The sequence below is a fragment of the Caloenas nicobarica genome, chromosome 1, assembly GCF_036013445.1.
Source record: "Caloenas nicobarica isolate bCalNic1 chromosome 1, bCalNic1.hap1, whole genome shotgun sequence".
NCBI classification, from domain to species: Eukaryota; Metazoa; Chordata; class Aves; order Columbiformes; family Columbidae; genus Caloenas; species Caloenas nicobarica.
In genome coordinates this window covers 44563348-45140063 of record NC_088245.1, presented here as the reverse complement: position 1 = coordinate 45140063, position 576716 = coordinate 44563348, and the positions used below count along the sequence as shown (strand labels likewise).

The 576716-nt window shown below is 37.9% G+C and overlaps 5 protein-coding genes and 4 non-coding genes across 28 annotated transcripts; 6 read left to right on the top strand and 3 right to left on the bottom strand.

The window, feature by feature from the left end:
* The first annotated feature begins 19953 nt into the window (after window positions 1-19953).
* Window positions 19954-20025, top strand: TRNAD-GUC (transfer RNA aspartic acid (anticodon GUC)). The gene has a single exon. It is a non-coding gene; the product is annotated as a tRNA-Asp (tRNA).
* Window positions 20026-20213: 188 nt separating this feature from the next.
* TRNAD-GUC (transfer RNA aspartic acid (anticodon GUC)) lies at window positions 20214-20285 on the bottom strand. Its single transcript has one exon. It is a non-coding gene; the product is annotated as a tRNA-Asp (tRNA).
* A 455-nt stretch (window positions 20286-20740) lies between these two features.
* TRNAW-CCA (transfer RNA tryptophan (anticodon CCA)) lies at window positions 20741-20812 on the top strand. The gene has a single exon. It is a non-coding gene; the product is annotated as a tRNA-Trp (tRNA).
* A 7421-nt stretch (window positions 20813-28233) lies between these two features.
* On the top strand, window positions 28234-51452 carry TMPO (thymopoietin). Of its 2 annotated transcripts, XM_065658698.1 has the most exons (9): window positions 28234-28617; window positions 38420-38546; window positions 39943-40101; window positions 41463-41563; window positions 46011-46130; window positions 46236-46331; window positions 46867-46977; window positions 48243-48337; window positions 49582-51452. In XM_065658698.1, the coding sequence occupies exons 1-9, from the start codon at window positions 28375-28377 to the stop codon at window positions 49871-49873; spliced, it is 1344 nt and encodes a 447-aa protein (XP_065514770.1). In that variant the 5' UTR covers window positions 28234-28374; the 3' UTR covers window positions 49874-51452. The 2 variants fall into 2 exon arrangements, with proteins under 2 accessions (XP_065514770.1, XP_065514771.1); XM_065658699.1 differs by lacking the exons at window positions 46011-46130; window positions 46236-46331; window positions 46867-46977.
* Window positions 51453-57932: 6480 nt separating this feature from the next.
* SLC25A3 (solute carrier family 25 member 3) lies at window positions 57933-67378 on the top strand. Of its 2 annotated transcripts, none has more exons than XM_065636175.1 (8): window positions 57933-58041; window positions 58196-58349; window positions 62163-62284; window positions 64892-65071; window positions 65187-65368; window positions 66080-66252; window positions 66810-66920; window positions 67031-67378. In XM_065636175.1, the coding sequence occupies exons 2-8, from the start codon at window positions 58202-58204 to the stop codon at window positions 67189-67191; spliced, it is 1077 nt and encodes a 358-aa protein (XP_065492247.1). In that variant the 5' UTR covers window positions 57933-58041; window positions 58196-58201; the 3' UTR covers window positions 67192-67378. The 2 variants fall into 2 exon arrangements, with proteins under 2 accessions (XP_065492247.1, XP_065492239.1); XM_065636167.1 differs by lacking the exon at window positions 62163-62284 and adding an exon at window positions 61877-61998.
* On the top strand, window positions 65534-65773 carry LOC135984653 (small nucleolar RNA SNORA53). Its single transcript, XR_010605698.1, has one exon. It is a non-coding gene; the product is annotated as a small nucleolar RNA SNORA53 (small nucleolar RNA).
* A 3007-nt stretch (window positions 67379-70385) lies between the features above and the next one.
* IKBIP (IKBKB interacting protein) lies at window positions 70386-80792 on the bottom strand. 7 transcript variants are annotated; one of them, XR_010606315.1, is made up of 6 exons: window positions 80431-80791; window positions 78614-78841; window positions 76852-76969; window positions 75169-75959; window positions 74383-74493; window positions 72350-72434 (listed from the first exon to the last, which is right to left on the bottom strand). XR_010606315.1 is itself a non-coding variant. In XM_065636152.1 (5 exons), exons 2-5 carry the CDS (start codon window positions 78805-78807, stop codon window positions 72413-72415), a joined length of 1125 nt encoding a protein of 374 aa, XP_065492224.1. In that variant the 5' UTR covers window positions 78808-78841; window positions 80431-80790; the 3' UTR covers window positions 72316-72412. The 7 variants fall into 7 exon arrangements, 6 of the variants coding, with proteins under 6 accessions (XP_065492233.1, XP_065492224.1, XP_065492207.1 ...); XM_065636152.1 differs by lacking the exon at window positions 74383-74493 and having other exon boundaries at window positions 72316-72434; window positions 80431-80790; XM_065636135.1 differs by lacking the exon at window positions 72350-72434 and having other exon boundaries at window positions 72441-74493; window positions 80487-80792.
* Window positions 80793-80848: 56 nt separating this feature from the next.
* On the top strand, window positions 80849-113850 carry APAF1 (apoptotic peptidase activating factor 1). Of its 4 annotated transcripts, none has more exons than XM_065636097.1 (27): window positions 80849-80937; window positions 82673-82814; window positions 83097-83286; window positions 84551-84748; window positions 85768-85951; window positions 87001-87113; window positions 87646-87777; window positions 88702-88940; window positions 89468-89635; window positions 90466-90597; window positions 94256-94369; window positions 94970-95148; window positions 96942-97068; window positions 99137-99262; window positions 99885-100016; window positions 101925-102050; window positions 102514-102675; window positions 102986-103114; window positions 103977-104102; window positions 104997-105116; window positions 107603-107728; window positions 108093-108218; window positions 110052-110171; window positions 110508-110633; window positions 111394-111519; window positions 111971-112117; window positions 113636-113850. In XM_065636097.1, the coding sequence occupies exons 2-27, from the start codon at window positions 82677-82679 to the stop codon at window positions 113777-113779; spliced, it is 3750 nt and encodes a 1249-aa protein (XP_065492169.1). In that variant the 5' UTR covers window positions 80849-80937; window positions 82673-82676; the 3' UTR covers window positions 113780-113850. The 4 variants fall into 4 exon arrangements, 2 of the variants coding, with proteins under 2 accessions (XP_065492169.1, XP_065492159.1); XM_065636087.1 differs by lacking the exon at window positions 80849-80937 and adding an exon at window positions 80996-81065; XR_010606312.1 differs by lacking the exons at window positions 80849-80937; window positions 99885-100016; window positions 101925-102050; ... (9 more) ...; window positions 111971-112117; window positions 113636-113850 and adding exons at window positions 80996-81065; window positions 97639-97729 and having other exon boundaries at window positions 99137-99204.
* A 16070-nt stretch (window positions 113851-129920) lies between these two features.
* ANKS1B (ankyrin repeat and sterile alpha motif domain containing 1B) lies at window positions 129921-564338 on the bottom strand. 9 transcript variants are annotated; one of them, XM_065627452.1, is made up of 27 exons: window positions 564205-564338; window positions 517267-517347; window positions 513043-513199; window positions 502262-502558; window positions 494328-494403; window positions 492126-492227; window positions 483553-483663; window positions 480379-480554; window positions 458903-459043; window positions 438330-438495; window positions 408848-408984; window positions 394984-395164; window positions 354769-355352; window positions 352603-352675; window positions 329111-329217; window positions 302347-302445; window positions 290196-290348; window positions 184160-184267; window positions 178806-178985; window positions 163821-163892; window positions 158353-158481; window positions 153996-154071; window positions 147852-147859; window positions 144033-144119; window positions 139419-139556; window positions 131569-131736; window positions 129921-130369 (listed from the first exon to the last, which is right to left on the bottom strand). In XM_065627452.1, the coding sequence occupies exons 1-27, from the start codon at window positions 564336-564338 to the stop codon at window positions 130259-130261; spliced, it is 3852 nt and encodes a 1283-aa protein (XP_065483524.1). In that variant the 3' UTR covers window positions 129921-130258. The 9 variants fall into 9 exon arrangements, with proteins under 9 accessions (XP_065483524.1, XP_065483533.1, XP_065483544.1 ...); XM_065627461.1 differs by lacking the exons at window positions 352603-352675; window positions 354769-355352; window positions 394984-395164; ... (9 more) ...; window positions 517267-517347; window positions 564205-564338 and having other exon boundaries at window positions 163821-163895; window positions 329111-329311; XM_065627472.1 differs by lacking the exons at window positions 352603-352675; window positions 354769-355352; window positions 394984-395164; ... (9 more) ...; window positions 517267-517347; window positions 564205-564338 and having other exon boundaries at window positions 129921-130366; window positions 329111-329311.
* Window positions 564339-576716: the final 12378 nt, after the last annotated feature.

The window sequence follows — 576716 nt, the reverse complement described above, 5'->3', positions numbered from 1 at the left end:
ACAGAAGGAGAAATTTTCTGCCCCAGAGCATCCTGTAGTTCAGCCTACCCACAGAAGCCATGCTGTTCTAAAGGCTGGAGTAGTCACTTTGGTGACATTTTTTCTTTAGAAAATTATCAAGGGAATTCGATAAGCACCTCTGGCTCCCATCATCCTCAAGTTTGTCACAAGACTGTCATCTTCCAATCCTGGTAAGCTATGTCAAGGTAATGTGTGCTGCTTAGGTGACAGTCATATGCCAAGGCCCTTTGGGACTGTGCACAGTATCCTCATTGCACAGCAAAGCTACATCACTTGCTGCACCTGCTGCAGTCATAAAGAACAGTTCACCCTGAAGCATACTTTGATCTCTGTTGCTATTTTTTTTCTATTTATTCAGAACTTTTTGTTTTTCTTCCTCACAGCTTGCAAATCTCTCCTAAGTACTGTCTGCAAGTGTAGCTACTGAACAATTTAACTATCCCTCTGCAACATCTTTGAAGCTATTAAAGCACACAGAGATTCCAAAAAGGGAAGAAAATCTGGTCCAGGAAAGGGGAGGACTACTGGAATTACAGCGTCATATTTTGAAATTCTCCTTGGAGAAAATACATTGTTGAGAACAGAAAATATATATGCTACCTATTTAAGAACTCCATCCTTATGTATTTTTGCCCCTGCCAGTTAATACACTCAAGTTTAATGAGATTCTTAATAAACATTGCTAGTTTCTTGCTCAAATCATATTAAAACTTAATTGCCAGTGTGTCTTTCCTACATATTTTTGTCTATCCTATTTTGTCTTCCCCCAGGCCAGCTGGGTTTAGTGATGGAGCCCCATTCCCCTAACCTCACAAACAACCAATTCCTTTTTGCATCTTCATTTTTCTCCTGTTATTATGCATTTGTGTTGTGTTTTTATTCCTCTCCAGCTACTGTGTAATTTTTCCTAAGCAAAAGCATTACACAGGCTTAATTCTTGACATAAATGTAATAACCCCAGAGAGTTTGTACATGCAGCTGTGTGTTCTGAGGCTTTAATCTAGAAACGAGCACCAAATTTAGAACAAATCACTTACACAAATCAGCCGTTCATATAACTTTTCCCTAGTATCCCAAGACAGTGTTGCCATATGCAATCAATAAAAGCCAGTTATCTCTCTGGTGCTCACTGCAGGTGAATAAAAAAAACAGAAGAAACACATTGAGATCTCATTTTCTCCTTCTCATCATCCATGTCAGTGGTGAAGAACTGGTTATAATTAGAACCCTTAGATGATCTGAATGTAAGTATTGAAGGACTCTAGAGCTTCGGAAGGAGTTGCCTGGAAGGATTTGAGAAAGAGCTGGGGAATAGTTCTTCCTCCCTGTAGCTTGTTGACTAGTAGCACCATGGAGAGAATGTATTCATCACTGGTAAAGGTCTACATGTACCTTCTGCTCTCTCCAGATTCATGAGTGAATATTGAAAACCTGACTCAGCCACACAGGGGAATGGTAAAATTCTTAAAAGATGTCTGAATCCACTGGCAGCTGATGAGATAAAGGCTTTTTCCTGGTCAGAACCAAAAGTGATATATAACTTTAATGTTATATATATTAAAAGAAAAAAAAAAAAAAGAGAGAGAAAGAAGAAGTAGTAATATATAAAAATAATTAAATGTGAAACCTTAAGACATATTTATGATAGAAAGCAGGTACCCACATCCCTGTACACAGGTGATATTATTAAGTTTCCTTCTTAAAATGCTGCAGTTTAGTTTAGTTCAATCCAAGTTATTTGGGTCTTTCAGTTTACAAATCTTGATTACAAAGAGCTTTTCTCCAAAGAATGCTTGAAAATGCTTGATCATTTATTTGCCTTCCAATAAATTTCAGCATCAAATCAAGAGCTGTCTGTTTCTCTAAATTAAAAATTAAGACTGTTCAGTCTTGGCTTTGCGTAGAATATTACTGATCTATCATGTCATGAGAAAGATCTGCATGACCTCCGTTCCCTCATAACTTGGATCAGATGAAAGCATTTTGGAAGTTGACCACAGAGCCACCAATCAGTATCTGTAGGCTGATCACATACTTGGATTTGTAATGACTGAACATGGATTGGCTTTCTTATAATTTGTCTTTCTATCATTTCTATTAACATTTTCTGTTTATCAGGTACAACATGAGCATATGGTGCCCTATAACACATTTGCAACATAATGAGGTTAATGAACACCGAAGTATTTTAGCAACTTCAGCTATTGTGCTTTCACCTTTTGATAGATAATTGCCATAATGGAGCACATTACTATTTTGAACTTGTAAAGCATGAAGTTCCATTATAATTGTACACTAATCAGGGCTGTCTATCAGTTCTTGTTCACATGAATAACTGTTTACAGCCTCTGTTCCAAAATACTTTGCCTCAGGGTTTTTCTTCCTATGGTTTCTGCTACTTACACCTCCCTTTTCCTAACGATAAGATTTTAATGTCATTTACTGAAATAAAACATTTGTTTCTTCCTATGCCATACCTCTTTTCCCACCACCCTTAAACCATCCTCAAGTGACCCAAGGAGAGGAGGGGAAAGGAACATTTTCAGAAATAATTTCATAGAATCAGAGGGTAAACACAGGTTGGAAGGGACCTTCAGGAGCTCTCTAGTCCAATCTCCTGATGAAACAAGCGGCAGCTATTAGATCAGACCAGGTTGCTCAGGGGTTTATTCAGTCAGATCTTGAAAACCTCCAAGGATAGTGACTGCACAGCCTCTCTGGGCTCCTGTCCTACTTCTTGGGTGTCTTCATGGGAAAATGGCTTTCCTTACATCCAGTTTGAACCTCTCTTATTTCAATTTATATCCCTTGTCTCCTGGCTTCCCACCATCCACTGCTATGGAGACCCTGGCTGCACCTCCTCGATAACCTCCTTGTAGGAATGGGAAGGCTGCTCTTAGGTCCCCCAAAGCCGTCTCTTCTCCAGGCTGAATAAGTTCCATTCCTTCAGCTTCCACTCACAGAGCAGGTCCTGCAGCCTGACTGCCATGCTGGCCTTTTGCTGAATCTGTTCCAGTTTATTGATGTCTTTTGTTTTGAGGAGCCCAAAACATGTACTATCTAGGTGTGATCTAACAAATGCTGGTAGAGGGAGATAAACACTTCCTTCAGTCTGCAAGCTGTGCTCCTGTTAATGCAGCTCAGGATGCTTTCTCTGCTGCCAGGGCACACCGCTGGCTCACGTTCAGCTTTCTGACTGCCAGTACCTTCAGGTCCTTCTGCACAGAGCTCCTCCCAGCCTGTAAGCCCCTAGCTTGTATCATTGCCAGTGGTTTGTCCTTCTTAAGTGTAGGACTTTGCACTTGTTGAGGTTCATAAGGTTCCTCTTCGTCCATCTCTCCAGCCTGTCAGAACAGCAGCCCTGCCCTGAACTGTATCAAACAGCCTCCTTGATATGGTATGATCTGCAAACCTGATGAGGATGCTGTCTTGTCCCCTCCACAACTCTAGAAACACCACCTAAGGACATAGCTGGAAAAATAATATGGGAAGACACTGCTGGGAAAGGTGTGAAGAAAAGCCATGGAAGTGAGAGAAGATTTTAGACTTGGAGATATTAATATCTAATTGTTACCTTTGGGATTCCTAATGGTTATGTGTGCGAAGGGGCACAGCAGGATGATGCGACTGTTTTTCTGAGGATTGACATATGCTGCTATGCTTTTCTGCAGATTTATATCATTGTAAGTGGGTGGAGTTCTGTACCAACAACTACTTTGTCTGAAGAAATCAGTAAAATGGCTTGAGGATACACTGAGCTCATTGTTCTTAAGGAAAGAAGCAAGACTCTGTATTTTCTCTTCAATTCAATCTTGTGATGTTTATTTCAGTATCATGGACTAACATTTCAACTTTTCAGTCACCCCTCAGGAGCTCTGACTAAAGCCTATTTGTCAGTTATGTTTGCCAATACTCTGCTTCACATACCTCTTTCTTCTCATTAGCGATCAGCTTAGCCTCTTCCACGTATGTCAGGAAGATGATGCAGAATATTTGGGGAGCTGAAATTCATATTTGCAGAGAACTATCTCCCTAATGTTTTCATTTCAGAAATACTGTGGCAATACAATTAACAATCAATGGCTAGCAACAGAATAAATTTCACAAAATGTACTTAACCAGTCTTTCAGTCATAGAGAATTTTCTTATGTGACCTAAAGGTATCGTAGTTTGTAATGAGAGATAACATATTTTATTTTTGCAATTCATATAGCTGGAAAAAATTGAGATATTTTCAGGCAATGTAAGCCTTTCTTTTGGTCTGAAATGGTGCTGGCAGAAGACCCCCTGTTGTTGCCTGATGGAGGTATTTATATTTAATGACAAGTTGAGTGTATTTCCTTCACATCTTTGACTTCTGACACTCGAGCCTCAGATCTCCTCAGTCTGTTTCAAGTTAAAATTCTGCAATAACACTGCTTAGAAATAATTGAAGCTTACTGTCATGTTCTTAAATCCCTCCTTTCTTAATCTGTCTCTCTCCTATGAAAAGAATGTCAGCAGTTATACTTGAAGACCAGGAATCTACATCAGAAAATCACATAATCATTCAGACCCAGCAGTATTCACCCAATGGGACTGGCTGGATAATTTGACTAGCAGTGTATGTTAGACCCTGTCCTGACCTCCTTGGTTTCTCTGAACTTTTTGCCCTCTATTAGCCATTGACCAACCCTGTACTAGTTTCAGCAGATGTAATGATGCTGCTTTTTTTCAGTCTGATGTTTTCTCCTTCAGGGGCTGAAACAGGGCTAGCAGAAACTTTCCATTTCAGATGTCTTAGCTGCAGAGAGGGAGGGATGTGTTACAGAGACATGCTCATGACGTGGAAGCATGTGTTTACATCGTCCTAGAACAACGGACCCAGCTCATAAGGTCTCCTCACCTGCCCTACAGCTCTTATACAGTCTCATGACCCTGCCATGGAGAATGGTTCCTATGTGTCAGTCATTATACATCACAGAATCACAGAATGTTGGCGATGGAAGGGACCTTGAAATATCATCTAATGCAATCCCCTCACCAGAGCAGGAACACCCAGATGAGGTTACACAGGAAGGCGTCCAGGTGGGTTTTGAATGTCTCCAGAGAAGAAGACTCCACAACCTCCCCGGGCAGCTTGTTCCAGTGCTCTGTCACCCTCATTGTGAAGAAGTTTCTTCTCATATTTAAGTGGAACCTCCTCTGTTCCAGATTGTACCCGTTGCTCCTTGTCCTATCATTGGTTGTCACTGAGAAGAGCCTGGCTCCATCCTCATGACACTCACCCTTTACATATTTATAAATATGAATGAGGTCACCCCTCAGTCTCCTCTCCTCCAAGCTAAAGAGCCCCAGCTCCCTCAGCCTTTCCTCATAAGGGAGATGCTCCACTTCCTTAATCATCTTTGTGGCCCTGCGCTGGACTCTCTCCAGCAGTTCCCTGTCCTTTCTGAACTGAGGGGCCCAGAACCGGACACAATATTCCAGATGTGGTCTCACCCTGTGATAAACCCTGTGTTTGCTGCTGATGCTATATTTCCCCACTTGTTTTGTAGTGCCTTTGTTGAATACATCTCTAAGGGTCCTGGGGATCTGGCAGTGGTGGTCAGGGCCAAGACAGAGCCAGTGCAGCCCCTTCCTGCTGGTGTCCATGGGGAGAGGCCCTGGCCGGCCATCCCAGAGCTCCTCACCAGGCCTGATCCTGACCCACATCTGTTGGCTGATGCGCCAGCCCGGCCTTGGCCCATCCCTGTCCCCACAGAGGTGCCCAGTGCCTGGGGCTGGGGCTGCTCTGATGCCCCCGGCTGCCCTGTTCCTGGCTGGGGCAGTGGGACAGGCCCGGGCTTCCAGGCACTGCCCTGTCACCTGCCCAAACCCCACGGGTTGTTCCCCACCCCCAGCCTCAGGGAGCCACCTGCCCTTGTGGAGAAAGGACAATAACCAGTCAAATACAGCTTCTTATCTTTATATCTATATCCATCCAAATACAGCTGCTGATCTGTATTGCAGGGATGGCTTTTCCAGGGAATCCACGGTCTGGCTTATTGAATGACTGAGTTCCTGTTCCTCTGTACATTAAGTCTTGAGATACAAATTTCACATTTGATGGAAGTTTCAGGTTCAATGGAAGCATATGTGGCCTCAGCCACTGCAAATACCATGAATGGCAGTAAAATGCATTTAATGTCATCTTAATTCTCCATGGCCATCTCCAAGTACAAAGTCAATTGCTGCTCATGCCACATGCTGCTGTGAATCCAATACTGCTGGTGATCTCAGTCCCACCACAGTGCTCTGATCTGCTGTTAGCAAATACTGCTTTACTGTTCTCCTTACTGCTGGTTTCACGAGACTGAGTTCGGTCCCAGAGTTTGATGCACTCTGTGCAAGCTTATAACATGAAAGGCCTTTAAAACTAAAGGCTCTTAAAACTGCTACATGTTATTGTGAGGTTTGCTTATTTGGTAGATCTTAGTGCCTGGACTTCACTGGCAACGCAGCACTACAACTTCTCTCACCCTCTGCAGTCACATAGGCAAATGTGGTTCCTTCGTGATCTCTGTATGAGCTGTATTCCAAGCCTGGGGTCCCGGAAAAAAAGAAAAAAGAAAAAAAAGGATGCAACAGTATTGCATTGTAGCTCTTGTGTTTCTTGTTCCTGCATTGAAATTAGGCCCTGAAAAACACTGGCAAAGCACCTCAGCTCTTCCTCTGTAAAATGACCAATACACCCAGTACATGCCCCATGGCATGTGCTTACATCCCTGAGCTCTTCATCACTTGCCACCATCTATATCCCATCCCACCCCAACACGGAGTTTAACACCTTGGGTCTCCAGGAAAATGAGAAATGGTTTATAGGACAACTTAAAGAAATGTTGTAAATAGGGTACTCTTGCAGCATGCCAGCTGTCTGACTTTTCCATACTGTCTCCAAACCCTTCCTCCTCTAAGATGTACTCCTCCTGTGAGTTCCTCGTAAATGGCTATGTCTGGGAGAAAATTATGCTGTTTGCAGAACAAAAAAATCCCCTCCCATTGCAGGCTGTAGAAAAACAAATAGTGGTTATATAAAAGGTCAACTATTTTAAGTCATTTCAAAAGACAATGAAAAATCTCCCCTCTTCAGAAAAGTCTAGGAACCATAGGTATGTCAACTAAATGCATGATAGAAAAACTCTTTGTAATACAAGCATCTCTAAGACCTTTCAGGGTCTTCTTATGTTAGCTTCTGCTACAAACGTTTTCTCTATTCCAGTTTATCTGTATTTAGAAAGCAAGGAATAGATAGTCATTTAATGAAATTAAATCATATCACATCTTTCGTTGCTTGAAAAGCAGTCTCATCTATGAAAAGCAGCCTCATCCACAAAAATGTATTTGTACACTATAAATTTATTTTTACAATTTGCAAAGACAGTAAGATGCATACATCTTTCTGAGAACAATGCAGTTCAGTGACTCCTCAGCAGCTGCTGTTAGGCATTTGCTGTACAAATGATACTATCACTTGCATAAAACAATCAGTCCAGCAAGTCAGAGTTCATATCCTTTGGATAAGGTCTTTGATTTATAGACCCTACTATCCTTCATTTCCAATCTATTATTAATAATGTTATCTGTGATCATTCAGACACAAAGAATTAATAACTCAGTAAGTGAATACCAGAGCCTTTGCTTGCCTAATGGAATAACAATCTTCTGAAGATCATTGCTTCAGGCATAATGATGAGTAATTATCATACAGGCTTGGAAGGTGTTTATACATAGTATATAAAATTAAAATATTCCCTTTTCTTGGGAGTTGACTTGTGGTGGCACCAAACCTATCAATTAAATTACCTAATGAAACGCATTTCAATCTAAAACAATCTTCAGTCTCAGTGTAACTATCTTTTTAGTAATAAAATGGCAAGAATATGAATTAAAGCTTTTGTGTATGACCATATTCCTGTAGACAAACTTAATGAAGGAAAACATGGGTCAGGGTAGATAATATTTCAGTGTTTCTGAAATTAAGAGAAAACTTCAGGAAGTAATTTCTTGAGACAAGGAGGGGTGTATATGAAACAAGCAGGAATAACAATTTCCTACTGAATCAAGCTTACCTTTACCCCACCTGACTTTGGACACCGTTGGCAGTCCGGAATAACAATCTGCTGGCCTAACACTGAAATTCTGTCTCTGTCTCTTTACTGACTGCCCAGGGAGGGAGTGTTCACAGTGTGCTCATTAGTGTTGCCATTAGGAGCTAGGAGATAAGAGATCACAATTTGGCCATTGCTGCTATGTGCACATAAAGTGAGAAGATGACGGTGCACACAAGAGCCTGCCAAGCTGCTCAGAGCTCTGGCCAGACAATTTTGACAATGTGCCTGGCACGCCTGCTGTCATTGGACTGCCTTGATACCATCACCCCTGCCCATCCTTGCTTTGTACCATACCCAACCATCTAGGACTAGCCATGAAATGGCTGTTCTTGACGCATAACTTCATGCTGCTTTTCTTTTCAGGAAGTACCCTGGTGCAGGGAGAGAGTGCACTGCTCAACGGCCACCTCTTGGCTGCATAATTTGAACACCTGAAGGAAATGTTGTGGTTTATGGGCTGCAGGAACTGTAGTCGCAGCTTTCCAAATTTCATATCCTCTTTCCATTAGTTCTGTGCACATTTTCCTCTCTATAAACATAGCTTTCACTACCTTGTCCTTTTAAAAGCCACGAATCCTCTCTATTTCAGTCACCAAAATCTCAAAGTCGTTGTTTTACCACAGAGGAAGTCGAAATATGGAACTAGCAGAAGGCAACACCCAAATTCTGAATGCATCCTGAAACACAAAGGTATTCAAATCTGAGATATGTACCTATCCAAAACATCCTTCTCCCAAATATCTCAGCTGAGGTTCTGCATCCGGTCTACAGAACTGCAGTGCTCTTCTGTTCCTCCCTAAATTGTAAGCAAACTCGGATCTAGATCTAAACTTCACACACAAGCATGTCTCTAGGTAAAAGAACAGTGATATTATTAATTGGCCCTGTAGTGCCCTTTTTTGAGTACAGTTTTTCTTTCTCTTCCAAATAGATGGAAAACAGATTGCCACACTCTGAAGTTACAGGAGGTAGTGTATGATAAGAATTCATGTTGTAATAGGATATCCACAACCCACTTACCTAAAAAAAGGTATCATTTTGGTGTTTTAATCTTTCATCCTATGAAAATACAATGTTATTCTACAGGGACAGTTAGAATTTAGGAAGCTTCTTCATCTTAAGATTTTTTTCTGAATAAAAGTGATGACCAGAAGACTGATTGGTTAATCCAACCACCTATTTTGGCCAGATTCCCAGACTGATCTAAATAGTCTCGCAAAGCCGCATCTCATCAACTTCGAAATCTTCTGGGGAATTGTACCAGATGATTGGCACTGTAAAAGCAATTCTGTACCCAGGTTTAAAGATTGACACACTCCTATGAGTCAAATGCCTTGGTGCTTGCCAATTAGCCTGAAAGTATCCTTAATATAAACCAGGTTATGACAGAAGCAAAACTAAAAAGGTTGGTTTCAGTATTGTATTGGAACAGAGCCCCTTTGCAAAGTGTTTGCTTTTTCTCCTTTGTTTAAAAAAAGGCCTTCAGAAAAATACACACTCAGTGTATTCATAATTATTTATTTAACACGAGGGGTGTATTTGTTAGTAGTAATTAACTACTATTAAAAATAATAATATAACTATGTATTAGAAGTAAATATTTAAAGCATTATGAGTCTATATTTTTAAGCCTCTACAGGAAGCAGAGGTGCTTTACAAATAGAAAGCGAACATTTTATCTACTTTAGTTCCTTTCGCCTCCAGTTTTACAATTGTGTGTATCTAAGCAATTTAAACATGATTTCTGGCTTCTAAATATTATCTTCACTCTTAGTCCCTTTTCTTGCACTGTATGGGCCTCATTAACACGCACCTAATCTAGGAATGTATTAACAGTCAGGTTCTCTAATCAACACCTCTTACTCTTGATAGTGCTTAGCTATAAATAGTCAAGTTCAGCTTTTAATCGTATGACGTAGAGTTATGAATGACTTTCCATTCTTAATGCACAGTTCAATCATTTTTGCCTTTTAAACACAGCTCAAATTTATTATATCCTTTCTTGGCTTAGAAGCTAGTTTTATTTAAAAATTGGTAACTTATTACTGGTTCAATTGATTTTAAAAACAAAAAGGCATTGCCCAAAACTAGTGGGTTTTGTAGATGTAGAACAAACAGATATTATGAAAATGTCAGGTAAATAACTTGATGAATAACAGAGGACTTCCTCATATGAAGAAATAACATTTAGAAATACTAAAGTTCATACTAAATATTTTAGAATAATATGCTGACACACACAATATATGACTTATCTGATGGTGTGTGCCTTACAGGTTAAAGAAATGCTCTAAGAACTTACAGGTGTGCAGAATTACGTAAACAGGCCTTAAGAACACAAAACTATTATGCTTGAATATACTAGTAAGTGAATCATAGGGAATTCTTCACTCTGTGGTAGACAAATATAAATATATTATTCACAGGTGCACAGCTCTTACTCATAGTGTTGTTGGTTGAGAGTTTTTTGAAAACCTGAATTAACTTGTCTGAAATAATTCTGAAAAGCTGACATTTCAGATTCAGTAGCCCAATAAGTTCATTAAAAAGTTATCTAATAAGTTTCTTTAAATTATTTTGCTTGGATGGAAGAGTTTGTAGGATCAGGATTTTGTTCATGTCAGACTTGGCAAAAATTCGATATCTTCAGTTGAATTTTGTTAGAAGTGCAAAATATTATTGGTACTTAGCACTGAAGTCCTTTCAAAAAGCTTAGTTTTCATGTTTTTTGGAAAATAATGGTTCCAAAAAAATACCTTTATCATTTCCTTTTTTACTTTTCTTAAACTATGTCAGAAAAGATTGTGCCTCTATCATCCATTTAAACAGAAGAGCCTACACCATTTCTTCCAATGTGAGTAGTTAATCTACATAAAAACTTGACTTTTTCCTGTCTTTCTCTTTTCATCGTTTCTAAAGTGATATAATTAAAAGTAGATCAGTGTATCAACCTGAGAATGTTCATACAGCAGAGACAAACCAACCAAAAAATATTTTCCCTCTCTGGTTCCAGGCAACAGTCCTTGAACTCTCAGTTATTGTTAAGTAAAAGAAGGGGCAGGAGCATTCATTAATTTGGGAAACCTACCATGTTTGGTAATGAGGGCTTTTGCTGCACAGATAGGGGACTGAGATGCAGTGATGATGCAACTTTCATAATTTTCTTCCTCTTGCTCAGTCCTGCTGCACTGAGAATGGGCAATTGCAGAGTTACCCAACTTTATGCAAAAGGGTTATTTTCGTCTTTTGTGAAATCCTCAAAATGTGAGTCCTTCCCACATGCATAAACAGGGGAAATGATCTAACTGCTTCCCCATTTCCTGCTCCTCTTTCTCCTTTCTCTCTTCTCATTTCTGTATTAATAATTAAAAACAAATGGACAAAAACCAGGCATTAACTGCACATCTGGTTCAGCTCTGGCAAGAACTCTCAGGATGCAAGTGGCAACAGCTGCCAAGCACCTTAATTTCAAAATGGAAATTCTCCTATTAAAACTTTCTGTAAGAGACTGATTGATTTTTGCTGCCAAGGGAAATACGCCAGTCCCATAGCTAAGTCATTGTTGTAACTCTTCTCCTTTGCAAACACAAAATAGTGAAATGCTATCCAGGAATTCAGTTAAGAGCATGGGAGGGAGGGAAAACAAGTGATGTTTTCTCCAGCCATTTTGACCCAGATTCCTAGAATTTAATTTTAGGAGTTGGTTTTGTGTAAGATGAATTTGATTTAAGATATATGATTATTTGTTTCTCCTATTATTAATACAACAATTACATAAAATAGTAACATCAATTTCTGCTGTCGAACTCATTTTGAATCAGTAACTTTAATGGACCAAAAAGTAGAGCATTTCTGAATGCCACCAGAGGGAGCCAGTACAATTGCATACTTGGAATTGTAGTTCTTTGCAGAGGGGGAAAAAAAAAAAAAAGAAGATCGTTATCCTGCAAAATAGCAATAAAAGAAAGAAAGATTATTCTTCTGAAACACGGTGTTTGTGACTTTCGAAGTAAAGGTCTCCACATTCCAATCACACATAATGAGGAACACTAATGTCAATGACAAAAAAAGCCTTGTTTATATTTTTTTCCCCAGAAACAGATGCATTGTTTTGCATTGCACTGCACTTTAATAACCTCTTATTTAAATTGTTTATTGTCACCTTGAGAACGTCTCCCTTCACACTTTAAACTGACATGTCCAAACCAGTGATTGCAGATCGCCATCTCTCACCCTTATCAGCCATGAGAAAGCTGTAAAATGTCCTGTGTTCTCTGAACCTGACTCTACCTAGCCACATATCTGACATTTTTTCTCCTGCTGCTTCTTCTTCAATGTTATTAGAATTAAGAGTAATTTGGTGATTGTCAGGCGATGTACTGCAGATACACAGCAGTGCTAAGCTCTTACTTCAAGCAGCTGTGCTCTAAGAACATCATTCTCAACAGTTCCTCATTTGTGGTCTTGGCTGTTCAACTGACTTTAAATATTCATCTCTTGTTTCAAATTTAAAGTGCACTGTGATTCATTTCTGCACTTTTTTTAAGTGTCAGGCTTTTACAATTGAGCAAGATGTTTAACCATCCATCACATCTTGAACACTCTGTGGTGAATGTGCACATTTGCTTTTCTGTATCATGAATAACATTGGAAATGGCAATTAATTTCTGTAAGGGCTTTTTAATGTTTTATTTTATACCATCTTCCTTCTTCCACCTGCTAAATCTAAAAACCTATCCATTTCCCTTCTATTGCTCTCCCACACACTGAAAATTGTGTTAGAAGCAAAAGAAGCCAATCCCAGGATCTTCTGGCCTGGCTGAACAGGACCAGCAGTTTCCTCCAGCCTCTAGGTCGCTCTTTTGCACCCCCATGACTTGGACAAGACATGGAGAGTACAATTTTTTCTTAAGGTGAAACAAAACAGGGGAGGAAAACAAAAACAGGGGAGTCGGGGAAAGAATAGTGAAAAGGAAGACAAAACAGTGAAGACTGCAGAGTGGAGAAGCCAGAAGTAAGAGTAATAGTACAATGCATGGCAGGGATAAAAACCAACTACTGAAATGAGATTTAAGCCTTACTGGTTTCTGTTAGTCATGAGGACCACTTGGGGTTTCTCAAGGTTTCCCTGTGCACATAGATTATGGCGATCATTGGAGTACACCCCTGAATAAGGAAAAGAAGAATGTGGTTTCCATACCTTGTGGTCCTTATATCCTAAGGAAAGGAGAAGGGAGGAAACTGGTACTTCACCAAGCCACGATTTCGTCTAGAAAGGGAGCTACTCTTCTGTTCCCCACAGAAGTGCACAACACAATGAAGTGGTAAAGGGTGGCAACTGGAGGACCTGGAATACAGAGTGAAGCCAGCACTACAATAAATTGCTAGAGTGCTGGTAGCTTTGATCTAGTGATTGGTTGTTAAAATAAATGAGTTGTCAACTCTGTATTTTGCTGAGGCCATTCTTAGCGCTTTTTTTTTTAACATTTATCGTATTTTTTTCTTAAAACATTCATCAAGCTCTGAAGGTCCTCCATAATCGAAATCTTTGAAAAAGATTGCTAACAGACATTATATTGTTCATATAAGGTCCATTAACTTCGATGGCATTTAGAAGATTCCAAACCGCCATTTGTTATGCTTTCTACTTAATACCAAATGCTTTCACAGACAAAATGTACCTTGATGATGCACTATGATGTTTCATTATCTGCTTACAATGCTGCTTTCTCTCTCAGCTACAGTGTTTTCTAAACTCTGGATTTAATGAGTCAATCCATTTTTCAGTGATGCGTATCTGCCTGTCATGCTGAAACTTCTCAAAATCTTCATAAAAGCAGCAAAACAGACATAAATTTCCCTTTATACTTCCATGAAACATTCTGATAGAGTTTTCAAGGTGAAGCCAGTCTCCCTCATGTTAACTACTAGATAAAAACTAAACTGACTTCTATTCATTCTGGGCTCAGCAGGCTGACTTTTTTTTTAACTGCTGATTTTTCGATACTACAGTAGTACAATCTGTGAAACTTAGAGAACAGCAAGCACTATTCTGGTCAGCGGCATTAGTAAGTTCTGACGTGGGAGGATAATTTTTTTTCCAAGTCTTCTACAGGATCTTTTGTGTATTCCTAATTTTATACCTTAAGCAAGCACAGAGGTTTTTGATTTTAATAGCGCCTCCTCCCTATGCTCACTTTGGTTTAGATGTCCAGTTTTCCCTACTGTAATTACTTGGCCTGCATCTGCCCGTGACGTCTGTATCCAGTGAGCATCAGAACACATGAAAGAAATTTCTGATGATCAGCTTTCTAAAATTCATTGCCTATTTCATCATCCATAGTTTTGCAAAACCAATGTCTCCCTGTCCTCTTTACAGTATAATTCATTTTTTTGTGTGATGCCTCTGTCTCATGACATCTTTGGTTTGGATACCTAACTTCAGTCTATGGTGATTTTTACTGTTACTTTCTGTGAGTTCTGCTATCCTATGTTTTTCCCCTTTCTGTACACTTCATTTTGCTCTATTAGATTCATTATTCATTTACTTCGAAAAGTGAAATGATGTGAGAGTCAGACCTGATAGTTATATTATGGCTGTATATGATAGAACTTGATTTTTTTTCGCATTTGTCTCTAGAATTTTCCTTCTAAGTACTACATGATTGGTCTGTTTTGAAGCAAATTATTGACAATTTCAAGATTCTAAGAAATTATGTCTTTCAGACCAAGCCAGACCAATGGTGAAATTGTTTGGATCCACTGCAGTCTTTCATCACAGCTAGAACATTAGGACTGTTCTTGTAGTTACACGGTAGGCATGCTCTACTATCCAGAACTGCATTACACAGTAATACTAATATTAATACACAATCTATTAATTTTTTGCAGTATCCTGATATGTCTTTTACAGCTTTGCTGCATAAAAACTCTTTTGAGATTACTTTGAAACTCTACATCTCATAAGCCAAAGAGGTGTATTCTACGCACAAATTGATCAACCTTCTCCCTACTGAGTCCTATCCTCTGATTTCTAAACAGGACATCTCTCAGATTTCTGCTATTCTAAATTGAAACTACTCATTAAAACCAGCCAGCTTCCACTTTTCTTGGTTTGAGTTTTCCAGCTTTTTACAGTATCTCTTTAATACATTTGCTCGGCAATCCCTTCAGAGGGGAAAGGTGATCAGAATGCCAATTACCTCTGAGAAGGAGTTTATTCTTATTGGGAGTATCCATTGGATTTCAACCATGCTATGGGAATATAAATGGCTAGATTCAACTGTTGACCTTTTCTTTTAAGGGTGCTTTTTACCTAAACAGAAAATGCAGTTCTGCATGGGCACTCCCTGTCTTATTTTATTTCACAATGCTTAGGACATAAATTTTCAAGCCCTGAGATTCCTCCAACGGGTTTTTAAAAGGCTCCATTTATTGGACAGTTCACATGATGCAACAGGGAGAGGAAGCTGCCCAGCTGTGAGGCTGCATTTAGTACTGTATAAACTATACTAGGCATGCTAATAGAGGAAAGCCCCTTAAGTCCCTCCTCCAAGTAATCCAGCAGGCACTGACACACACTGTCACTGCCCACTTTACCTTGAATTACTTTACACAGGATGTCTGACCACTCATTCTCTTACTTAAGTGATGTAAACTCATTTTTCTAATAACTTCTAAAACTTCATTTTAGCTTGATCAAAATACATTGGCACAGGAAGAGATTACTAAGTCACGCAGAGGGCACAACAAATCCACTACAATGGACAGAAACTGTATAAGGCAAAAAAAAACCTATACAGAAAGAAGACCTGTAAGTTGTTTACATGAAAAAGAAAGCTTAACATATTTAATAAGGTACCATTTTCAGAATGTGGTTCAAAAAGCAGCTTAGACTGAGAGATGCCCTGGTGTTAAGAAGCTTGATCTAGCTCAAATTTTAAGTGATTACTTCAAATTAGAGATAGCACCTTGACTTTATTCCACTGTCACCCAAGAGCATGCACTGTGCAAAAACCGCTGCTGCTGGACTCGGGGCTGGCAGCGCAGCTGCACTGTGAGGTGTTTTGTGCAGCCTAGCCTGGGGGACCAGGCAGTGCCTCCAAGGCAGAACTGCTGCACTTCACAGGGTGTGTCTCAGATCTGCAAAAGGAAACAGTGGTCTCAGCATCACACCTGGGCAACCACAGTGCTGGAAGCAGGGGCAGTTCTGTGTGGCAGAACTACAAGCCACTGCAACAGCATGGTCCATCCCAGATCGCACTGCCAAGGATGGTATCGGCTGTGCTGAACCTCAACATGCCACTGACAATGGCATGGTGTGTTCCTTGTCAAGGCAAATAAATATCAGCAAGCGACACATGGGGATGATATCAAATTGAGGGGAGTGACTGATACACTCAAGGGTAGGGCTTTCATTCAGCAGGACTTTGACAGACTGGAGAAAAGGGCCAACATACATGTCTTCAGATTCAACAAAGGCAAATGTAAAGTTTGGCACCTTGGATAGAGTAACCCCACACAACAGCTAGCAGCTGACTGGGTCAACAGCAGCTTTGCAGAAAAAGTCCTGGAGGTCCCAGTGGACAACAAGGATGGACACAAATGAGCAATTTCTCTTGTAGCAATGGAAGCTAATCATATACTAGGCTGCACTAGTAACAGCATAGCTAGCAGATCAAGAGAAGTGATTACTGCCCTCATGCCCATTTGGTACTTGTGAGACTGCCTGTGGAGGACTGTGCACAGCCTGGTGCACTGCCACACAATAAAGACATGGACAAACTGCATTGATGAGCTCAACAGAAGGTCAGCAAAAGAGCAGGGAGCTGGAGCATGTTACAAAGGAGGAGACACTGAGAGAGCTGGGTTGGTTCAGCCTGAAGAAGGCTACTGGATGATCTAATTGTGTCTTCAGCTACCCAGGAGGAAGGAATAGAGAAGATGGAACCAGACTCTCTTTGGAGGTGCACAACAAAATGACAAGAGGCAATTGATCATGTTGCAATATGGCAAATTCCAAGTAAATATAAGGAAAAAAATTTCTTCACAGTGAGCATGGATGGCTGGTTGTGTTCTGTTTTGTGGAATCTCTCATCCATGATGACATTCAAAACTCAACTGGACAAGCTGCAAGTTGAGCTTCAGCTAAGCAAGGTGAAGGAGAGGTAACCAGCGTCCAGTTACAATGATGCAGTAGATCCCAGCCCTACTCCTGGTTATGGGCATAAAGGGCCTCTTGCAGATGGCTGTTGCTCCAGGGAGCAGGTCCCTAGTGACTGCTGAGCATAAAGCTGGTGCAATGATGAGGAAAGCATGGAACAAGGTTGTCAGAACTGGACACGTGGAATAGCTCTATGCAAATCCCGAGAAGGAAAATGCTTCACAGACTTTGGAACATTGATATTAGTCCCCAGTACCTGTTCTGCTTTGTGCTTATATGTCTCTGCCAAATCAACAGGGAATGCATTTGCTCTGTAACTGCAAGTCATTGCAGCCTTATAATAGTCCATCCACTTCAAACGAGCACCTTTGCTGTGCTGACTCACACCTCAACATCTCTTCTTGTTCCCCTTCTTAGACAGTTTCGGATAAGTCATCTTCTTGGTTGGAGTACACAAGGATGTCTTTGAAAGACTTACTTCAGAAGTGCATGTAGACCTCACTGAGAAAACAAAAGTGGTCATTGTTTTCACCATAGCAGGACAGTTGGTTAATCTTTCTTTAGGGATGTTAAAGAATCACCATCACCAGCTCAGGTCACAGCAGGTATTTTCAGTAGATACACTTGCTCTCCCTGCCAAATGGGGGGTGGGAGGAGGTTGTGCAAGAGCATGAGCCAGCATATTGACTGGCACTTTTGGTTCAGGGTTGTCCTGGTTGGAAGAAGGTGTGGAGAAGGTACAAGATGCTTGATGCCATCAGAAGTAGCTTTCCCCAAAATGGGAGTGGGTGTGCAGCAGAGCAGTGAGTTGAGGCATGACAAAGGACTCTAGTTGCTAAACTAACTGCTCTCTGATAAAAACACCCTTAGCAATGCACTGAGCTATTGAAAACGGTGCTTCAAGTGTGCGGCACTCCAATAGGCTTTCCCCATGTCTTCAGCAGGTCCAGAACTCCCAGACGGATCTGCATTTGCCCTCATGGACAAAGTGGAGAACTCAACAAAACGTCTCCACAACTTGTTGTGAGCCTGGCTCTGGTATTCTGAAAATGCTTAGCAATGCCATAAATTTGCAAGAGATGTTATGGAGATGGCAGAAGTCCTGTTCCAAGAGAATACAGCCCAAGGAGAGGTCTGTGCAGGAACCTGAGGCAAAACCAGCTCTGAGGCAAAGAGCAGCAGCTAAGGAAGGTTTGACTGCAGCAAGCACCACACAAGTCATCACATCTCAGCTACCTGACTGCAGAGATCAAGGAACAGAAGGAACTGAGAAGAGACTGGCAAAAAGCTCTAAACTAGCTAAGTGTGAGTGGTCCCACGAAATGCAAACAGGCAAGTTCGATCCACCAGAAAATCTCCCATCTTAAAGTTAACCATCAACATATTTTGAATAACATTTGAACCTGCACAGCAAGTTTGGACCAGCCTAGCAACACTGTTTTTGATCCTGCTCTATCACCCGATCACAGCCCTACCGGTTCATCTCATTACACTACCTTTAAAGGAATGAAATTATTATGAGACTTTGTTTTTTATTTTTCACTTGTCAGGATAAAATTTGGATCTGTTGCATCCACTGAGAAACACAGTTATACTAAAATGCTTAAACAAGTGGGACGATTTTTAGAAAAGCTTCGTTTACAGGTCACTTGTATTTGGATGTCTACATATAGATTGCGGTTTGTTCTTTAGCCAGGCTTGTCTGAGAAAGCTAAGTTGGGGTCCTTTTATCCAAAGAAATATCTCAAAAGAGAACACCACTTGTTTCAATCACCCGCTTATGTTTGGCGTTAATTCTTCATCTAACAAGCTAGTAAATTAAATATAGTTTCCTGTTTAATGTCACCGTGATGCAAACTTACAACCATGTTACTGCTGATGGGGTCAGTATCAAGCCATATGGTCAGTATGTGTCCTTCTGCCTTTTACTCTCAAATCTCAAAGTACATGGTTTCCATTTCTCCGGTTCCCTTTTTAGGTAGGTAAGAAGCAGGTGCTCGAGTCCCTTCACCCCAAGGACTGCTGACTTTGGGGCTTCTCAGGTTCCCGTAAAAAGAAACTGTCTGCGTGAACGAGATGCAAAAATACAAAGACATCCGAGCTGCTGCTTTGCTCCTCACCGCCTAGAGTCGGGCAGCTCCCTCGCCCTGTGGGGGACCCGAGCACGCAGCTCGCCAGGCCGCTGCGCCGCGGGGCGGGCGGGCGGACAGGAGCGACGGGAGGGGCGCACGATATCGCTCCCTCCCCACGGCAGCACACGAAGTCCGGAAGGACCCGGGCAAACACGAACCATGTGGAAGTCGTCCTCCTCCCTCCGCCCTCTTCCCACCGCCTCCCGGCGCTGGACAAAAAGCTGCAGGACGCCAGCAGCGCCCGGCACAGCCGCTTCCCTTCCCCGCGCCTGCAGCACACAAAGCACGGCGTGAGGCTTCTGCGCATCGTGCGCTGCGCTCGCCCCGAGTGCCGCTGCGCACCCGCAGCCTTCCCGAGGCCAGGGAGAGGGAAGGAGCGACGGGCTGGAGCGCTGCGGTGCCCCGTGCAGCCTCCCCGGGGCTCCGGGCTGTGCGGGGGCGGCCCGGGCCGGGCGGAGGCCCCTCCCCGGACAGCGGCTGCGCGGGGGCCGCGGCGCCTCCCGGCTCCTCGTTAGTATAGTGGTGAGTATCCCCGCCTGTCACGCGGGAGACGGGGGTTCGATTCCCCGACGGGGAGAAGTGCGAGCGTGGGCTTTTTGTTTTCTTCCGTTGTCAGTTTTTGTTTTCCTGCCCTCGTTGGCGGGGGCAGCACCAGACCCAGCCACTGCCCCTCGTCCCCCGGGCGGCAAAAGGCGCCACTCTGGGGCATCACGCCCTTCCGTTCTGCGGCTTGTGAGCGGCGGGGAGAAAAACATTTGCGATGGCCTCCCCGTCGGGGAATCGAACCCCGGTCTCCCGCGTGACAGGCGGGGATACTTACCACTATACTAACGAGGAGCTGCCTTAGTAGGGGAGCTTGAAGGGCTGTATTTATGCATCAATCCACACAGACTCCTGTTGCCGCGCAGTAGTAACACAAAGGATTTGCGGCGGGAGGGGCCATCTCCAGGCGGCGGGAACGGGGACCCATGAGCCTGCGTACCGCGGCACTGCCGCGGGAGACGAGCTCGGCACTACCGGGAGAGCGGGAGACTCTTGCTGCTGGGGGCTGGGAGTGGGCGTGTGGGCGGGAGGAGTTAACGCATTTGCGCGGAACGGCAGGAAACGAAGCAGTGGCGCCGGAGAGCGGCCGCTGTGCGGGGCTCCTGCGGTTTTAGTCGGTCCGGTTGCCGTAGCGGGTAGGAAGGGTCCTCGGCTGCGTCGGCCCCCAAGGCCCCCCGGCCTTGTCCGGAGCAGATGGTCGGCGGCATTTGTGGGCGAGTTGTAACACGCTGGAAGTTGGTGCCCAGCAGGACCTCGTGGCGCAACGGTAGCGCGTCTGACTCCAGATCAGAAGGCTGCGTGTTCGAATCACGTCGGGGTCAATTGTTTTTGTTTCTTCTTTCCTTTATTTCCTCACCCGCCCTTTATCGGCTTCATCTCGGAGGAAACGGATGGACGTGAACTCTATTTTTTTCTCTTTTTCCCTAAAGCTTATGGGCTGCTCTTTTTGCTTGAGCCTGAAAATGAAAGCAAAAATACAATACAAAACGCGGGCTGTCTGAAGAGCGGCACCGACGGGGCAGCGTGGGGAGAGAAACACCAGAAACAGGTGTTTGGAAAGCATCTGGCGTTCAGATTTCAACAGCAGCGTTTTGGGGGAAGTGCTGGGACAAAAAAAGTGCCATGGACGGGGGAAAGAAACGAGGACACCGCTTCCCTCCCCCCCAGTTGGGGCCGCAGCTGCCGGCAGCGCACCGCGGGGGGGTGGGGGTCGACCCGGGGGCGGGGGCGGCAAACAAGCGTGCGCGGAGCTGAATGCGAGTCAGGGCGCAGGGTCACTGCTCCAGCAATGCAATAGTAAAGATCGCGGTGGATAAAATAGACATGTCTTTGTTTAGGGTGTTCGTGTATACAGGGCTTTCTAATATCACGCTTAAACACAAAAGGCAAGGACGCGTCGAAGATCCACTTGAAGTTCCACGAAGACAACCCGCAGTGTGGAAATAACGAGGGAAAAGTCAGAAAGATGTATAGAAGGAGTAGCTTTAAATTTTAAATGGGACAGAGGCCAAAAAAATGGCAGGGGGACCCTGTGTTGACTACTAGAAGTTCACACAAAAAGGAGCGAGAGGCAAGGGAAGCAAGTGGTCCAGAGGAGCCAAGAGCTGTGACAGATGCTCTGTTAAGAACGCTGATGGCGAAAAAACCCTGAGGAGGAGGGAGAGGGGAAGGGGGTGCCACGGGAGGTGCATCACAGGGTGATGGGTTTAGGGTGTGGAACAAGAGGTTTCTCAGAGTAGCCATTTCCACAAGCTGAGGTGCCAGAGGCAGAAAGACACAGAAAATACTTTATTTTCATCTAGCTATAAGATAGCAAGTCCTAGAAGTAATACTTTGATGACTTGGATGGACTGGAAAGTTTGACGCCTTGTGAAATTTCATAAGGAGGGAAACAGAATAGTTTGTCAAGAGCCTGAATTTGAGGGTCAGAGAGAAACATACCAGAGATAAGATTCTAAGTTTGTAAGGATTGATTATTAGTGTTGTAAACCATGGCAGAAAATGAAGAGAATACAAAAGTCTTAGCAATCAGACTCAGCAGAGTCATCAAATTATGTGCGGATTTTTTAAGATAAATACTTCTGTTTTTATGGGCTGAGGTTTGTGCCATATGCCTTTAAAACCTTTCAAACACAGAAATGTTGCATCTTCCTCAAATGCTCCATTCCAGTGCTTTGCTATCCTTACTGTTATGAAGTGACTATGTGTAGTTTAACCCTAGTGTCTCTTTTGAGGTAACTTAAATCCAGTACTCATGCTATTGCACCAGAGAACAGTATATTCCTTTTTATAGCTACCTCTTACATATTTGAAATTCGTTATGCCTCTCCATAGCTGTTCTAGAGTAATAGATCGTGTTTGCTGGGCCTCCGATTATTTGTATCACTTGCCTCTGGAGTCCTTCCAAATAAATTGCATTTTTAAGTGCCCAGAACTAGTCAGAGTATTTCAGCTGACTCAGATGTTTCCAGGTCTGAACAGAGGAGGACCACCTCACAGGCTGTGCTGACTGGACTTCTATTTATGTAGGTAATCCTTTTTATTTTGGATGCATAATCTGTTAGATGTTTCCCTGGTCCCACAAAAATATCTTCTGTCTGCCTTACCATCCATCAGAGAGCTGGAGGTAATGGGTGGTTGCAACCTGCTCGCATTCCTGTACCGCTGCCAACGCAGGTGCGCTGTTCTAACGTGGCTGCCAGACAATATCTCTGGCTTGCAATAAGGGCTTCATCTAATGATAATACTGAAGAATATTGGCCCAGGTTGCCCAGAGAGGTGGTAGATGCCCCATCCCTGGAAACATTCCAGGCTAGGCTGGACGGGGCTCTGAGCAACCTGATCTAGTTGAAGATGTCCCTGCTCATTGCAGGGGGGTTGGACTAGATGACCTGTGAAGGTCTCTTCCAACCCCAACTATCCTATGAAGTTTTCCAGATGTGGTTTCACACCAACCCTAATGCAGTGGGAGTGCAGGTTGTCACAAAATGGTCAGTCTCACTCTGCTCTGTCCATCCCTGCCTGCGTGTTTCCCTCGTTCTGCTTGGATCATGTCTTGCAATCATGCAGCAGCTGCTGGCTCCGCATGCAGACCTGGTGGCACAACTACTACCTCCAACACAAGGAAAGTGACAGAAGCACATGGCGTGGGGCAGGAGGGACAGCAGGATCCTCCCTTTCAACAACAACCACAAGTATCAATGGTTTGGTTAAATTTTTTGTTGGTTGTTCATTGGAAAAAGAGTCTACTGTCCCTAAATCAATATAATCTAGTGATGTTTAAAAATGAAATGAAATAATTAACTGTGCCTTAGCTATGTCCCTCTTGATTTCCTACCAGTAAAATGGGGATAATAATTCTCTTTATTCTCACAGCTGTTTTGTCAAGTTGACTCCATTAATTCCAAGGCACTCAAGTATGTTGGTGTTTGTTTCTCACCAGTATTTCTACAGTACATGTGCTTCTGTTTTTGTCCCTTTCTAACTTCTGAATACTTCACTTTGTAACCTCACCTCTTAACACAGGTTTTTTTCTTATTAAGTTATTATTAGCTAAAGACAGGTAGTAACTTAAATCCACATGAGGTTCAAAAATCTTGGAGCTGAAGTAATAGCTTAAATATGGTAAATACAGCTTCTGCACTATCTCTGTCCGTATATGATAAAAGTAGATATCCAAATAATTATTTGGAAATTATTAATTGTAGGAAACTTCCCTGTAAATTGTACTTTTCACTTTGTTTCCATCAGTGTATTTAAGTAGGAGCAGATACTTCTGTTTTCACTCCTCATTGGTACAGGCCTACACCTATCTCAATGTCAGCAGTAGGAACTTTTAGGACAGGACACCTCTCAGTTGTACACATTTCTCTCCCAGCCTGGGGATCTTCATACGGAGCACGCCAGCGCTGGTTGCCCCTGTATTCACAGCAAGGGCGACCACCCGTCTGTTTACCACGTCAGGCAGCGCAGGTACAGCAGTTGGTGTTCCCCAGCGGGTGCCAGCGAGCAGCCTGTCCCCCTGCTAAAACTACGTCCAGTGGCAAATTCAGCTGGAGATGTAACAACTTCTACAACAGAATTGCTCCAGAAGTTATATGCCCATTATAGTAAGGCATGCTTTTTTTTTTTTTAAATCCCTTTGGATTATGGTTAAAAAAGACATTTCTGATAAGAAAGCTAGAGTCATTAAAAAGCCATCTAATTTTTCTAATTTAATCAAGATTGTAAATAAATGAAGTACAGTTACACTGCACCATAATAACTAGGCAACTGCTTATTTTATTTACAGTAATGCTTTCCAGTTTCTATTGCTTTTCTCAGAGGGAGTATTATTTTCATTGTGAAACTCACTGTGCACCAAGACTGAATTAATACTTCATATAAGTTTTTTATATTTCCTTTAGCTAAGATTTCTGTATCAGCTTAATCTAAGACAAGGGCATGTCTGTAGCACTACCTTAAATGTCTTTGCCGTGAAAGGGTTTATAGCCTTTACGATTTTATTGTGTATTATGAGGCAAATGTTACACGTGAATGCAAATTATACATCTATACTTCATTACAAATTAAACCGTCCACTGAATTTAGGATACTTTTCTTCAGTGTAGTGTAGCATAAACTACCTGTCTCATTTTTATGGATGGAATTAGAAGTTAGGAATCATAAACTTGGGGAAACTCAGAGCCAGACATCTGAGATAATTTAGAAGGCGTTCAGTGTTTTCATGTCAGATAAGACTGTATGACTGAAAAATCTGTTTCTCACGCTTAAGGAAAGCTAAAAAATTCCAGACATTCGGGAGAGTCCTACAAAGGAAGGATTTTTGGCTTCTACTTTCAGCATATTTTACATTTTTAGGCAAGCTTTCAGCAGTTCTTCAACCACTGAAAACGGCCATAGTCTCACACCATTTGCGCTTTTTTTGCTAAACTTGCCTTTTATCACCATTTATACTGAGAAGAGTTAAAATGTGACTACCTGTTTCTCAGGTAGAGTCAGGTATTCTGGTCTTTGAAAACAGAACTTGCCGTTAGGGATAAACATTTAAGTACTGGAATGCTTCACAGAAGGGATGGCAAAACAAGAGTTTTGTACTCCAGCCTTTAAGGCACAAATCAGCTAATAAGCATATGGCCCACCTCATCGGGGTTTTTGTTGTTGGTTGTTCTTTTTTGTTGTTGTTTGTTTTTCCTGCAAAAACATTAGAAAGCTCTTTTGGGCTCATTCATAATGAACTCTTTCCCTTATCCCCTTTGATTGGTGTGTTACGCTACAAAATGTAAGCTTTCTTTTCTTCAAATGAAACAAACAATAAAGGTGCAGATCCTTAGCTCTATTAAGGTCTGACTGTGACGATACTTGCAGGTTCCAGAGTTAATCATTATGCATGTGCACATTTTGGCACTTTGTCGTATTACTTTCCCTGTTTATACCTTGACTGGAGAATGCCTATTGCTCCCAGGGAGTGGTGATAGAAAGTGTAGAACCAGGGAATAAAGGGCAGTTTTGTGCCAAGGATTGTTATGGACTTGACTTCCCAGAGAAATAGGATGCTTTGAAATAGGGTCACACTAACATGTTATTTATAGCTTTTGTCACTTTGGAAGCAGCTAAAGGTGAGCCAATAGGAGTGTAACAATGTGTATGTCACAATGTAACTGAGAAAATCATTCACACAAGATTATATTTCTATAGTTGGGGAAATAACTTTCTAAGCATAAATGGACTGTAAATATGAATTGTAAGTAATGTTAATCTGAGGCTGTGGCTCCACAACAACTGTACTGGATTTTGAACAAATAGCCAAAACATATGATGCTTAGTTTCTTCTCTCTTTATGCTTCTATGCCAGTTTTGCCTGACAGAAAAAGACAAAAAAATACAGATCCAAGATAAAGCCAGTCAAGCCACCCATTTGTTATGACCAAAGCTGAACTGGGAGCGTAACTTTGTAGTGATTTTCTACTTCATACTATATTGCTGTTGCATTTTTTTATGCTACACTTAATACACTAAACCCAGACTTACCATCAACATATTTAGACTGAAAGGTGTAAACTGACTTCAAGCTCAACAGTTGTCATTCCTTTCACTTCTAAGGGTCACTCACAAGAAAAGCAAGCACCAGCTGCATTGCATATTCCAAACAGTACAAGGAGTTGCAAATGGCAGCTGCACTCCTCTAAGATGCGGTGTTGGAAAACAAGCTGAACAGGCCTGTAGTACCAGTATTGTCCGTGAGGATGTTAGATGGTGTCTGCATAATTTTTTTAGATTGTTTTTCCACTGCTAACCTTGATTAATATTTCCTGGACCCAGTTCCCCCTTATACTATTTTAAAACATTTTTTTACTCTATATGAATCAAGGTTGTTATTTTTTACATTACTATGATATCTGAAGTATCTCTGCTGCTGCCTTTCTGAAGTATGCTGTGTCAGCCTGCAACTGGTTTTATAGCTGAATATGATGGAAATTCTTAAAGGTGGGGGGAAGGATCTATTTTCCAAGGCACCTAGAGGCTTTTCAAAGTGAAACACACTATCTACACTTTATTACTGTCAAATTTGGAGAATAATTTAATTTCCTTTAAGCATTTCTAGAACATTTGTCATGTGATCCCTATGTTCCAAAAGAGACTTTGAGTAAGATATGCTGGAAATAAATAGAACCATCTCATTTGTTCTATTCAGGCTTAAAAGTAAGTGACAATAGTCAATGGACATTGTTATATGAATATTTGCTTTGTATGCGTATGCTGTCAATGGAAGGAAGATGTTTCTACCCACTGTTCAGCTTCATTGTCTAACAAACTGAAGAGATAAAGTATATACAACACCAATACTTTCAGATATAAAGAACTGCAGATGATGGCCACCTCATATCACTGCTTGCACTACAAGGTAAATTAAATACCCCAAGCGAAGCTTCTCCTTTGTGTTCATTACTTTCTTACACCACACCAATTCCTCAGCTGGAAGCATGAGGCTTCTTGTGGGTGGGTCCTTGATTTGCCTCGAAATTACCTTCCACACAAATAACCCTCAGCACCTTCATCTAGCTGACACTGTGGTAACGACTAGGTAAACAGGAATGACAGCCACCATATTCAGTGATGGAGCAAATCAAAACACAGGAAATACTTTTCATCAACTGCATGTTAAAACTCTTTTTGGAACATAAAGAGTAGTGGGAACAAATCCTGTTCCATGTCCATGATCGATCGGCAAATGAAATTCTCAGTTTCGGTTCTTATCTCTGATACTGCAATACAGTTCTCAAAAGCAGAGGGTAAATGGTCAGATCTAAATATTAAACCGTTCCATAACAAAATACAGGAAAATTTATAGCAGTGTATGTTCCCAGCAAGCGGCATGTAAATACAGAGAGATTTAACTCACTTATTTAAAGACCTATGCAGTCTTAAACTCAGCCGTCCTTCCCCAGCAGGGTCGGACTTGTGGGACTTTCGAAGTCAGCTCAATAAAGCGACTTATGTGCCCTTGAAGTTTTGCAATACGACAGATTTTTTTTTTTTTTTTTTTAGCACCGCAGCGGCAGCAGTTACACTAACGGGAATAGCCACCAATTACCCGACTGGGTTTCTGCTCAAGCCGGGCAACGCGTTACGCGAAGTTTAGCGCTTGGCTGGCGGCAGCAGCAAGTTCGGCTGCCCTGGGAGGAAACGCTGGTTGAGGGTGTTTGCGGGGCGGCCCCTTCAGCAAACTGAAGCTCTGCCAGCCGACCGCGCCAGGGAAGCCGGAGCCCGAGGAGCCGGCGGCAGATGTCACAGCAGGTCACTCACAGGGAGCTCCTCAACCTCCTCCCCCTCACTCACGACCCGAACCGCCGCCCCAGCGGGGCGCTCCCACCCCTTCTCCCGGCCGGCGGGGGAAAACAGCCTTAATCGCCCCAACGGGCGGCGGGGAGGCCCCGGGAAGCCCCTGCCGGTAGCGTTAAGGGGAGAAGCCCTGTTGCGAGGGGCCCGTGTGGGCGGGCGGGGTCAGGGCGCTGAGGCGGCGGGCGCTGCCACCCCGCCCCCCCCGCCCCCGCGCGCCAGCACCGCCCCTCGCGCCTCTCCCGCCTGAGCCGAATTTAAACTGCGTTACTGTCCCCCGCGCAAGGCACTAACGCTAGTGGGTCCCGCGCGCCTCTCCTCTTTTCCGCCCGGGAGCCAATAGTAGCGCTGCTTCGTTCTCCTCTCCGCCAATCGGGGTGCGGTTTATTGCTGGCTGGGGGAATCGGTCGGTGTGCGCGCCCGCCCGCTGTGGAGCTGGGTCCCTGGCGCGGGGCAGGCGAGTCCTTCTCCTCCTCCCTCCCCCGCCCCTTCTCCCCGCGCTTTGTCGGTGCCTCTCCTGGGAGGGCGGCGGCGGCCGGCGGCGATGCCCGAGTTCCTGGCGGATCCGTCGGTGCTGACCAAGGAGAAGCTGAAGAGCGAGCTGATCGCTAACAATGTGAGCCTGCCGGGCGGCGAGCAGCGCAAGGACGTGTATGTGCAGCTCTACCTGCAGCACCTCACCGCCCGCAACCCGCCCGCCGCCGCCGCGCAGCCCGACTTCTCCAGCGACGAGGAGCGGGAGCACACGCCTCTCGGCGCCAGGAACCGCGGCGCTGCCGCCGGGCGGGTGAGTACCGCCGCCTTTCTCCCGCGCCGAGATCCTGGCTCCGCCCGCGTTCCTTCGGCTGCCCGGCGGCCTCGGGCCCGCTTTCCCGCTCGAATGGATCCGTCTGCCCACGGCTCGGAGACCGGCGTGAAGCGCCGCGGCTCCCCGCGTGTCCTCCCGCGTGGGGCCGGGGACGGCTCCGCCTCGTCTTATTTAAGGTGCCGCTCGGCTGAGGGCGCGATCGTGCCCGGCGGGGACGGTCCCTATCGCCTGGGGCGGAGGGGCAGGGGCGCGCTGCCAGGTGGCCGCCCCGGGAGGCGACCCGCGGGGTCGGTGCTGGGCAGCCGCCGGCTTCTCTTGGTTGCGTCCCGCGTGTTGCGCTTCTCGGCGGTGTCGGCTTCGGAACGGCTGGCCCGCGGCCGGCGGTGGACCCTCAGGCCGGGGAGGGGCAGCGCGATCGCGCATGGAGCGTCAGATGAGCCCCCGACTGTAAATTGGGAAGCTTTTACTTCGATTTGGCGGGCGATCTATTAAGTAAAATACTTGGTTGATGGAGGAGTAAAGTAAGAGAAACTCTTCACGAGGTGGCAACTTACTTTGGAAAGAAGACACCCCCCAGCTGTCTCAGTTGTATTGAAGCAACGCTACTCTATGTAAATTACTCCAGATGAAAGGGTGAAGCTGTGAAGGAACAGCTTGTTTGTTTTATTTAGTGAAGTGGACTGTTTAGTGTAAAGAGGGTCTGCTTAATGTAGCTGTCTCTCTCATACATCTAAGCTTATGTTTTGTAGCAGAGTACTTCTGCTGCGTGTTCAGTTGATCGACTGTTACTTGCTTTCCTAGACATACTTTGTTTTATCTTGCAAGGAAAAAGGGAAGGAGCTGATGCCACTTGGAATTTTTCCCTTTTGGAAAATGTGATTTCTTTTTTAACTTTTAATAAGTGGTCTGTAAATTTGCATATCTTTTCTTTCATAATTCTAAGTTGTCTGGCATCGTGTAAAGGCATGTATAAAGAATACCAGCTATTGGAGTTGTAATGTGTGTGATATTACAAGTATTTAATGATAGTATCTGAAATAACTGTCTTTCAAAGCTTATTTATAAAGAGAGTGAAGATAAACTGACTCTTTCGAGGGTCTTTTATACTTCAATCTTTAAAAAAAGCCAAGAAAGAGTTATTTAATTAAGAAACTGAAAACTGCAACTAAAAGAAGATGAGATTTCTCACCAAATTATTTACCTCTGTTTTAACGGCTATCTAATTCAAGTACCTAACTGGCATTCACTGCAGAAACTTTACAGTGAACTAGACAGTTCTCTGACTTACAGTGGTCTGCCTGTAGCACGTTAGGTGCTTTTGAGTAAAATAGGATGAGCTTCAATCTGATATGCTTGTAGGAGAAGGAAATTCTCATAACTGCTGAAGTTCCTAGATCTGATTTTCCCTTTCCCTTCCCCAGTGCTTAAGCTTAAACAATTCTGAGTTACTTTTTTTGATGTTTACAGAATGGGTGGTACTCATATACTTTGTTAACAATGTCTGGAAGGCTCTGTGCTGTTTGTTTGTCTTGCTATTTCTGCTAGTCTAGTGTAATAATATCAGAGTAGTGTCTAGTGACAGTTTGGATTTAGGTTTGTTGCACATCCCTGCCACCCCTCTCCAAACAAAAAAAAACCCCAACGAACAACAACAAAAAACCAAACAAAACCCCCAAACACAACAAAACTCAGTTGGTATATGCTTGTTGTCTGCTTAGTACAAGTTAGGTAGTTGTGAAACTGCTTGCAGCTTGACTAGCTGTTGTCTCTGTTAATGCCTTCTGGCATAAGGGTGCTTCTTTGACCTGCTGCCCTTCCAAAAGAATAACCTAGAGTACTCAAGACTGACTTGCCCCCAAAGCAATTGGAAGAGAGAGAGGCAGAGTGAGGGAAGGCTGACATCCAGGGTAGTGGGACTCTGCTATGGAAACAAAGCAAAATATCTTGCTAAGATTGAGAGAACAGGAGGGAAAGCACTCAAACCTCTGAAAGAGAAGAAACTAGAAATAATGGGCAGAGGGAGGAAGCTGGGACTGCAAGGCATTACGGAAAGGAAGAATAAAATAAAAGAATCCCATATTTCATGTAAGTCACTTTGTAGGCTCTGGAAACAAAGGTGAATTCAGCAACATCTGTCTTTTACTCCTCTGTGTAACTTCCATTGTTTTATCTTTAGGCATTTCTTTTATGTGTATGTTCAAAAGGACCAGAAAACAATTTGCACTGGGTGCATAAAAGTGCTTTCTAACATGTACTGGTATAATAATATGGCTCTTTTGCTGGGTGGAGATCTGAGTAACAAAATTGCAATGCTTTATTAGTTCCATTTTTATGTATATTACAGGTCTTAGAAATTGTAGTACTGGTCTGTGTACATTGGAGGGGGATGTAAACCAGCTGTTTCAAACTTCTAAGTAATCAACTACTTAACATGTTTCTAGAACACAAAAATACTGTATTACCAAGATATCTTCTATGAGGTTAACAAATTTGGACTCCTCTATTCTCACTCTAAAAATTTGAATACTGCTTAACTTGAAAGGTGCAGAAGTCTCTTCAGTCCAGATGACTCAGTTAAGGCCAGTATCAACTTGTAAAAACATTTGAAAGAGTACTTAAATAGATTAGCATTTTGGAGGCTTCTGTCTCACTGTGCTCTCTGCTGTTCCTTATTTTCTGGTATTTCTTTGGATATAGCTTACTATTATCCAATACTTAAAAGACAATCAAGAAACCAAATAAACTGGTTTGGGAGTGAAGGCTCACTCCCACTGCTGAGATGAATGAATGAATGCTGGATGCATTGAGGGAGAGGTAGAAAAGGGTCAGAATCGCTCTTGGAGTGAAGAAATGGGTACTTTTGGATAGAGAAGAGCATGTGAGAGACAATATTTTTCTTCTTAATCTTGTGCTTATTCAGTAGTAATACCAACAACAGTTGTGAGTACTGGACTTTTGTGTGCCTGCCTGCTGAAGTCCAAATGCCTTGAGTGAGCAGTCCTTTCTGAAAGGATTGGGGTCACAGTCAAAAAGCAGTCTGTGCTTACTTTATGGGCATAGACTATCAAGAACGTACAAAATATATTGTTTAATATGGTTTTTAGTGTGAAAAATGGATTGTAATCAGGATGCTATGTTTTCCTGAATAAAAGTGGTCCTGACTTAGTCACTGGAGGGATTTACTGGTTGCTGAGCCTTCCTCCATCCTGCTCTGGGTCTGCTCACACTTCCCTTTAGGAAGTGCAAGGAGTTATAACCTTCTCTGAGCCTGCAACTAGTTGAAGTAACAGTGCTTGTGTCTGTGTAGAGGTGGTCAGGACTTAGGGTTGCATGGGAGAGCAGGTACAGCCCCGCTGTCAGCCCAAAGCAGGGCCAAAGTTGGGGTGTGAGGTGGGGCAGGGCTGCCTGGGATGCCAGTGGGTATGGCTGGGCTGGCCACTCCTCGGAGGCTCTGCTGCCTTGGCACCCTTGGAGTGTGGGGGATAAGGCTGCTGGGCTCTTTTTGAAGGGGAAGGAGCAGGTATTCCTGTTATGTTTGAATCAATACCTTACTTGATCTGTCAGCTGTCTTACAGATACTGGAGGGAGGGAGAGCAGTGTTTTTCTTAAAATGGATATGAGAAACAAGTTTGAAGTAGTAAAAATATCCATGCTGCAGTCAGTGTAAAGACAGCAGAGCTAAACCAGGTCTCTTGATACTGACAGTTAATGTTTTGACATTGCTGTAGTCATCAGTAGTTTTAAACTGTCTACACTGTCACTTTAGTGTTCTTTTTTCTAAGTTCTGGGCATTTGACAATGCTTTTAGGTGCACATTTTCTGTTGATAAAAGCTGTGCAGCAATGAGACAAGATCCTGTAGTTCTAATTCTACTAAAAATTATGGTTTTTAAATCCATCACTCTTCCAGTACAGCTCTGTCAATACTACACCCAACCCATACCTCTCTGAGAACAAACAAAAACCTTAATACACTAGTGATGTAAAGTTTATGTATTGTAGGCAAGTGTCATGCATCCATAGTGATGCTGCTGCTCTTTCATTTATATTAATACAGGTTTATTTTGACCTGTTTTTTATTCTGATACAGTGGTGAACATACAGATCATTAACATGCATATATGAGCATAGGTGTTTTGTTCTGACTCTATTTTCAGGCACTGAAACCATCATACTTTGGAGCAGCAAACGCTTTAGGCACTTAGCATTTTTTTTGGCACCTGAATTTAAAAATTAAACTGTTTTACTGTAGGAAGATCTTCCCCTTAGTGAAACTCAGACAGCATTTTTATGCTTTGTAATGTGATGCAGTAAACCCCCCTCCTATTGCATAAAGTGCAGTCTGCTTTGTAGAAGATAACTTCAAATGCTGTCAAATACATAAAAATCGCTAAATCCAAGTAAAACTAAATGTTAGTCCAAACATTTTTAAAGAGCTTTCCTGTGAAGTATTTGAAAGTATCATTTCAAATACGGCCACTTCTCTAGGTGTAATACTTGTTTTATTTTTTGGAGCAGGAAGGGAAGGGCTCACTTTGGCTACATACTCATACCAGGAGAGGAAAAGCTTTTAAAATCATGCTTGTTTGGGCCTCAGTCTGATAATACTGTCTGTAAGAGCCAGCTTCTCCAGCTCTACTGATGTTTTTAAGCAATTTTATTTTCCAAAGCCTATTTAGCATAGTGGTATTTGAGGACAGTGGTTGGTATGTGAGACACCTTTTTTATGCAGGGGGGAACTGTCTGCATCTGGATGGTCCTGGTTAGTTATAGACTGAATATCAGGACAGCTCAAAGGAAAAATAATTATGATACGGCATTTTTATCTCTTTAGGAGCATTGTTTTAAAGCATGTACTAAAAATACTTTCTTGACACTGTTGCTAAACAGGAGCTGTTCAAAGCTCAGAATGTGTAGGGTTTTTTGACTTACCTTATTGGTACATTTCGTATCCTAGATTAATCTCTTCTTAAACACTGATATTTTTGGCCTTTAAAGTGGTAATTTGAAAAATATCAGTCAGATGTCTCCTCCTCACTTCTGTTAATGAAGGTATAATGAGAGCATCTGAACCCAAAAGGCCTGTTTGGAAGTTTATAGAAGAGACCTATTGGGTAAAATTGTTTGTTTTTGTTTAGTCAGGTAGCCAAGTAAGTTCAGAACTAGCTTCAGCTCTTTGTGGTCAGAATGGTGTGGTAGTGATAATACCTGTAGCTGAGGTAACTGTGTGATTTCAACCCTGTCTCTATTGGAAAAGGGAAGGTAGTAATAATACTGGTAGTTTATGAAGATTAGGAGTGTAGAAGGTAGAACTGCACACTTGGATAGGTGAGAATGTTACCCGTTGAAGGAGGAGAATCTATTTGGTGTTTCCTGTGTGGCTGTATCTGTTAATTATTATTTGCTGTACAAATGTGACCCAGAATGCAGATTAACACCTTTGTGGCCTTTTAAATGGCACTCATCTGTGATCTGAGTGACAGCTGTGAGCAGTAGGGGTGAGCTGACTGAGCAATTCCTGCTGCAGTGGGAAGTCCTGGTGTGCTGTTCTGCACCTCCAGACTTTTTGTGGTTCTAGACTCATGAACTAGAGAGACGTACTTGTTAGAGTGCTGGTGTAATAACAGTGATTATATTTAAATATTTTTGTTGAAGTAATTTTTGTCTAGCAGTGTATGTCAGTTGTTCAGCAGGGACACATAAACAAGCCAGATCTCCAGGTCAGCATTGAGTTTGAGCCATGAGACTGACCATCTGTTAGTTTGGTTTCTTGATGTTGTTGTTGTGAATTTTTACTCTTTCACTTACATTCTCTGGAAACAACTCTTCATTGTGCAGCATTCATTTGTTTTCAGAGTGGGTACGTTACTTTCACTGGGTAGCATGGATTTTAGTATTGGGGGGTGGGGGTGGTGGAAGGGTTAAAGTAGTCCCTGCTCTTATAATTTAGGACTGTTACAATATATAGGCTTGGAAATTCTAAGTCTGGCATTTACTAACTAAGGTTAAAAGGTAGAGAATTCTTAAAGTTGAGTGTATCAATATCTCTGAATTACTGCTGCATAATTCCCTTTCCATTGTTTATTTTGTCTGCCCTGTAGCTTTTGGCAAATATTGTCTTGAGGCATTTGAGGTTAAAAACTTCAGTAGGACTTGCTTTTCAAAAAAAAAAATTCTACTGTAGGAAATGTTTGTGTATGATAGCGTAAAAAGTGCAAGGGGAATAGAAACCTCTGTATTTCACAGTATAAGTCTATTATTGAGACTTGGTTCCTTACCTTCCCCTGAGAGAAATACAGTTGTGAGTGTGTGTTTTTGGTTTTGTTTTTTACCGGAGAGGACACTGTACAAACTGGAGAATTAAAGAGCATTCTGTTGGCATGATTTGGGCTTTCTTAGCCTGTCTTAACCTCATTCAGAGAAAGAGTAAAGAAGCCCTGAGCCTTTCTGCTTCTAGTGATGAAGCTGCACCTGTTTGGGATTAAAGTCCTTGAATATCCTAATGTAGGTGCCATTTAACTTGGGATTTGAAAACACCTCTTTTGGTGATGTCACATAGTTGTCTGTTATATATGTTTGGTGGAATAGTGCTAGAATTAGTAAAGGGTAGCTGTAAAGTTTGTCTGATAAACTGGGCTGTGGCTGTTGGATTTCTGTTCAGCAGGAATGCCAAAGATGAGGTAAGGGACAGCTTCCAGGTCTGAATTCTTAATCACTTGCATTTTCTGCTCTCCTCATTAGCGAAAGCTCTTTGCCATGGAGAGATGACACTCTGCGAAGATGAACTTCTCTTATGCTCTTCTTTTCCTGTGGCCGTGGAACTGAGAATGCTGTGTGGCAGCCCCATGTGTATAATTGTTTGAAGGGCTGGGGCCTAAGTTAGTCTGAAATTGAACCTGGCAGATAACACTACCAAATTGCCACCTCTTTTATGGGAACAAATCTCTCTCAAGTGAAGTATGCAAATTGTCTTCCCTCTTCTGTTTTCTAGAAAATAGCAATGACTAGAAATATTTTTTAAAATGCTACTAGCTCTGGATGGAAGTAGAAGATCTTTAGATGAGGATTTATTGGTCTGGGTGTAAGGTTACAAGAATACTTGTTATGTGCAGAGTGGTCAGCTGCAACACCTTACTTTGGCAAATCCTGGTGTTTGCCACAACTTCATTTTAAGTACTTTACCTCTGCACCACAGTAAGACAACTTCAATTTTACTAATGGTCACCAGACCAGGAAATGGTTTGTTTGCAAAAAATTTTAAAGCTAGCTCTTTCTGTCTCATGGTATAGTCCCATGGATAAGTTGTGATGGTGAATAGAAAGTGCAGTGGTGCTTTATACTATAATAGTAGTGGTAATTAAAGCTAATGTTGTTGCTGAGGTTAATGCTGTCATACCACAGCCAAGGTATCAGAGAAATTCTTCTCTCCTGCCTTAAGCTTCCAGGGACTGATCTTACAGTCTAGTGGGTGGTTAAATGGCAGGTTTCTGTGTGTACAAGTGAAGTCATTTGCATCTGCTTTAAGGAGAATAGATGTTCAAAAGTAAAAGTTGAAGACCTCACAGAACATAAAGCAATCAATGCATCTGGCCGTGTTATTGAGGAACACAGATTACCTTCAGCTTTTCATCCCCTTTCTGCCATTTGCTGAAATCTGACTATTCTAATGGTCTCAGTGTGGGGTAATACTACAGGACAAAGTGAAATGGTACTTGAAAGAAAAGATATACTGAGGATACTGTGAGATATGTGAGTTTACTTCTCTTACTTACTACTACTTACTGTAGTAGTCATTAGTTGCAGTTAGATTTCTGGTAGTTAAGATTTCTGTAAAATGTGTAGTAGAATGCTGGAGAAGTTCTTCTAGTGTATATTGTTATAGCCTCTCCTGTGGCCCTAACTGATACAAAGGCAGAGATACATTAGGTTTCCAGTTTCTTATAAGTGTTGTCAGGATGTTGATCTCCTGCATCATGGTAGTTGCTTTCTTCTGAAATATGGAAGTAGCTTCTTAGTTAATCTGCTTGGTGATGTGTATGAACACCAGAGCTGTCAATAGTCCAAACAAATCCCAACAAGAAAACCCGGCATGTGTTTTGGAAGTGTTTTCCACTATTTCGACAGTTCAGTGGTCCAGAAAAAAACTGCACTGAATATGAAATTATTGTTAATGTAATACTTAGACTTTAAATAGCATTATGACTAACACATTCAAAAGGAAATACAAGTCTCCTATAGCTGCAGATTGGTTGTGGGTTTTGTGTAGTAGATAAGTAGGCTCTGTTTCAAAAACTTAATTAGCTTTTTATGTGGTAAAGGAATTAAATAATTGATAAAGTGAGTTGTAAATCTGCCATTAGTCAAATTTGCCACTTCAGTGATCCTATCCTTTCCTCAGGCTGCTTGGAGTCTGTTTCTTAGGATTAAGAGAAAACATGAGCTCTTGGAGATTCTGTTGCGTTTTAACAGCTGATTTTAAGTTCACCATGCTGGGATTTTCACAATCCAGGAGTTGGAGGGAAATCTAATTTGAGTCAGTTATATTTGAGAAGTTCTCATAGAGTCCTTCTATGGCTTTTAAATATGAAGACACTTGAGGCAAGACCAAGATGGCGTGCAAACCAATATTGAACTGGCATTAATGGCTAGCTAATGTTGACTCATGTCAGTCATCTTATAGTCTTTTAGTGCTATCTTACTAAATACAAGAAGAAAAAGTGTTACCTGTGACTGTTTGGAATTTTAGTCTTTGGCAAGTATCAGAAAGCTCAGATAGGTCTTCTGGGCAAGCAAGTTCAGAAACATGTTAAGTGTAGGATATAAATAGGTACAACTTCTACAACTTTGAGATACAAATATGCCTTATTTCAAAGCAGTATCAAGATCTTTCTTAGTTGAGAGGAAGCAGATCCTAAGCATATCTTTTTCTGTCTTACCTCCTTACTCTCTTTCAGATCATGGAGACTGAAATGTCTACTGTAGTAACAAAGGCTTCCCAAGTTGAACAAATGTTATGATTGCTCTTTTTTGATATAGTGGAAACTGCTCATTTAGGAGTAGCATCTTGGCAGATTATTTTGATAACCATCTGTATGTGGTGGTGATGTGTTGCCAACTGTTCTAGTGTTGCCAGAGTTGGGTTTAGGATTTGTTAGAGTTACAGTAGCAGTGGCCTAAGCAGACAGGCAGGATTTTGAAAATCTGAGGGTGTTTCTGGCTTTGCCTTTCCTCCACCCGCTTTGTAACATCATATAATCTTGGGCAACACTGATATAAGTGGGAAGGGGGATTTTGGGAACTTGGTTGAAAGGGTGTAGATGCTGAAGAACTTCTTCCATATCATTAGAGGAAGAAGTGTTGGCCTACTAGGTCAAAGAATGATGTGAAGAAATGCTAATGGAACATAAATATTTGTAGCTTAGAGTAGTGATGGTGAAATAACTAGAAGCTTGCCTCTCCAGTCGTAAGAAAGAAATCCTCTCATGTCGTATACTTGAGCTTCAAATTAAAACACAGGATCAGAATAGTAAGATTTTTTCTTTCCCCCTATAAAGGAGGCTTGAAATAGGTATTTCTTTAGGTAGGAAACTCGTGCATGTTTGTTCAGTAGGTGTAAATGTTGAAGTGTTTCATATAGGCTTTAGTGGTGGTGATGGGGGAAAATGTAATTTTTTCTGGTTCTTTATGTTTAGGACTGTTATATCTTCCTGTTTCCTTAGAAAAAAAATACTGTTCTGTATTAACTGGAAACACTGTCTTGTTTCTTCCTTGCACACTCACAGAAAGCCACAAAGAAGACTGACAAACCAAGGCCAGAGGAGAAGGATGACCTAGATATAACAGAGATGAGTAATGAAGATCTTCAAGAGCAACTTGTGAAGTATGGACTAAATCCTGGCCCAATTGTAGGTAGGTCAACTGACCTTGCAAATACTTATCAGTTCAACATATTTCTCACTAAACTTCAGTTTGAGTACTCTAAGCTTCTTTGATACAGTTGCTTTTTTTAAGTTTAGTACCAATGTTGTTGCAATCCGACTTCCCACATAAGATATTTTCAACGAACTATTTACATTGAGAAGACTTGAAGCCTTGCAGCTTAGGCAAGTCCACAGTTTGTTCCTCTTGTGTTCTGGGCTAGCTGGCATTGTTCCAACTTCTGTTCTGAAGCTATGTAACTATTAGTTAAAGTTCAGCACTGGGGTAATTAGGTCTTCTGATAGAGGGGTTGGGGGTTTGGGGCCTGCCTAAATAGAAAATACATCTTACATAATAAGCTAAGAGCATTGAGAGCAGAATGAGAACATGGTACTTCCCCTTCCCTAGAGCATTTCCTACTCACAGCATTGTGCAGTAACGTTTTCCTTTGTTAACTTTTTTATGGCCCCTTGAATGTAGTGTTCTATTCTGCAAGCTACCTAAGTCAGAAGGCCTGACCCCAGCTTAATCTCCTTCCTTGGGTACTCAGCTGTGATGTGGGATCAAAGCTCCTTGACTTTCAGATTGTGCACTAACCTGATGGCAAGGTACTTTAAAAAAAAAATATGGTTGCATGTAGCATACTGAGCCTTCTGTGGCATGTTCTTGAAATCCTGTGTGGATAGAAGTACAGGTGATGGAGCCTGGACTCCTGAGTATATTCAGGGTCTTAAGCATAATATTTTTTGTTAGCTGTCCCTATATGTCTTCCCATTCAACCTATTCCTCTTGTCTGGCACTCAAGTCTTCTGAAAAATTCAAGTATCTATGCAGTCCACCTGAAAGATGTTTCAATTTGGTCTAAGTAAAAGCTGTAGTTCTTACAGGGTAAGAATTCTGTTTCTTGTGAGAGTCTGCCACTTCTTTTTAAGGGAAGGTGTCCTCTTATCTGAAATCTTCGAAGGTTAGACTTTTCTGTGGCTAACAGCTCAGGCACTGGTCACATGGTTTAGTACTGGAGTTTGGTTGATGGTTGGACTTGATGATCTTGAGGGTCTCTTCCAACTAAAATGATTCTGTGATTCTATATGAAACAAAATGTCTAAGAAGCAGGTAAGTTCCCTTTCCATAGATAAATGCTTTTAATTTTCAGTGTGCTAATAGGTCTAAGTTTGTGTCGAGAATTTTCTTAAACCAAAAAGTTAAAAGCCTTAGAGGTAGAGTTACACACCTAGAGGTATATGCTTCAGGCTATACAGACTGAACATATGTGGGTGTTTTTTATTATTTTTGATCAGGGTTTCCCAAGGAATATATAACAGCCAAGTTCTAGCAATCATGTCAGGAAAGATGAAGACTCTATATCATGTATTCTTCCTTGTTACAGCTACTACTAGGAAACTTTATGAGAAAAAACTGTTGAAACTGATGGAGCAAGGTCCAGAACTGAATGCACCTGTGCCTCTCCCAGCAATTTCTTCATCTGCCGAGAACAACAGACAGAATGGAAATAATGATTCTGACCAGTACAGTGACAATGAAGAAGGTAAGACTTAAGTGAAACCTGCCTGTGAACTACTCAAATTATACATTGGTAATATTTGCAGCAGAAGAAATATCTAAAGAGGGGCATGATCTCTCTGTTACATGAGGCTTAAAGATACTGCTGTAGACATGTGAGTCATGGACTTCATCATGCAGTACTAGCTCAGTGATCCAGGTACCTGTTCTGGGAAAGGAAATTTTTGCTACTAAACTGTTCCCTTTTGTCCATTTTCCCCAGATTGGACCCTATAAGTCTGATAGGTAGGAGGACTGTGTGTTAAGTGTTCCAGTGTTCTTTGCACCTCATCTTTATGTGCAAGTGCAGTTTTGTCTTACGATGCTTACAGTAGTTACCTTTACTATGAGATAATGTATGAATGTTTATTAAACTTCTGTACTTTTTAATGTTGTTTAATGTCTTTCATGTATGACTCAATTCCTTTTATGTTGTGTTCCTCATGGACTTAGTTTGGAGTGGGTTGATTGGTAGTTCTCAGGCATGGTTTTTGCAGTTTTAATATCCATTTTGTATTAAAGTATAGGAATGGGGGAAGTGGAACCTAAAATGCCATTATACATCTTACAAAAAGTTAAAACTGCATAGGCTTTAAAGAGTGTCTGGAATTAAATGTTAGAAGATGCTTGTTTTGTGTGGTTTGGTTTTGGGGAGGTGTGTATTTTTAGTTTTGTGTGGTTGGTTTGTTTTTTAATAGGAACATTCATGGAGATACAGGACAGAAAGAGTTTAAATACAACTAGGAACTTTATCAATCATCCTCGCATATTTGGGCTTGTTTTGAACCCTTCAAACACTAAGGGGATAAAAGCAAACATTCCTCCTGCCAAAAAAAAAAATCTATAAGTAACCTCTAAATATGTTGTAATGCTATTACAATTTTATAAAAGTGTTGGAAATGGTACATACTGTTACTAATAAGATGACTGCCAACCACTCACCCTTCTTCTGCATCAAAAAGGAGTTTCATATAACAGGACTTAATTTAAAGGAAATGAAACTAAATAATGTTGAAAAGGTTTAATACCCTTACTGCAATCAATAGTATAATGGTATATTGGTTACAGTTATTGCAACTTGACACCAGTTTCTGAATGGAACTGCTGGATTAGTCTAAGTTTATGATAAAGGTAGGGTCAGTGTTCTAAAATAATCTTTAGTTATTCTTCAAGACTTTGTTCTGCTTTCGATGCAGAAACTTTCCTGTGTCTCTGCACTTTTTAAGGAAATGGTAACTCAGAGATATGTTGCCACTTAATTTTTTAAAAATTAAAATACAATTGGTTTTAAACTAGTACAGCATCCAGTAGTATTACAGAAACTAGTTATATTAAAACCGGTTGCAGATCTGAAGACTGAGCTGAGGCTTGAGAAGAGAGAACCGTTGAAAGCCAGGACGAAGACACCAGTCACACTCAAACAAAGAAGAGCTGTTGAACAAAACCAGGTATGTTTAATTTAGTAGCAGCTGGAATGGCTACTAACTGCAGGTGATGTGCTTACTAAACACCTTACTATTAACATTATCGCATTTGACTAAGTGGGCTATTCTGTTTTTTAGAAGTTCTTTCAGAAAGCCTGTTCTAACAGAGCATGAAAATCTTGCGAATTAACTATAGCTGCTGTTTTTAGCCTCTCTAACATTGAAAATTATGGTCTGTTAAAAGCTGTTTGTCTGACTTGCCAGCTGCTGTAGCACCTCTTAGAGAGAAATAATAGGCAACCTTAACATATTTAGTTTTGGAAACATGAAAAGTTTTTAAGTCAGATGGACTGATGTCATCCTGTTAGATGTTTGTAAACAACTTGATTCAATAGAAAAAGCAGTTTCTCAAGGAAAAAAAAAGTAAAACTATGGTGTTTTGATTTTGTTCGGTTTCTTTTTAGAAATGTTTTTAAATACAAATACATACATCATATTTCCATCTATCTAGTTTGATATCTATAGATATATGTGTGCATTTAAAATACATATGTTCAATGACTGATTTAAATATAATACATGAAGTAATGTACTTCTTTATATGCCTGTTTATAAATCTATATAAATGTGCATGTATACATACGTGCATTAGCAATCTATATAATATATTTTCTTCAACTATGCTTGCTGCAGCAATAGAGTGAAAGTTAATTTGCTGGAAAGTTTCTCCTAAGAGGAAAAATAATAAGAAGTTTAAATCTAGCTGTATGTACCACTTGTCTACTTATAAATGATGTTAGTTCTGTTGTCTTGGTGAGGGGGATTTTACAGAAGCAACTTGGGTTTTCTGACTGCTGGCTGAATACTGGATTCAGTAGTTGGTGGCTGATCTGTCCTCATGATGTGACAGTGTCACTAAATACCCTGTTCCCCAGCTTAGGTTACTTAGGATCTTTACAGTGTTATTCATCTGACCAATAAGTATTAGTCGTGCTACAGTAAAGGGCTTGTACAGAAAATGTTCAGTGACTCAAAATCTAGCCTGTTATTATCTTGATGTATCTTAGCAGATCAGTCACTTTTCTCACTACTTTATATTATGTTAAATGCCAGATACATACATACACACCATCTAAATACGAAGTATAAATGTGCTTTGCAACGGATGCCTTCTAAAGCAGGTAACACTGCTGTGTGAGGTTGGCTAATACAACACAGTTATGGAGATACATAACTAGTTCTGCTTATTTTTTCATTGAATTCTTAGGGTACAAACTCAACAGATTTCACTTCTACAGATTTAGAACAGACACAGTTTAACATACAAAATATTAATTTATTCAGGCAATTTCTGTTTGTGATCATCTTTATAATGGTAATCTGAATCTTGAGGTTCTTGTATTTGAAGGATTACTTTTTTCTAAATTGCTGTTTAGCCAGAAATCCCTGCCAGCCTTAGTGTAATAGAGGTATTTAATTCAGCTATCAACAAACAAAGCTTCCTAGTCTTCAGGAACCCACCTACAGAATAAAAGGGAAGAGATATAGTGATATGTTTTTTGTGGCATTTTCAAGTGATGAGTGCTTACTCAATTTTTTTTGTCATCCAATTTCACTGTAATATCGTTAGGTGATTACTGTGTTTTGTCTTGCGTTCTTTTATATGTGCAGTATAGATGCAATATTTTGACTCGCGCGTTTTAATCACCAGTAGTTAATCAAAGGAATATCACTTGATTAGATGATTTTAGGATTAATTTCAAAATGATGACAAATTCTTCAGAACTCTAACTCTCTAGCTTGTTAAACCTTTTACCTTTCAACTCCTGACTGGTGTGTGTAAGAAAGCAAACAAAAACCCACACACTAACAGAAATTTACAGCTGCTTGAAGCCAAGAACAATTCTGTTTTTTTGGCTAGCAAATGCGTGTAGTCATATTTTGCTGAGAATAAAAGTAGAAAATGGGAAAGATGTTATATTTTTTCCTTTCCCTTTTCCTGTGAAATTGAATCTTAAGTCTGCAGCTGATGTGTCAAGTAACCACACACATTCTACAGAATTATATGCAACTGTCATGTACTGTGTGGCATTGGCTTAAATATTACGAGACTCTGAAGAGTGGTGGGGCTGAACTGGTTAGTAGTGTGGTGTGAGCAGACTTGTTAGTCCCTTCTAGGTCCTGTGCAACACTAGTCTTAGTCCAGATGTACACAGCTGAAAGGATTGTCTGTCATTTGGCACAGGTGAAGGTTGCCATTCTCAAGAAAAGAGTGCAATTAGTCTTAGAGCAGGTTGGTGTAAAAGATATTGGGTGGGGAGGTTGAGCAGGCTTATGGGTCTTATCAGTCAGTTCACAGAAGAGGACTAGATGAATTTGAGCTCAGCGGTTTGTGCTTAATTGCTTCCTCATAGTGAACTAGAAAATTTGGAAGAAAACCCTAATTTGAATGCCTACTTCCAATCATCTAGGTGAATATAGAGTTCAAAACTGAGCCTGAGGCCTTGTAGTAAATGGCACTGGGCAGAAAGTGGTGGGCTAAACAACTTGTCATAGCTGAGGTGAACTCATAATCTATAGCTTCCCTGCTTGTGAGTATTATGACAGTTAAAAGCACATGCTGCATAGTAGCTGAGTATCACACAACTGTAACTTTCTCTGGCTATGTACAGGGTGGTGGTATACCTAAATGTATTACATTCTAGTAGGGTTTATTTAGTTCAAGTATTTGTGGGATAGGCAGACAAGGCGAGGTCAACTGACAGTGAGGATAACTATAACTGTAGACAACAATTTTTGTGTGTCTGAATATGCTCTGCTGAAGTCTGGGTGGGTCTTATGCAGGAGATTTGTTTTTGTTTTCCTAGACTTTTAATGCAAGAAAAAACTTAACCTGGTACTTAAAATACATGGCTGGCAAGCTTCTGAAGAACTAAGGAGAGAGGTGGTTATTTACTGAAGTGCTTCTAACTTTTCATTAGAAGAAAATTAGTTCCTGATCAAACAGAGGAGAGCTTTCCATTAGTCGGGAATTGCCTTACTGCTTGTTTGAGTGTAACCACTTTGAAATTAGTGTTTTTCTCTAAGCTTTTAAAGAAGAACATCTCTCAAATAAAAAGTGTATGGGGGTGAGGTGGGGAGCCATGATTGAAGATTACAAGTTAAGCTTTTAATAGGGACAAGAAGCCAGTGTTTGATAAATGTAAGAGGGATTGGGAGATCTTTCGTCAGAAGTCTATTTAAATTGAAAATAATATTGGAGAATTAGACCGAAAGCTACCATTCTATATGAAACATAATTTGTTTTTTTAAGTATTTCAGTGGCTTTGGAGTGAAGCAAAACTCTTGTGCTCCCTCTGCTGGGTATGTAGCAGCTGTAATACAGAACCTAGGCTAAGAATCATATAGCTGCTTGGCGTCTGGTTTCACTGGAATAACTTCATAGATACAAGTGGGAAGTGAATAAGGGCACTGTTATACTTCCCCCCGCCCCCACCTTGATAAATACTTTCCAGCCTGCTCTCAACCCATTGTTTGGGGGCTAATGCTGTTGCAGTTAAGTTATTTCTGCTGTTAAACCTCTAATTGACAGTTGCACCGGTCTGTATGACTTCCATCAGCACCAGTTACCAAAAACTTGATAATACAACAATGCTTGAGGTGTTAATGTGCAAAGATTTTGGTATTAACAAAGTAATAATTTGGGGGTTTATTTTTAAATTTAACTAAATAAAAAGGAAGGTCTTGCATATAATCTAGAACAAGCAGGACCTCATCTCGTTTTTCTTCCACGTCTATGCTTGGAATTAGTTTGAGGAGGATTTTTTTTCTTTGGCAGTTCATGTTGTTACTTAGGTGTGTGAAGTTCTATGTTAGGCTTCATTGTTTAAACCCACTGTTACATGAAAATTGTGTGAGTTTCATCTCCGTACTTAGAAACTTTTAAGATTATAAAACATTTCCCCCGCCCTTTGTGGCTGGAGAGTAGTTCCTGTTGAAATGTAGGTGGCTGTACCTAAACCATTCCCATCTCTGCTTGAGAGAATAGACCACTGTCTGGGTAGAGAACAAGGTGATGCATTTGGCTTACGCTCGCAGATTAATTTTTTTGTGTAGGCAAGTAAAGTAATGTGCTTGAATGTTAGTCTATCTGCTGTCCATAACTTGATGTAACTACTTGTAGCATTAGTTATTTAATGCTATTGCAGCAAGCAGATAATCAGTTTTTACAGTTTGGTGTTATCTAGTCAGTTGTGTATTTGAAAAATAATTTGCTCTAACGTAAGTATTGTGGTCAACACTACTAATCTAGCTAGCTGTTCATTATTGAATGTACTGGGGTTCAAATTCTTTTTTGGATTGTAGACACACTGCTTCTGGAGTATGCATGATATTCTGGCTTTTGGTTGTGGGTATCCAATGTTGAGAGCTGGCTTTCATGTGTTTGATCATGTGTTTGATGCTTGAATAGACCTATTCTCAAGATGAAGTTACTGAGACTGTCTGGAGAAGTGGATCTTCAAAAAGTGGACCTCTGCAGGCATTTTCTAGGGAGTCGACAAGAGTGTCAAGAAGAACACCAAGGAAAAGGGTGATGAGAGGCTTATTATAATAGACAAGCTTTTTTTTCTCACTGTTAAGGGTCCCAGTGACTGTTTTATTCAATTGTTTTCTCTTGTTTGTTTTAAACAAACAGGTGGAAGCTACAGCACAGTTGCCCGTAGATGATGCTGTAATAACAGAGAGTACTCCCATAGCTGAAACTATATTGACTGCAAGCAACGAGACCCTAGTAAATATGTTTAATAAATCATGCAAGTGGTATTCTTCTGTAATATATCTTTACTGACAGAATCATTCTGTTTTGAACAGATAGTCTTACTTTTTTTAACACAGTCTTCTATTCAGTAGTCTTTGAAACCTCATATTCAGTATCTCTATTAGTACTTAATGCTGTTTACTTTGAGATGGGACTAGGTAGACACCTAGGTCCACTCTAATATCTTTTTGGGGGGAGGGTTGAGAAGAACCACTTTAAAAGCCCAGATCTTTATTTAAGTACATGCAGAATATCTGTTTTTAAGTTTGGCTTTTCTTGTGAACTAAACAGAATTTGTTTTGAAATGGCTGAAAAGAAACTACTTGGAATGATAAGCAATGTGTTTCCTGTGCTTAGTTAGAAGTATCTGTTACATAACCTTCTTGAGTTAACTCATATATATATGCAATGCACATAAAGGTTTTGTTGTTTGGTTCTGCCCTCTTCTCCCTTTTTTTTTTTTGTCTTTTGTTTGATTCTGAGTTTGAACAATTCTGAATCTTGGCAGGTTGTCAATAGGGTGCCTGGAAATTTCAAGCATGCAGCTCCTACACTGTCAATCAGTGAACTCTCAGACATGCCTGGAAGAACACCAAAGAAACCACTGATGACAGCAGAAGTAAATAAATTAAAACTTAGATTGCTATTGCTTATTCTCTGTGAACAAGATGCTTGTGTGTATGTGCTTACTCATAAGTACAGAAGAGATGCAGGGCATCACTGCCCAGGTGGCACTAGTCAAAGTACACTAGCATAAGAGAGAATATGAACGTATTTTTATCTTCCCCTTTCAGATTTGGGGGCAGGGTGTGTGTGTATGCATGTGGAGATCCTACTTTTCTTTTTTCCGAGCCAAATATGTTTTGGTTTGTTGTTTTTCCTTGTGCTGCTATTTTTCCAGACAAAATGTAGATTATTTTAAGTTCTTTGAATAACTTGAAGACAGAACAAAATTGGGTTACCTAGCTTTGATCTTATAAATCAGCCTATCCTGAAAAACCACTGTGTGCCTCAATTTTGAGTATCAAAGAGTTGGATTACTTTAGACCAAAAGCCTGAATTTAAAAAGCATCTGTAGATTCCTGTCAGTTATCAAGAAAGAAAGTAATTATTTTACTGTTAACATATTCAAGCTGTCAAAATTATATACCTCTTGGAGAACTGTCTAAAGTGCTTACAAGTATATGTAATGCAGTACGGTAATATTGTGGAAATTTACACTACAAGATAATGCTTGGCTGAATTTAAATGGAGTTCATTGCTTCATGTAGTTACTGTAGATAAAACTTGTATTAACACTTGTGAAGCCTGCTCTACCAGTAAGTCTGAGATTTATGAAATGGGCTGCTTTGTTTGTTTATAATGTGACTGCAACGTAGGCTTAGTTGTCAAATAGAAGGTTGTGGGAAAACTTGATATTCTATTTCAGACCACATGAGTGTTTTTCATTTAGTATTTTACTGTACTGCGGCATTGTTTATTACAGCAAGAAGAGACAGTTTACCCATGTCAATGCTTTTCTAATCATGTTGGCTACAACCAATCCTGTGATCTGCTCAACACAGCCATGATAGAGGTGATGGTTAAGTTTTTTTGATTATCTACATCACTGGCTGGCAGGTGTATTATATTTATACAGTGTATTCTTTATCTTAAAGGAAAGTGAGGAGAGCACCAAATGCTTTAAGACAGCAAAACTGACCAGACAGCTGCCACTAACAAAGGTTAATTTAACTTGTAAAACCCAAGAAGTAAACTTCTTGAATGTCACTGGGTGACTGATTCATTCTTACAAATTGCACATGGTTGTGGTCACTGAGATGGCGATGCAGAAACTTTTTGTTTTGCAGTCTGTTAGGTCTGTAACTGTTCTTGGTCTTCTAGGTGCTGGAGAGAAATCCTACAGAAGAACGAAGAGGAGAAAGGGATATTCTTAAGGAAATGTTCCCTCATGAAGTATCAACACCTACAGGAATTAGGTATTACTAAGGTTTATGGGGGCTTGTTTCTTAGTTCTTGTAAACCTGTTTAAGATGAGAAGTATCTTGTGATTATATTGCAAGATTTCTGAGGAACAGTTTTTGCACTCTGGCTCAATGACAGTTGAGATGACCACCTAGCTCTTTGGTCTATGCATATAGTTCTGTTAGCCAAAACAGTCTCTTTATTTAAGTTGAGAGTAGGAGGACAGGATAGTACTGTAGTAGGAATTAATAAGTGGAACTTCTGGATGCTGGAAGTTAAATGTTAAGGGCTTATCTGTGGTAATGGCTCACAATATTTAAGTTTTTGGCTAGATAGAGCTGCTTTAGGTCTGCTGTTAAATCAAGGAAAGATCTGCCAGTGTAGATTTAAGGGTGTGGGGTTTTTTTCAAAAGCAAAAATTTTCAAATACTCTATTTCCTTTAAATAGCAGTCCTGATGTAGTCAAAGGTTACTCTTGGGGTGAACGAGGATGGGATCTAGGAAGGGCTATTGTATTTATCTTTTCAATTTTTGTTTAAATACGAATTTGCAACAACTCTCTGGATAACTAAGCAATTCACAGAACTTTGTCCTGTTCAGAGAGTATGAGCAAGCTTCCCTGTATTTAGGTGTGAAATCAACTCCATGCTTCCACATGTTAATTATAGCTTCAATTTAAACTGCAATTGCACAAAGTCTTACCATGAGGAAAATATGCAGTACCACTTAGTACTACGGTGGTGTATCTGCTCACCGCTCAGCTCTGTGCTCTCGTTTTGGGGTCTATCAGTCTATGCCACTTTTAAAAATAAAAATCATGCACATGTACTCCTTGTATATAAGGACTTGGCATTGTGTGTGTGTTTCTTAACCCTTACTGCTTCATCTTCTACCTCTGGGTATTGGCTTAGCCATCAGTAGATATTTCGCTGGCCAGGAACAGTCTTAGGATTAGAAAACCTGGTGAGGTTGTATAAGTGATCATTAAAGATGCAAACAGGGAGGGACACTTCCTAGAGTTCTATTGCCAGTTACAATCCATTGATTATGTGGATAGAGTGAAGTAAAGCAGTATTTGAGTTTTCTTTAAGGGGTGTTTGCTTGAACACCGGATGATTAAAAATAGTAATCATCGCCATGCTACAGTTTGAGAGCAATGTTTCAGGTACTGCACTCACTAGAAATAATTTTTACTAAAATCTTCCTGTATACCCTTAGATTGCTCTTTTAAATATGCAATTTTTTTTTTAATTAACAGTGCTAGCTGCCGTAGACCAATCAAAGGAGCTGCTAGCCGGCCTATAGAGCACAGTGACTTCAGAATGGAGGAAAGTTTCTCTAAGTATGTTCCAAAATATGGCATCTCAACTGACAGCAAGTCAGAGAAACCACCAACAAAAAAGGAACGCTCCATTCCCCTCTGGATAAAAATTCTTCTCTTTGTCGTTGTTTCAGTCTTCTTGTTTTTGGTTTATCAGTCTATGGAAACTAATCAAGGAAATCCTTTCTCTGAATACCTGCGTGTGAGCTCTTCGGGCAGTGCCAAATGAGTATCTTTCTGAAAGGCACACCCAATTTGATCTCCTATTTTTAACTATTGAGAACTCTTCTGCCCTCTCATCGGCTCAAGGACTTATCATAAATAATGTGATTGGAACCTGATAAATTGGATAAATGACGCAAGATAATATTAAATGGACATTGGTAACTTTCTGGACTTTGGACTAGTAGGAGATCACTTTGCCATAGGAGTAACATTTTTTTTAGATCTTTGAACTTTTTGTAGGCTTTATTTTTTTAATGTGGACATCCTTTAAATTCATTTTTGAGAAACTGTATATTTGTTTTTGCAGAAACTTGGAAACTGAGAAGGGCAAAAAATGTAGTAAAATGTGAAGCTGTGTTTTTAAAGCTTTTGCTTTGTACAGAAAAAAGTTGTACTTTTGTCTCTGTAGCTTGTTGTGGAGGAGGATTTTAACATGGGTGATTCAGGGAAATGCATTTTTGTATGCATTTTTTCAGTAACAATGTAACAACTTTTTTAGGGTGTAGGGAGAGTACAAGGACAACCTTTTCTGTAGATTACTGTAACTTTTTAGTAAATGTAACTGTAAACCTGTTTGCATTTCTGTAAAAGTCTTAGTATCATATTAGTAACTCCATTTAAGCGTAACATGATTTAAATGTATCCCTTCATTTTAGTGCTTACAGTGTTGTAGAAGCTGAATACAAATCTAATTGGCAAGAGATGTCTTAGAGGAACTTATTTATTAGTAATATGTGTGGAAAATAAAAATTGCATCAATATAATTTGCTACTAAAATACTTTTTTGGGTCAAAGTTATCTGAAGTAGTCTAAATTCTGACTTCAGCAGTGGTCTCTTTTCTTTTTTTAAAAAAAGCAAGGTCTTTCCAACACAGCTTTATGTGATTCTTTGAATATTCATGTAGAGAAGTATTGTCAAAGTGTGAAAATTCCATATGAAGTTTTATTCTTGTATGAAGAGGGCATTGCTGCATTTTCTGCTACAGTTTCATCTTCTAAGGTGAGATTTACTACTTCCATGCAGTTGAATATTTTTCTCAGTGGAAGCATGCTGAAACACTCTATTGTGTAACTTAGTTGAGCAGGCAGCTGACTTCACTACTACCAATGAAGAGTGATAAGCAACAGTTTTTTAAAGTGAATGTATACATTTTGTTGTGCTTAAATCTGCGGTATACAGATGTTCAGTCTTATTGCTTAGTACAAAATTGCAATAAATCATACTACATATTCTTAAAGTGCTACTTACAAAAAGCTGAGAATATTAGTTAGTAGTCAATATCTTTTTACTCTAGGTACAATTATTGTGTAGACTAGCTATGGGGAATCTTTACTTTCTGTGAACTTTGGGACAAACATGGTAATTTGTAGCAAAGCAATAGGGGTTTTTTCTGTTAAGGTTAATGTTTTTTTCTTTTAATCTGCTTCTTTGAGTAATCCAAATAGTTAAACTTGTGTCCATCCTATAGAAAATTGTAACATAAGACATTCACTTTTGGTGTCAAAATGCAGAAAAATAAAAATGATTTTAATGTGTGTGGATTTTCCTTATCAAAATAAATGGGTTGCTGAAAAGCAGCAAAAGCAAGACAACTGATGTAGCAGTGGTGTCATTTTGTGCAGCTACAGTCTTCCGTGTTAAAAAAAAAATCTGATAGTAAAACTGGAGAAGTTCATGTCAACACTTGGTGGGAGGAATATTCATCATACTTGCACTATAAAAATATTTTTGCACTGTAATCCTTCAGGCTGTGTTAGGCCTTTAATTTGGATGGGGGAGAAGCTAGTCTTCATTTGCTTTTCAATGCTTAAGGAACTTCCTTTTCACTTTAAATTATTTTTCATACCACCTTGCTATATGTTTTAACATAAAATATATCTTTTTCTTCTAGTTACATGAAATACTTTCAGTTGACCTCCTTCAGGGATACTATTTAGCATCATAAAAACAAACCAACCCTGAACTGCAATGCAATTAAATGTTGCCATTCTTTCATTTATGCACTGTTTTGGAGAATCCTCTCAACTTCAGTGTTACTTCATGGAAGGTAAAGACTTTTCTACATAAGTCCTCAAAATAACCTATGTGTAGTTTAGTTGTAGTTGCAAGACAGTGCATCTTCAAGAAATGAATGAGCTTCTTATATTTGAGGCATTTAATGGTGTGAATCCTGTGAGTAATCTCTTCTTTCTCTATTCCCTCTCTTCCTCCCCTAGTCCCACATATGGATTTACCAGCATTCCTAAAGCTATTCGTGTTATTCTAAGAGTAACATATGTAGTAATAGTGCTATGAGCTGAATAGTTGCATGTGCTTAAAGCCTTTTAAATACTGTTTCTATAAGTTACACTGAAGTATACTATAGTCTTTGTATCAAAGTACTGAAGCAATATGAACTGGGTTTTGTGTTGTGGGTTGTGGTTTCGGTTGTTTTTGTTGTTGTGGTTTTTTTTTTTTTAATACTATCACTTTTGTTCTATTAGTTTAGCTTGGCTTCAAGATAGAGCCAGATTAAACTTTCAGAAGCAATCACATAATAGAGCAGTTTTATGGACTAGTATTACTATCCAAATCCCAGTTGCAAAAATTAGTTGAGTTCTGACATAGCGAATATTGCTTAAGTCCCTTTTAGGGCAAGGGCTACAAGAATTCTGGAGAACGCAGGCCTGTGTAAGTTAATAGGCCTGACTGTGTTTTGGTGGGATTTGTTCTTATTGGGTGTACTGTTCGGAATACTGTGCTGAAAACATGGCAGATTTTGATTTGCCTGTCTGAATTAGAGCTTTCTAGCCCACAGCTTGTGCTTTTCCCTTTAAATTGTGTGCTGATCTAATGTGCACCCAGTCTCAGCACTCTGGTAGGCTGCGAATCAGTAGAGGGTATCACTTGTGGTGATGAGACAATTTTATAGCATCTGATCCACGGCAAGGCTTCGAGACCTTACCCAGTGTCTGACACAGACTCCTGAGGAGGAACTTAAATTTAAATTGTGTATGTTTTGAAATTTTAATTTGTGTTTAAGTAGGAAACAGTGTGAAGGAACTTTTTCTTCTCCAAGTTTACTTGGTGGTAGTATACTCGGTACTGCCTTACGGAATGCTTTCAGGTCCCTCTTAAGCCTGATCTGTGTGTGTTTTGGTTTGTTTCTTGTGGTACAACTAAATCTTCATGGTTTTAAAGTCCTCAGTTCCTGCTAATTACCTTTTTGGATAGTTTGGTGAAGAAAATCTTTCAAAATAAGTGTTAACTAGTTTGTGCAGTGTAAAATCAGAAAAGCTGATTACAAAAAGTATGCCTTTAAATAATGGAGCTCCAAAAGGAGGCTTTTCAGAAAAAAAAAAAAAATGCAAATTAAGCTTGTAAATTGTGTGGCATGTCTTGTCTGTGGGATATTTGGCTTGCTTTGATATGGCTGAAGTTACATATTGGGCTGAAAGCTTTAAAAAAAAAAAGTTCATCTGACTGATCAAAATAGATGTGGGGTACTTTTAAATCCTGTGTTTACAAACTTGGGCATTTCAGCTATCCTTCATTGTCTGTTAGTGTAGCTTTTACTGTGTGTTTGGTAAATCTACGTATGTTTGTCTAAAATTTTCCTATGACTTTTGCTTTTCTTTTTCCTTAGGAAGTATACCAGGCTGCTTTGCACCAATGCAACAGCAAGCTACAACAGATGTATGCATACATGCACATGTTCATACAGCATAGGGTCTACAGGTTAATTTAACTTGTAAAATAGTCCTAAGGTGGCATATATACTTATTGGTATGTACCTATTGATAGTTAAAATAATAATTCCTCAATTTTTCTGTCCCACATCACTTTGAAATTCTTTGTCAGTGTTAGTTGGTTGTGATTTAAAAGTGTATCTGTATTGCTGCCTTTATTTGTTATTTAGGAAAAAAATGTGAAATTTCATGGAGGAAAACCATGTAATGTCTGAAGAGAATTTAGATTGGAAAAGATTATCAAACGAGGACACTTAAGGCAGTAATGAATAAGAACAGGAGAGGTTTCACTGCTTTCAGAGGATGGCAAATGTCACTCCGGTCTTCAAAAAGGGCAAGAAGGAGGACCCGGGCAACTATAGACCGGTCAGCCTCACCTCCATCCCTGGGAAAGTGATGGAACACCTTATCCTTGGTGCCATCTTAAGACATATCAAGGATAAGAGGGTCATCAGGGACAGTCAACATGGCTTCACCAAGGGGAAGTCGTGTTTGACCAACCTCATAGCCTTTTATGAAGACGTAACAAGGTGGATTGACGATGGCAGAGCAGTGGATGTGGTCTACCTTGACTTCAGCAAAGCATTTGACACCGTCTCCCACAGCATCCTCACGGCAAAACTGAGGAAGTGTGGACTGGATGATCGGGTAGTGAGGTGGACTGCAAACTGGCTGAAGGAGAGAAGCCAGAGAGTTGTGATCAATGGGGCGGAGTCTGGTTGGAGGCCTGTATCTAGTGGAGTGCCTCAAGGGTCAGTTCTGGGACCAATACTGTTCAATATATTCATCAATGACTTGGATGAGGGAATTGAGTGTACTATCAGCAAGTTTGCTGATGACACCAAGCTGGGAGGAGTGGCTGACACGCCAGAGGGCTGTGCTGCCATCCAGCGAGATCTGGACAGGCTGGAGAGTTGGGCGGGGAAAAATTTAATGAAATATAACAAGGGGAAATGTAGAGTCTTGCATCTGGGCAGGAACAACCCCAGGTTCCAGTACAGGTTGGGGAATGACCTATTAGAGAGCAGTGTAGGGGAAAGGGACCTGGGGGTCCTGGTGGACAGCAGGATGACCATGAGCCAGCACTGTGCCCTTGTGGCCAAGAAGGCCAATGGCATCCTGGGGTGTATTAGAAGGGGGGTGGTTAGTAGGTCCAGAGAGGTTCTCCTTCCCCTCTACTCTGCCCTGGTGAGACCTCATCTGGAATATTGTGTCCAGTTCTGGGCCCCTCAGTTCAAGAAGGACAGGGAACTGCTGGAGAGAGTCCAGCGCAGGGCCACGAAGATGATTAAGGGAGTGGAGCATCTCCCTTATGAGGAAAGGCTGAGGGAGCTGGGTCTCTTTAGCTTGGAGAAGAGGAGACTGAGGGGTGACCTCATTAATGTTTATAAATATATAAAGGGTGGGTGTCACGAGGATGGAGCTAGGCTCTTCTCGGTGACAACCAACAGTAAGACAAGGGGTAATGGGTTCAAGCTGGAACACAAGAGGTTCCACTTAAATGTGAGAAGAAACTTCTTCTCAGTGAGGGTGACAGAGCACTGGAACGGGCTGCCCAGGGGGGTTGTGGATTCTCCTTCTCTGGAGACATTCAAAACCCGCCTGGACGCCTTCCTGTGTAACCTCACCTAAGTTTTCCTGCTCTGGCAGGGGGATTGGACTAGATGATCTTTTGAGGTCCCTTCCAATCCCTAACATTCTGTGATTCTGTGTGATTCTGTGATGTGACTGCTGTCATGCGACCGTCGTTCAACTGACTAGTTTGGACCCTGTTGAAGGAGATGCTGCATTGTTAAGGCCTCCCTTGGGCTGTGAAGCCTATGTACAGCTTGAACTGATCTGTTACTGATTCAGTAGAGTCACAGTCTAGTAGTTCTGGTGTTTATACAGTGAATGAGTACGTAAAACATATGCTTACAGCAGGAGCAGATGCTACCTGTGCTAACCTGATTATCAAACATATGCATGCTTTTTTCACTGCCTCGTATATTTTTGAAAACAATAAGTCACCTGGAGAACAAGCTTGTAAGAGCTTAGATTTTACTTACAGGCTTTACCAAAATGTTAGAACTCTGAGAAGTTATTCTAAAACAGGCTCTAGTCTACAATTTCTTGACTGTATGCTGCTTGGGGTGTGGGGGAGAGCAGGGGGTGTGTGGTGGGTGTTAATAACAGAAGAAGAGAGATAATTAGGAAAACTTCTGATTTGCCAAACTGACATTTTCATAAACTCCTGAAATTTGAAAAGCAACTGATAAAGATGGATTTAATTTACAAGGACTCTTCTTACTGCGAATTTGAGAGAGGTAGACACCGAAAGGTAATACCTTTAGTCTTCATCTGTTAACTACCTTTACTGTGTGTCAGAAATCAGATTAATCTACATGGTTTGAATGACATTTTATTCTTTAACATCTGGGATAAGTTGAAGAGATATTCTATGTATAATAATCCGCATCCAGCAGGAATACATATTATCCCTGTATTTTCATGGGAATATGTTAGACTTTATTTAATAGTACTTGTTAATAGTACAGCTGAAGTTAATTGTCAGCTAAAACCAAAAAAACCTGATTGTTCTACAAAGTGTCAGTACTAGTTATGCAGACAAATTGCCACTAGATGTATATGAATAAATAGTCACATGCTCGTCCTCCATAATTGGTAGGAGCAGAGGTTTTCTATATCTTAAAAATCTGTAAGTCTGCAAGAATTTAATCATTTATATGCAATTTCAAGATAAGAGTTCAAGTCTCAGTCATGTTTAGAGATTATTAGCTAATTAAGTATCAGTGTTTACCTTTTAGATAAAACATTGCTACCAACATTTTTTTTAGCTGCAAGTGAATAGAGCAGAACGAGTACTGGCAAAATGAACAATTCTGACCTGTCTTCCTTGCTACCAGTGGCAGTGAACTGCACTTCAGGCTCTCAGCTGGTTGGTAAATAAAAGTATTTAAAGAATGCAAGTTTCAGCTGACCCTTTTCCTATTCGGCAGCTGGAGTCTAGTTTACTCAGGAGGCACTTAGCCAACCTGGACTTCTATGACAGTGCTATTAGGCATGTGTCACTTTTGCCTGTGCAGGACAGTCTGCCTGAATCAACCTTGTGAAATACAGCAAGTAGAGCCAAGTCCTACGGTTGGTGTAGCAGGTCATCGTCAAGGGAAGTTTGACAGGAGCCACTGTGCTGACTGAAGGGATGTGTTCCTTCACTGTGGTGGTGCAGGTACATGATGGTTCTGTGCCCAAAAGTAATAGCTGGGGTACTCAGGATGTGCCTCCTGCTTTGCTGTCTGCTGAGGTTATGCTGTTACTGACCCCTATGATGGAAAGGGATATAATAAAGATGGTGAAGGCTTGGAGTTCTTATCTCTTTGGGAACTGGAGAGCTGAACTGTGCTGTGCTAGTTTTGTACTATGTAAACCCACTAAAATGAGTGAAATCACACTGTATTATAAGAGGCATAGTTGAAGGCCAAGCATGGGTGCTGTGTTAAATAAAATTCTGCTTTAAACAAACCAGTAACTGGCAATTATATAAGTGCCTGCAGGTGTCATAATGTGGGCCGTGCCCTGCAAGTGTGACCTCTAAGGGTGAAATGCAGCTGCAGAGGCTGCAGCCAGTTCGGGGGCCTGCTTCCTGAGGGTGCTGGGAGCCTGGTGAGGGGGGTGAGCCTTTTGGCAAGAGAGCTGTGTCTTGTAGCTTTACCAGACTGTGACTAGAAAGTACTACTGTGTGCTAGTGAACAGAACTGGAGTTCAGGGCAAGCCCAAGGCCACCTTTAAGCTAATCTCCAAAACTATGTGCCCTTCCCTGTACACCTGCAACAGAGCATGGATCGGGGCTGCTGTCACACGGGGATTTGGGAGTGGCTCAGGTTTAACATTGCCCTGGGCTGTCACAGCTGCCTGAGGCTGTGGGAAGCACGTGGACTATTTGGCAAGCACCCAGGCACAGGGAGGAGGGACCAGAAGTGCAGGCACAGGGTTTAACGCGGGGAGAGCGCACCGACACACCCCACTAGCCAAGAAGAAACTCCTTCCGCCGGGAGGCAGCGCGGTTCTCTGGCCTGTCGCAGTTGCAGCGCTCGACTTGACCTCTGCGAGGGCGAGGGCAGCCGCCGTGAGCGGCCTCGTACCGGCCCCGCCCCGGGGGCGCTGGTAGCCGAGCTCCCGGGCCGCGGCCCCGGCGGTGTCAGCCCCTTCCCCCAGCGCGGGCGCGCAGTGCGCAGGCGCGCGGAGGAGGGCGTCGGCCTCGGCTGCGCGTGCGCCGTGGTGCCGGTTCGCGGAGCGCCTCCGCCAATCGCCCTGCGGCTTCTTGGGCTGCGGCTCCGCCCGCTTGCGTCGGCGAAGGACAAAGTGAGTGCGCCGGCCGCGCGGTCAGCCTCTGCCGAGCTGCCGGCCGAGCAGCGGGTCCGCGCGCTGCCGCCATCTTAGGAGGTGAGTGGGGCCGGCGCTGGGCGCCCGCCCGGCGGGGCCGCTGCTCGCCCCGGGGCCGCGGGCCGCCGCGCGGGTGCGGGGCCAGGGCCGGCCCGCGGGGCCCGTGGCGGGCCTGCACCGTCCCACGCCGCTCCGCTCTTCTCGCCCGCCTCAGGTCGCCATGTTCTCGTCTATCGCGCCGCTCGCCCGGCTCAACCCTTTCTACGCGCCGCACTTCCAGCTGGCCCAGGATGGGGTGAGGAAGCGCACGGAGCCAGCGGAGGCGCCGACCGCGCGGCGGAGCTTGGCGGCCGCTTCCGCCGCTGAAGGTGAGAGGAGCGGGGAGGGGTCGCGGCGGGGGCCCGGCCTGCGGGCGGTGCAGGCGCCGGTGCCCGCGGAACCTCCGCTGGCGCGGGCCGGTGCCCGTGAGGGTGGCGAAGGGAGGGTCGGCGCTTCCCGGGCCCGGCCGGGCCGGGGAGGAGCCGGCGCTGGGCCTACGCGCCCGCTTGGAGGACGACGAAGGGCACGGGCGGGGGAGGCGCTGGCGCCTGTTCCGCTCCCGCGCGGAGTGTGCCGGGTGGCAGCGGATCCCGAGATACCGCGGAAGGACACGGGACGGGTCTGTCGTAGGGGAATTAGAGACCCACGATGGGATCTGCCTAGGAAATAACAGTGATTTTTCTGGCTCTGCTGGGCCTGCAGCCTCGGGGACTGAGGCTGTCGGCCCGTACTTCTTCCGTGGAGAAGAGCAGTGTGTGAATCTGGATGGGTTTGAAAGACCATCTCTCCCATCCATGTTTTCCTTTGCATCTCATTTTTTTTCCCTGTTTATTTACAGCTGGACATCTGAACAACCAAACACATTAGGAGTGCCTGCAGCTGTTCTGTGGGGTTTTGTTTTGGTTTTGCTCTTATGGGGTATACACCAGATAGTTCTGCTGTCTGAAACACAGTGATGCATTTTAGGTTTAAGTGCAAGTGCTTCCTGTATGTTTCCTCATCACTCTTGTGACTTGCAAAGGTGATACCGTGATGTTATTTCTAATAGCAGAGGTAGAAATTTAACTTATAGTTTTTTCAAGCTGATAGTGACTTAGAATGATCTTTCTGCCTTTACCTTTTCTGAACTACTATGATCATTGGAGTATGTTAGTGCTCTTGTATGATTATTCATGTAATATGTAAAAGGAAGGCAGAACTCTCTGTTGGATTTTATTAAGATTTTAAGCTTTCAGCATAGTAATTTTGTTATTAGCTAACTAAAGCCCTAAATCACTCTATGCTACGCTAAAAATAATCAGTAGGTGCACGTAGTTCTTAAAAGCACTATGCTTAATCTTCATCCTGTTTGTAGATGCATGCAGTCAAAGGTGACCAGAGTTCTTAGTCTTTGTAGTCTTTTCTGCTGCATTTGTTATTTCACATACCAGTTGGCTCTCTGGCTTTTGTGCTGGGAGAGTAACGTGTTGCAGAGGATATCTGAGCACATGCAAGGTCATACAAAGTCAGTACAAACCACAAGACCTTGTGAGTTCAGCTCAGGTCATCAACCATAATGCAGCTTAGAAACAAAGTGTTTTATGATCAGCTTTTGGAATTTGGCCTTGTTAACGTGTCAGATCAGACGCAAAGAAATGAAATAGTTATGATGTAGCTGTCTTAACAGCGTAGATGTGGTTTTGTGCTGTATATTTATATTTGAGTAGCTTCAGGGTGTTTGACTTAAATCAGCATCTAGGTATGTTAGAATAATTTTCTTGCCCTCTGTACTACATGTTCAGCTGGTTCTCTTTCCAGGTTACAGTTTTTAGGAAATCTGACTCTACTTCTGAAATAGAAAATCTGGAATCTACTGTGTTTTTTCCTGATGCTGCAATACCACTATAAACTTAGATACCTGTAAAGAGCTTGAGCCTAATTGATACTGGCTTGCTCTTCTTAATTACTGTTTTTGAACACCTAGCTGACAGATCGGTCTGAATAGCATTGCAGTAAAGCAGATATGTAAAGCTCTACTTTTCTGTGGCTTGTACAAGTGTCTGTCTGTCACTTGAGGAGTATGACTTCTAATAGTAAGTTGTTGTGAAAAAGGGAGCTTGAACAAACACTTGTGCTACCTGCACAGCATGGTAACTACTGCAGTACTGTTATGCTGCAGACCAAAGATACAGCTAGACAGAGCTGCCCTGTAATGCGGGCTCAGAGTCTGTTCTCTGATTACACCTGCATAGAAAGCCTTGTGTTTGCTTAACCAGTCATTTTGGCAAGTTGTAAACAGAATATTACTGCTGTCTGCAAATCTGCTGGTATAACCAAGCTATTTTAGAGATATGTGTAAATCCCAGACCAGCATGGTATCTCAGTTAAAAAAAAAAATCTCATAGATTATGTGTTATTCTGACTGTTAATTTATTCTTCACTTTAAGTTCAGGCTTAATGTGGTGTCTGTTATTTGGTATTTGCTATTTTAGGATAAAGAAAAAAAATGACATTTTTATTGTTTTGGTGATTAATTTTGAAGAATAAGGTGAGAAATGTGAATGTAAAATGTAATGTAAAATCTGGAATGTTTTGGGGCAGAAGTTCCCTTATAATTGCAAAGTTATGAGCTGGATAAGCCTGCTACTGTGAACTGGTGCTCTGTTGATGCTGTTGAATGCAAGCATAAATTTTTGTTGATGTTCATAAATTTATTTCAGAAGCAAAAGGGCAAACGAGCTCTGAATAAGTTGGTTTTAGCTGTTTTTTAATTTTCATTAGTGTTTCTCTGGAGATAGTTCTTATTAAGTTGATGTAACACTTTACAGTCTATTCTATTATAATGGAGTAACACCACTAAATGTAATAGCAAAAGAACCTAGATTATCCCTTTCTACTCTGGGGAATATTTTCTACATAGTGTACTGTTTTCTATATGCTTATTTGGTATATTAGTTTTGTGTATATATTTAAAATGCTAAGCATGGTAGCAGAACTGTGCTGCTATCTTATGCTTATTTTGTACTGTTAATTGTAAACTTGAGTGTTTTCTGGTTACACATAATCATACGCTCTGTATCTTCTTATAAAACGGAAGAGGGGAAACTAATTCTTGTTTTTCAGCTCCAGTAGCTTTGGTCTATTGGAATTTGTGAAAATAACTTGGTCTTTTAAGACTGTGTGGTTTTATACACAGTACAAAGAAATATCCCTCAATTAAATGTGATTTGAAATATTCTTTAATGAACCTTGTTTATGAGCATTGAATATGATGATTAACTTAGTAAACTTCTGCAATTTAAGTAAACAGAAGCTGTATAAAGCTGAGATTCTGTAGTGGAAAGAAAATTTTTAAAATCTATTTTAAAAAAATCTGAAAAAGACCTGAAAATATATCCGCACAAAGAAAAATCAAACACTGATCTTAGAGATGTGTGGTGTCTGCTAAATACAGAAGTTGGACTATCACATAATATTTAACCAAAGAAGGTTTGTCTCCAGACTGCTAGAGAAACACTGTTCTTGTGTAATTCCTTGATATAAGAAAATGTTAGATATTACAGCTTTTAAGTAATAATTTCTACTAGTTGCTTCTGGGATTCATGTCTATGTTTTAAATGTGCTGTGAGCTAAAACTCTTTCTTCCATTACTTTCTTTAAAGGAACAGACTCAATTTGGAAGGCCTAGAATTGAATCTTGTCATTTCAAAAGGGAATTATTTTTTAGTATAACACTATAATTGAATAATATTGCATGAGAGATTATTTCAGTTTAGTATTTTTTGAAAAGGTAGCACTCAGCCAATTTTGTTTCTTTTCTGATCTTTGTTACTCTTATGATCAATCATATATATGTTATTTTTTTTCAATTAACTAGAATACAGCTGTGCATATGGCTCGGGCAGATTCTTTGTACTTTGTGGCCTTGGTGGGATCATTAGCTGTGGAACAACACATACAGCATTGGTTCCTCTAGACCTGGTTAAATGCAGAATGCAGGTTTGTTCTGCATGTTGGTATGTGGTAACATTGACAAAGCATGTTTAGTGTGGTATAATTAATCCACTAATGAATTGGAAGCATAAACTATCCCCTGGACATCGTTGTCCAACAGTGCATGGAGTTTATGTAAAAGCATGGTGTGTCTTTATTTTTTGCTGCAGAATACAGTTGTGAATATGGCTCGCTCAAGTTTTATGCGCTCTGTGGCGTTGGTGGGGTCCTAAGTTGTGGCCTGACACACACTGCTGTTGTACCTCTGGATTTAGTGAAATGCCGTATGCAGGTTTGTATTTGCTTAAACATTTCTTAAACTTTTTCTCTGTATAACCAGCATATTAAGAGTTTACAGTAGGGACACCATCTTTTCTGAATGACAGGAAGTGAGTAAACTCAAATGCTACTTTATCAAGTCTACTGCTGTGAGACTTAACAAAATACCACTTTAAAGAGAAACAGAGGCATTTAGGATAATCTGGATTAAATACCTTTTACTACATTTAAGGCACATTTAGCTGACTACATTTGCTAAAAGGCACCCACCACAATGTCACTCTTTGCTCCCTGGTGTAGGATATCTAGAACTGTTTTTGTGCTTTTCAGGAAGGAAATTGTATCTTTAGTGAAGATACATGCTTTTTAGCCTGGAGTGACATGCATGTAGAATTTGATCTATTAACATTGTGGATTTCACTGCATGGCTTATGGATTGGATACTTTCTAATGATGCTGCTTTGAACAGAATGGGTAAAACTTGGTACGGTATTGGTAAGGCCATCAGTGCTTGCAGCTGGTTTCCTTGAAGTGGTTCTTGATTGAACTGAAGGGAGTGTCATCACATTGCACTTAATTTGCAATACCAGCTTCTGCATTAAGATCATCCAGTGGACAGTCATGGATAGAAACATACTCATGGATTTCTTCAGGCAAATCTGTGCCTCAAGAATGAAGCAAATTGAAGCACTCTTCTAAATTTCTGGAAATACGGTAGTTAGTGATTTTTCCTGTTTGACACTGATTACAAAAATGGTGATTTTGTAATTATAGACCTCCTGAAATTAGGAGGGAACAATTAATTAGTCAGACCTGGTAATCACGTTAGGAATACTGCATTGGATACTGTTTGAAATTATGTTCTTCTGGAAGGCCTTTATTTACCATTCTTCACAAGAGAGGCTTTTCCATGTACTTGGAAACACCTGAAATTCTACTCTCAAACTATTAATTCTTAACACATTGGACGAATGTAGAGTGCATCAAATGAGGGCAACATGCTGCTTTCTATGAAATTTGCACTGAGACCAAGCTGTGTAGGAATTCCCTATTTCTAATAGTAGAGAATAGCTGTAGCTGAGCATGTGATTTATTTCTGAAAATGTAGCTTAGATGCACTCTTCTTTTGTTATGGTCTTCAAAATCCAAGATCGGTAGCTTGACTACCCACATCAAGTTTCCTGAGAAGAAGGAACTTGATGTAGCATCTCAAACAGTTCTTAATCTGACTGCAAATTGGGTTAGTGGGCAGAAGGCAGTGCATATACAACTGGGAGCAAGGCCTCATAGTTCCCAGGCTTCCACTGCTTGGTGTAGGTATGTTTGGCTTGGGCTACCAGTCCTGGGCTTCCTACGTGATGAGAGTGGTGATGCTTCCCCTTTCTTCTCCAGCACTTAGAGGAAGGTGCACGAGGAGGGTTCCATGTGGATTCCAGGTGTGACCTTGCAAAACTTGTCAGCATTTCTCTCTTTACAGATCCAGTACAGAGCATGTTACTAATCCTTCCTAGATACTCCAGGAAGAAACATGTTGCCTGCCCCCTTGTGTTTTTTTAAGAAGAGGTCACCTTTTACGTAGATGATAATTAAGCATGGTTCTGTCATGAACATAGTCTCATTTTACAGTGCCTGATTAAGTACCTGATTTTCTGAAATTCTGAGTCTTAAAATTGACGTGTTTAGTTGAACTAATTCTCAAGTAGGTTGTTGTCAGACTGCAAGACAAAATGTCATTCACTGCAGGTTGGCATGTGTGTCCCATAGCTCTTTCAGAAAGCTTTGGTTGACTGCTAATTTGATATCTTCCTTCTTATCCCTTTGAGGAAATGTTGGATGATGTCAAATATGAAAAGTAACAGTGTGATGTTACTTAAAATTGGTCAGAATGGCCTTGTTAAAAATATCTGTTAAAAGATTGCCTTTCACACAAAACAAAATTATTCAAGTTGGTCTTTTTCTAATTTCTGATAAGTTATAAATGAAATCTCACTCGAAATTTTATGTGCAGGAAATATTTTGTATGTAGCCTTTACTGTGAAGTCAAAGTACAAGTGTAGAAGTTCTTGAGTACTCTGATCTGCTTTGCTCCATCTGTCTTAGTCTGACTGTGTGGAGGGATCAAACTAACAGTGGACAAATAACTTTTTCCAGTTAGGAATAGGGTGAATCATCAGGCTTGGTTTGTCGTGACACTTGAGTGTATGTAGGTGTGGTCTGTCGAATGGATGAGATTGCTGACAAAAGCTGTCAAATTTTTTAAGAATCTGATCTAAATGTTATACTAGTATATTATTGACAGTGTTAAAATAGTGATTTCAGTAAATCTTTTCGATACAGAAGGTCGTGGCGGTGTTCTGGAGAACGAATGTAAAGCAAAATTCGGACAGTTTGGTGGTTCCTGAGTATTGAGGAACACACCGGCAGTTAAAATAAGTTAGGGTTTGAGACTGGCAAGTAACCATTACAGTTATGTTAGCTAACCTTGTGGTGAGTACATCTTCTGTCCAGAGAACCTCAGGAAGCCAGCTGTATAAGGAATTAAAAGGATTTTATATTTCATGTGGGGGGGTGTGAGAAAGGAAATAGTTATATCAAGCAATTAACTGCCTGTTCTGTTTAGGTTGATCCACAAAAATACAAGAGCATCTTCAATGGATTTTCAGTGACAGTCAAGGAAGATGGTGTTCGTGGCTTGGCTAAGGGATGGGCTCCAACCTTTATTGGATATTCCATGCAGGGACTTTGTAAATTTGGTTTCTATGAAGTTTTCAAAATCCTATATGGCAACATGCTGGGAGAGGTAAGCCTTAAGTGGTTTACATCAGGCTATATATCTGCAACATAATAGTATTAATAACACAGTAACTGCAAAACCATGATTCATTAATTAAAATGTGTATTTCAATTCACTTCAGGAAAATGCATATTTGTGGCGTACTTCACTGTATTTAGCCGCATCTGCCAGTGCGGAGTTTTTTGCTGACATTGCTCTGGCTCCGATGGAAGCTGCTAAGGTTCGTATTCAGACACAGCCTGGATATGCAAACACTCTGCGGGAGGCTGTACCTAAAATGTTCGGAGAAGAAGGCATCTGGGCGTAAGTGTCTCTTGATTTTAATTTTTATTCAGGTTCTTGATGTTGAGTACTTTTTCCTAATGAGTGTTGCTAAAACTATTGTGGCATTAGCTTATAATACTTTTTGATCTTTGTATTTCAAGACAACATACTTTAAGGAATCTGTGCTGAACTGGCTGTTAATCCCACATGCTCCTTAGATCCATCTTTGTGAGTATCTTTGTGCTGAGTTCTGCTGGATAACTTCGGTTCCTAGCAGTTCCAGTCAGAGATATTCGGCAACTTTTTGGTTGTACAGTCAAAGATGCTTGAGTCATTGGCATGTTAGAGTAATATAACTGCATGTTAGCTTTCTGTTCCGGTAGAAGTGGCTGTAAATATACAAGTCATTTATCGCTATCGGGACTTGGCTGGTATGCAGACATGAGCCTTACTGCACTTGTAGTATCAGTACTGCATTACTGCAATGCACTGTAATCTGAAAAGTGACTACAAAAACAGCTGTGCAGCGTAGGGATCCAAGTAAATTCTAATTTGTGTTGCTGAATTAAGTCAGTACTTGGGAACTAATAAAACATAAATTTCTGTTCTGTAGGTATTGAGCCTTACAGTGTCATTATTTAGAAGTTGTATTCCTGATAGCAGCAACAGGCTAACTAACTTTTTTCAAGTTAAAAATGTATGTTAAATACTGGAGGAAAAGAACCCAAGTTTGTCTCTTCTCTGGTTAAGTTTCTACAAAGGTGTTGCTCCACTATGGATGAGACAGATTCCGTACACAATGATGAAATTTGCCTGCTTTGAACGTACTGTTGAAGCTCTCTACAAGTATGTCGTTCCCAAGCCACGAAGTGAATGTTCAAAAGGAGAACAGCTGGTAGTCACATTTATTGCAGGCTATATTGGTAAGGAATCCTTAAGTCTTACACTTTATTAGTGGACTACCATAACTCAAGAAGCCTGTTCCTTTTCAGGATGTCAAATAGGTGTAACTAGAATGGGAGAATTTGTGTAACTTTGAAATGTACAGGGGAAAAAACTATATTCAATCTGTAAATGGAAAATGGATCTGTAGTAGGACAACACTCTTGTTATTGCCAATATTAATGTCCAAGTTTAGAAACTGCAGCTGATTTGAGTGAAAAAACTTTTATCTTTGCTAGGCTGGGGAAGGTTGAAGGAAGGGGAGAGAAATCTGTATGGAAGGGGGATTATCAACATCCAAAGATTTGGAGGGAGTTTTTGTGTAGCAGAAGAGGTACTGCAAGAGCAGAACCAAGGTGTTTTCTAATATTCACGTCACATTACAAGGAGGGACCTACTGTCCTTTTGGGATACCAGGAGGCTTGGCATAACTTCTGTGAAATTTATTAGAAGGTGCTATTTCAGTTGGTTGTATCTAGTGTACACAGTAATGGTACAGCTAAAGCACCACAGAACTAATGTTGAATTATTCTTTCAGCTGGTGTGTTCTGTGCGATTGTTTCCCATCCTGCTGACTCCGTGGTGTCAGTGTTGAACAAAGAAAAGGGCAGTTCTGCTTCACAGGTCCTTGTGAGGCTTGGATTCAAAGGTACCTCTTTCCTTTCATGTATTTTGGATCAAGTGTTTGTGGTGTTTTTGGGAGGATTTCTTTTTTCCCTAGCTTCTTACGCTACTCACGGTTTATGTTTTGCTCTCCAGGTGTATGGAAAGGTCTGTTTGCTCGTATCATTATGATTGGTACCCTGACTGCACTACAGTGGTTCATCTACGATTCTGTGAAGGTTTATTTCAGACTTCCTCGTCCACCTCCACCTGAAATGCCAGAATCTCTGAAGAAGAAGCTTGGTCTAACTGAATAGACAACTCTTGGACTGACTATGCTGGCTCTCCCAGTGATGAGTTTCATGAAACTTTTATATATTTGACTATGTAGAAAACAAACTATATGATGTCAATATTGGCTGTGCCCTCATCCCACACGAGGGCTTAAATTTTACCACTATCATTGCCTGAAATAAATGAGAAACAGAGTGCTTAGTGTCTTTACTACTGCGTATGTAAGCTTCATTTCATAGCAGCAAATACCTCAAATAATCCCCCCATCCAAAAATTTCACAAAAAATGACCTATTCTACACTTCAGGAAGTAGATAATTGTGAAACAATTTTGACAAAAAGTAGGCTTTCATTGTTTCTAGAGAAGTGCCAAGAACCTATCCTTGCAGAATCCATCAGCAGTTCTATGAACTGAGTCCACTGTTTAATTTGCCTATAATAAGCTGTTACTGTAGAATAGCTGAACTCTGGACTGGCTGAAATGAGACCGCAGCCTGGCAGGGCATCCTGGTCATAACATCAGTGTTCTCCATAGGGAGAGAAGGAACCTTATACATAATGGAGCTGTTTCTGCTTTGGGGTGGTCAACCTGACATGACTAACTTCTGCTTACTTGACTAATTTCTGCTTCTGTTGGCTTTGAACCACACCAAAGAACTTGGTCCTTTTGGTTGTACTGTAGAATTAAACAGTAGTTGCTACCTTAACAAAATAAAAGCTGATGTTACTAGAGATTCTTAAAGAGATCTGACCACTAAAAGCTTACTACAGCTTTGCAGTAAAATAAAAATGGCTTGCCTCTTATTGTAGAGTTTGACAAACTTGCCAGCTTTTCCCTGCACTTGATACTCTTGTGTTTGTTTGTTTTTCTGGATTAGTTAGATTAATGCTGAGTTTTGGTTGAACCATGCACTGCTGCAGTGCAAGAAGCCATACCAATTTTTTTCAAACTTAGTTGATGTGAAGAAATCTGGGCTCCTAGGCATGCAGGAGGAGACATGCAATGTTTTGTTAAGGCAGTGAATTTGTTTTTCTAGTCTTTTACAGAAAGATTAGCATGCCGCCTTCTGCATTTTGCCTGTTCAAGAACCCACAGTTCATAATCATATTGAGATAAATCCAGAAAATGCCTAATAGTAAAGGGTTGACTGTATCCAGTACTACTTTGTTCACTTAGTAGAGCTGGAGCTTAAGTGTCTTGTGCGAAACTGTTTAAATATGCTGCCTTTCAGCATGTGAGCTGATCTTGAACTTAGCTTGGCATTCACGTATGTTGTGCTGCTCCTTCCTCTGTACTTGTGTCCATCAGAGTCAAAGGAATTAGAGCAGGTGACAAATAACCTTGACCGCTGTATCTTACTGGAGTCTGATGTTCCTGCCACCATTTTACATACTGCTGAGCTTCTCACTCCCTGGGAAGACCCTCCAACTTCTAGGATTTCAGCTGGTTAACGCTAAACAAGCCAGTTGAGCTGTGTTTTGAATTGCTACCTTTCAAAATGTGGAGTAAAATCTAAAACTGCTCTATTTCCCTGTCACCACGACAGTAAATAAATTCTTAGAGTGGTTGGTATCTAACTGCTTTATACAGCAAAGTCAAATTCCGTAAGTCTAAATAAAACATGTACAAGTGTTTTGGTGTTGGATTAAATATATTTCATGGTATAAGTATGTATATCTTGTTGCCCCATCATGAGTGGGAAGCTTTGAAATTATTTAACAAATCATTAAATGCTCCTGAGGATTTCCTTGGAAAAGAGCGTTAACCGTGACTTGATCTTGTATCAAGACCATTGATGTTAAATCAGCTTTTGAAGTTAACTTTTGTATGTGGTTCAACTTGTTAGGAAACACTTTTGTGTACTGAATATCATAGTTCTTCAGAAGCATGTTTTAACTCAGCAGACTGCTAGAAAACATCTCAAGTTCCTTCTAATTCTGGGACAGTGAAGTGCTTCTGTCAACTTTTAAGGCTGGCAGAGAGTGAGAGAAATTTGGCTCATGCAGTGAGGTAGTTTGATTGTCAAGTAATTCAATGATAAGCTAAATTTCTCAAGATTTTTCTTGTTGTTCTATGTGTGGAGCAAAATAATGCAATTTTTCCTCTACAATTGGGTCACCCTTATGCAGCTATTTGAAATACGTGCAGTAATACAAAAATCCTAAATCCATTTTCTCATTGCTCAAGGGCAGGCCTGAAACTATATTTTTAAAGATGCTCAGTTACATTTTATCAAGGTGAATCTGAGATGAGACTACAAGAGGCAGCTGCTGTTCCCCTTCTGTAACTGAGAAAGGGGAAACGCTTTAGTGCCGCTTCAGTGTTGTAGTTCAGTGGAAAACCCGAAAGAGGGAGAGAATTGCCTTGCAGCTGCTGGCTTCGTTGACATTCAGCCATAGGCTCGTTTGGATGCTGGAGATTAAGGGGTTTAACATAAGAAATGCTATTGCTTAAAGGGTCACCCACTGATACTTTAAATAAGATTTAGTGGGGAAACTAGTATTAAAATACATTTAGAAAGTCAACTTTGTCATTGATAACTGCACTTTATAGGAGCACTCCCTTTTGAACCAAGTGTAATTGAGATAACTGCAGAGCAGTCATTGAACCCAAAAGTGCTTTGTAAAACATGGATTATGTATATGCTGCTTGTGTATATTGTTTTATGGAAGAGAAAACATCCTTTCTTGCTATTACTGGAGCTGAAATCAGCTTTCTGGTTTAAAGCGTGCTGTCTATATAAACTTGGAATAACAACTCCATTCACACCCTGTGTATCAGGTTGTACTACAGATTGAATGTGCTGATAATTGCTGAAATGCTTGTTGCATATCATTTTTAAATGGGCTGTAATAATAAAAATAGTTGTAATTCATTTACATTTCTACATAGAAATGATGTAGTTCACAGTGAAAACAATAAACATCCTGCTTTTTTATAGCAAATATGAGTACCTTGGATAGCTGAGCTTAGCAAGTTACTGCTGAGCAGCACTTACACAGAGAAGAAACGAAGAATAACACTTAAGAATTTTGCGAAAGAGCAAAGGGACACTGGTATGTAAATAGTATCTGTGGATGATTTCTAGAAAACCTTGTCTTTTGACAGGTTTATCCTTGTGGTCTGTCAGGTGGGCTGGAAAGGCGTAAATGAAAACTGGGAGGTAGGAATGAACCTGTACCAAAAAGAGGAAAACTTGATGAAACAAAGCATGTGAGGGTGAAGACAATGAAGCAAGCAAGGTATGGAAGACCAGCAACATGAAGCAGGCTGAAAAGTACAGAATGCTGAATGAGGAAGAGAATAGTGAAGAAGAGGAATGGTTTTATTACATCTTCCTTACAATCAAGAGTCTAGTACCTGCAAGATGTTCAGGTGTGACCAACTCAACACTGAGAAGTTATAAAGGCCTTATTGTATGCTTCTTGGTATCATTTCATTTACAGGGATTTTCTGAATTGCTGTGTCTCTCCTAATTGGTTTTTATAGTAATTTTTATTCCTATTTAATACACTTTCCCCCCTTTTGTCTGCTAAAGCCATTCCCATTATTTTGTTACCAGTCTACTGCCTTCTGCATTTTCAGATGTCTCATCTCTCTTAGTCTTGTTCTTGACCACAGAAATACTGCCAGTGGCTCACATCAGTCTAACCTTTTGGGACCTCAGTAGCTTCTCTTCGCTAATTCTGCTGCTCACTACAGTATTTTATAGGTTAAGGAACAAAGAATAACTGGATTCCTGAACAGATACAGGGACACTGGGAGAAAGCCATCAGTAGGGTTAGTATGTCTTTCAAAGCATTGTTCCCAGACAGAGTTCTGTGTTTTAAACACCTAACAGTGCTGCACAGTAATTACAATTTACAGAAAAACTTAATAAAGCCTCACAGAAAACCTTATATAAAATATTCCATATAAATGCGTGACAAACTTTTTGCAAGGCATCAGCAATATTCCTAGGCATTGCTTGCTTCACTGCATTTACCTATTTAAATATTGATTTTTTAAAAAGTGCTATAGTTTACAAAAATCGTAGAGTGAATGTATTGAGACAGATATTAAATTGCTACAGCAGTTTGACTAACTCTTGTTTAACTCTATCTTAGAAACCACAATTTTATTTCTTCCTTTGAAGCAGGAAAGTAAAGCTGAAGATCTGGCAGTCTTGGGTCCTGCTTTCTTAATGAAAGCAAACTCCAAAGGTAAGAACAACATTTTATGCTTTAACACTGTTTCATTGTACAAAACAAGCAATTTATTAAATATAGCACCTGTCGTACTTCAGAAGGACAAATACATGCAGAGAGACATATTTTTTGCTCACATTATAGCGTGTCCCTTGACCTCAGTATGACTTTTTTCTGTCCTTTTCAAAGAGGACAAATCTCTAGTCAAGTTTTGGTGTGCTTCTAAATGAAGCCTTTAAATACCATCTGTCGTCTTAAAACTACACATGGAGTTAATACTTCTCAAGTACTACTACTCTTTAGGCAAAGTCATTTCACAGTAATCAGTTCATGTCTGAAATCTTGGTTATTTCATCTTTTATATCTTTGATCTGAGTCTGAACTCTTGTTAGATTGGTCAGTCTCTCATTCAGTAAAGCAATTTCCTTCTCCCGTCGTAAAACATCCTCCACTAATCTTCCTATTCTCAGTGTTAGGTCACTTATTAATGGCTCCAAGATGGCAAAATCCTTTTTAAGTTTGTACATCTTGGGTTTTAAATCATTTGCAAATGTAACTGTCTTCAAAACTTTTGCTCTGTCACCTTCAAGATCCAAAAGTCTATCCGAATGCTTGATAAAATCACTCCTTAACTCGGACAATGCTGTCTTAATTTGCTCAATTTTTCTTGCGTTACTGGATGCCAAGCTTTGTAGTTTTGTACTTCGGTCGATGCTACTGGTAAGCAGGTCACCTATATTTTTTACTGTCTTCTTCTCACCTTTTTCTACTTTATCTTCTAGCGTTTGCAAAGAATCTGTCAGTGCAGTCATATCTGAGACTAGGCCCGAAATGCGCCTTATGTCAGTTTTTACGGTCACAATTGTCAAAGTTATGTTTTTTGCTGCAGAAGCTGCATTCTGTTCAACACTTGAAACTGCATAAAAAAGGGATGTTAAATTCTTCTGCAGTTCTTCTTGTTTCTTAACTATGCTGCTAGACCATGTTTTCATTGTAGAAGTATCTTCCTGCAGATGTTTAATGTGAGAAATTATTTTAAGATCTTCCAGCTGTTCCATTAAGTTCCAAGTCTTTTCACACTAGAGGGATACAAATAAAAATATTTGACACGATTTCTAGCTTAACAACTCACATAACAGTTAAAGCTACACTCTAATAGAAATATCTTACTATCCTGACATTGAAATTGAGCACAAACACTGTCTTTACAAAATAAACTGTTGCAACACAACCAATTTTTTTTTTCTTTTCAGTATACATAAAAAAATTCAAATGCTACTACTTTTTCTATGACAACAAAAATTACAAGAAGGTGCTATATGACTTTCCAGCATGACCTCTGAAAACACAAGTCAACAAATGCAATCTTCTGATTTACGGAAATTTTTGTATTAAGCCTATAACCTGCATGATCCAGAAAGATACATGTAGAAAGAAATTCAGAAACATTTTAGAAGGATGCCCACTTTAAAATTCCCTTATCCAAAAATCATGGACCATAATTAACTGATGTGTTTTTGTTTTGGTAATCACAATAGGTATTTTGGACATGGCATTCACAGAAGAAAAAGCCAAAGGAATTAGGCAGGGTTCCCTTTTGTTTAAATAGACACCAAAATACTTCACAGGAAAAACATCACTTAAACAGCCTGCCCCCATAAAAGTTACATTAACAAGAGAACATTCATGCTACTGTTGGATTTTTGGCTGAATTTTCTAATTTGCTAGTTCACTTTTCTTAAAAAACAATTGGTTCTTGGTTTTCAAATTTGAGAGGATGAAAGGAAGATATCTGAGTGATACTATCCTCTTTAATCCCCAATAAATCAGCATAGAACTTTGGAGAGAAAAAACACACCAAAGGGGCAAGCTGAAACACATGCTAAGAGGCTATAATTAGTTTCATACTAATCCTTTTCTTGACATTAGCAGTAAAAATGCCACCAAATAAATATTTATAACTTTCTAATAGCATTGGTCATTCCTCACTAACCCGGAACTGTTTAAAACCAAAATACTAAAATTTAGGCTGTGGAGAGTTGTGCCATTTCCTAGTTGATGCCCTCAAAGGATGAGGATTTTCTCTTCGATCTCATGTACATTCAGGTTTCAGTATGGTTGAGGTTGATGAAAGACACTGAACTGAGGAGCATTCCACTGGTCATTTAGCCACCCTCCCCCAAAAACGTATGAATTAGAAATACACTGGGAACACACTTGTGAAAAGTATTTTTAAAACATTTCCAGATAGTGTTCCATATGGAACACTGAAGTATTTATTCCATACTCATTCTGGATGAGCAATTTGACTTAGAATATGCACCAGGACAGGGCAATCTACTACAACATATTTTTATTGAATATGACTGTAAATGGATACAAATCTACACAAAAGTAATAAATATATGAAACTAGTAAACTTTGTAACACTGAGAAATGCTGGTTTAATAGTGTCTTGAGTGGGCAGCATTAACTGTTCAGTGAATATTTCAGTAGAGTTCTAGAGAAATGAATGTACAAAACCAGAATAATTTAACTTAAACCTGATTAAGTCATAAATGCTGTGGGTTCATACTGTCTATTAAGCAATATCCTTTCCTGAGTTCAGGAAATTATCAAGACTTAAGTCTGTAAACAGAAAGTTATGCTGGTCCTGAGACCCAAATTTCAATGAACAGCTACAGAACTACATCCTGTGTAAGTAGATCTATGGATAAATTAGATATTCCCTACCCCCAAGTACAAACCCCATGGCTTTCATTAATTGCTTTTGCAGCTCTTACTTAGCGAACTTTGGGAAACAATGTGACACTTCTATTTTCCCTTTGAAATGCAAAGCAATACCAGACATGCCATGTAATGCCTAACAGAGAACATTCTTCAGAATAAAAGGTTAAAACTTGTTTCTAACAGCACCAAAACAAACCAACCAACCTACCTACAACTCCCCACCCCCTCAAACTAATACAGTGCCTGATCACACCAGACTTGCAAATTAAGTGATGGAAGAAGATCTAACAGGAATACCTGCTAATAAGAGCTTCAGTCCATATGTAGTCCAACAACTTCAATGGCAGAACAAAACTATGCCAGTGATTTTAGGAAGTTTGAAAAGGCTGGAAATGAGGTCTAAGGAGGCTATTTGCAGGGGGTCAAAGAAATAAAAGGTAACAGCTCCTATGTAACACTCTGTTTATAAATACCAATACAAGACAAGGTTCTCAATAAGGGGTATTTTACTACTCTTTTCTGTAATGCTGTTGTATCTAAACTTCAGATGTTAAAAATGTACTTATTGAGAAGTCTGTACCGGAAGCACAAAAAACATTATGGTATGTAATACCTTAAAAGTGAGGTATATGCATATATTTGCCTAGAGATAAGAATGTAATTGTCCATTGTGCTACAATTCAATTGAATGTAATACAAAAAGTAACAATATAAAAAACTATTGAAAATTAAATATAAAATTGTACTCTGTCTCCGGTTTTGGCCTTTTTTTCCTTAAATCTAAATGCTTTGCTTCAAATTACTTTTTAATAAAAACGAACTTAACAAATAACCTTAAAAATAATCCTTAATTTGAGAAAACACTCCTTTCCTCCTTCAATACAGTATTTCTTGCTCTCTACCCTCTTTATTATAAATTTGCCTTACAGTCTGATCTAATGCTATTTAAATTAATGACAATATCTCAGCTATCCTTAACATATGTTGGAGTAACATTTGTAATAAATTAAAGTGCTCTTTCATCAATGAAAACCCCAAGTCCAAATTCACTTATCCTCATTCTGGTCATTTTCTAAACCATACCTTTCTAAAGCGATTTCTTTTGCTTTTGAAGATACTTTTATGTCATGCACTACTTCTAAAACTACCGTTTCATTTTGCACTTTCCATATGCTGTCATTGTGCTGTATGCCTTCGAGAACCTTTTGCATGGCCATTGTATCAGAAACAGTTTTCAACATATCGTTTTCCACAGTATATAGCTGTGTTGTCACGTCCTCTATCTTTTTCTCCACACTTAGCAATTCACTTGATAATCTAAGAATAGAGTGAATAGCATTTTCAATTGTTGGCAAATGGGTCTTGCACTCCTCAATTTTAGGTTCATAGTTCGCAAGTTTCTGATTCAGGTCTGTGTCCTTGGCTACCAGACTATTCTGTTCTTCTTCTAGTTTTTCAACTGCCTTTGCATGCAAGTCCAACTTTTGCTCAACTCTAGAGAATTCGTCATCTTCTTGCCTTTTCAGTGTTTTAATATTTCTGGCTGTACTGTCTTCCAAATCTCTTATTCTTTCTGAAAGGGATTTAATTCTTTGGTCAACATCATTAATTTGGGAAGTAACTTCTGTATGTATGAACTTTGCTTCAGATTTTAAACTACTAGTGTTTGTGTTCATTTCATCCAAGCTTCTTCTCCAGGAATTTGTAACATTCTGGAACTTCTCATTAATGCTCTGCATCTTTATAGAGAGAGTCTGTTCATTGTTCTGAATATCATTTATGACGTTATGAAGAGAAGATATTTCCTGCTCAAACTCAGGCATCACAGATATGGACAAGGCAGCTTCTTGTAGGATACGTTCAGAAGATTCAAGCTGCATTTATAACACAAAACAACGTCCATGTCTACTTAACAAAATAGAAAACCACTTGCATTTATTTAACAGAGAATAAAGTCCTTTAGAAGCCACTTTACTTGTTACAAAGCTCCTATATGATTTATTTTCATATTTCATCTTTAAAATATTGATTAACCCAGCATGAAAAAGTCACAAAAAAGGGTATCTTTGCTGTTGAATTTCTATAGAATACACGCCATTTTCTTTGTTGTCAATCTCTTTTTTTTTTTTTTTGTAAAATATATCACACTACCTAAATCCCATGCAACATTCTGCCATCTGAAGTGTGGTATATAAATATCCAAATTACATCATGTATAAACTACATCATGACAAGATCAGTGCTAAACCAACATCACTGGCATAAACCATGCTGTACTCCCATCATTATCTGTAAGATACAGGAGATAATTTGGCAGCCAGCCCAAGCGTTCTACTTGATAATGTCAGACATGGAAAATAAAATAGCAATGAAAAAAATATTACTATCACTTCATTATGACTTTCATATTTTTAGAACAGGTCTACTACATAAAAATGCCTGTAAACTTTCTTCTAATCAATGCATATTAGAATTATACACAGAACAGTACCAAGAGAATGACGTATGTGCATAAATCTAAATTTTTAAATCATTCAATGTATAAAAAATAATACTAAGATACAACCACTATATTCACATATTTGAACAATGGTATGGATTGACACATTTAGTCACATGAAATATTCCCCAAAGGCCTATTCACAGGCAAGTAGAACACATTATGAAAATTTATTTTAAACCAGTCAGTTCGATTTAACTAAATGACAAAGTAAAACAACAGCAAATGTTCACTATAGATTATCCAATTAAGATGTTAATTATTACCTTTTCAGAAATTAAGTTAACTTTATTTTCCACACCCAGGAATTTTTCTGCTTCTTGCTGTAAAAAATGGTACTTTTTCTCCATATTAGCGAATTGATTTGACTGCTGGAATAGGAACCTGCCAATTGCAAACAAATAAATAGTAAATATAACTACATAATTAGCATATATTAAGTATTCCAGGACCTGATTCACAGCACAATGTTACTGCAGGGATTTGTGTTCACAGCATTTGCCAGATCAATACAGGAGAGGGGGGGAAAAAAAAAAAAAAAAAAAAGGATTTAAATGAAGTTGATCTGTCTTCATACTGCAGTTGTCTTCCAACAGAGGTAAAAAACTAAGGAAATATCCATAGACATGCTTTGTTTTTACACTGTATGCCATTCAAACAGGAAAAATGTCCAATAAGACTACTAACATAGAAGCCATTACATGCTTGTGAGGCATTGCCTCACAATATATTTTATTGATAAAGTATTATTTACCCAGTGGCAATAAAACACACCAAAAAATCATTTGTACTTTCTTGCAAAGCATTACAAAATCATGCACAGAAGCCTTTTGATTCAGAAAGGCTGTTTAACTCTAATGTTGTTTGATTATAGCCATACAAGAATAGATGGTGCATTGTGGCAAAGCTTGTACAGCTACAGTCATGATGATGCTAACTTTGAACAGACACTAGAGATCAATCCTGTACTTTATATACATTCTAGATTCATTTACTATGAACTCGAGAGCTTTCTGAACTGTAAGCACTTATACAGTTACAAAGGAAACGAGACAACTAAACAAGAGCCCTGAATTTTGCTGGATGTTTATTAATCCCAAAACAAGCTTTATTGTAGACTATGAAGGGGTTGTCTCAGTAGGAAGAACAATTTTATCTAGAACAATAGAGTTTATTTAAAATACTTGTGCTTTCATAAATTGGTATTTATCAGTACATTGTGTAGCAGTTAGAAGTTTCAAAACATCTACAATAGCCTGTGCAGATTAAGTTGGGCAATAAAAGCTAAAATGCAAGCTATAGATAGATACGAGCAAAATAGACAAACAGATATACATGAAACAGTAAGCAGAAGCATCAGTAATCATTTTATCCTACTATGTTCTGTTTCTCAAATATTACGATAACGAAATCTGGGTGATGTTAAAATAAGAACAAATTTTACCTCAATTTTCAGGTTGATGTCTAGACTGTAATAATCTGGACCAATTTCTTGCACTAGAAATCTAAGAATTTCATCATATCATTTCTGCAAGCAGCTCAGTTTCTGATGGAACTAAGGTACTGATGCTGCTAAGATATTCTAAAACATCTTTTACAAAGATATTTGACCTTTACTTGAAGAATCTACCTGACAAACAATTTACTACACTGCTGAGCAAATTATTTACAGAAAATGCCACTTCTACTGTTGATTTATTTATTACCTGCCAAATGAGCCCTGTTCAACTTATTGCTGGATTAAGTTGCTCGTCACAGTTAGATGTAGTCTCCAAAGCAGGCATTCAGAATTCATGAGCAAGGCACCTTTTAAACTTTCAACATGATAGAACAGATCAAGCTGCTATAATCCGATGTTTCCACACTTGTGAATGCTATTTTTCTTTTCTTGACCCTTCTGGCTTCAACGTTTCTACAGTCACTTAACACAAACACTACAGTAAAAAGTAACTAATCATGTTGCCCATGACTGAATACAGTGTAGAATACAAAAGAAGGTATTAAAATCCACTTTAGAGGGTTACCTACCAGGTCAGCACCAGGCAACCAGCAAGGGAAATTATGCTCAGGGTTGTGCGTGAGTCCATCCAAAAGGAACTCCAGTTACTGCTGCTCCTGGGGCTTGCCAGCTTCCCACACTTACTGTGCTTCTCAACCTTTTGTGGACCTTCATTGGTCTTGGGTGAAGAAATACCTTTTTTCCTCTGCTTAACTTCAGACATTTTGTGTTTTAAAAAGCAGAAGCAAAAAAGAGAGCTAGGGAAAACAAAACAAAAACCCGAAAAGGTACTAGTTACTTCCAAGTGTTCTCAAATACAACCTTTTGCCCTTTAGCTACACAAATACACGCCCAAAAAAGTTTACTTTAGTATTTACTAAATGTTTACCAAATATTTACTAAATGTTTTCTAGTTATGCAAACTTCCGTACAATGTCACAATACTTTCATAAGACTGTGTGAAAATTTGTTTTCAATACTATAAAGCACTGCTTTCCTGTTTTCTCAAACTGAACTGACTTTTCAAACTTTAGCTAATTTAAGTTTTCCAGAAATATTTAAACTGTTGTACAATAAGCCATTTTGAAGTTATATTTAAAATCACAGGGACTGAAAGCATATTTGATGACTGTCATTATTTCATCAGTGATTTTACTATCCTGTTTTACTTGTAGATTATTTTAAAAATTATTACCGACTCCACGTTAAAGGGGAAAATTACTTTTCTACCTTAAAAATGAGACTGCAAATCAAGATTTAACTTTGAGATAGTTCTGTTGTAATAATTTCATGTCATCTCTAAAACCATAGGCATCAGTTAATAGAAAGCCATTAATAGAAAAATACCCAATATTAATGAAATAACACATCTAGATAGAAGAAGAGCTGTAATTTCCTCTTTGCTAAAATTAAGGTTGGAATAGATTCAGGCAATATCAATCTCCAGTTTCAAAGAGCACAAAAGCCCCTTTTCTAACCAAGTGGAAGTACAGAGTGGAATTTTTAGGCCTAAAAATCTTCCAGCGTGCTGCTCAAAACAGACTAGATCCTTCGTGGATTTGGTTTAGCACAGTTTGAAACAAAAATGTGGTCCTTTCTGGATCACTTTGCAGTATTGCAGCTTAACTGCATGTCAAAATATAAGTATTTAAATATTAGAAATAGTTATTTACTCACAGACATATGTAAAAGGCACTGTTTAAAATCTAAATGTCACAAGAGTATGAAGCTTAGAGCTGTTGTGAGTCACAGTACTAGAAAGCATGCTCAGCGTCTGAAGCATGCAGGAAAAAAACATCTCCTGCTCTCCCCCCAGAACAGCAAAACCGCTATTTTGCAACTTTTAAAACAGCTTTAGGACTGAGAGCAGGCGTTATGAAGTTAAAAAAAGGAAAAGAGGTCAGAACGGTAGTTAGGGCAATGGTTTAACAGAGGCACAACAACTCGGTTTTAACAAGGACAGCCTCAGAGCGAAACCCCCTGCCCCGCAGGGAACGAGTCACAGGCCTCCCACAGGCCTCCCACAGGCCTCCCACAGGCCTCCCACAGGCCTCCCACAGGCCTCCCACAGGCCTCCCTCGCCCCCCGGCCCCCCCAGCCCCGCCTGCCCTCGGCCCGGGGCACCGAAAGTGACCGACTGCCCTCCGCCCCTCCAGGGCACTCCCACATCCCCCCGGCGCCGCCAGGAACCCCCCTGTCCGCCCCGGGCGCAGGCCTGCGGCAGCCGCCCAGCCTCGCCGACCTCCCGCCGCCCCATCGCTCCAGCGCCGCCCCCCAGCGCAGTGGGGCCGCTTTCTCCCCAGTCTCCGCCCGCCGACACGCTCCTCCGCCGGGGCGCGCTCCGTACCCTCAGCGCTCCCTCCGGCCCCAGCTGCACGGCGGAGGGGGCGGGGAGGCCGTTACCACGTCTGCAGGCCCCGCAGCCCCACCTCCGGCCCGGGCCGGGGCCTGGCGCCTCGCCCGCTGCAGCCGCCGCTGCTCCCTCAGCCCGCGCCTCTGCGCCACGTCAGGCGCGCTCCCGCCGCTCCGCCGGGGCTCCGCGGCTCTGCGCCGGCGCGGGAGCGCCGGGCTTTGTTCCGCGCGGAGCGGGGGGGCCGGGCCGCTGCCGGCCGCCGGGGAGGGCAGCGGGCCCGGAAGGAGGAAGCGCTCGGGGCGCGCTGCTTCCCCGGCGCGGGGCAGGGAGTTCTGCTCGGGGCGAGGCGAGAACTTGTTGCCAGCGGCTCCGGACGGCAGCGGTGGCGGAGCGAGGTCGGCGGGACAGGACGAGGAAGCGGCGCCCCTGAGGCTGCGCCCCCAGCCCGCGGCTCCGGAGCTGTCTGGGGCGGAGGCGGTTGCCCCCCCGCCTCGGGGGAAGGTGCGGAGGCGGCCGGGCAGAGCCCCGGCGCGGCGGGGTTGGGGGTGGCGGGTCCGAGCGCTCCGGTTTCCCTTTCGTTCTCCCTGCGGCTGGTAACGGCGGCTGCGCTGAGGCGTGTCCGGTGTGAGGTAACCCTTTGCTTTGTGCGTTTGTGGCTTGCGTTCTTCGGGTGCTTCCTTGTGTTTACTCCACGGGTGGGTTGATTATTGTTGTTATTATTTAACCTGGACGTTTTTCCACTGGGGAGCTTTCACGTCCCCCTTCCTAAGCGGTGCGGTGGCATTAAGACAGGGTGGAATACTTTCCTAATCGCATAGTTTTCAGTGAAAATAGGAAATTCTGCCCGTACAGTGGAAGCACCACTCTATCGCTGGCTTATCCAAAGGCGGCTGCCCTGCATGTACCCGCTCCTCAAGGAACGAAGGAGAGGGCGAACGCTTCTGTGGGCACCTGCTCTGCGGAGGAACCTGCAATTGCCGGCGAAACCCTTGGTCGTTGTTCAACAGCGTGACCGGAGAGAGCGTTTTGATCATTTGGGACTCTCCGAAGCAGCTGATCAGTACTGAAAAACCTTTACGCGGTAGACAGTAATTTTCACCTTGTTTTGCCTTCAGGTGTTTTTGTTTAATGACGTGGAGGAAGAATACAAATGTGTAGTTGCGTATCGGCTGCTGACAAAGGAAGTTATTGCTCAGTCATTGGCAGTGTTGGGTGCTCCAGCTTCCATCGTGTGTCGGGATTCAAGTGTACTTGTACGGAGTCCTGAACTGGAAGACAGCATCAAGTTAATCTCATGGGATTTTATTTTCTGTCACAGTTCTACCCAGTGCTGGCAGCTGTGAGACCAGTCCTCTTTCTCATCCTGTTGTCCCAGTCACATGAGCCAAGGGCTTAAAAAATTTGAGTGATGTAGTGGGTGGGGAGACGACCTTTTCTTAGAGACATTTAGCAAGTTTCTAGTGTATGAGAAGCTTGCACAGAATATTATTCTTTAGTTCTGCAAGTGTTCATAAACATAAGTTCATAGAAATGTGGAAAAGGACTCAGATTTTTCTTTTTTTCTTTTAAGAATTAGCAGTACATATCTTCTTTTTAATGAAAGCTTCCATTCATGTAGTGAGCACAAAAGTTTTACTGTGAGTCTAATTAATAATTAAAGATTGAAATTTTTTTTTATAGCTGTTTATATTCCTCCAGGTGGAGCAATCAAAAAAATACTGTAGTCAGATTAATTATAATAATGCTCAGCTGGTTGTTTTTATTAAATATAACAACATATGGCATCTAGATAATATTTCAACAATAGTATTCATATTCACAGTAGCTTGTGATCTATTACAACTTAACTATTAATAGGCCTATTTTTTCTCTGTTAAAAAGGAATGATGTTAGGTTTCTCCAGTGTTTTCTTGATGCTACTGTACTGTCCAGCTAAGCTAGACTAGCGAGTCATAAAAAGTATAATTAAATTCCTGTAACAGTAGTATCAAAGTCTCTTTGTAAAGACAGAAAGTAAAAAAAAAAAAATCATTTTTTTAGCTTTCTGCAGGTTGTACTATGAACTTACCTGAAGATTCGCTGTATTTTCCAGTGATGTAGCTGCTCCGCTAGTTTTTCTGACTTCAAAATTCATAAGCTATTTTAAAACGTTTTCCTTGTACTTTTAAGTTATTCTGGTTCCAACTTTGCTGGTTTTTGTTGTTTTTTATTTTCTCTCCTCTTTTTCACACTAAAGAAATATGGATGTCAAAAGTAGAAATTATTTACTTAAGAATCGTCAAGCCTTGGAAAAAGACATCAAGACCTCTTATATTATGGATCGTATGATTTCTGATGAAGTACTAACATTACAGGAGGAAGAGAGAGTGAAGCAACAGGTAGAATCATCTCTCACTGTTATTTATCTTCCTAGTCTACTCATGTGTTTTATCATCCTTTTTGAAAATAGTAATTTCTGTCTATTTCATTCCTGGATTCAGTAAATTCTTTAGTATATGTGTAACATGCAGTTTTTATTGCACGTTATAAAGTTAAGGGCTTGGTCAAGTTGAAGGCTATTTCTGTAACCATAAACAGTCTGTAACTGACAGAGTGATAGATTAGATGATTTCTAAGGTCTCTTAGTTTTGTATAACATCTCTTTTAATGTTTTTTTCTAGAATACACAGAAGGAGCGAGCAGCTATGCTAATAAACATTATTCTTACAAAAGATAATAATTCATATAGATCCTTTTATAATGCACTGCTTCATGAAGGGTACAGAGATCTTGCTGAGCTTCTTCAGGACGGCATCCCTGCCATCTCCTCTGATAATGGGAAGACTTCAACGGATGGAATGACTTCAGATGGTCAGTATAACTAAAGCAATCTCTGTGCTTGAAGGCAAAGACAAGTCACGTTTTTTATTCCTTACTAAGGGACTGTCTGTAATACCTGTTCCAATGAAAAAGGAGTAGATGGTACATTCACTTGTTTTGGTAGTGTAGCAGTCAGTATTTCTACATGTAATGTATTTAATATGGCAGGAGAGTTAAAACAGTTGTGACTTTCGTAGGTCATCTTGAAAAGGTTCATATTTAGTAATGTGTTTTTGAGAAGACAGCACACCTGAAGCTCTCTCAGTCTTCTCTAAATTGTAACATTTTTGTTCTATGTGAAAGAAAGGCTCTTAATTGCATATACTAAAGAAGCTGAATCTAACATAGAAGTTGTAGCCTCCAAAATTCTGACATTTCTCTTGAAGAGCAATCTGCAATCTCTCAACCTGCATTCCAGTAGTTGATCTCGTTATTAGCTTACTTAATTTTGTCCACCAGACCTTTTAATTGCCCTACATGAGTTCATAACTTTTACCTACATTGTTATCAGTATCGTCTTTGACTGACATGAAATAAATCGATAGTTTCTAATGGGGAGAACCTTCTAACTGCATAATTGACATTTAGTCAAATGTCCTGCTTATTGTCACTCTACATTTTAAGAAGCGTCGTAGGCACGTGGAAGTTTGATTACCTGAGTAAGATTTCCCAGAGCTTACCAGTATAATTTGGCGTTGCACATGGCCACTTTGTGGCCAGCAGTAGAGTGATAAAGTGCACATTGCTTTACCTGCTCTGTTGCAAATTGTGCTATCTTAGCTTAAATCAAAGAAGTCTTGCTCAGACCACAATGCTGTGCTGTTAACTACAAAGGAAAAGCCTTACACGGCATGTTTGCTTTCCTGCTGCATCCATGAGGCAGTAAGTTCTGGCTTAGGAAGTTACTTGACAGTTGGGTATGGGAATGTTGAGCTCCTGTGTTTGCCACAGGTTCTACTGGAGGTGCTAATTATCTTTTCACTTCTAGGGATTGATGTAACTAGTTTGCAGAAAATGTAATGATGAATTTGGATGCTATTTTAGGTGGGAAGCTAGTTACCATTTAAGTAATTTATTTCCAAAAAGCAGTATTTTTTCAGTATTTGATGTTGTGAGTCCAGTAGGTTCTAGAGCATTTCTGTGGGGCACAAGTTTCGAAAGGGAGCTCACTAGTTTTCTGGGGTGGGGAGTTGTTTGGTTTGAAGAGACATCACATTTAGAAATTACTTTTTATTTTCATGTTTCTTGTTTTTAGTTAAGACAATTCTCTGCGAAGGAGGTGTGCCACAGAGACCAGTCGTGTTTGTCACTCGGCCAAAACTGGTAGATGCTATTAAACAGAAATTGTACTGCTTGGGAAGTGATCCAGGTTGGGTCACAGTTTATGGAATGGCAGGTTGTGGGAAGACTGTTTTAACAGCAGAAGCTTTACGGGATCATCAGCTCTTGAAAGGTACTTTTAGAAAAACATCTATATTTTTATAAAAATTACTACAGATACATGACACGTATGGTGAAGTATCTGATGTCATCTTGAAAGTAATTTAACGTGTAGCTTTCTGAATTCCTTAGGTCCTTCCGAAATATTTGCTTGCAACTTACAGCATTCATGACCATTTAGTGCTCTAGGACCACTAATATTTTACTAATTTATGGGAAAAGATTCAGAGTAGCTTTTCACATTGGAATCTGCTTTAGTTTAGGAGAGTAGATACATCTTTAATTAACTTGAAATTGTTATTTCTGTTAGTGCAAAATAACCATATTTAGTTTATATTCCTTTTGGGCATTTCTTGTTAAGTCTTCCGATTCTTCCTTTTGCTATGTGAGTTTAAAAAGTCCTGTTCTGACTTTTGCATACCTTTTAATAACGGCAGGCATTTGTGGGGTGATTACACTAGTATCACTTCATCTTAAAGCAGATAATAAATGAAATCATTTAATGATTTAAATTTGTTTCCCCTGCATATGATACTTGGAGATGAAAGTGGGACTCCGGAATTAGAAAACGTGATGTAGGGATGGAAACTACAGCATCCTTTGCTGCACCTGGCTCTTCTAGATGCCTTCTTGTTGACTGTTTTGAGATAATTTTCACATCCCAGACTCTGAACTCCTGCAATAGTACAGGGTGAACAAAGTAAATGCTAAGTCAGACCAGCAGGAAGATGGACCAAGAAGAGGTTTTCATGGGACAGGCAGGAAGGTCTGTAGAGGGGAGGGGTGGCAGCATCAGTGGCAGTGTGAATTCTCTATGGGAACTCGCCCTACAGAGCCTGTTCCTTTGAAAAAAAAAAAAATACTTGTAGAACCATCCTTCTGTATTAATGGTAGAGTTGCAAGGTTTGCTCGCAATAGGCTTTAAAGTTATATGTTTTAATTGAAATTGGATTACTGATTGCTATCGTGACCTTCTATTAAATATTTCAGATTTTAAATGTATAGCATAATTAATAATGCTTTTTTTGTTAGATTACTTTCCAGGAGGAGTGCACTGGATCTCTGTTGGAAAACAGGACAAAGCAGGGCTCCTAATAAAACTTCAGAATCTCTGCAGTAGATTAGAACATGACTCTACTCTTTCACAAAGGCCACCACTTAACATTGAGGAGGCGAAAGATCGTCTTCGATTGCTCATGCTACGCAAATATGCCAGGTGATGTCAGTAAAATGAAACACTATTCTTTTAGCTGATAAAACTTCACAGAGTAACTTTGGTCTAATCTTCCAAGGTGTCTTTTGTGGTTACATGTCTCTGTGGTGTGTATTTCTTTTTTTTTTTTTTTTTTTCCAAATCAACTTCCTAACTCTTCGAATTTCTGCTTTCCCTTTTTCTGTTCTACTGTAGATAATTAGGAAGTGTTATTCAAGATGAAGCTAACAATACTTCTAGAATTTTAAATCTTGTGTGGGGGTTCTAGTTAAAGTTTCTAAAATTACCAACTTGCATATGATAAAAGAATAAGTAAGTTCAGATAAGCATACAAAAGCTGAAGGGTAAATAGATGCTAGAGGCACATACGTAACATACATAGTACAACTCTGCCCTTGTTTAGATGGGGTTTTTTTTAATGGGATAACTGAAGGGACACATTGTAGGCTTGTCCTGAATATGAATATGTTTAGCAGGCTAATAAGGCTTCTGCTAACAAAATATGTTAACCAGCAGTCCAGGAGTTGCATTCACTTGAAAAATTATTAGTTGTTGAATAAAGAAGGTTGGGAATGAACAGTTGGAAATAAGAATTGCTCTAACTTTCAGTGTTCTCATTCGGTACATAGAATGAGTCAAAAATACACTGAAATGTTATCTCCCACAAAGCTTTTCGCTAGCCTGTGTCAAGCAGAGTCGTTATCTAGTCCTATACAACTTTTTTCTTAATTTATGGTATCTTATGACTTGAAAAACAGAGTAAATATTTGTTTTCTCTGGCATCTACTAATGGAAATATTTCTCAAAACTTTGTTTATGCTTCAGTTGTAGCTATAAAGCAATAAAGGGTAAAAACCTTTTTTTTCGCGACACTTGCATTCAGCTTTCTTGCAAACTGTTTAAAGCCCTCTTCAGATATTTTACATATTGCTATTAAAAATTATGCAGCAATACATTGTAAATTCTGAAAATGTTTTTTCATGTTAAAATTCAATGCTGTATTTTAGCACTAAAAGTTGATCTGAAATCTGCAATATTTCTTCTTGCACTAGATCTCTTTTGATCCTGGATGACATTTGGGATTCGTGGGTATTAAAGGCATTTGATAATCAATGTCAGGTTCTCATCACCAGCAGGGACAGGAGTGTGACAGATGCTGTGGCTGGTAAGGAACAGTTTTCTCTCCTGTACTACAGACTGTGTGTATTTATGAAAATTGTTCTTGTGAAGTTTTAAAAGAACCTAATAGAATCTGTGTCTAACTTGTGCACAAGTGGCAAAGTTTTAGGATTATTCTCTGTCAGACTTTATGCTCTTTGTGAAATGTTCTATGTTACCTTGAAAGTTATATGTCTACGTTGAAGAGCGCAATGACTCTCTACAGGGTAAATGAACCTCAGTGATGCTGCTGCTGTTAGGCTGATTATCTCTTGCTATTAAGCAGTTACTGGTACAATGTGTCTGTAATGCATTTGTAATTATTAGATTATAGTCTAATTTTTTTGTCTCTCTAATCCAAACTTGATTCTTACAAGAATTCTTATAGAATTTATACTCTTCTTAGTACAAAACATCTAAAATACTATGCAAAAAATAATAAGCCGGGCCCTTTGCTCTAGATTTTGCTTGGAAAGTACTCTCTATTTCCGTAGGATTTTTTACATTCTTCTAATTTTTTTCCCTGTTTCTATGTCTAGGCAATAAATATGAGGTTCATGTGGAAAGTGGACTAGCACATGAGAAAGGACTGGAGATTTTATCACTTTTTGTGAATATGAAAATATCAGAACTGCCAGAACAAGCTAACTGCCTTGTAAGAGAATGCAAAGGTATACTTGTCACTCTTTAGCATACAGTTTACCATTGGATGTATTTTTTCTTTGAGGTTTTGACTTACAGATACAGGAGGGAACGTTCTTTAATACTGAGACCGCATCTGGAATATTGTGCCCAGTTCTGACCCCTCAGTTCAATAAGGACAGGGAACTGCTGGAGAGAGTCCAGTTCAGAGCCATGAAGATGATTAAGGGAGTGGAGCATCTCCCTTATGAGGAAAGGCTGAGGGAGCTGGGGCTCTTTAGCTTGGAGAAGAGGAGACTGAGGGGTGACCTCATTCATGTTTATAAATATATAAAGGGTGAGTGTCACGAGGATGGAGCCAGGCTCTTCTCGGTGACAACCAATGAAAGGACAAGGGGCAGTGGGTGTGAACTGGAACACAGGAGGTTCCACTTAAATATGAGAAGAAACTTCTTCTCAGTGAGGGTGCCAGAGCACTGGAACAGGCTGCCCAGGGAGGTTGTGGAGTCTCCTCTGGAGACATTCAAAACCCACCTGGACGCCTTCCTGTGTAACCTCATTGGGTGTTCCTGCTCTGGCAGGGAAGTTGGACTAGATGATCTTTTGAGGTCCCTTCCAATCCCTAACATTCCGTGATTCTGACGGTACACCTTAAGTAAAACACAGGTGTTTGTTAAATGCTCATTGTTTGGTTTTTTTAAAACTAAACAGCATTTCTCATGTTGAATTTCAAATAGTTTTCTTCAACATATCTTCCACTTCCACCCCCCTGTTATGCTTAAATTTGGTGGGTTTGCAGATGTCTACATGGGTGATGTGTGTTCTTTGTTCTCCGCGCCTCAATAATTTAATCAATGTATTAGGAAAATTACCTGATTTATTCAACTGCTTGACTGAACTGTTGGATTGTGTTCCTTGAAAACCTCTAAGATTAAATTAATCTTTTCTTTCAGGTTCTCCTCTTGTGATATCCTTGATCGGAGCATTATTACGAGACTTCCCTAGTCGCTGGGACTACTATCTCAAACAGCTGCAGAATAAGCAGTTCAAAAGAATAAGAAAATCTTCTTCTTATGATTATGAAGCTCTTGATGAAGCAATGTCCATAAGTGTTGAGCAACTGAATGACAATTATAAAGACTACTATAAAGACCTCTCTATCCTCCCAAAAGATGTTAGAGTACCTACTAAGGTAATGACAGCACTGCAGAAATCTGATCACTTTTAGTGAGATACAAGCAATAACTGGGAAGAATTCATAAAACTTATAAATGTTGTGTGTAACTTACATTGGTTATAACTTAATAGTAGTTGCTGGGTTGGATAGGTCAGGTTCATTATTGTATCATGACTTTCATTGTCAGTAGTAAAACTAAAATATCGTAACTGAATAAATGTATTCATAATGCTAGTTTAATGTGCATTCCATATAAAGCTCTTTAATTAGGTTGTAACTGAGCTCTCTGGAGGCTTAAAACTGTTATGTGAAATTTGGCTCTTCTAAGAAAAAGGTGATCACCATAAATCATCACAAATAGGAAAAAGATGGGATAACTTGTGTTATCTGTCCTATAGCTTGCTAATTTATTACGATTTGTAATGTGTTTATATTTGTTAGTATGTGTTTTGTCAGTTAATTGGTAGCCTTTTTACAGTATTCATACAAGTCATATTACTCCTTAGTTCTGATTCTTTTCTGTCTTCATGTATCTATTTTAGGTGCTCTGTATTCTTTGGGATATGGAAACTGAAGAAGTTGAAGATATACTACAGGAATTTGTTAACAAATCACTATTGTTCTGTGATCGTAATGGCAAGTCATTCCATTATTATTTGCATGATCTTCAGCTTGACTTTCTTACAGAGAAGAATCGCAACCAGCTTCAGGTAGGGTATTGACTAATCTACTTACTTTTAACTTTACTCTCCATAGCTGGGCATTCTTCAGAAAATGTTCCCTTGTTAAATAGTATCCAGTGAAGCTTCATATAATGCAGTTAAACTTAATGGCGACTAATTAAAAGCATTTATTTTCAACTTGAAACTGTGGAAGGATTTCATGATGGTTCTATTTTGAGCTAGGAAACTAAACTGCATTATTTCTCTCTCAAAGACATTTTCAGCAGGAGATGGAATGTTGCACTGATGATTCCAAAGGCATCAAGACCCTACCAGAATGGGAAGTTTCTTCTTTAATACAGAGAAATGCTTTTTACTCATTTTTTTTCAATTTAAGGCAATACTCGGAGAGAGAGGACTTAGAAGTTGGGCCAAATAAATTTATGAGTTCTGAACAACAGGGCAGAATGTGTAGATATGAAGAAAAGGCAAGTTTTTAGGCTTGCTTTAGATCTACATACGTAAGGGTCTTTTTTTGTTGGCTACCCACATTTGATGCGAAGAGTGACTTGGTAGCTGTTCTCAGCCTAAAAAGAAAGGTTAACAGCTTGCTCTTCTGTCTTTGAATATCTAGAGAATGTTTCTGGAGAAGTTTTAAGCGATAAATTAGATTAAGTGTACAGTTTTGGAAAGTAAGCTTTTCTAATTTCATTTGTTGATGTATTACAGTTGAGAAATAATAATAATAATCCTCAGTACTATATATAAATATATATATAAGATAATATATAATATTAATCATATAATTCCTCAATACTGAAACCAGTCCATACCTTAGTATAGTGTTAACTGAAAGCGTGTTTTGATTCATATTGCAGGAGCTACATAAAAACATAGTAAATCAGTACAAGAAATATTACAAACTCGATACACCCGTTCCTTCTCAAGAGGATTGCATGTACTGGTATAACTTCCTAGCGTATCACATGGCTGGTGCCAACATGCAGAAGGTGAGTTCTGAGTAGTGTCCTCTGTTTCTCAGCCCACCCTTACTCCTGCCTTTCCCCCCAGGCTTTTTCCCACTTGAACCTCTCTTCTCCCAGGCTTTTGTGCAGATAGGTAAGCACTCAACATAGTGTTCTTTAGGGATGCCACTGATAATCACTTGTCTGTTATGAAAGCTACTTTATTTTTACCCATTGTGTCTTGTCTTTTCACCCAGTTCTTGAGAAGATTTCTTGTTTTGTATCATAATAGCTCATGTTTTTATTTTCCATTTGAAGAATCTTTGATAGGAATTCTCTAAACTTTTTGAAAATTCAGGCTTGCTCTTATTGCAAGTAATGCATGGTGGATGTGGTCAGGAGCACCTTCATGTATGGCTGCTACCTGAGCACCAACGAAATCGCCTTCTCCGACCCGACACCGGACGGCAAGTTATTTGCAACAAAATACTGCCAGACCCCCAACTTCCTTGTCTGGTTTTATTTATACATTTTTTTTTATACATATATTTATACATATACATACATTTATACATATATTTATGCATATATAGTTTATTTATATAATGCAAGTAAATTGATTTCTTCAGAGAATTCAACTGGATTAGTTACTTCTTTCTATGTAATTCTTGTTAGTTTTTTCCTCTGATGTCATACTGATTTATGTGTAAAAGTTAATTCTCTCTATTACCAGATTTCAACAGCCATAAAAAAAATCTAGTAAGAGTTAGATGGGCAAACCTCTTGTTTCCAGGATTGCCTTGGTGCCTTTAAAAAATTGCTGTAATTTTTGCCACCTATTGTTCTTTAGGTACCAAGCTAGTATAAGACACAAATTATGCAGCAAGATTGGTATTTCAATACTTTCACATAATGTCTTAAGAATTCTTGCCTCGAATAGCATTTGGTCCTGGTTACTAATTGCCTTATTTCGCATGTACTTAAACCTTTCAGTTGAACCTCTTTTGAGATGGTTCATCTGACTTATATAAAATTTACTTTGTATACCTATAGGAACTTTCAGAATTAATGTGGGCTATAGGTCTAGGTTTTTTTGATCATTCTTATTTCATTATCTCAGTATCTTTTATTTCAATGTGTTGGAAAAATGTTTTTATTATTAGCCTTTCTACATTTTGTAGAATTAGCTTCTAAGTGTTCTTTAGCCTGTCTCACTATGACTCTATGCTTCCCAGAGTTTACACTCTTTATATTACTTACTTCTCATTATTAAGACATTAAATTGTTGGTTGGAAGGCTAATAAAGATGGGAGGTATTCTTTTTCTTTGTTTAACCATGATAAACTTTTACTCCTTATGGTATTTACTGATTTTAAATTGGAATGTACTTTGAGCCTGTGCAGTATTGTCTCTAAACAGTTTTTCTGATCCTAGCAAGTATGGTTTTTTTAACAAGAAGGGCTTTTTTAAGTACATTAATAGCAAGGGGAAGTCTAAGGACTTTATTGGACTGATATTTGTTGAAGATGGCCATCTGACTAATAGAGATGAAGAAAAAACAGGGGCAGTCAATGCTTTTTTTGTCTCAGTGTACTGACAGACCTTGGGCTGCCGGTCCCCTGAGTTGAAGGACCACAAGTGTGAAAAAAGAGACTTTGCATTTGTGGACACTGAAATTGTAAGGGGTATGGCGTATCAGCTGAATGTTCACAGGTCCATGGGGCCTGATAAGATTCATCCCAGAGCACTGAAGGAGCTAGTGGATGTTATGGCAGGACCCCTCTCAATCATCTACTAAGGGTTTTGGGGGTCTGAGGAGGTCCCTGCTGACTGGAAGCTCATCAACGTTATTCCAGTTTATAAGAAGGGTGCAAGGGAAGACCCAGGGAACTACAGACCTGGTAGCCTAACCTCAGTTCCTGTAAAAATTGTAGAGAAGATTATACTGGGTAGGGTTGAAAGGCATTTAAAGAATGATGCAATCATCTGGCACAGTTCACACAGGGAAAGTCCTGTTTAATTAACTTGGTATCATTCTGTGATAAGGTCACCTGCCTAGTGGATGAAGGGAAGGCGGTGGACATAGTTTTTCTGTTTTTTACTAAGGCTTTGAATACTGTCCCTCACAGCATCCTTTTACTGGACAAGTTGTCCGACTGCGAGATGAGCAGGTTCATGGTTCACTGGGTGAAGAATTGGCTGAGGGGCAGGACTTAAAGGGTTGTAATAAATGGGGCTATGTCCAGCTGGTGACTGGTCACCAGCGGTGTTCTTTGGGGGTCAATTCTACGGCCAGTTCTGTGCAATAAATTTATCCATGATCTGGATGCAGGAGTTGAGTGCACCATTAATAAGTTTGCTGATGAGGTGCTGTCGACTGTCTTGAGGGACAAGAGGCCTTGCAGAGGGATCTAGATAGACCAGAGCATTGGGCAGTGACTAATGGGATGAAATTTAGCATGTCTGATTGCTGGCTTCTGCATCTAGAATGGAATAATGCTGGGCACAAGTAGAAATTGGGAGAGCAGTGGCTGGAGAGCAGCCCTGCAGAATGGGATCTGGGGGTGCTGGTTTACAGCAGGGTCCATGTCAGTCACCAATGTGTGTGCCCTGGCAGCCAGGAGGGCAACCCACATCTGAGGGGCATCAAACACAGCAGAGCCAGCCAGTCAAAAGACGTGATGATCCCGCTGTATTCAGCACTGGCGCGGCCTCGCCTTGAGCACTGTGTGCAGTTCTGGGCCTCACAATTTAACAAGGATGTGAAAGTACTTGAATGCATCCAGAGGAGGGCAACAAAACTGGTGGAAGGGCTGGAAGGAATGTCCTGTAAGGAGCGACTAAGGACTTTGGGCTTGTCCGGTTTGGAGAAAAGGAGGCTGAGCGATTACCTCATTTCTCTCTACAGCTTCCTGGGGAGGGAAAGTGCTGGCAGGTGCTGATCTGTTCTCCAAGGTATTCAGGGACAGGACCCATGGGCACAGTGCAAAGCTGCACCAGGAGAGGTTCAGCCTGGACATGAGGAAGCATTTCTGTACCAAAAGGGTGGTCAGACACTGGAACAGGCTTTCTAGAGAGGTGGTTGATAGCTCAAGCCAATCAGTGTTTGAGGCATTTAGACAGTGCCCTTAATAACATGCTTCAGCTTGGTCAGCTTTGAATTGGTGAGACCTTTGGATTAGATGCTCATTGTAGGACCCTTCTGACTGAAATAGTCTATTCTAATAATTCTGTTTGCCGTTTCTGACAGCCTCCTAAGTAGCTTTCACATTTTCAAGTTATATGCAACTGCAACAGACTTTTTGCTTTCATTCAAACTCATGATCTGTTAGGAAGACCAACAGAGACCACTATTAGCAGAGTGGTCTTTGCTAGACTGGACTAGAAGAAGCTTTCTCAGAGTTGTATCTTAAACCAGGTCTTGTGTGCTACAAAAGTCAGGATTTGCTTTGTACCCCCATCCATTCTCTGACTAGCTGTATCAAAGAGCAGTCTTTGCATTAAAATAACAAGCTTAGCCTTCTATACCCAGAATTTTCATACCTGTTTAAGATGCAGGAAACAGGAAATTGCCTAAATTTTTAACTGGAGATAATTGCACCCAAGCATATTAAATATTTTATTTCCTGTGCTTTTCTTTTTCCCCTCAAGTAGATTCTGTTGTGGAACTCATGCTCTGAACTTGAATTTGTGTTTCTTGTAGGAACTCTGTGATCTTATGTTTTCTCTAGATTGGATTAAAGCTAAAACAGAATTGGTAGGGCCTGCTCATCTGATTCATGAATACGTAGAATATAGTTCAGTCCTGGATCAAAAGGTATGATACTAAAAGGTAAATGATCAGTCTGTTCCAAATATATTTTTCCATGTTTAATTGCATTTTGTTGAATGTGTATATATCTATATGGGAGATACCTAGAAAGCTTAAAAACCTGAAACATAAAAATGGCACTAAGTTAAACTTTAACTTGGAGAAGAGAAAAATGAAGAAAATTTAATTTTTAGTTTTAGTTGTAACTTCTGTGTGTGCCCAAGTAATTGATGATAGATAGAACTCAGTAACTAAGGTGAAGAATAATAACTTAATGGTGGGTACATATGGTACTCTGGATTTGAGGAGGGGTAGAATTTTGTTGGTCACTTAGAATAGTCTCTGATACTTCACATTGACTGCTTATTGAATAAATCGCTGTTGTCAATATCCTTTATTTGAAAAGTAAGGATTACATGCTTTCCTGAATAGGATAATGAATTTTTTCAGTCTGTCATGTGTACTTGCCTATAGACCTAAATATAATAGAAAAATAGAACTAAGTGCTTCTGTAAGAATATTAGCTGTATAGAAAAAAAATGCAAAGGGCACTTAGGAAATAAATCTACTTTCTATGTTATAAAATATTTTCTGCTCTGTACATAGGATAGCACAGTACGTGAGAACTTCCAGGAATTTCTGTCTTTAAATGGGCACCTTCTTGGACGGCAACCATTTCCTGACATTATACAGCTGGGTCTTTGCCAACCAGAGACATCAGAGGTGTATCAACAAGCCAAGCTACATGCTCAAAGACAAACAGGAGCATTTTATTTGGAATGGATGTAAGTAGCTACAGTCCCATCTGCTGATACGCTGATCCCTTGATTGAAGAAAATAATTTCATGAATAGCCAAATACAATGGATGGCTAATATGAGGAGGTTTTTAAGAAGAGTTGTGTTTTTTCTGGGGAAAGAAAGTGAAATAATTTTCAAGAACTTGTGGGAGGAAGAAAACTCTGGTTATGTAAGGCCAGAAATCAGTAATAATTACATAGAAATAAATAGAGGATTATATTTACATCTGTACTCAATGATTGTTCATTTTAAATAGCTATACAAAGTTGAAAATAAGATACTTTTAAACTTCTCTAAATACATTTTTTTAAAAAAAGTTAGAATTGTAGTGCAAGTATTAAGTAGGTTACAGCATGTTTTTAAGTTTTCTAGTAAAATGCACACCTTAAAAAGGTGTTAACTTGCAAAGTTTTTGAAAGTAGTGAGATGGGAAGTACTAAAAGGCTTTGTAATCTCTATCCAGTCTTGAAGTTTCTCCTATTTAAGTAATCTTTTGCTGTTTTCATATTTTTGGAAGTTGTTTAAGGAACAAGTATATATATAAAAAACATTTTTCCAGCATAGTCCAGTAGTCATCTGACCATGTAACTGTCTCTGCTAGATTCTTGTGTTTGATTTTTCTGTTCTTATATCTGCAGTACTTGGTGGTTACAAACCAGAATGACTCTGTCAGGTAATTACAGTAATAACTAGGCAGGTTAATCCAGGCATACTTGAATTTAGGTCTTCTCTTTGAATATCTGGCTATTTAGTTTTGCATAGGTAACAGAATGCTGACAAAAACTCTTGGAAGTTACACAATTCAGAAGAGTCAATCCCAGCAACTTCAGGGCTTTCAGCTTGGATATTGGATACTTAAGCTGAAGAATATGACCAAAATTGACAGAACAGAGACTGATGGTTTTGTATTCCATCCTAGGGGAAGGTTCTAAAAATGGTTTGCAGGATGTGTAGGTGAATACACTGCTCTCTTGACCAGCAGTTTTAGCTTTATTAAAACATGTAAAAAAAACCCCAGTGTTGGCTTAGATGACTCAGTATTTTACAGTGAGAAATTGCTTTCATTGCACAGCTTCTTTGAGATATTTTATCCATTATTTAAATGCTAAGCCTGAAGACTGAAACTGGTAATGATAAAAACTTGAAGAACAATGAACATGAACAATGAACATGAACAATCATGTTATTACAGGGATAGCTTTCTGTGGTAAGGTGTGGCTAAACAGGATGGTTGATTTATGCTAATTTGAAGTTTTTGTTAAAGTGAGGCAAGGGTCATCTAAGCTGCACTAGATTCTGTAGTGATAAGAGTTGTGTCATTGCTGTGAAAACTAGGCAAATCTACTAAGATCTAAACAAATTTATAAATGTTTTTTAATAAGCTTGAAATGGAGCCTGCAGGAGATCAAGAATTCTCAGGAAGAAGTTTATATTTGGAAACAGCATGTATCAGATCATAAAAATGTCATTAGGAAGGCTGTGTCTTGCAGTGGAACAGCTTTGTCTATAAAGTGGCATGTTAATTTCTCATTTCTCTCTTGATCTCTAAGCTGTAACTATTGGAGGGCAATAAAAACTCTGAGTGAATGTTCGAATTTGTATTTCCCTTCTTTCTTCAGCGTAAAAGCTGAGAGGTAAGTTACAGTGGGTTGGCTGGTTTGTTTCTTATAAAGCTTGCAGCTCACGATGTATGAAAAAGTGATTTTATAGGGCATTTTGAATAATTAGAAAGCAGTAGGAAATTCTACTAATCTAAAATCCAACTGTCTTACCCTGTAGAAATAAGAAATCCTTGAAAAACCTCTACCGTCTGGTTGTTCGTCCACATAGAGATGCAGTTTACCATGCCTGCTTTTCTAAGGATAGACAAAGAATAGCATCTTGTGGAGCTGATAAAACACTTCAGGTAAGATACCTATGCATGAGTGAAAAGAGATGCTGTGTACCATTTTGGTAACATTTGTTAACAGTCCTGTCGCTTTTCTTTTGCTGCTACATGGAAATATTAGGGATCTAGAACATATTGGAAACATATGATTAAAAAGGATGTATTGTTACATAAACAACAAGTTGCCTGGTTAGAATACTAAGCATTATTTTCTAGTTTGAAAGCTAAACTGTGTGATTTCAGGGCTTATACCCTCATTGGTGTAATACATGAACATGAGATGCCTTTTAGTGATACGGAAAAGCTCACAGCCTGAGCAATGCACCCCAGCATATTTCATATTTACTTGCAAAAATGTTATTTCCAGTCACAGTAGACCTTCTACAGAACTGAAAACCAATATTTCTGTGGGACATTATGCTACTCTGGTGCTTAATTAATAAACTGTCTTATGCAAAAGAAATAAATCTGGGGAGAAAAATGAACCCCTGAAGCTGAGGATAGTATTAGATTGAAAATGGGCCAGAAGTGCTTAGAAAGTGGATTAGGGGAGACAGAGGCAAGTGACTAACATAAATTTGCCAGCAGTCTGCCTGGAGGGAGCCAGCCAGCTCTCAAGAAAACTAGCAATCAGCCAGCCAGTAACCTGGTAAAGTGTCCGTATTCCAGACAGCCAAAGGTAAGGGAAAAGAACAACTTTTCTGCAAGCCTTTGGTATTGTTTTGGATGCTTGGTGAGTACTAAAAGTAATAATATTAGCACTGTTTAGTTGCTGTTCATTTGGCTACTTAATGTGTTGTTATTGTGGTTTTATTTGTTTTATTTGCTGCCTTCTACAATATTATGATCATGGCATCTACTTAAGGAGATGCCTGGTGGATGTTCTCATTTTATGCTGTGCTCAAGTTACTGTACTGGGCTTCTGTACTTAATGGCCTCAGTATTGAGACTGCAGATTGCTTATTTTTTGCTTCATTTTCTAACCAGAAAAGTAAAATTTGTGGATTGTGATTGCATTTAAACTAAGCTTGTGTTAAAGTAGTAGTAGTAGGAAAATTAGCAATAATCCTTATTTAATTGTTTAACTTCGAACTTATTAATGTGGTTTTTTTTTTCTAATAGTGGCCTAAGCTTTTGAATTTTCAAGGCTACTTCTGCTGTTTCTTTTAGATAAAAAAACGCAATGATTGCAAGATTAAGAACAGATATTGTGCAGAATTTACTGTAAACATAGATTTCCTGTTCCTTCAGTATTTATGTTCTTATTTGAACAAGTACCAACCATTTCATTGCCATTGATATACCCATTCAATGAAAAACCAAAGAAAACACCAGGGACTTCACAATTGTAGTACCCTGAATGCTGCTGTAAAGATCACCTTGTGGTTTGCTTTAATGGTTAGGAATATGTAACCTAAGGAGGAAAGGGAGACCTGATTCCCCTCACCCCCATTGTAAAGTTAAATCCCAGAATTTTGAGAGGTTGATCGATATATGACACTTTTCCCAACTGTCCTTTTATTGCTGATGAGGAGCTCAAGGCTGAGACTTGGGTCATCTTGTAGGACTTTTCACTACTTGTTTTTTCTTGTTTGTTTCCCAAGTCATCAACTGCTGCTGAAATTCTTACTTTCCACAGAAGGATATCTTATATATAAATATGATTTTTATATATGGTTTATATATATAAACTTGGAATTTTTAGTTTGAAGAATAGTTTAGATTTTGTTAATAGAGTGTTGTGCAGTTATTATGAAAAAACACTGAGAAAGGACATGGATTTAGGCTTAAAGAATAAGGGTAGAAAAAGTCATTAATGAAACACATATTTCATACAAAAATTTTTTTAAAAATCAGTTTCCACTATTTCCTCCCTAACAATTTCTAGCATCCTTACAAAATTGAAGCTCAAATTAAATATTTTTTTTCATTATTATGTTAAGTTCCCTAAAATTATAAATGCTTTCAAAAGCAAACCAATTTTATGAACAGCTTATACAAAGAGAGCTGTTTGAGAGATAACAAACCTATATTAATTTTTTAAAATTGTATGTGAGTTATAAGATTTTATTATTTATTGTTTTAGGTGTTTAAAGCAGAAAGTGGCGAGAGACTCCTGGAGATAAGTGCCCATGATGATGAAATACTTTGTTGCGCTTTCTCTGCAGATGGTGAATTTGTAGCAACTTGTTCAGCTGATAAAAAAGTGAAGGTAAGGAAATGGAGAAGAGACAATTTTTTTCAAATTCATAATTCTAATTTCAGTTTTAATCAGCTCAGGCCGAGCAGAGTCTTAAGACTAAAAGGTTTTTTAAATGTCTTAAATTATGTGGATAATTCACTACTTAACAAACAAACAGAAGAGACCCACTTTTTACATAAGATAAAAACTGCTTAATGTTAATATCATACTTAAAGAATTACCACTTAATTTACTTGTATTATCAGGTGTTTCTTTTTAAGTAGAACATAATGTATGAATCCAATCCTACCCATAACATGAGATTAATATATCCAGAATTCTTTTTTTATGTTTGTTTGTTTGGTTTGGTTTTCTGTTTTGTGTGAATTATTTGGAATTTTCAATTCCTCAGTATTGTAACAAAACCTTGGTGAAATTCTGGTATTTGTCTGAATTGTGACCTTTCTCCTCATAACTTGTTTCTAAAAGTAGATATATATGCTTTCCCTTTTATTTACAAAACATTTTTGAGGTGTTATTAAGAATGTTTTAGGGCTTTATCTATATCTCAGCATAGTTTACAGATTTTTTTTTTTTAACAAAGTACTTTAAATATATTTTAAAGTCTTTTTTATCCTTTAATTCTGTCTAGATCTGGAATTCCAGAACAGGACAGTGTAGGTGTGTATATGAAGAACACATGGAGCAAGTCAATTGCTGCCAGTTCAATAACAGAAGTGGTCAGTATCTTTTAGCCACCTGCTCAAATGACACTTTCATCAAAGTAAGTGGAAAATGCTGAGATTATTCTCATGCTGCTTATCATAACAGGCTAATTATTGATGTATAAATGTATTTAAACACTATAAATTAAGTTTTGTTTAATGAGCCTGGTAGAAGAGAGATGGCAACAAGTTAAGAGCAGTGAGTAAAGCTCTGTAATTGGATTTCAACAAGGCAGAACAGGAGTGTTTATGCTCAGTGAAGGAGAATGGGCCAGTCCTCTATTGGTAGGGAAGACTTTTAGAAGGTGAGATGAGAATGGGAGAGTATGAGAATGAAATATTTGATTAAAAACAGTATAAGAAAAATGAAGGTAGATATTTAGGATTGAAAATGTAAAAAAACCTAGTTGCCGAAAGATTGAGGAAAAAAATATTATGGAAGTGTAGCAGGTACATTTTTTGATTAAATTGATTTGGCATAGTAAAGAACTAAAGGTGGAAGCCAAGAAAATAACAGTAAACAAGGCAAGAGGTTTGTCAGGTTAACTGCCTGGCACAGTTCAGACTGGGCGACAGTATGTGTCCACAGAAAGAGCAGAAACCAGGCAACTGAAGTCTGCATTTGAGGGACCGGGGAAAACAGAAGGATCAAGTAAGACCTAGACTGTGGCAAATAAGAGTGCAATTGCACAGTACAGCTAAGCAAATCATATAATTTACTGGCACTGACGATGATGGTCCTACTGCCCTGGCTGTGTATTCTTGCCTTTGTTGCAGTGCATTTGCTGGTCTTATTCTGCAGTGGTCTGGTTCATGGAGCCAATTTGGCAAAAACTTCTGGTGGGATTGTTTTTCTGCTCGTTTGATTCCCTGTGGTGGCTCAGTTGCCCAGTTCCAGTGCAAGAGAACTGTTGGGAGTAGGTAGTGAGGATGAGATTGTTAGTTGGGAGGACAACTGTCTCTTCGAGCTGTAGCTAGCAGGATGTGAGGTGTTTTAATTGTAATGTGAAGTCTCATCTGAAGAGTTCTTGCAAGAGCTTATGTTTGTGTAAACTGGAGGCAAAATACTGTTATGATCTGATGTCAAGGTGGAAAGAAGAGTCTTTCATGCTGATCTCCTGGATGTCTCAGGAATTTGCTGTCTGAGATTGACATCTTGGAACAAGTAGATTTAGAAGGGACTTGTTTAAAATGACCATTTTTGTCCTGTAAATGTAGTTAAGATTTTAGACAGTGATTGACACTTTTCTGAGTAATGAATAACAGAACTGAAGTATGCACAATAATCAAAAGGGTCTGATTTTTTTTTTCAGAGAACACTGTACAAGTGGCTGTTCTTGTTTTGAGCTCTCACGTGAACACTCAAATGCATGATTTTTTTTTTTAATATAGGAGAAAAGGAAGAAATTTGGAAATGGAGAAAGGAAATGTGGGCTATAGGCTTGAAAAACAGTGTGTATGAGAGGGGTGAGGAGGAGGAGCCCTAAATAAAAAAAAAAAAAAAATTGAATGTTCTCTTAACTTTGTTAATATGGGTGTGGCAAGGATGATATTCAGACTGTCCAGTACTAACATTTTTGTTATTATGTGTAAGCTACATAATTCTGAACTTCAAAGTTAAAAGGGAAAGAGGGGAGAGGAAGCTTCTTCCTCAGTCTGAGGAAACTTTCGGTAACTTTGTGCTGCTCAAGGGCCTTGTCTACACTGTACAGAAAGTTTAACTAGTTCTATATAATTCTGATGTAAATAGTTTTCATGGAAGTTAGCAGATGGAGGTAAATCGTGGGGTAGCCCAGGGCATAGCATGAAGTTCATGAGCATGCGGGTAAAAACTAAAAAAAAAAAAAAAAACCAACAAAAAATTGAGATTTTTGGTTGCCAGTGCTTGGTTTTGAGAAGAACATGAACAATCTGTCTTTTAATAACTCATGAATATGATGATATTTATATGTTTATTTCTCATGCAGCTTTGGGATTTGAACAAAAAATATTGTAGAAATACGATGATGGGTCATGTAAATTCCGTCAATCACTGTAGATTTTCACCAAATGATGAATATGTTGCTAGCTGTTCAACAGATGGAACAGTAAAGGTACAGAGTGTATTTTTAAATCAACTGTTTGTTTTGATGATGGGGTTTTTTTTCGTATAAAATGCAAAATATGTATAAGGAAACTTTGTATGGTCAGCTTTAATGAATGAAATCCTGAAGCAGTTGATTATTGGTCCCATTTTTAATGCAAGATTTTGAAATGGCTGTCCAGTATCAGGGAAAAAAAATTGGGTGGCTGTAGTTATAAATAAATCCTAGCGAGTCTCATTTTGAATCCTTTACTTTTCACCTTTTTTTTTTTTTTTTTGCCCTGGTCTAAGCTGTCTGGGCTTGTGAATATTCTAATGCTATTTCTTGATCAGGGAAAGTAGTAAAGACTTTTTTGTATTCTACCGCCCACCTCCCTTCTTCCCTAGAAGTGATGGGGGGTTAGGTCTTCCTTGTTGTATTGTGTATCCACATCAGTAAAAAGAGGTTTTGTGTATTTTGCTTTTTATTGCAGCTTTGGGAAACACGATCAGCAAATGAACTGAAAAGTATTGAGATAAAAGATTTCTTCAAAAATGCAGATGAGCAACCAGATGATGTGGAGGTTTTAGTAAAATGTTGCTCTTGGTCTGGAAATGGTGACATGATTTTGGTGGTAGCCAAAAATAAACTTTTGGTAAGTACCTCACTTCGATAATTTTCTTGAGTTAGTATGGAATCATAGAATGGTTTGCACTGGAATGGACCTTAAAGATCGTCAAGTTAGAAATTATGATTAAAGATAAAATTCTAGGCCATTAAGATATTTCAGATATAAAGTGCGTGGTTTCAATTGTGTGTAAAGTAAAAATATGTGGGCAATCAACTTCTTGACTGAGAGAAACACCTTCTAAATTCAAGAATGCACGTTATTGAGCATATAAGCTATTTGTCTATAGTGAAGTCATACAAACTGGGTGATAACTGTTGTAATTATGTGTTCACAGCTTTTTGATGTTAAAACATGTGATTTGTTAACGCAAGTCATCGAAAGTCATCACAGTACAATCCAATACTGTGACTTTTGTCCTGGTGATGAGTTAGTAGCAGTTGCTTTGTCTCACTGTTCTGTTGAGGTAAGTGATTGGCCTTGCTACAGTACACCAGGAAAGACTATTTGTAATATAAAATGTTACGTTTGTCTTTAAAGTTTATTGTACGCAGGGCTAAAACGAATGTAGCTATTTTAGCAGGCTTGCAGTGTGCTTCATTCTTTTAATCTTCGTTTGCTTTTGAAATGTAAAATGTCGATTGGGAAATAACATTTTAAAGTTTTATGTTCATTTCAGACAACAACTCATGTTTATATATAAAGGCTAAGTTACTAGATTTCTTTAAAGTTACTGTTGTCACTCTCAGGAGTATAGGCCTTCCCATTGCTGAACTCAAACAAAGCCCCCTCTCTTTCTGTGTGCTGCTACAGAATGTGGCAACTCACTAAAAGGGAATAAAACAGTTAGAATGACTTTGGGACTAGCACAGCCAGAGTCAGCCTGTACAAGTGTCAGTTTTGGGTTTGTAGGTTGTTCATGTTGGTTTCTGGTTTGGGAATTTTGGTGTTGTTTGTGTTTGGTGGTTGTTTTTTTTATTGGTTTGATTTGGTTTGGTTTGTTTGTTTGTGGGGGTTTTTTGTTGTTTTTTATTTTTTTTTCCAATCTACACGGTTGGTTGAACTTCTATACTACGATTTTTTAAAAATATTTTATTTTTTTCCTGCCCCCCCCCCTTTTAAAATCATAGCAGTCAAAGAGGCTGCTGATTCAATTTGTCTGGCCATTGAAATGTGATAAGCAGGCACAATTCTTGTTACACCTGATTTCAGAATGAGAAGTAAGAAAATACTAGAAGAGTAATGAAGCATACTACTTGTTTTGCACTGTTTTGCCTGTAAATGCAATCTAAATCCATTTGATTTCTTCTTTCACATTTTTGTTGTAGTTATGGAATATTAAATCTTTATCAAAAGTAGCATATTGCAGGGGACACATGAGCTGGGTTCACTGTGTGACATTTTCGTCAGATGGATCTTTATTTCTGACATCATCTGATGACCAGACAATACGTGTAAGATGACATCTTTGTTTTTTGAAATATTTAAATGTTTATGTACATATTATTAAAATACTAATTTAAGGAATTGTTTATTATAAAATTAAATGTTTATATTATATATGACCTATATTTAGCATTTATGTATGCTTATAGCCAATATAAATTTAAATATTTGTTGTAAAATTAGAAGATTATTTAGACATGCAGTAAAATGAGCTGTCTTTTTTACTTTATTTGCTGTATATCTAAATTTATTCTTGGCACCTTTTAAAACCAGGCTGGCAATTAGACAACAACTGTGCAACTACATGGTTTTCTAAGTCCAGTGGCTGTTCAAGAGTAATTGTTTGTAACCTCATTTTTTGTTTTAGATTTTATCTGAATCAGGAATTGTGAGGTTTTCTGAGGATTGTATTGGACTTGGTATTACCTTCGTTGTTAGGTATATTTACATGTTAGTATTTAGGATAGACTTCTGTAATTGTAAGGCCTCATTAAAACCTGTTGAAGTGGAACTATAGTTTACCAAAGTAACCTTTCCTTTTCTCCCAAGTTAAGACTTGTATTCTGGAATTTTGAAAGCAGTTGAAGTATGGAAATCTTTACTTGGTAATTGTCATAATTTGATTTTAATGCTCTTCTTTGGTCTAGAAAATTGTAGACTTTATGGCTCTAACACGGTAGAGTCTGGTAGTTAGCCCGGGAAAAATTAGTTCTGTTTCATCTGTTGGAATCACTACAGTAATTGCTCAACCTTCCCTAGAAAAGAAAAACAGGAGAAGCATAATTTTACCTGATTCAAAAAATCAGTGTTGCAAGTTAATAAGACTTTGGTTTACAGGTACTCAGCAAGTTTTCTATCTTGTCCTTTTAATAAGACTAATGAAATACTGTGTTTTTCAACAGATTTGGGAAACAAAGAAGGTGTGCAAGTCTTCTGATGCTGTGCTAAAAAGTGAACTAGATGTTGTATTTTACAATGGTGAAGTGATGATTTTAGCAATTTACAATCAGAAGCATTTACAAGTAAGCTGTATTTCTCAATATTTTAGTGCATTTGAATGTTATTTGTAAATCTCAGTAGGAAACTGAGGAAACACTGAAAAAACTGCTTGTTCATGGCTTTCAACAGGTGAATCCATAGCAGGCGACTCTTAATCTATGATAAGATTTTTATGTCTATAAACTCTGCCTAGTTTAGTAAGCAGAAAATGAAGTTTGAGGGGAACTTTCCACGTTGATGTTGAAACTGAAGCTGAATGCAGACAAACAAAATGGGTTTCTCTTCACAACTGGGGAGGCTGTGAGCCCTCCAAGTGGCTGAGAAGTGCACAGCAATGTGTAATGTGTGCAACTGGTAGAGACCAGGTGTTACAGAGCACGTAATGCATCATAGTGCATCAGAACTACTGTGTCATAGCTGAAGGAATCATCTCGAATTGGGGGAATGAAAGGTGTGAGCCCAGGTCTGCCTGTAGCCTTAGGAGACCATGGGGTCTTTTATGTCCTAAAGAAAATATTAATAATGGATACAGTCTTAATACCCCTCCACCAAGTAGTAATTACACCAACATCCAAAATACATTTTTTCCATTCCATGATAGCGAGTGCACGCACGTCTTCTTTTCCTTTAAGCATGATTCTCTAATTAATCAAATAAAGTCAGTTGATAGGGTTTTATTTGAAGTGAAGGCAATACAGTTCATTCAGATTATGCTTCTACTTGATTGTACTATTTAAAAGCAGAAACACTTTCATATTTATTACAGAATGCTGCTTATGCAAACCAATTGCATGTTAACCCACAAATCTGTCCATGAGGTCGCTATTTCAGGTGTTTAACTTAAAGCAGCATCTGAATAGGAATGAACCTTTGTTCTGGCCTGTGAAAGCAGTGAATTCTTATTGCTAGATGTATAGGTAGGTGAGTGCTGGAATAGATTCTGCCGCCCTGCACTGAGGGACACTGTGCAGATAATCCTTTTGTGTAGGGTCATGTCCTTTCCTAACTTGGCCGAAGGCAAACATGTAAGCTATGTAATCCTGGCTAAGCAGCATGACCATTGCCTTTATTTCTAGTCCGAAGAGATGCTCAGCTTTTCCTAGGCTGCTGCTAGAATGAAAGCTTTCTTTGCAGAAGATTTTCTTTTTGTTTGCCCTGTGCCTCCTGTTTCTCTCTTCCTGATTATTTTCTGTCCTCCTCCTTCTGTCTGTTCTGTCAATAAATTATCCATTTCTTACTCTACCAAAAAATCCTATTAAAAGAACCTTAAGTGGAATGGTGTTGATATTTGGCTAGTGTAGTGGAATATATATGTGGAAATAGCTAAAGTGTCAATGGGGCCTTGGCAATTCAAAGATTTCAGACTTTGAGCCCACAGAAAGCCCTCAATGGTGAAACTGAAATTGATGTGAACAAATAATATGTGAGAAGAGGGAAGCTGCATCTGTTGCAGTGAAGAGATGGGAGAAACCACAGCAAATGGAGATATGCCTGTTTATGTATGGGAAGCAGTTTAGGATAATCACTACTTTTTAATCTTCCTGAACTGTAAAATTTGTAGCAGTTACTATGAACTGGTGTAGTCTGGCTCTCATTTGAATTAGCAGACCTGATCTATTTATTTACAATTAGTATATTTCTATCGTAATTTTACTTGAACCATTTTCTAGAGAAAGATAGTGCTTAGATTTTTTTGCCTTAAATACAACATTCTGACATCCTGTAGAGGTGCAGTCATGAGAGAAGACTCCGTTGTAGAAAGAGAATAGATTTTTCACTCTTGCGAGAGAATAGAAATGGACTGAAAAGAAAAATTGCAGTTAAGCATGTCTACTGTAATTTAACAGTATATCTCTGCGATCACATCTCTAAAAGTAGTTTTTCTTGCACTTGTCATGTTTTACCCTCTGTAATTTGTAGTATCTCAAATTGGCACCCTAGTCACCTTTTGATGTGCAGTATGTTAATTTTTAAACACTCCACACTGGTAGTTTTCTAAACTTAAACTGTGTTTATAAATCATTGTATTCCGAAGGTTATTTTTTTCCTGAGGGATTGATTTGAGGGCAATACTGAGATGAGATTTTGTTTATTATGTGCGCTAATAAGTTTAAAGTCGTGCTTAGGGCGTGAACTTAAAGTATTTTATACTCCAGTTGGCATGAGCTGTAAAATCTGGCTGGCAAGGTAAATTTGAGCGTGAGCTTGCTCTGTGGGTTTTGAATTTGAGAGCAGCTTTTTGAGTTACTGTTTTCTGTAGTCAGACAAACTTTAAAAAGCTTTCTAATACTGGAGTGTGTTTCCTTCTACAAACTTGTCCTATTCAGAGAGTGTTCAGTGGAGATAGTTACACTGACTTTCAATGGGATTGGTTTATGAACGTAGCTGTTCTTTATAACACAAAGTTTTAAACTGTTACGCTGTTCCATTTAGCGTTCTTAGCTCTGTATTGTAATTTGTTTAATATTAAATTTTAAAATACTATAATAATTAACTTCCTATCTTGCAGCTTATCAATGGAAATACAGACAGTGTTATTATGCAGACAGCAGCTCAAGAATCCCCTATTTCCTGCTGTTGCTTAAGTGAAGATCTTCAATTTGCAGCTTTTGGACAGGAGAGTGGAACAATAAAGGTATTGAAATCCTAAATCTGGTTTTAAAAATAGTAGGTAATCACCCTTCTTGGTGCTTTTTCTTTTTAAAGAAATGTCATTTGAATGACTTTGTGCAATAATTTTCTTCAACATAGGACTTCAGGGTTTTTACTTTTGTGAGTGGTGCCTCAGTGACAGTAATTTAAAGGTAGTGCTAATAACGTAGCTCTGAATTTTGTTTTACCGAGGACTAAGCTAATATGAATTTTCAGTTGTTCCAGTCCATTGACTAAGAATAGTGTATTTACATTTCATGTTACTTAAAAAAGGATTTGCATGTTCTTTTCTTCCTTTTCCTCAAGCATGTAAAATAAATATAATTATTGCATTCTTCATTTTAAAGGTATTACAGTTGTTGGATGGGAAAGTTCTGAAGTCCCGGGAGGCCTACAGGACATCCGTGCAGCATTGTCGATTTACATCTGATTGTCAAACTCTCATTTCAAGTGCTCATGATTCCATTATACAGGTTTGGAAGATAATTAAAATATTATATTGTAACCGACTTACAATTTATTTTAAAAGATCTTTTATACGGTAGAAAATGTAGGCTCACTACAGTATTCTCTATTGCTTCATCTTGGGGCAAGGAACTGTAGAAACTGTAGCCTCTATTTATACTTCATGTGATAACAAATACTACATAATACCTATTTTTAATGCTGTGGATGATAGAAAGGCACCAACTCCTTTAAGACGGGTGAAAGGAGCGTTAGTTTTCAAGCAAGATAACTAACTCAACAGTTGCGATCGTGTGAGTGAAAGGAACTGACTATGCAGGGTGGGTCTATCAGTGGGTTTGCTTATGCTGTCTGAAGGAACGAGGTAAAAGACCCATCTCTGAGTGGGCTGGTGTGTCCATCTAGTCCAGTACAGTGCTGAGTACAGATACTAGCTAGAAACAGAATGACTCCATTAATGTAGCCTCAAATTAATAAGCTCTGCCTCTCAGCAAGGTAGGTTGGCTCTGGAGAAGCATTCTAGGGTGTCTATACTACTATTGCATTTTAGCTCACCTCAGGGATGCACTTTTGAAGTGAATGTCCTGGTCATCTATGCTTCCTGTGCTTTAGTTAGGGCTGCAGGTGTGCTGGCAGGGTTCCTAAACTAGAGCACATGCTCCAGCTACTAATGGGCATTCAGTCCACACAACCAAACTTGAGCTGGTTTGAAGTAAAATCTCCAGAATGCCTTTGGGTGCTGGTCCTCAGCTCTGTTTTGCTCACCAAATCTGTTCCAACACCAGTGTAGAATCACAGAATGTACCAAGTTGGAAGGGACCCACAAGGATCATTGAGTCCAACTCCTGTCCCTGCACAGGACAACCCCACAGTTCACACCATGTGTCTGAGGGTGTTGTCCAGTCTTTTCTTGAACGCTGTCAGGCCTGGGGCTGTGACACCTCCCTGGGGAGCCTGTTCCAGTGTCCACCACCCTCTGTGTTCTACCTGCTCCCTGATACACATGTAACCCCTGCAGCATCCTCCTTCGGTGCTCATTTCCACCTGCAGCCAGCTGGAGTGCCAGCACTGTGGTCAGTTGAGCAGTACAGACAGCTCACCAGTTAATTGGCTTTCCGATCCTTCTGTCAGGTCTAACGTGGGGAGTTTTTCTTTTGGGTCCTCAGCTCCCTCTGGTGGACGGTGCCTCGGTGAAGCCTCCTGGATTGTCACCAGAACACCTCTGCTTTCTGCTCTTTCTTTGATGCAGAGAACCTATTAATTTGCAAACTATTAAATCATTGTCATATAAATTGAGGCTTAATAGCTTCTGTAAAATGAAATGACATTTCTTCAGTTTTCAGTGAACATTTGAATCAGAAGAGTCATTCCGTTATAAAAATGCAAACCAAAATGGCATTTCTTTAAAAATACGCTTCAAAAATATAAAAGAAAGATAATTTAAGTATGGAAAATATGAGGACTGCCAGATGATAGAAGTCTATTTGTTGCAATAATCAAAGGTTTAAATCTCAAAACTTCTGGGTTGCTTAGAAAATTGTTATTTTGCTTTTTCTTTTTAAATTACAGGTGAATTTTAAGCATCAAATTCAGTTTGAAAATCAGATTATTTGTGTATTATGGGGAACTCTCTCACAGGTGCATTAAATGCAGTGGCATCTCTCAATCTTCAGCATCTCTACTGTGGATATCTTCATTATCTAACCTTTTAATTAGTTGTCACCTCCATAAGAACTTTTAATTATTACTGTGACTTAAAAATCAATCAGTTAGTTCATTCTTCTTAACTTATGTTTGCCATTTAATCTTTTTTTAAAAAAGTATTCCATCTTTATGATTAGGTGTGGAATTGGCAGTTGAGCGAATGTGTGTTTCTAAGAGGGCACAAGGAAGCAGTCAAAGATTTTAGACTTCTGGAAAATTCAAAACTTCTTTCTTGGTCATTTGATGGAACCGTTAAGGTAAATAAAAGGCTCTGTATTGACAAATTACATAAAATACATGTTACTGTCTCATCTGACGTGATGTTTCCTGCACTTTGTGTTGACCCACATTTTATTTCATGGATCATAAAGTGTAAGCTGACTTTTAAGACACAATTTTGCATTTTCTGTTTCTAGTAAGATTTACATTCCTGTTGTTTTTTTAACTGTGCCAGTAAGTATAGCAAAATGTTGGCCATATTAGAACCACATAGCTGAGTTTTATCTCCTACATATTGTTGTGTAAGATGCAGATTTCTTTTAACCTTTTTACAGTGTTACGAAAGTAACCTGTTTTTCCTGTATATTTGGTAGGTTTGGAATGTCACTACTGGAAACACAGAAAAAGATTTTGTTTGCCATGGCGGTGCTGTTCTTTCCTGTGCTGTTTCACCTGATGGCAGTAAATTTTCATCTACTTCTGCTGACAAAACTGCAAAGGTTGGTTGCTTTCTGTACAAGATAAAAATGATGCCTTATTTGTCCTGAAATGTATGCTATCTTTTTTTTTTATTATGAGGTAACTAGTGATTATTTTAAGTTATCCTGTTGCATTTCTAGTAGTAAATTTCCTATATCTGTGAACATGTTTCTAAAGCTTTTACAGTCATTCACAATTGATCTTGGATATAATTGAGGCTGTCCTGGTGATTTCTGTACAAATAGAATGCAAGTTTAGTGCACAAGTTTGTGCAGAACCCTTTGTTTAGTTCTCTATATTGATTCGTGAATAGTCTAACATTCTTAGTTTGGAAACCTAAGTTAGGAAAAATTTCTGGAACTTCCAGTGAAAGTGCTGTCCATGGTTCCTGGTATTCCTGTTCAAAAGCAAGGCGCAAAAAGAAGTGGATTGTTTAACGTTCTAGGGCTGGCCCATATGATTTTTAAAGTGTCCTATTAGATGTTTAAAATAGAGCTTTAAATTGATTGGTGAATCCTTTTTCTATGAGGAGCTTTAAACTTTCTTGTAGATGAATCAGTTTCATTAAAGAGTATATTCCAAGGAAAAAAAAATATATTTGCAGCTGGTTTAGTTATTTGTAGCAAATGCATTCTTGTGTGATTCAGATAATACATACATAAATGCACACATATATATGCATATATACAAAAAGTCTTACGTACTATTGCCTTTTCAGAAAGAAGTCATAATTGCTTTTGAACTTTTCTTTTTCACTCTTCTGTAATGTTTTCCGTTTAGATATGGAACTTTGAAAGTTCATCTGTTCTTCATGAGCTGAAAGGTCATGAAGCCTGTGTGCGATGCTGCACGTTCTCTCCTAACAACAAATTATTGGCCACTGGAGATGACAAAGGAGACATAAGGGTACTGCTTTAACCGTGCTGTTTATTTCATAATTTGGTTGATAGTTCACAGACAGAATGGTTCTCATAGTTTGTGTTCTTGCACGTCTAATTCATTAGGGTTGTGGTGAACATTGGGGAGTTGAAAATAGCAACATTAGCCACATGATAAAGTAGCTTGTAATGATATTCATAGATTTATGTTCCATGAATTCTGAGGAACTGATTCACATGATTTACTAATAATTCTACTGTGAATTGCATGTCTGATTAAACCTTGCAGATATATGATACAGTTCTAAGAGGAGAATTCCTTTTTTGGATTATTCTGTCACTTCAAGTAAAATGTTTATTTACAAGGGGTTTTTTTTCTTTACTATAGAAAAATACATTGCAACTTTTTCTTACTTTTTTTTTTTTCCTTGTTTTCCCCATTAAGTTTACTTATATACATAATCTTCTCTCTCTTTTAGATTTGGGATATTTTAACAGGTGCATTACTTCACTTCTGTTCCCCAGTTACTGCAGATGAGGGAGAACCAACACATGGTGGTTGGGTAACAGACCTCTCATTTTCTCCTGACAGTAAAATGCTTGTGTCATCTGGAGGCTTTCTTAAGGTAAGCCTTGAAGTAATGAAATATCCTAACATACCTAATTAAATGGCAATACTCTGATAATACTAAAGGAAAATGCCAGCTAATTCACAGAAACAAACCTGTAAAACATTAACGCAAAAATTGCTTCATTTTCCTGACTTTCTAGAACTTTTCACTTCTTCTCACATCTGAAAGCCACTTGAAAAGGTCTCTTAAGAATTCAGACTTCAGGCTTGGAGTTTGGTTTTGAATTCCATATATTCCATTTTTATTAGCTTCAGATTTTTATTAGCAACTTTCTTCATTGACATCTTGAATATTAAAGATCCCAGTAATTTTTGTCTGCCTTAATATCCCCTCAGTTTCAGCAGCAATTGTGTTCTTTATAATGAGCAGAAAAATGTTCTGTCAGGCTTTTATTTTTTTTAAAGATACTGAGTTTTAATTTTTTTAATAAATAGAAATTCAGGAGGAATTGCAAATGATAATTTTCTGCCTTGAAAGACATTTTATAAGGAGTCTTTGGAAGAGGGTATGGTGAAACTGAGGAAATCAGTCTTTTCATCAGTCTTTCATAGATTCAGACATACTGGGCGTGTTGTTTTGGGAAGCGGAAGATGTGGTCATTCTTTCAGTCTGTGAATTGGTTCTTCATGATTGTAAATGTCTCGTGAGTTTATTTTTTTCCCTTATGCAATAGCAAGTACCTGTTAGTAGAAACTGTGTGTGTATGTGAAATGGCAGGTTGTGGAGTTCTCATCTCAGAGTGCTGGAGATTAGTTGAGTGTTGGTCAGTGTTTGGCTGTTGGACATGCTTACTTAATTCTTCGAAGTCAGTTAGTAACCGTTTAACAAAGACCTTTGAATTTTCTAATTTAGCATTTAAAACATCTTCTGATGTTCATTTCAGTTGAAAGGACAAGACACGCATCCTATTTCTAGCTTCCTTCCCGTTTGTCTTGTGGTTGCACAGTATGGTGTCGTGATACTTCTTAGAGTCATATGTAACATATATATATATATATATATATATATATATATAAAAAAATCTAACCTCCCTGAAAAAAGTCTGTCCTGCTAGCAGAACTGGAAAGGGTTTCAAATTGGTACATGATTGATCCTCTTGTGAGGCACGCTGGTTTTTAGTCCAGCTATAGTTTCACTTACATTGCCTGGCAATGTGTTTCATGTATTCATTTGCTTATAGAAAAATACCTGATCTTTTAAATTTTGGACGTGTTACAGTCCACGTCTTATTGATCACATTTTGTGATGGAGTAGGGGGCAGTCCTTGAATTTATTGTTTTGTATTCTTTCCTGAAATTGCACAACTTCAGTCTCTTTGAAGTTTCTTTTCATCAGAAAGTCTTATACCTCTAGGTGCTGGTCCTAAACATTTTCTACTTGAGATTGCTTGTATTTTTATTTTTAATTCTACCTTTTTGGAGAAAGCAGTCAATCGGGCTTGCCGTGCTAATCCTGTTTACGGAATTTGTCCTAAGCTTCCTTCAACTAACTGAAAGTGTGTTATTTTTATAGTGGTGGAATGTAACTACTGGAGAATCCTTACAAACCTTCTACACAAACGGAACAAACCTCAAGTCAATACATGTGTCCCCTGATTTCAGAGTGTATGTGACTGTTGATAATCTTGGTATTCTTTATGTATTACAGAAGTTGTGATTAGTGTGCTGAACGCTGCAAAGATTATTCCTGGTTTTTTGAGCTGGAAACAAAATTCTGCTAAATATTTGTCTGACGCTCATTAAGCTGTGAATTACATTTCATTGTTGTATTCATGATGTTTTCTTGTATATTTATGTACAATTAAGGATTTTTAAAAAATGAACTTGCATTTAATCTTGTTTTTAATAAGCATTATTATAATCCTTAAGTCTCGATTTGCATCTTAAGTATGTTGCTTCCAATTGTGTAGGGAAATTATATTCAGATTTATTCAAATTAGTTGAAATTAATATTAATAGCAGTGAAGAAATAATAGGAATATAATACTTCGAAATTGTATTTTGTGCTAATGCTGGTGGCTAATGTTCTCTAGCCATGAACACGGCTGTGTAACATGCAAAAAAAAATGTTTTACTGTGATGCAAGGATTTTCATTTAGTACAGAATGGAAAGAATCAGGGACATCGTTCATTTGAGAAATGAAACTCGCTTTCTTGGTGCTTGACGTTCAAAACAAATCAAGTAGCTGTTTGGTTTACAGCAGCAGTGCTTCCTGCTCGTGGTAAGAACCTTCACGCTTCTGGCCTTGTGGAGATAAAGTGCGTTGTTACCACACGTGAGCTGTTCTTATTCAGGGGAAGATCTTGAGTCTTGGTTTCTCAAGGCAAGATCTGAAAGGATATTTGCAATTGAAGTGGAAGAGATTGTGCCACATTTCTATCGATGAATAGAGCTAACTAGCTAAACTGAGAATGGAAATAGATTTAAAGCTATTTATTGAAAAATATAAGGAGGTGTGAATTTTAGGGATTTTTTTTTTTGCTTTTTGGAATTAACGTTCAGTTTATACTATGGAGACATTTTATTGTCATCAGCTTTGTTTACATGGGATTCTACACACAGGGATCTCTTGCCTGGTAATATGTGACTTTCTGTTTGATTTTTTTAATTTGTTTTTTTAAATGTTTTTTACAATGTATTTATAGATTTAATATAAGGGTGAAATTTTCATGTTTTATACTAATTTTACTTGTCATATCTTTTGTGAATAATTAGATGACCATTTTTCTTGGGTACCTGGTAAGCCTTGCTCTAGTAAATTGCCTCTCAACTTTTATGAGGAACTGCACAAGCATTAATAACATGATTTTCATATTTTCATAGTTGGCACTAGAACACACCATCTAAGTACTTAATTGTAAAAAGTGCATTAGGAAGTGTCTCAACTGATACTGAATAATGAAATTCTTACTTTTAGTATTTTTTGTGTGCATTTTGGAAGATTTGATATACCTTCTTGGTATTTCCCTGTTTTTGACAATCACCAGTTTTTCCTCTTTTTTAACTTGAAATTCCATCATTTCTAAGGTACTATTGGATACGGGGCAGTATAATCAAAGTACTGCTGGCAGAAATGTAAAGAGAAGAAATTCAATAGAAAAAACGTGATGTTTTGTATTCCAAGTATGTACAGCATTCAATAAAGATAATCCAGGCAATATTGGCCAAAGTTGTAAATGAATTTGAATTCTTGAGCTTTTTTTTTGTTTGTGGTTGTGTGTGTTTTGTTTTTACAGGGTAGGAGGGAGGGGGGAGGGCTGCCTCTTTTATTGTGGTTTTACTTTCCATCTAAACATTATGCTGCCCTACAAACTACATCAAAAGCAACAGTATTAAATACGAGGATGGAGGAAAAATTGAACAAAGGGGAGCCAAAGTCTGGGAACACGTCCTGCAGCATTCAAGACAGAGTTGCTTCTACTGTGTGGTTTGTACAGACCTCATTGGTGCTCTGAGTAGTTGGAGATCCAAGAAGCAGGAAGCTCCTCTCAGCCAGTGTCCCTCGATTGCTTGGGCTGTGCTGTCCTTGTTCCACAGGCTTGTGTTGATCTGAACTTAGAGACCCAACTAGGTAAAAAGTTACAGTATAAATGTTTTGCATGAGGAGCCAGGGCAGAAAGTTGTCTTTTATCACAACGCTAATGAAACTCTGATGACAGGAAAGACTGATCCTGGTTTAATGAAGAAAGTGACCTGTGAATGAGTGGAGTTCATGGATGATTTCAATTTTCAAGTGAGTAGGAAGCAACTAGCCCAGAAGCTTGAAGAAGTGCGAGATAAATAGTGCATTCTTGAATTATTCTGCAAGAATGACAACACAGCAGCTTTATACTTGTTGCTGGATCTGAGCAAGCCATGCTTTATAGAAGGTGGTGTTAATAAAGTCGGGATGGTTGTGCTCGTGCACATCCGTGGAGTTGGCTGTAAGTCTTCATAGCTGAGGTGGAAGAAGAGAAATAGAGATGAGAAAGTCTGAAGAGGATGACAAAATGTAAATGAAGATTTGTTAAAATAGGGGCCAACCAAGTCAGCAAGTCTTTAATTTCAAATATTAAATAAAGTTAAGGCAGTTTACTGTAATAAAAAATAAAGTCCTGCTGTGTCATCAGATTTAGCTGTTCTCTTTGATGTTAGATGCATTTTAAAAGAAACAAAAGAAAGTTTGGCCAGCAGCAAAATTTTATGTAGATCGAACAACAGCGCTTCCATTATCTCTTGTAATGCTGGATCAAATTGAATCAATCCGCATTCAAATTTAACTAATGAGCATTGCCAATTTTATCTAGTTCTCTAACTGAAGTTACAATGTGCTTTTGTGTGAACAATTTTTAGGTACACTTCGTCTTAATGATGCCTATCAGTTTCTGTAGAAGTTTTGAGTCTCTTCACTTTGGCAATTAGACCTATAGATCCTTCACGAATCTCTTTTCTCTTTATTCACAAGGAATTGTACGCATATGCAATACAGCTGCTCAAGAGGATGCTTTACATTGCCTTGAATTGTACTGTTCCTTTAACTACAGCGTTCCCCTTTTCCTCCCCCCACCTGCAGTCATTTGAAATGGAGCTATGCAGTTATTGCCTGAGGTTTTCCCATGTTAAGGTTTATAGATCTCTTCTAGTGTGTGGGTAGAGCTGGAACTGGTAACATGTTGCCAGCAGAGGAACATCCTCCACCCCAAAATTATTCTGCCTGCTGTAAAAAATGATGCAGCTAAACTCTCTATTACAGACTACTGTGCAAGTTTGTTGTTGTTGTGTTTTTCCCCACAGTTTTTTATTTAGTGAAGTCTCTGTATGGAACCCAGCTCCCCAGGTTGTATCTAGCTATGACAGAGCCTGTGTCCTCGTCTGCTCTCCTGAGGTCTTTTACAGAAGCTGATGCCTTTGCAGCTTTCAGGGGAAGGCCAGGCTGAGAAAGCAGCCTGACTCGGGTGATGTCTCCTTGCCCTCCTGGAATGGAACACTATAGGAAGGCCACTCTGCCCCATTGTCAAGAAGCCAGTTCATCCAGAATACCAGTAGGTCACAGAGAATTCAGGTATGTTCTTCCAGTTGCTAGTAGAACACGAACCCCTCACCAGATCATTCGGTTGCTCTCTCTCCATAGTGCAGAGACCATGGCAAAGCCAAGGAGGGCAGAAGACAGCTGTGTGCCTGAGAGATGCTTCCTGGTGTTTCCCTCTGATAGCTCAAACTCAAGTGTATTTGTCCACATTTTGCTTTCCTTGTTCTTCTGTCTATTATGAAGACACAAATCTATTTGGGCTCATAGGTGGAGGTGATGATGCCCAAGAGCTCTGAGGACTTGGGACGCCTTTGTTTCTGTTGTGTTTTCAAGCAGAGCAGAAGCCAAATGAACCTTACTGCTTGGAGAACAGGGAGTGCGCCAGCTACTCAACACTTCCAGTGTGATTTTTTTTGGTGCTTGATTTCACTTTGGTCTTACAGGCTAAGAATGAGACACACCACTGGCTCTGCCAATATGCATTAAGATGTTAAGCTCAGCCTAGGCTTGTTTGTGGAATGAACTCTGTAGTAGGCTGACCTATATGGCCAGCAGGACTAGGGAAGTGATCGTCCCCTGTACTTGGCAGTGGTGAGGCTGGTCCTGGAATACCGTGTTCAGTTTTGGGCCACTTACTACAAGACATTGAGGTGCTGGAGACAATCAGAGAAGGGCAATGAAGCTGGTGAAGGGTCTAGAGCACAAGTCATATGAGGAGCGGCTGAGGGAGCTGGGGCTGTTCAGCCTGGAGAAAAGGAGGCTGAGGGGAGACCTGATCGCTGTTTACAACTGCCTGAAAGGAGGTTGTAGCATGGAGGGTGTTGGTCTCTTCTCCCAAGTAGCAAGTGATAGGACAAGAGGAAATGGCCTCGAGTTACACTAGGGAAGGTCTAAATTGGATATTAGGAAAAATGTCTTCACAAAAAGGGTTGTCAAGCGCTGGAACAGGGTGCTCAGGGAAGTGGTTGAGTCACCATCCCTGGAGGTGTTTGAAAGATGTGTAGATGAGGATCTTAGGGACATGGTTTAGTGATGGACTTGGCAGTGTGAGGTTAATGGTTGGACTCAATGATCTTAAAGGTGTTTTCCAACCGAAATGGTTTTATGATTCTATATTTTTCAGCACTTCCAAAGCTGCTGTGCAGTGCTGCTATCCACATCTTCGCATGTTGGTGTGGAGTTTTTTGAGGGAGGATGGGGAGCGGTGGGTTTGGAGGAGGGGTGTTGAGTTTTTTGGAGGTTTGAGGTTTATTTGTTTATTTGCTTGTGGTTGGTTTGTTGGTTTGTTTAGTTGTTTTTTTTTTCCCAAATTAACTTTCTACACACCTTCTAAGGGGGCTTTTTGTGAGAAACCTTGCAACTGGATTTAATAGAGGCCTAAGCTGGGCTGTTAGGGTGCATCCTAAAAGATCCAGCAAGTATAAAGGAGTAAGATTTTTCCATCTACATGTGTTATTGACAGCTTCAGCACTTCCTCTGTCATCTACTACAGTTACACTTGTGGGATATTGCACAACTGTGCGATAGTTGGGCTACTTGAACTATTTAAGTGGTATGTGTGTGTTTATTCAGAAGGATGAGAAAGCTGATGTCTTTCAATAGGCGGTTTCTCTCTTGGGGCCTGACTGTTTATAGAACAAATTAGTTTCCTGTGATTGTTTCCATTTAACAAACCATATTTTGTATGTATAACAAGTGCTCTGAGAACAGTTAGATTCAAGTCCTTCAGCCTAGAAAGGATTCTTGTTCTGTACTCAGAGAGATCACCTGATTACGTACTTAGGATGCCACAATTAGATTCTGTGTGGTTATATGTGTGGTATTTTTCATTCCTTCTATTTACTTCTTTCAGTTTAATTGTGTCCTTCTGCAATTTTTTTTAGCTTTGTCCAGTTTCTCTAATAATGTACAAACTCAGATGAATTTTGAAGACAATGTTTAAAATGAGTTAAAATGAGGCAAAGACAAATTTATCCAATCCAGCTGTGTAAAAGTAAATGCAATCCTACTTAGGTAAAGCATGTGCTATTTCTAATGCATAAATGCACACAAAGTATGCTTAATATTTAAATTAACTTAAAAATATGGTATTTTACATTATATTAGTTGTGTTTCTAGAGCTCTTTTAATTGTTCTCTACTAATTGTATGGCAAGTTTCATTTCTATAGATAACCAGTACTTTCTACCAAATGAGACCAGGAATCTCCTGTGGTTCTAAAAGTCACATTATTTTTCTTTAGTATTCTCCAAAGATAGTAATAACTGGTCCATATTCCTCTTCCTCAGTAGAGTCAATATTCAGGTTTATGTGTGCCAAGATTTTATAGCCTGCTGGTTCAAACTTACTCCAGTGCTAAGAAATCTTAGTCTTGTCATGTTTTGAGAGTAAGTTTTCGAGTCCCAGAGATAAAATGACAGGGACATTTATTTCTGTGCTTCCCAGTTAGAACAACTTAAATTCATTTTTAATACTATGACCAGTATTGGCTGTTGTTTATAAGCCCCTTGGCAGAAGTAGTGTAGGAAAAAAAGATTAAGGAAACACTGAGGAATATACTTTTAGTTTAACAGCACTGCAATACTGCATGAGACAAATGACGTATTTTTAATGTGAGATTTGGAAATGCTTAAGAATTTTGTCTTTTTAGCAGTTTTTGGTTTGTGGTGTGGTTCAGGGGATTTCTTGGTTTTTTGTTTGTTTAATTTGAGTAGAGAATAAATTAATGAACAGACATAGGCATAGGCCAGTGGAAATCTGTGTCTAAATACAGATCAAACATTCTGATTTAAAGAATCCAGTCTGAAGCCAGCAGTCATGTCTTGATGGTTGAGCACTCAGTTTCTAGATGGTAATGTAGGATATACTCATGCAAGTTGGTAGCTCCTAAATTTTTCAATGCATTTGCATGATTCCTTACAATGTGCTGCGGAGTTTATTTATATTCAGTACAGCATAGTGATGATACATGATATATAATTATACACTATACATGTATATTATACTTCCAGCTGAACAAATGAGAGATTGAAGGAAATATGTGGAAGGAATCTTATCAATATGTAACTTAAACTTCAGAACTGGGAAATGTGAGGAGAAAGAGTTTCAAAGAATTTGAATAGATTAAATGTTGGATAAATTTTACCTCTATTTGAGTATATGTTTAACAGCAGCACAAAAAAAGGTCACCTGAGTCTTTTCAAAGCTTATTTAAAGAAATATTTTATACATCTTGCAGATGTTGCACTCTCAATTTCTCAAAGCCAAACAGTTGTGGCTTTGTGCCCTCTAAAAATTTTAGAGCAGGTAGTATTCTTTTTTCTTTCTACAGTATCAAGGGTTCAGCTGTTCTGACTCAGCAGCTGGTTTTTCATAGTGTGGAATACTGGGTTTGTGGTAGATCTTCTGGGTACATGTTCATTCAGAAAGAGTGGTAAGTGGCCAAACTGAATCTGTGGAAGAATAGTTTGGTTTTCCCCGTAAGATTGTAACAGTGAATATTTGCCAGAGACAGGTACAATTCAGTTGAGCTGCACATGATCTGGAAGATCTTTAACAAGCTGCTAGACAAGTATTTTATACATCATGATGCTTTTGTTGGAAAAACATGAATCTAGACAATTAAGGTCACCTTCTTTAAAAAGTATAATCCTGCCTATATGTTTTATTTATAGTTTGCATACAAATTAATTATCCTTCTTTTCAAAAATTAAACCACAGTGCCTCTAGCTCATGCAATTTGTACCTCCGTTTTGCATTACTTATTTTGCTCCTTATCTGAGTTCTGTCACGGGTTAGAAATTGGTTTAGGATAATAATACGTGTCTGTCCATGTGTCTGTTTTGTTAAGCAAGAACCTATCTGGAAAATGAGAATTTGATCACAGTGAATACTCTGAGCAGTCAGCAGCAAATACAAGAGCTCTTAACTTCAATATATTCTCCTTTCTCACAAAAGCAAAGTTTGGAAGTCTAAATAAGAAATGATAGCTATGGCAAGTAGTGAGGGGCTTTGAGCTTGGGTGCCTTCTATTTTGAACGTGTTTTGTGCAAAGACTGAGTTCTAACAAAGTGGTTTTCCCCGTTGAAATGATGGCACTGAGATTTTTTTTTGCTGTTTCTAGGGTGACTGACCATTTGTGGCTACTGAGGTTCCTTGAAGGGAAAAATTGGAAGTTCCTAAACTCAGTCAAAACTTCAAAGTGAGAAGAGCTATATTAGGTATCGTAACCCAATGACTTGGCCCAAATGGGAGGAGTGCAAAAATTCTTCCCCAGTAGAAGTAAAGAGAAAAATTTAAGTGACTGCAGTCAGAGACCAGTAGCAGTGGCATGTTAAAGGAAAAGGTGTAATTAGAATGGAGTGTTTGTACCATGACAGACAGAAACAGTATTTTTAACAGTTAAGCGCTTTTTGCTTTCCATTTGAAGTACAAGTTTTGCTCTTGTGGATTCTTGGACTTTGCTTTTTCTTTCTCTAAGCCAATTTGAGAGGCTATTTTGAATAGGATATTCAAATAATTCTGGCATTTTTCCTTAAGAACTGATTAGAGTTTGAAAACTTGGTACCTTAATCTATCTTTTCCTTTCAGGGTTGTTTTTTCCCGACAGATTCTTGCTATGTTAAACAAGTGAAACCATATAACAAACATTCTGGTAATCAGGCCAACATAAAGCACTCATAAATTATCACCAGGCAGCTCTAAATCTGTCATAAATTCTTACTGACTTGTTCACAGGAATGTTTATGTAATTGAAAGAAAATATGGAGAGGAAGTTAAGTCTCCTTTTTACAAGTTAAATCAGCTATAGCAAGATGAAAAACACCCACACACTTGGCTTTGGATCAACGGAGACATTCTTGAAAAGCAAACCTTTATGAAATCTTTATTATGAAATCAAATTATGAAATCAAATCCAAGGTGTAAAAATTAGCAGTTTGCCAGGTGTCACTGATCATACTCTGCTTGCATATTCATTGTATAACAGGGTATCGCCTCGGTTGGGGAGGTACAGATTTGGAATCATTCCAGCAAAACAACTTTTGACATAGCTGGGAACATAGATGTAATGTAGGATATGATAAAGGGGTCGCAGTTCCATAGATGTGAAAACAAAACAAAACAACATGTTACAAAAACAGCTGAATGAGATACTGTTTTACATGACATCCCTTAAAAAGAGGGGTAGAAGCTGCAGTGAAACACAGATAAGTATATTAGGAGATGTTTATGGTATTATAGAGTGCAAATTACGAAGTAAAGTATAGGAGCAACTGGCAGGGGTTTGTGCGCCAATGAGTGAAATATTCGTAAGCAAAGTAAATGAGAGGTCATTTAGTATTAAACACAAAGCAGCTTAGTCCATTTATCACAGTGATGCAGTTGTGAAATATAATGTTAGAAAGCCAGAATATTTGGAATATATTAATCACAGGGACAGGAAGTTTATATTCTTAACAGAACAGGTGGCAAGGATACATTTGTTCAAACTAAAGAATTTTGAATCAGCAAGTCCAACCAATAAATAGCCAAATATCTGAGAAGGATAAGGTGAAGTGTCCTTTGATTCATACCTGGTAAAATTCATCACACCGTGGAAAAAATGAGAAATTATTAAAGGATGGTGAATCACGACAATTCTGGTGTTTTGAAAAAGATGACCAAGGCAACTGTTGACCTGAAGTCAGTCCTGAGTAAAATGGTAGAATGGAAGATTTAGGGTTATATGGAAAAGTAGAGTCTACTCTGACTATCACAGAATTTTTCTAGGTGTTGCTGATCATTGTGGTTTTATGAAAGGGTGGTTTCAGCAGACATTGCTGGCTGATTTCTAATGGTTTTGTTTGTGACTTTTTTTTAACCCATCAATGTCAATACATGACCTTTGGGTTTCTTTAAGGAATTTGATTTATTATCACACATCATTTTGATTTAAAAGACCCTCTGTTCTGTAGCACTGGAAGAGAACATATTAGATGGCTTAAAATATTGGTCACACTGTTGGTAAAATGTTATTTAATGTTTTCGTCCATGATCTGTAAAACCTTTGATAAATATAAATTGGCTAAAAAGTGAATTGCAAGAATAAATGGCTATCACAAGATGATGCTCGTCTGTCATTTAACATCCAACAGCATGTTGTTGTTACCTTATGGACAAAGTACAACTTTGTCATACATAGCAGACTTAAGAATGCCAGTGACACCACCTTGAAAATGGTGATGTGGGAATTAACGTGGAATGAAAGTGGATGATATCATCCATAAAAACTTCAAAGTGTCTGCAGTTGTATGTAAACAGGCCCTGTGGGTCTGTGCAGAGGATCTATCTTAGAAGGAGAGAGGTGGTGATTTTGTGCTTCATTAATAAGATATCAGCTGGAGTAGTGTGTATAAAGCTTTCCTATTTGTATTTCAGGGACAAAAAATGGGTTTAACCAAAATTTAAAAGATGACCACACAAAGTGATCCGTGGACTGGGCAAAAGTCTTGCACTGCAAATTTTGAGTTGAATCTGTTTTGTCGAACTGGAGAGAGGGCTGAGAAGTGACCTGTTAGTGCGGCGTGGGAGAGAGACAAGACATTTCAGCCTTACTGTCAGATAGAATAACGAGTTCTATTGGCTAGAAGAAAAACAAACTCGTAAAATCATGTTAAGCAAGGGAATTAGATGCAAAACTGCATCTAAACCAGGGGTGTCAAACTCGTTTTCACCATTAGGCCCTTTGAAGGCAACGGCGAGGCCGATGTGGCCGTCGGTGAAAACGAGTTTGACACCCCCGATCTAAACAAACATATCAGAAAAACATTCCATTTCTACTTAAATGCTCCCAGCTGTTCTGTATGCATCAGATGTTATGGGTTGCTATAAAGCTAAGATCTTTATGCCTTGCTTTGCATGTCTCATCTAAATATAGGTTCAGAAAGGAACCTAAGAGACACTCTGATAATGTTTCTTGCTTCAGGTCTGCACAGTCTGTGCTAGGACAGTGATTCTAATGAAATACTGAGATTCAGAGTTTTTGTTGGTCATCTGTGGATCAGGAAGAACTTAACTCTTGTAGCGTATAATTTGACCTTTAAATCTTTTCACCTTCCTTTGAGATGATTGGCTGCTTTAGCAAGTGAAGTATTGAACATAGGTGATCTGTGCCCTCAGGTGCAACAAAATGCCAATCTTTTTGTTTTTCTAATGTAGTTTCCTTGCAGACTGCATCGTATGGTGACTAGCCTTCTGGCTGAAAAACAGGTTTCTCCAAAGTCAGATTGGCAGAGATAATTTTCCTCATTGCCTTCTGTAGTATTGAGTGCAGGCCACGTGTACCACCAGCTGAAATCACTCAGGTATGTCTCACCTAAGGGCTTTCCTGCCACATCAGGGCTGGGGATAATGATGGCACCTTAGTAGTCTCTGTTCTTTACTTGTTTTAGCAATCAGTTTGACTTCCTAGGTTTTTGAGGTATTTGGTTTAGGTAATTCCTGAAGCTTTACATAAGTATAGCTGAGTGAAATGTAATGGCTGTGACAGAGAGATGGTCGCTGTGAATGATCTAGTATCTTTTCATACTAACCTCTACTCATGCACAACATTCCCAAATACTTGGAGGTTTCAGTAGGTTCACTCAATTCCTATGCAGAATTGTTCACCTAATCCCTCACTGATACCTTCCAGACATTATGTAACAGTACAAGTATGTAAAGGTAACTCAAAGAAAAAAAATATTAATCTTCTTTGCAACATAAACTCAAGAAATAAGTAGTGCTAGCCTCATTCATATACATTAGGATATTTTTGCTTCGGGCATGCCCAAGCCCTTAATTCTGCAGCATGGCAATTATCATTATCCAATAATTACAAGTGCAAGAATGAAAACTGCAGTGCACCTAATGCGCCTTCAAAATTAGAGTAGTCTATTCATTTTTTCCTCATGGTGTCACTATAGGATAAAGTTAATGCTCTTCGGGTATTCTCTATACTGGAACATATTTCCATTTTCTTTGTCTCACTGACTTTCTGGGTTTTCTATTACATTTAGAAAAGATGACAACAAATGTACTGCCTTCAAATTTGGCAATGTTGTCTCAAGCATTGAACCGTCCTTAACATTGTGCATGAATTTTTAATTTCATTTAAAAAAATGATTTAATATTAGAATGAATTTAGCCTTGGATAAAGATCTGAAGAATTAGAGCAGTTCTTCTAAGGAACTGAAGGTAGGAATTGCCATGTTTAAAAAAATGATGAAAAGTCACTTATCTTACAATTAAGTGAGCTTATGATGTTAAATTTGTGATACATATTTTCTCTGTGTGAGGAAGAAATCTAAGGCCCTCTGTTTCTGTCTAAGCTTCACTTTTTCTTATGTGGTTGTGCAGTGTTTTGAATTCAACTTGATAGATTGATAGAAAAAAAATATTCTTTTCCAAGTGCTTGGTGGCAAGAGTAGAGGGAGAGAGAGAATTTTATTTTGTTTTCATATCAATAGCATTTTTGTCTGTGTAATTGTTACCACTTTACCCAGACCCATATTCTCAAAGAGATCTAGATACCCGACTTCCATAGCAGAAGGGTGAAAGATGTGGCAGTAGCGAATGAATATACATGTTAAGTGGGGCTGAAGAGCAATTTGCCTGTGCTATTGTACGAGAGCAGGAGCCAGGCACAGAGGTGCCGTTTCCCATTCCTGCACTTGGAGCATGTCCTTCCTGCAAGGCAACGACCGCAGGCCGTTCCCCGAGTTCCCTTTTCTACCTTGTCAGTAGGACAGCGGTGTTCGGCTGGCCGTGTTCAGGATTGTAATGAGGATCAGTGTGACTGTCTAGTCAGTAGGAAGGAGATCATACACCAGTTCCACAAAATCTACATCCTACTGTGAACTCTGGCTGCAAGTGAACCTCTTGGGATTGTTTGGTTACCTGAGCTGGTGATCAGCCTCTGTCTTGCTTGGGTTATGAGCTCACAGGTGGGAAAAGTAACTAGAACCAGTGTATTCCAGAGTGGACTTGATAGCAGTATGTTTGGTTTGTGAGTTTAGCAAAGGAGTTGGTTCACCTAAAGAAGTTACTGAGCACTGAAGAGTTACAGAGCTTTTCAGCAGAAGCCTGAGCATTATCCCTCTGCGCTTTTCAGTGAGCTGGAAATCCTGTCAGTATTTCCAGCAAGTTAACAGTCCTTTTTTCTCCCACTTTCTTCGGTTCGTCTTTGTACATGAGATAACATATATCCCTCTTCTTAGGTAAGTGCCCACATCTAAATATTTTCTCTAATCCTTATGCCATGTCTTTCACTTATGTGCTTGGCACTGCCACGCAATTCTTCTGTAGAGTCAATTGTTCCTTGGGCTGCTAGTTTGGAGACAGCTGAAGTTACTATTTCTAGACTGTTGTCTTGATGACATCTTAGATATCATCTTCCAGTGAAGTGTGAAGTGGGACGGCTGAACAGCGCACATTGAAAGAAATCTAGGGCAAAATTAAATTAAGAGTTCTGCACATGGCACAAACTGCCTCTTTTCATCTAGAATGGAAGCTATAAACTATTTCACAGTTGGATGTGAAGGTTTATTAGTTATCTAAGATGCTGCTTTCTTTTCCAAAGGGCTGACACAACCTTCTTCATGACCTGCTAATTCTCTTTCCAATGGTCACCACTTTATGGCCATATCAGTTTTTGATGCTGAGCTGTTGGCTTCAAACTGCAAGGCACATGTAACATTGTGGTTCTGCAAGAGAAGCAGCCTCTCATAAACTTGTTGGCACAACACCAGAACCAGATATGCCGAGAGTCTCCTCCTGCCAGCTGAGAACAGTAGCTCTTCTGGGTTTTCATAAACACCAGGCCAAGTTGGGGGAGTCACCGTGTCCAGTCTGAAATGCAACATCTGCTTGAGAAAACCCTCCACCTCCACAACACAGAATTTCCCCATTGTTGCCTCAAGAGTTTCTCCAGTCTTTAAGCCTTTGCCCAACAGCAGCTTTTTAAACTTGTATATTAGAGATGTCACTACTCAAATAATTCTCGAATTCCTTTGTCACCCACACTTACCTCACTTTGACTCCAATTTCCTTATCTTCTCATGTCAAATGCAATCTACTTCCATATCACCTCTCTTCTTTTGCCTGTTCTCCACTCACCCACTGGAAGGCAGTTGTTTCAACTAACTCCTGGTTTTGCTACATCCAAATGCTCCAGTTTTTTCACATACTTCCTTGACTTCCTCTGCTTCCCTCTTACCTTGAGTAGAGGTCAAGAATAGCAATTTTCCCCACTTTCTGATCTTTTGGAGGTGTCTGGCTTTTTCCCTACCTTCACTTTTAAGACTGACCATTGTCCCCTTACTGCCTATACACTTCCAGCATACTAGGAACTGGAACAGAACGTCCTCTTGGCCAAGAAGGACTAAAGATCAAGTGGAAACTGCTTTGGGTTAGTGTAGGTTTGTAGAAGTCTCTTTGGATCTGAAGAAAGGAATGCCGAACCACTGTCCCATGCCAGAGGTGACCCATGGACTTCTGTCCAACTGGAAATGTTTCCCTCTAAAATCCCAGGTTTCTGCAAATACAGAAGTGCCTTATGCCTGTTAATTCTTACCTCTCCTTCCAGTTTCAATTTATGTCTGCTATGGCGGCTCCAATTGTTCATTGCCCCACTGTCCCAAAACTTTTCACGCTTACACCCTGCCCCACTAGTCTTCCATGTCTTGGCTTTCATTGGTCTTGCTGGTCATCCTCAGTCACTTTTGCCCCAATTATCTCTCCCAAACAAGTTCAGCTGCTCACTGTGCTGCCTTACCTGCTCGACATCTCTTTGATGAACCCAGATCAAACTCTTCCCGCCAGCTGTCAGTTCTTCTTGTTTCACTCATTTCCCTTAGGTCTGCTTAGAGTTGTGCTGCAGCTCATGTCTCATCCTTTAATTTTAGGGGTCACTCAGCAATGTAAGAGATGCCCCAGTTTTATAGCCTGAAAATCCAGCCACTTTGTACTTCTGGTGCCTGAATTGAACGTGTTTCAACACAACTCCCTGTGCGACTTTTTACAGGGTGCGATTAAATACGGGAAGTCAGCAGTTCAGTAGTGCACCAAAGAACCAGTTAATTAAGGACTTTGAAGTATTTACCATCCGTAAACAAAATCTGTGTTCTAAACCAAAACTGTCTCCACAGCAATGCTTGGGTTTGTGCGGGATAAGATCAAAGCCCAGTGAAATCGGAGAAAGGGGAGGGGAGGCCCTTTCACTGATTTCAGTCTCCTTTGGATCCAGGCCCCTTATGTCCTTCAGCAATGATACAATGATGCACAAAGCACTGGCACTGTACAACTTCATTTTATTTTGTGTGCTTTTATAGGTTATAAATAAATGACAAAATTACAAAATTTATAACTGGAAGCCCAAGCATATTTACATAAGTATTTGTTGCAGTGAGGCTACTATTTACTGTTCTCCTATACAATTTTCCTTTTGGTACCATATTTTTAGTGTTATTTTTTTACCGTCAGTTGACTACATACATATCAACAGTGAATAGGCAAAATATGTACAAGGAACTGTTTTGTTCAAGTAAATTGAATGTTGTATTAAAAGTATGTCATCACTCAGCGCTATGATTAGGTTTAACTAAACCATATACAATTATCAGGTTTAAACCAAGTTCAATTATCTTTTTTTTTTTTTGTTGGAATTTACCAGCTGATGATTCTAACTGAAAACCTCAGCTGGATACGAAATAATAATTAAAAAAACATTAAGACAACCACACAATTTATCAATATCTCTATAATGAACTTCAAAATGATTCACAATTTGACTGGATAGAACAATATACATTAAAATGTAATTCTTCTCCTATAGTGATATTTGCACTGTTATAATTTCAGTTCTACATAAATATACATCATGGTATTATACAAATACTCCACGGACATTAAAAAAATTAAAATACTTCAAAGAAAATGTAAGTAAATCTTATTTAATCAAATATTAAGCAAATGCTTAACTATTTTGTTCCATGAAAACAGTTTTATTACTTTGGAATTTTTTTCTTTTTCTTACTATTTTTATTTAGAAAATGTTTTGCAGTAGAATTTTATCAACGCTCTTCCAAACAAGCTTTCTGTGACAGAAATCTTGATAGCAAAATCCATGGTTTTGACTTTTTTTAGAACCACTGAGATTATTTTTTAAAAATGCTAGTAGAATTCATGGCTATAGCAATGTTGAACTGCATAAACTATATGTAGGTGTAGAAGAATGACCATTCCACTTTCATTCCAGACTGATCACACAGAACATCCAGTGCACTGATGCTACAAGTCTTATAATTTTCATAATGCTGCAATAGCAGTGGTTTACTTAACTTTAAAATAAACAATATTTGTCATAATTAATCTGGCTTCCTTCCATAAATATTCATATGTTTTCCTATAGTACTTCTCTTCCATAAAAATATTTAATAAATGTTTTCTGTGCATTATTAGTACCTTTTGCTAACCATTCATAAAACTCCGATCCTTTGTTACAATGCAAGAGATTCCTATCTCTGTAGAGGATCAAAGGACACCAATGATTACATATAAAACCAGTGCACACAGAAATCAGGGTGCCTAATTTCTTGTCACTTTAATGAGCTCTTTATTCAACATAGGAATTATTAATGAATTCAGTGGTTTCACAAATACTCTATTTATTAATTCTGATTCTATATCAATTAAAAACTGCCAAGATTTAAATAAAAAACCAATCAAATATTCTACTCATAGGCAGCATTAGTGTTAGTTTAGAGACCTTTTGTTGTTTTTTTTTTTTAAAAAGTAGAATTCTCTAAAATAAGAAATCAAAGAAAGCACTGTGGCAGAGTCACAAGGGAGAACTGCGTGAAAAATAAGGTTTCTCACTCCTCTTGTGGACCGTAATTTTAAAAGTCTTCATATAGTGTCATTCTTCTGTCAGTGCTGCAGGAAGAAGAACATCACCAGAGATGACTGTCAGCCTTTTTGTGTTAGTTACAAGGCCACTCATGGGGTGCAGTCTTCCTCTCTGCTGGGTTGAAACGTTGCCATAAAGGAAAGGCTGTGCTGTGACTGCTTGGCGTGCAAGGCACAACAAGGAACAGGGGGGGCAGTTTTGTATCAGAAAATTGTAGTTTCATACTTGGTATTAATGCCTCTTTTGGCTTCTTGTCCAGGTTCAACAATCCATGGTAGATTCGCGAGAGTCTTTTGTTCAGATGGATCTATCTGCTTTAAGACAAACGCAAACATACAGACGGGTCACCATCTCTGCGCACAGCGACCCTAGCAGAAGTTTTTTCTTTATATGAACAGAACACAGAAGAAATCCTGTATTGACAAGGTCCTACAGCAGTGAGTGCTGTGGTCTACACTCCTCTGTACCTACGGTTCCCTTCTTTCTCCTCTCTAGATCAGAGCTGCATCTTTCCCCAAGCTATAGGTCATCACAGGTTGCTAAAGCTATGCTTAAAGCTAGACTTGATCCTGAGAAGTCTTTTTGTTACTGAAACAGATGTTCTTTCTGTAAAATTTTATGGATGAAGATTCTTTGTCAATGGACAATAAAATGTACAGCCATACATTTTTGTCCCCCCCTTCCTCTCATCCAATAATTAAATATCACAGAGTTTGGTGCTCACTTTATAGCCAGTGAATAGAAGACAGTGTGCACTCATTTTTCCCCTTTCCAACCCAAGTCACCCTGTGCCTGTATTCTCACCTGATTTAAAATAGTTTTCATTATTTTTTTTAAAGCTCTACCATAAATGTATATTTCTCTGTCATGTATGCACTTCAGGAGTGCACTTTAAAGACAATCAATATGTAAGCTCCAATGAGATTGGATTCTTAGGCATTTGGGATTACAAAGAAAATATTGAAAAGGTATATTAAATCCCAGTTTTGGTACAGGAGGGTCTGCTGAGGGTCAAAAAAAAAAAGGGTGAGAAAAGAAGTTGCTTGGTGTGACAAGATAATTGTAAATTGATTTGGATTTGTAACTTGGTTTGGATAGATATGCAGTGGTTGTGTATCAAACAAGTTTGGTGCTGATTTTATTTCTTGATGCAAGATCAGGAAAGCCCATGGAAATGCAGAGTTTTAGAAGTATGCATTGCCTGTGATCCTCAGCACTTAAAAACCAAAAATATATTAGATCGAATCAATAACAACTCTGCAATTACTATCAAGAACATAAGCGCAACACTAGCCAAGCAACATCTTAAACTGGATGAATCTGAAAGGAGCAGTTGATCAAAGTGATTGCCCGTGCTGTGGTGACACAACCCTCCTGGCTGATGAGCAGAAGTGGCACAATGGAGACACGGAGCATTTCTGACTCAACAGGTATGCTCATTTACACAGCTTCTATGTATAACAACTGTACAGCTGAATTTTGTTGTTTGCATGCACCACGACTTTCTACTTACCACTGACTTCCGAATACTAACGCGTGGTTTGGGAATAGGCTTGGAGGGTTTATTTTCAAAGCTTTCTGGGAGAGTTGAAGAATGGCCCCCTTTTCGTGCTTGTAGTGCAAGCTGATAGGCCACCTCAAATGCTTGTCCTAGTGTAAGAATGATTTCGTAAGCTAAATTCTGGAACAAAACAAAAACAGTTAAAATTGGAGTGTGGTTGAATTAGCGTCAGATACATGAAGTGGGGTCGTACTGTCTACAAAAGTGATTTCTAATGTAAATACTTAAAATCACACTGGTAATAACTTCCTAAGTCTCTGCAATATTTACCTCTGTCATTTGATTTCTCATTGATTAAAAACAATCTAAATGTGGTTTATTGTACTGAAAGTCATTACTTCTAAAAACCTTGCAAACATTGTCTCACTAAACATGAAAACAGGAGTGGGTGAGCGTGTGTGTCATCTCTTTTTAGAACAAGCACATTAACACCCCCCCTCTCCGGCACCTTCCCAGCTCACCCTGTACCCGTTGCTCTCAAGATCCCACCCATCTTCCACTAGTCCTCCTCTGTGACATCCCACCTTGCTCGATTTCGGACCTTCTCTGCTGCCCCATCCTCCAGAGCTGGCAGCCGCATGTGCTGCTTCCCCCAGCCTGTGCCCAGCAGCACGGGGAGAGGATGGAATGTTCATGTGATGCTTCCAAAAGCACAAAAAGCAAGTGTTGAAAGTGCACGCTCTGCTCCAGAGAGGCAGTGCCCTATGCATGAGTGAAAGTCAGTGTTCTGCTTCAGGTGCATGTTTCAAGTGCTGGGGGACCCTTCTCATGGTTTTGTTTTCTAGAAGTATAAATGTTTGAGCTAAAACAGGCATGTCAGCATACTCTTGTAAGTTTGGAGGGGTCACTGTGTATGACCAAAGAAGTCAGGCTCTTAAGACTAAGACCAGTTTGGTGGTAAGTTCTCATTGTACATGTGGAAGAAAACTTGTTGCAAAGTTTTTAAAGCATGAATGAGGATCCAGGTTGTTTTTTTTTCTTCAGTACAGTTTTACATCAACTAAAAAGCAGCTCTGAGTTTCATATTTGACCTTAATCCAAGCTGCAAGTGAATTCCTATGACAATTTTTTTCAGGTTTGTGGGTTGGTTTTCTATTTCTAGGTTCCTAACTTTCCAATGTTTCGACCCCCTGCAGAGCAAATGCAAGCCTGCAGGCGCTCCTTGTTATGTCCTACAGTCTCCTTAGAATAATTCATAAATCTTTGACGTAATTCAGAAGTTACTCTCTCTTCCCTGAACCTCTGGAACCCATAGTTGGGCTTTGAACGTAGGCGATCCCTTAAAATTCCCATGTTTCTAATATAATTTTAAAGGAGATATCTCTTTAGCTAGCCAAGTCTAACTGTTGAGTTTGCAATAAGCCAGAAAGCAATGCAAGACACTTGGCAGTACACTATCTGCCCTTCGATTGTTAAAATATAGTTAAAAGGATAAACATTTTATTTCATGCCCTATGCTGTAATTTCACTGTAGTCATGGAGAAATTCCATCCCTTTGTTATCACACATGTATATACTGAGATAGTATAGGCTGAATTCAGGATATTTAGCTCATTGTAAGAGCTTCTTATAAAGGTGCCAGCTCTGGTCTTCGTTAGGTCAGAGAGAAACAATTATACTCCTCCACTGGGAGATGCTCTCAACTGTTACAGCTGCGCTCACAACAGCAAGCTAGCCAAAGTTTCACAGCTTCCCAAATAAAGATGTCTGCCTGATTTGATAGCAGTAGTCTCCAAATTGTCTCCCCTTTAACTTAAGGAAACTGGCCAGAACCAAGAAATGCTGAGGATGCAGTTTGCCAGGGGAGTAATAAATGAAAGGCTAAAGAGACTATTATAAGGTGCCATGCCTCTTAGCAGAATGCTGGCTATGGAATTAAGACCAACAGAATATAATTGTTGAAAAGGTACAGAATAGTATTATTTTAAATGGAATGTATCTATTAGTAGAATAAGTATATTACCCTAGAGACAACTTAATCAGCTGTTGTGACAGTAAGATAGTGTACTATATCATCGTGAGATTGTCTACAATGGATAATATTATTGCTAAGGAATACATCAACAGGACAGGGTGTAGTAATGGCTTGGAGAACAAGCAGACTGTAATAGTAGTGGGATTGAGAAAATGCACCATACAGTGTGGCATAAAAAAAAGGTGACTGAGAGATAGGCCTGAAAAGCTCTGAGATAAGAGTGGAGACAAGCAGAGAGTTTGCCATGCTGAGCCATAAATCTAGTCTGGGTCCTGCATCCTGTCAAAAGCCACTATGATTTGTTTTCTTTTGTAGTCCGTGAAATGAAAAAATAGGCCTGCCTGGAGACTGAAAGCTATTGGAAACATGTAACTGTTTCTATGGTTAATAAATATTTGAAATAGAGCAAATAAAACAGGACATTCACTGTTTTGTTCAATATTCAAAATGTAAACTGAACTGTAGTTTGTACATAAATTTCACATATAGTGTACTGTGGTAGAGCCTTGATGAACAGAATTCTGCAAATGGAGGCAAGGAGGCCTTTAAAATCTGTAAAATTTAAAAAAGGCATCTGCAAAATTTCATTTAGAAAAAAAAATGAAGTAAATAAGTTTGATTTGAGGAATTGAGCAACACGATCTAGTTGAAGATGTCCCTGCTCATTGCAGAGGGGTCGGACTAGATAAGCTTTAAAGGTCCCTTCCAATCCAAACTATTCTATGATTCCATGAATTTCTCACCTGTAGTCTTGGAAGAGGAATACGAGGATTAGTTTGTATGGATTGCTGCATGGGCTATACCAGAGAGGCAAGAGCAAGATTCCCTTGGGGATGTGGGTGGAAAACCAAACCAGAAAAACCACAGTTGAAATTCTTCTGATAGAGTGGGGAGACTGTTTGATTTTTATTTATCTTTTTTTTTTTCACATGTGGCACAAAAGGAAGGAAACAGGTCTGCCTCTCCAAAAGATGCTCAGCTCAAAAGCTGTAGACTCCTTGGTCATTGGAGAAGACATTGATCCTTACAACACCCCATCAAGCTCCTTGGAAAGGAGGCAAACTATTTAGGACCATGGTGCCTCTGAGGCTGCTACCATCCTGTTCCTTGCTCAGCACAGCAGAGAAGGAAAGTGAGTAAGCGAATGCCTTTAAGCAAGTTTCTGGGAGATGAGAAATTGAGGTCAATTGCCTTGTTTGCCACGTAATGTTACAATTCAACGCCTCAGCGCAAGTCTGAGTCAGGATTCTTCAGCTGCTTTAATTCAGCCAACCCATTAAAATGGCTAATTGTTATCTTACATTTTAACTGACTTTTATACTGCATAAGTACAGCAGGTGCTACTGCTTCATTGCGTTTTCATGCCTCTAAAAAGCTATGTTCAGGCTTCACGAGTATTTTAAGAAAAAGTAAGATTGTTAATTTGTGTCTTTCAAGCTATAAAAGCTTAAAATGTCACTTGCAAAGGAATTTTTTTAAAAACTACCATTCTGCCTTTTTTGGAAAGCACTTTTCATATGTGAAGATTTTATAGGTTTTTGCTTTTAGGCGATTTTTCCCTCTTTAAGATCAATGTCAAATGTGATCTTTTTTGAAGACTGATTTTATTGAAGCAGCTTCCTTTGGAGTCTCAGAGATGATTAATGGGAGCTACCCACCACATCTGATGTGCAGAAATTTTAACTAGTACACCCTTTGTTCAAGGTACCAAACTTAAAATCACAATTGGCAAAATCAAGCAGAACATAGTATATGGAACCTTAGCTTGAAAAATCTGAATAATACCAAACGAGTTAAAAATATCCATTCCCTCAGGTGAAATCAGTTGCCTACTTCTTACACATACTAGAGTCTTCAAGGTCAAATGTTGAGGATTTCTAGTACAAAAGCCTGACAAGGAGGGAAGATTACTTACTAGTAACAGGACTGATGAGAGATGCAGAGCTGACATACATACACATTCACACTGTTGAATGTATGTATGTTCTATCCCTCCAGACCACAAAACTTTTACTTTTAGGGGGTACCTGGAAAGGACATGCGTTTGTCTGTGCTCTCCAATGGATCAGCCTTTGTCCTTTCAAGGGGAAGGAAGCTCAGCTCACTAAAGATGGTGTGATGAGACCAATGTGGCTGATATTTGCTTGTAACAGCTGTGGACTCCTGGGCTGCATGAGGTTTTCATGATCGGGCACTGCTGCAACTTGTTCTTGATCCTTTCTCATTCTGGATTTAAAGCAACTGTGGAAGGCAAACTCTTCTGAGTCCATCCCTCTCTTCTAATGCAGCACGAAAAGATGTCTTGTATGCAATGGGAGGATGGAAACAGGCCTTCAAAGTGGACCTTTCAGGCTGTTGCAAAAGCCACTGATGTAGACAAGAGGGGGAGAATAATTTGCTCATGAGCTGGAAGCTCCTTCTACCTGAGTATGCTCCATCTCAAGAGGTTTGCCAGGAGCAACTGAAGTGGTTTTACGCTTTCCACCTAACATTCCTCAGACAGAGGACTATCTGGGCATGGTGTCTCTGGGTACTGCAAAGGAAAGAAGTTTTCTGTTCTGGAGACAGGGGGATGCCACATTGATTGTATCTGGATAATCATATGAACAGAAAAAAAATCTATGTAGTCACTTAATCCCCTGGTAGAAGGGAATGAACAGAACTTTGAGACCTGAACGCATGCTTTTTCTTCTCTTCTAAGTATGTAAACTAGCAATTTCCAATTCTTATCCAGCTTAAGTCTGTGCAATGAAAGAATACAGAAAAGGAGAAAAAGGTCTTTGTGTTATGTAGAGCACCAGTCTAATCCTTGGCATGAGCTAGAGCAGAAATTGTTCTAATTTATGCCCGTTGTTTTCCATTCATAGCTGCACTGGGCAGTGAAGGAATATCTGATGGAAATTACTTTGGATGTCTCCCGTATATGAACCAGAATTTGGTATAGGAACTGTTACAATGACAGTGGATTCCAAATATTGACCAATAAATTATCTTCTTCCCCCAAAACTTGTCCCCTTCACTATTTTTTAATCAAGTCTGATGTTTTTGCAATTTTGCTTATAGAATTTTAACTCTGAGTAGAGAAGTTACATGTACAGTCACTCCTAAATAGTAAGTATCAGTAATACTGGTAGTTGACATGTCACTACACTAAATGGCTTTTCTATCTGCAGTGAAAATTGTTCTTGCCCACACTTCCTGAGGAACTGAAGGACCTAACAGAGTGAATTTTTTTTCATACCGCTGCATATCTTGCATTACCATAACATATATGATCTAAGACGCATCTTCTTTACATCTTATTGTGGATTTCTACCATTGTAAACATTATTTTTCTTAACGTGATTGGACCTCACTGACAAAGGGCTAGGATTGTTTCTATTAGCAATCTGGAAGATGAGGCTAATGTAAGTGTTAGACTTTAAACAGAAAATTTAATTTACTGTATGCTCATGTTGTGAATATCTAGCTATTTTTATGGAGTTTGTACTTGCATCAAAAATGCTAGATCCTGAGAAATAAAACAACACAAAAAGAGAATATTTGAGTAGGTAACACCCCACTGAGGATTATAATGCAGGAGAAAACTAAGTTGAGACAGTTAGACATTAAAGTTTCTGTATGGCTTAAAATAGCCATTTAAAGTGCTTGGGGTATTAAATTCTCCTCCTAAGGTACAGGAAGTGAGCAAAATGTTTTAATTATTCTTGGATCACTATTCTTTCGTTGCCAAACAAGGAGAAAATGAATTTCCTCTGCTATACCTGGGTCTATGTTTGTGCTTGATTATTAAACCTATAAATGAAACTGCAGTACTTTGAAACCATTAAGAAGTACTTAAAAGGATCAGGAGAAATAATAACCTCACTCAATCAGTCTAATTTCGGTTGATTCACTTATCACTGAAGTCTATATAATGTAACATCTTTTTGATGTCTATATATTTTTAATACCATTTCGAAGTTTTTCATACTCCCTGTGGACACTAAAATGTCAGCAGAGAATTTAAACAAAAGCACTGAACCAAAACACTAGAATTCCTTCTAAACTACCTTCCTGTACATCTTGTTGTTTAAACTCTCCTACATGCTATTACTCTACAATGTTGACTATTTCCCCAATCCCAAATAAAATGCCTCAGTTCAGACATCTCTGTTTTTTTAATTTAACTTATTTATTTTCATGTAAGCATGTTTCAAGAATTCATACACATACTATATTAAAATATCTTTTCTTGAATGATTTTAAAGTTTTAATAGCATCTTAAATTTATCTTGTGCTTAACTTGGAGGACAAGTACTCCTGAAAGTTTTGGACAATAAGCCCTCTTAGTCCTAAAAATTAGAGACACTACTTATTTCACCATATTTAGCTGAAAACAGTACGACTAATTGATACGTGTTTATGATTTCTTGAAACACTAGTAGTCTGCATCACCATCTGAGAAGAACGAATATAGGAAGAACTTGGTAATCTTCCACCAAAATAACAAGAGCTGTGAGGACTTTTTCTGAAATAACATTTCTAAGACATTTTTAGGCAAGAAAGCTGGAACAAGGAAGTAAGAATTAAAGAATTAATTTGCTATTTTCGAAATAAATGCATCTTTTTTGAAAAGGAAGAGGTACTTCTAAAATAAAATTTCCCTAAATTCTGTATCTGCATTATTTGTTAAGCTAAAACTCCCACTGATGTGACAGAGGGCAGAGCAGAACAGAGGGACCATCTAATACTTAATAACCTGTTGATGTTTACAGGGGTAACCTCTTACACTGGAACACAGGAAGGACAATGTTCCACACAGACCTCTGTTATCACAGATGTTTCAAATCTTTCAGATACAGTGTGGTAGCCAAATATTCCTAGGACCTCCCGAGAAATGTAATTAGAAATGTAATTAGAAATGTAATTACCTGTGTGGTCTCTGCCAGAGCTGTGTTTTGGTTTTCTGGATGAAGTAAATACAAAACTTTTCATACATTCTCTACATGTTTGCAGAGGAAACTTCAGTTTTCCAGTTTATTCAATATAATGTAAAAAAGTCTAAACAATATTTAGAGATATGTTTTGAATTATTTGGTCTGATCCAACTTAACACTGAAAACACTAAAAGTCATGGAACAGCAGGGTAAGAAATCTGAAGAAAACTTACGGTGGTAACATCTGACCTCTGGTCCAAAAAGCAGCCCACATCTGCTTCATGAAGGTGGGATGTGTCCAGGCTCAAAGGGACCCCACAAGAAAGTGTCCTGCCCTTTTACCCCTTGTTAGCTGGCATGGGACGGGCACGTGAGGGTGAAACCCAAAAGGCTGGATGTCACCAAGCCCATCGTTCCCTGACTGCACAGGCAGTTAAACACAGTCAAAAATGCAGGACGCCCTCCAAACTTAGTCCAAGTTAGTTCCTCAACCTACCTCTTAGCAGGACTGAGTGCCATATGTAATGCACATTGATCCAGTTCTGATTCATTTTGTGTGCACTGAGATTTCAGAGTAAGTGGCCAAACCTGCTTGTTACAAACTTCTTAGAAGGCTACAGCTTAGGTTAGGTCAAGACTTGTCCAAAAAGCTACTTGCTAACTTTGCAGTCAACAGCTGAGATTCCAGAGGTGAGTTGTTTCAGATGGGAAATGAGAGGATATAAAAGAAAATCTTTGCTCATCTCCAGAAATGTCCTTTTACTATCCCATATTAGATTAGACTTTTCACGTGGTAAATGAATGATACCTTCCATTAATCACTATATACCCTGAAAATGTTTTAATAGAATTAAATAACTATTACTATCACAAAGAATTATTAAATGAAGTATTTTCTATAAACTGACCACATCAAACGCAGTGAATACATGGCAGTAGTGGTGATTAGTCTTCAAGTCTTTAGTGATGTACGCAAATGTAGAAAGGTCTTCAGGGTCTTGTGCAGCACAGGAAATGTTACGGATTTCATGTTCAGCAATAATGTTCTGTTTAAAAAAAAATTCAATCAATTTAGGTATTAAATTTTAAAAAGCCATAAAAGGTGTGGTTTTAGATTTGCATTTAAGTTCATATGCTGTACTGAAGTATTTCAGAAGTTTCTTAATAAGAAGAGATTTAATACACCCCCCATGTGTGATCTTACACAGGTCATTGGAATTTTGACCCTCTTCAATGATATCTAAAATTGCCAATAATCTGGTAGGAAACAATTACATTTTAGAGTCTTCCCTATGAGTCCACTTGATTTTTATACAGTTTATTCAGTAACCTATGACAGAGACATCTTTCCTGGCATACAACTCTAAATACAGTTTCAAAGCACTACATGAGCATCTCATGATGCTGCTGGTTTTCTGTATAATGATCACTATATGACACTGTCGCAGTCTACTGACAGACAGGATCTGATTAAACCCAACAGGCTCAATATCCAGTTTTTTTCACATGCCGTCTGACAAATTTCAGCTATACATTTCCAGGAGAAAAAGGCACCAAACATGGCTTATAATTGAAACCCTGAGCTCTTTAAAGGCTTCTCTTTTGTAAAAAGATAACTACAGGAGGATCTGGCAATTTTTCTCCACTTACTGACAACAGCATCCTGTAAGAGAGATGTAGAAAAATTAAACCATTCATGCACCAAGCAACACTACTTGCAACAGCCAATGTAAGCTATAGCATACTATTGAGATAGAGGTGGGGCATGTCTGTCTCATGAAATAAAAAAAAAGCTGTCTTAAAGCTTTGGAGAAAATTATGAATATTCATTACATAAATTGCTGATATGTAATTATTGTGTTCAGGCCAAAGGAACCATGAAGCCAGAGAAGAAGACACTGCGGAGTGGCTTATGATTAGGCCTTGCTTCAGCAACACACGCCTTTCAAATGATTTCTTTAAACAGAGGAATGATTCATTGAATATGAATTTACTTAGTTGTTAGTTTATAGGCTTTTCTGAATTGTGGCCCTGCTGGCTGTAGCTCTGGCTTTCCCACAGAAACCCAAAGCGAACCAGCCTGCTGCAGCACGACAACGCTATTGCACCGCAGAACACGGGACATCTGTCGTGTCCTGGTGCCTCCTGGAGCCACCATTTGCCGCTGCTTCAGTGGCATCTGCCCAAGTTGAAACAATCTCTGGTTTTCCCTCACCCTTTTCTTTTCCTTCCCACCTCCTCTCCTCCCCCTCTTGTTATTTTAAAGAACAGGAAAAATATGCAACTAAGTTACTTGAGATGCTTTGCCATATCTTCTTCCATTTGCTAAGTGGCAACTTTCCCCCTTGCATGTAGGTGTCAAGTTTTCAAAAAGACATATTAATATATCTAATTGAAGAAAACATGGCTCATGAAAAATCTTAATAGAAAGCATTCCAACTTTCAAGTTATGGAAAAAAAACAAGATAAGAAAACTGTTACTGAAGAAATGAAATAATCCTCTTAAATTGTTGCAACATACTTGATTATTTCTGTTTCATGCATTATTCATAAAAATGACAAAACCAGTACTTATGTTTCAATATATGCCAATTTATAATGACACGTATAATCTCTGCTTAACTGTCATTGGCTTTTTATATTACTTTAAGCATTTTATTTTCTTTGTTGTCAAATTGATAACTTTTACCCTCAATAAAGATTTTTATGAGAATTACAATTATACCAAAACCAGGGATTTAGATATCCACAGATACAGCTGTAATATACTGTCATTGATGTTGTATTGGTAATGTTGTAGTTTAGAAAGCAGAAAGAATTAAATCTTAGAAGGTCTTAAAATCATGTGAAGTATGTATGCCAAATCATGAGCCACAAAGTAATAACCCGAATTTAAGCAGTGTATGTGAAAAGAGCTCTGCTATGCTGAAACTTTTCTGAGGTGACCTGGGGTTGACAGAGGAGACTTTCACTTCAGTCAAAACTCATGGAGATGATTTTAATGTTTTAACTTTAAATCAAGCGAAGTTTGGAAACAAAGCCATACCAAGCTTGTTTTGAATCAAATGAGATATACCTAAACTAAATCTTCTGCATGAAAATTAGTAGTGAAATTGAGCTTTTCCCTAGCTTCTATGCTTTGTAATTGCCTTTCAAAATTGAACACGTTTTCAGTGCACGCATTTATTGTTTCCCAGAGTCACTACTCCAGCAGACCCATAGCCTTATTCGCTGGAAACTACAAGGCTATGAACCAGCTCACCGTTCTGGGTACGCTCCGCAGGCATTGACTGACGCTGTACAGTTGTCCTAAAATTTGTCACTTGCTTTGTCCAGGGAAACCTTCGTTGCTTCCAAAAAAGCAGGGAAGCTGAAAGTCTGTTCTGGTTCTGCCAAGGAAATACCTCGGAGAGATGAGGTTTTTGCTAAGCAGCCTTCCTTTCGCTTGCCTACCTCGTGTCAGACAATCCCCCTCTCCAGGCAGAAATCATCTAGAAGTTAGGGTTAGCTGTGACCCACCAGAAAATTCTGCAGGTCTGCTTTTTCCTAAGCAGCAATTTCTTTCTGGCCTCACTTGAAAAGGAATGGTGTCGTGTCAAAGTGGTGTCATTCCAAGCTTCAAGGCGCCACTGAAATAGCTGTCATGGAACGAGGCCAGGGCCCCTTTGTCACCTGAAACTTCGCCTGCCACGACTTGGAATACAAATTCTTAGCTTGGTGGTAATAAAGGAAAAGGATGAACAGCCATGAGAGCTGAGTTTTCAAGCACATAACTGCTAGCTACTTTTGTCATTAAAAAAATATGCATTTATTGCTAATTGATGCCCAGCGCTGTCAACTATAAGCTCATATGGAAGCGGTACAAGTCTGAATAGGATCTCACCTTAGTGCTAATCTGTTTTGGGTCTTGAAGGAATTGGGTACAGCACACTGTGGACAAGGATGATAACAACGCTCCTGGGAGAGTTGCAGGCTATTACCTGGTTTTTACAGAAGGGAAAGGCAGTGCAGATTTTGAACTGGAGAGACAGCAATCTACCACTTGAGAAAAAACACAGGACTGTGCCATTATTTACTCCCACCAAATACATCTATTGCACTACTAGGCATAAGATTTCAGTGGGACTGGTTTAGAGTCACCTAATGCAATTTGCCAAACTTCTTTCAGGTTTTCTTCTTATGTGAGATTATATGTGCTGTGCACAGAGATACTGGAAACTCGTTTTGTTCTCCTGATTTTTTTTGGTAAACCTAAGGACACTGCAGTTCCATCCTTTACACTACAGAAGAGATTTAAGCACTGAAAACAGCCTTATCCAAGTTAGAGCTAATAGCATTACAATGTCCTGATTTATGTCCTGCACATCAGAGAACATAAAGAAAATGAGGGTTGTAGAAACTCATTTTTGAATCAACGGTAGAAAAAGGAGCTGACAGGAATCCTTGGCCCCTCTGCTCTGGCAAATATGCCAGACTTGACATAAGAGTAATTTACCACTGTTTTTCTTTCATGTCGTCTTCTAACCCTGGATACAGCTTCCAAACTCTAGCAGAAGCTCACAAATCTACTTTTGTTCCTTCACTTAAAACCCAGTTCTAGTTCGACACCTTTAAAAACTGACTGATTTGGCAAGTTTTGACAGATACTGAGTTAGATGTACCGTGTGGTCTGAATGTTCAGCAACACAAAGCCGCTATATACATTACTAAACTGGTCAGGTAGCTGGGCTGTCAGATTCATTTTTTATATTGCATAGTGAGTTTTAGTCACATAACAGAAACAGACTGCACTTTCTTGCCAATTTAGACATCTGAAGAAGAAAAATTCATGGATTACTTTACTCCTGCTTACAGAGCTTGTTTTGTTTGTCTTTTTTTCTCTTTTTTTTTTTTAAGATGTTGGATGTATCTAAAATGTAAGAAACAAAGCACAGGGGCATTGCCACACAGGAAGTTGAAAAAAATATGGAATAACAACTGTTAAGAAGCTGCTGCATTTCAAGGAGTCAAATGGCCAGGAAAATAACTCTCAGAGAGGATCTGACATTTGAAAAGGACATTCAAGGCTCATGTTTCTTAGTCTTACAATGGCTGGCCCTGCATCAAACCTTGCATCTTTATTGTTCATTGAGAGACCTTTTTTTTTTTCCCCAAATTATATCAATGAACAAATATATATCTATTTTCTGCACATTTAAGGGACTGTATGGGGAAGAATATGTTAAAGGATTCCACGGAGGCTCCCTGCCAAATGTCTTTTGTGATAAGCTTGCCTTTTAATGGCAGAAGGTTGGACACAATGTTCTCCAAATGAGCCACTAAAGCTGCTTCACTTGTCCTCCAGACTGAGTTTCTGGAGAACGACAATAAGATTACATTCATTTTGGAGAGAAGATAAAAAAGAGACGAAAACACAAAGTGCAACTCTGTCCCCTCTCTGGCCTGGTGCTCTTACAGAGCCAGCCTCATAGGTATTCCTATTTGTGAGGAAAGAAAAGCTAACATTGAACAATTACACATACCTTATTCGTTGCATCAATAAATTTGACTCCCTTGTAAGAGACAGATAGGACAATGGTTGGTACTTTCTTCATTTGTTCTGTAGACTTCTGAAATCAAAATGAAGATGTTGTTAGAGTTGTGTTGCATTGCAAGAACAGTGCTCTTTCTCTTCTACAAAATATGTAAGTTAAACAAAAGGTACTTTTGTATTCAAATATTTGACTTTTCCTTGAGCTGACTATGCTCTGCGTTTTTGAAATAGCTGCCTTCTAGTTAGAAAACTAAAAAGAGCTTTACAGTTTTTTGCAAGGAGGGTAAAAATTCTCCTTTTTCCTAGCACGATGGGAAGAGAATGAAATAAGTTTGCCAGGCTTAAAAAGACCAGTCATGTAATCAGGAGTTTCCCAAAACGTGTGTGTTTAAGATATCTATCTGACATGCCCCACTCACCGCTGCCTCCCCTCCTCCTGCCCTTCCCAGCTGTAAAAACCAAGAGCGCCATACTTTTTGTAGTACTGCTCCTTTGCTCCAATTAGTTGTTATTTAGAAATATCTCACTCTCTTGCCTTCTTGCAGTTGTATTTATGGCACGAGCTATCCCTGCAGCCCTGTAGGCCTGCCAGTCAATCTGACAGTCCAGCGTTGTATCTTGTCACATCTGACCGTCTGCAATTCCTCGAGCGCAGCTGCTGCTGGAAGCTGCTTTACACGTGAATTAGCACAGAGGCTTATTCTGCATTCCCTCAGTGCCAGGTTCTCCTACCTACAGTTCATGTCTTCTTATAAGGCTGTTTTTTCTTTTATGCTAGTCTACTTCTGTGTGCCTTCAAAGTGATGCACACAGCAAAGATATTTCCTGCTGAACAGATTGAGCAAATATTTGACATAGATTTAATATCTCTGCAGAACAACCTGTTGATTAGTTTACAGATTAAATTTACTAAAAAAAAAATCCCCAAAGGAAAAACAAATATGGCATAATATATAGCTATTTCAATTCTTTTAGTGGAAGGCAATGATGTACCAGACTATTCTATACAAAACTACTGTAGATAAACAACATAGATAAAGTTCAGAGAACACTCACTCATGGTAGTATCTGCAAACAAACACAGAGATCAAGCAAACGTTTTCTTGAGAGGAAACAGTAAGTTCAGCTACAGTTAAAGATGAATAAATATCAGCACATGGAATGAGAGTGTAAATGTATTGAAAGGTCTAAAATTGGCACCTAGAAAGATCATTAGAGCAGCTGAATGAAGTAGCAGTGGTGGGTTGGTATTCTTCAAGAAAAAATAAAATAGCACAGATTAAATCTTGAAAACACAGACTGAATCTGAAAAAAAGCTGTCTGAAAAATAGGTGATGGTAACAACTGAACAGCAGAACAAAAGCTGAAAAGAAAAAAACCTGAAATCAAATTCCCTTATCAGATTTCCTTCCTTCCCGAATCAAATGAAGTTACAGATCCAGCTACATTCTGCAATTAGTGTCTCGTGCCATGAAGGCTAAAATCTCTAATTAAAGCCTCAAGGAGAGCCTCACCCATCCGTGTAACAGAGAGGACCATTGCATCTCTCCGAATCAAATGACAAGAGATTTAGAATGACAATGAAGTGTCAATCTATCCTGGAGAAAGCTTCTTCCACCCAGAAGGCTAGGCACTTTTAAAAAATTAAAGCTTAAATGGTAAAACATCCTGAAGAATCTAAGAAAATCTGCAGGAAGACACTAATCTGATTTGCATGTCTCTGAACTAAGTGCAGAAAGAAACGGTATCCCTGCCAAAAGCAGAGCAAGTACCTACCTGTGCGTATGTGTGTATGTGTCTCTATAACAGAACTCATTTGAGTCTTTTCATAAAATTCAATTTCAATGCACAGAAAGCATGACAGTGACTGCACAGAAGCAGCAGTACAGGCATCTATCAGAATAACAAGCAATACACCCTGCATGTGCTCATATCCAGACAAAATATTCGCAAATATGACAACACCACTTTAATCATCTGGGAACCCAGCAATCATCCAACTTTTGTCCTTTCTTTCTATCCCGATAGCTACACGCAGGAGCTCTTTGTCTCCTATTTTGATTATTGTAATTATCTCCCTCATTGCCTCCCTAGCAGCAAAATTCCTCTTCTCCTCCAACACGCTATACAAATACAGCTACTAAGTTAATTTATTTCAGCTTTTTCATCTAATTTGCACTATTTGCCATAAAGGCGAAACTTCCTGTTGGCCAGGCCATGTTGTACTAACCATCTGGGAGTCCTCTTTCATCTAGACCGGTAGTTTTTAATTTAATCATCTTCCTTATCTGCTCCACATTCACCTGGGTTTGTCTAGAGCAGACTTGATCTGTAGTATTTAATCGAGGTCATGAACAGAAGACTGTATCTGAGTGAAACAGCTCATCAAGATACTATTAAATTTTATCCAGCAAATTAGGAAATGGATCAGAGACCGATGGACATTTGTAATTTACTAAGCCAAACTGTCTCAGCTGGGAAGAAGCAGTGGATCACAGAATAGTTTGGGTTGGAAGGGACCTTCAAAGGTCATCTAGTCCAACTCCCTGCAATGAGCAGGGACATCTTCAACCAGATCAGGTTGCTCAGAGCCCCATCCAGCCTGGCCTGGAATGTTTCCAGGGATGGGGCATCTACCACCTCTCTGGGCAACCTGGGCCAGTGTTTTACCACCCTCATTGTAAAAAAATGCCTTCCTGAATCTCCCCTCCCCTAGTTTAAAACCATTACCTCTTGTCCTGATGTCCCTTATCAGCCTGCAAAATGTACAAACCTCAAGATTTGTGCAAAAGTGTTCTGGGAGATTATAGTCCAGTGTAGAAACATGATTTTGGGAAACAATTCTGCACTTGTAGCCATATTGCAACAAGAGTTGGGCAAAAGCAATAACATCGCTGGTTATTATGACAGTGCTGTCATGAAAAACACACAACTCTATTCCAACCCCCCACTCAATTCCCAGTGATGGAGTAACTGAAGTCCACCGTGTAATTATGATTTCCAAGCAGTCTGCAGACTTCAACAATTTTGAGCTGTCATGGTGAGCTCATACCATTTGCTTGTTGGTCCTTTGTTTTTAATGGAGGAGGTGGCTGCAAGGATGTGTAATGCGAGTTTCCAGAGATACAACACAAATGTCATTCACTCAGACAGTGTAACTGCTTTGGCTCTAAATTCTAGGATGTTGAGATGAAGTCTCACAGCTTTCATGGTCAGACATTTCGCACCTATGTGCAGGCCAAGTGGGCATTTCCACGTGTGCCTGTGACCAGAATCTGAGAAGAAGGTAGGACACAGGAGTCAGTATTCCCTTTCCTTGAGTTTTTCAGGTTCTAGTCACAGTATCAACTCTGTGAGGACATGATGAAGTGACAAAATGTTCTTGTCCATCTGGTGCCTCTATGGGATGCATATGGACTTGAGCCAAATTATAGGAGCCACAGCTGAAGGCTGGCATTGGATGTCATATGCATGCTGACATATGGTCTAATGCTCCAAGGCATGTTCATACCATGGTAGCAGGATTAGATTTTATCTCATGTAGAAGCAATCATAGTTACAGGACCTTGTCTCTGGGTAAGCGCTCACTAGCCTGGAACTGGTCGTAGTTCCTATAAACTCCATTGTTTGTGGCTGCAACTTTGGTTGTTTAACACACTTCTTTAGGAGAATCATCTGGATGAACAGCAAGCTTCTTCTAGGCTCGTTGCCAGTGCCTGTCTCTGATCAGCTGGTCATCCATGTAAGGACAGATGTGCATGCCCTGTCTCCTTAGGTGCACTGCTCTGACAGTGAGAAGTCTTAATGCTGCACAGTCTGCAATGCCAGAGACACTGAGCTTTGGACCCACTTCTGAAATACTTCCTACCAGACAGGTAGATGACTATGTGGGAACAGGCCATGTGTAACTCAAGAACCACAAAGCAGGCTTGACTGCAGACACAGCAAGATGGAAGAAAGCATCACCATCCTAAATCTAATGGGGCATTTCTTCAGCTTCCCCAGACACCCCAAAAGACAAAGAGCTTCTTTTTCTTCAAAATAAAGAATACCAGGAACAGCAGCCTCTCCTGTATTTTGATGCAGCTGCTGCAATGAAGCTGCTTTGTCCCCTCAGCACTCAGAATGGAGATGGGTCCAGTGGAAGGCATCTCTTCCAAAACTGCATAGTTATCACAGTGCTTGCTTTTACAATAAAGGTCTGGATTTAAGACACCTCTGAGTTCGCATCTGAACCCTTGTTATGCAGGACAGTGCCAAAACCCTGTACAGCCTTGGACAGGGCTGCTCCCAATTCCTCCTTTTGAAACTGGTCATGAAGGGGTGCAAGAGCAGTGGTGTCAGAGAGAGAGAGAGTGAGAGAGCAAGTTTGCTTCTGATCTTATGAATTTTCTTTAGTTTCACTGAAAAAAACACCATACAAGCAGACTCTAAATAGATTTCCATAGTATAGTGCTACAAATTAAGTGAGCAAAGCATTTCCACCTGTATTTTGATTTTGAGTCAAATGCTGTGCAGAACTGCTTGACATTTATTTAGAACATAACTAAACTCCAAATAATTTGAGATCCAGCCAGTGTACCTAACAAATCAAGATAATTAACGGTGGCTTAAGAGACAGAAGACTTTGTTCTAGGAATAAAGCAATATAAACTAGCTGTTTATTTTTAAACAGGCAATACAAAATATATAACCTTAAGTGCCTTTAATCCTTTCAAGACAGGATTGTACTACAATACATTGTTCTATGCACAACTAAGAGTGCTAGTCTGACACTTTTGAATACTCCTGCAGTGTACGGAATATGGTATTTCTGTGCAGCTAAATGAGAAACTCAGGAACACACATGGAATGATGTTCGAGTAAGATGCTCACACATTCATTTCATATACCATAGCACATAGTGTTATCCAGCTCACTCTCACAATACTTTAATCTCATCTATTTATGTCCTGCCAAGAGGAAACAGGATGCACTGGTACTTCTACTTCGTCACATTGACCACTTTCATGTACTTATATATACCTTTATAACTGGATTACTCAGCTTTCATACAGTGGCCAAAATGAAACCATGTTCATTTTAAGGTTTTACTGCACATGTAATCATACTTGATCTTGCAATACACAGCAGAAAGATACCATGCAACTATGCCAAGTCACTAAAAATTCCATACCTAAATTTTGACAAGTTTATGTGCCTGTAAAACCTTAAGATTTCATCTTGCCTTTTTACTTTTGCAAATGAATCTGCTAATTCTGTCGTATCCTGGTTTTTAAAAGCTATCCAAATAGTATCCAAAGACCGTAGCTGGCAATGTTACTATTTGATTATGTAGAGGAATCCACTTCACTAAGAGAATCCAAACATTTCCACACTGGTAGCAACTATTAATTCTAGATGGCATGAAACCGCACATTTAAAAATATGTATTGGTACCATCTAGTATCATACCCATATGCCCGTTACTTATCTGAGGTTTATGAAGCCTCATGAAACACTTCCTTTTGAGTGAATCACTTTGACAATACCATGCATGAGATGAAATTGAAATAAAAAGTCAAAGATCGTTTTTGACCAGTTAGTTCTGAAGCCACTTTTGAAACTACAATCTGCCTTTTAACAAATATTTACTAACTTTTCTCAGTCCAAAAGGCTTAAAAATGCATCACTGACATAATTTAATACCTCTTGGAATAAGAGAGCATCTGTACTCCCTGCGGTACAAGACTGTTTACTTCTCCACAATTAGCGGATGCCTCCAAGCTACATCATTAGTATGAGCATTGCACTGGAGATGCACCTGCAACTCATCTAATTGAGTATGAAAGGGATTTTTTTGCTTTTGCAATATCTGTACACATTCATCTGCTGCTGAAAGGGCAGCACATCCCTCTTGCACCACGGATTCCTTTCAGCCACAGAGTTCAAGGACATGCAGTCCTCTGGAGAACATAGGGTGGCATGATGTGGATGTGCGAAAGGACTAAACATCTTTAAGGCCTCCCAGCACTTACTTTTTTCCTTTTGAGTAATATCCATTTGCCTGTCCCACTGCAGGCCCTCCCAAAGCAGAGGCCACACAGGAGAAACAAATCTACAAGTCTTAAGAGAACAGAGACCAAATAATCTAAATTCTCATATACAGTATTTGATCCTGACATGGTATTTGCCTGCCTAGTGAGGGGGCCTGTGGAAGACACTTCTACTTTTGAAGCTGAAATGGAGACTGAAAAGTAGAAAGGGATTCACAGAAACAAGGAGACTGCATCTATATCGAGCTCCTCCTTCTTTATCTAAGATGAAACTAGGAAGGAATGCCGCAGACCCTGCCTATTTTCAGAGAGTCAACTCCACTTCATTTGCATCTTTCTCTCCAGAGACGGAAGAAGCAGATTTTGTAACAATTCTGACTTTGACATTCCGGTCTTAAGTTAGCAAGATATTTTTAAACACCTGCTTTGAGAATAGAATTATGTTGCTGGTTCCCCAGAACTTTGACCTGAAATGTAAGAACCTCTTTCCTAGCAAGAAAACATTTAAGAAAGATACATAATATTCAGGAAGGTGGCAGGATCCAAGAACAAAATCTAAGTACCTTGCTGCTGCAGTAAATATCTGATTGGCTCAGACTCTGCAATTGATGTATGCAACATTAGTGATTTAACATCACGGCAAGGAAAGAGTCTACCTTGCTGCTGTGCTTGTGCCGGTAAATATAAAATCATCCACTTCCTACCTGGTCAAGGAATTTGGATGTGTAAATGCCAGATGGAGTCTGCTGTAGAGAATAAGTCCCTTCCTAGCTCCAATTAAACTTTATTCCTTTTCTTTATTTGATGTAAACACAGTTTATTCTCACTTTGCGTTCCTATGGTGATCTGAAGTGAAGGCAGTAACCTGATTGAAAACACAACTTGTAATATTTCCTATTCCACACTGAGAAAGATGAAAGCTCTTAAGTTCTTGAAGGCATCTCTCAAATATAATTAATAAATCTACTCTGGCCAGAACAGCAAGATTTAATCTCCATGTAGCAAAGGTCAGTTTACAGCAGGTGGAGAACGGAGATAAGGAGACAGTGCTGTCAACTGCAGAGGGAGTTTGTGAGAGAAAATAGCTGGAAACAAATAGGAAACCATAAAATATAAATCCATCCTTGGACTGCAAATATGTGAATGGAAAAATAAAGTACAATCCCTCTAATATGCACAGTTCTTGCCAAATATCCATAATTCTGGACGTCTGCAAGAATCTGCAATTTGGGTGGGAACAAAAAGCATGTATAACCTTGACCCCCGTGCTGAGCTCAGCTTATTGCATCTGTGTGGTCTTCCCCAAACAAATCCATCATCTGCCCTGCTGGAGCACACTGCTGCACAATGCTGAGAAGTACAGCCAAGAAGAGTTATTAAGATAGGTTCCCAGGTTTTTTTTTACATTATGGAAGATTTAGGATCTCCCTTCACTCTCAAGCTGTACGAGAAGGAGGCTGCTGCAAGCCCCTCTGTACAGAGATGTGGGGGGGTATCTGCACGGTACTTCCCTTGGGAACCAAAACCATCATCTGCAATAACTGAAAGTACAGGAAACCTCTACAAGAGGGAGGGATCTACAGTCAGCAAACACTTAATTGTTGTTGTTTTTCTGAATCTATGAACGATTGAGGAAGATCAAGATACTTTTTTTCACTGATAGGTTTCTTTTGTCCTTGTGCCTGTGCTGACTGGTAGACATCCAGAGAATAGAAACACTTTTTTTGAGCAGCATTAGGTTAAAGATGGAGAAGCTAAAGCCACATTGGCAGAAAAATTAGCTACCTAATTTTCATGCATTCTCCTTAATAACTATTGTGGGGCTGACTCCAGAAAGATTAAAAAATTGTAGGGAAGGACCTCAGCATGGTACAAGGTTATATGTGATACACTCCCCTCCAACATGTTTCAAATTACAGCATGTTACAGATTTGAAATATATAAATGGAAAAATAAAAGCTAAAATAAAAAAATGCTGCGCTATCATGTTAGTACAACCCTATGTAAAAATTCACTTAAATACAATAATGAACATCACATCAAAACTTCAAAATGGTTTAAGAGAGCCTGGACTTAAAATTAATAGACACCAACTTTCAGAACACAACCAGAGGGAGAAAGTTTTGGAAAAAGATACATTTTTCTCACTAAGAAACTTAGGCTAAAATAATAATCTGTTCCCATTAAGTCAATGTTTTTCACTTCTGACTCAAATAGGAATATGATTAAAAGGACTACATAGCAAGGATGGATGAAATCCTGATCAAGAACTGTTTTACTCAAACCTCTTTGCAATAAAAACCCCTCAAACCAGAAAATAAACATTCTCACAGCACAATGGTTTCAAAAGACAATGTGAAAAATAAATATATATAAAACAATCACCGTATTATGTCAGTGCCCTGTATGGTTCTATAGACTACTAGTGCAACCCCGTTACTTTTATAGAAAAAGTATATTTTATATTAAATATGTTTTCAAATACTCAGTTTTTCAGGTATATAATTTAAATTTGCCAAATGTATGACTTAAAAAAAATCTTAAAACGTCTATGAATTATTTAGAGTGACTTTTTTGACGTTAAGCTTCCTAGTTCAGTCAAATAACTTACTGAAGATGTCACTCGCTACTACGGTGTCAAATTCTGCCCGAAGATCTGCACAGGCATATGCCTAAAAAAACTGAACTGCTAAATTTGACAGTTGGAATACTGGATGGGAAGATGGTAGGCTTGCAGCCCCAGTTTATCCCCCAGAACACATGTATGTGACTGTAGATCTCTCTGTGTCAAGCTGTTGGGTTTTTTTTTAGAGGAGTTTAAGCCCAGGTAAGGAATGATTAGCATATAATTAGCTGAAAATCCACAGATCTTCAGGCAATCTAGTAAGTGTGAATTACTGCCAGCCTTTAGGTAAAACAGCTTGTACAAAAGTCTGTGTGCTGCAGATATGCAACCAAGAGAGGAAATGGTTGTCTGATTGCATGAATTTTACACGTCTCCCAGCTTTTTAATTGATCCGAACGCTATGTCTAGTGCTCAGAGGCATCTTGCACAAAAGACACAAGATCCACAGAAGACAGGATTTTACTCATTCGTCTACGTAATTTTACACATTTGGTAGATTACCAAGCAATTACATTCTTCATTAATTAATCATGCCAGACCACGGTATGTTTGCCATCTCTACGAACAGGTGCATTTTTATTACAGCTACAGTTGGGAATAAATTGTGTAGCTGGCCTGTGGCTTGGCTGGAGTTTCCTGCAGCAGTTTGTTTCTTGGAGATAGACTGAGCCTCATTGTAATTTTCTACAAAACAGTATCAGGCCAAAGAGCCACAGGAAAACATATTCTTACCTAACTGCTTTTCTATCATCAGGTGAAATTGAATTAAATCCCTTTTCATCCTTCAATCAATAAGCATGTAACTAACACATAATTAATGGGAATACTCATGAGTAAAACCATCCTTAGGATTATATGACTGTAGGACTAGACTATAGGTAAAAAACAATGGCTTCAATAACACAGTACATATTTTCACACAGTAAATTCAATCTACATTATCATACATGAGCTAGAAATTCTGCTTATAAAAGCAATGTGGTATGGGCACATTTAAAGTGTGTGGAAAGTACTTTGAAACAGACTTCAAGATTCAAGGGAAAACATAATGCATACATTTGTTTTCTTCTTAGCTACAACATGCAAAATAAGAATCTACCTTTAAATTTTGATATTACTTGAAATTAAGATAAAAGGCAGAACATACTTCCTACTGAATACCAATGGAAATGCAAATGAAAACAAACACGGAACGGAACACTATAGAAGCAAAAAGGGCACAGTACAAGTAATCACAAGTTGATATTATTTAATATTATGAGATGATAGAAAAAGGAGCGGGTTCACTAACTTACCCTCATCTTTGCACACGCATCCTGCGTTGACTCTGTGCCTCTTAACTCTTTTACCAGCATAGAACCTAAATACTAAAATAAAAATTCATTAAACTTAATTTACCTAAAATTCCAGAACAGACAACCATCTGAATAAATGCACTAAAAATGCCTAAAAAAACCTTAGTGGTAGTAGTCAACTTAATATATGGCTTTAATATAGAGCTTTTTTTACTCTGCAGTTCTCTGATAAATCATTTAAACCAGTGTGTTAATCAACCTATGAAACAGGAATGCACAGGAACAAGCATATTGAATCAGATGGAGCCCTCTGAAATGATATCTGAAAGTCTTCTAGCTTATCACCTTAGTCACTCAAACAAGCAGCAAATACTACAGATTCCATCTTAAAAATGCCATTTTATTAAAAAATGGAGAATCTGCTTTTTTTAGTTGCCATCTGCCAAACTCATGTTGCTGTGTGTGCAGCCATGTGGACGTGAAGGCCAGCAGCGATGTTAACCTCTGTGTACTCAATCTGTAACTAATTTATGTGCAAATAGCAGAGCCCGATGTCAGCAAACAGAGAAAATAAATCTGAACTGAAAACTAGTTTAAATCGTTATTTCTTCCTGCGAAAAGACTGACCCTGAACTATTATTTTGTAGCCTTTAGTGATCTAAAGGAGGGCTGGGTGAGAGAAAGCAGCAAGGTGCTGGTCCTGGGTTCTGGCTCAGCTCACCGAAAGCCACCACGCTCTCAGAGAAGCTTGCTCATCCCCAAGGGTACCCAAGGCAGCAAGTGCCTCCCTGACACATTGCCTTTCCTACCTGCCTGTTCCTCACTATGGCACTTGCTGGCGTGTGCAGTTTGAGCCCTCCTGCACCCTGACAGCAGGCTCTGCTCCTCCAGATTTGTTCCTCTGGGCTCTCAGTATCTCTCAGTAGAGACAGTCATGGTCCCAAGCCTGACAGTGTTCAAGAAGCGATTGGACAACAGCCTCAGACACGTGGTGTGAACTTTGGGGTTGTCCTACGCAGGGACAGGAGTTGGACTTGATGATCCTTGTGGGTCCCATCCAACTCAGGACATTCTATGATTCTGTGATCACGTGTGAACGGCGCTGGCTCCTTCAGGGTTGGAGCTGTCTGCATCATCCTCACCTAGGACTGAGCAGTCTTGTTACTGGTAACGGGGCCGTGCAAGAGCCACGTTCTGCATTCCTCCTACAGATGTTAAGGGCGTGTGCATTTGTGGATGTTCACACGGTCATACAGCTTTGTGCAAACAGGATGTTTATGTATTACTATATGGTGTCTCATGGAAGTCTGGCTAACTGGGGAAAGAGGACAGCAAGCTGCCCCGTTTGTCTCCTCCCCAGGCATGGAGGTGTCTCTCTTGGCATTCTCACTGCAGAGCAATTCCATGGCTCCTCTTAAGGCTTCGGTCCTGAGTGAGCAACACAGGAACTGAAGAGGAGTCAGGCCGCTGGTGAGAATGGGGTAGGTGAGCTGCAGGAGGAGTCAAAGCCTCTTCCCAGAGTATGCTGCAGCAGCCCAACACCGCTGCTGGACCCCTTTCATTCTGCCACACCGACTCCCCTTGGAAACAGCCTATGCTGACACAGACAGTGAAACAGCTTCATTTCAGCTGAAACGGAACAGAAAGTGTACTGGTTCAACTCTCTGGTCTCCTGACCTAAACTGAGATATTTTCTTTAAAGCCTTCAGTTCACACTGTGTACTGCAGGAGTCTCTGACCTGCAAGAAAATGCATAAATATTTCAATGTAGACAGTAGCCAGCATGGTGATTAGTGAGAAATACTTTACAGGGCACTATAAATGGAAGGGTGAGTAACACCAACACTACCAGATAAGCACAAGCAGAAAGGAACGAATGAAGGGCATTCCTGGAGGACTGCAGATGTGAAAGATTCATAAACCAAGCAGCTGTGAGTCCAGCTGGGGGCTCGATGGTGACATGAATAGGGCTTTGGGCATTAATTTGATGGGATGGCTTGATATCGCCCTTGCAGAAGAACAACAAATTTAAAGCAAGCTCTGAAATTAGAAAATTAAATGAAAGTGTATTGAGTTGAACTGCATCTTCCTCTGGATCCTGCTGTCTGACCCCTTCGGCATCCTTAGCCTTCTCTGGGAAGGATGCAATTCATTTCTTCAAATTTTTAATTTTATCTTTTTTTTACAGACTGACAGCATGACAAATTGGTATTTCCCTGAAAGCTACCAGTTGGTTAGGCATTAGGGAAAAAAAGCAGTGCTTTTTAGCTCATGGCAGAACAAAAGGAAGAGACAGGCAGCTCCTGTCCCATCTGCACAGCAGCAAAAAGCCTCAGCTGCAGGCATTCAGAAATGCTTCCCAGGGTGGACTGTGGAATAGACAAACAAATCATAGAGGTACTGTCCATTTTAGTTGTCAGAAAAATCTGAAATTCTAGGAGGTAATTTTGCTTTCTTTTGACTTGCTGTACTTTTGGAAATGCTCCTTCTCAAAGAACCAGAGCATATAGGAGCAACGCAGAGGATATCCAACAGTTCAACTGAGTGATGTGGCATACAATGAGAGCTGTCCCTGATCTGGCTTCCAAGCCAGAGTTTTACTCTGTAAGGCTGAGGTCATTACAGCTCAGGGAGCTGAGACAGTGCAGTGACGCATGGTCCTTAGGAAAGGAAGATGTTTCCATAATCAACAGTAACTTGGATATTTTGATTTGGAGATTACTTAATCACCAGTAGAATGGATACTCCTGCTTATCCCAACTTCATTTCTCTAATGATCCACATGCCTTTCAATCTATTACAAAGGTTACATTGGATTATGGATTTACTGCTGGATCAAGTAATGAGATAAAAGGCATGCTTGAGATAAAACTGTTCACTTTACTGAAAACTATGAAAAATATTTAAAGAACTAGAAGTCACTAAGCTTCCTTTTCAACTTGAGGCGCTACATAGGAGAAGAGCAAGACTGAGAGCAGGTGAGCTGAACCTTGACTGTGACTTTCTGAGGAAGGCAGAGGTTCTAGCTATTATCCAGGAGCAATCGCTGCATTCATGGCAATTTCTACCCCGTGAAGGTCTGATGGAAGACACAGACCTGCTCCAGGGAGACGAGCCTGTAACACCCCTTCTGCCCCTCAGTGGGAGCCACGCTCTATCCCTCCTGCACTTAGTCTCTAATTCCTGCCTTTCCAGATATGCTTTAAATCAGGTCCAGCAGCCCCCAAATCTCCCCAAAATGCTGCAGTGTTTGGTGAACCAAGTATTATCCTATGAAGTGCTATCAAGCACTAAGGATCCAAGCTCCTTCAGGAGCTTGAAGAGGATCTAGAACCCATGTCCTGGACAAGTGGTTAACCCCCAGCTATTATGCTGAAGGCACTACAACCACTGAGCCCTTTTCCTTTGTAAAACACGTCAGCCTTGCTTCATCAGGTGGCCACCTCCAAAGAGCACACGGTAGTCTGAGAAGCACCTTCAGCAACTTTAACAGGTTTTCCAGCAAAGTCAGAAGGGGCAATGCAGGAGTTTAAATAGGTGAGCTGAGGCACCTCTTCATCTCCCCAAAAGCACCAGCCTCCCCACTCTGTTGATAGAGAACTCGAGGCTTCAGAAAAGTGTTTTTCGTTTAAGAAAGAAAGTCTTCAATATGACTTTCTGTACTTCAAGAGACCTTCCTCTCCTTCACAAGCCTTTTCTAAGAGTCAAAGAACACTGAACATCTTTAGATGTAGAGGGAAACTGCATTTCTCCAGGGATGTGAAGTGGGAATCGGTTACAGCTATTGGGAGGTAAAAATAAATACTCCCTGCCCTGAAGGAACTGAATGCTACTGGTACTTCAAGTAGTCATAAATTTGTGAGAGGTCTGAATGTGCTGTTGTCCCATGGATGGAAAACACTGCTTCAGGACCCTGATCATCTTCCCTAGCTCCTTTCCCCCAAAACAAGCATATAAAATTCAGGCACGGCAATACTTTAACTACTGTGCATGCAGCGTTAAGGTAAGCATGAGTATCCCACATTATTTTTTTTTCCATATGTACTAGACAGGGCTTTGCGATAGATGAGAAGTGGAAGTGTTTGCTCTCACTATCACTTTTACAACACTTAGCCACCTATTCATAGTGTCTTTTCTCTAACACTATTGCTACTTGGACTGCAATATATCACAAAATTCATAGCAAAAAGTCCTGTGCATCCTTGTTTCTCCTTTATTACAATTACAGTATTTCAGAGGAAGTAGCTTCATTAAATGTGACTGAAAAAATATTATAAATGAAAAAACAGTCTATCAAAATCTAAGATGAATATATCTACCCCAAATCAATACACTAAATTTATCAACACTTACAAATGCTTTATAATCGCACGACTGGAAGATGAGTTTCTCTGGATGATGTTGCCAATATTGTACAGGCGTTGATGCTGTGGCTTCATTTGGAGGTCGCAAAGTAATTGAAGGCTCTCCCCAGTCTCCTGTCTGAAAATCACAGTTGTTCGAGATATAAGAGAACTTGCCAGAAAATTCGCTATAAAGTAGCCTCCCATTGTTGTGCTCAATTAACAACAATTTATTTTCTACACATAGAGCCATGTCACTAAAATAAAGGAATATAACTCCTACAACATTTTTCATGATTTAATTTATAATCCAAAGCCATCTACTAGAGTGTTTAACAAGGCTTTAATTAAATCTATTTGCTTTGAGAATAAAATCATTAAACGCCGGAAATGTTTCTTAAAAATAACTGTTTACAATATATCTATGAGGATGAGAGTACTTGAAAAAAAATCATGAGGTGCACGAAAATGCCATTCAGCAATTCCGCTATGTGTTTTACAAGCTTTTCTGCACAGTTAATAAGTTTTCCATTATCCAGCACATATAACCTATAACTAACTTTCCTAAATGGCTAAATAACTGAGACTTTGCTTTGATCTTAAGGCTTATTATACATTCTTCAAATATATGAGGCATTCTTTAATCCCTTTAAGAATATTCACTTTGATCACCTTCTCTTGATGTCTCATTGTAGAGTTCCTAACATTGCCCTTCCACATTCATCATTCTCATCGATATACGTGATTGCTTTCCTGAACTGTCATCTCCTCTCTTTCCTCAAAGCCCTCAGAGAACATGGGTAGGACTGCAGTTTGCTGCCAAGTCCCTTCGCAGGACACTCTTCTCCCTTCCAAAAAGAGCCAATGCAGGCATCTGTACAGGAATGTCCCCAGCATGGCAGTGCTGGTCTGAGTCTCACCTGCTATTGAATATTTTCAGACATGGCTCTATTGGACCTGGAATGACCTTCCACCTTGTAGGCTCAGGCAAAAAAAAAAAAATTATTTTGAGTTTACTGATTTTTAACTGTGATCTCCCTTTCTTGTGGTTCACATGTGCCCGTGCTGCCCACGTCCTCAACGTGAGGGATGCTGCCAAATCAGCATCAACTCACTTTAACTGAAAATGACCTACGGATGGAGTTCTTATCTTCCTGAGCCTCTTCCCTGTCATCAGGCCCACTTCTCCCCTATTCTGTCTGGTCTGGTGTATCTCTGGATTCCCCTCTCCTGCCCACTCTTTTGAGGATCAGATTTCTCCTTCCCGATTCTCTTTTTTCCCCTGCTTATTCTCTCTCAAACTATTTTACCCTCTCCTGTATGATTTCAATTTGGATTATGCTCCTGTATGATTTCAATTTGGATTATGCTACTTGTTTCTTTACCTGCACTTATCTCTGTGTATTTTCTAAGCATGTCGTATTGCTAAAATATGTGTTGAAGCTGGCAAGGAATTGTCATCAGCATTTCACAGAATATGGCTAGAAGTTAAGACGTTTAAAGCAAAAAGAAACTAAGCATCAAAAACCACTTGAAAAAATTCTTATCGAAGACATTCAAAAGTCTGGCAAACTATCACATCCTACTAATTAAATCAGGACAGAGTAAACAAAACAAGTACATCATTTTCATGTGTCACAAAATAATGAAATGACACACACTTACACAACTCTGCAACGAAAAGCAAGAGATAAATCTGGAAACATCAACATTACCCTGCCGATATGGTAACTTCAAGCAAGTGAACATCGTAAAACAAGTCAAACCTAGCTAATCTTGGCACTATTAGTACATCTACAAATTATCCAGTATTGTAATTTCTGTTTTGCCTAGTTAAGTTGCCTATATGCTATGGATAGGACTTCAACCTCAAATTTTGAAGGGAAAGCAGCAGGAGCAATTGCTCCAGTTTTTAGCATTCTGTTTCCACATAAACGAATCTTTCTGACCACTAATGTGGAAAAACCTGTCATGTTTCATCTGAAGTGGGAATTTGATTTCTTTAAGAAGCAGTTCTCTTTATAAAATAAGGTTTCAATCATGTTACAAGGGACAAGGATCTGCATCCTTATTAGTGGAGCTTGTATTTGACTACAAGAGAAGATGGATTTCACCCATTGCAAATTCTCGCAGTGTGCTCAGCTGTCTCTTCTGAACTGTTGAAGGGCATAGGTAACAGACCACTTAAAACAGACTTTTTTTTTTTTTTTCCTAATAAAGACACCTGCGTGTTCTGTGTAAGGAAGCAGATCTCAGGAGGTACATCCTATCCGTTTATCAAAATGCTACTATGGTGGAACAGGATTAAATTCAGGACACAGAAGCTATAAAAGTACATCTTTTGACCACTGGTCTTTCCACTGAGGAAGCACGGGGATGGCCATGAAGTAGGACCAGAATTTTTATGGAACAAGCGACCCTGGGTAGTGCTCCAAACCCTTCTGTTGCCCTGGTCTGCAGGTGACTTTCCTCACATGCAGAAAATAGACAGTACTGACAATTTAAACGAGGTACATAAGGAGTAAAATGAGTACATAGTTTTACAGTTTGACTCCCTTTTGCATGAAAGATATTAAAAGTATGAAGAACTACATTGTTTCTGTCTGTAAATGAAGGGCGGTATCGAAGAGCAGTGATTCCCTCTCCTATTGGTTCAATATTATAAAGGAGCTAGGAAGCAATAATCACGAGGCAACCAGAAATAATCTTCAAGCAGGCTAATAAAACTAGTGTATGAGACACTTAGAGAGGGACTGCATGGAGACCATTCATTTGTATCCATTTATTGCTCTATAAATATATACAATCATCCTAATACCTGCTCCTTTTAAATGAGACAAAACAGACTTGATAAGATTGCTCTACATGTCTCTAGGATGATCTAAACATGCGATACAGCTGAGGTTAAGTGAACACAGAGATACAGGATTTCTGCTGTTTCTTTCATATATTTCAGCCTCTCTTGTAGAGGGAGCAGCTACTAAGAAAAGCTGCATGAAATTAAACATCATAGGTATCAATGATGATGACGGACGAAGATGACATGTTAAACGAAGTCATAAAATTTTCTTTTGTAACTGTATCGTGTTTTTTTAATATTCAGCAGAAGTGGCTTTGGGTCTCCTTTCCTTTTGTTTCTTACCAAACTCCTTAGAATTTTAAACCCTGCTATTGCTAGTATTCATTACCTATTTAGACTGAGTTATAACAGGGTAGTCTCCAAAGCCCAGATCCATGAAGATGTTTAGAAGTGTAATTCCTATTACATATTCCCTTTGTAATTTCCTTTTTTTTTTTTTAATTAAAGGGGAAAAAAGCTTTTAAACAAGATTTATATAGCTAGATACTTCCATAAATCTGGGCCTAAAATCCTCTACAAGAAGAAAAGGAGCTCCTCAGCTGACTGACTCTAGCCAGATACTGAAATTCTGAGATTTAGGATGTGATGATGGCAATTAACTTCACATAAAATACAAAGTAGGAATATATTTGACCTACAGAATAATTGAAATGACAAGTCTCAAGTCTGGGGTAGAAAAATATGAATTACTAGTAGTTCTAAATCTGAGGAATTGGTGTGAAACAACTCATGGGTGATGTATAGACACTCAGGACCTTCATAATCACCTAAAATACTTTCAAGCAGTATAGAAATGTTCGTAAATTGCTGTGCAGGACCAACTATGACGTTTGATTTCATTTTTAAAAATAGATATGATAGGATAACGATTTTCTCGTTTGAATATTTAATTTGCAATTATAAGAAATAATCAAACATTTAAGCTTATGTATTTTTTATGACACAATATACGTACGGAGATTTTTATCTCTGATGAAGTAGAAAGGCAAGAGATAATTTATTCCTCATTTAACTTTACAGCTCATCAGACAGCTGTGCAATTTATCACGTGTTTTTTGCTGTACTGCCTGCGTCTTAGTATTCTAACCTCCCCATGCCTTTAACCAGTGCCTTTCTTCTCTCTGGGCTCAGTCACCTTGAGAAAGAAGATTTTTTTTTTTTTTTTTTTACTCCACATTTGGCAGATAAAGAATTTGTGTTACAAAACAGTCTCAAGTCAGGTGCCAGAGTGATGAAGATTTGATCCTTTTACAGTGACAACTTTTAAACACAAAGGTCATAGCCTTAAAGACCAATATCTCATGCTCTCACAGTGCTTCCTAACCCTGAAAATGGGCAGATGTGAACTACTGAGTTCTCTAGAAAGGGTTAGATGCTTGATGTCAAATGAGCTATGGAAGCAGATTACTGTGATTAGATAATTTTTTTTACAATTATTGCACATTTTTCTATCTCATCCCATTCTCTGAGAACTGTATTTGACTCACATTAAAGGCACCTGGATGCAGAGGCAGTCACAGGTAAGAAGTAATCTCAATACAACTTCTAACACCTGCCTCATTTGTTTATAAAAATGAGTTAAAAATGCTCCATGCTACACATACACACAAAAAAAATAGACCTGGCTTTGAATGAGTTGAATGTATTCATTTTTAACGAGGACCACATCTTATAACTTTTCACCTGTTAAAGCCTCATGCCTGGTTATGGCAACACACATTAGTCACCATGACTACAATAAATTGGAACACATATTCAACGCTTCTACTTGAAAAATTAATAATTTTCTCCCTGTAAGAATTTTAAATGTTCTTTGGACCAGCCAAATCCTCATTATTTGCTTATGTTTTAATTCCTAGAGTGAAATTTTTTAAACTCCCTGTATCGTTGTGTTTTGAAATAATGGAAGAGGGTTTGTGGCGTAGTTACATTTTAAAAGCTTCTAAAGCTCGGTAGCCAAAACAGCCCCCCCTTTGGCAGCAATGCTCCAAGAAGGCAGCTGTATGACAGAAATAAGGAGGAATCTGCAGATCCTCTGAAGTGCTATGCTGAGTGACTCGCTGTCATCCTTTCCACGCTGCAACACAGATCGCCAGGTTTGCTCTCACGCACACAGCACGTGTGCCTCTGCCACACAAGTGATGACAATTCAGAGCACCACCACCGTTACCTCTAGTTCCCCAAAAGCGCCTCTGCAAACACGGTGTGTCCCTCAGGTGGGCAAAGCCGATAGATTAACACAGAAAGGGCAGCACAACACATCGTGGGGGTGAAACTGTGCAAACCGAGCTGTTTACACGGTTTCTCGCTTTGGAAAAGTGAGCAAACAGAAAAACATCAGGAACAGAAGTCAAAGCTCCCACTGAGCAAAACAGCTGCTGGCAATGCCCCCATGTCCTGTATGTACACCATACAGCCTGTATGTACACCATACAGCCAACAGATGCCAACCACACGGCACGATAGACGAATGCGCGCACACATAATCCCAAAAGAGGGCTGGACAAGTTATGAACTTTTTTCTGTCATCTGAGCGACGTGACATCCGTAGATAACACCACGGCAACAGACTGTACATCCATAGAGTGACAACAGAGCCATTTATCGCTGTATCTTACATTATGAACCTGATGAATCGATGAGAAAGGATATCCTGCATTCTGGTTGGTCCAGATCTCACAGACAGAGGACTGCTAATATAAACAGAAAACTACATCTCATCTTGTAAATATTAATGCACCGCAACTGCCAAAAGGCAAGAACAATTAAGAAAAGGTTTGCAAAAACATTAAAGGAGGAATTTAAACAGCTGCTAAGAGTAATTTTTTATTTATTTGCTGACAAAATATTTTTGGACTGACTGGAAGGAAACACAGCTTATTCAGAGACTTTAGGAGAGGTTTCAAACTGTGAGTACAAGTAAACAATTTAGTCAGAAGTGCTGGTGATGTAAAGAGAGAAAGTTAAGCAGGCATAAACAGTAAATGCAGAGAGCAGAAGAAATATTGGTTACTTTCAGTTTTTGGCAGGGAAGAAGTTGGAAGTCAACATCCCAATTAAGTTTTGAGATTTGAATCTCTCTCTGTTGGAGACTTTCACAGTGAGAGAAGAAGAGAAAAATCTGGCAATACAGTCAACAGGGAAAATAAGTTTTTTGTAACAATTACCATAAAAGAACACATTACAATTAAGTCAAGCAGTTGCCCACCATCTCCTTCCAACAACAGTTCCTTTGCATACAAAGATACAGATATTACCTTTGGTATGGACCATGACCCCACTGTGTAAATGAAAGGTTTCAGTCTACTTTCTACGTTACTGTACAGACAGTCTGTAGTAGCAAAGCGAAGTAAGCATACTGTAGCATCTCTAGCAAAAGCAATAGAACTAGGCAAGCACAGCATTCACCAGCATCTTTTGCATATTTCCTTGTTTGGACACTCATCAAGAAAGCATCTGTGACATCTCAGCAAAAGCTAAGATAACATTTTACTGTAGCCAGGCAACTAAAACAAAGCATCAGATGTAGGATCTGCCCACAGTATCTTCAGCAGGCAGCAACAAAAGGCAATAAACACGCATGAAAAATGCAACTGCAGCATCCAGAATAGGTAGCAATTAATAGATCAGTAATTTAACAGTGGCAAGAATGCGCATTGCTCGTTCTTGTCAGCAGCAGCAGGAATTTAGCACTGATGCTCAAAACAACCCAAGGAAGTGCAACTCTTCTTAGAAATATGGCTTTTGCTCTTACCTTTTGTAGCCTGAAACCCAGCTGCTGACAGACTAGGTTATCACTTCCAGTTACTGTCAGGGCAGGCTGGCGTCCTCTGGACTGACTAAAGAACACTGCCAGACAGGCTGGTGGCTGCCTAATCTTGTTAATTGTCCCTTATTTCCTTCTTGATCTGAAATGCATGTGCGTGCATCCCTTCCCCAGCTGCAGTAATTCTTAAGCTTCTCCATATCTGGTTCATTTCTTCTCCCCCATTCAAAGATATTTACTTCTCCTTCATGATATGCAGGGCTGCACACTTTGATAGCTTTAGCTAATAAAAACTTTGACTTTAGTTCAGAGTCTTCTACCTCATCCTCTGCAACTTGCTACAAAACAGTCCTTCTCCATGTGACAAACATGTACTCTTAGTGCCAGGCCAGCAGCAACCACTGCTCCAGATACTTCTGCTGTGCCATTATTAGCACATTGCATTAGTTGGCACTACTGATTTTTTTTTTTTTCCTGTATTTTAAGCAAACTGCTTTCTGGATGCTCTGGCCATGCCTATCACTGCGATGCCTAAATTTGTTTGCCTTGGGGTGGGATTCCTGAATGGGAATTCATGGCAGAAGGCTGTGCCTCTACTTTTCAAGAGATAAAAGAAAGCATTTCCATGCCAGGTACAGCATTCCCAATCATCTGGTAATCAAGAAAACATACTGCAGCGCTATTTTGACACTCGCTGAGGTCCTGAAAGAAGGTAAGGCAGCACCGTATGGTATGCTAGCAGACATTTTATTTCTCCCCAGCACTGGTGTGAGGTTGCCATGATGCTGTCATATCATACAACCAGTTCTTACCATCTTGATACTCTGGAGAAAAAGTAGCATCCTTAAATCCTGCCCCTCCTGAGGACTTGCCTTTATGGAATGGTGTGGTGCCTTGGCTGGATCAGCTGAGAGCCAGTGTCTGTCCCGGCACAGCAGAGGCAGAGCAGCAGAGCTGCTGCGGTGATACAGCGATGCTGTGATGGTGGCCCACCACGCTGCAGCACCTCAATGTATAAATACACCAGATACATCTATCGGCTCCTTTGGTGCTAGTCAGGGACAGGTAATGCTACACTGCAGAGTGCCTGCAAGCTTTAAGTTGCCCAATTTTAAAAAAGGGCAGGGATTTAAATATTTCTTACACATGTTGATGGTACCCACCTTGCTCCTCCCTTCCCAGCCCATCTTCTCCCAAACCTAAACTCACGGGTTAGCAACCTCACCCCATGAGTTAGGAGCTCTCAATGTGATGCCCTTCTCTGAGGAATTCACACCTATGTATTTCACCTTCCTCTTTCACAGGTTAAAGCTGCAGAAGATAGGCTGTCCACAGAGGGTGGAAGCAAGGACAGGTAGCCTGGGAGGAATACTGAAAAATTGTCTGAGCAGCCAGTGAGCACGTCAGGAAGGCTAAAGCCCTGATATAATTAAATCTGGCCAGGACATCAAGGGCAACAAGAAAAGCTTCAATATGTAAGTCAGTGATAAAAGGAAGACTAGGGAAAACATGGGTCCTCTCCAGAAGGAAACAGCAGACCTGGTTATTCAGGATATGGAGAAGGCTGAGGTATTCAATTATTTTTTTGCCTCAGTCTTCACTGGTAAGTGCTCTAGCCACACTGCTCATGTCACAGAAGGCAAATGCAGGACTGGGAGAATGAATCACAGAATCACAGAATCACAGAATGTTAGGGATTGGAAGGGACCTCGAAAGATCATCTAGTCCAATCCCCCTGCCAGAGCAGGAACACCTAGGTGAGGCTACACAGGAAGGCGTCCAGGCGGGTTTTGAATGTCTCCAGAGAAGGAGAATCCACAACCCCCCTGGGCAGCCTGTTCCAGTGTTCCGTCACCCTCACTGAGAAGAAGTTTCTTCTCAAATTGAAGTGGAACCTCTTGTGTTCCAGCTTGAATCCATTACGCCTTGTCTTACTGTTGGTTGTCACCGAGAAGAGCCTGGCTCCATCCTCGTGACACCCACCCTTTATATATTTATAAACATTGATGAGGTCACCCCTCAGTCTCCTCTTCTCCAAGCTAAAGAGCCCCAGCTCCCTCAGCCTTTCCTCATAAGGGAGATGCTCCACTCCCTTAATCATCTTTACAGCAGGTCGAGGGAAGTGATTCTGCCCCTCTACTCTGCCCTGGTGAGACCCCACCTGAAGTACTGAGTTCAGCTCTGGGGTCCCCAACATAAGAAGGGCATGGATCTGCTGGAGTGAGTCCAGAGGAGGTCACAAAGAAGATCAGAGGGCTGGAGCACCTCAACTATGAGGTCAGGATGAGAGAGTTGGGGTTGTTCAGCCTGGAGAAGAGAAGGCTCTGTGGAGACCTTATAGCCAATGTCCAGCACCTAAAGGGTGAAGAAAGCAGGAGAGGAACTTTTTACAAGGACATGTAGTGACAGGACAAGGGTTAATGGCTTTATACTCAAAAGATGGTAGATTTATATTACCTATAAGTAAGAAATTTTTCACCATGAGGCTGGTGAGACACTGGAACAGGCTGCCCAGAGAAGTTGTGGATGTCCCATCCCTAGAAGTGTTCAGGGCCAGGCTGGATGGGGCTTTGAGCAACCTGGTCTAGTAGAAGGTGTCCCTGTCCATGGCAGGGCGGTTGGAACTAGATGATCTTTAAGGTTCTTTCCATCCCAAACCATTCTATGATTCAATCCCTTTTGTAAATGAAGGGAAGCCCTTCTTATTAATTTTAACTCTTTCTCCAAAGAGGAGTGCCTAAAAGCAGATGTCTGGAGCACTCAGCTGTGAGAGACAAGTTCTGGGTCCAGGTCTCTTCTCCAAGGATGATTTAAGTGAAATGTCCCCATCACGCCGACCTACTTCCAGAATTAAAAGGTTGGAGGATATAGGCTTAAGCTAAATTATTTTTAAATACAGGTGACTTGATTAAGTCAATAATAAATCAAGCAGACCAGCAGAGGCCAAAAGCTTCCCATAACTGTATGAATGCCCAGTCAGAAGAGCAGCAGTACAAAACTCATTACCCAGTTCTGCACTCATTAATGTCTGAATGACTAAGGTACTGAAATGCAGTACAGAAGGAACATTAATTTTACGGAAGGTAATGAATTAAAATTCAGAAACCAACCTTTTCCTTGCACCACTGTAAAAATATTTAGCATTTACAATATACATATTTTATGTCTTCAAAGTGCTGAAATTTTTTAATGAATTATGAAATCCCCAGGAGAAGTACTTAAAGTTGCATATCCCTGTGGTGAAGAGGAAGGAAATAAGGAAAGGAAAAAAGGTCAAGTGGGTATCTGAGGCCAGAAAATAGGGAGTGGGAGGGAGAACTTGCATTAGGTTTCAAGCACTCATAATTTTTGAGCTCTCCAAACATATGCCCTTTAAAAAGAAGGAAAAGAATTAAATCTGTGCATCCACTTCCACCATAATAAACACAAATACACTTGGGTACTTAATACCACTGACACAGAGGTTCTGTGAAGAAGATAGTTTGACAAAGAACATTTCCTAAGTAATGTGGTAAAGGAGAGAAAAAAATAGCATCAGATATTGCCTGATTAGTATCAAATGTGCTTAACTTTTCTTCCCAAAAGATGAATGCATAAGAGTTACATCGCAACAAGACTCTGCTATCATTATACCATTTTTATAATAGCTGTAGATGCCCCATGCATAAAAGATTTCCCCATCTATTCACCATGGGACACAACTCTGATGATCACTTTAGGACTGTCTTTTAAAATAATTGTTTAAGGACATTTTCACTTCTGTTTATTTAACTTAACTTGCTTGTGATTAAGAAAACACATTCACGTAAGAAATAATATTTAGTTGTTCTCGCTAACTTCCTCTGTGATAGAAGATAATAGGGCATAATTATTTCAGACACTTGTTGTAAAGTCAGTAGCCAACCATGTTACAAAGTGCTTGCACATTCCCATATGCTTGAAGTCTTTCTAGTTACTGTAGGACAGGACATATTAGTATACTGGTCTCCAAGGTTGTGGGCTGTGTTGGAGACAATTTAGTGTTTCATAAGGTAAACAAAATTACCTAAGGACAACCTGCTTTAGGCTTCATCTCTATAGACAGGGAAGACTTGATTGATAACCTGAAGATTGTACTGAAAGTGATCACAAACTAGTAAGATTGATCATAGAAATTACATACTTTCTAAGAAGAAAGGAGGAAAGCAACAGAAAAGAACACCTGACAGCATATACAGAAGGAACAGAAACAGGGTGGAAGGCAGTCCTGATGTATTCAGTAGAGCTCCACAAACTTAACTTAATGACACTTCAAGAGATGTCGAAGATTTACCTAATCTAGGAGCAATTATCCTCAGAAAGTCATAGAAGATACTGAAAGGACCAAAGAAGGGCTAAAAAATATTTAAGATGGGAGAAAAAGGAAGATTCAGAAGGTTATAGCCAGCCTAACTGCAGGGAACAGCAAGATACTAGAAAAATTGTTCAAAAATCCAGTCACCATCCCCTGGTCCTTGTGGTCTATGAGACCTTCTGACTTTGCTCCTGGTAACCTGAAATAAACACAAAAGTATATGGGAATGTATGTGTGTATATCTATAGCTATGTAGAATCATAGAAGCATAGAATGACCTGAGTTGGAAGGAACCCACAAGGATCGAGTCCAATTCCTGTCTCTGCATATGACAACCCCAAAATTCACACCATTTCTATACATTATTGATGATAACAAAGAAAAAGCATGATCTTGCCTGCCATGTGTTACCCAACAGAGCTTCTAGGGCCAAGAAGAATTCAAGATGTTTATAATGACATTGTTCAGTATTAACTATCTCAGATCAAATTTCCTTCCTTTCTTGGAAAACTGGCCAACTAAATCAGCAGGAGCAAGAAGAAACATCGCAGGAATTGGACACTGATTGTGTGACTCCTGATATGGTGACACATGATGTGCCTCACACACCAACTAGCCTGAATCAAAATGCAGTGGTTGCACAAGAAGTTGAAATGCACGTTTAGATAATAACTATCAGTATTTAAGCAAAACTGGACTGGACCATGCTGAGGCAAGCTGCAAGGACCTGCTGCATGTGTTAGCTTGGAGGAGCGCTCAGGCTCTTTAGGAAGAATTCAGAAGTGAGGGACTTTCCAGAACAGGGTAAGAACTGAAAATAGATTTGATGAAGTACAGAAATCAGTCAGATGAAGTTCAGTAAGACAAGAGAATTCCTCGGGAATGCAAGATTAAATACACAAGTAAAACAGCAAATAAATTAGCAGAGCAATTTAACAAGGAGGTGGGAAGAGGACATAAAAGGATCCAGAAGCTTTAGTGTACTTCAAATTAAATACAGTGGTCTTGCAAAACACCAAGCAAATAAATCACAGGATAATTCAGGTTAGAAGGTAGGTCAGGAAGTTTCCATTCCAAGCCAAGCTCACAGCCATGTGATGAGACCAAGTTGCTCAGGGCTTCATCCAGTCAGGTCTTGAAAACCTCCAAGGACAGAGACTGGACAGCCTCTGTGAGCAACCCGTCTCCCTGCTTGCCTGTCCTCAGGGAGAGGAAGTTTTTCTTGGCATCCAGTCAGTGCCTCTCCTCTTTTCAGTTTTTGTATGCAAAGCTGCCTCTTCTCCAGCACACCCTGGTCTCCCAGACTCTCCTCAGAGGGCAAGTGGTCCAGCCCCTGACCATCCTGGTGGCCCTTAGCTGAATTTCCCTCTCCTAAATATTGTAAACCATGGGAAGGAACTTCTGTGCCATATAATGCAGCCACCAGCGAGGTCTCATATGAGGTGTCATCTAGTTTTAGCCACTGCACTTCAAGGAGGATGGAGGCATGCTGAGGGAATCCAAGAAGGAGTAACAACAACAAACACACGTCTAAAAAACACCAGGGCATGGCTTTGGATAGGTAAATGTAATATAGCCTAACACAGTATCTTCTGTGCAGCGTTCATCAAACCAGATAAAGGTATGGTGGGAGGAACAAGACATAGATAGTGATCCCACAGAACATTCTTTAAGAGATTACTCATATCTCATTACTGCTTCTCCTATAGCAAATTATTTCCTTCTAGGTCACTGGAGGAGAGTTCCAAAAAGTTCTGATGAGAACTTTCTCTAGGACTGAACAATGACTTGAGCATGTATTTAAAAAATATGCCTCCGCAGACTTTTTTTTTTCCTCTCAAAAAAAGAAAAGTTGTTTTATTCTGAATTCTCCTAGAACTTGTAATGGATATTTAGAAGACAGTTTTCTGTATTTTTAAATGAACAGGCTCACCCACCTGTGGATGGGAGAGGCAGTTATTGCCGTCATGCTTTTGCCATGCTGTCATTCATATTGTTTTGTCATCCGATGCAAAATATTTAGTAGGTTTTAAAGTGTGTTTCCTGGTAAACAGGAAAGAGTTACTCTAGCTGACAGACTTCGGACAGGTACTAGGTGGTAAACACGGGCAGTGAAGCTGGAGCCTTTGGTCTTTGATTCCTATATGGGAGTAGTTCAGACCCCCAGTGGTCTGACCAGCCCTGAGCTGGTCCAAGAAATTTGTTGCTGACTCCTGATCTTCTGCTGCCTTGCCCACGTCTCCCCAGCAAGGCTTGCCCTCTCTGGCACTTCCACGTCGCAGAGCCGGTGCTTGGGAAGAGGAGGATCTACCAAACACAACCTCCGGGCTTACTCTTCCACCATCTCTTTCTCTATGTCTCACTGCAGGGCTGAGCCCTGGGAAATCGCTCCCATCTCCTGGCACTGCAGCCCCAGCAACGCACAAAGGGAAGGAGAGGAACAGCAGCAAACCCCTCTCCCTCTGAAGCACACTGTCTAGCAGTAACTTGCTAACTATAATTCAGTTTAGCTCCAGAAATGACGAGAATTTTGGACCAAATCCCAGAAATATCGCTCTTGGCATGGCTGACAATCCTTAAAGGTACAACAGCTGAAAGAAACAAATCAAAATCAGATGAATGGAGCTGTCTGGCCCCTTTTGTAATTGTCACTCCAAATGTTTTAGGACTGTGGGAGCGCAGTTGTGCTGTCTCAACAGAAGTTACTTTCCTGAATGTTCCCAAAGCTCTGGGGAGAGCTTGTCTTACCGGCAGGAATAATTGCAGATCCTCCTTTAAAAACAAGACCTTCAGAGATGGACAGTGAAACTTGAAATTAGTAGAAGTGGAAACTAGAAATAATACCTATTAGAATATGTGTTTTGCATTGGTGTATTTCTTTTGCTTCTCCTGAAAACACTTTACAAGAAGATTTCCAGAAAAATCACCAGCCATCTTGGAATGCCCTTCTTGCAGGCAGGCAGTGGGTGACACCAGGCTCCAGCTCAGTGCACCCAGCGAGGTTTCACAAGAAGGTGTGTGCCACGGCCAGCACGCCCCGGGAAGGGTGACATCTGGATCAGGGCCACAGTGATCTTGCAAAGGTTGTCCCCTCCACTGGCGGCAGAGCAAGAAGGAAAAGCTCTCCTGCTCCAGGTCCTGTGCACCTCCACCTCCTGCTCCATGCAGAGCCATAGTTTTACATTTTTCTCTGATGAGAAAAGACTACTAACACAGCTGTGCTTCTCTCTCACTCAGCTGACAGCCTCCTTCATGCGATGGCCGTCTTCTCTGATTGACAGGCAGTCAGTTTTCATTTGATTTCAATCCAGCAACCCAGGATTTGGGTTCCATGCTGGGAACTGAGGTTCTTCCCAGCTGAGGTTCCTCTTCCCAGCAGTTTGCTAAGGCTGTGGCTGCCCTGTCCATCTCCTGGAGGTGCAGCTTTACAGCCCCAGCTCTGGCCCCACCACCCCGGCGAGCAGCCAAGACTCTTCTGGTTGATGACTCTCCTGCTGGTGCTGTCAGCTACAAGTGCTTCCCAGCCTTTTGGCCTTGCATAGAGGATAAAAGCTTCTGGACAAAAACCACCAATAAAGGTTATGAGACTTTGGTCCCTGAACATTAGGCACAGCTATCTGCATTTTGGCTCCCTCCCCACACCCCCTCAAAAGTTGGGGATCTTTCAGAAGAGCATCCCAAACTCTAACTACATTTTTTTCCAGCAGCTCTAAAATGTAAATGTTAGATATTAAAATTCACCTTGACTCTGAAACAGTAAGACTTTCAATTAGAATGGAGTGAATTTGACAATAGAAACCTCATCTTCTCCATTTTTCATACAATTCCATTCCTCATACAATCTTTCCAATGTAGAGCTTCCAGCTCACAAGACTGAGTGTGAAAAACATGAAATTAATAAAGAACATCTGTCTCCATCTTGAAAGAACATCTGTCCTCTTCCTGGTGTAGTATTTAAGGTATTAATTTGGATCATTAATACCAAATATAAAAGAGGCTTCCTTAATTCCATATGCTGAAGCAGCATGTAGGTATGACTGACATCCCAGGGCTTTATTTCCAAAATGCTAGCTTCTATCATGGTCTTGAAAAAATTGTATCTTTTTATTCAGACAGAAATTACGTAGATTTTTCATACTGTCTTTATCAGTTTACTTGTCCACTAAACACACAACACTGGAAGGATTTGCAGATGGAAGTTTGTTGAAATTTATAGTTCAAGATACAGCACTAATATCTATCTGAATTAAAAAAATAACTGTCAGTTAACACCTATACCGTGCAACAAAAATTGATTCAGTGAAGCATTTTTCTTTTGATGTTAAATTGAAGGTCTTCATAGCTCAGTCATCTTTCCATATTAAAAATAAAATGCACCCAAAAATATGAACCTTGTAGCATTTTGTTTGGATTTTACACACTTGTCTTTAAAATGGTTGGCTGTTCATTCTCACAACATATACTATTCTATACTTATTAAAAAAATTGAAGTAAGAAACCTTAGCAATAACAACAGAATGAACTAATCTAGACAACTGGGTTTTTTTAATGCTTCTTAAATCCACTAGTAAAGAATTCTGCTATTTCACTGGTAATTTCAACCATTCATAAAAACCATTCTTCATTGTTTCTTAGATAATCTCATTTTACGCACCAATATTCCCCTGGGCATATTTCCCTTCATTCACTGTAATCTTTAAATCCTTCCAAAGTAGAGAAGGAAACAGGAAAACAAACAGGAAACAAGCAAATAAAAGAAGTCATACTGTGGTTAAAAGTTAAAAAACTAAAAGTGGGTCCTATGAGACAAGAGTTCAATTTTTGGCTCCTTCAAACTTTCCATGTCATCTGACCCAACCTGCAATATCCCTGTACCTCCATTTTCTTAGCTGTAAAATGAAAAACATAATTTTAAACCACATAGCCCCACAGTGCACTGGAAATATGAACACATTACTATTTGTGAGGGATTTGGAAGATATTATTGAGTTGAAGTTATTATTTCAGGAAGCAGAGAAATTATTTCACAATTTTCCTATAAACTTGCCTTCACTAATTCTTGTTTTCACTACGTTTTTCCTTTATATAAAGGATCTCTGGTACTAACCCTATTTAAATGACCGTCTCCTGCATATCAATCCTAATCCTGCAATGAATTATTATATCTCACAAAATAATGTTACAAGGCAGAACCCCAACAACTGGGGAAGTTTTATTCAAACTTATTGCCCAGTCATTACAATGACCTTATATTTAAGTTATCCTGTATTGTAGGAAAAAAACCACAAATAAAATTATAAGAGCCCTCAGACCACAGGACCAAAGAACCCAGAAAGGTTTTCAAAATCAAGTCTGAGTTCAGCATCTCTGGGAAAGAACTTCTCCTGCAAGCCTTTATGAATAATTTTTCCAGTTGTTCGAGATCCCCCGTTTAAGATATCCTCCCATCACCACCCACTGGGGTGTCGCCCATACAGGCCACAACTTGGTTCACCCTACCAGAAAGCTTGATCTGACTCATTACCTGTTTTTCTCCCGGAGGCAGATGCAGCCCAGAGCATTCCCAAGAGCCTTAAAGAGGCACCCGCCCACCGCCTCCCGAAATGACAGAGCCCTCCCATCTCGGGGTGCATGGCAGGTTTAGCCCCGTGGGGTGATGCCTGACCCTCCTGCATCTCCCCTGCTCAGTTTCTGCGAGGAGCTGTGCGTGCAGAGGTCCTCCCCACGCCTCCCTGCCCGCCGGCCGCGGGAGGATGCTCCTGGCCCCTGCTCCCGGCTCTGACCACCACGGCGAGAGGCTTTATGGGCCACAGTGGCTAAAAGCACCATACGTCACCAGCTGGAGCAATAAACAGCAGCAGCCTCAGGGCTGGCATTCTGGGATATGCTTGCATCAAGTACCTAAAGCTTCTCTGCTGCCTGGAGAATTATGAATCCTAAAGACCTGACACTTTTAATCACTGTGTTTTAATGAACTTAGCTATGCTCTCTTTTAACTTCCAGTGCACTTCCCCACAAATACATATATTTTTTTTTTCCCCTACCATGATTTCAGGGGTGAATGAAGAGCCCTATCCCTTCAGTGGGACTCCTATTGATTTTGGTTCCAAAGTCCTTAGGCTTTGCCTGTGTGACTTCAGTTCTATTTTAAAGGTTTAGGCAATCTTAAGAGCAATCTAAGCTATTTTGAACTACATTAATTTTATCATATTAATCTACAGTTTGCAGGCTCAGAATTCAACATCCACAGTCACAGATGACTCAGACTACTTAATCCTTTCTGGATTTTTTTTCCCTTTTTTTTTGGAAAACAAACCATCTCAGAGTCTCTTCTGTATTACCTTTTTGGTAGCTGTGATTTATCCAACCAGATGCCAAAGACTTCCAAAGTTGGACGACCAACTGGAGAGCTGGATGACCAAACTTATTCCAGTTGGGAACCTACACTGGTTAGACTCATTGTTTATTATTAGGATCTTCCCCTCTTGGGTCACAAACAGTCTGCTAGGGAACTGTGAATGAAGGTACATGCTGGCCTTGAGACAAAACCACCCACATTAAGTAAATTTAAATCAGTTCTTCCTCCAGGAAACAAAGTGGTGTATTACTTACAAGCAGATTTGATTACGGTTTAGAGAATTATTTAAACCCATTTAGGAGATCAAAGGAAAACAGATTTAAACCGATGTGCTCATTGTTTTAACAAGCACTGGTTGATGCGAAGATCAACATGCTTGATGACTACCATGTAAAAGTTTAGTGAAAACACAGGCCATAGTAAAGGTGGAAACATCACATCTCACCTTTTTCTCAAAATATCTTCGGATTTTAAACTGAGGCTAAAAGTAGCCTTATCCTGACATTTCTGAAATAAAATCACGTTAATGAAAGCAATACCATGAATAAACTCTCAATACCGTGTTGGCCTTTCCCTTCAAGGCCATAAAAATACTTGTGAATAACACACCTAAAACCCGTTCCAAAAAATCACAGCATCTGTATGCACATCTGTCTACTATGGCATCCAGTAAACATGCAGATTCATACAGCAGCATGCAAACGGCCTAGCAAAGAAAGGGTTAAAACAAAGAACATCCTCAAAGCAATTCCAATAATCATTCTAGATTATTCTGCTTGTGAGAAGCATTCTAGTTGGAAAGCAGGACCCGTATCAGCTCAGAAGCTGTTGTTGATCTGACATAGCCAAAGGAACCTGCAAACTGCAAGGAGGAAGTTGCTAGATTAAAAAAACATGGAGCAGAAGGCTCATGTTAAGAATCAGTTGAATCTCTTGTATTTTCCAGAAACAATTATTTTACCTTTAATTTCAAAGGCGGCTTTGAGGAAAAAATAGAAGGAAATATCATTCATTTTACCAAAGCACATATTGCATAAAAATAAATTTTAAAATCTATTTTTGGGCTAGCATGGTTGAAGAAATCCCTTATTAGCCCCTTAATGAGGTGAGTCCAATTTAGTGAGAATGATCACCAGAGGGAGTCATTGACTTTCCCATTAAAGTCAAAAGGACTTTTACACACATTGGGAGTGCAGAATTTGAGGCCAGAGCAGAGAAAGACTCCAAACTGGCTGGAGTTCAGGGACTAACACAAAACACTGTTTTATGGATTTCATCCGAATCCATTTTCCCCTTTAGAATCTTAAAAGGCTGACTGCTATATTCCATGGTGAAAGTTAGAGGGAAGGCACTGAAGTCATTCATTCAGTGGCTACATACTCCCCCACACCAAAAAAAAAAAAAAATCCCAGCATTTATTTGGTTTTAAAATGGTTTGGAGTGGTGTAAGTACTAACTGCTCAGTTTTCTCTTTGGATATGCAACATATCACAGGCCTTCCGGAAAAGCAATTTTTAGCAGTCTAAAGAAAATGTCCAGGTGCCATATATGAGTGTCTTGAGAATATGAGGACTTCAAACAGGAAAAGAGTGAAAAGGGGACAGGAAGAAGTGACTGCATGTTTGTGTTTTGTTTTGTTATGTTTTTCTTCCCTTCCCCAGTGTTAGTGACTAAGAGAGGAAGTGAGAACAGGGATTTGTGAACCAAGTGATACAATGAACTAAGTAGACGAACCAGTCTACTCAGCCATGAGCAAGAGGGCATTTCATGCTCAGATACCTAAATTTCATGATCTTCAAATAAATACTTTCACATTAGGAACTGGGCTTTTCCTTGCTGGACTTCAGCTCAACCTTGTTCTTGCCACAAAAGCCCAGCAGACTTTCGTTTGGGAACAAGCTCATTCACTAGCCAACTTTTCCTTTAATTCTGTACAATAAGATTATACAACAGAAAATTAGGAGATTAAAAAAGAGCAAGGAAACAGCCCCACCCAGCCAAATGCAATTTCACTTCCCTAGCAATGTCCTCTGAACAAATGGAATTCAATTTGTTTCTGTGTTCCCAGGTAATAATTTGTTTCTGTGTTTTGCTTGTTTATTTAATTACTACTTCTTGTTCATGCAATTAGCTGAGAGACTGTGGTCTTTCGTTCATTATGTTAACTATAACACAGTTATTTGCATAGCTGTTTCCATTTCGAGGCTGGATTTTGGACAGAGGCTCTATTTTGGGCTGTGGCTGGGAACCACTGGGAAGCCTCTTGCACAGCAGCGTGCAGCAACCTGCTCCTTGGTGGAGGGAGTCGCTCCAGGAACCGCGCTGGCTGCCCATCGGCTTCTGATGGCAAATCAAAGCCCCATTTCCAACATATGCTGCAAAGCACTGCATGGCTTAAGACCTGGCTGTCTTTTATCATACATACCACCGAACAACAGCTGAGTTCATCCTAAGGTGTTTTTGCCAACAGGCTGTCCAAGCTTAACTTTACTGCCCTTTAGAACGGTACAAGGCATCACTCTGGTCAATGTATGCTTGATTTAAAATTATCAGTACCCATATTGTGGCTGGAGGAAGAAATTTAGAGATGGAGACTACCTTAGGTTTTCTTTCATGAGCAGTTTGATTTAACATCCAGTCGAGTCTAGTGCTGTTGCAATGCCCAAATGAGTTGTTGCACAGTTGATTTTCTTTTTTTAGCACTCAAGATACATGCCCAGATCACAAGCTTTATCAGAATGCTGACCCTCTCCATTAATAAATGCAGCAATCACCCCCACCCCTCCAAGTCCTCTGAGTTTTGAACTGATGTCAGCTTATTTTTATGTAGGTTGCTCAGAAATTGAGGAATCTGCACCTTGTTACAGAAGCAAGAGGTAGAGTCAGTGCCGGTGGGAGTCTGCATGCTCTGCTGTGTGGGAGGCACCTTCATCTCAGCCTCCAGGCACCTAAACACCCCTAAAATTCTACCTCTCAGGAGAAACTGTACACCAACTTACATTATTTGAAAGGTAGAGAACTGAAAACTGTCAATATTTGTAATTTACAATTCAGCCTTCACATATGACCCACGGCTACAGATAGGTTCAGTTCTGTAACCAACGGCAGCAAGGTGCAGGCTTTTCACGGCATCGTTTTAATCCTACCTGTGCCATCTGCCTCTCCAGCTTCGACCGGGGAATATCATCAAAATAGTTTTCATTTCTTCTTCTCCTTGCATCGCCCTGCATGATAATGTGGGGAACGTCCAGGGAGCCACCAGTAGTGAAAGTGCTTTGGCTAAGTGATGGAGACAACTGAGGAGGAGTGTGGTTACCACTGGGTTCCTGGACAGAGAGGAGAAAAATGCAGCATAATAAAGACCGCATACTGCTGACTTCAAACCACATGTTTTAAAGTATATTTGAATTATTCATACTAAAAAAAATAAGGAACAATTCTTGAAGCAGAGGTTACTGTGGATGATTGAGATTTTCTACCTCAGGTGTAGAGCCCATGTGGAAGGAAAAATAATTCACTATTTACATGAACTAGTGGCAAATTCCCTCTCAAAAGCCTCCTTGTGTAATATATACTCCCTTCTAGGACTGCTGAAGAGATAAAACAGTGAGTTACTTCTTGCCAAGGCCCGAATAAAGCCATGATTTACAACTAGCTATTTGTAAGATGAAATACATTCTCACCACTTCTGAGCAGCCACTCTGAGCAGTGAAAGTGATTTGAAAGTGATCTGAACTCTAGCAACATCTCTTGCTGGAAAAAAGAAATGCACGAACATTTACAAAATATGGATACTTTGTTTGCAATTTTTATGGGTCTCGCAGAACATCCATTTAACTCGAAGTACTGGATCTCAGAAACAAGCTAAATACCAATTCCTAGAATGCATGAAAGCATCAGGGTACAAATATTTTACCAGGCTTTTCCTGTAATCTATGCTGAACTGTGACCTTGTATCAGTCAGCGTGCGAATACCACAGCAAATTGATACATGAACTCTATCTAATAAACAGCTAAACCTGGCCTCCTGATGATACATTTTACCAGAATCTGCCACCACACCGCTCACAGACAGCCCCTGTTCTCATGCCCATCACATCACTGGTTCAAACCCCAGTTACAAACGCTGGTGCCCAGCTCCACTGTCCAACACTGTGTCGGAAGCTGCAACCAGCAGGACCAGAGCTACTGCCCAGCCAGTCTGCACACCCACCATCCCAGTGTGGGCTGTAAAACTCCATCATCGCAACGGGATGGGAAACGTGTTCCCTTCTCATGATGCGGGTTACCAGGCTCAATTTCTCTGACACTAGAGATTTCTCCAAGAGTAAGTTATTCGGAGGCAGAACGTACCCAGAAGCGTGTTCGCACAGTGCAGATCTTGTCTAAATTACCTACTGCTGTAATACCATATTTCAATACTGAACAACAAGAAGGGACCTGATTACTGAATGAGAAGAAGCAAAGACCTGCTCTGGTGTGCATGGAGGGTAAAAAACCTGCCTTTTTTTATTTGAAGAAAGAATTAAAGTGGGTATTTCGTGCATGATTACATTGAAGCAAACCTAATTCTGAAAAGCATCAAAATACTTTACTCCATGCTGTTATGAAACAAGATCTGGTGTAAGAAATCAGAGAGTTGTAATCTCTTCCAAATGGAAAGTTGCAATTCTCCATATGCATTCAAGTGATAGTAACATCTGACGTTAATATTCGAAAGGCAGGAGTCCATGTGACATTATTCCTTACAATCACAATAAGGGATTAGTATTTTCCATGTTGGTTTACTAAAATCAGGGATATTTAGTTGTTTAGCAATTTTTAATTAACTTGGATTTTTTTTTTTTTAATTCCCTAGCTTTCTTATGATCTGAGACAAGCACTTGACATTTCCCAGGGCAAAGAAAGCAGTGTTTTCCTCTTAGGAATAGTCTTTTTCCCTCCTTCACAAAAATCCACCTACATTTGGCCCAGTTAAAAGCTTCATGAAAAGCTGTAATCTGCACACACTCAGGAAGTTTGGTGAGGGCTAATATCTAAAGCCCACCCTCCATTCTTCCACAGGGGTGTTCTTCTGCCCAGTTCTGAATAGATGGCGCAGATGTTTCTGCCCTGAAAATAACTTGAGTACAGGGGCACCACACAAGATCCTTTCTAATGTCTGCTACCTGTCCCTCCAGCCAGGCGTGTAACCTCTCCCTGATCCAAATCACGATCCATTCACTGCTCACAGACTGAGAGGGCCATCAGTGCATCAAAGTGACAGATGACCGTGCAATGAATATACAGATTATAGCTCTCATTGAGCTTTTCATATTTTATCAAACTGCATATAAAAAGGAAATTCACTCAGAAATCTATATCGGAAGATTGCTGGCAAGACAATACAGACAAGAATTACAAAGTCAAGAAATAAAAGAATGATGGTGCCTCTGCATAATGGAACAGTATGTAATTGTATGATTTTATGCTATTTTCTCGAAGTCGTCCTTCACAGCACAGATGGATCCTCAACTGTGCAGCATGTTGTCATATACTCAGCACTGTCTTATCATTAGTTATCGTGTAGTCAGTATTTTATTCTCACCTCGTTTCATGGCCCCAAACCCCTTCCCTAAACTCTATTCAAATCCTGCTTTGAAGATAGGATGACTAATATTGGCATTTTCATGACGCTCCTAAGTGCTTTATGAGTATCAATCAATTTCTTTTCACCACACCCTGTGAGTTCTGGCATCTTATAATTACCACTTCAGCAGCGGTGGGGGACCTGAGACACATGGACAGAGGTTAAAAGAATATCAGTCACTCTGGATGCCCAATTACAATAACTATTGCCTGATTTTCCAAGTGCTTGTATTCAAAACTCCACTTCTAGTGATCTAATTTGCAGTACTGTGTGCTCAGCACTTGTGTAAATCAGACTCAAGACCCCAGTCAAATATGTAGAATGTCAGTAACATACAATTAGTGACTGTTTATGAGGCAATTACCTAAATAACCAAGCATTATCCAAGGGCTCTGGGGCAAAAGCAGGTGTAAATCTGTATTTTCATAGCTACACCTATTCCTTTAATCATGAGTCCCCCTCCCATTCTTTCTTCATTCTTCTCCCTCACTCCATACCCACGTTCTCATCTCCTTTACACTCTGCATGGATGCCCGTGCAGGTGCTATCATTTACTCAGTCCCACGCTACAGTTAGTCACCAGGTATTCATGTCATGTTTCCAACCTGTTGTGAGTGCATGGATATGTGCCCTGCAGAGATGCCTGAGCAAACATTTCACTATCAAAATCTGCTTCATCCCCACCTTTCAGTCTCACTGGTCACGTTAAACTGGAACCAAACAGGTCAGGGCTGGAATGGAGCTTAAGAGATCCCTCCCCAGGCTGCCGAGGTGTACCTCGTGCCCCACAGACATTTGTCTAATAGTTCCTAAAGGAAGGAATCCTCTCTAGCAAAGTCTTTCTTGTCTTAAACCATCATTATTATTGCAATGCTTCTTCAAATTTTCAGTCTAAACTGTCATTCCTCCAGTTCAAATTCCAGCTTCCTGTGCCAACCAGGTGAGGATGGGGTCCCATGAATATGGAAACTGGTCCTGTAATTAAAGACTATAACACACTCAAGGAAGGAAAGCCAGATTGCATAAGTAACCTGAGATCCAGCATTTTCTAACTTTCAAATATATGGCTTTGAAATCAAAATAACTTTTCCTTAGTACACAGTTATTTTGGCAGTAATATATTTGTGGAAAATGCTTTGTTTGATGCTTTTCCTCATTATTTAACCATTTTTTACTTTGAAATATTTTAAAAGATAATACAAAAAGAGTTGAAAAAGATTAAGTGTTAGCCATGCTTAGGTTGATCTTGCAACCTTAAAGGTAGACTCTTTAAACTATCTTTTCTAACAGATATAAATAAACCTTCTAGTAGCTGCAGATACTTTATCTAAACCAATTTTCAAGCTAAAAAATTATTGCAAACCACACACTAAATACTATGTCCTCGTTTCATGTGAAAGGGCATAGTAACAGCTGATGGGATAGAAAACCTTAATCAAAACTCATGTCCTTCTCTTTAGGATTCTCTGTGAAGACTCCAATACCATGAGGTGATGAACGACATTTAGCATTTGCCCGCATCAGTAGCTCTGGCTGTGGAGCAGCAGACTACTTTTTATCACTTTGACTACAGATGGAGGACATCCAGTTTTCTCTTCACTATTAACAGAGAATATACAGTCCTAACCAATAACATGGGCTGTGGAAACTTTCTCACCAGCTGAAGAGGAACTAATTCTGCAGTCCAGAGCACTGAAAGTATTGAGCAATAACATGCAACTTTGAAATGATTCCTCTTTCCCAGGAGTGTTTTAACACCTGCCATGCATCAGGAAATCATTCACATAACACATCAAATATCAAATACAAGGAAAAATATCTGCACATTCATGCAATGTGCCTTAAAGCAGGATGTTATAGACCTATGAGACCTTTTTCAACACAGTATTAGAAATAGGCTGAATTTGGGGAGGAGAAATATGTGGCATTTGAGAATAAGCAGGGTGAAAACAGGCTGGTCACAGAAATTGTAGGTGCATGTAAAAATAAGCCCTCATTCTGTCTTTCTCTTTTTCTCTTTACACTAGGAGATTTAACTTGTGAGCATCGACACTCTCTGACATTTGGAAATTTAGTCCCAAATGAGACTCTACTCAGAAAAGCAGCCCCATGAAAATAATCAGATCCAATCAAATGCAAAAGGTGTGACCTAAAATATCAAAATAAAAAGTGTTGATATTAACTCTCTTGGAGAGAACACAGTAGGAGTAGATCATCAGACCACAACTCTGTAAGGGTAACAGATAGCAAAGCAGCAAAGGCATTGGATTGGAGAAACTGAGTGAAGGTGGTTTAATGAGAGAAGATTAAATCTGGTCAAGTGTGGAAAAACCCCAGGGATATTGCAACAAGGTTTCTGAAAGAGGGAATGCAACTGAAAATTAAAAACATGACAAACTTCTGATACACAAACATTTTAATAGCATTTCTATCTCAACAATTTCAAGAGGTTTTCCTTAAAGAAAGCATAAAGCATATGTCTGAAAAGTACAAGCATTCGAAAACATGAAAGAAAAACGGTAGTTCTCCTTCTGCAATATTGATCGCTTAGGCTGAGATTCCTGTGGGCAAATGTAGACATACAGCTTTGTACATACCTGGTCCTGAGCTAGTTTCTTGAGCAAAGAAGATAAGCTGGTATTTCTAAGATACTACTTATCCTAAGGTAGACATCTGAAACAGGTCAGACGAATCACCCTGTAAAAATGCCAATCTCTCTCTGCTGGCTGGTCAGCCTAAGATGTCTACACTGTAAACTCCTGAAGTGAGGCAAGTTGAATCCCACTCAAAGCAGCAATTGTTTTCACACAAATGTTACGAAACACTTGCTGAATTTTTGAGAAATGTGAACAAATTTTCCTGGGGACTCACCCTGAGGGTTATTGACCGAGGTGGTTTCTGAGGAGGATCTTCGTGAAGCCTGTCTCCCAAAGATGCCAGAACGCGCTTCCGGTGGCCAATCAAGCTAATTTTTAAGACCTGAAAAAATAACAAAGATATCTCATGAAAAAGACCACATTGCAATCACTAAAGGAAGATCCATTCAGAGTGAAGCCATTTTCTCTTTAAACCTTGTAACAAGTTAGTCCACTACACAGGTTAAGCAGACAGAGAGCAGTGTGAGGCAAACAATCAGCAGAGAAAACGAGAGGCAAGACCAGAGGAAAAATCCTATGAAACAAAGGGAAAAAAACCAAAGCAGGTATAGATTTGGAAAACAGAAAAAAAAAAATAGGCTCAGAAATTAGTCAGGAGGAAAGGAAAATGAAACAAGAAGGCAGCAGAGCAGGAGCAAAACCAAGCAAAGAGGAGGAGACTAGAAAAAGAAATGTAGAGGCACAGGCAAACGATGAATTATGAGAGTTAAAGGGATTCACAGGAATGGGAGGGATGAGGAAGAGAGTGAGGAACAGCCAGAAAATGCTTGGAGAGGGCAAGATGGGAGAAAAGGAACTGCACAATGAATAAATGTTATCACTTTAAAATCTATTCACCATGCCTTTCATGGGTAATCTCCAAACAACATAACAGGTTGCACTATCGTGTAGAATCATCCTTGCATAAGAAACACAGGACAGACAAACTTTGTGCTGGAGATCTATTACTATTACCAGATGCAATGAGAAAAAAAAAGAATCCTTGCTGTACACAAACATGACCATCAATGGACAAGTTCAAATACCTTGTGCTTGTCCAAACTCCAAGAACACTTCCAAAAAGCTGTTCCAAACTTACTGCAACTACTTCCCACTTATATCTCTCCATGTCCCTACTACACACAAAATCACCACCACTCTCAGGAGAACAGAGGTCAGAAGCAGAAAGTTGGAAACTTAAGCACTAGTGGGAAAAAAAAAAAAATCATATTTCGATGCTATTCTTTAATGGCTACATTGGCTTCAAAGTATAAACCAGCCCTAATCGTAGATGCAAGCCTCTGCTCTGCAAACAGCAGTGTCCTCACATAACTCTTCCAGACTGTAGATACAGTTTCATATACCAGAACTGCCTGCATTCCCTCTCAGAAGACAGTACTTCCCACTATATTTAGGACCACCGTGTGTCAACACCCTTCCGTCAAGAGGAACTTCTCACTCAACCTAGAAAAAGTAATAGTCCCCAAAAAACCCTGAAAATGCTACCTCTTAAGTGAAAAACTACCTCAGTTTAAGCAGTACAACTAAGAGCTACCATTCATAGGAACAAACAAACAAAACCTCCATACTCCAACAACTCTCCTAAAGCATCTTTTAGATCCAGTATCTCAGGATATGGTACAGCAACCTGCTGCGTTTATTCTCGTGGGTGAACTCCTGCCTATCCACGGGCACGTGAAGTTGCCCACACTTCCTCTGTTGGATGTCTGTGTGCTATTCTGATACCATTGAACACCAAGAACATGTTGTTTGCCCACAACTACAAAGCGATGGGCTTTGACATGAAGCAAGGTCTTCCTCCGAGAGGCTGCTGACAGGGTCGTTGCAGAGCCTGCAGCCCAGCAGCAGGCCCAGGCTGCAGAGCCCCACGGGCCTGGCTCTGTGCTCCCCCATTAAGTCTAAATCTGGAGAAGCACGAGTGAAGCTGAGAAAGCGCAGCACACGCAGAAACGCCGGAGGCATGCAGGAGACTTAGTTATGTATTCAGTTTACACTGAATGCTAAACAGAAGGGTGCACAGTTTATCTCCGTATTTAGCTATATGAAACACGTGAATTAACTACAGCTGCTTTAAGCATTACTCAGGTAATGCATTTCGGTGAACTTGATTCTTTCATAACGCTTCCCTGTCATCAAGAGCATTTACCCAGAGATTTTCAAGTCAAGCTACAGTTCCTAGGTTGTTTCGAGCTCCTCAGTGCCTTGACTGCCTTATTAGCTATATCACAAAGCAATTCTCTGACTGCCTTATTAGCTGTATCACAAAGCAATTCTCTTTGACTTCACAGAGCTATTCAACAACAGGAGGGAAAAGGACACGAGTCCCAAGGGACTTTACACATACGAGATCAGCAGACGGGTCTAAATGGTTATATTATTTCAAAAACTGTGCTCAATTTGAAAGCAGTACAGATCTTTGAACTCCGTAAACACTGCTAAGCTTATTCTACATTTTGTTTTTCTACTAAACCAGTGGTCACCCCAAATCTGAAGTGGTAGGGATTTAAAGACGCAACCTGCAGAAATACATGGTCCTCAGCCAATAGGCAGATGTAGCCCAGTCTCATCTGGACCACACTCTCTGTTAACTGAAGACAGCTGTATTCTTCTGGAAATGGACTCCCTCGTAATTTTCCTACTTGTAAAACCTATTTTCTGAAACACTGCTGTATTTGAGTTATGAGAGTTTAACACACACACTGAAATCCTAAAAACTTGTTCTGTGATGGATTATCCTTGACAGTATTTAACAAAAAAGTCAAATATCATGAATATAGGTCAACAGTGTGCAATGGTAAAGTTGCCTAAAGCAGTATCTTAGAAATACCTTAACACTGTGTATCAAATAACCTTTAAAAGTCTGGCACTTACGTAACCCACAAGTTAGATCCCCATGAATATTTTCTATATACCAGGTAAAAGTGAACATATTAACACTGAACTATAAAGACAATCAATACAATGCGCCTAAGTGCTATGCAGTGAAGCATTTTATCAAATGGATTGTAGCCTACTTCATATATGACAATGAAATGAGCTTTGCAGTGTGGCTCCAGGAATCAGCTACAACATGTCCTGAAACCGTCTAAGAGTAGCTTAAGGCCCTCCACAACCTGCTGTTGTGTTACTGGGACAAAAAAAAGCATGTACCTCATGTGCCTCTTTCCACACCGACAGTAGCATACCCACGACAACAATAATGCAACTCCATCTCATATATTTTCTTATATTTGAAGTTGTAATACAACTGAAGAAGAACGGATAAGTCATTTGTCCAAAGAAATGATACATGCACACAAATTTAATCTTATTTTTACCTCCATATTATCCAACGATTAGCATACAAAATGGAATTCCACCAGGAAATGTAAGAAATCCACAAATGCAACCAATGCAACACTTTGCATTTAGATTTCTGACTTAGTTGACAGATGTTTTAAAAACCAAACATATGTAGCCCAGTAACTCCCTGATGACTGTATATGTGCAGATGCTGGAATTAACACATTATTCCATCTAAAACTGAGCATTATTTCTGCAACATTCTTCTGCCTGATCTTTTTTTCTGATTGAATATGATCCAATACGGTATTTTTATAATTATTCTTCTTTTTTTTTTTAAATGGGTATTATAAAGCTTCCTGAAATTTAAGACATCAGTTAGCTTTCTTTTGGAATAATCTGAAAAGTTACTGTATGGGGTAAAATTAGTACCATAATAGTGCAAATAGTAGTCTGGACTAAATATGCGGTGGCCATCAGACACCAGGAACTAGCTACGAAGTGGAAAACCCGAGAGTGATCAGAGTAGTACTAGTAATTCTGTAGTGGCAGCATCAGACACTTCTGAATTTCAGAAGAAAAAATGGTAAATATGACCTAACAAGCCGTGACCTTCCTATGTCTATATGTGAAAAGCCTGAAACACTAGCTAAATTCAATTTTATTAACCATTTTACTGCTGGTCATATTGGAATAAACTCCAGGCTATCTGGAATTGCAGGTGAAGAATATATTAATTAATACCACTTTCCTGCGAAAATGCTGCCCCACAGGGCTAATCCTAAAACACAGCAGTGCCCAGTATACCCAGGCAGCAAGCCCAGACTGACCAGTACAGCTCACCTGACCATCATGACTGGTTTAACTGAATATTTGAGAATGGATTAAATACACTTGCTATATACATTCCCAGCATGGACAGTTGTCCAAAATTTTGCAAATCCTATCCATGGAACTGCTGTCAGTGACCAATAGTTACCAAAAAAAAAAAAAAAAAAGTTGAAAGAGCTCCATGCCCCATATACAGACCAAGATTATATGGTGTAATAATCGGCACATTTTGAAAGACAAATTTGCCTGGGTCAGCTGAAATATTGGATGCCCAGTGGCTTACCAATACCAGACACAGCCAAATTCAGTCCAAACCATATTAAAATTCTGTTGCATTTTTTCACATAGTGATACGGTATGCTCTTTCTCATCCTGACTGCAACTGCTGATTCCTTCCAACCTTAAATTATCACAAACCCTTGCCATTTTTAACAGTGCGGGGATTTCCCCGTACTGCCCTGCACAGCCAGCAAAGCGCCGGCACATGAAAACGGAGAAGCTCCAAAGCAGGAGGAGATCAGAGACGTGCCGCAATTCTGCTTGATGCAAGACTTCTCTGGTTTCCACAACCGCAATGGAAGCGATTGTTTATTAGGCATATGAAGCAACTTGTAAGAGACTTACGATTTCATATCATTATGATATGAAATATGCACCATTATCCCCCTGAATTAATTATCTAACGGGAAACAGATCTCGGTTGTCTTGGTGACAGCATTTCACAAAGACAGATGACTGCCTTGTAAGTCCCATTTCTATATGTTATCATGAGGAACTGATGTTTGTTTGTTGTTTTTTTCCCCCCCTTCAAATCTATAATTTAGTTGTGGATCTTCACTTTAAGGGTACTGAAAAGTCAGAGGCCAAAAGTCTTCTCCAAGTAAAGGTAATTTGAATCCCAGGTTGTTAACATTCCTCTGAGCTGCCAATCAGCTTGCTGCCAGAGCAGAGGTATTATAACACCGTTCAGCCATTGCCATCACAGATCAGATTCAGGCATGGGAGGATTTCTTATTTTTTGCAGAAGTTCTCAGGACACCCTTTAGTACTACCCAGGCTGCTGGAACTTTCGGCTTGACTTTGCCAGACAAGCCATTTTTTTCACTAAACTGTTTTTCAAATTCTCATTAGCTTAAGAATTCTCTCTCTGAAAATATCAGGTGCTGGTACTTATGGCTCCACTAAAGATTAAAAAACCCCCACAATCATGATTTTTTGCTTGTAATTGATAAATCTTAATATTTCCGTGAAAAAAAAAAAAATTGTTAATAAACATCAGGAAAATACAATGAAATAAGACCTGGCCAATAGTGAGATCTGGCCACTCCACCTCCTAAGGATGTGTCTCAGGCTACATGCTGAACCAGTTTTTAAAAACATTGGTTTAAATTCAAAAGAAGTTAAATCAATGGCCTTAAAAATTATTAAAAAAATTAAAAATCGCAATTTAATAATTTTGCAAGCCTCAGATGTAATGACAAGTATTACGTATGTGCATTTTTATTACATGAGGTTGAAACACCTATAAATCAGAATTCCTAAATGTCTGTTATACATACAAACACAAAGATCATTACAATAATGATTACGTCTTCTAAGAGACAAGGCTTAAAATATTATTTATGTGAAAAATAGCAATCAGCAAGCAAGTCTGTAGATGAAGTGAAAATATTCCTTCTGTTTCCACAGGTAGCAAGTGGAAAAAATATTGGGCAGCTTGAAAGCTGGAAAAAATTTGCAAATTGAGTCCCAACTGAGAGGATAGACCTCTTATACTGTTCCCTCTGCTAGTGACTTGCATTTCCACCTGTGTGTTGAGGTAATGATGTGTTTAGTCACTGGTGCAGATCAGATTTGGAAAATGTGTGGTCACACAGACCAGGAGTATTATTCCTGGCCAACATCCTTGAGGTCTTCCATGTTAATCATATAGCACTATGAGTAACTGCAATACCATTATGTTATCCCACAGTATTTTGCAGGATTACTTACAGACCAGATAAATTATAATTAAAGTTACTGGTACTACAACACATTTCATAATGAGCTAATCGTTTATTTATCTATTTTTAATATGCAATTATCAGCAAAGCACATTAAACTGTACACAAGCGTGAAATACAGCTAGTGTAACGAGAAATAGGAGATAAAATACAAATCTCCATAGAAAATTTTAACAGCTCTAGAACTGATCCTTTTTCTGATCTTGATTCAATTTCATCATGGACTTAATTCCAAGCAAAAGGAAAAAAAAGCCCAACATTCAAGTCCCTTGAAAGAACGGGACATTTGCCTACTACATAACTTCCTTTACACACTCAAGTTTCTAATAACATACAGTGAGGAATCTTTTCATAATACCAGAAGCAGCAAACAGCCATTCGCTGCTTGGAGTAAAAATGCAGATGACTCTAGCTCACGGTTAAAACCAATGCAGTCATTAGAAGGTAAGCTCTGACATGTGATAATAATATCAGTTAATTATACAAATTATACAGATATTAGTATATCAGAATCCAAAATTGATTTTTTATTTCTATATCTGATAAAAATGGCAATAAAATAATAAAAAAAAAGGCGCTGTTAAATATCTCCTTCTAATACTAGAATTTAATAGATGTCCTTTTATGCATTTTTTTTTAATAATCAACACCTTGTAGATACATGATGATTGCAGAAAGAATGTCTTCAACATACAGATAGAAAAGCCAAATGCTGGACATGAGAACCTCCACCAAGGACCAGAACAAATGTTGTTATTCAGGACACATTCAGTTTCCTAGTACATTTGCAAGTTACCAGCTGTATGTATGAAGATCTTACTGTACTATCTTTAGTTTAGTAATTTTTTTTCTTTATTGTAAAACATTCACATTAAAAGCATCGGCTCCACCCCTGAATATCTAGTCGAAGCCAAATGGATGCACAGACGCCACCTATGGGTTGCATTCAGGCTGTGCTATGGAGCAGTTCGCACTGCAATCCAGAATACCCTTGTACCGTAAAGCATGAAATATCCCAGAGTTACAAGCTTGATCATGAATTACTGTCCTACTGCTAGCATTAATATTTATCCACTTCTTTAAGGGAAGTGCTGTAAAAGAATTGTAAAGATAAAAGTGTGAAAAGTGTTTGTAGCCTTTGATACAAGAGCCCAGCACTGGAAAGGTCCATACTCTACTAGTACGGACTGAGAGTGTGATGCTAAGGATACAACTCATCCCAATGTGCTGCCAAAATACAGGTGAATTGTCCTACAGGTCTCGTGAAAACTACATGCAAATGCTTCCTTAAAAGAAAAACGATCTGCAGAAGAAAATGCCAGCGTTTGGTCTGACAGGAGGGGTGCTGGGCTGCAGAGCAGGAGCAGCTGCGGCAGTGACTGCCCAGGGATTGCACTCCAGGGGTGCCATCCACCATGAAAACAGACCAGGGAGGTGGGCAGGGAGCAGTTCTCTGTACTGCCAGCTCCTCGTCTGCTTTCTTACTCGACCACAGAAGAGCCAACAGTGGCACAAAAAAATGGGCAGGAAAGTACGACCCAGGATGGATCTCTTCAGCAGGTGCTTGTGCTTACAGCGGTGCAAGTCAAACATGACATGCGTCCACCACAGTGAAACCTCAGCTTCTCTCACAGTGGACCACCCAAAAGAAGAGAATGGCTAGCATAACAAAAAAAAAAAAAAAAAATCCATAAAGAAGCCTAAAAGCAAAGTTTTAACAGAAACCATGGTATATGAGTGTATGCTTTATAGTATTCAGCAGTTACCAAATTTAGTTTTCTAGTTTGTCTGTCAGGTGTCTGCCATTTTCCCCCTGAGGACTGGAACAAACAGGGTAGCCATGTAATGAAAAATGTTTTTCTTCTTATAACTGTTCACCCTACTGCAGAGTGGCTGCTTAGCCTCAGCCACACTGCTTTCTTTGACAGCATTTGGCACACTGGATGAAGTAAAACACATTTTGTGATGCACTAGTATAGGCAACATTGACCCTATTTTAGGTACCACATGTTACGCTGTCCAGTGATGTCACCTCTATCAAGATCTTATTTTCATTACCCTACAGGAAATATGCACCTACATATATCACATGATGTAAAGAGGACCCTCAATTATTGCTCTACCTGCTCTGCAGCAACAGCCAGCTGACCAATTTAATCACTTTTCTTTCATCAAGGACCTTCCCCAAAAGAATAAACTTTGAATTATCAATAACCTCTGTAAAGGTTATGGCATGACATACAATCTTAGCATAAAAATAACAAATACAAAAATCCTCCATCACCTTATTTTCCCAGTTGTCTTATACTATCCTGGTTTGCAATCCTTCCTCATTAAACAATTATTTAATTAAAGTAACTACAGGTTCTGGAAGAAAATGGCTTTAAATAAATTGTACCAGTCCTACTCCACAGCCTCCTCCACCTTCATCAATCTCATCCATTAACACCAGATGGAAGAAGCTACTACATATGTAAAAGCTACCAATTCATCTCAACTGCAGCTGTAGTAATCTACTGTTTTCTTTCATGTAGTCTAATTGATTAGCATTATTAAAATAAATTAAGAGCAATTTTGTCTAACCTACATTTGGTTTGGACTGTGAAGTTGCTTGTCAGATGGTGAACCCCAAATCTTGTTCATTTTCCAACTTCAAGATATGGCTTTAGAAAAAAAAAAAAGCTATTAGTTCTCCCTTATATCCTTGCTTCGTTTATATCCTTTATGCTGTGACAACTGTAGCAACGCTACTACTATCTTAAAAAAAGGCAATGGCCGCCATGGCCGAGCAGGATGATACATCACAGGCAGAGCCGGCATCATGCTGTACTTTGACTCTTAATCTGTGAGGAGGAAGCGCCGTGGGTGGGAGAGAACAGGCTCTATGAGCACAGCAGGACGGCTGGATTAACTCTGCCAGGGGCAGCAAGGGGACAGCAAAAGCATTTCTCAAAATATCTTTTTCTTTCATGCCTTGAGGTAAGAGCAGGAAGGAACACCATCAAAAAGTGGGGTTACAAAAGGATACAAATAAAGTGGCAAAAATATTCATCTGTCAATAGCTCAAGTAAGTTCTCTTGTGGCTCCAAGCAACGTGATAAATTCCAACATAAAAGATTATTGTCTGCATGATTTGAAATAAATTGAAACCGCAAGGCCGTTCAGATCATACACATCTTCTTGTGCATATTCCTTCATTAAACATTCAACACGAGTCTGGCTTAAGGAAGAAACATTTTTGTACATAACTAAATTAGAACAAAGCAAGTGGGCAAGCTGTACTGAAGAGCTCTCCAAACAGGAGGCTGATTTTGTACCACAGTTAAAAATCAGATAAACCGAACTTCACACTAACAGTGAAAACCAGCAGAGCTTTGGTCATCTCAAACTTGTTGTCCTTAAAGTTATTTTATAAATTAAAAACAATATAGATGTGTGTATCTCTTCGAATTCCACAGTTTGGGTAGATTCATTATTAATGAAGCGTTCTGGCAAAATCCACCAGGGAATGGGTTATCATGGGAAAGGATTTCTTGCTATAAATTCTATTTGAATTTTCTCAGGGAGAAGGACTGCACAGGACCCCTCGTACAAGGCAGCGTAGCATGTTTTCTCCACCTCTGCTCTTTCTCTTTTCTTCATCCTTATCAAAAGTTCTTGAGAAAGGAAAGTTCTCTTCAAAGGGAGTGTCGAAGAGGATAAACCTAATCTTCACAGCTCAGGCTTTGCTTTTCTTGTGCTTTACCTTAGACCAAATCAACCCATGCAATAAAGTCAAAAGAAGGAAAGACAGTGCCAGAGAGTTCATTCCACACTTTTCCATCAGTGGTAATAACACCACCAGTCCTTATTTTGCAGTGTTACATGATTTTTGGACCTGCACAAAACCAAAACAACTTTGCAGACCTGTGCATTCCGCTGACCACAGGACAATGGCTCCAGGCTACGAGAAGTCAGAAGCCCTGAATCACATCTACAGTGATTCCAAATCCATTCTTAATGTTGACAAGAATCTCCCCAATGTCTAGTCATGCCTCTTTATAATTCTAAATATTGTAATTTAGCAAATATCCTTAATCAAATGATTAACCATTCTGATTCTTGAATTATGTTTTCGTTAATATTTAACCTAAATTGTCTCATTATCTCCCTTATAACATCCACTTACATGTTGGCAGAAAGTTATGACTGCCCTCAGTCACGTTCACCCTAGACTGAACATGCTTATTTCGCTGCTATCTTGTTACCGGTTTTCTAGTCGAGACAAAACTGTGATTTCTAACGTACAACATGAGCAGAAGAAAACAAACCCTCTTCCTCTCATCTAAAATGCAATATAAACACATAAAATTTTTACTTTAAAAATAAATAATATAAACCAGAAGAAAGAACAGTTTTCCTTTCTTTCGCTAGTCATTTAACATACATGCAATTTTGCAAAACTCTTCTACCAAGAATAACTCTGGCTCCTAAATTTCTTTTAACTAGACATAAAGAATCCAATGTATAAACACATTATCTCAGCTGAAACATAAAGGGAACCATACCAGGGGACAGAAATCTACAAGTATTTACACACACTCCTCCTGTTAGTATATACAACATTCCTATTTCACACTCCTGCTCACTGATGTTCAATCAAATATCCAGTAGCTCTACTACTCCTGCCCAGATTATTTCCTCAGTACTACCCTTTGGTAATACACTCAAAGCTTATTATATTCTCTCATGCGATCTGTACTTCCAAAATAAATCAATTCACATTTCTTCAATTAAATCTTATATAACTGATTCAGCCCATTTGTGTTTTATGAAGATCATACTCTATTTTAATCCTACTTTACAAATGTTACTACAGTGTTAAATAATCACCCTTCAGATCAGAAACAGCACCATGAAAATCCACATTTGCTCGAGATGACAAGTTTGCAGACCTTTAATTTTGCTAGAGCTTGAAATGTTAAGGCAGAAAAGACATTAGCTTGTATGTATATTTATATCTATTGATTTATAGTACTAGGTATAATAGCCAGCAGTATTATTGTGAAGCCAAATAAGTTTCTACATCATCTTGTCACAAAGGTGCACCAGAGTACAGATCACATTAACTCACTGTAATATAAGAAATCCTGTCATGAACATTTTACACCAAATCACCACATGAACTATGATTAATAATGAATCAGAAGAGTAAATTTATATGAATAATAAGAAAAGAGAAAAAACCTCTCTTATTATGGACAATTAGATGATAATGTAACTTACGTATTTGCTATGTTCTATTATGTAGCCACTTGGGATATCTTCACATATCTTACTTAGACTTAAAATGTATTTCTGAGTTGTACTAAAGAATTAACCAACATTTTGGGCTTTTCAAATGAAAAAGTAAGCCTAAATTTAGTCATTGTTAATTAAGTATACTTTTAGAAACTCTACTATTCAAGTACAAATCTCATTTATGTGGGGCTTTTTAATTCTTCCTCTATTTGTGATCAGGATCTGCATCCAGAAAACTGTAAGGCTTTTCTCATTTTAAGAACCTTGACATTTAAACTTACTTGTTTCTGCTGTAATATGAACCTTTGAATCATAAAATATCTTCCATTCATGATTCGTGTTCATATTTTCTCAGAGTTCTCACAGATACTCAACAGCTTAAGTAAACCAAATTTCTGCACAGAATTGAAAGTAAATGACTCTGTTACTTCAGCAGTAGGAATGCAAAATACTTAAGGAAAAGGTTAAAATACACTTTTGAAATGTTATGTTTCCGTATCACATACAACAAGCTTACTTGGCAGCAGGCAATTTCTTAATTTTCAGTAACTCATTCTGTGTTGCACCCTAATTTGGACAGAGATAGGCACAGCTGATCTTTTCTGAATCGATATCTCTCAAAAGGAAATTACCAAGTGCTGATGTTCTCACTGAGCCCCCAGGACTCGGTGCCCGCCCTGGCCATGAGCCCAGAGGACTCACTCCCAGAGGAGCCCAGCATGAGAGTGACGCAGCCAAGTTTTCCCATCGAAGTGCAGCATGGACGGATGGGGAAAAATTCTCCAGATTCTTCACGATTGAAGATTTAGAATGATACGTAAGGTTAATAAAACATTTTAAAAGAAAACACTAAATGTACTGGCGCTTCTTAGCTGCCCAAGAGAAAAAAAAAATGAAAATCTCTATTTCAGTTTGGAAAACAGAGGGAGCAGAGCATGGTGCACTCACACCCTGAAATTTCGAAATGTGCTCCTAGGAAACAGCTCTCTGCTGGCAGAGCCCTCTGGGGACTGACACAGAAGTGCCAGTTCAAAACCAGCATGCTGGGACACTGGGGATCATGGAATCATAGAATGTCCTGAGTTGGAAGGGACCCACAAGGATCACTGAGTCCAGCTGCTGTCCCTGCATAGGACAACTCCACAGTTCACACCATGTGTCTGGGGGCATTGTCCAGTCTCTTCTTGAATACTGGAGGAGTTTGAAGCACAGCAGGATGCTTTAATACCCCATTTCCCCGCCACCACCCCAGTGTGCCCTTCCTGCTCATAGCTGCTTCACAAACCAGCGCTGCTCGGGGTCACGCTGAACACATCACTGTGTGCTTCATCACCAGGACACAGGCGGCAATGAACACCTTTAGAGAGAGCTACAACTACATAATGTTACAGTCTACATTTGTGCTACAGACCAACCTGACTGAGACCTTGCACAGACCAGGGATTCCTCTGCATCAGTGGTCAGGGAGCAAAGGTGAAAGCAAATAAGTGACAAAGCACCACGTGCAAATCATAAAAAAAAAAGCGAGAGATGACATGAGCTACAGCTAAGTCCTAACTATACAATACCGGCTGGGGGATGAAGGGATTGAGAGTAGCCCGGCAGAGAAGGACATGGGGCTACTGGTGGATGAAAGATTGTACATGAGCCAGCAATGCGCACTTGCAGCCCAGGCGGCCAATCGTACCTTGGGCTGCATCAAAAGGAGAGTGGCCAGCAGGTCAAGGGAGGTGATTCTGCCCCTCTGCTCTGCTCTGGTGAGACCCCACCTGGAGTCCTGTGTCCAGCTCTAGAGCCCTCAGTACAGGAAAGACATGGACCTGTTGGAGAGGGGCCAGAGGAGGCCACAAGAACGATCAGAGGGATGGAACAGCTCTCCTATGAGGACAGGCTGAGAAAGTTCGGGTTGTCCAGCCTGGAGAAGAGAAGGTTCCGGGGAGACCTTATTGTGGCCTTTTAGTACTTAAAAGGGGCCTGTAAGAAAGATAGGGACAGACTTTCTAGCAAGCCGTGTTATGACAGGACAAGGGGTAACGGTTTTAAACTAAATGAGGGGAGATTCAGGTTAGACAGGAGGAAGAAATTTTTTACAATGAAAGTGGTAAAACACTAGCACAAGTTGCCCAGAGAGGTGGTAGATGCCCCATCCCTAGAGACATCCCAGGCCAGGCTGGACGGGGCTCTGAGCAACCTGATCTAGTTGAAGATGTCCCTGCTCATTGCAGGGGGTTGGACTATGTGACCTTTGAAGGTCCCTTCCAACCCAAACCATTCTATGATTCTATCTGTCGAGAACTTAAAATGCAAACATTAAGTTTTATTAATCCACTTCTTAACTGCAGATACAATCAATGCAAGCTCTTGACATAATAAGGTAGAATGGGAATTTGGAACCTATGAAAGATAAAATGAGTGCCATAAATTTTAAGAGGATGAATAACACAGAAGAATAGGAAGACCAGAAAATGGGTCATTATAGTAATCAGACGAGAAATAGTTAATGGAAGCATTTACATTTTACAATAAAATTAAAAGGTTGCTATTTGAAGGTGACATATACAAGGCATTTGTGATAAACCAGAGTATATTATTTGTCTGCTGTGGCTCTTCAGACAACGTTCCTATTTTCTTCTTTGCAAATTCAACTTCCTTCTCTCTCATCCGTCAACGTTCTCCCTCTTTCTTTTCACATCTTATTTTCAGCCCAACAGACTCCAAATTCCTTTTCCCCTTGCAGCTTTGCTCCAGGTCCCCTTTATTTTTTTACTACCTCCCACCCCGCTCAGCAATTTAATCTGCATTTGCAACCATATTCCCAGCTCATCCAGCTGACCACTACAGAGGTGACAGGGAGAACTGACAACAAAAAGAACCAGCAGAAACTGCTGACCAACGAGCAATGCAAAATGCCCAGGGAAAAATGGAAGGGAAGCTTTCGGATTAATAATAAAATCAGATTTGATTTAACAGCATCTGCTCTCCTCCATAAGCAATGAAATAACCATGTAATAAACATTATTAATGTATATTTAATGTCTATTATATATGTCATTTACAGGATAACCACCCAAGCCTGCAGAAAGAGACCACCTCATTCTTCAGTAATCTCTGTCCTTATTTTGCACCTCTAGGATGCCGTTGAAACGAAGAGAACAAACACCCACATACGTTTCTATTCTTTCGTAGTCTGTACAATGAGTTTTCTGTACCAGTGGTGCTGCTAGGAGCACTGCAACCAGCTCCCCTCATTGGCTGTGACCTAGGACGACTTAGTATACTATCAGGCATAGTACAATTGCTTAATTCTTTATTGAGATTAAACATACAGAAAAAACAATGTTTTACCAATAGGAACCATTTTGCAGAATGGTTATTCAATAATGTTTTAAAGAAAGATGCAATTTTGTGAATATAGGCTCATGCTATAGAGGGTTTTTTTGTTTTTTTTAAATTCCATCTCTTCTTAGCTATTTAAAATCTTATGAAATCTCTTCACTAGGATACATTTTCTTACTGTTTAAACTGAAAATAATTACAGCGATATGATGCAAGAAATACTTAGAAAATACCAAAATTCACTTCTGTGTGTTACCATTCTATTATTTTGCTAATAAATTTTGTAAGCCCTCAGGAATTGGCATATATGTTAAAATCATCTAGGGTAAGCTTTAGTAGTGTACGAGCTTCAGTGGTTCAGAATTTCATATTTTTAAGAAAACATGGCATGTGTTTGTATCAGCAAGTTTCATCCGTCATTATCCATCTTCCTCCTACACCTTTCTAGTATAAAAACCCCTTCTGCTTGCTGACAGAATACTAATTTGGCTTCATTTAAATGCTAAAGCAGCATAGTCCAGCTATCTCATTTAAAATGTGTAAAGCTGTGAAACAATTCACAAGCACAAGGAAGAGTGTCTACCGTAATATCTGCATGGAATTATTTATCAATAGACACTAAAAAGCCGAAGTCCTACGCTAGCCAATTTTTTTTTCCACGTGTATCTCTTAAAATCAAGGAAGGGAAAAGGGTAATATTTACCTCGCAGCTCACCACTTCATGCTGCCTTTTGAGATTAAATGTCAGGTGATGTGTATCCAGAATATATATATATATATATATATATATATATATATATATGCTTCTATGTGTGCAAGAGTAGTTACTCATTCTTGTAACTATGACCACGTTTATTCTGTGTGTTTAACAAGAAAATGTGCATTAACAAAGCCTGTATCAAATATAAATGGAGGGCAAGTGGAATTTCCATATATGAATACTACAAAACCCTTAAATTTAGAGCACTCTACAGACAAGACCTGGGCTAGTATTCCTCAGCTGTACTTTCCAGTGACCTATGTTGACAGATCTCCCAAGCTTCCCTCCTTCTAAAGGTGTAGTTTTATGGCATAAAATGGAGAATACAATGAAACTTGAATGGACATTATTTGTTGAGTTAATTCCAAATACTTGGCGTGCAAGTGTACATCTGGCATTTAAATGGACACACCTTTATGCAAAAATGCATAACGTGTGTTATCTTCATACACACGCACATGAATAGAAAGCAGGAAAGAAAAATGCGCAAAGGACTGCAGAAGAGTTGGCCACAACACGCCCGAGAAACAGCAACCACCAAGGCCTGGATTTGACAAGCATCAAACTGCTCCTTGTCAGAGCAAACTAGGAGCTAAACCTCGTGTTTCTGGGGTGTGCAACTGAAGAATTACTCATTCAGATGTGCTCACAGAGGCTCACACAGTCTATCTCAAGTCCAAAATCAAGGCAGCTTAGCTTCCTCACCCAAGCAAAAATGCAGACACAAGCTAGCGTGATAAAATGCTCCTCACAATGGCAGAGAAGGTACAGGGGAAAATGAATGATAGCAAAATCTGTTGAACTTTACAGGTGAGATTAAGATGAGAAGAAAACAATTGTCTTTTCTCCTTAAACTCTCTAATTCCTGAAAGGTTAAAAAACTGCAAAGATTTATCAGCAGAAAAATCACTAGTAAAAATAATTTGTTTCAGAGGGTAAACATAACTTTCGTTGTGTAGATTGTAAGAAGACAATAACTCTCATTGGACACCTCTATAATTCTAGATAGAAACAGCTCATTTACAGTTCAGTATTTCAAAGAAACAAAAACATTGAAGACCTGATCATAGCGTTAAACCTGTTTTGCACAACAAGGCTAACACAGGACTGAGTTAAAGAGCTGACCCATATACTGAAAAATAGGTTCTAAAATTAAATAGGAAAATGTACATCATTATTTTAACGTAGCTTGGATTTGCACAGCTAAATCTCTGTGCAGCAAACTGAAAAGTTATCTATACACTGCAGATTATTATGCACTCAGTGAACACACAACATTTAAATCATTTTTGCTATGTTAGTGGTATTGAATTTTTCATGCATTTTAAAGTTGGATAAATGGTTAGGAAAATAATTCAATAGGTCAGACATTTCATTAACTTAAATATTAACAAAATCCTTCAAGCAGAATAAAAATGCCTTTTTTTTTTTTTTCCCCCATGACCTTGCCTGTGGACCTATGTACTTGTCCAGGACAGCAGAACCCACTGAGAATCCTCAGCTTGCCAGAAGTACCAGGGTGCTAGATATCTGGGGCTGCACAACCTCTATTCCCTGTTAAAATTGTTCTTGTTTAGTTTCTAGCTAACACTTTGCCTTTTGTCTAGATTTACACACATGTTCTTGGTCCAAGGTGCCTTATTCCCAAAGGAACCTTTGCTTTGCTCTAATTTCTGGATGTACACTGAATATCAGCTTAACACTGTTCAATAACTTAATCAAGCATACAAGCATTAGAACTTTGGTAGTATCTAAATATTTTCCACAAGTTTATAAATTACCTGCCTGCAATGATCTAATGCCAGTGAAAGAGTCTCTTTCAAATACCACTTACTATTAACAAGGATGAGATCTTGGTTTTCTTGATGCCAATTGCAAAATATCATTGACTGCAACGAAGCCAGTGTCTCACTTGGACATGCTGTATTCCGATAAAATAGGGATTACACTGCATTGCAGAACTGAAAAGGATGGGTACAGTTAAAATGAAATGCTAGAATGAAAGCTGACTGTGTAAAAATAGTATTCTCTTATTCAGCAGACCTATCCTACAAATATATTCAATCTCATAGCTGGTTATACTCACGACGAGGAAAAAAAAAAAAAACAAACAACAAAACCTAGGCTTTTTATTTCCATTTCATAGATGGCACATTTATGGTGAGAGCAAGAAGACTGTGTTTCTATTGTCTCTTACTCTAGTGATTTCATCACAAGTCTGACCGAAGTCTATCTTACCAAAACCACAAACTTTTGAATCTCAGTTTTTGTTAGGAAGAAAAATGCACAAGTCCCATGACTGCATAGAAAGCTTTGGATTATCATAGCAGGTGAGAGGGGCAAAAAACCCCCATATCATAATTTTCCTGTGATATTTGAAGCCCTGAGGTTGACTAGCTTTCTAGCTTTTCATCATCTATATAATCACTAATTAAAGGATGACTGGTCTTCAGAATTCTACACACAGGAACTGTAAACAAGCTGGAGCAGCCCTACTGAAAACACTGCCTGCAGAATCCTTATTACCATGTAAAAGCGAGAAAGAGAGCCTTTCATACACCAAATTAGACTTGAAGGCAACATGCACACTGTAGCTAGGAGAAATCTTTCATTTCCAAACTTGACAATTTTTACCTTGTGGTCCCCAAGTCAAAATGAACATGCGACTTTGTTACCGTCCAACAAATCTTCAGCTTTTCATAGCGCTGGGTTATGAAAGGTTCTAACTTTCACTTAGGTAAAAGGAATTTATAATCTCTCAGGGATGCAAAAAAAAGCTTGGACACAAGCCAAGTGTAACCAAACCACTAAAACCAAACACCAGATGCAAAAATGAATGAGAAAAGTTGTATGGCGATATTTCTCCCTGGCTGTGCTGCATAAAGGACCCTGTTGAGACCCAGGTGTAAAGGACACTTTTGACAGGGCTAAACCTCTCCTCCCAATCCACTGATATAGCGTGTAAAACTGAGGCAGATCTGAGACAAGCTGGGGAAAACCTGCAGCTTTAACATGTCTCTCCTTCCTCTTGACCCTACAGGAACACCTCCCAGGTTGCTGGTGTAGGTGGCAAGCAACAGCCACCAACCAGCTCATCCCAATCACAACGACAGTGATATACTAGTATAAGATGAAGGTGACAGCAACTGTTACTAATAGCTGCTCTGGAACCTATAGCATCAACTCTCAATCTTTCCAGCCTGCTTTGTTAGCACCTGTGTTTTACTACAGCAGAAGTCTATATGGAGCTAAAGCAGCCCAGGTCTCAAGAATGATGCCAACGGTGGAATGAAGGGAACTCTAGATGCATCCAATTTGGTAGGAATTGTCCTTGCATCTCAGCATCCAGAATTTCCATCACTCTACAGCAAAGTACGAGAGAAGACACAGCCCAGCAAGAAGAAATGAAAAATGCCCATAAACTGATCATCAAATGAGTTTGGAACTGGAGAGACCAGGGAGCAAAGTACATGTGCTCAGACATAGCCTCCTGCTTCAACTAGCTAAGTAAGAATAGGGTTGACCAATGTGTTTTAAGAAGAAAATTATATGACACAGTATGTTTTATTTCACAGCATGTAAAAAAATGATTAAAGAAATGTGAAGATGAGTAAAAGACTTGCTCTTTTAGCTTTGCCTTCAAATACAGCAATATAACACAGAACGATTCTGATACGCTGCTCTATGCATCACTTCTATGCCTATTATCCAGCTTCTTAGAAAAATGAAATCCAAACCTACACATTTTATCTTAGAGCAGCAGCACAGGTTTTGTAGAGTGAGAGCTTATGAATGGTAAAACAGGAATTTAGCAAAGTGAAAACACAGTCCAAGCTCAGGGTCTATTCTCCTCTCACTGCTTTTATACACTTCCACTATTCAGGAAAATTACGTAGAAGCATTAAGAGTAGAACAGACTCCTGTGCAATGGGCTTGCAAATGAAGAGAGCAGTGAATAACTGAATCCCCTGAGCTAGAAGAATGCCACGCTGGAGTGTCACAGGAGGATACAGAACATGTGCTACTGTGCACCCACTTTTCAGCAGACTTGTGTAATTTATGAACCTGACAGCAACGCCATACGTACCCACAGGCTCCTCCTAATCTCCTTCCTGCCCATCAGCATGCTTCCACAGGGAGCTGCCAAGCACTCTGACACAATGAAAATGCAGTAGTTTGGCTGCCTTTCAACCTTCTATATACCCTGGAGACAGGAGGATTACTTATTATTAGCAATTATGAAATTAAATCCACTATACTACATTGCATATGATCAAGCTTTATTGTACTCTAGTGAGTCTTACCATAGTATAAACATCGGATTATAAACCTATTTTTTAATGCATTGACTTTAATTTTACATAGTCAACTTTCTCTGCTGCAATGTGGTCGCTTCATTTGGTAATGCTGAAAGAGTGTGGCTCTTGAGTCATCGCACAATATAAGTGTATGCTTCTATTGGTGCAGAGGAGAAAAAAACCCACCTTGATTTCTGTTTCCTATTTTCTTTTTAATAAATGGAAACCTGAAGCACATGCGGATTAACTGATAAACTTAAGGCTGAAGATAAAACTTGGGATACTAATAGGAATGGAAACCACATCTCCTAAATTCTAATACCATGCTTTATTCACAAAAATCAACCTGGCTTTACTTGCAGTATCCTCACAATCAGAATGGTTCAAATAAGAGCCATAAATAAAGTCCACTCTGTATGCAGTCTCGTCAGGCACTGTAAGATGTGGCTTATAGTCTTCATTTTCTGCAAGCCTAAAATCATATGTTCCACACTGTTTTCTTATACTGCTCTTTGTTCTCATAAACTAATGATGATACTTATGAAAACCACGACACTCTCACAGATTACCAGTTTAAGTGAAAAATGATTATGATTACATAAGTGACATTACATTCACCAATCACAAATATAAAGGAAAAAAACGTTATAAAAATAGGTACTCTTTGCTCAATCAAGGATCAGCAAACATTAATCCTTGTAAAACAGTAAAATATCTGATTAAAAGGAGATGAGAAAGCAGAAGTGAATTTTTAACTTAGTCATCTACCATGCCACTCCACCACCTTCCATTCTGGGTGGAAGGTGTATTTATCTGCCTTTGCCTTCCCTACCCACTGCACAGCAATACGTACACTGAGGAACCCTGTCCCACAAACCATAAGGTTCTGCTCCATCCAGCTACTCCGTGGCACATGTTTTTCCCCCGGGCAGACGACGAGAGCGTGAAGTGCTCGTGGCCCTTGTCAGTCACATCGCGCTAACAGAGGGCACTTTGCACAATGAGGAGAGCGGCGTGAGAAGCTACCAGCAACCAAGCGAGTGCTTTTACTTACATCAATATGCCACTCATCACACAGTGACTTATTTTAAAGAGGCATCTGGCGATTGACGTGTGCCACCAAGAGCATAAGTAATGGTGCAGTTTGCACTTATGTCTCCACAATCCTTCCTTTGTCCCAGACCACAACTCCTCCTTTCTCAGCATCTGTTTCGCCTCTGTAATCACGGAAGCACAGAATGTTAGGGATTGGAAGGGACCTCAAGAGATCATCCAGTCCAATCCCCCCGCTGGAGCAGGAACACCCAGATGAGGTTACACAGGAAGGCGTCCAGGTGGGTTTTGAATGTCTCCAGAGAAAGAGACTCCACAACCTCCCTGGGCAGCCTGTTCCAGTGTTCTGTCACCCTCACCAAGAAGTAGAACCTCCTGTGTTCCAGTTTGCACCCACTGCCCCTTGTCTTATCATTGGTTGTCACTGAGAAGAGCCTGGCTCCATCCTCGTGACACTCACCCTTTATATATTTATAAACATTAATGAGGTCACCCCTCAGTCTCCTCTTCTCCAAGCTAAAGAGCCCCAGCTCCCTCAGCCTTTCCTCATAAGGGAGATGCTCCACTCCCTTCATCATCTTCGTGGCCCTGCGCTGGACTCTCTCCAGCAGTTCCCTGTCCTTCTTGAACTGAGGGGCCCAGAACTGGACACAATATTCCAGATGAGGTCTCACCAGGGCAGAGTAGAGGGGAAAGAGAACCTCTCTCGACCTACTAACCACCCTGCTTCTAATACACCCCAGGATGCCATTGGCCTTCTTGGCCACAAGGGCACAGTGCTGGCTCATGGTCATCCTGCTGTCCACCAGGACCCCCAGGTCCCTTTCCCCTACACTGCTCTCTAATAGGTCAGTCCCCAACCTGTACTGGAACCTGGGGTTGTTCCTGCCCAGATGTAAGACTCTACATTTTCCCTTATTATATTTCATTAAATTTTTCCCCGCCCAACTCTCCAGCCTGTCCAGATCTCGCTGGATGGCAGCACAGCCTTCTGGCGTGTCAGCCACTCCTCCCAGTTTGGTGTCATGAGCAAACCTGCTGATAGTACACTCAATTCCCTCATCCAAGTCATTGATGAATATATTGAGTACTACTGGTCCCAGTACTGACCCTTGAGGCACTCCACTAGATACAGGCCTCCAACCAGACTCCGCCCCATTGACCACGACTCTCTGGCTTCTTTCCTTCAGCCAGTTTGCAGTCCACCTCACTACCTGATCGTCCAGGCCACACTTCCTCAGTTTAGCAGCAAGGATGCTGTGGGAGACGGTGTCAAATGCTTTACTGAAATCAAGGTAGACCACATCCACTGCTTTGCCATCATCTATCCACCTGGTTACGTCTTCAGCTTCCCTAATCCTCACAGTAATTTCAGCTTCCCACCATGACTCTCCTACTCCTTACCTGCAGTTTTTCCCATCCCAGCACTGCAAGGCACAACATTCCCACCACAATGAGGATATTAAAAGGGTTCCCACTATTCTCATGAAAGTTGTGGGAACTTAATACCTCTGAAATAAACCATGCCTCCAGCTCAAAGGTCCAATCAGTTTGAAAGTTCAAAAGGCTGACAGCATAATTGCAAAAACATACTTCTTTAGGTTAAAATCTTTTCCCCAAAAGGAAACTTTAATAGAGTAAATCAGTAACCAAAAATTCTAAAGTACATATTTTAAAAATAATTATAGCTCAGAGTAAGAACCTCAACTCGTTTCTTACGTAACTTTAACATAACTGTAGTTATTTAATCATCGTTCACCTCATAAAAAGAGCATGATACTGTTAATACTCTTCTGCTACAAACAGAAAAGTTAAACCACCCCAAATTTATACTCAATTTGGTCCTTCAGCAGCAATAAACACAACTTGGCAAAACAAACCTAGGCTGTGCATTCGTCTCTGCATAAATGACATGATGTTCATCTAGAGTGAATGTCATTCCATGCTCATGCCAGAACAGTGATTAATTAAGTAACTGTCTCCAGTGATTTCTCTCACCTGAGCATGCACACTCACAATTTCTACGCAGGATTCTTTTGACCAAGATTGGAAAGACAGGTCTGCTGCTTAGGAGAAGCAAGCATCAGATTGATTTCTAAGCTTATAACACACTAATATAACCATATTAAAGCATTTTGAAATCAGAAACAATGCAGCTCTTGGATGATTTATCCACTAAAGAAAGCATTTTTATCAAAATAGCCACACAGATAGCCTGTTCAGGGAAGAACCAAGTCGTGAACCTGACTGTTCAAATAACGAAAAAAATCAAGCAGGCAAATGTTGTCCTCTGTCAGAGCCTGATTAGGATCTGACCAGGAAATTAATTACACAAAGCTCACTAAATCTGGGGAGCTAAGGGAGTCCTATAGTCCAGGTTAGTATGTCTCTGTGTGACAATAATGATCCAAGGACTCTCTGGATGCTCCCACTGCCAAGATAAAGCACCCGGGGCAGCTGCACAGCCAGCACCCAGGAGCTGCAGCGAGGCACTGCCCTGAGAGGTGCAGCTGCTGAAACCGAAGGTGAGGACGAGCAGACAGGTAGCGACCAACCCTGCATGCAAAAGCTTCCTTAATGCACAGTTTTCACTTGATAGTACATGAAAACATAAAGAAAAAGATTTCCTCTTAACTTCAAGACAATAGAATTGTATATTCTGAAGGCCTTATCCCGCAGTGGCTCCAAATACCTTCCTTTCAATGATTCACAGAAGAGCAGCATCCTCATGTGTCCTTTTGACTCATGCTGAAGCATAATTGCTGCTTTTTTATTGCTGCATCCATTTTCTTTCATCTGTCCTTTCTGTTTTAATTTTCTTTTAATTTTCTAAATTTATAGATATAGAAATAGCTTTCTAATAACTTTTATTCTTTTTAACTCTCTTGTGCTTTGGCTCTTTCTTTTCTGCAACTTTTCAGAAAGCCAGATACCGTGAGAGTGCCATTTTGACTCTTTTTATTTAATTCTTTTGCTGAAATGAAAGCCAAAGGATCAGGAATACTTTAGTTGTTTAGATACTGTCCAAGCCTGCAGCTGTTTACTTATGAACTGATTATGTGAATGACTGTATTAGGAGTCATTAGAGGTCTAACAAATAATGTCATGCACAATAGAATATAATAGCTCCAAAAAGGTTTTCAAGCAGTAACGTGTTACCCACAGCTGCAAATGCTTGTTAGCACAGGTGAGGCTCATCAATAGCAACTTTGCCATCTATACTATCCTCTTTTTGCCTGCCCATCAACTGTGACTTGTAGACTTATCTTGCTCTCTATCACAGATTGATAAACACTGCTTTCATCCTTTTCAAATAAAGCAGGATCTTGCTTTGTGAAAACAAACAAACAAACAAATTGAATGATCAGGACTCTAGATAAGAGCCTTTTCAAAGGTAAATCCACTAGGACAAGAAAATCAGTATGAGGAGTGACTCCTGAGTGGAGGTGAACTGTAGCTATTGGGAGCAATACGTGAATGTCTGAGAACCAAGTTCAGAGTCCAACAGGTGAGCTTGCAGGTTAAAAAGATTCACAGCTGCCAAAAACTGACTGATGTGGGGAAAAGGTCAATGTCTGCTCTAAAAACAGCAGAATTATACATGTGCTGTATTATTATACCTCTATCCTTGCAAGGAGGAAAGGTGTCAAAAATTCAGGCACAAGTGACTTGAATCATACTAAAAATGCAAACTCACTAATTTGGCTAATGCCAAAGACAGCTTTCTTCTAAGTCAGGATGGTTCCCATCATCCTGAAAGAACAACTACTGTTCTTCCGTGTGACCACAGAAACCCTACTCCATGTGCTCAGACATAATCTTCCTGGAGCCATGAACAGCAGTGAGATCAGGTTAATACACCTCACATAATAGAGAGTTACCTGGCTAAGAGTAACCTGACCTAAGAGGAGCATCAAGACAATGGGGAAGCTTTTAGGACTATATATGCTTCCCTCTCCCAAATAACAGCAAAATCAAAGAAGACAAACGGCAGTGACATTTTTGGTCATGGATACAGCATCCAGCACCACTCAGTCAACCATGCACCAGGAGTGGAAGCAGGCGGCACTGACATTTGCCCTGAAGGCAACTCTGACCATTCTGAATTTCCAGACTTGTGTGAGAAAGGAGGCAGCGGAGTGGCCTGCAGACCACCTGCTGGTCTTCTTGGAGGCAGAACCGAGATGGCAGCCTGCCAACGGGAATGAGCCAACTTCTGCCCTGGTGACTGACAGGTTTGGTCTTGATCCTTGGAGGAAAACGTATTGCTGCTGGAAAAGCAAGCCCATCCATGAAAGGCCAACAAAAAAGAGGTATGAATGGACAATTTAGGGAAATAACAACTCCTTATAAATCCCTTTTTTTTTTTTTCATTAACACTTTACTTCTTGCTTTGTTTTTGAAATAACCCTTTTTAAGACTACTAAATAAACTACAAAGATTCTGCTGCCTCACTAAATAACTGGACATTCTTAGTAATTAAGTAGTTTTTCTACACACAGCAGAAGGAAATATTCTAATTAACTGATTATATTTTTTTCCATGGCACAGAGCACATAAAAATAAGCAATTTCAATAATCGTTATTACTGCTACAGTATATATTAATAGATTTCGTATAAATCATTGCCTCTACTATCAACTCAGCTACTGCTCTGGCAAATAAAGCAATACCTTGTTACCTAGCAACTGAGCAAGTCCCTGCTACACTGCACAAAAAAAAAAAAAAAAAAAAAAAAAAAAAGGAAATATATATATTTATATATCCCCTTGGTTTCATGTTGAGGAACATCCATAAAGAACAAAGAAAAATCCACTCGAATGCCCCAAGATTCAATATTTAAATAAAATGTTTGATCCTCCACGTTTCACGACTGTCTTCAGAAGCTAGGTCTAGATTAAACATGCATTACCTCTTACTGACAATACAATGTTCTTGCTATGCATTTCTTGGAATATTTTATTAATGCATATGTAAGTACACAGGCATTACACATATTAAGTCATGACAGGCTCTTAATGCTACATCTGATCTGTATTAGAATAGCAATAGCTATCACAAGGCTTTTCTCAAGTGCGTTTGCTTATGCCACATCAGTTCCTTTCCTGTTTAACATAGCAACGCACAGTATCACCTCTCACTGAGGCAATGTCTCTTTTTAGGGTTCTGTCAGTTGCACAAATTATTCCCTGTGTTGCATTAAAAAAAAAAACCAAAAAGCACAAAAAACGACAACAACAAAACTATGTACTACAAACCCCACCACTTAGTTGCTTTATATTTCATGTCTGACAGATTTTCAGCACTGTGTGGGCCAAAAGTGAACCAGGGTAGCTCAGGAGTCCTACTTGCATGGATAAGGTACTGTCATGGACGACACATAGATTCAGCAGCAGCCTCTGAGCCCTAGGTTACCAGCACGTGTCTTGTCCATGGTTTACACTGAGTTGAAAAACGCAGCATAAGGGTTCATGGCCCCATGACTGCAGAGTATGAAGACGTACCTTTCACTGTGACAAGAACTGCCAGTAAGCTTGTGCAAGAAAACATATGAAGTCATGAAAATTGCTGTCCTGAAGGCCCCCAGTTTCATTAGTAGGTGACTGTTATCACATTTGATATTGTCTAGGTCGTCACAGGGCCCTCGGATCCAGTATGAAATCTGAAGACAATGGAAATTTCACTTCAAATTTAGGGGCTAATCACAAACCACTACTGCTAATCATAAATTAGGTCATCACTAAACACCATGCGAAAATTTTGAATGCCGCTCCCGGTAGCAGTATCTGTAGTGAAAGTATTCCTGGAACATGCTGATAATGTTCTCTCAAAACTTTTTGAAGTCACCTATCTCTTGGAATACATGGATATTGGCTCAGTTAATCATAACACAAAAGTACACACAATCTACATCATGCTGCCTCAAACATCTGCTGCTGCTGTAATCCTTGATAATTCATAGCAAAAATATTCAGCAAATTATATGCTTGCACCCAAAGGCACCTCATTTTGTGTGGCTCTTCCCATTATCTCTGAGCGGTATATACTAGTTTGAAATCTTTCGCAGCTTGGTTTTGCCCATTTTTCAACATTCTTACAGTCTTTAACAACTAGGTACCATAGTTCACCTCCCAGAGGAATGCGTGGAGTTCAGTAAAATGCATAATGCATACATATGGGCAAGGATGAAGTATTGGCTACTGTGACATTCAGAAGCCTCTTCCAATAAAAATTTTAGGAGTTAGCGAAACACTACAACCTATATATCTTACAAGGATAAAGCAAACATCAGAGACCATACCCTACAGGCTTTGCATGATGAAGTCTGTGCATATTGTCTCTCCCTCTGGAACGCAGTTTTCAGTGACAGATGGCACAACCACTACCTACAGATGGCTCAAAAGGGGGCTCCACAGCTTTGATAAATACTGCAATCAACTCCTAGGATAGGTACAGTCCAGGCAGCAGAGCAAACACAGGGAATAAACCCCTCAAAAACTCCTTAACTGTAGAATAATCACACACATATTACCCTAAACACACAGATGAAAGTCCTGGGCTCTTACTGAGCTGACAGAAATTCAGGACTACTTAAAAGGAGGTCAGTAGTTTAGGATAAAAGTGTTTGAAATGAGCATCACTCCATTTCTTATCTACTTCATCCAGAAAAACATTTCTACTTTCATCATGGACCAAGCACTCTTGGTGAAAGTATTCTTGCTTTCTGGTGGGATTTGTTACACTTTGGAAGAGCAATCAACCCTATCACTGACAGAGCCTTGGTCTGGTTGGTAGAAAACATCCTTGCCTCAGATGGATGATTCACTACAGTGAGCAGAAATATTTGAATCACTACTATAAGAAAATAAAAACTCATGGACCGACACTGAGGCTATTTGTAGCAGACTAGCATAATCTTTTCTAATCTTCTATAGAAAACTGAATATAAGAGCAACTGGAGTGATTTCATAAAGGGGCATTTGCTTCTGTTGAGTACACATCTCGGAAATCCTGCTCTCTCACTCCCTACCACTGAAAAAACAAATAGGACTTTGCAATGTCTTTGTGGCAACACAGGACTAGTGATGGGCCATGTCCGTAACCTGCCTTCAGCCACTCACACATTGTGCCACATGGGCAAGAGTTTTCTACCAAGTGGCATCTACCAGAACGTTCTCATTGACCAAGCACCGAAATGCCATGGGCACATATGCAATACAAAATACACGAGCTCCAGAAATTTGTGGTCGTTCAGCTAAATAATAGCAATGTTGCATTTTCAAGTTGATGTCAGGACACAGAAGGGATGCTTTCTGTAAAAACTAACATGCTCTTTGCTCTAACATGCATACTCCCTGCTGTGTAAAAGTATCTTACATACCCAAGATAAACATACATAGGTATAAAAATATCTCCTGGATACATTAGGGAGGGTGGACTGAAGCCCCATTCAGAGTCCTTGGATTACACGACAAGTTCCCCAGCCCACACCTGGACTATAACAGAAAAGAGTATCTTTGCACAACCTTCACAAACGAAGCTTAATAACTCTTGTATCCCAAAAAGTAAAACAACCTCATCCCACCATTAACAGGCAATACAATATTTCAAAGCAGCTATACAAAGATCTAAATTAGAATATGCCAACTGGCTTCTTGTCTATGGAAGAACATATCAGAACACAAATAAAAACTGTAATCATTTAAACACTGATTACAGACCAGTTACTGGAGTATCTAGAATCTCTCCTGCAGACCTGAAGTGCCTATTCCCTTCTGCCATCAGTCTTTTCCAGAATTGCCCGTTTTTAGCCACTCTTGTCTACAAATTAATGAGTTTAGTGTCCCTAACTTCCAAGTTTCATGGCCTGAAAATGTACTGTAGAGTTAGAAGGGAGTCCACTTCATCAGACCTTCAAAAATAAAAATCCTCTATCAATTTTTTTTTTTATGATGAACTACTTCAACTCTTATCCCTTTCCAGATTATAGAAACCATGACTGACATTCTTCTTTTTTTACGAACTGCCGTGTAGCAAAGGGAGACAGAGATTGCTATAGTGTCAATGCAATTTCTGAATGCATCACACAATCTTTTGTAATATGTCAAAAGCATAAACAAAAACAATCCATGTGTCATAGTCTACAAAAGGTATCAGGTTTTATAGCATAATAACACATGACAGCTCTTTTAATACTTCTGATAATTCAGTAATTATGTAAATATATTTGAAGTTGATTACACAGACACATACGCCATTTAAAGTTTGAGCCAAATTCCGACTGTTTGACATGTGAACACAGCAACATGAAAACCTTTAGACTGAACTCAGTTGTGTCAGTTTTCACACTGCTGGACTAGGCCCTCTGCTCGTCGCAGCCATGTGTGATGAAAAAGGACTTGAAGTTACACTTTTGATTGCCTAATCCTCAGTTTCAACCTGTAGGACATGGGGACGCCTCAAGGCTGATCTAAGCTTCAACCACCTGCTCCCTCTCATGGGCAGGGAGATCCAGACCATCGTCTCATCCTCTTCAGCGGAGCCCTGTGCTGAGGTGAGAGAGCAGGAATATGAGGAACAACAGGAAGGTGGATGGTGAGATCCACCTTGGAGACCATCAGTCAAGGGGATTCTCTACACATACTCCAGTAAGGCAGCTCCACCTCTCCTTTGCCCATGGATGAGCACAAAGGCACCAGTGCAAAAGCTCAGGGTTTGGTTTTTGGAAATGGTAGATGTGAAAAATGAAGCAGAAGATGCATAATATAATTAAAGTATAAACTTCAGACTAAAGAACCAGAGGGAGGTGAGTGGCAGAAAAAATTAAGATTAACCAAAAGTGCTAAAGTCCACATATTCACACGTTTGTATCAACTACTTTCTCGCTATTACCACCTCTTTAGGAGTACCTGACTTGTAAGGATTTCCCACATTCCTGATAAATTAAAGTAATACTTCGAGGTCATTACTAGCTTTTAACTAGCTCCCTCACCCTCTTAGTTATGTCATCACTGCATTAGGATCAACATAACAGGGTTTTAACCAGAACAGGTTGTGGTGGCTGAAATAAGATATTCTAGAAATAAGACTTATAAAAATGTGACACATCAGCCCCTAGCAATAGCAACGATACCAGATATAGCTTCTGTATAATGCATGAACACAGGATTACTTCCATGAATCAACGGTTTTGCATTAAAGTATAAAATCATCATCACATACAGATAACTGAACGTGAAGATTGGTTACAAAACAAGAAATGTTATTTTACATGAGTATTTGTACCTCCAGTGATATAATGAGATTATGAAGGTCAAATAACAATCCTGTTACTTAAGTTACATAACTCAAAATAGGGTGCATGCCAACGTAAGAACATGGAAAGACAGACAACTGGTGTTTTGTATTTATTGCCTGCTTCTAATTTCGATTGTTTCTTCTACAGAACTTCTGTTCTAAACTGCTTTTGCAAACGAAATTTTCTTACACGAAGCCTAAGTTTGTATACCACAAGCCAAGAAAGACATTTTTTAAAACAAATTCTATGCTATGCTCTGCAGATAAAAAGGGATTCTTCTCTTGCTAAAGTCCCAGAACAGATTGCCAAACTCGGACACCCGACAGCGACAAACTGGGAAATTACTTCCCAGTCTGACCAAGCTACTGTCCTCAGCTGGTGTAGTCTGACTGCTACATGGCATTACCAAGTCTTCAGGTACCACACATGGACAATGCTGCACCACACCAAGAGTCAGTGTGGTAGCTTTACTTGTGAAAATAACTAGGAAACTGCTCAAAAATAAGGCAGCTTCCCAATTTTCTCTTTACTGGAGTGGTCTTCGGCACACATAATAACATAGAAAATATAATCTCAATACAGTCAACTATTTAAACAAGAAAAATTGCTGGTTTGGGGGATATGACCTGCTCTTTAGCTTATGTTTTAAATTGCATTTATTTTTTTAATGAACATTACCAAAACTCTTATTACAGAAGTACAGTCCTGCAGCACTATCCTTAAATATCAAGACCAAGAAATTTCAACAAAATTTTCGATCTAAGAAGGTGGCTTGCTTGTATGTATAGTAGAACATGTCATATTTAATGAATTAGAGTTCAAAGGGAAACTTAAAACGCTACAGCCAAGCTTTCTAGATTAGGACTGCCTAACGTTAGTTTCCTATTTCCACAACTGGGCATTTGCAGAGAATATCAACCATACTAATGCTTCCTCTAAAGGCACCTTTTCCTTCGAAAACCACATACTTAATTATAAAGTTTAAAGTCTAATTTTTAGACCACAAAGATGTAATATACTGGTCTCAAGCTCTTCTGTTCCATATTTCATTTTCTCTGAATTTTACCCAATTAATTGGTCAACGCAAATGAATCAAGTAAATAAAATCACATTAAAAGGTGGCATCTTTAGCAAGAGTCCGCGGGGCTTCTAGTCTTGGGGCTCTCATGACTGTGATAGCAACAGGGGGATGGTTACTACCTTCAGAAAGGTATGTCAGGGGCTGCTCAAATCCTGCTTCACTGCAGTTATAACTGAACGTACTCTGTCACTTGTCCTTCTTCCTAGTATGCAGGAATATTACTCCTGACAAAGTACACGAGACATGATCTTCAGTCTGTGCAGTCAATAAAATCAATGGTGCTATGACAATTTACGCCAGCTGAGAACCTTGTTCAAGACCTCTGAGAGACAGCCCTGGGGGTACACCATGCTTTCTTTTCCTGCCCTATGCTTCCTCACGCAGATCATCACTGCAGGGCTACCGCTTAGTCCCAGACAGCTCTGTAAAGAACAAAAATGGTGAAAGCAAGCCTTAGAAAGAGAGCAGGAATGGGCACAGCCAAGCGCTAGAGGTGGAAAGGGTGAATTTCATCCAGGTCAACCCCAAAGATTATCCAGCGCTGGTTTGTGGATGCTTACAAAATGAACATGATGTGGACAGCGCTAAAGAAATAGTTATTATTACTGTGCTGTGATCACGACCAACACACACACAAAGTGTTTAAAGGACAAGTATGGAGCTGTCTGGCGGCGTGTTGAGATGGCTGGGTGCAGACAGCAGTTTGGAAGTGCTCAAGTCACGGCACCACACGATGTCCCCAAAATCAGCACCTTGTACTAAGGCAAAGGGCCTGTTAATTTTTCACACAGGCCATAAAGATACTCTTTCCAACAACAAAAATTAGAATCAAGAGAATTCAAGCAGAAAATGAGAGTCATAATAGTTGGTGCTTTTCCCATAATTTCATGCTTAAAGAAGTGCAACTTTGCAGTATTCAGACAATACTAAAGATTTATTCCCATTTTGCACAAGTATGTAAAAATCTCATGGACAGTCAATTAATTAAATTAACAAGCAGCAGGCAAACCCCTAGGAAAAGGCTAGTGGAACAGATTTTTAAACCTGTGAGCACCTGTTAATACTTTAACTGTGAGTTTTTAAATGCAATTTGGAAGTATTTTTATAATGTGCCTCATGTAGAGCCAATCTTTGCTTCCGACATACCTGAACTGGGCATAAAATGGATTAGGATTGAGAAGTACTCACAAAACTCTATGGAAATGCTTGAATTCTAGTTTCTTGCTCGTTTTAGGAGCAGGAACACTACCACATTCAGATTTTAAAGAAAACTAATAACTTGCATTCAGTTTTGTAATGGCTTCAGTAAAAATACAAATGAGTCATACAATACTTGCCTTAAATTTTCCTAAAGTATTTTCCTGTGTAACAATCCACTACAATAATCCACTTACCTCTGTGGTGCTTTATAAATATTAGTACAAAATGTTAAAAGTTCTATGTATTTTTATCATAGAATAATATTGCAGGTGTTTCACAAACCAATTGGGTACTCATTAATAATAAGCTTTCCAGGTGACTGCACTATTAACAAAGTAACACTTTTACTAGATTTTAGAATTACCTCTGAAAACATACCTGGAAAATAAAAGCATTAACAAAGTATGACAATGGTATAACAGCTCTTTGATTGTAGGATCCTGAATGAGATAATTAGATAGTGTTCAGTCATCTTAAATTTTAAGTGTTTTAACTCTTTGCAAACAGACATTTACTCAGCATATTTATTTATGCAATAAGTGACATTACCTAAGACTTTACGACACAGTAAGAAGTTGCTAGATTATTTCTACAAGCACTTTTAAAGAATCTATTTAAAATGATGACAGCCTTAACATCAATTTCAATGGGGTAAGATGAAGCCTAAAACCAGTCAAATAATCATGCATTACAGCAGTAAAACTTTTATAATTAAAGTTACTCCTATTATATGTGTATACAAACATACATATACACATACATTTTATTATTATATAACAAATCTTGATGAACACCAAAACTGATTTTGCATTTTCCTATATTAGGAATAATTACATCCAGCCATTTTTGTGGCTTACCAATTTATCAGTGGCTTTTACTGTCATTCACAATACTTCGAAATAAAAAGATATTCTGTGTAATAGTGCTCTTCACTAAGTATATCCTTGGTAAAAAAGACATATATTTTTACTGACATCTTTGCAAAAGCTTTACTTGAAAGTGTACAGAACCAGCCAAGGCGGCATACAGGCAAATATCCAGAAGCCTTGAAGGTCTGACTCCACTCTGCAGTCTGGAGGACCAGTCAACTAAATGAAGAGTTTAGATGATCATCCACACTCAAACAAACAAAATGAGTATTTATCACTTTCATGTTTCACTATGTTTAAATGTACTGAAAAACTAAATGTTTATTCTCCACTGTGGAGAAGGACTTTCTGGAAAAAAAATACTTCAGAAATTAAACAGCGAGCTAAAATCTGCTGTCAAACAGACAACTCCCTGTTGACTTCATCTGCTATTACTAAATTTACCCTTTTTGCAGCATCAGAACTTAAAATATTCTAAACAACAGAAAAACCTCTTTGGATGTTTGCTCACTGCAGCAATTGGGGACAGAAGGAAGAAGAAAAAAAACCAATTACATTTAACAAACCTCATACAAATCACCTTCGATTTCCTGCATCAAAAAGCTGGAAAAACATAAGCGAAGAGATATATCTTTGCTTAACACATCCCAGTTTCACGTTTCTAGAAAGAGCAAAGGTCTGGGAGAGAAAACTTCCATCTCAAGCTTCCTAAGGCCTTTTTTCCCCACCAGACATTTATTTTGAGCACTGCTAATATGCATACAGCATGTGTGGTACATTTTGAAAAAGCAGGATGGTTACAATTACTGAGTTCTGTACCAGCTGGAATTTCCAAATTATTTTCCCAAAGGAAAACTGCCCTTCTTTTTGGTAGTTTACCAAGGATCATACGCAAGTCTTGGAAACAAGTCAACATGTTAATATCTACAAGGGGAAAAAAAAAGTACTAATCTTAACCGTCCACAGAATGAACATGTCCCAGTGTTGCAGACAACTTTATAACGTTGAGCCAGTACCCTCAAGTGACAGAACATTCAGAGACTTTAGAAGATCCTCAGATACACTGTCCTTGCTCATTAGCATTTCTCTTGATCAAGCTGCATTTCAGCCATTTGACTTTAACCCAATATCAGTTCTCAGTGCATGGATATATTGGGATTTGAGCCCTAATGAAAAATAGTCAAATACTGGTTATCGTCATTATACTGACAACACAGCAGCCTGTGTGTTCTTGTCATTTCTCTAGAGGTATCACAAAGATAATATCAAACCCCACAGGAATGGGCCAAACAAGGACTATTCAAATATCATCTGTTTTTAAGAAAGTAATTGCAAAACTCTCCAAGATGTTCCTCAGTCAACTGAGTTACAAATATCCCACTAGAAGGAGGCTAAAGGCAGTAAGTAAGGAATGGAGAAAGACCAGAGATGGTCCTGAATTTTCTCCTTTGTGCTTGAACATTTCCATGACAGTAAGAACCTGTTCCACTCTGTGACCCAAGGACAGATATAATCTCCAGGAGGCCTGCCAGCACTTCTCAGCCCAGAATCACTATTGTTTTACCAAGGAAGAAAGGCTATCTCCCTGATGATTTTTATTTGATTAAGGTTTTTTCATCACTAGCATCACTCCCTTATGCTAGACATAACAATTGCTATCTGCAGCTAACATGAAGTTGGGCACAAATGCCATTTGCAATGTTGCAAGATATTTCACTTCAGATAAATTCATTGGGGGGGCGACAAAGTCAAGAAAATACTTTCATTTCTTTAACACTGTGCTCAGTGCAAATTTGAGATTTTTTAAAATGAGGAATCTTTGGAGAGAGGAAGAAATGTTTCCTAGCTGACTGAAGACCTTTAGAAAAATTCTATTGCTCCAGAGTATGTAAACAGAAGGGCAAAGAAAAAACCAAAACAAACAAAAAACCCCAGCATCGGGTATCTCCTATTCTTCTCTCAGACTACTGATCAGTATATAACTCCATGTCAAAAGCAATATGATCACTGAAAGTCTACCCAAAACACCCCACTGTCTTTACATGTAATCCATAAACCAAGACTATCTCTGAGAGCAATTTAAACAAGGGAGCAAACTGATAGCATATATAGGTAAACTGTCGGAAATAAGGCACTTGAAGACCAACATCTTTGAATCTCAGTGCTCAAAATACTCAATTTAACACGCTCAAACACTATCTAAATTATCACATCTTGAAGCTTTTCTTCTCAAAGGCAAAAAATACAGAAAGACTATGGATAGAGACAGCAATCAAACTATGACAATGAAATGCTTTCCCTAGCTTGATTACCTTGTCAAAGCCAGGTTTATCTAAAGCACAACCCTTTGATACTTGGAACCAAGACTACTGTCTTGTAGACAAACTGGCATAGTTGGCACATGGACTAAAAGATCAAGTACAATCAGCCCTCTGTTATTGCCTACACAAAGGGAAAGAATACATTGGATTGTGAAGAGTGCTAGGCTGGTATAATTTTCTGAAGGTGTTATTCTCCAGATTTTGACTGTGATTTCTTAAAAATAAGCTTGTAGCTCATATAACTGTGAAGACAACATCGAAAATGTGAACTAGTATAAACCAACATGTTCCTAAATGTGAAAACAATCCCAAATCATATCTCTCAGAGTAAAAACTGGCCAGCTCATCATGACGACTGCTGATTTGGAAGACTAATAAAAATCTTCAACATTTAGTAAGCAAACCATTGGATAATAGGACCATCAGGGAATAAGACCAGTCTTATAAATGTAATATAATCATGCTTGATATCTGGCAAACGAATAAGATTGGACCCAGAATGATATTATTCACTCACATCTCTGCTTTAACTTCCAGTCTGCATGCAGAGCAGGTCTCTCAGGACCAAGAGCCAAGAGAGCTTATGTCCAAGGCTTGGCAGCTTCTCAGTCTGCTCAAAGCAGGGTGGAAGTTTACTATTTGTAAAGAATATTATTCATTATGCCTATCACTAACATAAATAAATACAAAGATCCTTACCAAAATGCCAGTTGTTCAATGTTAAAACAAAGTGAAATCTGCATCCTCCCAGTTGATGGAAATAAATTAAAATGAGCATTTCCAACATGGAATTCTGATTCCCCCAACATTAAAATGTCTTGCCCTTGGAATGTAAGTCAAATCATGACTGACCTGGGTCACAGCTCTCTCCTCAAGTTCGTTGGTAGCAAAACTCTTACCTAGAGCCGATCTGCTTTAGTTTCTTAGTTCAGCGCAGCCTTCTTTGACAGCAGCTTCATTGACAGCTCTGTTCCTAATTTTCACATCCTCTACCCTCCCTTTTTAACTCCATGTGCCCACTTTCAGTTAGAGGTGTTAATCCCCCCCCAAGAAAAATGCTAAGAGAAAAAGCATTGGGTCCTCAGCTTTCCGAATTAATTTTGGGGTACTGCATTTAAATGCCTTCTAAGCAGAATGAATATGCATAGTATATTTTAATTTGCCTTTTTCCCAGATAAATTTATCTCTTCCTGACTATCACATCTCCTTTCTCTAGGAAAAAAAAAATATGTAAAGGAGCTCACCAATATTACAAAAAGCAGCGCTTACTTTTAATACATCAGCAAGTTCTTCCAATTCTCACCTGTCAACCATTTGCACAAATTCTTGAAATGGAACTTCTCACGTATGTAAGGTTAAGAGGGTCTGCAAGCAACCGCACAACCACAGCTTGTGTGAGTTACATACACGTATCGAAAAGAACAGCTCTTAGTGAACACATGCCCCCAGACCAAAATTCATCAGGCAAAATCACTCTCCATTCTTTTCAGAGTATCACTGAAATGTTTAGGGTGCCATCAGAATGGTGTTTCAACTCATTATGGTAATTAAACACCATAGGATCGAGGTTTTGTACTTGGCAAACAAGTATCAACTTTACATGAATGCTTACAATTTATATTCTTATATATTCAGGAAAAATATGTCCTTGTTATTATGTGACAGCCTTCCACTGAGGGTTTATTGTTTGTTTGCTTTTATTTTTTTTTCCTAGAAGATTATTACATTTTATATTTTGGCATATACAGAAGATCACACAAATATTCAAATGAGAAGTCACTATCTGTCGTGTCAGAGTCTAGTTTAACACTAGTTTGTGCCTCGTTAACAGAATAAGTTAAAATGTTCTTTAAGGAACCATTATGATATGTTATGTCAGTAATCCTGCCATAGATGGACACTGTAGTTTCCTCATCAATGCCGTTGCTGTTGAGAACAGTACGAAGCACACCTTGATTCCGTGCATGTGGGCACACATTGCCACTGCTCACAGAGAAGGAATTTTGCAAGGCAAATGGCAACACGCATCAGTCCACATGCTAAAAATGCTCAGGAAAAGCGTAACTGCACGTGTGCAGCAAATCGAGTTCCAAATGAAATTCTCAGGTACCATTTTTCCTCTCCCACTACCAACACTGGCTTCTCACCACAAGGGAAAATAACTGCTCATTAAGATGTATTTTTCAAACATGAGCCTATTCTGAGATACCGAAGCATTAACTGTCATTCTGATCTCTATACACTTCTGCTTTTAATCCCCCCCCCCTTTTTTTTTAAACAACCGTAGCACTCGGCTCAACTAGCGTTCCTTAAATAACCGAAAGGACAAATAGTGGTGCCTTGAAGCCGAGACCTCGCTGGACAAGTTTTAGACCAGGGCACATCACGGCCAAGTTCAGAGACCTAAGAAAGCAGAGGTTTGCAACGCGAATACTGACACAGCCGCCCCGACAGCAGCGGCTGCAGGCTCCGTGCGCCGTGAGATCGCTCTCCCGGTGCGACACACGAGGTAGATTCCCACCTTCTCCCTCGCCCCCGAGATTAATCCCGGCTCGGACACGCAGGGCGGGCGCACACCGGGGCAGGCGGGGCTGCCCGGGGCGCATTCCTGCCCCTACCACTCCGGCCAGGTGAAAACTCACCAGCCCAGACCACAGGCTCCGTCAGGCAGCTGACACTCCGGCCGCCCCGCTGCTCACCACTGCCCCGCCGACCCCCGCCCGCCCCGGGAGCGCGGCGCCCCGCAGCGCCGCCGGGCGGGAGCCGCCGCCGCCGCCCGCCCCAGCACCGGTGGAGAGGGAACCGGCGAGGCAAGAGCTGACATAATCCTGCGAAAGCGGCAACCGCAGGCGCCGCCGGCTCCCGCCCGCCCCTCGGGGTCCGCCGCCGGCGCTTCCCCTCCCGGGGGGGAACCGGCGCCGTGCCTCCGTCCCCCGCCCCCCGCTCCGGGCTGCATGGCGGGGCGGGGGCGGCGCCCGGTGGCCCCGTGCCCGGCCCCCGCGCGCGCCCAGGGCTCGCCCAGCCCTCCCCTGCCCCCCGGTCTCACCTAGGAGCGGCGGCGGCGGCGGGCTGAGCTGCCGAGCCCGGCGGGGGCGGGGAGAGAGGGGGCCCCGACGTCTGCTCCGCAGCCGCTACCCCTCCGCGCTGAGCATCTTCCCCGCGCCCCGCGGTGAGTCAGGCAGGGAGACCGCCGCGGAGCCGCGCACACCGGAGCCCCCGCCGCCCTCCCCGTCCAGCCGCCGCCGCGCGCGCCCCCGCCGGTCCCCCGCCCCCCCACCGGTCCCCCGCCCCCCCACCGCCGCCTTCCGCGGGGGCGCGCGTGCGCGCTCCGGGCCGCGCTGCCCGCGGGGGGAGGGGGGGGGGCGGGGCGCGGGGAAGCGCGGAGCGGGACGGGGGCGCGCGCGCGCTCACCGCGGCTCGGTGCGGTCCCGGCGCCGCGCGGGCTGCGGCGGGCGGAGAGCGGAGAGCTGCCGCGGCGCCTCCCCCCGGCCCCCGCCGTTACTATGGATATGGGCCCTGCCGCTCCTCCGCGCCCACCCGCGCAGGCGGACCTGGAGCGCGGCGGGCGGCGGCGGGGCGCTCCCGGAGGGCCCAGCTGCCCCGGGTCTGGCGGGGGCCGTGAGAGGCGCCAGCGAAACTCTGCCCCCGCCGCCGGCTGGCGAGCACCTTCCCTTGCTCCCTCGGCAAAACCACTTTTTTTTTTTTTTTTTTTTTAACACTAGTATCTAAATAAATCTTAGCAGAGCTCGGATTCCTGCGTTAATACGAGCCAATAAGCATCCCACGGGATTGTTTACTTCAGTAACTGCATCCCATTAAGCAGCACCCGCGCTGTCTAATAAGGGAAATAAAATACAAAAGATAACGCCCCTGTAATTTAACTTTACAAAATGTCAGAGGATGGAGTTGCACTTTCGGTCCCCCATGGCGGCTCTTATCTCTTACTCTGCTTCCCCGAGGAAGTTATACAATTGATGGCTGAGCACATTATCTGACAAGCTCAGCCAGCGGAGGCTGGAAGAAACATTTTACCAAGTCAAAAAATTTTACTCTGTTACAGCAGGTAAAGCGATGGGGAGTGGTGGTTTCTAACGCAAGCTGCCTTTCCCCGGCCCGCGCCCTGCAGACCTGTCCAAGATGCCAGCCAGTGAGGTGCTCCAGGCCCCGATTCTGCCTTTGGAGATACCAAATCTCAAGGAGAACTGGCTTTTCCATCTTCTGTGGAATAAAAGGCTTAATAAAAAAGTGAAAGCAAAATTAAGAGTGTTACTCTCCAGGCACGGTTTTATACAGCCAATTCACAGTGCTGAGATTTACAGTGATTTTCAGCCCCTGCAAGATGTAGAAGCTGCAGACCCTGTACACCAGCAAGGCATACTTTCCAAGCACGTGCGCAAGTCCATAGTCTAGATTTCTCAGAGACATCCCACTGACTAAACGTAGAAAAGTAATTCATTAGTGCTTTTGTTTGGCATGTCCTACTGCATGTGCTTATACAGAACTTCAAGCATAGATGGCTTTGTGCACCAAAATAAATCCTATGTGAGGCTGTTTGAGTGTATGTCCCTCGGAGTTTTAATTAAGTCTTAAACTAGTACTAAGCTGCATTTTTTCAAAGGCAGATCTTTGAAGAAGTAACTGATCCTATTACTAAACAGATCATTTGGTTACAAACATTGTTGATAACACCCTTTCTCTACAAAAAGCACTGCTGAGGCACGCACGTAGCCACCGGGCTCAGCGATGGGTAACAGGTCAGCTGGATTGACCTAACCCCAATATAGCGCTGACTTTGAACATGCTAGTGTATGTGTGACTAAAGGCAGTAGAGTAAGCTTTTCTATGAATCCCTAAGAGCAAGTGTAGATTATTTAAGAGTTGAAAGGAATGCTTAAAATAGTAATGCATGCTCCTAGAGATACAGTTTTCTATATCATAACTGATTTTAGTTAATTAGTCCTGCCAAATTAATATCAGGGAACCCTAAGCATTAGTTCAAAAGCATCTCTTAGGATGAGGTTTGGAAAGTTATTTTGATTTGAACTGAAGATACTCTACTTCTTCCCTCATCTCCAGTTTTTAAAGAAAAACTTACAGATCCAGTCTGGTATTTATATAGATTCGATGTAGCCCATATGGAGAAGGATTGAACAGAATGCAGAAGTTTCGTTCCATCCTGAATCAGGAGAAAACATAAACATTTTGCAATGTTTCCTGAATAGAATTCCAAATATTCAGACTGTAAATATGAAAATGACCATTTCAAAACATTTCATCTTTTCGAAACACATTAACGCAGTATAAAGTGTTACATCTAAATTGTCAGTGTCATTTTTGTTCTGACATGAACAGGTCTTTTAAAAGCAGACGTTTTGGCAGTACTTCCTTAAAATGTCTAGTGTTGGTTATGGATTTGTCTAAACTTACTCAATACCTTGAATCTCCACATCTCTATCCCTTCAGCTAACAAGACTTTCTGCACAGCTCCAACTCACTTCATCCTGGATTTTGTGATCTGCATTTGTGAATGGAAATCAGATCTTCAGTACAGGTGAGATGTGATCCATTAACAGCTTTCTGAGTTAGGAGCAATACTTTAATGGAATTGCTAAGCCAGAGGAGGAACAAGTTAAGGGTGTCAGCATGAGCCCGATAGGATGATGGCAGAGTGTTGTAGAAGTGCCAGCCAGTTTCTATACCTGCCATAAACTTCATTACTTCTATTGATTGTAACATATTGCAGACTATAGCAGCTCTGCATGAAGGAAGCAAGTGTGTAACAACTAGCAAGTCCTAGGAAAGGATGAAGCTTTCTAGCAAGATGGTGAATGAAAGGGCATTTTTAGAAATTTAGGTGCTCAATGAGCAGACAAACACGAACCCAGATTGCTGTAGTATTTAAACAGGGAAGATCTGCATGATTTCAGCACGACGTACATCTGCCATTCAGCCACTCTCACCTTCACCTTGCCCCGACGCCTTTCCAGCCAGCAGCTCGTTCTCTAACGTCTGACCACCTGCAGCTGAGTAGGTGTCGTGGCTGTGTCAGCCTTGAGTGAGACATATCTGCACCTGTGTGCTGTCATCAGCTGAGACGGCTGTACCTGATGCTCTCACCCTGCTCTTGTTCTGGAATTGAAGAGAAGGTTGGCTACTCTGCATCCTGACAGGACCAGATAAGTAAAGATAAAAATAAATGAAGTGCTGGACTATTCACCTCTGTCATAGCAGGAAAGTACGTTAGGAAACTTCACAGACTGTCCTGTCAGAGAAATCTGTTACTATAAAGAAAAAAATTTTGCCTCCCTCACGGCCATGAAGCAGCCATTTCGTTGGTTAACTTTCTGGTGGATGTTACAGATTGGGCAGAATTGGGGTGTGAGAAGTGGGGACTGTTGACAGGATGCAGTCCTGGTTTGAGGGCTGTGTGAGCCACTGTGTGTTTCAACAAGAGTGGTGAATGTCTTTTCCTGAAGGCAGATGAAGACATTATTTTAGTAATGGCGATCTACCTAGAAGGGACAAAAATCCATTTAATGAGTTTTAGCAAATATTTTTCAAAGCTCCAAAATCTTAGATATATATGTTCAGGCTAAACCCTGTCAGTGATGGTAAGGGTGGATCTGATCAGATCAGAAATGGAATATTTTCTTAAAAATTTCCCTGTGTTTTTCCTTGAACTGATCAGCAAAGTATGCTGATGTACTGATCACAGTGATCAGGGCTTGGTCCAGCCCTTCATTCGTGCATTCTCCATAGATGAGGAGCTGCTCTGGTGGCCATGATTCTTGGAAGGAATTAGGCAGCTTGCTTTCTCTTTTACAGCAATGGGACAATCCAATTGCAGTTGATTTGTGGACCTGGTTCTCTTAGCTGATGTGATATTGAAGGAAACTCCTAAGTCCTACAAGTTGGAGAATAGTAGACACCACGTGATTCTCCTAACCTGGCAGTGGCTTAGGCTGAGCAGTGGTGATTCAACTGGGTGGTGTTCAGTAATTTCAGATGAGCATGGCTAGTTGTTAACTAGCCTTACGGGAAAGGACTACCATTATCATATTTGAATCCAAAAAATAGCTGACCAGTAAGGTAGTACAATAAGGAAGTCTCAATTCATGGAATTTGGCTAGAACTGGATCTGGATTCCTATACTTGTATTTGTATCTCTATGTACCTTAAAATCAGATATTTGGGGGCATTTCTCATTATTGTGGAAACCACTTGTAGGAAGAAACAGTCATGGCCGCAGACTCTAGACCTGGATCACCTCCAGGTGAAAGTAACAGAAAGGTCTTAGACAAATGAGATTTCAGAAATTGGAGGGTTAGATTATTTCTGGAAAATTATCATCTTAATATACAGCAAAAAGAAGAAGACAATTTTAAGTAAATAAACCAGTTATCACATCCATAAAGTTAATTACATCCCAGATTTCCCAGCCTCAACCCATGGGTATTACCACACTTCTCTGATGAACAAGTCAAAATAGACTTAGATTTTTAACAAAATGGCCCCTAACTGTTATTTTTTACTGCTGGCAAAAACCGTTACACATATTTTCAGGGAAAATGAAATCTGTTGGAACACAGGGAGAAAATTTGTTTGCTACTTAAAATTCATTTTTAATAAACGCTTAGATTCATACTGGGAATTTTTAGTCATAGAAAATTACTGTCCTTTAGCAATAAAGTTTAATTATGAAAATAAGTTGAAGCAGCTTCTTTTTAGTAAAATTTTAAAATATTATATCCTAATTGTTCAAATAACTTTTCCAAAAGTCTGTGTTATTTTTTTTTCTTTCAACAGAGCTGGGAACTTCTATGTTAAAATAACTTGACTCTTTGGTAGAGATAAGTATTTGCTAATTTGAACTGCTTTGCTGATACCCATACCATTACTGGTTGATACTCTATCAAGGGATCTAGAAAGTCAGAGCAAGATAAAATTCTTGTTCTTAAGTAGGGAAGTGATCTTTAATAAAAACTAAGATAAAATGATTTAAAATATTTAACAGGACTGCTTTTATAATCTTTTCTCAGAGCCGAATACATTGATTTTTGAATTTCCCGAATAGAGACTGAGCAGATTGACTCCATAACATAGTTATAGGTTATTATAAGTACACATAAAACATAATAATATTCAGATATTGAGGTAAAATAACTGTTTAGGTATGTTTACTGAATAAACAAAATCATATTATGAATCCAGTAGATAAAAAACATTAGAAATTTTTAGAAGTAAATTATACTTGTCAAAATGAGATACCAAAAGACCCTATAGCTGGCTAAGGGTGAATATACAGGTGAGGAAGGACACAGGGGAGGAGGAGAGCTGCAAACAAGAGTCACAGAATTCTGTTATTGGAGTTATGGGCTATGCACGATCCTTAAAGAAAGTTAAGCACGCAATAAAGACTATGCACTTGGTAAAATATATGTACATAATTCTCATGATATATAGCTTGACAGAGACTGTAACACTTCCGACAGTGCTGTAACAAATCAGGACAAAAGGAATACACGAACTGAAGATAGATTAAGCTGTGTTGGCTTGGGTAAGAAGCAGGGACTTAAGTTTAAAGTGGAGAAGAGAAAGGAAATTGTCATCTTTTGAACACAGAAAACTAACAGAATGCTGTTTTAAGCAGGGAAGTCTCGTGAGGAATTTACTGCCAGTCCTGCAAGCTGGCTTTGTGTTCAGCTCTGGGTCAGCACTCAGAGGACAGGATCTTGCTGTATAGGACAAACACCTGTGATAGCTTCAGTATCCTAGAGGAGAAAACTTAAGAACTAGAAAAAAATCTAGCTATTACACTAAAACCAGACTTGTTTTTTTACATTTCTTTTAGTTCTAATCTCAGAAGCTCAAGTGCCTGTGCTTCTGAATAATTCAGAATTAATTTTATTCTTACAATTGTCCAGTGTTGGAGAGAAGTCCAAAAGAAGCTGATAAATTTGGGCTATACAATCTCGTTGGAAATAGCAAGTCCACATAAAGTCTGTGGACGTGCAGTTGATGTGGGACCCCTACCCAAAGAGATAACTGGGGCTGTCAACTGAAACCGCTGGAGTCCCTGCAGGGGCTGGTGCTGCGATGTGCTGGGGTTTCGGAAGGAATTTTCACTGGCAAACACAGATTTTGCTCTTGTTCATCCAAGACAATCTCATGGGTCTACAGAAAAAAATTAAACATCAATCAGAGAAAAAATTTAATATCTGAAGATCACCTGAACAGGCAAATAAAGATGTCTAGTTCATACAGGCTCACACAACATCTGGTTCTTGCTTGCTGAGAACTTGCTACTGCCTGAGTGCCAAAGGGATGGAGTAACTACAAACTGCCTTAACCTGCCTTTGAATAAGGTGTCAAGAAATGAGCTGGGCAATTACTGGTGGTGGTTATAAACATGGAGCACTTGTAAAGACAGTTTCTGTGAGAGCAGAAGACAGCACAAGGGAGTTCCTGAGATAGTACAGGTTCGAGGCTTTTTGATTTTGTTTATTTCACTAAAAGGACCCCAGGAGTGAGGAGGTATTATAAGCCAAATTGATGCAAAAAAGATTAAAAAATAGTTTCTAAAAGACCATATAGAATATAGTTGGAAGTGTCTTTAATTTTCCGTGTGGAATATCCATGAGTATGAAATATAATCCAGTTTCTGGTAGGTTAATGATTCTTGAAATCTTTAAAAGAAACCAATTTAGGAAAATATATAGATCCATTTTATTCTTGTGACCACAATGACTATTCTACCTTTGACTAATTAGAAAATAAAATAAAGAGATAAATGAACAGATATAATCTAACGCGACCAGAAAGCAAAACAATGAAAAAGTGAAAATCTGCTGTTAATCCTAAGAAACGTATAAAGTAGAATATTACCTCAGAACTGTAGAACAGAGTATTTGCTTCCTAGTAACCAGATAAGTAAAGAGGGACCCATGAAGCAAAGGTATGTGAATGTTAGCGTGCGTGTTTTTATTAGGAGAAGGGAAGTAATAACAGTCTCGAAGTAAGGAAACACCTGCCTCAGCTGATTGGCAGTCTTCGTGTAGAAAAAGAAATTGTAAAATCATAGAAGTTATTTTGTTCCATTATTTTTCCCATAAATGTACTATTTTTAAAACTTGCAAGTCACAGAGGAAGGAGTAAGGGGTCCACAGAGAGTTAAGAGAGAGAAAGCAGGTTGGGAAAATTAATTTTGAGCTGGACAGTATAGTTAGTCCGAAAATAACATGAGATGATCAGCTTTGAAGAGAAAGGAAGCTTTCCTTGACTTCAGAAATGTATATGTATGCATGCAGAGTGTATATCAACACTAAATATGTGCCTTCAGATGTATTTTTGATGGTACTGTAAGATGCACGTGCATATTAAAAAAATCTAAATACTGAGTATTGGTAATTGTGTCAAAGGCCGTGCTGCAAATAATTACTGTATTGTAACAGTGGCCATAATATATTGGCACTATTCAAATACTGGATACAAACATCTATTTCTGAGACTGTGCGGTGAAATATTTGTCAATATATTATTAACAGCTTGATACATGGATGATAAAGTAGAGTGATCAAAAAAAAATCAGAAGAGAATCAAAAGATAAACAGTATAATTACTAGGTAGCCTATCTGGATATCCTAATTTATTGACAGATGTAGTTTTTTCATAATTAACATGTTCCATTAAAAATACTGAATTTTCATTTGGAAAATCTAGTCACAACTTTTCTTCCTGAAATGGTGTGTTTCGAATAAGTAAAAGAAAATGAAAGATGCCATTTGAATGCAGCCCCACCTCCCCCATTTTTTTTCCCAAGTGAAAAAAAACATTGACTATATTTCCAAATCAGTGACTTTCTCACTGGATCTATAATTAAGACTTCTGTCTTTTACAGAAGGGTAGAGTCCCTTAAGGTCTGTCTTTCACTACAGCGTGAAATTCCTGAACAAGTACCATGATGAATCAGAGGAGTCACTAGACTACGGACTGTTATGAAATATGTCTATGAAGACTAATCCCACATGAAAATGAATGCAGTAGGCTTTTAAACTACTAATTTGTTTTCACTGAAAATTCAAAACAAACATCTGGGCATGTCCAAATTAAACTGTTTCAGAATATTTTCTCCATTAAATATTTTGTGATTTCATTTTCTTGCCATGAATCAGAGTTTAAAAAAAATTCTAAAGTTATAGAATATTCACTAGATGAAAAATCTTTTATTTTTATCATTAGAAAAAATCTATTCAAATTTCAGGAAGTAATCAAAGACAAAACTTACATTGTAAAAATAAAAAAACACATTAATGATTCAGAAAATTCCTCTCTTTTAGGGCCAGAAGGTATTGCTACATAATAAACGCAAAGCAAAGGTATAATGACCTTTAATTCTTTCCCTAGGATCAAATATAAATTGGTCCTATGTTAATACTTCACGCTGCTGCAAAAGATAGAAATGTGTTCTTTTTCTGTATTAAGTCACTGGAACGCCATACCATAAGACAATTGATGGCAAAGGGGATGATCTAAGGAACCTGTCTCCAATCATGGGAACACTTGTTTGCAAGAAGGGTGAGAATATACATGCTCCTCCTGGGCCCATCAGAACAACATCAGTTCTCGCTGTTCTGTGGTTACACCTGACTGACACAAGTAAACCAGGGGAGAGAATTTCAGGACTCTCCCAGCTGCTGCCCCTCTTAATCACTCTTAATTTTCCCCTTTAACTTTCCTTCTCCTTATTTATAAGGTTCCATTTAGGCTCAGTTGTTATCTTTTGTTCACTCTGGAGAAGCGCAACTCAAATACTGCACAGGGTGGCTACGCAGTGCTTGGCAGTGATTAAAGATCAGAGAATTGTCTGGGGACACGGCGTTTAAAAGGATACACTCTGGCCAAGGAAGCTGGGTAGACTGTAGCTGAAGTGGGACGTATGGGAAACAAGAGTTTTGTGAGATTATACAGTTAAGCAAGTGCCATCCAGAGGAAAATGACAGAACAGGAACTGTCTACAAATAATTAAAGGCATGCCATAAAGTAGGCCATTTTTTGGATTAATCAAAGAAGACTGCTTAAAGTGAAAATCAAAGAAGACTAGCTTAAAGTGAAAAACTGTTTAAGTCTTTTATTTCTTGGGGTGATTTAGAAATAATTAAATAAACCTTGTGCTATTATAAGAGAAAGTATCAGGTGACCCCTAGAGGTCATCTCAAGCCCAAGCAACTCTGTAACTACGATGACCTATCACTTTAGTTAAAAGGCAACACAAATGAGACTGATTTACACTTTTGTATTGCATACAATTATACTGTATTTTAACGACCCTCTAGGTACTTTAGCCATTTACCACTATGTATGCACGCCATTCATCTTCATAAATGTTTTGCTTCAGATACTGTTACATTAAGGACATTACTGTAACATTATAATATAAACAGAAAATGGTGACTTATGGGTGTGAATGACTGAAAAGCAGGCTGAAAAGCCAGATTATGAAAGAATACATTTGGTTTTGTAAATGGCAACTTTTGCAAGGCTGTACAAATTAAATAAAAATTGCTATAACATTAAACTGTGCATGAGAGTGACTATGTAGTTCCCAATCTTGTAATATGCATTAGGGTGAGACAGTCACCCCCAGCATGCTGCAAAGCCCCGTCCCTGGCAACTGGCATTGGATACTGCATATTTTTATCCTTTAAAAAAAATATGTCTAAGAAATGACATTTTTCCCTCTTCCATTTCATATTCTTTTCTTTGGAAATCTTACAAATTTATTTCTCATTTCTAATGAGCTTTTGTGGACAATGAGAATATACTTTTTTCTTTTTAGGTGCTGCCTGTTCCTCACAAATATGTATTAGTCAGTGACAATTTTAGCAGTCACATTTTTGTCAAGGTAGAATCTTGCAGATGCTTCAACTCATTATTTTTAAATAGCATTCATAATTACCTATCCAAATTATTTCTTGAATTTAGCATAGAACTAACTACAAAGGCCAGAAAGGCTGTTAATCAGCTGTTAATTAAATCTGAAGTTCTGATAGTTCTTATGAATATGGTTCCAGGATTACACCAGCACTCCATGGTGCGCATGGCAGTAGGAATGCTGAAAGGGTCTCAAAGACAAAAACGTGCCAGGAGATGAAGGTGTGACATAATTCTCTACCTGTTCATTTGTGATGGGGTGAATGGATGTATTGGAGAGTAGAGTTTTTAGGAAATGGATTTGACTGCCTGGAAGGAGACATAAGCAAGGCAGCCAGGCCAATTCAGATTTTTGCTATAAAAATTCTGCCAGATGATAAAGATTCCTCCTGACAATTAGAAAGAAAATAGACAGGAGTTTAGCTGTCTGTATGACTTTGCTTGATTCACCTGTTTTGTGCCAGTTTTGAATGGTACCAGTATCTATATTAATGACACGAGTACATAACAAACTGCAAACTCCAAGTATAAGGACAGAAAAAAGGATAATAACTCTCTGGTAATCCATCTTTCTCATTAGAATAAGGGAAGATTCACTTGTTACAATTTTCATCTTCACCTACAAATCTATAATAGCAATGGCAGGTGGTGATAATGAAACAAGAGCTTTCAGTGTGTCAGAAAAGGTAGCTCTGGGATAATCAGCATTTTGAAGTTGTTTTCCAATCTGGAGCATGAAATCAAGCTGTTTCTGTTTACCATTGATACAGGCAGTTTTGTTGTTGGTAAATATATATAATGTGTATAACCTTTTTCAGTACTTAAATAATGGATATATCAACTGGTATTTACTCAAGTAAAGCACTGTGTCTTATCAAATTAATGACATCTTTTAGAGGCCAAATCACTAAAGTCAATTATAACATGAAATCAATTTTAACAATATATTTACTTCTGCTAAAATAACCTAACAAAAGACAATCTTAAATAAAAATGTCTTAATGACACTTGTATTACTTTCAAATTTGGAACTCATTTTTTCTCTTTCTTTTTCAATACCTTGCATTTTTGCCAGATGCACACCACTACAGATCTCAGCAAATAAAGAATAATGGAATTACAAAACAGAATAAAATTACTCTTTATGAATCTGGAGTGTAGTATAATGATTAAAGCAAGTGGGCCATTCTACTGGAGCAACCTACCACAAATATAAAATTATTCAAAAGCAAAACACTTTTCCTAAGTCTGAGCCTAGTGAGGAACAGAGCCTTCCTGAATAAAAATAGAGGGGAAAATATGCTAATAGCTCAATAAAGATGCTCAATCTCTTTTTGGCAAACAATTAAGGTGAAGAAAACTTGTTCCTGCAAAACTACTTATTTTCTTTTTAGCTTTTCTTTAGAAATGACTGCTCTCTTGGGATTTATGTAGAAATTAATTCAGCTTTGCTATTTTTGTATACCATTTTATAAAAACACAAAATGTTGCATTATCTGTAATTTTTTTTTGCTATCTGCTGTTGCATAATCAACAATGGATAAACCAACATCTCTAGATTTTTTCTCCCCTGTGTTTATATCACCTGAAATAGCGATTAGTGGAATGAAATATCGTATATATTACTGGGTGAAAACTTAGGTTAACTTCTGCTGCCAATGTGTTCAGACTTAAGTATAATATCTGGTTTCTGGAATTACAGTTCTCATAAGAAAAACTAACTTTTGCTGATATTTTAGAAATATAAAATAAAGTACATTTCCTTACCTCTTTTATCAGAATGAAAGCCCAGTAATCTTTCAAACCTGAAAAACTGATTTGCTGCTCCACATTTTTCATATTCCAGGACAAAAATTACGTTCTTTTTTCCACCTTTCCTTGTATTCTTTGTTACCTGCATTACAGTACTGTCTAGTGGCAGACTTCACACATTTCTCTAGCTAGCCCTATTGCCAAACATGCAAAAAACCCCCAACCTGTGATCAAATAAAGTAGCCTTGTGGATTTCAGTGACACTACAAGTATATTTACAGTTATGCGCTTACGTGATGTATTGGGTAAAAAAAGAAAGAAAGAAAAGGATGAGAGCATCAGGACACAAGATTCTGTCCTAATGAAAAATGTGTGGTCAGCAAGTGATACTTTAAATTAGGTCTTAAGCAATGACAGCAGCAGCAAACACTAATAACATTGCCTTGCTCTAAGATCTGAGCAAGGAGTTGCCAAGAGCGAAAAGTCCAGGCTGGGGCCAAGGTGGTCTTCATGAAGCAGAAGATTGCCTTTCCAGGAAGAAGATAATTCAGTTAGAGAGAGAAACTGGATGATTCTTTTTCATGGAAATACTTTGGTTTATCAGATTTGGATAAAGTAAGGCAGTCACAAGAAATATTTACTGTTCTTATTCTACAAGCAAGACTGCTGAGGAAAAAAAAAAAAAACACGCTTCAGAACAGTTAACGGATTGCTGTTATGGTTCTCCAATGAAGGCCAGTTTTGAGATGAGAAAGGAAGAAAATCTTCCACTGAGAATGAACTTCCAGTAAGAAGTTTGCCTGAAAAAATTCCTGATTTTGATGGAAAGACTGGAACAGTACAATAGTTGAAATACTACTGTAAGACATTTTGGGTGTGTTAAATGACAAGGAACTCCCTTGCACATCTAAATGAGTGTTGACTGAGCATCATTTTCGTACAGTCCAGTCAGCTGTTCAACACTTCTGCCCGTCTGTGCAGAAAAAGTCATTTGGCTTGTACGTGTCTGAACATGGCTGGTCCTGGAAATGGACTTCTTAGAGCTATGGAACATAGATTCAACGACACAAAACCCCCACCAAAACCATGGGTGTCAAAGTAGTTAGAAAACAGCTAATGCCAACTTGATACACAACGGACTTTTTCAATATCATTGCCTCAGTTTTTAAGGGATCTTTTCTTCTGAATATCACAGAAAAGGGTGCTAAGACTGTCCAAGCTGACAGCCTACACCCTTCTGCAGCATAAGTAAGCAGATTTCACGCTTCAGAACAAAACTTTTCTGGTTTAATATTAAATTTCTCCCCCTTGGGTCCCCTCCCTTATGGAGCAACCATCTTTCGCTGCGCTCTGACAAAACCAAGAAACTGAGAAATGTATCACGCATTTTCTGGGTAATATTTACCTTCCTGAAAGGCCTCTAAAAATTTCTGAAAATCTACACGTGTTCAGAACTGACCATACAGGATGAGAATGTTGAAATGTTTTATATTTTTAGATATTGTTGCAGGTTACAGTCTGCTGGAGTTGTAGTTAAACTGCTTTTAGATTTATCACTTGGCTTGTAGAGTTGTCAGATCTTAATAATTGCAGTCCTCTTTATTGTGATGGATCTCCTGCAAGGAAAACCCATAACACTGCGCAAAATGCTTCTGGTGGTTTAATGAATGGTACTCTTCCTTGTGAGTAAATAACAAATTACGATACAAACCACAGGCCATATTAAATAAACATTACACCTAATTACTTGCAGTTGTAAGGGGAAAAATACTTTTTAAAAGTTTCCCAGAAAACTCATAAATTTTGCTGACTGACTCTTATTTTGGATAATTTGTTTCACTTTATTCAATAAATTACCTAAATTGTGTAATTCTCATACTTTTTTCATTTGATACATCACTAACTCTTTGATCATTACAATTTTTTTTCTATTTCTTCGTCTTCTTTTTCTGCCTATTCTTCACATTCATTTTCTGCATCTTGTATTCTCTGATCTGCAGTTGCAACTTTTTTAAAAAAGCTATTTTAATTAAAAAATATCAGTTTGCAGTAATGTTTAAATACATATGAAGTGAGTATATTCCAGATACTTGAAAGAAACACTTGATCTTAATTACAAGTCAGAATTTATGAACCTTCCTAATGAGATATCAAGGAGTTTGGTGAAAATGTACTACTTATTCCTTCTGCTAATTTACTAGAATTTTAATTATTACATTTTTCTAGAAGCATTTTAGTAAAGGAATATGGACATTCATAGGCAGTTATGCTATCACGTTAATCAAAGAGCTTGAGATTCGATTTCGGTACTGATAAAATACAAAAATACTGCTAGAAAGTTCAGAGCATCTAAATAAAAAAGGATAGAGAAAAATCATCAGCAGCCAGACCCTACTTTACAGTTTTTCCGTGAGTAAGCACTAAGAGGAACAGGACTGATTCTGTGCGTGTGAAAAAGTACCAGCACTAAAGGCAAACTGAATACATATGAAATATTGCTGGGAACTCTGTATAGTCCAAAATGAGTTTTTATTGCATCTTCCAAACTATTAGCAGGTTTAACCTCTTGGGAAATTTTCATTAGTTGTACAAAAAAATGCCATCAGCCAGCTTCTCTTTTCCAGTCAGGGATTCCTCAAGAAACTCTGTGTAGCTGCTGGCTTTGATCTTTGTCCCATTATTTCAGTCTCATGCTTCCTCTCAAAGGGGCTGATAATATCCACTTTATGATAAAAATAATTTAACTGCCAAATGAGAACTCCCCTGATAAATATAGAGTTACTGGAAGTTATTAAAAACATGACAGAATACAGTAAAAATTACAACAAAACACACCTTTTTAACGTCTGAAATAAGCAAGACAAATTGTATTACAAAATAAAGGATTAAAAAGAGGGTGTGGGACAAAAGAGCAATCACGGTAAATATGAGCAAGGGTTACAGTAACATCACCTTTTGAACAGTATCTCAAGATTCTCTTTGCCCAGGGCACAAAGGGCAAAGCAGAAAATGTATGTCAATGAGAAATGGGGTGTTCTCAGCATTCTGACAAAGAAGGCAAGGAAGAGAATTGGCACAAATTACCTAGCTCAGATGATAATAATAATGAAGTTTAACAGGCTAGTCCGAAAGTGACAGTTATTTTTGACATGTAGTGGACAGTGGAGGAAAAGCAAATGAGGAAGGAAGTGCAGACCCAGCAATCTGCTACTTTGTGGTGCTTAATTAGTACCCCCAGCTTATTTCCTGCCGGAACAGGGAGGAATCATGCTGCTGCTCATGGCAGAGGCTGTTGTTTGACAACACCAAGTGGAGCAGCCGCTTTTGACAGGCCTTGTGACTTCTTTCTGAGAAGTTTTTATACTTCTGCCAGGGACTCTGCATAATGTAAGTCACTTCGCTCCCTATGCTCGCTACAGGAGGGAAGGCATTCACCTGTCCATCATATTCAAGAAAACACTTGGGATTTTCCCCAAACTGAAGATGACACAGAAAGACAAAGTGCTGGAAGTTGTTACCAAAAAGTCTCTAGATTTTGTCCTGTGAAGGAATTACAACAGAAAGCATCCTGGGTTTTGCAGGACAAACCTTCACTGAAAACTTAATTTCTTTCTTGAGAGAATTAAGATCACAGAATCACAGAATCACAGAAAGTTAGGGATTGGAAGGGACCTCAAAAGATCATCTAGTCCAATCCCCCTGCCAGAGCAGGAACACCCAGATGAGCTTGCACAGGGAGGCGTCCAGGCGGGTTTTGAATGTCTCCAGAGAAGGAGACTCCACAACCTCCCTGGGCAGCCTGTTCCAGTGCTCTTGCACCCTCACTGTGAAGAAGTTTCTTCTCGTATTTAAGTGGAACCTCTTGTGTTCCAGCTTGAACCCATTGCCCCTTGTCCTATCATTGGTTGTCACCGAGAAGAGCCTGGCTCCATCCTCATGACACTCACCTTTTACATACTTATAAACATTAATGACGTCACCCCTCAGTCTCCTCTTCTCCAAGCTAAAGAGACCCAGCTCCCTCAGCCTTTCAAGATACTAAAACAACAACTCTAGCTTCAGTGTATTTAGCAAAATGTCTCTATTCGAATGATGAATTTCTATGAGTCAATTGCTGCTTTCAGTTACCCAGGTACCTTCCCACTGACTCTCTCAGAGACTGGAACTATAAGCAGGATATAAATTAGCTTCGAAAACATGTAGTGCCACCAGGCCAATTTGTTCCGGGGTATTTATATAGTGACTTTTAATAAGTAAATGATCTGGGGTCAGACACTGGTACATTTACTTAGAAGGAAAACTCAACTCACCATAACCAAGAAAGGCAGAAGGTAACTTTGAAAGGTTTCTCAAAATATATTAAAAAATATAGGTCAAGAAAGTAGTATTTTTAGCTTCATGGAAAAACCTTATTTGGCAACTAGCAATCATGTTATTCTCAAATTGCTGTTCCTTGTCATATTTGCAATTAGATGTGAGTATTATGCAACATGTTTATGTATATTATATTATTGTAATTTCTACATGAACATTTGAAGGTTTGACTATCAGTAAGTTACACAAAATTTCAAGCAAACTGTAATGTGCAATAACAACTACTCTAGTTAAATGGCAAAATATTTGCCACGTTGAATTGATACTGCATGATAATTACCAGAAATTAATAGAACTCATTTAAAATGTTATTCTTTCACTATAAATCACTCTGAGAATTGCTACAGCACATTTCTAATCAGCATACTTCATCTTGTGAAAAGTCTATTGAATGTATTACTTGGCCTGAGGCATTAAGGCAGGTGTACCTCACAGACTCATGCCCAAATGCCAGGAGAGGTATTTGGATCTAAGCAGGGACCATGTTCAGGTCTGTTACAGAATGAAAACTTCGCACATTCAACATGACAAACCCCACAAATTCAAGAGATTTGCCTTTGCCAGTGACCTTTATCCAAGCCCTGGATATGTCAGAATAAATTATTAAAGGCCAAATGCTCCTATCTGAATAGATAACTCATTTTTTTTTCCCCTCATTTCAGTAATGTATAGATTTCATATCAAATTTACGCTGATTATTCCATCAGTGTGTGTAATTCAAAATGCTTTCATGGCAGTAAAGAAATCTGGGGAAAATATCTTGACTCTTCCAGTCTCTATCCATGGAGAAACAAAGTAATACCATACTTTCAGCAGAAGTTACTCTTATTTAAATTGTGATCATGTGTGTTTTCTGTCCACTGCCAATTAGCCTTGGTCTACCTTTTCATCAGTGAAGTTCAGATGGTCTGCTGGACTTTATTCCTTTTGGGTGACAGTAAAAAGCAGAAGTAATTCCTAAATCCAAATACCTCTACCAACAATGAGCTGCTATTCGGGGCAAGATTTGTAACTTTCAGATTGTATCCGTTCACTTCCCTTTTTCTTTGTTTGTTGGACTTAAATACTCAGGTGAACTGCTATTCATAACACTCAAACCTTAAAAGCCAACTTGGAACTTCTTTTAAGTTCTCTGTGCAAACATAAGAAGACTTGCTACATCATTTTTTTTATTTCACTATTTTTTTTGCACACGGATTTTAGAGCTATAGGTTTTGTGAAATAAAATTCAAGTTCTAGAAAAGAAGACCTGTTCAGAAGAAATACTACTTTAGCCGCTGACCATAAATACCTTAAAAATCAAGCTAAAAAACTCAATGCATCTAGTGGTACAAATTGACAAGTTATGTGAAATGCAAATTTAAAGGATGCTAGAAGTTATTTCTGATGTGTCCACTAGCAAGCCACAATGACTGTATTTTGTAAACTACTATATGTAAAGTACTACTATTTGATCCTTCATTTAATATAGTAATCAATGATAACCTACATATAATCAGAAACATCTGTCATTTACGCTTCCAAATGCATAGGGAGAAACCAATGCCCTTTACAACCCAAATACATCCCATAAAAGGGAAGCAGACAAAACACCAGGATTCATACTAAGTATTAAACATACCAAGTAAACCACATGATTCCCTACAGTAGAAAGCATTATCACTTCCTCTCCACACTCTTATTTAGTAATCACTTTTTCTTATTATTTGTCTTACAGTCCCAGTGTCAGCAGGGGTGCAATATGTCTCTCTGGGTTTATGCCTCTGAATGTGGTGACCCAAAGCAAGTTAGCAGGACCCACAAGTACGTCGGAAATTGCTTAACACTTTGCAGAACTGAAATCATTCAAAGAGTTCCCAGGCAAGCACTCCAATAGTGTGAAGTATGAGTGATCATCCCTACACAGTACATCTGCACTGCCAACAGTGGTACCTGACATACTTAGTTGTAATAAATCTGGGTTTGATAATTTATATTTTGTTGTAGCTGCGTTCTGAATTTCTGCCACATTCTCTCTCTTTACTATAGGAGATGTTTATTCTTACATAACTGTCAAAGGAAACCAGCAATATTTTGTGAGAAAACAGTGATTTCAATGCCTAAGGGATCCACCTCCCCTCAGACTAGAACACAAGGTCCATTCGTCCACAGTCAATGTCTGTGGAGAAGCCAGTGACCCTGAATTCCTCCCTTTTGGACCAAATTCTAATCAGCTTAGTTTAATTGATTTACTGCTTTTAAAAGGATGGTCAGTGAGTTCTAATTCATTATGTTTTAATGACACTTGTTCATATCTGGATTGGACATCCCAAGAGCAAGGCTCCTCTAAAATAACTGGAGCAACAGCATTCTAAAAATAAAATCAATGGCTTTAGTTTAGTAATATTTTTTAACAAATGTAAATCTCCAAGCTACTATTTGCTTTTACCTGAAACTATGCACATGCCATTAAAAAAAAAAAAAATTGACAGTTGCTCCCATGGCCCACTGATAATTACTTTCCTTGCCTTATCATGAAGAAGATTTAGCATCAACCTCATGCCCAAGTTTCTCAATTTAAAGATGAATACGCCTGAAGATGCCAAATGCTTAATCCCTACAGGTGAGGAAGTGTCTGTATTTTCCAGCAGTAATTCTTCTGGGCAACTACATGGTGTTAATGGGTTCTCAAGAGAATCCTAGGTCAGGAGCCAGTGATCAACATTAAAATGTTATTTAGGGTCTTGTCCACAACAGCAGAAAGAGCGAAGTAAGAATTTTAAATTGGGAACCCGATAAGCTCTTGTGAGGCACATTTTACTACCCATATATTCTGAAAAATATGCTGCTCAAGTTTTCCTTGAACTTCAGGGGACTACAGATAAATCATGAGGAGAACACAAATGTTGCTTCAGCTTTTTCAAAGAATGAAAGCATAAATGAGAAATTCTGTCACGGGGGGAGGAGAAAAAGAGGAAGGGATGAGTAAGCCCTGCAGTTCTGCCACATTAAGGGGAGGGGAGGACCGTCCTGAAGCAGGAAAACAATGACCTAAAACATAATAAGAAAAGTTATTAAAGCAGGCAGAAGAATTCTTTCTTTGACTGTTAGTTCAGTTCATAATCAGATTTTTTTTCTAGTTAATATTGATTTTTAAGAAGAACTGTGTTTTTTATGGATTTAGAATAACAGTGGGTCTTTTTCTAATTCCGAAAAGAGTTCCAGGGTGCATACTGGGCAGAATGTCACTGGAAAAGACTTCAATAGTTTCAGCTGTTAGCTCAAGATCCAGGCAGGGCAGCTTTTCATTATAAAATACACACTACCATGCCTCCTTGCAGAAATTTCAGCAATAAGAAATGTCTTCAAAAAGAAACATTCAGCTGCTAGCATGGCACGAGTTCATTAAGAAACCAGACAGAGCACACTAACAGAGACTAATTTACAAAAAAATGGATATACGAAGAATAAACAGACCTTTTTTTTCTCCAGAAAAGCTCTTCTAATTAAAAGTAAACAAACTTGCACTTGATAAAGCAGACCAATTTCTTTAACAGCTATATTTATTATCACCCTCACTTCTTGCTTGCAATAGAAAATTCAGTAGAAAGGGTGTGCTGTTTTTGGCTATGATAGAGTTAATTTTCTTCATAGCAGCTCCTGTGGGGCTATGGTTTGGATTTGTGCTGAAAATGGTGCTGATAACACAGGGATGTTGTAGTTACTGCTGAGCAGCCTTACATAGCGTCATGGCCTTTTCAGCTCCTCATACCATCCCACCAGCGAGGAGGCTGGGGGTGCACAAGAAGATGGGAGGGGGCACAGCTGGGACAGCTGACCCCAACTGACCAAAGGGATATTCCACACCATATGATGTCATCCTCAGCACATAAAGCTGGGGGAAGAAAAAGGAAGGGGGGATGTTTGGAGTGATGGCGTTTGTCTTCCCAAGAAACTTACGTATGATGGAGTCCGGCTTTTCTGGAGATGGCTTGAACACCTGCCTGCTGGTGGGAAGCAGTGAATGAATTCCTTGGTTTGCTTTGCTTGTGTTTGTGGGTTTTGCTTTACTTTTTAAACTGTCTTTATTACAACCCACAAGTTTTCTCACTGTTACTCTTCTGATTATTTTCCTCATCCCACCAAGGGGGAGGACTGAACGAGTGGCTGTGAGGTGCTTAGTTGCCAGCTGGGGTTAAACGACAACAAAGGGGTTCAAGTGTCATCTCCAGGGAGACTGGTTCCATAAAGAGCTGATGGGTTTCAGGAAGGTATCATTACTTTTCCTTCCTGTTGCTATGGGCTTTGGTGATGCCCACATTGAATTATAAAAAACTCCACAACAGTGATGCTTATTGCTGAAAATTTTCATATTATTTGATTAACTACTGGAATAAAGAACTCTACTGTTAATAGATTTCTGCTAATCAGATAGTATATCCAGTGTGAGGAAGGAGCAACTATTTTAAAGTGCACTGAAGTGAAACATTATTTTGTACTTGGATCATGATTCGAATTGACAGTATTATGTTAGTACTTTGGCTGACATTTTTCGATGGCCAGTTCCTCCAGATTTAAGAGAGGCTTTTGAAAGTGTTGTGGATGTGCTTTTACTGGCTGCTCCTGAACAATTACACTGAATTATGAGGTTCTAACAAAAACTGAAAGTCTGCTGTGCACAAAATGTATATATTTGATTATGTGAAACTTACAGAGGTTTTCTTTTTCTGAAAACTTAAAAGCAAGCCTTTCAGCAAATTGAGTCTTTTCTAACAAAATGCAGATCTTCTCTATACATTGAAGATATTCATAAAACAAAGAGATCATTTTCACCTTATGTAAAATTGTGTCCTACATTGGTCTACTTCATCCTGACTTAGGTTGTTATAACTATTTCAATTATCTCTCCAAGTAGTCCTTGCCACTATTGTTACAAGCTGCGTTGCTCCACATCTGGTTTGCTATGCTTAGGAAACTATGTATTCTCTTCCATTCTGTGATCCCCTTCATCCTTCTCCCCATTTATTTAAATGTAGATATATTCAATACTTGGCAGTTGGTAATTCCTCATGACAAGGTCTTTGATGGTAGTTCAGCTGCGTGCAGAAGTCCCGTGCTTCTGAACAGCCAGGACACAAAGTTCTGGTATTTCACGGTGTTGAGAAGAGGTACATCTTTAACTATGTTTATTGTATGTCCTAGCACACTACAGCTAATGGAGTGAACACAGAAATCCTGTTTCCAAGGGTCAAGTTCCTTGTTAAAGTTCTCAGGGCAAATTACCAAACACCTTTCTCAGTGCATTAGCAGATTTCCGTATGCACTGCGTGAGAAGCTGGACCAGATTCCTACCTGGCAGTCACCAAAGAACCATGATGTGTGTTGAATGTTTTGGGTCTGACCTGCAATACATCAAATGTTTATCTGAGACCAGGTAAGCCATCAAAGAGTCCAGCCAAGAGCAATATCTGCTTTCAGCTGTCTTCAGCCTATTATTTATCTAGTGAGAGTCCCAGCATCAGATAGCTCATGAGAAAGCCAAGTAATGATACTGGTCTGCCATTAGTGCTTGTTGAATAGGATTTGAAAACTTCTGTGCTACCTCCATGTTTTGTAAGTAACGACAAGACAGAAGATAGATACATCCAAGTCTCCAATGTCCTTAAGTCCTCCAGCTGCTTGTTTGTCTGCACATTCAGAGTATTACTCAAGTGAGAAAACAGAGCAGTAAAATCGGTGATATTTTTTCCCCACTCCATATTTTAATCCGTTACCTGTAAATCGAAATTTTCTATTATACTTCTCCCTCCTTTTCTGGTTTGCTTGACTATTTCCTATCTTATAACTTCTTCTGATCCTCATTTTTCCACTTGGCAATGAAACATATTCGGAGATATATATTAATGCTCTTGAACTTATCATGGCCATAGATTAGAACAAAAGAGAAAAAGTCCAAGAAATATACCAGTAGGAAATTAATATAAGGTCACAAATTTAGTGCTGTCCTGAGCTTTCAGAGATAATAAGATTTTCTTATACATAAAATTAAATTAAACTTCACACTTGAGGTTAACTTATTCTAAGCTTTCTTCTAAAAACATACAAATGCTGTAAGATATGATTATAGCAAGGATTAGAAATGCTTTTCAACAAACATTCACTTGTAAATAACACTTAAATTTGTGCTAGGATATATACATCAGAATAACTTAATAATTGCTACAGATATTACTACTTCACTTGCTTTGGAGATGGGGTTATAAAAGAAAGTTCAAGCAAAGATATCTAGAGGCTTGGCTCTGTGCTACATGGGTGGTCTTTCCCCTACTTCATCACTGTCTTGTGAAAAGAGAGGCTGCTTCTGCAGTGTCAAATCAGAGTTAAGAGGCCAAAATTTCATACTCCAAGACTTCTTCTTAACAGCCTTGTGTACCCTTGTTAGCCCTCCCCTCTGAATTCACACCTATCTTGAAAGCCAGGCCACTGAAGGAAGACCATGGTATTTCTGATGTCTCAGCTGTTTTTACTCTGCCAGCTTGTGGACCTCTGTTGACCTTATTAACATTCTGGCCAGAATCCCTTTCCCTCTCACCCAGGAGAAGATAAGGTGAGTGGAACCTGAAAGTACATGAATATGTAACATCCATTCCTTCTTCAGGTGTCCTCTCCATACATTGTCAGTCACGGCATATGTCAATAATTGTTGAAGAGGTATTGAAATACTGTTCTGCCAAACTAAGTAGATAACCTAGAAGCTGCATCTAATTAATACTGTTTAGTATAATATGAATAGAGATCCTTCAAGAGCAAGAATATATCAGAGACATACTAACTATATGGCTGCTGGTGCTGTCATCAATTTAATCCAACTTCTCAAAGAAGGAAGAAGCGATACTGCCCTATATCCCGTTTCTATATCCTGACTAGTCCACCTATATAATGATTGAGAAATAATAGCTTTCTGCAGTTGTCATAAAAATAGGAGATAAAGCAATCATAATACAAATCTGTATTGTTTCAGAAGTTTCTCATATTCATACTGTAAATTAACTGTTGATTAACCTGAAGTATGTATCTATATTCTCCTTTATGAATAGGCAGTCTTAGAAATATAAATTGCAAGTAAATTGAAAAGACTAATATGATAGTCAGAGCCTGCCTTATGAAAAGGATTCTAGAGGAGGTTAACTTTTTGTAAAAGAGCAGCTGCCACCATAGCTAGCAAATTCCTCTAACCTTGCAGATGTCATGTGTCTTACAAAAGCTGTTGAAAAATAGATAAATGAAAGAAAAAAATAATCCACCATATTTTCAAATGGATCAATGCTATATCCTTGCCAAATTAAGTTCCCATGACAGAACTTCATCTTTTACTGGTAAGTACAATTTAACAAGACCTTTCATACATGTTTAAACTATACCATGTGCAAAAACAAATTTATCGTCTTCAGGGATATAATGTGCTGCAGCTGCTCAGTCATATTCTGACAGAAGACAGAAATTTGTCTAGACCCTTTAAATAGAGTAAATATGCAGAAACACATTGTACTGGCACTCAGATGGGATCAAGATGCTGCTCAGGGTCTAGTTTAAACATCTAGCTCCTACGATATCTTCCTGGAATTAATCATTCTACATCTCAAACAGAAAGGTTTTTCAAGGACCATTTAAATCCTTTATCCTCTGTATAATAAGAGAGCCTGGGTGATAAACTTTCTTGTCCTGTTTATGAACTGCATCTGGTATCACTGGCAGAACACTGCTGGATAAATGAAGAAACTTCTCCAGGCTCTTATCTTGTTCATAGAGAATCAATTAGTAATACTGTAAATTATATCTTAATCATGTGTTGTTTAAAACGAAAGAGCATTTCTCCGATGTAATGTATTTTCCCCTCTGTTCAGAAGAATCTGATAATGGCAGCTTATCTTTGGCAGTTTTGGGTGGAAGGAAAGGTTAAATATATCTCATTGAACTAGATCTTTTTGAGCCTATTCACGAATATGTGTTGTTCCCTGCTGACTTGGTCCTCTATGTCATTATCCCTGCCTACAAAAAGCAGGAAAATGTTTTAACACTCATTGGTCACTCTCGAGTTTTATGCCATTTGCTAAATCCTTGTTCTCAGGACACTGAGGAATTTTAAAGGAAGAGCTGGAAAGGATTAATAGGAACTAACAGAGTAATTTTCTGACGGTGCATCCCGTGCTTATTATTGTGCAAAAGACACTCAAGCAGTAGAAATGCAGTGAATCTTTCCAATTTTCTCGCCCGCTTTTTAAAAATTTTTTTAGATTTTATTAAGAGCATTCTAGAGGTATGTTGGCAGGTACTGTCTTCAATGTAAGGACAGCCTGTCTTGGATGGGTTAAAATGAAGTTACTAGTCTTACCACTTTTGAATCCTTTGCCTTTGCTTAGGAAGATGTGTAGTAGTGTTGAAAGGCTATTGTTAAGACTGTACTGTAGGGAAAACATACTGGACTGAAAACAACCCCTTTAAAATCTTACTCTTCTTCCTGGAAAATACACTACAGAAAGGGAATCAAAAATGTTTCTTTTTTTAGCACCAATCACAGCATAACATGAGGGGAAAAATCTAATATCAGTAGTTAATACCTTGCAACATCTCTAAAGGATGAGAAAGGGAATGAAGGAGCATTGTGTTGCTTTAACAAAACTCAGCTATGACTCCAAGTCAGCAGCTGAACAATAGCAGAAAAGAAAACTTACATTAGAAGAGAAGAACGAGGGAGAAGAACTGGAAAAAATGCTGGAAATAATAAAGAAAAGGAAGACTGAACAGAAAAGATGTATTCAGGAATGGATGCTGGATAGGACACAGAAGAGGTGACCTCACTGAAGAACGGTGATTGACAATGCCTAAATGTCTTGGCCTATCGAACCCTGTCCTGAGGCCTACTGAGAACAAAGACCACTGAAAGCCTTTTTATTCTTCTAATTGCATAGAACAGATGGACCCTCTCCATGTTAAGAATCACAACAAGAACAACTACGGTCCTCCCTACAACTGTGGTCCACAGTTGTACAGATATTAATTCATCCTGCACATTGACCATTTCTGTTACTTTAGTTTTCCAGTCTACTATGTTGTTATATATCAGAGCTATAGTTTTATTACTCCAGAATTGTATTTAACTGAAAAATGCCATTAAGTTGCATATCTCCCTAATAACATATTTTACTAACAAAATCAAAGTATATACCGTAATGTGTAATAATTTAATACACAACAGTAACCATTTGCAACATGCAAAGCATAGTGTTTACTTGGTCATGACCCCAAAGTCCAAGAGGACACTTGAAGAAACAGCTTTGCAGCCTATTGAAAACATTCTGAAAGACTCTCTGTCTGGTCCCCATCCATCACCTCTGTGTAAATATCTTTCTGATGTGCAAACATGACAAACATCTACCATATGAAATGACTATCACTCTGTAATTAGGATACAAGTAGCATCTTTCGGCATACAAATAGCAGTAATTTTTGTGAAACAGGGAAGCATGACACAAGGTGGATCTTTTAGAATAAAGTCTGAAATTATAGCAGCATTAGCATCTATATCAGGCAAGAGTTTCATTTTTCATTGGGTGGAGCATGGTGAAGTTTCGAAATGTCATGATACAATGGACCTTTTCAGATATTTATTAATGTTAATGGATCAATCATACCTAATCAGCTGGAACTTGCAGTGTCTTTTGCCCAGTGGGAGAGGGCAAATATTAGCTATGTGTGACTATATAATTTAGGGACTAAAACTTGCAATTCATCTTTTTTACTCCAAGTTTTATGGCCAGTACAGACATATTTGGACTTACCAGAGAATTTGCCCCCATTAAAACACCTTCAGTGGTTGATTTACCAACACTGAAATGGCTGACTATAGGCTGATGCAGCTGGAAAAGAAGTAGGTTTCCAGACAGCAGACGGTAAACACTTTTCACACTTAAGATACAAAAGGCATTCCTATTACAGCTCAAGCTACAGCTTCATCTAGGTCGCCAGGCCTATGTTAAGGTGTTCAGTCTTCTGTGTTCTGAAGTGTCAAAAAAATAGTCTTGTCCCACCAGCTGAAGCCATTTCAGAAAAAATATCCTGTAGAAGTAAAGCGTGGTCTCACCTCCTTTCTCTTCTTGATGCATGAAGATTCTAGTGATATTCTACGCTTCCTAAAGTCATCAGTCATCACACCTGCTAATCTATTCAGAGCAACCTATTCATACCAATTGCACTGTTAATCACCAATGTTCCCACCTGCTGTTTGACATCATGTTGAAATAATGTTTTGAAATCTATTTTGAAATAATTTGAAAATATTGCTAGCTAGAGGGAAAAGACTTAATGAATCAGTGAAATTTGATTGTAATTTTGGGAATTTTATTCAGTAGGTATCTCAATATTCACCATGAAAAAATCCCTTAATGTGTCAATATCTGTCCAGAATATTCTGTAATTGTTCTCAAAGGCACTCTTCAACAGATACAAGTTTCCTAACATCATAATTTCTAAGAGAGGAGGAAAAATGTCTGCAAAAGTTGACACTTGGTAAAATTAGTTCATTAAAAAAAAAAAAAATCTTGCTGGCTATCCCCTCAATAAACTATTGCTGATTTTAAGTGTGAGTTTATGTACATGTGAAAATGTTTTTTATAATATGAAACCTGATCTGTCTTTAATAATGGAAAAAGTAACATCCCATACTAGGCTTTTATCATCAGCTACCACTTTATCAATAGCTTCAAAAATATGTAAACAGGCTTTTGTGGCCAGAAAAGATACCTTTTTAAAAATAATTTTTGGTTGTCAAATAATAAGTAGAAAGTGAAAAAAACTACCTTTACGCAGTTAAAATATCTTGAAATGTATTTTGCCAGATACAATACAAATGCAAAAAAGATGATCCAGCTATCTAGGTATACAGTACCGTCAGTGACTAGCTTAGAGAAAAAAATAGAGTAAAAAATAGTCTTCTCTCAGGGGTGTAAATATCAATTAATTATATAGTAATTTTGAGATTTTTCCCCTTTTGATCCTATTCATTATTCATTGTCCTATGAATTTTTCTTTCTAATTTTCCCTATAGTAATTATTATTCAGTGTATGATTATATTTTATTTTTTCTTTGTGTTCACACTTAACTCAGCTTGTCTCTTTTAACTGCTCCCAACTGTCTATGTATTTCTTCAGACCTTTTTTGGTCATTTTGCTCATTCTTTCAAGCTCACATTCCCCCAGCAGATAAGCATATAATTTCCCATTGCAAACTTCCCCACAGCCTTGCCAGCACTCTTCAAACCATTTTTGGAAACATCAGCTCCACAGACATGCGAATAATTTTGCCTTTGAGTACACATAGTCTTTAACCAATAACACTGACAATTTGTGACAAATATAGAAGCTAGAATGGCAGCCATGAAATACATTTCACATAGTCCACACCAGATTCATCAAATAGCAGTATTAGCAACTCATTATTAACAGACTGTGTCAACTTTGAAGAATTTCCGATTCAAAAAGAAAGAACAGGCTCTGTATGATGCTTCTAATTCCTCAGCTTATCTAGCTGCAAGAAAATGTGAATGGGTATGGATGACCTGAAAGGAATTCACTCTTCCTTGCTGCTCAAAAAAGCAATATCCTCATCAGTGGAGAGAGAATATCATCATATATTACCATACCACACAACTAACAACACTGAGATATTAAAAGGATGGAATACTAAACTGCACCAGAATTATTAGGCACTGATATTACTGTAGCATCACATTCACTACAACATGAATCTTGTTCTTGGTTCTGTACAGTATTCCCAGATTCAACACTGTTCTTCTGCTTTTGCTCCCTTGACCTCTTAATACAATTTTCCCTGAAAGCTGGGGAGATACTACCTGCATAGTTACCTTACAGAGGGGATGGAAAACGCCTGAAACATATCATTCCCCACAGCCTGCAGTGTTCCCCCCTCTCCCTCACAATTCCGAAGCAGATAATAAATGTGAGCTGATGTTGTAATGACCCAGAAGAGAGTGAGTGAAAAACAGGAGCCCATATCCTAGGAAAGGAGTCTAGGAGGAGAGTGATATGACAGCATACAAACATCACTAACTTCCACCTTCACCATATGGTAACATTTTCCCATGATCTTAGTTCTCCGACTGGCTGGCTATAGCCCCTGAAACTGTGGATACTCTCTGTCCAAAGATTTAATAGAACTGTGATAACTCAAGGCTGCCATGATTCATTTTTGTTACCAACTTTATCAAGACAGCATCGAGTTCATTACTAATCTGATTATGTTCTTCTAAGATACTAATGCTTATCTACTGTGCTGTGCTCCATGAGCCATTTTCCACAATTATCTATCGTATCAGAATATCTTGCTACAAGTCCTAAGCATTAAAAAAGGAATAGAAACAGGAATAACAGTCTAACATTAAGCAAGCAGCATTCCTTTACTTTTATAAGTAGATGCAGTGTCAATGCCTAAGCAATGGAATAGATGGAAGTTTTACTAAGGATGTTTTTTTGGACTTCACATTGATTCCTACTGCCGCTTCCCTTCTCTCTCTTGAAATCTTTTTTTGTTTCAGTCTATTTTTACTTGTCATTCTTATTTCTCAGATGTTCAGTGTACCACCGTTCTTCCTACAGCTTCTAGAGTGACAGCAAAAGTAAAGCTATTTGGGCTGTGCTCCTGTATGACAGCACTTTCCCTTTGGCAAAGAGAGGGTAATAAAAAAAGGTTCTCATCAGTGTCACAGCGTTGCTGCCATGGGATCACATGCACCTTTAAAAGTCTGAGGTGAGTTATCTCACCCAAGAGACAAAAACATGTGCCGGACTGTATACCTGGCAGTATTTATGCTCATTTTACTGCTTCTTGGTTATTTTTTCCCTTGTGAAATTCTACACCCCTGAAAGAAAGAGAACGGTATGGTTTTTCCCATGAAAATGAACAAAAAACCAAACAAAAGCTCTCTCCTTCCTTTCCAATGAACATTTTTTAGTAAGCTTGGAGTATTGATTTTTTTAAAAATTTTCTTGTATACCTCTACAATTATGCAATAGTGATTTATGATTTCTTTTCTTGCTGGTCCAGTCTCTAAAGAAAAATGCCTTTCAAACTTCTCATTTTCAATACTTCACTGTTTTCTATCAGTGCAAGGAAGTTTAAAACGTAACCTTGCAATGTGAATCCATCAAAATTACTGCCACCTCAAATAAAACGAAATGACAGAACATTCAGAGTACTTATAAAATAATTTCAAATATATTTTTGGAGTCATCTGGGAAAAATGGCACTACGGTATCTAAAAATACTGATTTTTACCCTGAGGCAGAATACCTATTGCAAATGAGAGACTTTTACTTGGAGAATGATTTTGAATTTTTACAGTAACTGTATTGACTAATTCTCAGTCTTTTTGAAAAGAAATGGAGGGAAAAACAGGAAGGAATAACATAAACAGTCCAACTTAGCAGAAGAAATCCTAAGATGAGAAAAGGAAATGTGCGCCATCTGGAAGAGAGGTTTCTAAACATAGATTATTAGGTTATATGGTTCATGATTAAGATCTGGCAAAAGCCTTCTTTTCTCTGGCAGAACAGACAGTATCTTGACTGTTGAATAATATTCATGATACAGATCAGAGCATTAGCTTCTAGGGATATGAAGTTCTGGATCCCGTGGGAAGAGACCAATCTCTTGTTTGAGTTGAATACATTTCACAGATGAAGAGGGGGAAGAAGACACAAAAAGGTCTTGCCTATTTACCCTGGATGTTATCAGCTGAGGAAAGCAGTTTGGCATAGCTCCTACAGTGGGCTGACATCTCTGGGCCAGCAAGTATCAGCAACAGTTTTGTTTCTTTGGTTGAAAGGACATAGCTATCTGAGTCTGTCCCATAAATTATCAGAATTTGTAATTAATCAATATCAATAGTCCAAACTAGAGCAATGAAAAGACTGCTTGAAAGGTATTAAAAACATGTATAAACTTAGGACTAATTTTTATAGTTCTGTTCTGCAGGCAGCTGTCCCTTATTAGTGAAAATACGCAAGATATTCTGAAAAATCTTTTGGGTATCACAGGGGATTTGAGAGTGATGATACTTGACGAATCATTTTCCCAGGCACTACACCAGAATTTCCTCTATGTGAGGAAAAAAGAAGACTAGAATAAGGAACAGGTAATATCACCCAGAATAATGTATGAAAGAAGAAAATCTTTCATAATTGCTTATCTTTACATTTTTATCTGAGAAGAAACCTTTTCAATTATGGCTGTGCAGCACAATTCAGCACACATTAGATTGGTGACTAGCAGCATCAAGGTCACACCAGAGAGAGGATGTGCCTTGTCCAACACACACAACTTCATGGCAGAACGAATTAAACCAGAGTGCAATAATGCAGCTATATTGCCTCTTACTAGGTTAAGTTGCCGCTGTCTTTTGTAAATACCCTAGAGGTTAGGGCTTCACAAAGCCAACTACATCAGGGACTGCAGCTCCCTCTATGATTATGTTCCACGTTTAACTACTACCTTGATTAATCAAGGAACAGAAGTATTGAAGTTAGGAAAATGCACATATTTTTCTGTCTAATTCTTTTATGTTTATAAATATTTTTGCAATTACTATGTCAATTATTTCCTTCCACTTTTGAGATCATTCTCAATTCACAAATTTAAAGTATCAAAGATAGTCTCACTATATTATACATTCTCATCCTCAGATTCTAAATAACTTACTCATCACGGCAATATTTTCAGTTAAATGAATATCATGTCTTCCTTAATCAGTTTTCATGTGCACGATAGAATATGAGCATAAAGTGGATTAAAAAGGTGTATGTGGAGTAGTTTATTCACCTTGGAGACATTTGGATAAGATCTCTTTCAATACTTAACTATTTTCTTGGATTTCTCAGAGGCTGCAGGATACTCAGAGTCACCTTGCCTTTACAAGGAGAACAAGCAGCCTAGAATTCCCTCAGGTCAGGAACTATCACGAATGAAGAATCTTTTTCTAAAACTGGTGTGAAAAAAGATAAACCACAACTGATGCAATGGTATGGTAGTCTAAAGTTTCCAGCATGCAGACTGCATGCAGGAATTTTCATATCACACCTCTGATTAAGAATCAGAGGAATTAGTTCCATGAATTATAAGAGATAGTTGGATAGATTAGATAGCATAACTGTTAAATAAAATTTGGTGGGAAAAAAAAATTGGGACGATTTCATGAGCAAATTGGTCTCTGTTGGTCTGGTAAGAATGTCAGCAATGTTTTCTGCAGCCAGAATATTGAAGCTTTTTCCCCTCTTGAGAAGAAATGTTGGAGGTTTCTGATTTACTACAGACCAGCTGGGTGCAGGAGGCACCTTCCTCTGGAAGAATGCAGAAAGCTGTTTTTCACTGGAGCCCTTGGGCAGCTGATCTAGCTGGGAAATGAAGAGAATGAAGGTAAAATGAGCTAAAATAGCTAGGAAAGTGGCTTCTAGTATTTGAATGCAGAAGTACACATACTGCAGCTGTGGCATTACAGAGGCAATTAAATGGGTGTTCCATAATCTTCGCTTGACTCACAAGCCGAATGGGACGTATCATTTAAAAATTCTGCCTTCATGCACTACATATGTGAATAAGTGCTGTATAATAATGTTCTGTCTCCAGATTAGTGGATACAACATGACTAAGCGTGCTATTTTAATCACCTTTGCAATGATGATAACTCTACTGTAAGACACTTCTGAGAATCTTTAATCTAAGACTAGTCATTCATCTCCATTTCTTCCCTGTCACAATCCACCCAGATGCTAACGTGACCTTTCTGCTCTTATTTCACTGTGCTGTTTGCCAGAAGATTATTTTTAATCTGTATGTGACTTCCTAAAAAATATGCATTATGTCTCTCTCTTTATAGAATGAAAAAGAGTGGTTATCTTGATATCTATGATAATCTGTTTAAAGTAGTACAGTGAAAGGGACTGCACATGAAATACTTTTATGTCACTTAATTCTGCCTCTTCTATCTGTTCCGTGTTTGTTTTTAGAAAAGGGAGAAAAGAAGCACACATGGTATTTTTGTGGAAGGCCAGGAATATCGGATAAAGTTGCTCTATTCGTTAAAGGGTTGTCAGTGGGATACTATCTCTGCAAAGCCATTCTCTGAGGAAATAACCTTTATATTCCTTTTGTGCTATCAGATTTGTATACTGATAAATAACAATGATCTTTAGCTATCGTCTGAGGATATGAAGCTGATACAAGAAATCGCAAAACCTGCATTCATTTGGTGCCATTTATGTTGCTACATCTTCACTACTTCATTTTTACTTAATATAATAAAATAATGATGATCACAAACTGGTGATCTCAGAGCGCCTCTGGTAAGCCAGCAACATCCTTGCATAAGAATTATGTTAAAGGGGCTTACCCAAAATTCAAATGGAGGGCTGTGTGTTATCTTCTGCTCTTTACAGAAAGTGTAGAAGAGATGATGGACCAAAACCTCCTATATATCTGAGAGCTCCCATTCTGCTATGCTCCAACAGATGGCAGGGCTTCCAGGAATTTCTAGGGTTTTTCCTGCTGGGATCCTATGTAAGGTATGGTTGTCCCTCTGCGTGAAAAAAAGGCAGAAGAACAAGCCATCATAAAACATAAAGGATATCCCTGTGTTTATTTGGTTAAATGATTTTACATATTTAGAGAAGGAGAAAGCTGTAATTACTCTTTTTGGTTGCTAGATAGTGTCGCTGATTTTACAAGCACATCTCCACAAAGGGCAAAATATAAAAGTTTATCTTGTTCTAAAGATAATTTGTTGTCAGAGCGTTACCTGTGCTAAGTAAGTGGTGGAATAGCTCTGGAAAAATAGCACGCATTTAATTGTGTCTATTGGGTGTTTAAGACAGTAACTTATTTGCTGGGAACAGCTTCATAGTTTTGTGTAGGGTTGCTAGAAGGAGCACCTGCTAACTGCTTGAAATGAAAAACAGGCAATTAAGATACACAAATAGAGAGGGATAGCAGTTTGTGGATACCCTGGCTGTACTCTGACCTCAGTTACCATCCTGTAGTTCCAGAAAAACTCTTCAGAAAGTTAGTAGTTACTTTGAATTGAGAAAATATAACTGAAAGGATTATTATCTCTATGTTTTGGAGTCACGGTGTTAATTTCTACTTGAGACTATAGAAGTGAATGAAACGGAGGTTAAAATATACCAGCTTCATTAAACCTGGTATTATTTAAGACACCACTTTACTAATCGTCTTGCTAATAATAGTATCCCTAGAAATACTACTTGAAAAGAGTCTTTAAGATCATTGGCAGCTAAGATGTATGAATAAATGTTTCTGATGTAGAAAACTTACAGAATGTTGGATTGAGTTGAATGAACGCTGTGGAACACTTGAAGCTTGCTGTAAAATATATGTCATTTCCTCTGGTTAGACTTGTATATGCTTGGTGTTTTCATTTTAGTTGTTACAGAGCAAGAACAGCCATAGTAGAAATCACAGAGTATTTGCAATTCTTATATGTTTCAAGTACAAAGAATTTAACCATATTCTGAATGTTCAATTAGTCCCACTGAAGCCTTTTTTATAAATTTAATTACTTATGGCTAAAGTACCTGATATTAAATGACATTCTGGATGTGACCCTAATGACATCAGGGGTAAGAGTGTATACTAATGAACATATTCTCATGCATAACTTTCTTTCTAAATTATACTAACCGCTAGACAACTATGAGGTACGTAATCAATAGATTTTGTTTGCTTCTATCTCTTCCACGAAGTTTTAGAGGTAAAGTCCAGGTCAACCAAAATGTAATAAAGTATTTAATTCCTGGAGGGAGTATGTGAATCAAGTGAGCAGGCCAAAAGTGACCAGCTTAATTCAGCATGACGTATCAGCAAAACAAAGCAGCTGCCTTGGGGTATTAGTGGCTCAAAGCTTTAAATTTTAATCACTACATATAATTACTCTTATGTCAGAAATACATTTTTGATTTAGTTATAGAACTTGGAGTAAGAGAAACATATATATTAAAATGTCTTAATGCTAATCTAGAATTAAGTATTAGTTCAAGGGCTAGTTCCTTTAGTGGTATCAGAGCAGGCAAACTGTGAATGCAAAAATGGGTATATAGTTGCATCCAGACATTGTGGGCTAGAATTCCATGTTGATTATATGAACTCAGATGTGAAGGAACACTAAATGCCTTTCCTTAACCACAGCACAAAATACCTAAGACTTGCAAATGACCTTTTCTACCCTCTCTCCTCCCCCCAGTTTTCAAGATCTAAATACTCCAGTTACAAAGTCATTTCAAATAAAGTATGTCAAAGCATGTTTGAAATGCCCAGTTGATGAGATGTATATCTATCTGAATAGAATTTCCAGAAATATTTACTTGAAAAAATGCTGTGGCAGTGTTTGGACACATTTTGAGTATGATTTTGAGTCCCTATTCAGACAAAGGAGCCAAACAGCAGACTACTTCACAGAAAAGGACCTTTTAAAATTCATATGAGAGAATAAGAACACAGCAAATTTTGAACTTGTAAGTGTGACTAGTCATAAAAATGTACAAGTTCCTTTCAACCAGTCCTGGGACAGAAAAATACTATATGACTCATACATCCAATCAAAGCTCTTTAAAACAGCTTAGATGTTGAATTTCAAATATTCACAGTTGTGAACAATATAGACTAAAACTTACACAGAGAAATTATCTCATGAATACAATTGAGAAAATTATAAGATGTTCATGACAAAATCACATGCAGAAACAGAGCTAAAACTAATTAAATCCATTATTCACCATGAATTATTTGAAACTTCTAGTCATCATGAGTATCAGATACCAAGCTGGGGAAGCAAGAGTAAAAATACTTTAAAGCAAGAATAGTATCATTCATAGTAGCCAACGTTCACACCCTTCCTCATGATTATACTATTTACATATATTTTTAGGTATAACAGAATACAACCAGTCATTTTCACATAGTCTTTCATTTTTATTATTTTTTTTTGAAAGAACTCAGCATCACAACTGCTAGAAGCATGCTGCATGATTTACAGTACAAACAGAAGAAAATTAGCTCTGTGCCAATGAGGTTATTGTAAGATTATTTTTGCTTTAGCTTTCTGACAATTTGTTGTAAAAAAAAAAAGTAATTGATTATTTGCACATAATCAATATGCACTATATGTTTGAATAAACAACAGGGTCACAGACTTCTATGCCAACAGATCATGAAGCAGCAAAAGAAAAAGTTAACTTATTGAATTGGATAATGTGCAGAAAAAAATACTTGTAAACTTTAAAACTGTTAATTTAGCACTAAGCCTTAAATCATAACATAAGCCCAAGCAGATATGCTCCATCAACCCCACAGTATGGCTTAAGACATAGAATCAGTGAAGTGGTCTGGGCATGGATCACTTAACTTCCACTAAAATTGCTTCCTATTGCTGAGTAGTCACAGGAGACAGAAAGAAACCTGGGTGAGAAAAGCTTCTTTTACATTGGAGACGTGCTAATACTTCCACACCTAATCAATAACAAATGGTTAATGTGATAATGCTTTGAGAAGGAGCTGTGAATTTGCCCAAAAGAAATCTGTTTAAGATGTGCTCCAGGGGAAGGGGCAAAGTTGTTCAAAAGCCAGGACCTCAGTTTGAACTTTGGAGATGATGGCCCACAGTAGGGCTTTTGAATGTTTTCTCTATCCAAGAAACTGTGAGGAGACCACTCTCCCTCAAGTCCACAGAACACAGTTACATACACTTAAAAGGTGGAACAGCTGGACTAGTAGGCATTAAATATGATTTATTTGAGTAAGCTTTACTTCAGTGCTTGCAATTTTTAAATTCACATCCATAATTCAAGTAGATGACTCTGAGGATGGCCTGAGCAACACAGTAATGCAGGAAGAAGAGAAGACATGGTATCAGATCTTGTGCAGGCAGAACCTTTTTGGACTAAAAGGTAAAGAGAGAGAGAGAGGGCAGTGCATCGCACTGCAGAGATGGCACTTATTAATGGACTAAATCAATAAAATTGACATTAATTGTTGCAAATAATGAAAACTGATTATCTCTATAACTCAGGGCTGTCCTGTAGTTCAGTCTCATGATTCACCAATGGACAGAAACAATAATGTGAAAATTTGTCAACGGGTTACTTCTCATTCACCCTTATTTCTCCCAAAGAAGACAGGAGGATAATATTAACAGAATCAGTCTATGGAAATACAGAAATTGTTTCACAGAAAAACTAGTCTTCACTCAACCAGCAGCAAAATTGTGATTCCCTTTTCGTGTTTTGTTACAGTCCTGACAGAACTCAGACAAAAAGAGTGAGTCTGTGCTTACCTGTCCTATAGTCAGAGGTGAAAGAGTTTACCAAGAATTGAAAGTTCTGGGTATTTTGAAAGACTTTTATTTCCTGAAAAACAGCCACACTATGCTGGATAGACAGTGAACTGGCAGGCATATGCCACTTCAGACTGGCACGCTGGCAGAAAAGCACAGTGTGGAGACAAAAGTGGATACCATTCTCTAAAGAGCAAAAACTAAATGTATTACAGCAACTTGATTGTCTTAAAATACGGACACCTATGTTTGTATGATAGAAGGAAAGAAATAAGTTGTTTGTTGCTTGTGTTTTTGTTTCTAATGAGAAAAGCCAATAAGGAAGTGTTACAGGAGCTTGGAGGACTTTGCCTTCTGGACAGTACAGATTCCTGCAGAAGCTTCTCAGAGCTTTTTAGTCTCAAAAAGCAGAACCAGGACACTCATGGAATATCACACATTGCAGAAGAAAGGACTGTTCCGCATGTTATTTTTGCATAATTTATGAGATAACAGGCACTTTGGTTTTAGAGAAAAATCTATTTCTACCTTTGCTTTTGTTTGGGTTTTTTTGTTTTCCCCTCTTACGGGGTCAGAAGTGTTCTGCTTCTCTGCTAATTCAAATTTCATATACAACTTGTTTGACCAGGGACATTGACAATGAAAGAAAATTGACAACTTGGCTACATATTTTGCTAAGTCTCTTCATTCTTCAAACAACATATCCTAGGAGATTATTTTCTCTTTCTATCTTACTTTCTTCTGCAGTGTTTCATTTTGTTGTTATTGATCCTTTTTTTTTTCAGTACTGTTTTGATATGCTGTGCATGGAATCTCCACAGAAATTCAAAGAAGTTCACATCCTATTCTGGCTTACTCTCTTCCCCTTCCTTATTCTCCTGGGCTTTCACAATTCAGGCTATCTTCATGATTCCTTGCATAAAAGGAGGACGACATGGTCCCTCAGTCTTCTGTTCTTCCAAAAGTTCAGTTGCTATGCAGCTGACCTCTCCTCTGGCCTCTTTCTGTTGTTGTATGACCATATGTAATGTCTTCTCACTCTCAGCTGCAACAACTTGAAAAAGAAATGAAAGGTATGAAGGAGTTAGCAGTGATATTGTGTACTGCATTTCTCACCAAATTTTAGATATGCGATATGTGAAAAATAAGCTGGCAGTGAAACAATGCTAATTCAGATCCTCTGAGGACCTCAACCTTAATACTGATAAATCACCTCTATGGAAATGCTCCTTTTTAGAGACCAAATGCTATAAATCAAAGTACAGCAGCAGATATTGCAAACCTGCACACTCAGTCCTAATCCAGAAGGTCTTGTTTGCACTGGTTAGCATCAGTTATAGAAGATGGGGAAGACCTCTTGGTCTTGAAAGCTTTAGCTTTCAGTATTAGTAAATTCAGTAACCAAAAGTCAAACTTACTAGTACAGCACAGTGAAAAAATCTCGATAATGTGAAGCAGCCAACTAAGCAATTACAGATTGAAAACTGGATAAGCAGCTATTCCAATGCCATCATCTAAGCATATTGGTCAATTCATTAATAGTAAATAGTAGATCAGCCACAAGTAACTAAGTAGGCTAGTTACTTTCTAGTAAATGGATTTAATGTTTGCTGTTTCTTCTCTGGAATACTCATGTTCTGCAAGTCATGTATCTTTCACAGTAACGAGATTCGATTTTCACTTTGGGGGCCAGCATACTTCTTACATCAAAAGAGCATATTAAAATCCAGCAGCTTCTTAGAGTGAAACATAAACCCAATAAATGGTCTATAAAGGATATTGTGATTGACTTATTGGGTGGTTGGTACAGACACTAATGAAAAAAAATATATCATGTCCTGTATGCTGTCTGCTGAAGTTTTGAAATATGGCATTTATTCCCACAAAAAAACCACACACCCATAAGAGCTGTGACATTAAAAAGCAAAATACCTTTTCTGGTGGCTTCATTTTTTTCAATAGCACTCTGTTTCACTTCTTATAGTAAGCTCTCCTGCAGGTCCAGAGAGGTGTTTTCCCTTCCAGAACAGGTGTGCTCTTTTTCTTGATCACATTTTGAATGCTTTCTGTAATACCTGCCCTCCCCTCATTATACAGGAGATTGTTCTTGGGTGCTGTTCAATAACATGGTAGGCTCTGCAAATGCAAAAAACTTCACGATCTATTCCAAATCATTTAGGAAGAAGCAGATGTATTACCCTACCACAGAGATTCATTTGTTTTCCAAACTTAGAAAGACAGGGCTTAGTATTTAGTCCCATCACTCCTTGTTGCTGTGACCAGCTTCTGAATGATACCTGCTGAATGTTTGGAACAATCAAAATCAGAAGTTGTGAGTGTGTCTTAATGTTCCTCCAAGATGCAAGAGCCAGTGCATCTTCTGGTTGGTTGAGGATTCTAGGAAAAACAGCTTATATAGTCATTACTGACATGTAAATAGGTCTTTTGGTCAAAACGAAACAATCTCACCTGCCAATAACAATAATACAGGTTGAAGAAGCCAGTTAAGTAATTAGAACGAATTCATTGAGCCTCAAGGGGTAAGCATTTGCTCCCTCCTGGCTCAGGAAGGACCTGTTGCTGTAAACCACCCAGATACAAGAGGAGTCATATTGTCCTGGAACTACTACTATGGCACAGGAGAATAAATGGGGACAGTCTGAACAAAAGCTAAAGTCTGGGACTACAGCTCATATTTTCCTGGTGTTCTTCTCTAAGCTCTTCTGGGAAAATAGTCCTTTTTGTGCAGCAGGGAAAGAAAGAATTATAGTTCTCATAAAAACAAATACAGACTCCTGCAAATCTAATTCACCCATTGCACCCAAGAGAAAAAGACCAGAGATCTGGATTTGATATATATATTCAAATATCTAATTTTTTTTTTCTTCCTGTAGAATGGGACTTGTGACTGTGTGCCAAGGCATTTTTTTTTCTGTACACGCAGAAAACAGATTACTTGGCTAGGTTGCTCAGAAGTTATAACAAAAATGCAGTAAAAGAAAATGTGTGAAAGAGAATGAGGTTTAAGGTGGTCTTTTACCTGCCACCTCAGGCACCAAGTTCTGCCAACAGAGGAGCTCCCATCAATTTGTGTTATAAAGAAAAGCAAGAGAAACAGACAAACAACCCACTGAATGAGGCTAAATCACAACTTGCCTTTGGATCAATCAGCAATGCCCATTAGCGAGCCTGAAGCCTGCAGGGAAAAGCTGCTCACTCCAGAAGGGATACCTCTGTTTATGGCTAAACTCCTCAGTGGAACACAGCCAGGGAGCAAGCCCAGGCACCATGCTGCTGATCATCCACGTTAATTAACTGATAGCCTTCTCCCTGGGATGGACAATTAGCACTCTCTGAGGCCCAGTTCACAGTACAGCCTGCTCCGGGGACCATTCTCATGAGCTAGTTAAGACATGAGCACCTGTTTTTTGGAGGGTAAGACTGAGATTTTTGCTGAACAGATAACAGTCACCTCATACCATTTAATTTTATAGCCCACAAACAGAACCTAAGCATGTTTAGTTAGCAATCTAACTCAGCCTCTGTATCACTAGCCCTCTCAAAAATCTTCTTTTAAATAATCTCTAACCTGACCAGTACCTGTCTTACCCTGAGTCCATTAGCCAAGAATGGCCTTGACAGCTTTCTAATACCTATACACTGTTTCATCACACACAGAACTTCACTGCTTTCCTCAAATCCTTAAAAAGCTCATATGCTCTGCTAGTTTGTCAGTGTTCTTAAGGCAGATGAAAATAGGAAGAAAATTCAAGCTTTAAAGTTGTAAATACTACTTGATAGCAAGAAGTGCCGACCAGAGGATTTCCACAAAACTATTTTATACTGTTAGAATAAAACCTGCAGAAACAGTACTAAATTTTTTGGATACATATCCATTTTCTAATTCAGAAATATCTCCACAACTGTAGCATACATGACCTTTTCCTGAGCGGAAGTATTTTGCTTCAGAAATAAGATAAGGTGTTTTCAAAGCTTTTTAGAAGAAACTTCCTGCCCTCTGAATTAACCCCAAATCAAAATCCTTGGAAAACTCAACCTCAAAAAGCATACAGGTTCTGACTTCTGTGGCTGTTGCCTGCTTCTGTAAGTAAGAACATTTCTTTGCTCAACACATATGATGTACTTGTTGTAGTACGAACTTGATTACAAGAAGCTCCTGTGTCACTACAAGATGATTATGGGAATGATGAGAAACATTCTGAAATGCTTCCTGCCCTCCCCTCCAAATCAGCCCAGAGGATCTCCACGCCACTCAGGTTTGATGACTCACAAAACTCATAAGTTTTCTGGCATATTACTCAACACTCAGTCATTGCTATGATGCAAACATTTCTCTCATCCCCAGCCACTGCAGAAGAGATCACTATCCAGAGGTAATGAGGTACTTTTTCACTGAGACGGAGCTCAGTAACACGAATTCTGAGTATTTTCTTAACACAATTTTTATTCCCTATCATATGGTAGCCTTTGTACATTAGAGGTCAAAAGCCCCATCTAAAAATAAAGCAACAGTTTAGGAGAGGATAATTAGTCATGGGAGCTACCTATTTCCCTCCAGTGACTTTGGAGAGTGCCTACAAAGTAGCAGGGATAATCACAGAATCACAGAATGTTAGGGATTGGAAGGGACCTCAAAAGACCATCTGGTCCAACCCCCCTGCGAGAGCAGGAACACCCAGATGAGGTTACACAGGAAGGCGTCCAGGCGGGTTTTGAATGTCTCCAGAGAAGAAGACTCCACAACCTCCCTGGGCAGCCTGTTCCAGTGTTCAGTCATCCTCACTGAGAAGAAGTTTCTTCTCAAATTTAAGCGGAACCTCTTGTGTTCCAGCTTGAACCCATTACCCCTTGTCTTACTGTTGGTTGTCACCGAGAAGAGCCTGGCTCCATCCTCGTGACACCCACCCTTTATATATTTATAAACATGAATGAGGTCACCCCTCAGTCTCCTCTTCTCCAAGCTAAAGAGCCCCAGCTCCCTCAGCCTTTCCTCATACGGGGGATGCTCCACTCCCTTCATCATCTTCGTGGCCCTGCGCTGGACTCTCTCCAGCAGTTCCCTGTCCTTCTTGAACTGAGGGGCCCAGAACTGGACACAATATTCCAGATGAGGTCTCACCAGGGCAGAGTAGAGGGGGAGGAGAACCTCTCTCGACCTACTAACCACCCCCCTTCTAATACACCCCAGGATGCCATTGGCCTTCTTGGCCACAAGGGCACAGTGCTGGCTCATGGTCATCCTGCTGTCTATCAGGACCCCCAGGTCCCTTTCCCCTACGCTGCTCTCTAATAGGTCATTCCCCAACCTATACTGGAACCTGGGGTTGTTCCTGCTCAGATGTAGGACTCTACATTTTCCCTTATTATATTTCATTAAATTTTTCCCTGCCCAACTCTCCAGCCTGTCCAGATCTCACTGGATGGCAGCACAGCCTTCTGGCGTGTCAGCCACTCCTCCCAGCTTGGTGTCATCATAATAATAAACTCATACAGTTACATAAACTCATAATAAACTCATACAGTTACATCAAAGAGTAAAATTACCAAATAATCTACATTTTCATGAACTTAAATATTAGAATAGCTAACAAACACACACCTTGCTTTTTTAATAAAACCACAAAATTTCATCTAACATAGCTTATAACCAACCTGATCTAGTTGAAGATGTCCTTGCTCATTGCAGGCAGGTTGGACTAGATGACCTTTAAAGGTCCCTTCCAACCCAAACTGTTCTATGATTCTATGATTTTCTCATCCTTGAAACTGAAAAATAACTAAATGGTAAGAATGTGATATTTTGTGGAAAGTGTCAGCTTTCTACCAGTAAGCATAGTCCGATCAACTTAATATCTAGAAACCTATGACAAAATGTGAAATTAATGTACAGAAATGTAGACAAAACAAACAAGAATGAAATCACCATGCTTCATATAAATCTCGATTAAAAGGGCTAGACTGTCACACACAAAGAGAAGACAAGTAATAGTCAGGTATCCTAGAAATGACTCTTCAGTAGAAACACGTAAAGTGTTTCTGTATCATTACCTATATCCTGAAGAGTTTCTCAATAGAAAAAGGTAATCTGCTACATCCATGCGCCAGTGATCCTCAGTAAAGTGATTTCTGTAATACCCAGAATTTGTCAGAAAGGATATAAGCGAATAGACCACTGCAGCCAAACCTATGAACCTGTCAAAAGATCTAAACCATCTGGAATCACCAGTTAAAAAATATTGATATATTGTAAACTATGTAAGCAGCAGGTTATTACGTTCTGGAGGATTTTAACAACTGGAGCAAGAAAAGGAGTCACTACGCACTATGTCCTTGTCACACGGCATTCAGCTATCTCTGTTTTTCTGGTAAGGTCCCAGAGCACATCCTCTCTGGTGTCCACAGGCTCATGGAGGCCCTGCATGACCATCCTGGGGCCATGTCTGACCCCAGTCCCCTCACTGTGCCTGATTCTGACACCCACCCATGGACCGATGTCCCAGTCCAGCCTTGGCCTGTCCCTGTCCCCAGGGAGGTGCTGATGCCCAGGGCTGGGGCTGCCCTGGTCCCCCAGGCTGTCCCACTCCTGGCTGGGGTGGTGGGACAGGTCTGGGCTGCCCTTGGGGAACCCCTGGCACCCCAGCCCCTGTGACCCCCCAGCCCCATGGGACCCTGATACTTCTGGATTCTTGCTAAATCTTGTTGTTCCTCCACCTATTCCCAGAATCTATTCTTTCCTTTTCATCACCCATGGCAAAACATTGTGTTAAATGCAAAGTGACTCCGTAAAACAGACCATAGATCTCCGTAGCATGCATTACACGTCAGCTTAGTTCAGCTTTGAAATACTGTGATTTTAAATAACACTGTTTGAGACTTCCGTCGCTATCTTATAGAAAAGTTGAGTCACTTCTGGCTCAGATGCTGCCAGTAGTAGGGAAAGATGCTGCAGCTGCAGCAGAGAGTGTTGTCTCACCCACACCATCCCACCTGCGAGGCACGTCTGAAATTTTGCAGCACAGTCAACGTGGCATCAGGCACCCCCAGCACCATTTCTGCTGTACCATGGGATGTGCAAAGGGTTCCTGAGGGAAGCGAGTCACAGGCTGAGACGTTCGTAAGCATCAACTAATGGCTGTGACCTCAGCCTGTGCTGACATACCCAGGTAGCACAGCTGCTGACAGCACCACGGCTGTGACACCACTGATTTCAACAATGGGTACATTTTTAAGATGTCCTCTTGAATAAAACTTGAGATGGAACAATTCAGCTGTAACGGATAAACCAGTTTCTGCTGGGTAAGCTAGGATGCATTGAGACCTCTGAACTCACAGCTTCGCACTGCAGTGCAGACAAGCAGAGCCACCCTGTTGATGCAGGACAGTGGGGAAAGTCCGGTTCACTTGCTTTTTACCTGATTAAATGGAAATAAAATTAAAATCACCCACAATAAAATATGGATATAGGTAATTTTTCTTCTACTATAGTGGATAGAAACACTGATTGTGAGTCAGGAAGTCACTGTGCTAAGTATCGTGCAAACATTAAGGTGATCTCTGCTCTGAGGAGTTTACAATATTAATGTAGTAATGTCTACAGAGTGAGCCACAGAAGAAGCAGCAGGCTTGAATTTACAGCTGATGTCAAAGTTAGAAAACAATCAAAAAACCTGGGTATCACAGAATGTGAACTTGCTGAAAAACAGATTAAAATTTTGGAAAGAAACAAGACGATAACGGATGATGTATCACAACAAATACCTAGATTATTCTTGACCATACCACCTACCATATCACCTACCAGCTTTTAAAGTTCTTTTTTTAAAGTTACCTACAGTAATAAAGTAAAACACAGTAATAAGACCAGGCTGCCAGATAGTATTTACAACACAAATCAAAGGGGTATTCTGGAGTACACATTAAAATTTAAACCTTTCATCTGCTGCTGGTATGACAGTATTGTGAGAAAGACAGAAACTGAATACTTTTGGCACTAATTATAACTCCCTGTTGAGATCCAAGTCGTTAGAATTTTATATAAAGTATTGCTATAGCAAGACAGTAATCAAGATGAGTTTTGGTATAACTGAGACAAAAAGAACTGAGAGTAACATATACATGGTTGTCATTGCAGATAGCACAGGAGATTTTTAAGGTGGTTTAATGCATGTTTATACATTATGGTACCAGGGTAAAAATCATGCTGAGGGCACAAATGCTCCTACCTTTTCTGGAATACTAGGATACAATGCAATGAGCAGAAAAATAGAGGAAGAAGCCAAAAAGAGTCGTAATTTTTGTCAAGCAGCTCTTCTTAAAAAATATTCTAAGAAGAACTAGGCTTGAGAGGACTATAAAGAGGAAAAGTGTAGTTGTTAGGTATCATTGACCTTTTCTAATAAATTACAGGTACTTAATTGTTTTTAAATACCTACTTTATGTTAGCAATTTCATGGCTTCTCTATGTTGGTCTAAGAACATTTAGTAAACTGTTAAAAAATGAAATAGCATGAAAATAAAAAAATTACAGTAAAATAAACTAAGAAGGGACAATGTTCTAAAAAAAGATAGTTGAAAAATATAATTTTCAGGTTGACAGTGTCCTTGTAAGTTCCTAACAGTGTCAGCATTGAAATACTTTGAGTCTGAAGTGTGGATCTGTAGCCAGAGCAAGAAATTAAATATGCCCAAAAACTTTCCTGGGCATCGAGGGGAAATTGTATGTGTTGCAGTTTCACCCCAGCTAGCAACTAAGACCATAATAGCTGCTCACTCACTCCCTCTACCCCATAAGTGGGATTGGGGAGAGAACCAAAAGGGATGAGAGAAACTTGTGAGTTGAGATATAAGCAGTTTAATAAGACAACATAATAATAATAAACTACTACTAAATATAAAATAAAAATAAAAAATAAAATATACGAAAATCAATGCAATTTCTCACAAACTCCATCCGTGCTGAACAGCCAGTCCCAGAGAGGTGGGTGCCCTGGTCCTGAACAGCCGATCCCAGGGAGACAGAGAAAAGGCAAAAGGTAGAAAAGCCCAAAGGCCAAGTGCAAAATGGCAGAACAGGAAAAGGCTGAACTAACACCGAACTCCCAACGAAACGGAACTAACTGAACTAATGAATCGGAAAACCGGAATGGAACTGAAGGAACTAGCCAGCCAGAAAAGCTGACTCCAATTATATATGGGAGCATGACACCAATGGTAGGGAGTATTTCAATGATCAATCTGGATGTCAGTCTAGGTGCTGTTCTGCCTGTGGCCCCTCCTACCAATTTGCACCTGTAGCTGGATGGCTAAGCAGTGTTATCTCATTATTCTCATAGTAAATCTAAACAAAAGACTGTGCTAACTATGAAGGAGAAAAGGTTCTAACTACGTGAAGAAAATTAACTCAATTTCAGTTAAACCAGCACAGTACGAAATGGTCTTCACCTATGCTAGTAAACTCTGACTTTGCAAAGCTGAGGGACAGCAGGGCTGTTGGGAATGGCCCCTGAAACATCCTAGCTCTGGATCTGTGTCTGGGAATTGTTGGGGAGAATGGTAGTTGGTATATGCCAAAAAGTGTACCCAGGTCCTTCTGAATGTGTGCTCTAGTGCCTGGAGACACTTTCTGAACACTGTTGAATTTACTAACTTATACATAGCTGGGGAGTTCATTGTTCTGAAGACAAAACTATTTTAGTAATGTACCATAAGCCAGAGAGGCTCTGTCAGTTGCTTGCTTATTATTGCAGCTAGTACAAATCCATCAGGAATAACAGAAGCTTACATAGAATTCAGGAGGTAGTATCCTGGGTGGTCCTGGTGTAAATGCATGCAATAATGGCTTTGTAACACACATGTGAAATCGGAATACTAATCAAACCATTCTTTAAAGTTTTCTGGCTCTAGTGGTGTGCTGAGGCATGTTGGTGTACTAAGAAACACCAAGACAATTTAAAACTTGCGAGGCTGATCTATGACATTTTATGTGTTTTCCTGAGAAATGGCATTACATAAGAGGCTACTCTAGAAATAAAATGCACAATGACAAACACCATTTAAGTTATAATAGAAATGTTCTTTTGAAATACCAAGAGGAAAGATACTTTCAGGCCTCTGAGTTTGAGGTCAATTCTGGTAATACTGATCATGAACCATATTAAAAATTTGTTCACGCCAACATGACTCACCTCTGTGTTCTTTATCTCAAGGAGTAAAACAAGCTTGAAATGTCCCAATGTTAGCAGAAAATTATTTTGTTTTCATATAACACATAAATTTTGTATATCATGATCAATGGCATTCTAAAAATATGTACTATTTCTTTGAGACAGGGCTTGTGCGCAGAACTGAAGCATGGTAGTGTTGCTGCACCTATTGTACTACTTAAGAAAAAAAAAAAGAAAAAAGAATGCTCCTCGCTAGTTCTTCACAACTACAAATGCCTTAGTATTGGCTACAATGATAGTCCCTGGATATGTCAAGCAACAGTAGTAAAAATATTTGAGAAGTAAACTTCCACTAGTTAACTCGTGAGATTCTGTGCTTCAGTCATAAAGACTGAGTGGGGTTTTTTTTTGTATTTCAAAGGCATCTCTGTTCTAACTTCACTAACAAACTCTGGCAGAAATAAATGTTGCAAATCCATGCATTCCTGCACCCAGAACTGGCTACTGAGTGCTTAATTACATTACACTAAATGCTTGGCTACAAAGAGAATTAATTTCTCTCTATATACACATTTCTGTGTTGCAATATCTAGTTCTAAGTGGTCCTATGTCTTTCCAGAATAACAGAAGTCACAAGGGTATTTCAACACATAAATCACAATCCATTGTATGTTTGATCTTCTATTTATGTGGCACTTTTAGCTGAGCTTTCCAGAGCTCAGAAAGCATTTACATCACAGTTTTACAATACTTCTGATATGGATGGTTGGCTATGGCAGGATGAAAGAATGAGTTTTAGGAAAAAAGTACCACTTTTTCTGATAAGCATTTTCCTATGGTGCCTTCTCCCTTTGTATAGGTGGAACTTTCTATGACTGTCAGTCAAATCAGAGCATTTTTAAGCATGTCATAAGGCTTTTCAGACTGTTTACTCTTGATTAATGGTTTTTGGATGTGTTTGTTGTTGCAATCTTCTGAGATCCTTGTGTACAGGGAAATACTTCTAGTTCTAGTCTTGTTCAATGACTGAAGTAGATCTCCATTCTACACCTACCATGAAAAGACGTAAGAAGGTTATTCTAGTAAAGTGCAGTATCAATCTAGAACAAATTCTCTACGTAGGCTGTGCAGCATGGCATCAGATGAATATAGCTGATAAGCAGATGTTCTACAACTTCAATAGTGAACACAGAGCCTGATTTTACAAGCTTTCTTAACAGTGGATTAAAGAAATAACATCACCTGTAGAAAGTATCCACAAGTTCTGGAGATGATCACTTTAATTACAAAGTGCTATTTAACCCTAGGTACAAAACAGCCAAAAAAATGAGTTCAGAAAAGTGTGATCCAAGCACAAACTAGCAGTGATTGAGTTATACAAGCTGTTTGGAAAATGGACAATCTCTTCCAAAAGATAGATTCGAGAACTAGACAGGGCAGCAAAAATGGAAGAACTTATGAAGTGCTTGCTGTTTGCTTCCTACTTCTTCTGAAATTTGACCCAGGGCCTTTTAAAAAGACTTATTTGTGAGCAGTCAATACTTAAATTGGAAAACTAATTGCAGATGAATTATGATTGTTGCTAGTACATGGTATGAGCTCTCATTTCTGGCCTGACAGGAGTCTGTGCTGTATTGTGGAGCTCTGTGGGTCTGTTGATGATTTCTAATGGATTAGCAGGGCTATTGCCAATAGGCTTATACTTGCTACATAAGAGCCTACACACCCACCAGAAAAAAAAAAAGGAAAAAAAAAAAGAAAGAAAGTATGAGTACAAATACTGAAGTAGTTTAAAAAACATTAATTATCAGAGTCAGTTTTCTGATGCACAGACCTGGAATTTATCATATCTGTTTTGTAGTAGTCTCTGTAATATTCTCCATAACCTGTAAATTTCTCCCATGAACACTCCTATGAAGTTCATTCATTAGTATATCAGGAAAATGCAAACGCAGCTGAAGCAAACTGGGTTCTTTAGTTTGTTTGTGGAAATATTTGGAGCAGTAACCTAGCATTAACAACATGTACCATGGTAGCAAAATAACCATGAACACCAGAAATGGCAAAAAAGACAGAAAAAAAATGCATACTTTTTTTAAAGCCCTTTTGTAGAACGAGTAACACACTCTAAACCTACTCAATAAGGCAAGACTTGTAGTAACGAATAAAACCTTTCACTAGACCAGACTGACACATTTGGCAGATAGAGGCATCTAAGCACAAAGACCTTTCTTCAGGCCTGAAATAGCAACAGCAGTCTTTAAAAATGAATTCAAGCTGAGAATATGCAAGCTGTACATCTCAAGTGGCAGATCTCAGGACATCTGAGAGAAAAAGTAGTTGGTATTTGTGAAACAGAGGGAGTGCAAAGGGAAAAGGTGATAAGTATAAGCTGATTTTAATAAAAATGCAAGAACGTCTGAACTGGGCCATAACATCATTCTCGAGCAGAGATATGTTTAAATCAGTATCCTATCTTAAGCAATTGCCCATACAAAAAGAAAATTCCCATGAATGCACAGTTGTTCATGCTCTGTTGTCACATACCACCTTAGATGATAGCAACATTTTACATGCAAATAACTTACTAGTTTTAAATTCTACTAGACTGATTGTGCTTCACAACATAAAACTAATTACAAGTCCAGTGTGATGACAGTTCGAGTTTACAAGTTCCAGAAGGTAATTTCCAAGGCTAAAGTAAAACATAGCTCTAGCAGGTTAAGTGATAAATACTAACTAACAATAGAATTTCACACTATTAAAGTCTCACGCCTTTGTCTTATTTGACCAAGGGTATTTTATCCTTAATGAAGACATATATTATTAATACAACCATTCAAAATACAGATAAATGTTTGGATTCTGACATACTCAGAATAGTTAGGAAAACAATACAGCAAAAAGGAACATAGAATTGCTGTGCACTAACATTCGTGATCCTTTCTAGAAGAGCACCAGAACCACCTAGTGGAATTTTCATTTATAACAATGACTTTAAAATGCCATCTTGTAAGCAGTATAGCAATATGTGCTGCTTTATGCAAAAGTATAACGCTGAATCATGGAAGTTAGGGCTGGAGATACTCCTACTAGGTTTCTGACCTGACTTTCTGTCATGCAGGACTATTATTTTATTCACTGTTTTTCACCTTTAAATGTATCAAAGGATGATGTTTACAATGCTCATTCTGAAAGACAGTTTTCTAACTTTTCATGTGTCATAAACAACTTTTTCCTTTAATTGTGACTTTTTAAAAAAAAAATTTGAATACATTACTCTGACACCTTTCTGGTTTTACTCTTCAAAACTATAAAGTTCTGTTATGTCCCTTTTGTACTCCATCACGATGCTGGTAACAGTATTAAATTCTTGCTGGTAACAGTATTAAATTCTTTTACTGATATCTTCTAAATTGGCTTTGTCAACTATCTGGTGAGCTTTTTGTTTCTTGTCTCAGTTGCCAGAAGCACATCTTAGTATCTTTCTGGTGTTGTGTGCAAAACTGTGTGAAAATGATGCACAGAAATATCAAGGACAATTTAAAATGTTTTGATAACATGCCTTTTTATAACTGTAACAATAAAGTTTAACTTTTTTGTAGTCTAAACTAATCTCAGGAATATGGTCAGGATCTGCTGATTCTGAATGTATGGCTGGTCTGTTTTCGGTGAGCAGGAAAGCATAACCAAATTTCATTCCTTCTTTATCATATATGTACACATTTTCTAAGAGACTACTAGAAAAATGTCTGTAAAAGTTTTCTAGGTTTCAAATATAAAGCAGATATTAGTTGAACCTGGGAGATGTACAGAGCTACACTTTTGGTAAGTGCTTGGTTTAACTGCCAAACACAGAATTTTTATTATCTTGCAATGAAGTTTAAAAAAGATCATATGAAACTTATCCTTAGGAAGTGCACATAGGTTCAAATCTGTAGGGATAGCTGTAAAGAGCACAGCCCTTAAAAAATCAGGGTCTGTGTTATTTGAATGGGACTTATCTTGCCTGAATAAGAAACACAGGTCCTGGATAGAATACAGGAATTTAAAGACAGAATCTGATAATCTGTTTTACAGGGGATTATTCTAGACATTTTCACAAAAAAGGCATGTCATAAAAATGAGATTATTTACTTTGGCTACTCTTTCAGTACATAACTAAGAGTGTGGGTTTAAAAAGATATGGTAAAAATTGTTCTGTTTTGTGCTACAAATGCTTTAGAAATAAATGAGGCATATAGTTGCAGGACTGAAAAAAACCCCATATGTACGATAGATGATGTTCCTAAGGAGTAGGCAGTCTGGTACATGTAGTCGTTGTTAATGACAAAATGTGTTGGTATATGATGATGTGCTACATGAAGTTTCTCAGAACATACCAAGACTTTTCAGTATATTTCCACGATTGAGAAATGGGTTTCTAGGGGCAACAGGTTTCATCTCAAAAGTTTCGATACTAGGACTATTTTTTTCTTTTTCTTCATAGTATAGCTTTTAATTTTTCCCGGATCTCACGTTTTTAGTCAATAATTTCTATTGCATTTTATTGTGTACCAAACCATGTTTGGATTTAGAGTAATAATGATCTTAGAGAATGTAAAATATCCACAATAGAGACCTCAATAGTCACATGAGGTTCTCTTCAGGTTAGCAGTGAGAAACAGGCATATCTAAGGCGTGACTCATCTGATGGAATTTAAGCATTTGCTTTAGGACAGGATGAATCATGTTGAAGAAATCACTGTGTATCTTCAATGATTATGGCAAGAATCTAGACATGTATCTCCTATGACTATGTCCGAGTTGTAAATATGAATTTCACTGATAAAACCAGCAACTGAAATTTTATCCCTTCTTCGGTCTCTCTTTTGCTAAAGTAGGATATGATCTGGCATGTTCAAAACAGGTCAAAGAGAACACTAATGAGTTCTTTCCAATTGTCTGAAGTTCCAAGTGATTACCTAGCTACATGAAATGTATTTTCAATATGATACTTTTGTATAAGTTATATTTTTAAGGTAATTTTAAAATTTTGTACATTTTAAAATTTTTGAATTATGAATAAATAAATTTTCAAAAGAAAGTTGAATTTTCTGTTCAAAACTGCGATATGGTTATGAAAAGTAGTCTCTTAAGCCAATTAGTTCCTTTGCTTTAGCAGAAATAAAATAATCTGGAAAGTTTTCATTATATCCATGATAGAGTACTGTAGCACTGATTATCACAAGGAACGTAAAAATTAACGAATGTATCTGAAAAGCATAGGCTTTTCCAATAATGCAATGTCTTGCTACACTTCCACCCACTTAATGACTGGAATATGTAAAAAGACTAATTAATATAATGTGCAGATGAGGACACAGTTATGAATTGTGCCCAACATTACCCTTTTTTTTGGCATAACTTAGCAACGATGTGCCTTAAAACCCTTTTTGGAAACTTGAAGTCTTTTGGGAATGGCTGGTTAGATGGTGCACTCTAAAATGCTGAACAATGTAACTGAGGTTCTTTCTGCTTATCCATGAGGAGAGACTGACTGGGTCAAAACATGGTGAGATGTCATTGGTCTTCTTTTTATTGCTCTTGCTGTAACACCATATGAAGGCTGGCAAAGAAAAAGTCTTAAAAAATATAAGCCAGAGGAGGGAGGACATCAGCAAGTTAAACATAACACAAGAAGCAGATTGGATCAGTATATATTAAATTACATTACCCTATTTGATGACCGTGTAATGCTTCTTTTTTTTACATTACTATGTTTTTATGTTACTTATCACCTATACACCTCGAGGTACCTTTCTGCAACAGTCACCTCAGGTCATACATTTAAAAGTTCTCAACAGGCTCATGGCAAATAATGCACTGAATAAACATGCTAGGTTACTAAAATATCAATAAATTTCATGAGGAGACACAGAAGACCTCCCAAACTTTGCACACTCATATGCGCATGCGTACACACACACACACGCACACAAGGACGTATGTACTGCCAAGCCCAGTTTTCAGCAGCTTTCAAGACTTCTTTGGTGAAAACACTGAAGATTGAAAACCTCCACATATGTCCCAGAACTTACATTGTACTGACCAGTGTTCTTTATGCACCATCACAACTTACTTGTAGCACGTCAGCTAAACAGGAGCAGGAACTCAGAGGGGAAACTCACAGTGAGAGCAAACAGAGCTCTGAAATATTTTCATGGAACTGCCCTTGAGACAAAAAGGATGAAGGAGAAAACAAACTGAACAAAAAGAATTGATTCCACATGGTATTTGTCAAAGCCAAGGGTCAGCTAGCTTCTGAAATAGATAAAGCATGTCAAATTATTATTATTATTTTACTAGTTGCATGTAAAATTGACCGTGGGTATTATCAATAATACTCATCTCTTTTACAATTCGGTAAAATGATTTGTTATAGAGAGATATCACCTTTAAGACATCATCCTACTATCACATTAACAGATAACTGAGGAAGGTATTAGGTTTTTTTAAAAATTATTATTATTATTTTTAAATAATTTTGCCACCTTCAACATGTCGGGACATGACAAAGACTGAATCTGAGTAGAAGATTTGAGATATTCAGAATTATGTCTGTTGTGATTCTGATGACAGATTTCTGCAGTATAAGTAAACACATTTCTGGCTCTCTTATTCATTTAAACTTACCTTGACATTTTCCCATCAGAAGATTTATATTTCAGACCCTCTGAGTACATTTACTGTCTTGATAATTGCTACATGCACAGTCAAACCACATAAGTGAGTTTCAGGATTGAATAAAATTCTTCGCTGCCCTATTAATGGGTCTGTCTTGAATTATAAGCAATATCTTCTTTGATTCTCAGAAGCAAAGTACAGCAGCTCATTGCATATTCTACACAGAAAAAATACTTATGAGAAGAAAAACAAATGGAATGCTAAAATGCCATTTCTTATGGAAATATAGCAAATTGCCAGCAATAAACACAAAATCTCAGCCATTTTGCTTAACAGCACCTCCTGCAAAACAGTGAGCAAGTTTTATCCTTGACACATTGGAATAATCTGTGTTAAATCCCTGGGGAAATGCAGAGAAGATAGCAGCCAGTTTGCTTGTCTTCCTTATCTGAATTCCAGAGACCATTTGAAATCTTATGGTGAAAAGCTGAAGTACATTATACCAAAATCCCCAGGAAAATATCCCCAGGTTGCCCAGAACCTTAGCTTAAATAAAACATCTTCAAAGAATCGTTTTTAAACTCTTTCTCACATCAAGGTATTCTAGACACAAATCTTCTTACCTGAAACACTATCCATGGTTTTATTTCCTCTATAATATATGTGTTCATCTTTCACATTTTTTGTAAATAATCATTTTGATATCCTGTAATCGTTTATTAATAACAATAGTAAAAATACTGAAAGAAACTATAATTTTAGATAATATATTAGAGTTTTCTAGGAGCACTCTAGCAATCCTTGAAGATGGTTTCCTTCCACAAAGAGCCAGCAAGCTAATTTGAAGACTAAAGGAAAACAGAGAAAACCTAAGTGGAAGATAATGTTGAATATTTGAAACTCTCTATATAGCTGTGTAGTAATTTGTTTACATTTTAGGCAGACATAAAGTAAGGACTTTAATGTAATCTTTTTCTGGTTTATATGTTACTTATATATGCTATGTTACTTCATTATGTATTTCTAGTCTTTTTTTGCTAAGCCCATTAGCATTTAATGGCAGTTGTTTCCCACTCTTGACATCTCATTCTTGCATATAACTCCCTCATTTACTACTAACTCTCCTCACTTCTCAGTTTCCTCTTTCCCACGCTTTAGTTCCAGTGAATTTCCAAAGCCAACCACTCCATATGCTTAGAGGCATATTAAACTTCTGTCATTTTTTTTTTTCTCACATTAAGTCATATGTTATGCTTCTGCTTCCCAGGGAGCCACAAATTAACAAAAAAAATGTGCACAGATCAGAGCAGATAACCCAAGATAATGAACGTTTTTGGTGGATGTCATGTACTAGTGCTACTGTAGATTTTGCTATTAAAAGCAGGTAAGAAGAATTATTTCTGCTTGCAAATTGTTGCTCAGCTTCAACAAAAGAAGCAGCATAGATGTATCACTACTCTTTAATAATGTAAATTTATGAACTAGCCCAGTGTTTTGTCATCCATCCTCCTCAGCTATGGCTTTGATACTTATCTGTTGCTTATATAAATCTTACATAAATTTAACTCATAAGACAGGAAGCACAAACTACCTTGTATTTGGTTGCATTCACTGAAAACACAGCAGAACTGTGTTGCATGTGGGAACAGAAACATTTAAAATACTAACCTCTGCATAATTCTTGTTCTTTTGCTTTATGAGTGCACATGAGTGCATACGCATTTCTTTGTGGTTTACTGGAGGGTAAGTATTTTAAAGGAAGATATTATGACTGTTTTCCATCTTCAAGGACATCACATATGTGGAAGAGGGGATGATGAGAAAACCTTTTGATGATAGAGACTGCCAGTAGCAGCTCATCTGCAACTACCCAATATTATTATTATTGAATTTGTTGCTTTAAGTGGCAGCATGGAGTCTACATCCTGAGAAAACCAGGATGGCCAGGAGCTTGGGCTGACTCCTCCAGAATGATAAAAAATGATATTTGGTAAACTGATGTGTGTCCTTTCCTGATGAGTGTGTTCATGTAACCTGACAGGCTCAGATAGGTTCTGATCCAGCTTTCAATACCTGAACAAAAGTATAAGTAAGGTCTAACTATATTTTTTCCGGTAGCTTCTGTCATGACTGCATCTGAATCAGGTGCTTAATTAACCGATGAAAAAACACAGATAAAACATTGTAAGAGGTTTTGAAACCGACTCTCTGTTTTGAACCTCATAAAACTAGAAAGATCTCTCATTTTCTATGAACAGCATAAGAGATTTGCAAGAGCTATATTGTAATTCATTATCTGAATACCATTTTGAATATCATTGCACACAGAAACATGTTTAACTGCATTTTCTCAAATTCTTTTTCAAATTACTGCATTGGATTCAAAACCGTACAACATACTACTTTTGGATGATGGATACTGCATTTTTAAGATCTCTCCATGATAGGAAGAACATTCTTTAAAAATAAGCAATAAATAAGAAAAAGTACAAACAGAGGTAGGAAGAAAAGTCAGGAGTTAAATGTACATAACCTTGCAATGACTCAATGATTATGACAGGGATCACAAATACCAACCAATAACTATTTCAAAGGTGTGAAGATTGGGGCTGCCATGTGTTATTTACATCTGTAGAAAACTGATAACTGGAGATAATGGTATGTAATTTTGAAACGATACAGACTGAATATGAAAGGTTTCTCAGCACCACTGGCTATCAGAATTTTCAATTGCCCTTTACAGAAAGTGACTGAGACCTTATTCCTTTGAAAGTTAAAACAATGAAGGACAAAATCCTTGGAGATGTCTTTAAGGACTCCAAGCCCTGTTGGCTGTAGGCTGCAACAGAACCTTTTATAGCTAAGTGAATACTTCGCTTCTCATCTCTATTGTGTTGAAAAATTCTGACCTTACTTCTATTAATAATCTTGGTATAATACTTTTCACCTTTTTTTTTTTTTTTAAATCTGGGTCTATGTCTGTATGATACAAATGCAGCGGACTGCAGGGATATCCAGGCTAACTCTGAACAATGGGAGAAGGGAGAATCAGGCAGAAGACCCAGGATAACACTGCTGTCCTATTTCTGGCACATTAATCACTCTGATAGGTCTATATGGCACAGCACTGCATTTGCTCTGACACCTGAGAATGTTAACAAAATCTGCTGTACAGGGAAAATGTCTCTAAAATGTTCCTGATCTTCAATATTCTTATAGCTAAAATGCCTGCCATTCAGTCCTCTTTCACTGTTGAAACCAGTCATGAACAGAAATGATGCTAGTCAAGATCTTGGGAATGTTTATTGGAAATATCTACTCCTCACAATATCCTATAAAGCAACAAAGAAGCAGGAAAAAAAATTTAAAATATTTTAAAGAGGCATGATTTCTCCTTTGCACACTGCTGAGCAGGAGAGTTAGGTGAAAAACACAGTATTCTTTTAAAAGCATCAAAACAGTACTGCAGTTCTTGAAAACATTATGTAACAAATTCTGCAGCTCTATTTCTTTGCAAACAGGGGATACTTCTTTATGACTTTTATCACTACAAATTTTCTTCAAAGTAAAGGCAGAAGTATTGCTTTACAACATAAACATCACTATGTTCATTTGCTTTTATCTACCATGAATGTCAAGTATTTTACATTGACCTTCAGTCAACACAATCTGTTTTAAAATGCTGTAAGCTAGAACTATAAGAGGTAGGGTTTGGGGACAGCAAATGCAGACATCCAAAACAATCAATTTATTCCAGGAAAACTAGCACAAATATTGCCTCGAAAAGAAAACTGAAATACTCATAATGAAATTATTTTAGAGGAACCACCTTTACTAGAATCTACAATCATTATTGTAGTGAAGGATGCTATCCTAAGACTGCATGTTTAGGAGGCCATATTCAAAATAGGATGTGTCTAAAATTTCTAAATTAATATCAGATTAAAGGATCTGAAAAAGGACATTTTTAAAAATAGAAATCCAATTTTCTTGCAGGCTCACCAACACTGAAACAGTTAAGCTGGTAAACTATAAAACTCTTTATCCAGGGCTCTTCTAAGCTACTGAAGGCAGAACAAGTTGTTGCCTAGGACAACATAATATTTAGTTACTCTTTATTTTATCTGTTTTTGTAGAGAACTTGTGGGCTGGGAAGAGGGGTTATTTTCTAGCATTGTTAAAGAGATTAAGAAAACTTGGGTTGGGCTGGTTCTGCTGTACTGCCTGGAAAGGAGGTCACATTCTGAGGCTTGAAATATGAACCTTCTTATAGAACACCAAGGTTTTAGACAGAAAATCAGATGATAAGGTAATTTATTTGCTGCCTGAGTGGAGGGAGATTTTGTTACAATACTTCAGAGACGGTGCCCTGTTTGGCACTAGGCAGAGTAGGTTGCTTTAATAAAAAAATGATCTAGCATTATAAATCAATCATTTGTGCTACCTAGTGTGTTACAGGACAAGAAAATGATCTTGCAAGTGGAACACAATAGGTGCTAAAATTGCTCAGCTTTGATTATCAGTGCTAAAAATTGCTGCCAATCACTACCTGATTATAATTTGTTTTGAAGAGAGCGTGGGGCAGAGAGAAAGAAAAAAGATAAAAAGAGAGAGGGAAAAAAGCTCTAGTTTTAAGAATTCTAATATAAGAGCAAAGATGTAAAAGTGATTGTTAAAACCTTATATCATTTTTGATATGACTAAAATCTTTACATTTAAAGATAAGTGCAGGAAAAGGGAAACATTAAAAGAAATCTGCAAAATTCAATGGCTAGATTTACTGATCAAACATGGTTACTTTACTATCACTTTTTAATCCGAAAACAATATTTTTTTTATTATTGCCATAATATAAGGAAATAAAAATATAGAATTAGGGAAAGTATTTCAAAGTACTTACATAATCTCTTCTATTTAAATAATCTCTAGTGCAAAATGGCACCAGATGGATTACAATAGAATCATTATACTACCAAAAAATAAATGCTGTGAAAATGTCTAGGGTGCAAATGCTTTCTCTTTCTTTCTTTACCATGTTGTATTGTAAACTGAATAAAGCACTGTATTTGAACTAAAAGGAGTGTTTTTCCTCCCACTTCTGAGTCTGAGCACTGCCACGATCCAAGGTGGGAGTAGGAAGAGGTAAATAGTAAATGGTTTGCAGAAATTGCCATGATTTATGTCATCTCCTCATCTTTTGCAAGTAACAGTATAGAGGAAAGAGGATGATGTATTTAAAAAGTATTTTGCATTACCACGAGGAACTGATGGAAGTTTGCACATCAAATCACTCAAAGGCTACAAGATCACTACCTATGCAAAATATTACATGCAGAAACTGTACCTGAGAGTTAAACATGTTATGAAGTTACAATACTGGAAACGGATTTGTTGAGGCTAAAGAGCTTCCAGTGAGATTTCTAGAAACATCCACTGCAATACTCAACATAACAACAGTTTCTAAATGATCAGTAACATCCACAATCATTTAGGTACTGAGTGACTGATGGGGATGCTACCAGCATTCAAAGAAGAAAGAATCTGACAGCAGAAAGAACCATTTCAAATGCAAGATCCAATGGAGCAAATTTACTATATGATTGCAATTGGTAAGTATTTCCTTTGTGCAAAAGAAACAGAGATGTGCATTATTAAAACCCTCTGAGGGTGCCCTGGATGACCAAAATCTAAACACCTACTGAATATGGAAAAAGATTTGCTGTATATATAGGATCTCACAACTTTTTTTTTGCACATACAATGAACCTACTGACCCCATTTCAAAGGGAAACAGAGTAATTTATAGAGTTATCTTTTGTATTTACAACTGTAGCAGCTAACACATATTAATGTAGTCTCATTTGCAGCATTGTTCTACTAACGTACGAGAAATTAAGCAAATCCATATACATATCTTACTTCATGGGGAAATAACACATCATGATGAAAGCTACTCAGTTTCAGAGTCATCTTTGCAGTATTTGATTTGAAACATATAAGCAACTATCCTGTTATCAAAAACCTGTTTAATACTTGGTCCTATTATTTATGTTAATTAGGATAGTTTTGCAAATAGATAAGGCAGAGAATTTGAATAGATATTGAAAGTTTTCTTCATATTTCCTCGGACCAATCAAGATTGTGCATTAAGAATTTCAAAATTGCAGTTACTTAACATAAAAAACACCACAAAGGTAGCAGAAAATATTTTCTTAAATGTCTTAATGTATCTTATATATAGACTACTATTTTACTAATGAGCAAGAAGATCTAAAGTTCAGCCTGGCTGGCAGAAAACTTTAAAGATTTCCATAAAACTTCTAAAGCCTAGAAATATCTGTTCCTCAGTACAACATGCACATTTGTTTTTGCAGGGTGTCAGAATGATTCTGAAACATTCTATGCTACAGATAAACTTTGAAACACAACACTTATGGTTTTGCATCAGTACCTCAACATGGTTGTCTCTAGAGAAGTGGCATTTGTTTTTGAAGTGAGGTAGCCCATCATTTAGCTTGCTGGAGAATTCTTTACTTTCAATTATATACATTTTTATATAAATACATACATATACACCTATGTGCATGTACACATGTTTATATATGTAGCTATTTTAAAAGTATTGGTTCACATAATTCAACTTCAAGTACTTTCTTAATCAAATACACTAGTAATATGCTCCTGAATATTTGGAAAGAGTGAACGAAGAAAAAGTCATACAGAGATAAACTCAGCAAGTATAAAAGTTATTTTTAATAACAAAATACCTAACAAGTTGGGATCCCACAGCTAATTGCTAATGCAGACTTTCAGTCTTGAAAGCTCTTCTGATTATCAAAATTGTTGGAGCCATTTAGAAAGCAACTAGGGGAAGAGCTATGGGCATCTTTTTCAGTCAGCAGTGTCTCTGGGAGATCAGAAAACACTGTGGCTCCAAGCACTCTTAATTCTTTTCAGCGATCTGAAATCTAGCACAGGGATCTGAGGTAGAGAAGAAAAGGAACAGAAATTGTAGATCCACAGTTGCAATGTCTGAGAATATGCTATTGAGATGTAATGTTTCATTCCTCTTCAAAAACTGCCTCTGCAGAGTTGCACACTTGGGAAATTAAGTAATAACATGAGAAGAAGAGTTCCGGAGTAATTTTTCAAGCAGAATCTGAAGGACAGCCTTCCTAAGAAAAAGGTATATTTTCATGCTACAGAGCATGGGAAATTAAGCTGTCAAGTGAGGACTGTATAAAATCCATCCATTTGGTGTGTATTACCCAGTCAAGCTGTGGAGCTGCTATCTGCTTTGCTGAAGTAGATGGGGAGGCTGCTAAGTGAGATACTAACCTGGTCAAGGAATTTGAATACACTATGTGGTCCATTTTTAAGCTCTTTAAGCACAGGCTATAAGTTGTACTGAGATTGTAGGTGCATTAGTTGGCTAAGGCCTCATGAGAGCTTTGAGAACTAAGTTCAGTACAGTGGTTGCTATTACGTAGAGCTATAGGCTCAAGCTTAATATGTATAAAGCAGTTCTGACTTCAAAATTAGACAAGTATAGCTGGCACTCTGTATATTGGAGCTGTACAGAGGACTAGAAACATACAGAGCAAGGGTTTCTGGAAGTATGGAATGGCTAAATGGACTAAGACTCTTCAGTTTGAAAATGAGATAATGGAAAGGAGAAATGATAGAAGTGTGCAAAATGAACCATAGCACAGAAAAGATAAATAGAAAAGGAACTCAAGGATGAACTTGCTCAATTGCTAGCAATGATGTGTAACTTTTCCCTTAAAACCTTTTTTTTTTTTTTTTTTCTGAGGACTGGAGTGAAACAAAATCGATTACAATTTTTTAATTCATGGAAGATTCATGGAAATAGCAGCCTCTAAGCCTGTCTCAGGTAAATTATTCAATAATTCATACTAGTAGTGGACACACAGATAACTACAACAAGGATGAGTTGAAGTGACTACATGTAAAGGCACCTCATATCTCAAAACCCTTTTGGAGTTCTTTGAAACAGTCAAAAAGTATGTTGATGTGGTTTATGATCTACTTGATCCGTTTGCTTGTCTGGATTTCTAAAGTCTTTTTATGAAGCCACTTTTAAAGGGCTTTTTAGAAAAAAAAATCCAAGTTATGGAATTAAGACATAAGAAGAGGTTAAACCAGGAAACTGTAGAGGAGAATCCAGTTTTCATAGTGGAAGGAGGTTCTTATTGAATTTCTGGAGAGATCTGTGACTAGACTTCTGCTGTTCAATATATTTATAACTTCTACAGGAAAGAGGACTAGCAGTAAGATCACAAAACTTGATGATGATAATAAGTCATTCAAGGTAAGAAAGACAAGGACCAGTTGGGAAGAACTTCCCCAATTCCAGAAGTCCAAATTATTAATGACTAGAAGAATACTATGCAGATAGTTCATAATATGCTATGCAGATAGTTCACAATATGCTTGTCCTATTCACGTAGCCTTCCCTGGTCATCTGTTCAAGGCCATTTTTATAGGCAGCACAGTGTGTTAGGTAAACCCTGTAATCTGTTTCAGTATGGTCATTTTCATGCTCTTTCATTACTATAGTACAAAACCTAGCGGGGTGCGGTGAAATGATCATGTAGCAGCCTTTAATATAATTAAAGAATCACCTTTTCACACAGTATATAATTAAATTAAATTGTGGAACTTGATGTTGTGGAGGGTCCAAAGTATTTATTTATAAACTAATGGAAGGCAGTCCATTGGCAGCTATTTTCTCTCTCTAGTATCTTTGATCTGATCCTGAACAGCAATCATTATACCCTAATATAAACCAGGAATGCAATTCGTGAGAGACAGCATCAAGAACACTTCCCCAAAAGTTCAAAATCTGGACAGTAATTGAGTTTAAGAAACCATTGGTAAACATTAATTTTACAGGAGACGAAGACTGAATCACCCATGTGAAAGATGGATGTACACAAATAGAAGCAGCTCGCAGTGCAGGATGAACTAATTGAGAAGAAATTATAAACCAGGCCACTTGCATGTAACCCTCCTCCCAGGAGTTCAGCTATCTGTGATTCAAGGCCTACTTTCAGTACAGCGCAGCTGTGATACCATTCTCAGTTTTCTTCTGAGAAAATTGCTGGGGCGTGAGAAGGAGCTGTGAGGGAGCACACAGGCTGGGGGCATACAACATAAGAAAGGTAAAGTTGCACACGTAAGTAAGATCATTGAGACAGGGGAAACTGGTACCTCAAGGATTCAAGGATAACAACATTCACATAAAAAGGTATAAAATCCCCAGGAAAAAAAGGGGAGATCAGCAGACATCAACTCAGCAACATCACAGATCAGCCTGTTCCAAGGAGCAAGAGAGGCCAGCCCTCCCCTACCTGAGTGATGACTACTTGCCCAGTAGACTTAGTGACTCATTTGGTGGGGGTTGATTTAATGCCTAGTTCATTAGTCTTACAGTGTATTGTGTGTGTTAGACGATAAATATCTTGCTTTGTGCTTTTAAGCTGTTTATATCTTGCCTGAAGAGTCTCTTTGGTAAAAGTTCCCTGAAGAGAGTGACTCCCCGAGGGGGAGGGTTATGTAAGTAATCCAGAATAACAGGCAAGAATAATATGATTAGTCATGTAGAAGAGCATTCGTACTTTAAAGCACAGGTGCATACTTTAGATGGGGTTAGGGGATTTTAGAATACAGTGGACTTTTTTTTTTTTTCCAACAGATTATATATATTTCAGAAAAGTTCACATAGCTACAGCATCAAATAATATCTGAATCTGAGTACAGAATCTGACCTCTCTAATCAGCCAAGAAACCTGGGAGACAAACCCAGAAGTGTTGGGAAAGCCAATGCTGGGAGAAGGCATTCAAAAAATTTACAATCCCAGGATAAGGAAAGTAGAACTTTGCTTCCCAGGAAGCACATACCTGAGAAAATAATGCAGCAAATGGATCTGGGAAAATCCTTGTTCTAAATGACAAATGAATTAGTGAAACAGAATCTAAATTTCCAAATCTGGCTTGTTGAAAAAGGACTGAGAATGCTGGTGGGAGCTCGTAAGAAACACAAATGAATAACTTTTAAAGTGACTGTTCTGATTGAAATGCTTTAAGTAATTGCTGCTTGATTGTGCTTGAGGAAACACATACAGTATATTTATATATATATATATTCAGACTTTAAAGTCTGAAATAAATTAGCACATAAGTTAGAGCAGACTTTGCTGGAATAATTTTCAATAAAGTGCAGGAAGCTGCATATTAAATTTGTTTCTTAATGCCAATGAAGTAGTTGGAGGACCAGAGAAGCTGAGGGAAGATGGCCTTTACCACCAGTGTCTCAGATCTCCCTCTCTCATATGCTTGGCATTCTGCTTGGAATTTTTTTTTTTTTTTGTAAATGTGCTTGCCTAGATTGTAACTTCAAGGATGGTAAAACAGTGTTGGAAATGGAGTAAGAACTGTCCTTTTTTAGGAAGATTAAGAAGATTCAAAGCTCTGACTATTCCAGTGTCCTACGGGAGTAGGAGGTAACTCAGAAGAGTTAACTTTAATAATAAAATCACAAAATCATAGAGTCATTTTGGTTGGAAAAGACATTTAAGATCATGAAGTCCAATTGTAAACATAACACAGCCTAGTCCCACTAGACCATGTCCCTAAGATCCTCATCTACACATCTTTTAAATACCTCCAGGGACGGTGACTTAACCACTTCCCTGGGCACCTTGTTCCAATGCCTGGCAACCCTTCCCATGAAGAAATTTTTCATAATATCCAATCTGAACCTTCCCTGGTGCAACTTGAGGCCATTTCCTCTTGTCTTATCGCTTGTTATTTGAGAGAAGAGACTAACGCCCTCCATGCTACAATCTCCTTCCAGGTAGTTGTAGAGCGCGATAAGGTCTCCCTTCAGCCTCCTTTTTCTCCAGGCTAAACAGCTCCAGATTCCTCAGCAGCTCCTCATAGGACTTGTGCTCCAGACCCCTCACCAGCTCCATTGCCATACTTTGGACGCACTCCAGTACCTCCACGTTTTTCTCGTAGTGAGCGGCCCAAAACTGAACACCGGATTTGAGGTGGGGCCTCACCAGTGCTGAGTGCAGGTGGACGATCACTTCCCTAGTCCTGCTGGCCACACTATTTCTGATACAAGCCAGGATGCTGTTGGCCTTTTTGGCCACCTGGGCACACTGCTGGCTCATATTCAGCTGGCTGTCAATCAACACCCCCAGGTTCTTTTCTGCCAGGCAGTTTCCAGCCACTCTTCCCCGAGCCTGTAGCGCTGCCTGGGGTTGTTGTGACCCAAGTGCAGGACCTGGCACTTGGCCTTGTTGAACCTCATACAATTGGCCTCAGCCCAGTGATCAAGCCAGTCTAGAGCCCTCTGAAGAGCCTTTCTACCCTCGAGCAGATCAACAGTCGTACTAAAGCTAATCTTAGCATCTCCCTAAGTCAGTAAGGAGAGACAAACTCTCCTAACAAGCAATCCAGATAATTAACCGTAATTTAACCACCCTGAATCATCCTCTGGATTCTTTCACCATCTTTTATAGTTTATAAAGGGAATTTAGGGAGGCTAGCTTCATTCAGCTGCAGGGAGACTTTCAGAATATGCTTTCTTCTTTCTGTCTTTCAAAAGATGAGCTGTTTGCTTTAATAAGTTAATTGAATGGATTTGTGTGATGGTCAGCATCACACATGGAAGTTCAGAGGCATGTGGTAAGTAAAACTCACAACAGTATACTGAGATGCATGATGATAAAGGATGACCTTATTACTAGTTTAGATTTTGGAAAAAACTCCTAAAACTTCATGAACTTCATCCACAGGCATTTGAGTTGCTGACCACAAAAAGTCTAGAAAGAAGACATTAAAGACTTTTCATTTTTTAAGATGCAAAGAGAGGCTTGTGAAAAATTAAATCTTCTCTCCCCGTCCTTTCAGCTGTGCTAGTTTACTTAAGAGAGAATATGATCTCTACCTTCGAATCTATTTCTACCCTTCCAGAAGCCATGGATGATTTTCCAATGGCTTAATGGAAAGAAGCACCAAGTATGAAATAAGGGATTCCTTGCACCAAAGCAGGAAAGGCTTTTATATCAGATTCAGTGGCTGCAACTGTTTAGACTGATTCCTTGCACCAAAACAGGAAAGGCTTTTATGTCAGATTCAGTGGCTGCAACTGTTTAAACTGATGGCTAAAATGAGAAAGCTATCTGCAGACCTTGATACCTTTTTTTTGGTGTATTTGGCATAAGTGTAAATGAAACTTCTTGCTCCATCTACAACTTAAGCACCAAGAACCACTAAAACAAGGGCACTCTGAATTCTTTACAGGATGTTAAGTCTGTTTTTTCTCTTATTTTTCAAGTGGGTGGATTCTGACCTACTCAAGTCAGGAGTCATATTCCAGAGTCACTGGCTTTGACCTTCATGCACTCCTTTATTAAGAATTTTCTGTAATAAGCTCTTGTTTGTCATCATCTGAATGTGAAGTGAGACCTTTGAAATTAATTTCAGACAGCAGGCCTGCTGGTCAGAGATAAGTATCTTATTCCGCCAGACTACAATGCTTCAAACCGATTTCTTGTCCATTTCTGAAATATTACCCTCAATTGAAACAGAAAAATAACAGTAAATAGTTTTATAAGCTACAAACGTTCTCAGTAAACATTGTTTCATTACAGATAGCTACTACTGATTGGTGGGAATTAAATATATACTAAAATGGAAATTCTGCGAATGCAGAACTGTTTTGTTTACTATGCTCTCGAACACCATAATACAATAATATATCACGTGGGAAAAATATTTCTCTCCATAGGTATCTACATCTATACAAACATTTAAACAACATTTTATCAGCTGCTTCTTGCAACTCATGGCAAAAGGGAGTGTTTTCCCAAGAAGTACAGGGTTTAAATGAGAACATGATGTTAAGCTGTAAAGTTAGAGGGGTATATACTGGTCTGGTTGATAGTAATTTTACAGAAATGTATTAACCCTTTTCATCAATTTAAGCAAGCTTGGAATCAAACCACAAGCCTTTAATGAAGTTTTAATGATCCACTTGGGGGAGCTAAAGGGTAATTTGTTCCAAATTGATTATGGCAAAATGTTTGGGATGCAAAATTAAGTTACAGAAGACAATGTGAGCAGAGATTTCCACTTTTTTTCAACTCAGTGCTGGTTGTTAATCTATACTAGCTTCTGGAGCAAAGGGTCAGCAGTTCTTATTAAAATTCTGGCCACATATAGAAAAAAGAATCACAGTTTTAAATAGCTTAGCAGCAGACACCCGTAATAGCATCAATCACATCCTGATTTCAATTATACACCTACAACATACATTGAAAGCAACAGACATAACATGTAGGGCAGAGTTTGGTCCTCACTCTACATTTCTGTGCTAGTTAACATTAACTGTAATGTGACAGCAAGAAAATAAATTCTAACATGCGATGGTTTTGTCTTTCAGTTAATATGAAATACCTATGGTTACTGGTGGGCCTTTGACTGTTCTGGGAGTTAGACACTAATGAGAGGCAGACATGCAGTATCTCCTATATTGGAAGGAAGAGGCTGTGCCTTTTGTCTGTGAAGAGACAGTAAAGTATGACATTGGGCTTTTCATCATGTAGGGATTGCCCTAAAGTTCAGATAAACTGTTGTTTTCAAAAGCCACAGCAGATCTAAAGCTATAATGATCTATCTTTTATAAAAGGAAACAACTCAGTTTCAGAAACATAACTTACATGAAAATTCCATCTGCAAAGCTGTACCGTCAATGTCTTCACTGTATCAATACAAAATGAATCTCATTCCAAATTACTCTGCAGTGCACTCCACATTGAAGTTTATGGTTGCCCATATGTGGCATCTAATTTAACTAACTCATGTAAAACTGATAATGAAATAAAAGATTTTGTTCCTTTAGCATAACCTATTAACTGTATTTAAGGTTTCCTTATTTTGTGTTTAATTTAGTCAGAGCATGTGGAAAAAGTAAACTGTAAGTATAATTACAAGAAGTACTGTTAGGCACTTTAAAAGCACAGCTTCATAGCTATAAACTACCAAAATATATTTCTAAATGTCATTCAGCATCCTGCAGCAGTGACACAATCATGCTGATTGAATACCATGCTAAAGACAATGGCAAAGCACATGGAAGCAAAGGGTACAGTCAATCCAGGTATAGGCATGAAAGGTGTAATCGTTAATAGTACTTGATGACATTATTTGTAGTGAAATTTACTTCTGTGCTTTCACTTTGATATGTAAGGGCAAGGACTATAATGTATTTAGGAGGAACTACTGCTATAAATTGATCAACTTACATTAATTAATTCAATCTCCCAGATTTTTTTCACAAGGTCCATCGATGTATAGCCATTAATTAGAAAGGATTTGGTATAGTCACCCAATTCAATGGAATCCAGCCATTCAGCTACAGAGCTGGGGTTGTAGCCATCGTGACCAATCTGCTTCATCTGAAAAACAAGAATGAGAAAGAATTATTGATAATATTCATTAAACATCTTTCAGAACAGCAGTTATTTATATTATTTTCTTTGGGTCAGAGTTATCATATTCTCTTATCAACATTCTTTTAACGATTAGTACAACATGAAGCAATTTTGTGAGCAAACACACTATTAAAACTTAGTTTACAATGAATCTTTTTCTTATGTCTGCTTGCCTTTTAAACCAGAGTATGCCCAGACTGTAGCACGAGTTCTATTTTTACTAGACATCAGAGAATCCACAAGTGAGGGAAGGCAAAAGAAAGAATGAGAAAGGGATATTATTAATATCCTGATTGCACAAAAATGTCATATTTGGACCTAAAATTTCATAGAAGGGGAAGAAATTAGACTGAGGAATGGATCTTTGGGTATCAAGCTGCAAATGAAACATATTGCCTAGGTTATATTATTCCTAATTTATATCTCCTAGTAGGTTATCTGATATTTTATGATGGTTGACACTGCACCATATTTTTCTCTCCCCAGAGGAGGCTTAAAAAAGTCTGTTTCCTCTACCTGGTCACATTTTATATGAAACTCTTGGGCTGTTAACATATTTTAGATTTGCTTCTGACTGTCAAGTTGCTTGAGATTGGACAATCAAACAAAATGTTATTGGAATGGAATTGACAGAATGATGTACACAGAAGCGCACCACATGCATTCAAATAGCAACACAGGCACAGAAAGAATAATCATATTAGTCTTGTTTTCATAACAAACTAAGAAACACCACTGGCATCTTATTTTTCTGAATTCTGTTAAGCTGCTAAGAAGTAAAGAGCTGCAATTTCTCTTTCACAATTGCCTCTCAGTGACATAAGTGAAGATTTTCAAGCTAGCTGTTAAAAGATAAAAATGTATAAAGCCTCTACCTGTGCAGCTTGTTATGCCATACTGTTTTTATGAATTTTAAATTAATTTGCAATAGTGGAAGAAGTGGCAGAAGTGGAAGTAGAATGAAGTAGAAAAAAAAATGCAATAGCCTCAATTTTCAATACCAGTATATGCATATCATCCTTCTATAGAAATGTAACTACTGCTGACTGGATAACACACCGAACTGGTAAACTGTTAAAAAGATTTAGAAGTTTAGAAACCTTGTGTTTTGCATAGAATCTCCCGACTGTGCAAAAGTGACACTGCGCGTGGTGAAAGCTTGTCTCCCATTCCTGTCTCCTTCTGTACATTCTTTCCTTCTGAGAAACAAGGGAAGTATGACAGAAACATAATGCTTTGAGCTTAAGTTTGAAATGAGTGACAAAGTAATTTAAAGAGGAGAGAATTTAATATCTTAATATCTTGCCCGAACCAATTTATTTCTCACAGTTTATTTGAAACAGAATTTGAATTCAAAGCAGAGAAAAGAAAAGTGCGCATTTCAAGGCCACAGTAGTATTTGCCGATTTGTCTGTTCAAATGCAGAAAGCCACCATGTCATGACCTTGATCTTGGTTTCCTGCAGTATCAGAGAGGAGTGACGCAGGCACACTGCATCTTGGATATGACAGTTTCCTCTTTGGTCTTTTGCTGCAGATGTTGGATATACAATATTAATGGAAATATTTAAATGATATAGTGAAATCAGTATCTTAAATCATAAAAGAGAGACAAGAGAAATAACATAATTAACAATGGGAATTACAGACTTTGAGGTCGCTTCTGTAACAAAGGAATCATATTAAGAAGTGAGAGTTCAGTTTTGTTCTTGAACTTGACATTTTGGAATTTAGTTTCTTCCTAATTTAGAATGAAATTCTTAGATGTCAAAAGCATGGCGAATTCTTCTTTCATTGTCATTCAGACTTACTTCAAATCTTAGATTGACAGTAGTCTGTCCAGCAGGTTGCATAAATGTTGGAGGACCCTGGGAGCTCTGACTCCTGGGAAGATTATTTCAAGACCTGATTTGAAATCAGGTATGCATAAACAACTGACACTTGACAAGAGAGGACCCAATAAATTGAAGAAGAAAAATCTAATACAGAGAAGACATGAAGAAGATGTACAGGGCCCATAGGGAACATGACTCGTAAAAGAGATAAGGTATTTTTGTTTTCTTTCTCTAACAAAGAAAAGCAAAGCAACTTCAAAACAATTTTCAGCATATCCAGATGGGGCACATTATGCAAATTATTTCTTTTTTTTATTGCTATTTGACATTTATGTTTAAAAATTCCAGATTTTAACATGATTTTTTTTTTTGACCTGCTGATTGAGAAATCTCATGCAGTCTGGTTCACAACTCTGGTAACCCGTCAGCCTCTATAAAAAGCAAACACAGCATGGGAAGTTTCTGAATTCTCAATTCCCACTGGAGATTTCCGTCAGAAGGGTTGTTAAAATAGATATCACACAGTGTGTTGCAAAGGGCTGCAGGCAAGCAAACACAGGTGAACAATCCAATAAGCAAAAGGCAGAGAACGACTGGAATGTATGTGACCATTTCACTCTTTGGATTTGGTGCCAATTGACAAAATTGTCATCGGGTCACTGAATAGCCTAATGGAAAACACACTGGCCTTTTGTCGGGCAGCAGAAGGTTCTGCAAGCATTTTCTTTCCCCCTGCCCCAGAAATTCGGCTGCTTGTGTTCAAGGCCACGTTGAGGGTGGTGCAGCTGCACAGCCTGGGGTCAGACCCACGTGAGAAATAACAGTGAGAAGCCTGGTTGGGGCCACCCCACCTTCTGCAGAAGCTGCATGTGAGCTCAGGTCCACATCCCTGGCATTTGCCTGAGCTGTGCCACAGCTACGTCTGTGCCCAGCCATGCACCTTGCTGATCCTCACCCACCGACTCGCCCTCCCGAATAGACCCTGTGCCATCCTTATCCCTGTGGATTTTCCCTGGGACATGGCAGTCTGCAGCCACTGCCACCGTCCCTGCCCCACTCGCTCTGTGCTCCCTGCCGGCCTCACTGTCCCCCCTCAGCTGCCAGCCCACCTGCCCTGGCACAGCAGCCTCTTCCTGCTGCTCCTGTCACAGAAAAGTAATCTCAGAAGTAGAATATTTGCCAGCAGTTTCAGTACAAAAGCAGTATTTTGTTTTGTCATGAACCAAGAACAAATCTCTTATCTAAACCATATTTTCTAAAATGTGTCTAATATTACCAGAGAGATTGGACTAGATGATCTTTTGAGGTCCCTTCCAATCCCTAACATTCTGTGATTCTGTGCAAAATAATAAACTTGCAGTATCCGTCCTCTTATATGGGAAGTTTTGTTCTGTATGTTAATAACATCAGCTGGCTTATTAACTGTCATTCATAGATGGCTGAATGTTTTCTTTTCAAATATTTATTGACAGACGGATTGGTTATCTAGACATGACATTATCATTAATAGTATCCTCTTTTCTTACAAAATGTTACAGACTTTTTAAATCAAAAAAAGCCAAGAGTTTGAAATATCTGTCTGGAAGTGCTGCCCCTTTACTTTATTAGGGCTCTGGATTAGTTGCATCTTATCCCAGCCCTCATTAATAGGTCATGGCTCTTCTATACTGCACCATGATCTTAGACTGCCCTCACAGATCATTTAACCCTGTAGGCTTCCTTGCTGATGATATTTGCTGATTGATTTTGTTTTTAGAAAGAAAAAGCTCCTCCTATCTACTGTCTGTATTTCCATGTGTAACATTTCAATCATTTTGCACCAGCAACAACACATGCACCACTGGTGTCAAACATCTAAGCAGCTATGTGCACACCGTTTGACTCAGAGCAGCATAATATCTCTAAGCTTCAAGTCATGACAGCCTTTCAGAAATTAACTGCTCATAAACAGGGAGAGTTTTGTTCTTCCACAGCCACTGCTACTAGTTCATTTGGTTGTTATCTTTAAAGAACAGATTATTTTAGTGTGTCGACTATGGAAAAGGCTAGGAATGAAGCCCATAGGATTTAGAGAAAAAGAAACTTTGAAGAAAATATTATATAAATATTACATAAATGAAGCATGGAAGAAGACACAAAGCATAGGAGATTTCTCTCCAAGGCCCTATTGATCTATCTCTAGTATCACTTCCTTTGAAATAAATAGAAAGCAGAAGCCAGAAAGAGCTGTTTCTCATAATAAAAAGTAATGTCAAGTATCATCCTAACGGGTTGAGAAATACAAGAAACTGTCTGTACATCAGACCTTTTACAGGTGCATCATTGCTATATCTATATAGTATTTTACCTTAGGATATAAGGTACTTGAGTTTTTGTCCTTGAAAGGTAGCCAGATAAACATGAACAGAGCTTCAAAATAATCATATATGCACCAGAAGCATCAAGGTGAATTCAGTAACATGGTCTATTACCAGTTTTCTCTGATATTCTCAGACAGATGGGGAACTAATGCTATTTTCTCCACATTATCTCCACTATCTGATGGATCTCAGCACTGTGTGTATTAAAATCAAGCTTTCTATCTACTTTATAAGGTGAAAGAGATGACTTGACTTTCACAGCTTTTTAAATGATGGCTATGATTACTGTGAATCTACGCTTGTGCACTTGTGTTGGTTTGCGAGAAATCTTTTTAGCAAGCACAGAATGCTTTCTTTTAAACTTCTGGCCTAGTTGAGAGATTTAAGCAGCACTTTTGGGAACTTGCATGAAATTATCAAGTACCAATCTGATGACTGTATATGGGAGAGGTATATTTTTTTTTTTTTTTTGCCTTTGTGAGTTGTGTGTCATATATTATGTGCTTTATAAATGTGATCAGTTGGGCTCATGTTGTTGGAAGAGGATGTCATTCCTCCTCTGGAGCAGTGAAAGAAAGGCTTGGAGAGTGACACTTCTGAAGACCACAGGGCCTGGCTGGCTCAGGGGCACCACGTGGAGCTGCTGACTGAAGTGTGGTGCAGAAATTGAGAAATTGGGTGGAGAGGCTGCTCTCCCAGGGGCCGGGCACAACTCCCTAAAGATCTGAGTAAACTTTGCCTTGTCTGCTGTTGAGAAAGCCAGTGTGTGAAAACAGGGACCTGCCTGCAAAGACACAGTGGGTGAGGAAGAGCTGTATAGAAACCTTTTGGCTTTTTATTCTGTTTACCTTGTCACATATTTAAAAAGTTAACTATTCAAGCTTGTGTTCTAATACTGTTTGACTTTTCTTTCCGTGAATCAAAAGACTTCCATCTGCCCCAATGATAAATCTAGAATACCATGAACTGAGTTCAGAGTTTCCTAGCTAAGACTGCCAGCATTGCAATAGGCCCCCTTTCTGTGATTTTGCAGTTGGAATCTGTCTTCTGAATTTAAAGGAAAGTAGATGCACACACACTTTCTTTTTTTTTTTTTTCCCTGGGAAAATTTAAACAGATCCACATCCTGAAGACTGAAAAGACCTCCTAGTTATTCATCAGACATGATGTCTGGGAAAAGGGAAGAAAAGGTTTCACTCAGTATTACTGAGGATGAGGTATGCAACAGTTCAGGATGCTTCAGTTGCATATAATGCTATCTGAAGAATAGCTAAATCTGGAATTTGTGGACTAGGTGGAAGCTATGGCCTTTGATCTCAAGAGTTCCTGTAATTTCTACAAGCAGTCCTGTGGATATTTGTTGGCACCTCAGTGCACAGAACTAGAGCTTTACAGGCATGCTTTCATGCAACCACCTTGGTGCCTCTCTGGAGACCTTTGGACCTCTGCATGTGAGACAGCTACAGAGGACTTGGCCATGGCATCCTGTGCAGACAGAGGTCATTTCTGAGACTGAAGAGGTAAAGCTTGGGGCCCTCTGGGGAACAATGCCTTGAATATAATGCACTAACAGCCCATCATAAGACTGAAAGGGGAGAGTCATTCTCTGAATGGTGTGTTTCAACCAAAGGCATAGGCTCAGGGAAGATGAATCATTTCTCTTGCTAGATGAAAAGTGGGAGGGGATGGGACAAAAGCTGTTATCTCACTGGAGGAGGAGGAGGAGGACATAAAGAAGGGTTTCGTGGTGAGAGGGATCATAGAAAAGTACCCTCTGACCTAGTCAGCCCTGAATCTTTAACTGCCTTCAAGTCTTACTCTTCTTCTCTCCCCAAGTCATGGCATCACTTACATAGGTCTTGCTAGCCTTTCACGCCTCCCACCTCACCAACCATCTTCCAGCAGCTCCAACTGGAATTTTTCGATGGTGAAATGATCTGCACAGTTTCCAGATGGCACTGGAGACAGAAGTTAACAGCCACACACCAATAGGCAGAATACTCATGTCTATCAACCCAGTGCCATTGAGGAGTGAATAGGTGAAGCAATTAAGACTCAGGGGCCCTGAAGACATCTCTGCTCCTTTTGTGTGGAGGTGGGCGTGGGCTTAGAAATTAAGTGACACAAGGAGACAGAGATCCATTTCTTTGTGATCTTCCCATTACATTTGAAACACTGCAAAAGACATTCAGTGTTAATCACATTTTCCTTATCTTACTCCAGTCACTCCTGGTTGGTCTTTGCTTTATCTGTGAAGGTGCAGGGGCCTAGAAACAAGTGCCATCCTTGATGCTCTGAGAAGATTCCAAGAGAACAGAGAGCCATGCTTTTGGGTATTCAAGAAACTGGTCTTTGCTATTTCAGTCTGTTAAAAACACAGCCCAAATGTATAGTGTGAGAAATATTGGAAATGTTTGTGTCCAGACTGTCAAGCAGCCTGCTATCTTGCAGGCAGATGGTGAAAGCCAAAGTGTCCTTTCACACAGCATGTGACAGAATTACAGTTAAACTGGATACTTGCTCCATTTCTGGACATGCACGGCCTCATGACCTGGTGATGCCGTAGGTGCATAGCATTTCCCATGAGGCAGGCAGTATACAGATGATGGTAACACTATTGCTGCCTGTAGGGAAGATGCTAGTGGTCCTTCTGAAGCCAGCACTGGAATTATGAACTGTACGGGTATTGGAAGTCCTTTTGATGAACTGAAAATATGTTCATAAACATGCCTTAGTGAGTAAAGGTGTAGGACAACTGAGTGGTAGTCTTTGTGATTTATAGCTGCCTGTGGACAGGTTGCAGATGGGAATGTGGATCCCATCAGTGGCCCTGGTGGAGCTCATGAACACATGAAGCATGAAGGCCTGAGGCAGAACAGCCACACCATCAAATACTCCCAGAAAGCAATTGTCTGTGTCTTCTTTCTCAGACAAAAGGATGTGCAGATAGCCTAAGCTCATTCAGTCACCCTAGTCTGGTTGTCATAGAGAGAGAATAATGCTTCCTCTCTTATAGCATATTTCCCTGTCTGCTGAACTATTCTCAGAGCAGGCAGCAGGCATTGCAGAGTCAATGACAAAGAAGAAAGTATAAAAGAAGCAGGAAAAGAAATAAGACACTGTATGGGCAATTGTAGCAGAACCAGTGACATGCTACTGTTATCTACATGATGCAGATAAATGACAGCATGTCATGTCTAGAGTGGCTCACTGATAGGGTCAGCTGAGAAGGAAAATGTTTGTGAGACAGCCTTCATCAGGAAGTTTTGAAGCACATGCATGGAGGAGACATCTGGTCTATAAGACCAGTTTAAAGCTTGTCTGAAGTAAACAGCATAGCATGGACGTATCTAACCGCCTTGTTTTACTGATCCATATCTATTGTGATGCGTTACTTAAATAATGTAGACTACGTCTTCGTGTTTCAGAGTTGAAAAGTTCATTATGCTGGACTCCAACACTTTTTTCTGTCTTTATGGTGAAAGGTCTTATAAACAGTGCAAGGAGCAAGTGAATGGCCTCTTTCCAAATCAGGAAAGTAATTCCCAGAGGCATGAGAAGAAGGAAAAGCAGTGGGTAGAAAGCACTTCCTTTGAATTCTGTTTTTCATCTTCACTTCCAGCAGTACAGAACCAAGGAGTCATGGCTGGACAGGATCATAAACTTTATAATATCCACTTTGCCGCATCTCCTAGCTTGGACATTGTCTTTAAGAATGGAAGTTGGAATGATCTACCTATTAGCTGTGCTGAATGGGAGAGAATTAAGCACTAGGATTCAAATGAGCTTGCTGAGCTCTGGGATGTCTAAGCCAATAGCAATATAACAATAGCAGACATATGATGCGGTCATACTCTGTTACATGCAGAGCATAGTTAACATGCACAAGCACAGTAGTTCTGTTTTCCTAAATGCCTGACTTACTGTGCTTGCACGAAAGAGTTTTACATATGAGTAATAGATCCAGCACTTTTTGGAAGCACAGCTTTACTGCTCCTATACTCACAGCCTGCTCATGTCCTACTTCTTGTCTGGGTCTGCAAAGCACCCAGGAAAGAGGATGGCTGCCTGTACACCACTGCTATAAGATTCCCAAACTTGCTTTGTGCTGAGACCTCCCCATGCAGGAAGGAACAAGCTGCATACTTTAAGAATAGCTCTGAAGCCAGGAGAAAGCTGCTTTCAGCTAACATCTTTCTTCCATCTGTCAAATGAGAGAATGTTCCCATTATGTGCTGGGAGAAGAAGCCATACACTGAGCATCCCACACAAACCCAATCCTTTTTCTCATCTAAGTTCTCAGATAAGTTAGGATAATTCTTATTTTTCAAAAACATTTTGGCTTTTCAGGAACCCGTCAGGAAGTCACTTGCACATAGGTTTTGGATACCAAAATAACTTCAGAATGCTCCCTAGTTTCCTGTGTCACTTAAGTGTGGCTAAAATGTTACATTATGACTGCCAGTACTTTCTTAGTCATTTAAGCATATCCCACACACAATTCTTTTCTCAGTATTAATTTCTTTTCTCAAGTCCTCGTATTTGCAACTTCAGTATCTTTTTAGATGTTTTCTCTCTCTCTTGACATGTCTGAACATCCTTTTAATAAAATGAATCTTTCTCCAAACTTCTATTGATTTAATTCGTTTGACACAAAAAAAATCTTAAATGCAATATCAAAGTCTGCTACAAAATTTGCTCTAAGACTGATGTCATGTACAAAATATTTCCATTTCAAGAATTAACTTTCAGAAATTATATTTCTACTGGAGTGTCTTGACCTTATCTAATAATAATAAGCCATAAAGTGCTCTAGTTAATATTAATGTGAAACTTGAATAACTTAAATTACATTAGGGTGAGATAAGAATTTGGGCTACTAGCTGTACTCCAACAAAAATAAAAGGCATTTCAAAAAGCAGAAATCTGAGAGATTTCAACTCTGCCTGTCTCTTACGAACATATCAGTTTACCCTCTTATGAAATGCTCTCCTCAAAAACAGAATCATCAAGGAAAAATATTTTGAGAAATCCAGGTAAACATACCTTTTAATACTGGTTAAACACTGCATAAGAAACTACAAAGATTAATTCATCTACATTTCGACAGATATGGGGTTTCTTCCCATTAAAAACTAGATCAAGCTCTAGAAAGAGTTTCCTAAACAAGCTACTGGCGTTTGAAATAAAGGAATTCATCACTCTTTAGGACACCAGCAATTAAGAGTAGAAAAAGACAGTCTTTCTTTTCAGCCACTAAATGCCTGTTGCATTTTCAGGCTGCAGAGGAGAATTGTCGAGGAGAATTTAAAAAAGAGCTTTTTTTTTTTTTTTTTTTAAAAAGAGTATTTTAAAACCCTGACAATAGATTTGTTGCTTGATTTTTACGCTCTGAGCTTATTAATACTGCCTGAGTAGATGGCTCTAAGGAAGTGCTTATCCACAGATGTTTTTTAAAACACGTAACTTCCATAAAAAATAACACAAGACAGGAAACATTGATAGTAAAACTCAGAATAATATCATCACCAATGTTATTAAGTACTAAAACACAAGGAGTCATCAAGTTTTAAATTAAATGAGGAACATAAAAAAGGTACATGTTCAAACCAAAAAAAACTAAAAGAATTTTTATCTAACCAGATTCAAATTAGTGAGAGTCCAACTATGGTGTGAGATCTTAAATTATTTAGACTGTAGGAAATATTTTGAATGCATGATGACAGAGATGAACTTGTCAACAAACAAAGACAAATACAGAAATGTTTGACAGTTCCTTGCAGGATGTGAAAGATTTTTAGACCTTCAGCAAGCTGTTGGGAATACATCAAGGGGAGGTTATATCAGATGAAACTTACCATGATCCCAATTTTTGGGCCCCATAACTATTCCGACAGCTGCGCCTTCAAGAGAGCTCAATTTTGAATAGGAAATTATGAATTTTTTACTATGTAAGCTCTCTTGTGTTGCTGAGTCATTTAAGTGAAGAAATGTGATGCATAGTTTCAGTTTTCAACTGCCTTTCATTCGGTGTAACATTCTTGCATCAGACACATTAAAAACTTGGTCCCTAAGGACTGTTTATTCTAGTTTAACAGGGAAGCTGCTAAAGACCACGCCACCGTTACTCAGCCCAGGCTTCAAGCTGTTCTGCGTTACTTAATTACTTAATGTTGATTCTTCCAAGTAACTGCATAACCATCTTCTTCTCAACTGGTTTCAAGAGTATTTCTAGACCTTGATTCTGTTCTCCTTTCTCACATTAGGCACATTTTAAAAAGATCTCAGTTGGAGTTTTGTGACAGAATCTGGTCTCAGCATTAGTATACTCTCCAAAAGCAGACATTATTAAAAACGTTTTCGTAAACACCAGTTACTGAGTGCAGATAGCACTACAATTATTATGTATTAACAATCCATTAACTAATTTTGGAAAATTTAAACAAGAATAGTGATCTCTCTAAGAAGTACGAAAAACAGAACAAATACTCCATCAGCTAAGAGCAGGGATTAAGATTACAAAATCTTGTTTGAATGATAGCATTGCTGAAAAATTCATAAATTCATAGGTAAACATTAAACGCGTATTGTAATTCACCAAATGCTACTTTCATATACCCTACTACTTTTACCATTTATGTTACTTGTCTAATATGGTATGTGGAATATTATTGTCTTTAATAATCTTCAGTGTTTCAGTGCAGACTCATGTTGTACTATATATGGACAGACTAACATATCCAGATACAAAAATTGCCCACAACTTCTAATTTTTCCCATATAAAAGAAACCCTTGTTCTCTTTTACAAGTGATCCATCCAGTAAGTCACGATGCATCAAAATGCCTCTTCCAGCAATGCCAGCCTCATATTGTAGACTGAAATTCCTTTAATAACTCTCCTAATTCTCCAGTATTATCAAACTGCAGGCAGACTAATCTCTATTTACCTCAATTAGTCTACACATGCTGCTTCCAGAACACTCTACGCACTTTACATTAGGTTTTATTCCTGCCCTAGTAACTTGCACTAAGTACGTGCATTACATTTGGCAGCCTTCTGAGCCTTACTGGTGTGGCAAAATCAAATAGTGTTTTCATGTTAGGTCCTCTATCTCTCTTGTTTGGAATGCTAGTAGAAGCCTCCACTGATATATTCTGGTATACAAAATATCAGAAAAATCCCATTCTATCACTGATTTTAAAATCTATAGTTTAAATCAGCTAGCACCAAAAATGATTGGAAAAATGACTGCAAGTTATTCTGTCCACAGCTGAGAAGCAAAATTCATGTACACAGCAGCAAATCAAATATGAAGCCTGCAGGAAGTCTCCACATCTTATACAAAAGGCAGGTATTAGGAAAACGATGTTTCATCCAAGGCTTTTGAGAATACTGATATAAGGGGCAAACTATTTCCAGGTCAACTGCTATGTCAAGACAAACACCTGGCATTCATTGACAGCCTTATTTACACATATGTAGCGACAGTCTATAAACAGATTGAAAAGCCAAAAATAATTAAAATAAATTCTAAACAGCCATCACTTCAAATCACAGATTTTCCTCTCCTTTGCTCTGTCTGTCAATTACATCTATACAAAGTGAGTTCAATGCAATGACATTATGTTATGCCACATTTGCATATGCAAAAAACATGTCTACAGAACCAGTAGAAAGTGACATTTTTCTCCATTCAAAAAAGTGTTTAAGGTAATGTGAAAGCTAGAGGTGTGAGTTCCCTTGCTTGATAACAACAGAAACTATACCTTTGGGAGAAGCTGGATTGCTTGGAGTATTCTCTGTCTGTGTCCAGAGTTAAGGATTCCTATTTCCAGGAGATCCTGGTCCTCCATTACATTGCTTCCCTAAAATGGAAAAAAAAGGTAGAATAAAAATAAAAAAATAGCAGATGCCTTCAGTAGCCTGAAACGAGCCTTTCTGGTCTGTTTAAAAGAGAACATTTTGTTTAACTTGTAGTATCCAACGACAATCATAAATTACTGATGATTGCATTCATTTTTATGATGACAAAATACGGTGGAAGGCGTTTGAGCTCAGGGACAGTTACTATACTGCTGGCGGCACTGTCAGTGGAGAAACTATAGCTCTCACTCAAGCCAAATACTAGATGTGAACCTTCTTTCATTTGATTGAAATGAGGGATGAGACAAGAGAAATGTTCAGAAACTTCATTTTTTCATTCCCCTCCTGTTTTGCCAAGCTACATACGATGCTCATTTTTCTCCAGACTTAGCACAGAATAAGATCAACAGAGTGGATGAGGATAAAATTATTTAGTTCCTTGTTAGTAAAATGGTGAAGAAACTAAAGACGAGGAGTGGCATCAACACACCCCATACAGTCCCCATCCCCTGAATTTAATTGTACCAGTCTGGTCCTAACTTCACCCATCACTGCTCTTATCTCCATGTTTGTGGGCAGATCAAATAACTCCTAACATGCAAACAGCTGAAGAAGGCCATCTGTTCAAACAATACACAAAATAAGCATCCACAAAAGTCCACAATTCAAGCCTCTATTCTGAGGAGTTGCTACCAGTAGGAGAGGACCTCTAGCTCCACAAACAGGTTAAGACGACTCCTAGGTTCAAGGCATCTGACACCACCTAGACAGTAAGTTCAGCATTTGAAGGTTAAGGTGCTTGATTAGCTGGCAGTGACTACTGGGAATTACAGGAGGCACAACAGTTTCTCGAAAATGGAATTGCAGCAAGGGATCAAATCAAGATGGTTTCAAGTAGGCTGGCAATCTTGTATTGTCTTTTTAGACTATCTAATTTCAGCCCAAACCTCCTACCTATTTATTTATTTATTTATTTATTTAAAAAGCTTCTAACTATTACAGTTGTGAGCAAAACCTTCAAAAAACAGATGGCCTGTCTGAACTCTTAGCCCTGTTGGAGTCCCATGACACTAATTTGCTAGAAGCAAGAATTCTTATTATTTGTACTCATTTAACATCATCACGAAATAGCCTTTATGTGAGCAAATCCATGAAAAACTTCGTCTCCACCTTTCCATTTGGCTTGCTGCTTTTGACTCAGTAGAGCTATTAAGCAGCAGCAAAATGAAAAGCTAATAGGCGCATAATAGAACATGCTTAAATACTTTGCTGAATCAGGGCTTAATAACGGATGTGAATTCTTTCTGAATATGAACCCTCCTGTCCCACAGCAACACAGCTTTCTTTCAGAAAGCACACTGGTATATGCAATACTTCACCCTGTTCAGCTGCTAAATCTTCACTCTTTTCAGATGGACTGATCAGTTTACAGATGTACTCTCGAGGACTCTCAAGTGCTACTCTGCAGAGTATCCTGCAAAATCTAGGGGAGGTCTTTTTAAGGCAATCATGGAAACTTTGCGAAGCTATTACATTTAAAATTATATTGCACAGTAAGTGGTATGATTTAAGACTACAAGTCTGCAAATCACATCCTGAAAGAATTTGTGTGCAGCATTCAGAAGAGGGGCAGGCAGAGACCTGCTCTAAAGGGAGAAGCTGTGCAATCACCGCAGTTTAAGTACATCACACGGGGTAGGAGTGCACCCAGCGCAGGCTGTGCAAACAGTGATAGTGATGAGGTGGGGTTAACACTCCCTTCATCTCCCTGGTAAACACACACACAATATAATTTCCCCTTTCTTCCTTTCTCCTTTAAATAAGCTAAAGGAGGCTGTAAACTTACAGGAAGAAGCGGGGAAAAAAACCTTCCATTTTAGGCTGGATTCTCCAGCTGCTGGAAATAGCTGGCATAAATGAACTAAAGTAAACTGAGCCAAGTGAGGATCCAGTCCAAAACAAAGACTATACATCTTCCTTCATTTTAATAAACGCAGCTATTTTGTTTACAGCTATTGCTTTCACTTCATTTCACCGTTTTTCAGATTTCACCTTTTATGACTGCATGATGTTTATACACAATCACGGTATGCTCATCACTGAGCTACTACACATTGTTTACTGGTGTCAGTAACCTTGGCATCCAGCTTCAAATACTGCAATATTTAAAACTCAATTCAACTAACACTTAGGTACAGGAAAAATCCTGTCTATTTACAGAAAGTTGCTGCATAGCAGAGACAGCATTATTTTATTAATACTTTACTATTGGTTTTCCTTATGTATTAGTTAATATATTTTGTTTCTTTGCAGTTGGCGTTATATATTTTTTAAAGTATGTCGAGGTTACAAAATCAAATATTTAGGACTCGGGAAAGCCTGGAATTTGTGTTGCCTCCTTGTCCCCTGTCTGAGAAGGCAACAACCCGGTCTTTCAGTGTGCTCAGATTTTGGAGCTTTTCCTCTGTGTTACCATCAGTGTCAACAGTAGCAGACACTCATCTCTTCTGTAAAACAGACTTAATTGTCTCCTGCCATGGAGCTAAACCAGCTCTTCATCTTTCCACTAGAGCAAACCAGGAAACTTTAGATAGTCGGTATGTACCTACTATTGCTTAATGTAGAGGAGTAAACTGACAGTAGTAGAAAGCTGCTGTCTGCTTTGCAGACAGGCCTGTGAAGAGAGAAAAACAGTCTCCCTTATTCCTATCTCCCTGGTGTCTGTTCTCTCCTTAATCCCAGTCTCTGATTCCTTTTTTACCTGATTCCTCTTGCACTCCTCCAGTCTCCTTCCATAGGCTCCTACATTGAGAATGAGGAAAACCTCACTTCCTTCTGCAGCAGATCAGAGACAAGAAGAGAAATTCTCTCCCTGCTCTTAGCTGCCATGCACACATTTATTATAAACTGGGCCAAATTTAACCTCGATTAACTTTACAGAGGCGACATGGTAAATGTAATTAAAATTTATATTAATGCAAGAATGTCTTTTCACATTATTTCGGCCTTAAAAACAGCTTTGTTAGCTGAAACATGCACCAAAAAGAAATTATTCTAGTAGACACCTAGGGAATGTGAGTCCAAAGATTTAACTTTGATATGCTTATATACAGAACAGGTTCTTATAATAGGAAATATAGGACAGCCATCTGTACTGAGGTTAATATGCTTTTATTATGTAATAAAAACATAAGAGGCTTCGTGATATTGTGGTTTCTTAAGTCTATAGGAAAACTTAGTTGGAAGGAAAACTTACTTCTTGGAATTAAAGCACTAAGAATGTATCAAAATTGCTTATACTGGGACAGATTCAGATCTTATTCCCTTCAGCTTACACTGTTGGAGTTCCTGACTTGTTAATGCATAAGAAATAGTCTTATAAATTAGAAAGATTCTCGCTCTGAAGTTCCCATTAGTAAAAAGTGTAGCTGACCCCCCTGGGATTTGTGGTTCTGCACAACTCTAAGAAATATCATCTTTTTCCCTGTAGGCACATGCAGGAAGCCAATCTCCTGAGTAAGAAGGCAGAAGTTTCACAGAACAGTTGGGCTCATGAAGGAAGGAAAAACGAAGCTGCATGTGGGAGACTGGAGCCATATGAAAAACAACACAATTTAAAAAAACCCAGAAATTTTGCCAAAATCTGAGATAGTTCCTATAAATATGTTCAGAACAAAACACATAATGGTACATTACGAGATAAAGGTTTCAGTGGCATTTATTTGGGATGCTCCAGACAAAATCACCTCTGGCACTCTGTAGCTGAAGTTAATATAGCCTTTCCCAAAAATGCTGGATTAGACCTTTATACCAGATTCCAAATGTAGGTAAGTACAGATATAGGTATACAGAATCTTTAGATATTAGGCTGACAGGCATAACTGTTTCTCATTGTCCCCCTTTTGTACCTATGTTTTTAATCTTTCTGATATTTTCTGTGCATGAGACCTACGGTGAAAAATTTCAATGTCTGGTTCTGTCATTTAAATAAAATAAAAATAGTACAGAAGCTTTAAAACAGCTGGAAGATATATCACTAGACTTATCTGAAAATTCAACCACTGAAGGTGAAAGAGAGGGGATGTGGGGAACAAATGACCTGCACATGCTTTTTGGTCTTATTCTTGTTCTTCACCTCAGCTACCAGACTGAAAGCCTGATGAAGGTTGGAAAGAGGTTTTAAAGATTTTCATTGCAATCAAAGTTGTGGAAAAAACCCTCAGTGGGGAGGTAAATGCATATGCATCAGTTTATGTAAACTGAGTAAAAAATGGCTTAAAAAAGAGAAAGAAAAAAATTAATTTTGCATTTGAAGCTTTTTTATCTCTTACAAAAGAAAAGATTGTTATGTAAGGAATAGAAGATTTGGGAAAGTTCTGGAGATAGGCTGGCAATACCAACTAACTCAGCTTTTTCTATGCTCAATTATATCAGCTAGAGGAGGAAAAGTAGTGAATCTGGTGCCTAAAGCCCTGTAAAAGCTGCCACCCCCCAGGCTGAGCTGAATCCATTTGCTGAGCAGACATTATTGAGATCAAGTTCAACTGGAGAAGCCAAATGCTACTAGAAGTGGCAACAACTTCTGGAAACATTTTTATGCTTTTGGTGTATTGGGAATTGGTTTGCCCAGGACCAAGGTTGGTGTGGGTAAGGGAGGTAAATACAGGACTGATGGGGTAGCACCAGTGGATGCATCACTCTTGTTGCTTGGGGAGCACAATATGCTCTCTTTTGCCCTCTCCTAGCTGCCCAGGTAGTAATATCCATCCAAATCTTATATTTGCACTGTATCTCCCACTGGCTTCCTGAGATCTGACACTGCAGGAGCACAGCTGGGGGATCTGAATGGAGTTGGGGCAACAGGTCTCATACTGGGGTTTTTGGGGTTGCTGGAAATATGACTTGGCATAGAAAGGAAAAAAAGATAATTTGGGAGGTGGTACAGTTAGCTGAGGTATCTGAGAGTACCATCATTCCTGCCACTCAGATAAGTGAGGTGGGAGCAGGGCAGGGGCAGATGGGAATGTTCTTCCATTGTACACACTTGGAGACTGAAGTCAGACATAGAAAACAGACGAACAGCATCAAAGACCTCTAATGTTCCTTACCCCTTCTACCCCACATGCATAACTGGGAAGGAAGGGAGCAGGGGAGCAGGCACCTGGTACCAATGGGAACAAGGGCTGTTACGAAACACATCCTCAAGGGCTCACTTAAAACAGCCTCTTCTTCATTCCGAATTGCTTCACTTCTCGATCAGCTAATCCTAATATCCTTCCAAACTGCATCCCATTGAAATAGTTGACATCTAAACTGTCCTCTGGCTGGGAACAAATTAAAGAAATCTCACAAAATGATTAAGGACACATTGAATAACCAGGACTTTTTATTTTTCATTGTCTAAATGATATGCCAGAAGGTTTATAAATTTTCATCACAACATAGCTTTTCCACAAGGTAAAACAGTTTATTTCTTAGAGGCTTGCAAAAATGACTAGAGAAATGTAGTTTTCAATAATGAAAACTGCTTCTTATTAGTGCAAAAATTCCAGGCGAGTGTGTCACGCATTTCATTTCCAAACAAGAACTGGCAAACAACCAAAATTTAGCAAGCTTCAATATGAGAGAAAAGGTTGCCTCTTGCTATATTGCCACTGTTAACATGAAAGCAAGATCTGTAAGAATGATTATTGAGTGAAATGCTTAACTTGTACTTTGAGGTCAGAAAGATCTATCAGATTCCTGGAGAAACAGCCAAAGTTGTTATTTCACCTACAAACCTGACAAGACTATGTTAGAAAAATCCCCTGTAGAAGCATGAAATTTTGCCTTGAGGAGAAGAGCTTGATTATAAAAATGCTAGGAAGAAATGACTGAGCAAGTTGCAAAATAATAATTTGATAATATTATTCTAAAATTATTTTCCTTTTAAACTACTAATACACATTCTCAGTCCTCACTTTGCTCTACTGTCAGTCTACATTTATGACTTTCTTAGCATTTAAAAATCCCATAAAACCTAAGAGAAAACTGGAAGAAAGTTTCCCATATTGCCGTCATTTTGTCAGGAAGTAATAATAAACTACTATTGAGATGTTAATTAAAAAAGGGTATTTCATTTATAGATAAGAGTGAGGTGATAGCAATTCAGAGCCCTAATTTACAAACTGTGCATAAAGATAGAAGGTGATGTAAGAAGGGTCAGTTTAAAAAGGAGTCCAAACAGACCCCTAGTCCCACTCTACCTGTGTTTTAAAGATCTCTCTCTGCTTCACATTCAGCTCTTCCAGAAGTGAACCTGAAGTAAACAGTGCCATCAAAAGCTTTTCAAATACTGATATTCAAATGAACATATAGTCACAGACCTTTCAGTTAATTAAAGTATAGTGATAATTAAACAATACCGATAGCTGGGACAAGGATCCTTGTAGGAAGAACTTACGCTATTTTTATCCTCTCTTCCTTCTAGCACTGATTCATTATAACCAACACAATTGTCACATGCAAATTAGCTGCACAGATAAGGTGGCAAATGAAAAAATTACCTCTGATGTCGCACTTGGCCCACTTAATTACTAATGCTGTTGACCCAACTCTGTCTGCCTATTTAGTCATAACAATTCAATAAAATAATTATTAATACTTACCTAAATTACATCTTAATGTCTTGAATGTATATTGTGAAGATAATTTCACTTCATTTAGTAATGAAAATTCCAGAGAGTCTATATTGTACCATTATTCAGATTACTTGAGATAAATGCTAGTTAGCTTAGATGCTAAATTTCTCAAAGGACCCACTTTAAAATCAATATTACTGTGAGCTAATTAACAGACTTCTAAATTCTCAGAAAAATATTCCCTTCTCCAATAAGTGTATAAGTTTGGGGAGTGCAGGAAGGGGCAAACATGATATTTTCTGACATAACATAAATGCTGAATACCTGCTCTGCATATAACATGAAGATCTGTTTAACATTGGAGATAGCATGGGTGTTTTTGTAATAAATGTAAAAACTCTGTTCACCTCCCAGAATGTCTCATAGAAGTTTTTCCTTCCTCACATCTTATTAACTCTAGTCATGCTGTTTAAAATGTGAGCCACCCAAATCAAACTGGAGAGCACAAAATGCAGAGTCAAAGACTTTGAATGTAAAATTCCAGGCATGATCCGCGTCTTAAAAATAGGTTATTCACATGAAGGCTCTGTGAAATAGCAGCAAGGAAAACATATGCTCAAAAAAATACTTAAGCCTTCCCACTCTTATGCCCCAAAGTTACAACTGAGGTCTTGGAAGCCATTGTTCATCTCCTGCCCGCAGCTGAACCCTACTCACACCAGCAGCTTTGCCTTTGGGCTGCCGGTGTTCAAGCTCGCCATTCTGAGCAGAGGGGGCAGCTTGGAAACCACGTCAGACCTTCGGGTGAGCCTAGAAAGTAGGTCCTCCTCATAGATGCCATCAGAGCTTGATCTGGTAGGAAGTCTCAGGGCATTCCCAAGGCAGAAACAGAGGAGCATGGCATGAACTGGCAGCTGCTCTTTCTTAAAAATATGAGAGAATGAGGAAGAACGGCTTTAACTTTCTTTCTCATAGCCCAGCCCAGCCATTAGAAGATTAATGCAGAAGGCAGGAGATAGGATTCATGTGTCCTTCTGAAACTCAAATCACCTAAAAAGAGAGCAAGCTATGCAACAACAGATAGGAAAAGGCACCCTGGGATTGAGGAGGAATCATTTACTGGTCCTGCTGAAACTAAATTACTGTGAAGTTTAGCCAGTAAACCAGAAAGGAATATCTTCCTTTAGACCAGTGACAGCTGGCTGTGGTAAATCAATCTTCTTGTGCTGTTGCTAGAAATTTTTCTGGTTTACATCCAGTGACTGCCAAATATAAAAAGCAGAGAAAAAGCTAAAAATTCAGGACTTTCTATTTCTTTCAGCCAAGTATTTTAACTTTTGAGCTACAGACTCATGCTTCTGGTGCATACTGTAATTTGAAAGAAAACAGTGAGCCAGTTGTCCTCACCCAAAGAGATGACCTGGATGTCAAGATCCAGGGAGCAGCACGAGAAATCCAGCCTTCTAAATCATGTCTAATACAGCATTGCAAAGAGTGGCAAAGCTTTCAGGTATAACTCCTGCTTTGTAGTATCTTACTGGCTTCCTCTGCTTAGTGTTGCAAACCCCTTTCTTAAGCGCCTTTCTCTTCCTATTAAGTTATGTAGGGTCTTGTGTGCTTAATTCAGCCGTAGGGATCCTGCTCCCAGAGACAGGAACTGTAAAGTCAAGCGTGATGATGCTCACCATTGCTGCTGCTAACTGCATTTTTAACACGTTCTTGGAGGGCTCACCTGGCTGTTCAGAGTCCACTCTGTGCACTGCAAAATGAAGGCACTGCCTAACTAGGCAGGTACCCAAACCATTTTCAGGACCTAGCTGCTAGAAATTGGAGGCTGTTAGGTCAAATGACCTTGTTTTATTTAATATTATATCACTAAATATAATAAAATATGAAGCAGCTCCCAAAAACGAGAAATACCGGTAAATGAATAGTGTTTTCTATGTGTCACTGATTTGCTATGTTTGTATGCATTTCACATTCCACCATGCTGCTTTTGATCTGTAGTGGTGACGCAAGGGTAAGAGAGCTTGTAAGCTAATAAGGAATTGGAATACACTAACTTTCTAGAGGTGAAAATTAAAAGGGTGGAGGGAAAATAGACAATCAGGCTTTGATGCTAAATACAGTGTTAAGTTGAAACCCATTTTAGCATATTCCTACAGATTTTGTTTGCTAAGGCAGGCACAAATAATAGCAGGATTGAATAAGGTATTGTTGTCTCCCACTGCACACAGATGAGATTTCTGTTACATGTGATTTTTTTCTTACACAAACCATTGTGATTAATTGCCACAGTATGCAGAGGGATATTACTAGCCAGGTCTCTGAAGCCCAAGAAGTAAGAGGAGATGGCCTCCATTTTCTTCAAACCCTTTCTAAAAATACAAGAACATTTGATTAAGGGTTGACAATTTTCTTTTCTTCCTTTGCCTGTTCTTGTAATTCATTTCGCATGGGAAGTGGGCTGTGTTTTTCTTATCCCTTCCAATTCAGCAGCCGGGCGGCTGGCTTTGCGGGCCCACTCCCGTCACCACGGCAACCAGCAGATCGCTGTGATGTGATCCCACGTGCTTTATGTCACTGCATGGTGCTATTGTTCTCCAGTAAGGATTTGGAAGATGCATTTTCCTGTTCTCATAAAGGAAGATTAATTATCATTCCACTGGATGGCCATCCCGCGTGTCACGCGTGGACTATGGCATCACATTAGGATGCATTTCGCTTCACATGTAGTGATTTCAAGAATGATTGGTTTGTGCCACAAAGCCTATGTTCAGTACCAAGCAGACACTGCCTCTCAAAAAAAATATGCTAGAGAATCTGAATCAAAGCTGTAGTTCCCAAGAATGTATGAACCTATGTATGTATGAATGTATGAAGGTATGAACCTATGAGGTGGATCGAAGGTCTCTCTAACTCATTAGCTCAGTGTCTCTGCTAGTGGCCAAAACTGCCCAGAAAAGCAAAATATAGAAATAATTTGTCTCATATAATTTTTTTCACTCTCACCTTTGGGTTAATTTAAAGTTAAGCATATGGGCATTTAGCTACACTAGAGACTAAGTGCTGGATATATAGCATGCAGAAGACCTGATTTTGCTAAATACAAAACCACCATAGATTTTAATGTATACATAAGGCTCAGCTGCTCTTTAGCATTTGGAAGAAACTGATTTACCATCCCTTTTCTAGACTGAAACAAATCATCCCTGGACTGCAAAGCTTATTTCTTTGTATGTGTCACAGAGGTGGCAGAAGCCCTGGACCAGCCTTCTTACAAATTAACTTTAGAGTGATGTATTCCACAAGAATCAAAATAAGACCAGTGCCTTCAAAACTGTGATATGATGACAGGCCTAAATTTGTAGAGTGCATGGAAGAAAGGATACTTAGAATCACAGAACAGTTTGGGTCAGAAGGGATCTTCAAAGATCGTTTAGTCCACTCCCCCTGCAATAGGCAGGGACACCTTTCATGTTGCCCAAAACCCCATCCAATCTGACCTTGAACATTTACAGGGATGAGCTATCCACAATTTCTCTGGGCAACCTATTCCAGTGTCTCACCACCCTCATAGTAAAAAAAGTTTTTCCTTATATCCAATCTAAATCTATCCTCTTTCCGTTTAAAACCATTGCCCTGTGTCCTGCCGCTACGTGCCCTAGTAAAAAGTCTGTCTCTGTCTTTCCTGTAAGACCTCTTTATATATTGGAAGGCCACAATAAGGTCTCCCTGCAGCCTTCTCCAGGCTGCACAACCCCAACTCCCTCAGCCTTTCTTCATAGCAGAGCTGTTCCAGCCCTCTGATCATTTGTGTGGCCTCCTCTGGACCTGCTCTAACAGGCCCACGTTTTCCTTGTGCTGTGACTCCAGAGCTGGACACAGTGCTCCAGCTGAGGTCTCAGGAGGGGCAGAGTTGAGGGGCAGAACCACCTCTCTCGACCTGCTGGCCACTCTTCTTTTTATGCAGCCCAGGACAGGACTGGCTTTCTGGGCTGCAAGCGCATGTTGCAGGCTCATATCCAATTTTTCACCCATCAGTATTCCCAGGTCCTTCTCTGCAGGGCCACTCGTAACTGATTCATCCTCCAGTCTGTACTGATATTAGGGGCTGCCCCAACCCATGTGCAGAACTTTGCACTTGGCCTTGTCGAACTGCAGTATGTTCACATGAACCCACTTTCAAGTCTGTCAAGGTCCCTCTGGGCAACATAATTTCTATGCATAAAGGAGATATTTCACCCTCTGTCATTTGCTGATCCCTAAACCACTTGAACAAGGTATAACTGGACAATGAGTCCAAAGAATGAGGGAAAGACATTCAACTTACGCTAATTTTATCTAAAAATTAAAGGTTCCATTTTGGAAAACAACTGGGTAGCCACTGATATGTAAGAAGTGTACGCTGGAGTGATTCACTGATCGTTGCGTTTCTTAATATTTTTTTGTCAACCCATGACAACATATTTTTAATATTAAACGGTAGCATTTAATGTAGCATGGTCTAGCTATTTCACCAATAATACAGCAACTGTCACCCAGAACCTATAAAAAAACCTGTGTAGAAATTTACTGGATCTCATATAAAACCTTAATTACTGCAGGCATCAAAATAGTTTGCCCAAAATTTTTAAGTATCTTGACATTGAACAATAACATTTATAATTCTGAAATACAAAAATAAACAAACACATCCAATAAACAAACAAACAAATGCAAAATCAGATTTCTGGATGTGTAAGCCAGATAATAAACAGTCTACTTTCTGTTCCCTTCCTCCATTCAAATCTATTTTTCCCCCTTTGCAACTTATTCCCAATCCACATATTGTATTCAGATATAGTTCAAATACCATGACCTTTCTTTCTGTCCACATTCTCAGCTTTACTTACACATTACTCACTCTTTTGCAAATATTTTTGTATTGTGTATCTCAGATACAACACAAAAGTAGTAATTAGTGTAACTACCATGGTTCTGTGTTTTCTACCCATAACTGAGTAGTTAGAAGTTACAAATATACAACATGACATTTTTATACCAATCCATAAATTACTTGCATGTATAATGACAGGCATAATCTTTTATTGCCAGTGAATACAAGAAAAAAAGTCATGCATGTGAAGAAGTCTGTTCTCAGAAATGTAACTATGTATCTTGTCTCCAGACAAAGCAAGTACTAGCTGCGAAGCTTGAAGTCACATATTGGTCTCATACACACAGTCTTGGTAATAGCCCTTTGAACTATTCTTCCTGCCTTGCAAATAGTATTTGGTTTCAAGAATCTTCTATGTAAAGGTAAACTTGTTTTGTTATTTATCTGAGGGGCTGATTATTCTTCCCATTGATGTCCTGCATTTTCTAAAAAATCCAAATTAACACATTCAAAATTAATGAGAGGACAGCTTGATATATTCTTAGGGTAGTATTACTTGTATGCAGACTGATCCAGTCCCAGAACAGTGTGGAAGGGTTCTGCAATGCTGCTGCATAGCTGATTGTCCAAGTAAACATGTCGGGACATCTGCTGTCAGAGTCCAGCAATCTGACACTGGCGCTTCATTGCCCTCAGTCATGGGAAAACCTTCATGCAAGTCAGTCACCTCGTATGGCACCTTCCCTCCTGTTGCTACGGTGATGAGTGTTTCCATCAACCCATTTCCTACAACGAGGATACCGCACTCCACAACTAATGTTTAGGTAGTCTTTGGGACCTCTCCCTGCCCAAATTCAAGCAGTTATTTTACTAATGTTTTGCAGATTTCTTTGTGAGCAAGCTAAGCTTTTTCTAATTTAACTTTCTCTGTGATAAATGTTCCTAATGGTTCCTGATGAACACCTGTGAGTCCCATTGGCCCCTTCTGCCTTTAATATCAAGTACAAACCAGACCACTGCTACCAACAAACTGAATATTAAAACTGAGTGCTCCTGACCTTGTGACACAAGATTGTGGAGGACTGTAACTTCACGTAATATAATTTCTATATTTCAGTATACCTTCTTAAAAGTTACCACAATTAATGAAACAGACAAAATAACAGCTGCTGATCACCATTACACATCAAAGGAACGTTGCAGAGTCATGAAGCTACAAAATACCAGAACAAAGACTGTTCAACACTGGCTCACCACCCGTCACCCCAGGATACATATTCTACATGGCACCATACACACAGTATAATTATATTTATGAATAATCCATGAATTCAGCGCAAGGGGATGGATGGTACTTACAAATAAGTTAGTTGATATTTCTTTTTTTAGCCTTTATCATTCTCTGTGTGGGTCCATGTCTTATATATATAGTTTTTCATTGAAGACCTCACCAGTAAGAATGACTCACTTTCTGTGGACTTTTTTTAGACTTTCATTGTAATAATATTAGCCAGCCTGAAAACAGGAATTAATATATTTTATAAGACCACTTCAAGACTAGGCGGCATTTTTATACTCATTATACAGGTAAAGAATTAAAGTAGGACAAATTAGGACCAGAACTATTAGTTCTAAATCTACTAGTTTTCAATGTCTAAATGCAGGGATTGTTTTCTTCCATTTCAATGAGTACTTAGTATGTATCTACATATGTAGTCAAAGGACAACCATAGTCAAATTCAGTTTTAGCGGTGAATACTCACACTACAGCAAATCCAAATTCTGTTCCTTCCCTTGCACATGTGTATCAAAGGGTTTTCAGTGCAACAGTTTTATCAAAAAAGCTTGTCACAATCTGTAGCTAGCTGTCCAGATAAATCAGAAGCCTGAGACACTTTAGAAAACAAAAAAATCTGAATAATATGATACTACCCTCTTTTCCCAAAAATAAGACCTACCCCCAAAATAAGCCCTAGCATGATTTTCCAGGATTTTTGAGTATGCTTGAAATATAAGCCCTACTCCAAAAATAAGTCCTAGTTACAGTTCATAAAAAAGCCAATTTAAATAGTGTCCAGGCAGCTATACATGTAAAAAAGTAAGCATCTTTTGGAACGAAAAATGTGTAAGACCCTGTCTTATTTTTGGGGAAACAGGGTACAAAACATGCTGGAGAGCACAGCCAGCTTTCTCCAAGGTGTCAGCTTAAACTCAGCCAAGCAAACTGGCTCTCACTGAGCACCAGCTGTGTTGGGCCAGAGCTGTCACCCAAAGAGTGACAAGAATATGTCTGTGAAAACCTGCCAGTTAAATGTCCCTCTGATTTTGTTCAGGACCCCCTAACATGTTTAAGTCAGAAAAAGAACTTAGATGTGAAGCAGAAATCCTCCACCCCCCTCTTAGTTTTCTTTTGCTCCCCCAGTTTCTTCTTCTTCTTCCCTCTCTCACTCCTTCCTTCCTTACTTCTTTGCTTTGGAGACAGAAAAGACACACAGTAATTTCTACCGAGGAAAGAGGAAATGAAGAAGAGATGGGGAACACAAGAAGAGTCCAGTCTGCAGAGATGCTGAGGCAGGGAGAGAGGTCAGAAACACGAATGTATTTTGGGAGAGAGGGTCAGACACAGAAAATCTCAGAAATACAGAGAAGTGAAGAGTGGCACCCAAGCAGCTCCAGGAGAGACAAGAGGAACACTAAGAAACAGTTTCTGCCATGGGTTTGGCTTACAGAACCAATAAAATGCATGATTTCAAGATTAAAGTAAGGACAAAATGCATATAGCTAGCTTATGCACCGAAAATGTTCCTGATTAATTTTGTTTGGGGTGCAAAAATATTAATAAGCATTAACTACTTTTGTTTTCCTGCACTATTTTTAGCTGGAGTCCATTTGTTGCCACCGAATTTATTCAGAACTTAGCTGAAGGTACTCAGTGAGATTCCTCAGGCATTCTGGTTACTGCTGGCTCCCTCCTGAGAACCCATGCTTTACAGCTACAGGTACTTAGAAACCTGAACAATGAAAGGACAGACACAAGCAGATAATTGGCCACAATATAGCTCTTAATATACAGGTATTTCTATCCCAGTATCCTCTCTTGATTTCATAACATATGGGCCAGCAATATTATGTAATTTCCTAGCCAGACAATTAAGGGAATAGAGAAGCATCTTCCCCAAACTCATCATGCAAATCAAACACTGACCTCAGAAAAGACCCTTAGATATTTTGTCCTGTGCATTTTCCACAGACCAGGCTGCTTCTGCATGTCCTAGCAAGTGTTTTCTTTATTCCCTTTTCTCCTGAGTCTCCACTTGTTATTGTTCAAGAAGAAAGAAAATCAGCATGAACTTTAAACAAGTACATATATGAATCAAGATGCTATTATATACATAACAGAGTTAAGAGATGGAGAGAAATCAAGCCATACAAGCAGGAACAGCAGAATTTGCTGACAAAAAGCCTGATATTTTAGGGAACCAAAGATTCGTCTGTATCTGGGTTCTTTGACATAATATTCCACTCTTGCTGCATAAAGTTATTTTTCTGGGCAGAAAGTGAAGATCTACTGTTTCTACAGGTAATAAAACAAGTACTTGAAAAATCAGAACGTCAGGAAGTAAAAAGTTCATGGACAGAATAGACACATTTCCAAATTCCAAGAGAGATGGAAAATGAAATAAAATAACTTGCTTTGTCAATTTATAATTCCTTTCTGGCAACAAGAGGGATGCCTAGGGAGTTCAGAGAAGCTAACAGAACTATAATATTCATACTATATTTAAAAATGGATCAAGGCTAAAAACCAACCCAGTATTGTGCAGTCTTTTATCTTAACACAGCATGGCAGTTAAGAACTAGTATTTCTTTATAAACACCATCTTAACTTCAAGAAGTGGGCTTTCTATGTGATTAAAAGGGGAGCTGTTCGGAGAAAGCACACCTGAAGCAGTGAAAAAGCTGTTAAACAGTGTGGCTACTGAAGAATATAAGCTATCAATAATTTCAGAGATTTTAAGGGCTGTAACCAGCTGCACATATATTTGTTTTTAGCATGAGCTATAAGGTTCCAGTGAATAAGATGCAGATTCTTTCCACCCTCTTCCCAATTGCAAAAGGGGATTGTGCACAGAGGGCCACTCTTTACCAATGCATGGCTGCTAACTGGGCAGTCAGAGAAAATACTGTTTGGGATTTATATCAGAAAGGTCATTTGATAGGTGTTTATCCAGCATGCTTTTATTTATGCTATTCTAATTTTTAATATTTAAACTGACTGTTAGCCCTTGTATCCACAATAACCTCACCCCTCCACGTCTGCCACCTGGGCAAATATTTTGGCTTTTATATTTCAAACCTTCCATCTAGTTCTAGCCTTTGGATCAAAAAATTTTCAAATAATTATTATCCAGTCAAAGACTTTCAACACAAATCTAGAGCAGGTATTGTACTTCTTGCAAATTTAATCCATTGGTGTTTCCATTAATAATGCTATAAAATCATTTGGTTTCAAAAAATTCAATAAAATAATGCACAAGATAATAATAAACATCTGAAACATGAGATTTCAGTTAAGTCATGGGTTTTATGTACAAGTGTATATACCATCAGCTTCATCAGTACCAGCCAGCCTAAAACAAATACAGTATATTTTTGCATAGAGATTTTATCCCAGCTGCACACCAATTTGAGCTTAATGAGGGACAGCAAAAGATACAGAATATAATTCATTTCATAGTAAAGAAAATGTGCTTTAAAGTCTACAGTAGTATATACTATTTGGGGAGTAAAATAGCATTACCTGTTTTCCTGAAAATATATTTAAATCGGGAGTGGACTAAGAAGACCAGATACCAGGTGAGAATTTCATTGTGTGACCTTGTATTTACAATGAATAGAAGCTCATTTTTAAATAAAAAAATTATGCTTATGTGAAATAAAATCATAGTTAAGACAAGGCCGTTTGCTTTGTTTGCACAAGGCCTTCAGCAGTTGAAGAATATATCTTTTTTCCCATTGAAAGTCAAGAACATTAATGTTTTTTAGAACTGAATCTTTGCCTAGACCCATGTAAAACATGTATGCAAAGTTTTTGGAGATGACCTTTGATGCACAGTGCTCAGCTTCTGAAAAACTGTGACAAAAGTGTTTCTAATGGAATATTTTCATTCTTATTTGTCTAAAGTAATCATCTGAAGTGCTATCCTTTTACCTTTTCTAACTCTTTATAACTCAGTTTCTAAAATGCAAATGCAAATGAGAAGCATGTTTGGATCTTAAAGTACTTTAGAGAGATAATGCAATTCTAGTGTTCCAGATGAACAATACTAGACAAGTGTAAATCACTACTGAATGAAAAGAGAAGGCAGTTTGGAGGTCTCATCATTGTTTCAAACACCCATTGGGCTAAGGTTGTAAAGTCATTAAGCAATTAAACATTAGAAAAATAAAAGAAAGTTTTATTTTTAACTGCTAGTTCCTTGAAATGTGTGCTTGCACATACTCAGATCTCAGTACACTGAATGAGGAGGGAATTTTGAGGGAGAAAAATTAGTAGAGAATCCTGTGATTGAAGACTGTATCACAAGGCATATGAATGTGAGGGATGAACTGAGGCTGCAAAGGTACTGTAATTCTCAAATTCTCTATTTCTGAGTATGTGGAATTTCCCACCTTAATGAATTACCTTTTTGTGTAATGTGTGCGTGTGTGTGTGTGTAAGCACATGTGTCAATAGGCAGAACAGACAGCACATTATGCAGAATGTACAGTATGTTGATAAAAGCTTCAAGGGTTTCATTGCTTTTGTCATTAAAAAGGTTAAACGTATTGGTCTTGGTGTTGGTACCAAAAACAATATAAAGGCATGGAGTATGGGAGAAGGAAACATTCTCACCGATGTGTGGGCAAACAGAAGCCCTCTAAACTGAAGGAGAAAAACTTTAGGTGCCCATGAAATTCAGAAGTAGTCAGGGAAACAATACCAGGAATGCCTTGCTTGCATGGCAATTCTGGTACATCACATTCTAGAACAGCTTTTTAAAAAGTAGCTCTAGTTCTACTGACAAAATTATGCTTGTCTCACTTGCTGAAATTTTAATTATTTTTGATGGAAGGAGAGCTTTTCACCTACATGATGAGAGGCACAATGCATTGTACAATGCATCTGTTTCTTTACTGTTTTCCCTTAAATATTCTGTTCATCTCCCAACTGCACAGTTACTTCCTTTATTCTTTCCATTACATCCCATTGTGAAATTCTGTTCACTTTCCCATTTTCTCCCCACCAGACTTGGTACAGATGATGGTAACTATCTGTTGCTAATGACATTGCTGTCCATTTCCTTCTTGAATAAGGCACTACTTGTATGGTGAAAGGTTGAAGATAAAGAGGTCAAGAGTCTGGAAATCTATACTGAGGATGAATCCTGTGATCTGAAATATATGTTGGTACTATGTTTGTATTTTAATTGTCCTTTATTAATTCATTCATTCTCTGGGAGTTGTCAAAGATGATTGATAAAGGATCTCGTATTTCCTCTTCAGTTTCTTAAGACTTTTCATCAAACATCACCTAACCTAGATGATTCAGATCTTTTATCTGATTGCAGTATGATTGCTCTCTCTCTTCCTCTCCCTCTCCAGTATCTCAGTGGTCTTCATTAACACTGTATTTCCCTAATTCTCATAATTTGTCTTTATGCTAAGACTAAAATGACTCTTATCTGACTTTCTTAATATTCCTTTTAGCTGTAGCATATTGATAAAACCTTTTCTGAATGTATTCTACTCACATAGTTAATGAAATGTAATATTCTCTCCTACATTTTCCGTATTGTATTTTGGTTATTTACCTATCTTTCATGATAGATTCTCTCTTTATTTTAGATTGTTTCTATTTTGTTTATCTGCATTAACACTTGCTCATATAACTACCCAAGCTCTTCTCACACCACCCAGTCTTCCTTCATAAAGGATAACACATCCAAGAATTTTACGTTTATTTCCAGTTATCTGTTAGTACCCATAAGTCTTTACCTGATAACTCCTGCGGAATCCTACGACGTAATTATCTGTAATCAAGCTTCCCCATACTGCTGTGTCCTTCAAATATCTTTAACTTAGTCACGGAAGTCTGTTATTGCTTGAGATTAATTTACCTGTTGATCTAGATGCCACTTAATTATTTCTTGTTGGACAATATTGTTCAAAACAGTATATATAACAACTGTATATTGTGTTCCTTTTAAAATTCCTTTTACTGTACATGGGTTTTCTTGTTTTTATTTTATTAGAGAAGTATGGCCATATGAAATAACTAAGAATAAACTGTAACTTTCTACTACATACAGACCAGTGGTTTTAAGTCTACCATTCCCTTCCTTTGCAAAGCTTTCCATTATTTGCCTACAATGTAACTACAATCCTTTGAATCTTCGGTTTTTCACCCTGAAGAGTAAAAACTCAGACTTTCTGCCTCTTTTAACCTTTAAACTTTCTGTTACTTTTAATGACCTTTACATATTATCATGTTTTTCATATCTTTCATAAGTTATGAGGAATAGCATTATACACATCATTCTATAAACAAACATTTCTACTTCTTGAAGATTTAGCATTGTCCTTTTCAGTAACAACAGCAGCTGGTTTTTGCCTTAAATAAACACTTGGCGTGGACATTATATCAGCATTACATCTCTTATCAGTTATTAAAATGTCATGCTTTGTTATACCATTATTAGAATTTTCACCTGCTTTATCAACCTAACTTTCAGATGAAATATTTTCTACTAGTTTATCATAAACTTTTATTTGGGGCCAATAGACAATTCCTCACATGCAGTCTCAGAATACAGTTCATCAGTATTTGTACACCGAGATGAAGGCCAGTCTCTGCACTAGGTGGGCTTTTAGCTCAAGTACAACATTTCACATTAACATTTAACATATTGTTAGAACAGATGGGACTAATTCCAGTCCTCAAGTACCATACTCACAGATTAAATAGTTTCACTTTTATTGGTGGCTGTACACGCAATGGCTTTCAATGTCTGGATTTGGCTCTCTGTTCTTAGTGGGGGCAAGCCTGAGCCCAATACATTGATATGTACATTGGAAAAGTTCTCTCAGACTGCTGTAGAGTGAGCTTTCCAAAGAGGTACATAGGCACTGGATGTCACTAACCTGAGTGGTAGAGGTGAGTGGAAGGGTATTCCACCGCATATACTGGCACCTGGATTGTTTACCACGTGTACAGCCTGAAGTCCTGCCTGTGTGCCTTGCATGTACAACCTTGTGTGGAGTAAAATTTAAATAGAGATGGACAAATATTCCAGAAAAACCAGAGAAACCCTCACCTGAAGGTTAACTTAGCAGAACCTAGCACACAGGCAGGTGGACTCATCCCTGATTGTATCTACAAGGTACAACTGTTGAGACAGATTTAGATGAAAACATACTCCCTCTTCCTCTCAACGATTCCACCATACCCAGGATGCCTTAATTAAGTCAATAGTCTGAGGATGAGTTCTTTATGAATCAGTTGTTCAAGTGAAACACACAAAAATTCTGTCTTGTTTCTCTTTCCTCTGTTGAACAATCTTATTGCCAACATTTTCATAAAGTCCTTTGTCAAGTGCAGGATCAGTCACCAGCCTGCAGCACCTGACTCTCTCTCTCTGCCTCCCTCCCTCCCCTCCTCCATATATAGATTATAAATACGAAGCAGATTTGTCTAAAATCCCTTTCTTTCCACTGGGGAATGAGCACTGCCTCTCCAGATCTGCGTGCACTCACACCAGATGATGAAGAATGGTCTGAGACCTCAAGACAGAAAGAGCAAGCAATTATTTACACATGCAACATTGAGGAGCACATTAATAAGTCCTTCCATCTCTCAACTGGCTTGAGGAATACTATGACAGAAGTGTTAACTGGATCATGTGGAATGGGATTATTTGTTAGACCTGCCGCTATTGCAGGATGACAGGTCCAATCTTCATCTCTGGCACCCACCTGAGCTCTCCTTTGCAGGTTTTATAGTAAGAATGTCTACTGGGATGAAAAAGAAGATCTTGAAGCCTCAGGGCTTGATGTTCTGAAAGAGGAGAAAAAGCTCTAATAAAAATACTTTGTGTTTCCTTTTTGATGAACACGAATGGATTCTAGCCCAAACTGAGCTATCAAAATTTTTGTATCTACATGACAGCTTAAGGAGACCTAGTAAAAAAATCAATAAAGCCTAGACAGTGATTCAGCTGACCAGATGAATCTACTTTAATTTATCTTAAAATAAGTACCCTAACAGTTAGTCAGCCAGTCAGCTAAATTACATTCTATGCTCCATTGGCTTCAGTGGCTGATTAGACGCTTCACCTAGTTGCCCACAGATATGACTTTAGAATCATTTGAGGCACTGCGAATGTACATTGTCTGGAATCCAGCTGAAGCTCCAGACGTGTATGAGTTTTCCATAGATCCTGTATCATATACTCGGAGCCTACACAGATGTCTTAGTCATCCCATGTGGTTCCAATACATAGGCAACTGAACTGAGTCCTAAAAACCTACTGACTGGTACACAGGCAGATGTCTATATTTGAACTCTGCCCTACTCTATGTTTGGCTAACAGATTGGACCAAGGGAAGAGTTGGTCTGCCTCGGGAGCCACAGTTGCAAAAGGTTACCGAGGTGAAGGAAAGGGAGAGAGCAGAGTGACAAAGAGCCACTTTGCTCAGGGAAGAAGCCAGGGCCACACTGGCACTGAGAGGAGCTCCACATTTTTAGTGTCATGTTCTGTAGATCTGCCATGAAACTAAAAGCAAGTCCTGGACTTTGCAAGTAACGGCCAGATAAGCAGATTGAAACTTGCGTTTGCAGGCATATATTCTAAGATTTTACTAGATGTACAGAAAATCTTAAACCACAGCTTATTCCAGCATCAGTGGGAATCACATTCCTTCCACTCTGCTAAAAATGTGGCTTGCTGCATATCACTGCCTGCCAGTTTTAAGGTTCCCTTAAACAGTTCTTCATTTCTGAGTAAACTGCACACAGACAATACTTTCTAAATGTTCTTACACTTCAGATTACGCTTGAGTGCCCTGATGAGTCTCTGCAGTAGCTGTTATGGGCCTGGAGAGCTCAGAGCCTGGGTGTTACAAAGGTTGATCTGCTCTCCTAAGCACATTAGGACTAGAACCCTTGTCAAACATTGGCCTCTTTTTCATCATCTGCAGCACGGCTAATTTAAGAAAGGTGTTGGCAGACTGACTCACCCTTTCAAGCTTTCACCTAATGCCCAAACCATCAATCACTGCACCAGGTATTTTTGGATAAAAACTGTGGTGGTCTCTACAAGTACAGGACTTGGAGTCAATGCACACAAAGAATTTCTTTCATGTGTATTTCACTCTAAAGGAATAAAATTGCTTCTGTCCTTTATACTTGATACAGAGTTTAAGATCCTCTAGAGAGATTAAAGGCAAGAAGAATTACTGGGTATTCCAAGACAGCTAATCCCAGGAATGACACCTGGGGGAGGACAGTCTCCAGATAAACTTCAGCTGACTAATGAAAGAAAGAAATTAAGAAAGAAAGAGAGAAAGAAAGAGAGAAAGAGAGAGAGGGAGGAAAAAGAAGTCGAAACTGAACTCAGAACTAAATCAAAAACAGGCGCCTAAGGAGAATTGAGAGGGCAGTCCATGCCTAGCGCTGTGAAACCAGGTAAATACTTGTCCAGGTGAGTTCACAGGATGAACACAAACACAGAAAATTATTAGAAAGAAAAGAAATTCATTTGCAACTAAGATACTAGGTGGAAAGTCAAGACATCTGTACTCAGTTCCTAGACATGTCACAAGCTCCTTGTGACCTACAACATTTAAGATTCATTTCAGCTGCATAAGCATCAGGACTCTAGAGCTGTCTGAGATGCTTGGTGGTATCCCACCTGGACTCCATCTGCTAATCCTGAAGGGTCTGGCTGTCCTCAGTAATATGTCAGCTCTGTCTGGATCTCCTGGACTCCCTGCAGTATCTCAACTGGTACTAGATAGCCACATTTAAGCAACAGAATTGATCTGTTAAATGTTATGCTAGTAGCTATTTTAAGAACTAGTACCTCTTATCTCAAATGTATAAGCAGTTTTAAATTCTGCCCTGCAGTCACTCTATGCCTCAGTTTCTCAACAGTGAAAAAGAGAGAATTTAAAAAAATACTTAGGCAATACTTAGATCCTCAGGCAATGCAAAACATTTAAGTACTTGAAGGGGTAGAGGTGCATGTCTGTAAGTTCACAGTAGCAACGAAAGTCTCGTGTCTAATGCCAGTTCAGGTTATTAACTGAACAATATTTTGGAATGTGAAAAAATACAGTAAAATGCTTTGTATTTTTCTGTTAACTCATTTTGGTTGTCTGGTCCCTATTTCTCTCATACAGTGTTTTATAAATCTTTTAAAGATATATTATCTTCATCGAATTGCAATATTAAGCAAGTGATAAAATTTTAGAATATCTTAAACAATTAGAACAACCTATAAATAGTCATACGCAGTCCTTAATCAGAACTAGTCCCCACTGGGTAGTTATTTGATTGAGCTGCTTTTATCTCTGTGAATCCAGAATGAAGTCTTTGATGAAGCTCCAGAGTTGTAGAAAGCTGCATGCAAGGACCTAGTGACCTCGCACATTTGTATATTTTCATCTGTTTCTCTGCAATTTAACTTTTTTTTCCCCAGCATACTAAATTATGTAGGCCTGCTAGTCTGCATAAAGATTATAGCTTGTCCCAGGAATGTCCATGGGACCTATGTATCAAAAGATGATAATGGATTCATTAGGTTTCCTTATTGTTTATATCTAGTTTATATACTGCAATTTATGACTGATCTAACGGTTTTCTTGTGGTTTAAAATTAGTTTAAATGCAAAAGAGCATTTACATTGTGAAACTGCAGTATCCTCTGCATCTTCTAACACAGAGTTTCTCTGCATAAAGTCACTACAAAATTTTACATCTGAAGGACACTGCAGCCTATTACACAACACATGATCAAAGTTAATAATGATTGCATATGTATATATAGATATGCAAGTATGATTCTACTCCTACAAGCACACATGAACTAAGTTTTGGGACTGAATCTGCCTCGGGCCTACCAGATATTATGCAAGTGTCATTCCTGCACGACACTAATAATAGGTAGGAATTGCACTTGCTATGCGCGCAAATACCCTGTAAGTAGAAATACAGTAGTTCACAGTTTTTTAATACTATGTTTCAACCTATTTTTAAAACATATATTGATGAAACGTGGAAAAAAATATTCACACTGTAAAATTATTAGGAAACAAGATGTTTCTTACTATGAAGTCCACACACTTCAGGTAATATAAACAAGTCTATCTAATTCTAAGGACGGCCTCGTGAATAACTTTCCTAATGCCCAAGGGGAACTAAACACAAGGAGTTAATTTCTATGATCTAATGAATTACTAACCGTGAAATCTTTTTATCTGAAAATCACCTTTTAATTAGAATGCTAATTTAATTAATAGAATTTTGCTGTTAAGAGTGGTATAAATAGGATATATTTGTTCTCAGATGTATGTTATTCCATGGACATTAATTATATCATTGTTATATTCCCTCTTCTGTTCTGAACATCTAGTAAGACCTGTACTACTAAATCATACTTAATAGGAGTTGTTGCTTAGGCAACAGAATGAATAGATGCAGGTCAGAACGTGCTTACAGAAAAACAAAAGCAGGAGTATGGTAGAGAATAAAGAATAAATATGTCTAACTGATTTTTACTGCATTGAAGTATTAGAATTGTTCAATGTAAAGTACCTAACCTATCTGAAACACTTAATTTAATAAACTTGTAAAATATAGTTTAATATGTAAACCAGTTTAATAAAGGTAAAGCAGTTCTCTCATTAAGGAAGACTACCACATATTTAAGTTTGGAGTAATCTGAATTTTTCTCTTAGCATAGCAGGTCTTTCTCTCATATTCCTATATACTTTCAAAGTTTAATCTTTTCTTTAACATTTTGGTTAGAATGGAAAATATTTTAAAAAACACTCATTTAAATTTTCAGGAGAGGCTTTCCTTACATAATGCTGATATATTAAAAAGAATGATACATAAAGAAATTAGTGTTTTCTGGCCATTTTTATTTCCAATAAAATATGGGAACTATTCAATTTCTGGTACAAACAAAAATTAAAATATATAACAGCATGATGAACAGTGTGAAATAAATAAATTAGGAATTATTAAATTACTGAAATTATACATTTTTATTACTTGGCAATTTTCCAGCATTTTGCTTATCATTGGATTTAAGAGTCTTATCTTCCATTCACATACACATGCTGCCCCAACTAATATTAAAAGTAATTCGTATTTTACCTGCGATATTTATTTTAAAACAAATCACTTCAGAAAAGGTTTAAATTAAAATGACTGGAAAACACTAGCTAACACAGGCAGGCATAACTTACTCTGCCTGACACCTGAAGAGTTTGATTTGTGTATCGAATAACTGAATCTTGTATATAATTTGTATGTTTACCTAAATATATTAATAAGAGATGTAGGAAATAAAAGTCTCATCAATTCCTCCAGATTGTGGTTCAGGCCCCTCCAGAGCCAGGGGATGGCCAGAAAACCCTCTAGGGCAGTTTCTTTGGCTTCTCTGGTGCTCATCATTTACCTGTGGTAGGTGTACCCCTCTGCATTTGTTATGCCACCTACGGCTTCTTGTGAACAATTTCCCTCCATAATCTCTTTAAGACTAAACAATCACCTAATTATGTAACTAAACCACAACACATATATATATATATGTGGTTACATTTTGGGAAACTGTAGTTGAAACGCATTTTGAAATATTTTTTTTTTTACATTGCTGGGCTGACAGCACACCCTTACAGCTTTGTTTTCAAGAATATTGAAAGGTAAAGATTCTAATGATTTTTACTGATACAATCAAAAGATCACATGGCAGCCATGTAAAAACAGTAAGAAACCTCTACACTGTTATAATGTGGAAATGGCAGAGATCTGTGCCTTAATTTTCTGATCAATAATCCATTTGGCATATAATGATGTTGGCAAAAGAAATTAAATAAGAAAAATACAACTTGTGATGATTTTATAGTCATAATATCCATGCTGTTTCACTTCTGTTTCTTATATGCCAGGTGTAAGTTATGAAAAGTTAGAACTGTTCCAACATATACAGGGTTGCTAAAAATGTCTTAAAATGGAGTAATTAAAATATTTTAAGCTTTGATACTTCATAAGAAATGTAGTCAGGGTTTTTGCAAGAGGTTCAAGGAATGGGAATACTGAAGCACGTAGAAAATGATTATATAACAACCTGACAAGTAAGCTTCTCTCTTTACTGTCAATATTCATTTCAGTGGAAAGTTTGTGCATGACAGGTCTGTGTTACTTTACACCACATGGTAATACTGTAAATTCTGAAGTACATAAAATTTTATTTCATTCAAATCTTCCTGATAAATGCCTAGAGTTAAAACATGAAAATGGAACTATTAAAAGGAATACATTACTTTTCCACACGGGCACAGGTTTCAACAAGTGAATCCCATAGCCTGATTATTTAAGATGGAAAAACATTTAACTGAGGCATCTAGAATCACTTGCAGAGGGAGCACATTTCATTAAATAATTTTCTGGTATTAAAGTAGCTCTCAATGCAAGAATGTCATCGCATCTTATTTAATTATTATTACAATTATGTTAATGTTTAAATAAAAGCAATAAAATGATGTATTGCAGATAGGGGTGTCTACAGCTTTTACATACTGTGAAAATCCTGCAATGGATTAAAAGAACTGTGCATTTTTATTTTTTAATGTGAAGACTGATGAGGGGGAGAGAGCACCTTAATATTCAGTTTTTCTTTTACTGTATTTCTGGCTAGAATATTTTGTAACGTGTACACGTTGGAAGTTTATACAAGGACAGTTCATATATTAATTCAGCTAGACACAGAAAAGTGAAACACAAAACAGATCTTCTTAGTGCAATGCAGAATAGCCTCCAAGGTTTTTATGAGCACATAAGAGACAGACAAAAAAGGCAGCTACAGTGTATATACACAGCTATGCACAGAAGATTTCTTACCATAAATTGCACATTGTCAAATCCATTAGCCAGCAAGTGGTTTTCATACTGAGGTAGCCCAATATTTTCCAACCATTGTCCCACTGTCTGGACAGGGCATCGGGGTCCTGTAGGAGGGTGAAGAGGGAGGCGTTTAAGCAACGAATAACCATCCACTGGATAATAGCGGTAGTCCTGGGCTGAGAGGTGGCATTGCCACATCGTGTTCCTGGGAAAGTTGGTATCAAAGGAGCCCGCCAGCTTCACAGATTAAGGTTTTCAGCAAGCAGAAAAGTCAGAAGTAAAACATAGTTTACAGGGCAGTATATAGCATAAGATCTGATCCTAGCTCTACATTTCTTAGTTATTAATCTTTACTACAGACCAGTACGTCATACAGTAGGGGGAAAAAAAAAAAAAAGCATATCAAGCTGTCAGCTAAGCTGTTCTCCGTTATATGTGATTGTTGGAATACTCCACAATGAGCAATGCACTGCCAGCAGCAAGAATTCTTTTTATCAAGTACTCCTACACTCATCAGTATGCAGCTCCATGCTTCTTGCTCCCCCTCGCTCTCTCCCCTTCATTACCCAGCCTAGGCTACACCTCGCATTTTCAATAATAGCCATCAGATAAGGCAGATTTTTTTTTTTGTCTGCAAGCTGTAAGCCTGCTGCTGCTGGTTCCTCCTACACACCCATCCAAGCGTCAATCTTGAATGATGAGAGCAGTCAAAACAAATGCAGAAAATAGCAAGATTCAAAAGAAACCTAGAGCACTTAAATCTGAAGAGAATCTTCATACCAGTTACACTTTACATATCTGTTTGTTGTAGATTTTTACGTTTCACAAGACATTAAGAAATGCAATACATAAACTGTAGCCTATGGCATGGTTTACTATGCCTTCTCCTTCCCCTTTTATTACAAAATAGGTAGGGGCCTGCATCTCTGCTTATATAATAGCAAAACCCTTTAATGAATCAATAATGAATACATTTCACAGTTTCTCTCCTGTAGTACAGTAAAAGACATAAACGGCACAACAATTTTAGTCAAAGTAATTAGATTATCTGCATGATTTCTTCAACCGTAAAATATTATAAGACACAAGAAAACCTTCATGCCAACATATAATAATTTAACTTGAAAAGGTCACAGTTTCAAATGAATAATTAAAAGAATATTTTTACTGAATAAAATCTTAAGTTTATATCCTTTTCTTACAAAAATGTGAATGATAGCAGGCAGACATATAACATTTGTATGATTTCTAGAAAGGATGTATATTTTATCAACTATAACTGGAAAAAATTTAGTAAAAGATGATGAATTTAAAATGAAAGCAAAGTTCATTTTCTGCACAAGAAACCAAATACCTCATGATGCATTTTCCATCAATGTTCCATTTTTGAGACAGTTTCTCTCAAGATGGAAATATTTTACACCTTTTTTCTGAGAGAAATGTTTACTAAACTTTTGCTTTTTACAATGGGATCAAAGGATTTAGTAAAAAAGGTGGAAAATGGGTATACTCAGGGTACAGTTCTAAGAATCCTGTCCAGTATAACTTCATTAATTACTTTATTTGTTTTTCTTGTCCGTTGTGAATCTCAAGCAATTACCATCTCTAAGGAGTAATTTAATTCCAGGCATAAGGAAATTATAGATATCTGTCAAGGGCATCATTTGGGATTGATGATACTATGGCAGAAAACTGTTTCACAGAAATCTGAACCTACAGTCTGACCAACACATTGTAACACAAAGTCTCTGCAAATGACGTGCAGAGGCTCCCTAAGCAGTTGCACAACAGACTTCAAACTTAGCTGGATATTTTAAATTAATGTTGTAAGAGTTTCAACTCCAACCTAACTAGTCCTTGGACTAAAACTGGATGACCTTTCACTTTGATATTGCTGCTTGGATCTGTGAAACACCTCATGCAAACTGAAGTCCATAACAATTTCGTAGAATCATTTTAGTTGAGACATAGAAGATCTTTCATGAGGTTGGGAAGTTGAGTAAAACAGGTCTGTGAGAAGATCTTACATTACTCCAGCTATTCTTACTGATTTGATACATTACTACATGAATTATGAAAAGTTCATTATGTCTCTCAAAAACTACTGAAGGTAGGTGCTGGTAAATCTGTAATTGCTGAAGAAACTTTGGGGAGTTTTCCCAAGTATTTAATAACAACAGCATGTGAATCTATGCAATATAGAGCATATATTTTGGGTAAGTGTATAGTGTGCACAAATAGCTAAAGTTACTTCAAACAGTTTAATGCATAATTTATTTTTTTCAGAGAAAGTAGATATACCAAATTGATAGGAATCTAGGTCTCCTGGAGATACAAATGCATTTGTTCACATCTGTCTGTAAATCTTTTTCTACTGTGAATCAATATCTTTGTACATAGGTGGAGCCCAGTTGTGCCCAGTAAGTAGCAAGGCTGTAAGGAGGAGGCTAAGACATGTTGACTTGAAATATAGTGGACTTCCCTTGGGTAAGCAAATTTGGAAGGCTGGGCAAGCTCTTCAGAGAACAAATTAAGAGCAAAATTCTCTTAAACAAGGGGAGAATTAAATCCTTGCTGAATTTTTCTCAGTTGACTGAGAGATCATGAGTTCCTTTGAAAGGATTCCTGAATTGTCTTTTCCTTTCCTCCATAAGCAGAAGAAATTATATCAGACTGAGACCTAGTAAAGCATAATCCCACTCTTTGAAAGGCTCATGAATGATTGACTCCTATATTTCCTATACATGCACAGACACAAATGTCTCTGCATCTTGTGTCCCTCATCAACAAAAATGTTCTGCCCACAATAGCAGACAGCTGATAATCAATATACCAGTTGCATGGTCAAACTGCTTCTTCCTTACCTTACTATAAACAGCATGGAAGTCATGCTGCCACTAATGAGAAGTGCTTGGCTCAATGCCTAGCAACAGTGTAGGCAAAATTCAGTTTTTCAGTGGCTCCCCAGACACATTTCCTTATGTAGCTGTTGGTACTGTGTCTATCTATCTCCATGGCCCTGGCACTGGATGATTACAGCGCTGTCAGTCCTACTGCGCACCCTCCTCCAACTCTGTCCCCTGCCAGAATAACTACGTGTCTGAGCCCATCAACACAACATAAGGTTGCCCAGCAAGGGGAAAGAAAATAAGGAGAAACAGTCAGGTTGCCACCTTGTCCATTTCATTGCTAGAGTATACTGTTATCTGCAAGACTTTTTTCCCCTTCTTCTTCCACTACAGGCAAAGAAAGGTACAGAGTAACGCCAGGAATGTGGGGATTAGGGTCAAGTCTTTCATTACGGGAGCTTGCAGCTCTTTAGATCTCCTTGTTCTTTGCCAGTCCAGGAGGCTTATATTAGGGAGGCTGCTTGGGCAGTTTTTCTGAGCCAATGAAGTGGAACCTGGAGTAGGTTCTATTGCTTTGAGACTAGAAGCCTATCTCTTCATTTTGCTAGTCTATAATTCAGTGCCAACCCCACCAGTGCTCTGCTGCAGGCACTGCCTACTTTGCCTATGCCTAAAGCTGATCCTGATATTGAAAAATATCATGCAGACTGTATGAGACGGTCTCACCTGCAACACATTTACATGTTACTTTGCTTTCCTATTATTTCAAAGAACATAAATCCCATGATAATCCTTCTGTGATACCACAATCAAAAAAGATGTACCTATTCCTGCATGAGAAAACTGACATGAGTGTCTTACAAGGATAGCAATACTTGGTTCTTTCTTCTCCAAGGGAATAGAAGCAGCACATTGAAGTGATGTCTGCAAGAAAGATGCCATCTGGTATGCTATACGATAATTCCTACAAGACGTCTCGTTCCCAATGAGACTCAGAATATCTTTATTGTGGGGTTTGGAATTTACTGAATCTGTGATATCAGACAGCACATGATTTCAAACATGTTGTAAGGCAGATTTGCTCTAAATGCAAAGGAATTTACAGTCTCATCTATTTTATTGTCTCTGCTGTTAACAATGTGGATTTTTCTTTCTTGGCTTCTCTTTATTTTTTTTGAGTGAGGAAATGAAAGAAATGCAGGGATTATTTGCAGAGTAGGTGCTCCCCTAGTTATCATTATAAATCATTTTCTTAGGTAGGTCAATACCTGTTGAACATTGCTAAACACTTCTGGTGCTAAGGAATCATAAACTGGAGAATTTTAGTAGCTACTAAGAAATTTCTCAGTGGATACTATACCACAATATGAAAGGATGAATCTTTTAAGTAAGTTGGCAGCCAGTTTAGCATAGCTGGAGAAGAAATTGATGCTATAGTAAGTCCTGTAAACTTTGTAAACTTTTTTTTTTTTTAAATTAAAGCCTTCAGCCTTGTCCAACACTAAATGAGGCATCATTTTCCTCTTTGTATTTATGATTTCATCTGGATAACAAAGTTCTCCCTCGAAACTGCAATAGAACTTGTGCTACAGCAAAGTTAGTGTGACCGGGTGTTCTACTGAATAAACAAACGACATATATTCCTGGAGAGGAGATAAGAATAGCTTGGAACAGGATGTTGTATGAGAAAAACTATGCCTAATATCCAGCAGACAAATATAATTAAAGCAAGTTTATTATGGGAGAAGTGTAGTAGGCTACTCAAAATGCTTAGATTTCAAATGATCTTTTTCATAAAACTCCGAAAACCTTGGATGCCTTAAATAAAATCTGTAACTTCTGTCAGCAAGCTTAGCTCTTTGGATGATGATGATGCCACTTTGGATGATCATGTTTGGAGAGGCTGAATATTTTCTTGAACGAGCTTTTAGAAACATTTTTCATGGCATATACAGAAACAAAACAAAATCAATAGAAACAGCTTGAATTTAAATAACACTATCTAGTATCTATAATCTAAAGGTTACATTCTACTGCTTATGTGTGGCTCAGAATGCACAAAAATAACTCTCAGACCACAGCTAATGCAAGCTAATGGAACAACCCTCATTGACTAGGAAAATCATCCTCACAGTTATTTTCTGAATTTTATACCAATACTTGTTTTAACTGTACATTACCAGTATGTAAGTACAATAACTGTATCTATAATAGCTATAACTATGAAGTGAGCAAAGACAATTCATTTTATTTGACAGATGATTTGTCAACAGTGAACTGTACTTTGTGAACCCCATTGGCCTTTCTATCAGTTTGTGTTTCTGACTGTTGATGTATTATTTAGCCAGGAACAGCTCAGTCAAAGTACTCTACTCCATCATAAAACATATATTTATTACAGACACTTCAAAGTCAGGATATTTTTCATGTTTAGTTGATTGCTTTGGCAACTTCAGTTTAGTCTCCTTCAGAACCCATCCTGTTCAGTAAATGAGGGACAGGATCTTACTGGAAAACTAAATGGTTTGTTTTCTAGCGCACAGCCACTGAACTAGGACTCAGCGCACCTTGTTCTGTCCAGGACTTGCTATGGTGCTGAGCAATATATATATATATATATATATATATGATATATGGTAACAGATATCACCATACAGAAAGATTGCTTAAGATACAGTTAGTCTTTCTAGATTCTGATTTTGTATTTTAAATGAATAATTTTGGGGGGATAATTTATTTCTAAAGACAACAGGAAAATCAAATTATATTAAAATACATAGCACTGTAATAGCCACAACTTCAATCAGATTTATATCCTTGACCTACAGAACAGAAATAGAAGATGTAACCTACTGAATTGCGAGAATTAGTTAAGAACAGATGGATGTTTCACAGTGAGACTGCATCGGACCACACCACAGCTTCATCTAGCTTCAGCCATTCACCGGCTTCATTCACAGTGGCTACTATTAGATGCTTACAGAAGAGCATAAGAATAAGTTGGACATGCAGTGATCCTTTCTTAACATTTTCCCAGTTTCCAGCAATTTGCAGCTCAATGACTTCCTGAAAGAGAAGTAGTGTCTTTATGCTTAATAGTTCTTCACGGATTTTTCTGCCAGTTTGGTGTTTGATGAAATGTGCTGGGAGAAAAAGGGTTGCAGGGACAGCAGGATTCATCTTCCACCCTCCCTCTGCAACTATTCCACGGGAAATGGAGGAAACAAAGGGAATGTCTCTCTGCCTCTTGGGTGCTACCACAAGGGCACTTAGGAAAGCTACAGTTAAGATGCAATTAGCGTTCAGCTGGTTTTTTTGCCCCTTTTCATAAGCACTGAAGGAGCTCATACTGCTGGAGACAGCATTGAGCAGGTGATATGAATCCAAATCTCAGTAGATCCCTACCATACTATCAAATTATTCTATCTAATACAAACTGCTTTTGTAGGAAAAAGAGCTTCCAGTTGGCTGTCATTTTTTCAGGAATGATATTCATATCCAAGGGGTAAATGTGTACATCCTTATTCTGGCTTCAATGGAAATTAATAATATTTTCTGAAAAAAGGAGTTAGTTTCTTAGAGCAATATCTGTGCTTGCCTCAGGAACTTCTACAGGATAATAGTAACACTAAATTTACCACCTGTGAGTAATCATTTTCACTGTTTGAGACTAGTAAGAAAAAAAAAAACAACCTGAAAATGTACATGACACCATGACCAATCAAAACATTTTATTTAATTCAGTAAAGATTTGAGGCTACTGTTAAAAACTAGTATACTAAGTGTATTTATATAAAAACATATACTACATAGTCTTGCTAAAAGTACTATGCAAGCCAAATCCTTTATGCTATAATTTCTGGCACCATAAAAACAAATTTATGTTATTTCAAATTTCAGCAAATCTTTGTAAGCAACACTGGACTAGCAAAGAAGCCGAACTGAGTAACGGAGAAATATGTGACGAAACTGTTCAAAGAAGGCTTGAAAGAACACTTACTGCACAGAGACATCTCAAGTTAAATACAGCTGTTAAATAAATGGTAACCATAATTTCATAGACTTGGTAACCACTGCAAGGTCCCATGGAAAGCTGTGCAAAGAAGACTCCTATACTGACACTGCAGTTTATATCTTTGAAATTATTAATCTTAAAAGTATACATGACGGAAGGTTGAGGGTTATTTTACAAATCCTGGGATTATTTTACAAATCAGATTCAACTTGAGACAGTGTGGCACTTTGTCTTCAGATTTCTTTTGCTAGTTGGGCTCAGAGGCTCCTTTGCCCCTGATGCACCAGATTTTAGAGTGATCTCCTTTAACAGTTGATCAAGTGAATTCCCTTCTTCCTGTTCTTTCTAGATTCTTTTAGTAATTCCTTTTCTACACTTCCTATGTATCTCTTTTCTACTTATTCTCCTTGTAATTTACGATCATTTGCTCTTCTGTCATCCTTCATCTGCAGCTACAACAATCTGTTGTTTTGTTTCACATCTGCCTCTCTTCTTTTAATTATTTTTTTCTCCCACTCCCCTTTCAAGCCTTTTAAAACAGGTAAAAACTGTCATTTAAAAAAAAAAATCACTTATCTGAGATTAAATTATCCCCTGAGATTTGTCAAGAGTTGAGACTAGGTTGGATTTAGGTATTTGAGGTAATCCCAGCTTAACTTCAATATTTTTATAGATTAGATACAAGACAAGATCTGCTACATGCATTAGCTCTTCAGTGTTAACCAGCAGCTAATTGTAAAGATGATACCCCAAATCTCTGCTGGAAAAAGTATGCTCAAATGGGAGCAAAGGTAACTTTAAGCTCTTTACTAAAAAACAACACTGAACTACCCCTCACCTATTTCTTTCCTAGAACATTCAAATCTCAAAAAATAGTAATCTATAAACCAGACACAAGTTACCACATTTCACTGATAGGATAAGACAAAATGATAATAATGAAGCAAAACCAGAGGTGTCAGGGCCCTGAGGGCACCAATGGGTCTTGCTGTCCATGCCCAGCATCTCCTCAGGCCTTCCCCCCACCCTGCCCATGGCCCAGGACCCCGTTTCAGCTCAGCCTGAGGCCGTCAGTCCCTGCCCTGGCAATGCCACAGCAGTACCAGTCTCTGGCCCTGCCTCTGGTCTTACCTACTGGATGGACCCTGGACCTACACTGTAGGTAGTTCATCTCCTGGATGGACTCCTCAGATATACATAGGGGCTTTTTTCCAGTCCTATCTTCATCCCTGCCTCCTGCATGGACTATGAACGCATGTTACAGACTTGTCTCCATTCCTGTTTCTGACCCAATCTCATTTTGCTCCTGGTCGCATTCCCTGGATGGACCCTAGACCTAAATCATCCCTCAGAGGCCTGTCTGGTGTGGTCAATGGCTCGTGTTACCAGTACTTGGTTCTGTCCACTGGGTGCGACCTGCATGGGACTGTGCCCCGTTGGGTGAGGGCACAGCTCACTGCCACTAGGGGACAACTGACCCTCTCTGTTCCCTGACAAAAAGTCAGATTCTCTTGCTTTATTACACAAAACCTTCTATATCTAACCACCTTCTGTAATATTTATCCCTTGCTAACACAGGCTCTGCAACACCAAAATAAAACTGCAGCATCTTTCAATGAATAATAAAGACGTTGCTTGAGTGGGTGGCACACTGGCACAGCTCTGGCAACTCACTGGACTCTTTGCATATGGATGAGGTTATATAAACCCTGTTCATCCTGTCTGTGAGCTCCCTCTGGCCCGGCTTAGCTCTCACTCTCCCACCTCTGGAGTAGGAATTCGGAACTGTCCTCCCCTACCCACAGACAGACCCTAGGATCCTGTTTCAGGCACCTGTGTTAATGCCTACAGACAGTGCAAACACCTCTCATGGCATTGTACTTAGTCCTGCATGGCTTTTCGTTTTAGAAACTGGAATGAGAAAGGCAACTTTCCAGACAAGTTTAATAAACTGTTCTCCAGGCATCATTCCTTCCATCATTTCTTTGTCAAGGCTAATGGATCTCAGCAAGAGCTCAAGTGGTCCTACAGGTACAGGTTAGCTGAAAATGTACTTGACAGATTGGTTTCACTAATGTTTTGTAGCATGTTAATGATTATTTCCTATACTACAAACAAAATCAAAACCAGAGCTAGTTTAATAAACGAAACCAACACGTATAGTTATTCTCTCAAATTCTGGTCTAGAGCTGTTTAGCTACATCCCTTGCTATTCACTGTTTGAAAACTTTCTTGAATGTGTATTTTTGCTTACATGAATTTGAGAAGAACGGCTGGTCTCTATATGAATGCTATATTCATATGCAAAAAGGGAGATTTGTGTACTGACAATTTATTCTTTGGAATTATGCCCTAAAAATATTTCAAATAGCCTACCAGAAAACAGAAGTAGCACTAAGTAACTGAGATGATCCATCACATCCCATAAATAGAAAAACAGTCAAACTGCAGAGTTCGTAAAAAATATTGATCGAGACTCATGCATGAAGTTACGAATAACAAATATAATGTAGAAATAGATACCACAAGAACTCATGACTTTACACTGAATGCTATTCTTAGCATTCAGTGCAAATTCATATTAACAATCGATAATTTAACCTCAGCCATCTCAGATTTGTAACAATGCAACTATCCAAAATAAAGAGCTAAACGCAGCAATGGATAAAATTAGAAAAACCGTTTTGGCGATTTCTTTTTATTGTGGTTTATGGAGTAGGAGTGGTAAGTAGTATAAAGCAAATAATTTTTGAAGGATTTGAAGGCATTCGAATACAATATCTTCCTGAACACGTGGCAATGAAACAAAAAAATAGTTATTCTAGTGTTGAAATTGTGAACTCAGGTTAACAGTCTAGGGTAGAAAGCAAATGAATACACTTTAGTTAGTTCAATATTCTAAACTACTTCATTTTCTGTAGGTGGAACTAAAATTAGAAACAATTCTGTGTGCTGTAAAATCTATAATAAGCCAAAGATTTTCAACTAGCATGTGATGCTCTCGTGATTACTAGAAATGTGAGCTTCCAAGGACTCATAACTATTTAAATCTAAAGACTGCTACATTAAGAAGGAAACATGGGTGAATCAACTGAACTTTCAAGAAACTGTTATTAATTCAGTTTTAGCAGACTTAGATCTCTATGTAATTTGTGAAAGATAAACTTCATCATAGTCTCACTGGCCAAAACATCTCTAACTCTAACATACTGGTAAGAGTAAGACCCATACCATCTCATGCAAAAGACCACCAAAGATATCGAGCAAAGTTTTAGGGAGTTGCCCTTAGTAATCAGTTTATGGTTTTCATACAGTCTATTTTAGAAGTTAGGAATATTCTGCTCTCTTTAAAGCCTTTCCTGGCAACAGGTTGTGAAAGCCTCATTTTTCATCAGACACTTTTAAACTCCACTGAGGTGCTAATTCCTATTCTGCATACATTTCTAACCTGGTATTGAACTTGATTCTGCTTTAAGGAATAAATGCTGTTCAATTTAGTGACATCAGTTGAATGAAATATTAATATACATGGGCATAATTGATTACAGAGTTGCAAGGTTAGGATTAAACTGCAAGGAAAAAGCTGAACCTAAGCAAGTGACTTCTAAAACTCTCAAGTAATCTGATCATTCTTTTCATGTCATTTATCATGGCTTGAAAAAAATATCTCTTAACCTCTGGAATTACAGTAGGATGATTATGAGAGCATTATAGAATGAGAACACCATTAGCTTGTCACTTTTTAGGCACACCAACAAACACTCCAGCATTAGCTTTGTGAAATCCAGCCAAACCGTCCTGTGGAGGTGACATAGATTATTAGCACTTCCCCTGGACTGTCATGGTTGGGTGGAGAAACAGGCAAGACCTCAGCCCTGTTGGAAATCACTTTGAAAAATAGTTTAATTCATTTTTTTCAAGTTTTGAAGTCTACAATCTACCGTTGTTGATCCTTTTATCTCCTATCTAGACGGGCACCGATCAGCAGTATTCAACCCTGTGTTGCAAAAAGATACAATATGTACGGTTCGGTGACTTCAGGGGTAGGTCTGACAGATGAGATAACTGACCAGGAAGAATAGATTGCAGCATTAAAATTATCATCCTCAGAAATGTTTTCAAATCCACTTAAGAGTTAGGGACCCATTTACTACATGGAATCCAAGAAATTATTTAATGTGAGAATATTTTTAAAATAGTGAAACAAGGCACTAAGAACAGTGGTAAGCACACACTATTTGAATTTTCATATATTTGAATAGTATATTCAAACTACACATAAATTGCTCATGTGTATGGTCATACAGATTTCTATTCTAACCATATTTAACAGCAGGATGTAAGGATCAGATATCAGGTTATTAACTAAATGAAAGAAAATATGGTAGAGATTCAGTATGCATTACTCCTCTTTCTGAGATTAAATCTTTCTACAAAAAAAACCCAAAAAGTATTTTTTGGTCTGAGAAACAATTTACTATATGCTTTCCAAGAAAGAATACATCTTTAGTATTAATTCTGTGAGGAAAAAAAATACAGTTTGGTTACTCGGAAACAACAGTACAACTGACCAGAGTGCCAAAGCTTAAACATTTTCCAAAGGAGAATATATCAGTACTGGAATGGGGTCTGAATCTCCTATGCTATTTCACTAAAACATTGCATTTGATGTGGGGAAATAAGTCTCAGTATATTAAGTCAGTCAAAATTACATGTTAATCCTCCAACTAAAAGAGAGTTTGTAGAAGATTCCTTTGTTCAAGCAGTCCTATTGCAGAGTATCTAAATTTAACATGACAAAATCTGATGGCCACAACTAAACTAGAAAAAAAATTGACAAGAATTAGGCTATCCGTTTACTCACTGATGAATGTCAATATTTATGATATTGTAGTTCCATTGTCTTAAGTTTCTCTGTTTGCTGTCAATCTTCTCTATTCCTTCTAAAAGACGTATGACAGAAATAATTTGTTCAAGTCTAAGAATATTATTGAATTGCTTTGCTAGCAGTTTTGGAAAAAGAAGCCTGACATTGAACACAAAAAGCACTTACACAGAGAGTGAAAATGTAGAAAGAAAATGCATTAGTGGTTGCATGGATAAAGACGTGTCAAGCACATCTCTGATTAATTGGTGTATGAAGAGCATATATCTGAATATTACATTTATGACACTACAGGGTAAAATTGCCAGTATACTAGGAGCATATGAAGTACAGAAGACAAAAGAAATGCATTACATTTATTATAAAACAATAGCCAAAAGCTCTACAATTAACCTGCTGTCTGTCCAGTCTTCTGTAAGGTTTTGAGATTCAATGGATCATTAAAACAGATGCATCTTCATATCTTGTTTAGGCTTTTGCAATATAGAAACCGACAAAACATTAATCCAATTATTTGTGATTTCTTCTGTAGAATTTATATGATCTTTGGGTAAGTTCAGTGGCATGCAATGCATTATGACTATCATGTTGTCAGTGAATAAATGCTCAAAATATTTCTTCTACATATTTTACAGCTATATGGCTTCTGTTCTCCACTATTTTATAGTCTAGACGATTACATACATTTATATTACCATTCAAATAATTCAAAATGCAGGTATTTGTGAAATAAATATGAAGATTGGTATGAATAATGCATTAACAGAAATGCATGTGTGAAAGCACCAGAAGAAACGGTGCTATGAAGGGTTAAAGGTATGGTCTGTATTGACAACCAAGGACACAGCTGACAGTAAAACACCAAGGAATGTGTCTGTCAAGACAAGTAGTGTGCTCTGATAAAACAACAGCACACATCGTTTATCAGCAGAAGACCCTATACTACACAGGAGGGCAGTAACAACATTACAGCACATTGCAGGTGTTATTCATCTTCCTGTTATTCCAAAAGGATGACAGACCCTCGCCTTAAAATATTCGAGATAAGGAAGAAAAGACAACGAGCACCCCTGAAATAAACAACATTTTGGACCAAAAGGACCATACTATAGCAACTGTTGACTCCTAAAGATCTATCAAAAAATTAGTTTGCTATTGCTAATCAAAAGGAACCCAACAGATGCAATGAGAAGTCAACAGTCAGCCTTCCATGTCACACACAAGTGACCATGGACAGGTTACTTGGCCACATTTGCATGCACACCTTGGTGCTATTGGGTATTGAGTGTGAGCATGATGAACATGCATAAAAGAATGTGAGTGATTGAATACAGTTTGGCCTGAAACAGGAATCACCTTTGCCTTCCATAACATCTCATACTGACTTTTGTTATGCGAACTCTCCCCATCAGTTCTGCCCTTGCAACTTAAAACTCCACGTTCACTTTGCAGTTGTTAATAAGATACAAGAAAGTGCAGAATCAAACCTCAATGTGTGGCTCTGTTCCCTACAGTGCAGTCCTATAATTGATGGTAAGGAGTTCATAGACTTGCAGTTTAAAAATTTCAAACTGTATATGCATTTCCTATTGAGGAGGCATCAAACAGCACTGGGAGCAGAGACCAGCTGCTGCAACTGTCTCCTCTCATAGGGTCCCTCTTCTATTAGCTACAAAGTCAGGTTCCCTCTGCCTTTTCTTTTTTTTTTTTTTTCTCTTTATGATGTTATCCTTATTTTGTCCTTTTTTGCACAGCATATCAGCTTCAATGAGGAGGTGGGAGTTGGGAGAGAAATGATGTTATCCTTACTTTACAGTCTGGTTGTTGTGGTTGGCTATTGTGAAATTAGAGTTGTGCATTCAAAACTAAGCTAAAGAGGTCTCCCACTTTGTGAGAGGGTGCATGGCTCATTTTATTAAAATCTACGAATTAAATCCACTTCATCAAAGTGCTTAGCATAACCACACAGTGATGTAAAAAAGGGAAGGAACTGCTGTAAAACAAATGCTAAATTACAATTATATACTTTCAAGTATGTAACGCACCACTGTGAAAATTGCCTTATGTCAACATGCCTACACATATCTAATTAAAATTCTGCCTTAATCAAGTACTTATATTTTATCTGTTTCTGCCCTTGGAGGAGGGAGGATATTAACAGCTTTGGAGGAAGACCACTTTGCCAAAACTGCAACCATATGGCAGCAAAAAGAAAAGGGCCACCCTAACAAGGCTTCATTTGTTAAAAGAAAGTTTGACTTCTGAGTGAAATTTTAGCTTTTATAGGCAGAACCATACTAGGGAAGATGAAGGCTTCATGTCTGAGTAGTGGCAGAAGAACAGATGGAAGAAAGAGAGGAAAATGAGCATATAGCTTCTGGCAGTCAAAGGTCTGCACAATTTCAATTACAAGTTACAGCTGTACAGGGCACAATGTGAACTCGCACTCCTCTCATTCAGCTTTTCTGGCTGTGGCCCCGCTGGATTCCATGTTTTCCTAGTCTGTGGAAGTCATGTCTGCTTAACTTTCCCAACCTTTGTGCTCAAACTCATGTCCTTCACAAATTGGAAGAGTAAAATTTCTTGCAGCTTTCCCCACCCTGCAAAAGAGTCATCACTGATAACAATAGTCTTGGTCATATCAGTAGAGTAGGCAAAATAAACAAAGAAAATAACTTTTATGTGATGACTGTCTACAACTTTCATCTTGATATGAAAGATCAGAGAAGGTGCCCCACAAAATGTAGTCTAACACAGTGTTCCATGACCTACTGTCAATCCCTGGCATTAAATACATACCACATGACATAGAAAAACGTATATGTAGTGGGTGCATCCAGAAGCAATGAAGTCTTGTTTGTGAAAACACTTGATGTAAAGTGGAGTTGTAGGGTTTATTCTGAATACAGCACAACCCACTGCAGTTCTGCCACTTTCAAATGAGAAATGGCTCACATGGAGTCAACTCAGGCATAGCTGTCGGTGTTCCAGAGTCCTCCTGATTTCAAAGTAGTTCTAGAAGAGTCAACTCATGGCTCTCTCTGAAGTTGTAGATGTGATAATACATACTGCTGAAGTAAATATTTCAGAAGATTTTTCTAGCTTCCTTGAAAACCATTTTTTTACATATACTATAATTATAGGTTCTCCTTCCCCTCTACTCTACCCTGGTGAGACGTCATCTGGAGTATTGTGTCCAGTTCTGGGCCCCTCAGTTCAAGAAGGACAGGGAACTGCTGGAGAGAGTCCAGCGCAGGGCCACAAAGATGATTAAGGGAGTGGAGCATCTCCCTTATGAGGAAAGGCTGAGGGAGCTGGGTCTCTTTAGCTTGGAGAAGAGGAGACTGAGGGGTGACCTCATCAATGTTTATAAATATATAAAGGGTGGGTGTCACGAGGATGGAGCCAGGCTCTTCTCGGTGACAACCAAGAGTAAGACAAGGGGTAATGGGTTCAAGCTGGAACACAAGAGGTTCCACTTAAATTTGAGAAGAAACTTCTTCTCAGTGAGGGTGACGGAACACTGGAACAGGCTGCCCAGGGAGGTTGTGGAGTCTCCTTCTCTGGAGACATTCAAAACCCGCCTGGACGCCTTCCTGTGTAACCTCACCTAGGTGTTCCTGCTCTGGCAGGGGGATAGGACTAGATGATCTTTTGAGGTCCCTTCCAATCCCTAACATTCTGTGATTCTGTGATTCTGTTGCATACACCTCTTCCGTTAACAAGCAGCATTAATCTTTGAAAGGCACTTACTCAGATAGCCTCAGTGAGCAAAGTTTGAAGCCTTGATATTGATATTTAGACATAGATGCTGAATGTGATGCTAGGATTATCTCCAAGCATAGGGAAAGGCACTGTTCTCACAAAAGGGCAACAAATAAGCTTTGTAAAATCCAAACTTGATAAATGTAATAAGAAATTTGCTTATTTCAGCTGTCGGAAAAAGGCTTGCGAATATATTCTGTTCCAAGCCAAAACTGTGGATCAAGAAACTGAAGATAATTCAGTAAACTGTACCCTGTATGCCTCTAGGTGGAACAATGAAGGCACTCGATAGATACTGGCTGAGCTGACGAAAGAAAATCTGACTAGAGTGCACTTGTAGGCACAAGTCCTGGACAGTGCATTTACAGATAGTGTCCAAAAATGAATTAATGATTAGCAGAATTATAAATCTGTAAATCACCCTCCATGTGCTAGAACATATTTGACAGAAGTGGTTCTCTCAAAAGCCCAGCACACTCCTAAACTGATTGTAGATTATTTTGGCATGCAATGACCTTCAACAATTATCTTCCTTGTCATTATTTTAATAGCTCTGACTTGAAACAATTCTTGCTTTAATCATGATAATGATATGATATCCATTACCCATGTTAAAAAAAAATTATCCAAAGTAGATTATTTCTTGATTATTCCCTTTCAAGTGACTTGCAAATGTAAGTAAATTCTGAATCACACACCTCTGAACAGCTACTGGGCTCCAATCAACACAGAAATACTGCTATGTGTGCCTTGAAAGACTTTTTTATTGTAGAAAAAATTGTTTATAATTAGGCAATGAAAATATGAAATTGAAATGTTTCTTCTTTTTACCAGAGAAGTACAGATGGCTGATATTTAAACATATTAGCTTTTCTAAATCCTTTGTGAAATGTATGTTACTAATCAGTATAAGTATCTGCTATACCAAAAAAGAGACAGCTGTTCCATTTCTTAAACTCTACCTTGTAGACAGGTGCCATCTAAATCATGTTATCACAGTAGTCACAGAATCATTACAAAATAGACTCAAAGTGACTTAAACCAGTGAATTACTCCATTCAGATGACGCAAGCCAAGGTCGGTTATACCCCAACCATTATTATTTTTTTAAATTGTGGCAAATATCCAGAAGTCTTTAAGACTCTGCTGAATGTAAGAGAGGTTACAATCTCCCTAGTAATCTATTTGGACACTTCACTATATTGCCTTTATAATTTTGGCCTGGGGGGAAAAGGGGGAGATACATTTCACCTAATTTTAGACGGTACATCTGAGGAGCTACTAGAACCTACAGGCTCTCTTCATAGATATTTCTAGTGCTATTTACCATGCTTCAGACATTCAGATATGATGAACAATACCGAAGAAGTACCTGCTTCTCTAACTCAGTATTAGTGACTTGGATGCATACAAAGGGAGTGGAGCATCACCCGTGTGAGGAAAGGATGAGGGAGCTGGGTCTCTTTAGCTTGGAGAAGAGGAGACTGAGGGGTGACCTCATTAATGTTTATAAATATGTAAAGGGTGGGTGTCACGAGGATGGAGCCAGGCTCTTCTCGGTGACAACCAATTATAAGACAAGGGGCAATGGGTACAAACTGGAACACAGGAGGTTCCACTTAACTTTCAGAAGAAACTTCTTCACGGTGAGGGTGACAGAACACTGGAACAGGCTGCGCAGGGAGGTTGTGGAGTCTCCTTCTCTGGAGACATTCAAAACCCGCCTGGACACACTTATTTCTTTGCCATTTTCTAGCTAATTTGAGTAGTTTATCTGTTCAGTGACTTTTCTATGAACTGAAAATAATTCTCATTATCCTTCCTTTCCCCTTTTAAAGATAAGTTCTACATCATTCTCTTTTAGTCTATTGGTACTCCATCAATCCTCCAAGAATTCTCAGAGAAATCCACAACAGGTTTAAGTTTTCCAGACAGTTATGTAACACAAAACGAAATTGATGGATCCAATTTTAAGATGTCTTACCTGTATAACCTCTTCTTTCCTTATCTACAATTGAGGTTCTAGCCCTAGGATTAGCTGTGCATGTATCCTGCTTGTCGATGACTTTTCAGTAAACATTGGTGATAAAAAGTCCTTGTACATTTTTGCCTTCTCTGCACCTACTATGAGCAGCTTTTCCTTTCCTGCAGTACCTCTCTTAGGTGCCAAAGATTTCTTTGTTCTTCTTCTCCCTATTAATGTACTATTATGTTATATTAAATCTTAATTTCTCTTGCTAGCTGCATCTCACTGAGTGCTTTGGCACTTCTGACTTGTCTCTACATGCATGTGTTATCCTACCATGCTTAGTAAATACAGAAATTTTCCTCATTATATCTAAGGTGAAAGAAAATATAATTGTTTACCCAAGCTGTCTTTTACGCTTTCTTTTCTTCACATTGGTAAAGCTTGTACTGCGTTCTTTAATAGTGTTCTCTTGAAGAACACACAGATTTCTCTTTAACTTACACCCTAGAGGTTTTTTTAAATAACTCATCTGAATTTATTGACATCTACTGTCTTAAGGCTTTTTTTCCCCTGGGCAGTCTGTCAATGTAATTTCTATCCCAGCAAGTGCTGTGATAACTAAAATCTCCCATTACAATCAAGACCAATGGCTTTGAATATGTACCAAGAACGACCATGTTCTTTTCTGCTTTCTTGGATACCAATAGATGTTTAACAACTCTAACTAATCCTATTTTCGAGATCTCAAAGCAACCATTATATTTTTGAAAAACAAGTCAACTTTTCCTCTCTTCTTCCCTTCTTACTGAAGAAGTTATATCCTCTACATGACTGGACTACTATTGGAATATAAATAATAAACTCTCTGGAATGCAAATTTTGTCATAACCTTCAATTAATTATTGTCTATTCCTCATTAATTCTTCTTTGTTCCTCTTTCTTCTACCATTAGCATACAAACAGCTAAGACACCTAGCAAACTGACCCATGATTCTTTGTCTAGTAATTTCTTTAATCCTGTTCCAAATAATCCTGTTTTTCTCCGGGGTGAGACCCATGTCAAATTTTCATTAATAAAGATGAAGATTTTTGTCCTTGCCACATGGTTATTAATTTAAAGTTCTCTCAGAATAGAAACCATGTAGTTATATTTAGGCTGCATCTGACTGATGCTTGACTTGGATGTGACAGGAGAGTCAACATCTCTTGAATCTCGAACCTCTTTATCCATTGCCACGGAGGCTTATAAGCACTTTCGATTTGATTAGGATCATTCTTGGCAGTATCATTAGTATTCTTTATTATGTGCTAGCGATCGGTAGAATCCCTTGCAATTTGACAAATTTGGACTCTTGTGAAGAAACACACCAGCCGTAATGTGTCAGGTGGTGCATATGTTTCCACACCACCTTGAGCAGAAGGTCACTAGTCAGCATCATCTTTTATTTCCTCTCAGTAACAGAGGTTTTGTACTCTTTGGGCTAGTGGGTTTTCTTGTCTGTTATCACTCGGATTAGTTCTTACTTTGTCCCTGGTCAGCACTCCTGCTTTTGATTTTACTGGTAAACTATTCAGATGTTGAATGCTACATGCCCTCAGAGGACATCAGCAGGCATCTTCCTCTCTGCAGTTTCAAGTTTCTCCTGCAGTAGCTGTACTGCTACCAAACTGAAAACTCTGCTTGTTTCTGAATGCATGCTGTGGATGAAGTCCTCATGACCATATTCAGCTAGTTCTGATTCCGCCTTTCACTGCTCCTCTAATTGCTTTTAAGAGAGTCTGTTGGACATCTAAAAGAAGTCTTTCCAGATTTCACCAGTAGTAAAATATGGGCTAAAGTTCCCATAAATCCACTCACAAATTTCTTCACAAGATGTCATAATTGTCTAATTTTAAATATAGCTATTGAATTATCAGTGTATGACATACTGGCTGGATGGTTGCACTCACAGAGTTGCAGTCAATAGCTTGATGTCCAAGTGGAGACCAGTGATGAGTAAAGTTCCTCAGGAGTCGGTACTGGGACCGGCACTTTGTCGGCCACATGCACAAGGGGATTGAGCGCACCTACAGAAAGTTTGCTGATGACACCAAGATATGTGGTGTGGTCAACATGCTAGAGGGTAGTGGTGCCACCATCCAGAGGGACCTTCACAGGCTTGAGAGGTGGGCAGGTGCAAACACCATGAAGTTCAAGAAGGCCAAGTGCAAGGTCCTGCACATGGCTCAGGGCATTCCCAAGCAGAAATACAGGTTGGACAGAGAACATATTGAGAGCAGCCCTGAAGAGAAAGACTTGGGTGTGTTGACGGATGAGAAACTCAACATGACCTTGCAATGTGCGCTTGCAGCCCAGAAAGCCAACTGTATCCTCTGCTTCATCAAAAGAATCATGACCAGTAGGTCAAGGGAGGTGATTCTCCCCCTCTACTCTGCTTTCATGAGACCCCACCTGGAGTACTGTGTTCAGCTCTGGGGCCTCCAACATAAGAAGGACATAGACTTGTTGGAGCAAGTCCAGGGAAAGGCCACAAAGATGATCAGAGGGCTGGATCACCTTCCCTACAAAGAGAAGCTGAGAGATTTGGGGTTGTTCAGCTTGGGGAAGAGACAGCTCTGCAGTGACCTTGTAGCAGCCTTCCAGTACCTAAAGGGAGCCTCCAAGAAAGACAGAGAGGGACCTTTTGCAAAGGCATGTAGTTCTAGGACAAGGGGTAATGGCTTTAAAATCAAAGAGTGTAGACTTTGGTTAGATATAAGGAAGAAATTCTTCACCATAAGGGTGGTGAGGCACTGGAACAGGCTGCCCTGAGAAGTTGTAGATGTCCCATCCCTGGAAGTGTTCAAGGCCAGGCTAGATGGGGCTTTGAGCAACATGGTCTAGTGGAAGGTGTCCCTGCGCATGGCAGAGGGGTTGAACTAGACGATCTTTAAGGTCCCTTCCAACCTAAATTCTTCTATATTTCTATCATATTTCCTCTCAAATATTTTTCACTGAGAATGAGATACTATGTAGTACGAAAAGCTCTTCATGCCTTGTAGATTAAGAATATTTGTGCTTGAACTTAACAGATATTTGATTTTACAAAACAAATATATACATATATATTTTAAAAAAACAAAATTTTTTTGTTCATGAAAACACTGAAGTATAATATGAGTTACCGAACTAAGTAAATACGTAAATGAAGGATTTCATATCAAGCTACATTTGCTTTTCAGTGTTATCAGGAATTTTACTGTTTGCTAAAAGGTTTTTAGACATGAAAACGGAAGTTGCGTGAATATAGTGCTCAATAATCTAGATGCTTTCAGTTCAGCACTAAGAGAAATCTCTGAATTGTACACTCTGAACATTAAATACATTGTTTTTAATCCTACTGGATAATCATTTTACGCATATATTCAAGTAAAGCTAACAAAACTCATATATTTATATATAAACTGATGAAGTATTTCAAAATTATATTACTTGATACCATACAGGTAATCTTTGTTCCTAAGCACAGGATAGATCTTTACATTTGGCTGTGTTATGCTTAGCACAGGGCCAAGAAAGAGACGAGAGAAGGTGAATTAAGAAGTTCTGAGATGGAATTTAGGTCCTCAGTACTACAACCCATATGCAGATAAAACCCTAAGTAAAACACACAGGGATCCCAACAATGTTTTAAGTAATTAGACATCTGTAAGTAATTAGACAGGGGCTATGTGAGGCACCTCTGAGGAACACTGAAGCACCTGAAATGCTTCTTGCCAATAAACTATAGCAGCCTAAAACCAAGAAGCACACACACAAAAAGTTGATTTGGGCAGAAAACTTCAAAGTAATCTCTTCACTGGGGTCAAGGACCTATTAAAAAAAACCTCTCAGGTTGTATTACAGGTAAGAAAAACCCTTGCATTGCCCTGTGGTAGTTAATAAGTGGTAGTTAACACAAGATAAAATTTTAAGTCAAGGAAAATCTGTTGTTATGTATCTAAATATCACTGTAATAAAGCTACACTTGATTGGTTACTCCAGTCTACTAATGGTGAGAAATAAAGACTCCTTATTTTCTGCTAGATAACCCTTTGAAATCACTTTGTTAAGAAAAAAAATAAGAATATATTGGAAGTATAACATGACTGATATAATGCATTTAATACATTTCATATTATAATAGTTTCCTTTGCTTTGCTGCCTAAACTGTGTTTGACTGGACCTTGAAAAGGCATAAAGGAATGTAAAGTGGAAAATATACATGTAAAGCTGCATATAACCAGCTCCACAGCAGAAAGACATGTCTTTATTGCAGTTTGCATGTATAACAAAATTGATTAAATTTAAAGAAAAGTACTTGTATTTTGATTAATAGTACGGAGCATGATTTCTTCATTAAGAGCAAAATCAGATCATCATTCTAAACTAGCTAAAAAGCATTAAGAAATTGACAGAAAAGAAAATATGTTGGTTTGCAGGAAGCTGCATACCAAATAGAAAAAAAGTTGGGACTCAGAGTCCCCTCCGGGAACAGAAGCGAAGGAAAGAGTATATCTCCTGCCAACTGAAAGATGTGAAGAACCAAATGCCACATTTGAATGCCAAGAAAAATAATGCATGCAGTAGAAGCCACAAGATGGCTGATGACAAGAGTTGTGAGATATTTTCTGATCTTAAAAGAAAAAAGTAGAAAAAGGAAAGCAGTGGTCAGTCATGGGAAGGGATAGTGTAGCACTTACAGATCACTAAGTTATGCAAAATAGCATATGCGTACTGTTGCTTTTGTTTCCTTTTCATAGCTCTTACCTGCTCTGCAACTTCTTACCAGATGCTTGACTTTATATTTGGTGCCTGTTTACTACCATGATAAAAAATAATAAGCAGCAAATCTTGAATTACTTATAATATCTTCCGAAATTAATAACTATCTCCTAACCTAGAGTTTCTCTATGAATAAATCTCCCTTCCAACACTGCAAGTTTCAGAAAGAAAAAAGCAGGCTACCAGGATAACATGCCTGGTACTTTACACGATATTGCCTCTTACTCTTTAGAAAAAAAATAAACTGAATCTGCTTGTTTTATCTGTAATTATATTTGTATTCAAATAAATTATTTTCCCTTTTTCCTAGATTCCCTTCTCACTCTCCAGCTACTGTTAAAACAGCTGTGTCAACTCTATTTAATTGATAAGACACAGCCTTGTCCTGTACAGATATACTGCCCCATGAAATGGGTTGTTGTTAAAATACTTTTTTTTCAACAAAAATTTCAAGCTGTAAGGTACATAATCTCCTGCCCAACACATAAACCCGAGTAATTGCATGCACTTCTAGCAGGGATGTACCAGTACAGGGAAGTTTACATATTTTTGCCTCTAGACCAAATTATTCAGACATATAAGTCTGTTTTCTTTCCATGAGTTAGGAAGAAGACATAGTAAAATACTTCCAAAATTCTTATCAGCACAGTTGTGTAGGTTTATGCTGACACACCAACAGGCTATCCATGACTTAAAGAACTCTTAAAATTCACCATGGTAGTGAAGGTTTGAAAATTTTCCTGTCATTGCTAACACCAGTCACTGGCTGTCAGCAACACTTTCAGCCCTGTGCCGAATATTTGCTTGAAGCAGCATTTGATTATATAATGCTTTAAAAAGTGTCAGCAGCTACTGGATTATATATACTCAAAGTCCCATTATTCCAAACAAAAACTCAGCTGAAAAAGATTGGAAAATATCTCCCAAGCAGAAAGGATTCAGCACAAAGACATTAATAGAATATTTTTTTCTGGTAAGATTTCAAAATAACATCAATGACTCCAATATACTATTTAAAGTCACAGCTCCAGGGTACTGGGCCTAATGCATCTCTTGATGGTAAACAACATCAATTCTGTGCATGGTTATTCAAATACCTACAAATGATTTCAACACAGTGGGTTACTTGGCATTATCTTTTCCCTAGTTTCCCTATAGACAGTTAAGTCAAAATTAAACAATAGTTAGTTGTTTTTCCTTACTTGTAGTGTGATCATTCATCTCCCCCAGTCCAGTATTAATTCCAGCATCTATTGAACTCATGATTTTATCAATCTACAAAGAGAGAAGAGTGAAAACAATTGATGGGCCCCGTCTTTGTTATTTAACTTCAGTTTTTCATGCATAAATTTATGGCATTATTAATCTCATTAGACAACAACAATCAATATTGCAGAATGCAAAAATCAAAGACAGATCATTTCTGCACTTTGATTTTTATTTTGCAACATTTGTATCCTATCAAAAGCTAAAATTAGAGATTAGTATTGCTTTTTCTACAGTACAGTTCCTTTCATACTGATGACTCTCGTCATCTAGGTATATCTCATTCTTTGAAACTACAGTGTATATCAAAAAGATGGACCCAATTTGAAATCACAAGGCTTTGAAACTGGGTCCGTCTTTTTGAAACACCTTGTACTTTGTCATGTTTCAGTATATAAATACAAAGGAGGAAAATGCATATATTCAAGTATATGATGGAATGGATTTTAATTTTATAGGCTCATTTCATTTGATGATAACTGTGAATCACTAGAGGTCTATTTAAGCAGTAATACTAATGCATAAGAACATTGGTTTGTGTGTTATAAAGTACTAAAGCAATTGTTGAATTAAGATTTCCAGAGAATTTCCTGTATCCCTTTTTTCCACCTGCCCCAAGACCACTGAATAGAAATTAAACACACCTTTGTCCCTACATACCGCAGAATGATAGTGTTTGTGAAACGGCACTGCATTGATCCCAAAACTCGCATATTTCTAAACTACATTGAACTTACTATATCAAAACTATTATACCTTTTTAATTTTCTGTAAGAACATGACAAACCAAAAAGTGAATCAAAAGGCTGGTGATGTCTAAGAAGACAGTCACAGAGAACCAGGTTTTACTGAGCTTAATATTAGGACTATTAGGAAAACTGTCTCTTTTTTAAAAATATGTATTTGTCACTGGTAACAGGAGAAAATCTGGGAATTATGTCAGGATCTGCAGATTTAGAATTCATTCCCATTTTTTGTTTTGTTTTTAATAAACTACATTTTTCTTAATCTTAAGTATAATCAAATATTAATGTCCCACTAAAAAGGCAAACTTGGACTTAACTCGTTTCAAGATTTCATAACAATGCATCCCAGTTATTAAGGTCAAAACCTGATCCTAAGTACCTTTCCACTGAGAAAGTATCTGCTTTACAACAAAAATTACTTTCAGATGCCCTATCAAATCAGACATTAGATGAGCTGGAAACCTTTTTCTAGAAAAATAACCAATCACACAAACAAGTTCTGGGTTCTTTCCAAAATGAAATGGCACTCTGGAGATATATACATTTCCCCATAGTAGTGATTTTAAAGAGAAATGCTTGCTTATCTGGAATAACAGTAAGGATATAAACATCTCCCACTCTCACTTTACCTCAGTAAGAAGGGAACTTTTGTGTCTATGAAGAATCATTTACATTCTTGAAATTCAGCACAGGAAAATAGAATAGGTGTCTAAAAATGTTTGAAATCTAGTTCTAAAACTAAAATAAAGCCTCTTGTATGAGCAAGCATGTGCACGACAAACTCAGTGTGGACGTTTATTTTAATAGTCCCAAATTCATTGTAGCTATAGTTCATTCCCACTTCACACAAGAGTTAGGTATATGTTAAGCATTATGTACACAGGCTACATACCAGTTAGAGGACAGGTTACATAGGGAGGATTTGTAGAATGCATAATTAACCTAAAACTCTTAGGTTCTCCTTGTGTCTTGCTGGTGGGCATTACCATGGTGGGAAATAATTAGAAAATATGTAAACAATGGGCATAGCTACAAAGAATTCCACCAATTTTAATAGTGTCAGCCATGAGGGCTTTAGTAGAAAATAATTTCTATGTAACAACACATTGTAGAATTACTTCCGGTTAACTTCATTCACTATGGAAACCATAGACTTCATTAAGTGTGCAGCATTTTGAACTGAAATGCATCACATTTTGTGCCAGCTCTCAAACTACCATGCATTACACTATGACATACTCTGAGGATTTGCAGTGTGGAAGATTCACTTTTTACTTCATCTCTGAAACTGAAAACAATAACAGGATTTATACAATACCATATATTTGCTTGTACTTAAAAATGAACAAAACTTACTTCTTCCCATTCTGATGTGAAGGAAGGTGTTCTCTCTGAATTCCCTTTGGAGCACTGTTGGCTTGGCGTGGGTTCACTCCAGTTGCTTCTTGCTTTTTTGTCATTTGGTGGATGTGTGATAAGATTGGAATCAGACTTGGAAACATTTTTGCACAAATGCATTTCAAGCAAAGCCTTTGGTAAAGATCGTATTCTCCCAAGCGTGCACGCTCGCTCCACAAATCCCCCAGTCGTAATAACCCACTGTTCACTTATCCTTGCTGATGTGCCAACCAATGTATGATTTTCTACTGGTTTAGTTTTAGTATGAAATATGGTTCGGTTTACAACTGGTGGCTTTTTTTTCTTAACAGAAGGATCAGCATTGCTTTCTTTCCGTGTCTGTATCTGCTGCACTGTGCTCTTGCTCAAAAGGCTTTTTTCCAGTGGGCCACTGCACTGGTTTGTTTTGCTGTACAGCTGGAGCGGGTTATCAGGTGGGTCACAGGCAGGTGATGAGCCATGAAGTAAACCTGCAAACTGTTCAGCAGGGTGTCCTTCAGGAAGCTCACTTTCAGTGGATGTTTCTCCCTGGCAAAGATGCTCTGAAATGAGAGAGTACCTTGTAAAAAAAAGGGTGATAAAATACTGCAAACAACAAAACCCTTACTCTCCACAAAAATGACTTTTGTATGCTGCTTGCTTTTTTCTTATGTACGGAAACAAAAGATACTTATGCCATGAATTTATTTATTAGTCTCTTAAAAAACGATTCTCTCCTTTCTTGTTGAAAAACAGCCAAAACCACTCAGTGCTACACATGAAATCCAGGGAAAAAAATAAAAAAGAAAAATTTAAAAATAAAATAGGTCACTGCTATTCCATCAACTTGATGGTGTCTCTTTTAATTTGCTGTTGAGGTGAAATGTGTATGAATTATACAATTTAGTATGATGAATGAGCTAGTTCCTTTGCAGGTAGTAAAACACATGTAGAACCAGTATTGTCAGGAGTATTGTTAGCAATTTTTCTTTTTATAGTCATTATAATAATAGTGAATTTACACTATGATGCCTTTTTGCTGACAGTCTCTAGAGAATAGATCTGAGTGTTGTTTTTATTTCTAGGAACTTTCAAGAATAGATTCAGAATAACAGAGCCACTGGAAAAAAAGAGTAGGAAATCAAGTCCTTTTGAAACATTTTTTATACACAATTTAGCACACACACATACAAAAAGAAACTACAGAAAAAATGCATTTTTTGGCACAGTTCAGAATGGTTTATTAAAAATTTATAGCCCTTTTAATGTCTGTTGCTGTAAGAACTAGGAGAAAAAAAAAAGAGACCTTTTTCTACCTGTGCTGCTTCATTTAAAGTCTTGGTGTGGATAACATCACTCTATCCACATGGCATTAATTTTGCATGTTCTACTCAGAATAACTGTGTCCCCAAGAACAGTTGCATCTCTATAACTGCTTCATTAAAGATAAAAATATTCATCTAATTCCTGCTAGAAGTTGTATGTTGATATGTAGCCTCCAACTGCAGGACTGTATGCACAGCACTAACTACCAGAAGGAATCAAACATAGCATCATGTCATACTTTGTTTAGAAATTGAAGTTTCCTCCTATTTGCTAAAATATCTGTTTGTAAAAACAAAACCACAAATCTCAAAATATCACTTCTAAAAGGAGGCGGTATTTGATTATGTGAATGATAGAAGAAAGAACTTTAAACTTTAAAACACCATCAGCTCTTTCACTGGTCAGCAGCTTGAAAGTGTAAAATCACATATTTTTTTCATTTGGTAAAATTTCAGGATAAAAATGACTTGCAAGTTACTTGCAGCTGGGGTGTTGAAAAAACACATATATCATACTGACCGTTGTTTGGCTTTGTGTTTTGGACAACGAGAACACCTGTGTTTAGGTAACACAGGCCTGTGATAGACTTAGAGGCACCTTATGGAACATGCTTGAGATTCCTGCCCTGCTGTGGGAAAGATCAAAGCACAGCAGTAAACTACACCGCTGTGAATCCCTGACATATAGGTGAAAACGATAGGTGTGGTGATCCTCTAGCAAGGACTGAGCTCTGCTTCTGCCCAGGTGCTGCTTTAGGGATCCTCTGGTTCACAAGGTAACAAAAATAAATTTACTCTTTGCATTTCATCTATTGTTTTGTGATTGTTCTCGCATCCTGCCTGTGTTGGCTCACACACTCAGAAAATTTACTTTTCTTCTTTGGTAAACAAGTGACTAGAATGTATACTTTAGACATTTTGCAACTAAAAGGATGTGGGGTGTTATGGCAAAGGGTTGAATATGGGGTATGACAGAGCTTAAGGAATCAATAATGCCAAAAAAAGTTGTTCCGGGGGGAAAGAGTCGGGGAAAAGGGGGACACGGGATGGGACATTCTCACTTCCTTTCATTTCTGAAAGTTGCTGAATTAACTATATGTCTGCAATTTTGCAGGTGAACTTAAAATGAAAAACAAATGATGCAAATAATGTTTGACTTTGGTGTTTTTCCCTCACAAGAAAAACCCAGCATCTGGGATTCAGGTCCACATTAAGACATCTTATACATATATACATAGGTAAGAAGTACATAAGCTCCCACCATAGTGAGAGATCAGCTTGATAAAGTCAGTGCGTCCTAGAGAGTGATGCCACTCACTCTATGTTGTAGCTGGTCAGCTGAATCCTTCCCTGTACTCTGGTAACTGTATTGACTAGACTGCCAATGACTATAATGGGAGATGGCATCCAGTTTGCATTCAGATACCTACATTTAGATGTCTTAATCATGAATTGAATTATCTTCTACTGTTCTAGAGATGAGTCTTAGCAGTTGTCTATTGAACTTACTTCAGAGATAAATGCTTTTGTCAGGACAAAGCAAAAAGAATACATCAGGAAAAATAAACCTTACAGACACATGGATTGCAAGGATTTCGACAATATCTAAAATATCTTCACTACATTTATACTGCTAAATAAAACTTCTTTTATACATTTTCCTTTAATGAAGACCTTTGTTAATTACGTGACACAGGAATCGAAGATCTCATAGCTATGCCTTCTTCATCACATGATTTTGAGGAATGCAAACCACATTTATATTGGGCAATGAAAAAGACTGGGGTTGTCTGGAAAACATAGTATGTGGTCATGATGAAGGTTAAGAAGCAAGTAGCACTGCACGCTGCACTGCAACCCTAGAACAGGTTATCCAGAGAGGTGGTTTCTCCATCCTTCGAGGTTTTCAGGTTTTTTTCCTGGCTAGGAAAAGTCATGCCTGATCTGATGATTACAGTCCTGCTCCAAACAGGACTTCCAAACATCCCTTCCAAACAACACTTTAATGATCCAATTATAATTCTGAATACTTTGACTTTTGAATTATTAACTGCTAAGGCTAATGCTCTTTTAATACAGAATCGTAGTATTATTTTAGTTCCATAATGCAGCTAATGCTTAATACTTTTATGTTCAGAGAATAATGAGAGTACAGATATGGACTATACCACTGCTCTAAATAGTATAGTAGCCTACTACTCACTGTATTGTTTTAAAGAAATCATAGAAGGAAAATATAATCCAGGCAATAGATAGTCATAAAATAATTTGCAGAGTATGCTTTTCTTTCTTATTCCAAATTAGTATTGTTGATCTAAGACCTGAAGCATGAGATATTAAGTAATCTCTTCAAACTGTACCATATCTCAAAATTGCAACTACATGTTGATGATCAGAGGGCTGGAACACCCCTCCTATGAAGACAGGCTGAAAGAGTTTGAGTTGTTCAGCCTGGTGAAGAGAAGGCTCCAGGGACACCTTATTGCAGCCTTCCAGTACCTAAAGGGAGCCTACAAGAAAGACAGAGAGGAACTTTTTACAAGGACATGTAGTGATAAGACAAGGGTTAATGGCTTTAAACTGGAAAAGGGTAGATTTAGCTTAGATGTAAGGAAGAAATTCTTCACTATGAGGGTGGTGAGGCACTGGAACAGGTTGCCCAGATTTGTGGATGCTCCATCCCTGGAAGTGTTCAAAGTCAGGTTGGACGGGGCTTTGAGCAACATGGTCTGGTAGATGGCAGGGAGGGTTGGTCCCTTCCAACCCAAACCATTCTATGATTCTATGATTCTCTGTCTTCATAGAATCTCAGTCTCAAGAGCTTAAAGTATGAAGACCTCTAAACAGGAGAACATAATGCTTCTTCTGTATCCTTGCTAAAACAGGCAACCTTAAAAAAAAAAAAATCCTACCTTATCTTTTAATAATTATCCATATCTGAGATTGGTGTCTATTGTTGCATATTTCTGACAAAAATATTAAGACAACAGATACTGAAATCTATACTTCTTCTGAGGCTTAGTCATGATGCACAAAATGTGATATTTTATGTGTTATTTTATGTCTTTTTAAACATATCAAAATTATCATTCTTTTGAATACTAGCATGCAACGAAAACAATCCTTTCATTAAGTTGCCTATACTGATGATCAATGTCCTGTGTGGTTAGAATTAATCTCAAATCTACTGATATATCTGAGAAATTCAGACTCTCCATTCTTATTGTGTTCTATCCCCTAACTTTATCATATGCTTTTAAACTGTTTTATTAGCAGCTTTATTTTTATTTGTTTCAACCAACTTAACTGGCGGTAAGAGACAATATGAAATGCAATTATATTGCACAGGCCTGTACTCAGTGACCAGTAAGTTAGCAATACCAGTTTTGATTCTTCATGGGCTTTTGAGTAAGTCTTCTGAGAATGGACTTCAAGAAAGAGCAAGAGGATACCAGTGAGAGAGAATAGGTGGAGAAGTTCAAGCACTTGGATTGAATCCCAATGGAGAGAAGGTTTCTGTTTATTATAAACTATTTTTTTTCTTTTTGCAAGAACATTTATTTTTGTAATCTTAAAAAAGAAGCCAACAGGAAGAGCTCTTGCTTCCTCACCAGATATTGCTTTTCTTACCGCCTTATCTTTTTACTTGTAAATAGTTTCCTAAATACCAAAACATAAACTATGTCATTTCTACAGATCTTTAGTGTTATTACAAGTGCACGTACAGCTTATCCATCTGAGTGGATTACTCCCGAAAATCACTGTGACACTGCCATATCTGTGTTGCATGAAAAACATTTACATTTGGAACTACAAATAAATTCAGCTCTGCCATAATCTCAAAGCCACAGATACATATTGATATTATCACCAGTTTATATAGAACCAAACTGGCATTCAGGCAGCAGATTGCAATTCAATCAGCTATTTATTTACACACTGGTGCACCCCAGCACAGTTGCCTGTGGTACATATATAGAATTCTGTCGAATACCATTTCTCACTTTCAGTATTTGAGAGTTATAATTTACAGATGCTTCATCAAACTCACATATCTATTTTCTGAATCTGACTCCAAGACTACTGAGCACATTAAGAAAATCAGGAGCTTACTAAATACTGTGAATTTTGCATTCATGCAAAGTTGGAAATCATATTCACATTTGTATCTCAAGAGATTCCATGTTCAAAAGGAAAGTACATTGAGAAGATAACAGTTATAATAATAGTAATGAAAAGAGCTGTAATAGATAAATTATAAGGAGAGAGTTACATCTTTAACAGGCATTGCTGTTGCCATGGCACAAGTTTCTAATGTAAAATAAAAATCCACGAGAAATTTGTTCTATAGCTATGGTAACAAATGTATTGTGACACCTGCATTATTAATCTATTCAAGTTCTGTTTCATTTGATACAGAAAGATTTTTTTAGCAGCACACTCTGCGCATGTGTAACATTTGCCCAAAAATGTATTCTCAACTCCCTTTTCCACATACTTGGCTGACTGATAAAACTAACAGTCACAGCTGAGTAATATTGGGAGAGTATCCTCTCATAGAGGGATGGTGAGCAAGGAAGTCATCTTATTTGCATGGTGAAGACTGCTTTGGACAGACTAGAATACCTTCAGTAGTGATTATATTGTTTGTTTTGCCAAAGGGTTATCATAAAATGGGATGATCAGCAAGAAAGGTGTAAGACAGAAAATTCTTAGTATTTAAAAACTGAAGCCGCAATATTCTGGAAGGCATTATTTAACACAGCAAACAGCATGGTGCCCTGACCAAGCTCCAGCTCTTTGATGGTAGTGTGTTGCCTGTAGATATCTCTGATGAGGCAGTGCAATGTTTTCTCCCTCTAGTAAATGTTATAGCAAGGTACCATGGACCTGTGTGGGAGAGAGAGCAACACGATTACTAAGCGACTAATGAAGAATGTGGGTTTCTACTGTCATCAGCAACAGCGCAGAAAAGGAGCAACAGTGTCCAGCCAGATTGCTGTTTCTCCTTCTGCTTCCCCCTAAATCTAAAGAAACCACCAGAAGGTGGTTTGCAAGGGTGGTGTCAGTGGTCTCCAGGCTCTGTGCCAGGGTTCCAACATTACCAGCTTCTCAAAGCCGTACAGTCCCTGAGAAATCACAGTAAGAGTCTCTGTGGATTGTGTGTTTGCTCTTACCAGCTTCATAGCTGCCAATTCAATCCCTTAACATCACAGTCTGCACTTGACTGTGTACTAAAGGATTTTACTGCCTCACTTGCTACCTTCTCAGTAATTTCACTGTCCGCATTTCACTCATCTGTTTCACAAGGAACCATCAGGAATTGCAAAAGATGAGAAAGATCTGAGAGGAAAGACAGTTCCGTATGGAACTTTCAGAATGTTGCTTGCCAGCCTCTAATGAAGAAAAAAGCTTTCTGTGAGGAGAGATATTAGTTGGTAATTACTGCTAATTCTAAGCACATTAAAATATTGAAATATAGTTCTTGCCCAAAATTTCAGCAATAGGAGTGTAATCTGGTGCAAATAGAGTTAATTTTAACTCTTATTGACATATTGACTCTCCTGTAAATTTTCAGAAATTTGTTTTGATACTCGTAGAGTATATTCTGTAACTCGAGGAGGACACAAATGTAATTCCTACATAGATCACATAAAGGGTTAATCTTTAACTGCAAAATTCAAACTAGACAAAAATAAAGAACTGCAGCTGCCACCTCCATAATGCCGTTTCCATGAGAATTTCTTTCCACATGACTACATAAGGCATGGATCCTAGACGGCTTAATGACAGGCAGCCTCTCATAAACCATCGCATTTAATAGCACAAAAATCTTCCTTATACCTGCTCATCAAAATAAGAATATTTAAGAAAATGAACATGTTAACATATTTATGGGCTAAACATTTCAAGCAAATAAAATATTTTTCAACATCCTCCAGGTGAAACGCTGGACTAATTCAACAAATTCAAGCTAAAATTCTACTATAATAGGGTATTTCAACTCTACCATGCAACAAAAAGAAAAAAAACCCATAGTATTTCTTTGTAATACTCAAGCCAGCTTTCATGAGAAATTCTGAGAAATGAATGGAAATTGATGCAAAATGTAATGTTGCAGAAAGATCACATATAATTGCATTGAGAAATTCTGCGGTAATCTCTTCTTGCAGGATAAAGCTAGCAGTTGAGTGGGCTGTGGTTGTGCTCAGAAAGTACACATTAATTTGACAATGTAGTACACCAGGGAAGAGTTTAGAAGAGGAAAATTTTGTGACACTTGATAACCAAAATCAGTGCAAAGCAATATGCATATGACAGATGAGCTCTTGAAACCATATCCTTTTGTTGAAGATCTAATGAAACCTCGTTAATTGTTGCACTCCTGATATTTCACACAGCAAATACAAAGAAGGAATGACAAAGTCCTCCACCAACTAGGAACAAAACTTACTATTTATCAAGGCAAAAGAGACTGGAAAAATAACAGATTATTTTTAGAATGCAGTTTATAAAAGGAGATGTTGCTCAACAATTTCAATGCTTGTATTTGGCAGGAAGGCTTTGCCTAAGCAACAATTCAGTTTCCCCCAGTATGAGACAAAAGCAGAAAGAATACAAAATATATGGTCTGGCATTTGCACTGATCATACACTTGTCTTTCCTAACCTTGATAAAGAATGTATTTCTAATCTGAGAAGGATTTTTAAGATACTTAAGACGTGAAACAGAGTAGCTTGCCTCTCCTCATTCCACATAAAAACTCATCTATGCTGTTTCATCTTATGTTTCAAAGCCAGCAAGAATGGAATCAGTGATTTTATAAGAAATTATGTAAAATAAAGACCTCCTCACTCCAAATGCTCTCATTTAAGTTTTGCGAAATTTCCTGTTAGGTAGTAGAAACAAAGCTGAAAGGACAGAAAATGTATAAATATTAAAAATGTGTAGAAAATATCTCTGGCTGTAAAATTACAATCCAGTTCTAGATCTAGACATATGCAGTCATGGAATATTACATCCCAAATTGCAAAGTTTTTCAACTCTGTGTGGAACATTTACTGAAATTGTATATAATTACTTACATGTCACTGTTTTGAAACTAATCACTACAAATCATGGTCTTTTAGCAAGCTTGTAGCTCACTACAAAAACAAACATTAGACTACAATAGCTCAGGCATGAAAGAGCAATGAATGAACTTGGAAGACAATTATCAACTTTCAGGATCCATAACAAACGACACTTTACTAAGCTCTCTTGCTAACACAGAGCAAAAAGCACCTAAGGAGCTAAAAGAACCAGCTGAAAAAAGGGAAGAGAAATTATTGATCTGCAGCTGCCTGAGGCAAAAGTTGCAAATCAGCCTCTTACAGGCTATTTGCAGGAGCATCTTGGTTAACCAGATTTTACCAAAACTTACAGAAACTTCCTCCTTGTCTTAAAAGAGCAGGTATAGCTAAGAAAATTTCATAATAATTATTTTTTTCTGACTTCTTTGTATACTTTTGTAACTAAAAAAATATGATTATGAAAAACTGTGTGAATCATCAACTAGTTGCTGGTCGCAAGCTCCCACAGAGATATTTCCTTGATATTTCCAAATGTGGGTCAGTTGTTTTGGTTACAGAGGGTTTGCCATCACTGTTTCTGTACTACAGAGTTTGACAGAGAGAGGCAAAGTTTAATCCAATGAAAACCCTACTTACATAACTGGTGGAAAATTCACACAACATAAGTGCTACATGTAGAAATCCCAAACGATTTATCTTCTCTTAGGATCATGTGAAAGTTAGAGGACTGAGTTTCACTTAATGAATAGCTGTGGCAACAGAAAGCATTGCCATCCTCCCTGCTGCTCTTCAGCCAGGAGATATCACTCAACAGCTCCACTGCCAGAACTGTTTGTAAGAATGGCCTCTGATGTGCTTAGGGCAAATCAACTATGCCAATTTGGGTAGAGCAGTTGAGTTCATTTGGCTTATTTTGTTTGAGACAGATTAGAAACCCTTCAGCTGAAGCCAGATCTGGGGTGGCCACCTATGAAAGAGTGCAATGACAAGGAGGTGCTGGTAACATCTTCAGTCACTTCCACAGAATTCTGCTGTTCACGAAAGGATGATACTTCTCTGCAATGCAAGGGTCAGCTTTCCTGTCTGAAATACATCGGGTGGATACCCCCCTAAGACACCACATAGCTCTGCTTTTCAAACATGTTATATCTACTGAGAAGACCATTTTCTTACATAGGTGGAATAATGTGCATGATGACAATAAATATTAGAATGGTCTAATGAAGAGGACTAATTTCACAGAATCACAGAATGTCAGGGATTGGAAGGGACCTCAAAAGATCATCTAGTCCAATCCCCCTGCCAGAGCAGGAACACCCAGATGAGGTTACACAGGAAGGTGTCCAGGCGGGTTTGAATATCTCCAGAGAAGGAGACTCCACAACCTCCCTGGGCAGCCTGTTCCAGTGCTCTGGCACCCTCACTGTGAAGAAGTTTCTTCTCAAATTTAAGTGGAACCTCCTGTGTTCCAGTTTGTACCCATTGCCCCTTGTCCTTTCATTGGTTGTCACCGAGAAGAGCCTGGCTCCATCCTCGTGACACTCGCCCTTTACATATTTATAAACATGAATGAGGTCACCCCTCAGTCTCCTCTTCTCCAAGCTAAAGAGCCCCAGCTCCCTCAGCCTTTCCTCACATGGGAGATGCTCCACTCCCTTCATCATCTTCGCTGCCCTGCGCTGGACTCTCTCCAGCAGTTCCCTGTCCTTCCTGAACTGAGGGGCCCAGAACTGGACACAATATTCCAGATGCGGTCTCACACAAAAGGATTTTAAAGCTAAAAGGATTTAAGATAGGTCAGCTTTCAAAGACATCCTCCAGACTGGTAGAAGCACATGAATATAATAATTTAAGAGTCTAGGAACTGTAAACAGGAAAACAGGATGTGAACCTAAGTGATCAGAAACTACAATAATATTGGTGGCAACTGCCCAATTATAGGCTCATATTCGATAGCTCAGATTCTGTTCAGGTAACAGCCTGATCAGAATATCAGGAAAAACAGGATGTAGAAAAATCTTCACCACCAGAGAGCTCCATCCAGTTGTTGGCACATCTTTAATTAGTACAGGAAACTTCCTTACTATGTAATTAGATACTTTGGATTTAGAAACCAACTTATTTTCAGAAATAACTTGTTCTTATCTATAGTGTCAGAGGCAATGAATGCTTCAATATAGGTTATAAAAAATTCATCAGGTCCTTAAACCAGAAATATCTGAAGCAAGACAGGTCTAAAATGTTACTATTGTTTCATTCTGCTCTAATTTACTTATATTTCCCTCAGTATAAGGAAGATTAATGGACATCAATAATTATGTTTACTTGTGAACTGAAGACTCAGATCAGCCAAAAATTTTAAGTGAAACTTGATTTAAGTTCATCTAATCTTTCAGTCCAACTGTCAATATAAAGATTAAAGTCTGTAATTTGCAAGTATCTTCAAAATATCTCTAATCAATCTGAACCTTGTTTTCATCATTTGATAGCAGACCAAGTCATGCAGTAATCACAAAAGAGAAGTACAGAAGTCTGAATCAATGTAACTGCCTGCTTCTTAAAACTGGCATATTTATTCTACTTTAGTTAAACCATACTTTATACTAAAACAGATACAGCAATGTTTTTTACTACATGACAGATTCAGCATAAATCAGCCATTTCCAAGGTCTGATACTTTTTGCCAGTATTTGAAGTCAATTTGTTGATAAAGTCTATTAAAAAAGAAAGACCATTACACTTGTACAACTTTACTTCACAATTCTCCGGTGAAGAGTTGCGGTCTACAGCTTCCTCACAAGGACAGGAGGAGGGGCAGGCACCAAACTCTTCTCTTTGGTGATCAACGACAGAACCCAAGGGAATGTCAGGAAGATGTGCCAGGGGAGGTCTAGGTTGGACATTAGGAAAAGGTTCCTCACCCAGAGGGTGGTGGAGCAATGGAACAGGCTCCTGAGGGAGGTGGTCACAGTTCCAAGCCTGACAGTGTTCAAGAAGAAACTGGACAATGCCCTCAGACACATGGTGTGAACTGTGGAGTTGTCATATGCAGGGACAGCAGTTGGACTTGATAATCCTCGTGGGTCCCTTCTGGCTCAAGACATTCTGTGATTCTACTTTTTTTCCCTAAATGGCTAAACCTCTAACAATCCCTGTTGAAAAGTAAGAACTCCAAGCCTTTTTGTGGTGTGAGTTCTCCTTAATTCATCTTGACAATTAGAGAGATTGACTCAAGGCAAGTAAAAATATTTCATCTTCATTGTGGGTGTGGCAGTATCACTATACACCAACATGTGAGATGTCCATAGTGGGGGGTGATTTTGCCCCTCTATTCCACTCTAGTGAGACCCCACCTAGAGCACTGCATCCAGTTCTGGAGCCCGCAGTACAAGAAAGACACGGACCTGTTGAAGAGAGTCCAGAGGAGGCCACAAAAACGATCAGAGGGCTGGAACAGCTCTCCTATGATGAAAGGCTGAGATAGTTGGGGTTGTTCAGCCTGGAGAATGCAAGGCTCCAGGGAGACCTTATTGCAGCCTTTCAGTACGTAAAAGGGGCCTGTAAGAAAGATGGGGACAGACTTTTTAGCAGAGCCTGTTCCAAAAATAAAAGGGGTAATGGTTTTAAGCTAAAAGAGGGGAGATTCAGACCAGCTACAAGGAAGAATTTTTTTTACAATGAGGGTGGTGAAACACTGGCCCAGGTTGCCCAGAGAGGTGGTAGATGCCCCATCCCTGGAGACATCCCAGGCCAGGCTGGACAGGGCCCTGAGCAACATGATCTAGTTGCAGATGTCCCTGCTCATTGCAGCAGGTTGGACTAGAGGACCTGCAAATGTCCACTGCAACCCAAACCATTCTATGATTCTATGAATTCTAAATGTAGGCATCAGAGAAATGCCCTTGGCTGGTTAAAGTTGACTAGAATTTAAGGCAATGCTAGCCTGTCTTTTACTGAAGCTGACATGTATGGTACAATGTCTTTAAAAAGAAAGTTAACACAGCAGTTGATAACTCAAATTCATAAACTTTAGGTCACAAAGTGCCATTTGTACCTGTCTTGCATGTAAGAGCACAGAGTAAGGAAATTCATCTTCCTTAACAATATGCACATCCAACAGCAGACCCAAAGGAGGTAAAAAAGATGAACCCAGTTCTTAGGCATTGTACAGCTCACTTAGTGTCCCCACTTCAAGCATACTAAATATGCAAATCAGTTAATTTCTATTTCACATTGCCCTCTAAATGAAATACGCAAAAAAGCAGATTGAAAATTTTGGGGAAAAAAAAGGCCAAAAAAAAAAAAAAAGCACACTTTAAAGAATAACTAAAATGCCTGAGAAATGAAAAAATATTCAAGAATAATGAATTAGAAAAGGAGAGAGGGAAAACACAGAAACAGAAACTAAGGGGAATCTGATTTCTAATTCCAAGGACCTACTGCACGTTACCAGAATTACACTACTCAGCAAAAGTGCTTTCAGTCTTCTTGTTACATCTGTACCTCCTGTGAGGAAGCTCACTTGATCACGGTATTGAAATTGGATGTCTCTGCCTTTCATTTCTGCCATGTTACTCTCCCATATTATTACAGCTGCTACAAATTTAAATTACTGTCCAGGTGCAACCTCAAGTTTTCAAACACATGTTGAAGGGACACTGCTCAGTGAATTGAATTGAAGCTGATGTGAATTGAATGGAGTTACTAGTTTTACTGCATACCTAGTCTAAGGTCAATCACGTTTAAATGCAACTTTTCTTATACAAATAGCAATGACATTATTTTTTGGTGTTAGATTTGATTTTGCTGCTATAATTAGACTTATAGATTTGTCACAGACAATTTCTGGAATAAGTCATAATAATGTTGCCGGTATCACAGTCATGACAAATATGGGAAAAGTTATGAAAAAATCAATTAGAAGTTTAAAGCAGCTGAAATACCTTTGAAAAACTATATATTGGCTCAATTAAAAAGAAAGAACAACCTCAAATAGTTTTTAGTTATTCTACATGTAGTTTTTCTTTGCTATCATAATCACATGACAAACCTTCCTTAGATGTTTAGCTGCATCAACAGCGAGTTTTCTTAATATTTTCCATATTCATTCACCAATCCTTTCCACTCTACCCTGTGGGAAGTCCAGACATGCTGTTCTGAGTTGTAAACCAAGTTCTAAAGACAACCGATCGTTAAGCCAACATAACCTTCAGTCATGAAGCCATATTTTTTTAAGTCCTTATACACTTATTCTTCCTCTGTGCAATCTTACAGATGGCCTGTGTTTTCCCTCCTGAACAAAGATTACTGTATTCATAGGCGTCAGCTCAAAATCCTCAGTCCCAAGTGCTTTGTTCTCCTTCAGTCACAGTAAGTGTCCAGAACCATATGAAAACAGACAAAGAAACAACATCTCAAATGAAAGAAATAGTACAAAGCTCAGGTAACAAAGGGCTGGAAGCAAAGCTTCCAGCATCACTGGAAGTGGAAGTGGATACTGATCTCTGGACCAATACAAACAAAAAGTCACCACTTTGGGGCCTTGAAGAGAAATCTTCAAGAATTCCAGTAATATCTGAAACACTGAGGGCAAAGGAGGCAAAGCTCAACCAAGCAACAGTATGAAAAGAAGCCAGAAGGGTCAAAGTGAAGGAACAGAATACCAAAGGCATTTTTGACCTGTTTCATTAACCCATGCCTTCCTTGTGAATTAGAAGATAATAATGTGTATACTTACAGAATCTACTTCTCCTTATACTAACTTTACAGAGAGAACTTCAGCCTTAAAATGTAAAGTTTCATCCTACATTCTCATGTGACTACAACAGCATTCATGGAGTTTACACCAAAGAAACAGATAGGAGTGGAGGGAAAAGAGGAGAATCGCTTAATTAGGTAAAGAAGTCATCATGTCGTATCACTCTAAAGAGCATTACAAAACTTAAGGATGAATTTTAGTCTTTTCACAATGCACTTCAGCCTTTTGACGAAGAGGTTTTTTGATGAGCACACCCTATCTGCTGCATTTTTCAGAAAATGGAAACACTGACAATATGCAGGTCCCATCTTTGTGACAAAGCACGAGAAGTTTGGGAGTGTTATGCCTGAGATTGTTATTGTTCTGCTTCCTCTACAACTTCAAATATTGTTAATACAATTAGGCTCCCACACATTCTTAAAATAAACTAGTGAACTAGGCAGACTTTTTTCTTAATTTCATATATAAACACCATGATTGATTTGAAATCATCAGCCCTTACTGAGTGCTAGATGTAGCTATCATCCCCTGCAAACCCTCTATGTGACTAAACAATACTAATGCAGGGATATTGTATAGAGCCTTTACTGTAGCATTCACAACAGTATCAAGAGCACTTAATTGACAGCTGGGATCTTAGAGACACCAACAATCATTTTTTAGATATAGTTCATCTTCTTTCATATCCCACTCCAATGACACATCAGGCACAAAAGGCATCACTCTCTACAGTGGCCTCCAAGCAGTTGCTTCTAATAATCCTGTTCCTATTTTGAAGATTTCTGTGTTCTTACAAAAAGATTCCCTTCCCAAAATTTCAGTGGGAATACTGAAAATCTGTCAGTAAGTACATTGTAAATGTTTCATAAATCTGTCATCATGTCGAATTTCCACTATTGTAATGTAAGAGTAGTTTTCAAGGTAACAACTGCTTTTGCTTGAGAATTTGGGAATGCAAAGGTCCTTTCTTAGAAGATATGTTTGCATGTGTGGCACAGACTAGCTGAATAACAACAATAATGATTCAACTACATTCACCAATATTAAGCCACTTGTACTGGACTAAAAAGGTAGTTCAGTTGATTTTTTTTCACAGTAGAACATCCAAAACCTACCAAGTCAACACCTGAATGTTTAGAAAGAAACTTGATTTTTACATATTCCACTGGAGAGGAATCTATTTTCTTGAAAGAGAGAAATTACTTATTAGAATTTTACACATTGTCAAGAATTACGTAAAACAGGAGATTAAGATATAGGTCATTTATTTCTGAAGAAAACATTTTTTGAAGTATGAAGGGAGAAAAATTGAACATAATTTAAGCTTCTAGTCTTGGTAGAAAACTCAGGCTGAGTCATAAAATCACTTTGAAGACAGCTGTGATGATATAAAATGTTCTGTGTACCAGCTGTTCACTGAAAGTATTCTGTTAAGAGATTACCCCTTCTAAATATAAATTGTGGTATCCAGTGAAAAATCTGAACTACCTGAAATGGTAATTTCCCTTCCACTAAGAGAAATTAAGGTTTAACACAACCCCTTCCAGATAAAAAAGAGGATACACAGACCTTGTTTATGAAACACAATGTTTTCATTACCTAGTTTAATGGTAAATTTTCTTCTTGTCTGAAAGACTCTAGATGGAAAAAGTGCAAGAGAAGAAAACTAATTTGACTGAAAATAAGAGTATATATTGAAAGTCTGTAAAATATCCCAGTGCTCTAGGTATAATAAATGCTTTAACACTGTCTTGTTTAATGCCTGCGTACCTGTACACCTACAGAAAACCCACAAAAAGCACTTTATTGTAACTTAAAATGAGTACCCTTGTCTGCATCAAGTTCTCTCATTAGTTTTTAATAATGCAGCTGAATAATGATAAGAGAAGAAAAGGAACAGGTGATACAAGAGGTCAGCAGAAAGAAATAAAACTAAAACTACTTAAAGGGACATGAGATATGGCCACACAGCATTCACAACAACTACAGTGCACTGTACAGATCAAGCTAGCTTAAAAAAACCCGCTACATAGTTACAGAAATCTTGCAATTTCATTGCAGTGCAGAGAACAGGCTGCAAAACCTTCTCCAAACTCCAGACCAAATTATCCTGTACGATGCTGTATTTTAATACCTTTCTCAAGTTAGAGGCAGTTTAAAGATGGCACAATTACCAGTTTTGTAGTAATATTCTCTACAATTTAAGTAAAATACGGGTGCTGCCAAAGAAGACTAAGGGAGTGTTTGCCTCAATTTGCCTAGCTCACTCAGATACCTTTAAAAATACCAGCATCATATTTTTTAATTTAAAAATCCACAAGAACAATGCTACAAATTATTAAAAGCAACCTAATTCTCTTAATGGAAGACTGCCTAACTAAAGCAAATTATCATGCAGAAGAGAACACTGTAATCTGAAGTAAAAACTGCTATATTGTGACTCAGGAGTTACTCCTGGCCTTTTCAGTAGTTTATCAGGTGACTTCAGAAAATCAGTTTAGTTTGCCTGAATTTCCTTGGTTGTGATAATACCAATACTTCTGAAGGGCTTTAAGACCTGCCAATGAAAACAGCACTGTATGAGAGCTAAGTATTATCAGCATCTTTTAAGATGCTTATCAGACTTCATAATAAATCCTGTTTTTCAGAAGTACTTTATAAATGCTTATACTGTGCTTTTATGCTTCTCTACTGATGTCTGTAGGAATCTTCTTTAACATGAAAGAAACTGAATATATGAGAAAACAAATTTAACTACAGAGTATACAAAGTGTCATTATATAGACAGTAAATTGAAAAATTAGAGAATGTTTTGTAAACCCCTTTGGCTATAATAATGATCTGTTACTTCTAGGCGCACATACATCAAAAGAAAATGTGAGTTTCACGATTATGGTTTAATGCTAATGGAATGATTTTAAATTATTTAAATGATTAAGTATTATTTTGCAAGAAATTAATTTTCACACAGTATGATACAATGAATTTATATCAGAAGCAGATGGTACCTGGTATTCTCACAACTGAGAAGACTGGCATGGCAAACAATCTACAGGTTTGTTCTGTTTAAGTCAAACAAGGTCTCTAGGGTCCTTGAAAACCATTTTTTAATGGAAGGAGAGCTAGAAATACAGTGTTCGTTTAAAAGTTTATTTACTGTGCTTGCAGCAGCCGCTCAGAGAAAAGTATGAAGAAAAATTGTATCAGGAGTGTGCAACGTTTTCATGATTGCAAGTTCAATTAAATACCTGACCCTTTTATGATCTCTTCCACAGCAACCCATTTAGCTCTTGTGACTTCTACTCATCATCAAATTTTTGTAATAAAAGCTGCATTCATCTCCTTTAATGCTGGCAACAAAAGCCTCCTGAAAATACCCAAATTACCTCAGCAGATATGACCTTATTTCAGAAGCCATGTCCAGCTCGCTAATGAGCTATGACAAAGCTGACCACTAACAAGACAGCTTTCTAAAAAATAAAGCAATTTTTATTTAGAAAATACATTTTAAAGAAACTATCTTATAAGATTATAACCAGCTTATATAGACGCCTAGGTAGCTAGGCAGTCATTGAGCTTATTGCCTAGAGCCTGATATGATTTAAGGTTAGCTGAGTGACCTAAAGAGTTTGATTCCATATGAAAAGTCACATCACTTGAGATTTTATACCCACCTTGGTTATGGAAGCTAAACTTAGAAAATACGAGAATCAAGACACTATCAGTGCATCTGTGAAACTTCCATCTAAAACATTGCTCTTAACCTTCCCAATGCACATCTCCAGCTTCCCAAACAGGGTATCAACCCTGTGCCGGGTAGTCTTCCCTCAGTGATCCAAATTATGATGCCAATCCATATCATCTGCCTCCTGCCTTCTCCTACACATTTAAACTTCCCAGAAAATGACTCAGTCCCTATGCTTTCTAACACTTATCTGACATCACTACCAAGGAAAGCACACCACCCAGTAAATATTGCACAGCTGTGTAATGTGATTTATCTAACTCTGCATGCAACTGGAAGCCTAAAACCACCCTGCGATGTCATGCAAAAACAGAAGTTCAGGTCTGAGATACAGTCTCACTCATCAATATAATTGTTGTCTATTTAGTGCATTTTGTCTATTTAGTGCTCTCTCTCAGAACTAACTAGTCCTCACACAGGTCTACAGAAGAATTGCTTCTAGTTCCTTAATTGTTGGTTTTATCTTCATGTGTTCATTGTACAATACAGAAATATTGTAAAATGGGGACAATACTGACTTTGTAAGATGGTATAAGAAATAATTAATACAAATGCATGTTTAAGAACTAGATATTGTTATACTACTACTACTACTATCATCATTGTTAAATATTATAAAAGTACCTTACAAGCCCTTTCTTTACTGAGCCCCATCTGTTTGTCTTTGGATTGAGGCAAAAGAAGGTATTTATATTAACTCAGAGCAATTGCTTTTTATCTTTGTTTTCTGGGTTTCTTGGACTCAGTTTTCTTATTCCATTAGTGGATAAAACTTCACAGAGAAGATGCTTGTGCTGTACCAAAACATGTCATTTGTATTAACTACCATCCATTAACTTCAGTTCCAAGAGGAAAATGTGACATTGATGGAGGAACACCATCATTAAAGGCTGCACAAAGGAACTTGGGACAAGGTCACTGTATCTAGTCCTTCATCAGAACAGGCACTGGTGGTGCAGAACATCAGTAATACCAAAGAGTTCAGAGACCATCCACAGACACGCCATGAACTACAGGTCCCAAAACGGCTCCTCAAAACAATTTAAGACATAAAGTACAAAAAACCAGAGCTTATGCTTCAGTAAACTGGCAGGAGAGATCCAAGAATACTTCAGATGTCCTTGGCTCTTTCATCCCCACAGAATTCTTTGGGTGAAAATACCCAAAGGATCCTCTGATATACCTAACATTCACAAAGCTGTTACAATAGTTCCTTACTAATTCATACGGAGTTAACATCTGCCACTTTTCAATATAATATTCATTATTCCCAAAGTGTCACATTTCTCACAGATAGAATGATTGACTACAAAATAATAATTTTGTGGTAGTTCTGCTTCTGAGAAAACACAAAATGGTGATAAACTGCCATTAACTTTGACATGTGAAGCCTTGTGCAAAGCCTCCTCAGGTCAATGAATATGAGATACTGCCTCAGAACAAAGTAAGGACTGTATTTCTTAACATGACCATTTGCTTTATTTTTTTATGTTTTAGGGCTAATACTTTTTATTACAATTAAAATGTGTGTCTTTAATTAATAACTAGTAAATAAAATAGATTTTCAAAGTATTTTTAGAAGCAACTCATTTTTTCCTAGCAATACACAATTAGAACTGCCAGAATTCTCTGGCATTTTTCAGCAAGAGATACATAATAATTTAACTCTTTGTTTTGGAAGCCAACTATCACATTAAGCTACATTTTTCTGTTCTGATCACACTACTAATATGTAGAGTTTTAAAAGGATGCAAGCCTTCTGTTTATTTATTACATTTACATATGTTGCATTGTGAAGACAAGCAAGCCTGCAAAAAGCAAACCATATCACGAAACAGTTCAGAAACAGAACGCATACCTGTACGTGGTTTAAATGCAGTTCATTAAGCTTTCAAATACTGAAAAATAAATAAAGCCATAAATCCAATTTTGTTTGGTATTTACATTTGAGTACAGATCTTTTTTTCAGTGTGGTCTGCAAGTGATTAGTCAGTGTTTTCCCTTGCAGTAAGTGTATTCATATTTCTCATTAGCTATCAGGAGCATAAAACAGATCTATTCAGTCCGTATGTAGAAGGGGCTAACAATATGACAAAACACTAAGAGCACTAATTTTGCTGTCAATTCTATATCCTGGCAATTACCTCTTAAATAGGCTGCACTTTTCTTATATTAATTAGTGATGTTTCAAAAAACTTAAATTGTCGAAAAACTTTATTTCTTTTTTTCAATAAAAAGCAATTTATTTTGACACTTTTTCTAGAAAAAGACCAGGTTTATATATAATTATACATGAGTGACTTCATTTGAGCTGACCAGTGAACTTCAGCTTATGCGTGTGTGAGCAAAGCCACCTGTGTATGGAACTGTTACATGGATGGGTGTCTCTCTAAAGACTGTCTTCTCCTGATACTAAAATAGCCACAGGTCTGGATTTTCAGTTTATCTTTAAGTGTTTTAGAAGGCACACACACTCACCACCCCATAAAGAAGAGACAGTTTATACAAGCAATAAGCAAAGTCAGCAGGTTCTTTAGCAAAAGGGATGCTTTCAAATAAATCGCCTTTGTATACAGTTCTTTGGTAGCAAGACAGATGTTGAACAGAGATGTGGCTTTTTCATACTCCCACTCAGCCTGGCTATGTAAGAAAAATTTGTAGAGAGCCCCTGTCACAGCAAAATGCTATTACACTACAGACCATTGGGGTTCATAGCTGATGACAGAAGAGGAAAGGAAAAATGGAACCTTCAAACCCATCATCTCTCTCTCCAGGTACCAGAACTGTGCACTCAAACAAGTGAGCTAAAAGCATCTGAGTTCCTTATCCGCAAGCGCAGGAAAATTACACTCGTTTAGTTTATGCTAAATACACATTTTATTTTTGTCTCTGCTAAAATAAATTAAAAATGGAATGAAACTTTTCATTTTTCCTTTCACTGTACAAAAGCATCTTCTTCTTAAAATACCTTCCTATTGCGTCAGTTTTTACTGAAAATGAAAATATTTATAAACAAATAAAAAATTAAAATTGCATAACAAAAATTGCTTCAAAAATTAACATGAGATATCAAGTAATTAAAGCCAGGAAAGGCAATGCTTTTGTAAGAATTTCAACCTTTTCCATTGTATGAACTCAAACTCCACAAATCTTTCTGATATATCTTTTCTCTGTTTTTCATATCACAGCATCTGAGGAGTACTTAGTCTAATTAATACATTTAAGAACAAGTTAAGAGTCTAACATGGTTATTTCTGATCTTCCACATATTTCAACATACTCCACCAATGAAATTTTGCTGTAGATTAAACAGAGGTAGGAGAAACAATTTCATTTTTTTAAATTTGTAGCAAAACAAATCAGACTGATAAATTTTGTTGAAGTATTTGGTCTACCATCCACTTTCTGTTTAATCCAAGAGGAGGAGCAGTTAAGTGCCTCTTTATCTAACAGCTGAAACATAAAAACTGCCAACAGGACACCTGAAAAATATCCTGTCCAGGAGCTCCACTTCACAGAGCTACACATCTTTTGGGCAAGACTCAATTTGTACACAGAGAAAGTGAAGCTTTAACAAGAGTTCGTGCCTGTCTGCACATCTCTGTGTTGCGCATGTTCTGTGTGTGTCTCCCACCAAGTCACACCATCTCTCAGTGCTTCAGTTTTCTCCCTGACAACACCCCCTGTGACAACAGAGCTGATGAAGCTCCATGTCCTCAGATGTGCACCTGTGGTTATCTGACCTCATCCGATGCACCAGCTCCATATTTCCTAGGAGACCTCTCAACATGTAACAGCACAGGTTTTGTCTAGTCCAGGAGAGTTTATTCACTTTACAATTTGTGAAGCGTGATGGGCAATGCTGTCCTTACATGGGCACTCGAGACTGGGAGCTCTGCGTGGCACCGACTGCGTTCAAGCTGGGAGAGAGAGGAAGAAAGCAGCAGCCACATCCCAGTCCTGGTATTTTACTGGTTGCTTAGGCAACCCAGCTACACTGCGATGAAACAAAACATGGAAAAAGTAATCTCACTGAATGGTAATCCACTTAATTCAGAATCAGTACCAGTTTATGAAATAGTATGTTTTCACATAAGATCAGAAAAATTGTCTGGTTTTTATGTATATTTTATGCCAACAAAATTGGGAAAGATCTGATATTGACAACTTATGTTATTTTCAGAATGCATCGAATCATTAAGGAAGCTGAATTTTAAATTCCTTGTCCAGACAAAAATACTCCTTGAGATTTCACAATATCTTCATTATAAGCAAAGCATTAAAATATTTTGCATTAATTTCTGTGCCATCAATGCAAGATTTATGGAAGCCATTCTCTTATTAATTTCACAGGAAGTTTTACATTAGTAAAGACACAATGGACAAGCTCTTCTTGACCTGAATTACCCAGCTGATGGCCTGAACAGCAAAGCATAGGCTTCATAAAATCATTGCAACCTAACCACTAGTACTATTGTACCAAATCAAGGTAGTCATAGCACAGTTCTGGTACCACATTTCATTTTGCTGACCTGGTTCTGATGATGTCTCACCCCAAAAAAACATCCAGTGACCTCTACTTGCACAATTTAAATATACATGTGTAGTGGAATAAAGAATATAATTGTAGCATTAATATTGCTTCCCCCAAAGTATTTTAAAAAGTAGTATTTACAATAAAGCTAGCTCTAATTTTAACAATCATTCTGTGGCAGTATCTTTAAAGAGTATAGTCTTCCTACATACTCTGAATTTCATTTGCACAAAAGAATATCATTTGATACAGAAGGAAATGTACTCAGGGTGTGTTAAGCTAGAAGGACAATACAAGCAATTGAAGAATCGACACAGGTTCACAGCCAAGAGCTCAGTATTTAGCATATTCAACTGAATTAGAAAAATAGCAGATGCATAGTTATTCTTCGTGTTTTAGAAAGGGAGGGGCTCCATCTAAAGACCAGATGATCAGTGAGAAAGATGTTAGGAAAACAGTGATTACTTCCCAGCAACTATACCTTAGAATAAGTCATTTTCAAAACATCAAACACAGAAGAAAAATCTAAATGATAGCAATGAGGCAAACATTAAATTAGATACTGAAGCTGCTAACAGGTCTTCTTTACACAGCTAAGTTTAACTGCAAACTTCTAAGAATCATTATTTAACTCAGTTTCTCAATTACATGCTAAAAATACATACTTGATTTTTTAATGTATAATTTCCACTAATAAGAAATCTGGCAACAAATATGTCACCTATTATAGTGGCTGTATTTAATATTTTATGCTAAATGTCTCTCTAAAGATAAAACTGGTATGTCACAGGTTAGCTTAAAGCCAGACATTTCTCTTCTGTTGTATATATGCCTTTCTTGCTCTCTTCATTTGATATAAATGCTCAGGAAGTCTGGATCCATATTGCAGCTCTTAAGAGAAATGGAAATTAATACTTCTGTATTCTTTTAAATTTTAAAACATGGTTGTTGTGAGAACCTCATGTTTGGATGCTTCATAAAATGAATTGGATTAATCTCTCCATTTTTTAGGTTTTCCCCTAGTATTCTACCGTCAGCTTTAAGAAAACAAAACCAGAACAATCTTCTTCTTTATATAGCACCTTCCTTTCTCAGTATCACAAACAGAAAGGCTTATGTTGCTTGCTTTCACAATGCTGGACTATCTGTACACAGAAAGGTATGCAATAATTCTCCTTGCAAAATGCACAGAAATAAATTAATAATTAGAAGCACAGCTTTTTACAACTGTTTTGATCCCAATATCATGAAACACATTTTAAATACCACTATTCAGCAGACTATGAGCAACATCACATACTTTTCTGCTACAGAAATTACACAATATACTTTACTTCCTTAACATTTTAGATAGACAAACTGTTGTGACCTATTTGGGGGAAACTATGATCAGCTTCTGAATGACGCATGAGCAATAAGAGAATTAGGATCAGTCACAGCTGAAGTCCTTTTGCTCTTGTTTGTTTTTTGTAGAACATGGAAGTTCTGTGTTGGAAATCCTGGGGAAACAGGGCACGCCTATGCAGAAGCATGTAGAAATACTTGCTTAATTTAGAAAAAAATCTTTCTCTGCATTGATTTTATAGATATTTTAATTATAAAGGTACTTAATTTTTTTGTTTTGGTTTGTTTGTTTTTTGTTTTTTTTCAACATAAGTCATATTTGACAATGAATGTGCCATTTATTATATGCACCAGTTGTGACTATTATGCTGATAATACCAAATTAAATCTGTATGTTTCTGTTTTTAATCAAGTAAGCATTACTTACATTGACTCTTTTGCATAAAGCACATATCAAATATTAGATAACAAAATGTTATGCAAAATCTGGAAAAAAAAAAGGCCAGTGGTAACCCTCAATTGAGTGCTTTAGACAGCAAAACAATTTAAACCAGTAAGCCTATTGCAATATTAAGGAATTTGAAGATAGGTTTATATTAGATAAACTGACTCAAATATCTCAAACAATAATGAATCCTATGATTAAAAATGTTTTTAGAAACTAATACTTCATTGAGGGATTATAAGAAATCTTGCTTGCACTGAAGGAAATGTCTCTAACTAAATAAACACTGACAGTTTTTTCATAAGGGCATGATGCTCTACTGATATTTCCCTGAAGAAATCTTGGTTTCATGATAATATAGCAAAAATAGGTCAAAACTTGAAAGATGGGGATAATATACTGCAAGTCTTTAATGCAGGGAGAGATCAAATTTCCACCTGCAATTTTTGTGTTCATTTAATCTTCTCTGTAATAAATTACAGTACAATTGGCATTGATTAGAGTACATTGCAATTTTATTTTTCGAGATGCAAAAGGAGCTTCATGAACACAGCAACATTTTGAGTATCCTTTGAGTATTCCTTGGAGTGAATTTTTACCATCTGGGAAATGCTTCACACTTAACTTATTTTCAGTAACTCTTCACAAAATACCAGGGCAGCACAGTTGTCACCAAATCTTTCTTTATCACAATTCTATAATTCCAATATGCTATCTAATTATAAAAAAATATGCAGAATCACACTTGAACTGTAATTGGGACAACTTTTGCGTCTGTTTTGCTTATTCAGGCTTTGAGCTTCATACAGCGTTAGTAAATACCTCATTGGAAAGGTACATTTCTATTGTTAACCACACTTTTTGAAAAGAGCTGTCACATTTACTGTGCATTTCTGGGTCCAGACAGAAGTTCAAAGTCACCAAAAGATAATCCCATAAGAGAATGTTCTATATACTTTTCATTTCCCAAACATTACGCGAAATGCCATTAAACAGTGCAAACACCTTTCGAATTTTGTGTAAGTATCTTCTATCCTATTACACTTCCTCATACATGCTATTCTAAAGCATTTAGCAGTACATCCAGAAATCAGGATGCTCAGAAAATAGTGTCAGATTAATTTCCACATGTTTAATATATTTATTCTCAACTGTACTTTAGATCATCAACCAAATTCACTAATGTTTTCTGTAGACAAAAGCTCCAGTGATAGGTCATTAAAAGAAAATGCATCCTCCCAACCTCAAGCCAGGAAGTGACTCTGGGATTTGCGCTAAATCTGGGAAGGCTGTGAACAGAAGGGGAGCAAAATGAATAGCAACTAATGAAACGCTTTCAGTACCCTGGACAGCTCTAGAACTGTCTCTAGTGTGTGATTTACAGATCCTGTCCTTAGTGATAATGTGCCTTGCCTTCACTTTATATGAAATCTCTCTACTAACATAGGATGACAGTAGTGACCCTGAACACCTCAGCGACAGAAATGATGACATAACTCTTCATTGCAATGATCTCATAATATTTCAGAATTCAGAATTATGCAGAAAATTGGTAAGAAAATGTTCTGAAAACCAGATACTAGTAATGCGACTATAGCTGTGATAGTCTGAACTAGATGACTCTTCCAAATACAATTTAATTCTACATTTTCTATTTATATGCTGCTCTGAATCTACACAGGGCCAGACTGTGTACTGCTCCTGTTCTTGTGTGGCTGTGTGAAAGCCTGCCATCAGACCGTACACCAGCTAGCAAGACAGCTGTTCAAGAACAGCTAACAGCAATTCTCCCTGAACTCTTTCCCTGCTAGGGACTGAAGAGATAAACCAATTCTCTTTTCTTTTGGCACGTTACACATCACATATCTGAGAATACCAGGCAAGGAGGTAACGGGCTCAAATTATTTTGCATGAATTTGCACTCTTAAAAAAGGGTCAAAAATAATGGAAATGGAACAGATTTTTCTAATGCCCTCATGCTTTTCTGAGAATCACCTATCCAGGAGGATTCAAGTAAACTTCTTCATCAGCATAGCAAGCAATAGACACCAGACCCTCCTCTTTCTCTTATTTCCCAGAGCAGATTGTGCCCAAATGGGGCAGATCACCTTTGATACACCTTCGTCAGAAGAGCTTGTGACTATGTAACACAATTTAGGCCAAAATGTTTTCTGAATGCTAAGTGCTAAACTTAAAATTAGGAGTTAAATATTATTCTATTTTTAAAAATGATATTTTTCCTGAGCAATGATTGATTCCACATCTGACGAAGCCACAGAGAATGATTTATTTCATCTACGGGCAGAAATAATTTTGCTTTTGGCATACACTTCAAAGCAATTTTTAGAATCTGAAACAGAAATAAGTGATGTACTATGCTAAAATGCCCCAAATTGATCTCTAGCCTTAGAAAAACAGGAAGCATGCAGATTTAAATGATTTTTAGAGCAAAGAATAATCCCAAATCTTGTCAGTTAGGTGTGCCAGTCCAATTCAAATTTTTTTAATGACTGCTCAGACCTATCATGCACATGTTTTACTTTAGAATTATAGATCTAGTTCAGAATGATATCCCACTGGTTTTGAACTAATGTATTTGCCTCCAGTGATTTTAGAAAGAAAAAGCTCTTCCACACTAGTAATTTTTAATGTGTTGGAGTCTGATTCTATCTGAAATCTGCTAAACTCAGTATGAATCTTTCCACTAATACCAATAAGCTTTGGATCAGGTCCCTAGAGAATTTTAACTGGTAAGCAGCATTTTAAATACATTTTCTTACTGAACTGCATATATTGTCAGTATCAAATATTCTATAACATTGTCTCAAGATAGTCATAGCCATAGATATCTTACTAAATAATTTATATTATAAAATGTATTTGCACATTTTGGTCTATACGGTGACTTCAAATAATAACATAGATTATGTAACTACAGCATGTAATTAAAATTCTGGTATGAAATTAGTTTTTCAGGTTATGAATGAATGACTGGTAACACGCAAAACAATTTGCTACATCCATTAAAAAAACAGTAGCAATTTATTTTACCTGTCTTGTAAGATAATGTAACTGCATTTATTTCATTTTTGAGAAAATTATAATTTAGGATTTTTTCACATAATTTTCTACTGTTTTTGGTAGAAAATGTTAGCTCATCTAACAAAAGATTCATGAGATGTAGTTGTTGGTTTCCATAATGCTTTCCTGGCAAAAGGTTTCCCAGCTCCATAAAAGAATGTATGGATTAAACTAGAGAACGTATGAATCTACAAGACCAGGAGTTTGAAGCATTAATTGGTGGTATAGAAAAGAGAGGTTTAAATCCCTGCCCAGACTGCATCCTTGAAAGAAGGATTTTATAGCATAGATAAATATCCTAACCACCGAGCTGTTGACTATTTGCTTTCTCTTTCTCTTCTCTCTCCTGTTTTTGACCTAATTTTTCTTGTTCTCTTTCTCACACAGTTTTGACAGGTGACAGTATTCCTAAATCAGAATACAAAATACTTTTAAATTTCTCATCAGATGTAGTATAATAATTTCATTGACATTTACTTAAGAGAACCACTAGACCTACTGCCGTATCTTCAGTTTATTTCAAGTTTAGCTCTCAAGTTTCCAGGGAATGAATGAGGGGTATAAAGAATACTAAGAAATACCTTTCTACTAGATGAAAATTTATTTGCTCAGAAACTTTCGTTAGTTTGTTTGTTTTTATCCTTGAGTTATCAGATTTAGGACTGAAATGACTAATAGCTGTGAAATATAGTTAATGTCCTTTTATTATTTTGTGTATTTTTTCCCTTATACTACTTTAATGACAGTATTTAGTAATCAATTCTTTAAGCTTAATTTGATTACAGATAGGATGCTAATTGTACAATATCTGTTGCCTGTGGTGAGGCAGAACTTAATTATACGCAGACTGATTGGTGGGTTTTCCTTTGGTCAAAATTGCTGTAGCTCAGTATAAGTATATGAATATGGTGTTGAGTAATATGAGTGGTCTTATTGGTTGTGATGCAAAAGAATGAGAGGAAAGTGCATATCCAATAACCAAGCCTGGTTTGTAAGTCCTAAGAAGAGTGCATATAGCTCCCATAAAAAGAAAAAAAGCTCTCATTAGGAAAACACCAAAAAAATCTAATTATAGCAAGAAGTTAAAAAATTATTCAAGACAGAATAACCTGTGATTATTTAAGTCCCAAAAGGTAAAGGAAAGGAAATAACTATACAATACTTTCGAAAGGAATTGTGTTGATTATTTATGCAGCTGATAAAAGTATTTAAGTCAATCCAATATCATCCATGAAGCAATAAGAGGCAGAGTAGTCTAGAGCAAAACACATGACATTATTAAACTAAAAGAGTACAATTAAAAAATCTAAAAAACTAAAATATGCCTTAAGAGTATATACTTCATCAAGATTCCAGGTAAGCACCACTCTTGTTTTGATGTTATTGTATGTACTACATTTTATGACAGTGGTTTGCTTTCACTGCTGGTGAAAAAACTATTTCCCCATGGCTACTGTTGCTATAGGTGATGTTTCAATTGCTGCTATACTGTGGAAGAATGTTCTTGAGAGAAAGAATATATCAGTTCAGAATTTTGTGAAATCCTGAAATAATCAGAAGTCTGATTATTTCCTGAAATAATCATACGTCTCATTATGACACTTGATTGGAACTTGAAAAAAGTCTGTTCCAAAATATTTCTTCAAAATTTAGCAAGGCACTTAGTTCTTTGGTGCTGCTTACCTTATCTTTAATTGAAGTTAGCGATATTTCAATTTCCCCAACCTTTTTTGAAGTACAGCTACAAGATAAGGAACAACATGTCACTTCAGCATCAATGCTCTCATAGAAACTGTCCATGAGTATACTCTTAGTACTCCTACATGGATGGTAAGGAACGGTACTCCAGCTCTATTTCATTGTGAAGTAGATAAACTCAACATTTGCTGTAGAGTAAACACATGAAGATACAGCAGATGAGGTGAGGACCAGCTACTTGTTAAACCACAAAATGAAAGCTGTCTGCCTAAATTCTCTGAGTACTTCTGAGTAACTGATATACTGTCCAAGAACTTCACCTGACAACATGCAGACACACCACATAGGCAGATATGGTTGGTCAGTTCCACTGACTTGGAATGACATCATCAGCGGTTTTGTGCCTATAGGAGTATGGTGAACTCTGAAGGGGATTACCTACAGGAATTATTAGAGTAAGGTATTCGAAGGGGAGTACATAATTCAGAAAGAAAATATGGACAGACCATATATCATTTTACAATATGAAAGAAAAAAAAATGCGATGAACATTTATTCTTCTGTGGTCATGATACAAAACTACCTCATAAACTACAAAAAAGCTTGGGGTAGTATAGTCCCTGCAGTCCATGTTGATCAAGGGAAATCATGAATGTTTTTATCTATGTGAAAAATACCCAGTAATACAGGGAAGAAGAGTCTTCCCTGTTCCCTGAACCTGTATTTTTTAGCAATATTTTCATTTTTTTATCTTGTTATCCAATTTCCATCTTTTTCAGTGTCACATTTCTCTTGCCTATGAAGAAGGTGTAGGATACTTCTACAGCAGGAGGGAGAAGAGGGTAATTATGAGTACCATCTCAATTTTTCAGAGGGATATGTATCAGCTAGCAGGCAGGTAGGATTATTCTAATTGCCTGAATAAACAACAAGCGATTCAAATAATTGAATAGTTACAGTTTTAACAATTGGCTTTCCTGGAATGCATCTCAAAAAAAGAAAAACAAAACTATAAGCTTGGTTTTACAAAACCTATATCTCATAGTCAGGCTTTATGATATTAGTAAGAGGGAAAATTAGAGCTTTTCCTACAGCTGAAATATTCAGAATCTCTCTCATTGTTTTCATTCTTCTGATTATTTTGTGGTTAATAGGAGCTGATTTATACTGAAGGCTTACAGGTGCATTTACATTAGTGTTTTAGTTTGGCAGTCTCAGAGTGCATGAACCGTATCCTTTCCGGCTGAAATTAAATGGGGAGATAGGCTTTCAACGTGACCTCTATAACTTTGCTGTTTAAGACAATATTTTAAGATCCAGCAAGTGTCTGATATAAAGGATTCATTTGATGAATACCTAGTTTTTACTTTTGCTTTAGTAATAACAATATTAAACTGCCTCTTAGTAGCCTGTTGTATAGGTAAACGTAGATTTTCCACAAAAATCCTCAATAACAACCTCACTGTCCTGCTATGGGAAACACCAAAACTAGTAACAAAAAAGTAAATTAACTTTTAATCATTTTTTATTGAATTGTCTCTATCAAAATATTGAATTATTATTGAATTATAGTGAAGGTTTATAGTATTTTATGGAATCTAGTGTACATTAAAACTGAATAAACCTACATCTACCTTTCTCCTTATTATAGCTCATGTAAGCTAAGCATAACAGTAACAAGGCAGCTCTCAAGTATGAAAATATATATATATATTCACGATACCTTGATAGCTTGATAAATGAAAAGTTGCCAGTGGAGCATTATATTTGAAGAAAAACTTACATTTAAAAAAGCAAGCATACTGAGCCCCAGAGAATTCAACTAAGTTGAATCTAAACTAAACTAAATTTTAACTGAAGTGATACTAAAAACACTATGGTGAAATTAATTTTTAATGTGTTTGGGTTTTCACATCTAGCTTAAGGTTTTGCATGGAGATTCTTCTCTCTTGACTAGTAAGCATCTTGCACACAATTGTGCAAGGACATACTTCTCTACAGCCACTTAAAGTCTGACCAATACCAGAAGCACAGACCTTATTATCAAAGCTACAAGCTACACAATACATTAAAAAAGAGACTGCAGATAGCATTACAAATTATTGATCAACAGAAGTGTGATACAGACTCCTTGGTATGACTATGTAGAAGTCTATGATGATACAAGATGTGTGTTTCCTCTGCTCTTTCCAGTATGGATTCTGGGGAAGGTGGATTATAGAGAATTCTGTGATTCCTGAGTTATGTCTGGAGACAGCAATTAAAAAAAAAAATCCTTAAGAGATGAGTAATATTATTCCCTGTAATCTGTACAAGATTGACCCAGAGTTCTTCTTAACAGGTATTTCAGCATGACTTACATATTAAGTAATAACAAATATAAATAATGTCACTACAGACTAAGTCTTCAATACTTTCATTTGTTTAAATGTACAAACAGTAAATAGCCACTAATGAGCTCTACAAAACATCAGCAAAAGTGGGAGTAAGATTTTTCTTTCAAATGATTTAACAAAAGGCTTCTATTGATATAAGAAAAATATCCATAGCTAGAAAAAAAAGCCAAACACCATGATCCAAAAGAAAGTAATTCTATGTCTCAGGAATTAAGAATCTTAGTTCTATGAACAGTGCTGCTGAAATGCAAAAAATGGCCATCAGCTGGTATTACAATCCGCTAGGTGCAAGTCACAAAAATGAAAGCTCTAGAACATAAACAATGGACCCACTTTTCAGCTTTCTGAATTTTTAAATTATTGGAAAAAAAAGGCGCAACTCCATCGTGGGGATTAGATATTAAGTGTGGAACTCCTTGCAATAGTATTTTGTGGGTATAAAATTATGCATGGGTTCAATGGAGAATGGTTAAATCCAGAGAGCGTAAATCTACTAAGGTTACATAATACACGGAAAACATCCAGAAGGACCTTGGGCTTAGGTGGACCTCAGGCTACAAATAGATGAAGGCTGTAACGACATTCTGAAGAGGTGTCACCATGCATTTTTTTTGCAATTGTGCGTTTTCCAAGGGCATTCATATTTGGTCATTGTCAAATATGATACAGAGTAGATAAAACTTTACTCTTACTCAGACCAGCCTTTCTAATGCTTTTTATTTTATGTCCTCCTGTTTTTGTCAAACTTAAGAGAATCTATTAATTTGGGTCTCTGACAGTTGTGACACATTTTCACACTACAGCTTTGTATCTTCCCCAGACGTGGTCATCTTCCCCTGTCTTCTTCATCTGAATAAGTCCAGACTCTTCATGAATCCTCTGCGTAACTCTAAGGACACAATGAGTCTCTCCCTATGTAAAATTAAACTATGGAAAATAAAATAATTTCAATGTATACAACTTTACATTTAGAGCTACATCAGAACTAGAAATACAAAATGAACACTGATACACAGAACTTGTACAAGCAAGTCCCAAATTAGGTATAAAATAGTGTTTCCATAGATTTTAAAATAAACCTCTTGACCCTTTCAATTTATATTATTTGCTATATCCTGAATTTGTGCAATTATTTATTTCTACCAAAGCACAAAAATGCTTCTGAGAGCAAGGAATAGTTTTAATTTTTTTCAAACTTGCCAGTATCTTTTGGAATTCTTATCTAATTACAAACTATCAAAGTAGCTACTGTATAGAAGTTACTCAATGAAACAGAAAAAGAACAGATGTAAATATTTCATCTTTGTTTATAGTAAGATGAATTCATTCATTCTGAAACCATTCATGAAAGTGTCTCAGATTTATTGACTAATTCATGCTGAAAAGAAGATTTTTGAGGCTGGGATCAAAATTCTGGAACTCATGGTGTTATCTCCATTTTAGACAAAATCCTAGCAGGTATTCCAGAATGTGGGAGATCCAAATTCCATTTTCTCCTTTCACTAAGTGGCATCAAACTTTCATTTTCTGCAAGAATACTACCACCTGCAATGTACTCTGATATGTATCTCTTACATTGTTCAGCTAGAAGTGCTTAGAAAATATGCAGTTAATTACTTAATGAGCATGACTGACCCTACCCTAGTTGTTGGATATTCACCAAAGGTACAGAAGGCTCGTTTTCCCACCCATATAGGCCATTTTTTCAGACAGTGCAGAACAACATAAGAAGAGACATTCATTACAGCAAATGATAGTAGCATTACAATTGGAGAGCTGAGAACAACAAACAGAAAAAGATGTTGTTGAGTTACATGCACAGAGAGTAAGAAAGAGAAATAAAAAGTGTATTTTATTTCAGAATGATTTTAAGAGAAAACAGATAAAATTCTTTGTTACTGGCTGGCATGAAATACAGAGAGGTTTTTTGTTTGTTTGGTTGGTTTGTTTGTTTTGGTTTTGGTATTTTAAGCTGGAGGTGTCACTAAGTATGCTCGGAGGACTAAAATTTCTTTTAAAAAACAGGAACACTTTTGCCATTTCCTTCAGTTCTAATCATCTTACACAGTGCTCAGAAATACAGCTGGTGAGCAGAAAGCTTTCTAAAGGATACAACAAACATTCTGGTTAGGAGGAGTAGCAGTAAAGCGTTTAAATATTAATAAGAGGACATGATAACAGGAAAAGAAAAATAGATTGAAATGTAAGATAGAATATTCTAAAAATGCTACAATCAGTTTAAATGCATTCACTGAATGCAAGAAAACTGTACCGCAAACAATACTGTGAGGAACTGAAGACTGAAACCTCCTAGTGCTCATTTCTCATAGCCCTCATCTTGCAATGGCAATTCTCACTGATGAAGTTTGCATGAGCACCCCTCCAAAGCCTGGTCAATCTTATTTACAAAATGTCCAAATGAAAGATAAGAGAACAATACAAGGTATGCTGACAGCCTAAAGAATAAAACTATCTGTCTCTGCAAATAGTCACACTATAAGTTAAAGAGTTATTTTGCTTTGAGCTTAGTAAAACAAAGCAAAAACAAAAACAAACAAAAACATAAAAAAATCAAATCAATCAACCAATCAAAAAAACAAACAGCAAAGCAAGGAATTGACCAAGATGACAATTAGATAAATATGAGTATTGCCTATGATTACTGTGCTTCTAGAAATGCCTAAGAATAGTAAATGAAACATCAGAGAAAATATTTTTTCTTTTTACTTTACTTGTCAGGATGATTATTATAACTGGAAAAATGCATCAGATATATATAATTAAAACGTAAATTATACTGCTTCTAACAATTGCATTCATAACTTGTTCCTCCAAAGAAGCTCTTTAAAAGTTCTGTATAGAATTACTGTTGAAATATCCAGTGTTCCTTTAGAAAAATATTTTATGATGTGATGAACCACTGTTACACGTCTGTAACAAAATGTCATCTCATAAAGAAGAGGACACATGCAACTAAATGAAGTATAATAGATTTTTATAGCACAAATAGACATGTAGACAAACATGCATACAGAACTTTATGTTTACTCTAGGGGCAAAAAGAGTCGAAGAAATAGCTGATACCTGAAGCTGATTGTAGTGTAGCACATTGTGTTCCTAGGGATCCTGAGGGAAATCTTCTCCAAAGTAAGACAGTCTCTAAGAAATTCTCATCTCCAGCATTATCACAGCATTTCCCTATTTCCTACGTTCCTCCTTGCTGGCTTGAGGCCTAAGCATTTAGGTTTTCAAAATTAGTAAATGTATTATACATATTACATGGGATTTTTTGTCTCCTATGTTGGCAACAATTGCTAATTGGCTTTATTCATAGTAAGCAAATAATGTGGAAGAAAAGAGCAAATCCTCTGAAGGACAGCCATTTCAATGAAAGACAGGCACACATGTTGCTCAACACATGCCTGTCCACATGTGGTCAGATGGTTCAGAATTCAATTTGAAAAGAGATTAGCTGTTCATGTCATTTCTTCTTTCATTAACACATCCAATGGTATATCTGACAACAGGGCTTAGAGACCCATCTGCAGCTTTATTCCTTCAATATGTCTGCTTTAAATTGTTTTATTTTCAAATAAACTTAGCAATCAGAATGTCCACATAGTTAGTGACATGTGAGACAAACTGTTTGGAGAGCAGGTTCACACTAACAGCTATGAAGTGGGTTTAGCCCAAGTGATTCATTTAAGCCTGAGAAAAGACTGCAAGATAACATTGTATAGGCATTACTGAAGAGCTAGGTAACACTGTCAGGAAGTTGAAGTTGGAAAAATATAACTAGCTCCAACAAGAATATTTTAGAGTTCAGGTGGCATGGGATTTAGGGGCTTATTGTATCTAACGTTTAATGCAAGCACCAGTATAGAACATCAGTTTCTTGCAAAGTTATATTGGTTTTGAATTGAATGACAGGACCCAGTTTCATCTACAGCTTTCTAGGCATCGCCTCACTTGATCTGCTATCTGATTTTTAGACATTATACACTGCATGTTGACATATTTTTAGCAGCGAGATACATTACAATGAGCTACTTGAAGTGTGTTGTTTTGAAACTGGAAGGTGTAAAGACAATAATAGTTAACAAATAGTAGTTTATAATATTAATTAACCCTACATTTCTCTGCTCCTGTGGGACAGACTGTATCTTTGCCTTGGATAACTGTGCAAAGGCTGGAATTAGAAGCAGTAAGAAGAAGGGCAACATAAGGAGGCCTTAACATGCTACATCTGCTAGACAAATTAATTAGAACAACAAAAAAAAGAACTTGTTTCAGACAGTACTGAGTATGATCCCCAGTAGCAGTTCATGGAATAGCTACGATGTCTTACCAATCGCACTCAGTTGGACTTGGCTATAAATTGAAGAAAAAAAAGCAGGTAATCTTCATAGATGAAAAGGCTCAAATTAACCTTGTTTGAAGAATGCCTTGGTAGATTTTGTTGTAATGTAAACATGAAGATGATGAAGAATTTGACCTTCTCAGGCATTTCACTGGAAAAGAGTTCTTAATCAATGATAGGTAGGTAAAGGCTTATAATACCAGGTTTTTCAGATGTTCCCTCACTGGAGGTGCAGGTGTCCATATACAGGAGATGGAAAAGCTTTATTTACCAGCATTTGTCAAGTATGGTTATTTCATTACGTGCTAATATTTTCCCCTTTCTTTGTCACTGGAAAACCATGTGTTCTTTTGGTAATTAGTGAGGTATTGTTAACAAAGACAGTGTACCGTGAACTTACATATAGTACACCTAAAAACACCCTCTAGCAATAAAAGGTGTTTTCTTTTTTCTTTACCTTCCTTCATTTTATATTTCACTTCTAGTAATTCCAAAACTTTTTTATAATTGAAGAAATAAGGTTTGAAGAGTCTACATAGACATCACAGTGCGATCTTTTCATAACAGATCTTAATAAATCAGATATTTAAATAAGAAAGTAATGTTGACAAATACGTGACCTACTTCAAAGAGCAGCTTTGCTAATGTCACATGAAGGAACATTCCTGCAGCAGAATAAAATTTGAGTGTACCTAGAAAGGCAGCAGAACCAGGAATTTTAGACCAGACCTCTCAACCAAGTTTCTAATACTTTCTAGCAGCCACAAAAGAGAAAGATAAAACTGCAAGCTTATCTTGAAGTGTAGAGCTGCTTTTGCTTCACAAAAATCAGGCTTGTGAGACAAAACGATGCAATCAGATATTTACTTTAAAGAAAAGATCTGAAGACACTTCTAAAAGAAACCTAAGGTGTGACTCAAATATTGCTTTTTCATTGTAGAAGAGAAAAAATGTTAGTCCACATTTTAAAGACTGAATTCTCAAATTCTACATTCTGGGTTGTTCTAAGAACAATGTAGCCTTCTCAGATAAATGAAAGTCAGAAAAGTCAGAAAACAAGACATGTAAAAAGAGTAAGAGCTACATTAAGGTCCTACAGTGGAGACAAAGTCTGTAACTAAGAGATAAACTCAGTAAACACCTTTAGGTACCACACCGAGATGCGAAAAAAACTGTATGCTGTTTTACAATGAATGGTATACGGAATTTACTGAAAATTTAAAGATTTTCATTGAGTGAAAAATGATTACAATGTGATTACCTACAGACAACTGCTGACATTTTTGCTGCATACGTGCATCTGAGTACAGATCTATTTTCTGATCTGAAACAGAACAAGAACATGTGCAGAACTGTCTTTTTAATTTCACAGCCCAATTATGCTCAGTACAAGAAGACATAATGATGTTAATATGGGTTAGAGAAAGATCCATTATTCTGACTGTTCAAGCAGAAATGAAAAATAAAATAATCCAGAGTGACATTTTCTGCTGCAAGTGTTGATTATGCCAAGCTGACATTACCAAGATGGCCACGATTTTGCCGCATTCAGTCTTTAAGATTTACAGGTTCTTCACCAGTTGAAGTTCTAAACAAATAACAGAATCTTTATCCTTACATTTTAGTTTCATGCAACCTGATATTAAGGTATCTTCTGCCATCCATGCAGGCAACATACATGGTTTTGTTTACACTACGAGGCCATCTGATCCCAAAGCTAAAGCACATACTTACCATTATATGTGGACTGTTCTCCAGCTAATTAATCAGAAAATGTAGTCATATGCTGTCAGTCAGATAATATAGTGCTGTGGTAGAGTTCAGTGGTTTTTTATTTGATAGAAATACACTTCTTGAAAATCCTGATCCCAGTTTCAAATCAGGGGTTGTAGGGAATTAGTAAACACCAAGAATAAAACCGCGATCCCCAAACTTAAAGAGGAATTTTCTCTAATCTATCAAAAGTTCCAAGACATTGATTTTTCTTTGGTAGCAGACCATGGAGGTAGAGGCAAAATCATTATTTTAGAATTAGAATAATTATTTTGTTGTATTCACCTCCCACTTTCATCTGAATGATAATGAACCATTGCAAGTTTCCCCCCAAAAATCCCATAAAAAGCACTGAAATTCAGTAGGGAAATATTAATGCCATATTTAGATGGCAATTCCTGATTTAGAAATCTCGTAAAAAGCATTTTGATTGTTTCAAAGAAGGTGACAGAAAACTACTAGCTGAAATTACTATGAAAATAAGTTCCTTCTGTATATTGCTTCTTTCTGGTCAACCAGAAGACCCTTGACCTCGACAAGCATGGAAAAATAATTTGTTGCTTTTTGCTGATGATGCTTTTTTAAAAAAAGTGAGAGACATAAACACCCAAGAATATAATATAGAAGGAAACACCCAAATATGCACAAATCCTCATTGTTACTGAACTAAACGTTCTTTTAAGGTGCAGATCTTCCATGAATTTTCAGAACAAGTTGGCAATTTTGAGGGTTATAATCAAGACATATGATGAATTGTAATTGTTGTCACTGTAGATCTGTAAAAGGAACAAGGAACCTTTCAGTGAATATATTACTTAAATAATTCTAGGATAGAAACCATCTGAGAAGAGGGGGAGGAATTGCACTTCTACTACAATGATTTCATTTACTGATAGTAAATGAATGATTTACTTATGGTAAACTGTACTCTTGAGAAACTTGTAAAAGATGTCCAGAACTCCAGAATCAGTCATTTTGCCTTTGCTAATTTTTGCTCAGCTTTCTAGGCAGAGACAAGAGGAAATTCAGCTTCCACTCAATCCTTAAATCAAATCATCCACAAATTAGAAATGTAGAGTTCTAATAACCATGAGATTATCATTCCAATTTCAGACCAAATGAAACGCAGTGATTAAAAGCTACCGAGTGCAGTCCATTGTAAATTTAAGCAAAGGAGATAAAAGTAAAGCAAATCCAGATATGATGAAGAACTTAACCAGCACTGTGCAACAGCACAAATCTGGAGAAGTTCATTATCTAACTCCAATGAATGTTGGTTTTGTTTTCCTATTTTTGCTTTTAAACATCAAGACATATTTAGTATCATTCAACTACCCAGAATAACATTATGATCATTGAAGAGAATTTAGAATAGAAAAAGAACAACAACAACAACAACAAATCCAAAACTCTAAAGAATCAAATGACCCCACAACTAGGAATAAAAGATACCATACGAATTCATTATTTCCAGTTGGGCTTGAAAAGGCTTGGTATATCCATGAATATGAGGACATCCTTTAGTTTCAAAGATAATGACACAGTCAATCCAAGAAAAACAATATGAATAACCTCTGATAATTTTAACCCATTCTTCATCATAACTGAATTTCTCACTCTTATTTCACAACAGTTCTTTAACAACATAGTTTTCCTTTGATCTAACTATGAAATTGATTTTTTGACCATTTAAAAGCAACAGTTTTCAGAATTTTCAAACCCTACCAACCAGAAATGTACAAGATTCATCTAATTTGAAGACCAATGCTACAGAAGCCAACTGATACGTCTGTACTGAATTTCAACACTTGTATGATTTTTTTATTTTATAGTAATCTACTTCCATTTAGATCTTAAATATAGTATCCTTTTAAAAGAAATAACTCCATCTGCAGATCATATAAACTAGCTATCAAAGACATTTGTTTCAATACATCAGTTTTCCCAAATACTATACCCTTCTGCTTCAGGTTTAGCTTAAATAAAGCAACTTGCATATGAAATCTGAAGGGACAGAAGTAGCTAAATACATGGCTTACTGACACTCTATTGCTCTTAAAGTTTTGATCTGTGAAGAAAATATTTTAATACTTTTTAAAGCATTTTCATTATGTAAACCTGTATATACATAGAAAACCTTTACAGTTACAATCACACTATCACTGTATTCAATTCTTACCATCAGAGTAAATATATTAAAGTTTGTCTTTAATTAATCCCATAACAAATGCAGAAATAATGTCAGGTTATTTAGAAATCTTCCCTTCCTCATCTTTACTGATGGTTACATAATGATTTCTAAGTACGTTTTTCCAATTTAAAATACATATTAGAGTATGCTGACCACTCAATGATGAAAGTACATGTGTACCTGAATCATCATAATTTCAAGAACTACAATACCTACATTCTAGGTATTTCTGTAAACCAAAATCTGGTTTATTCAAAACATAACATTCAGGAAAAAGTATAATTTAATAATATTGGTCATGAAATACCAGAACCCTTTGTTGAGCAGCAGAAAAAAGAAATCAGGAATAATTTGTGTGTTTATGATAAATGTATTTCACTACCAAGTACAACAGCAATTCCAGCTTAAACCCACAGACCTATAGTTTTACATAGCTTTGTTGATAGGCAAAGTAAGCTTTATTTTCTATACCTGGAACCTCTCTCTCTTCAACACTGTATTCCAGAGATCCAAAGGAATAGTTAGCTGGACTGATTGCAGGAGTAGAAATAAAACTTGTACAGCCAATGGATGAGTTGATTTCAAAATAATTGTGGCTGTGATTCATTCGGTGAAATTCCAGAGAAGATACTATTGATGTTCGCTGCTTGGGCTACAAGAAAAACAGAAGTTTGGCATGAAAAATACAGATGTTTGTGTAGTTTTCATTACTTGACTTTTAATAAATTTACCCAGATTTCTCTCTTTTTAATGTTTTTATTTGGTTCAAAGGTTATACTAGTAAAAATCATTTGGTATGACAAGCTGTGGTAATGTAGAGATAATTTTCTTCCAATATGTAGATCACTCTTCATTAGAAATAAATGCACGTCTTCATTCTAATCAATTTAATTCAAAATAAAATAGGGTTTTACAGCATTGCATGTAATAATTTCAATCATCTTTTGATAAGAAAGGGAGCTCTTCACCAGCTGCATTGCTGGGTACATCTTGCAAAACAATTAGACTGCTGATGCCTGTATAAAGAAATTTACAAAATAATACCAAGCATGCATCACTCGAAAGCAACCCTCTGCTGTTCATGCAATTTATGAAGGGCTGCCTTAAAATATTCAAAGACTGATATGTCTAAAAGCTTAAAAAAGAAACATGAAAATCAAAATTTCTTAATGAGTTTTCAAAGAATAGCAAAAAACTTGATACTATTTTGTATCAAACATTTACTCTTGAAGTGGACCTCTGCATTGACCCCATTTAAGGGCTCTGCCTTAGACTGCAGAGCAGCTTCAGAGTGTGAGAAACTCACTCTTTTTGGGCGGGTCTACACCATAAGGTATGATATAGACTGTACAAAATATGCTTCATCTCCTTATGGCCTTTTGACCATAGGACCAGACTAAAGCCAACCTAAATTAAAACCAACGAAATCTATATAGTGTGATCATTAGGTCAGCAACAACTTTCTCTACACAGATCTGTTCCCATTGCACTGCACTACTTGTAACCTTAGTGATCGGTGTCATGGACTATAAGCCACAGACCACTGATCGTTTGCTATGTCATGCTAAATAGTCTGTCACAGCACCCATCTGGCTCCATACACAAAATATCCTAACCCCATGATGCTCCTTGATGTTTCAAGGCCAATGACCTGAAACATTAAATGCCTCCTCCAAAACACAGGAGGTCCTGCATCCAGATGTATAGCTATCTGTATATTTATTTCATGCATTTTATATATACATATATATACATAAAAAATATATTCTGAGATATATATCTCAGGAACTGCTGCTTTAGATGACTAAGGCTGGGAAAAATAAATAGAAAAAAGAGAGTAAAGGGTGCTTTAACTTTTCTTGTTTTAGCATGCCAGGCTTAACAGGTCAGAATATTTGTAAAGGTCAAGAATTTGGTACTTATTAGTGTCAAGACCAAATTATTGCCCTGGGAGTGATAAGAACATCCTTGGACCATGAAGCTATTCACCTCACTTAAAACTACCTGTTAAAATACAATCTATCCCAGTGGAGTAATTTTCAGTTTTGTGTGTAGTCTATTTCATTTTTAGGTTATGAGTCCTGCAATGTTTGTGTTACAAATAAAGAACCAGACTGTTCACACTAAAAATTCACTCTTTCTATTGGAATGTCAGACAAAAAAAAATAGACTTAGGTTTGTATAATGTTGATTGTTTGTTAAAGTCGTGTTGGGCACCACATTAATTAACTGTTTCCTGTTAAAACTGAGAAAAATTGCAAAGGGTAAATTTGGGCATTCATCTGGAACTCATCTATGGTCTGTTGAGAGGATTTACTTGCTTTAATAATTAAAAACAGCTTCTGCTTTGAAAGGCTGACACCTAGGGCTAGTAATTTCATGGAAGGGTTCGATGAACAGGGACAGACTCCAACATCAAACAGTCTGGTTAAAAGTCATTGTTTGGGACCTGAGCCAAAACAACTCTCTGATCAGACCAAAAATATTAATGTGTATTAATTAAATCTAAACTGCACACTTTTGCTAGACAACAAATTCATCAATGACCTAATTATTTCTAAGACTGAAAAAGATCTCCATTTATTCAGAAACATGTTCCTGGGCTTTTCCCAAGCAACATTGTCGTTGTGGTTTTGCAGGACCTCAGCTTCTGAATTGAAAAGGTGCCCCTTCAAGCAACATGTTGTGCGTGATCTCTGGTTATTTTTAAATGGAGACAGTTCCTACCTAAAAGGGTAGCTAGGATGGTCTAGCTCTGTCTTCCCAAGCAGCTTCAAAAGGAATTGCTTCTGGCCTTTGTCCAGACAGGTCTTCAGCCACTGGGCGGCCCTTTCTTGGAATCAGAAAGCAGTATCTGATGGATCATACAGCCTTTTACTAACTTAAGGCTGATCAGCTGTTTCACTATCCCCCAGTGTAGTAGTACAAGCTCTTCTAACATCTTTAAAAAGTTTCCTAATAAACGCTTGCAAGGTCTTGGGTGGGGTAGAGGGGTGAAACAAACAAACAAAAAAAACCCCCAAACCGTTCTGAAGCTTCTTTTATAGATCAGTTACTTTGCAAGTGCTCACAGATTTTAAAAACATGTCCATCAAGAAATAGCTATGACTTGCTCTGGAGACACAGGTTAGTGATAGAAATCTAGAGTGATTTTCAAAGATGATTATGGAAGCTAGAAACATGCTTTCTGTCTGCTCATGCCAAAATGCAAATACAAAATACCTCCTGTATTATTTTGAGCTTTGACATTATTATTATTAATTCAGAGAAACGTATCTCAGTTTAATACATTTTTCCAGTCTAAGGATTTTGTACAGAACCTCACACAGCCTCTAGTGCTTTACAGCATAACACTTCTGCTATATTGTCTGGAGTTAACAAGGTCCATCTGTCAACATGCACCAATAATTTTTCTACATAATTACACAGGAATCTAGCATCTGAGCCTTTGTAACTAGCTAGAGGAGCCTTTTGCACCTTTGCTGGGTCCTGTAAAATGTTATGTTACTAAATTATGTTAGTTGTTCATTAATATATGCCAAGAGAGATGCAGTAAACCAGTTGGTGTTGACTGCATCCCTCTACCTGTGTCTCTCTAAAGTACAGTTTGCACAAAGATGGTAGAAAAAAAAATTGGATTATTTCTACACTTAGGATAAATTCGGTTCCAGATTTAGATAACTAAATTTATAGCATAGCTGTTTATATCTATACTGGGTATCTAAGCTCCCATTACAGTCAACTGAGATCTAGTCAATACAATCAATAGAGTCCAGAGAACAATTCACCTCACCCTAGTCACTTGTCTTAATACATGTATCTGCCATCACTGGAGATGCCCTGGGGCATCCCACCTGGCCTCCAGCTGCCATCCAGAAGAGCGCAGTTCTCCCCTATGTAGGTCCTGTATTATATCTCACAGCCTCCATGTGCATTTCAAAGACACATTTATGGCACCTCAAATGACATTAGATGCCGATTTTTAGTAACTGAATTGAATCTTACATCTCTGCTAAGTCTGACGGGAGATCAGATATCCAAATCAGACAGAGAATCTTATGTACGGAGGTGTTTTAGTCTTAGACTGAATCTCACCTCTAGCTCACATGCAGACACACTGGATACCTTACTTCATTTGTTATTATAGAATATGGAGTCAAATTCCAGTCTTATTGGCAGATTTTGTAGCCAGCAATTAACAAGTCACTTACCGGAGTCTTGTACCTTGGTTTCTTGGATTGCACCTGCCAAAGCCACTTTTGAATTTTATTTACCAAGATGACCCCAGATAGGACCTGAATAATTCTAAGATTATTTACTATATGGAATACCAATGAAGTCAGGGGTCAAGGTTTTATAGCTGTGGAGATTGTGCAAACACAAAACTCTGTCCCAAAGAGATGATGATTCCTTTAGGCTTTGTATCAAAACCAGCTTTGTCAGTCATTACATGTTTGCCTCATACTACTCAAAAAGTCTGCATACACTTAGATAACCTTTGTGAAATCACAGCGTACTTACAGCTTGACTTCACCCCACTAAGTCTGCTACATAACCACATGCAGATCTCTCCTTAAGTAGATTTACTTTATTCATTACATTAATGTATTTAATTTACTATCTTTATGACTGGTTTTATTTACTTCAAAATGTTTCTTCATGACTACCATTTCAATTGTGATGATACAAACCTAGAAAACCCTACACTATCCTAAAACATCACACTAAATCAGGCTAATGAATAAACCTTATCATCAGTACAAAGTCCAAAATAAATCAATATAAAGCTTTAAAGATATTGCAATAACAAGATTTAAATAACTTTCAAAGCAGGTCTGTTAAGAAGAATATTTTCATGTTTTCATGTCAGTAGCAAACATCTACCAATGAAAGCTACCACTTTGAACACTGCAAATCAGGAGAGGCATCAAAATACACATACTGAATTGCCTTTCTGTTTAAAAGGCAAGTAAGGACTTACTTAATGCTCCCATGAATGGAAGTTCCATGAATATTCAAGGCTGCCATGACTCACATGTAACACTATGAGCATGTAAAGGATCATTCAAATATTTAACATAACATTTAGCAGAGGGGCTAGGACAAAATTCCTTTCTCAATTTAACATAAAAATATTTAACTAACTTTGGAGCTCTCTGAAGTACAAGCAGTGACTCCACCTTCTCTTATCCTTCAGATTTGCGTACATAGCACCATCACAATCTGTAAAGAATTAATTCTCACAACGCTCCTTTGCACTATGGCAGAGCTATTAGCCCCATTTTACAGGTGCTGAACTAGGGTATAGACCTCTCCAAAGGGATGTGCGGCTCATTAAGTCACTGAGAACCAATGAGATTAGAGGACATTCTGGAGTGCTCCTGCCAAATTCCAGCTTCCCTACGTAATGTAAAAACTGGTTTCAGTTGGCTTATAGCATGCAGGAAATGTGTGATAGAATAGAGAAGTGAACCTGTGTTCTCAAATTCTAGCTAGCACATAAAATACAGACTTACTAAAGAAAGTAAGAGGCTGTAGCCCCTTCTCCAGGCTCATCTCACATGCGTAACACAGTATGAGTGTAGACAAGTGGCCACATAAATCCCTTATCTGGTACCTGCCCAGATGATTTGATTCTTCTAATTCTCTGATGAACTCACTCCTACTTCAGAAATTTTCCTTTTTCTAGCTTCCTTCTTTCTTAAGACCCCATTCTCTTTCTACACACTCATCTTCCCTTTCGCTCCTTTATTTTTCTCAGTTTTCTCCTGTCTAGTGTTATATTCCCTCCAAAACTACTTATTTTACTCTAAAACACCCTTCACAGTACCCAAGCTGATTCCAGTTCTATTTGGTCTTCCAAAACTTGCTTCTTTGCTTTTTCTGTGGTTTTGTCATCAAGGTCTCCCAAAGGAACTCCCTAACGGTCCTATTTCCCACTGACTTCATCAGTCACTACATCCCTCTCATTGTCCTTCAATGTATCCAATTTAAATCTCTGCCCCCCTTTCAAATACAACTTTCACATCACTTTTTTGGTTTCTTAGTCTCTGTCTTCTGTCTCAACATCTCAACATACCATCTCTGTTTCTCTTTTTGTCTCTTTTGTTCATGTACATTTACATAAAATCCCATAATGTTAAACTTTTTGTTAGTAAAATACAGCCTGTGAGAAGACAGGCTTCTTCACTTACTCCTGTCCTCAGCACCTCAGTTTTGTTTTGCAGAAATCAGCAGGTCTGACACATTCTCATCAGTAAATGCTGCTGCCAAGAGTTATTTGATTTATAGGATCTGAAATAAGATGATCAAGTGGCCTTGAAATTGCAAAAACTGGAGATTACAATGGATCTGGGTTTGATTCCTCTGTGTCACCTATGAGTGAAAGATTGCACTGAACTGTTACTAGACCCCTGAATAAATTATTCTATCAAGTCTCGAAATACCATGTTAAACAAGCTGAAGATACATTGTCTTTTTAATAAGGTAATCTTAAGGCAATCTAATTTTCTCATTTTTTTCATTTCATTTAATTTAATCTTATCTTAAATTATGACTACAATTAAAAATAATGCATAGGCAGTTTCAGCACCTGTCTTGGCATTCTTGTTTTTACTTCTCAACATCTTAATTTAGTTTATTGCAAGCATCCACAACAGAGAACTTACAAGCTCATGGGAATTTAAAAAAAAAAAAAAAAGGCAGCAATAAATAAAAGTTCTTACTGTTATTTAACTGTAGATCCTTTTCATTACTAAATGCATTTTAAAACTAAACTCCTTTTTAATGGCATCATAGTGCCTGAGTCCTAGGAATTTCTGTTTGACTGATTTTTAATTTAGAGAAAGATGCTTCTTTCATCCTGCGTGAGCAGCAAGTGCTTACTTCTTTACAATAATCTCAGGGCCTATCAGCATATATTGATCATTTCACCATTAGCGACACACTCAAGGATGGCAGACACATAGCTCCTCCCTGTAGCCTGCGGTTAGAAAGTCATGCAATGTGAATATAGGTACCAGATATCCCAAGAGTTTTCTGTTCCTGCGGTTCTAGAGTTCTCTGTGCCTGTTACAATAACTCCTCTTTTAGCTCTCCATTGGAGTAAGTAACTAAAGGTCAGGTGGCTGCTGCACCTCTTCCATCTTCCAGCCCTGGTCTTCTATCAGATGACAAATCAGACTGGGAATAAATAAGGAAAAGAACTAATCTTCTCTGAGTTTCCATTTTCCTTGGCTTCTGCCTTCATTTTAATTGCAAGCCTATTGCTTGTGAGGTGCAGCAGTCCTGGATGCTAAAAACTATAACATGTTTGTAGTCATTTCCCTCTTTGACAGATGTGACCAGATTTTGAAGATACACCATTATTCCTGCACTTTTGGAGAGGGAGAATTTTACAGGACCAAAACTATACTCTGGACTGTGTTAACAATTGAACAGTATAGATGACAACCTTCCAGAGCTCAGCAGTTTATTTTACTAGTGTAGATGTACAAATATACCTTTTGCCATCTGAACTACCTTTACGCTTGGGATTTCACCAACTGGGTCTGTTACAAGTTCAGCTATGAAAAATATTCTATTCTTATGTATGATTTCTGCTTATATTGAATCAGGAAACACAACCTAGAGACTCTTCCCATAGGCAACCAACTTCAATCAAGAAAACATATGCATGTAGAAGTGATATTCTAAAAACATAACACTCCTGACAATAAGGAGTGTTCTACTTTAATTTATACTTGTGCTTTAATATCCTGTTGAACTGCAATTAAATGCACTCACACATACTGTTTGCTGTTTTCATTAGTACTGTGTATTAGGTAGATGTGTTTATGTTTTCATATTGTCTCGGCTCTAATTAAAATAATCTAAATAGAATTATGTTTTATAGTTACTTGTCAAAGAAGATCTTCTATAATGCATCTCTTTAATAATACTTTGGTTAATGTTGTTATTAAGTAGTCACAATGCCCTAAGCAATTTTTTTTAAATATCCTCCTCTGGAGCTGTTACTTGTCTTCTACCCATTAATTTTGCAGTAAAACAGGAGGGGCAGGGGGGGACAGTCCTGTGAGACAGGGGCAATCAGTCCTGTGAGACAATTGCAACCATAGCCTTTTTTGTAACTGGTACTCAGTATTTCAGAATAAGAGAATTTTATACTGGCTGTCCTCTTTTCAGAAACAGAAGATCAATTGCTAACCACATCTTAACAGCATTGACAGTATATCTTTTACTTGTTTTCTTTTTTTTTTTTCTTAAGGGCTATTTAGGAGCTTTATTTATCTGTTTGATTCTTTGTTTATTCATTTCAACATCATTAGAATGAGAAGATATCAAACCGTGTGCAGTATATTTGCATAGACACTTCAAAGGTTTACAAACAAATCTATATATAATTTTCTGAAATATATGTCTATACCTAGAATCAAGGTCATTGACTGCTGTCAACTACTCCGAAGTGCTTGCAGCCCTTATGGGTATCTGCAGCCTTGGAAACACTATGTAACACGGGAGAAATTTACAGACCAGGTACACTAATGATGAGGGCTGAATCTGCCCACCCGTGGACTGTTAAATACATCTTTATTTTAGTGGGGTTTGGGAATGCTCAGCGTCTTTCAAATGTCCAGCACTTTTCAGAATTTCATAAAATCATGTACAAAGAGGTGGCTTTTACCTTGGAAAGGATGGGTTTGATCCCCTCAAAAATCATAACTCTCAGTAAAGTCTTTTTTAAGTCTTATTTGTCTCTTGTGCTAAGCACAGACACAGCGCTTGGTTGCACAAGGTCCAGCACCAAAATATACTAGAAAAATAAGTGTGCACCTAAACAGGAAGCATAGCAGGCCTGCACAGTATTTTCCACGGTGATTTTCCTGGTTATTCCCTGCCTGGCTGAGCATGTTGTAACTTGGGCCCAGCACAGAAAGCCATTCATAGGAGAATGAAGGTCCTTACAGCCCAGCTGTCCTGCGATCTCATTCAGAAAGTCAGTGGTGAGAATTTATTGCATAACTGTGTTCCCCAGTCCTCCTTTTTATGGTAAAGTGTAACAAAGCAGACTTTTTGTGTCAAAAAACAAGTTCAGTAGATGCGGCGCATTTATGCGCTGATACAACAGCCTGCAGTGAGGATTTCACTGCAGTTTGCAGAGACAGGCATGTACCAACTCAACCAAAGTATGCCAAGGGATGCATTTCACTGGGGAAAAACTAAGGGTACAGTAGTGGAGTGTTAACAGAGGAGAGGAAGAAGGGTTATTTCACCACAGGGAAATAATGACACTAATCCAATTGAAAATCCTGTTTATGGAACAATTAATTCTGAAAATGTATTTTCTAGAACTGTTAATTTCCAGAGCTGCCTCTAAGATGATTTTGTTTGGTTTTGTTCAAAGTAACTCATGCATCTAAGTGCAAAAAGGATGAGATATAACTTCCTTGAATATAAATTACTGTCACTTTTTAGGTCAACTAGAGTGTCTCTGGAGCACAAATGTCCTATGGTTGGTCTGCACATTCATGTCCAGGCTGCTACAGGGGGTGGAATATCATGGTCCCTGTCTTTCCCTATGCCTAGATGAACTGCATCTACATAGTTATGCCAGACTCACTGTGCATGCACAAAATAGTTGTACATTAAGCAAGGCACACCTGGTAGCCCAAACAAGTGGGATAAGTCTATCAGAGGCTACAGATGTCCTGCAGGATTCTATTGCTGCATGCAGAAAAATGAGACAATTAATTTTGTCTTCTAACATTTAAGCTATTATCTTCTATTATACTTCTAGATGTCTTAGCCAGAGGAACAATGAATCACAGATGGAATTGTAACTTTGTTTGAAGAGGTTAAAAAGGATAAATAGAAAAAAATGATGACTAAAGACAGCACATCCAAACCCACAAGAAAAAAATACATATTTTAATGAATAGATTACTGCGGATCTTAGCAATAAAACCAGCAAGAACACGGTGATGAAATTTCATTATGTCAGAAACACTGAAATTTTCTGTTCCTTTGTATTTCCATCAGAAGCCCTCTTTATCTCACTGAAACAACACTCCTAGGGTGTTTAGTTATTCACATAAAATAGGAAAAATACAAATTCATGATGGATTAAATTCAAGTTACTTCGAAATAATCCACATTTAGACATCAAAAGCTGTACCTACAGTTAGCTGTTTGAAATATATCCTAGAAAGACAAGAAGAGAATATGCAAATGCTGGTTTACATTTAATACAGAATTTAAAAGGTGGGAAGTCGGAATTCAATGAGAATTGGCCAATGACCCACAAATGAATAGCAGTGGCAAAAGAAACAGTCTCAGAAAAAAAGGCACTCTTTCACCCTCTATGTATATCGCTTATTTGTTCAAACGGAGCTGAACAAATAAATGAGAGTCTTATTAAATTGAGTGGCTAATACAAAAAATACACAAAGCATCACATGCAGCCTAATTTTGTTCAGGCTTTATCCAGACCGGTAGCTATTGGAACTGGGGTAGAACAAGTTCAGTTTTACTATCCCTTTCTAAAATTTCAGTCTGATAATGTAAGTTATATTTTACTATATGTATCAACATAACTAAGTTAAAATTTGAAAGCCTAAAACTTCAGAGGATTTTAGTTAACTCATAAACCTACTTGGTCTCCTACCACATCTTAATTTTTTCTCCCATGAGCTGTTAGTATTATGTCTTTAACTTTAAAGTGTATTACTTTTTCGAAGTCTTCATTAACTAGCAATTCTTGAGTTACAAACTTACTAAGACTTGTCTGGACAATCTGGAAAAAAATTATCAAGTCAGTCAAACCCTGAAATAAATTTTGTTTGTTTCTTACCTGCATATATGCAAATAGTCAATCAACTATCTTTTTCAGAGACTGACCTTGTAAAAATTTGAAAACAAGACATGTATTTGCAAAATCTTAGATCACAAGTGGAAGCCACAGGTAAGGTGCACAGATAAAAGAGCCCACAGATCCCTGACTTACTATTCAGTGTGCTAGCTTCAGGACTGGAAGCAGTCGAGGCGGGTGGTACTGCGGCACTGAACTTATTACTGCTCCTGAAATCTGAGTTAGTATCTCCCCAGAGTACTGCACTGTGCTGTTTCAGTTAAAATAGGCTTCGGCTTTATTAATAGTACATTGAATAGAACAGTTTAGACATATCCAAAGAGAGTTTTAGATAGTTTTTTAGAGAGCAACAGAATCTCAGAAGAGAAGAGTAGTAGGGTCACAACAAACACAGGTTTCTCACCTCAAAATCATTATAATTAATGGAAGAAAGGATAAATTTCTAGAAAAGTGAGTGAGAGGTTGGGGCAAAATAGAAATTTGTGATGGTATGTTTTTAATATAAGAAGGGGAATAATTAGGGCCAGGTTAAGAGACAACTAGAAGAAAAAAGACAAAAAAAGTTTGGGTGTGCTCTGGGGAATCCCTTAACTGTCCATGACCCAGACCTCTCAAGATTCACACATTGTGTATGAGATAGTTCCTGTCACACACTTCCCAGCTGTGGTACTTCCCCATGGGCTGGCAGTGCAGCATCACGGCCTCTCTCCTCTTCTGGGAACTCTTCAGCAGGTGTAGCTGACAGAGTCCCCAACCAGCTGCGTTTGGTATGAGAGCGGCTGGAAGAGGAGAGAGGAGAGGCCTCTGTGCTGTGCTAAACCTCACATTCATACAAACATCTTCAAAATCTGTCATGTGCTGAAGCATGTATATGCACTGCCATCATGTGAGCTGGCACGCAGTCTTAGAAAGAAAAGGCCAAAGAAAACGGGAGGCAGAATGACCCCACCTCTGCCTTCAAACCCAGCTCACCAGGTTTCTCTTTCCACTCTCTGCTACTGCCTTTCCTCACCAGACTGGTGGGAAGAAGGAATCTTTGGTCCCCTCTGCTGCTGCTTACCCAGAAACACAGTGTTTCTCCTCACTGTGGGTAAACTGTTATACACACAACTCTCCAGGAAAGATAACTAAGGCTACAAATGAAAATAATATGAGTTGAAAGGCCAGACTTCCCCGGCAGTTTCATCCAAGCTACCAAAGCCTGCCTAATGCAAAACTAGCTGCTGAAGAGTTTCCCATTCTGCCTTTCACTGGCACCTTCCTGTGCTCGATGCATAAGACATATGAAAAGGGGAAAAGAGTGACAGCTGTTTTGGAAATTTATATTATCCCTGTATAGATCTGTTTATTTTGTTAGAAAAGTGCAAAAAGGCCCTGGCAGACAACAGAAAATTAATTATTTTGCATGCATTGTGTAACACTATTCATTAGTTTTACATGAGTATTGAGAGGTCAGTCAAGAACAGAATCCCATTGTGTTAACCTTCAAAGAGCTTGCCATGTAATTGAATGCAGCAGGCATGGAATAAAGGAATTAAATATGCAGGCAAAATTAACACTAATGGTTTGCAAACATCGCATTGCAAGCGTCTAGAACTTCTTTGTCTAAATTCTTGGTTTGAGATTTTGGGGGAAGGCAGTGAGGTAAGCGACAAAAAAAAAAAAAGAGGAAGAATACTGAAGCAATGCGCATAAAACACATGGAGAAAGGAGAAGCATAATGGGATCTGAATGCTATACTGCATCCACCTTCTTGTGTATTAGTGCATAGATTTACAACATGCATTAAGTAGAAGCCTACGTGTGCTTTTCTGCTGTTGTTTTCTGCATAGGAGGTATGCCACATGTAGGGCCACATGAGAGACATTTTAGCAAACGTGGTAAAGTTCTGACCATAGATATTGCACAGCTAGCTTTTGTTCTGCAGAACTGTGAGAATACTGGGAATCAGTAAATGGTATGAATTAAATTTGGAAATAGCTCCCCAGAATCTGCTGAATCCATTCAGAGTTAACTAGCAGGAATAACATCACCATTCACTGTTCTGGGTCCATCTGTTGGCAATATCATGATGGAAACAGCTTTTTAAATGCTATTTTCAATAAGCTATCACACAACAGCTTGTTCCAACAATATTCCAATACCTTTCTGTTTGCTTGCTGCCTACTATAAAAAACATCTTAGCGGGAAGGAGGCATTTTGGTACTCTACTGGTGTAGAGTGGGAGGGACAGGGAGACTACAGGAACAAGCAAAACGAGGAATAACTATAAAAAGAGAAAAGGAGAAGAAGCTGTTATTTTAGACCCACTGCAATCTAGATTTAAACCAGAATGTGGAAGCCAAACTACTGTCACAGAGGGATGGGCTGCACCACCCAGTTAGAATGCTTGTGCAATGACAGTGTCAGCCACAGGAAACCAATAGCTCCCAGAGAGAAATGGCAGGTGCATCTTGTAATTTTCTTTAATTCTGCAGGACCTTCTGAATTGTGTGTTCCAATGAGTACTGAAAAGAAGATGACCTCCAACACTGTAACACACTCACTTGTGCAGCATCAAAACAATCTGCCCTATATAATTTTCACCAAAATATCACATATCCATCAGCTTACTTCTCAAGTTACATAAATGCCATCATACTGATGAAACAAAGCCTGCATCCACTAGCATCAAAGAGGCTCAGTTGCAGAGTTCAGACCAAAAAAGTTTCACAATTAGTCAATTCAGTGTGTAGTAGTCATAGCTAGCTTTTACACACATAATATCATGCTTGTTTAAGCAGGGAACTAGATAATCTCCTGAGGTTCCTTCTGATGTATGTTATCCTATGATCCTGTGATTCCAAGATAAACTATGCTGATTACCTCTATATTACTGAATCGAGTTCTATTTTTTTTTTTAAATTTTAAAGCTTTTATTTTAAAAGGCTGTACTCCTTAAAGAATTAAAAGGGGCACTCAGGTCTCCCATGCATTAAGCATCTTGTTTACCAAACACTACTAGAAATACATATAGTTAGGACAAAAATCAAGAAGCAATACTATACAAGAAGGTAAACTAAAGAATATATGAAACATTATGGGACCATGTAAATGGAGATACAGAAAGAGAAAACCTGAAAAAGTAACAGTGAATTAATACTAATAAAAACAGAACATAAACTTGGAAGAAAACTAATAGTGCACAAAAATACAAAATATTACATAAAGAATCAATTAATCATTCATGCTATAAGAAAAATGTATTGATATCTCTCTGTACATTGTTTGGCTCACTCATAGAATATTAAATCTTCTCCTGCTATCCAGATTGCTTCCTAAGTACAAAAATTATTTTGTTTTCTGTTTATCTGGATTTGACCTATTCATATGTGTATAGTGATAATATCCTCTTAAAAGACATGCATCACAGCCTGCTTCTAAAATGAAAGATACAGCTAATAAGAGGATGCTATGGTGATCACCTACCTGAGGACGAATAACTTTCACTATGTTTTTAAGTGCAGTGTCTGGTGATGGAGGAGAGCAGTCAGGTGTTGGGCCTGTAGAGCTGTTTCTATGGTTACCAGATCCTGGTGCGGTAATTGCTACCTGAGGTGCATTATCTGTGAATAAAAATAGCACTTATGTGAACTTACAAATACTTCATACATTTTAAAATAAAAAATTATTTTGAAACCAGAATGCTACCCAGAACACTATTTCAACTTACAAAATTTATTGTAATTTAAGTGGATTTGGTAAGGAAGGTATTGCGTATCTACACTTATTTTATGAGCTCACACATTAATTCTATGTTAAGGCAGGATGTAGCACTCTTTTATACCTAAATAAAATAAGGCACAAACCAAACACAAATATTTTACTTTTGTTACCCTGAATTACTGATTGTGGATCCAAATACTACACTGTGAAAGGGTGACTTAAAAGGGAACTTTCTAATGCAACTCATATATCAGCCTGGAAAAGCCTAACACAGAAGACCTAGGCTCAACAAGTTGTATAAACATATAGAGCATGTGAATAGCCACCAGCAACAGCTTTCTGGGACACTGTGAGCAACATAACAGATCAGCAAGGATTAATTGCATGAAAATGTACTTGGCTCCTCTGGTGAAATTTCCATCCTCTGTAGAGCTTTGCACTGCAGTAGCTACCTTACTAGCAGTATCTCAGCCAGACAACCTACAGCTGGCTTAAAAATGTCTATGTACCTGCAGGTACACAGGAAACTGCTGTTCGGACATATTTTGTGATGCTGTTACCATTTTATGGCACTGTGAAGGACCATTAAGGGAACTTAAAATACCATCCTTACCTTCTCTGAATGTTCTTAATGCTGTTTGAACAATGTAAAGTTAGTGAAAATCAGGTCAGACGATAGGACTATGAAATAAGGCATAGCTTCCCAGCTATGATGGTAACCAAGCACCAGAATGACTTAGCAGGAGACCAAAAGCTCCACATTAATTCATGCCTTTAGAACTGTATTATTAAAGAAATGCTTTGGTTCAGATTCTGGGGAAAATGCCATTGCCTGTGCACAGCTACAGTGGCCCTTACAGTGTCTGTGAGTTTATAGAGTACCTTTCTTTGTGGGCCACAAAAACGTGCTTTGTGTTCCTAAATGTGCCATAACACCCATGGCTCTGCATTAAGACAACGATTACATTCAAATCTCATGTCTGTGGGCCTCAGCTGACCGCCTGCACAGTTCACAGAAGAAAGCTTATTTATTTGTAATTGAGATGGATCTCCAATATGTGCTTCCACTCTGTGGGCAAATCCACTCCAGAAAAAAACCCAGACTCCAAATAAACAAAAGCAGGTCCAGTGCTGTAAGCTGGAGAACTTTTGCCTAACCAACTTCTGCAAGAATACACACGAGCTCCTCCATCTGCACCGGCAAATACCTGTGAAAGCATTGTGCCAAATGCCACTGTGAAAGAAATGACGGAAACTTCTTCCTCTCAGTCCTACTGACCTGAAATAATTCTTGGAAGTGTAACAAAGATATCAAAGGGGAGGAAATACCCAGTTACATTAATGTAGCTAACATAAAATAATGAGGAATAATTGCAAGAATGTAAACTTTCTGGCCTTTCAAACTTACAGATACTTTCATCGCGTGGATGATTCTAAGAAATACTCCATGTAGAAACACGATGTATCCGGATAAGGTCTTAAAGTTTCTAGTCAAATACAGACTGACAAACTGTTCTTACAAAGCAAATATCAGATTGAAATGTTTCAGCAATATTGTTACAATTAATGAAAGGGTAAATGAAAATTCAGGTGGCAGTTTGGCAGACATCCAAAACAGCAACATCCCCATAGATAACCTCAGATGTTTCCTGACATCTGACAGGGTGAACCCTCCCTGTCACAGAAAAAGACAATTCCAACATAGATGAAAAGTGTCTCATCAAAACTGCCAGTCCTTTTGGTACGCAGTATTAAAGCAGGGCTCTTCTTGCAAGTGTGCAGGGAAATCTTGGATCTGAATTAACTCCATTCAGAAAATAATACATGTACTTTAATACCATGAATCAAACACATTTTTAGACAGCCTTAGAAAGGAATTGTAGGTGAATCCTCATAATATCCCTGATATAGAAGGACTTAGACGACATTCCAGAAAGCCTAAAGTCTCTCTTACGCTTTCCTGTCTGACCTGGTATGTAACTGAAAAACTATTCACATGCAGCACGTGAATGAGTATCCTGTGATCTGAAAGCCTAGCTCATCAAAGAAGGGACAGGGATTTGACAAGAAGACACCCCACCAAGGCCTTGCCATACTCTTTGGAAATCTCATAGTGAGGATGAAGGCTAAATATGAGTGCTAGGAGCATCTTAGCTGAGTTGGAAGTGTCATCCTGTTTTGTTACAGAACATGAAATATCATCTTCTTTCACTCTATGGACAGACTCATCAATAGATAATTATCAAAGAACCTCCCCGACTGAAGAATCAGAGACCTTCTTTGAGAGAGCCATTCACTGTGTTTGTGGAGATACCAAACAAGGGACTATGCTGCTGCTGAGACGTGATAATCGAGGCACCATCTAGGGAGCTAAGAAATAACTTCCAGAGTGAAAAGCATTCCACGTTAATCTAAGTGTAGTTAGTGCACTTATTTACTTACTGGTGGGACAAACAAACAGAACAATTGTCTCTGACAAATAGCTGTACCTGTAAAGAACACAAACTCGCCAGCACTTCAGCAGTCCCGGAGTTTCCATGGCTGTGAAAGCTGGGTGGCCGCACTGTAGCACAGCTGCCCTTTAGCTGTTCAGCACATGAAAGCCTTGCAAGTGAAATCAGGAAGTCTTGTGGATATGGAAGTATCTCAGAGATGCATCACTCCAAGGACAGATAGAAATACAGATTGGTGCTGATGGTGATGAATACGGTTTTCTGCCCACCATTTAACTCTGTTTCAAGCCTTGTGATATTCACTTCAGCTTAGTTTATGCACAGTTTAAATATGCATAAGAGGTTAACAGAGGGGTCAAGGTATATGAAGATTTTGGTCTTTCCACAGGAAAGCCTTCTTGTTGATGCTCTTCAATGATAGGTCACTACAGTCTAGGCTTTGCTCCGAGATACAGTCCCACCTGAGATGCATCAAACTGACTGGGAATGACATTCTTGGAACGAAAATTTATTGGAAGATATTCCTGAGGGGTGGCAGGGCTGTTATATACCCCACTGTATAGGGCTGAGAAAAACTTTTCCAGCTACACTGCATGCATACAACTACAACCAATTGAGGAACATATATAATACACTGCAATCTCAAAAAAAAGAGTAGCTACAGTATTTCCTTACAAGGGAAGTGGTAATTCAAAAAAGGATAGTGCTTTTGGAATCTAAAAATAGTTTTGCAAAAAAAAAAAAATTCTTTGAAATAAACATCCCATAAAAAAGAAAAATACAACTGCTCAGTATTTCATGCCTTCACTACTTTCTAAGGGAATGAAGTGTCTGGCATGTAATGGTTTCTTGAGAACAATTCCTTTATTGTGGATAACTGTTTATTTTCACAGTATGATCTTCCCATTAGGCAAACAATAACCATTTACTACCTATGTATGGTCAGTCAGAGAGAGGATATCACCATTACATTAGTTCCTGTGACAAATTTGGGTGACTTCTTTGCTTATGTATACAGTACTCATAGTTTCTTTAAGAAGAGATTTGAGTATATTTTATTTTGTAACTAAATCATTTAATAACTATGTTTTCATTTTCATTTTTCTTCCTCTGGTAACAAAACTAAAGCTTTTTTTTTTCCCCTTAGGTAACCAAAATGGTAATCCCATAAGTTTCAGTGGAACATTTCATGGCAAAGAGAACTTGGAAATGTGAGAACCTACCACATTTACCTAGGAAAGATTAGCTCCCATGATAAGTTTCTGATAGCTGCTATAGATGGGGCCAACAGGGACATATTAATGGCTGTCATTCTCTTCTAGTTCTTGGCTCAAATTGCAATAAGCTAAGAGATGTTTCTGTACAAGCCAGATAACATTAGGCTGCTGGGATCATGTGGCAGCTAAAAATTATGGAACTGCAGTGTGCTCTAACAATATTCCTTCCTGCCTCCATTGAACACGAGAAACTGTCACAAGGATTACGTAACTGGAGCATATTCTGATTTTTAAGAATGGCTACTGAGGACTGTCCATCCTCCATTTCCTTTGCTTCCCAGCAAAGGAAATAGAATAAGATAGGATGCAGAAAATATACTATGTTATGTTTTCTATGTCCAGAATAACCAAATTAAGTTTTTAAATTCAGGTTTTGTATTAAATGGACTCATCTAGTATGGACTATAAAAATAGCTATGCTGATTTACATCTTGGAAATTCTTACTGATTTGCTTTGGTGTTCGGTTGATTGATTGGTTTAGCATACAAGGTTTTAACAGACAGAAAGTGTTACGATGCCATCATGAGCACAATTACGATTAACCACCTCATGGACATATGAAAACATATGGTGATTCTTAAATTTCTCACAGGATTAGATAGGTTTCCACATTTCAAATCCTGACACCTCTTAGAATTATTTTTGCTACTTTTCCCAGTTTTTGAAGTATTTACAGAAGACGCAGACTCAGTATTTGCAGCAACGGTCACACTAGCACTTCATATGCCTTGCCTATGCTTATTAGTCTTTTCCTTATGCATCAAAAGACTGTAATTACAAATGATGATGGCACTGCTTGGAAGTTGAAGGTCAGGTTGTTCCTACCAGCACTTAAAAAAATGTTTTTACTCTCAAGTCATACAAGCATTGTTTAAATTAGAGCTACACCCTCTGATTATGGACTGGTGGCTTGATTTCAGTTACACTAAAATCTATTGATATTGAATCAATTCCACCAAATTGAGAAAAGCAGATTGCAGATTAGCTTTTTACTGGTCTATTCCAGTTGTTCTATATTTCACCAACAGTTATTTTATATATCCTTACACGAAAATAATAAAAAGAAATTTCATAGTATTGAAACAGAGCTAATTCACTTTTTAAAAAATTTACTAATAATAGTTTTTAAGTAATTTGATAAGGGAAATGTTTATTTTCTACAGCACCTTTTTACAAGAACATTAAGGGAGCAAGGAAGCAGCAAGATAAACACTTCACAAAATCTATTCTTCACCACACTGTTACATATAATGCAATAGTGAAAAAATATGCTTTTTGTGCCTAGTGTTCAGCTTTGTCTGTTATCCAGTTCAATATTATTGAAACGTAATTAATACAAGAATACGGTTATCTTGTTCATAAAAATGTTTAATCATGAAAGTACACTAACCTCATGTCTCATATAAAAGATATTATATAGGAATTAACATCATAACCAATTCTTTCATAGGAAGAAAAGTTGGTCTGCTAACACTGACATTATATGTACTCAGTGATTCATTCTCAATGCAGTCTTTCAGTACAAAAAGAATCACAGAATCACAGAATGTTAGGGTTTGGAAGGGACCTCAAAAGATCATCTAGTCCAATCCCCCTGCCGGAGCAGGAATACCCAGATGAGGTTACACAGGAAGGCGTCCAGGCGGGTTTTGAATGTCTCCAGAGGAGACTCCACAACCTCCCTGGGCAGTGTTCCGTCACCCTCACTGTGAAGAAGTTTCTTCTCATATTTAAGTGGAACCTCTTGTGTTCCAGTTTGTACCCGCTGCCTCTTGTCCTATCATTGGTTGTCACCAAGAAGAGCCTGGCTCCATCCTCCTGACACTCACCCTTTACATATTTACAAACATTAATGAGGTCGCCCCTCAGTCTCCTCTTCTCCGAGCTAAAGAGACCCAGCTCCCTCAGCCTTTCCTCACATGGGAGATGCTCCACTCCCTTAATCATCTTCATGGCTCTAAAAAGAAATTCTGAATAAAATGAAAACTACATTATGTAATGTGTTATACATGTCGAACTAATAGGAATGATTTCTGGAACAAAAATTCCGGGCCTAAAGTTAAACTTCTGTATTCATATGCTACTACAAAGAAATGGTATTTGTTCTCAATGTCTTGAGTGATTCAGAAACTGATCTTCATAATTGCAAGGTGGGATTTCTTGAAATACATCTACATTTCAGTGAGCATGCTAAGCTCTTCTTTAAGTCAATGAAAGCCAGTTAAAACAGTTAATTAATTAGAATTTATAATATATTCTATATCTAGATATACTATACTGAAGAAACATTACCTTAGAGGAACAAGCCTTGAACTTCATTGATTATAATAAGATATGCATTAAACAAAGTCTGGACAGCTAGCTGAGACAGTTCTGTTGCACACAAATAGGACAACATGGTTAACTAGTATCACATCAGTGGTCCAAGGAAATCACAGAATCATACGATAGTTTAGATTGGAAGGGACCTTAAAGATCACCTAGTTCCAATCCCCCTGCCGTGGGCAAGTGACACCTTCCACTGGACCAGGTTGCTCTCAAAGCCCCATCTAACCTGACCTTGAACACTTCCAGGGATGGGGCATCCACAGCCTCTCTGGGCAACTTGGTTCAGTGTCTCACCAGCTTCATAGTGAAAAAAATTCTTTCTTGTATCCAATCTAAATCTGCCCTCTTTCAGTTTAAAGCCATTAACTCTTATCCTGTCACTACATGCCCTTGTAAAAGGTCCCTCTCTGTCTTTCTTGTAGTTTCCCTTTAGGTACTGAAAGGCCGCAATAAGTTATCTCCAGAGCCTTCTCTTCTCCAGTCTGGACAACCCCAACTCTTTCAGCCTGTCTTCATAGGAGAGGTGCTCCAGCCCTCTTATCATCATCATGGCACTCCTCTGGCCTCACTCCAACAGGTCCATGTCCTTCTCATGTTGGGGCCCCCAGAGCTGGATGCAGTACTCCAGGTGAGGTCTCACAAAAGCAGAGTTGGGGAAATCACCTCCCTCTATCTGTTTGTCACACTTCTTTTAAAGCAGCCCAGGATACGGTTGGCTTTCTGGGCTGCAAGTTCACATTGCCAGGTCATGTGCAGGGCATCTGCAAGAGGCTTTGCAGGAACTGTGGAATTTCACTGCCCAAGCACCAACTTGGGACACCCAAAAGCATTTCAAATGTCAACAGAGATCTATGTATGGGCAACCGAATCAAGGTCCTAAAATTATGGGGAATGAATCCCAACTCACACTCTTAAAATCTATAACCATTGTTCCCTAAAGACCTTTCTAAAAATAATACTTAATTTGTTTCTCCTGTCATGGTAAAAATATTGTAAGCTTTTTTTTTCCTGAAGTTTACAGGATGATGGGAGTTCAACAGAAGAGGGGAGTGCAAGGAGTATACGGTGACTGCTTTACACTTTTAAGGATCACTCAGATTTGATAATGGAGAAAGCAAAATGAAAGTGAATATTGTTTTCTCTTAGTATATTGTAAGAGAAAATTATGGTGTTATTTTACTGCTATCACCTATGAAGATGTCAGACAAAAGCATAAAAATGTTAACTGTTTAACTGAAACTATTAAAAGAAAAATCATGCACTGGGAATTTTGCTTTTACTGTGCTGTGTGACATCAGTAGTCAGTCAGCAGATGATTGTCTTCCTTCATACGGCATGCTGCATCGAGAAAAATGGCCTTATGCATAGTAATAGACCACATCACCATAGTTCAGCAAGTGTTTCATCAAGATTTTGAACCCACTATCTATGTACTGTGAGGACAAAATGCTCACTGGAACTTTTCTAATAGATTTTTTTTTCATAATGTACTCAAAGAAAAGGCACTATGTGTACATAATGCCACAATATTAACTGTTGGGCAGATACCAAGTATACCAACTAGAACATTTCCTACCTCAGCAAACAATATACCAAAAGCCAAAAGTCAGCCCATGTTCCAGTAATATAGTTATAATTAGATTTCACCTCAGAAATAAATCTCCACAATGGAACATACAGTTAATCTATAGTTCTCCACGTTCATTAGAGAAACACACTATCATCCTTTCAAAAATCTACTCTTAAGTCTGTATTAGCTGTTACATCAGTTATTTCTGCAATTTAGTGCAATGGCAATGGATCAGCAGATCAAAGCAGATGATCCTAGTAACAATCCATTTAAAGTATATGTGGGCTTGAATTTTTAGGACTATGTGCCATCTTATTTATTCTACCAAATACCCCCACCACACATGTACCTCACAGCTTCCAGAAGGACCCCATACTTTTGGTGCCCACCTGAAATGGAGATCCAGATCAAAAAGGAGTCTGATTTTTGTGCTCCAAAACCAGCCTGTGACTGAAGCAATGAATGGTAACTGGGAACTATCATTTATTTTAAATTCCCATCTAGTGTGTTGAACCAAAATGCAAATATATACTCAGCGTATTTTATTACCATATTTCAGTTATTCGTGGAGTCACTTAAATACTATATGGTCAGATTTACAATTTGCTATAAGAACAGAAGAAATGTACATTTAACTTTAGAAGCATGGACCAGTAATAATCTAGAACTAGATTATATGCTACACATGTAATGGTATGTAAAAATATTTACACTAAATTCTAAATCCCCTGAACATATTATACAAGACGCAAACAAAATGCTTAAATCACAAAGCATTATGACCTTGTAGAGCTTTATACTGTAGCCTTAGTGCCTGGGTACATTCGTACGCTGCAACTCTGGGAGAAAGAAAAAGGATGGCAATGAATTTGCACTTATATACGTATGCATAAATGTATACAGATACACCTGTATGCATATATAGACAACAACTGCAAAGGCTCCCTTTTACTAGTAAATAACTTCCTTTTATTCCTCAAGTTCTGCTCAGTGTGGAAGATTTCATGCAATGTTTCAAACTACTTGAAGGCATGCCAAAACCTTGCATCTGTTTTGGACACCCCAGCATCAGGATAATGCAAAAATGTGACGAAAGCTTCAGATAGCTTAGTGTTGTCTGGGATGGAAATGCTTTTTAGTGTGGTATCAAGACAGACCTAAGTTTGGTTAGTTATAGCAGACTCAATTTGCTAAGCTATTAGAAAACTACTACAGAAACACTTATTGAGCCTGGCAATTTCTATGGGTTTGGACCCGTCTTTAGAAAAAAAATGTTGGAATGCCTTTGTATATGTTATATGTCCTCCTATATGGAGGCACAAAGCTCTGAAAAGAACACGGGAATGCTAATCAACTGTCTTGGACAGAAATTAATCATAACCACAATAGAAATCTTGAAGAATACAAAAGGAGATAATATGGAAATAGTACTTCTTCTGAAGGATCAGTCCCCAGTGACTGAATATACATACACCTCCTTGCAGAGGTCACGGTTACTGGTTACACGGTTACTTCACTGAGTGGCTAAGAAATAAACAGGTTAACATAGGTCACATCATGGATGGTACTATAAGGAGTAGATTTTAGTGTTCTTCAATAATAAGGGAATTATCACCTAGTCCTTTAAAAAGCTTCATAACTGTAAGGAAAGAAGACTTGCCACTTATAACCACAATAGAGTGATAGATAAACCAGTATTGTCTGATTCCAGGGATAATAAAAAATATTGAAGTTTTACCATGGATATGTTGATATCCTTGTGCCGAGGAGAAGACCAAGAAACTTGCTCAGATGATGCTTCAGGGAATCCTTCCTATTCTTGCTGAGCTTTATTTATAAATGAAAGAGAGACTCAGGCCCACATGAAGAATCATCTGAATCCTGTTCCTTATGGTAAAGGAGAGTTTGGGCACAGTGGTCTTCCTGAAGCTTACAGAGGGCTCATTAAAACTCAATCAAGGCTCTCTAAGACAGAGGAAGGAATCACCCATTACACTAAAACATACCCATAGAAAGATCTCAGTGCATGTCTTAAAACAATAAATCTGAACATTCTGTATGGAGCCAGCACTACTTAGGCTCAGTTCATTAATTGGGGGTCAATCCAAGCGGCTGGATTCTAGCAGCAGTAAATTTAGAAGGCAGGAGCACAAGGCAACAAGTAGGAAGAAACTAACAAAGACCCAGAACTGAGCAGAGTAGGTCACAAAATAGTAGGAATTGCCCTGATTTGATACAGAGCTGCCATGTATAAGATTTCTTGGATAGCATGTGTGATAAAAATGGGATGCCTCCTGTAAGTGGTCGACCCATTGCCAAGATTCATAGCAATTGCATACAGTAAATTAAGCCAGGCTGCATTTCATACAAAATTCCAGAAAAAAAAAATAGAAAAATCTGTTATTTTGTCAGGCAGATAACAAAAACATTCATGTTACATAGAAGCCCCAACTGAAGGACTAGGCAATTTGCCATAGTGTAGGACTCAACTTTAAAATTTTTTTAACTCGACTAAATCCCCAAAGCAAATCTTCTCTCCTACATAACAATTCAACCTGGCATAAATCTAGGAACTACAGATAGGGACAATCACGTATTTCAGTATTTCAAGGAAAAAACATTACAAGAGATTTCAAAAGAGCAGATGGAATACTGAATAATGGAATCAGTAGGTAGCTACACTGGATGCACAGAGAGAACAGTTAGACTAAACTGTTTGAATTTGCTCTTTTGAATTTGTTTTGTTTCCCACACACTTAAACCTGAATAACCATTGTTCTAAGTAGGATTGTAAATATATATCTGCAACTGTCTTGTTGAAAGCACTTGAAGCTATAACTGGCCCAGTCTTGGATGGGGCGGCTATTTCAGGATTGTGTTTGGAATTAATTACCAGTGAAGTGCATTCCAGTGGCAGCAGGGGGTCTGCTTAGTGGTTTCTGCATCATCCATGAGAGTTGGGTATGACTATTATAAACTTTTTATTTCCTCTGATCACCCACCTGCACAAATAGACTTTGGAACTGCTTCAAGCTTGCATAACCTTTGTAATACCAGGCAACTGTCTGGAAAAACATCTCTCATTAAGTACTAATGAGAGATGATGGGTGATTTCCACCGTTTCCTGAGTAACCTTTTAAGACTGCCTCTGCAAGCTGTTGATGTCTAATTGAGCATTCAAAAACAATGCCACACAGTTGCCAAATACTTTTTTTGTGTGTGAAATAGGTTTTTTTGTTGGCTTTTCCCTGTTTAAAAGGTTTGTAGTGAAATGACTGCACTTGCGTATGACAGATATTTCATAGATTTCTACACTTGCCTTGTCTCAGCATGTAGTCATCATGTTTCTGGAAGTTCAATAAAAAGTACAAGGTGTAGTTATAGGTGCCAAAATATTTTTGTTTATTTCAATCATTCACTAAAAACTGGAATGCCTAGTAGTCTCGTAAAAAAAAAAATATCCAAAAAAGAATCATACATGCTGGGGATGTCTGTTCTTATTTTTAAACTTAACTCATCAGTGACAGGTCACTGAATGTTATCATATGCATGCCTTAGTATTTCACAAGGCTATAATCCAAAGAGAATAACCAAACTGTGCTGTGCAGAGAAATGCACAGTGCTCAGTGCTGTTGCAAATACAACAGATGATTAGTGAATTAGGCTACAATTTCAAAATATCTCAGAATTTAAACCACAAAAGGTGATGAAAGTAAGTGCTCTCAAATCATTTAAATAATACTGATGATAGCCATACTCCCTAGGGATCAAGATCAATTAATAAAAAATTTAAACAGTCTTGAAGATAAACCTTCCAATATGAATCTATCTTTAGCTGCAATGAAATGCAATTTATGGACAAAACTATATTTTCATGAACTCCGGTTCTTCTGAAGTTTCAATTAGTTAATAAAGCTCTTTATCAGACACTGAAGTCAAGAAGCTAAACAAAATATTTTAAAGTCAGAGAGCTAGAAATGATATTTTAAAAGTTGCAATAGCCAGTTATTATATAAAGTATCTAAATTTTTGACCAGCGAGCTCAACTGTCACTGTGCAAATTTACATTTTTGTATTTAATATGTATTTACACAGAAATTTTTTTTTCCAAACTCAAAATGTATATTGTATCCAGTGTAACATTAAGCATAAAGAACTTGTCCAGCAGATAGTATGCACTACTAATAAAGAGTCAGAATTCAGGGGACCTTAAAAGTCTTTGCTGTTGATTTTGAAAGCAATATGGAAATATCTGTACCAGAGTGGACCAGCTATCTAGTCCAATATGTCCTGGTGATAATATCCAAATGATTTGAGAAAGCTAAAGGAAACAATGTGGATAATTTTGGAATAACACAATCCAGTTTCCAACTATGAACAGTTCATCTGCAGCACTACGGCATTAGAGTTTTTAGTAACTAAAAAAACGCAAACTCTTGATTGTATTTTTTATTTTCCAATTTATCCTTTTTTTATCATTAACAGACCAAAACAATATTACTCTATATTACTTTTACATATTTTTATTTTACTTAGCATTTTCTTACAGAAAATACTCAAATTCTACCCTTTTTACTAATATTCCTGCATTAATTTATTTTTTATCTGCTGCAATTTAGATGGAATTATATGTTAGAACAGTATTATATATTTAGGCATTATAAAGCTTACCTTCTGACTGACAAAGCAGTATTTACATAACTTCTGCTCTGAGTGTTTAGAATGTCCTATACACTTCAGCATATGTAATTTAGTTAGTGCCACAGTGTGCAGTATGCTTCAGAGGTTTTCTCTTCTCGTTTTGGCTTTTGGATCCACAAGCTAGCTTTGCAGATTTCTTAAAATTCTCCTGTTACTATTAAGTATTCCCACTAATGCAACCTACTGTATGTCTTATCGGGACCACAGATACGGAGTTTGGATAGACCTCTGAAATTTTTGAGAGCTGCAGTTAACTATATAAAGGAATTATAAAGATAGCACAAAACTTTACATATTTTGAAGTATGCTATTTGTATTTGCTCTTTAGAGCAAATGAATAAATCACTATTTCTAGACCACGCAGCTTTGGCCCATTTGTTTGACAAAGAGCCAAATCAGTACATTCAGACAAGAAGGAATATTCCAACACGGTGGGGCAGAAACAAAGTAGCTAATCCCATCCAACCAGTAATACCAAAAGAGGGATTATATTTAAGTGAAAGTATGCTTTTTTGCCAAGTTTTATGGACAGAAATATGGCTTAAAACTATTCCACATACCTTAATTTCAAGTCTTAACTACAAAGAAGAATTACAACTAAATCACACTGGAATAGAGGTAAGTATTTAGCCAAGGGAAGAAAAGAAAAAAAGAAAAAAATGCATGATTTGCAGAACTCCTGTCAGTCTTACTGCCAGAACTCCTCACCACTAACAAATTGCAAATATCATTATTCTATTCGAATGAGTCACAAATTCATTCCACATTGTGTTTATCAGGCTGATATCTAGCAGTTGGACAAGCAATTTATTAAATGTATTACTTTTTGTTTCCAATGGTTTCATAAGGCACTTAATACTTTCGTTAAATTTATCAATATCAAATCCTTGTTCAAGTTATCACAAATTGGATAAGAAACTCTGAAAGACAACGTATATAACTGATCAGAAAAAAAAGAAGTATTTTTTGCAAATTTTACTTACACAATATTCACATAAAGTTTTGATATTTTTTCATCACAATGTAAGACAAAATAGATGTCAAAATAATGGAAATGCTCTTGGAGAAAAATTTAGTTTCAATCCCAGCACTACTGGTAAGAAATTGTTTTTAATTGTACAATATATTTAAGTATCTTCCAGCAGGGAGAGAATAATATCTGAAAGAAAAAGGACATGGAGTGAACAGCTGGAGCTAAAGTGGAAAGAATATTTTTACTAACAATTATTTTTAATATTCTGATCCAGAAGAGATACAACTGCATACAATGATATATTGTATTATAGAAAGAATAATACACCCTGCCCTGGAACAAAAATGAAATGGTCCTTCTGAAGACTTTTCCTGCTTTCCAAAAACAATAAAGCGAGTGTGAAAATATTCTTTCATAGAGGTTCTTCCTAATCTGCAGTATTTTAAGGCACATCACAAAAAAGGGAAAAGGTTAGTTTGATATCCTGGTGCAGTAGAAAATTACTCTATCATTAGCTGCTAGTAGAGATTTTCCGTACCTATACATTTGTGAATCGGCAATACAAACTCATTCTCAACTTAATTTGATATACAGCAAAATACTGCATCTCTTATATACTTCATATCTCCTGTTGAGGTGGTACAAAAATGAAAATGGTATAAAAAGGACAAAAATGAAAACTCTGTAAAGTAATAGAAGGAAACTTTTTGGCAGCGTGCTACATACTGCCATGAGGACTAGCAGATGCAGAAAGGGAGAGAGAAGCAGAGAAAATTGAAGTAAATGATTGGTTTTTATTTAACTTAAAATAGAACAGGAGGATTTTTTTTTAAACAGAATGCAACACTGCTTACCTTCACTAGGAATCAATGTTTCTCTATTTTTTAATCATCTCTGACACTGAACAAAACAAATAAATCTGTTCATTATGTACAAAAACGGTTTATTTTAGTAATTGCTTAATATTTTCACCAATATTTTGATTTTAACAAACTTTAGCAAGCTATGCCAAGACATCTGCTTTCCGCAGGTACTAAAGTTAGTAGAAAAGTTTATTAAACAACCACATAAAACATATCATATTTTCATGAAAAAGTGAGTTCCCAGTAGAATGCAATTAAAGGTATTGAAAAATTAAATACAATATCTAACTTTTTTCCACAAAACTACTACGTTTAAGTTATTACTTACTTGAGAAGTAAAGACAGCAGAATTAGGGTATGATTTTTTTTATCCTAAAAGATAGTATTTCATATTTGATTCAGGTCACTCTGAAATAAAACTATTACTATGCATATTCAGTTGATTGTATAAGCTAAAATCATAGCCCAATTTCATGCATTCAGTCACAAAAAATAATCTCCTAAAGATCGTCAGTTAGGAGGACCTGCAAAACTTTTTCAGTATGTTTGGTTGTGAGTAGAGGGGGCAGTTATTGCTGTGCTAGGTCTATTCGAACTGTAGAAAAGAGAGAAAGGTTACTAATTGCATTCATATCAAAGCCTGTGATATGACACTCTTCACTACAATATCTGAAAACGCACAGTAACTGTGTGGCAGCAGATGATCCCTACAGAGAAGAAACGACAGAAGGCAGGGAGGGTGGAGCAGAGCTATGATCCAGAGACCTCAGTATGTACCTGTTAGCAGAACCACCAAACCAACATATGCATGCAGCATATAGCTGGCCATTAACCTTTTGATAAAACATTTTCACCATAAAAAAACTGATTAATCCAAACTGGTTTTCTTTGGGAAATGTATCATTTTAAGGATATTTTCATCAGCAATAGTTCTTGGAGCAGGATGGAAGTCCTGGTGTGTGTTTGCAAGAAAGACTAATGGGGAAAAAAAGCATGACTGCAGAGCAGGTATCCCACAAAGCTGATCTTTTGATCATTCGGTTAATGGGCCCTGCTGGAGCTCAACTTTATTCTGACAGAGCAGGGCAGGGATTAAATTCATACATCTTGGTCTCACATAGAGCTGGGATGCAGACAAGATGTGAAACATGAGCCCAGCACTGAACAGCATTCTCACATCTTGTGAGACAGATGTAGTCATATTATAGCCTGGTACTTTGTGTTCTCAGTTTGATCTCCCACATCTCTGATATGGGACACAGAAAGAGAAGGGATTGCTCAGGTTATCAAATCTAATACCTACATTGAAGGCAATCACAGAATCGCAGAATGTTAGGGATTGGAAAGGACCTCAAAAGATCATCTAGTCCAATCCCCCTGCCAGAGCAGGAACACCCAGATGAGGTTACATAGGAAGGCGTCCAGGCAGGTTTTGAATGTCTCCAGAGAAGGAGACTCCACAACCTCCCTGGGCAGACTGTTCCAGTGTTCCGTCACCCTGACTGAGAAGAAGTTTCTTCTCATATTTAAGTGGAACCTCTTGTGTTCCAGTTTGTACCCATTGCCCCTTGTCCTATCATTGGTTGTCACCGAGAAGAGCCTGGCTCCATCCTTGTGACACTCACCCTTTACATATTTATAAACATGAATGAGGTCACCCCTCAGTCTCCTCTTCTCCAAGCTAAAGAGATCCAGCTCCCTCAGCCTTTCCTCATAAGGGAGATGCTCCACTCCCTTCATCATCTTCGCTGCCCTGCGCTGGACTCTCTCCAGCAGTTCCCTGTCCTTCTTGAATTGAGGGGCCCAGAACTGGACACAATATTCCAGATGAGGTCTCACCAGGGCAGAGTAGAGGGGGAGGAAAACCTCTGTCAACCTACTAACCACCCTGCCTCTAATACACCCCAGGATGCCATTGGCCTTCTTGGCCACAAGGGCACAGTGCTGGCTCATGGTCATCCTGCTGTCCACCAGGACCCCCAGGTCCCTTTCCCCTACACTGCTCTCTAACAGGTCATTCCCCAACCTATACCGGAACCTGGGGTTGTTCCTGCCCAGATGTAAGACTCTACACTTCCCCTTGTTACATTTCATTAAGTTTTTCCCTGCCCAACTCTCTAGCCTGTCCAGGTCTCACTGGATGGCAGCACAGCCCTCTGGCGTGTCAGCCACTTCTCCCAGTTTGGTGTCATCAGCAAACTTGCTGACAGTGCACTCTAGTCTCTCATCCAAGTCACTGATGAATATAGTGAATAATACTGGTCCCAGTACCAACCCTTGAGGCACTCCACCAGATACAGGCCTCCAACCAGACTCTGCCCCATTGACCACGACTCTCTGGCTTCTCTCCTTCAGCCAGTTCGCAGTCCACCTCACTACCTGATCGTCCAGGCCACACTTCCTCAGTTTAGCTGCAAGGATGCTCTGGGAGACTGTGTCAAATGTTTTACTTAAATCAAGATAGACCACATTCACTGCTCTGCTGTCATCTATCCACCTCGTTATGTCTTCATAAAAGGCTATGAGGTTGGTCAAGCACAACTTCCCCTTGGTGAAGCCATGTTGACTGCCCCTAATGACCCGCTTATCCTTGATATGCCTTGAGATGGCACCAAGGATAAGTTGTTCCATCACTTTCCCAGGGATGGAGGTGAGGCTGACCGGTCTATAGTTACCCGGGTCCTCCTTCTTGCCCTTTCTGAAGACTGGAGTGACATTTGCTTTCCTCCAGTCCTCAGGCACCTCTCTCACTTCCCACGACTTAGCAAAGATGATGGAGAATGGCCTAGCAATGACTTCAGCCAGGTCCCTCAGCACCCGCGGGTGCATCCCATCTGGACCCATGGATTTATGGATGTCCAGATTGCTTAACTGGTCCCTAAACCAGTCCTCATCAACCAAGGCAGACTCCTCCATTGTCATATAATAATAACTGTACTACAAGGCACCTGTAGACTACACATTTATTCACCATCTACAGTAAGTCAGAAAACACACCCTAATCAACTGTATTGAACTTGCAACTTTTAATACAAAATATAAAAAAGCCTGAAAACCTACAAAAGGAGCAGGAGAGTCAGGATTGTTGTTAATGCCATAACTTTCTGCAGCAGGTGAGAATGTCTAGATGATCCTAAGTTATGGATATTGCAGTGTCTATGATTAATTATTCAGAGTTGAGTGGCTTTATCATCTGAAATTGAAAGACCAAACAGTGGAGAAATTCATCTTCGACAAGAGAGAGCTGAGTTATTTATGTGATTGAAGACATCTATATTGCATTTCCAGTGTTTCTGAAAACCACTTTATTACCTTATAGACATAAGTCAAGCGAAGCACTAGTTCTTGAGTAGTGGATCTCCCAAATTATAGGGTTCAGTTTCATCTTAATGCAAAATAGAACAACATGCAAAGTCTTGAGTATAAAAGAAGAAAAAAAAGTATGAAATCAAGACAAGCAGTTCCTCCCAACTTCTAATATGGAGTAAGATTCAACCTGAAAAGCTTTGTAGAATATTTAATTTAAGGTTTGTAGAAAATTCACAGGTGCACCAGGAGACATATATTAGCTAAGTGCTTACTGAAGATCTCGGTGAAGTGCTATAGCAATTCCACAAGCTTGTATTCCTCTAGAATATACCAGATGCATGTAAAATGTAAACATGTTAATGGTAAAATGAAGCTTTACAATTACTGCTAATATTAGCAATTCAATGGGGTTTATAGCTATATTATTCTTCATATGTCTATTAAACTATTGCCACCTATAAAAGGTACTATCACTTAAATCTGCTCAATTATAAAACAATCTCAGCAGCATTTTGAAGCGTAGGATTACTTACTAGAATGGAATATCTTGTATATGCTCCATGTATATTTCATCCCTGACTCAAAAGTACTTGCGAAGGATGCTGCAACTAATAGTCATTTAACAAAGAAAAACCCAAATACTGCTAAATGATATTTGCATGTGGGCTATAAAATGCAAAATACCTCAAAATAATGATGTACCTGTGAATTATTGTCTTGATTTGGAAAAGGGGCTTTGTCTGACAGCATGCGGTCAAGTGTATCATGACATCATTCTAGATGATAATTACACCAGAGTGGACGAAACTGAGTGTCACTTTGATGAGCATTCATTTGCAAAAATTGCCCAAACTCCCATGAATGCTATTTTTTTTCAACTGTACTTTAATGAATAATAGTAAAAAGTAATGAATCATCAGAAAATGTTTAACATATGTCAAGCAGCAGCCTTTTTCTCCCACTTTGCAGAGAAAATGTACACTAATTCTTTGGAAAGCAGAATTACTTTAACAGCATAAACATATTTACTGGAACATACTGGATGGGTGGATGGACACTTGCATGTATTTTGATAATGAACTGGTCATGTGGTCATTCCCATGTGCTTTAACTTCAGAAGTGACAGAGTATTTTTAAGAATAGCATTTCATTGTTAAGGATGTTATCAGAGATATTATCCAGAGGAGCATATGATGGGAAGCAATTATCTTAATTATACACTAAAAACCTCTTAGAGGGATGATAAGGTAGTAAAGGAAAGTACATTAGAGCTGTGATACATAAGAATTGATGTGGCTTGTGCAACCTCAATTCAGATTCCTGTGCGTATGCATTCTGAATAAGTCTTTAATTATGATTATAATGCTGTTTCTCCACAAGACCTCTGCTGCATCAAGGACATAAAGGAGTGGGGAAAAGATCAAATTATGGCACATTACTCTAGAAATGTGGTAGGAGAAATAATATTATAAAATAATAGAAATGTAAAATATTTTCCCTAAATATCAAACAGAAACTCATACTTAAATATGCCCATATGAATATATCCAAAGGTAATGTCAAATGTGAGTTACTAAAGCTAGAAATTTTTAATCAATAGTTCTATTTAATTTCTATTCAGGAGTTTAAAAAGACCTAGCAAGAAGTTATCTTAACAAATGGTGCTGTTTCTTAATAGCACTTGGAATATTGATAAGATTTGAGAAAACTAAAAGGAAGCTAATGGAGTAACCTTAGTAGTTATAGGCTTTCAGCCTGACAGCAGGAATAATGGAACAGCTGATATGGATCACCATTAATAATAAATGAAAGAGCCATTGGTCATGCAAATTAGCATTGCTTCAGAGAAACTGGATCTTATTTGTTACCCTGTGTTTTAAATGAAATTATAAGTTTATTGTAAGTAAATAGAGTTAATTTGACATTCACTTTTATAATACATTTGGGTTAATATTACATTTGGGATATTAAAATTTATTAAAGTGGTCTATGTTTGCAACTGAGGTAATTTTTAAAAAGTTAATAAAGAATGGTTTCAAATATACGTGCATGGGAAGTATCCACTGAATATATCACTTGCCTGTTCTCTTCAGACTACCCAAATGGAAAAAAAAAAAAGTGCTAACAGTTTTACCCAATCTTTATCCTACAAATACCCTTGGGTGTGGGAAGAGGTTAGAAAAGCCTATGTAAACCTCATTTCTCTTAATGCTCTTTGTTGGGATTCTGAAAGCCGCCAGTTGAATGGGCAAGGATCAGCCAAGAAAGTACAACACTAAAACCAGTGATCACTGAATGCTTCCACTGCCTGCTTCTCAGTTTGTGATACTGAAGTGCTATTGTTTCTCTGCTGGATAAATTCTGCGTTTGTCAAAAGGCAAGTGAAATGAAGCAAAAAAGCAGGATGTTTTTTATTCCCAACACAGCAAAGAATCAGTTTTGAACATAGTGCTTTGCAGTTAGAGTCTGCCACTCAAGTGATGGCAAAATTGGAGGATTTCAATTTTCTTGTTACTGTTTAATATGATAATTTTATTATAACAGTAGTTCATCCAAATGCAAAATTGCTCTGTCTATAATATAGAATAACTAAGGAAACATCTGTGTTAGGGGAACTGCTGGCTTTATCTCACGCTGCCCAGGACTGCTTAAACTAGAAGCAGACAGTGGATGAACTATTATTGAAATCTTTTATCATTCATCCTCTCTCATTTATTCATCTCTTCTGTTGAAAAATTTATAATCCGAGTCACACCCTAATGAAAATAGTGCTTATTTTGCACTGCAGAAGTTAAATTTTATTTGTCGTCTCCCTTTGTAACTTCTATCAAGAAAGCCAATTTCCGCATTGTATGAGAAATTGAAACAATAAAGAGTGGATATGTTTTTTCTTTAAACATTAGATAGGGGACATGTGCACTGGTATTATAACTCCACTGACAGAAGCCTACAACCGTATCAAGAAAGAATATGGAGCAGGACCTGTATACATAAAGTGTATATGGATCACTTGGATCTGTTTACCTGAACTATCTAGGAATGAACTTCACTGTAGAAAGAATTTTCAGGTCATTCCACTACTGCCCGAAACATACCCAAAGGTAACTAAAACGGGTCATAGCTTTCACATGCTGTCAGAACACGATTTTAGGGAGGTAGCTAACAGGGCAGAAATTGAAGATGCACACTGCACTGACCCATCTACAGCCACTTCCAACTAGAGTGTTATAGTACCTTAAGAGGTCTCCTCTCCTGATTTAATATGGAATCAGAAGGGAAATATTCTCACAGATAGTACCTCATTTTTCATCTTACACTACAAAAGATACCCATTTTTCCTGATCTCAAATCAATACTTAATTTACTAATCCTTAATTTTGATAAAGACCCTTCTTTTGAAAAAGGGTATATATGGTGAAAATCTAAACCAACTGAAATCAATGGCAAAACATGCCCTAACATCAATGAGGTTAAGAATATATGCCAGCCTCTGAGACCCAGATCACTTGCAGACCTACTGGTCAAAACCAGTACATTAATAACACCTATCAACAAAATAGTAATTAACACAGGACCAGAAACACAGGTGAATTGTGCTGCTCTAAGAGATACAGCACTAAAAAATAAGCTAATATAAAGCATCATAATTGTACTCCAAGAACTATGATAATAATATCAGAAATGGAGAAAATGGGTAGGAAAATGTCATCATGATAAAACAGAACTCCCAAAGCCGCCCATATTTTGGGGATTTGTAGTTAGAGAAAATAAAAGGAACTATAAAATGCCAGAGAGTACTTAAAAATAGAAAATAAATTATAATTACAAATTTTTAATTTATATTATAGGGACAACTATATCAGCAAACACTCTCCTTGCATAAATTTCAGAAATATTTTCTTTTAAATCTGTACTGAAGGAAAAAACACCAATGAAATGCATGATAGAAGAGCTATTGTATATCTTATTCTTCCATCAGCACTCCCTTAACCTTTATTAAAATGCTATGTGAAATTTAAAAATCTCAAATGCAAACATATGCTAGTGCATTAGACAAAATTGCTTCTGATAAGAACTGTGCACTCTATACTGTGGCAGTAGGAATGACAAATACAAAATGTGTCATCACTGAAAATCAGTCAGTAGAAGGTTAGTTTCAAATATGCTGTGTTCTGGCAAAGATTTGTATCTTGAAGCTCTGAATGTGATTCTTACATCTTTCTTAAGTAACCTATTCAAACAAGTAAATTGAGAAATTCCGTACTGTAGCCAAATTCTGTGCATATGTCTCAGACACAGGCTAAAGGAAGACAAAGAAGAGCAGAGAAAAAAATGTGTATAGATCTTATAACTAAGTCTGGGCATTATGTTTCACTATAAGTTATTGACTGAAAAATACAGCTGAAAATTCTTTGATAATTTTCAATTTTCACTTCAAAGTACATTTCACTAAAAGGGAGGTAAATAAACAGCAAAACAAACAAAAAGTCTTTTCAGCTGGACTAAATGTAACACTTAATTGAAAAAAATATATCTGGTTTTTGGTTCAATCACTTCAGGTCTTCTTATCCTTATAACTTCACCCTTCTCTTACATAGAAAAAGGGAAGGATATTAGGATACAGCATGTAGATAATATTATTCAGATTTTTACAGAGGCAAATAACATAAATGGATACATACATACAGAAATAAGACAAAATAATTTCAACATACTGTGATGTACATACACACCTCTGGAACACCTCTATGTGACACTTGACCATGCTTTGGAGTCCTCTAGCCACCATGACAAGGCAGTAGGCATAGACACATGTAAGGGCAAAAGAGATTTTTGGAATCATGTAGAGGCTGCCTGGAATCGCTTCTTGAAGAGTTGCAGGAGAGTTCTGACTTAGCCAAAGACCGTGTGTTAGGGGTCCTTTTGGCCACAAATATACCGAGGTTGGAAATGAGAATCTTCTTAATCACTAGCACAGAAATCAGTGGTTCTGAAACAGACTTCTATTCAGAGTAACAGGCAGAAAACCCCAGCTATTTTTAAGATGTATGTTGAGAGGTTTATTAAAGGAACGACACAAACGATAGCAAGTAAGTTTTCTCCCTCTAAGGGGAGTATCCTCATCATGTCAGGGCACTGTGAGACTCTTTTACACATTTTTCTCATGGCCTATGAATCTTTTTCTGTGCTAAAAGTAGAGGGGGATTAGAGTGTATAAAACACCCTGAGAAGTTGGAAACTTTACTTAATAATGGGAGCATTTCTCCAAGGCCAAAAATTACTTAGAAGAGAAACTACTTGCTTCTTAAGAAAGAGTTCAGCTATTAGGTTGTTATGGAAACACAAGCCTCTTTTGTCAGATATCTACTCCACCAAACTGACACACGGCTCACACTACGACACACAGCTATACTTTTTGTTCCTTATTGGCAAGCTCTGAGTGGCTCTTAACTTCACACTTAACATACGCATGAATTATAATCTTTGGAGATACTCTCTCCTTGAGTGATAAAACAGAAGAATATGGAACACTGATTATCATTAACAAATCATGTCAGGCCCTGAGGCACTAATGAGCTTTAATGGCCCTGGCCAGCCTTCCAGGGCTTCTCCATTCACATCCACCTTCCTGGAGGCACCATTTCAGCTCAGCCTGGAGCCTTTTGTTCCTGCCTGAGCCGTGCTGAAGGAGTCCTGTCCTGTGCTTATGGCTGTACTCTGTGCACCCACTCCCCAGTTCATGGGCTGACCTCCTAGCTTGAGCTGGGATCTGGTCTTGTCAACCTTCCTGGACCATCACCAGACCTGATCCTGACTTGCATATTGACTTTCTAGCTTAACTTTAGAGCTACTTCATCAGCACAAACTTTCTTGATGAATTGGGCTCTTGGCTGAACCTGGCCATGATCTCTAGGTCTGCACTGCTCATGGGTGGTGAGACAGGGCCCTGACTAGTGAGGCTCCTGTCCTGTCAGCCATGGTAGTCCACTTTGCTCCTGCCTCCCCCTCTCTGAAGAAGCAGCTGCCCTGATACATCAGGCCTGAGACTTAGTACTTAGGAAATTCAGCACTCATAGCTGGCAGGTAGTAATGATTTTTAATATGCACCACAATACCAAAAGCTTTCATCGACAATCAGTTGCTTGAAAACGCTGGTGTCAAATTAGGCTAAATTTCAGAGACTCTAGCTATTTTCAGATGGTTCTAGAGCAACTGTTATATATTGCAGTTACTCTGCTTGATAAGAATCTCCCTCCTCTATTATGTTCTTCTCTATACAGAGGTAAGATGATCTTTCTTGATTACTGAAAGTATTTAATCCTGAGAAGTTAGACTGTAGGTCATGTGCTTAAGTGCACTACATTCTGTTATCTCTGGTTTAAAAAGCGTACTTAAATAAAATACAGCTCTACTAGCAGGCCTCCTGTTAGAAGCAGTTTGGGTGAGTGGACTTCAAAAAGGTTAGTGCATGATCCTTCAGGTCAATTACAGTTTCAAAATTATGAAGCATGGGTGACTAAGGCTAGCCTCTTGAATTTCCATTAACCCAGGCAATTTTGTATATCTGGCAGTGTGATGGTTCCTTCTTGTGGCCACTTTGCACTGGTTTGCTTTTATCTAGAAAATAACTACACAAAACCAAAAGTATAAATTCATTAAACAAGAAAAGATGCATTTACTATCTTAGTCTCAATCTGGAGAATTGAAATGTTCAAATATTCAGGATAGGTGCTGTGAAGATTTGGTACCGAAGTCAATCAGAAACTGATGACCTGAAAAACAGCATTTTCTTTACCAAGTCAAGTATTTAATAATCTTGGAAACTATGCATATGCAGAAGATTCATATTTTAATTTTGATTAAAATGTTATCACAGGCTATTTTTCAATGCAGGTTTCTAAAGAACAGTCTCCTAGATATCTGTAGGAGACTGCTGACACAGTGTTATACAGTAGACACAAGAATGTCAGCAGAGGTGAACTGACACACTGGCTACACATTTTCAGGTTCATTTTCACCATAATGTCAGGAGCAGGATGCCAGGCTGGGAAAGAAAAAAACAAACCTCTAATGCTGCAGTAGATAGGCCAGCTTGGGGACAGTTTGATATGTTGTAATTATTCCGTGACTAGCATTTTTTGTTAGTTTCACTGCTGTGATTATAAGGTTATAAGAAAAAGGTATCATTAATTACTGATACACTATCTTGCATGGTCCTCCTTACAAGTTACCGGCATTTAAGTGCAAATTAAGAAATTTTTCTGAATAACAAAAACATCATGACTGACAACAGCAAGACTTCTCAAAAATAAATTTAGCTGCATAGATGAACAAAATATCTGCTAAGATCTCTCTTTCTTTATGTTTCAAAGCCTTGCCATGTGTTTGCCTGCTACAGGCTAGTGGCAACACATCACATATCTGAGGATATTTTTATCCCCTTGACAGAAGCTGTATCTTAGATGTAACTGGGTAGAGTAGTTGTACCAGAGCTATCTTTAAAATTGCTGACTTGGCAATTGCTGACTGTGCCGTGGCTGAGAGCTCAGCATAAGTGAAGCCTCTAAGTATTTACCTTATTTCTCTGTTGGATTTTGCAGCTGACACTGAGTTCTGCATTGCTACAGCTGGGCTGATTCCGGAGTTGAAGACGGTTCACTAAGGTCCCCTTGACCATCAGCTACAGTAAAGCAATGTAACTGGAAAAAATAGGTCCTTGAACTAGAACTCCCTTATCCAAGGATGATTTTCATACAGTTTATGAACAGAACTGTCTCTTCCTGTTATTGAGATGCTGTACTAAACCCTTCGTTAATCTGCATAGACAGATCAACTTTCCCAAAGGAGATTTGTTTTGTTTTGTTGTTGTTTGGTTGTTTTTTGCCTTTTTTTTTTTTCACCAAGTTATTCATGAAAAACGGAGTTTGAAAAGTCCTCTCTATTTCCTAATGATACTCAATAAGACCTAAAAATATTTTAAGTAGTACTGGCTATCATTCACTATTCTTAAACATTTACCATGTAGACTGCCACCTCATCTCACTCCTAGAGGGTTTATGCAGTAGAAAGTACAGAGGCAGACTGAAAGAGATATGATCTTTCTATTGGGCATGAACACACACTTAACTCCAATGAAAAAATATATTTATTAACATTTCTTCCGTAATGTAGCTCAGATTTCATCCAATATTCCTGCTAAATAAAGTGTATGACATTATGAGGTGCAAGGATGCAGTATGGTACAAATATCCAAGCTATCAAGGATTCAAGCCTGTAAGGGTCTTCAACAGCACAGGCTCAAATGCAGCATGGTGCTGCACTTAAACTTCTGCTACCGGTATTCTAGATGCTAGATAACTGATCAAAACCACACTAACTACATGAAGATACTTGATATGCCTATTTTAGCATTAGAATTATCCAGTGCCTTGAGCTTTAGCCATTTATTAGAACTTTGCACCTTTTTCGGAGATGATTTGTTGGTATAGTTCACAAAATTTAATTACATCCATAAGATCAAAAGGGCAATACTAATGTGTGCCTTATGAACTAATAAAATTTTATGGTTATTTTTCAAGGTTAAATATGTCATGTGATTTTTTTTTTTTTTTAATGGAAGAGCAGTCAAAAAATTATAAATACTAGGAGAAATGTCTAGTTTAAGGAATGAGGATAATGTTCTGGAATAGCCCAACAGAAAGACTAGTAAAATTGATTCATGAATCACTTAATTTATGAAATTAATTTAATGAGATTGATTTATGGAATTTTAAATCCAAATCTATATTTTACTTAGCAGAAAAATTTGTCTCAAAAGAGTGTATTATTTCAGAACATTCCTATCAAGTCTTACCTGTTATTTTAAAAGCAGATATTGAGACAGATACTAACACACTTTGCCAACCTTGTCCTATCAATCTACCGCAGAAACAAAGAACGGCTTAACTTGAACTCAGACACACATGCAGTCTTTTTTACTCTTAGATCAGCCCAAATTAGAAGCAATTGTTTTAACTGCCAGCATAAACCAATAATGTAACAATTCTTCTTCCTCTATAAACCTAATTTCTTGCAAACAGACACAAAACTCATACAAGATAGGATTTCAGAAGTGGAAGTAACAAACTTTATGCCTACTTTTATTTCCTTTCTGTTCAGTTTTTCTCCCTTATATCTAACAAGCCTTTACCATTTAGTGCATGGAGCTCTCATTCTCTGCTATTCCCTACCAGTTCGAGAATAAGATTCAGGAAACTAAAAACAACATGGAGAGGTACAGAGCAGTCTGGTTTTTTCCCAGTAGATCAGAGAATTATACTGGCAAGGTGATTATTCCCAACCTGTTAAGAGTTTACTGGCAGTGCAGATAATAGTGACAACATGCAGCTCTGCAGCTTGAAAGGCCAGTCAGAATGACCTTTTCTCTCAATATAGGAAAGAAGAATTTTCAATCACTGAGTGCAGTCAGTGTCGCTTCTACTGCTAAGAGGTAGTAATGCCCCAGACAGTGAGGAGAGTTGATCAGAGTGTCCTGCCACCTAGGGAAACGAGACTGACAAGATGCAATTTTTTGTTCAAAGTGCTACCACATGCTCTGAAATGAATGATACACATGACATAGCACACCAATTTGAAACAGTATTCCCAAAGTCAGCATGTCTCAGTGACACAAAACCAGAGAAATTCAGGAAAAAAGGCAGGCAAATTAGATATTTGTTTTAAATTAATGCTGTCTGTAATCATACATAACTTATTCGAGCAATAAATCTGTATGAACTGAAGCGGCAGGCCAACATTCACATACAATTAAGCCTAGTGTTAAGTACCTTATAACTGTGAGTGACACAGTTGATTACATTTGGGCCAGTATAAGATAACAGCCAAAGTGATTACAAATTTGGCTTACAAGCCAGGTCAGTTTGACAACTACTACATTTATAGCATAAAATAAAATAACATTCTGGAATCTGCTTATCTATATGGCCAAATGTTCTTTCCAATAAAATGCCAGGGAAAAGATCATAGTGGTATACGGAAAACTAAGGCAGAAAGAATTACAGAATTTGTATTGTCAACTCATTGACCTTACTAGATCTTATAAAGATGATGGGTGGGCCTCATGAATGTCCTACAGCTTCCTTTGTTATTCTCTGGCCCCCTGATACACTCCACATTTAACCATAAATAAAACATAATTCCAGATTAAGACCTAAAAATGTCATTTTTAGGATCTGTTTTTCATACTGATCTTAATGGATTTACTACGCCTGAGAAAAATGCCTATGTCCAGCAGACAGCACACTTCCAAAACCTGGTATTTTAACTAGTGAAAAGTCTATAATTTTTTAAAATACTAATTACAATGGAAAGCTTTGTAGTTGAGCTCCGTTACTGTGGAGGCAGATAATGAACTCCCTCAGCCAATTTATGGGGTTGGGGTATGGCAGTCTTCCCATTGCAATAAGTATGTTTATGGTGATTAATCAAGTAGAAGTCTGAAAAACAAGGATATTTTGGCATTTTCTTCCTTTACTGAATGGCAACCCATAATATTGTCTTGCACAGCCTGCTAATTTTTTAGATTATCAGAGCCAAAGAAACAACAACAAAGTAAACCTTGAGTGACACAAATAGTTGTGCTGATGTTCAAGTCAGATTCTGGTCCACTCTGTGCAAGTGTGCTATAAAGATGCTATCCTACTTTGTGCCACCTCTGAGATCACTGTTCATAATGTAGGTTCCCATCAAGCCTTCTTTAGCCCTAATTTAAGAGAGGTGGGAATTATGATCCACTCCACCTCACCTTGCAGACTGCAAAGCCGTATCTTGATATCTGACCCTTATATACTAAGCCTGATATAGCTCTGGCACTCTTCAAATATCAGCTGTGAAATCAAGGTGCTTCCCCTTACACAGATTAGATAGGTAACAGGATGTTAGTCAACAATCATCTGTCATTCCTGTACATTTCCCAAATCATGATTCGTAATCAAGACAGCACAGATCAAAAAGGCAATTGACCATTTCAAATAGGTCTGTACTGCTGAGAACTGTCATTTGTCAAAGGAGACTCTCAGTCCAATTACTCATAGCAAAATGATCATATGCTGAAATTCCTGTACCAGGTAGTGACTGATAAAGACTTCAAACAAGGGTAATGGAAGAGAGCCCATAATTGTGGAGAACATTAACAGGGTCCTTACAGATAATATCATTCATCTGACTCAGCATAATTTTACTGGTTTTTAACTATTGTAACTCATTGCTGTCCAAACCTGTAAAATACAAATAGCAGTCTGCCAAACAGTCACTTAATATTTTTAGAAATTCTCATTCACTATTTTGTTTTCGAAAACAGAACACAACTTCCTTTATGTAACACGGAAATACAGAGTACTTTAAGTTTTGAATTAGTTGTAAAACATTCTTGCTAAGCACTTCATTAAAAATAGAAACGGGTTGGTAAATAGATTACTGCAAGAGCCTGCGCTGAAATAAATTCTATTTCAAATTTGGCATTTTGCAACCTTATATTTATCTAGGAAATTATTTAAACTTCTGTTTTGTTTCGCTTCTACAGCATTTTGCTAATAAACTGTAATATAAAGTTCTTATAGCAACTAACAGAAGGCTATAATCCGGCTGTGATAAGTAAACAGAGTACTATATTCTTAAAAATGTTAACCTATATTTTCTGTATATAATTCTATCCCTTCTATAACATTACACTTACACCAAAGGCTACGTAAAGAATTATTTGGTGATTTACCTGGTCTTGAGGAAGGAACTCTTGCTATCTCTAGGGAACACGGTTTTTTGGTCACTGCTATGTCTATCAAATCACAAAGACTGCTGTCATTTTCTGAAGGAACTGCATCCAGAGGTACAGACGGTATTGCTTCCAATGCATAACCTCTCTTCTTTGAATAAGATTCCTGAAATGCAAAAATTTAAGTTGGTCAGAAAGATGTTTCTCAGATAACACAGGAAAAGAATCAGGTTCAATAACTCTGGCTAGCATGGTTTAAAACTCAGCAAATTAAATACCATATTCCATGGAAATCCAAATTGTAATAGACTGGAAGAATTACTTGCATGCTAGAATGTAACATTTCTTGGTTTTAAAATTTTTGGGTAATATAGTTCTTGTTTAGTTACATAAATGTCTTCATCAAACTTTGTATTTAGCAAAAGCTCTAACATAACTGGTCTTGCCATACCTACTTTGCTAGATTCTAATTCAGGAGATGTCTCTTATTCAATTTTTTAAATTATAACTCATGAAAGAGACAATTACATTAACCACTGCAATTACTTTCTCTTTGGGGATGGTTTTACAATACGTTTATATATAAAAAAGCTAAAGATATGCCATCTACGTTTTCATGGCAGGATCCCAGGTTGTGAATGAAGATGAATTACTGCTCCATATTTGAGTGAACAGCAATAGTGGCACAACGTCCCTTAACAGTGATACATATAATGATTTCCCATCATTAGCAAAAGTTGAGGCAAGGGAAAAAAAATCAGTCAAAAGTTTTGCTGGTACACTGAACTGTCCAATCAAGCAGACTGTCTGCTTTAGAACATGAATAAAATGATACCATATAGGTTTACCAAAGCTTCTTGATTTGTGATTTCTTTAACACCAGCAGAAAGAAATTGCAGTGGCAAAGATATGTTTTCACATCTTTCTTACACTGGACACACGGATGCCTGGGAAAGTCAAGCACCACACATAAATCAAATATGATATAATAAAATGCAAAGGGCCAGGAAGCACCATGACAGTTAGATATTATCATAACACTACTCAGAAAATGATTGAGGAATGTGACAACCACAACAGGATGGGGGATAATAATTTCTTCAACAAGAACAACTCGTATTGCCTAAGGTATCTACAGCCTATGGCTGCAGATAACTATCCGGTTTTTAGGTAAATTATTTATACTGTTAGCAGATCATTATACTACCAAACTTTTTGCAGTTTTTCCTGCTCATTGTGTTGTGACCCGATTTTTATGAAACTTCATAATCTAGTAATAATTCAAGGCTTCTCAAAGGATAATGGTTGACATAGCAGCAACAGGAACTTCACTTCAAAATTCTACTGGATCACTTCAGTAGAACCAAATTTTAAACCCCAGGTTAAACCACCACTGACTAAAGAACTTGAAAATGAATACTGGAAACACTGAACAGGGAAAAAGAAATCATACAAAGTAAAATAAACAGAATACTAACAAGCGTTTGTAATAAAATATGAGTATTTACCAGCAAACAATATAAGATTAGTGTTCAAAAAAACATGCCTAAAAGAGGAACGTGATTGTGGCTCTACCTCTTTTACCCTTTCCTGTTTATGTCTAGTCAGAGTATGAGCTCTCTGCATTGGCAATCTTACTGATATGTACTAATAGTAACTAGTTTCAGCTAGCGGACTCTAAAGATGTAACAAGGAATTGGAAAAGTTTGTAAGTGGGCTTACTGCAGCTTCAAATACAACTTTTATACTTAAGCCATTCCATTCCTTAAATGAGATTAATAGAAAATTATTCCTGCAGCCCCCATCCTGTAGAGAAAAGAAAAAAGGACAAACCCTAATTTTTTAAATCCTGCAAATAACACTTGCATAAAATGAAGCATGGATATTAGGAAGAGTACAACTGAAACCACAAAGTTTACAAATACAGTTTTATTACTGGAATAAATGTGCATGAGTTGAAGTTTAGGTTTAAATTAGAGAAGACCATAAAAACTTTGCAATGTATAAATAACAGTTCTTTTAACTCTGCGTTACATTCCTGCCTTTTTATCACAATAAATATGGAAAATATTTCTCCCTAGATGGCACTACGTAATGTGGAGGCATTGAAGTGCCTGAAGTGCAACTACAGGACAAGAGGATGACTACTTCCTACCTTGAAAAAAAGGAATCTCTACCTTGTCCATTTAAGTCTGCTGTAAAAAGACAGAGGCAAAAATTTATTTACCAAAGCAATGACTTAAACAGCAGACTTCAATTTAATCCTTGTACATGCAAGTTTCTCTAAGAGTAAGTCAGAATGCCAAAACCCTAGTACTAGTAAATCTGCCTACGGAAGCCATGCAGCCTTAAAATTGTCACCAAACACCAAAGTGAAACCCTTCTCAATTCCTGAATTCAGCTACAGAAAAAAATACAAAGCCAATAAAAACTGATATATGAAACACAAGAACAAACATTGGATCATACTTTAGGTCACCCAATATTCTCTCTACAAAGGCAGCCAACAGTGCTGGCCCAGAAAACAGTGAGACCGGCAGAAGAGCAGGACAAGCATGTAGAAGTTCTTCTCCTACAACCCTTTGAGAGTCCCACACTTCATAATCAAAAGGTGCTGACTTTGTTCTGCATGTGCACTGATCCAGCTTTCTAAAATTACCTTCTCAGGTTGCCTTTAGAGCACGTCACTTTTTACCCGTTGCATGCACCCCATTTTGTTTTATTTGTCTCACCACGTTTGACATCCCTGATTCCTGTACTTTCAAAGGCAATAAATGTTTGTTCTTTATAATACTTATCCTTTCCTTGTGATTTCACAGACCTCTGTCACACTTCCCTTATCCTCTCCTTTAGGGAGTAAGAAATTCTAATCTACTCATCCAGCTGTTCCAGGTTTTTGACCATCCCTGTCAGCTCTCACCCTCTCAGTCTTCAGTGATGTGACAGGGATCAGATTTTCACATGGCATTCAAGATGAGGGCTCACCAAGTATTCATACTGACATAATGATGTTCCCTCTTTTGTACTCTACTCTTTTTCTAATTGCTCTTAACATTCAATTTGATCTTCTGAATGTTATTCAACATTCTGTAATTAACATTGCAAGAATATAAATGTCAAAGAAGAATAAATAAAAATGATGGGGTTACTGAGAAAACTGTTGGAATGTAAATTACTGACAAGTAAATTCTTCCCAAATCTCTCCATAATAAAGCAAATAGGATAATAGTATGCCAGGCAGAACTTAAATAAGTTAGAGTCAAAAAATAATTATTAATACTTCAAAAAGTCTGGAATTCTATCAACTGATTAAGTGAAGACAGTAAGCCTTAATTAAAAACTGCATATGTAGCAAAAAAGACAAACTTCTTATTGCTAGAGAAGAGCACTGTAAAGTTTTCTGGTTGCTGCAACGTGTTCTCCATTTTGCAGGTACTGAGCATATTCTAGAAATTTTTAAGCTCTAAACTAATTCAAGTTAGATGTTAACAGGTGACATGAAATTATCTTCAAGTATCAGGCGTCAAGCAATATGATTCTGCATTTTTCTAAAATTAAAAGCTCTTCAGCATTCTTCTCAATAATATCAGTTCTGTTGTCTCAGCTCATGAGTGTGCAATGACTATTGCATTTATCCCATTTATGTCAGAAAATAATAGAGCAGTTTGGGTTTGAAGGGACCTTCCAAGGTCGTCTAGTCCAACCCCCTGCAATGAGCAGGGACATCTTCAACCAGATCAGGTTGCTCAGAGCCCCGTCCAGCCTGGCCTGGAACGCTTCCAGGGATAGGGCATCTACCACCTCCTGGGCAACCCATTCCAGTGTTTCACCACCCTCATGGTAACAATTATTTCCTTATATCTAGTCTGAATGTGCCTGCATCAAACATACCTCTTGATGTTTCTAAACAGACTGACGTATAACATTGTTCGACTGGGACACTTCACACTGAAATATTCATAAGAAGTAATCAAAGGTTGCTGAGAGGAATCAAGAATTCAAGCAAGACAGAAGTCCTGACCAGTGGCTGAAGATAAGTACAATAGGTTTTTGACATACAGCAACGTGGTGGGGAGAATGCTTGAACCTGAAGGGCACTGTGTGAGTTTATCACAATAATGTACTGAGCAAAAACAACTGAAAGTATTTCCTATGTCATCATAACCCAAACCAACAATTAGATAGTGAAATACTTATTTTGACTGCCTCTCCATTGAAAGGAATCAGGAATATTACTATAATTTTTTTGGCTAGTAAAAACACTTTTATCTATTACTAATAATTTAACCATAGCAATTTTTATAGTATCGTGTAATTAGAATCATTCTTCATGAGTCAAACTATGATAAATGTTCATTGTTATGACAGCTAGAAACACTTGAATATGTAATTTGTCACAGAACAGCTAATAAGGTTTACTTCATGATACATAACAGAATCTAGAAAATCCCTAATAATCTCATTTAAGAGTAATGACACTAGAGGATCTACTCTGGTCTGCACAAATTATTTATATTATAGATTTTAAAAGCATATTCTCTTTTACCCTCTCACCAAGCATCTGAAACAGTGGGTTTTCTGTTGTAGGAATAATAAATGTACAGGATTATCTGAAATAATTATTTCCCTCCAGCATCTGAAACGGCCTTTTTAAGTTTCAGTAAGCCTACCAAAGAGCTGAGAAAAATGTTCATTTTGAAAAATATGCTAGATTTGTTGTCCTGTATATTTATATTGTTAGAAATGTAAACATGATGCATAACTTTTCAGAAACCATCCCAAAAAAGTTTGATCTGCTTTTTCAGACTTTGTGTTTGAGGAAAAATGAGTGATATTTACATAGCACCCCAAATGTAGGTTTATCCTCTCCTTTTAAAATGCATATTTTCATGTCTTGTTTGGAATCTAAAATTTCATATAAAAACTCTACAGATGTCAACTCCTGAAAGCTAAAGGTTCCTACAAAGCTTTACAATATAAAACTCAGCAATGTAGCCTAAACTATAAATGTCTGAAAATGTGAACATAATAAATGCAGCGTTAACCTCAGCAGCAGTAACATATCACTATATTTTATGTAGAGCTTTTGTAATTCTATCTGGCAAATACTCAGAATTTCAAATGAAGTTAGATTGTTGTAGTCACGTTACATGCTTTTCCCATGCATACAACATTCTGGCCATGAATAAGAGCAGATGCTTGCTCTAATAATTAACTCACTGTGACAAAGAATATACTGCAAGTCTACGTAATCTGGTTTATGCAAATACTAATGGTTGTGTGTGGCAATGTAGCACAATACAATAACTGGTTTAATAAATGATTCTTAGCTTATCTGAACAAAATGCAGTTACAAACGAGAAACTAACATCCAGGTTAAATATCCCCCAATTTTTCCCACTGCTTTCATGAACAACATGAAATAAAAAAACATGTCTTGTTTGAATATCAAGCTCTAGGAAAATGCCTATTTAAAATAGAGGCTATAATATTAAAAAAGATAAAATGAGCTGAAACCTCAGCTCCATGGAAACAATACTATTCTGCAAGTTGCTTATGTTCTAATGCCTAGGTTTTAAACATATACACTCACAAACACACACACAAAATGCAGTTAGCTCACTACATGGGGCAAATTTTCATAAATTTAAAAAATCAGGATGAAAAAATTATAAATAGAATATGATGCATTACTAAGTACGATAATAAAACCACTAATTAATCTTTGTCAAAGTATTCAGATATCATTTCATAGCCAGAACTTCATATATGAAGAAGAGCTCATATGATCATTCATTTTCATACAACACTTGCTCTAGTAAGAGATAAAATAACTCATTGGAAAGTGAGAAGCTCAGAAGAATATCACAGTTCCAAGGGTGTCAGCTTCAAATTTCAAAACACTCAAGACAACAGGAGGAAGCCTTTTCTGGTATCTAACGCGATCGCAAGAAATAAACTGTTTTCTGCTTTCCCAGAGACTGATAAATACATGTGTATCAGGCTCTGGACTTCATTTGGTAAGATTTGAAGGTAGTTATGAAGGTTTTCTTATTTATAAGAGAATGATCACAACAGTTTTATAGAAAGAGTGGTAGATTTCCCCACTTAAAGGATCCCAACAGTAACTGACAGATTCATCTTGAGCATAAGAATTTTTTTTTTTTTTTTAAGTCACCATTAAATCACTTTCCCCTAAGCCAATGAAATAAATATTTTCCACTTTGGGTTAATATTTTTGAATGTGCTTGATAGTAGGTGTGAAATATGCACAGAAAGAGTGAATGAGAATTTGTAGTTCTGCCTTCGGACCACAAGACAGTGAAACATTCATGCTGCTTCTCCCTAGTTGAAAGACCCATAGGTTTGGTCCAGCTCTTAAAACAAGTTTTGTCTCCTACTCTACTAAAACTTACCAATCCTTGGTTTTCAACACATGCAGCAAAAATGAAGTAAAAATAATCCCTCATATTATAAAGGCCAAAACCATAGAAAATGTTAGATATTGAGAAAAAAACCCCTATGTCATCTATGTAAATAGCAATTTTCTTTATTAACATAAAGTAGAAAATAATCCTAGAACTACAAACCATTCTGTTGGAGGGCATATAACATTACTAAAATGAGACATTATGGAAGACATTTTCTTTGAAAATAAAGCTGTACCATCAAAATGTGTTGATCCATTATTTGTTACAAATAATCTGTGCATTTCTAGAAAAGTTTCTGTACCTGCACATGCATCTTGTTCTGAAGTGTCTGCACAATAAAAAACAATTACTGATACCATACACAATGGATTTAATTGGAACTACAAATAAACATTTGCTATTTCAGGAAAGGAAATCTCCCACGTTTAAAAGTTTTCCGATTTGATACTGAAGAAATGGAAATTTAATTATGTTTGGTATAAAAGTAATAACTACAACAGCATAAGCCAAGACTCTCTTAAAAGATACCCCTCCTACACTTGCTCCCAAAGTAAAACGGAAAGAACAATAAAACGTTTTTCCAAACAGTAAAGTTATTGAAAGTCATATTATCAAGAACAAACAACTTTGTTGTGAATCATAGCTTTATCTGGTACACAACTGAAGAGAAAATTAGATACAAAATCAACAAATGAAGAACATTTTGAAACTGTTCTTTAAAGGCTCCAGGATGCATGCAAAGTCTGTAAAAATTAGTACTTTCTAATGAAATGGGAAAAAATGACGTTTGCGTATAGTAAGCGTGGCATTTCAGCTGTGTAAAAACTGAAACTCACAGTAAGAGACAATCAGAGGGAAAGTAAATTCATAGTGTACACTAGAATCAATATTTTAAAACTGTAAAACAAACTATTCCATTACAACATGAGAACTATTCACAATAGTAGTAGTCAAATGTTAATACAGTGTTGTCCATGTCTCCAATGTTCTTAAAGAACCCAGTAATTTCCTGCTTCGAACCACAGTTCAGAACCACAGTTCTGAAGGGGACCCTGTGAACTCTGCTGTTTCCTGGCCAAAAACATGCCAAAACCCACTAATATTCATAATGTGGATACCTAGCTATATGGATACAAAAAGTCCGTCATCCAGTGCTATGTTATCATACTGCCTGCAATTTTATGAGGACTGACTTGGCCGTGTTGAACTCAATTAGCTAAGAGTGAAATATAAAGACAATACATCAGCATAGTTACCTAATTCAATACTCATCACTGAAAGAGAAATATACAGCTAATAAACATGCTACTTCTTTATGGCTCTTCAAATAAGTAATCCCACTGGTTTATGTCAAAGATGCTTTAATTGTTACTATAATGATTTCTATGGTATAATGTACTTACTAACTCCAAATACTCAGCCTTATTTATTGCATAATGGAAACTGAGAATGTGGAGATTATAGAAAATGAAGTGAATAAGGATAGTGAGGGAAGCAACGTCACACTTCCAATGAGACTTGAACTTGGAAAACTTTCTATAGGTTCACTGCAAGATCCTAGTTTCAGAACAGCTACCACAGAATCATATGTCTTTTTGGCTAGAATTCCCAGATTTGTAGTCACACTAGTTGTAATACTTTTACTACAGATATTCTCTATTAATGCTGTGTGACCTTCCTTCACATCCGAACAAACTATGTCAGTGTTTCACACAAACGAGATGGTAAATTATACACAAAACTCTGCCTACTGATTCTATTGCTCCAGGTTCTGATTCAACTCATTTCTTATATTTCAACAAATTACTAACTCAACTTCAAAACAGCAATATAAATGCTTAACACACACACACACACAAGTAATTTGCAAACTCAAGATCCTTTCATGATTTTGTGATGAGGAAACAGAATCGGTCAGAAAAAGAAATCTGCAACTCAGAAAGTCTGCATGTCAGGTGGAAGCACCTAAAGTCAGCCGATAGGAAATGCTTGGCAGTGGATCTTTCTGGGTTGAAAATGAGATTCTAGCCACTTACAATACAAACTGTGGAGTTTCTGCAGTTCTTCTTTGGTAATACAGTCCTGATGAGAAATAATTGTCCTTAAGAGAAAGATGTTAAGATAGCTATTCTTAAGAGGCAACTCAAAAATTGTTCATGTGCTTTACAATAGAACGTTATTACATTCAAAAGAAACAAATAAAAATGCGCTCAATCTGTCCACTTTGGAAGTGGGCAGAAAAGAGAGAAGGAAGGCCTTCTGCTTTGTCAGCTGTGTGCCCTCTGTTAGTGTCCTGGTGTTTAATTTGCCCACAGATTCAGCTCAAAAGCTTTGTATGTATGCAAACACATCTCTTTACTTCATGTCTTATGCTGGCTGGTTTCCAGTGGCTTCCTTTTCAACAGAAAACAGCAATCAATTGAACATCTTCAGAGAGGTCCACACTTTCTCATTGATACAGGGAGCACAAGCACACAGATGTGCTTCTGAATGAACTTTCTGCTGCCTATATTTATTCATCACAACACAAAAGCAGTAACTATAAAACCAATCCGAATAAGGCAGAATTCAAGGCATCGGTCCACATACAAGTGGATTAGAGCAGTTTACTCAAAAAGCTTTGTTTGTATATAGAACTGAAGTATCTGCTAAACATAAAGGCTGATTAGGGAGGAACTAGTGGGTTGTAAGTACTTAGACAATTAGATAGGCTAAAACATTGTCTGAGAGTTATGAACTCAATTTTGCTAAATTCAAAATTAGACAGAAGTAAACAGGACTTAACATTGCCTAAAGATTTTATTTTCTCTCTTCTTTTTCACAGTATAAAATGCTGTGAATCAAAAATTAGGATGCTATACAATTATAGCACCTCCAAAAATAATACAATCAATTTGATACTCTCAATTTATTAATTTAACTCAATGTCTTCACAGTTACATCCTTTACATTGAAAGACTCTGCAAAATGCTCTTTTTCCAAAGTAACACAACTATTCCCTATATTATTAGCAGTATTGCTGTTATTTCTACTTATTATAGTAAGATTTTATAGATTGGGACTGCTTACTGCTTCTGGAAAGTGAATAGAGCATCTGCATTCCATAGCAATTCAAATGATTAACATCATTCTGAGTAGAAGAACATAAAACATGATGTTTCTCATTTCCTAGCTGAATTGCCTTTCTGAGAGGCCTTAAAGTGAACAAGATGTATTTGACTAGTATTGGCAGATGACATTTTCTATCAATAAACAAATGCAAAATACCTTATGAAGACATGCAACAATATAGTCTTACATATTTCTCTTTGATGTCTCAAATATAGACTTTCTTTAACTTTGGTTTCGTTTTCTTTGACTTCCAATTCATGAGTTCATCTTATTTATGAATTATGAATAGTGGAAAAATCATAAGCAATCATTTTTCAGATTTTAAGAAACTATAGCCTTAGCCTGCTTTTGTATTTCCATGAACACATAAGTGTCTCCTGATAAAGTCCTGTATGTTTGGAAGCCCAAATGGGATTAAGCACATTAATGCTTATGCTTAAGTAGACTTAAGTAATTTGTTGAATCAGGGTTTATCGCATTTTCAAACTCAGTATAATGGGTACTGGTAATAAAAGTTTTCAGTGAAATACAACAGCCAGACATGACATTAAACCCAAGGCATGCAATTTCTTTTGTACAGCAAGAGGATTCACAGTTACAGACTACAAAGTTGTTCTTTTTAAATGCTCAGTTGTCAGTTAGGTCTTCAGAAAGGAATCAGGTTCAATCAATTTTACAGACTTGTCCAGGGACTTACTCAATGAAGCCATGAATTTCCCTAATACTAAAAACTGAATAATAAAAAAAAAAAAAAGTCCCTCACGGTTTCCAGTATTAACTTGCCAGTGGTTCTCAAGTATATTTGTACCACCACACACACACAAAAAAAAAAACAAAAAGAAAAAACCACCACCATAAACAAACAAACAAACCCACCAAACAACAACAATAAAAGTGTGAAACAGAAAAAAAGTTGCTAAGCTCAAAAAAGACCCAAAGCATCGAGTGCCTTCAAGCGGCTCTTCGCAGAACTCCAACCTTACCACAGCATGACTTAATGGCTAATCTGTGTAGTAAACCCATGTAGTAACCACAGTGCCCAGATATCTCTACCCAACAGATCTCTTAATTCCAGATACCTCCAATACTAGCCTTTTTGTCCATAAACTCTTTTTGTCCTGTCACTATTACTGAAACAGCAAGTAGAAAGTATCTATTATGCCTTTTTTTCCCATAAAATGTAATACTGAACAGTAAACCCAATTTGGTAAGATTAACCAGGAACTTCTACATAAGCTTTTGAGTTTCAACATACTGGTTTCATATTTCTGTCATAAAGCAGCTGACGTTCAAACATGAAGTTTTCAATTCAAAGTTGAACTTCTTTCATATACAAAACTATTTGCTATGCACAATTGCAATCCTTTCATTGTGCAATTCAAATTGATTTAATTTTTCCACTTTTCCATGATTTTTCAGGCAGTATTGAAAGCAAAATCACCTCCTGAAAGTGTGTCTTCTGGTTACTACTAAATTGCAAACCACAAAACAACGAAATGTAACATATTTGTACTATTTACAGTCTTAGCAGTTGCTCACTGTGCCATATTTCAGTTAGGAGTGCAACAGTGTTCAATTCAGCATTAGTTTCTACATGAATTTGAATATCTGTAATAGTAGAGTACATCTTGAAAACCAGCATGGTCACCAATACTTCAGATGATTGCCGCCATATATCAACAATTCTAGTACTGTTTGACAGCCCTCTTCTTTCTCTATCTTACGCCACTTAATTTTGCTGTTTCACGATCTCACCAGGAGACAACACAGAGCATCAGTGCCCAGAATTACACATGGACAGGGACAGCCATACTTTCCCAAACAGTAAATTACAAACTGAAGAAAACAGAGTCAGTCCTAAATTTTTAAAGAAATTTGCTCATCTGAGGTCACATATCTAGAATTTTTGAGAGTTATACAATGTGGATGTTTATATATAATCATATGAAAGAGTCATCTTGTTCAAATTTTCAGTTAAAGCAGAGCTATCTTAACTATTAGGTTGCTCTGGGCCTTGTCCAGTCAATTCTGAAAATACCCAAGAATAAATACATTACAAAACCTCTGGTTACATTGCACACCTGTGTAGTGGTGTCTAGACTGTAGAACTAGTACAGTAAAAATGCATTTGCCACAAGAAATCTTAAGTCATGGGCAACTGGAAATTTACATTGGAAATTAAGAATTTAACATGCTGTCTGCAAGAACAAAATGTGCAGCTTCATTCCTTAAAACATATGCAGAAAATCTAGCATAGCACTAAAATAAGCCACATTTTTTTCAATATACTTATTTCCCAGCACTGTTCAGCAGGGTATAATCATCACCTGCTGATTCTTTCTAGGCAGAATACATATTGCACTTTTCAGTAGCTGCTTTAGTGTGTGGGTGGTGTGTTCCTGAAATTACCAATCAAACTTCTGCTTACTGCAGAAGAGAGAACACTGCAAGCCAAGAGTTTAAGAGAAAAGGGTTTTTATGGGTAATATAGCTCTCCATGTCAACCTCATTTAGGTAAGCTCATCATTTAATCTACTAAATTAAGAAGAGAAAAACAAAAGAAAAAAAAAAACAACATATTTTTCATTAAAGGTTAGAAACTACAGGAAAATATTATAGCTAATACAACAATCTTACTCTGGCTATTCATGTATGTCAAAACTTTCCTAGCTAATGGTGGTCTCCACTGAAAATAATTCTGTCTCTACCATGTCTATATCATTACCTACCCAATTAGTATATCACCAAACAAGATAACAGGTAACTTCCCCTGCAATATATAAATTAGGTAATGCCACAAGGCTTTTCTTTCTAAATTAGGTGAACTTCAACACCAAGGAATATTAGCCAAATCTGTTTCTTTACCAGTTTAATTTGAAATGGACTTCCACTGAATGCACAGAGAGGTAAAGTTGTTAGGGAAGTGAAGAATGACATCATTTCCTGGGTCCAAGTTGCTAAAATACTTCAGCCAATAGCGTTTTGTTAAAAGTATGTTCTTTGTTTTTCTCTGTTTTTATTAAAGAGCAAAGAAGAAATACTCCTTTTTTTATACCCCTTCCTCTGCACTTCAGCAGTTGAAAACATTATTTTAATGCTCGCACTGAGCTTAAAGTCTAAGAAAACTTTTAGAGGCAACTAAAAATAGGAGGAGTACAAACTGGAAGAAATATTAAAATGAAAATAAATAATGCCCAATACACATCACAATATTAAAATAACCCAGAAAGAGACAACATAGTCATGCTGTCTCTCTCCAGAGAGTATCAGGAGAAAGATTTTTTAGGAATAGACTTGATCTGTATGTGAAAAATTGAGTTAGCTCCTTACTTAATTTCCTCATTCATCTCTCCTGTATCCAAAACTGTCTTTGCAATTGTAAACATAATTGCTACATAATAATTTTCAATGTCACCCTTTCTGTAGAATAACCTTAACCTATACCTAGAATACAAACACAATACAAAATTCCTTCCCATTAAAAATTACTTTTTAAAATTACATAAAAAATACAGACATGAAATATATAACCCTATTAACTAATGCATCAAACTCTGAACTTCAAATATCCCTATTGCAGTCTACACTGATAAAGAAATAGTATTATATACAGTTTATCTGCTAAAAAATGTACTCCAGAGTCCACTTTCTCTTCTCTCCCTCTAAATAAGAGATATTTTTTGTGGAAATTTCTCTTCCACAGGAGAACCTATTACAAAGTTGCTAGAGTTCCTACTTCTAGGAATCCAGGAGTTGTATAAGCAGAATATACATCAGTCTTAAAAAATAAATGTGAAGGTCTCCCAGAAGTTTATCGCTTCTAAAAAATGACATTAAGCTAGAAACTTAGTGCTGCTTTAAATATTTAAGTAAACTTTCCAAATCTGTCTATATTTTTGTAAATAGTCATGCTTCCTGGCAACATGAAGATACATACTTACAGCTTTTAAATCAAAATTCAGTTTTTCCGTAGTAACTTCATTGTTCTCTTTACAGATATTACTTTTGTTTGTAACAGACAAATGTGGTGTTCCTGGTTGGCCATCATGCCTAATATATGGAATAACTGTCAGGCTTTTTAAGTTATACATACAATACTTAATTCAAGAGACAGTGCAGTTGAGCTCATCCAGCAGCTTCCTAAATGGGACATAGCTAAACCTATCTTATCTCAGAATTACTTTATATCACAATTAGGAAAATATGCTGGCATGGCTATCATTGTTAAGGCATGCAGACTGCTTGCTTTAAACTGATAATATTGCTATGATCACACAAGACTCTGCACCACTCACCTCTCTGACACTGCAGACAGCCCTACATTTATCTCTATACATCAGGAGCTGTGTGCCCCTTAGCAGAAAAACATTCTAAGCACAGTATCCATGAAAAAGAAAATAGAATGAAAACTACGGAGTTTCATACATTTGCAGTATCCTGCTTTATTGCAAAGAAAATATGAGTACATATGTATGTGGGTACTGATAAATTTTATAAAGTGAATGTATTAGGAGCTTAATTACTCTACACTGCAGAATAGAAGATTAAGACCAAGAAACAATTCTATCACTGGCACAAAAGAGTGCTCTACACTTACGATATTCCTTACCCCTTCCTTGCCTTGTGCCCCTGAAAACCAATCAATAAAGCAAACAAATGTCCTTGCCAAACTCCTCTTTGTTCAAATTGCCCCCTACTACTTTACTAAAACCTGTGAAAGGAGCTACTCTTTGTTCAATCTTCTAAGTTTCTTCCATAAGGAGACTTCATAGCAAAAATGGCTGAAGTATGCCAGTATCATTACCTCCAGATCTGAGCTGCTTAGTGCCTATTTCACATTTAAATATAATGAGAATGCAAAAGTTGAGGTTCTGTCTTCCCTGTAAGGCAGGAGTGAGAGCCAGGAGTAGATTAACAGTCACAGCACTTTGCATAGCCCAGGCCCTGCCGTTAAACGTGTTGTCCCTGTATTTTGATACTGCACAGCTACACCATTCTGAGACATGCAAACATGTTTTTGTTACAAATCACATGTGCTTTTGCAGCATGCAACATTGGGAATCTTCAGGAAAGGATCCCCTGATGGAATACTCTGTCTATACAAATGCCAGCCAAAATGTGCAACTATAAAAGCAGATGAAATAAGTTCACACATGTATATGGATGACCTGGATACGAAGCACAAAGAAATCTGGCATTCCACACATCAGTGAGTGTTCCTTCTTGGTCTTATTCTTCTTTTTCTGCAATAACAGGTCAAATAACTCCCACATTTCAAATTCAGCTTCCAGTTTATGTATTTTATCACTTTGATTAATATCTATCACAGTTCTGAGTGCAGCAATAGCCTCACCTGGGGCCCCTACACACACCCGTGCCCATGGGAACAGGGGCCCCATTTCAGCTCAGCCCTGGGCCCACAGTGTCTGCCCGAGACAAGCTGCAGAAGTGCACATCTCTAATGCTGCCACATCTGTGCCCAGTGGCACACTCGGGCCAACAGTCCCATTGATCCAGACCCTGACTTGCAAGCTGACTTCCCAGCTGCACTTCAAGCCTGCCTCATCACTGTAGACATCCTGGTGACTGGGATTTGGTTCCTGATTAACCTGGCCTGCTCCCAACCCCAACGTGTGGACTGACTTTCTGGATTGACTTTGGACCTGCCTCAGCATCATGAACTTGCCCTGATGTGCTGCGCTCAGGGCTGCCCCCAGCCTGTCCTGCTCCCTCACAGGGGTGGTGTGACAAGCTCTAGCTGGTGAGGACATGCCCTGACAGCCCATCACTCTTGACACTCTTGTTTCCCAGTCCTCAGTGCACCCTGACAGTATCCACAGACTGAAATATTTTCCTTTGAATAAAGCAGCAAACATGAAATTCTGTAGTTTTCATTCCATCTTGTCTTTTGACCAGTGTACACTGAATGGTCCACTATCACAAGGTAGAACTTGGTGTAGCTCATCTATACACAGAAGAAAACACAGGCTTTGCTTGTGCTAGGTTAGCTTGGACCAGCTGTTTTATCTGAGCATGTCTCAAAGTTCTTTTAATGACTTTATCTCAATAGTTTGCATTAAAACAAGGCAGACCAAAATGCCCTTGAACCTTTTGAAATACACTATTTAGATAGAAGCACATCTGCCTTCCCTGGGAATTTGTGATCTTCCTGTCCCTAGAAAATGCCTAACACTCCTACTGGATAAGGCTTCTTCCAGAACACAGTGGAAACAGCTAGCTATGTTTTGGGGTGTTGTTCTGGGTTTGTTTTTATTTTGTTTTGGTTCTGTTTGTGGCTTTTTGTTTGTTTGTTTTGATCTAGGCTGGTAGAAGTGTCTGTCTTACACAAAACGATACAGATATTAGAGCACTAATAGGAGGTATGATCAAGTTTCAGGGTTTTTTTCTGTTTTAGAGATCCAACATCCACAGACCCTATCTATTAAGAGATACTAGGCTTTTCTGATATGGAGGTACTTTCAAACCTTTTACTATGCTGAAAAAAAAATTGATACAACTTGAAATTTGACCAGATGAAAAAGCAGCACCCAAAAATGACCATAAATCTGTAGTCTTCAGCTTATGGCACTCCACATAAACTGTCATAAATATACACAATCATAGAGCAGAGACCTGAATTCAAACTCCTTTTAGCAAAAATATAAAGGGGTGAGTCCTTACTCTACCTACATTTGCTGTTCTTCCCTTTGTAAGGACAGAAACTTAACTCATTGACTCATTAACATTGACTAATCAAAGACAATGTGGAACAGCAAAATGCCTGAAGCAAAACAAGAGAAGAATGAGAGAGAGACTGGCATGGAGAAAATATGCTTTGAAAAGGAGCAGATTGGGATGAGAAGCTTGTTGAAACTCAGACTGGGAAGAAAAATCAGCTGAAGGTTGGATTTCAGAGGAGTCGGTTTTCCACTACAACCACAGGGGTGATACTGACTGAAAAATAAGATGTGTGGCACATGTACTCAATAATTGAAGGTTTGACTTCTAGTGAGGCTGTAGGTGCGTTATCTACAGCTATATTGTAGGCATCACTCCAATTTACAAACCGCAGACAATGTGGTGGCACAGTCTTACAACATGACTCTGTAGCTAGCAGTCTCAGCAGGTTAGTAGTCAAGGTCAGTCACCATGCTGAAGCCCTTGTTCCTACATCTTCACTGCTATCATTTATCTGTGCCGTGATTCCTTCAAAAAGAGCATTAAAAAAAAGCTGTAGTGTCAACCCAATTATCTGCGGAATTTTGTCCTAGCAGCTTGTGTTTCTTTGGAAATCCTCATTACTGTAACTACTCATTTACAAATGAAGCTGATTATGCTATTTCTGCCCCTAAACTTTGCCATTCTACATTTAGCTGTAGTATCAGTCTCTCGACTAATTCCTCATTTAAGATGGTCAATAATAATGACACTACAATGCTTCCAGCTTTTTTTAACATTAGCAGGCATTGCTCAAAAATATTTTTTAAAGATCATATGTCAGTTTTCTTTCCAGTACTGACCTCCGGCACAGCTATATGTTATACTTCATCACATAATTCCTATATATACAACATTCCATATTCTTTTGTTCCATCTCTCAGACAGGAATAATGTTCATTAGTATCATATTTTTATGATGGCTAGAAATGCAACCATTAAAGCATTAAAAATCTTGGTGGTTACTGTAGGAAGATTTTACAAGAACTGGAGATCCATCAGCAATGGGGTCTAGTACTATCATATCATTTATAAGAGCTCTGCCTCAGTTTAACAGACGGCATTGCAGAGTAAACTTTCCAATGAAGCCTGCAATTCTAGAATTTGAGACTGCTGTAGAAGCACTTTTGTGGTTTTACATCTTTGAAAGTTTTCAAAACTGGTTTTACTGTGCTGATATTTAAGATTAGAAATTCTGGAATCTGTAAAAGATAGTTACTCAGTTATACATGTGATAAAAAGGTTTTTCTTTTCTACTGACTGGCAGCCAGGAAATACTGAATCTGGAATTTCCTAAGACAGACTTTTTCAGACATAAAATATTCATTTGTGGAAGTCAACATTTTTCACAAGAATTTGCATCAGTTTTACCAAGGAAGGACGGAAAGTCTGCCCAAAAAGAAAGATTAATTTCAGAAAAAAAAAAAAGCAAGCAATAGCCCCACATTAACCACAAATCATAACCTACAAATGGAATTCACTCTCCGCTACAGTATGAAGAGGCATTTAAATTTCAGTCTCTCAAAATCCACCTGTGTATCCTTGCCCTCTGGCTTTTCTTTTATTTTGGGAGGGTGGATGAAGCTGGTTGTCATCTCCATTCTGATGCAGAATTGGGCACTTTCTAAAACTCTGAAATTTTCACAAGACACAAAAAATTTCCATGAAGCTCTTCCAGGACTTCAGCAATTGTGAGACTGTAAAAGAGAGCTGCTTATTCTGAGAAAACCTGTATTACTGCTCTGTTAGGTTTTAAATGATCTCTGCAGAACAATTTACACAGAACTTTCTATAACAGTCCTTTCTAAAATGACACTTCCCAGCACAGTGCAGACAGAAATGACATACTGCATGTTAGAAGTACCTCCAGCCAAGCCGTTTTCCATAACTGTAATAAAGAAATCAAGTTTGTCCAGGAGATAACTGTTCTTTTCTTTTCTTTAGCATATTGAAAACCATTAGCTCATTAGGTCACAGATGTACACTGTCATAATCTCACTTAAAATTCACTTTCATTTTACCATTGTACCTATGACTGTGTATATAAACCAATAATCAATCTTTATGTTTGTTCTTCTTTGATGTGTAAACACAGTATATTTACATAACTGCAAAATCTATTTTTAACTAGAAGAGAACTGGAAAAATGAACTTGTTGTTTGTGTTCAAGAGTAATTGATAGACCCTTTTCTCTATTTTGGGATCTTTATTAAATAGAGTGTGGATTTTAAGACACGTCAAGTATCTATCTCGTTGTTTCTTCATTATGAAAGTCTGCATTTTCTGATGTGTTAGTGGACTGACATAAGTATTAGAAACACATTTTTGTACTTTTACCTAAAACATGTTGTTGCAGATTATATCTATCATAATTTGTTAGACCAATTTAAGATATTGGTCTCAATCTAAAAATTGAAATTAATAATTTGTGCTCTTGATCCCTTAGAACAAGATGTTCTCTGCTGCATTCTGAAGTAAATGTGGAAGATCCAACAGATTAGCTAACAGCTTGAAAGATTGCACACGGTGACGGCGATACTTTATAAACTGAATTCACTGGTTTGTAATTTGGAGATCTCCTTTCTTCCATAAAAAGAAAAGCAACCAAAAAACCAAAACTATATCAGTCTTCAATTTTTATGGAGACAAACAATTTGGAAAGGTGATCTGTCATTTCATGAATGAACGCAGAATAAATATACTCTTTTTTGTACCCATAATGAAAAAACTTATTAGTTCTCAGAGCAAGAAAGATGAGATATTGTGAGGTTGAGTTTAAAATTTAAGTACAATGAATAAAACTAATTCAGGAGTCAGTATCTTAAAACTTACATAGTTCTTGACATCAGTCTCTCTTTATAAAAAGGAAAGAGATACCAACAAACAAAGCTAAATTTATTCTATTTTTCAAATGCATTCCTCAATTTTATAGTATGCTTTACACATACCTTCCATGAAAAAGAAACAAGGAAAACAAAATTGTTTTTTAAAATTAGGAAATCACTCCAAAATGGGCATATACATTCATCATAGGAAAGCTTCACAATAATTAAACCATAAGTGATACAGATTTAAATAAGAAGAGATCCATTTGAGAAATATTTTTTGAAACAAATTCCTAAAAATGAGGAATCAGTAGCTACAGCACTCCTATTGCAGATCAGGATAATTCCAACAGGTCTGCAACTTGCCAAATGTCTAAAATGATAGATAGCATGAAGTAGAAAACAGCTACTGAAAGGGGAAGGGGATATAAAAGCTCCTTATAAAAAGACGGGGCAGTGCTCATTGTTATTCAAGTGCATCAGTTGCCATATCCTGTTTCCATTGACTGCAGTGGAAGCTGCAACACTGACTTCAAACAGGTGCAAGTCCCATGAGACTACAGGGAATAAAACGTACAGTCACGGTATGAAAGCAACAGTGTATAAAGTGTGGTGAGACAGGATATGTAATTCCAGTCTGGTACACAAGAATCCGACAAAGCTATTTAAATGCAGTGCCAAGTAAGGAGGCAACTGAAAAAAACAGACATTCTAACCAGAAATTTGGCAGGCCTCCATTCAATGCTACAAGAAAAGCACAGGAAAAGTGTTACAGAAATGAGAGTGCTAAATTACAGTGGGGGGAGAGAACAAGGGAGGCGCAGAGGCAGCAATAAGCATCATCCTGTTCTGTAGCAACACAATATCACTTGTTTGGGGCACAGCTGTTGGCATGCCCTGGTGGATACGGCAGACTGCTGTGCTCTGAGAATTGTTGAGACTTAGACTCAGTTACATTACCCTTTTTGATTTATTCTTTTCTGTATTATCATGAGCATTTGAAAATGTTTGGGAACTTTTTTTTTTTAACTTACATAATCTTCAAAGAGAAGTCTTAGGCTGTATTCTTACATCAGTTGAGTTATACACGATGTCCACAATTAATTCCATACAGAAAATAGCTGAGATGTCATTATATTAATTAAAGCTGATCAAAAATAGAGTACTTATCCCAAAGGAAACTATGTGACTTCATAATTTCTTTCCAGACTGAATCAGAAGAGAAAGTTATGCAACATAAAAAATATCTGTCTGTGGGGGTAATAAACATCACATGGTCTCAATATTAAACTCATACGGATGAGTATTACAGCAGGATGATCAAATCTTGACATTTAATTTTAAAACTAGATTTTAAGGTTAAAATGAAGACTGATGGTAACAATTATGAAGGGAATAAGGCAAGACTAGAAATTACAGTAAGAAGTAAGACAGAGATTAAGCAGCTAATCTATAGGTAATGTTTTATAATGAAAAGGTAAACATATACCTGTGCAAGCATGGGAAATCCGAGGTTCCTGCATCCATTACAAGGTGTCAATGCCTCCCATAAACCTGAAGGACCACAAGTATTTTCACCTGCATCATCATCTTCTTCCTCTCTTGCTGATAAACATGCTGAAGAAGGCCTCTGCACATAAAGAAACAGGACTTTCAAACTAAACACAGTGATATATTTTACTTAATGGAAAGAACTTAAAAGATTCTCATTTATAAATTCCAAAAAATAAACTGCTCTTTTAATACAAAGTAACTACTCAGCCGTCAATCTGCTGCATGAAAATCACACTTTCTAAGCAAGGTGCATATTGACCTATCTGCAATTATACTTTAAATATGAGTGAACACAATATCATACATTAAACATATTTATTTTCTTCTTTATCAAGTAAGTGGCGATTTCTACTTCATTTTACTTTAAAATTTGCTTTAATGTCATTAAGTTCAGAATATCCTACAGAGAAGAAAACATAACTTAATATTAAAAAGTGCTATCCCCAAGATGGAAATAATATAAACAAAGAGGATCTTGTCCAATAGTTGCCTGATGCACTCAGAAAAGTACAGCAGTATTACTATGGCATGGATTAGTCCAAGTTTTTTGCAGGAAAAAAAATTCAATCAAAATCGGAGGTATCAGTTTTATATTTACTAATAACAAACATGTGAGCTATTTTGTAGGCAAAAAAATTTAAAATTACCTGTCTTATTTTGTTTCATCAGCTGGAAGGGATGAAAGGTACAGGAAAAAGTCATTCAGCTGTGAGCATTAAGGCTTCCATATTGGTCTCAGTGATAAGGGAATAATGCTAATTCTTGCTTAAACCAGTATCCTAATTTTTTATGACAGCCAGAAACAGGAAGAATGGAGACTTCCCATTTATTTATATTATTTTGCTACATAGTATAGTGCACCCCAGCTGAATGTATTGCAGTAGCAACTTTCATTGATTTCAGGAGAAAGAGGAGGAAAGTTAAGCCAGTAATGAAATATTTAAAGGATTTTTTTTAAAAAAAGTCTTAATTATTTGTCCGTGTTTAAATTGGAATATGTAATAGCTATTCTAGCCTGTTTGACATTTGTCTGTGCAGCCTACCTGATATTCAGGTACTAAATGCTTTCTTTACGAATGCTTGCTTATCTTAAGCAATCTTTCAGAAGTGGCTGGATTTTTGCCTGACCAACATAATGCTGTTTGAAACAATGGCTGACCACACCTATTATTCTGATGGCAATATTAGCTCTAAAGCACTGCTATGAGGCCCACATAAAAATAATTTTTAAAACCCACTTAATTGCAGATTATTTTACCAATAGAATAAAGAAATGTGCGGAGTCTGCTGCAAGAAAAGGAATGCAGAGATGAAGGAAAAGTAGGGGGAAAGAGATGGAGAAACAGCAGCAGTTCTGAAGATTAATACAAGCTGATGGGAACTGAAAGAGAAGCAAAGGCACCACAGAGACAGGTACTAACTCAAATCATATAACATCTGAGGATCATTTAACCTTTGACTCTTGTACTAACAACTTATACACTGATGTGGCTGGATACCATTAATTTAAGCAGAAAAAATATTTCTAAATTCTGTTTTAGCTCGCTCAAAGATGAGAAACATGATATATCCATCGCTCCTAGTCTGATTCAGTTAGAAAATGGTTGTTCCCTTGTTGCAGACTTCATGAATCTAGCCCTGTCTTCTAAACTTAGGTGGATTTATTTACTTTTTATTTTGAAAGTCAATTTCTAAAACATTCTTAGCATGCTATTTCATGAGGTTATTTTGACAGTCAAGTGGTACCACAGAATGTGTTACCATGGCAACCAATATTCTTACACAGATGATTAAAAGGATCAGGTTAACTGCAGAGTGTGGGTCGTGAAGGACTATTATTGCTATGCATTTGCATAAACAAAGGAAGCAGACTACAGGTCTTTCCCATCTATTTATGATGCCATCTTCCACAGTGGTTGCTCTGCATTTATATTTTAAATCTCAGAATTGTTTTCCCAGAGAATAAAGTGCTTCTTGCCCCCTGGAGCAAAAAGCAAAGAACTGCAGCAGTGTGGGTACAGGAAAGCAGGTAACACACATTAGCTGTGGCCTTACAAACCAACGTAAGTGAATGAAAAGTCACAAAAATACAGTCACCCCATCTTCTAAAGTTAAAAAATACACAAAAATATCAGAGAGAATTTTTAACACAACTAAAGGAAGGAGAAACAATGACATTCAATACATTTGACTCATTCAAGGAAGAACATGTGAGTATATAACCACTGCAGGAACACAGTAGAAAAAAATCATAGCAAAAATATTATTGAACAATAGAACAATTACACAAGCAGAATGAGAGTTGTATTAATTCCATTAGATTTATTTTATATAGATAGCCTACAATAGAGTGGGGATCACATGAATTTTAATTAATGTCGTGAATATGAACGAGAAGACATGGGGAATATTATATAGGCAGATCTCCTGATCATTCAGAAAAGGATCAGTCAGTGTCACAGAATCATAGAAGGAACCTTAAAGACCGTCTAGTTCCAGCTCCCCTGCCATGGGCAGGAACACCTTCCTCTACATGAGGTTGCTCAAAGCCCCCTCCAACCTGGCCTTGAACACTTCCAGGGATGGGGCATCCACAGGTTTTCTGGGAACCTGTTCCAGTGCCCACCACCCTCGTGGTGAAGAATTTCTTCCTCATATCTACCCTAAATCTACCCTCTTTCAGTTTAAAGCCCTTACCCCTTGTCCTGTCACTACATGGCCTTGTACAAAGTCCCTCCCCAGCTTTATTGTATGTCCCCCTTAAGGTACTGGAAGGCTGCCACAAGGTCTCCAAGGAGCCTTCTCTTCTCCAGGCTGAACAACCCCAGCTCTCTCAGCCTGTCCTCATAGGAGAGGTGTTCCAGCCCTGCAATCATCTCCATGGCCCTCCTCTGGACCCTCTCCAACAGGTCCTTATGTTGGGGGTCGAATACAATCGGAATAAACTGACCAGAACTGTTAGGCAGTGAATTACACGATACAGGCTAATTTACAGACTACTGCAGAGTAGGTTTGGCTCTTTTTATGCTTATTGACCGATTTCTCTCTTCTTGCCCAGATTCTTGCTACTGATAAAGCACTAAAAAGGAAGCACTAGGAGAAACTTATGCGAAGGGTGAAGAAACAGCTACTGCTATCGCCTTTCTCACTCATCCCTGCTGTCAGAAACTCAGTTCTTCCCAGACAACAGGTGCGAAGGGATAAACAGGAGTTGCTGCAGGCCAAGAGCTGCCTTTGCCAAGAGGAGCAAAGGAGTTAACAGCTGCGTGAGAGAAACGGGAGTCAGATGTCCTTCAAATGGAGTAGACTGTGTTTGCGTACTCTGGGGAGAAGGATGCACCCAGAAGAGACAGGGGAGATACAAAAAGAGCTACAGTCAATCCACAGACCCCAGACTGTCACACAAGCCCATGAAACTAACCCAGACCAACCAGTTCCCTGCTGTTCCCTCCAAGCCTTCATTCCTCTCCCAGAACTCCCTCATTTTTCTGTTCTGTTGTATAATTTAATTTTGCTTCCTCAGAGATCCTTTGGACATGATAATCTAATTCAATGTGTGCTGGGAAGCCTTGAAATAGCCCCGTGAGGGGAGTTTTAGTGAAACCAAAGTTATTTATGCTCATTTCTCAGAAGAAAAATAAAAAAGACAGAGAGAAAGAGATTTCTGTCACCTAAAGAAAAACAGTCACAATTGAGAACCTTTTATTCATGCCTGTTTTGACTCCAAAAATAAAAACTACATGTAGTTAGAAAATGTCACGTAGATCGTAGTTGCTCAATTAATTGAATTTGACATTATGAAATCGTGAAGTCAACATAAACTGTAATACTAAGCTTCAAAAAGGCCAAATCTGCTAGAAGAGACATGAGTATAAGCATCATACATCCTCAAACAAAACAGACAGAAAAACTTAAAAGATACTAGAAACAATACATAAAAAGGAAAAATTGGTAGGGAAACCACAAGACTTTGATACAGAATAAAAGATTTATTAAAAGTACTATTTTTTACTGGAACTCTGAATTAAGTATTAGGAATTGCTTATAGCAGTAAGAGACTAACAATATAATTTCTATATCTACAAAAATTAAAGCATAATAACAGCAGTAAGGGAGTAGTAAGATCTAGCATAAGGACACTGGACCATTACAATTAGCTGCAAGTTTTCCCTCGGTCTTTACAGGGCCTGACATATCACCTCTGATTTTCATATCTGATGAGCATTTAAATTATACCTTTGAAAATTTAGGTATGGGAAGTCTTCCTCTGCATGTCTCCATCTACACAAAAAGCAAAATTTTCCCAGTAGGATATGTTAGACTGAAGAATACTTTATTCTGTAAACAGGGCATTTGTTCTCCTGGTGTATGTATCTACATCACATTGGCTCCCACAGTAACTTGACATCTCTCTCCTGATCTAAAAGAACAAGCCAATATTTAGCAACAAACAGAATGATGAGTACAGAAAAAAAAAAGAAAAAAAGAAAAAAAACCACACCACCACACACAGAGAAAGTCTGTTTCACTCTTAAAAGTCAACAGGAAAAGAAAAAGAGAGCACCTTTAATCATAAATATTACTTAAAGCTACCAGCTTCACAGTTCGAGAAGCCTTACGCCATGTACAAAACATACATAAAGTTTTGGCCTTCCTATCATATGACCTCATTATCTAGATGAGTTTTCTCTACAAATACAGTAAGTCATACAAAACCTCTTATTTCCTTTTATTCCCTCTTTTTCTCAGTTTTTGATAAAAACTGGTCTGCCTTCTGCCTTGACATTTGTAAGCAGCCATTGCTAGGCAAAATGTGATTTAATTCCCTTGTTTCAAGATACAGAGATTTCCCTGTAGTAGTCCAGTGAAATATAAAACTGAACATAAAAATCTTTTTTTTACTTCTTGTATCTTCGTTTTTGCATAATTATCATCCATTTGCAGAAGTATCACAAGTACCTTCCCAGACAGCATCCACTAGAGCAAGATAGCACCAGGAAAACTGTAAAAGATATAAAGTAATAGGACCTTTACCATTGGCTATTGCACCATAGTTCCAAGCACTAATGCTAACTATTCATTCATCGTGCAGCATATCACATTAAGAAAATAAGCTTTTTGAAATGGAGCAGCAAAGACAAAATCCAGAAGGCAATCTCCTTCTGTTTATGGAAGGCAGAAACCAACCAGACATTTGATAAGCTAAATGCTACCACTCAGTCTGGAACAATGAAGTCAGTAGGAGGTTTCTTCTGAAGAAATAATTCAGATGCAGGACCATGCAAATGTTTCATATGATCCTAACCACTGGATGACAGATGCGTGTCTCTACCTCTCCTTTGCCTGGCCTAAAGGCTATGTAATTATGGCATAACATACAAGTAAAAACCCCACAGTTCTATTGTCTAATATTCTAATTTCACATTATATTAAGAAGTCAGAGCAGGAAACTGTTCCTGAACATCCTCTATAAATTAGGACGAGCAGGTGGTTATCTGCCGCTGCTGTTCCCAGCAGCTGTGGTCCCTACATTAACCAAATATACCCTTCTGGGATGCAGCAAGGATCCTGACAAGGAGGAGCCTCATTTACCAGACACATGCTGTGTCTTACAGATGAATAACAGTGAAGTGTTTTGGTGGCCTGGGTACACCTTTCCCGCATCCCCCAAGGCAGCCTTCTCCCTGCTTGGTGTTTTTCCATTTCCCATCCTCATTATTTTGTCCCTTCACCTCACACTGTACCTCTGCAACCATTATTTCACAAATATGCACCTAGTTTACATTTCTTTAAACATTTCATTCTCTATGAGTCTGGTTAGAGCTTGATTGCACTTCCTGTATTCAGCAAGGGAATATCAGGAGAACAAGGATGGTCTCGTACAGAAGGCAGCTGAATGTTGGAGAAGCAAACTCTGTCCTTGCCCCTGCCTTAATCCGTGTGGGATGCTGTGCATGTCACTTAAGCTTCTCCAAGATGGTCACTAAGTTTGTGTTCCTTATTTCCTGGCTATATTGAAATTGTGAAGGCACATTTGCAGAAGTGCTGGGCTACGTCAGGAATCAACATGAGATATTCCATAGCCATTTCCAGTGCCACGTAAGACTAACTGCTCTGAAAATCCAAGCTCTAGCAAACAAAACAAAGAAAAACAAAACAAACAAAATCAACCAAACAAAAAAGTCTGAAACAGTCACACACTTTGAACTCAAGAACAGAAATGTCTGAACCTGGGAAGAAATTCCTATAACTTGGAAGTCAGCAGTAATGGTAATTGACTACATGTAACAGGAGTAAAATGTATTAACTTTAGGCAAACATGATTAATTCACATATGTGATGAAAAGTACATGAATGTGTAGTTACTGCCCCTCAGTGGGCAAGTGCTATGGACACCTATCACAATGAGCACCCCAGAAATTAAATCATTCTGTCTTCACGGCAGGATCTGACAATATGCAGCAAATACACCCTGGAACTAGGTGGCAAGTACAATGCACACTGAATAAGGTCAAAATATTAAGTAAAAAAAAAAAAAAAAAAAAAAAAAATATTTTAATATGAGTACATCTGAATGTGTATTCAAAGCAGGGCCATACATCCTTGCATGTAACATAAATAACGACAATTAAGACAATTCTGAATCTTTGCACTACTCTTAAAAAGGATGCATACATACATACAACAAAAGTTTCAGGATTTTGAAACCTAACAAGCTGCTAATTAATCAGAAAATATCAGGCATAAACGAAAACAAAACAAAACAACAACAAACAAAAACCTAAATAAACCCAAACAACAAACAAAAACCCCACAACCAATTTGTTTATCAATGGAAGAAAAGATATTTTTCAAGACGTAAGATGGCTTTTCATTTGCTAAAAAATAACCATAAAAGTGGCCCATCAACACACTGTCATTTATTAATAAAAAGGTTGATCTTTGCTAATTGACTTTTCACTAAACATAAAAGCTGAACTGAGTGCAGTAATCTTCATATAAAGAGTATTTCATCCATATATAAAAGGTGCTGCTAGAATGTTGATAGTGATCCGAGATTTTGTGTGTGTATCTTAAGTGCAAAGCAAAAGAAACCTCAATGTATTTCAGTAAGAATCTTTACTCTCTTCTTAACTCTTGTTTAACTTTGCCACATGGGTGAAGATTTTCAAATGAAAATTCAGTAATTCAATAAACTGAAAAAATGCAGAGATTGGAACACTAAGTGCTTTTAGTAAATATAATTCAACCATAATAAGAATGTATTTGTTAAGAATGATACAGTAGAGTGACTTTTCATTTTTAAGTATCTTGAGAAGCATACATCATGTTTGTTTTTCAATGTGAAATTAATGGGATGAATTATTAGCTGTTTGAAGCTGCAAGATGCAGTGTCCCAATTCAAAAATGCACTTAGGACACCATTCTTTTAAACTAGTTCAAAACATTTGAAAACTAAGCATTTAATATGAGCTACTTGTTTAATCTATGGGTTAAACTTATTTCTGAATTGTTTAATCTACAGATTAAACTAGTTCTCTTTAATGCATGGAAATATAGGTACTTCCACAACTTATTTATTGCATCCTAACATCTGTGCTCAGGACGGGACTGAATTACCTTCCAAATTAACTTCTCCCTCTTAACATTAGGTAAAACGAAGTGAGTCTGTGTTTTAAGTACTTGTCCAACTTTGAGCGTGTACCTAAGACTCATACGTCAGACTATTTGCACACTTACACTTAACATCAAAGCGCTTTGCTTGACCAAGGAAAAAGAGCCTAGCTTGTTGAAGCTTAAAGCCCCAAGACAATTCAGCAAGCCATATAACCTGCAAGGACACTCTATGCTACAGAAATGTATTTCTAGGGATGCCTTTCCATACCACAGGCATAGTAGATTTGACCTAAGTTGGTATGTAGGAAGAGTATCTACAAATGTAGGCTGTGCAGGAGTTTGGCAATTTTTTGCTTTTGACTCTTGAAGTTTAAGCACATGAATAGTTCCAATTAAGTTAATGGGATTTCTCATGTTAATGACAGGCTTATGTGTCTCCCTGAATCAATAAGCACATGAGTCATTTCAAAAGTGTGACTCACTGTAAAAAATTCATGTACCAGTTGCTAAAGAAGAGACTGATAATGAAGGGTATAGGAGCCTGCAGAAATGAAGTGTTAATATTTTTAGAAAAATTAAATAGAATTAAAAGCTTAAGCATATTTACCCTTGCATATATACATACATATATAATTCAAAGTAAAGACTAGCATTTTTGGCTTTAAATGTCACAGAAAGAAAATACTGCTTGAAGAATAACTACAGAGGCATCCCTGTATTTAACAGCCCTATACTATCTGAATGTTATCATATAACATCTGAAAAACTCAGTGCAATCTAGTTGCAAAGCAAATCAGCTATAAAACGTGTATTTTTCTTTTTTTAAAGTTGTGAAAGAGAGGGTGGATAAGTGGGTGGCAGAATGATTAAACTTATAGAAAATACATTATTTCTCATGAAATAGAGCAGAAGGAATAGAAATTAAAGGAAAAATCAGGTGGTGAGTGAGTAGGCAGAAGTCACCACTTTATTACTCCTCCAGCACACAGTTTTTTTATTTAGCATACATATTCTCAGTAAAAGTGTGTTACTGAAAATGCAGTTATTATTCCATTAAGTTGCTGTTGGCTTAATGAAGGATGTAAGAGAAAAATCATACCTGAATAGACAAAGCCAATCTAAAGAGGAACTATATACAGCACTGAGTTAGTCATCTGAAGATGAATGCTGGTTAAGAGCGGATAATTGAAAAAGCCTTGAAGAACGTTTGTATTAAATTATCTACAGATCCATTAGTAGCAAATCACTAATAGTGTGCCATATTGTCACAAAAGTGCTAAATACAATATAAAAACAATGCAGTAGAATAGCTGACAATCAGCTGAAATGTCTTGACAGGCTATAGAATTTGAAGGCCTAACTGGAAAGATCAGTCAAATAGTAATCTACCTTTTGATCTCGGTAAAATATGCAAGAGCTCAGATTCTTCTAGCGGTATTAGAAAAAAGGACCACACACATCCTCCATAAGAGATGCAGAGTCCTATCAACTGGACGACAGCTCTCAACGCAGCCTGGTTTATATGGCAGGTGGAAGCAGAATTCAAAATCATATTCACTAGGAAGGCAAAAGTTTTGCTATGGCTGATAGGAAAACTTGCCAGTATGAAGCTCACATACTGCAAGCTGCTGCTTTTTCCTGTCTTATATAATTAAAACAGTGATTTCACTGCAGTCACCTCAATAACTAACAGAAGATTTAGGCCGGTGGTTGCTCTTCCTGTACTAGCTCATCTGTACTGTTCTTTTTGCCTGTGATAGACTCAAACAGAATGTATAGATCTACCACCATACAGGCACACCTTTATGTTATTTTCCAGACATATTCCTAGGTAGCTGAATAGCTAATATTTAAATTCTTTCTTCAGCCAGTCATCATATAGTGTCTTAAAGATTCTGTAATATACAGATAAACAAGTCAGTCAGTAACATGCTTTTGTCTATAACTCCTGTGTAACACCGTATTTCATGAAGTATCTATGATATAATAAGTAAGCTGTTAAAAATATTGACATTCCTTAAAAGAAACACTATTTGAGACAGATACAAGGGCAAGGTAGTAAATATTCCGATACCCGTAAGGAAGCAACTATTAATAATTAAAAGAAAGGCCAGCATAGGCACAAGACATTTTTACATTTTAATATGATTTTTGTCTAAGACTGACAGGCAGTGCTGAGGCTGCTTCTTTGCAGGCTGTGAACAGTTCACATTCCAGAGATACTGGGCAGAGCACCAATATCAACAGAAATAATAGCAGTAGTATTAATAGAAACTGCTCAATCTCAAATAACCACTAAAGCAAATAAAATTGAAGAGCCTCTTCTGAGATTTTCCCTCATGGCACTAACCTGAAGCTTATAATATGATTAGGAAGGACAGACGCCAAGAGAAAACAGCTGACAAAAAATGGTGTTAATCAGTCAACTCTTACATCCTTCTGGAAAAGTAAAGAAACTGGTGTAATAACAGATGTCTGCATGGTCAAGTGACGCTGGTTTCTGCTTCTAATCTCAATTTAAAAACTTATACCACTGAACTCAGCATACAGTTAAGTTACAGAAAAGTTAAGGGGTGCATTTAGAGCACACTGCTGATCTCTGTTAATTCCACAGGCAAACATTTCTAATGCATAGTAAATATTAGGCACTTGCCCCTTAACTCTGAATTACTCCTGATCTTATATTTTATAGAGGTATAAGAATCTGGTCCAATGTATTTTTCTGCTATTCATTTTCTACTTGCTGAGCTTATTCACGGGGACTGAAAAAATCTGCCAACAGAACAAAATGAAACTCTATGTCATGAGTGGTCAACTACTTCAAGACTTAAGGACAAAAATATTTAATATGTCAAATATAAATGTGCTTGCTGCCATTAGGATAGAATAAAAAAAGAAATTAAGCAAATGATTCAAACAAGTTGCCCTATGTTTCAATTTCAGCTACTAAGCTATTTTTAAAGAAAGTGTTCTTTTGTATTAGCTTATCACAGGTGGTCATTTTGCCCTGTGAAATGTGGCAGAATATTTACCATTAGCATCAGTTGTATACCTCTTATTAAGAAGCTAAGAAAAGGAAACTGGGACTGCTGCTTCTAAGAGAGCACCAATTTATTCAACTCCCAAAAAATGATAGGATTTACTGAAACCATACATTTACACTTCTCTCCACCCCTTAATAGATCCTGTAGGGGTTCACATAGCTGTGATGGATTAGTAGGCTCCATCTTCTGTTTACACAATAGGGATAAAACTATGCTGTTCCCCTCACTACAGAAAACAACTGAGGGACATACACATATGGTTCTCACTCTTCTGCATTTCCTATCAGATGGTGATCATCAGGCTTTACTGTCAGTTCCAAGCTTAATGACTTTATTCTTATATTAACAGAGTAGACATGAAATCAGTGTTAACTTTAGGTATATACAGAAAATATTTAAGATTTTTATTTTCTTTACTGTTTGTCTCCTGTTGTGTAGGTAGAACACTCATTTTTTCTAAGGTCGCTACATATTAAAAAACACAATCAAACCTGTGCTGGTACCTGCTAACAACAGTGACAGAGTTCTAGAAATATTACAGAAATATCTACCCCTGTGACATGCAGAAACATCAAAAGCTAAAAACTTACAGAATGATATATTGCTTGCTTATGATTGCAGGATGGAAGAGAGTATATTTTAAATCATTCTTTCTCCTTCTTTCCTTATTAACTCAGTTATCTTTCCCCTAGGGTAGATAGATACATAGGACTGCAAAAAAGAAGTCTCCCACATATTCAAGTTCAGGCTTTTTACAAACTATCAAAACTAATTTTTCAAGAGAGCAAAAATATGTTTTCAGAAATTAAAATCTAATCATACTTAAATGCTGGAAAAGTCTCTCACGTTCCTGATAGATCTCATATATTCTTACATTCTCTACTGCTCAAATGGGATAAACCAAATAGATTACTAAAGTTTCACAAACATTTCTCAATCCTTAACATTAACAATGCCAATCTACTAGAGGGACATTTGGATCTTAAGTTGCCTCTACACTGAAGTCCAGTGTCTATCCTTGGCCACCCTGCCTGGCCTCTGCCTGCCACTCCAGCACACTGTGACTTTCCAAGTTCTTTGTCACATCTGCCAGCCCCATGGAGATGTCTCAGCTGCTGACCAGAACAGGACTAGATGGCTATGCTTATGCAACCCACCTGAGGGCTTATAGTGGGATTCAGCTGCCAAGCGCAGATATTCACAGTGTCATTTTAGATACTACAGGGTAGCTGTTGACCCTTAATCGCTGCTCCTGGAGGCATAACAGAGTTCGCCTTAGCCCCATGCAAAAAGTACATTGTGCATCCACAGTGACACGAGACACTTAACATTAAGGCAGCTGAATCCCACCTTTGGAATTTCAGCACCTCTACTGGTGATATTCTGATCAAATAGGGAGAAAATGAATTTTAAGAGAACCAAGGAAGATCACGATGAAAATAACTCTTTTTGTTCTCTTGTGAGGGAGAAGTTGAAAACCCGATTCTGGCTGGAACACTGGTGAAAAGTCTGAGAGAAGAAACCCGAGGGAAATACAGGGCAGGAGTCTATGACAGATTTTTGGCAGACCTCTAGGGAAGGTAAGGTCTTGAGGGAAACGTCTCTGGTGACTGATACCCTAGTAATAGCAAAAGTCATCAGTCTTTCTGATGATCTGGCTTTGTAATAATATGGCAAAGAGAGAGTTGAGGTTAATATTGCAAAGTCACCTGTTTGGGTGGAAATCTCATGGTATTATTTTCTATTTCTGTTCTTCAGAAGTGACTGAAATTCTCTAAGAAGATCCTAAATGGAGACTGTAGCTGAAAAATGGACATGGTGTTGTACACTATTGCATACTCACAAGATGATGCACACTGAGGGTATGGGAAGAAACAGAAGATACAAAAGATACAAGTGTTCTGCTACACACACCTGGCAACAGTGTCCATAATGGCACAGGAACCTCAGGGATGTTAAAAAAAATAATAACAATGGCACAAATAGTGATGGAAAAGAAGGTTCTCTAAAGTTCTGAATAACACACATACACACAAAGATATCTAATTAAAGCAAATACACTTCATATTGGGAAGACAATCTTGAGTTCAGTTCTGACAGAGTCCTCAGATCCTGGCTAATCCTGTTGAGAATAGTAGATTTCTTTGGTATTCATCTAAGTCTAATGAAATAGAGGCTAGTCTTCAAATTACATATGTGCTCAGTGTTACAACACGTGACAGACTCTGAACTAAAATGGTCCTTGTAAAAAATGCAAAAATCTTGTGGTAAATTAGCTGTCCAGCAGGATCCTTGACTAGATAAAATACTACCAATCATTTCCTGGGCACCCCAAATGTACATACAGCTTTATAGCCAGAAAGACAAACAAGTCCTTTGATCTGAAAAGCTTATAATATAATTACTTTATATGGAAAAAAAAATGCTACACCCATATCTGAGATCCTTATGTAAAAGCGATTTAGCCAAGATGAAAGAGTCCACAGCAAGGCAAATGAAGTGGTTGGTAGCATGGCAAGATTTACATACAAAATAAACTTGAAAATGCTAAGATTACTTAGCCAGGAAAAAGGAAGCTTTAAGAAAGGACAAGCTTGAAGTACTGTGAGTTAAGGAGGGTGTGCGCAAATTATTTGTTGTTTCCTACTCTGTCAGATTTTACTGTATAAGAATATATGGAAGCATATACTCAATAAATAAAAGAAAATGCCTGTACATATAGCACCTGTTCTGCAAAATATAGTAGGACACAGTCATTGCGGTAAACAATGTGACAGACTGGAGCAAAAGGATTAGATACATTCAGGATTCAGCCATACAAGCTAAACACACACCAGCATTCAGAGAGATTCATTTGTCTGTAAGCTATTTTCCTGCAAGTATCTGATAGTCAAGGAATTTGCCACACACATACATAATTGGACAGACTGGTTAAATATTCCAGAATTTCATTCTAGTGGAAAAGGAGTAGGTTCTTTTTAATGCAGATTAGATGAACTGGTGGCTTGGCCAGCACCTTCCCCTAGTTACACTTTACTCCATGTAGTTTAAGTCATACCAAGTGTTGTCATGTTTGGGGATTTTATATTCCCAAGTAAGTGCTGACTATCTCACAGGGTATGTCTATGCCGCACACTGCAGAACTGTCTAGCAATACTTCAGAAATCGCAGCAACAGGGAGCTGCAGGCCAATTTAGTTGGCTGTGAAGGATGCCACCAGGCAAATTATTCTGTGCAGAGTTCCACATGGCTGCTGTTAGGACCCTCTAACACAGAAATATTTACGACACTCTACTGAAGCATAGCATAACATATAGCTACAAAAAAATAACCTATTTTAATAATTATAGAACATAGGCTAGGAAAGAATACATTAAAAATGTCTGAACTTTCCTTGGCTAGGCAAACTACTTAATAGAATGGACAAAAATTTGTATGAAGTTGGTATGTTTCCCTCTGCTTCTTTGTAATAACCAGCTCATGTTAAAACAGAATTTAGAAATCATTTTGTAAAGCTACTTATAGCAAGTATATCTTTCTATATTGACCAAGTGAATGCTTGGTACAGGATGCCACATTACAAATGCCTAATGAAAAAAAAACCAGCAATACGAGTTTTTCCTCAGTGGGATATACCACGGTCTACATCAGAAACTGGGACTAACAGATGGGTTTCAGTTGGGTGATAGTTTCTAAAAACAATTTTTAAAGTTATATAATCTTATCTTCAGAGAGTGGGTAGATCTTTTCAACAAGGGAATCTTAAAAAGTAAGGTTTACATATCCTGGGAGAGATGGCCTTCATATTTTTACTTCCCACAGAAACAGAAGTTGGTATATGCTTGCAAAATAAGATTCATAACTGAATTGGGGTAAGAGTTAGAAAGCAACTTAATAAATTCTTGAAATGTTAAAATTTGGCAATACATTATTTATCAGTATTACAAAGGGGAATTAAGTAAAGCAACAATATTCCAAACACTGACTCTCGGTACAATTCTCCTTTTTTTTTTTAATACATCATAAATACCTGCAAAATACAGCAAAGCTATGTTATCAAATTCAATAAATGTTACTATATGAAATAATTTAAAATTTATCTGCTTCTCTCCATGGTGTCTCAAACAATCAGGCTTGATTGTCTTACTATTCCCTAATGAATAAGTAACCAAAATTGTTCTTGAATGTGTTTTTAATGTATCCTCATTAGTCAGCCATTGTATACACTTCTGGCTTGCTCAATGTCATTTTCATGTGGAATGTTGTCTCACCCTCTCAATAATGCCTATATGCAAGTGGGTGATATTCTTAAAAGCCACCACGTTTGATCCAAGATAGTAATTATTTTAGTCCAGCATATCTGATCACTCTTAGACGTTATATTTCAGCCCAGTCACTATTTATTTTAAAATGTTCTGTCAAACAACAAAACACACCCATCAGTACTATTTCATAGTTACTAAATTGTTTACCTCAATATTCTTCAAAAAATTCCTAAGATTGTTACTTTGTAGAATTAAAAAAAAATATCTATGTGCTCTTTTTAATAAAAAATATTTGTTCTATGCCTTAAAGGAAAAAAAATGAATCAGAATAACTGACTTCTAAAGGACCATGCATACATTTTATTCATCTCTAATATATTCAATTCTGAGCCATCTTCTTTAAAAAACATACAAGTCTATGCTTTCAAATCTCCCCTTAGATGTAAAGCAAAGATGAACATAGTTTTACTGCCTTTAGATGCCCTCATCTTCTTGATATTCTGACATAAGAGAGTATAAAGTAAATCTCTTTGAATATGTACCATCACTGTTTTCAAAAGTATTAATAGAAGATGTTTTTAAGTTTGTGGTGGTTTTTGGTTTGGTTCCTCCCCCGTCATCTCCCCCCCACTTCTCTCTTCATGTCCATAAGTATCGACTTCCCTTTCTGGATGACAGAAACAAGGAAAAATTGACATTTACTTGCCTGTGATGAAATTCAAATCTTTTTCCTAAGACTACACAGAAACCTTTTTCATGTTTAGATTTAAATTACTGCTGCCAGCCTTTATTATCTATTATATAACCACATTAAATTTAAGCAGATATATTGCTGCCATTTCTGTGAAATCCCTCTGTAGTGCAGTCACTGTAACCCTGCATGTTTTTACTACCTTCAGTTTTATTCTGTAAGCAAAAACCATAAGGGCACCTTATAACTTAAGTTTCTCAGTATTTATTCCAAGTAATTAAGTAAAATCCTTTAACATATACTCTGCCATTAAGAGCACAAAACCACTTTCTGGAACAATGTATTTAATCTAAACTCATGTCACATATCCAAAGACAGCAAGATATTGCATTTGCACTTGTAAATCAATAATACAGTTTATGTATTATGCTTCTGAACACAACAGCATAAATGTAAAAGCAAACATTGCAAGCCACCACCTACTACACAAGTTTAAAGGGACCGATCTGAAGAAAATACTTCAACTTGGAGCTTCAGTTTTATGGCAGATTTTTATTATTTTAAAATTAGTTTTAGTTCAACAATTCTTATGACCTCAAAAATATGAAGACTATTTATTGTCAAGAAGAGGAAACAACACTTTTCAAATTCATTCTTAAGTGAGGACTGGACTAAACTTTTCAACACAGAATAAGGCAAACCTCTTAAGAGTCAATTTTAAGGAAAAAAAAACCACACTAAAATAAAACAGCAAGTTTATGAAAAGACTGAGATGTATTCTATCCAATATGTACATCTTTCAAACACATTCATATATGTGTGTATGAGTATATGTAAGTGTAGAAGTTCTTAATATGCTATTTTTTGTTTTGAAATGACAGGCTGTGTAAAGGAAATAAAAAGTAACATATCACTCTAGTATCCACAGGATTTTTGCCTTACATGGACAAAAAGCCCATACTTTTTTTTTTTTTAAATCAAGAAACACAATGAGCAAAAACATTGCATAAATACAGCATATTTCTGGTTTTAATATGCCATCTAGAATGATTTCTTCTTATATGCAAACGTACACAGGAACCTCAAACCTGACAAACAGGAACCTCAAACTGGTAACGATGTTAGTACTTCAAGGACACAGGAATCTAAATTAAAACTATTTACTTGCAGGAGCTCAAGAAGATTCCTCACAATATACACTTTTACATTCTTCTGTTAATTTTCCTGACACAATTTTTCTGGATCCCTGCTATGCAAGTTGTACCTATTTAAATTTTCTTACTTGCTCTTGAATTCATGTAGATTGCTTGAATGCACATTTGATGTCTAACCTCTGTGTTATAATACATCTATAAATTTAGCCCTGATATTTCAGTTTGTAATTTAAATGCGTGCCACAATGTTCAATAATTTCCCTCTCATAAGAATTACAGAAAATTGTTGTTAAGCAGTTTGTACTATCAACTGCATTAAAATGCATGATTGTAATGTAGCAATGAAAAAAAGCTGGAAAACTTATATAAGATGGCTGCTTTTGTTCTTGAAATTACTGAGCCAGACTGCCATCTATTGGAAAATAAATATTTTTTTAAATTATACTTAAAAAAAAAAAAACAAAAACACACACACACACAAAATAACCCAAAACAAACCCTATCGTAAGGAATTGTCAAAAACTGATTTTGCTAGCAATCATACCTAAGACAGGTGGGTTTTTTTAAGGAAATATGTAAATTAACTGAACTCTTACACAATCAAGGATTTTCCTACATCTTTTTCCACCTCATGTTTTCTGGCACTTGTTTTGAAGCACAGCTCCTTTTCTGACTTGCTGAACAATCAAATCCTAGTTATTTGGAGTGAAAGTTTTGAATTTAACAAACATAGAAAAACTGTAATATGTCAGCACTGAACAATAGACAAGTATCAATCTTTCCCAGCTCGCCTGTACAGCAGCTGTCAGGGCTTCCCATGTCTCAGCATACACAGGGGAACTAAAAACAGTGTTCAAGTCACAAGGACCAAAATAGGAAAGAAAAGGCAGACAGGAACTGGGAGTAAAATTCTATGAATCCACCGTCAACCCCGACTAGCACACAAGCCTTTGAGAAAAAGGGGCAATTCCAACTAAAATCATGACTAGATGTATAAATGCCTTTTAAGAGCTCTCTTTGAAGTAGCCTAATAACCCAGATTTCCAGTTGCAAAATTACGTTAAATCTGGCCTTTAATTTTGTGGAGAGAATGAACAGGGGGTTGCTGCCCGATATCTCATAATATATATGTTTTAATGACAGGTGAAGACAGACTAGGAAACATGGAATTAATATTTTACATGACAGCACATCAGCAGTACATTGAAACACAGCCAGAGTTGCAAAACCTAGCACTAACATTATAAAGTTTCCAGTATAGCTTTAACTTGACTGTCTTTAGTTTGTTCTTTATAATGCACTTTTCCAATAAAAGATCACATTAACTTAGTCTCATCTGACTCTGCTATTCAGCAAACAAGTATTCACAGTTTTCACCCTCTTCATTAATTGCTCTCCTCATTCAGGAAGCTAACACAGCCTGCTTCTCCAGAACCCAAACATTTTCCATTTCCTTTTCAGCTTTTGGAATGGAAATGTCCTGTGGGGACATTTTTACTTATCTCCAGATCTGTTCCTACTCACATGTACACTGTGGTGTCTATTCCTATTCTCTTTCCTTTTATTTACTTCTCCAGTGTACCCTCTGCCTCCTAGACATTCACGCCTTCCAGTCCTCAAGATCCTGCCCTTCTATTTTCCTATTCAGCTCTGCCAAGTCCTGAGGAAACTTGAGTCAACACTGAGCTGACTAGTAATTTGGAATTAAGATGACTAAACCCAAAATTTTCATCCAGAAAGCTTTTTTCAGTTTCACCTAACCTTAGAGGTGTGCAAACTCTACTTCCTATTTGACTTTAAAATACCAAGAGAACATAAACATTTTTTTTAAATGCCTTGTGTCACATGTCACACACATGGTCAACTGAAAAATATTAAGTAATAAAATGTGTAGTGTTATCAATGCAAAATTTTATGAAAATAAGGAAGACCCTTAGTCCAAATATACCAGAACAACCTGCTACATGGTTGGATGGCTAATTGTCCAATAACTCAGCAAATGGAAGAAAATGGTTTGAAATACAGTCTGCTTCCTGGTGCTTTCTCTTTCACATGCCCATGCTATCCTCAGGAGGTAGTTCCTGATGCTCCTTTCTCCAACTTATTAAGTTTTTATCCCACAAGCTATTACTCCAAACAGATATTCCACAATCTTAGCCTCCTAATTCTCTGAACAACAGCACAATGCAAAAAAATGCAGATGTCTCCTAGCAGCCAGTTCCTTTGCAGAATCTCCTTAAGGGTCATGAAGTTTCATTACTTGGGTTTTTGAACCAGATCAGATCACTGGACTACAGAAGAAGTTGAAAAGGCAGCACGAGTCGTCATCTCTGGAAACAACATTTGCCAAGGAAATGGCATCATCTGGCAATTTACCAACAGGGACCTGACTTCTACACCTCTTCACAGCTGATGCTGGCTAGTCAACAATGAAAGCTAGGGGAAAAACTGCTGATTTGAAGCTGAAGTAACTACTGGTTTGTAGAGGCACAGCAGGTGCAGTTCTCAGCCTTGTGCTGGAGCTGGTAACAGAGAAAGACAACAATTGGTCCCACAGGCAGAAGGAGTCTGTGCTCCAGTGTCACCACACTCCTGTGGTGGCCTTGCTTCCATGAGTTCTTGGCATTGCAGCAGCAATGAACACCAGCTGAATGAATGCAGACAACATAGAAGACCCTGCTTACCCTATTGAGATTTTTATGGAAGCTTCCCAGGGAGGAGAAAACTAAAGTCAGAAGCAGCTGTAAGAATATTTATCTTCTTTAATCCATATCCAAGGAATATATTTCTGACTCTCCATATCTATATATGTCTCCACTTCTTTCTGTCTGTATCTCCATGTTCTTGTACATAAATATTCAGTTAAGTTTCTTCAGTCATCACCCTGCTGTCATACTTCATCCACCACCATGCTTGCCAGTCCTGCCCCCAAGAGTAGTTTGGCAGCATCCATCTTTGCACCCATTTTCAGAGCTAAACATATCTCTTCATTTTAGTGCTTTTTCCCCAATTACTCTTTAGTGGCTCCTTATAGGGCGTGTGGATTTTCATATCACCCATGCACAGTACAGGGAGTCTACACACCAAGGGAAGGCAGCACTTCCCCAAAACTAAAAGACACTGTGTCAAAACTGGGAGTGACTTCCTTTTTTTTGATGCAAGGCAGCAATTGAACAGACTGAGTGACCTTAAAATACTTTAAAAAATGAAATGGATTATTTAGATCAAACAGGAAAATCCCACATCATAGCAGAGTCCTCTCCATATAGGCCTGCATAGTTGGGTTTACTCAAGGGGCAAACATGCTCTGCCCTCCATCCTGACTTAATGTTGGGAGTGTGTTCTCATCATCCTGATTCTAGTTTTCTTTGAAAGAAAAGCTGGATGCACTAGCAGGAGAGAGCCACGACATGCTTTAAACAGTCCCCATTTTTGAAGATTTGTTTTCATATCTAGTTCAATACACAAATAGATGAAAAGAGTATTGCCTAATTTACCTCTGTATTTGCCTGCTCCACATAAATTACAGATTTAGTGTCCGAATACTTCCTATTCACGTTGTATTTCATTTAAGTCTGTAAAAAATTCAGTCTGAGTTTACAGAATTATATGGATTACCTTTTCTGTAAAACAGTGGCTGAGCAGATTTAAATAGCAACACCTAAATAGAGAGACACTAGAAAGATGCATGAAAATGCTTAAATAGGATCAGTACCTTGTTCAGTCTGACTTCAATATAGGTTATATATCTAATCATTCAAACGTCTAGACAGGCTTTACAAAAATATCTAGTGCATTTCAAGGCAGCCAACAATCTTTGTAAATCTCATTCTGTCTACATATATTGTAATAAATCTTCTAGTACATAAAAGCTTCAACTTGCCATGGTTTTCCCCACATATGAGAGCATAATTCTTCTTAACTTATGAATAACATTAATTGAAATTTAGCACTTAGCATTCTCCTCCTGTTCTGCCCTTTATTCCCTGGGCAATCCCATTTACTTTACTTATTGAGGAAGATAATTCAATTAAAAAGAAAAAAAAAAAGCCTTGTTACACTGTAAAGGAAAACTGAATCCTAGAGCACTTTATTCACAGGATTAGTAGTAATGAAGTCATATTTTCTGCTGTAGTTGGAAATCACTGAAGTATCACAACCACAACAATTTTCAGTATTAGATACTCAGTCTTTAATATCATTAGGCTACTAGGGAAGATATGTAGTAATAAAATGTATAAGAACCATAACTGAAGACACTTAGCTTTTTCTTTTGGGGGCCACTTCTGATCAGATTCTGCAAGCATTTAGTCTCCAGTATAGTACTGAGCATGTTGATTTCAGCTGATTACTCAAAAATCCCTTCCTTGCACTCCTGATGCTCGAAAGAACAACTAACCTGAACTTCTGGTCATATTAGTGTTGCCATAAAAAGCCATTCTGAGGTGTGGTAAGCAATATTTTTGTAAATAAGTGAAACATTAAATTCTAACTCTGTAATGAGCACATGCAATATTATTTTTTTCTATTACAATGTTAGACTTGTGCTATTCTCACTCTCATACTATTTCTTTCTTGAATGTGCCAAAAGTAAAGCAGATATCACTGAATGTATTGTCTTTGTATCCCATCTTACTTACTACATTAAGCTTGGTTTGGCTTCCACTGGTCATAAGTTCTTCCTCTGATACTTTACTAAAATTGTCCAGATAATGGTCTGATATCGTGTGAGACAGATCTTCAAAAGAGTATTCCTTTTCTTGGCACAATTTGATTTCATCTAAGAGCTTTGACAATTCTCCAGTCACAGCTTCACCTTTAAAAACAGACACACCAGAAGTCAATAATTAGAATACCAGGGGTAATTTATGCCTAAAAATGAAATACACATTCTTTAAATTTTATTGAGTATCTGTTATATTCCATGCCTACCATCTAAACAGTGACCTTCATGTGCAATTCTCCCCTCAAAAATAATGGCATCTCATTCCAGAATGGGAATCACTGGAGGTAATCTATATACTTCTGCATTCCCCTAAAACTCTCATTTAATTAGGACGATTTCCAGGATATACTTACCCCTTCTTTGTTTTCTAATCCTGAAAATTGGCTAGAAACAGCAACTACCCAAGAATATAAAATTAAGCCAGGAAAGGAAAGAGCTTCTATAAACATACAAAATCAGTGTCCCATACTCTGCATCAGGTTCACGTTTGCTGCTGTGATCAATTAAAACACTACACAAGCTCCATAAACTGCAAGTAGGTTGGAACTGAGTTTCCAAGAATGCCCATCTGTCCCATCAAAGTAGGTATGTTTGATAAACAATTCTTGCTCCCTTGCCCAGGATTAAATGGAATGGCAGAAGGTTATACTGGGCAAAACCCACAAGTTTGAAACATGCCTCCCTACAGCAGCCTATCAGAAAACCATGCTCAGTGCATTCTGCATTGCGTTACATATGTTCTCCTTAATTTATCATGTATCCTTAGTGAAGAAATCTGTCAAAATAGTAAGACAGTGGGCTTCATATGTCTACACTGAGTGCCATTATTAGAAATACTAATAGTAATAAGTATTAGAATCACATTTCTGCAACTTTTCTGCAAATAGACCACCTGCAGCACAAGACCTCCATAGAGTAAAATGCTACTTATCATGAACAACTGTATTGGGTTCTCATAATCCACTGCATGTGTTATGCAGCTACCTTCAGTAATAGCAAAGAAAGTATTAGTAAAAGCCAAGTTTTTCCAGAGGTAAATAAGAAACCTCTTCTCTTGACTAGCTTTACAAGTGTTATATTGTTGGAAACTATAGTCCTTAGACTTGATAAATACAGAGATAATTCAAAATACAACACACAAATGTACATTCATGTAACTAAGGAAGCACTGGATAAGATTATATCTGCTTGGTCTAAAGCTCTTTTTGTGTCTTTTTATTTTGTAGTCACTGTTTGTTATGCTAGGTAAATAAATATTCAAAAATATTTTTAAAGTTAAAACTATGGCCAGTTATGTCTGAAATTTTCAGAGCCAAGAACAGAAGTTGTTAATTAAAAGCATCTAATTGCCTTTTAACATCCAAGTAACAGAAATCTTATATTCAATACTCTTGTTACTTTTAGTCAATGGTAATTTTATTTAATTTAGAAGTTTTGTGCAAAGATATAATCAGGTTTATTTATTCTGCTTTTTAATTAGAAAATTGAAATTATTCCAGATTAATATTATAGTAAATAAATATTGGAAGTAAAATATTAAGAGCTATTCTAAAATCACGATACGGAGCCCTAAAAAGACATTAGACTACCATTTCCTACAGAATTATGTTCATGGCCCCAATCCCATGTTCTCCCACATACGGCCAGCAACATTTCTTACTGGGTAAGAACGAATTCAGTGTGACAAAACTGGAACTGCAAGGGTGCTGACTGACCTGTGAGTAAGTGTACGCTGTCTGGCTGATTGCTGCCAGAATGAATATATGAAAGACAAATTCTGCCCATTTCTTTCAGTGCAGGTACTAATTAAGGTCTCTCTCCTCTATCTAGCTACCTATTTTCATGAAAGTCACAGAAATGTAATTGATACTGCTATCCCTCTTCCAAATTTCATTTAAACTATTTGAAATTAGATTGTCAGAGAACGGCAGACCGATGGATGGGAAGCACAACCAAGTATTAATACGATTTCTTTCCTTTCGAATCAGACCTCACAATAGACAAGCAAAAGTATTCAGCACATTTTACAGTATTTGTGCCTTGAAAAGTGGAAACAAGGAATGTGAGATCATGATCTTACTGTTATGAAGTAAAACATCTTTAAAACCTTTACTACTTAATTTCAGGACAGACATTTCTATTGCCTAGTGTAGCTGACTTCATGATTCTACTAATCTCAAAGGAACTGTTTATCTCCATACACCATATGTCTATTAAGTACCCCAATGGGAAACACGAACAAAACTAGAACACTCGTTTACTATCACCATGAAGACCATAATATGGCATGCAGCAGTAAGCTTAGTTTTCACATGAATGAAAACTCTCCCTGTAAAGGTGTTTAAAAACAATCAAACAAACAACAAACACACACAGCAAAAACATATAAGAGAGGCTTAGTTATTTACCAGTGGTCAATTACATTTACTTCAGGTGATTACAGAAGGGAGAAGTGAGGTTTGCGTTTACAGGATGGTGATTTTAATGGAAGAGCAGGATGACACCACACTTGGGTAATGCCCTATTTAAGTGGCTGTGGTGTGTCAAGCGTGAATCAGAACATAAGATGAAAGCATGTACACTCAACAGTGATAGTAATATTAATAGCACATGAAAGATATATTAGAAGATGAATGGAAGAGCAGTAGACACATGGTCTTTGAAACAGGCATCCACATGTAACAGAATTGGAAGAGGTACTCACTGGGAAAGATGAAGTAAATTCAACCTTTAACTTGAATGTGAACAATGCCTGCAGAGTATTTCAACATATCTAGCATCCTTTTGTTTTACTCAATTATTAAATGTGTAAGATCAGATAAATTTAAAAGATTTAAGATCAAATAATTTAATACATTTTAATCCATCAGTGACTTATCCTTTCTGGGAATACATTCCTTTCCTATATGACATGGATTACAGTGGATGTAGTCAAGATACGTAATTCATGGTGGAAAAAGGCTTCTCAATATCAATAACTTCTTTAATGTCTCTTTTTCATTTTGTATGTTTGTATGAACGTGTTAGCAATATAATTTTAAAGAGAAGTTCAGTACAGCTTCTGTATTCACAGAGTACGTGTATTTACTTTTAGCCTTTGGAGACGGAGGAACTTCTGGGGACAAAATGCAAGACTGATGTTCTGCGCATTCCAGTGGGCGTTCCTCTGAAATACTTGCATTTCCTGTTTCCATATATTCTGCAATTTAAAGATACACATACACTTAAACTCCTGAATTAAGGGGGTTTATTCCAGTCAAAAGTATATTTGCTACTTCATTTTTCCTTAAAGCCTTTCCAATTTTTCATATTATAGCCTTGTAATTATTCATAAATACTACCGCAAGGCAATAATTTAAAGTATAATAAACTACTATAATGATCAGTTCTGAAACTGTTGCAGAAATGTCATTGTAGGAGTAATGAGTTGCGACTATTCCCGTGTTTTTCCTGTCTCCTTGAAAGACCTATGCAACCGTTCCATTATAGTATTACAGTTGAAGGAGTCTACGTTTGTTCTAAACTTGTTAAGAGTTTTTAGTCAAGATATTCAGGATTTTCACAATAAGTAGTTATATTCATACTGTTAAGAAAACCAAATATTCTGCTTGCAGCACAGAAATAGTACATGAGAAAATAATGCAATATTAAAATTTAGTTAAAACTAGCAGTCTAAAAAGCAGTATTCTAAATTTTTTGTGCTTTTCCTCCTTAAAACTTCCCTTGCCCCGCCTTCATGATGACGTTTATAAAAACATAAAAATAAGGAATGATGAACATGCTAAAGTTCAGTTTCATTACTATTTTTTTTTGTAAATATATACATTATTTTCATGTGATTTGTACACAGGCTAGCTCAATGGAACACAAAGAACTTAATGAATGTTATAGTAGGACAAATTTTAAATAATTATAAATTAATTTATGCAAAAGTGATGCTTTATTTTTCCAGTAGAATGACCAGTTCTTAGTTCAGGCAGTTATTCTACATCATCATTTTCTTGATTTTTCTGAAGTTGCTTAAACAAGTTCTTTCTGATACCAGATAGTAACCACAACAGTACATGTTGCAACTCACACAAAAGCAAACTATAATAACTGCTGTCATCAGTATCACATTAAAGGACTAAAGACTTTTTGGGAAGTGAAGTTTCCTGATTTAATTTCTATAGTGTATAATGCACTTGTTTAGCTTGCTGCTATTCCTGATTAAACAACAAATCCCAAAAGCCAAATACAATCTGTGATAAAGCAAACATCTGAGAAAATGAAATTGGAAATGGCAGAGAATGGCATGCAGAATGCTTTGCAGGTTGTTGGGTTTTTTTAAAGAATGTATGATTTTAAAATATCCTATATTAAGTTTGATCGCTGGCAATGGCCCTCTGGATAATGTCATACATTTCTTCATATGAAAATGGGCACCTCCTATTTTTTTTGTGCAATGCTGAAAGGAAAGCAGCAAAGATGAGCTATATGAGACCATGAGAAAAATCAGCAGCATGACAAAGTGGTCTGGAATATTTTCCAGCTCTGTCAGCTATGTTATTTGTCAAGTTAATGTGCAAGATGGAGGAGAAATAAAAAGGAAGCTAGATACAAAGCAAGATAAAAGGATAAAGGAATTCATGCCTGATAGTTGTGCAGCTGCCCAAAAGCAAACCTAAAATGAAGTTCTACCAGGTGGGAGTGTTAAAATTATTGGATCGATACAGATTTGATTAGGAAAGGAAATGCAGGGGAGATTGTGAAGTAGTTTAACCTTGCCGTCCAATATTCACATAAGACTGTGGTTTTAAAATAATACTCTATTCTTTATCAGGCCCCACTTTCAGACCAATGCCCTTACCTGTTGAAGGCTAGTTCTAAGAAGGATATCCCAAGTATGATGTAAGCCTCATAAAGACTTTAAAAACTGCAGAGTTCCTTCCAGAAAACCTCTACAAAAGGCTCGGCATAAGATGTGGTGTAAAGGTTTAGAATGGGTCAACAGTGTGACATCCTTGTAAGAGTGTAACCCTTAAAAATTTGGACTTCTAACTTGGTTTTATACTATTGAAAATTCTACCATATGATGATACAAGTGATACGTATGAGACAAATAAAGACATGGATTCAGTTGTGAGAGGCTTATTGTCTAGGTAAATGTAGACTTACCCATAATATTATCAAAGAAACAGACAAAAAACAGGTGATCTAAATTAAGAGCCAAAGACAAAGAACAAACAAGCAGTGGATGCTTGTACCAGTCACCAAATTCTATTCACCTGCAGCTGGCTAGAAATTCACCTTCGAAGCCTGCCCAAACTTATTGAAAAAGATGAAACACTTACCACCATGTGCTCTGACTACAGTGTACTTGAGAGACTGCTCTGGATTCTATCACTTTCCTCAAAAAACCCTCAAGATAATTCAGCACAAAGCCATGCTTAGTCAATTATATCACTTAATGACCAGAACAGTTTCCCCAGCTGTGGTCTCACAGAGTTTAGAGAAAAGCCTGTTATGACAGAGGAAAGGCTGTTTGGGACACAGCCTGTCAGATTCATAATGCTTTCTTCACCTGCTTACTATCACTCTGTTCCATGTTTCTAAGGCAGCATGACTAGCATATAAGGGGTAAAGGAAGCATTTGTTAACACGCACTTTGGAGAGGTTTCCTCATTGTAATGCTTTGGGAGGAATAGAATATTTTACTTCTGTTGACTCAAACAGCAGATTACAGTGCAGTGAGGATTAACACTACGAATCTCAAAAATTTTGCCTGCTTAGTAGCATTCTTTTATACAGTTATCTGATTTTAACATAGCCCCACTCAATTTAAATAGGGCCACGTGCACAAAAAGTAATAGAAGTGGTCACACAGCAGTGGAAATAAGAGCAGTGGGGAACATGAACCCAAGAAGGTAACAAGCACAGGAGAGTTCAAACAGCTGGAACTCCAGGCTTCTCCGTTTCTGCAGAACCAGTCAGGCCAAAGCCAAGCAGAAGGGAAAGTATTATCACACAAGCAGGGAAAGACAGCTGCCTCTCTGCAGAGTGGCCAGAGCCAGGAAGGTCAGCCATGAAGAGAACCTGGCCCAGCTCAGCTGGACCTGCTGCTGAACTTCCAGGGGCAGTAAAAGCTCGGGCTCTAGAGCACAGCTTGCTTTAATTTCAGTGACTGCAGGTCCTAATTCCTTAGTGAGGTGAAAGGGTCAAGATTTTTACTTTATTTATAAGCCCTGGCTTTTAGAGTAATGGCTACACTAGTCTCAGAGAACTTCTTGGATTTTTTAAAAAATAATAATAATAATAATTAACTGAAGTATGAGCTCCTTTCCCTTTTGTTTTGACAACCTACTTCAGCCATGCCACAATGTGGATTCACATAGAGTTTTTCCCTAGACCAAGTTCCTCCATAGATCAACTTCCTCAAAAGAACCTAAAAGGCTTTTTAAACTCTAAAAAAGCCAAATTTGATTAGAATAAAAATCTGAATACTCGCCTTTTCAAGCAGAAGACTCTCTAAGTAACTAGATCAGAGGAATAAAACTGGTTTAGAAACCACTCCTCTCCAAGGCCCATGTCCCTGCAGGGGAATCCTTACTCCTTCTTCACTCCATGTTTTCCTGAAGAGCAACAATCTTCAGAGCACCCTCTGCCCTCCCCAGAGCTCACCCAGAATGCAGCTGAGGATCCTGCAGCTGCATCAAGCCATGAGCTCTCTAAAAGCTCCTCCCAAAATAGCTCTCTTGCTTCCCTGGGAAGGAGCAAACCTGGGGCTTCATAACCTTCCCCTTACAGAAAACTGGCTGGTAACTGCTGTTTTCAGGTGTGCTAAGGTGACAGACTTGAGCTGCGATGGAGGCTGGGCTGACTTCAGTCTCTTACATTTCAGAGGACAATTCTGAATGACTCAAGTTTAACTTAATCCCAGAGAATCCTGAAATCAGTAGATGTTTAAGTTATAGGCACATACGGAGACTTTTGTGCATGTATTCAGGGAAGATCAACAGAAACAAGCACTCAAGTAATGCTATGATCTTGAGAAAGGTAAGGGCGCCGCTAAAGTTTCAGTCCCCAAAACAACAGCAGTTAAATTAATTCATAAACATAGTTAATGCTCTACAGCTCTTGCACAATAACCTATAAAAGGTGCTAAGCAATCCCCATAAAAAAAGTGGGATTGAGATACCAATTATTTTCATCCCACGCAGTTGTAATTGAATCCTTGACTGGAAACCTTTTCCATCCTTCCCATGAGGTTGGCCTCCTACACTCAAGTGAATGGAAGATCTACTTTTCCACAGAAAGAAAGGGAGAGAGAGAGTACACAAAAGAAAGCCTGTGCTAGTGACACCAAAGCTATTTAAGGAGAAGGGAGAAGAAAGGAGTCCTGGTTCTGCAGCTTCTTATGCATTCTCCATTTAGGAATAATTTGGTAACATGTAGAAACAATGTTAGGTTCTTAAGCAGCTTCAGCAGAATCGAGAGGAAACAGCTTTCCATTACATCTCCCTCCATACTGTCTATGCAGCAGAGCTTATTGTACCTTCCTAGGGCTTGTGTCATTTTTCATCTGTTTATCTACTACACCCTTTTCTCATAATAACAAGAATTCTGCTTCTAGAAGTACTATAAGAGCAAGGTTCTAATAGAGAGCATAGTGGGCTGTGGAGAAAGAGCTGAACGATGGTATAGCACGCACCTGCGTCACGTGCACATGTGCTAAAACTAAAACACAGCTGGTCGGTTTAATTTTAGGCCTACTAGCCTTGGCAACATCCCTTTTATCTTCAATGCCTAATTATAAAGCCCTAAGTGCCAATACCGTTAACTGCTTCAGCACCGAATGGTGGTGTTTCACTAGATCCCTGAAATGTATCCAGTAGAGTGGCCTTGTTTGGCACAATATTCTCATTCTCCGCTTTCTGAGTACATGATGCCTAAACATCTATTTCTTCACTACCATAGAAAGAACTTAAACTGTAGTAAGTATTTTTAATTGAGTTCAAAGCAACTCAGGTCTGAGCAAGACACAGAAAATGATGGTGCATATATGAAAGAAAAAGATTTTAAACCTGAACTGGCATTTCTAATAATTCCATCTATAGCCAACAGGCAGTAAAAAAAAAAAACAACAATTCAAGTGATGAATAGTTTACTCGGCCTTTTTCATGTTGCTCTTTGAAGTGATTTTGTTGTTAATTTTCCTTCTATCAGCTAATGCACCAAAATCTCCAAAAAGATGGCAGACTTTGCAAACACACAAAAAGAATATTTTTGCAGAAACTTCAATTACCATTTTCTCAAGATAGTGAGAAAAGATGTAAAGATTACAAAATCACTAGGACCATTTCTAAAACCTCACTGGCAAACGGTTTTATTTTTTTTAAACCTATAATCTGTAAAAAGTAATTTTTAAAATATTCTTTAAAAAAAGGAAGCCTCATTCACAGGAGACTACCAGTCCTGTAGGTTTTATTATCAGCTGAATTGATTTAGTAGTATTGTCTCCATGAACTGCTTCTAAAGACATAAATTACTGTCTTTTCATTCAAACAAGTTTCTCATAAATATCCTCAAACCCAACTCATTTTCTTTCAAAACTTCTCTTACAACTCTGTAACCCCTCTGCACCTAGGACAGAACACTACCTATCAGGCCCAGCAGTAATACCAGACACATTATTTCCTGGTCTGTTTCTATGCATCTTTCAGCCTTTGTTGTGTGTTTTGAAAGCTAATGTCTTGTTGCAGGAACAAATATTATGCTACATTAATACTATAAATTGTACAGTAACACTCATTACAATGCAGGGGGGAAATGGTAAAAATTAATGAGAATGCTAGGTGATAATATCTTACTCTAATCTGGCAACAAGGTGAAAGAATCAGTACAATGACATTGTGTCTCCATAAAGAAAAAAAATAGGAAGGTACTTACAAAATCTGGCCAGTAATTGTCTGACACCACTAACTTAATTTATTTTTCCTATAAGTGTACATGAAGGAAAGATTCTCTAGACAATCATCTGAAGACAGGAGCTTTAACAGGAATGTATCTGTAAGCCACTAACTCTCTCTCAGCAACTGCCCTTTCTTTGCATGGAATTCATTACCCATTGAAGTCGAGCTCAAATACAGCACATGCAGGTTTCCAAAATCCCAGTGCTCCACTGATTTTTCAGCTACAACAGAATACATGCCCCCATTTCAGTGAAGAGTATACTCCACCAGCTTTTTACAAGACAGTAAGTCTACAGTATCATCAGCAGTGCTAGTACTGAATCTTGCCACTCCTGATTTTATTTTTCAACTTCAGCTCACAGTTCAAACATTTTATTGATGGTTAAATCTTCAGTCAACCCTTTGCTGATGAAAATGAATCTCAGTAGGTTCCACAAAGGAATTCTAAAGGGGTTCCTCAGGTTTTCTTAAGACTCAGAATGGCATCTTTGTAAACATTTTTGATCCTTGCACACCACTTCTGACTCCAAGGCAGACAGAGCAAAAATAAATAGCTGCTTGTTACAAGCACAGTTTCATACTAATATGAGCTGAAAGTACTAAGCAGTCGTCTTCATATTTTCAAGGCACACATGTGAAAAATATTTCATGTCTAAACAACAAATAGCCTTGAAATTAATATTTTAGGGGGTTTTTGTAGTAAAAACTAAGGGCAGATACTGATCCATCAACATGACAAACCCTTGAGAGAGGTTTGGGCACTCTGTTTTTCATAGAGCAAGGGTACTTTGAGGAATCTTTGTTCATAAATGGGGTAAGACTGCAGGGTTATCACAGTAAGGAGAAAATGGAACAATGCAGAGATGCTGAAATGAAAATTAGTTTAGCTGATGATGGGACATTATAATGAATCTTAGATTAATAGCTGAAGGATGATTGATTTGGATGTCTAAGAAGGTGGAAGCTCTGGCTGACTCTTTTCCTGGCACTGAAGTTTCAGTATGATATTAACCTTCTTTTCTGTTACACAGTGGTATGTTCACACTACAGCTCGTTGAGGACAGGAAGACTGAAGTTTCGCCACACAGTCTGAGTCAAACTAGGAACTGCCTTATGCTGATAGGGGGAAGTCCAACTTCCTTCACCCATACATTCCCTCCCACTTTTTGATGCAAATTTCTGCCAGTTACCTGGGACAGAGCTAACTCTGGGACCTGAATCACACAGGAGGCAAGTTCATTAAAATAAACAAATGTATATTTATATAATTATAGTATTTTTAAAAATTGTTACCTACTATTAAATATAGGTAATATAATAAATTATATATTTTACATATTACTGATTCATGAACTGAATCAGATCACTTTGCAATCTCCTGTAAGCAGGGAATATGGAACGGAACTGTGTTGCTGGAAGTAGGGGAGGAGGAAGGGAAGGAATGGGGGAAAGGGAAAAAGAAAATAGGAAGGAGGGAGAGAGGGAGACCTCAAGGCAAGCTGTTAATTTGGTTCAGCTATAACATTGTCCTGGTTTCAGCTGGGAGAGAGTTAATTCTCTTCCTAGTAGTTGGTATAGTGGATTCAGTATGAGAAGAATGTTGATAATACACTGATGCTTGGGATGTTGCTAAGCAATGTTTATACCAAGTCAAGGACTTTTCAGCAAGGAGGCTGGAGATGCACGAGACACTGGGAGGGAACACAACCAGGACAGTTGACCCAAACTGGCCAAAGGGATATTCCATGCCATATGACATCGTGCTTAGTATATAAATGAGGGAAAAATTAGCCAGTGGACCGCTGCTCAAAACCTGGCTGGGTATCAGTCAATGGGCAGTGAGCAACTGCATTGTGCATCACTTGATTTCTGTATTTCTATATTTGTTATTATTATTATTATTATTATTATCCATTTCTGTCCTATTAAACTGTCTTTATCTTAACCCACAAGGTCTACTTTTTTTTTTGCTCCAATTCTCTTCCCCATCCCACTGGGGGACAGTGAGTAAGCAAACAGCTGCGTGTGGTGTTTAGCTGCCTGATGGGTTAAAAAACAACAAACATGAATCTGCTTCTCAAGATAACACCTCTCCTCCAGCCTGCAAAATTTTCATTATACTTATAGGAGCTTTCTATATTCAGTCCATTGTCTCCCTGGAAAAGTTTACTGAAGATGGCTAACAAGCTTGGAAGCTAGTCTGTTGTTCCTTCAGACACGGTGTGGCACGGTATTTCTATCATAATGACAAGAGTTACTGTCTGATTTTTTTTTTAAATTTAAGGAAAATGAGAAAAATGTATGAAATATTTTGAAAATTTGTTATAATATTTCAGTCATAGTTGTTATTTATGAATGATTCAAGCATTTCGATTGTAGTTATCACAATTGTAGCATCACAATTTAATGGAACTGCAGTAAAATATTACAGTATATTATTTTGTAATGAAGAGTGTACAAAGAGTAACTATATGTGACACAACATGCTAATGTCTATTGTCTGAAAAAAAGGAAAGGGTTTAATCTGAAATTCAGATACCAAACTATTTATTTTTGTGTATTTGGCAAACAAGAATTTTGTCTTTTTACTTCAAAAGACTACTATTTTGTATAATGAAATATTTAAAGATTAGAAATTACTATATATCTTAATATTCCTCCATGCTATTCTGAATTGTCTCTAACAAATGTATAACTGAATATGACTTACCTTGAAGTAGAGCTGCAATTTGGAGTGACTGCTGGGATGGATGTTCTTTAAGAATATCTAAAACAGTTCTACCCAAACTGTCCTTTATGTTGGTATCAATTCCTGAAAAAGAAAATGATCTCTGGTGGAATTTTTAACCCAAGTACTTCAAATTATAAATGTGGTATATCAGACTCAATTATCTGGAAAATTGAATGCAAGTGGGTTTACAACTGTAGCAGATTAACAGCTGTGTTATAGTTGAAGTACAGCATCTATTTCTGTTTAAAACTTGAGTAGCCTAAAATTCACATGCTGACATGGATTGTTTTTATGTTTCTGTAACACATGGAGATAAAAAGTAAGCTTCTTAAACCAAATTTGGAATTATTTTAACAGGTTGTTCCTAAGAAACAGACATCCTGGAAATAATATTTTATAAAATGAAGAACTTCTCTGAATGTTTGTCCTACATTCCGGGATTCTAATTCTCCCCAAACTGTTCTGATTCATTGGACATTTTCTAGTCCATAGTATCAGTATGTGTTTAGGCAGCAATATTGAAAAAGCCATTAACCTTAGAAGTTTTGTACTTCATGGTGATATGTTAGAAATTCATGCTCTTGAGGCTTATCCTGGATAGGTCTCAGAGAACCTGTTGTACCTGCACAACTCTCCATCTTTGTCTTCTAGGAGTTACTTTGGAAATGTTTGCCTTATGGTAGAAGATGGAAGTTGATTTTTAGTTTAGATGTACTTTCATAAAAATTAACGGCATGAAAGAGTCTAACAACCAAAATGGTATTCTTCCCAGGGTGCTGAATAGTGGAAATCAGAGGAAGAAGGATTTATAAGGACATTCTGGAAGCATGGAAGGATTTCTCTACTCACCAGAAAAGGCTGCAGTTCTTGTCATTTCCTGACCTGATGGAGAGTTTCCTAATTTGTTTTGTGAGAAAGATATACTTGTTTTCTCACTGAAAATAAAGCCAAAATATTGCTGGGATAATTAACCGTGATGGTTGATTTTCAGAGGCTAGAGACACCAACTTACACCTTTCCTTTGCAGGAGCTACCTATAACATCTTCTGAGTCTTTTCTGAAGCAGAACTAGAGAAAATGGGATTGTTTGATAAAAAGGGCAGAAAGTGGGGAGTGTTGCAGAAGTGCAGAGCATTTGGGGTTAAAGCAGTTCACAGTGAAGATTCTACTCCACTACCTTGTACAACTGTACTCTGGCAGAGGCTATAATGTGTACTAATGTATAAGAGATATTCTTTATCTGTGGTCTAAGGGCTTCCTATGTTTGTGTGACGGTCACTAGATCTTCCTCTTTTATGTGAATTAATATAAAAAGGTCTCGCATTTTTGAAGGCAGGTGAAGATAGCTTGCTGCCTTCTTCCTATTCATCCAAACAGGAAAGCATTTTGGAAGGACCATTTTTTTTGAAAACAGTTCTCAGATCAGGTATGCACTAGCTGAGGTTTGCATGAGGACCTGTGAGTAGGACATACCTTTTTTTGCAATATATAACCCCACAAGCACTGATAATAAAGATCAATGAGATCCCTCAGTGTAATGGAAGATCACGTATCTCAGAGAAGTAATTTCTAGATATTTTCATTGGTTTTCTCATTTATCTGAGAAGGTGGCTGTTTAGACGAGTAATTTACCTGCAGCAGTTCTGAAACTTATTATGTAGTAGATGGGTTTGCTGGGACTCTATATCCCTGTCCTTTCAGGACAAATGCAATTCTCAGAGAGTCAGTGCCTTCCCCTTCCTTCACAGGCACTCAAAATTAATCCAAAAAATGAAGGAGCAAGCAGGATGGTGTGTTTGTTAGGAATAGCTATGTGAAGGAAATGGATGTGAACGTGAGTCTTCAGGCCTCTAGGTCAAAGAATATTCTTGTCTTTCAGAGTGAATAACAAAATTTTATGTAGCCATTTAGTTCTTAGAATACATTTATTCTCAGAATACAGTGGCATACACTGAGTCATATATGGAATTTCAGAGTCTTAGTGAAAACATTCCTGTTGTTCTCTGTGTATAGTAATTTCTTATTCTAAAAGAACACTGATTTAAGGAGAGGTACATGTGATTAGATTTGCAAAGGCTGAGAAAGATAACAGTAATTTTTACAACCAAAATTTCAGGAGGCATACACCAGATTAGGAATATTAAGGATATTTGTTCAGTGTTTCCTGTAAATTAGATTTACCTGTTTCAAGCAAAACACGTACTACCTCCACCTTTCCAAACAGGGCTGCTTCATGTAGTGCACTCCCTTTTTCTGTCTAGAAAAAAAAAAAAAAAAGTGACATTTAAAATCCAAATTAAAATACCGATAAATTCTTTAGAAAGAATATATTTAGAAAAGAAGTATATCTTTTTCCTCTCTATTTTATTTACACATAAAAAACATTGAATAGGCAAGAACAAATACTACTATATTGTTTTATTATTATTGAAGATAAGAACATAAATGCCATTGGTTCTACTATAAAAATTAATAACTATATAAGAAAATGTAGTAGGAATGTAATACAACTCCCAATTAACAAGCCTGTGTTTCTGTAAAATTTCTAAACTACTATTACAGGCAGTGAAAATCTGGTCAATACCGTCAGTGGAACATAGTCGTTCAGCAGAATCAGCCAGTTTACATGTGGATATCTACACTTAGGTGTTTTAATCTGAAACTACATCACACCCTAGAAGGTCAATTGAGTTGCACAGTGAGACATGCCCTAGGGTATCCCACCTGATGTTCCAGTTGATGCTCACATCTGATCTGCATCATATCTGCCCTATACAGGTGTCTTGGATACCCCAAGGCACCTCGAACAGCATTAGATGCCTATGTTTGGATCATTAAAATTCTACTTTAGATGCCTGTGAACCTCATTTTGCAGATTTCTGTGACAGAATTATTTGTGAATGGACTTTGATTCAAATAAAATTTATAGCACTGAAAAAACCCACACCCTACCTGTCTTAAAAGCTACATTTCTTAGTATTTCATACTGCTGACTCTTACTGAAAGATCTGAACAGAATACTTTTCCATACAATAGCATTAGCACTAGCTAGAGCACTACCAGATCTCACTAAATCTCTGTCTCATTTCCTTTTTTTTGACACTAAATTAGATTTTGAGTGGTTTTATTTGTGGGCAAATATTAAAGGTTTCACTGCTTGAATTTGAGTTTTTTCTGTATTTTATCCAAATGCCCCATTGTCATGCTTGCTATGGTGGAAAGATTTTAAGGACACACCAAAAAAATTAAGTCTGAAATAAAATAGCGATTCATTATTATTTATTGGTTGTATCAGAATTCACCAATGTTACAGCAATGCAATGACATGCTAATTAGAAGTAATCAGAGATGGGATGTGAGCACACAGGATGTGTACATATGTCCTACCAATTGAGCCTGAAAACTCTTTGTTACGTTCCTAATAGGAAAACTCACTTTTTATCTTTCTTCATACTTAGTACATGCATGTATAAAGTAGAGCATGCCCAGTGTAATTTAAATCCAGCACATCAGGCATACTAACAGTACAATGGAGAGGAGAAGGAAGTCAGTAAGGAAATATATATATGAAATACATATCTCAAAAAAATTTCCAACCTTTATGTTTTCAGAAACTAACCAGATTCTCCGACTTATTCTGAACAAGAAGTCTAAATGTTCGGATTTACTTAGAGATGGTTTCAGAATCCTCTACTCAATATTATCTACAGGAGATTTCCAGCAACTGCAATTGACTTTAACACTGAATAACTCTGCGATGACATAGTGCAAACACAAAGTACACACAGAGCTTAAGGTGCAACTCAGAAATTTCTAGGAATGAAAATAGTTCTCAGAAAAGTCACCGAAAACAACAGGTCTGATTATTGAAAACAGCTTGACATCAGCAATCTTGAAAGAAGCTTTGACACAGCCTATTTTCTTCTTTGGCATTTGTGTGGATATGGCATTTCCACTGGATCGGTCACTTACTGACATGAATAAATGTCAAGACTATTGGGAGAACCTGGTACTATTAACATAGAGTTCCCTGTCATCAAGGATGTGAAATATAGCTTTGGCTCCCAAAATATTTGACTTTGGAAAGACAGGTGGTGAAATCCAAAAGCCACAATGGGGAGAAGTTTGGCACAGTAGCCTGCCAGAGAAGAACACAAAAACAGAGGCTCTATCACAATTGATAACTCACTGTTTTGAGAAAAGAAGAATGTCTCTCTCATATTTGAATGTATTCACTACAGTTGAACGTATTCTGTTGTATTTGAACATGAACATGTGTCCTTGCAGCAAATAAGCTAATGGTATCCTGGGCTGCACTAGGAGGAGTGTTGCCAGCAGGTCAGGGGATGTGAGACCTTCCTTTCTATTCACCACTGTTGAGGTCACACCTGGAGTACTCTGTCCAGTTCTGGGCTACATGGTACAAGATAGATACGGAGCCACTGGAGAGAGTTACTAAGGTGATTAGGAGACTGAAGCACCTCTCCTCTGAGGAAAGGCTGAGAGAGCTGGGACTGTTTAGCCCAGACAAGAGAAGGTTCACAGGAGATCTCATCAATGTGTACAAATATGTGAAGGGAGGGTGTAAAGAAGACTGAGCCAGGCTTGGTAGTGTCCAGTGACAGAAGTGGTAATGGGGAAAACTTGAAACACAGGAGGTTCTGTTTGAACATAAGGAAGTATTTTTTTGCTGTGCAGGTGACTGAGTCCTGGTGCAGGTTGCCCAGGAATGTTGTAGAACCTCAGTCCTTGCAGAAATTCAAAAGCTGTCCTGACATGGTCAAGGGCAACCTGTTCTTGGTGACCCTGCTTGAACAGGGCGGGTTGGACCTCCAGAGTTCCCTTCCAACCTCAACCATTCTGTGATTCTGCCAGGGATAATAATTAGGGATGTATAGACCAGCAACAAAATCCACAGAGATTCAAAGGTTATACAAGGTCCGAGCACAAAATTTTAGTCCTACTAAGGACGAACTGCAGAGATGGGAACAAGGTGCACCTTTACTGAAATTGTAGAGATTATTCTGTATTAATATTAAAAAGGAACCTTTTTAATGGGAAAAAAAAGATATACTTTAGTGACAACAGCTATCTAAAATCCATTGCTGTGGCATGATCTGAGACTGGGCAAGATTAATGTTCTGGCATGCTGAATCAATAGCTTTGAGGACAAGGAAGAGGATCTATTCTCAGATTCCTCAGTTAAGGGGTGGAAAAGATCCTGGTATAATAATCATGAGAACTGGCACCAGTACTTTCTATTGATCAAAATTCCCCACTGGAGGAAAGGCAAGTAATATTTTCCTTGATGAAAGCGTCTCAAATGAAATGGAATGAAAATTAACAGGAGAGCAGGAAATTTCCTGTAGATATCTAAGCCAAACAAATATATCTGGGGACAGCTTGAGAGACAGAAGATAGTTCTGTAACAATGAACCAAAGCTCTGCTGCGCAAAAAGGGACTGCAGAAACTTAACCCACCTACATCCATAACTCATAGTGTTGGGAGTGAAATTCAAAGCCAAATGCTAGTTTTTTCATTTCATACTTCCTTACTTCTTTGTCTATGCCACTGTGATATTCCACCATACCTGAACATGATCCTGAAATGCTGCTTTACAGGCATTCTGCGCTGCCTCAATCCTGGGACAGCCTTTGCTTTCAACTCCAAGCTATCAGACAATACTAATGAACGCCATATCCCAGAAATGAGACATTTATTACAAACAGTCTATCTGAAAGAGGAATTTGAAAGGCATACCACATAAATAGTGGAATGATCTGTCCTCTATATATGTGACTTTCTGAGCAAGACAGGAAATACTACCACGAAACTGAAGGAAAATCAGTCTGGGAACACAGAGATTGAAAGCACACTTGTAAGATGCAGATGTGTAATCCTGCATGAGATTTCACGAAGATGAATGCTGACATAAATCTCAAAAGCTCTAGGGAGGATTTCACGGTAATAGTGAATAACTAACGAGTGAATCAGATCCCTCGACCCAAAAACTGTCCAGAAGGCAGAAATGTCCTTGTTCCCGGAGAGTTCAGTTACCAAACTCCATTTTAACACAGGGAAAATGCTGAGCCTCAGGACCAAGAGAAACTCGGAGGACTGGCTGAGCAGATATGAATCTCTTTGTAAGGGTACATGTGGACTACTACTTGAAGATAGAAATAATGTTGTTTGGTTTGGGGTTTTTGTTGGGGTTTTTTTGTGGTTTGGTTTTGTTTTGGTTGTTTGGTTGGATTTTTTTGTTTGTTTGTGATTTTGTTTGTGATTTTGTTTGTTTGTTTTTGTTGTTGTTATTTTGTTTTGTTTTTCCCAGTGCAATAGAGCATGTTACACAAATTGGAAGGATTAAAAAATGTAGTTGCAAATAATTTCTATATATTATTTAAGATGTGCTAGAATTTTTAGGCAGATCTTTTTCAGTTATAATGATGTATGTATGCACTAATATACTCTTGCTGTCTATGCTACAGCAAGCAGTCTTATGATTTATAGACAATATTCATCGCTTTACTTCCTGAAGCTTTCATTGTCTTGGATCATATTTTTCTTCCATTATATTTGGAAATTCTTCCACAGTGGTATTTAATGCTAAAAATGCTGGTATTTTTTCATGAAAACAGTGACCTAAAGTCTGCTGGAGTTTGCATCAGTGCATTATAAATTGATTCCCTGGCATAAGTTTTCTGTATATCAAATAAAGATAACGAATTGTGCTAAGCTTATAATAGAACAGTCCCTGCCCCAAGTAGTTTACAGCCAAATACAGGTACAATGTCACAGCTGGACACACAAAGCAAGCAAGGATAGAAGGACATTGTCACTAGGAACACCAGGATACATAAATCAACTCAGCGTACAATTTGCAGGCTCACATAAAAGCATCAAGGGTTTTATTAATTTGAGACTTTTTTAACCATGTAAATATACAAGAGCTTGTAATTAAGTCACTTGTCTAGTCCTTACTCATAGGCAGTTTACTACAGTTTTGATATGGATTTCACACATAGTCTGAAGGATGGAATGGTAGCTTTGCAAATTGATTCACGGAATATCCTCCATACATAGTGACAGCAAAAAGGAAGGGGCGCAGCTCTTTGCAGAAGAACTACAGTGATAAGCAATGGAAATCATCGTCATTACTGAAGCAGACAGGGAAGGCAAATGGGGATAGATGAAAGTTGGATAAGCAGAAGGGGCCAAGTTTTTAAGGTCTTTACAATCACAAAATTACTGTTTACATAAAACACACTGAACTGTGCAGTATCTTATTTTACTGAGGGCCCAAAATCTATCACTCACCCAAAACCTGTGTATTTTTCATAGGTTTCAATTTAAATGAAAACTTCAAAGCATAAAGAGATGAAGCAGATTTGTTTTGCCCACTTCTAAATAATTTCAGATTGAAGGATATTGGATAGACCTGGGAAATGAATTAAATGTGTGATTAATTCAATCAAAAATTAAATGCTGTCTATTATTAGCCCAAATATTTGTTATGATTAAAAGTGCTCAGGGAGTACAGAAAAGAAAGATAACATTGCTAAAGTAAACTTCCCATTTAAACAAATAAATATTTACAATTATGGAGTGATAGCAGATAGGCTACTTCTATAATTGTCTCTCAACATTCTGAGAGCTCTTTACTGCTGATAAGTTGTATTTATTTAATGTGTATGAATGTGTACAATCTTATTTACCACATGGAATTATACTTTATATATTGTTCTTTCCCAATCAGTGATGCAGAACAATTTAATTACTATTAAAACAGCTGAATTCAGTTTTAAGAAACAGGCTCTGCTCAGTTTAATAAGCTGCCAGTAATCATCAACAAAGAATTTTTCAGAGGTTATAGAAGTAATAAGTTAACAATATGTACAGAGCCAACTTGCCAATATGCTACGATGCTGAATGAAGAGGAACATATTGATGGAGAGTCTGTATACCGGTTAGAAAATAAATAAATGATATTTCCTTATGGCGAGTAGGACAAACAGAAGAAACAAGACTACCCAGTGCAAAAAATAAAATAAAATAAAATTTTAGAATCACCCATGCCTAGAAAAACTAAGACAAATAAGAATATAAATTACTTAAAACAAAGCAGAATTTAAAAAGTCCTAGAATTTTAGTGTAGATGGCAAACAAATCAGCATTACTAAAATAATCTATCATTTCTTAAAAGAAGATTGTACAGAATTTGCAGCCACTATACCAAAAACTTTTGGTATAACTATAGATAAAAATGGCTTAGGAGAATTCAAAGTAGTGCTAAAACTATCTAGATTACATAAGAGGAAGAACACACTTCATAAAAGCATTGTGTAATATTCAGCTCTCATGTAACCACCAGTTTATAAGTTGCCATGACAGAGACTATTTTACTTCAGTTATTCTATTTCTCAAGCTTCAATTCAGGCATCAGTTCAGTTTCTTTCTGACTTTTTCCTCATTCATTTGCTAGCGATAGAAGAGAAATTATACATTCAGAGACATGTACTCAAGGGTTCTATTATGTGTTCCTTTAGCATTAAACTTTTTAAATTACTGAAGATGTAATAATAGTAAAGGACAGCTGAAACAAAAATCTGCTTGTATTAGCCTTTGCAAGTGTATCACTTTCTAGTAAAGAAAATCAAAAGCAAATTGGAAGCATAATGGTAGGCAAATACACAAACAGGCAAACCCCAGGAAAAAAAGTGTTCCCGTTTGAAATAGTTTGAAATAGTAACAATGCTATCTCAAAAGATACCAGAGCTAATAAAAGTAGTAGAACAGTTTTACCATATTTTGATTTCGAATGCATTTGAGAATATCCATTTTTAGTCTTATGTTAATATTTTCTGTTTTGCTTTGTGTTGTGTTTTGGGTTTTTGATGGGGTTTTTTTGTTTGGTTGGTTTTGGTTTGTGTTGTTTTCTAATCTATCTTTTCCTTCCCACTTCACATTCTTTTCCTCAAAAGTTGAAAAAACATGACTTACATAGAAGAATCGAGAAATAACAAAAGTGCATGGAATCCAGGTGCAATATTTCTATATAAAAGGGAATTATGTGTACAAAGGTGTTTGATTAAATGCACCTAAAGCTTAAAATATTTATAAAACTTAGTCAACATTTAAGCAAAGTTCACAAGATTTATTAAATCTTCTATTGGTAAAGAATGCCTGGGTGTGACTCTAAAATAGATGTAATTATGTTTGGTTGGTTGGTTTTTCTGAAAATAAATATAAAGCTGAAACAACCTTAATTTGAAGCATATTATATATGCCCAGAGAGCAAAAAGGCTTCTTTAAATCTGAAGATAAAATACACTTTAAGCTCAAATAGAGTGCCATCAATTAAACAAGAGAAATCATAAGACTCGGGCAAGACCTCATGCATAACAGAATGAGGTCCTCTGTAGTTCAAAAGCTTGGACACTTTCAATGACAAAGAGTTGGACACAAAATTTACTGCTGCTGCTGTACCTTCTATCTGTTCCCATCTATGTTTCTTTTACCCCTTTTATACCATTATCACTTACTGTGCATAGAACTAGATGCACCAAACAATTGACAGGTTGGAGCCAGTAGCTGCAAGAGTGTACTGCTATAGAATTTTCTTTTAGATTTATACATTATTAATTAGCAACTTTGGGTTTAAAATACTATAACCCTGGGAAAATGAGTTCTCAGTCAAACATTGTTTCAGATTGCTATCACCATTAAGGGCCATAGCTTTAGCAAGTCAGCTTAATATCGTTAAAGCAGATGTTGTAAAAAAAAAAAATGTATATATATACACACTTACAGGAATGGTTGATATGATTTGGTTATCTACTTGTTTCAAGACAACATTAAAATATACACTCTGTTGAAGATGGTTATCATTCTTGAGTTATCCCTTTGAACACATTATTTTGGTCATAAGAAATAAATCTGTATTATGTATCACCTTGCAGGATTTCTAACAAAGTAAATGCAAGTGTATTTTAAGAGAAAAAAATGTAAGAAGTTATTTCATTTGAATCATATTCTAATTATAAAGGAAAGTAAGGAAACTAAGGCAAGAATGGAAGAAAGGAGGAAGAAGGGAAGAAAGAAATTACACACTAACTTGGCAGCTGACATCCATTCCAGCCTCCAGAAGCACCTGTACAACAGCTTTGTGGCCATTACGTGCAGCAAGATGCAAAGGAGTGTGTTTTCTTGTATTACAGTTCATCAGGTTTGGATATGCCTTGATGATCATTTTTACAACACGCAGACGTCCATAAAGTGCTGCCAGATCCAGAGGTGTTTCTAGTTTGTTGTTCCTTATTGTAGGGTCCGTTAGCTCTTCTAACAGAACAGCAACTACTTCTGAATGACCATATTGAGCCGCACAATGCAGTGCTGTTTCATTTTCATTGTTCTGTTAAAACAAAACAAAAGCTTCAGAAATTAATGTTTAATCACACAATAGAACTGCTCAGCTTCTATATATTGCCTCCATTACATCGCTACACCAGCATGGTTTGCAATATAATGTATGGTAATGTATGTTAAAGGGTTCAGAATGACTCCACTAAAATTTTACTAATAATACATTAATACCTCAGCTTTGTGGCTCTTAAGCAGATCAGGTCCCTGTGTGTCCACATTGTTCCCAATCCATCTTTAACATGCCCCAAGAAACCTTGTTGCTCATGATATGCTGAAATCTGTAACCCTTGATTCAACTGTTCTGAAATCATAGCAGAGTCCTTCTCTTAGAAATACTCTGACACTTACCTTAAGTCCCTCTTCTCAGTGTAACAGGTTTTAAATCATAGCAGTTTGTTATTAGAGTAGCGAAATTACAGAGAAAAACTGTGTAATGAAAAAGTATCAGGCACAAGGCTAGTTTCATATATCCCTATAAAAGTCACTATCAAGATGACAATCAAAGCTTGGAAGAAGGCGAAATAGCAACTGCACATATTGGAAAGACTTACGATATCATATAAGCAGCTCATCTTCTCAGGGCTCCAGGGAGATGTATGTGTGTATTTGAAGGCATATGAATATTTTGTATGCTGTGGATTGAGTAAGTTTTTGCTTCATAAAGTAATGTCCCCCAAGTCTTTCCCCAAACACTATTTAATAATCTTAATAATAAATAAATGTTGAGAATTAGCAGTATCTTTGTTTTCTTTCCATTCTGCCTGTATACTCGCAATCCCAAACAGACAAAACTTCAGGCAGAGAGGAAAGAAAAAATTTATAGAGCTCTCTGAATTCTATATGACAGCTATGTCATGAATATATCTTATTTAGTGTCTATGAAGCCTTAAAACAGGACACACACTATAAATTTTAAAAATATGTACATTGAATGCCTCTTTTGATGTATGATTTAGAATATTTTGGGACAGTTCTGAAAATGCTGTAGTAGTAGAAACCCACTAAGCTAATGTATCATATAAAGAAATAAAAAAAATAACGTAAATTCAGGAAATATACTAGAGAAGGGTAGAACTATAATTCTAAAAAAAGGAGAAGAGATAAATCTGAATCCACAAGCTGTATTTCTCAAGCAAACAACCGAATAAAGTTCTGGGGATGGACAACTGAAAATAGGAAAAAAAATTGTCTTTTGAAAGACAGAAAGGATGAGAGAATCAGAGAAATGAGGCTTTGGCCTCTTACTCAAAAGCTAGCTAGGGTAAGAAAATCCATGTTGCACAGTAATTCCTAGAAAGTTGGAAAGGGTGAAAACTTTTTTTTCTTTTTGATAGCAGTTATTTCTACTTCTATAATCAAGAACTTAAATCTCAGGTTTGTGGTTTTAACAACATTGCTGTCATTTTAATCTCATCTTGTAATTTAAAATGACTCAGATGAACCTGGGACACATAAGAGGAAGATCAATACATTCAGATAAATTAATGTTGCAGATAAACTCTTCAGGTATCTGCAACATCACCCAAGATCACATAGATTGGAATGTGTTTCCTGCTAAACTGCAAGACAGAAGCTGGAGAAGAGCCAGGTAGAAAGTGAGAAGTTTCCATCCGCAGACATGGCTTGATGTATTTGAATCATTGTGCATTATTCAGACTGCCACGTGGTCTTTCTTTATTATAGTACATAGACCATAAATTCAGTTTAAAGTATATACTATCACAATGCTACACGGCCGCAATGATCTATCAACTATCTGTGATGTGCTTTTTGTGCTCTAGTGACTTCTAATGTGTCCTTTACACAGGACTGGGCAAAGCTATTTTTTTTACATACAGTGGTATACCCACAAATCATGAGCATAGTTTATGAGAACTTATTTTTAGATTTTCAATATTTCATGGACAGAACTACATAGATGAACAGGCAGTTGCAGCCTCATTTCGTGTACAATTATCACAATTAAGTATGAAAATCAGATAGTTGTACATAAAATGGCCAATTATCGTAATTTGTGCCTACAGTTACTGTATTTACATATCCAATGGAAATAGTTACGCAAAACAGTCACATGTATGACTACATCCACATTCCGTGAGGTAAACAGCAAAATATACATTTACTATACAATTCTCAAACAGATACATCTATCTATCCAATATCTGCTTATGTTTGATCTTTTTTCAAGCATTACTGGATAATATATAAAGTATCTGGAATCTTGTGCCAATAGTCTGATAACATAGTTTTAAACTATCCTGATTAAATTTTCAAAGAGTCATAAAAATTATAGTGGTTACAGACTTTTTCTCAAAATGTGGTGACTAGCCAAAGTTTCAGCCACAGATACAGGCACTGTCCCTAAATAAAGAATATCCAGTTGAATTTTCATTCAAGGGCATATTTACAGAGAAGTATATTTTAAAAGAACATGGTGTATAAAAGCATCTGTAAATCTGAACAAGATGTTATTATTTTTAAATGAACATTGTTGAACATTTTTGTATGGTATGTTTCTTTGCATTTGCCAAATTCAAGCTATATTTTAGTTAATGACAAATCAAACTGATTCAGAATTAAAAAGAACTAGGTATCACTGCAATAAAATAGAATCTAACCCGGGAAAACATGATAATTAAATTATCTACACATATGCAGTCAGAACAGGCATTGTATATATCGTGTTATCAGAGCTGAGAGGTACTACCTAATTAAAACTTAATAATACAACATCCTTCCGTATTTAAAATGTAAATTAAACAACTCAATTCAGGTATAAAAGACAGAATGAGTTTAAACTTTCAAAGAGAGCATTACAACTTGTTTAACTGTCCTCTAAATTTATCTGCTTTGACCATTTAGTACTACTTGCATAAAATAAATCACCTTGGAAGCAAGAGGTTTTACTGAGGAAAGAGGATAGAGTTTTTAAGTAGGTTTTGACAGAGTCTGCGGCTTTCACATTTAGGAAAGGAGAGAATGCCTACGAGACAGACACAGTTGGTTCAGCATTCCCAGAGAGACCCCTAAGATGGAGGAGCCTGTAACAGTGTCCTTCCTAGACTGGAAGAAGCGTTATCTTCCTCTTCTCAGCCCTCGTGGTAAGATGGACATGGACATCTCAGTCAGAGTTAAGAACTTCCTCCTTAATGCATTTGTTTGTAGAAGACATACCATAAGAACAATAATTTAAAAAACCTAACATATTATGAAATTTTAAGAGTTGAAGTTACATGATTTCCTTGCTCCCAAAAATGCTGTTACTTCTGACTTGGCTTTTGTGCAGACAAAGCTGACCCAGGTGTAACTCTATTGAATTTAAGGTAGTGTTTGCCCTCATATCTCTAAAATAGCGTATTATTTTGAAAAATTATTTGAAAGACTTGAAAAAATATTCTTGAAGAATTTAATAACTTAGTACTATTGCCTACATTTGCAGACCCAAATGTAAACAGTTGTTTCAGACAAAGTTTATGCACTAACATTCATTTCAGTGAGCAGTTTCACCTGCTATGAAAACACAAACATCTGCATGCAAATTACCATTGTGTAATTAGATCTCCGAATTTTATATTCAAGACCTAAATAATGCATTTAGTGCTAAAGAAAAAGACTAGAATTCTTTTACACATTTCAGATACTTCAGTACACATTAGAAACTACAAGATGGATCCTAAGACTGAATGAGTGAAGAAAGATCTAGAAATCAGAACCAAGCAAGACATACAAAATGTAAGACAAAAAGAGAGGAGTAGACCAATATTATGCAAAAATACTATGAAACAGAAGTCTGTAATATTAATAATTAATAATATTTTAATTAAGCAGTTATTCCTATGGCCCAGTGGACCTCTTTCAGAAATAAGGAAGGCATTTTATGATCCAGCTTTTAACCTTTTGTAATTTTCTTTCATCATTATTTGTTACATTGGTCTCTTCATGGGCATGGTCCTGACATTTTCTAGCCTTTCTCCAAATCTGTTCTTCAACATACAGCCAGAACTCAGACTTCTGCTGCTGCAAACTGAACTGTGCTTTCACAGCATTGCATCTGGTCAGTATTACAAGTTGTACTACATAATTTAGCTACTAAGAATGCATGCCACTGCAAAATGTACAACGCATCTTAAGGTCTGTTCACTAGAGGACGGATTACCAAATACGTTAGAGAGACAATTGTTGTAGCTTGACAGTCTGATAGTGTGAAGGTACAGGAGATATCAAGATAACAAATGGCTCTCATGAATATTATATAGGTCCTTGTGAAGCCACTATTAAACAGTGAGTATATTTAGGACTTTTACTGCATAGTTGTGTCGTCCTGTATTTTTGTCAAGCAAATTTTAAAGCTCTTAAAATCCATGCAGCTTATGTGGAAAAAATAACTAATGACATCCTTCTTCTTATCATATGTAATCAACAAACGTGTCGAGTTTGAAAGTCATGAAAGAAATAAAAAGCCCGTAAATCTCCTTATGAAGTACTTTCTTAAACACAAAAGCAAGCATTAGAATTTAGGTATCCCTAATATTTCCAGATGTATTTTCAAAACTTATTTAAAAATCAAAGCATTTAAGACAAGCCTAAATATTTTCCTTTTTCGTTCAGCTACAACTGTAATTGTACACAGACCAAAAATTATTCACAAGTTTGCTTACATTCAAAAATTTAGAAATTTGAGAGTTCATACCTATTCAGTACTTGAAAGAAGCTCCATATTGTATCACTGGATATGTTTCACTAAGTTTGATGGCTTTTTTTTAAGACCTACCATTCCTGATTGAATTTTTTCTTTCATGAGGTCTTGTCCTGTCACAAAATAATGTTCCACCAGTGCCTAAGGCTCTCTGTGAAAAGTTTAGGAACATTTTTTGACATGCATACCCCTAACAATTTTTAATATAGAAATGAGAATGGGTTTAACTGTAATTTTGAAAAGTGATTGCATTTGCACAAATGTTTCCAAGCAACATTGTTGAGACCAAGTAAAGACAAAAAGGCACTTTGAGAGATACAATCTTTTTAATGGAATCTGAATTGAATTCTGAATGTGGCTCCAATGGGAATAAAAAATTACCTATTTTAGTATGAATGTTGAAATTATGTGTTTAATAATACCAGATAATTTGGCTATATGCAGCATCAAACCTGAACACAAAAGGCTTAGTGCATGGGCAATTGTCAATAAAAGCAAATCAAGTAATTGGTCAAGTCAGAAGTTTCACTTTGTCAAACTATTTTAAGAGATACAAGTAGCTTACAATTATTTGCACCAAAATGTAATACAATTAAAAGTGTTTTGCTTAAACTAGAAATATCAGTTGTAAGAGGAGAAATACGCAAATAGCTTAGTTGGACATTTTCTTCTGCCTGTAGCACTACTATATTTATTTATGTTTCTCTTTAAATCTACAACAAATTGATACAGAGGTACTGAAGTTCTTTACTCCATTCCTAATTTTTTCATCTTCAGTGCAGTTTAAGCCTCTGTATTCTAAACCCTAATGAACATTCCAGTAAGAAGTGGTGTCCTCCTAGGGTCTGTACTGAGACCAATCCTATTCAATATCTTCATGAATCACATAGATAGTGGGACTGAGTGCACCCTCAGTAAGTTTGTGGATGACACCAAGCTGCGTGGTACAGTTGATGCACTGGAGGGAAGGGATGTCATCCAGAACAACTTGGGGATACCTGTGGATGAAAAATTGGACACGAGCTGGAAATGTGCACTTGCAACCCAGAAAGCCAGTCCTATCCTGGTCTGCATAAAAAGAATCCAGTAGAGGTGATTCTCGCCCAGAGCACTGCATCCAGTTCTGGGGTCCTCAGCACAAGAAAGAGTTAGAGCAAGTCCAGAAGAGGGCCACAAAAATGGTGAAAGACCTTTCTTCCTATGAAGAAAGACTCATAAGATTGGGATTGTTCAACCTGGGGAAGAGAAGGCTCTGGGAAGACTTTATTGCAGTCGTTCAATATATAAAGGGGACTTATGAGAAAGACTGAGAGAGACTTTTTCCCAAGGCATGTAGTGACAGGACAAAAGGGCAAGAGTTTTAAACTGAAAGAGGGTAGATTTAGATGGGATATAAGGAAGATATTTTTTGTGATGAGGGTGGAGAGATTCTGGAACAGGTTGCCCAGAGAAGTTATGGATGCCCTGTCACTGGAAGTGTTCAAAGTCAGGTTGGATGAGGTTTTGAGCAACCTGATCTAGTGAAAGATGTTCCTGTTCATGGCAGGGGGGTTGAACTAGATAATGTTTGAATGTCCCTTCTGACCCAAACCATTCTATGATTCTATGAATATATTCTAATTAATATCTTTACCATATAAGAACAATATGATGACAAATTAAGATGCCCTTGCCCCATAATTTAGAGAATACTTGAGTTTAGATAGTAATATTTTTTTTCAAAAAGACAATTTTTGTAAAAGTTATTGCAAAAAATTCTGCTGCAAAATACCCAGTGTGAATCCAAATATAATCTACTGCCTTCCCATTGAAATTCAAATATACTTATGTTGAAAAAAAAAAAAAGTATTTCTATAATTTGCTTAACTACTTTGAATAAATGTTTTCTTCAAATGTATTTCTGCAATTGGCTCAAATAAAAATATTGTTTCTGCACATTTTTTTCTTCTAAAAAGAGTGTAATAAGAGTTGCAAGGGAAATTCTGAAATTCACCCACCTGGTCTCTGATTTAAGGGCAGGGGGGGGAACATCAAATGCAGAGCATCAAAATTATTGCTTTTGCAGGCTACTTTGGAACTGAATTGTATTTCTGGAAGTCCTTGAGGTGTCACTGAGAGAAGCATATAATGTCTGTGCTTCATTTTGATGATTTGGGGAAGTCAGTAAATGTGTTAGCTGTTAGGTATTTACATATTATTAATTCATCCATAACTCATTTCCTTCACATTTCAGAAGAAGTGTCAAATGGCATTAAGGAAATGTGGGCATTTTTTATGGCAATTATAATTTGAAGCATAGACAAATTCTACAGTATATTAAATATATAAATGCAAGGAAAAAGACATGCTACATGTGTAAAAAACAACAGGCAGAATCACAACACAGAGAACAATATCACCGAGAAATTTTAGAAGTGTTCACATTTTTTCCTCTAAATTTTTAACTGTTCATATTCTATATATATAAATATATTTTGAACTTGATATTTATTCCTGATGTCATTTACCTTTCTTGCATGTGATTTCCTGCACTAATACCAAACACTACGTATTGACCCAGATGTGGCTGTTTGGTTTGTTTGTTGTTTTTTCGTGGGGTTTTTTTATACGTTAGGATCTCTTATCAATTATGTAATTTTATGATGAGAGTTACCATAATAAATGTTTGTACTACCGAGATGTCTTTTCATAAACAAGCATGTAAGTACTTTGACTGTGAACAGTACACCTTTAATTATATTTGGTATTAATTTACTAACAAATCTTGATCTCATGCTACCTACTTGATCTTTTATTCAATTTATAATTTAGTCTCCATCAATGAAATTTAAAGACTTACATGATTTTTAATTTCACTATATTTAGTAATTTTAAATATACATTATGCATGTCAGCTTAGACTCCTGTATTAAATAGCAATAGAATTATTCTTACATAATGGTTATGCTGTTACCATTCTGTGTGTAGAGTTGCCAGTCTACATTCCACCACTGCCATAAAATAATTGTCATTTAACTGTTTGCCTCTATACTGTTTTTTTCAATTTTATATAATAGGAACAGTAGGGGGCATTCAGAGCTTTAGGTGCTGAGTATGGCTGAATATGATCCTATGATGCTAGTTAACTGCATTAGAGTGTATTGAATGCAGATCAACTAATTTACAGTATACCATATTAAATCCACAAATTCATGTAAAATATACTCATGCATCATGAGCTTCTCATTTACTTTTTTGTTGTATTCATTACTTTCACTGAAGTTTTTAGAAGCATTTGCTTTACACAGAATTTTAATAAAATAGATGAAAAGCAAAGATGTATGGAAGATTAGTTGCAGCAATTTTTAAATAATGAAAACATATATTTTCTCCAACTGAAAGCACATACATTCTTAATGTGATCCTCACAAGAAAAAAAAAAAAAAAAAAAGAAAAAAAGCCTGACTTGAGTATGTTATTTGCTGCCGTGAAAAAGGGGGAAAAAAGAAAGGAGAAAAATAGCCCAGGATTTCTCATAAGCCCTAGCTTCAGCTCCACAGATCTAAAAGAAGCTATGAGAGCTATGAGGAGCCACCTGCCTTATAGGGTGTATCAGCAAATAAGCAAAAGCCTCAGAAACTTACAGATTCATAAGAATGTACAATAAGTATTAGGGTGAAGATGTCACTCTGGTGTTATTCGAGGATATGTGGGTGGAGATGGCTTTTTACCAACTTGGCATTTCCCTCATTCTATGACATGATCAATATTCTCCTATGTAGAGTGCTAATTTTCAGGGGATAGTCAGTGCCAGCAAAGTGGTCCTCCTATTAAAGCTGGCCATTGTCTAGAGTGAAATACCACAGGATATCCAAGGTCAAAAGAACTGAGTATGAGTGAGTTTAACCTCTAAGATTTGCTTAAGAGACTTGAGGGCCAACATTTCTTGTGAGGATTGCTCACACATTTTCCATTATAAAGTTTTTGGGTAAAATGCATAAACAGCAGGACTTCCGACGACAAGACTTTTTTGAGTCAGTGTGGTACAGAATCAGATGTATCTGTGCTTATTTGCTCCAGTGATTAAACTGGAGAGACCAGACAGCACACCTAATTAAACTCTAGAATATTCTAAAAGTTTGGATGCATATGTGTGATTGGGAAAAAGTAGGTTTGAATTAACATTTCTTTCTGATCTTACTGAAATATCTTTTCCACTATCCCTCTCCTGCATAGCTTCCAGTTTTCTGTCAGCAGATTATAAGGAATCTTTTCAAAAGCAAATGGTTAACATGCAATCAGAAAGTTGCTTTTCTATTTTGTTGCAGAAATAACACTGAAAAAAACCTTCTCCTTGACGAAAGGTAATCCTTCAGTTCAACTGGTTTCATCCTACCTGCAACAGCTGATGAGAATGAGAAACTCAGACAAAGTCCTAATCTGCAACTCAGACTACAGAATGACAAGGTTTGGGTTTTGTATTTTTTTCTTAGATGAGCCAGGGTATTAGGCGATTTCCCAGAAGACTGTCACATGGATGTGTTTTATTACTTTATTTTCCTATATTTTCTGCACTAATACTTGATGTTCATATCAAAGTTATTGTACGGATTCCAATGGCTAAATGTATAACCTCAAATATCAAATAGATTATTGAAGGAATGCCATCTCACACTAGTTAAGTGTTTGCAATTTAGGCCAAATATTTCTTCTTTTCTCACAATTTGCCTTCTGGATACACTAATGTAGACACTCAGAATGCATTTCATTTGTTAGGTTGTACTTTGCCATTTGAGGTGCTGTAGGGTACCCTACCTGGAGTCCATCAGCCACTTCACAAGGACATAGAAATTCTGAGCGTTCTCTGTCATACATTCAGGCCCGCACAGATGTGTGTTTGGGTGAATGAATCCTGCCTTACTTTCAGACTCCTGAATAAGCCTTTTGGCTCCTGTGATAACAGTGACTAGACCTCTGTGGAATAAAATGGTGCATGTAGACATTAAAATTTATATCTGAATCTGGAGCTGACTACCATTTTACATTCCAATAACTTACTGATTACCCTGGCAAATTCAATAGCTTATGGCTACTACACATATCTCACAGCCTACTTCCAGTTCTCAAGCAGTTCAGCTGACTGTAGATGGTGTCAGATTTTAATTGCCCTCTTTCTATTTCTAAATACTAACCCTACGAAGGGACCCTATAAGAATATACAAATGAAAACAGAAGGTGTGCCATATGTTTAACAACAGAATGCAACATACTTATCCTGCCCTTATCCACTGTAATACTCCCATCATGTCTTCCTATTATTTATGCATCCTTTCTGCTGCACATGCATACATCCAGTCCATCTGGTTTGTCATTTATCTCTGCATATCAGTTCATTTACAGTACACTCAAAATATACTCAGAATATTAATTCTATCTCCAAGTTTTTCTGCAATTTAATATCTAATAAAGTAAAAAAGACACAGAGTTTATGCACATTTACATCAATATATACAAGATCCATAGTTAAAGTGTGTCTTCATATGATTTTTCAGGAAAAAGCAGAAGGGTTTTTTTCATACTTTTAAAACCTAATATCCTTCAGGTCAGTGTCCATGTAGAAGAAAGATATCTGATATGCTTATATTGAAAGATTTTATCAGTCTTGCAGAAGACATTACTGAAACAATGGAAAATAGTTTTTTGGTTTGTTTGTTTAATTTGGCTATAAACTTGCCAGACCTAAAGAATATGTTCTGGTCTTTTCTGATGATGTACACAAATACTTTTTACCACTTCACCTGTTCATTCACTCTGGAGTGTGATGGCCCATGACGGATGAGGATCTTCACAATGTCTACATCTCCTCTCCAAGCAGCCAAGTGAATAGGAAAATAACCTTTGTTATCTGCTACATTAGTTGATGCTTCATACTGAAGTAATTTGAGAACTATATCCCTGGAAAACAGGAAGTAAATCTAAAAATTGACAGGAAGCTTATAAGTTTTTACATGAACATACATATTAGCAATTTTTTTACCCTGAATATCAGAAAAAAACTCACCTGTATTTCAAGTGAAAAACCTAAAAAATGAAAACCAATCATTTCTAAGAATGAGATAGTGAAATGTAGCAAAAATGTTATTAATTGTAATGATTCTTGCTTCTTATGAATACCCATTAACAATATTATCATCAGTTCTCTGAATCTTTCTTTCAACTGCATCCCCTGGCCGCTGAATTGTTTCTAGAATGTACCAGTCCAGGCCACATGCATGTTCCTCAAGACAAACCTTGCAAGCACTGTCCCCATCACTCCTGAGTTCTGGAAGCACGAAGACAAGAGGGTAGTTTTATGGACATGGTCTTGCAGTAAGGCTTAAAAGTAATGGATTTTCTTCTTCTTTAAGGCATTATCCCAAGGAAGGGGGAAACAATTTAATGATGATCTAGTTAGATATATACTATCTTCTATGGAATAGCTGCATTCCCACATCCATATTCCTGAGAGCAGTGAGGAAAAAAGTGACTTTCATTATTTTAATTCTTATTATATTCCTTTCAGTATTTTCAGTGTGGCTTATCATACATTAAATTAAAGATTAGTATAAGCTGGTATATTGCATCCCTGATTTTAAGCAGGCTCTTGTACTTAACTTCAAAAGTTAAATTTAAAAATAAACTGCATGGTATGATCATTGGTTATCAAGTATGTCAGAAAGTAAATAAATTTTGTCTTATCTCTCCACTTGTCTTCTCACAGTTTGACAGAGTCAGGCCTCATTAGTTATTAAGTTAATAGCACATATGATCCAGTGTGGGCAGTTCTACATGCTGAATATGGAAAGACTGGCTGTTACTGATTTTGCTCAAAAGATGAGGGAGGGGAGGGAGCTCAATGCAGCCCATGTTATGACTGAAAACTAAGCCCTTGACTAGAAATCAGGACAGAAGGTAAATCCCAAGGCAATTTTTCTACCAGACTTGATGGAAACTTATTTAATTGCATATTGAGAGAAAAATGTGGCAAGTAAGAAAGAATATATCCAGGTCAAAAGAAACTCCCAAATGTCTTCAAAAGAAATCACAGAGATACTGGAGTCATCATTTCTAAGCTTTGAGGGAGACTTTAAGCTGGACTTTACTTGCTCCTGACAAGGTCAAATAACATGAAAACAACCAATAACAAACAGCTCCACTACAGGAAGACTTTTTCTACACAAAAAGTTCCAGAAAAGTGACTCCCGAGAGAAACTTTTAAGTACAAATAAGGTTTGCGAGACTTCCCATGTCATAATAGTTGGTCTTGCAGTAGATGGTGTAATGAAGGCTAGAGATTCAGAGTAGTTTGAAAGGGACACAAATAAAATGAAACATAAATTTAACTAAGTGGAAAAAAAACCAGCAAAAAACCCTCCACAACTGAAATCCTCCATAACGATATACAGCAACTATTAAGAAAAGTCTCTTACAAGATTCAAGCTACAAAATAGAACCTGGGTCTCCTTCATCCTTCAAGAATGGCCTGACCCATCACACTTCTCTAGGGTGAGTCTTTTTTAGTGCTCTGTCAGAACTTTTTCATTTTGCAGAAATAAATTTCAGAGAGAAGACCCAGAGTCCTTAGCCCAGTAACGCTACTGGGCTAAGTAAAATTACTTAGGGAGACTGGGATTGAAGTCCCTGCCCCAGATATGATTTAATTACTTACATAAAGAATAGTTTCAAAGGAAACAGAACTATCCCAGAATAACCAAGGAGGAGGGAATTCATCACATACGATGATCAAGCAGGGACTTGAACACTGGTGTCCAACAAGTATCCTAGCCAAAAATTACTGATTGGGTCATTAAGTCTTGTGTTCTCACTTTTCCTGAAAAACTTTGAAATATCTCAAGTTCATCCTAATGTAAAGCGTGAAACATTAAAACTCCAAAAGTTTTCAAAGGACAAGAAATTCTCCTAAATATGAAGGTTCTTGTGTCAAAGATTGTGCCCAATAATGTTTTTGAATATCAAGTTTCAAAAATGAAACAGAGTGTAAAGCTATGTATTTGTTATTTGTGGTGACTAACAAAATTACAACCACCAGGTGTCTGTCCGATTCTCTTGCTGACTGTGCTACCATTGGCTTGGAGAGCACGTCCTGAGCCATCATCATTTACCAGGAAATACCTCTTCATCTATTTCAGTTTACTTTCATATAACAAGCTGTAAATGTAGTGTTAGTAACTGCTACTTACCCTGCTGTGAGGGTAAGGGTTTATAGTAGCCAGTGGCCATTATGACATTTTCAACAGATGCAGTTATATCTGCTGCTGTTTGTAAGTCCACATCTTGAACGTCTCTCTGACTTCAGCAGAAGTCAGGCTAACACTGTGTCTGAACAGAGTATTTGGCTTTTGTATATTTGGGGATTTTATAGTCCATATTGCTAGGATTCACTTGAAATCCCTGACAGACTCAGTGTTTATACAGCAATATTTTTACTTTGCTGGGTAACTATTGGTTTATAGTCACTATTAAACATATTAAAACCATTTTTTTTCTATTTAAAACCAGCAGTCTTCGCAAGTTAAGTCTTGGGCTTCTGTCAATCAAAAATGTGCAATGGCACATAAAGTATCAACAGGAGAAACGTGATATTCTACCTTTTCAAAAAAGGTTGAGTTTAATAGACTATATTAAGGGCTTAGACCTAATTCCATGGAGGTAAAATATATTAACAGATAATTCTGAATCTTGCTACAAAACTGAAATTTGGGAAAATGGACAATATGTGGTTTACCTTCATTTATTTATTCAGAAACAGAATATCCTGTATTCACTAAAAGATTAACCTGGTCTAAAGAAAATATGCAGATTTCTAGAATACAATTAAAGACACAACATAATGTTTTGATTTTTCCAAGGAAGAATGCAAAAATTGCAAACCAAGTAAACTAAACATACGATTATTATGGATTCATACGTTATCTTATGAACAGTACAAAATCACATTAAAATTGGAGCAAATCACTCTTAGTTTCAGTCGGGTTTTGATCAGTTCCTTATCTCCCACAGGGGAATAACACTAAGCCTTATATCAAAATTTTCTTTAGTGAAAATCCAGACAGTGTTAACACTGTCAGTTTACAAACAGGAGAGGTGGACTGCGTTAAGCGGGGTAGCTCTTACCTCGGTTACAGTGGGGTCCATCCCACTAGAATTTTATAGACCTCATTAAAATATTTTTTTCTTGTTCTGCCTTAATAACAACATGCAGTTGGCAGCATAACACGATGGAGGTAGCAACGGGCATCATGTTAGAATAGTGGTAGCACAGAACAAATTACAAGGTGAAATAAAAAAATGTGTAGCAAGTTGCCACTGTTTTTACTGACACTTCAATGCCTTAAAAGTTCACCTGCACTGGTCTGCCAGTGCAGGACCCCTTAGTGAGGATCTGGCAGGCTTTCGCAAGCTTCTTGAGTGAGACATGCATGTAGTAACTTGGATGGACAGCTGGGAGGAAAAAGCTGCAACATCCCATACCAGGTAATAGCCATTTTTTTCTGCTTTCATGTGAATAGCTAGCATATATTCTTATCATGCTACTTCTACTTTGATAATGATTAATCTATACTGTTCTTTTGTTTCACTATATTGCTTCTTTAAACATTCAATGTTCTGTACATGTGTACAGACACACACAAGGATACCACAAAACTTTCTGTTGCAATTTCCCTACAGTTAAAAAGCACTGCTAGAGCACTAGCAGTAACAATAATAAATTTACTCAAAATAGAGAAAGAATTCAGAAGAAATAGTACAGAATCCATAGCTTTCAAACTGCATTTCCCATTTGTCACTACTGCATACTGATATCAATTACAGTGTCAAAAATTCTTATATTAATATATCCCACAGGAAATAAGATTATTTTATTAAGTCAGGGTTTGCCAGCTTTCTGTGAAAATCTCTGCTATGCTACATATTTATTTTACACAGTTAAATACCATAAAAACTAAACATAAGTCACTTACTTGTGTCCGTTTAAAGCTGCATGATGTAAAGCAGTATAACCTGAACTGTCTGTGCAGTTAATATTTGGTCCTCGCCAGATGCTGCAAACAAAGCACAATTGTAAATTTTTTTTTTTGGCTTTGCACGTACAGAAATGTCAGAAATTTTATGTTTAAATAATCTAAAGATCACTGCAACAAGTGTGATTAAACTTTAAGAGACAAATTACCTTGAGAAGAACTTAGAATAGCAAATGTCATGCTGATATCAATATAATTTATTTATAAAAATAATCCTTCACATTCATCTTCAGAGCAGTCATGAACTTTATGTAGGGCAGTGTCAAAGACTAATAACTACTCTGTCATTTCAACTAGATCTGTTCTCCCAGTATTACTCTGGTAATTACAATGAGGTTAGAATCTGATTTTGCACTAGTTTTTTTCACATGTATATGTCCACTGACTTTAGGTCAGCTGGTGTAGATGCATAGATACATAAAATTGGTGAGAACAAATAATATCCTTTAAAGGGACAGTATTTTTTTTTACTTGGCCTGATATTTCAGCTTCCATTTTAACCAATTATATTTTTAAATAAATTAGATATATGTAAAACAAAAGTTTAATAAACAATGTTTCTGGGTTTTGTCATCTTTCTGTATCTTACAGAACTTATTTTACAGTCACTGTCCCATGTAACCAGTTTCACAATCTGTTATGGACTGTTCACAAAACCGTAAAGGAGATCTTTTGTTTCAAAGCAGAAAAATGTGACTGCTAATCTATCAAAAGAATAAACAAAAAAAAAAATCCTCCCAAACCATGGAAATTGGATACCAGAAGCATACTGACTACCAGCAGGTTTTTTTCTAACTGACTACATTTGAAGCTGACTATATCCTTTGTGGAAGCAACTTTTTATTCTGTAACACAGTTTTCAAGCATTAGTATTACAACTTCAAGGACACAAGATATGAGTCATGAATTACAGTCTGTTTTCTTCAGCTTCTAATACAGTGTTAAACAGTCACTGGCAAACAATATTTTCCCTTCACTTCATGCCTTAGAATCAAATGTTGCTGTTGAAAGAAAATAATCTGAAGCTAATAGGTAAAAAGTGGTTTTCATACTGATATTTTTCATGATCTACATCAATAAAATGACATGTTATGCTTAACATATGCTTTTTATGAATTCTTTACTACATGGTAGTCTGTATGTTATTACCAATGGAATACTGGTGTTGGAGACCAGACTGTTTTTCATTCTGTATGTTTGGATGATTAATTAGGTTTTTTCCCATAAGGAATACTACAAGCATACAGAAGTATTTGTGTGACACATTCTGTTCTGCAGTGAGTGTAATTCTGCATAGTGCTGGGTACCTCACCTCTCCTTGCAATTTAATTTTTTGGAAGAACACGACTGAAATATTTTATTGGGTGCAAAGAAGCAAAAAATGAAGTTATTTTTTTTCAATCTGCTCAGAAGTCTACAGATGTTCTTGTCTAGAGAAGGCAACTTCCAACTATGAAGGTTACTCTAATCTGTCCCATTAAAATTAATTATTTAAACTTCATGAATGATATCTCTTCCATAATAGGCAGCTGTTATTTATATGGCAAAGACAGGCTGTCCTTATCTATTAGAAGGAAAGAAATCCTTATCTATCAATACTCTATAACCTCTTTTTATACTTTTGCATAATACTTTATTAGTTATTTTCCTATTTACTAGATTCTACTTTCTTCCTTTCATTTATACCAGCTTATAGCAGAATGAAGCAGAAAATTAAAAGTGGTATAGAAAGTCATATTTTAAATATTAAAATAAATACATAAGCAACCAGAATATTAATTTACTTGGTTTTACTAGCTTCCTTGCTTTCTCGCTTTGCTTTACAGTTGTTAGAGTTTGCCTGTTGGTTGTTTTTTGAAAGTGCAAAGGATCTATGAGTTCATAGATTATTCATTATGCATTAGGCCTTTAATAAAACACACACACAGAAGAATAAATACATAAATAAAACACAAACAAAACCAAAGCAAAACAAAAAACCAGCAACCACAAAAAAACTAGTTCTTTTTCTCCCGTAATTTTCTCCTCTAATCCAGGCACTCTTTAATGCATTGTACTTCCTGACTCTGGTCTTAGGAAATATTTTTCAATGGAAACTATATTGAAATTTTTTTTTTTTTTTGAAAACTGAAACTTTATTAATGAGTATATAAATGCACCTATGTGAAGCTTCTCAGGACACTCATGTTGAGAGACAAAGGAGAAATATAATATTAAATCCTGATGACTCAGGGAGATGAAATAGGATGGACAGACTTATCACTATCAGGTCCCAAACAGTATAGAAAGTCACATGCAAAATCAGAACTCGATTATCAAACTAAAGAACACAGGGGACATGAGTAGGACTCAGCTTCAGGCATTTCTTTTCCCTTGGGCCAGTGCTAGAAGGTTTTGCATTGCTACAATACTGCAACATTATTTCCTACAAAATGAATGTAGATTCAGTACATACATTGGATATTTATGCTTTAATAACTGACAAACAAATTCAAATTGGACAGCCTGCAAATAGACATTCTCACACCCTAAAACTCCCAGCTGTGGTGAACAGTTCATCTAAAGCTCTTCTCTTGCAATTAGAATATAGCAAAGCAAAAGTATAGTGGTGCATTAGCTCTGTAAAAAAGCATCTGATTTCATAGAAAAGGAGGATGGAAAAAGAGAAAAAGCCTAGAGAGCCCTTCCTTGGCATCATAAACACATACAATATATGAGCAATTATCAACCATACTGATTTACCTGTATATTAAAACACTTTAATAGCTACTGTGAAAGCAATACTAAGGAGAACTCAGAACAAGACAAATTACCATTCAACCTCTAGGAAAGAAGATTTTTAAGAGAAGATTAGCATCTCTTTAGATTACCATTAATACTGAATGTTCTCAAAAACATGTTTCTCCTAATTCTTTGATGCAGTCAATAATCAGGCTTCTTAATTTTACATGTATTAGTAAGTCGGGATTTTTTTTTTACTATGTGCATCAGTAAATTAGGAAAATGTTTATATCACTTAATGAACTTTAAGAAAGTACTTGAACCTACATTTTGTTCAAAGGATCGATTTTCAGTCAATGATGAATTAAAATTCTGAATTAAAATATGATCATCAATTAGTTTCTTCCATTATAATTTGCCAAAATGAAACACAAAGAAACTGAAGTCTGTTATGCTACTTCATTGCCAAAAGCAGAAAGACCTTCTTATTACAGTTTGCTCTCATTGTGGACAAAGTATATTGACCTTATGAATTCATGTCATATATTAATTGGAAATACTCTTTACTTGGTAAGAAAATTAACATTTTTTCTTTTTTATGAGCTGAAGATAATTACATATATAGAATAGCATTTCAAGCAATATGAAAATGACAGACTAAAGAAAAAGATGGTTAGCTGATTTGTTATTTTGCTATGGTTTTTGCTATATGCAAAAAAAAAATTGTGAAGTGGCTGCTGTTACACACATATGAACACAAAAGCAAGGAAATCAGAAGTTAATTCAGCTAATCTTCATCACACAGGCACGCTCTCTATCAACAGTACAAGAACTATGCATACATGCACAGAACAGCCATTACAACTTTAAATCTGTTTCCATTGTATTTCCCTTCTGTACATATACTCTCATTATATTATTTCATTATTTCATTACTATTATATTATTATTTCATTGTTATTTCATTATCCATGCACTAATATTTATGGTCTTTATTTGGTAGTTTTGCCAAGGGAAAAAGAAAATATTTTGGTAAAAACATGGTAAGAGTCTCTAAAAGCCATAGAAAGCTGCCTAATGACATCAGTGTCTGTCTGCCCATTGGTTTCACTTAAACCTTATCTGAAAACTGACACTTTGGAATTTATTTCTTCTCTGAAATGAAGCGGCAAGGAAGAGGATGACACTGTCTGGATGGAGTCAGTTCCTCCAGAGGAGATGGACAGAACATGGTGTTCATGCCTTCATAGTTTGGGTCTGAACCCTGTTGAGGGCTGAGAGAGATGTATCATTTGCCTAGTCCTCACCCCTCCCCCTTTTCTCACCACCTTATTTCCCAGGTCTTCAGTATTTCTGGAAGTTCTTCCTAGAGACCCTCTGGCTCTTCAGGACTAGAGAAGCAGAGAATCTCATCTTGCCAGGTCAGTTTTAATAGTGGGAAATCCTGTTCCCACTGCACATTATCAATCCTTAAACAGGTTATCAAAAGCAAAATCAAATTCTGAATTCAATCACAATAGTTATAGCAGGAATGCTCTGTGAAGTTGAGCATTATTAGGTAGCTATTGATGCTCATGCCTTAGATAGGCTAGATGGGAAGTGAATGACTGTCCTTTTTCTAATTTGTCTTCACATTTTTCTTCCCAGTTAACATTCAAAAAGTGTTATATGTATCGTGGAGGCTTCTACAACAGCTGGGAGGAAGAAACCCTTCTCTAACTTTCAGAGAGAAAAAGTATTTTGTTTTTTTAGCCAACTTCAAACATCTGTATCAAAAAATACTAAAGAAATAAGTGATCTTGTATGGCAGACATACAGCACTGGGAGGTGTGTTCTAGGAGTCTTCAGATTAGACAGTCTGTGCATGTGTAAGCACAGGCAAATTTAGATACGTTTAGTTTGGGAAAGAATCTACCTAGAAAAATGTGTTGAAGAGCACTCAGTCTCTCCAGTTAAATACTTTGCATCATAAAAACTCAATAATCTAAACTTGAACAAAAGTCACATGAACTAATTTAACTGAACTAGAACTCAGTTTACTTGAAGTTGGAATAAATTTCATTTGAAGGTATATCATTTTATTCCGATAGAGTTGACAGTTATATCAGTTTAAATGTTATAAAAATCAGGTAATATGTAAAAAACGGAAAGGAGAAATACTTTGAATTCCTGATGATGTCACACAAAGGAATAGGCAATAAATTAATCATGCTTTATTAAAAGATTGTCTTATATATGTTCACTTTGCATTTGATCTTTATCTAACCAGCTTGGCTTCATCATTCTTTACAGACGACTCATCTGGAAGTACACTGGCTGGGTATACTGCATAATACTGAGGCTGTATTCAGAGAGCAATATGTTCCTTGACTAATACTGGTTAGCTTTGCCTTATCCATACAGTCAAGACCAATTTGCCTGGAGTGGCTAAAAGAGAGAAAGTTTTCATCAATTATGACAGCAGGGTGCCTCTGTATTCCAGTTGTCTATGGGGATAAACGGGGCTTTCGCTTAGCTCATAGCGAACCTTAGTAACTCCAGCTTGTCAATGATGAGTCAGACAGATCCTTGGACCCACTCCAGAGTTCTGTCCTTGAAAATCCAGTCGTCCTGACAGGAAATAAATTTAACTCTCGTTTGGCATCATCCTGCACAAGAACACTGTGAGAACAGCTACTGACTAAATTATGAGAATACTCAGTTCAAAACCAGTTCAGCAGGCAGTATCTTTAATAAGTAAAATCATTCATGTTTAAGCAATGTGAACCATGTTTTAAAACTGTTGTCAAGGATATCTCCAGGTATGATCTTATGTGATCTGAGCAATCTGCAGGGATGACATAGGGCTAATGCTGAAGATCAGTGCATCAGATTAACTGTTCCTACAGAGGACAACTCCATACCCTATGTATCATGAGTTTGGGCTCCCTACATATATGAGGTAGGTGGGTTCTATACATTTGTTATGAATCAGACCTAGAGGCTTTGTATGAGATTTATAGATTGATTAAGATCAACCAGGGCTCCACTGTGTTAGGTAACATTAAGCCATAGACTACCAAAACAATCAGACATACTCGACTATATATTTTTCAGTATATATATAAAATACATATATACATATGTATATACATATATTGAACTCCCCTTATAAACAAATGCTGTGTTGTTTCAAGTCTTCTCAGACAACTGCTATTTAGTGAAACTATATAAACAATTATTTTTCTGTAAGCACAGCAACCGAAGTGGATCTTCTGAAGGGTTTTGAAAACCCTTGCACATCTCATGATTGTAAGATACACTTACGTGAATGTACCTATGAATACTGAACTATAGTATATATAATCAGTATTTCCTTTGGAAGAGCAGAACACATTTTCAGGCCAATCTGACTTCTTGTTTTGTAAAAGTTAGATGAGATCAAAATCCCCCAAAACACTCTAATATTTCTCATATCAGAAACAAACTGAGGCAAAGTCCCATTTCTCTTTCTCTCAAGAATACAGATCTGATGACATAATTTGTTAGGAGAGATATTCCTTCAGCCATTCTTTTTCATAATTCAAATGACCTCGAATCTTTAGTGAGAGAAGTTACAGAGGTTTTTTCCAGAATACATTTTTGTACATCTAACATAGTATTCCCATCCATCATAAACTCACCGTGTTTGCAATTTTAAACATATTCTTATCACGGACAGGCAAAGTCAATATGTATTATAAAATGAGATTTTTAAACCTCTGAAAGATTAATTATGCATCCTGGAACATTTACTGACACTTGTTTAAGTGGAATAAAAATTCTTGAAGCTCTGGCACTGGAAAAAGCACTAGGATGAGTAACAATATATATTTTTGAAATGTGAATGCTGTTAGAACTATGACCTCATTTTGGAATTAAAGATTGTTCATCCTAGAAACCAACCTAAGATGAGACTCTCTGTTACAGCTCTAGGACACACAGAACAGAACTTGCTATCTATAGAGTCTGCAATTCAGCAGGCTTTAATACCTTGTCCTTCCTAATCTGGGTTTCCTCAAATCTGGAGTAATTCTATCAGACATTAGCAAAATAGACATTAGAAAAAAAATGTGATTCCATTTCCTCTTGATTTTTTAAGGCCATTCAACACCTTGTTCTCAGTTTATGTTGAGATTTGCAAAGGAGATTAAGAAATCAAACTACAGTAGAGTCTTAATCCCTGCATCAATGAAATCAATTACTAGCTGGTTTGATATGAGAATGTAACAGACATAAGAGTCTCACATCTTGTGTTTACATCCACATGGTATTACATCAGCTGCCCCCATGATTTCCCATCTTTTCAGTCCAAAGCCTTCATATCATCTTATAACAGCAGCGACAATGCCCAACCCTTTTGGACCACTACTATAAACTTAAACTAAATTCAGAACAGTGAAATAGTGCAGCTCCAGCAACTGACTTCCAAAATATGAATCCTGAAAGTCTATCAATGACCTGTAACATACATATAACATAGAGACAACATTTGTGATTTCTGGTATAATACTTCCTCAATTGCTCAGACTCCATACTCCTAAGCAGACAATGAGCACAGCAGAGAAGTTCAGAGCCTGCAAAAGTATGTTTTTGCAAGATATAAGATAATTGAAAGGAATCTTAATTAAAATGAATTCAAAATAGTACTAAAACCCCTTCTTATCCAGAACATAAAATATTAAACAACTTGAGTCTCTTCTCTGGAGTAACACAGTTTCAAAATAGAGGTGCATGTTACGCAGCTACATCAAAGTGCTAACACTCATTTTTTCCATCAGCATTATAATAACTTTGCTAATGAAAACACAACCTAGGAAAGACATTTGAAAGACTAATATAGATATGACAAATATATGATAGAAATGATAGTTACTGCACATAAAAAAGCACCTGTTCCGATTACATCAATTCAATATTTCTTTACTTCTTTTAACTAGATTAACATGTTAAATAAGAAAGTTGATTAGTATGAAATTAGCTATTGCAATGAGTACAACTGAGCAAAAACAATTCACTGATCACATTTTCTCAGAGCCTTAAGCATTGTATTATGGAATGGTGGCTATATCAGACATGCTGCATAACCTAAAATGGAATATTTGCAACATCAAATCTTTAACACATAGAGCTATTGTAATGTGACATGTTTAAATGTCATTGGCATAGTATAGCAAATTTGGATAAGAAAGATATTGGATGAAACTGTGGTCTCTGCTACAAAAATTACTAAACAAGGAAATGTTATTAACTAAGGACAGTTTGAGCATAAATCCTCTATCCTATACTCAATCAAAATGGTAGGACAAAAGAAACTTTCCAACAATAAAAACATTGAATTAATGCCTTAATTTCTCCACTCAGCAACACGCCATATCTGAAAGAAATAATAAGAAAACAGAAGTGTGCTCCTGAGCGTGCATTTCATTTGCTGTGCTTTGCCAACAGAGGTCAGAATTACCTCAGAAGCATCCAAAGCATTACTATGATCATGACTGGAATTACTTTATCATCACAAAATTACTTTCACAAAGACAAATAACATACTTTAACCAGAGAGGCTAAAGTTTCACAACTTTTCATATTACAAAGGTCTTCCAAAGCTTTTGGGTATGTAACAAGAATATCACCACTTAAAATTTCATTGACAATCTTACTGAAATAATTACAAAGGCCATATCCATCACAGCACCAACAAAATATTTGGTAAGATGTACTAGTAATCACTTGGATCACTCAGAAAAAATAAATTCATCCAACATGATGCCTTTTATGGAACAAAATCGTTTATAACACATAGCTTAGAAGGCAAAATGTAATTATAGTAAAAATATTCACTAAATCTGCAGTCTATTTATGTTAGTATTCCCTATTCAAATCCATTAAGAGCTATTGTTTCTATTCTATTTAAAAGCCTTATCAAATGTAGAAATGAAATCCAAGACTAAGAAGTTTAAATGACACAGAAGCTTCTACTATGAAGAAAGAACTGGCTGATGTAGAGCTTCAAACAGCTTAAAAAGAACAAAAAGCCCCACTTATTTTTAGATGTATCTGAAGTGAACACTATGTTTCTTAATTCTACAAAAACAATGAAATACTAAGAATGAAACTAAAATTCTTTTTACCTCAAATAGTTCTACTGGCTCATGTTTTCTAGAAAATGGAGCAGCCATCTACTCTAAGTATTGCAAATGCTCTGTTCAGTTGCAGCCACATGGATCATGAACTTTTCAGCAATCTCAAAATAAAAATGCTAAATTTGGGGAAAATATTTTAAGAATGTTAACTGAATAATCTTGTCATCTTTCTGCTCCTTAAAATAGAACTGATAGGATATTCCACAAAATCTGTTTTGTCAGATACCTTCGTGTAAAATATATTATAAGCCTCAGCCATTACAGGAATAATTTAATATTTTTTCTGAACTGCCTCTTTGGTAAGAGATATCTGGAGAACCCAAATTTGCATGCAAATATTCCTCCCAGTACCATAGATTTAGAGAAACATTGGAGAAGAGATCCCAGTTCCACAATAAGACGCCATGCAAAATTATTCATTCCAATTCTCCCTATAATCTACAATTAGCACCATGGTACATTCAGGGCTCATGAAACAATGACTACTATTTATTCAGCTGTGTTTAATGTAAATAGTATTTCTAGCTCTTTATATAATACAGTGATGAAAGAACAAACCCTCACTAAATATCTTAAGTATTAAACTAAACATAACATGTAAGGTTAGACTGGCCTACAAGAGCAAAAGAGGAAGTGGTACCCAAAAAGGTTAGGAAATGCACTTGTGAGATGGTAGATTCCATCTTGTTTTCCTTTATTTTATGTGTAAATCATAGTTATTTTGTTGTTTTTCATTAAAGGTCATTAAACTTTGATCATTTGCAGACAGGAAGCGATCCTTGTTGTGAATTCTCTAGAAAGGTGTCGATTTTTAGAGAAAGAAGGCCTGTGACATACATATGGGCTAGGTTCTCCGGAAGCTACTTAATAGTAACTGTCAAACGAATCCAGACCCAAACTCCCCTGAAAAATATGCCATTGTTGAATTTACCTTGTACTGAATTGACTTCAAGTTTCGATTATCTTTAATCTCGGAAAGAAAGATATTTTTATATATGTATTTTAAGGGCACTGTCAACAAGTAGATTTGATTGTTAATTCAGTCTTGACAGTGTAATTATTCTGTTAAATGAAGAAATAATTATTTCACCAGAGGGTGCACAATCTGATTTCAAGTAGTAAGAAGAGAGTTGTTTTCCTCCAAGTGTTGAAGCCTGACTAAAAAAATACCTGTAATACTTGGAATCATATCAGAAAAAAAAAATATATATATATCTTTCTAGTGGAATTAAATTTAAGAAGTGGCTGAAGCTTCCCCCAGGAAAATATTAAATTGAACCAAAACTTTGTTTAGGTCAGCTTTCCTGAGCAGCTGGATACCCAGCACCCAGCAAGAGCTATAGAAAAAGAGATTAATTCCTTAAATTGCCCTGCTCACTTAAGGCCTGCCTAGTTGCTGGTTCATGGCTGGTCTCCCTTGGTCCCACTACACAGGAAAAAAACCTCATATAGATGTGTCTGACATAGCTTAAATTAGTGCAATTCCAGGAATATTTCTTTCTCAGCACAAGGGGTTTGTAGTAAAAGGTAAATGTTTAAAAAACACCTGTTCACTAGAATATCCATCTCTTCTGGATTTTCAGGAAGCCAAATGAAGAGTGCAAAGTGACCTGAAAGAACTAGGCATCTTAAAAGGCATAAGATCTCATCCCAGACTTATAGGAAATACCTGCATTGACAATGCACTCATGACTTGAAAAGATATTGTACCACAGCACTACTTCTTTAACATTGAAAATTCAGGCACTGAATTAATTTGGGTACATTATTAGCCTAAAGAATTGCCAGCTATGATCAAAATAATTTCATACAGATTTTGATCATGCCACTTCAGAGCAGTTTGAATGCACAGATAACCTGTAAACATTTCCAATAAAAGAGTAATCAAACAAAGGTGAAAGGTTAATTTCTCCTTGGGCAGAGAAACAGAATACCTGGATGCAGTTTATAGATGTAGAAATTTTTAAACTATACCAAATCTACAGCAAACAAAAACAGAAACAAAACCTCCAACCTTGTAAACCAGAAAACTTTAACAATTCAATAGCCAATGAAAGAATAGATTCTCATTACAGTGAAATACAAATTTTAACCTAGTTGATCATTTAGTTCTACCACACAGGAAAGAAAAAATCAGTAACAAATCCAAAGCATGAAATCAATCCAGAATGGCTTTGAAGGCTTCTTTAAATGGCAAGATGAATTTTATAACTTCAGTTTTGTAGCCACCATAGTTGCAAAACACTTCACTTAAAGGTAAACTGATACTGGATTGTCTCTTTAAGTTTGCAAACAGGAACTGTTCTTCTGGTAGGCTTTCATATATCCCCCAGTCACTCTGAATGATCTAAAATCCATAACAAATTTTCCAGACAATCAGGTTTAGGCAGTGGAGTTCTATGTACTTGTCCTCCATGTAATAGACATACTACTGGTTTAGTCCTCATTGAACATTTTGATTTACAAAGTGGCAGTGGGCAATCTGGCATCTAGAATTTTATACACTGTTGAGATCGAAGTATGGTGTGGATCTTTAAAACTATCTGGCTCTGCTTAGTTCTGAGAAGTTATGTAATGGGTTGTATGCAGGCTAATACTCTCCATTCTGCCACACCCTGAATGCCTTGTCAGTTCCTTTGTCAACTCCTGTCTGAACCATCTAGGAACTCAAGCTGCATCAGCAATAGTAAATTAAACATGTTTGGAAATATTCTCTGGCATCAAGGCCTTACTGGAACAGAATGCTCCATACCTACGGAAATTAAAGCTTCCAAACAGGATAGCTGCATCCAGACTGTCTATCAGGCCCTAAGGCCCATATTAACTCTTCAGCTGTGCCTGGTAGCTCATTCCTTTCTTAGCCCTTTGCCTGGCTCCAGGATAGAGGGTAAGGGGAAGGAAAGTTATATATGTGAATATCCCAAACAATATACTGTTGCTGGTATGTCAACTTCTTCACTTCTTTTCTCCTTCTTCATATGCACACTCATATTGATGGAAATTCCTAGCAGTTCATCCATAATTGCACAGCTTACCTGCAAGGTAGTCCAGCATTCTCATTCTGGTATCAAGCTAAGAAAGGAATCTACAATGGACTCAGAGTGACTTTATTCCAGGAAAAGACTGTTAATGGCTATAGCAGAATGAATCTCCTCTACTTCTTAAAAAAAAAACCAACCAACCAAACAAACAAAACAAGCAGTCTTTAGAAAATGGTTCAGGAAAGACGAGGTAGGCATAGACCTAAAAAATTCTCACATGAAAAATACCTGAATTTAGGTTCCATAGAGGAAGAAGAGCTCTTGGAAAAAACTCCCAGCCAAATCGTATGGGAGGAATCCAGAAGTTACTGGGTGAAAAAAATATTTACTCCCACCAGCAGGAAATTAGTCGAACTTAAGGACAGCAAAAACCTTTACTAAACTGGGAGATTTCTCATTTCCAGTTTCCCAGTCATCACAAATCAAGGAGGCAAAAACCTTCTTAGGTGAGAGGGACCTAGTTAAACACTGGAAATTTGGCCTACTTATCAGAGACAGTATTTGCTGTAATTAATTAGATGGTCTCTCCAGAAGGAAGAACAAGTCTGTGTCTTGTGAGAACAGGTCAAGGATGAAAGTGAGAGTTGGATATCCACACTCATGATGAAGGAGGTCCTGGAAGTAGGCACTTCCATACTGCCAGCCTGTCACACTGTCTCTGAGAATCCCTGGAAGAAACTGAAATGAAAGTATACATCAGAGAATTAAATCAGAGAAAGAATCAATAATAGAGATTCCAAGGCCTGACTACAGTTGAAGCAGGGCAGAAGACACTTTCTATTGATCTCTGAGAGAAAAAGATCAGCTTCTGGAAGGCTTAGGTCATAAGATTAAACTTTAGGATGTTGTCCTAAATCAATCACTCACAGTTCACAAGCCTAAAACAGGTCAAATTGTCTAATAGAGTATTCAGGGCTTCTAGGAATTCATAAGGAAAATTTTACAGTGGATGTACTGATCTGAAAGATTAACCAGCTCCCAACACAGGAAGAAGAATTTTATTTCTCCTTGTTAATGTATCACATTGTAGCAGTGCCATGTGCAAGCTTCTGTGTCTTTTGATTTGGCAAATAAATATTTTGCATATACATTAAGCAGGATTTTTGTATAAACATGAGTCTACTACGAATACCAGAGTCTTTGCTGCAAGGCTTAGTGGTACCTCCAGGGAAGGAAAGAGACATGGGTGGGAATTTGGAATAAAAGAGCATTCCTTTAGAGCCGCTGAATGGGACATGCTACCATTACGGAAAACGTGAATCTTACAGGTAAAATTATGGTCTAAATAGTCTTGAAGTGCTATTCAGGGCCACAGGCAACCAAGAATCAAGTTTATAATGTTTGTTAATTCTGACAGGAAAGGCCATTAAACGACACCAGCACAACCTGACAGAAATTTGAAGAGCTGTTGGAAGCTTCCCCATTTTTAGAAATCATGAGGAATATAATTTTTAGCTGGTTTACTATTGGTTTTGTATGCAATGAAATTGAACTGATTTCTACCATTTTCACCCAAAGCTGAAAGAAAATGGTAACCACTGTCCTGACCACCACACACATCGGAAATATGTTCCTAAAGACTCCTGAATTCTCTTCCCAGGCTGTGAAGAGTTCACAAAAGTGGTGTCAATACTTGCTTCCAATGAAAGAGATCTTGTAGAGAGAAAAGGCTGAGGCTTTTACATTTCTCACTTCTCAGGACTGAAAGCCATTTGGACATAATGGTCCAAATTAAAACACCTATAAAAACCTAAATGCAATTAATACTGTGTATTAGAAATAAACTAAATACAACACAAGAAAAAGGAAGAAATAAATCAGAAATTCAAACTGTTTGAACTGAGCTCTTACTAGTTCACTCCTATACTTACAAGCATTAAAAGAACACAAAGACTTGTTAGGTGGCTGTACCATCTTCTTTACACTTGTATACGGTGGATATAATGATTACAGACACTGCTGGTCAAAGAGTTTGGATTTCAGCTACATGGTCTTACGTGTGCAGAAGTCAAGCATGGAGAAAAATTTAGGAAGAATAATATTTCCAAGTGCTTAAGGGATGAGGCAATGGAATAGAAGTCAGGCCCCCATAGATGGGAGTAGGTGTTGTCTGTGTAAGGAGAAGGAGAAAGAAAAAGGATGCTAATAAGACAAGAATAATGATACAAAAGATGGGAAAGGAAAGGAAAGGAAAGGAAAGGAAAGGAAAGGAAAGGAAAGGAAAGGAAAGGAAAGGAAAGGAAAGGAAAGGAAAGGAAAGGAAAGGAAAGGAAAAAGGAAAGAAAAGGAAAGAAAAGGAAAGAAAAGGAAAGAAAAGGAAAGAAAAGGAAAGAAAAGGAAAGAAAAGGAAAGAAAAGGAAAGAAAAGGAAAGAAAAGAAAAGAAAAGGAAAGAAAAGGAAAGAAAAGAAAAGAAAAGAAAAGAAAAGAAAAGAAAAGAAAAGAAAAGAAAAGAAAAGAAAAGAAAAGAAAAGAAAAGAAAAGAAAAGAAAAGAAAAGAAAAGAAAAGAAGAATATTACATTTGTCCTACTCAATTACACAGAGTACTGTTCAACCACAAGAAGAAAAATAATAATAACTAAAGTTAGTTATAGTATAAAAGTCATAGTAATTTCTTAATCTTTGTTTATACTTCCTAGTGAAGTGGTTCACTGTGAATTAAAAGAAGTATACAGTTCTAAACTTAGGCTCCAACTCATGGATTTTGAATGAAATATAAAAGAATAATCATCTATATCCATAAAATCTACAGTTAGAAACTACCTATCTCTTGGTACACTGTATAATGTAACTTTATTTTAAATTGAAATAATTTTAGATAATAATGATATAATTATTGTTATAAGCAAAGACAGATATCTACAATCATGGGCTAAAATAATCTTCTAAATGCTACATATTGAGGAAGGTTTTGTAAATAAGAAGTATATGCCTATAGTATAATTATTCACTTCTTCCCAAAGCCATCTCCTTTCTTTGGAAATCATTTACATATTTAGACATTGAGCTACATCAAACAGAACTCATATTTGTAACATACCTGAGGAAAAACTTTCAGATTATCCAAAAGACAATATGTGGATTTTATCCTTAAAAGGTGCCATTTAAAGTCTTACTATACTGAAGTCAACCTAAGACATGAATAAGATCTACAAAAGTCAACATAGTTACTGTACTATACTATACTATACTATACTATACTATACTATACTATACTATACTATACTACACTACACCACACCACACCACACCATACCATACCATCATCAATATTTCAGCATTGTAAAGACAGCAATATAAGGGGTTTTTTACTACAACATTTGGTACTATCCTATCAAACATAATTATGCATAAAATATTTTGAAGTTGAATGAGCAAAAGGCACTTTGTCAATAATTCAGGCAACACAAAACAGTAATTCCCCATGTATCAGTGCTGTTGTGGTTCTATTTTTATTGTTTCTATTGTTATTTCTTTTTTCTTGCAGTTGAGATGAAAACAAAATGAGGGTAAGTTATAGTTCTGTAATACACAGATAAAATAATGACGCTTTTTCCAACAACTCTTTTTATGTGAAGGGATAAAGTTTATTTAAATAAAGCTATATTTTGAGGATAAAATAAAATAAAAAGATTTTACAAATTTAAGTCCAAACCATCAGCATAGTTACTTCTCAGAAAGAAAGAAATAACTTGTTTGACTTCCAAAGCTAAGGGACTGGAGTATCTTTCATAAAAGCAGAGGCTGAGAGTGCTGGGATTCTTTAGGCTGGAGAAGGCTTGGGGAGGATCTTATCAATAAGTATCTGATGGGAGAGTGTAAAGAAGACAAAGCCAGACTCTCCTCAATGGCGCCCAGTGACATGACAAGAGGCAATAGGCACAAACTTCAATACGTGAAATTCCATCTGAAAATAAAAAACCACTTTTTTTTACTGTAGGGGTGGTTGAACACTAGAGTGACATGCCCCAAGAGGTTGTAGAGTCTCCGTCCGTGCAGAGACTCAAAATCTCACTGGACATGGTCCTGGGCAACCTGTTTGAGCTGACCTCTGCAAATGATTTCCAGAGGTGCCTTCCAATATCAACTGTTCTGTGATTCTTTAAATGAATTATACATGAAGATGTAGTTTGGTTTTTGTTGTTTGGTTGTTTTGGTGTTTTTATCATTATTATTGGGTTTGGTTTTAGTTGTTTGATTTTGTGGTGGTGGTGATTTTTGGTTTTTTTGTTTGTTTGTTACTAAGATGTCCTCCTCTTGATGTCATGTATTAAAGTATACATAACAGAAAATGCATATGTAATCTTTGTTCTTCAAATCCAGAGAATTCTAATCCTTATCTTCAACTATACTGAACATCTGGAAAATAACACTAGACACCAGTAAGCAGATTACATCAAGATTAACTCTCATATTATAATGATGGAGGCTTTTTTCCCTTCTAGCACTAGGCAAGTGCACCACATGTCCAATCCTATGTACACTTTCTACGAAACTTGGAGCTAGGACACATGATACATTAATAAAATATAGACTACTTTCGGCTGTCATAGAGAGAAATGTGGGAGATACATTGAACTGCATTCAGTACTGCCATAAAGTCATTCCATTAATCACTGGCATAAGAATTATGAGAGCGGTCAAAAGTTGGTCAATTGACCACAATATATGGCAATATCCAAGCAAGCCTGAAAAAATGCTTGTTTGTTTTCTCCTGAAAATCTAAATATTTGTAGTCAGATAGCAAGCCAATTTGAACAATTCCATCTCTTCAGACTGTCTGTGACAACGTAGGTAATGGGCTGACTGGGAAAACAGAAGCTCAGCCCCACTAAAAGATAATTCTCTAATTTTCAGAGGCTGAAGGAACTTCCAGGTACCAGAAATGCTCTACTATGAAATTATTTGTTACAATGGCACCTTTAACAATGACAGACTTTGCAGCAGAAAACAAAGGGAACAGGCAATCATCTCTATCAGCTCTTAATTAAGAAAGTAACAGATGAGGAAAGTTCCTAAACAAAAGCACCTTAAAGTAGTGGCTGAGAAAAAAAGACTATCAAAAAGCTAGTGAAGGAGAACAGCACTCTTGTCCAAGAGTCTCACTGCTTAAGAACCTGAGTAACAGTAGCAAGCAATGGACATGACTGATCATGATCAATCCTATGACCAAGCATGAGCATCAAAAGAACCTGGCAGCTGTAGGTAGGACAGATAGAGAAACAACAGAATGGTCACAGTCAGAAAGCACATTTTGGAAATAAGATGCACACAATGTAGCTGTGAAGACTCATAGATTACACGAAATGGACCTTTGGAATCATCTGTTTCAACCAGTTCCTCGGAGATGGGAAAACTTCAAAGTTAGAGCTAATTTTGAGGCTAGATGAGTTTGCTCGGGAAACTGTCCATTTAAGTTTTAAATATTTTCAATCATGGAGATTTCACCACCTCTCTTGCCAGTCTTTTCCAGTGCTTGATTACCCTCACTGTGATTTTCATCCCTAATATCTAATCATAATTTTCCTTGTTGCAGTTTGTATCTGTCCCTCTCCTCCCTTTGCTGTGAAGACCTGAGAAGAGCCTGAGTAGTTGATGACACCTTAATGAGATCCTGTTTAGTTTTCTTTTCTTCAGACTGAAAAAACAGCTCTTTCAACTTATTGTATGTCAGTGCTCCAGCCTCCTAACCATCTTAGTGTCTCTCTCTGCTGAATTTGCTCCAGTTTGTCTGTGTCTTCTGTTGTAGAGTCCAAAACTGTACACCTCTCTGAACAGAGATGAATATATACTTCCCTCAATGTGCTCGCCATGCATACAGTTGGGCTCCTCTGCTCTGAGGGCACACTGTTGTCTCATGTTGTCATCACAGACGGCAGTCAGGTTAGACAAGTACAATTTAGTCTTGGTAAATCCATGGTAATTTCTTCATTCACCCTCTTGTCCTTCATGTCCTTGGACATGTCCTCCTGAAGAAAACAGATACACTGATGGAGCTGAAGAAATTAAAAAACTGAAGATGATTTAAGAAAGTAATAATAATTTTACATGCTTTATTCTATAGATGGTTCAATAGTAGTCCAGTATTATAATGATTGTCTTTCAAATCTTGATCTTACTCTCTTATTGATAGACTGAAGCCTAGATATTGTCTTCCAATTCACTATTGCAAAGCCCTTATATTTTCCCAGACTTCTTCTAAAAAGAAGGGCATACCAAATTGTAAACAAATACCATCTGGCTGAAGCCAAAAGGCTTATATGTTCTGTGCTTTGTGTTCAGGTTCCCATGACCTGAATTTTTTTTTCATTCATTTTAAATTTTGGGTTTTGTATTTCCTAAGGACTAGAATTATGAAAAAACACAGCGCATATGAAATAGGTAACAGAGATTTTAGATACCTGTCTTCCCAGGATGAACCCTGAGTTAAATACCTGTGTTACCCACACATACATTATATTGCCAGAATCATGCAGCTTAGCTAACACTTTAGCAGAGAATAATCTAAAATGAGAATACTCAGTGTGCAGTCCCTTAAAACTAGTCAAGAGGAAACACTGAAGACATGCATGTCTCTGAAAACCCCTCTTGTTTCAAGGATGAGGCATTCCAAGACTAAATAAAAATGTCCTCCATTTAAGACTCATAGTTCAGAGGGCCTTTCATGAATATAAGCAGTCATCTCTTCTTCCCAGAGAACTGAGAAAAGCTGACTTCTTTCCTTTCAAGGTGCTCAGTGATGGTGGCAGATCCTTAGAAAGGGAGATTAGAGTATTTGCCTGGGAAACAAATATCCTAGTGTCCAGTCTCTTAACTAGTGAATGGGTCTGTATTTCCTCTTTGGGTAATTCTAAATAAAATACAGAAACAATAATAAGAATAATAGAGCAGTTGACACTGGCTTTGCAACAGAACATTCCAAGCATAAAGAAGAGCAAGGATTTTATCTCAGTAAAGTCTAGTCTCTAAGAGAAAGCCTACATCTAATCTCTGAATGTAGGCTAATATCCTGCAGAAGATACTGCAAATGGCTGGTGTTTTTAATGACAGCTAGTTTGATTAAAATCAGTCAAACAAAAATAATAAATACACAGTTTGTGGTAAAATATCTTTTAAAAAATACTTATGGAGCCACACCAAAGGAAAATTAGAACATCTCAATTTTGTGTGTAGTAGCTGTCAGAAGTTATTCCTGAAATGTGCCATACTTTCATGATTGACTTGTTTCTTGGATTTGAGACTGATAGGTTACTACACATCAGAAAGGATAAAATAAATATTATCCTACACTCCATATGATCTAAAATCCTCCCAGGCCCAAATAACAACTAATTCCATGTTCTACTTCTGCTGGCCCTCCTTGCAGAAAGGGATGCATGTGTCTCAGAGCCAGCTCAGAAAAGGACAACAATCAAAAGATCCAGAATACTTCAGCATTAGGGTGATTGTTTACCAAATGAGTAGAAAAAGCAAATGGAGCTGAACTTCATTTAGTCTTGTAGATTTTATCTGGGAAAAGAGTAGTAGGCATCTCTCAGAAGGAAAGAAGATTCAGAGAAGAGTAAGATTATGCTCTGAGAGCATATGAGAGAAAGCTATGAAAAGGTACAGGAGCTGTATGAACTAAGGACTGAGACAATTGTCTTATGGGATTAAAGGGTTAAAGCAACAGATATTCTCATTGCTGTCAGCCTGGTCTGTCAGACTTCAAATTTACCAATTATCCTGAAGCCAGCTGCCCCTACTATTCTGTTCTAAATTCAATAGTCTTGAGAAAATGTTATATTTCTAAATTAAAATGATTTGCAAAAGACAGGGTAAACCACTGCCAAGTAAGATATTCACTTAGCCACACACATACACACTCTTTCACTCTCACTGAACACACCATCCCTGCTTTTACTATCTCACACTGTACACTTCTTCCTGAAGAGCATCTACAGTTTTAAAGATGACATTTCAGTACTTTTATCCTTTCCACCTTTACTCCCTTCCTGCTATTTTGTTTCTCCCCATGATAAATGAATTTTGATAGAAACTTCCATTTTCCAGATGCTCATGCATATACTTAATTACATAACTTTGGATGCCTACAGAAATACGAAATTTGTTCAGAATGAATTAAATTCTTGCTTTCTTGGTTTATCTTGAATTCTGCAATTGCCAGTCAACTGATACGTTTCTAATTCTGTGCTCATAAACTAATGGACAGTCTTACATTTTTGTCTTTAAAACTAACTAAAATTGAAGTTCTGTTGAAAACACTGTCACTAAAAATGTGATTGCAGGGCAAAAGATCAAGATAAATACAGAATAATTTTATAATAAAAACTGGTATGATATTATATTAATAACAGAAACTAGAAGACAAACATTAATGATATTTATTATCCTTCTAGGAACTACTCAACTCTTATTAAGAAGTATTCTTATTTGAATAGTTGATCTATTTATAAATAAGAAATTAATGGTAATTTCAAACTGTCTTCTGAGTTTTGTTTCATTTCAAGCCTGACAAAGAAGGAGAGCTTTGTTTTACTTTAACCGCAACTGCCACAAAATCACTTTAGAAGGTAAACCACATTCATGGAAGATGTTTTGGGGAAGGGTAATGCTAGATCTGTTTAAATTAAGCCTTAATGTATTTGATTAATCTGATATCTGTCAATTGTGTGATTCTTCACTGACATTACTCCTCGTCATTTCTAATTCACTGTCTATTATGCTTCCCAGGAATTTTCAATCATGCACTTCACTGAAAATATTCATAAACACCTGAATAGGAAATAATCAAATACACCTGTAATGGAATAATGTAACACAAAACTAATACATGATGGACCCATTCCAACTCTTTAAATACAATAGTCTTCTCAGAATGTCAGTGCAATACTCTAAAGATGTGCTTAAGATCCTGTTGGCTTAAATAGCCTTGGTAATGTACTGAAACTGAAACTTATATCTCTTGAGGCTCATAGAAGCATTTTAATTCTCAGATTCAGCCTCAAACACCACCAACTTCACTGCAAATTACATCTTCAGTGTGGAACGACAGAGAGGACAGTCGTCACAGATCCAGTATAAAACATAAGGATCTATTTCAAAACATGTGCACCTAAATGTCAAATGTAAGTTATAAATATATTAGATATTACCTATAGTCACTAACTTTCATTACAGTAAAGTCAATTTATCACTAGGTTTGATAGAGCTTCTGAAAATGAAATGGCACTCCTGTAGATGCAGGGCATAATTTTATCAAGTGAAAGTAGCACAGACTCTATCAGCAGTCTGCTATCATGAGAAAATTTTCAATGATCTGAGGATGTGCTTTAACCTCAAATTATTTTTAAAAATATTGAAAAGATTTCACAACTTATTGCTAGTGATAACACACTAGTCTTAATATACGATTTAAGTAAAAAAATGTTCATTATTTGAGATGTCAAGAACAGATCCTGGCATATTGTGCTAGATCAGGTACATGCTTACATAACAGACTTTGCCTCAACTACCTGCAGGTACTTCCAGACATGAGTTTCTCTGGGTGTTTAAACACAAAATGAACCAGGCACCAAGATGTGTCTGAGGCACCAACTGTATAAGTGATACTATTTTTATTACATGCATCAAAAACCAGAAAAACAATACCAAAATGCAAGCTAAAGTTGAAAGAAACTGCATACCAAAATTCAGACATCTGCGGAACTCTAGATACACTCTAAAAGACAAGAACTACTTGCCCATACTAAAAGATGTGAAAAGAAATCACAATTCTGGCACACTCTTCTTTTGTAGACTTGAGAAAAACAGATCAAATGATGGTTTTTTTTCTATGACTTTTGTTTGCCTGTGTTTTCTATATTGTAAACCGTTCGGGATTAGGAGCATTTTTACTATATGTTGCTAGAGAATTTAGGTACCCTGAGCTTTCTTGAGATCTCTTAATTCTTTTGATGGTATAAACAGAAGTATCTGTATAGAGTGGTTATCTAAAGTATCTGATAACAATTTCTGCATACTCAGTATCCTTTATATACTGTATAATTTTATTTTCTTTAACTACCAAAGTGTTTTATTGAGGTCAACCCATTCCTGCAGATTATCAAGGTTTTATTAGAGTCTAATCCTGTCCTATAAAGTATTTTGTAATTGTTTCCAGTTTTTCAGCATCTGTCAATTTGACTAATGTAATTTTGGTTTCTTCCTCCAAAATGAAAATATTCAACGGAATCAAACTTTGGCACGTCCCCAAGTGACAACTTATTCTAGACACTGAACAAAGGAAACAAACAGGCTGCAAGAACATGACGGTTTTCATACCAGACTTTCTTGAGGTTGTCTTGGGAGTCAGCCACATTTAAATGCATCTTCCTCTTTGTTTTACTGTTGGACCAACCCTCTAGTTACAAACCTTAAAATTTGGTAGGATAAGCTATCATTTATAGTCTCTATTTTTAACGTCTCTTATCTAGTAAAATTTAATCCATTACACCATTCATATTCAAGCTAATGCAATTTTTTTTCATAATTAAGGTTTTAAGAATCACAGTATCATTTGGTTTACTTAAATCCAATTATGTATTTAAAATAAAAATGTTGCATATTCTGTATTCCTATCATTATCTAATTTTATAATTCTATTTTAAAATAGAACTGAGTTTTTCATAAATTATGATTCATGAATCATTTATGCTTTCTGCTCAGATTCAAGATAATTAATGATCTTTTTTCTTCATATTCAAAATAAAATGATAGTAAAATATTATATTAGACTTATAGAAAGCACTATTTATCATCATATGTTTCTTTTTTGAAAACTATAAATCATACTGTTGGACGATTTCAGTTCTCCACAATTTTCTTTAGAAAAGGATTCTCAGATATTGAGAATATTTTCAAGTTAATATCCTTAATAAAATAAAAGATCCAGCCTATATAACAGAAAGTACTTAAGTATCATGTATTCTGGAATTTGCTTTTTTTTTTTTAATTTTACAAGGTCTTCTCCCATTACTTATTGGTCAAATACTTTGAGAATGTATCATCTTTCATAGTCAAGTCTGATTTATAAAGGTGTTCAATGTACAGGCATTCTGAAGCTCGTTCTTCACTTGGAACACATCACCAGTACAACAGTACTAGTGTAATACAAAGTACCTGTAACATGCCTATATGCTAGGTGTGAGCAAAATAGTGGCACAAAGAAATTCTCCCATTCACTCTCCAGGGTAACTAGTTAACACCAGCAAAATTACCTTCATTTACTGAGCGATTTAGTATTTCCTTTTATGTATTTATATATACACATGATAATTCTATATGGATAAATGCCCTTTCTTACCCTTTCAACCAGCAGGTTTTTAATCCACAAATTTTCACGCACTTTCATGCATGATTTTTTGAAAAGTTTCTTAAATCTTAAGATTTCTCAAACAATTTCCATGCTACTTAATTAGAGTATTCCCTTAATTCTACTATAATAATTAGAATGTATTTTGTAAACATAAAGTTCCTTGAGTGTACTGTTCACGCACTAGTGCAGTCTATGAATCTGTTCATCCTACCATGCAGAATTAAATAAATCATGGTCTCCTGTACAAACCATGCTAAAAAGTTAGTGCTCATCAGTAAAAAACAGATCCAGGGATGTACTTTCTCTGCCTTTCTTCTTTATTGATGGTAAATTTAGCAAGTGCCCTAGTAACACTGCCTGTTCTTAAGCATTATTTCCACTTCCCAGTGTAAAACCACATTTTACTTTGCTTATAATTACAACTGCTTTATTTGAGTTGGAATTTCGTATGTCAGACACCTAACTCAGACTAAAGAGTTCTAAGAAAGGAGATCCAAAGTCATATGAGAAAATATGGGATTTCTGAAGGCAGGAAATGTGAGTGAGCATATAAAGGGAAATTCACAGGAAATTAAAATAAAATTAAATGAAAAGACGGCGAAGAGGACCAAACTAGTACAGGCAAGACCAGAAATTTGGAGGAGGGGAGTTGAAAGAATGAAAACAGCTGAGTAAAAAGACTGGAAGCATCAGCCTCCAGGGTAAGACTAAAAGCTGTGAAAGGACACAAAGATGCACAAGATATTTGGAGTAAAGGCTAAAGCTAAGAAGACAGTTGGACAGAGTAGAAGAGCTGAACTTCCATTAAGTGAGCAGAAACATTTGTTAGACACTCTGCTATAATATATTTTCCTAAACTGAATCCCATGATAACTGAGCAAATGTCAGCACCACTTTCGGCAAAATAATAATGCATATGACCGCTGTGCACTGCTACCAAGAATTCCACTAAAGCACATAGAGTTCTGTGTAGCACATCTTGAAGTGCCATCTCTGTTATTGGCCTACATCAGTTTCATTTAGTTAATGGCTTGCAAGCTTGCTCAGGCCTAAAAGATGACTTCTTTGCCTATGAATATTCAGGTTCTTAGCTCCATGAGCTGTTACCATGCAGCTGGTCAGCTGTGATGCAAAAGTTACACAAGCCTAATGTATATGAGTGCTGATACCACAAACATAACGGAATTTCTAATTTATCAGTTTGGTTTTACACAAAAAAAGGTAATTACATAGATACAATTATGTCAAAATATTGTATCAAGTCACACTGAAAAGTCAAGAAATAGCGCAAGTAAGACTATGATTGTAATTCAACTCCTGCTTATGTATGCATAATCTTTGATTCCATGATCTATTAATTGCATGCATTTTTTTCCTCAGTAAACCTGCTGCAGCCTATGTAACCTGCTCTAAAGGTACGTCATGATTCTGTAGCAACAGAACCTGTTGAATGCAAAGTTAAACAGAAAGCGGAATGTATTCTGAATGAACTAGAGGACTGCAAGGAGGAAAAGAAGAAATCTGTATGCAGGGTAGTGTAATGTTGCCCTAGAGATGTGGACTTTTTCTATAACAGAGGTTTTTTTCACAGTATGAAAGTCTCATAAATCTAACTTTGCAAGAATTATCAGTAAGCATGTAACTTTCAGGGTGCCCCACTTCATATCCTGAGTTTTGACTGTAAAAGCACTATTTGCAGTTGCCCTAGAAGTCAGAGAAAATTGTGCTTTTTTAGGTGTTTTGAAGGCTGCATCTAAAATTACCCAATAATGTTGACCTTAATGTCTCAGGGCTTTACATATGCATTTGTAAAATGGAGTCATAATACCCAACAAAGTTGTTTTGAAAATAAATGCATTATGTTTCCAAAACTCTACAGAGAAGCATGTGAGGAAAAGAATTCTCTTTATAGAAATATCTGCATAATATACACTAAAAGCATAAGACCATATTAACAATGAGAATATAAAATACTAAACAGCAATCAAGGGAGCTCCATCCATATTGTACCATGAAAGGGGAGCGATTTTTTTCTGAAGAATACTATGTGATAACACACAACATTCAGGGGTACATATAACATGCTGTCAACGCAGTTCACATGCTGCAGTTCATGGGCAGACTACCTGCAGGCAAACATGGGTACAGACACATAGGAACTGGTCTGCAAAAAGCCAGTTTGGATTTAATAGCACTTCTTAGCCAACCACATGCAGTTATAATGCTTCCAAAGCCAGCTAAGTCCTGGAAGGATCGTAGTCGCATTTGCATGTTGCTGAATCTCAGCTAAGTAGTCCTGCTAGACCTGAGTTTGCTCTGTGTACGTTTAAGCTGTGTGTCATTCCTTCATCTATGTGAATCTAAGCAGAGACATATATAGATTATTAGCTGTCTCTGTTGACTCTGACACAGATAATGTCACCCACTGATAATACAGGTGTTACTTCACCATACTTCCCAGTGCCTCTGGGTCTAAGCGACCCTAAATGTGGTCTCCCCACTTCTATTGCCCTGTGTCAAGACTTAAGATCTTCCAGGAGAAAGGCTTAGGTAGTGGAATGCAGGAGTACATGACCATGATCTTTGTAAGACAGCTTTTTTACTCATTACATGAGTTACCCTTTTCTCGAGACAATTGCCAACTGACGGTAAAGAACTTCCCTTTCATATATTCTCTTTATATCTCTTCTAAACAGAATGTGTTCATCCATACTTAGGTTTTAACTAAAAAATCACCTCCCCAGGTTTGTTAAAAACTCTTGTTCTGCTCAGTATATTAGCTAGTCACTATGCTGTCCCCACTCTTCTTGATTTTCTATACAAATCGTTACTTTAACTATCTTATTCTTCATGCTTATTCCAAAGCAGCTCCATTGTAAATCTGAAGCACTTCAATGTTCAATTCTTTTGTTTACAATACATTGAAAAAGAAAGGTATTTCTGAATATGTGATACCCAAACAACACAATCTAGTAATATCATCAAAGTCAATCAAACGCATGTAAATCTAAAACTTTTCTCTCTTTACTGCCAGTAATCCCTGGTCACACTTTTTTTTTTTCCTTTTCACTTCTAGCTGTCATCTAAATTATCTCTGAAAATATATCACACATTCTCATCTTAAGCTCTTTTCTTAAATGTTTGAAGTACTTCATGTTCCTATCAGATATTTCTCCACAGGCTTTTATTCCTTCATGAACTTAAGAATAATCAGTCAAATACTCCAGCAATTCTTTAGGATATTTGCTATTCTTATTATGGTAAGTCTCAGTTCATAGAGAAGAGCATACAACCCAAGATTTCCATATTCTAAGTAAAACATGTCTTCTCTATGTCACTCTTTTCCTTTTTAATGTTGGATGGGATTATGGGTGACTTGTCCTGTTTTAGTCTAATCATACTTGTCATTGGCTCATCCTCAGGGAGAAACACCATTTTTTTTCTAAATAAAGACATCGACTTATCTCTTTTCAGACTACTTTTTGTCACTATATCCTTCTACCTCACTATTTCCAGCTCAATAGGTAATGTTTCCCGAGTTGTGTTCTTCTATTATTTTGTTTTAGGTGATTCTCTTTATGACTTAAACTGGTAAAGAGGGAGAAAAGGAGGGAGGAAGAGATGTAGATGGAGAGAGTGGGGAGAGAGAAATGAAGGAGAGGGAGAGGTGGAGAGAGAGAGAGATGAATGGAAAGATAGATTAATGGAGAGAGAGAGTGATGGGGAGAAAGAGGCAGAGAATGGTAGGGAGGGGGTCTAGGGAGGGAAGAGAGAGAGGTGGACAGCAACAAAGGGGGCGAAAAGGAGAGAAAAAGAGATACTTAAGATACCTCTGTGCTCTAAATTTATGTATTTCAGTAATGTAATATTCTAATGAACATACTTTTTCCCCAAATAGTTCATCTAGAAGTCATATATGAACAGGAATTACTTCAGCAGATGAAAATTATTGTACAAATATAGCACTTTACATGGACAAGAATAGACCGATACCCATCTGAAAAGGGAACAATTTAAAATCTTGTTCAGTGCCTAAACAAATCAAACCTATGACTGATACTTGCATAACTGTATAGTTCTTGCTAAGTCTATAAAAATCTAATCATAATACTTTGAGAAGTTCACAGTTCTGTACTTCTTTGAAGTCCAAGCCACAGAGAAAGCTGCAAGTCCTCTTCAAAGAGTGCTAACACTTCTGAAGCTACCATCGAAGCTCTAACACATTTCTACTCGTTCAAAAAAGTCATCACACACAAAAAAAATGGAGTTGAGAGGTGCAGAGTAGAAAGGATTCACTACAGTACAAGCAGAACATTCGCTTACTTTGCATCATATTGTCTTAACCATCCAACAAAATGTTTTGACCTTCACTTTTGAGGTTTTGATAATTCCACTTTTCTATGTGAAACTTAAACTAAGGTTAATTCTGAAATGATTTTTGTTTGCTTGTTTCTACTTTTTTAAATAGGAAAAGTCAGAACATGAAGTTCAAGACTGCTGGGTTATGATGGGAAAATTAAAGTCCCCCTTTACCACTATTCTGTTTTCCAAGCAAGTATCCTGATCAATAATACTTTTAGGTTTTGGGCTTAATTTTTTAAAAAACTATTTCAACATGTTTACGTAATTAAATGTAACCTTTGGACCAGGGAAAATGTGTGTGTTGAGTAAACCAGTTGTTAGAGAACTCTCTTGGGATAACGACAAACCAGAGACTTGAATGCAAATCTCCACATCAGAGGTAAGGGATCCGTTTATCAGCTTAACTACTGTTTTGGATTGTCTTACACTTCATGTCATTTCTATGCTGAGAAACCTAGATCACTATAGGTATCATAAAAACACTTGCAGTTCAAGGGAAAAAGCTGGTGTTTTTTCATTAAGGCTGGCTAAAAAAAAGAAAACCAAAAAAGACAAAACAAAAAACTTTATCCACTTTAATTTTAGTACCTGTTTCAGTAGGACTAGCTGCCCTTCATGGCTATGTCACACATTCATGCACACCTACAGAAAAAAGACAGCGGGTAGGGGGAAAAGGACATTTCTTAACTATGTTTTCTCCTACTTGCATTATTTTCTGGAGGATGGTGATACCAAGTCTTGTCTATTTAGCATTTAAGTAACATCCTTTAACAGAATAAAGTGTGAAAATAAAGTGAACAATTATTTACATTTAAGTTTTTAAGCTGTAGTGGAAAATACTGACCTATTGAGTAATTGATAGGCTAGCTCACTATTGATTAACAGTGAAACACAAAACCACAACTTGATAGCATTTCAAATGGAAAAGGGAATCTAATGATCAAAGCACTAACAGAATTTGAGTTGTGTAATATTTAGCACAAATGCTAGCAGTAACACTTAGTTACACAGTATCATTAATATGTTCAGTGTCTAGTTACAGAATACATTACTGTTAGCCAAATTACATTTTCTTCACTTGGAATGCAAATTAATGTTTAGGTGTACAAGTGTTCAGCTGTTATGCTAAAGACAAATGATCACAGCTTAAGCCTGAGAATCAATTTTAAGGGATGCATGGCAAACCTCTCTTTGGGTACAGTAATTGCTACTCAGAACATATGCTTACTGACCAAAAAATCTGTTCAAAAATCAAGCAATCACTTGAATATGATGGAAAAAAGACAGACAGTATATTACACATGACCAACTTAAGCACAGCAATGCAATACCAAATTAAGAGACAGATTATGTTTCAAAGTAGAAGTTAAAGTCAGGCCATTATTTCCTTTTCTGACAGTTTTAAAGTGGGTCACAAATCACTAATCTTAGCCCAATGTGTTTGTTTATAGGTTTTTCAACATTTTCAAATCTAGCTAAAAACTCTTTGCATGATGCCCATCAAAACCAAACTGAAAACACATTTAGAAAGAAAATAATTATTCATAAATCAACCAGGAGTGTTTTAAATACCAGCTTTAAATGAAAAACAAATATTTTAATCATTCATGTTATTGTCAAGTTCTGTATGTTTAGATGTACAATAATGAACCCTAATAGAGTCGCAAAGAGAAAGAGATTTGTCATCAAAACTATAGTGCATCTGCCTGTGATGTTCTGAATGTTAGGCCATGTGACTAAAATGGCATACGATTAGAAGAATGCACGAAGCAGTGCTAATACAGACAGGACAGCCCCCTTTACTGCTTTGATAAATCTGCACTCATTTAAAATAGTTCCTGGCAACTCCCTATGTGAGTGTCAATCCAACTGCTTCGAAAGGCAGCGTCTGCCTTTTAGTTACAGTGAAAATAAAGCAATTCCTTGCAGAGTTTCATATGCTTTACAGGAGGCTCATCTAATGCCCAATAAGTGTGGTAGTGCAATAGAAATAGATCTGGTATATAGATTGTTTTCTATGGAGCTGAGAAAGGAAATCCCCAAAGACCCCAAAATAACTGAAGATACTTTTCAGGAATATAATGACTTGTCACTTTTATCATTCTTCTCAGGAAGATCTCAGCCATATTCTGAACTCTTCCAAGAATCCCAGAAGACTGCAACAATGCATGCTGCATGACAGTTGCTGAAACTACTGACAATGACACAGCAGCTCACAAATCAAGTGAAACTTGCGTAGGCATGTGTACTGTGAGCTGACCTTCTGGAAAAATTGTTCTTATTTCCTCTTCAGTGTTTATTGGGAACTTATCCAAAAATGGTGACATCTTTTGTCATTGAAGAAAGTCATATTTTCAAAGGAGATTTGGATAATTAGCTACTATGAAGACTAGCCAAAGTAGCATACTTCCTTCCAAAGAGGTCTAGACACTCTGTCTCCATCCTTCAAAGAGTAAACCTGAAGACTGCTGTCTCATTCTCTCAGGAGTTTTTTTTTTTTTAACCCAAGAACATATTTAAACAGAAATACCACAAAAGGACTCAGCTCCTTTCTTTTGAATTTTTTTCAGAGCTGGTGGTTTTGGCATTTTCCCAAGTATCTAGGCAGATCCATTCACATGTGCTACAGCTCTGTTGGGCAAAGATCAGACAACATCCAACCACTCGCATATGTTTTCTTGTCACTCTCTATTTGCCACTTCTTAGTTTTCATCAGTCTTCGAGGAAGATTCTGAAAGTGGATCTCTACCTCTCTATCCAGGAAGTTATCATGGCCCACTTTCCAAATCAACCCTGTATTTCTGATCTTATCACTTTCGTCCAGCACTGTGTCTGTTCTTTCAAGCTTCCCAATGAATTCTGCCTCGATTATGCTCAATTTTTCCATGTCATTTTCAAACCTAGTTCCTTCAGCATTCTCCAAAAGCATTAACTTACATCTTCAATTTTTTTTCATACTGGACTCCCTGGCCTTGAAGTATCTGCAGCAAGGTCCTCTTTCTCAAGGTTGGCATAAGGAACTTCAGGATTCTTCACTTCCTAACTTTTTCCCCCTTTTCAAGCTGGGTGTCCCAGTGGGAGAAAGGAAGGGAAGAAAAATAGTTATACTGGGAAAAGAAGGGATGAGGAGGACAAAAAAATCTCTGAAAACAATATTTAGTTACTGAGGGAATGGAAAGAAAGCTCTTTTTGTCTCTTACAGCTATCATAATTAGCTGATTCATTCCCTGGAGGTTGCCTGCTGAAGTAGGCAGCCTAACAAAGAGGATGTTCCTTTGGCTGTTTAAAAAACACATTTCTTAGCAGCCTCACTTGCTTTTTACAAAACTTATTTCCTGAGTCTGTACCCTGTTACAACCAGGTGAGCTTTAAAGCAACAAGAGGAGAAGCAAATGTTGCAACAGTTCATTTTGTGGCAAAAACTATTTATGGATTGGAAACACATCACAAGATTTCTGTTGCTGTTACTCTTTTTCTGACATTTGTGCCTGTGTAACTCTTACACAGTTTTGGAACACTTAAATGATTCTTGTGGAAAGGATACCTTGTTGTTACTGCTGCTAAGGGTATAGGTCTCCAAGCTCTTGGATACACTCAAGTCCAACCAAAAGAGTGAAGAGATCATATGATTCAAGTCAACTCCAAGTATGTTTTAAAAACTGACCAAAAAAAGCCTGTTTTTATATTATACGACCCTCACCAACAGAAAAATTAAGGGTTTGAGTATTTATCATTAAAACAGTCACATCGAACAGGCTCAAATTTCTTTAGCCATGAGTATCTAATACTTTGTGAGAAACAGTATGAAAAATTCAACCAAATAAAACTTACTTCTAAACACTAACTGAAGAAGTCACTGGTCTAGTTTGAGTAAGTGAACAACACAAGCCCAAGATTCTTCTGATTGTATGAGACACATTCACCAAGGGAAAATACAGGATGAAAAGAAAATGTCCTTATTTCAGCATAGCTGAATCTTTTTTTCAGAAGTTAACACCTTGAAAGTATTTCTGAAATCTATCAATTTTGTCTCTGTTGTTGCTGAGAGCCCTTTAATTATATAAATTTCCACATCTTTCCTCTCACCAGAAATTTACCTGTTTTAAACTATTGTCTTTATTTTAAAGATATATTGATTTTTTTTTTTTCAAAAATAATAAGATTGCAATGTTTTCAAATCTAGTGCAACATACATCTTCAGATTAAGATTTTGGCACCCTGCATACTTGGTGTGACAAAGCAAACATCCCCAAGTAAACTACTATTCTTTAGGGGCAACTCATTAAATAGTGGCTTGTTAGATGTAGAAGCAGCTGTTAAATACACATACAGATCACTTGATCAAACATCTGGAACTTTAACCCTATGAAACATTTGCCACTTTAATCCTTGAAATGAAGAAACCAGTAAGATGGGTGCTTTTTAAATATTAATACATGCTTCCATGTCTTCAAATAAATTTGCCTTTCAAGCAGTGTATTTTTTTAAATAATAGACATATGTGATCTAGATCATCATGAGTGGTGAGTAAAGGAACCCCAGTCTGTGAGATTCTGGATGTCACTGCACTTCTCATTACTCCACCCATTACTCATTACTGCACACCTCATTACTCCCACTGTCTCAATAGTCCACCTCTAAACCCAGATGATGCCCAAGCCTGAACCTGCTCCCCAAGGTCAGTTTCCTGGGATTTAGAAGAGATCAAACAACTGCATCATACTGAGTAGCTCTCATTATTTCACCCTGATTTTCTGCAAAATCTGCATCTGGATCCAAATCCTCTTTCTTGGTTGTATTTCTGATAATCTTCACCATAACTCACAAAGTGCACAAAACCAGTGTCACAATAATATCACAATCAAGTACTAATAATTTTTGGACTATTAAAGGCAGCTCCAAATCAATCACAGATGTTATTCGGATGGAGAATGGGTGGTAATGGGTGTGCCCTCAAACACTGGCATTATGTTAAAATTCTTGGGCCTGCAATGTATCACGAACTTTTCATTTTTCTGTTCTTTTATTTATTCTTGCCTGAATGACAGAGACATTGATGCTGAATGCTGAAGCTTCTCTCCTCTCTGGTTAAGCAGTATGAACCAACATGGTAAGAACCAGTGACCACAATTGGCTTCATCTACTGTAAAGCTTACTCCTGAAGTAATTCGTTAACTCTGATTCACCAGCTTAAGTAGGGAAATAACACACATCCCATTTATGCCTCAAACTACCTTTCTAAGGCATGACATATAAGAAGAAACATTCCACCACTGGTGAATGACTTTGCTCTGTCCTTGATAACTGTTTCCCACAAAAGAAGATAGCAAAGTCACATCCTTCCCCAACACGCAGCTGCTTTATTTCCATCTTCACAAATTACTTTCAACAATTAAAGTTTGATTTTCCTTGCCTCACTTTTGCTGTTTCACATAATATAATGGGGATCTTGTTCAAATGCATATGATTACTTGCCAGAAAGAAAGAAAGAAAGAAAGAAAGATCCTCCAGCACATCTAATTCCATGTCATTTTTCTAAGTTATTAGAAACATATCAGCAGCTGTATTTTTTGTAAATTACTAGAGGCATTTCCAAATTCATTATGTTCTGTTCACCAACACACAGATAGTCTATATAAAAATATATGGAGAAAACTGCATTTTAAAAGTGAGGTTGGAAAGACAAGGATTAAAGTGTTGGTGCTAAGTTATCCTGCTTACACATATGTATTAGCCTTAATAATTACATGATTCCATGTTATTTTTCCCTGTGCAATGAATGCTGATCTTGGAACGGTTGAAGGCCTATCCCCTATAATGGGGATGACTGAATAAGAAGTCTTTTTTAAAATCAAAAGTATTCAAAGCTATGCTGGTATTTACTAAATCAATTAAAAAAGTTAAGAACAGGAATAACAGTTTAATACTGCACCACAGAACTGGATTCTCCCCATGTCTACTCCAGAAACAAATCTCTGAACATCCCAACAGATTTTTATAGATTTGAGCATACAAAATGCTACTTAATTTATAGAGAATGTTCTTCACATCATACTTCATTAGGATGTGAAACCCTTGCTGTGAGATGCTATGAATGCTAAAAATTTGCATTGCTTCAAAGACCAACTGAACAAATGCATGGAAGAAAAATTCACTGGAGCTATTAAATACAAAGACAATACATCTGTCTCAGAAAGCTGCTGTAAATTGTTGGAAGCTGTGAGAGTACACTGGAGGAAGTATTACTATATTCTACTATATTCTACTATATTCTACTACTATATTCTTCTATGACCAGACTCTTAACTCCCGGTCACTCACTGCTGGAGAATAGTACTTGGCTAGATGGACCTTCATTCTGACCAAGAAGAGCCATTCCTATGTTTTTCACTAACTATACCAATACTGTGAAAAATGAGCTCCTTGTAGTCACCAGTTAGAAACACCAAGTCAGTGGATACTACTCACCATAATCTAACTGTGCTTCAGTTAAAATTCGTGAACTGCAGACATTAACATCCTTACTCAGTCACAGATAATACAGTGACAAATACCACTGAAAAGCCTAGGAGAAAAAGTAATCATTCTTTTTCTACAGGAGAGTTTGAATTGTGTGCAGTAAATAAGGCTCAGGGCTAAACGTTAAATAGTAAGGATAAAAAATATTGAATAACTGCTTATTCAAGGAGCACTGCCTATCCTGGGCCACAACTGAGTTGAGGACCTCATGAAAGAAAAGACTACAGGACTGTGTCATTTAAAAAAAAAAATATAATGCCTACATTCAGGGGGCTAAATAAGAACTGCACTGGCAACCTTATTTTTACCATTAATAAAAAAGCAAACCAACACTCCTGAAACTTCACCATGTGGTGTCATCTTGACGAAAAACAGATGATTTAGGATCTCTATATCCATCACAACAATCCCTTCCACTTAAACTAATGGAATGACTGATGGCACTTTATTAACCGCTGTCTATTTTAGCACTAAAAGAAAATGAGACAGTCTGTAAACATATTTCACAAATATTTGTTATAGCAAGGAAATATGAAAACAACAGGCTTTGAATGAAAACTATATTTCAGTGCACATACATTCTCTCTTTATTCTGCTGAATGTAACTCCTTTCATTGTGTTCCTTGGATCTTGTCTCCTAAACTTGCATCTTCTGCTCCTCACCAGTTCTAACCTCCATGGTCAGCCAGTCTCAGTTCTTATACCCATTTCTGTTACCAGCCATTTATAGCATTCCAGCCTTTTCAGATTATTATATACAGCCTACTTGCCAAAACACTCCAGATACCCCTGTTCAGGTCTCTCCTTCCACCTGTCTTCTAGCCACAACTCCTGACCCAGAACACATGCCTCTTTCATTCTTTTAGAAGCTTCATTTTCTGCTTATGTCATGACTCCTGTCCTTCTGAAATCAAGACTCACACAGTCTACAAGAAAGCAAAAACAGAGGGGATAGATTTACCTATTGTGACAGGCAAACGACAGATTTGTAACACATTCGTAAACTATATATTAATACCATATGCTTTATTCTACATTGGGTATATTTGGTCCTCTGAAATGTAACTTGTGCATATTATGTGAGAAGATCCCTGGCAGATCATTAGACCACTTGGTTATGCAAGATATTGCTCTGCAATAAATGTGCACAAAACAGGAAGCAGAGTGATTGCAAATTACTTATGAGCATAATCTGACAAATTAGCTATACAGATGACAGGGAGGATATGGAAGTGGATAAATAATTACTCAAAAAAATTGAAAACTAAAAATAAGAATAAATTAGTTTTTTTAGGAAACCATACCAATGACTTGAGATTCTGGGGTCAAACAGTTAATATTAACGTGTTGGGCGTTTTAGTCTGCAAAAATAACCTATACACACAGATTCACTATACATATCTAGTGGCATCTAAAAATAGAAAACAATGACCCTGACAAGTCAGCAACTAAACATGGAAGATATTAAACTCTCAGTTAACTCTCAGAACTACCAGTAACAAACACACTAGGAAGTTACTACACGAAGGTTTGAAATTCAGGCAATATGCAGAGGGAAAATATCTGTTCCAGAAGAAATTTCCAATTCTAATTTATAAAACTCTTCTCTTTTTTTAATCTTCTCTAAAATCCATCTACTTCCTGGACAATTCTCATATTGTGACATGAACAATTTAAAACTTAAACTATTTCAGCACTTGTCTGGGGTATGAAGAGTTAGGAAAAAAATCCACACACCAATCACACTGTCCTTACAGGAGAAAGAAGTTACTAATGTGTAAACTCAAAGACTAAATGTGATATTGATGTTTTTGTAATGACTAAGGTGACAGAAAAAAACAAGAAAAAGATAAAAAAATTGTCCAAATCCAGCATAAGAGCCTGCAGTGTTGCCAGAGATTATTCACTCCCAGCTGCAGGGCTTCACAATGGCTTTGGCTGAATTTCAAGAGGCTCCAATCAGCCCATTTCTCCAGCATATTCAGATCCCTCCTAATAGCAATTCTTCATATTAATTGTTTCTTTCCAATTTGATATCATCTACAAACCTGCTATACTTGATACACTGCAATCAATACTGGCCCTCGAATCCTGAGGAAACCCTCTAGTAGGCACCAACAGTAGGAGTTTGTATTGTTGATCACAACCCTCAGAGCCATGCAGTCCAGCCAAGTTTCCATCCATCTCATCATCCTCTTATTCAGACCACAGCTCACCATTTTGACTGAAAGAGACTGCTCTAAAGTAAACAGCATTCACGGTTCTCCTCTTGTCCACAGAGGCAGTTATCTTACTGTAGAAAGCAAGTAAGGTGGGTCAAGCATGATTTGAGCTTCGTAAATCCATGCTGGTTGTTCTCAATCACGTGCTTGTCTTTGTGTGCCCAGAAATTACTTCCATGAGGATATGGTCTGTAACTTTCCCTGGGATCTAGGTTAGACTGATCAGCCTGATGATCCCAGAACCTTCCTCTCGCCCTTTCTGAAGATGGGCGTGACATTTTCCTTTTCATCAGAAACATCCCACGTTTGACATGATATTCTAAAGAATACAGTGGCCTCTCAGTAATATTGGTCATGGAATCACAGAATCATTTTGGTTAGAAGAGACCCTCAAGACCAGTCCAGCCATAACCTAACTCTGGCACTAAACCATGTCCCTAAGAACCTCATCTGCACATCTTCTAAACACCTCCAAGGATGGTGACTCAACCACTTCCCTGGGCAGCCTGTTCCAGCACTTCACAACCCTTTCAGTGAAGAAATTTTTCCTAATATCCAATCTGAACCTCCCCTGGTGCAAATTGAGGCCATTTCCTCTCCTCCTATTGCTTGGGAAAGGGACCAACACCTTCCATGCTACAATCTCTGTTCAGATAGTTGTAGAGAGTGATAAGGTCTCCCCTCAGCCTCCTTTTCTCCAGGCTAAACAACCCAGGCATCCTCAGCCGCTCCTAAGACTTGTTCTCTAGACCCCTCACCAACTTCATTGCCCTTCTCTGAACTCTCTCTAGCACCTCAATGTCTTTCTTGTAGTGAGGGACTCAAAACTGAACACAGGATTCAAAGTGCAGCCTCACCAGTGCCAAGTACAGGGAGACAATCACTTCCCCAGTCCTGCTGGCCACCCTATTCTTGATGCACGCCAGGATGCTGTTGGCCTTCTTGGCCACCTGGGCAAAGTGCTGGCTCATGTTCAGCCAGCTGTTGATCAACGCCCCCAGATCTTTTTCAGTCAGGCAGCTTTTCAGTCACTCTTCCCTAAGCCTGTAGCACTGCATGGGGTTGTTGTGACCCAAGTGCAGGACCTGGCACTTGGTCTTGTTGAACTTCAAACAACTGGCCTCAGCCCAGTGATCCGGCAGGTCCAGATCCCTCTGTATGGCCTTCCAATACTCCAGCAGATCAACACTCCCACCCAACTTGGTGTCATCTGCAAACTTAGAATTAAGGGTGCACTCAATCCCTTTGTCCAGATCATTGATAAAGAGATTAAATAGAACTGGCCCCGCTACTGAGTCCTGGGGATCACCACTCGTGACCAGCCACCAAATGGATTTTATTCCATTCACCACAACTCTTGTGCCTGGCTCTCCAGCCAGTTCTTTACCCAGCAAAGAGTATGCCTGTCCAAGCCATGAGCAGCCAGTTTCTCCAGAAGAATGTTGTGGGAAACAGTGTCAAAGGCTTTACTGAAGGCTAAATACACAACATCCACAGCCTCTCCCTAATCTACTAAGCGGCTCACCTTACCATGAAAGGAGATCAGGTTGGTCAAGCAGGACCTGTCTTTCATAAATCCATGCTGACTGGGCCTGATCACTTGGTTGTCTTGTATGTGCTGTCTGATGGCACTCGGGATGATCTGTTCCATGACCTTCTCCAGCACCAAGGTCAGACTGACAGGCCTGTAATTCCCTGGATGCCACTTCCAGCCCTTCTTGTAGACGGGCACCACATTTGCCAACTTCCAGTCAACTGGGACCTACCCAGCTATCCAGGACTGCTGATAAATAATTGAAAGTGTCTTGGTGAACACCTGGGCCAGTTCCCTCAGTAGCGTTGGATGGATCCCACCTGACCCCATAGACTTCTGTGTGTCTAAGTGGTGTAGCAGGTCCCTAACCGTTTCCCCTTGGATTATTTGGGCTTCAGTTGTTCCCTGTCCCTGTCTTCCAGCTTAGGGGGCTATGTACACTTGAATTTAAGTGTTCCTCTGATCTGTCTCTACTGTATGTAATGTTTCATTGCCACACAAATTTTGATAGTAGGCTCAGGAACCTGGGAAGTCAAACTTTACTGCCAAAAAAACCAAAGCAGAATAGGCAATGAGTGCTTTGCCTCTTCAATGTGTTTTGTCACTAGGTCTCCTGCACCACTGAGCAGTGAATCCACATTTTCTTTTGCTGTCAACATATTTACTTTTGCCCTTCCCATCCCTCACTAATTTCAACTCCAGCTAAGGTTTTTCTAATTCCATTCTTGCACACTTACACTTAGTGCATTTGTAAAGAACCACATGTGATACAACAGCATGCATTTTATGTGTTTTTCATGTATCTCTAACTTCAACCATCCAGGATTCTGCCTCTCGACCAGGTAATCTATTGATTATCTGGTCAGTACCTAATGCCTACTACTTCTGAATTCATCCAAATCAGCTATAAAACAGAAGAAGAGAAATTCTACATAAATTTTCTTTAAACCTAGCTATTTAAGTGGTCATTTATATATATATTCTAAACATACTTTCAATTAGAATCATTTTCCTGTTCTTCACTGAAATATTCTTACCTACAAAAATATTTAAATTAGGGATGTGGTTCAGTTTGAAATAAAAGAATTCAATATCTACTTTGTGGTGAGCTGAATCACTCTGTATGCTCCCTAACTGTACTGACTAGATCTCCATCGGCTACAATGGGAACTTAGACACCTAGCACAGACAGCAACACCTACAGAAACATAGCTATCATTGGGCGTTTTAAACTGGAACAAAACTGAACTCAAGATGTCATTTTTAGCATTTCTTCTTTCTTTAGAAAATGTATGTGCAATAAATTGGAAAGAGTGTAAAATGATTTTAATAAAAGCACAACCTCATGGAATTAAATCTCACCGAACCTTTCTTATATTAGATACCTGTACATTATTAGAAATTCATAGATGTTAAATTGGGTGCAGAAGAGTTGTTATATCACTTCTTAAATGCAAAATGAACATACTGAAAATACTGTGATCAGGAAAAAGTAATTAAAAAGTAATAAAAGTCTTCACATAAAGGCTATAAAGTTCAAACAAAATGTATTCCCTATTTCCCAAAAGGTTCCATGTACATGAAAATGTATCAGTAGGCAGGAATTAACACTGCTTATTATGCCTTACACATTTAACATTAAAAATTGTCAAAATATTTTACTCTGAAGTAATAAAAAGGCTTAGGATGTGTACTCTGATTGGAAGCGGCCAGCAGAAAAATTCCATGGCAGAAGGGAATGCCAGCTGTGGGACTCTTGTATATGTCACCTTCCCAGAGAGGAGGCTAAGCTTGCTGAAGAAAAGAGAGTGTAACTGCACTCTATGCTGTATTGTCCCTTAGGGATTATATACCAATAGCACAAATTAAAGCAGTTTATAGGATGCTTCAACTAATGCCTATGTCAAGCCAATAAAAAAATGGCCTAGAGCTACAAGCAGTTCCTTAATAGCTCATCCATGAATACCCATACAAACTAAAACTGAGGCAAGTAAAGAGATCTACCTGTAGATTTTTAGAAACGTGATTACATTCGTGATCACTAGTGCAGTGACTGTGAAAATGCTTGTCTTAAAAGCATCTGTGTTTGCTCATCATAACATTTCCAACCTTGACAAGTCACAAGAGAGCAGACCTTTCAGATTACATCATTCTTCATTTTATTTCATTTATTCCCCTCTCAGTGCTGCTATAACACTACCACTTAAAAGCAGAAATGTCATATATCAATTTTTAAAATGGATAAAGCAGCATTAATTCTATCGAATTACCACACTACTAGAATTATCAATATCAGACAAAGGAAAACAAGATGGTGATTAAAATGTATTTATATGGTCCTCTGCAGAGTTAGGCACTAGCCATCTAGTGGCTTAGAATTCTAGAAGAAATCTAAAATAATTATTTGAAGTTACAGAGACTTTCTGGGGTTTTTCCTTGCTTTCTCCTTAATATGTTTGTAAAATATCTCTTATTAGTCTTCCTGACTCCATCATAAACTCCATCGGTCCTCCCAGCACTGCTATGTCCCATATCTATGATCCTATCTATGGACAGATAATATGAACTTGGTAGATTTTACGCTAGATTTTACATTTGGTCTAACATTCTAGAAAATTATTAAGATGTACATTTGAACAATACTCAGAAAAAAAGATCTGGAGCAAGGAGAAGTGAGAAGTTTATCCACACAGATTAACTACAGAGCTGTGAATCCAGGATCATGCTGAGCTCCCAGGGAAGATTTGTTACACAAACTTTGTGAATTGCCTTGTCCTTAACAATGAGATTTCTACCAGATGTCCTGGATACTGCCCATATTTCTACCTTTACATATATATATATGCATATACATATATATATATGTATAAATTCGCAAGCTTCAAACTTGCAAACAATCTAAGGAATTCCATAGATAAAATTTTGTTTAAACTTTGATTGAAAGCATTTATCAGAAATAAGACTAAAAATAAGTCAAAGAAAGGTAGAAAATAACAGAACAAAGGTTAAGTTTTAAGAGAGGCTCAAACATTTCAAAGGCCAAACATGCAGATCAGCTATCGCGAATACTGAACAGCATAAACTAAGTGTTGCAGTGATCATTAATTTGCATTTCATATTGAAAGACAAAAGGAATAAAAATTAAATATGTCCCCAAAAGACTTATTTTTCCTGCTCTAACAGGATAAAGAATGTAACTGAGGAACCTGGGAGTGCCAGTCTCTGCTTGGGACATCAGTACAAAAATCTCTATGCATTAATTAAAAGTAGTGTAACTCAAATTAGAAATAAGTGTAGGCTAATGGGATGCCCCATTAACCTATATGTAACAAATACTTGCCATTTAATTATCTGCGCTGGTTATGTCAAATAAATATCTTCTAACATAGAAACAAGTGAGCTCAGAAGTACATCAGCCCAGAACCATGCTACTGCAAGCCTCATATAAGACAATCTCTTTATAAAATCAGCCTAAGAAAGTTTATTTTACTTTAAACAATGCTATTTGTAATGAAAAACAGAACTTGTGCCTTTATTTTTGTTAATATAGTGATCCATTTGTTATTTAAATTATAACATGAAAACAACTTTGTGAAAATTTTAACTAAAGCTTCGTAAATTATTTCAATATTTTAAATCCTTTCTGCTCTACGAGTCATATCTATGTGTGATCTAATTTTGCACGGGAAGCTGAATTAATCACAGGGCTCTGCACAAGGATAGAAGTAGATTTCTGTTCTCAGCACTGAGGCCATCAGGCTAAATTGCGGCTTTGCTATGAGCAAGACACTGCTCGGAGAAACAGATGAGGAAACAGATTGCAACTCGCAGACTGACAATCTGCTTGCTGGGTTTCTTATACTTTAGAGGAGAAATATCTTGGGCCAGGCCTATAGATGGTGTAGCTGCAGTAAGTAAGGAAAGCAAAGATGGAGCCATTCCTTGCCACAGTCTGCCAAGTGTAGAAGGAGAAAAAACCAGCGCCATGCAGGCTGCTCCACCCTGCCATGCTGTGTAATGGCAGCAGCCAACAAAGAGCCAGAAGGGGCCAACTCACCCTTCCCTACTACCCTGTGCCAGTTCATAATAATTCAGATTCTATCCCATAGTCCTGCTAAAAATCCAAAGCTCTTTTGGCATGTGAAGTTTAAAAATACTAAAAAATAGCATTTAATAAAAAACTGTCCATTTTTCTCTAGGCTGTAAATACTTGTAGGGCAAAAAGCATGTCCATGTGCATGTGGCAAAATGATATAAGGTCTCTAAGATACACAAAAACCTTCAAAGTTATTTTTCCTGAAACACTTTGAAAGAAATGAAGCCTGTTTCTATCCAATAATAAAAAATTGGTTGGTCAATAAAAACATCTTCTGTATATGCAGATAATCAAATTAAGCATATTAAAAATACTGGTTTTGTTAGAAACACTTTATTTATGTGATAAATCATTTAATGTACATTTAAGGATTTGGGATACAGGAATCGAATTATACTTTCTGTTAAGGGGACTGCGGGATTTCACTCTTAAGTTTTCAAGTTTATACTGGAGTAATATAAAAGCCAGTAAAAGAATTTAAAAATCTGAAAATTCCATTTACAATTTATTACACACCTAAAAACCATATTTGGTTTTTAACACAAAACATAATTAGTATACTAATGTGTGACAATTCCAGGAAATAGAATCCCAGAAGAAACAGAGACAAGAACCTTCCCTTATGGCTCAGTCTTCTAAACTTTGAATGTTTTCTGAGGAGTCTCAAAATATCCTTGTTTCATAGCAAAAAACAGATCCCAGCCCTGTTCTGCTGGTTTGGGTTGAAGACTGTAGCCTACAAACACATGTAACACAGCTTTAGAAAACCTAGTATATCCTACCTGGAATTTAGATGTATCTCCACAGGGCATGGTTCTTCATTAAAGTCCATCAGCCCACACAGATACCTCAGAAACTCATGGGCATCTAAAATGCCATTAAATACCCAGGTTTAAGCAACTAAACTAGTCTATGCCAGGTGTTTACTGAGGATTATAAATATAGTATCATAGAATCATTTAGGTGGGAAAAGACTTGTAAGATGAAGTCTAACCCTTAACCTAGCACTGCCAAGTCCCCCACTAGACCATGTCCCTAAGTGCCATGTCTACATGTGCTCTGAATACTTCCAGGGATGGTAACTCAACTGCTTCCCTGGGCAGCCTGTTCAAGTGCTTGATAGATTCTCCCTAATACCTAATCTGAATCTCCCCTGGTGTAACTTGAGGCCGTTTCCTCTCTCATCCTATCACCTGCTACTGGGCAAAAGCGACTGACACCCACCTCACTACAATCTCCTTTCAGGTAGTTGCAGAGAGTGATCAGGTCTCCCCTCAGCCTCCTTTTCTCCAGGCTAAACGCCACCAGCTCCCTCAGACACTCCTTATAGGACTTGTTCTTCAGACCCTTCACCAGCTTCACTGCCCTTCTCTGAACTCTCTCCAGCACTTCAATGTCTTTCTTGTAGTGAGGGGCCCAAAACTGAACACATTACTCTAGGTGTGGCCTTGCTCTAGTATGTTGCAATGCCTTATGCTAACTTTTGCATCTGAGGAATTCACCCTCAGTATATTCACCCACAATCTTCATATTCCAGAGCAAAGTATGGAGATAGAAGTAGGAAGCACAAACCGACCCAGAGCCTCTCCAGTCCACACAGTCAAACATCACTGATTTGTTGTCATTGCTTTAGGTAAATCAATTTGGGCACAATGTCTTACATAGTATCTATTACAGATATCTGGGTGCATATGACCTCTTAATTAAGCATATATCATTTTTCTGCACTTTACACATACTCTGCTTGAAGCATGTGTTTAAATCCTCACAGAATTCATTCATATATTTATATGTGTGCTTAAATAGCCTTCTGGAACAGTGTTGTCTTCCTGAACTGTTGTCATAATTTAATACAATTACTTACAAGTTAGAAGCCAGCCCTTTAAAAATCAGATAATTTACTCTGCAATTAACATCAATGAATAGGTTCAGCTATAAAACAACCATACAAAATCTTGCCATGTTTTTCCCCCAAGTACCATATATACAGTGAAAAAAAAAAAAAGTTATAAAAATGTAAATAGATCAGAGCCCAGATAGTTTGTTCCTTCAGTCAGATAACAATCGATGTGTGTTTGTCAATTCAGGAATATTAAATGTCATTCACAAGGTATATAATTACTGCAAAGCAAATTCCCACAAAAAAAGGCATCAAGCCATGGAATGTTCAGCCACATAAACTTGAGCTGTCTCTAGCACTTAGAAGAAATCCAGAGGGAAAGTGTACTGCTACTTAGACCAACATATGAGGTGCAGTATTAGTCCATTTGTATGCTGAAAGACTTGGACATTTCCAATCTAATGGTAGGAACAGCATTGCAAAAAGGACCTTTCTCACCACAACGGGACAGGTATAGTTCTGGGGCACCATTTTTGGAACTAAGCAAAAATTATGATCAATGAAACACTAGGAGCTACTGTCAAACACAATGCCTCCTAAATATTCTATTAAATGAAGAAAAATATGTCTCTATTTTATCTAATGCTTTCTCTTTATTAGAACTTTCAAAAGCAGTTTTTAGTCTACTAAACTGTATGCAAAAATACTAGTATAGCTCTACTAGTAAGCTACTTCAATGGGTTTTCTATTAAAAAAATCTTCAGATGCCCCTAACCTCAAATTCAAACTTCTATACCATACAATTATGGCTTTTCCACAACTTTGCTATTTTCAGTAAGCGTTGATTTCCTAAACAGGATTGAGATGTTAGTATGACTCCCTTTCAGTACCTCCTTTTGTTTCCATGTGTTCTGTACCAAGATACATCCAAACTTGATCTTGCATGTCATTCTGAACTTAATGCATAATTACTGGCATCAGTTAGATCATGCAACTTCTCCAAAAATAAAAAGGTATGTTAAAATACCTAGCACATATAATTCTTTCTCGAAAACACTTTCTATAACACACAGTAGTTTCTACATTGAACATTCCTGGTAAAGTCAATGAAATTACTAAGATTCCCTCTAAAAAGCGTTACATTCAATAGTGTGTTACATTGTGAATGTTTATGCATCAATCCATTACTGAATCATTTTTAAATGTATTAAAATAACTTCTTTAAAGTTAGAAATATTTTAAGAGCTGTATGCTAAATCTTTACTTTTAATTTTTGAAGTTACGCTTACAGAAACCATAGACATTCTTTATAACATTAGTAAGAAATATCATAAATAAAACAGTACATGTTTTATTTTACTTCTTTTTAAGCTAAGTGCACTTCCAAAGGTTTACAACCTAAAATACTTAAATTCTGAGTAACGATGACTGTCATGGGCCATCTGTATAGAAAAAACACATAGTTAATGTGTTCTGTATATACAAAATAAAACACTAAAATGCTGCCGTTTAATAAAAAAGAAAAACACAAGCAAATACACTCCCTCTGGGTATACAGAACTTAGGATACACAACATGAAAGTAACAATGCAAAATATAGCACAGGCACCAGCCCTGAAGAAAGTGACTACACAAATCATGCAGTAGGACTGGAATATAAATGGCCAGTCATTGCACTGAAGTGAACTTCTGTACTTGCAAAAAATAGGTATCACGTTTTAAGAATACTCATACGTTAAATTCAACCAATTATCTGGCGTACTCCTTGCTAAGCAGCCTATTCCAGTACAGCACAAAAAGCAAGCGCACAGAGTGTTTTGATTTTGGTCAAAGGTCTAGTAATGAAACAATAATACAATAACTAATTGAACCGGGGCACCATAGAACTTTGGTAAACTATGAATATCTGGACTGTTGTTGTTTACAGCACAAAAACCAGCTTTACAAATTAAAATAGCAAGACTTCATAAGAGAGTTTAAACAGGTATCATTTGGACAGTTACACTAAATTTCCTCTGATAGGGAACACTGAAATAATATATTGACAAGGAGGTACTGGCAGCAGAATCACAAATATATTCTCAGTTAAGCAATTTCCGTTTATCTAGGCTTGTTTGTTCTTTCCAGGAGAATAAAAACCAAACAAACAAAACAAAACAAACAACAATTTATTCAAGGTCTAGGTCAATAGTGTTTCAGTCCATTTGTTTTCTTTTGCTATGCCTAATGTAACACTGAACACTAGCATTGGACTGTGTGCTGCAGACCCTCTCTTGTTTGGATACTGTCAAATGTCATAAATGCTTGTGACAATGTCCCTACTTAGGATCATGATGAAAATAGCAACAGAGCCATGCTGTAGATTGCCTGAGATAGGACTAATGACTAAAGTTGAGTCCTTTCACCCAACATGGCCAGTAACCCAGTTTCACTCCAGTAATCCAGGTACCTTGAAAGTAATGCTGCTATTACCTAACCTGCTCCATAAGTTTCACACCTCCTCTGCCTCAATGATTTCTCACAAAAAAAAAAGAAAATCCCTTCTTTGTTTTGTGGGCTCATTTGCCTAATTTCTTCTGCAAGTGAAGCTAGCAACTATGGGTGAGGGCATGGGTTGAAGCTATGGCTTTTTACACAGAATTCCACAACGCAATGCCTTGTCTGTGATTAAAGCTTCCATTCATGATTAAGAGTAGTAATTTGAAGATGAAATATCAAAGGAAGGGTGAGTAATTAGTATATTGTGCATATTAGCCCAGCAAGAAAAATATAAGTTCTGCACCACAGCTAGTAACAGAATGAACAAGTACCTTACTGACGCATTGAAGGCAAGAAATTCAGTAGCACTATATTAATAAAATGACTGCCTGTGACTTTAAACACAGGCACACTTCTACTTGGCTAGAGAGTGAACGATTTATCGTTACTATGAAAGATGCAGCAATGGAAATGTAGATGAGGGCGGCGATGATGATGAGAGGGAAGAAGAGGTCAATACCCCCAGCATCTGATGGGGGACGGTGTCCCTACCTCAGCAAGCTGGATAAGGGAATAGCTCCAGATCCACTGCCCAGGATCCCTCCTTTCCTCCCAGAGAGGAGTTTCTCCACCAGAGCCACATTCCCAGTGCGAGCAGCTTCCAGCAGCTCCTGGTCCTTGCCCATGGTCGGGAGCCGAGCAGCCCCCGCGCACCCCGCCGGGGGAGCCGCAGCCCGGGCCACAGCCGCCCCCTCTGCCCCCTCCCCAGACCCTGCCTCAGAGCAGAGCACGGCAGAGATTCCTGCAGTCCCTTCCAGACCAGCAGGAGCAGCAGCAGGAGGGAGGAGGAGAATCACCTCCTCCTAGTTTCACTGGATCATTTCTGGGTGGAGTGTGGAAGAGAAGGCGGGGGTGGGGGGGAGAGAACGAGGCCAATAAAGAATCTCCCCCCCCACTCCCATGCACACACCCCGAGCCCCGGCCTGGAGGACGGGGCGGGGGGAGCGGGCAGCCCCCGTGGCCGTGGCCGACCGGGCCGAGGGGGACAGCGACCCTCACGGACGGGCAGAGGGACGGAGGGACGGAGGGAGGAGGCGCAGCCCTGACTTGCCAGCCCGGTTGCTGGGGAGACGCGGCTGGCGCTCGCTCAGTGGCTGCTCAGGCGGGGTGCGCCCCACCCCCGCCACAGCCCTCCCACCGCCCAGCCCGCGCGGCCCCGCCCCGCCCCGCCCCGCCCCGCCCGCCTCTCGCTAACGGCCGCGCCTCGCGCATCACCGCGGTGTCGCGCGCCGGCCGTTGCTGCGGGCCGGGAGCGCGCGCGCGCGCGCGCGGGGGGGCAGTGCCCGCCCTCCCTCCCTCCCTCCCGCCCCGCCAGGTGCGCTGCCCTCGGCCCCGGCGGCGGGAGCGCTCTGCGGGGCGGCCGCGACAGCGGGGCCGGCGGCCGCAGGTGCTCCGGGGCAGCGCCGGGGAGGTGGCGCCTCCCCGCGCTGCGGAAGGGGAAGGGAGGGACCTGGCACCGGGGCGAGGGCGGCGGAGGGCGATGGGGGGGGGTCCTCCCGCCTCCGAGGAGGCTGCGCGCGCCCCTGGGTGCGGCAAGGGGCGAGGCCGCGCTGGCCCGCGGCGGGGGGGGGCGCTGCTGCGGGGCGTGGGCAGGTCGGAGGGGCGAGCTGAGGCACATCACCCTGAGGCGAAACAGGAGCGGGTGGGGGGGCGTTGAGAGGACCGCGGCATTATGAGGAGAACCCGCGAACGGGGATTTAACCCCCTCCGGGGACACGGCGGGACACTCCAGCGCGCATCTGAGTCCGCTTCGTTGAGCAAACCGGGGTAGACAAAAAGGAAAATCCGGTTCCCGCTGAGGTCAGGTTGCTAGCTTGGCGAGTGAGGCAGGCGGGGACTGCTCGCACCCACCAAACGCCAGGACCGTGGCTTTTCAATGTTTCAAAGGATGAGAGGTATAACTGACTGTATTTGCTGTCACATCTAGTCGTCCCTTCTGGTTCTCCTGGTTTTGTTACGGGTTTCAAACGTGTAACCTTTTGAATTGTAGGATTTTTCAAAGCAGCAAAATTAATCGTTCCTTACGGCTTTTTGGGTTCTTGCAAGCTATGCTGAAAATATTCAGTGCTGGCCAGCTCGTAGGGACATCCTTGTTTAATGCACCGTCTGATACCGTGCATATGTGAAAATTACAGGCCCATGTTCCTCTTTTAGTTTAATAATTTGTGTAGGTAGAACCATAGGTGCAACAGGCAAATCAGTTAAGACCCTTTACTGTTCCCCCACCAAGATCAGTGGCATTCTGCCATGAACTGTGCTCGCTAGACGTAAAGCACAGCAATGGCAAAATAACATTGTGGTAGGCAGGATTTTAATGTTATGTTTTCAGAAAGAGTGTTAATTACTCCAGACCTATGGTACATTCAAGGCGATGTAAGATCCTTGTTGATTTCACAAATGGTTAGGTTTAGTCCATGTCAGTAACAGTTTTACAGGTGTTTTTGTATTTTTCTTGGCTAATAAAACAAGTTTAACCTCTAAAAATCAAGAGATATTTCTTTCTGGGATCAGATTTTCTCTTACAAAGGAAAAAAAAATTATCATCACGGAGACCTATTGTTCCAATATAGTTGTCTGCAGGGAAAACAAACAACAAAACCAAAACAAAGCAAAACCAAAACCACCTGGGTTTTGTGTGTGGTTTTTTGTTTGGTTTTGGGGGTTTTTTTGGTGGTGTGGGGTTTTTGCCTTTTTCTTTTAATCTAGAAAATTTAATGTACATAGTTTGGCATTTTCAGAATGTGAAATTGTGCCTTCTCCAATATTGCCAACAAGACATGGAATTGAGCATTGCCATAAAATTAGTTGGTGGAGAGACTCTGTAACTACAGTCTTTCTGATTGAGAGAGTCTGACATAAATAGCAATTTTAAGGTCTGATTCTGTGATCACAAGTGTTTCATTATAGTTTAAATAAATAAATGTATAATCACAGGAATTAAGATTTACAGTTTAAGTCCCACAGCAGAGTCACAGTGGAAAACAGTCATTTAAAGCTGGAGTAAAAAGTTCTGTATCTTGTTACCAGCCACTTGAGCATTAACTAGTTCCAAAGAAGTTAGCCATAAACTAAGAATACCCCTGCATTCTGAATCAATGTCCTCTGTTAAGGCAGCCATAATTTCCCTTTATTTCTGCCTTGCATTTGATTTTGTATGTGATCACATGCATTGCCTGATAAATACCCTCTCACATGTATCCTCTGCATGAATAGATTTCTTCAAGTTTTCTGAAAGCTTCTGAAGAGATGTCAGTATTCTGTGAAGAGCTAGTTGTAATGCTAGGTTATGTGCATAAACCTGCGCATTTGTGAAAAATTAGATAAGAAGCACATACTAAGGAAAACCCAGGTTTTTAAGAATTTGGAATGTTTATGTGGTTGGATCAGCAGATGGCAAATATGACTCAGTATAAATGTTACATAATTCTTCTTGGGGAAAATAAAATCTCAAGACTGTGCTCTAATTGAAAAGATCATCCAGAAAGCTGTTGAAGAACAGTACAGAGAATCAGGATAGAAATATCAATGGAGCAGATGTATGCAGTAGCCAGCAAATTTAGAAGGATTTTATGAATGTAGCACGGCTCAAAAGACACTCCAGTAAACCCATCAGCCTACAAACAATGCCCAAACAGTGCCCAACAAAACTGCAAAGGCCAAACAGAGGATTTAGTTTTGTTAGCAAATAGAGCAGAAAACAGTTATTCAATGAATTCGAAAAGTAAAAAGGGAGGTTTAAACATGGATAAACTCTAAGGACTACTGAAGCAAAGAATTCGGAACATGGCTTGGTCTCTTTCCAGAGATGAAATCGATAGTAGACTGTAGTAAGAAAAAAAACCAAACACCACCACCATACCAAGACTGAGTTGAATGTAAATGGTCAAACCTATTAGATCAGGTGTCTTTAGATGCCTTACATTATTTGTTCCTGGTAATATCGGGACAACACTGTGGAGTGTTAAAAATTCTATGTATGATAAATATGTTAACTAAACATAGAAAGTAGAAACATAGCCATATAATTTGAAGCAGTTACAGATGAGAAAAATTATTTGTTAAACAGCCAAGATTTCTTTCAAACCATTGTGTGCCTTTTGAGCAGTGCTGTTCCATACCACAGCAGAATTTTAATTCTGTGATTTTAGTATTTGTGAAGACATTTTCAGTTATGACCACTGCAGCTGTCAGTGTCTAAGTGGCATCACACCTTCAATCTCAAAATTTCTCTTAACACAACATATGCCTTGCATTCTGTTTTCTTCCATTTTCTAAAATACCAGAGAAAGTAGTTAGCCTACCTAGAAATTCTTTAACTGGTTTGTCATTTGAAAGGACTGAGATTGACTGTAATAAGCAAGGAATTTCCTTAACGTTTTTACAATGCAACTATCAACTTGGCTTTGTTCTCATTTCAGGGTGACAACCTTCTTGATTTCTTCCTCCTGCAGCCTCCCTTACTCAAAGGCCAATTAAATGGGTGCTTCCTAACATTCTCCGACACTCCCCTCTCTGTTTTCAAGCAGAAGCATGGAAGGGATATGAAAAACTGAGTTGCAAATATTGAGAAAAAACCCCACATCTATGACATTAAAAATAGCTGTGTAGAATAGCAAATGTATTAACATCATATTTCAGAACAGTCTATTATCAATTCTCTCATGTAAAGATATAAGGAAGGTCTAAGATCCCTATTACAAATTCTGAGGGATATTCTGAGATAGAGCTCAAAATGCTAGAGTAAAACATCAGATCAGCTTGGCAGTAAAAAAATAAATTAGCATTAAATAGGCCTAATTATTTTCATTTTCATAGCCCCATGTTAAGTTAGGGACAAAGGTTGCAAAGTGCCTGAGAGAAAGTGCTATTTCTCATGCACCTGGGTGACAAGAGCTTTTCAGGCTTGATAGTGTGTTTTACTCTTTATAGTATATACATAGCATAAAAAAAGACAGAGCGAACTTCAAATAACCATGTCTAGCTTTGTGTTTGCCCTGCTCGTCTAGGAGATATCTAAACATCAGGCTCAGAGGCTAAGTCTGGAGTGGAGGTCCCAGGAGCACGGCTGAGCTCTTAAGGCTGGGGTTGAATGCCCATCATGTCCTGATTCCCTGTCAGGGTGAAACCAAGATGTTCATCAGCCTTCCTCAGTGACAGAAGGTAGATGGACATGGCAGACAGGTCCTCACTTTAGATAATTGGGACGTGCCATAATACTCACATGCTGCTTAGTTTAGCTCTCACCACTAAAAAGCGCAAAAGGACTTAGATCCTCCTCCACTGTGAAAGAAAATGGTAGAAACTGAGGGTACTAAACCTAACTCACTAGGAATAGAAAAACACCAAGAGCCCTATGGTTTCAAAAGAACACATGAATGCTTGGACTTATCAGATTGAGTAGAAGCTGGAGTAATATGTAAGGGAAAAGCCATTTTTGATGACTTATGCACAACAATCCTATCTCTGACTGTACAATTCTGATTAGGTCACATTTTCTGTAAACACTTGCTTTGAGGCATGTTGTCATGGTGTAAATTTGTAATGGAAGAGAACACACAAGGAAATGATGCCTCAGTGGTGTTGCACAGCAGCAAGACGCTGTCTCAGCTCTTGCACTGACTGACGCCACTGCATCTTTCTCATGGGGCTCTGAACACACAGGAGAGCAAGAACTTCAACTATTATTCTGTCACCCAGACACTGACCTACAGAGTCATCTGGACATACCATGGGAAATGTGCTGCATTCCCCAGGGGGCTGTAATGTCCTGCTGCACAAAAGTCTCAAGTACATCCAGGCTGCAGGTTGTGTCTGTGCTGGAGAGCTGAGCCTTCAGAAAACAGTGATGGGATAGCACTGACAGTAAGTCAAATCTGCTGTGCCATTTCCAGTGCAATTGCAATTTTGCTCTGATGGCAGATGCTAAGATTAACTGGTATGTCTCTACATTTCTTTACATGTATTTCTTATGTGACAGCAGGTGGGATTAGCAGTATAATTATTCATCCAATCCTTCTGCTCTGTCATAGGTTTACATCAGTTTGCTATCAAAATATGCCTAAGACTGTTTTTCATGCATTCGAGAGAAATGCAGAATGAAATGTGAATACAAGTAGGTAGGAGCAGCATGCTAATTAGATGGCCCAGTCCAGTATGTGCTGACAGATACAATACAGTATTAAAGCTTTGCCTGTACTGCTCAATCACTTGTTGCAATAAAAATAACTTGTTTCTACCTTGGATACATTGCAACCCCTTTCAGACTTTAAAATATTTTCCCCTTCTTGTCTTCCCTTTAAGTTATGTACAACATTGTCTGCGTGTCAGATTTTGACTGCCTGAAAGAAGGATCATAGAGAAATCTCAGCGGAAACACACTAGTGATGAGGGACTGCAATGGGGAGTAGAGACAGCTGTTAAAATTGTGCACAACTGTTCCCCTTGGCTCTTTGACAGTAGCAGACAGGAATGGTGCCACAGGGGAACTTGTGCACTGCAAAGCAATAGCACAGCTAGAGGTATTCTGCCAGTGGTTTCCATTCTGTTTGTGTCTCTACTAATAGCAACTGTTATATAAGAATATACAGCAGTAAATCACTCCTCAGGATTAACAGAAATGGTTGAGCAAACACTTGTGCATCATACATCCTTCAGGTATGTTTATACTTGTGAATAAACATTGTGATGGCCAATAAGGCAGAATGTATTTGAAATTCCAGCTGTGCTGCTCTGCAACACGTGGCTTCAGACCTCATTGGGTCCGAAAGAGAGAATGATTAATGGAAATGTATCGTGCACACAGAAGAAAATAGAATATATTTAGGCAATAATCTGGGAAGGCTCAGAACTGTCTATATGCATTTAAAAGGTATAAATCTCACACTGAGAGCTGGGCGGTAAGAGGTTGATACAACTAGGAATAATAGGAAAACATTTGAAGGGAGAAATAAATGGCAAAGACAAATGTATGATTAATGTTGCAGAGGAATTAACATGGAACCAAAAGGGCACACAGCACTCAAACAAAGCCAAAACCAAACCAAACCCAACCAACCAAACAAAAACCACAAACAAAAAACCCCACCACACACACACACAACAACAAAAAACCCCACCGCACACACACACAACAACAAAAAACCCCCACAACTAAAAAATCAAACCAAATCAAATGGATATAGCACTGTCAAATATACAGTGAAGGACAACCTTCCACTGATTTTCTTACTAGCTATAATTTACCAAATCTTTGCAAGTTCTAACTTTGATAGTTATTCTTAACACAAATGATGCGGCTAGCTATCTTTTCACTGGATTCTTGGATCTGGCCTAGTTCTTTTTGAGTGGACATAACTTACCTGTGGTGAAAATGTGATTGTCCTTTCAACTAACAGGGCCTTCATTTACAGGTCAAGCCCAAGGAGTTAACTACGGTTACAGTCCCATAAGAAAAGTTTTTTTGAAACAAATCAATAAATACTTGCCTGGACCAGATTAAATTCCCCAAAGAGTCTGAAGAAATCACAGATATAACACTTAGGAAATTATAAGGGTGAGGTGTGAGCTCCTGTTTGAATTTGCCTTGGTACTAGATGAGTAGAAGGCGGCAAATGTGATCCTAATAACTTTCAAGGGGCTTGAAGGGGGATTTGGAGAACTAATGAATCTGATTTCTGTGACTGGCAAATTGGTAGACATCTGGCTACACAGAAAAGTGAAGATTCTGTACAGCCTTTGGAGATGCAAGTCATGTCTTATGTATCTATTAGAGTTCTCTGAAGGAGTCAAAGAGCATGTGGAAAATGGCAATTCAATCAAGAGACTGTATTTAGCTTTCCAGAAAGCTTTTGACAAGGTCCTTACTGAACACTTTCAAAGAAACTAAACTGTTACTGAGAAAGAGGGACAATTCTTTTGTAAATGAACAATTGGTTAAAGGAGGGAAAATAAAATGGAAGAATGGCCAGTTTTCACAAGGGTGAGAGGTTGTCAGGAAAGCTGTGTAGAGATCTCTCCTAGGGCCTACACTGTCCAGCAAATTCATAGTTTCTGAAGACAATATAAAGTGAAGAAAGAAAAATTTCCTAGGGAAACAACAGGTTTTCAGAACAGTTTGAACTAAAACTATGTATGAAAAAGCACATCACGGCATTGTTCTAGGAAATAGTAAAATAAGAGGTGGAATTCAACACTGACAAAAGAAAGTAATAATTCTCTGTAGCAGTATAGGAGGGAGATTTTGGATTCCCCTTCTACAATCCCCAAACTGCTGTTACATCTCTGTAATCTCAAGTTATTTGGGATATTTCTATGAAATTGTCCATTAATACTATGTGGTAATCAAAATGGCAAATAAAATAATTGGGAATTATTAGCAAAGGAAATGAGCATCATTATGTCAATGTATAAAACCATGGTGTTTGTCCTGTCTCAAAAAGATTACATCAGAACTAAGCACGATACAGTAAGGAAGTGTGATCAGAGGTATAGTACAGCCTTCGTATAGCCTAAATAGACTAGGCCACTTCAGCTTTAAAAAAAGGGTAACCATAGGAAGTTAGCATATAAAATCATAAGTGTATGGAAAAGGTAAATAACCATTATCCTTTACTTTTTCCTAAACAAGAACTAGGGAAATACAATGAAATTGTCAGGGCACAGGCTTAAAACATACTAATGTATTTTTTCATTCAAACATTTTAATTTAGAATATGCTTAGCTTTGCTTTGTATTATGCTTGGTTGCATGTGCTCTTATTCTGATAAATTACCTGTTAGCATGGAGACTGCGACCTATGCGTGCACACTGATAGTAACACAGCACACGTAATAGGTGTGTAAGCTTTGCTCATCATCTCGCTAATCTATCTTGACTTGGGATACTGCCTTGTCTAAGACTATAGTTTAATATCGTCTTTATATGTAAATTTAAACACACAGTATTGTTTACTATGTTTTTGTACAGTACACGTACAGCCGCACAGGGATTCTGATGCTAAGGGTACTTCAGCTGTCTGCCGAGAGGAACATTAATACCAAATTTGTCAGAGATAGTGATTTTGTGAAGCTGATGCTTTGCTCCCAGCACAAGATTAGGCCCCTAACATACTTTATTCAGATAGCCCAACAGTAAAAAGGTTCTTTGTTCTTAATTACTTCTCCAAGCCCCAGAAAATAACATTCTAGAGTGTTCATTAAAATTTGAAAGCTAGTCCTGTACTGCCTAGAGAGGAAAGTTATTGCTTTTTGCGTGAGAGGACGTGGTTGTGCAGGGAATTTCTAAATCTCATTTATCTCTTGTGTAACTGGATTAGAGAGGAAAATATTAGCATGAGTAATTTGTTTGCTAATGTGATAGATCTCATGTTCAGCCTTCAGACAATACAATAGATTTTGGTCAAAAATAATAATTGGTAAAGTCTATGGCGAAACCAGCCAATTCATTTGATTTACACTCACTATTTATCTGAACCGAAGGTGACTATGGACCCCAGGCAAAAAGCCCTACTAATTTTAATTCAGTAGCTAAGTTAAAGCTAAGAGTTCAGAGGCAGAAACATACAAAAAATATTAAATGTAAGATAAATGCTTAAAGAACACAATAATGTGTTGACCTACACCAGAGCATCAGTAGCAAAGGTAGTGGAGAAGACTACAAGGATACCAGCATATCCATGACACTCTTCTAACTAGAGTTGATTCAGGAAAGCACATTTAGGAATTAAGCTTTGGATTCTTTTCCATAGGAAGAAAACTGGTACAGCTATTAGTGATAGATGTTCTATTTCCATATTCTGTTAAGAGGACAGAGAGTACAGAGACATACTCTGCTACAGATATGCAAATAGGCTGGCATCATCCTAGAAAAATATGCAATAATTAATGCAAAGTAATCTTTAATCAAATAATTTAGTACACCATAAATTGGAGCTAAAAAGATCCCCCTCCAATAAAGAGATGCAGTGTAAAAAGAGTGCATTAAATGTATTAAAGCAGGGTGAATAACTAAAGGAGGATGAATAATTCAAGTAGGAAAATTCTTAAGTAACATAAACCTGATAACCACTGTGATCAATTTTTTCTTACATCTGTTTCTCCTTTCACACCTCTGAACCTGCCAAGCACGGTAGATTCTTGAAAATAGGTTTTGTAATGGCAAGTTAGTAAGCATCTGTGACACTAATGTTTTATAACATCATTCCTTTTCATGGTGAAGGTACCATAAAACATTTTAAAAACTGGAACAGCAAAATATGGAACCACCTGCTTTTATTTTGATGTTAGCTTTTCATCAAACTACTGCTTCTCTGAGTGATACTCCAGTGAAGACACTACCCTGCATTAGCCCAATACCTTTTTATGAGCCAGTTTCCTCCACTATGACCATCTTAGCAAGGAAACAACAATTCATATTTGCTGTAGAAGCCAAGTCACATTTCTTTTGTTTCAGGTAGGACTGTTTTTACATCGAATCATCTTTTCCAGTTATTTTGAATCTTTTGGTACATTTTGTAAGGTACCTGATCTAATGTACATTGTGTATATGTGTCTTTGTGGTATCTAAACAGTCATCCCACCTGATTATTCAGCATGTCTTTCATTTATTGTGCATTTCTCTCTTGCCACAATTGTTAAACTTCCTTTCAAAAGAATTCTCTTTCTCTTTTCTACTTCTTTCTGTTCTTTGGTATCACTCCATGTTTCTCACAGGGAAGATTACTCTGTTAGGATGGTTGTAGTGAAAATGTACATCATGCTCGGGACATGTTTGAGTTACAGCTCTGCCTCATCCTTTTTTAAGAAAGTGTGGTTTCAGTTATAACTTCAGCCAGTAACTTCACCTCCAGTGCTTCAGTCTCCAATTCTTCTGGCAGGTCTGTTTCCGATGGATCTCAGGAACCGTACCCTGGGTGAGATCTCACAGTATCTGATGTAACTATCCCATTATTCAGAAATCTCACTTAATTAAGTTCTCCTGATTGGTATAAGAAGTTTCCAAGTGTCCTTAAAGTGAAGGGATGTCGGCAAAGTGGGAAATTACGGCAGTGACACTCAAACGGCAGTGTTTGTCCCTTAGCAGCCAGCTACTACATACAGTATGGTGTTGCTCAAGGTACAAGTTTCTATCACCAGATGGGGAAGAAAAAAAAAATAATCTGTTACTGGCTGTAAATGACTAATTGCTGCTAGGTAAAAATCTTGCTTTTGACTCCAGCAGATGTAGATTTAAAGGGAGCCACAATGGCATTAAACATGACAACTATTTAGCCTGATTGTTGTGAATAAGGTGCCCAAAATTTGTTCTAGTGCATTGTTTTCCCTACACTTATTTCAAATACCCTCCCTTTTCCCTCTTTCCTGACAGCAGTGACTTACAGTAGCTAAATAAGGGACATATTTTGCATAATGGAAAGGCAAGAGAGATTAACTCTACATTGTCTTTGCTTCTTGAAATATTTTGTCAAGTCTTATTTCAAGAAGTCTTTTCAAATCTTAACGTTATGACTTTGAAGGCATACCCTCCTGTTGCATAAGCTGAAAATGCTTCTGGAAACTGCAAAGGAAGGTTTAAGAACCTCATCATTCAGGTCATGACCGCTCCCAGATATATCATCAGATGAACAGGAGCTCGGAATTTAACTTGCAGTTGTCCATGAGAGTTACATGTTGCCAGCTGTTGGTGATTTGGAAGGACTTAAGATCCAGTTAAAGCTAATAGCTCTGATACTGATTTAAAGAATTTCTCAATGACTGTTTCTTACATTACCTCTGGATAAGAAACAAAATGCTGGAGATAATTAATTTTTTATAATTTTTAAGAAAGCTGTTGTATATTTTTACGTACACAGGAAATCTGTAAGTAACTTTTTTTTGGTGAATATGTGTTTTCAAGCACACATTGAATCTTATGTTTTAGATGCAAATGATTTTTTGGGATTCCTCCTGCTAAGTATGACCTGAGAAGCCTCATTTCTACACCAAATTAAGTTCAGGTAAGTGGCTCTGATTGTCTTGGTGTCCAGGATCTTGCCAAATTCTGCAACATGTTCTAGTATGTGGCATTGCAGGATGACGCCTTAAAAAAGCCTCTCCATCATACCTATCCTGAATTGCAGTGTCTTATTAGAAATAAAATTTTAAAATAAGTGGAAGGAACAAGTCACATCAGGATTCCAGAGGAATGAAAAGACATCTGCTTTCTATGCTATCTTCTCTAACCATTTGACAAAAATAAAGTGACCCCATTCCTACAGCAGATTTTATATAGATTGCTTTTCTCTTTGCTTAGTCATTCTGCCTGTAAGTCTTTGAAAAGCCAAACACAATATAAAAAGAAATTACTCCAGATCACTTACCACACACCATAGCATTGATACAGACTATCTTGTTAGATTACCATCTGGTGAAGGTGGGTAAGGTAAGCATTTGTAAAGGATTACATTTGGTTATTCACAAAGCAGCATAGTAAACCTCTCTATATATGCTCCTTTTAATAAAAATTAGTAGAATTAAAATCAGAGGTTTTTCTAGTTACCATGGAAATTGAACAAATAAGTTGATATCAAGGTGGAGTTGTTCTTCTATGTAATGATAGGAAAACCAGAACCATTTCCTAAACTTTTAACAGATAATGATGAAGCAGTACAAATATGATAAACATTTTACTTTAAAAGGGACAATATGTATAAAAACATGTTTTCAGAATTTATTTAAACCTAAAATGGGGAAGAGAGTCTTTCTTCTAACAATGTTCAGGCAATTCCTATGATTTATTTAAGAGGAAAAAATTAATATGCCGTAAAGGCGGCAGCAGAAACGAAGATAAGCTATCTAAATTAAAAAGTGAAACCCAGCCTGATTTTAAATCATATTATGAAATTAATCATCAAAAGTTTATAAGAACTCCAAATTGTATCTTGACATTTCCTAGTTTAATGAGACTGCTCATGAGTCAGAAACAAGACGTGCGGGTACCCGGGGGAGATGAAGGGCCGAGCGCCTGCT

Coding starts and splice junctions, on each gene's coding strand:
- TMPO (XM_065658698.1), top strand. CDS start 28,375: ATGCCCGAGTTCCTGGCGGATCCGTCGGTGCTGACCAAGGAGAAGCTG. Junction 41,564..46,010: donor GAGCTGTTGAACAAAACCAG/GTATGTTTAATT, acceptor ATGCTTGAATAG/ACCTATTCTCAAGATGAAGT. Junction 46,332..46,866: donor CTGCAAGCAACGAGACCCTA/GTAAATATGTTT, acceptor GAATCTTGGCAG/GTTGTCAATAGGGTGCCTGG.
- SLC25A3 (XM_065636175.1), top strand. CDS start 58,202: ATGTTCTCGTCTATCGCGCCGCTCGCCCGGCTCAACCCTTTCTACGCG. Junction 66,253..66,809: donor ATTTATTGCAGGCTATATTG/GTAAGGAATCCT, acceptor TTATTCTTTCAG/CTGGTGTGTTCTGTGCGATT. Junction 66,921..67,030: donor TGTGAGGCTTGGATTCAAAG/GTACCTCTTTCC, acceptor TTTGCTCTCCAG/GTGTATGGAAAGGTCTGTTT.
- IKBIP (XM_065636135.1), bottom strand. CDS start 78,807: ATGTCTGAAGTTAAGCAGAGGAAAAAAGGTATTTCTTCACCCAAGACC. Junction 76,970..78,613: donor GGTTGCCTGGTGCTGACCTG/GTAGGTAACCCT, acceptor TGCAATTGGCAG/GTTCCTATTCCAGCAGTCAA. Junction 75,960..76,851: donor TTAACTTAATTTCTGAAAAG/GTAATAATTAAC, acceptor TTATAAATGCAG/CTTGAATCTTCTGAACGTAT.
- APAF1 (XM_065636097.1), top strand. CDS start 82,677: ATGGATGTCAAAAGTAGAAATTATTTACTTAAGAATCGTCAAGCCTTG. Junction 83,287..84,550: donor GGATGGAATGACTTCAGATG/GTCAGTATAACT, acceptor TCTTGTTTTTAG/TTAAGACAATTCTCTGCGAA. Junction 94,370..94,969: donor GTTCAGTCCTGGATCAAAAG/GTATGATACTAA, acceptor CTCTGTACATAG/GATAGCACAGTACGTGAGAA.
- ANKS1B (XM_065627452.1), bottom strand. CDS start 564,338: ATGGGCAAGGACCAGGAGCTGCTGGAAGCTGCTCGCACTGGGAATGTG. Junction 395,165..408,847: donor TGAAAGTTATTCGTCCTCAG/GTAGGTGATCAC, acceptor TTTTTCTTGTAG/CCCAAGCAGCGAACATCAAT. Junction 130,370..131,568: donor TTAGTATTCGGAAGTCAGTG/GTAAGTAGAAAG, acceptor TTTGTCTTAAAG/CAGATAGATCCATCTGAACA.